The sequence below is a fragment of the Loxodonta africana genome, chromosome 9 (genome assembly GCF_030014295.1).
Source record: "Loxodonta africana isolate mLoxAfr1 chromosome 9, mLoxAfr1.hap2, whole genome shotgun sequence".
NCBI lineage: Eukaryota > Metazoa > Chordata > Mammalia > Proboscidea > Elephantidae > Loxodonta > Loxodonta africana.
The window spans coordinates 89,240,593-89,713,680 of record NC_087350.1 but is presented as its reverse complement, the minus strand read 5'-3'; the positions used below and the strand labels follow the sequence as shown (position 1 = coordinate 89,713,680).

At 40.3% G+C, this 473,088-nt stretch overlaps 4 protein-coding genes across 8 annotated transcripts; 1 reads left to right on the top strand and 3 right to left on the bottom strand.

Moving 5' to 3' along the window:
- Positions 1 to 45,224: 45,224 nt before the first annotated feature.
- Positions 45,225 to 81,476, bottom strand: EQTN (equatorin). Its single transcript, XM_023545362.2, has 7 exons — positions 81,401 to 81,476; positions 81,035 to 81,148; positions 76,016 to 76,102; positions 71,451 to 71,519; positions 60,847 to 61,000; positions 56,304 to 56,551; positions 45,225 to 45,562 (listed from the first exon to the last, which is right to left on the bottom strand). The coding sequence occupies exons 1-7, from the start codon at positions 81,474 to 81,476 to the stop codon at positions 45,225 to 45,227; spliced, it is 1,086 nt and encodes a 361-aa protein (XP_023401130.2).
- An 8,637-nt stretch (positions 81,477 to 90,113) lies between these two features.
- Positions 90,114 to 318,425, bottom strand: MOB3B (MOB kinase activator 3B). 2 transcript variants are annotated; one of them, XM_010588047.3, is made up of 4 exons: positions 318,183 to 318,425; positions 239,312 to 239,927; positions 130,875 to 131,077; positions 90,114 to 96,260 (listed from the first exon to the last, which is right to left on the bottom strand). In XM_010588047.3, exons 2-4 carry the CDS (start codon positions 239,727 to 239,729, stop codon positions 96,231 to 96,233), a joined length of 651 nt encoding a protein of 216 aa, XP_010586349.2. In that variant the 5' UTR covers positions 239,730 to 239,927; positions 318,183 to 318,425; the 3' UTR covers positions 90,114 to 96,230. The 2 variants fall into 2 exon arrangements, with proteins under 2 accessions (XP_010586349.2, XP_064147887.1); XM_064291817.1 differs by lacking the exon at positions 318,183 to 318,425 and adding an exon at positions 242,086 to 242,449.
- On the top strand, positions 312,523 to 313,615 carry IFNK (interferon kappa). Its single transcript, XM_023545209.2, has one exon. The coding sequence runs from the start codon at positions 312,734 to 312,736 to the stop codon at positions 313,358 to 313,360; it is 627 nt and encodes a 208-aa protein (XP_023400977.2). The 5' UTR covers positions 312,523 to 312,733; the 3' UTR covers positions 313,361 to 313,615.
- A 21,924-nt stretch (positions 318,426 to 340,349) lies between the features above and the next one.
- C9orf72 (C9orf72-SMCR8 complex subunit) lies at positions 340,350 to 365,183 on the bottom strand. Of its 4 annotated transcripts, none has more exons than XM_064291814.1 (11): positions 365,119 to 365,183; positions 360,281 to 360,768; positions 359,088 to 359,147; positions 355,413 to 355,508; positions 354,099 to 354,163; positions 352,808 to 352,880; positions 350,538 to 350,654; positions 348,092 to 348,327; positions 343,706 to 343,763; positions 342,346 to 342,455; positions 340,350 to 342,239 (listed from the first exon to the last, which is right to left on the bottom strand). In XM_064291814.1, the coding sequence occupies exons 2-11, from the start codon at positions 360,722 to 360,724 to the stop codon at positions 342,053 to 342,055; spliced, it is 1,446 nt and encodes a 481-aa protein (XP_064147884.1). In that variant the 5' UTR covers positions 360,725 to 360,768; positions 365,119 to 365,183; the 3' UTR covers positions 340,350 to 342,052. The 4 variants fall into 4 exon arrangements, with proteins under 4 accessions (XP_064147884.1, XP_010586188.2, XP_064147885.1 ...); XM_010587886.3 differs by lacking the exon at positions 365,119 to 365,183 and adding an exon at positions 362,326 to 365,079; XM_064291815.1 differs by lacking the exon at positions 365,119 to 365,183 and adding an exon at positions 363,614 to 365,079.
- Between the last annotated feature and the right edge of the window lie 107,905 nt (positions 365,184 to 473,088).

Sequence of the window (473,088 nt, the reverse complement as noted above, 5' to 3'; positions counted from 1 at the left end):
ATTAACATTGTCCACTTACCAAAATATAATTATTTAAGATTCAAGTAGAATTATTTAAGACATAAGACAATAAATGTTTTACATAAATTGACTAGATTAACAAATATCTCCTTCTTTCTATGTAACATGTCCTCCATCTTATGGCCACTAATTTGCCATGACCTGATGACATATTACTACCTCAGCTGTGTACCTCTTATCCAGGGAAGTATAATGAAGTAGCAGGTATCACCAGGGGACAGAGATCTGGCAATAAGCCAGAAATATGGAATGCTAGAAAAAGTATACCTCTTTAAGCAAAAAATGACTTTAAAAAGTAGCCAAAATTTACTGAAAATATAAAGTCTACCATTCTGATGAAAATAATAAATGACATCAGAGATTAGGTGAGAAAAGTCGTTCAGTCAACCCTTCTAAAATGGTATAATATTTTTCATCTTTTATTTGTGTCTTGCTTTTAGAATAACATGGTATAACATATTAACTTTTGGAAAATTTTATTGTAGAAAGGTGATTTTTTGTTGTGAAGTGAAAATTTTTATGCCCATAGTTCAAGATTATTTTTAATAGGACACATTAAAATTTTATAATAGAATTTTGTATGAATTCTTTCTGAGATATGAATAATTTAACAAAGCAGATGATGTAAATTAAAGACTCTCTGTAAAACTCTGTCAGTGGACCTAGAAGGAAACCTGCATTTTATATAATTAATGACATGTATAATTAATGACAAAAGACCTCTTTAAAGTGTTAAAAAATAAAGACGTTGAGCACTAAGGTACACTTAGCCCATGTCATGGTATTTTCAATCACCTTATATGCATGCAAAAGCTGAATGATAAATAAGGAAAAGCAAAGAAGAATTGATGCCTTTGAATTATGGTGCTGGTGAAGAATACAGGATATACCACAGACTGCCAGAAGAGCAAACAAATTTGGCTTGGAAGAATACAGCCAGAAGGAGCCTTAGAAGCAAGGATGGTGAGACTTTGTCTCATGTACTTTGGACATGCTATCAGGAGGGACCAGTTCCTGGAGAAGGACCTCATGCTTGGTAAAGTAGAGGATAAGTGAAAAAAGAGGAAGACCCTCAATGAGATGGGTTGACACAGTGACAGCAACAATGGGATCAAACATCCCAGGGTTGTGAGGATGGCAAAGGACTGGGCAATGTTTTGTTCTGTTGACATAGGGTCCCCACGAGTCGGAACCAACTTGATGGCACCTAGCAACAACAACAACAATGACATGAACAGAGGAGCATCTTATACCTTAAGTATTTCTAGAAACATGTAGCATTAAAACATAATTTTAGCATATTGAAAATTAACTTTCTCTACCATCTTGTGCATAGAAAGGACAACCTATATAGGTATTGCATGAGTGTCACAGAGGAACCATCATTCCATACCAGACACTGGTAAACTGTGATGTGGCAATGCCGCTAACTTTGTATTTGGTAGTTGTACTTCTACTTGTTTAACATTAGGAACAGTTCATCAAGAAAAAAAAGAAAAAAAGTTCTGAGTTTGTACAAATATAAGAGCACAATATACCAATCAGTGTAAAGTATGTACAATCATAATGAGTTTATTGGTTTTGAGTCACGTTTCTACTGGTAATATACACATACACACTTATATATGCATGTATGTGCCTGTGAGTATGTGTGTATGGTGTGTATATGGAGACACATAATTTTCATGCCAACCTGGGTGATATAACCCAGATCAAATCAATTTTAGAACTTCATTTAATTTACTGAAAAGCTTACATGAAAAGAGGTACACAGTAACATTTAAGGTGGAATTCGATCTCCACACCAACAGAAGTTTTATACATGTTGAATTCAAGGGTCAGACGAGGCCTGAGCATCATTTTCAGTGTAAGTGCTGTTTTGATACATGTGGAACATTCTGGGCTATACCAGGCAGTGGGCATGTAATGCTCTTTATACAAGCAGATGCTTTAGAGTTCCTGACCATAACCTAAGAAGAGAACCCACTATCCCCTCATAAACATTTCAGACAGCAGAACCTTACCACAGATCTCATGGTCCATTAAGAGCAGTCTGACTGAGGATGCCAGCAGTGATCATGAGCAGACAGGCTCTTACCATCATCCTGAATGATTCTCTGCAGGTAGTCAGCCACTAGGCTCCTAAGGGATCTTTTATGAGGCAAACCTAACTGATGAGGAAGCATAACTGTCCTGTCCACAACTGCAGTATGAATTAACCATCAAACAAAAGAGAAAAATCCGTCAGAGGCCCTTCAGGCAAACACACTTCCAGCAGAATATGGATAACAGCAACAATAACTACGCTTCAATAGCAGTTAACACAGAGCAGTTACTAAACATCCGGTGCCGACCTTAGCCCTTTTCAAGGATAATCACATTGCACCTGCACAGTAACCTAAGAAGATATGTATTTTTATTGAACTCCTTTTACAGGTTTTGAGAGGCTAAGAAACTCACCTAACAAGAAAAAGAAATAAAGGGCATCCCAACTAGTAACGAAGAAGTAAAACTGTCCCTATTTGAGGATGATATGATACTATACATAGAAAACCCAAAAGACTCCATGAGAAAACTATTGGAACTAATAGAAAGATTCAGCAGAGTAGCAGCATACAAGATAAACATACAAAAATCAGTTGGATTCCTATGCGCCAAGAAAGAGAATGATGAAATCAGGAAAACAATACCGTTTATAATAGCCCCTAAAAAAATAAAAATTTAGGAATAAATCTAACCAGGGATGTAAAAGACCTATACAAAGAAACTACAAAACGCTACTCTAAGAAACCAAAAGCAATCTACATAAATGGAAAAACATACCATGCTCATGGATAGGTAGACTTAACAATGTGCAAAGGACAATTCTACCCAAAGCAATGTACAAATATAATGCAATCTTAATCCAAATACCGACAATATTGTTTAAAGAGATGGACAAACTAATCATTAACTTTATATGGAAAGGGAAGAAGCCACGGACAAGTAGAGCACTACTAAAGAAGAAGAATAAAGTAGGAAAACTCACACTACCTGACCTCAGAATCTACTTTACTGCTACAGTAATCAAAACAGCCTGGTAATGGTACAATGACAGAAACATTAACCAATGGAAAAAATTGAGAACTCAGATGTAAATCCATCCACCTATGGTCACCTGATCTTTGACTAGGGCCCAAAGGTCATCAAACAGGGAAAAGACAGTCTTTTTAACAAAAGGTGCTAACAAAACTGGATGTCCATCTTCAAAAGAATGAAACAGGACCCATAAATCACACATACACACAAAAAAGAAAAAAAAAATGGATTAAAGACCTAAATATAAAGCCAAAAACTATAAAGATCATGGAAGAAAATATAGGATCAACGTTAGAGGCCCTATTACACGGCATTAACAAGATACAAACCATAACTAACAACACACAAACTCCAGAACATAAGCTAGGTAACTGGGATCTTCTACAAGTTAAACACTTATGCTCATGAAAAGACTTCACCAAAAGAGTAAAAACAGAACTGACAGACTAGGAAAAAAAATTTGGCTATTACAAATCTGACAAAGTTCTAATCTCTAAAATGTACAGGAAAATCCAACACCTCTAAAACAAAAAGACAAATAATTCAGTCAAAAAAATGGGCAAAGGAAATGAACAGACACTTCATCAAAGAAGAGATTCAAGAGGCTAACAGACACATGAGGAAATGCTCACAATCACTAGCCGTTAGAGAAATGCAAATCAAAACCACAATGAGATAACATTTTACCCTGGCATTACTGGCACGGATCAAAAAAACAAATGAAATAGCAGAAAATAACAAATATTGGAAAGGCTGCGGGGAAATTTGAACTCTTATGCACTGCTGGTGGGAATGCAAAATGATACAGCCGTTTTGAAAAACAATATGGTGCTTCCTTAGAAAGCTAGAAATAGAAATACCACATGACCCAGCAATCCCACTCCTAGGAATATATCCTAGAGAAATAAGAACCGTCACACGAGTAGACATATCCACGCTCATGTTCATTGCAGCATTGCTCACAAGAGCAAAAAGATGGAAACAACCTGGATGCCTATCAACAGATGAATGGATAAACAAACTGTGGTACATACACACAATGGAGTATTACACAACTATAAAGAACAACGATGAATCTGTTAAGTATCTCATAATATGGATGAATCTGGAGGGCATCTTGCTGAGTGAAGTAAGTTAATCACAAAAGGACAAATAGTGTATGAGACCACTACTATAAAAATTCACGAAAGGCCTGCATATAAAAAGAAATAATCTTTGATGGTTATAAGGGAGGGCAAGGATGGGGATGGAAAAATACTAAATAGGCAATAGATAAGTGATAACTTTGATGAAGGGTAAGACAGTACACAATACTGGGGAAGCCAGCACAATTTGTCCAAGGCAAGGTCATGGAAGCTCCACAGACACATCCCAAACTTCCTGAGGGATGGAATTGCTGGGCTGAGAGCTGTGGGGACCATGGTTTTTCAGGGAGCGTCTAGCTCAATTGGCATAACACAGTTTATAAAGAAAATGTTCTACATTCTGCTTTGGTGGGTAGCACCTGGGGTCTTAAAAGCCTGTGAGTGGCCATCCAGGATACTCCACTTCTCTCACCCCTTTGGAAGCAGGGCATAATGAAGAAAACTAAACATACAAGGGAAAAATTAGTCCAAAGGATTAATGGGCCACATCTAGCATGGCGTCCACCAGACTGAGTCCAGTACAGCTGGATGGTGCCCGAATACCACCACTGACCACTCTGACAGGGATCACAGCTGAGAGTCCTGGAAAGAGCTGGAGAAAAATGCAGAACAAAATTCTAACTCACAAAAAAGACCAGACTTCCTGGCCTGACAGAGACTGGAGAACCACCAGAGTATGGCCCCCAGACACTCTTTTAGCTCAGTAATGAAGTCACTCCCAAGATTCACCCTTCAGCCAAAGATTAGACAGGCCCATTAAAAAAAAGACTAAATGGGCACAACAGCTCAGGGGCAAGGACTAGAAGGCAGGAGGGGACAGGGAAGGCGGTAATAGGGAACCCAAGGTCGAGAAGGGAGAAGGTTGACACATTGTGGAGTTCTTAACCAATGTCATACAACGATATGTGTACTAACTGTTCAATAAGAAACTAGTTTGTTCTGTAAACCTTATTTAAAGTGCAATTCAAAAAAAATAGATGAGTCCGTTAGATAAAATGAGTAGAAAAAAATATAAATGAGGTCAGATTAGTACACAAAATGAGTTTTTTCTTATAACAACCACATTTATTGAGTTTTTATATACAACAATCTTTACTAAACTGTCATGGAATTATGTCAGAAAAATGCTTATTAGCAAAATTCTTAGTATTTACTCTCAACTTTTATCATCACAGCATTTTTTAATTTACATGACCACCTTGTTTTATTGTACTCTTAAAATTTATACACTGCTATTCTGCATGCCACATCAAAGCTATGAATACACAGGGCTCACAGGCTTCCCGACCTAATGGGAATTATAAATGTGATATTTTGAGAAGGAACTGTTGAATGACAGACTGACTGAATGCATGAATGAATAAATTAATGGACCAAATGAATCAAATATTTTTTTGGACTTTTTTACATGTATCTCCAGCCTCTCGCCCACGACTCCAACACGTAATCACCATGACGGCTGGTGCCTTGGCCTTTATTTAGGGTTGTAACCCAGGGCCTAGTGTAGTGTCTGAATAATTTTAGTAGGTACTTAATAAAAAAAAGAATGTTTTTTACTGAATGAAAGGAAAATACTATAACATGATTTAAAGCTGATTCCAGTAAAAGTAGCTAAGGCTTCAGATAAACTATGCACTGAATATTAAACAGTCTCAAGAACAACTACCTTTATACAATGCATACCTAGTGTTATAGTCTGCATGTGAAAACTGGACAATGAATAAGGAAGACCGAAGAAGAGTTGACACCTTTGAATTGTGGTGTTGGCGAAGAATATTGAATATACCATGGACTGCCAATAGAATGAACAAATCTGTCTTAGAAGAAATACAAGACGAATGCTCCTTAGAAGCAAGGATGGTGAGTCTGTGTCTTACTTTGGACATGTTGTCAGGAGGAATCAGTTCCTGGAGAAGGACGTCATGCTTGGCAGAGTACATGGTCAGCAGAAAAGAGGAAGACCCTCAACGAGGTGGATAGACACAGTGGCTGCAACAATGAGCTCAAGCATAATAAGGACTATAAGGAGGGCGCAGGACTGGGCAGTGTTTCGTTCTGTTGTGGATAGGGTCATTATGAGTTGGAACCGACTCGACGGCACCTAACAACAGTGTTATAGTCAATGAATTCTTTGTCAGGTTTCAGGAATGCATCATAGACCACCTGGAGGCTGGGATCAACCACTGTCACATTAGTAAGTTCTAAGCCTTTGGTTGTATAGCACTATAGAAGGAAAATTATTATATTTACATCTCATACTAAGTAAACATTTCTTTTTTTCTTTTACCATCTGTGGTATCCTAAAGGAATAGCTTTGACTAAAATACGCAATTTAAACAGATAACCCAGTTTTCCTAAAAACTGTCAATAGATCTGACAATCATATAATGATACCTGGAAGCTTTACTTTTTTCCTTAATGTTAGCAGTATATTTGCCAACAATAAAATTATTTCATTTACTTATCTTAGCCTTTACAATTATTTTCATCACAGATAAGCACTATCTGGTAGAACTTTCTGTGATGATGAACTGTTCTATTTCTGTACTGTCCAACAAGGAAGCCACTAGTAACACATGACTACTAAATACTTGCAATTTGCCTAGTGTGAATGAGGAATTGAATTTTTAATTTTATCTAATTTTCATTGAAATAGTCACATGTGACTAGTGGCAGTTAATAGGTCTTTTTGAATGAAAGAAAACTACCATAGCTATATTAAATACGATATCATAGAGGATACCATGGTAATGACACTTGATTCCTCAGCCAGATGCAGACCACATTGTTTCCAGTTAAAGATCTGAGCTTGAAAACAGAACACTGTCCTTCTGCCTTTATTACATTTAAATGTATCCTACAAACTCTGCTTCCCAAATATACTACTGCAAGGAATAAAAATTTAATTTTATATTTTGTTCTTTTCATTTCAAATGACTACATTCACATGGTGGTTTGACATTATAAGGCACTTTCATGTATACCAGTGTATCTGATTCTCACAACCACTTTGCAGTTGTTATTAAAAAAACCAAAAACCAAACCCGTTGCCACTGAGTTGATCTCAACTGATATCAGCCCTAAAGGATAGAGTAGAACTGCCCCACAGAGTTTCCAAGGAGCGGCTGGTGGATTCTAACTTTTGGGTAGCAGCTGAGCTCTTAACCACTGTGCCACCAGGGCTCCCAGCTGCTATGACTACTCCCATATTTTACTGATGAGAAAGTCTAAGAGACTTGCTCAAGGGGTCACAGCTGGTAAATGCAGGAGTTACCCATGTCTTTGTGACTCCAAATTCTGAGTTTTATTCCTCTATTGACTCTTATACGTAGGAAGATAAATCCTTGCAAAGACTTTGTCTCTACAAACAATGCTTTTTCTAAATTATGTATTAAAGCTTTTTACTCTGATTTTATATTCATTACATTTTCTATAATTACAGCAATTTGAAAGATAAAACAACCACTGATCATAGATAAAGAGAAATTAACAAATAAAAAGAGGGACAAGGACCAATTCCTGGCTCCATCACTTACCAAATGCATGAACTCAGGCAGGCCACCTAACCTCTTTTCATTTTACATTGCTCGAGCTAAAAATATATGAACAATATTGCAGAGCTATGTGGAGATTCACACTAAGGGCAGGGAAAGGGCTTTATAGAGTTCTTTACAATCATTAGTTAGTAACTACTGCAGTAAGGCAAAATATAAACCAACGTACCACTTCACAATTCACTGCAAACACACCATGGTTACCACCAGGGGGTGGTTTCTTGGTCATGTAGTGCTGCTATAACCGAAATACCACAAGCAGATGGCTTTAACAAAGAGAAATTTATTCTCTCACAGTCTGGTAGCCTAGAAGTCCAAATTTAGGGTGTCAGCTCCAGGGGAAGGCTTTCTCTCTCTGTCAAGTCTAAAGGAAGGTCCTTGTCATCAGTCTTTCCTTTGTCTGGGAGCATCTCAGTGCAGGAACCTCAGGTCCAAAGGACACGCTCTGCTCCCGGGGCTGCTTTCTTAGGGGTATGAGGTCCCCATGACTCTCTGCTGGTTTCTTTCTTGAATATCTCAAAAGATAGTGGCTTAAGACACTATCTAATCTTGTAGATCTCATCAATATAACTGCCACTAATCCATCTCATTACATCATAGTGATAGGATTTACAACACCTAGGGAAATCACATCAGATGACAAAATGGTAGACAATCATACCATACTGGGAATCATGACCAAGCCAGTTTGACAGATATTTTTGGAGGACACAATTCAATCCATGACAGGCGGAAACTTGACAAAAGTCTTCACAAAGCCCTCCAGGTTTTCTTTTTGGTCATGGACATGAAGCTGAAAAAAAAAAAAAAAATGCCAAATAAATTACTCATGTTTTGAAAGAGCAATTAAATTCATAAAAATCCCATCAACTAAAAATTAGTTAACTAACTCTTTCAAAAGCTTGTCAACCACCAAGGTCTGTGCTGGTGGTAGCAACTCCAGTTCTGAAATAAGCATCATTCTGGGGAACAGGTCCTGCCTTGGTGACCTGACAACCAGGGGATGCAAGGATACCCCCACAATAGCTGTATCGTGTTTATAAGCCACTGGGGACTGCAAACCAGCCAAAAACAAAATCAAAACCAAAACAAGCAAGCTCTACAAGGCTGAGTGGCCAGTTCCGAAGAGCACGTGTATTACCTTCTCTCAAAGACCTTTAAGAACTCAAGGTCCTAATTTTACTACTCTTCACAGTTACTCTTTAAAATACTACATAATGAACAGGAAAAATCTACTTCCATGAGCAGAGTTCTCACTTGCTGCACTTAGAAGGTGAATTATAATTGCCAACACCATGAATGCCTTTCATCCCCTTTCTCTCCTCCTTCCCTCATTATTTGTCCTGGTCTGTCAGCTCTCCTTTCACTTCGATTCTTTGTGCTGTTTGGACTCCTTAGTCAAACTGCTTCAACCATCATCCCAACATCTACTCTGACTCCCTGGCCTTTTATTTCTGCTAGAACCCTCTGGATGACTGATTCCAACTACTACCTTCTCCCTTCCTATATCCAAGTTGTTGATCCAGCCCAAGGGAAATCACCCAGCTGTGTAGAGTGAGACCACAACACAAATGTTCTCTCTAACCTTGTCTCCCCTCCAAAGCCCTCTTCTTTTACACTGTTGCTTAGGCACATTGCATAGTCTTCACAGCATTGATTTCAAGCCTTCACATTGTTTTTACCCCACTCACTCCCATCTTGCATCTCATCTGTGCCGTAATCCATTCTGAGCTCTTCTTCCCTCTAACCTTAGGAGTAATATTCTTCTAACTATTCCCTAACAAATTTCTCTGCCTCCAGTGGTTTCTGTACCAGTTTTCCTATAAAATAAGGTTAATTTTCCTAAAGTACATTTTCAACATATTGCTCTCCTCAAGTAGTTAACTTGTGCATTACTGATCAAATGCAAATTTCTCAGGCTGGCACCAAAAGCTCTTACCTACCCAATCCTTTTCTAACCTTGAAGTCTTGGAGGTTTGATTTGTTAGTTTAAACAGATGGGAGATAGCAAAATTGTATGCTGAGGGAACATGTTAATTTTATAGCGAAGGAGGGTCCAATGGGTCCTTGAGGAGGAGCAAGGGGACAAAGAGGAACTTTGATAGGAACAAAGATGCTTCCCTCTTTGCACCCAGAGGAAAAAGCACCCAGTTTAGATGTAAATGAATCTAGTGGGGGAAAGGCAAGGCATTTTTTTCCCAAAGACTCCATTTTCTCTGTAAAGCATTAGGCAAGGTCATCTGCAGAGAGGAGCTGGAGTCTGGTGAGACATAAAGGGAGGCAATATGGAATCGCCAAGATGGAAAGTGGGTAACTGAGCACACTAGGGTCACACGCTGCCCATTTGGGTTTTGTGGAAAGAAATATAAAGACAAGGCAAACACAGAGAAGCAAATGGTTCAATTAATTCAGAGTTGGGGTTTTGCTATGGGAGTGCAGTGGGGGAAGCGGGGCAAGGAATCGAAGCTATCAATAAAGAAGTGAATGTGATGCTGGTGTGTGGAAAGGAGGTGAGGTCAGGAGGTAGCTAACTGACTCAAGATCTCAATAATGCAGAATCGTCATAGCCTGCAAGTTCTCAAGCCATGAGCCGAGAGTGTAAAAAGTGGTGGTTAGAACGAGATGCTTGTAATTGCAACTTCAGAGTTGATACAGTTTTTTACTGAGCTGTATTTAACAAATACATAGTGAACCTAATACTTTATTCACTTTTCTCTGAACAGCTTTTGGCATTGGTGCTTAGTAATGCTTGTCAAATAAATGAACCAGAACTAATAAATATTTGCCTTTATGATTCAACACCTGGCCAAAGTGGTAGTTACAATCTTCTACCCTGTTTGCCTGAAGGAGTCACAACATATATTTTCCCACATCGACAACAGATCTTCTTAGACACTAAAATAAAACATGAAGTAGAATTATTGATGAGTACATGGGGGAGTAAAGAATAGACCCGCATATGGTGCCTTGGCTTTGGACTCTTGATCCTTGTACCAAGCACATAGCCCCCTCGCCCCCAGAGTGACCCATGAAGTAATAGGAAAAGTAAGGGGACTGATCAAAGAAGTGCCTACAGGAGATGAGCTTGTTGCACTGGGGAGTGCCCTGTCCACCTCCAACGTCAGCCTAAATGCCAGACAAGGAAACCTGTCCCGCTGTTTTAGCACCATAATTTGACTGTAGCCAACTTGCTCAGTCATCTATCTAGTATACAGTTACGTTATTGTTGCTTGGTACTCTCCAGTCGATTCTCACTCACAGCGATCCCTGTGACAGAGTAGAGCTGCCTCATAGAATTTTCTAGGCTGTGGTCTTCATGGCAGCAGATTGTCAGGTCTTTTCCCTCCCGGAATGAGTGGGTAAGTTCAAACCACCATCCTTTCGGTTAGCAGCCAAGTGCTTACCCCAAGTATGCAGTAGCTCCCTGAAATAGGACCCATGTCTTCTTCATTATTTTATCCCTTTCAGAGTCACCCACAATCATCTGTACATTTATTAAGTTACTGAGACCATATCTGGGCTTTTCACTAGACCCATTTATGAATGTTTGCTTTTTATTAATAGCCCTCATACTGGCTCCTGTTGATGGTGATGATGAGAGCAACTCTTATTTGAGTGTCTGTTATGAAGAAGGCACTGTGCGAAGCGCTTTATATGCATTATTTTATCTGATTCTCACAACAGCAACCTGATGGGATAGCTTCCATTATCCACTTTATTCAGAATGAGGAAACTGAGGCTGGGAGAGATGAAATGAGTTTTCCAGGATCCAAATCCAGATCTGCTTAACTTCCTCCTCCAGAGCCCACGTTCTGACGGCTAAGCATACAGTGTCCCAAAGAGGGCATTAAAAACAAAGAAGGGTGAAGTAAATGCTAAGGACAGTCCCAAGGAACATGACCCAAAGATGCTAAGGATGAAGAGAAATCTTTTCTAGTCAATGCAAAGAATTAATTCCTAGAGAAAGGGCATGAACTATTCAAAACGTCGCATTGTATATGCATAGTGGTTAAGAGCAAGAGCTCTGCAGTCGGACTCCTTGGGTTCAAACCCTGGCTCTACCACTTACTTGCTGGGTGATCTTTCACAGGTTACTTCACCTGTCTAAGCCTCAGTTTCCTCATTTGTAACAATGTGGGTAAAAACAGTGCCTGCTTCAAATTTTGGCTATGAAGATTTATTTTACATAAGTAAAATAAGATACTTAGAGCAGGGAAATGAAATGCAAAGGGAAAGTGAAATTAAATGCAAGAAAGCTTTATCAGTGGTCTAATAGCAGAGGCTACAAACTTAATTTCATTAACATCAGAACACTGGACCTCTTAGGGCTCTAGTCTTAGCATGTAGAGAAGATAATACTCTGTCCCATATACTTAGAATCATTTACAAGAGCTTTTGTCATGCCTGGGCTTAAAAGAATTCTTCCTGGTTTGTCAGGGCTTGGTTGGGGATTGTTATTTTCATGTAACTCTTCTTCACCTAGAAGGTAGTCATTAAGATGTCTGTAGAGAAAGATTTCTGTGAGAGCTAAAAGTAAAAAGGACGGTTCAAAAAAATTTCAATAGCTTTTTTTTTTTTTTTTTGCTTTTTTATGTACTGAAAGATTAGTCTACTGACACTTTCAGCTCTGAAAAGCTAGAATTCTGATTAACATTAAGTAAAATAGTGGCCCAAAAGAAACCTGGGCCTTTATATCTATCATTCAACAACAAAAAAATCAATATTGTTTTCTGCACCACCTGATATCTTACGCTTTGGCGAGAAAGGAAAGCAAGGAGCCTATCAGAAACTGTTACAGCATATTGAGCCTGCCAGAAACTCTCCTAAGGACTTCGATTTAAACATCACGTTAACCCAAAAAGGCAAGCATATTGACCTCATTTTTACAGATGAAGAAACTGAAGCTCAGAAAAGTGAATTCATATGACTTGATTACACAGCACAGTCAATACACTAGCCCAGGTCTTCTGCTTTGAAGTCATGCTGAATGATTCTTAAAGAGTCAGCCGGGTAAGGAAACTACAAAAGTTTACAAGCCTGAAACATAATGGGAAACACTACGGTCCTCACAATGGCAAAACAGCTAAAGTTCAGGGATCTTCATCCAACATTATTAACCCAGGCCTAGATTCCCTCACTCTAATGGAGTCTAAAAAAAACAGATTCAAATTCTCTAATTTCTTATTAAAAGCTTTAGCAGAATTTGCTGGATACTCTTTGGTAAACCCTTGTATAAAAGGAAAAAATTCCCCTTTGGGAGTATTACGAGATTCTAAAAGCATCTACTTTGTTTTGATACTTATATGTAAGGTTTTCTTAGAGGAAAGCGCTACCATCTGGTTGTATTCAAAATACAACCAAATTCAAAGTAACTCTGCTTCTCCAGCTTCTTGCTCCTGGGAGTTTGTTAAAAATTCAGATTCTGAGAGCCCTACCAGGCCTACTGAATCAGAATCGACATTTTAACAAGATCCCAGGTTATGTGAATGCATATTAAGTTTGAGAAGAATTTAATACAAAAAAAGTTCAGAATTCCATACAAATATTGCTTAAATAAAAGTCTATTTGTTTCTTATCCTATTTATACTCATTTTTTAAAGGATATCAAATATGCGTATAGCTGACCATAAACACAGAGTTTGATAATCACATTTACTTATAACCCCCCTCTTTAAGAGATTTTTTTAAGAGAACTATTGAGAGGGGCTATTATTATTACATGGAAACCCTGGTGGCGTAGTGGTTAAGTGCTACGGCTGCTAACCAAGAGGTCAGCAGTTCGAATCCTCCAGGTGCTCCTTGGAAACTCTATCGGGCAGTTCAGCTTTGTCCTATAGGGTCGCTATGACCCAGAATTGACATGACAGCAGTGGGTTTATTATTATTACAGCAAGTTTACATTTTTCTTTTTGTTTTTTCTCAATCCAATCATCTTGTTGTTACTGCTTCCAGACATGTCTAAAAGATACAAAATCTTGTCTCTTGAGAAACTGAATTAGTTTTGTTTGCTTCACAAAAACACAAAATAAAGCTCTATAATAGCAAAAATATTTATTTTTATCTTAAAACAGGCCCCCAACATGTGAGACCAAACACTTCATAACCGATTCCGAGTTGGGAAAAAGTTAAATCCACTGAGATGTTAAAGAGGTCAGAACTTTGTATTTGCCCAAGCCAACATATTTTGTATAATTATTGCATAGAGTATGTCTAAATTTGAGTCAGTAAATTTTCTATCATAACTTAGCAAAACCAAGGCTTATGCAACTTTGCAAACCATTCCTGTTTTCATTGGGAATATTTAAAATACATACTTAAAACCTCTATATTTTCTTTCCATGTGCTATATACCCATAAAAGGAAAGGGGATGGGAGCCAGATTACCATGAAAATACTAACTTAAAAGACCTTGTATATTTAATACATGTATTTAAGTCTACTTAAAGTGTATTACATAAAAAAGTGCTATAACGAAATCACAGATAAACAGTTTATATACTCTCGAGATAGAAATAGCCTAAGAATGGCACAAAACCTAGATACCAAAAAAAGAAGAGATTGATTACATTTTGAAAATAACTTTTACATCATAAAACCTTCACAAGCAAGGTTGAAGCACAAATGAGAAACTGAGGAAAATATTTACAGCAAAATATGCAAAAGGCTGCTTCAGATGAATAGGCAAAAAAAAAAAAAGAAAGAAAAGGGGGGGAACAGAGAATAAAAACAGGCAATTAAAAGACAGACAGAGAGATCTGTATTAGTTTTCCGTGGCTGCTGAAACAAAGTACTACAAACAAACTGGTGAAATAAAACAACAGAAATTTATTCTTTCACAGTTTTGGAGGCTAAAACTCAGAAATCAAGGGATTGACAGGGTCATGCTGTCTCTGAAGGTTCTAGGAGAAAGATCCTTCCTTGTCTCTTCTGGCTTCTGGTAGCCCTAGGAGTTTTTAGCTTGCAGTTGCAGCATAATTCCAATCTCGGCCTCTGTCTCCATATCTTTTCTCTTTTTATAAGGACACCAGGTATCAGGGCTTTGAACCAGTTCTTCCCAGTTCAGTCATGACCAAGGAAGCGAAACTGGAACAAACCAGAACTTTTAAACTTTAGGTGAACCAGAACGATAACTGGATCAGGAAAAATTATGCTTCAAAATCCTGCTAGAAATATAATCTCCCTCTTAGAAAACAAGGGCAGCGTATATATCATATAACCAAGTCTCTTGCCCGATGGATTTTGAGCAGAGCTGGAAGCAATGGTGCCCCACACAAAGATGGCAGCCGACCACAACTATTTGAAAGTATGTTGCTCTCCACAGTCCTGCCAATAATCCAATCTCGAGCATCAGGCACCTGAAAGGGCTCACTACACCTCTTCTGAGTCCCCCATTCCAGGGCTTCGACTCGTAATTTTTCCTGTTCTGGATCATCCAAATTGTAAAACTTCAGGTCTGTCCTGGTTTTGGTTTATCAGTTCTAACCGGTTCAAAGCCCTAACAGGCGTACTGGATTAAGGCGTACCCTCTTCCACCATGACCTATGTTAACTAATTACATTTGCGAAAATGCTACTTTCAAATAAGGTCACATTCAGAGGTTGAAGACTTCAACATATCTTTTGGGGGGACAACCATAACATAGAGGCATTACTCCATTGTCTGTCTCTGTCTTCACATGGCACTCTGTGTGTCTGTGTACAGATTTCCATCTTCTTATAAGGCCATCAGCCATACTGGATTTAGAGCCCACTCTAATCCAGTGTGGGCTCATCTTAACTTGGGTTACAAAGACTCTATTTCCAAATAAGGTCACATTCACAGGTTTTGGGTAGACATGATTTGTGGCACAAATGTTTTGCTCTAAACTATTACGCTAAAAGTTGGCATTTCAAGCCAAGCCAGCAGCTCTGTGGGAGAAAGACCTGGCAACCTGCTCCTATAAAGACAACAGTGAAGAAAACCCTATGGAACAGTTCTACGCTGTAACACATGGAGTCACCAAGAGTTGGGAACAAATTGATAGCAAAGGGTATGCATTTTTGTTTTGTTTTAATAGTCCTTAATCTCATTAGCAAATAAAATAAGTGACCTCTCTCCCTCCCCTTTATTTTTGGTCTAAACTTTTAGACCTCTGAGACAGAATAAATGATCACAGCTTGGCAAGGTATGAGAAAAAACAGCTACCTTCCTACCTTTTTTGGTGGGGAACGTAACTGGATAAACCTTTTCTGGAGGTAGTCATCAGTATTTACCAATTGTATACATGCATGCCCTTTCTCCTGGCTTCTTGCACAGAAATTTACACTAAGGATACAAATGCCCAGGAGTGAGGAAATGTTAGACTTCACACTTATATTAATCACAGAATTTAGAGTAGGAAAAAAAAAATCTAAATACACACATACGGTTGGTTCATCTACATTATAGAATATCTATAGTATATTCTATAAATAGTCATTAAAAATTATGTTGTGAGGCGGAGCCAAGATGGTGGAATAGACAGATGCTTCCGTCGAGCCCTCTTTACAACAAAGACCCGAAAAAACAAGTGAAACGAGTATATTTGTGACAGGCTGGGAGCCCTGAGCATCAAAGGCAAGCTTAGACAATGAACTGAGGGGCAGGGGAAGGAAGAGGCGGTTCAGAAGTGGAGAGGAGTTACCGGACCTGAATCGCGGGGAGCCCTCAGGCACCATTCCCCGATGGGCAGTGGCAGCTGCAGCGGGCTGGTACTAGCATTAGGCCGCAGTTTCCTCAGGGAGAAGCAGCCAACCACACAGCCTTCTCACACCTCCGGAACCTGAGGAGAACTACGCCCTCGGCAAAAGCTAAGTACTTGCGTATACTTTACCGCGCCCCCCAACCCCCAAGCCAGCTTCAGCACCTGAATCCCTAAGCCTGAGATAGACCCTGGTGAGCACCTGGAGGCGTCCTCCCGGCCTTGGGGAAGGAAAAAATTTGCAACTGGGGGGAAAAGATAATTTGCTAGCTCCATTTACTGGTGGAGCTCAGGACAGAAGCGGCTCCTGTCCAGGCATAAACCATCTGTGGACCTTGAGCACCTTTCCCTCCTGCATGGACCTGTGTGGGCCTATTTCAGGAGAGTAGGCCCTTGTTGGCAAACTCCAACCATTTCAGCTGTGTGGTGGAGAGGTGGGTGTTTGATGATTGACATTGCTTTGCCTATTAAACAATGTCCTCACCTATCCACAACAGGGACCTAAGGACTGGTGGCACCACTCAGGTCACCCAGTCACCCGCGACAGGGGTCCAAAGATAACCGGTACCTCCCAGTCCTTACAACAAAAACTTTGGGTGCCCACAGTCCCTCTGCAGAGCCCAACCACCAGCACTCTCTAGGGAACAGAGATGCGTTTCCTCAGGGACACTTGGAGGTTGGTTCTCAGCCCCCTGCGTTGTTCAGAGTGTGACCCCCTGTTGCAATCAGATACCGGTATATATGCCAATCACCCCTGCCCCTCTAAGACTGTAGGACAGAGCCTGTACCACACACTTGATGATCAGCTACCTGGAAACCTGAGCTGAATTCATACAAGAAAAATGAATGGACCCCTAGACTGATATACCTGATAACAACTCTAGCCAGCTGGGGACAAGACACCAGAGCTCCAGAGGTGAAAATAATTAACCTAGCTCACTCAAGCAACCCATAGAGGTATACCAAAACAAAACAAAGCAAGCACCTATGACACAGTAAGCAAGCATAAACTAACACAATAAATTATAGATGGCTTGGAGACAACAGTCAATATCAAGTCACATAAAGAAACAGGTCATGATCACCTCAACACGCTCTCAAAACAAAGAATCCAGGGATCTTTTAGATGAAAGTGCATTCCTGGAATTACCAGATGCAGAATACAAAAGTTTAATACAAAAAACCCTTCAAGACATCAGGAAGGAAATGAGGCAATAAGCAGAAAGAGCCGAGGAACACACAGATAAAGCAACTGAAGAAATTAGAAAGTTTATTCAGGAACATAATGAAAAGTTTAATAAGCTGGAAAAATCCATAGGCAGACACCAATCAGAAATTCAGAAGATTAACAATAAAATTAAAGAATTAGATAACTGAATAGAAAATCAGAGGAGCAGAATTAAGCAAGTAGAAGATAGAATTTCTGAACTCGAAGATAAATCACTTGGCACTAATATATTTCAATAAAAGTCAGATAAAAGTATTTAAAAAAATGAAGAAACCTTGAGAATCATATGGGACTCTATCAAGAGAAATAACCTATGAGTGATTGTACTACCAAAACAGGGAGGGATAACAGAAGATACAGAGAAAATTGTTGACCATTTGTTGGCAGAAAACTTCCCTGATATTGTGAAAGATGAGAAGATATCTATTCAAGATGCTCATCGAACTCCACATAAGGTATATCTTAAAAGAAAGTCACCAAGACATATTATAATCAAGCTTGCCAAAACCAAAGATAAAGACACAATTATAAGAGCAGTGAGGGATAAACGAAAAGCCACCTACAAAGGAGAGCCAATAAGAATAAACTCGGACTACTCCGCAGAAACCATGCAGGCAAGAAAGCGATGTGATGACATTTTTTTTTAATAATTTTCATTGTGCTTTAAGTGAACGTTTACAAATCAAGTCAGTCTGTCACATATAAGCTTATATACACCTTACTCCATGTTCCCACTCTCTCTCCGCCTAATGAGTCAGCCCGCTTCCTCCTTCCAGTCTCTCCTTTCGTGACGATTTTGCCAGTTTCTAACCCTCTCCACCCTCCTATCTCTCCTCCAGACAGGAGATGCCAACACAGTCTCAAGTGTCCACCTGATACAAATAGCTCACTCTTCATCAGCATCTCTCTCCAACCCATTGTCCAGTCCCTTCCATGTCTGATGAGTTGTCTTCGGCAATGGTTCCTGTCCTGGGCCAACAGAAGGTTTGGGGACCATGACCGCAGGGATTCTTCTAGTCTCAGTCAAACCATTAAGTCTGGTCTTTTTATGAGAATTTGGGGTCTGCATCCCACTGTTCTCCTGTTCCCTCAGGGCTTCTCTGTTGTTCTCCCTGTCAAGGCAGTCATCGGTCGTGGCCGGGCACCATCTAGCTCTTCTGGTCTCAGGATGATGTAAGTCTTTGGTTCATGCGGCCCTTTCCATCTCTTGGGCTGATAGTTATCCTGTGACCTTGGTGTCCTTCATTCTCCTTTGATCCAGGTGGGTTGAGACCAATTGATGCATCTCGGATGGCCGCTTGTTAGCATTTAAGACCCCAGACCCCACATTTCAAAGTGGGATGCAGAATGTTTTCATAATAGAATCATTTTGCCAATTGACTTAGAAGTCCCCTTAAGCAATAGTCCCCAAACCCCCGCCCTTGCTCTGCTGACCTTCAAAGCATTCAGTTTATCCCGGAAACTTCTTTGCTTTTGGTACAGTCCAGTTGAGCTGACCTTCCGTGTATTGAGTATTGTCCTTCTCTTCACCTAAAGTAGTTCTTATCTATTAACTAATCAGTAAATAACCCTCTCCCACCCTCCCTCCCTCCCCCGCCTCGTAACCACAAAAGTATGTGTTCTTCTCAGTTTATACTATTTCTCAAGCTCTTATAATAGTGGTCTTATACAACATTTGCCCTTTTGCCTCTGACTAATTTCACTCAGCATAATGCCTTCCAGGTTCCTCCATGTTATGAAATGTTTCACAGATTCGTCACTGTTATTTATCGATGCGTAGTATTCCATAGTGTGAATATACCATAATTTATTTAACCATTCGTCCGTTGATGGACACCTTGGTTGCTTCCAGCTTTTTGTTATTGTAAACAGAGCTGCAATAAACATGGGTGTGCATATGTCTGTTCGTGTAAAGGCTCTTATTTCTCTAGGGTATATTCCGAGGAGTGGGATTTCTGGGTTGTATGGTAGTTCTGTTTCTAACTGTTTAAGAAAACACCAGATAGATTTCCAAAGCGGTTGTACCATTTGACATTCCCACCAGCAGTGTATAAGAGTTCCAATCTCTCCGCAGCCCCTCCAACATTTATTATTTTGTGTTTTTTGGATTAATGCCAGCCTTGTTGGAGTGAGATGGAATCTCACCGTAGTTTTAATTTGCATTTCTCTAATGGCTAATGATCGAGAGCATTTTCTCATGTGTCTGTTAGCTGCCTGACTATCTTCTTTAGTGAAGTGCGTGTTCATATCCTTTGCCCACTTTTTGATTGGGTCGTTTGTCTTTTTGTGGTTGAGTTTTAACGGAATCATATAGATTTTAGAGATCAGGCGCTGGTCGGAGATGTCATAGCTGAAAATTTTTTCCCAATCTGTACGTGGTCTTTTCACTCTTTTGGTGAAGTCTTTAGATGAGCATAGGTGTTTGATTTTTAGGAGCTCCCAGTTATCTGGTTTCTCTTCGTCATTTTTGGTAATGTTTTGTATTCTGTTTATGCCTTGTATTAGGGCTCCTAACGTTGTCCCTATTTTTTCTTCCATGATCTTTATCGTTTTAGTCTTTATGTTTAAGTCTTTGATCCACTCGGAGTTAGTTTTTGTGCATGGTGTGAGGTATGGGTCCTGTTTCATTTTTTTGCAAATGGATATCCAGTTATGCCAGCACCATTTGTTAAAAAGACCATCTTTTCCCCAATTAACTGACACTGGGCCTTTGTCAAATATCAGCTGCTCATATGTGGATGGATTTATATCTGGGTTCTCAATTCTGTTCCATTAGTCTATGTGCCTGTTGTTGTACCAGTACCAGGCTGTTTTGACTACTGTGGCTGTATAATAGGTTCTAAAATCAGGTAGAGTGAGGCCTCCCACTTTCTTCTTCTTTTTCAGTAATGCTTTACTTATCCGGGGCGTCTTTCCCTTCCATATGAAGTTGGTGATTTGTTTCTCCATCACATTAAAAAATGCCATTGGAATTTGGATCGGAAGTGCATTGTATGGCTTTGGGTAGAATAGACATTTTTACTATGTTAAGTCTTCCTATCCATGAGCAAGGTATGTTTTTCCACTTATGTAGGTCCTTTTTAGTTTCTTGCACTAGCACTTTGTAGTTTTCTTTGTATAGGTCTTTTACATCTTTGGTAAGATTTATTCCTAAGTATTTTATCTTCTTGGGGGCTACTGTGAATGGTATTGATTTGGTGATTTCCTCTTCGATGTTCTTTTTGTTGATGTAGAGGAATCCAAGTGATTTTTGTATGTTTGTCTTATAACCTGAGACTCCGCCAAACTCTTCTATTAGTTTCAGTAGTTTTCTGGAGGATTCCTTAGGGTTTTCTGTGTGTAGGATCATGTCATCTGCAAATAGAGATAATTTTACTTCCTCCTTGCCAGTCCGGATGCCCTTTATTTCTTTGTCTAGCCTAATTGCTCTGGCTAGGACCTCTAGCACAATGTTGAATAAGAGCGGTGCTAAAGGGCATCCTTGTCTGGTTCCTGTTCTCAAGGGAAATGCTTTCAGGCTCTCTCCATTTAGGGTGATGTTGGCTGTTGGCTTTGTATAGATGCCCTTTAATATGCTGAGGAATTTTCCTTCAATTCCTATTTTGCTGAGGGTTTTTATGAGGAATGGGTGTTGGACTTTGTCAAATGCCTTTTCTGCATCTATTGATAAGATCATGTGATTTTTGTCTTTTGTTTTATTTATATGGTGCATTACATTAATGGTTTTTCTAATATTAAACCAGCCTTGCATAAGAAAAAAAGAAAAAAAAAATTTTTTTTTTTAACCTGGTATAAATCTCACTTGGTCATGGTGGATTATTTTTTTGATATGTTGTTGAATTCTATTGGCTAGAATTTTGTTGAGGATTTTTGCATCTATGTTCATGAGGGATATAGGTCTGTAATTTTCTGTTTTTGTGGTGTCTTTACCTGGTTTTGGTATCAGGGATATGGTGGCTTCATAGAATGAGTTAGGTAGTATTCCATCCTTTTCTATGCTTTGCAATACCTTTAGTAGTAGTGGTGTTAACTCGTCTCTGAAAGTTTGGTAGAACTGTGCAGTGAAGCCGTCTGGGCCAGGGCTTTTTTTTTTGTTGGGAGTTTTTTGATTACCTTTTCAATCTCTTTTTTTTGTTATGGGTCTATTTAGTTGTTCTGCTTCTGATTGTGCTAGTTTAGGTAGGTAGTGTTTTTCTAGGAATTCATCCATTTCTTCTAGGTTTGCAAATTTGTTAGAGTACAATTTTTCGTAATAATCTGATATGATTCTTTTAATTTCAGTTGGGTCTGTTGTGATGTGGCCCCTCTCGTTTCTTATTCGGGTTATTTGTTTCCTTTCCTGTATTTCTTTAGTCAGTCTGGCCAATGGTTTATCGATGTTGTTAATTTTTTCAAAGAACCAGCTTTTGGCTTTGTTAATTCTTTCAATTGTTTTTCTGTTCTCTAATTCATTTAGTTCAGCTCTAATTTGTATTATTTGTTTTCTTCTGGTGCCTGATGGATTCTTTTGTTGCTCGCTTTCTATTTGTTCAAGTTGTAGGGACAGTTCTCTGATTTTGGCTCTTTCTTCTTTATGTATGTGTGCATTTATCGATATAAATTGACCTCTGAGCACTGCTTTTGCTGTGTCCCAGAGGTTTTGATAAGAAGTGTTTCCATTCTCGTTGCATTCTATGAATTTCTTTATTCCCTCCTTAATGTCTTCTATAACCCAGTCTTTTTTCAGCAGGGTATTGTTCAGTTTCCAAGTATTTCATTTCTTTTCCCTGATTTTTCTGTTATTGATTTCCACTTTTATGGCCTTGTGGTCTGAGAAGATGCTTTGCAATATCTCGATGTTTTGTATTCTGCAAAGGTTTGTTTTATGACCTAATATGTGGTCTATTCTAGAGAATGTTCCATGTGCGCTAGAAAAAAAAGTATACTTTGCAGCAGTTGGGTGGAGTGTTCTGCATAAGTCTATGAGGTCAAGTTGGTTGATGGTAGCAATTAGGTCTTCCGTGTCTCTATTGAGCTTCTTACTGGAAGTCCTGTCCTTCTCCGAAAGTGGCGTGTTGAAGTCTCCTACTCTAATTGTGGAGGTGTCTGTCTCACTTTTCAGTTCTGTTAAAGTTTGTTTTATGTATCTTGCAGCCCTGTCATTGGGCGCATAAATATTTGATACGGTTCTATCTTCCTGGTCTATTGTCCCTTTAATCATTATGTAGTGTCCTTCTTTATCCTTTGTGGTGGATTTAACTTTAAAGTTTATTTTGTCTGAAATTAATATTGCTACTCCTGCTCTTTTTTGCTTGTTGTTTGCTTGATATCTTTTTTCCATCCTTTGAGTTTTAGTTTGTTTGTGTCTCTAAGTCTAAGGTGTGTCTCTTGTAGGCAGCATATAGATGGATCGTGTTTCTTTATCCAGTCTGAGACTCTCTGTCTATTTATTGGTGCATTTAGTCCATTTACATTCAGTGTAATTTTAGATAAGTATGTGTTTAGTGCTGTCATTTTGATGCCTTTTTGTGTGTGTTGTTGACAATTTCATTTTTCCACTTACTTTTTTGTGCTGAGACTTTTTCATTGTAAATTGTGTGTTCCTCATTTTCATAGTAGTTGAATTTATGTTTGCTGAGTTGTTATGTTTTTCTTGGTTTTTATTTTGAGTTATGGAGTTGTTATACCTCTTTGTGGTTACCTTAATATTTACCCCTATTTTTCTAAGTAAAAACCTAACTTGTATTGTCCTATATCGCCTTGTTTCCCTCTCCATATGGCAGTTCTATGCCTCCTGTATTTAGTCCCTCTTTTTGATTACTGTGATCTTTTACATAGTGGCTTCAATGATTCCCTGTTTTGAGCATTTTTTCCTTTTTAAAATTAATCTTAATTTGTTTTTGTGATTTCCCTATTTGAGTTGATATCAGGATGTTCTGTTCTGTGACCCCGTGTTGTGCTGGTATCTGATATTATTGATTTTCTGACCAAACACTTTCCTTTAGTATTTCTTGTAGCTTTGGTTTGGTTTTTGCAAATTCTCTAAGCTTGTGTTTATCTGTAAGTGTTTTAATTTCACCTTCATATTTGAGAGAGAGTTTTGCTGGATATATGATCCTTGGCTGGCAGTTTTTCTCCTTCAGTGCTCTATATATGTCATCCCATTGCCTTCTTGACTGCATGGTTTCCGCTGAGTAGTCTGAACTTATTCTTATTGCTTCTCCTTTGTAGGAGACCTTTCTTTTATCCCTGGCTGCTTTTAAAATTTTCTCTTTATCTTTGGTTTTGGCAAGTTTGATGATAATATGTCTTGGTGATTTTCTTTTTGGATCAATCTTATATGGGGTTCGATGAGCATCTTGGATAGATATCCTTTCGTCTTTCATGATGTCAGGGAAGTTTTCTGCCAACAGATCTTCAACTATTCTCTCTGTATTTTCTGTTATCCCTCCCTGTTCTGGGACTCCAATCACACGCAAGTTATTCCTCTTGATAGAGTCCCACATGATTCTTAGGGTTTCTTCATTTTTTAAAATTCTTTTATCTGATTTTTTTTCAGCTATATTAGTGTCAACTCCCTTGTCCTCCAGGTCCCCCACTCTGCATTCCAATTGCTCGAGTCTGCTCCTCTGACTTCCTATTGAGTTGTCTAATTCTGTGATTTTATTGTTAATCTTTTGGATTTCTGGATGCTGTCTCTCTATGGACTCTTGCAGCCTAATAATTTTTCCACTACATTCTTGAATAATCTTTTTGATTTCTTCAACTGCTTTATCAGTGTGCTCCTTGGCTTTTTCTGTAGATTGCCTTATTTCATTTATGAGGTCATCCCTGATGTCTTGAAGCATTCTGTAAATGTTTTTTATATTCTGCATCTGGCAATTGCAGTATTGTATCTTCATTTGGGAAAGATTTTGATTCTTTAGTTGGGGGAGTTGTAGAAGCAATCATGGTCTGCTTCTTTATGTGGTTTGATATTGACTGCTGTCTCCGAGCCATCTATAAGATATTGTACTGATTTATTTTATATTTGCACACTGAGTCTTATCTTGTTTTGTTTTCTTTCAATATACGTAGATGGGCTACTAGATTGCGCTGTCTTGATTGTTGTAGCCCTTGAATCACTTATGTCCTATTGCCAGCTGGTTTGGGCTGTTACCAGATATATAAGCCTAAGAGTCCGTTCACTATTCTTGAGTAGAATCCGATTTTGGGTCATCAAGTGTGTGGTGCAGACTGTCACCTATCCACCTAGAGGAGTAGTTAGTGGTGATAGTTGTGTGCACCAGATTCTAGTAGCAGCAGGGGGTCACACTCCAGGGGGGCAGGATGCTGACAGGCTTCCCCCAAGTGCCAGTGAGGTAAGTGTGTCTCTATTCCTAAAGCACTTTGGTGGCTGGGTTCTGCAGCTGTACCTTAGGCACCCAATGCAAGTACCCCTACAGATTGGTAGGTGTCACCATCCTTAGACCCCTAAGGCAGGAGGCTAGGTGGTCTGGGGGGAGCTTCAGCCCTCAGTTCCCCGTTGTGGGTCAGTGAGGGCTCTGTTGAATACGCAGAGATATCAGACCTGGGAAACTTGTCTTTCCAGTAATCCACTAAAACAATTACAGTCAGATCCCTATCAGAATTGCCTTTGCATTCTAATAGCCACCGTGTTCCCTGTAGGGATGAAAGCCCAAGAGTGTGGATCTCATAGGCTTGGCTGGAGGTGGTTCTGTATTTTCAGTCCAATTAGGGAAGGATTTTTGGTCCCTGGGTTTTTTGTAGCTGCTTCTCTCAGGCCAGGAGAATGGGTTAGGAAAAGATCAAAAAAGAAAGAAAAACCGCAGAGCACTTCACTCTCTGGCTCAGGAAATTCCAATGTTAATGAAGCCACCTGGGAAGGGGAGGGGAGGGATCGGATAAATAGGAGAGAGTAGCACCCTGAAATATAGACAAAGTTACTTATCTCGTTTGGCGATAACTGTTTTATCTGGGATTCCCGAGGGGTGTGTAACCTGTGTGCGTTGGCTGGGTCGAGATTGCCCCCGAGGGTCAGGCCTGCATCCTGTGCTTGTGCTATCGCAGAAGCCGTGGTCGGTTCCTCCGCTCCCAGTCCAAAGCCCAGCTCTAAGGTTCGCCGGCTGGGACGCCACACTCCAGGCTCCAAAATCAGTCGCTGCCTCCCTGCGACTTCTCCTCCTGTCAGCCGCGTCGTTGCGCTGCCTGCGTGCACTGGCTGGGGTTCCTCCGAGGTCACTTCTGGGGGCCAGGGCTGCATCCTGTGTTTGCGCCATCTCAGGATGCCGAGCTCAGCTCCCCTGCACCCAGTCCAAAGCCAGGCGCCAAGGTTTCCTGACTGGGACGCTGGCTCCAGGCTCCGAAAGCAGTCGTTGCTTCCCCGTGGTTGTTTGTTCTCAGTCTCTGTCACTCAGGTCAACCCTTTAGATCTGTGTTTGATGGTCAGGGTTCGTAGATTGTCACGTATGTGATCGATTCACTTGTTTTTCCGAGTCTTTGTTCCAAGAGGGATCCGAGGTAGCTTCCACCTAGTCAGCCATCTTGGCCCTGCCTCTCCAGCAAGTAACTTTTATAGAAGAAAGATAATGAAAAAAGTATTACATCCTTCCTTTGCTGTGTGACCTTAAGGAAATTATTTAGCTACTCTGAGCCTTAGTCTCCTCACCTTTTAAATGAGAGTAACAATATGCACCTCTGCTACATGATGGGCTTGCTTTGAGAATCAAATGAGTTAATATTCACTAGAGGCATTGAACAGGCTTTGCATTATGAACCCTACACAACTCATCAGTAGTCTTTAGAGTATCCGGCTCTGGGATTTGATTCATAGGATTAAAGTGTTTTCTTTCCTTCTCAGAAAACACACACGTTTTATTTATGTGGCACCATTTTCCCCCATTACTTGAATCAGGTAAGTGTTTTGTCCTATTTATCCATTACATTACAAATGATATTTATTGTTCATAGACTTTGAGGTTAATATTTTTATTTAATTATTCAATTTGTGATCTAGGCAGTAATAGAAGAAAAGCCATTTATGAACACAGTGGCAGTAGAAAAACGTATTTGAACATAGCAATAAATACTCTTAAGAAGCTCAGAGATCAAGGTAATTCCTTTTTAAATTAATCAAATGAAAAGATAAAAACTTGTGATTAACCTCTGCCATTGAATACATTTTATTCATTACCAGGGTTATATTTATATTTTCAGTGGAATTTGTTTTTCTAAATATTCTCTTTAGTGAAATGTGCAGGTGACCTTTTGGATGAAAATAACAAATTAGATTTGAAATTGAGTATGTAAATGTATTAATAACCTTGAGAGAGATTATCAGTTAGGTATTTAATTTTTTTTTCTGTTTATAAAAGTAACTCACCTCCAAGTGGAATAATATTTCTCAACCTTTTTTCATTATTGTCCCCTAAGAAATGCTGTAGACATTGTTTTTCCTAAAGCCCCAACCCCAAATTAAAGAGTAAAAATAAGATTTTGTTGGGTAGAGTTGAGTTTTGGAGAGCCACAAACTACTGTAGTAGTTTTTTGTCCCTGAAGAGCCAATTTTTTATCCGGAGGAAGAGAGTATCACCTCTGTTGAAAATGCATGACATGAATTCTAATAATACGGAAAAACACAAAGGAAAAAAAAAAAAAGCCGAAAACAACTCTCTTCCTCTCTATATGACTACAGATATGTATATAATTTTATTGATTGTAATCACTTTGTATATGTTGTTTGTCTAAGTTTCTTCATTGAATAAGGTTATCAGAGAGGTCTTTTTTGTCAGTTAATCTCTAGAATCTATATTAAGATCTAGGTCTGCATCATAATTTTTTAAAAATTATGCATTAAGTGAAAGTTTACAGATCAAGTCAGTCTCTCATACAAAAAGTTATACATACCTGGCTATGTACTCCTAGCTGCTCTCCCCCTACTGAGACAGCACATTCCTCCTCTCCACCTTGTATTCCCCACATCCATTCAACCAGCTTCTGTCCTTCTCTGCCTCCTCATCTGTCCTCCAAACAGGAGTTACCTGCATAGTCTCATGTGTCTACTTGAGCCAAAAAGCTCACTCCTTACCAGTATCATTTTCTATCTCATAGTCCAGTCCAATCCCTGTCTGAAGAGTTGGGTTCGGGAATGGTTCCAGTCTTGTGCTAACAAAGGGTCTGGGGACCACGACCTCCAGGGTCCCTCTAGTCTCAGTCAGACCGTTAAGTCTGGTGTTTTTATGATAATTTGAGATCTTCATCCCACTGTTCTCCCCCTTCATCAGGGATTCTCTGTTGCGTTCCCTGTCAGAGCAGTGATTGGTGGTAGCTGGGCACCATCTAGTTGTTCTGGTCTCAGGCTGATGTAGTCTCTGCTTTATGTGGCCCTTTCTGTCGCTTGGGCTCATCTTTACCATACGTCTTTGGTGTTCTTTATTATCCTTTGCTCCAGGTAGATTGAGACCAATTGATGCATCTTAGATGGCTGCTTACTAACGTTTAAGGCCCCAGACATCTCTCGCCAAAGTGGGATCTGCAACGTAATTCTTTTTTTAATCATTTTTATTGTGCTTTAAGTGAAAGTTTACAAATCAAGTCAGTCTTACACAAAAACCCATATACACCTTGCTAAACACTTCCAATTACTCTCCCCCTAATGAGACATCCCGCTCTCTCCCTCCACTCTCTCTTTTCATGTCCATTTCACCAGCTTCTGACCCCCTCCATCCTCTCATCTTCCCCCCAGGCAGGAGATGCCAACATAGTCTCAAGTGTCCACCTGATCCAAGAAGCTCACTCCTCACCAGCATCCCTCTCCAACCCATTGTCCAGTCCAATCCGTGTCTAAAGAGTTGGCTTTGGGAATGGTTCCTGTCCTGGGCCAACAGAAGCTCTGGGGGCCATGACCACTGGGGTCCTTCTAGTCTCAGTCAGACCATTAAGTCTGGTCTTATGAGAATTTGGGGTTTGCATCCCACTGCTCTCCTGCTCGCTCAGGGGTTCTCTGTTGTGTTCCCTGTCAGGGCAGTCATCGGTTATAGCTGGGCACCATCTAGTTCTTCTGGTCTCAGGATGATGTAGTCACTGGTTCATGTGGCCCTTTCTGTCTCTTGGGCTCATAATCACCTTGTGTCCTTGGTGTTCTTCATTCTCCTTTGATCCAGGTGGGTTGAGACCAATTGATGCATCTTAGATGGCTGCTTGCTAATGTTTAAGACCCCAGATGCCACTCTTCGAAGCGGGATGCAGAATGTTTTCTTAATAGATTTTTATTATGCCAATTAACTTAGATGTCCCCTGAAACCATGGTCCCCAGACCCCTGCCCCTACTACACTGGCCTTCAAAGCATTCAGTTTATTCAGGAAACTTCTTTGCTTTTGGTTTAGTCCAATTGTGCTGACCTCCCCTGTATTGTATGCTGTCTTTCCCTTCACCTAAAGTAGTTCTTATCTACTGTCTAATTAGTGAATACTCCTCTCCCACCCTCCCTCCCTCCCGCCTCTCATAATCACAAAAGAATGTTTTCTTCTCAGTTTAAACTATTTCTCAAGTTCTTATAATAGTGGTCTTATACAATATTTGTCCTTTTGCAACTGACTAATTTCACTCAGCATAATGCCTTCCAGGTTCCTCCATGTTATGAAATCTTTCACGGATTCCTCACTGTTTGTTATAGATGCGTAGTATTCCATTGTGTGACTATAGCATAACTTATTTATCCATTCATCCATTGATGGGCACCTTGGTTGCTTCTATCTTTTTGCTATTGTAAACAGTGCTGCCGTAAACATGGGTGTGCATATATCTGTTCGTGTAAAGGCTCTTATTTCTCTAGGATATATTCCAAGAAGTGGGATTGCTGGATCGTATGGTAGTTCTATTTCTAGCTTTTTAAGGAAGTGCCAAATCGATTTCCAAAGTGGTTGTACCATTTGACATTCCCACCAGCAGTGTAGAAGTGTTCCAATCTCTCCACAGCCTCCCCAACATTTATTATTTTGTATCTTTTATATCTCTGGTAAGATTTATTCCTAAGTATTTTATCTTCTTGGGGGCTACTGTAAATGGCATTGATTTGGTGATTTCCTCTTCGATGTTCTTTTTGTTGATGTAGGGGAATCCAACCGATTTTTGTATGTTTATCTTGTATCCCAATACTCTGCTGAACTCTTCTATTAGTTTCAGTAGTTTTCTGGAGGATTCCTTAGGGTTTTCTGTGTATGAGATCACGTCATCTGCAAATAGAGATACTTTGACTTCTTCCTTGCCAATCTGGATGCCCTTTATTTCTTTATCTAGCCTAATTACTCTGGCTAGGCCTTCCAGCACAATGTTGAATAAGCGTGTTGATAAAGGGCATTCTTGTCTGGTTCCCGATCTCAATGGGAATGTTTTCAGGTTCTCTCCATATAGGGTGATGTTGGCTGTTGGCTTTGTATAAATGCCCTTTATTATGTTGAGAAATTTTCCTTCTATTCCTATTTTACTGAGAGGTTTTATCATGAATGAGGGTCGAACTTTGTCAAGTGCCTTTTCTGCATTAATTGATAAAATCATGTGATTCTTGTCTTTTGTTTTATTTATGTGGTGGATTACATGAATTGTTTTTCTAATGATGAACCATCCCTGCATACCTGGTATGATTCCCACTTGATCATGGTGAATTATTTTTTTGATATGTTGTTGAATTCTATGGGCTAGAATTTTGAGGATTTTTGCATCTACATTCATGGGGGATATAGGTCTATAATTTTCTTTTCTTGTGATGTCTTTACCTGGTTTTGGTATCAGGGATATGGTGGCTTCATAAAATGAGTTTGGCAGTATTCCATCCTTTTCTATGCTATGAAATACCTTTAGTAGTAGTGGTGTTAACTCTTCTCTGAAAGTTTGGCAGAACTCTGCAGTGAAGCCATCCGGGCCAGGGCTTTTTTTTTATTGAGAGTTTTTTGATTACCTTTTCAATCTCTTCTTTTGTTATGGGTCTATTTAGTTGTTCTACCTCTGTTTTTGTTAGTTTAGGTAGGTAGTGTGTTTGTAAGAATTCATCCATTTCTTCTAGGTTTTCAAATCTGTTTGAGTATAGTTTTTCATAGTAATCTGATATGATTCTTTTAGTTTTAGTTGGGTCTGTTGTAATATTGCCCATCTCATTTCTTATTCGGGTTTTTTGCTTCCTCTCCTGTTTTTCTTTTGTCAGTTTGGCCAGTGGTTTATCAATTTGGTTGAGTTTTTCAAGGAACCAGCTTTTGGTCTTGTTAATTCTTTCAATTGTTTTTCTGTTTTCTATTTCATTTAGTTCAGTTCTAATTTTTATTGTTTTCTTCTGGTGCCTGTGGGTTTCTTTTGTTGCTCTCTTTCTATTTGTTCAAGTTGTAGGGATAGTTCTTTGACTTTGGCCCTTTCTTCTTTTTGGATGTGTGCACTTATTGATATAAATTGGCCTCTGAGCACCACTTTTGCTGTGTCCCAAAGGTTCTGATAGGAAGTGTTTTCATTCTCATTGGATTCTCTGAATTTCTTTATTCCATCCTTAATGTCTTCTATAATCCAGTCTTTTTTGAGCAGGGTATTGTTCAGTTTCCAAGTGTTTGATTTCTTTTCTCTGCTTTTCCTGTTATTGATTTCCACTTTTATGGCCTTGTGGTCTGAGAAGATGCTTTGTAATATTTCAGTGTTTGGGATTCTGCTAAGGCTTGCTTTATGACCTAATATATGGTCTGTTCTTGAGAATGTTCCATGTGCACTAGAAAATAAAGTATACTTGGTTGCTGTTGGGTGGAGTGTTCTGTATATGTCCATGAGGTCAAGTTGTTTGATTGTGACATTTAGATCTTCCGTGTCTTTATTGAGCTTCTTTCTGGATGGCCTGTCCTTCACCGAAAGTGGTGTGTTGAAGTCTCCTTCTATTATTGTGGAGCCACCTGTCTCACTTTTCAGTTCTGTTAAAGTTTGTTTTATGTATCTTGCAGCCCTATCATTGGGTGCATAAATATTTAATATGGTTATATCTTCTTGGTGTATTGTCCCTTTAATCATTATATAGTGTCCTTTCTTATCCTTTCTGATGGATTTAACTTTAAAGTCTATTTTGTCAGAAATTAATATTGCCAGTCCTGCTCTTTTTGGATTGTTGTTTGCTTGATATATTTTTTTTCCATCCTTTGAGTTTTAGTTTGTTTGTGTCTCTAAGTCTAAGGTGTGTCTCTTGTAGGCAGCATATAGACGGATCTTGTTTTTTAATCCATTCTGCCACTCTCTGTCTCTTTATTTGTACATTTAGTTCATTGACATTCAGGGTAATTATGGATAGGTATGAATTTAGTGCTATCATTTTGATGTCTTTTTTTGTGTGTTGACAGTTTCTTTTTCCCACTTGATTTGATGGGCTGAGTAGATTTTCTTTATGTATTGTCCTTTCCTTATATTTGTTGTTGTTGATTTTGTTTCTGCTGAGTCTGTATTTTTCCCTTGTATTCTATTTTGATGAGTAGGATAGTTTGTCTCCTTTGTGGTTACCTTATCATTTACCCTTATTTTTCAAAATTTAAAACTAACTTTTATTTCTTTGTATCGGCGTATCTTCCTCTCCATATGGAAGGTGTATGATTATATTTCTTAGTCCATCTTTATTATTTTAATGTTCTCTTACCCTGTGTTGGGCTTTTTTTTTTTTTTTTTTTTTTTTTAATCTTGCTTTGTTATTTTTGATTTCCCTGTCTGGGTTGACTTCTAGTAGCTCTGCCAAGTGTTCTAGTCTTGGACTGATACCTCATATTATTGATTTTCTAAAAAGGAACTGCCTTTAGTATTTCTTGTAGTTTTAGTTTAGTTTTTAGGAATTCCCTCAACTTGTGTTTACCTGTAAATGTCTTAATTTCAAATTCGTATTTAAGAGACAGTTTTGATGGATATATGATTCTTGGCAGGCAATTTATTTTCTTCAATTTTAAAAACATGTCATCACAGTACAATAAGCTCAAGGGCCACCATTCCAGACACTTCAGAAAGAAACTTATTGAAGATAGCTGACTAGGTAACAGCTACCTCGGATCCCTCTTGGAACAAAGACTCGGAAAAACAAGTGAATCGATCACATACGTGACAATCTACGAACCCTGACCATCAAACACAGATCTAAAGGGTTGACCTGAGTGACAGAGACTGAGAACAAACAACCACGGGGAAGCAACGACTGCTTTCGGAGCCTGGAGCCAGCGTCCCAGTCAGGAAACCTTGGCGCCTGGCTTTGGACTGGGTGCAGGGGAGCTGAGCTCGGCATCCTGAGATGGCGCAAACACAGGATGCAGCCCTGGCCCCCAGAAGTGACCTCGGAGGAACCCCAGCCAGTGCACGCAGGCAGCGCAACGACGCGGCTGACAGGAGGAGAAGTCGCAGGGAGGCAGCGACTGATTTTGGAGCCTGGAGTGTGGCGTCCCAGCCGGCGAACCTTAGAGCTGGGCTTTGGACTGGGAGCGGAGGAACCGACCACGGCTTCTGCGATAGCACAAGCACAGGATGCAGGCCTGACCCTCGGGGGCAATCTCGACCCAGCCAACGCACACAGGTTACACACCCCTCGGGAATCCCAGATAAAACAGTTATCGCCAAACGAGATAAGTAACTTTGTCTATATTTCAGGGTGCTACTCTCTCCTATTTATCCGATCCCTCCCCTCCCCTTCCCAGGTGGCTTCATTAACATTGGAATTTCCTGAGCCAGAGAGTGAAGTGCTCTGCGGTTTTTCTTTCTTTTTTGATCTTTTCCTAACCCATTCTCCTGGCCTGAGAGAAGCAGCTACAAAAAACCCAGGGACCAAAAATCCTTCCCTAATTGGACTGAAAATACAGAACCACCTCCAGCCAAGCCTATGAGATCCACACTCTTGGGCTTTCATCCCTACAGGGAACACGGTGGCTATTAGAATGCAAAGGCAATTCTGATAGGGATCTGACTGTAATTGTTTTAGTGGATTACTGGAAAGACAAGTTTCCCAGGTCTGATATCTCTGCGTATTCAACAGAGCCCTCACTGACCCACAACGGGGAACTGAGGGCTGAAGCTCCCCCCAGACCACCTAGCCTCCTGCCTTAGGGGTCTAAGGATGGTGACACCTACCAATCTGTAGGGGTACTTGCATTGGGTGCCTAAGGTACAGCTGCAGAACCCAGCCACCAAAGTGCTTTAGGAATAGAGACACACTTACCTCACTGGCACTTGGGGGAAGCCTGTCAGCATCCTGCCCCCCTGGAGTGTGACCCCCTGCTGCTACTAGAATCTGGTGCACACAACTATCACCACTAACTACTCCTCTAGGTGGATAGGTGACAGTCTGCACCACACACTTGATGACCCAAAATCGGATTCTACTCAAGAATAGTGAACGGACTCTTAGGCTTATATATCTGGTAACAGCCCAAACCAGCTGGCAATAGGACATAAGTGATTCAAGGGCTACAACAATCAAGACAGCGCAATCTAGTAGCCCATCTACGTATATTGAAAGAAAACAAAACAAGATAAGACTCAGTGTGCAAATATAAAATAAATCAGTACAATATCTTATAGATGGCTCGGAGACAGCAGTCAATATCAAACCACATAAAGAAGCAGACCATGATTGCTTCTACAACTCCCCCAACTAAAGAATCAAAATCTTTCCCAAATGAAGATACAATACTGCAATTGCCAGATGCAGAATATAAAAAACATTTACAGAATGCTTCAAGACATCAGGGATGACCTCATAAATGAAATAAGGCAATCTACAGAAAAAGCCAAGGAGCACACTGATAAAGCAGTTGAAGAAATCAAAAAGATTATTCAAGAATGTAGTGGAAAAATTATTAGGCTGCAAGAGTCCATAGAGAGACAGCATCCAGAAATCCAAAAGATTAACAATAAAATCACAGAATTAGACAACTCAATAGGAAGTCAGAGGAGCAGACTCGAGCAATTGGAATGCAGAGTGGGGGACCTGGAGGACAAGGGAGTTGACACTAATATAGCTGAAAAAAAATCAGATAAAAGAATTTTAAAAAATGAAGAAACCCTAAGAATCATGTGGGACTCTATCAAGAGGAATAACTTGCGTGTGATTGGAGTCCCAGAACAGGGAGGGATAACAGAAAATACAGAGAGAATAGTTGAAGATCTGTTGGCAGAAAACTTCCCTGACATCATGAAAGACGAAAGGATATCTATCCAAGATGCTCATCGAACCCCATATAAGATTGATCCAAAAAGAAAATCACCAAGACATATTATCATCAAACTTGCCAAAACCAAAGATAAAGAGAAAATTTTAAAAGCAGCCAGGGATAAAAGAAAGGTCTCCTACAAAGGAGAAGCAATAAGAATAAGTTCAGACTACTCAGCGGAAACCATGCAGTCAAGAAGGCAATGGGATGACATATATAGAGCACTGAAGGAGAAAAACTGCCAGCCAAGGATCATATATCCAGCAAAACTCTCTCTCAAATATGAAGGTGAAATTAAAACACTTACAGATAAACACAAGCTTAGAGAATTTGCAAAAACCAAACCAAAGCTACAAGAAATACTAAAGGAAAGTGTTTGGTCAGAAAATCAATAATATCAGATACCAGCACAACACGGGGTCACAGAACAGAACATCCTGATATCAACTCAAATAGGGAAATCACAAAAACAAATTAAGATTAATTTTAAAAAGGAAAAAATGCTCAAAACAGGGAATCATTGAAGCCACTATGTAAAAGATCACAGTAATCAAAAAGAGGGACTAAATACAGGAGGCATAGAACTGCCATATGGAGAGGGAAACAAGGCGATATAGGACAATACAAGTTAGGTTTTTACTTAGAAAAATAGGGGTAAATATTAAGGTAACCACAAAGAGGTATAACAACTCCATAACTCAAAATAAAAACCAAGAAAAACATAACAACTCAGCAAACATAAATTCAACTACTATGAAAATGAGGAACACACAATTTACAATGAAAAAGTCTCAGCACAAAAAAGTAAGTGGAAAAATGAAATTGTCAACAACACACACAAAAAGGCATCAAAATGACAGCACTAAACACATACTTATCTAAAATTACACTGAATGTAAATGGACTAAATGCACCAATAAATAGACAGAGAGTCTCAGACTGGATAAAGAAACACGATCCATCTATATGCTGCCTACAAGAGACACACCTTAGACTTAGAGACACAAACAAACTAAAACTCAAAGGATGGAAAAAAGATATCAAGCAAACAACAAGCAAAAAAGAGCAGGAGTAGCAATATTAATTTCAGACAAAATAAACTTTAAAGTTAAATCCACCACAAAGGATAAAGAAGGACACTACATAATGATTAAAGGGACAATAGACCAGGAAGATAGAACCGTATCAAATATTTATGCGCCCAATGACAGGGCTGCAAGATACATAAAACAAACTTTAACAGAACTGAAAAGTGAGACAGACACCTCCACAATTAGAGTAGGAGACTTCAACACGCCACTTTCGGAGAAGGACAGGACTTCCAGTAAGAAGCTCAATAGAGACACGGAAGACCTAATTGCTACCATCAACCAACTTGACCTCATAGACTTATGCAGAACACTCCACCCAACTGCTGCAAAGTATACTTTTTTTTCTAGCGCACATGGAACATTCTCTAGAATAGACCACATATTAGGTCATAAAACAAACCTTTGCAGAATACAAAACATCGAGATATTGCAAAGCATCTTCTCAGACCACAAGGCCATAAAAGTGGAAATCAATAACAGAAAAATCAGGGAAAAGAAATGAAATACTTGGAAACTGAACAATACCCTGCTGAAAAAAGACTGGGTTATAGAAGACATTAAGGAGGGAATAAAGAAATTCATAGAATGCAACGAGAATGGAAACACTTCTTATCAAAACCTCTGGGACACAGCAAAAGCAGTGCTCAGAGGTCAATTTATATCGATAAATGCACACATACATAAAGAAGAAAGAGCCAAAATCAGAGAACTGTCCCTACAACTTGAACAAATAGAAAGCGAGCAACAAAAGAATCCATCAGGCACCAGAAGAAAACAAATAATACAAATTAGAGCTGAACTAAATGAATTAGAGAACAGAAAAACAATTGAAAGAATTAACAAAGCCAAAAGCTGGTTCTTTGAAAAAATTAACAACATCGATAAACCATTGGCCAGACTGACTAAAGAAATACAGGAAAGGAAACAAATAACCCGAATAAGAAACGAGAGGGGCCACATCACAACAGACCCAACTGAAATTAAAAGAATCATATCAGATTATTACGAAAAATTGTACTCTAACAAATTTGCAAACCTAGAAGAAATGGATGAATTCCTAGAAAAACACTACCTACCTAAACTAGCACAATCAGAAGCAGAACAACTAAATAGACCCATAACAAAAAAAAGAGATTGAAAAGGTAATCAAAAAACTCCCAACAAAAAAAAAAGCCCTGGCCCAGACGGCTTCACTGCACAGTTCTACCAAACTTTCAGAGACGAGTTAACACCACTACTACTAAAGGTATTGCAAAGCATAGAAAAGGATGGAATACTACCTAACTCATTCTATGAAGCCACCATATCCCTGATACCAAAACCAGGTAAAGACACCACAAAAACAGAAAATTACAGACCTATATCCCTCATGAACATAGATGCAAAAATCCTCAACAAAATTCTAGCCAATAGAATTCAACAACATATCAAAAAAATAATCCACCATGACCAAGTGAGATTTATACCAGGTTAAAAAAAAAAAAATTTTTTTTTTCTTTTTTTCTTATGCAAGGCTGGTTTAATATTAGAAAAACCATTAATGTAATGCACCATATAAATAAAACAAAAGACAAAAATCACATGATCTTATCAATAGATGCAGAAAAGGCATTTGACAAAGTCCAACACCCATTCCTCATAAAAACCCTCAGCAAAATAGGAATTGAAGGAAAATTCCTCAGCATATTAAAGGGCATCTATACAAAGCCAACAGCCAACATCACCCTAAATGGAGAGAGCCTGAAAGCATTTCCCTTGAGAACAGGAACCAGACAAGGATGCCCTTTAGCACCGCTCTTATTCAACATTGTGCTAGAGGTCCTAGCCAGAGCAATTAGGCTAGACAAAGAAATAAAGGGCATCCGGACTGGCAAGGAGGAAGTAAAATTATCTCTATTTGCAGATGACATGATCCTATACACAGAAAACCCTAAGGAATCCTCCAGAAAACTACTGAAACTAATAGAAGAGTTTGGCGGAGTCTCAGGTTATAAGACAAACATACAAAAATCACTTGGATTCCTCTGCATCAACAAAAAGAACATCGAAGAGGAAATCACCAAATCAATACCATTCACAGTAGCCCCCAAGAAGATAAAATACTTAGGAATAAATCTTACCAAAGATGTAAAAGACCTATACAAAGAAAACTACAAAGTGCTAGTGCAAGAAACTAAAAAGGACCTACATAAGTGGAAAAACATACCTTGCTCATGGATAGGAAGACTTAACATAGTAAAAATGTCTATTCTACCCAAAGCCATACAATGCACTTCCGATCCAAATTCCAATGGCATTTTTTAACGTGATGGAGAAACAAATCACCAACTTCATATGGAAGGGAAAGACGCCCCGGATAAGTAAAGCATTACTGAAAAAGAAGAAGAAAGTGGGAGGCCTCACTCTACCTGATTTTAGAACCTATTATACAGCCACAGTAGTCAAAACAGCCTGGTACTGGTACAACAACAGGCACATAGACTAATGGAACAGAATTGAGAACCCAGATATAAATCCATCCACATATGAGCAGCTGATATTTGACAAAGGCCCAGTGTCAGTTAATTGGGGAAAAGATGGTCTTTTTAACAAATGGTGCTGGCATAACTGGATATCCATTTGCAAAAAAATGAAACAGGACCCATACCTCACACCATGCACAAAAACTAACTCCGAGTGGATCAAAGACTTAAACATAAAGACTAAAACGATAAAGATCATGGAAGAAAAAATAGGGACAACGTTAGGAGCCCTAATACAAGGCATAAACAGAATACAAAACATTACCAAAAATGACGAAGAGAAACCAGATAACTGGGAGCTCCTAAAAATCAAACACCTATGCTCATCTAAAGACTTCACCAAAAGAGTGAAAAGACCACGTACAGATTGGGAAAAAATTTTCAGCTATGACATCTCCGACCAGCGCCTGATCTCTAAAATCTATATGATTCCGTTAAAACTCAACCACAAAAAGACAAACGACCCAATCAAAAAGTGGGCAAAGGATATGAACACGCACTTCACTAAAGAAGATAGTCAGGCAGCTAACAGACACATGAGAAAATGCTCTCGATCATTAGCCATTAGAGAAATGCAAATTAAAACTACGGTGAGATTCCATCTCACTCCAACAAGGCTGGCATTAATCCAAAAAACACAAAATAATAAATGTTGGAGGGGCTGCGGAGAGATTGGAACTCTTATACACTGCTGGTGGGAATGTCAAATGGTACAACCGCTTTGGAAATCTATCTGGTGTTTTCTTAAACAGTTAGAAACAGAACTACCATACAACCCAGAAATCCCACTCCTCGGAATATACCCTAGAGAAATAAGAGCCTTTACACGAACAGACATATGCACACCCATGTTTATTGCAGCTCTGTTTACAATAACAAAAAGCTGGAAGCAACCAAGGTGTCCATCAACGGACGAATGGTTAAATAAATTATGGTATATTCACACTATGGAATACTACGCATCGATAAATAACAGTGACGAATCTGTGAAACATTTCATAACATGGAGGAACCTGGAAGGCATTTATGCTGAGTGAAATTAGTCAGAGGCAAAAGGGCAAATGTTGTATAAGACCACTATTATAAGAGCTTGAGAAATAGTATAAACTGAGAAGAACACATACTTTTGTGGTTACGAGGCGGGGGAGGGAGGGAGGGTGGGAGAGGGTTATTTACTGATTAGTTAATAGATAAGAACTACTTTAGGTGAAGAGAAGGACAATACTCAATACACGGAAGGTCAGCTCAACTGGACTGTACCAAAAGCAAAGAAGTTTCCGGGATAAACTGAATGCTTTGAAGGTCAGCAGAGCAAGGGCGGGGGTTTGGGGACTATTGCTTAAGGGGACTTCTAAGTCAATTGGCAAAATGATTCTATTATGAAAACATTCTGCATCCCACTTTGAAATGTGGGGTCTGGGGTCTTAAATGCTAACAAGCGGCCATCCGAGATGCATCAATTGGTCTCAACCCACCTGGATCAAAGGAGAATGAAGGACACCAAGGTCACAGGATAACTATCAGCCCAAGAGATGGAAAGGGCCGCATGAACCAAAGACTTACATCATCCTGAGACCAGAAGAGCTAGATGGTGCCCGGCCACGACCGATGACTGCCTTGACAGGGAGAACAACAGAGAAGCCCTGAGGGAACAGGAGAACAGTGGGATGCAGACCCCAAATTCTCATAAAAAGACCAGACTTAATGGTTTGACTGAGACTAGAAGAATCCCTGCGGTCATGGTCCCCAAACCTTCTGTTGGCCCAGGACAGGAACCATTGCCGAAGACAACTCATCAGACATGGAAGGGACTGGACAATGGGTTGGAGAGAGATGCTGATGAAGAGTGAGCTATTTGTATCAGGTGGACACTTGAGACTGTGTTGGCATCTCCTGTCTGGAGGAGAGATAGGAGGGTGGAGAGGGTTAGAAACTGGCAAAATCGTCACGAAAGGAGAGACTGGAAGGAGGGAGCGGGCTGACTCATTAGGCGGAGAGAGAGTGGGAACATGGAGTAAGGTGTATATAAGCTTATATGTGACAGACTGACTTGATTTGTAAACGTTCACTTAAAGCACAATAAAAATTATTAAAAAAAAAAAAGTTACTTGCCAAAAACCATTACTATCAGGACTCATTAAGATAGAGCAATAAAAGGAATAAATGGATAAAATATGAGAGAAAGAGGTAAAGGTAATATAATAATAATAATTATTATTAAATGTTATATTATGAATAGTTTATTTCGAACCTACTATGTGTTTGTTAAGGAGCCCTGGTGGAGAAATGGTTAAGCGCTTGGCTGCTAAGCACTTGGATGAGGTGAAAGGAATATTCCATTGTGAGATTTTTCTTTGGAAAAAGGTGAGAAGAAGGCACAGATATTTTAAGTCTACATAAAAAAGAAAAAAGCCTAATATTTCTCAGGATAAGATAAACAAAACAGCTAAAAGCCACACATAGACACTTCATAAAATGAAAATATGCCTAACAGTAATCTCAAAGGTGCTGAAATTTCTAACGAGTCTGGCATTATTGTGGATGAGAGAACTTCAGACGGACAGTATATAGCCACTGTCCCAGCTGCTCCGTATGTAGTAGGGTATGACAATTATTAGAAAGAGAATTAGAGGCAAGGAAGCAACAGTTTTCAGAGGAACGAGTGACCTGCTTTGTTTTACAGTGGAGTATTCCCCTGAAAGAACCACATTCAAATGAAGGCTATTTCATGTAAGTGAATTTTCTAAGACACTTCAATGCACACAATAAAAGGGAACATAAATTTGCATGACATTAGCCTCAGATGGTTAGAATTTCTTTTAATTGTTAATTTGAAATTTCGTAATTCTTCATTTACAGGATTAAAATAGGAGTAGTTTTCTTGAAGAAAAAAAATGCAATCACAAAAACATGCCAATAGCCAACCCCAGTATAACCCAGAAGAACAAATGCAGATAAAAGGCTGAATTTTTTGTACAGCAATTTGCTCCATGTAATAATGCTTGCAAAATACTACCACCCGTTGCATAGCATTTAGGGATAAACAACCATAAAATATTAAAATATCATGTCAATCATTATTTCATGGCAAGTTTCATGTCATTAATTCAACTATAATTGGCAATATAGGGACTCTGTAAGAAAGAGTTTAAAATTCCCATTTCTTAAATCAGTGCTGAAACAAACAAACAAACGAACAAACAGATTTTCTCATACCTCCTGAGGTTGTCCTTTGGGTCTAAGAGACTGGACATGCAGAGCCTGCCCCCTCTTAACAGCAGCCATTCCCTGCATCGCTTGTTGCTGGGCCTGAAAGATTCCAGGGTGATTAGTTAATACTAAGATTGTTCCCGTGAGTGAGTTGATGGTCTCTTTATTGCTTGGAACCTATAGGGCATCAACATCAAACAAAGAAAAATGGGGAAAAAATTGATAAGACCTTATTATAGATTGGATTGCATTCCCCCAAAAATATATATTGAAGTGCTGGTGCCTATATCTGTAAATATGACCCTGTTTGGAAATAGAGTTTTATTTGTTATGTTAATTAGGCCATACTCACGCAGGGTGAGTCCTACACCTAATCGCTTCTCAGTTATAAAAAGAGTAGAACAGATACAGACACACACAGAGGAGAGGTGCCAGACACACACATTTACAAGCCTAGAAACTCCAACAATTGCTGGCTACTAGAAACAAAGAGACAAAGAAGGACCGCCCCGCTACAGCAAAGTCCTGAATTCAGACTTCTAGCCTCCTGGACTGTGAGAAAATAAATTTGTATTGTTTTTGTTTTGATATGGCAGCACTAAGTAAATAAGACGGATTGATAAGAAAATTTTAATTTCCTTCTGCTACAAGGTTGTTTGGGAGCCTTGGAGAGCCCATTTTAACAGTAAATTGACTATATGGAGAAACAGCTAAGTGCTCAGCTGCTAACAGAAAGATGGGTGGTTCAAACCCACACAGTAGCTCCATGGGAAAAAGACCTGGTGATCTGCTCCCATAAAGATTACAGCCTAGAAAACCCTATGGGGCAATCTATTCTGTCACATGGGATCTCTATGAGTCGAAATCAACTCAATGGCACCTAACAATAACAACATAACACGCCTGTGAACCAATTCATGCCAAATAGGAATATCTCCAGAAGCAGTCAAAATAACAAAATTGAACAACTATCTAAAGATAAAATTTAGGAAAATTTTTTGGAAATAAAGGAATAAAATTGAATCTCATACAAAAATCACACATTGCATGCGGGGAAAAATGATAATAAAATGGCTAACAATACGACATATCCTACTAAAGTCACTGGACTTTGAAGTTAAAGAAACTTTTGGGTAACGAGGATCAGGTGACTTGTAAAGGGAGCAATAGCAGGCTAGTTTCAGACTTCTCCACAACAACACTCAGTACCGGAGGAGAGTGGGCATATGAAAGAATGTTCAGCTTCACTTCTAATCAAAGAAACGTAATAAACAAGAAAAAAAAAAATTGTACTCAGATCAGCAAACTGAAAAAATAATTATACCCACTGCTGGTAAGGGTTGAGGGAAGGGGATCCTAAAACACTATGTGGGACTGTCAATTGGCGCAATCCTTCTGGAGGGCAATATGGTGTGCTGTAAAAATCCTTAAATTCTTTATCTTCTTCTGCCTGATTACTTCCACTTGTGAGAATTCATTTTAAGGAAATGATAATAAAGGAAATCAATAATTATTTACATATAAGAAAGGTTTGGGGGAAGTTTTTTTTTTTAATATAGCACAGTAAAATGGCTACCATAAATGCCATAGCATCATCAATTAAAGGGAAATAATTTTAGCCTCCAAAAAACTTAATTCATAAGAGAATAGGGAAGAGAACTAACTTAATGAGTACTATACGTATATGGCAGTGGGATAGGCATTCAATCTCTCTATTTTACAGATAAGGAAAATGAAGCTCGGAGAAATTAAATAACTTGCCCAGTGACACTCAACTAGTCAGTGAAGACATATAATTTAGGTTCTTATTTGAGGCTTGGAAGCATAAACTCGTTTTATGCCACACAGAAATTTCTGCTGTGTACGTGCGAAGCACAAATAATATGAAGGCTAGAGCAGAGAATTAAAGTCTGTACTAAATACCACTTTAAAATTTTTTTTTTAACTTGAGAAATACTACTCACTCCACTGCTTCTTCAACTTCTCCTTCACGCATCATAAAAGAACTTCAGTGTTCATAGTATAAATTACAGGAGGTTCAAATTACTTTGAAAAATTAAAAGACTGTGCAGTGGCAAAATACCTGCTTTTAGAGAACATGGTAGATAATAGGGGGGAAATGAAGGACATGGAAAATGAAGAATTGATGCCTTTTAATTACGGTGTTGGCAAAGAATATTGAAAATGTACCATGGACTGTCGGAAGAATGAACAAATTTGTCTTGGAAGAAGTACACCCAGAATGCTCCTTAGAGACAAGGATGTCAAGACTTCATCTCACTTACTTTGGATATGTTATCAGGAGGGACCATTCCCTGGAGACAGACATCATGCCTGATGAAGCAGAGGGTCAGCAGAAAAGATGAAGACCCTTGACAGGATGAATTGATGAAGTGGCTGCAACAATGGGTTCAAGTATAGCAATAATTGTGAGGATGGCACAGGACAGGGCAGTGTTTTCTGTTGTATATTGGGTCACTGTGAGTCAGAACCGACTCGATGACACCTAACAACAAACCCATTTACTGACTGCCCATTTGTGCCCTCTGGTGGATGATAATAAGTACCAGAATATAATGAAAGCTGGAAATAATAAAGTTTTATGCTGATGGGAAAAAGAAACTAAACCACTCACATCAAATTTGGCAGCATGTGCAGTTCTATTTTTTGACCAAGAAGTGTTTTTGTAATATAATCTGTTCAGTTCCATGTACTTTCCTGCAGTCTAGTGGGGGAAAAGATAAGATTAGAATTACCCAATTTCAGCACAATAAAGGTAAATTTAGCATTATTCCTGAAAAGCTACAGGAATCTAAACTATAAAATATTGAACAACTTGTTAAAAAATAATTCACACACACATGAAAAGAGTCATGGGATTCAGATAATTTTCTTTGACAGGCATATATTCCTCTTTTAGAACAAAGAAGTCATTGCCGTGGAGTCATTTCCGACTCCCGGCAACCCTGTGTGTTACAGAGTAGAACTGAGCTCTGTGGGGTTTTCTTGGCTGTGATATTTAGGAAGTAGATCACCAAGTCTTTCTTCCAAAGAACGGCTGGTTGTGTTTGAACCTCCAACCTTTGGGTTAGTAGCTGCCAATAGCGAACCATTTGTGCCACCCAGGGACCATATTCCTATAAAAGAATACTCTAGGTTGGAAAATCAACTATAAGTTCCTCTGGAACTTAATGGCCTCTGGAAACCACCAACTCTGCACTACATGATGGCTGGCCATTACCAAGGTTTTGGGTTTTGATTTTGCCGTTCTAATATCTATATAAAAATCTGTTGCTGCTGAATAGATTCCAACTCATAGTGACTTTTTAGGACAGAGTAGAACTACCCCATTTCCAAGATTGTGACTCTTTACAGAAGCAGACCGCTGCATCTTTCTCCCACAGAGCAGCTGGTGGGTTTGAACCAAACACTTAACCACTGGGCAGGAAAAGGGTAAAAGAAAAAAATGCCAACGAACCTACTTAGCAGTCTCTCCTTTTTGAGCTTCACTTTCTGTGAACTCCTTGAAAATTTGAAGACATTCTTCCATAGTGTTATCAGAATCAGAGGGCGTGTCATCTTCAATGAGATCCTTATCAGAATCAAATTCAAAAGTAGTGTCTTCAAAAGTAGCGAAGTCTTGACTCTTGCCTTGTACTGTTGGTCCATTGGATTTTGCATGCTCGTCAGTATAAAAGAGTTGGGGTGGGCTTGGTGGATGCTGACATTTAGTTCCTTCTTTCTGAGTATCATAAATTGTTTTTAAGTGTTTTTTGCTCTTGGGATAACTTTCATTATGACTTTCTTCTTGTATTTCTTTACAATTGAGAGGCGCACAGCTACACCTGAAATAGAGACGTATTTTTTCTTCTTACCAAGGTTTCTCATCTTAGAAATGTGGTTTTTAACATGGTACAAGTTTACATTACTTTTAATATCCAGTGAGGTTATCATGAGTGCTTTAAGTAGTTCTGTGCTACTGTCATTATCTATTTGTGTGGTTCTGTTTATATTTTCTTCTTCTGTGTCACTGATTTGAAGATTTCTTTCCTCCACAGGTATCATATGTATCCTTTCATTCATACTCTGGTGTTTGAAATCTCCAACTAGTTTAGATTCTTAGAAGCAGGCATAAGTAGAGGTGCATCTACTACAAAATTGCCTTCATCAGATTCTTGAAGATTTATTTCAATTCTTATTGGTGAAATATAGGGCCTTTGGCTCTCCAGGGACTTGTGGCAATTTTTTAACACAGATTGTGTCCAGTTACAGACTTGCTGTTTATCAGCCTCATCCTGCTTTGCTTTAAAGGAGGCATGAAGCCTTGAAGAACAATTGAGCAAGGGGCTATATGCGAGATCAGCTGCTGACCATTTGTGGATCATCACATATTTCCTAGGTTGACAGTGTTTGTTTTCCGATGATTTATTCCACTTTTCCTCTGGAAGGAGGCCATTTTCAGAGAACTCTTGTCTCACATTCCTGTCCCTCAAGGAGGCCATGAGGCTTTGAGACAGTGCTACAGTGAACTTGATAGTCTCTTCTGTTTTCCTTCTACCTCAGTCTTTACTGACTTGATTTCTTTGTCCATTCTTTCCAATTCTTCCATAATTGTACCTTGTACTGCCACTGGAAGTGGGATTTCATTTAATGGTTAAAATCAGTTCAGATGAAACATAGATTCCAGAATATCCTGGACAAGTGGCTTCCTACCAGAAGGACATTAAGTCTTCCAAATCCAGTCTTAAACATGGGGGTAGTTTACTGCTGATCAGTTCTTGGAGAATGAAAAGCCAATGACTACCACTGTTTAAGGCCGTCCAATGTCTAGTTCATCTCATGACTGATTAAAGTACATTCATGTCTTACTACTAGAGTGACTACACATAGGTGGAACAAGACTAACGTATGCGTAAAGATTAAAGTGTGTAAAGCATGATATGATTTGGATACAAACTACTTGCCTTATTTATTACCAGCCAATGGCAATTTGGAAACAGTACAAACAGGTGACTGCCATGTACACAAACTTTATGTAGTCTTTAAAAAAAAAAAAAAAACCCACTGCCATAAAGTGGATTCTCACTCATAAAAATATATCTCTTTTGGCCATTTTAGACACATTAGCCAGTGTGATGCTGTACTGATTAACGTTCTCTTTCTACAATGCTTTATCACTTATTGATTCAAAAGTGGCTCTTACATCTCTTCTAATCGAGAAAACTCTTGGCACCTTGGGAATGCTTGGTTGTTAACCCCTCCCGAAGCCCATCTGACACTCCTCTCACAAGCCCTTTCTCACCCATGGGCTTGACATGGCTTTTTTGCACCCGGAGCACCTCCAAGATGCTGCAGCCACCTGCCTCGCTCCATTCCCACTGCATCTCTCAGTGCCTAAAGTGCCAGTGAAAATGCTGACACTGATCCCCTGGTTGCTAGCTGTCAAAAGGGCATGGAAAATGGCAGAAGCAATGGGCAGAGGGTAGCATGGGCCCCTGCTTAAGATCATCCCTGCTGGCTCAGAAACTGCATGGCATTGGCAGAGATAAGGCAAAGATGAGTCCCAGCCCTGCCTCCCCTTTTTGGCAAAGGTACCATCTGATATACTCTATTGCTGCTCAAAGGCAGAGCTTTGTGGCTTTCCCAACCAATGATGAGGCAGAGGCTGGAGTCTGAGGAGGAGATGAGGAGTGAGTAAAGGACATTGTTAGTGGAAGGTAGAGGAAGCGGTGAGTGAGTATAAAGTGGGTGGGTCAGCCTTAGGAGAAATGGAGACCTAAACCAGAGGGAGGGAAAACAGTTTCCCAAAACCTGAAAAAACACTTAAGTTAAAGAAGAACCACATGCCCACCCAGGGCCTGACTTGCTCCTAAACAATATCCTTTGACTTTTTTTTTTTTTTATTAACCTTTATTAAGCTTCAAGTGAACGTTTACAAATCCAATCAGTCTGTCACATATAAATTTACATACATCTCACTCCCTACTCCCACTTGCTCTCCCCCTCTGGAGTCAGCCCTTTCAGTCCCTCCTTTCATGAAAATTTTGCTGGCTTCTCTCTCTCTCTATCCTCCCATCCCCCCTCCAGACAAGAGTTGCCAACACAATCTCCAGTGTCCACCTGATATAATTAGTTCACTCTTCATCAGCGTCTCTCTCCCACCCGCTGACCAGTCCCTTTCATGCCTGATGAGTTGTCTTCGGGGATGGTTCCTGTCCTGTGCCAACAGAAGGTCTGGGGACCATGGCCGCCGGGATTCCTCTAGTCTCAGTCAGACCATTAAGTTTGGTCTTTTTAAGAGAATCTGGGGTCTGTATCCCACTAATCTCCTGCTCCCTCAGGGGTCCTCTGTTGTGCTCCCTGTCAGGGCAGTCGTCGATTGTGGCCGGGCACCAACTAGTTCTTCTGGTCTCAGGATGATGTAGGTCTCTGGTTCATGTGGCCCTTTCTGTCTCTTGGGCTCTTAGTTGTCGTGTGGCCTTGGTGTTCTTCATTTTCCTTTGCTCCAGGTGGGTTGAGACCAATTGATGCATCTTAGATGGCTGCTTGTTAGCATTTAAGACCCCAGACGCCAGATTTCAAAGTGGGATGCAGAATGTTTTCATAATAGAATTATTTTGCCAATTGACTTAGAAGTCCCCGCAAACCATGTTCCCCAGACCCCCGCACTTGCTCCGCTGACCTTTGAAGCCTTCATTTTATCCCGGAAACTTCTTTGCTTTTGGTCCAGTCCAATTGAGCTGACCTTCCATGTATTGAGTGTTGTCTTTCCCTTCACCTAAAGCAGTTCTTATCTACTGATTAATCAATAAAAAACCCTCTCCCACCCTCCCTCCCTCCCCCCCTCGTAACCACAAAAGTATGTGTTCTTCTCAGGTTTACTATTACTCAAGATCTTATAATAGTGGTCTTATACAATATTTGTCCTTTTGCCTCTGACTCATTTCGCTCAGCATAATCCCTTCCAGGTTCCTCCATGTTATGAAATGTTTCACAGATTCGTCACTGTTCTTTATCGATGTGTAGTATTCCATTGTGTAAATATACCACAATTTATTTACCCATTCATCCGTTGATGGACACCTTGGTTGCTTCCAACTTTTTGCTATTGTAAACAGAGCTGCAATAAACATGGGTGTGCATATATCTGTTTGTATGAAGGCTCTTGTATCTCTAGGGTATATTCCCAGGAGTGGGATTTCTGGGTTGTATGGTAGTTCTATTTCTAACTGTTTAAGATAATGCCAGATAGATTTCCAAAGTGGTTGTACCATTTTACATTCCCACCAGCAGTGTATAAGAGTTCCAATCTCTCTGCAGCCTCTCCAACATTTATTATTTTGTGTTTTTTGGATTAATGCCAGCCTTGCTGGTGTGAGATGGAATCTCATTGTAGTTTTAATTTGCATTTCTCTAATGGCTAATGATCGTGAGCATTTTCTCATGTATCTGTTAGCTGCCTGAATATCTTCTTTAGTGAAATGTGTGTTCATATCCTTTGCCCACTTTTTGATTGGGTTGTTTGTCTTTTTGTGGTTGAGTTTTGACAGAATCATGTAGATTTTAGAGATCAGGCGCTGGTCAGAGATGTCATAGCTGAAAATTCTTTCCCAGTCTGTAGGTGGTCTTTTTACTCTTTTGGTGAAGTCTTTAGATGAGCATAGGTGTTTGATTTTTAGGAGCTCCCAATTATCTGGTTTCTCTTCATCATTTTTGGTAATGTTTTGTATTCTGTTTATGCCTTGTATTAGGGCTCCTAGGGTTGTCCCAATTTTTTCTTCCATGATCTTTATCGTTTTAGTTTTTATGTTTAGGTCTTTGATCCACTTGGAGTTAGTTTTTGTGCATGGTGTAAGGTATGGGTCCTGTTTCATTTTTTTGCAAATGAATATCCAGTTATGCCAGCACCATTTGTTAAAAAGGCTTTCTTTTCCCCAATTAATTGACACTGGTCCTTTGTCAAATATCAGCTGCTCATATGTGGATGGATCTATGTCTGGGTTCTCAATTCTGTTCCATTGGTCTATGTGCCTGTTGTTGTACCAGCACCAGGCTGTTTTGACTACTGTGGCTGTATAATAGGTTCTGAAATCAGGTAGAGTGAGGCCTCCCACTTTCTTCTTCTTTTTCAGTAGTGCTTTGCTTATACGGGGCTTCTTTCCCTTCCACATGAAACTGGTGATTTGTTTCTCTATCCCCTTAAAATATGACATTGGAATTTGGATCGGAAGTGCATTAAATGTATAGATGGCTTTTGGTAGAATAGACATTTTTACTATGTTAAGTCTTCCTATCCGTGAGCAAGGTATGTTTTTCCATTTAAGTATATCCTTTTGAATTTCTTGTAGTAGAGCTTTGTAGTTTTCTTTGTATAGGTCTTTTACATCCTTGGTAAGATTTATTCCTAAGTATCTTATCTTCTTGGGGCTACTGTGAATGGTATTGATTTGGTTATTTCCTCTTCGGTGTTCTTTTTGTTGATGTAGAGGAATCCAAGTGATTTTTGTATGTTTATTTTATAACCTGAGACTCTGCCAAACTCTTCTATTAGTTTCAGTAGTTTTCTGGAGGATTCCTTAGGGTTTTCTGTGTATATAATCATGTCATCTGCAAATAGTGATAACTTTACTTCCTCCTTGCCAATCCGGATACCTTTTATTTCTTTGTCTAGCCTAATTGCCCTGGCTAGGACTTCAAGTACAATGTTGAATAAGAATGGTGATAAAGGGCATCCTTGTCTGGTTCCCGTTCTCAAGGGAAATGCTTTCAGGTTCTCTCCATTTAGAGTGATATTGGCTGTTGGCTTTGCATAGATGCCCTTTATTATGTTGAGGAATTTTCCTTCAATTCCTATTTTGGTAAGAGTTTTTATCATAAATGGGTGTTGGACTTTGTCAAATGCCTTTTCTGCATCAATTGATAAGATCATGTGGTTTTTGTCTTTTGTTTTATTTATGTGATGGATTACATTAATGGTTTTTCTGATATTAAACCAGCCTTGCATACCTGGTATAAATCCTACTTGATCATGGTGAATTATTTTTTTGATGTGTTGTTGGATTCTATTGGCTAGAAATTTGTTGAGGATTTTTGCATCAATGTTCATGGGGGATATAGGTCTATAATTTTCTTTTTTTGTAATGTCTTTACCTGGTTTTGGTATCAGGGAGATGGTGGCTTCATAGAATGAGTTGGGTAGTATTCCGTCATTTTCTATGCTTTGGAATACCTTCAGAAGTAGTGGTGTTAACTCGTCTCTGAAAGTTTGGTAGAACTCTGCAGTGAAGCCGTCCGGGCCAGGGCTTTTTTTTGTTGGGAGTTTTTTGATTACCGTTTCAATCTCTTTTTTTGTTATGGGTCTATTTAGTTGTTCTACTTCTGAATGTGTTAGTTTAGGTAGGTAGTGTTTTTCCAGGAATTCATCCATTTCTTCTAAGTTTTCAAATTTGTTAGAGTACAATTTTTCATAATAATCTGAAATGATTCTTTTAATTTCATTTAGTTCTGTTGTGATGTGATCCTTCTTGTTTCTTATTCGGGTTATTTGTTTCCTTTCCTGTATTTCTTTAGTCAGTCTGGCCAATGGTTTATCAATGTTGTTAATTTTTTCAAAGAACCAGCTTTTGGCTTTGTTAATTCTTTCAATTGTTTTTCTGTTCTCTAATTCATTTAGTTCAGCTCTAATTTGTATTATTTGTTTTCTTCTGGTGCCTGATGGATTCTTTTGTTGCTCAGTTTCTATTTGTTCAAGTTGTAGGGACAGTTCTCTGATTTTGGCTCTTTCTTCTTTTTGTATGTGTGCATTTATCAATATAAATTGGCCTCTGAGCACTGCTTTTGCTGTGTCCCAGAGGTTTTGATAGGAAGTATTTTCATTCTCGTTGCTTTCTAAGAATTTCCTTATTCCCTCCTTAATGTCTTCTATAACCCAGTCTTTTTTCAGGAGGGTATTGTTCATTTTCCAAGTATTTCATTTCTTTTCCCTAGTTTTTCTGTTATTGATCTCTAGTTTTATTGCCTTGTGGTCTGAGAAGATGCTTTGTAATATTTCGATGTTTTGGACTCTGCAAAGGTTTGTTTTATGACCTAATATGTGGTCTATTCTAGAGAATGTTCCATGTGCGCTAGAAAAAAAAGTATATTTTGCAGCAGTTGGATGGAGAGTTTTGTATAAGTCAATGAGGTCAAGTTGGTTGATTGTTGTAATTAGATCTTCCGTGTCTCTGTTGAGCTTCTTACTGGATGTCCTGTCCTTCTCCGAAAGTGGTGTGTTGAAGTCTCCTACTATAATTGTGGAGGTATCTATCTCACTTTTCAATTCTGTTAAAATTTGATTTATGTATCTTGCAGCCCTGTCATTGGGTGCATAAATATTTAATATGGTTATGTCTTCCTGATCAATTGTCCCTTTTATCATTATATAGTGTCCTTCTTTATCCTTTGTGGTGGATTTAAGTCTAAAGTCTATTTTGTCAGAAATTAATATTGCTACTCCTCTTCTTTTTTGCTTATTGTTTGCTTGATATATTTTTTTCCATCCTTTGAGTTTTAGTTTGTTTGTGTCTCTAAGTCTAAGGTGTGTCTCTTGTAGGCAGCATATAGATGGATCGTGTTTCTTTATCCAGTCTGTGACTCTCTGTCTCTTTATTGGTGCATTTAGTCCATTTACATTCAGCGTAATTATAGATAAATAAGTTTTTAGTGCTGTCATTTTGATGCCTTTTTATGTGTGTTGTTGACAATTTCATTTTTCCACATACTTTTTTGTGCTGAGGCGTTTTTCTTAGTAAATTGTGAGATCCTCATTTTCATAGTGTTTGACTTTATGTTAGTTGAGTCGTTACGTTTTTCTTGGCTATTATCTTGAGTTATAGAGTTGTTATACCTTCTTGTGGTTACCTTATTATTTACCCCTATTTTTCTAAGTAAAAACCTAACTTGTATTGTTCTATATCGCCTTGTTTCCCTCTCCATATGGCAGTTCAATGCCTCCTGTATTTAGTCCCTCTTTTTGATTATTGTGATCTTTTACCTATTGACTTCCATGATTCCCTGTTATGTGTATTTTTTTTTAATTACTCTTAATTTGTTTGTTTTTGTGATTTCCCTATTTGAGTTGATATCAGGACGTTCTGTTTTGTGACCTTGTGTTGTGCTGATATCTGATATTATTGGTTCTCTGACCAAACAATATCCTTTAGTATTTCTTGTAGCTTTGGTTTGGTTTTTGCAAATTCTCTAAACTTTTGTTTATCTGTAAATATCTTAATTTCGCCTTCATATTTCAGAGAGAGTTTTGCTGGATATATGATCCTTGGCTGGCAGTTTTTCTCCTTCAGTGTTCTGTATATGTCGTCCCATTCCCTTCTTGCCTGCATGGTTTCTGCTGAGTAGTCTGAACTTATTGATTCTCCCTTGAAGGAAACCTTTCTTTTCTCCCTGGCTGCTTTTAAAATTTTCTGTTTATCTTTGGTTTTGGCGAGTTTGATGATAATATGTCTTGGTGTTTTTCTTTTTGGATCAGTCTTAAATGGGGTTCGATGAGCATCTTGGATAGATATCCTTTCGTCTTTCATGATGTCAGGGAAGTTTTCTGTCAGGAGTTCTTCAACTATTTTCTCTGTGTTTTCTGTCCCCCCTCCCTGTTCTGGGACTCCAATCACCCGCAGGTTATCCTTCTTGATAGAGTCCCACATGATTCTTAGGGTTTCTTCATTTTTTTTAATTCTTTTATCTGATTTTTTTTCAGCTATGTTGGTGTTGATTCCCTGTCTGCATTCTAATTGCTCGAGTCTGCTCCTCTGACTTCCTATTGGGTTGTCTAATTCTGTAATTTTATTGTTAATCTTTTGGATTTCTACATGCTGTCTCTCTATGGATTCTTGCAACTTATTAATTTTTCCACTATGTTCTTGAATAATCTTTTTGAGTTCTTCAACAGTTTTATCAGTGTGTTCCTTGGCTTTTTCTGCAGTTTGCCTAATTTCATTTGTGATGTCTTGAAGCATTCTGTAAATTAGTTTTTTATATTCTGTATCTGATAATTCCAGGATTGTATCTTCATTTGGGAAAGATTTTGATTCTTTTGTTTGGGGGCTTGGAGAAGCTGTCATGGTCTGCTTCTTTAAGTGGTTTGATATGGATTGTTTTCTCCGAGCCATCACTGGGAAACTAGTTTTTCCAGAAAATCCGCTAAAAAAAAAAATGCAGTCAGATCCCTATCAGAGTTCTCACTCTGGCTCAGGCTATTCGGATGTTAATGAAGCCGCCTGGGGAGGGTGGGGGAGGGAACAGAGAGATAGGAGAGTAGCACCTCAGAATATAGCCAGAGTTGCTTGTCTTGCTTGGAATGACTATTATATCTGAGATTCCTGCAGGGCGCGTCGCCTATGTGTGCTGGCTGTGTGGAGATTTTCCCCGGGGGTCTGGCCCGCTGGAGTCAAGGTCAGATCCTCCGCTTCCAGCCCCACGCCCAGTGTCAAGGCTCCCCTGCTGGGACGGTGCACTCTCGACTCCAAAATCAGTCGCTGCCTCCCGGGGACTTCTCGTCCCTCCAGCCGCGTTGCCGTGCCGCCTCTGCGAACCAGTTGAGCCACCTCCCGGGGTTAGCTCAGGTGGGTGGAGCAGCTCCCCGTGCTTGTGCCATGACCGAGTGTCCCGGCTGGGATGCTGTGCTCCCCACTCCAATACCAGTCGCTGCCTCCCGGGGACTTCTCCTACCGGCTGCGTCCCATGCCGCCCGCGTGACCCAACTGGGCCCCCTCCCGGGGTTAGTTCAGGGGGGTGGAGCAGCTCTCCGTGTTTATGCCGTACCTGCGTCCAGTCCAAATCCCGGCGGGATGGTTCCCTGGCTGGGACGCTGCTCTCCCCGTTCCAAGACCAGTCACTGCCTCCCGGGGACTTCTCCTACCGGCTGCGCCCCATGCCGCCTGCGGATCCAGCTGGTCCCCCTCCCAGGGTTAGTTCGGGGGGTGGAGCAGCTCTCTGTGCTTGTGCCATACCTGACTGGTACGCTGGCTCCAGGCTCTGAAAACAATCGCTGCTTTCCCGTATTAGTTCGTTCTCCGTCTCTAAATCTGTGTTTGTTGTTCAGGGTTTGTAGATTGTTATGTATGTGATCGATTCACTTGTTTTTCCGTGTCTTTGTTGTAAGAGGGATCCGAGGTAGCGTCTGCCTAGTCTGCCATCTTAGCTCCACCTTCCTTTGACTTTTGTTGTTTCACTATTAACCTGCGTCGATCATGGAGAGAACCTCAGTTTTGGAGCCAATCTTAACTTTGCCCCATCTAGCTGGATGACCTTAGGCAAGGTAGTTAAGTTACCTGAGTTTTTGTTTCTTCAATCTGTAAAATAAACTCGTCTTTGATAGTGTAGTAGAATTCAGTGTGCCAAACTGCCAAGCATTAAGTAGGCACTCAATAAATGGAAGCTCATGAGAGATTTTAGGAGGGCAGTGAATGCTGCCCCAAATCTTCCCTGTCCACTCCTCAACATCCACATGTATCCTTAAAAGACTTGATGTATGTGCCTAAAATCCTTCCAGTTAAGACTAATTTCTAAAAGGGAATTACTATCACTATTCCAGTTGTCCTCTTTGTAAACTGAAATACTCCTGGGACAGATAGCCTCATAAGTCATCATCTTGATTTAATCTTTGAGGTGTTTTAGTTTTCTTCCAGTAGAACATTTTGAGCCCAGATACCTGGGACAAGAAAGAGAGGGCCCGTTAGCTCTAAAACACTTGGAGGTCATGAATTCCCCTGTAGGAAATTGCATGCTGGGATCCCCTCTTCCTTCCTCTTTTTCTGGGATACTGTGTGATTTCAAGGGGCACTGGTGGTGCAGTGGTTAAAGCTATGGCTGCTGACCAAAAGGTCAGCAGTTTGAAGCTACCAGGTGCTCCTTGGAAACCTTATGGGGCAGTTCTGCTCTGTCCTATAGGGTTACTATGAGTTGGAATTGGCTCGATAGCACTGGGTTTGGATTTTTGGTTTTGATATGTGATCTCAAACTATTATGAATACTCTAGAAATGGGAATTTTTTTTTTCTGTTTGCTCTGTGAGAACAGCTCTGATGGCTTTTAAACATACAAGAATGCTAGAAGTCGCAGCTCTAACTTCATTTTACCTATTGATATGGCATCACTGTTTTGCCAATAGAACATGAACAGGTGTCTTTTTGCTTTGGGGGTTGGGGGTAGGTAGAGTTGATTACCATGAAATTGCTTACAGTGGCTCCAGTTATGGTAAATATCTAAATATCCTCATTTTAAAATGAACCAGCCTAGGGTGAACATTTGCATGAGTCACTTTCCAGGACTATGTTTACTCGATGTGTTTTCCACACATTATTTGTTGAGCATTTCCCATTAAACAGTCTTCATAACTGAGAACATTTTAATATTTTCCTTTTTCTAAGAAACTAGAAAATTTAAATGTCTCAAAATCATGACTTTAATATGAGCCCCAAAGATGATAGTTTTTATTTTTATTTCTTATGAAAAAGAAATAAAAGTTGTCTTTTAGTAAGTGGGGTTTCCCTCAGTCGGTTCCTCACTTCCATTCGGTTCTTCATATGCGCCTGTATCATCTGAGCCTGTGGAAACCATATCTGTCATACTTTTAGATTTTGACTTTCTCAAGCCTGATTTTCTAAATTCTGAAGAACTGTTGCCCCAAAAAGTGCTACTTTCCGCACTCTTAGAAAAAGATGTGTCTGATACACCTTCTGATGGATGAAAGTAGGACATCTCTGCCAGCTCCGGGTTGACGGAGTATTGACCATCATCACATTCACTTTTAGAACTGGAAAAACAAAGACCATATATCCAGATTTAATTTTAACTGTGCATGTTTGTAGCTCAACTGCGTTTAGAAAAACAGCCACAGAAATTAAATAAAAATATGAATTCTGTCCAAATGTATGAGTTATTCAGTAATATTACCTAAATGACATATAATTTTTTTAATTGTAATTCTATTATATTTAATACCTGTAAGAATGAAGCTTATTTCAAACTTCAAGACTACAATTTAGAAACCAATTTACTCAAACAGTTAAGGATGCCTTAATAAAAGTTTAATAAGAAACATGTACAATAAATTTGAATTAGGGGCAAAATACCTAGGGTCACAGTTTTAACTGAATAGAGAAGTACACCATTTATAAAAACCAGCAAATCAAAAGGACTAAATTAATAATAACTGCAAATGTTAAACTGTTAGGATTTTTTAAAGTAATTTGTTAAATTGTATGAAAAATTATAAATGAACAATCCCTTTAATTACACTTGAGTTGAATTTAACATTTTTTATAGAAGAGAATAAATGAGTAGTACTTGAGGTGTAAAGGTGGAGCAGAGATTTGCTATTTTTTTGAAGGTCTCAAAGCTTGTTTGAACAAAAAATGTGCTATGTGCTCTTTAGAACAGAATTCATAGCTCTTTTGTTCCATGGCTATCAGATTTTCTGTATCCTTTCCAATTAATTAGGGTTATTTCTATCTCTCCCCACATTTCTGTCAGTTTGTCATACTGTGGTGGCTTATGTGTTGTTGTGATGCTAGAAACTATGCCACCAGTATTCAGATACCAGCAGGGTCACTCATGGAGGACAGGTTTCAGCTGAGCTTCCAGACTAAGACAGACTAGGAAGAAGGACCTGGCCATCTACTTCTGAAAAAATTGGTCAGTGAAAACCTTATGGATAGCAGTGGAACATTGTCTAACAAAGTGCTGGAAGATGAGCCCCTCAGGTTGGAAGACAACTCAAAATACCAACGGGAAAAAGCTTTTTCCTCAAAGTAAAGTTGTTCTTAATGATGTGGATGCAGCCAAGCTTTTTGGACCTTCATTGGCTCATGTGGCCTGATTCAAAATGAGAAGAAACAGTTACAAACATCCATTAATAATAGGAACAAAGAATCTAGGAACTATGAATCTAGGAAAATTGGAAGTCATCAAAATTGAAATGGAATGCATAAACATCAATATCCCAGGCATTGGTGATCCGAAATAGACTGACATTGGTTGTTTTGAATTATATAATCATAGGATCTTCTATGCCAGGAATGACAACTTGAAGAGGAATCGGATTGCAGTCATAATAAAATAGGACATTTCAAGATCTGTCCTGAAGTACAACACTGTCAGTGATAAGATAATATCCATATGCCTACAAGGAAGACCAGTTAATAGTTTATTTATTATTCAAATTACCCACCAACCACTAATGCTAAAGATGAGGTAATTGAAGATTTCTATCAACTTCTGCAGACTGAAATTGATCCAACATGCAATCAAGATGCGCTGATAATTACTGGTGATTGGAATATAGAAGTTGGAAACAAAGAAGGAACCCATTGCCGTGGAGTCAATTCCGACTCCAAGCAACCCTATAGGACAGAGTAGAACTGCCCCATAGGGTTTCCAAGGAGGTCCTGGTGGATTCTAACTGCAGACCTTTTGTTTCACAGCCAAATTCTTTAACCACTTGACCAACAGGATGGAAAATATGGACTTGGTGATAGAAATGATGCTGGGAATCACATGATAGAATTTTCCAAGACCAATGACTTTTTCATTGCAAATACTTTTTTTTTTTAACAACATAAAGGGAAACTATACACGTGGACCTCACCAAATGGAATACACAGGAATCAAATTGACTACATCTGTGGAAAGAAATGATGGAAAAGCTCAATATCATCAGTCAGAACAAGATCAGGGACTGACTGTGGAACAGACCATCAACTGCTCACAAGTACGTTTAAGCTAAAGTTGAAGAAAATTAGCACAAGTCCACGAGAGCCAAAGTACGACCTTGATTATATTCCACCTGAATTTAGAAACCATCTGAAGAATAGATTTGACTCATTAAACACTAATGATCAAGGACCAGACTAGTGGTGAAATGTCATCAAGGACATCATACATGAAGAAAGCAAGAGGCCATTAAAAAGAAAAGAAAGAAAAGACCAAAATGGATGTCAGAAGAGACTCTGAAACTTGCTCTTGAATGTCGAGTAGCTAAAGCAAAAGGAAGAAATGATGAAGTAAAAGAACTGAACAGGAGATTTCAAACTGCTGTTCGAGAAGACAAAGTAAAGTGTTATAATGAAGTGTTCAAAGCCCTAGAGTTAGAAAAGCAAAATTGAAGAACACACTCGGCATTTCTCAAGCTGAAAGAACTGAAGAAAAAATCCAAGCCTTGGATTGCAATATCGAAGGATTCTACGGGGAAACTACTGAATGACACTGGAAACATCAAAAGAAGGTGGAAGGAATATACAGAATCACAGTACCAAAAAGAATTTGTTGAAGTCCAACCATTTCAGGAGGTAGCATATGATCAAGAACCAATAGTATTGAGGGAGGAAGTCCAAGCTACACTGGAGGCATTGGTAAAAAACAAGGCTTCAGGAACTGACAGAATAACAATTCAGATGTTTCAACAAACTGAATCAGGGCTGGAAGCGCTCGCTCATCTATGCCAAGAAATTTGGAAGATAGCTACCTGGCCAACCAACTGGAATAGATCCATATTTGTGCCCATTCCAAAGAAAGGTGATCCAAGAGAATGTGCAAATTCTTGAGCAATGTCATTAATATGACACACAAGCAAAATATTGCTGAAGATTATTTAAAAGCAGTTGCAGTAGTACGTCAACTGGGAACTGCTAGAAATTCAAGCCAGATTCAGAACATAACATGGAACAAGTGATATTGCTGATGTCAGGTGGATCTTGGCTGAAAGCAGAGAATACCAGGAAGATGTTTACCTGTGTTTTATTGACTATGCAAAGGCATTTGACTAAGTGGATCATAACAAATTATGGACAGCATTGAGAAGAATGGGAATTCCAGAATACTTAATTGTGTTCATGAGGAACCTGTACACAGACCAAGAGGCAGTCATTCAAACAGAACAAGGGGTTACTGTGTGGTTTGAAGTCAGGAAAGGTGTGTCAGGGTTGTATCCTTTCACCATCTTTATTCAACCTGTATGCTGAGCAAATTCATCTGAGATGCTGGACTCTGTGAATAAAAACGGGGCATCAGGATTGGAGCAAGACTCATTAACAACCTGAGATATGCAGATGACACAACCTTGCTTGCTGAAAGTGAGGAGGACTTGAAGCACTTATTGATGAAGATCAAAGACCACAGCCTTCAGTATGGATTACACCTTAACACCAAGAAAACAAAAATCCTCACAACTGGATCAATAAGCAAACATCATAACAAATGGAGAAAAGATTGAAGTTGTCAAGGATTTCGTTTTACTTGGATCCACAATCAAGATCCACGGAAATAGCAGTCGAGAAATCAAACAACACATTGCATTGGGCCAATCTGCTGCGAAAGACCTCTTTAAAGTGTTAAAAAGCCAAGATGTCACTTTAAGAACTAAGCTGCATCTGAACCAAGCCATGGTGTTTTCAATTGTTTCGTGTGCACGCAAAAGCTGGACATTGAATAAAGAAGACCAAAGAATTGATGCCTTTGAATTATGGCATTGGTGAAGAATATTGAATATACTATGGACTGCCAGAAGAACGGACAAATTTGTCTTGGAAAAAGTACAGCCAGAATGCTCCTTAGAAGCAAGGATGGCAAGACTTTGTCTTACATACTTTGGACATGTTATCAGGAGAGACCATTCCATGGAGAAGGACATGATGTCTGGTAAAGTAGAGGGTCATCAAAAAAGAGGAAGGCCCCCTAACAAAATGGATTGACACAGTGGCTGCACCAATGAGCTCAAGGATAACAACAATTGTGAGGATGGTGCAGGACCAGGCAGTGTTTTGCTCTGTTTAACACAGGTTCACTATGAGTTGGAACCAACTCAACGGCACCTAACAATAACAGCAACAATTTCTGTCTCTAGATGACAATTTAAAATACTGGGGGAAATTTCAAGTAGAATATTCCCTGAGACACAGTCCCGTGCTCCACTCTGAATAGGAGAAATAAAACCAAACTGAATACCTTATAGAGAACTATGTGGGTCACGTTTTCCTAACAGTCTACCAAAGGGAGGAGAGAGAGAATATGACATCTTGGTGTTATAAACATTCCAAAGATCTTCGGACTTACCTCAGCTTCCTCAGTTTGTACAATGTGGCACAACAGAGTGTCAGGAGGGCAAGGAAAAGGAAGAGGCTCATCAAGGAAATGCCCAGCATTAATTTTTGCTTTATACCCTCTAATTCTCCCGCCTCTTGTTTGCTCTCAAGGTTCACATCAGAGCCTGAGAGAAAAGGAAAAAAATGCTTTTGAAAGGAGTAATTGTGGCAGGCATGTTTCCTAGAGAAGGAAAGATCCCAAAGCAACTGCAGAGAAATCATCTAATACCATTCTAAGTATTCCCTGCTCAACCCCGACACCCCACTCCATACAATACAGAAGACAAAGCTACTCCTTCTGGCCAATCGCTACAACCAAGTACTTAACCTGTCCCTTTAAATCTTCACCAATCTGAGAGGAGCTGCCCTTCACTCTGTTTTACAGGATTACAGGAGTTTATGAATTTTCCCATGGCACATCACTAGTAAGTGGAAAAATCTTGTTTCAAACTCAGGTTACCACATGTCAAATTGTGATTGTAGCACATTGCCTCTCTGACTCGACTAAAAATCACTTCAAGACTCAGTTAATTTCTACAAAAGAGACTAGCCCTTCAGGTGAGAAAGGTTCCTGAGTTTTACTGTTGAGACATGCACTGATTTTTCTTTTAAGTTAAAAGGATGGTGTACTGGAGGGTTTCTCCATGAGGTTTGAAAGCTGAGTTTACCTTTTATTAGAGAAAAGATCAAACTTAGTATGCTTGGTATTAAAAGAAAAAATGGGAAGTAAATACACTGAAATTTATAAAATTATAAAAATTTACTGAACTGTAGTAAAAATTATGTCTGATCCAGAAATGTCAAGAATGTTTTTACTAAATCTGTTCATGAAAATACATCTGAGTCTACTGCCGAATTTTAGATTTTCTTGAATTTATGACCTATGGGAGCCCTGGTGGTGCAGTGGTTGAAGTGCTCATCTACTAACCAAAATTCAGTGGTTCAAATCCATCAGCCACTCTACAGGATAAAGATGTGGCAGTCTGCTTCAGTAAAGATTGTAGTCTTGACTTACAAAAGATTTATTTAATGATGACTTTAGATGACCATGTTGATGTAAACCCTCTCTCCCTCAAAAGTCCCTCTGATCAAAAGTTCTAAGGATTTCATTATTTTCTAGGTAATGATGTTTAGGTAATAAGCAATGACAAACTCCCATGTCTGTATTCTCTGATTTTTTTTTTTAATTGTGATAGTCAAAAGTGCAATCTCAGATCAAACAGGCTTTGAGATACAGACCATGGTCAATGACTGTTCTCTGGCTTTGAGACAAATTACTTTGGAAATAAACAAATTGCATTAAAATGGGCTGTGCTCCTGAATTTCTCTTTTGCTTTCTAGAAGTGTTAAAAAAAAATATTGTGGTAAATATTAAATATAACAAAACATTTACCATTTCTACATTTTTCTACATGTATAAATCTGTGACATAAACTGCTTTTATCATGTTGTACAACCATCACCACTATCTGTTTCCAAATTTTTCCATCACCATTAGCAGAAGCTGAGTGCCCCTCTGAGCAATGACTCCCCTTCCCTCCTCCTCTCCCACCTCTGGTAACCACTAATAAATGCTGGTTTCTATGTATTTGTCTAATCTAGATATTTCATTTAAGTAGGGTCATGCAATATTTGTCACTTTGTGAAATTGATTTCTTCCACTCAGCATGTTCTCAAGGTTCATCCATGTTGTGGCATGCATCAGGACTTCATTTCTCTTTATGACATACCACGTTTTGTTTATCCATCTATCTGTTGATGAACATTTAGCTTGTGATTGTTTATACCTTTTGGCTGTTCTAAACAGTGCTGCAGTGGATATTGGCGTAAAAGTATCTGTTTGTGTTCCTGTTTTCAACTCTTTTGGGTAGATACTTAGGAGTGGAATTACTAGATCACATGTGTAATTCGATTCTTTTTGAGGAAGTGTCGAACTTTTCAATGGTTGTAGCATTTTATACTCCAATCAGCAATGGGTGAGGGTTCCAATTTCTCCCCATGGTTGCCAACACCTGATGTTTTTCATATTTTTGTTTTTTATCATAGTCATCAGAGTGGGAGCAAAGTGTTATCTCATTGTGGTTTTGATTTGCATTTCCCTGGCATGGTAGTTAAGAGTTCAGGCTGCTAAAGAAAAGGTCGGCAGTTGGAATCCACCAGCTGCTCCTTGGAAAGCCTGTGGGGCAGTTCCACTGTGTCCTGTAAGGTTGCTTTGAGTCGGAATCAACTTGACAGCAACGGGTTTAGTGTTTTTTTGTGTGTGTGGTTTAATGACTAATGATATTGAGCACCTTTTCATGTGCTTGTTGCCAATTTTTATTTTTTCTTTGGTAAAATGTCTGTTCAAGTCTTTTGTCCATTTTTTGATTGTGTTGTTTGTCTTTTTGTTGTTAAGTTGTAGGAGTTCTTTACATACTCTGGATATTGAACCCTTATCAGATATATGGTTCCCCAAAATTTTCTCCCAATCTTTAGGCTGCTGCCTCTTCACTTTGTAGATAAAGTCCTTTAATGAACAAAACTTTTCAATTTTGATGAACTCCAATTTTTCTATTTTGTCTTTTGCTGCCAGTGATTTTGATGTCATATCAAAGAATCTGACAGACACACCCCCATGTGTCTGTCAGTTTGTCGTACTATGGGGGCTTGTGTGTTGCTGTGATGCTGGAAGCTATGCCACCGGTATTCAGATACCAGCAGGGTCACCCATGGAGGACATGTTTCAGCTGAGCTTCCAGACTAAGACAGACTAGGAAGAAGGACCCAGAAGTCTACTTCTGAAAAGCATTAGCCATTGAAAACCTTGTGAATAGCAGCAGAACATTATCTGATATAGTGCGGGAAGAAGAGCCCCTCAGGTTGGAAGGCACTCAAAAGATGACTGGGGAAGAGCTGCCTCCTCAAAGTAGAGTCGAACTTAATGATGTGGATGGAGTAAGGCTTTCAGTACCTTCATTTGCTGATGTGGCAATGAGAAGAAACAGCTGCAAACATCCATTAATTATCGGAACCTGGAAGTACGAAGTATGAATCTAGGAAAATTGGAAATTCTCAAAAATGAAATAGAACGCATAAACATCAATATCCTAGGCATTAGTGAGCTGAAATGGACTGGTATTGGCCATTTTGAATCAGACAATCATACAGTCTACTATGCTGGGAATGACAACGTGAAGAGGAATGGTGTTGCATGTATCGTCAAAAGGAATGTTTCAAGATCTATCCTGAAGTACAAAGCTGTCAGTGATAGGAAAATATCCATACATATAAAAGGAAGATGAGTTAATATGACTATTATTCAAATTTACGAACTATCCACTTGTGCCAAAGGTGAAGAAATAGAAGATTTTTATCAGCTGCTGCAGTCTGAAATTGATCAAACATGCAATCAAGATGCATTGATAATTATTGGTGATTGGAAGGCAAAAGTTGGAAACAAAGAAGAAGGAACAGTAGTTGGAAAATATGGCCTTGGTGACAGAAAACAATGCTGGAGATCGAATGATAGAATTTTGCAAGACCAACGACTTCTTCATTGCAAATACCTTCTTTCACCAGCATAAACGGCAACTATAAACATGGACCTCGCCAGAAGGAACACAAAGAAATCAAATTGACTACCTCTGTGGAAAGAGACGATGGAAAAGCTCAATATCATCAGTCAGGACAAGACCAGGGGCTGACTGTGGAACAGACCATCAATTGCTCATATGCAAGTTGAAGCTGAAACCGAAGAAAATTAGAGCAAGTCCACGAGAGCCAAAATATGACCTTGAGTATATCCCACCTAAATTTAGAGACCATCTCAAGAATAGATTTGATGCACTGAACACTAGTGACTGAAGACCAGTTGAGTTGTGGAATGACGTCAAGGACATCATCCATGAAGAAAGCAAGAGGTCACTGAAAAGACAGGAAAGAAAGAAAAGACCAAGATGGATGTCAGAGGAGACTCTGAAACTTGCTTTCAAACGTCAAGCAGCTAAAGCAAAAGGAAGAATTGATGAAGTAAAAGAACTGAACAGAAGATTTCAAAGGGCTTCTCGAGAAGACAAAGTATTATAATGACATGTGCAAAGAGCTGGAGATGGAAAACCAAAACGGAGGAATACGCTCGGCATTTCTCAAGCTAAAAGAATTGAAAAAAAAATTCAAGCCTTGAGTTGCAATAGGGAAGGATTCCATGGGGAAAATATTAAACAACGCAGGAAGCATTGAAAGAAGATGGAAGGAATACACAGAGTCATTATACCAAAAAGAATTAGTCGATATTCAAGCATTTCAAGAGGTGGCATATGATCAGGAACCGATGGTACTGAAGGAAGAAGTCCAAGCTGCTCTGAAGGCGTTGGCAAAAACCAAGGCTCCAGGAATTGATGGAGTATCAATTGAGATGTTTCAACAAACAGATGCAGTGCCAGGGGTCTGACTCGTCTATGTCAAGAAATATGGAAGACAGCTTCCTGGCCAACTGACTGGAAGAGATCCATATTTGTGCCTATTCCCAAGAAAGGTGATCTAGCCAAATGTGGAAATTATAGAACAATATCATTAATATCACAAACAAGCAAAATTTTGCTGAAGATCTTTCAAAAAAGGCTGTAACAGTACATTGACAGGGAACTGCAAGAAATTCAGGCTGGTTTCAGAAGAGGACATGGAACCAGGGATATCACTGATGATGTCAGATGGATCCTGGCTGAAAGCAGAGAATACTAGAAAGATGTTTACCTGTGTTTTATTGACTATGCAAAGGCACTCAACTGTGTGGGTCATAACAAATTATGGATAACATTGCGAAGAATGGGAATTCCAGAACACTTAATTGTGCTCATGAGGAACCTTTACATAGACCAAGAGGCAGTTGTTCAGACAGAACAAGAGGATACTGATTGGTTTAAAGTCAGGAAAGGTGTGCGTCAGGGCTGTATTCTTTCACCATAGCTATTCAATCTGTATGCTGAGCAAATAATCTGAGAAGCTGGACCATATGAAGAAGAGCGGGGCATCAGGATTGCGGAAGACTCATTAACAACCTGCGTTGTGCAGATGACACAACCTTGCTTGCTGAAAGCAAAGAGGACTTGAAGTACTTACTAATGAAGATCAAAGACCACAGCCTTCAGTATGGATTACACCTCAACATAAAGAAAACAAAAATCCTCACAACTGGACCAATGAGCAACATCATGACAAATGGAAAAAAGATTGAAGTTGTCGAGGATTTCATTTTACCTGGATCCACAATCAACAGCCATGGAAGCAGCAGTCAAGAAATCAAAAGATGCATTACATTGGGTAAATCTGCTGCAAAGGACCTCTTCAAAGTGTTGAAGAGCAAAGATGTCTCCTTGAAGACTAAGGTGCACCTGACCCAAGCCATGGTATTTTCAATCACATCATATGCATATGAAAGCTGGACAATGAATAAGAAAGACCGAAGAAGAATTGATGCCTTTGAATTGTGGTGTTGGCAAACAATATTGAATATGCCATGGACTGCCAAAAGAACAAACAAATCTGTCTTAGAAGAAGTACAACCAGAATGCTCCTTAGAAGCAACGATGGCAAGACTGCGTCTTACATACTTTGGACACGTTGTCAGGAGGGATCAGTCCCTGGAGAAGGACATCATGCCTGGCAGAGTACAGGGTTAGCAGAAAAGAGCAAGACCCTCAACAAGGTGGATTGACACAGTAGCTGCAACAATGAGCTCAAGCATAACAAGGATTGTAAGGATGGCGCAGGACCGGGCAGTGTTTCGTTCTGTTGTGCATAGAGTCACCATGAGTCGGAACTGATTTGACGGCACCTAACAACAAATGAAAGAATCTATGGTTATAAAGTAGGTCCTGAAGCATAGGGTTTTAGTTCTTACGTTTAGGTTCTTAATCCATTTTGAGTTAATTTTAGTATATGGTGTGAGATATGGGTCCAGCTTCATTTTTTCTTGCCTGTGAAAATCTGGTTTTTCCAGCACCATTTATTAAAGAGACTATTCTTTCACCCACTGAGTGGAGTGAGCACACTTGCCACAAATGAATTGACTATAGATGTGCAGGTTTATCTCTGGGCTTTCAATTCTATTTCATTGGTCAATGTACCTTTCATTATACCAGTATCAAATGGTTTTGATTGCCGTAACTTCGTTGTATGTTTTGAGACCAGGAGTATGAATCCTTCTACTTTGTTCTTCTTTTTCAGTATTGCTGAAAATTGATGGCTATTTAGGGCCATTGTAGATCCATATAAATTTGAGGATTGGCTTTTACATTTCTGCAAAGAATGCTGTTCAAATTTTGATGGAAGTTGCATTGAATATGTAGATTGATTTGAGTAGCATTGACATCTAAACAATATTAAATCTTCTAGTCCATGAACCCGGAATGTTTTGTCATTCATTTAGATGTTCTTTAAACATCTTTTCAGTAATGTTTTATACTTCTCTGTGTACAAGTCTTTCACGTCCTTGGTTAAATTTATTTTTTAACCAGGTATTATATTCTTTTAGGTACTATTATAAATGTAATTGTTTCCTTAATTTCTTTTTCAGAATATTCATTACTGATGTATAGAAACTTGACTGATTTTTGTGTGTTGATCTTTTATCATGTCACTTTGCTCAATTTATTTATTAGCTATAGTGGGTTCTTTAGGGTTTTCTCTGTATAGGATCATGTCTTTGGTGAAAGGGATCATTTTAGTTCTTCTCTAATTTTGATAATTTTTATTTCTTTTTCTTGCCTAATTTCTCTGGCTAAAATTTCCAGTACAATATTGAATAACAGTGGTGAGAGTAGCCACCCTTGTCTTGTTCCTGATGTTAAGGGGAAAGTTCACAGTTTTCCTCTGTTAAGTATGTTGTCTGCAGTGGGTTTTTCATAAATGACCTTTATTACATTGAGGAATTTTTCTTCTATTCCCAGCTTGAGTGATTTTTGTCAGAAAAAGTGTTGGATTTTGTCAAATGCCTTTTCTGAGTCAATTGAGGTGATCATGTGGTTGTTTTCCTGTGTTCTATTTTTTTTATTAATGTAATGTATTACACTGATTTTTTAAAATGTTCAACCACCCTTGCATCCCAGGAATAAATCCCATTTATCACAGAATATAATCCTATTAATATTCTATTGGATTTGGGTTGCTAGCATTTTAGGAGATTGTTTGCATTTACATTTCTAAAAGACGTTGGTCTGCTTGTGGTGTCTGTCTGGTTTTGTATCAGGGTAATGCTAACCTCATAGAATGAGTTAGAAATTGCTTCCTCCTCTTACAATTTTTGGAAAAATTTAGGAAGGAACGGTTCTACAAATGTTTGGTAGAATTCCCTAATGAAGCCATCTTATATGGGACTTTTTTTGTGAGGGAGCAGCTTTTGGTTACTGACTCAATCTCTTCACTTGATAATGGGTTTATTGAAATTTTCTATTTCTTCTTAAGTCAATGTAAGAGATTAATGTGTTTCTAGAAATTCGTCCATCTCATCTAGGTTACCTAATTTGTTGGTGTACAATTGCGCATAGTATTGTCTTAGGTCCCTTTTATTTCTGTAGGGCTGGTTGTAATGGCCTGACTTTCCTTTCTGATTTTAGATATTTTCATCTGTTCTTTTTTTTGTCAGTTTACCTAAAGTTTTGTCTTTTATTGATCTTTAAAATAAACAATTGTGATTTCATTTTCTTCATTGTTTTTCTATTTTCTATTTCATTTATCTCTGCTCTGATCTTTGTTATTTCCTTCCCTCTGGTAGATTTGGGCTTGGATTGCTCTTCTTTTTGTGTTCCTCAAGTTGTAAAATTATATTGCTGAGATCTTTTCTTTTTTTCACGTAGACGTTTACCACTATATATTTCCCTTCCAGCACTGCCTTTGATGTGTACCATAAGTTTTGGTATGTTGTGCATTCGTTTTCACTCAACTCCAAGTATTTTCTGATTTCTCCCTTGATCTATTGGTTGCTTAATGGTTTGTAGTTTAATTTCCACATGTTTGTGTATTTTCCAGTTTTCGTTTTGTTACTAATGTCTAATTCACTCTGTTATGGTCAGAGAAGATACTTTGTGTGATTCCATTCTTTTTATACTTACTGAGACTTATTTTGTGGCCAATCACATGGTTTGTCCTGGAGAATAATCCATGCGCCCTGGTGAAGAATGTATATTGTGGTGTTGTCGGATAGAGTATTCTATGCATGTCTGTTAGGTCTACTTGGTTTATAGTATCATTCAGGTCCTCTATTTCCTTTTTGATCTTTTTAGATGTTCTGAGCATTATTGAAAGAGGTGTGTTAAAGTCTCCAACAATTACTGTAGAACTATCTATTTCTCCCTTTAATTCTATCAGTGTTTGCTTTATGTATTTTGGGGCTCTGATGTTTAATGTTAGGTGCATGTATATACTTAGGTCCCTAGGTGGTGCTTATAGTTGTTGTAGGTCCTTGATGAATCGTCCCCTTTATCATTATATAATGTCCTTCTTTGTCTCTTTTAACAGATTTTGACTTAAACTCTATTTTGTCTGATATTAAAATCACCGCCCCAGGGCTCTTTTGTTTATTATTTGCATGGAATATTTTTTCCTATCCTTTCACACTCAATCAATTTGTGTTCTTGGGTCTAAGATGAGTTTCCTGTAGACAGATATAGTTGGGTTGCATTTTTTTTTATCCATTCTGCCACTGTTTGCCTTTTGTGTGAAGCATTTAGTCAGTCCATATACATTCATGATCATTACCAGTAAGGAAGAGCTTCTGCCATTTTGTTATTTGTCTTTTTGTGTGTGTGTCTTATACCTTCTTTAACCCTCATTTCCTCCAATACCACCAACTTTTATGTTTTGTTGATTTTTTTGTAGTGAACCTTTTTGTTTCCCTTCTTCTTTCCTTTTGTGTGTAGTTTTTAGGTATTTTCTTTGTGTTTACCTTGAGTATTACATTTAACATCTTACAATTATAACAACTGGCTTTAAATTAATACCAACTTCAGAAATGTACAAGAACTCTACACCTACACCATTCCACCCTCTCCCCTATTATGTTGTCGTTATCGCCTATTACTGTATTTTTACCCTAATAACCCACACCTTCTACGTTTGATTGCTAACCATGCCCTTCCCCTGTGAGGTATTTTTGTAAGTGCCACTATGCCAATTATCTTACATGTTGCTGTAAGAAAAAAATTAACATAGTGCACTAGCAAAGATACCTCATGGGAGGAGGGCATGGTTGGCAAACAAACTTAAAAGGTGTTCATTATTTGTGTAAAAATATGGTACGTCTTTATACATCATGTATCCTGCAACATATATTTATCTTTTTTTTATGCATTTGTCATTATAAAGTACGAAGGCCGTAATAACTAGAATTACCTTAAAACTTGCCCTTATACTTGCCCATACAATTACCTTTTATGATGGTCTTTCTGTGTTCGGTTTCAAGTCATTGCCTTATGTCTTTTCTTTTCCATCTGAAGGACTGCCTTTAGTGCTTCTTGTAGGGCAGGTCCAGTGCTTATAAACTCTCTCAGGTTTTGTTTATCTGGGCATGTCTTAATTTTGCCCTCATTCTTGACAGTTTTGCCAGATATAATATTCTTGGTTGACAGTTCTTTTCTTTCTGTACTTTAAAAATGCCATTCCCTTGCTTTCTGGGTGCCAAGGCTTCTGAGGAGAAATTGGCACATAATCTTATTGGGTATCCTTTGTACGTAACTATTCTCTTCTATCTTGTTGATTTCAGGTTTCTCTCTTTATAATTAGTTTCTAAAAGTTTGATTATAATGTGTCTTGGTGTGGACCTCTTTGGGTTTATCCTAGTCATAGAGCTTCTTGAATATGTAGATTCACGTCCTTTGTCAGATTTGGGAAGTTTTCTGCCATTATTTTTTTCAAACATTTGTCACTTTCTCTCAGGTCCTGGGATTCTTATGATGTGTATTTTAGTTCATTTCTTGGTATCCCATATTTCCATCAGGCTATGTTTAGCAGTCTTGAGCCTTCTCTGTTGTTTCTACCCAGTCTTACAAATTTCTATTGCTTTATCCTGTAGCTTCCTGATTCTTTTTCCAGTTCAAATCTACTGTTAAATTCTTTTAATGAGTTTTTTTAAAGTTATTTGGTCCTTCAGTCTCATTTCTGATTATTTCCTTTTCATAGTGTCTATGACTTTATTTTCTCATTTTGTTCATGTATCATTCTTTTAATTTAATTCTTTGTTTTTCTCTAGCTCTTTCAGCTTATTTAATATTGTTGTATTACATTCTTCCAATCTGTTCATTATTTGGGTTCCTATAAATATAATTGTTCTCCCTTCATCTTGTTCACTTCAATGGGCCATCATTTCCAGTTTCTTTGTGTGCCTTTTAATTTTTTGTTGAAGCTGAGGCATTAAATGTTACCAGATTTTAGCTTTCTCAATGATTAGGAATTAGAACTCTCCTAAAACAGTAAAATGTTGTAAGCCACTAAGCTACCCTGTTACGTACATGCTTCTTTAATAGGGAAATTAGTATCACCACGCAGACAACAAAATGTGTGTGAGTATTTATGGATCCATTAATTGAAGTATTTTGTTCTTACTTGGAATTGGGTTAAATAATTGGTCTTTTTCTTCATTGCGCTGCTCCCTTGGTGGTGTTGCATTTAAAGCTGTTAAGATAATAAATCGTTGTTATGGTAAATGAAAGTCATTTACTAAAATTATTATATGTATATGTATGTATGTGTACATGTATTTTATAAATATGCATATATACATATATACACATATATATGTACGTATATACATATATGTGTGTTTGTATGTATATACATATATATGTGTGTATATATACATACATATATATGTGTTTGTGTATATATATATATATAAATATATATATGTGCACACATATATATATGAGCCCTGGTGGCACAGTGGTTAAGAGCTAGGCTGCTAACCAAAAGGTCAGCAGTTCAAATCCACCAGTCGCTCCTTGGAAACCCTTCAGGGCAGTTTTACTCTTTCCTATAGGGTCGCTGTGAGCCAGAATCAATTCAACAGCACCCAATAGCATCAACAACATATACATGTATGATATATACATTACATTTATAATATATGCATATATATGTGATACATATATTTATATATGTGTGTATTTATATGTAATGTATACTTTACATTTATACATACATGCATGTGTATTTATGAAATTTACATTACTTTTATGCATGTATATATTATGATATGTACATTACACTTATGAATGTGTATGCATGTGCTCATATGCATACTGCTTTAAACAAAATGAGGGACTATATTGGGCAAGAGCTGTACTTAAAGTTTTCAGTTGCAAATAAATTTAATTATAAATAAAATGAATGACTAAATTACAAAAATTGTAAGAGAAGAAAACTTTTTTTGTAGAGAGAATCAGAAAATGTGTCACACTTTATTAACTCTCTGGCTTTGTTTTGAATTTTCTTTTGCATATGAAAATGGCAGCAAAATGTTGACTTATTGATTCTTAGTATTAGAAGTTAAGTGATCTTGTCTTTCTTACATAAGATTTTAGAAAATCAAGACATTTCCCAAGCTGCCTAATCGTATCAGTTTACCTTTCTCTAACATTGTCCAAAATTCAGGCTCATTTTGACCCTTGGTTGGCTCTGTTTAAAACAAAATAGAACATGAAAACACAATACGGTAATTTGCCTGTAGATAATCTGTGATAGGACATTCATTCATTTCTTTGTTAATTTAGTTATTTAGTAGTCACACCTTGCGCTCCTACCATGTACTTGATACTAATGTTATAGAAATGAACACGGCACAGGCCTTATGTGCAAGGAACTGACCCTTAATTTTAGTTATAGATAAGAATCATTCCTTGTTATGTTTCAGGATAATAATAGCTTTAATAGAAATGCACAAGTAGTATGCAGAGAGGGGCCTAACTCAACTTGTAAAGGCTAAAAATGTGTCAAAAGGGAGCTGGTTTTCCAATATAGGCTTAGAGGGCTAATATTTGTTAGCCAGGCAAGCAAAATAAGGAAGAAGTCATGCCAGCTGTGAGCAAACTCAGTCATGAGCAGGCTCCATAAGCTCTTGGAGCTTCAAGTAATCTGGAGCGAAGAATGTTGATGGGGAATGTGGCCAGAGATGAGACAAGCAACTTCCTCAATAGCCAGATCATGTCAGACTTGAGTGCCTGGTTAAGGAGTTTGAACATCCCCCAAATCCTAGTGGTAAGTTACTGAAGATATTTAAGTAAAGGGATACCAGAATGATCAGGTTTCCATTTTTATACATATCAAAAAAGTAGGTAAGGTTGTAATTATTTTATTTTATTTTTAGTGTGATAAAGATGCAAACTAATTCATAGTAATCATGTTAGAAACTTGCTTTGATTGCAAGAACTGGAGAAAATAGGATTTTCTGTGATGACCCGTATCCATTGTTTTTAAGTAGACCACTCATTCAAAACACCTTAGAGAAGCATCATCGTGGGTTGTTTTGGTTTTACAAATATTTTATAAGGAACAACATTATTGACAGGAATGGTGATTTTGATTTTGCAGTCTCATCCCTTTCAGCCACTGTCCAATAACCTTAAGAAACACTAATAATTAACTCTAAGTAGAGATAAGTTTATTCCTCAAACAGGTAGAAAATTTTACATTATAACAAAAATAAATTTATATGAAATAAATATATATTTGTATCTAATATAAATATATACTTATATATAATTTAGCTATATTTGTATATTTTATACAAATGTATTTTAAATATTTATAGATGTACATTAATTTATAAATGTATGCAATATAAAATAAATTTAATGAATTTTATTAAAATAAAATTATGTTTAAAAAAACTCTTCCTATCTCTTGTCAGGTAAATCCGAAAATTGACTCTTAGACATTCACTGTTCGAAAGATTTTAAAGTGTCATTAAATTGTAGTAGTACAAACTTTAAGAATGCCATTACTCTATGAAATGCTCAGAGTGGTGGAACTTAAATTTTTAAGTCATATAATGATATGCTCCAGGTATGAATACAGTGTAGTAGTACTTTTAATACTTTGAAAATGATTGTCATGGTCTTCAAAGGGTTCTTCAGGGGTGGTTTCTTCAGTGGGTTTTTCAGTGAGGTATTCAGCGGGTTTTGTAGTAGGTGTTTCAGTGCGGGTTTGAGCTAGGAAAAGAGATAATAATAAGTTATCAGCATATAAAAAATATTGGCTAAACTTCTGTGACTAGGCATTCTTTTCAGCTAAAAATAGAACAGAGAAAATGAGAGAAGAGATAAAAGGAAAGATTGAAATTTTTCTGAGACAACTTAAAGGAGGGGGAAGAGGAAGGCATTTAAGAATAAAGCTTTTGTGGTAATGTCTTGCCTGAGGTGGAATTAATATGGGTATAATTTGTGAAAAAGAGGAAAAGCAGGGAGCATGATGCCACAAACTTCCTTTAGAAGTTAGGAATATCTATTGGAAGAGATACTCTGTCTTCAAGTGGTTCCCTGCACAGTGATAGTATCAGCCCAGGACAGATTGGTTGCTGGTCAGCGTAATGACATGAAAGAGAGAAACAGCATGGGTGTCTGTGTAAAAAGGAAATATAAGCATGGTAACCAGTCAAAACAGAGTTCTATATATAAAGATTTTGGGCTGCAAGTCAAGAATTTTCAGGCCTACTTTAGTATGTATCTCAGTCTACAATGGACCCATCTAAGAGCATGATTGGGAACAATTGTGACTGAAGACCCATTTTTTTTCCATGTAGTTTGCCATTTCAATTAATTTTGTTTAAGAGAAGTCAGTAAAGTTGCATATGGAGTACAGGCCACACTACCGCAGGAGAAGCTCTACAGAGAGGCAGAATGAATTCAGACTGGGCCTATCTCCAGCACCATTACAGGTACCTTGTTGACAAGAAAGAATGGAAAAGGCTGTATATGACTGGAGCTGACACTGACTCAGGCAGGACTCAGACAGTTGGTACAGAATCCCTAAAGTCTGCTATGCCCTCTTATACTCAATTTTAGAGAAAAGTATCTGTATCTCCTCAGCTCACCCCTTGCCCTCAGAGTTTTAGGAACTATATTTATGTAATTTGTAGGCTTCACTATTCTAGAGATCTTCATCTCCTTGAGTGACTTGTTCCTCCAGAATGTCTCTTATCCCAATCCAACTTTCTTAGACAATCCTCTGGGGACCTGAATTGTGGGAATAGAAGTTAGGGTTTTGTGGTTCTCAATAACCCATCGCCTAAGTGAACTCATGTTACTTTGTCCACTTAAGAGCTGGCTTTCTGTGTTTTATCCAAAACAACTCCAGATGTTGTTTGTTGTGTACAAGCAAGATTTCCATGGGTGATTTATCTAATTAATCTATACCCTTGCAATACCCTCATTTAAATCCCAAGATTTGAAATTGCCTTGCTGCCAAATAACTTTATTAATTATTAGGCATCACTGACTTTGGTTTTTTCCCAATATTGAAATTGCCATAGCCAGAACCATTCTCTCCTCCCTGTCTACTTACTCTCATTCTCTTTCTTTTCCTTGTCTTCTGTTTTATCTTTGGATGCTTCACAGATTATGAGTTGTTGCCATTACAAGGTGAAAGTCATGTTTATGAACATGTACTCTAGAGAATTTTAATGGCCTCAAGAGTCACATGCTGACAAGCTTTATCTGTCAAATAGTTATGGCTGATGGAAAGATAGGAAAAGAAAATGACAGTTGAAGCTGAAGGTAAAAAGCGGACAGAAGAAAAGAGGTGGGTCTAAGAAAGATGAACAATTATCTAGAATCCTAAATTAAGTTACTAATTTTTCTTCCTGCACAAACCAAAAATATGAGATTAGGAAATATAAGAACCTCCCTGCTAGTGCAGTGGACATGGAGACTCAAGAGTATTGGTGCCAGAGGAAGTGTGAGAAAGGGAAAACCTAGTGGAAGACCCGGAAGTTCAGTCAGATCCCAGAGTCATAGAATGTACCTTAGAGCGGAAATTGTAGCCTGGTTTAGATACTAAGATTCCCTGATTTTAGCTCCACTAAGACCACTTTCCCACCCAATACTCTCTAGTGCTGTTTAGAAATCCTGCTTTAAGGCCTTTTCACACATGAAGCAGTACCTTTCAATACTTACAGTTTCTTAGAATAAAATTCACATCAGTTGTTGCTCTCAACGAGATTTCAGGCCCAGTGCCATTTGGACCTTGTGTCACGAACGTATCTAAAAATATAAAATCACAAGTCTTTAGCAGCTAGCTAATTCACTTCTTGTTCATTTACCTTTTTCTTCATTGATTTTTTTTTTTCTTAAAACATATGCATTGTCTAATTCCAAGGGGGAAGAAAAGTTATCTGAGGCATTCTTCATCTACGAAATATGAAGTCAGCTCTAAAATTAATGAGGAGAAAAGCCAAACTACTATCCTTGTGCTAAATGATTCTGAGAAGCAATTATTGAGGAGATTTGTGGAAAAATTTACGTAAGTGCATAACAGGTGCCCACATAGATTTGCAGATGTGAATGTTATTACCATTTGTATTGACATTATCAAAAATCACATAAGAAGCATTTATTTGTCCTTGAGCCTTTTGTCAGACTAAGGAACTCTTGCAGCTTAAAAAACATACGATTCAATAAAAATCAAGGTCTTCCACATACACTCACATTTACATAAGCAAATAAAGAATTCTGCTTTTAAGAGGTGTCGTTGGGGTTGGTTGTAATTCAAAACTAATGGACCTATCCACCCTACCAAAGGGTCAGAGTAAATTGGTTGAAGATTCCAGACTGAATGTACATACACGTGTACCTCCTTTATCTAAAATCTCATGAACTAATAAAAGTTTATACAAACATATGAATGTATATATGTGTATAATATGTACATACATACTAATTTCCCCAGTACACAAAAATAAACAAAGCAGTGATATTAATGTATCATACTTTTTCTGAAATTCCTGAAAGATTTAAAAAAAATTCACTGAGAAATAAAAGGAAATCACAACCCCAAAACCATGCAGTAAATTATAAAACTATAATATTAAAACACTGTGGTATTTTTGCAGGAACAGACCAATTGCAGAAACAAAAAGTGTAGCAATTGACCCAATTACATCAGGGAATTTAGACTGTAATAAAAGTACATTTCACATCAGTAGGAAATTAATATTAGACAGTTGGGTATGCTCCTCCAAAAAGATAGTTTTATCCCTACATTATGCCATGCCTGTTGTGTCAATTCTGACTCATAAAAATAATTCCCAATTGGATTTAAGAGCTAAGAGTTAAAGACAAAAATAAAACATCAGAAAAAATTAGGAAAATAATTTAATATCTTGGGTTGGATAAGTCCTGTCTAAGCAAGGCACAAAATGCAGAAATTATAAAGGAATTAATCAACAAACTTGATTTTATAAAACTTAAAATTTTCTCTATGACTAAAGATGCTGAAACAGGGGGACCTCATATCACCAAGAAAGAAGCACTGGGAGCAGAACTTGTCTTTTAGACCCAGGATTCCTGCACAGAGAAGCTCCTAGTCCAGGGGAAGATTGACAAGAAAGATCTTCCTCCAGGGCCAACAGACAGAGAAAGCCTTCTCCTGGAGCTGATGCCCTGAATTTGGACTTCTAGCCTACCAGACTGTGAGAAAATAAATTTCTCCTTGTTAAAGTTTTCCACTTGTGGTATTTCTGTTACAGCAGCACTAGATGACTAAGACAGAATTTGATACTGAGAGACTGGGGTGCTGCTCTAACAGATATCTAAAATGTGGAAGTGGTTTTGAAACTGTGAATGGATAAAAGACTCAGAAGGAAGTGAGGAGAACTGTTAACACCAGAGATGGTGCAGATGGTGAGAACCAGACAGCACTGGATCCAACACACGGAGCGAGACAGAGCTGAGTGCCTGTGCGCAGGAGGCTTTCTGGAGGAGTGGGGTGCCTCCAGGCACTTATTGGTTGAACTAGGGCTGCCAACCCATGGAGCAAGAGCGCTGAGTGCCTGTGTGCAGGAGGCTTCCTGGCAGAGTAGGGCGGCTCCAGGCACTTATCGGAAGAATGTGGACAATACCTAGAGCCTGGAGGGCAGGGCTACTTTGTAAAAGGTCTCAGAGAACAGAGGATTATTTTCAAAGCCTTGAGGGCTAATGTAATGTGTTCTGTTGATTTGCTTGGTGCCTGTTATTGCTTCTTTCTCTCCAGTTTCTCCCATTTGTAACGGAAATATCTAGCTTGTGCCTGTTCTGCCATTGTACTTTTGGAAGCAGATAACTCGTATTCTAGATTTCACAGCGAAAAAGAATTTTTGAATTTTGGACTTAGGGTTGATTTAAGACTTTGGCTATAACATGATGGGATGAATATGTTTTGGATGTTGCAAGAATGTGATTTTTGGGGGGGCAAAGGGTAGAATGTCATGGATTGAATTATGCACCCGCCCCCAAAGTGTATGTATCAACTTGGTTGGGCCATGATTCCCAGTATTCTGTGGTGGTCCTCCATTTCGGGATTGTAATTTTATGTTAAAAGGATTAGGGTGGGATTGTAACACCCTTACCAGGTCACATCCCTGATCCAATGTAAAGGGAGTTTCCCTGGGGTGTGGATGGCACAACCTTTTATCTTATAAGAGATCAAAGGAAAGGGAAGCAAGCAGAGAGCTGGGGACCTCATACCACCAAGAAACAAACACCGGGAGCAGAGTGCGTCTTTTAGAGCCAGGGTTCCTGTGCGGAGAGGCTGCTAGTCCAGGGGAAGATTGATAAGAATGACCTTCCTCCAGAACTGACAGAGAGAGAAAGCCTTCCCCTGGAGCTGACACCCTGAATTTGGACTTCTAGCCTACTAGACTGTGAGAAGATAAATTTCTCTTTGTTAAAGCCAAAAAAAAAAAAAAGACGATATCTAAACAGAATAAAGACAAGCAACAGCCTTGGAGAAATACTACTTTTACCACTGATTAAAATACTGAATATATAAAAAAAAAAAACATACAAATAATAAAAAAGACAATGTTAATTAAAACAATGGGTCAAAGATATGAACAGGAAAGTCACAGAAGCAGAAATAAAAATATCCAATAAATACAGTGAAAGATGTTCAGCTTCACAAGTAAGTAGAGTGCAAATTAAAAGTTATTGAAAATTACTTCTCACTTATCACATTGCCAAAATATTATGATTACAATATTCATTGTGCAAAACATTATGGAGCATTCTGGGGGGACGTAAATTGGTAGATACTTTTTCATAGAGCAATTTGATCATATCTATCGATATTTTAAAAGATACACCTTTTATTCAACAATTCCAGTATTTGTCATCTATTCAAAAAGAGACATCCAACTGTATATAATAAGAAGACTCTACAAGAGGAAAACTGCACACAATCTAAATGTCCTTTGATAAGATAGTAGATAAATAAATTTTAGAGCATCATTTTATGGAATGCTATGTATCCATCAACAATAATGAGAAAGATGTGAAAAGAGCGCCAGAGTTGTTAAATGAGAAAAGCATGTCTCAACAATTATTTTAGTATGATCCCATTTATGACACATATATATGTATATATATACACACACACACATACATGTGTGTGTAATATAATTCATGTATTAAAGACCGAAGGTATATGTGGAAATAATTTTTGATAGTTAACCAATCACGGAGGTGGGCAAAAGGAACAGGCGAAAGATGAGGAAGGACTTTCACAATGTCCTCCTATATTTATGGTTTGCTTGAACCCTTTAACATGAGAATGCATCCATGCATTACTCATATAAAAAACAATAAAGACAAGAAAGCAAATGGACAATATCACTAATACTGCTCTTCATAATATTAAATTTAATTGGACTGCTCGAAAGAAGAGATTATTCTGCTACAAATAACGTTAGCACAGAAGAAAAAAAAAAAAAGAGGTCCTGACAGCAAGCTGACAGGCTCAGGGAAGGACACATCTGTCTTGACTCTGGCATGACGTCTAATTAAGATTTTCTCTGTAATCAAAGTAATTATCAGGTTCTCAACTTATCCTCTGTTTAATTCAAAACAGAGGTACATCCTGAAAAAGACATGATTTTTCTTGTGCTGTTTTGCACTCTGTAGAGGCTGCCTGGAATGGATAGATTAGACACCAGTCATGCCTGTTTCTTGGTGACTGAAGTCTGGCAACTTACCTTTCTGAGAAAAAGTGTTTTTGTTTCTCCATCTAAAAAAGAGGGATATTGATTCTAGCTTCATAGGGTGTTGAAAGAATCAGATAAAGATATATACACTCAAAAACTTACACTCAAGTGGTTTGAAAATTATGAAAATTATAAAGCATAAATTGTATTTCTATTTTTTCTTTAATTCATGTTCAGAAGGGGGCAGTGGCAGTTTAGTGGTAGAATTCTTGCCTTCCATGTGGGAGATTCAGGTTCGTTTCCCAGACAATGCACCTCATGTGAAGCCACCACCCATCCCTCAGTGGAGGTTTGTGTATTGCAATGAGCATCAGGTCTTAGTGGAGCCTCCAGACTAAGACAGACTAGGAAGAAAGGTCTGGCAATCTACCTCTGAAATGATTCCGTCCATAAACACCCTCTGGCTCACAATGGTCCAATCTCATTGTGCATGGAATTTCCATGAGTTGATGGCCAAATCCATGGCAGCTAACAGCAACACGTTTAAGAAGATCCCAAGATAATTAAATTTAATCTTATTTTTTTCCAGTAAATTGTCTTATGAACTTTTTTTTTTTTTTTAGAATTGTGAACCTTATGAGAAATGAGGCCTGTATGAGAATGGAGAGTTATAAACTAAATTTTGATGTACCCTCCAACTATCTGGAAGTCACTTCTAAATAAATATTGTTTACTGACTGGAGAATTAGGTCAAATGCTACTAGTGTGAATAAATAACCAAAATGCTATGATAAGTTCTATTTTAACTACAGTTACCAAGAGAACCTTGTGAAATTTCATGACCTCACATGAAAAAAGTTATAGGAAGTAAGGGTTTCATTTTATGCACTAAAAAGTCTATAAAATAAATTGGAACTTAAGAAATAGGGAATAAAGTAATTATGCAAACTTGAAAAAGAAAGTTAAATCAAATCATACAATTTTTATGTATGTATTCACAATTAACTTAAAGACTCACATTGTTTTATATCTTTATAATGATTGCCACTTTTCTCATTAGCGGGTACTTTATCCTTATTTTTTTCTTGCTCTTTATTTTCTTGTTTAAATAAAGGCATCGCATCAGGGAACTCTGAAAAAAAAAAAGACACATCATGTTTCAGAAATGTAACGTTGGTTTCTTTTACTGCTTTCTTTTTCTAATTCTGTATTCTTTTCACAAAGATCTGTGAAACAGAGATTTAAAATCTAAATTATACCACAGCCTCCAACGGTAAAGTTTTCATCATCCTGTAGAAAATTGCCACATACCAATTTTTCATGATTATGCATCTTCTCTCCTAGGTACTTACTCTTTCTGTGAAAGTTTTAAATGCCTACTCACCTTCAAAATTGGGCTTGATATCGCTACTGTCTGAGGAAAAAACCCCAGATAAAAAAATGAACAATATGAAATTCATTGGAAAAACTTCGTGATTTATCCAGTCATCTACTATGTCTGCTCCGTGTTTCCTTTCTGTTACCCAGCAGATCCTATGACTGACTAGAACATTATGACGTCATGGTCAAATGGAATGCTGGTAGGAGTTCCCAAAGGCTTGTGGTAATTTGTAATGCAGAAAATAAATGAGTAGTACAATGACACTCAGAACTGGGTGTAGATAAGTCCTAAAGTGGTGGTTCTCAAAGTTAAGAGTACATAAGAATCACATTAGGGGTTTGATTAAGTACAAGTGTGAAAATGGCATGGTGGGGCATCTGACCTCCTCTAATTTCGTAAGAGGGAAGGAGAATCAAGAGCAACAGCCACAAGCAGATTCATATCAGGCGGAGATGAAACATACCTCCACCCTCCAATCTTTTTACCAATTCTGACACCAGCTGTCCCTCCCAAGGCACTTTTACTTCTCTGCTGGGTTTGATATTTCATTGCAATGGCCGCACAGACTCACACACAATGCTCACAATTATGGGATTTATTAGGGAAGTCACAGGTTACAGTTCAGGATTAGGAACAACTCAGGACACAGTTTTTCGGTCAGGACGGCTTCTCGGCCATGCTCCCTCTCCCTTGGCCTCTTGGGCCAGCCCAGCCTCTGCTCTGCTGGGGCAAGTGTTACAAAACTCTTTAACTCTGCCATTAAGTGCCCAGAAGCACTCCACTCCACCAGGAAACCTCTCGCCCGAAGGTACTCAGCTCTCTTGCTCTGTGGGCCAGCACACCCACTGTTACTACCTTGCTCTATGAGGGCCAGCAAGCACACTGTGTTGCCTTGCTCTGATCTCCTGGTTCTGCTGCCATCACATCTCTGCTGCTGCTTTTCACCATCTTGCACCATCTCCGGTGTTCATAGCTCTCTTTCTCTGTCTTCTGGGTCTAGAAGGTTCTCAGTGTAGGGACCTTGGTTTGAAAGGATGCACTCTGCTCTTGTCTCTTTTTCTTGGTGGTAGTGAGGGCCCCCCTTTCTGTCTCTGCGATGGCTCATTTTAAGCCCTGCAGATGGCAAAGCTGACCAATCCCCTTATTAGGGTTCTATACACCTTATTTGCATGGTCCCACCCCTGCGAAGGTGCCATGCATCTTATTTGCATTATTAGCAAGTTGTCCAATTTCTTTGGTGGGCCACAGTCTCCTTATTTGCATAGTCCCACCCAATCATTTGGTGGGAGTTATGAGACCATGGCAAGAAAAGCCATATAGAAGCAATCCATCACACCACAGCAAGTTCCTAGCTCCCACCCTCAGAGATTCTGATTTAGTTGTTCTGAGCTGAAGCCCAGCAACCTGCCTCTATAACCAGCATCTCTGGTGATTTTGAGACAGGTAGCCAACCCCTTGGCCTGGCCATATTTTAAGAAAAGATAATGTAATAATAATGATTAATATTTGACGGTTTATAAACGGATATCTCTAAAAGCCAAGAATCATTTTGGAGGGCCCTTCTATAAATGAAGGAGCCCTGGTGGAACAGTGGTTATGTGCTCAGCTGCTAACCAAAAGATCAGGAGTTGGAACCCATCAGCCGCTCTGTGGGAGAAAAATGTAGCAGTCTCCTTTGATAAAAAATTAAACTGCAGCTATCGAGTTTTCTGACTCATGGTAACCCTGTAGGACAGAATAGAACTGCCCCATAGGGTTTCCAAGGAGCTGCTGGTGGATTCAAACTGCCGATCTTTTGGTTAGCCGCCAAGCTCTTAACCACTGCACCACCACGGGTCCTCTGTAAAGATTACAGCCTTAGAAATTCTATGGGGTAGTTCTACTCTGTCCTACAGGGCCGCTATGAGTCAGAATTGACTCAACAGTGGAAAGTTTTTTTTTTTCCTATACGTAAGGAAAGAGCCCTGGTGCTACAGTGGTTAAAGCAATTGACTGCCAAGAGAAACGTCGGTGGTTTGAAACTGCCAGCAGCTCCATGGGAGAAGGATATGGCAGTCTGCTTCCACAGAGATTTACAGCCTTGGAAACCCTATGGAGTTCCTATGTGTCCTAATTGACTTGAGGGCAGTGGGTTTGGTTTTGATTATACATGAGGAGTCCCTGGGTGGTAAAAAGAGTTAACATGCTCAGCTCATAACTGGGAAGTTGGAGATTTGAGTCACCCAGAGATACCTTGGAAGAAAGCCCTGATGATCTACTTCTGAAAAATCAGCTATTGAAAACCGTATGGAGCACAGTTCTACTCTGACACAGATGGGATCTCCATGAGTCAGAGTCGGCTCAATGGCAACTGATTGGGTGGTTCTGTACATGAGGTTGATGTTTATAATTCATTATTTTACCAAGATCTAATCAAGACTGGGTGCCCAAAGCATGTTCCACCAAATTCTAGTCCTATGAAATGATCTACAAAGAAGCTTCCATAATCAACTGGGTTTGGGAAACACTTCAAGGTACAACTGCTTTTTTAGGTAATCATGACGCATGTCAGCCTAAAAGCTGCATGAGTGCTGTAGTGAGAAACTCTTTTTAAATGTTTTTACCCAATATTTTCCAAACTTGCTTGACCACGGTAATTGTGAAATCGATATAATGATAGCATTTGCTGACTAAGGACTGATTAAGTGTCTTCAGCCATAGTAGGGATGCAATTGTTTACCGATCCCAGTGAAATTTCCCTACATGTTTCCTAGTCTTGCATGTTTTCCATTGCCAAATTTAAGGAGAAAATGTTTATTTCCTCTCCTTGGTGTAGACTATGGCCTGGTCAGGAATGAGACTGTTTTGTGGGAGCAGTTGAATGGCATGAACCCTCTGGCTGGAATCAAAGGGGTGAGCATGTCACTGTACCCCCTGCTCCGATCAAACTTGAAAAAGCTGAGTGTCCAGAGTCAGTCTTTCTTCCCTTTTCTTCTGCAGGCAGTGGCCCCACAAGCAACATCTGCACCAGGAGTGATAAATCCACGTGTTTCCTCCCGCTTGTCAATCTGACAATCTTAACTTTTAGTGGCAATTTTCATCAGACTCACGCTTCTGTATTGTGAAGCATTTATTTCACCAGGGTAACTTCCTTATCATTGCTTCTCATGGTGAGAGAAGCTTTTTCACCAGCTTAGCAAGTGAACAATCTGAAAAGAGAAATAATTTCTTAATAAATAAGTAGGGGCAGAAAATATAGCATCGAGATTAAGAGCAAGGGCTTTGGAGACAGACTGCTTGGTTCAAGTCTCATGTCCACCACTAACTAGGCATGTGAATTTGAGTTATACCTAAACCTCAATTTTCTCACCTGTAAAATGGGAATAATAATAATAGTACCTACCTCATAGGTGATGGTGAGGATTCACGGGGTTAACCCAAGTAAAACGCTTGGCATGACGCCTGGCACTAGAGAGCAGGGATTGTCCTCGTGTGCACTCACCCTGCTTCCCCGCATGTAATCAGCTCTCATTCTCCACACCTGCAATAGGTTACTGACTGCTCCAAGTCATGAATACTTCCTTCAACGGCCAGTTGTGAGGATGGGACAGGAGAATATATGCCAAGCACAGCGCTTGGCACAGAGTAGGCACTCAGTACATGTAAATTCCTGGTCCTCCTTTCCCCTAAACTGCCTTCTTGATTCCCTTAAAGCATTCAGCATACCCACCTGCACTGATTCTAGTACTTTCTAGCACAGTAACTCAGGAATCTAAGAGTAGCAGAGGATGTTCATTTTAAAGCCACCTTTGTCTTCCCTTCCTCTCTGCAATGGGTGAGGGGCCTGAGTACCCTCCTACCACATTTCTGTATCTAAGTCACACAGAAGTCTTTTGTAGTCACTTAGGAGAGATAATGCAAGTTCCAGTTAGATATCCTAAGCCCAAGGGCAGCAAAATCTTTCTTCTGAATGCAAATACACAAAAACGGCAATAACCAGCTTATGGCTCTTAGGGATTTTCTAAACTTGCTATTTTTTATTTTTTTTATTTCAAACCCATAGCTCATTGAGTTTTGCTGAATTCAATGTCCAGATAATGCCCTGCCAGCACTTAATACCTGAGCTACACCTTATGTTATCTGCTCTTATTAAGGTTAGACATGAGCTAAAAATTGTTCCTGGCAGTGTGAAATGGGGTTTGCCTTTGGAGTGCCTTTTTTTTTTTTTTAACTTGCATGGTTCAGTAGTTGCTGAATCTTGTGATTTAATATAAAAATATCTGCCCTCTTCCTGCTTCTTCCATGTACAATGGCTGAAACATTTTGTGGACAATCTCCGTGGAGCCCTAGGAATCGAAAAGTAGAACACCCGTCACAGCGTATTGATTTCATCCAGCCTTGAAACATGGGCCTGTATTACATCCTAACATATGAAAAATCCCCTGATGGAACCAGGAACTGGAGAACATTTATGGTCTGCACAACTGAACTCGAAGGAAAAGGAAGCTGCACCAGCCAGATGGGTAGAAAGGATGTTGCTTTGAATATGTAATGTGACTCCTCTTTGTTTCTAAATATAGCTAACAAAATATATGCATTAATAAATCTTCCAGCCAGCCCCTCAGTTGCATATTTCTAATTAAGTGTTCATAAATGCCCATATTTTATATTATGGCCAAAGAATTAATGCCAGTTAATTTCTATAGTAGAGAAGGGAACTTAGCAAAAATTAACTGTCGTAGTTCTAGAGACTTCTTATTGTCAAAGCTAAGATTTTTTGCTTTGGATCCTTCTGTTTATTAATTTTTAAAAATATGCTCGTATTCCTGTAAGTATGAATGAAATGCGTACTTCTTTTCCATTTCCCGGTAAGGAGCAAGACCTAGACATCCTTATTATGTACCCTTTCAATTGATCATAGGAACACTCCGCTCCCATCCTGCGTGATTCCTCCTGGACTTCCAGATTGTCTTTCTGTCTTCTGCCCACTCAGAGACCCCGCCTTGGCCTTCAGCCTTACCCTCACACCACTTAACACTCCCTGGAGTGGTCATTCTGACCTTCTTGGTGTCCAACCATTTGATCCACTGTCCCACCTAATCTCTGACTCAGGGTCCACTTTACTCATGTTACCTTGGATGTGCATCTTCCGTATAGACATACTTTATGATCTCAGATGGACTGATCATAGGAACATTAATGCTACCACATTAACAAATCACCAGGAAAGAAACTGAAGACTGAATTGATAACTACATGGAACCTTTGATTGTAGAGAGGGAGACCATCTGAAAGAGAGCCCGGTGCCGGGGGTGAGGGGCTCAAAGGCATCGTCTCCCATAGTTAAGAGTGTGGGCTCCAGAGCACATCTGTGTAGCATTAAGTCCAAGCTTTACCACTTTCTTGCTTGTAACCTTGGGCAAATTAATTACTTAAACTTGACCATAAGATGGGATAAAAACAGCCAACTTTATGGGGTTGTCTTGAGTATTAAATGAGATTATTCACGTAAAGCATTTGGAATGTACTTGGTCTATGCTAAGCATTCAGTAAATGTAAATTTTTGTGAATCATCAAATTAGTATTGCCCTCATTATATTTGCTTTTAATTAGCCTCTCCCTGGTAGCAGGTCTTAACTAGGCACCTGTATTTCCTGTTAATTCATTCACTCTTTCATCAAATGTTTATTGAACTCTGTGTGCTAGACCCTCTGTTCTAGGTGTTTGAGATACATCAATAAACAAATAGAAATTCCTGATGTCATGCTTATATGTTTTTGGGAGAGACAGGCAATAAATAATATACCTAACAAATAGAAGCGTTATAGAGAAAAGAAGAGCAGAGAAAAGGGAATCACCAGTGCTGGCAGGCAGGTGTGATCAGAAAAGGCCTCATCAAGAAGGAGGCATTCCAGCAGGTTTGAAGAGAGGAGAAGGAGCTAGGCAAGGAGCTTTCTTTAAAAAAAAAAAAAAAAATCCAGAAACAGTTGCCAGTGAGTTGACTCTGACTCATGCTGACCCCATGTATGTCAGAGTAGAGCTGTGCTCCATAGGATTTTCAGTGGCTGTGGCTAATTTTTTTGGAAGTAGATAACCAGCCCATTCATGTGAAGCATCTCGAACTTCCAATGCTTTAGTTAACAGCCAAATGCATTGACTGTTCGCACTATCTAGGGACTCCTACATGGCTCTCTGGGGGAAGAGCATAAACAGACAGTGCCAAGGCCATAAGGGCGAGCATGCCTGATATGTATGAGGCCATCAAGGAGGCCAGAAAAACACCCGGAGGGGCTTTTAATCTGAGTGAAAAATGGGGCCTTGGCAGGGTTTCGAGCAGAAGAGAGACTCTGTTCTTGTTCTACTTTCCCAGCAGAAGCATCCACAGACAGGGCAGGGATGGGCAGCCCAGGTGCTCTTTTCCCAGCCAATGTTAACTTCTCCTTCTAGGCTTTATCCTGACTAAAACGCTAAGCATCTTTACCCAGGTTTTGCCTTCCTCATGGATTTAGGTGGGCTGAACGTCCTTGTTGTACCTTCATACTTCTGATTAAGACAAGCCATGTTACTGTTAGGTGCCATTGAGTTGATTCGGAATCATAGCAACCCCATGTGACAAAATAGAACTTCCCCATAGAGTTTTCTTGGCTGTAATCTTTATGGGAACAGATCACCAGGTCTTTCTCCTGAAGAGCCATTTGGTAGGTTTGAACCACCAAATCTCGGTCAGCAGCTGAGCACTTAACCTCTGGATAAACAAGTCGCAATTTATGAATTTGGTAACTGGTACTGCCTCTTGTGTATATCAATCAACATGCAGTTTTTAGTCATATCAAATGTGTACTTTGTAGAGACACCTACATAGGCACAGTGATGGAGAATAGTTATCCACGATTCCATTTCTGAGTTAATAAGTACAGGCTTACATGGATATTTATTTTCCTCTATTTTCTAAAATTTCTTGAAAATGCTTAGACTCTTGCTGATTTGGTAATATATGAGGTCATGTCTCAATCATACGATATGATTTCCATTGGAACAGATATTGAACTTAATTCTAGTATGCCGTATACAGTTATAAACTCAATCAAAATTTAATTAGATTGAATTGGATTTCCTCATTTAGTTTTTCATTTATTAAGTACTGGGAATTTTTGCTTGGTTTCATGAAAAAAAATTGATGGTGAGTGTTGCATTAAAACAATGAGGAGTTTCAGTTAAAGCATTCTGCTAAAATCTATTTAACAATGAAAAATAAGAAAAACCAGATAAATTATGTAATTGTTATAAATAACACTACCGTTGCTTTCAATGACATTTCTTTATCATTTTGGTCAATGTAGCAAATCATTTTACTCGGAAACAGGGTTGAAGTTTGTTTATGACGGAATAAGTGAAAGATTGGATCGATTTAATGATCCACTTGACTTCTATGGGAACTATCTTATGGGAGTATCTTTTTTGTTGTTGTTGGGTGGGGAAAGTGAAAACGCATCTGGTTTGAATTTATTGCCTTCCAAGACTGTTTCCCATTTATTATCATATAGCAGATATTCAGCGTGGGTGGGGATAAATTTGGGAATTAACAGAGTGGTTTCATCAGTGGCCTCGCAAGACACAGTGTAGCAGGGGCTGTGACCTGAAATACCTTCAAGGAGAGCAAGAAATGTAAATGGATGAACCAGCCCGGTATAAGAACTCAGATGGCGACTGACAATCAGCCACATGTCTGGGAGGCAATAGGGAGTGGTGAGGACAGCGGTAACCTGCAAGGAACACGCTCCATCTAAATGGGTCAGCCATTTCTCAACTAATTCCGGCCACATGAGAACAAAAGCCTGGTGTTGCCAGATCTTCTCATTTTGTAAGATAAATCAGAAATCCTGTTTCTATGTGTCAAATTTTCTAAATTTTAAATGTTGGTGACTTGTTATTACAAAAAGTTTTGTAAGAGAACAAACGCTGTGTGGGTCAAATAGAATGTCTCTGCAGGCCATTTTCAATCCACTGGCTTCATCTTTACCACATCTTAACAGTGGAACTTAAAGCAGAGGAACCCTTTACGAACCTGATCAGGTTCCAGAAGTCTTATTCCTCTCTGTCCTGTGTCTAGAAATTACCTTGTCACAAGTAGCTTTTGTCAGATGTAGTATTCCGTTATTGCTATTAGCAACAGCGGCTATTATTAAAGCCATTTATAATTCTTATACAGTAAATAAAAATATACTGTTAACATATCAATCAGTACAGAATTTATATATATTTCTATTTTTCATATCCCTAACTTAATAGCATTTTTACCTTATTTATTCCCCTAAAACAATTACAATAATTATAAATTACATAGCAATTTAAACTCAGATTGCAGTTCAGAAACCTGAGTCACAGAACAATTAGACTACCCAAGGTCACAAGAGTAATGTAGTGGTAAACCTGAGATTAAAATTCAGGTTTATTTACTCTGATCCAAGGGCTTTTCCTATGGTCTAGATTTATTACCTTTATATGGCAGATTAACAAATTTCATATTGAATCCTGCTGCAAGAAAAAAACATGTACAACATTGATCTATTGAGATGCTAAACTACTGTATTTTCACGAAAATAATGTGCACCTACTAGGTTTGTTGTCAACCTCACCTTCTCCCCTCAAGGTATTTTCATAAGTGCAATATGATAATTTTCTTAGAGCAACATGTAAAAGAAAATTGGTATAGTGGCTCTTATGAAAATACTTTGTAGGGGGAGGGCGTGTTTGGCAAGCAAACAGAAGGTGCGCATTATTTGCGTGAAAACACGGTATATGCATTCTACCCTCCTGGGAAATTCTGTCGTAGGTTAAAGGAACTTCAGCTAAAACGAAAATACGTGCATGTGTGTTTTCAAATGAACATCGAATTATTTTATGTAGAATTCACAGTTTTCTTTTATTTACCTCTTCCAGAACCATTGCAAGATGAAGAACATATTCATTAAAGAAATAGACTATTAAAAAAAAGAGAGCATAGATGATATTATATCTTTTATTTGTGACATTTGTTCTCCTAAACTCACACAGACCTGATTTCATAAATATCCTTCAATTGTTTTTCTAATTGATTTAATTACATTAGTCTGTTTTTCTTACAGTGAAACCCTTAATTTTAGCACAAATGGAACTAAAATAGAGCAAACATTATTTCTGATGCAATTAAAAAAGATACTGAAAAACTTTCAAGTCAGAACACTAAAAGCTAGTCAAAGAGCTTAAATGCTTGATTAGAAATGGACTCTTCCCTCTAAAAGTTATAAAAATCCTTATTTACTCATTGAAAATTTCTTAATACCTGCCCAGAGGGACATGGCCTATTACAAAGGTTTTTTGTCAGTATGTATTTTTTTAAAACAGGAGGAAAAACATCACTATTTAAAAAATACACTTTATTTGGCTAATTCTAAAAAAGAATCACTTATTTCAAGACCAAAAATATAAAACTGAGAATGAAAACAGTATTATCCAAATGACACTTCCAACTCCCTTTGGGATCATGTCTTTGCACACATATCTGAAGGCATGTTCATACTTTTCCTATGATATTTATTTTCTCACAGTGTGGTACCCATGGGGTGTAGAAGGGACAGAGGGTCAAAGACAATAAGAAGGGCTGTGCTTCCATCAATGACCAGAATGATGGATCAGCATAAATTACCATAGAACAATGAGAATAATTCAATCCAAGTGCCTTAATGCTTTGCCAAAGGAAGGGGGTAACTTAGAATACACACACACACACACACACACACACACACACACACCCCACCAGTGTAATAATCTAGAAAGAGTGTTAAGGTAGGAATGGAGGAAACCCAGGAAGGGAAACCAGAATGGTTGAATATAATTCAGATAAGAATTTTGTGTAGGCAAATAAAATAGAAAAGAAAATCTATAAATATGTAAAAAGCAAGTCAGGACTTAGCAAAGACACTATAGAGTTTGGAGAAAGCATGAAATAATTTCTTATTACGTTCACTGCTGCCACGTCCATAATGCAGGGTGACATGGAGAGCTTTGGGAAGGTTTCAAGGTGAGTTTCAGAAATGGTTAACAATGGACAACAAGACTTCCAAGAGAATGCTACAGGTAGAAGAACTCTGAAGGAAGGAGGCTGAAGGTCAAATGGTAATAGTCTTCGCATATTTAATGGATGTTCAGGTAAAGCTCTTATTTATATTTGATAAATATTTGTATTTCTACTTAACCTATATAATCTTAGGATCTTTCCTAACATGGAACACTAAAAAAGATGTGCTGAAACTCAAAGATAATAGTTGGGCTTGTGTTGAATGGAAGGATTTCAGATGTTGTGGAGTGTTCAGTGGGTTACACCAAAGGATGCTACAGAATTTCTTGCCGAAAGGTCTGTGTGAGAACAGGTTTTTCACTTGGAATGCTGCTGATATGATCTAAGAGGGTAGGAGGACAGAAATCTCTGCAAGTTGCTTCCACCCCTCCTGACTCGGAGACTGTGGGCTCTGACCATTGAGAAAACATCCCAGGAAGAGAAAATAAACAACCTAAGGAACAGAAAGTGAGTCTAGTATTTCTCAACTTATTTATTTATTCTCCTATTATGGGTCTCCTACAAGATTTTTGGAGCCCTGGTGGTGCAGTGGTTAAGAGCACAGCTGCTAACCAAAATGTCAGCAGTTCGAATCCATGAGCCGTTCCTTAGAAAGCCTATGTGTCAGTTCTACTCTGTCCTATAGAGTCGCTATGAGTTGGAATCGACTCAATGGTAACAGATTTTTTTTTTTAGGAGCCTTTTTAGACACTTTATACTAATAGTCCCCCAGCCAACCCAATTCCCATGAACTTTTAATACCATACATATACTTTGTATCTGCTGTGTACTGTGGCCCATTGGAAGGCCGCAAACCATTGTTATATCTAAGATTTTTTTAATACCTCCCCCAAGAACCAATTTTTGCCCCCTTGGGCAATCAACCCATTGAGAATTCATGCCCTCAATTAAAAAAACCATGGGTCTGCATGTGAGGTCACTGAGGATGCGAGCCCAAAATTAAAAAAAAAAAAAAAAGATTATATATATTTCAAGTCTGGCTCCAGGGATCATAAAAATTCTTATAGCCACATACACTCATATATTGCCTGCACAGGGAATCTTCCGGTTTCACCTTTCCTTTGCTAAATGGAAAGGTATGAACTCTTAGTTACTGCTAATATCACTCAAGCAATGGTTTTAATTTGTCGGGGAGAGGGGGCAGATGCTGGACCTCTTTGAGAATAGTAAGAAAGGAACGTACCTATGTACAGCCTCGCAGTCTATAAAATGTCATGTGTACTGAACCTCGGAGCTTTATAGCCAAGAAGGAGCTTTATAATGAACGGATCAGGCAAATAGTACCTGGACCCACTGATAAACCTTAACATCACAAAAGAGACAAATTGACATTACGTACCTCCTGTTGTGATGCAATAGGATGAAACAATATCATTTATGTAGAATTCTTCCCCAAAAGTCTTGTAACCTGAATTTAATAACTAGGAATCAGTTGGGAAAAGACAAATCAAGACTGTGGGACATTCGACAAACAAACTGTCCTGAACCCTTTATTAATGTCAGTGTCATGAAAGACACACACCACATACACATACACATCACACACACACTGACTAAGAAACTCAGATAGATTAAAGGAAAGTAAAGGTATTGACAACTAAATGCAACGTGTAATCTTGATTGCATCCTGGATAAAAAAAAAAAAAAAAAAGAGCTATAACAAACATTTTTGGGACACTTTGGAAATTTGCGTGTGGATCATAAGTTACTGTTGTTTGGTGCCGTTGAGTCAGTTTCAACTCACAGTGACCCTATAGGAGAGAGTAGAACTGCCCCATAGGGTTCCCAAGGAGTGGGTGGTAGATTTGAACTGCTGACTTTTGGTCAGCATCCAAGCTCTTAAGCACTATGCCATCAGGGCTCCATATTAGATATAGAGAGTAAAAAAAAAAAGTGAAGATGGTTAATTTCTTAAGTGTGAAAATGATATGGCAGATTCGTAGGAAAACGATCTTATTTTTAAGAGAAATTTGAAGTATTTCAAAGTTTCATAATGTCTACAACTTATTTTAAATAGTTCAGCAATAAAAGTGTCTGTTTACAGAGAGAGAAAGAAAAGTGTAGAAAATGTTAGCAACTGGTGCGTTTAAGGCAAAAGGTGTTCATTGCAATCTTTCAACTTTGAAATGTCAGTTTTGAAATTTCTCGAAATAGAAAAAATAGTGGAAAAAGAAGGGGAAGAGAGGGGTATGGGGCTGCTCCGGCAGAGCAGCTGAGTTAGGAGAAAGACGCAGTCTGTCTGGGATCCAGAGGGCTGGAGGTGCCGGCAGGGCTGCAGGGAGCTTAGGGCCTTCATTTGCAAGAAGAGATGCAGCTACAAGGATGCAGTCAGGCCAAAGACATAAAAATCACCTGTAACGATTTTCTTTAGAATTTGCCAAATAAAGTTCTGTGGGAACAGGAATACCCTGTAATTAAAAAATGAGAGCAGTTTGCCAGAATTTGCCCTAGAAGAGTTGATGAGTGCAATTAGCAACATAACCAGGAGGAAACTGTTCCAAGAAGTTTAAAAAAAATTTGGATTTTTAAATTGAGTGGCAATTTCATACACACAGTTAATAGAAAATAACCTTAATAAGAAGGAAAAACAAATGTCTTCAGATTCCAGCCTCCTACTTGATGAGGCATTATTGAAATGCAGGAACAAAGTCAACTTTTTAATGCAAAAGGCCTGTGGTTGGTTTTGCGTGGCACACAGTTCCTCCTAGGACCAAGGCACCATGTCATCATTTCTCTGTCCCACTGTCCTACAGTCCCACGTGGTACTGCTGTATTGCACAGGTTGGGGATTAGGGCTCTTGTTTCTCTGTTCTCAGGATCCTTAGGACAGTCAAATATTCTTTCAGCCAAAAGTGATGCTGAGAAAAATCTGCCTGTCTTGTCATCTCAAAGTTACTTAGGAAGCAAGAAAGGAAACATGTTTGTTGATGGCCAGAGTCCAACGACATGGAGAAAAGTAGCAGCATTGGATTCCAGGAGACAACCTTTGTGAGATCCGAAGCAAGGGATGGTCTGCTTCGTTAGGTCAGTGTAGAATGCCACTATGCACACAGTCAGCCCTTTCTGAGCTTGGACAAAGATTTCATGCTTTCTAGGCCTTTCTTGGCAGCCAGGAAAGGCTTCAACTCATTATGTATAATAAGACGAAATCAGAGTTGTTTAGTTATTCTTTAATAGTTATTACATCAAAATGCACTAATACATTCTCATCTACTTCCCTCCACCAACTGATATTTTGTTAAATTCAAATGATCACTTGAAGCATCATTACCCCCATCGCAGGCTGTTGGGACCACCACACTTTTCAACACAATGAAACAGAGAAGGCAACATTTCATCAACCAAAACTCACTGAGGTTTCAAAGGCAGGATATAGCACAGAACGTGTTATTCTGACTGTCTAATGGAACAGAAAACATGGAAAGGGTAGAAGAAGGAAGCTAGCTCCAGCTCCACTGTTGCCTTGGCAACTGTGGCACAATTATAGAGGCAGAAATTCATTTCGTGCCATAATAGAATATGGCGGAGGAGGAGAGAGCGTGGAGGAAGAACACGTCAGCTGGGGTTAGAAGCCCAAAGGGTTGGTTGAGAAGGTTCCAAGTCAGTGGGTTCATTGTTTCATCTATATGCACCAAATAACCAATTGTGTTTCCTTTTTCACTGAAATTTTAGTATTATGTAGAAAGGGCCATGACTCCCTACTCTTAAAAGAACGAACACCGCACTTACGTGACTCGGGGCTCCTGCTGATCATTCTTGTTCTTTTATGATATCTCTTCAGGGAAACAGGAAAAAATATTTTGAATGAAAGAACAAGGGATGAGGGTGGTTATAAAAACCACATTCTGTTCAGGGTAAACTGGTAACTTCTGAGCCTTATGCTAGGGACCAGTCTTTTCCCTGTAGTTAAAGTCTGAAGACCCTACTTGGGGCAGGCATAAACCACCCCATGGAGTGGTCCCTAATTAAACTAAACCCTGGTGGTGTAGTGGTTAAGTGCTACGGCTGCTAACCAAAGGGTCAGCAGTTCAAATCTGCCAGCGGCTCCTTGGAAACTCTATGGGGCAGTTCTACTCAGCCCTATAGGGTCGCTATGACTTGGAATCGACTGGACAGCACTGGGTTTGGTTTGGTTTTTTGGTGTTGGGGAAATTGTGTTGGTGCTGCCGCTGGGGTACAGCTCTACAGCCCTGCACCATGTTGAACCACAGGATCACAGCAAGAGCTTTAAGGAACTGGAAAGCAAGGCTTGTTACAGAAAAACTTGCTACGCATTCAGAAATCCAAAATTCACTTGTTACTTAGAAAACAAATTACAGAAAAGTCAGCGGGTTAACAGCATAGAGTGGAAAAGTACAAATCAGCACAAATCAGCATCTCAGTCTCAAAACCTGAATTCCAGTAAAGCTTCGGTGGCAAGTCACAGGAGAGCTGTGACACACTTGGAAGTGCAGTGGCTTCCTTCTGGAAGATCCCCAGCCAGGAAGGCCCAGGGGATGGTCCTTGTCTGTCCTTCACGTTGTGTCTGCCTGGCACACAGATCATGGCTAGCAGCACTTTGAGGGTTAAGAGCACATGAAGTGAGTGGGAAACGTCACCCAGTGGTCACCACTGGTCTTCAGCTCTCCTGCTCCTGGCAGGAGGTGTGCCATTTCAGCCAGGGAGGTTGGCCTCTTGCCCGGTCAGGACTGTGTGAGGAAAAAGCATTCCTCTTCCTTCGAAGTGTGAGCTGGAGAGTTAGTGACACATCCTGGTTGTCATCTCTTTCTGGAAAACAAGGGGAGAAGGATGGTTAGGGGAAACTACAAGCAGAGTGACAACTTGTTGAAGGGTTCTGAAAATACCCTGGGAATTTGCAGAGTCTTTAAACAAGAGTTTGCAAGCATGGGCCATGAATAGGTCTGCCAGTGTGTTTGTTGGTTTGTTTTAAATCAATGCAAGGTTTAAAAACTTGGCTATTTTGTAAAAAATCCAAATTTCTGACTTTTTCTGAAAAACTGCAAGATTTGGAACCGCTGAGAAGCTTAGAGTTGAAGAATAGTTGCCCCCTTCAGATGGAGAGCATGCTCTCAGCGCATACTACTCCCAGTTGTCTCGCCAACATTAGCGAGTATTATTTACCAATTTTCATCGGATTTGGACGTCTGTATTTCTTCAAGTAGAGAATAATTTCTGTTTACCTAAGTTTCAAGAAAAGGCAAAAAAAAAAAAAAAAACAGAAGAAGGATAGCTTAAGTGGGGACCAGACAAGAAAGGTGGGTACCAGTCAAGAAAAGTGGGAGGGAGGACATCTTTTAATGGAAATGAAGAATATGTCAATGTATCTGACATGCAATCTCCTAGCCTTCCACCAGTCTACAACACCTGCCTGGTTCTTCTGGGCATTTGTAGATCCTAAATGGGCCATCCTGTGTCTCACTTCTGGGGCTCTGCCCAGGCAGACGCTTTTGCTTGTGGCCTGCTCCTACCATATCCTATCTCCTTTCGACTTGCCTAATCCCCATTCCTTTTCCCACCTCAAGCGAGATGACATCCTATTCTTGCAGGTAACACACTGGTTTATGCATTTGCGTGTGTGCATGGACTATGGGCATGTCTGTGGGCCCCACTAGCAGGAAAAATAAACACTCATTGAATCACTGCATGTGTCTTCCTTCTTTGTATCCCTTGCTCCTAGTACAGTGCCTGGTGCAGGGACATTCTCCTCTTTCATCTCCGAGAGTGGGCTGGGTAGCAGGCTGTGCCAATCAGCACTTGGGAGGACACGTTTAATGCCATTTTTATTAGATGAATGAATGACTTTCTTCCAAGTTCCACCTGTTGCAGAGCTGCCGCCAGCTGCCACATCTCTTGCAAGCTGAGCAGATCACCCCAGTTGATAAAGTAGGAAATGCCTGAATAAAAGGAGCTTGAGAACAGGAGAAAACCATACGGGCATGTTGGTGAAAAAATAATAATATACGTGAGTAGAATAAAGGCACTTTTGCATCCGTATAATAATTATTAAAGATGGGCAATTGCATACAGATACCTATATTAAAAATTAAATAAGAATTTAGTTGTGTTTATTACTAATACTATGTACTCGGTGACTGGGAGACAAGGTTGCTATTCTCAAGTTTACAACTATCTACTGGGAAGAAAGAGACAGAGACTCCAAAGTACTAATGTATTAGTGTACTGATTAGTACGTATACTAACATCCAATGACATAAATGTGAATATGCACAGGAGGGGAGGGCACGAGGCATAGAAACCCAAATTCACCTGCATTAGATCCCATTTCTGTCCCTTATTACCTCTGTGACCTCCCAGACCCTACAGGCCTCAGCTGAAATGTCCATTTTTCACAGATGCCTTCCTTAACCTCTGATAAAGGGTATATCCCCCTCTGCCACCCTTTCATGGCACCCTCTGTTATATATTTCATTCCTGCCTCCTGGGTTCATCTCCTGTAAGGTCCTATAAGACCCATGGGAGGAGACGTTGTGTCTGCTCTGTTGGCTGCCATACTCCCAGGGCCTGGCAGTTAGTGTTCAAGGAATGTTTGTTTAATTAGGCAATGAATGAGCCCTCGTCTCCTCGTCTGTCAAATGGAGACTGGGATACCTACCTGAGAGGGTTATCGAGAAGGGTAAAAAAGTATTAACATACGCACAAACGAAGCACTCAAAACACTTTCATTCCTTTCCCTGTCTTTTCCTTGGAGAATGACATGCTTTGGAGACACAAAGATGGCAGCGGTCATTTCCAGCTGCAGAGAGGAGGCTTGGGAGGACTCTTATGATAATGTACCCTCTGAGATTGACTCCAAAATGAAGAGAAGGTGGAATCTGACAGGTGAGGCTGGAGAGGTAGGGGAGCTAAGGAACACCGGTGACAGCTGGAGAGAAGAGTGGCTGGTGGAGCCCAGCCAGGGATCTGGAGCTGCTGTTGCTGGAGCCATGTGGCTGGGGCAGGACAGAGGCTCTGGGGACAGTGGGCCAGATAAATGCACAACTGTTTAAATAAGGACCCGCGTGCCTGGTGCGAGGAACGGAAAGAAACTATGGCAAGCCACGAATAAACTTGTTTCTTTTTTAAAAAGCCTCCATAGGTTCTTATGTTTTTGGTTAATTTTTGATGGCAGAGACGGAGAAAAATAATGTGGAGGTACTACACGTGTGTGTGTGAGAGAAAATGAAAGAGAGAAAGAATTTATAACGAAGCTGGTACTTATTCGCACTGCGTCAGTACTTCAGTACTTATGGAAAGAAAGGAACTAGCATTTGTTAAACACCTGTAAGGTGCCAGTGCTTTGGGGTGGTTCCATCTTTGCATCTGCAGAACACTAAGAGAAAGAACTATGACCCTCATTTGACAGAAGAGGAATCTGACCCTCAGAGTGCAAGTGTTTTGCTCCAGGTAAACAGGTAAGCTGCAGAGCCTGAACAATAACAGCTTCCATTAAACAAAGATCTGCTATTTGTCAGTGCCAGTGTCTGCTGCCCTAAGCGTGTTATATACTGTAACGCTGACTTTGACCCTGACCCTGACCCTGGCCTGTGATGGAAGATGCGCCATCCCCATTGTACTGATGAGGAAATAGCCCCGGAGAAGGAGAGTAACTTGTCAAAGTCACATAACTAGCAAGTGGTAAGGGTGGGACTTAAACTCAGGTCTATCTGATGCAAAGGCCCTGCTCTCCCCTACATGTGGTCTAAAGCCTCTGAGATATGCTTATAAATATCCATTGGGATGAGCATGACTTATTCATTAATTACAGGTGGACACAGACATTCCTGAATATTCAAAATGCTAAAGAAATATTGTTTTCTCTACTCAGACTGATGTTAATTGGAATTATTAAGACTTGTGCAATGGGTAAATACTAAAATATATATATATATATATATATATGCTACTGAAAAAGTACAGACACTAGAAATATGTTGCTGCTGTTGAGTGCCTTCAAGTTGATTCCAGCTTATAGCGATCCTACAGGACAGAGTAGAACTGGCCCATAGGGTTTCCTAGGCAGTAATCTTTATAGGAGTAAAGAGTAGGTAATAGTTTCAGACAGGATGTGGGACTTATCCAAGACCTCTAGGTTAGTCTGCAAAAAGCCAGGTCCTGTGCATTCCTCACCACACTATGCTGCCTCAAAATTCAGGAGCCAAACTGTGTACTGGGATGTCTTTTAAAATTCCCGTAGGGAAAGAACGGTTGAAATAATGGGTCAGACACTTAAAAAAGTTAAAATTGGATTTGCCCAGTGCAGACCTTCAAAGCTGTAGTCCAGCTCTTACCACTGGATGGCACCAGTGAGCTGGTTAAGAAACAATTTGGTTCTGGGGCGGGGAAATAGGAATTCTGGGTCCCAGAGCTTTCCTTTCATCAGAGCCCTCCTGCAGGTCCTGGCATCTAGCAGGGCCAAACACAGGCCTTTCTATCCTGGAGAGTGGCCTAAATAAGTTCTACCCAGGGTGCTCCTGAAGAGCCAATTGGCTGTTGCAGGACTTAGCTGAATGCTACATGTACAAAGACAGGTAACTACAGAACTCCAAAAGGTGCTGAAAAAGCTTCTGCAGAGGTGATGAGAATTTCCTGAGAAATGCACATAAAGACCATAGATGAAAAAAAAAAAATGCCTTTAAACACTAACATTTTTTTAAATAATTTTTATTGTGCTTTAAGTGAAAGTTTACAAATCAAGTCAGTCTCTCACACAAAAACCCACATACACCTTGCTACACACTCCCAATTACTCTCCCCCTAATGAGACAGACTGCTCTCTCCCTCCACTCTCTCTTTTCGTGTCCCTTTCACCAGCTTCTAACCCCCTCCACCCTCTCATTTCCCCTCCAGGCAGGAGATGCCAACATAGTCTCAAGTGTCCACCTGATCCAAGAAGTTCACTCCTCATCAGCATCCCTCTCCAACCCATTGCCCAGTCCAATCCATGTCTGAAGAATTGGCTTCGGGAATGGTTCCTGTCCTGGGGCAACAGAAGGTCTGGGGCCATGACCACTGGGGTCCTTCCAGTCTCAGTCAGATCATTAAGTCTGGTCTTATGAGAATTTGGAGTCTGCATCCCACTGCTCTCCTGCCCCCTCAGGGGTTCTCTGTTGTGTTCCCTGTCAGGGCAGTCATCGGTTGTAGCCAGGCACCATCTAGTTCTTCTGGTCTCAGGATGATAAACACTAACATTTTAAAAATTTTTCCTTAAGAGCAAAGCAGGGTTTTGGTTGTGGTCACTTAGTATTATTTGCCTTAATATAAGGGAGTAATGGATTTCCTATTGTCTACAGAACAAATTCCATACTGTACAGCCTGGCAAACAAGGGCTGTCATAACCGGGTCCCACAGCTCTCTGCTCACCTCCTGTTGAATCCTATCACTCACCACACCGCCCAGCCAAACTAGACTTCTCCCTGGCCTCCCACAGGCCATGGTCTATCAAGGATTCTAGTAGTTTCTCAATGGCTGTTTCTTTTGTCTGGTTAATGCTTTCTGCTCCTCTAAGCCAGGCAGATTTTGACATCCTTCAAAACCCAACTTCCAGCTCCCAGAGCCTGATAGCTTCCTTGTTGAGTTCACCCATAACTTTATGCTCACTTACCTCACTTCCTACCGGCATTGGAATTCATCATGTCATTTTTGCCTGAGTCTAAGAAGACCCATAAAAGTTTGTTGTATAAATTAATACATGATGAGGGATATTTTGTTCAAGTCACATAACAGTATATATGGTTTGACCCAATTATTTCGGAAAAACCGTAAAATAGGAATCCAAGTTCACAAGTTTATCTCTGGGTAAGTGAAAATATGCATGTTTTCTATTTCTGATTTTTGCCTTTTTGCACATTTTCTGCATTTTTAGATATTTTAATAAGCATTTTTTTCTGATAAGAAAAAAAGCTCCAATAATTTTAAAAACAACAAAAAATAAAGTAGATGGAGACTTCCAACTGAAATCATATTTAGTTTTAGAGGTGAAGCTAAAATGACTTTTGCCTAGTTTTGTGGTGCTGGTGGAAGAAATTAGGGTATCTTTTGCATAAGATACTTAACTTCTTCTGTTCTAAACACTTTTTAAATTGAAAATGTTCTCTGTTTTCCAACCATTGTGAGAAGATTTTTCATATACAAAAAGCAAATTTCCGTGAACTCTAAAGTTCCTTGTATAAACAAGGATTTCTTTGAGTTGGTCTCCGTGCTTCAGGTAAAATCCTTCCCGCATCATGAAGCTCCCTAGCCTAAACTCCTTTAGTGGCTCCCCAAAGTTTTCAAACTAAGACTCAACCTTAGCATACAACCTTTTTCATCATCTGGCCTTTCCACAACTGCTTATCTTAATACCCAGTCACCTCCCAACACCCCTTTTCTCCAACTGAACCTGCAATAATTCCCAAACATACGCTTTCACTTTCTCCCCTCTGCCCAGGACACCCTTCTCCCAACTCCAATACCCTTCATGGCTCTTGATCAGTGGTGACCTCCTCAGGGGCGCTCCTCCTTCCCTCCCTAACCCATCCCCAAGAAGCCTTAGGGGCCTTCTCTGATTTCGCTTAGTGCCTGTAGCACTTTTCACATTGTTCCCTGATGACTTACGACTTTTCTGGTTCCAGCATGACACTGCTCTTCGAAGAGGTGAACTGTATCTTGCTTTGTATGGACCCTGGTATGTTAGATTGGCACATACTAGGTGCTTATTAATTTTTTTGTTGCTGTTATTAGACTGAAATTCAGTGAAGAAGAACAATGGAGGGAAAGATGTACTGAATAGCTACCATGGTGTAGGCACTTAGAGTTATTTTGGGTATGTCTTTCTCACAACTCTATGAAATAGGCATTGTTTTTTCTAATTTACAGATGAGGAAAATGAGGCTCAGAGAATTGAAGTAACTTGCCCAAGTTCACATAGCTAATAAATGGAAGGATAAGGATTCAAACCCAGATTTGGAGGGCACAAAAACCAATGCTATTTCCATTACTCCACTGGGGAAAGTAATACAAAAAAAAAAAAAAAGGAGTGAGGCTTTTGTTTTAATAATGTTTTAAAATATATTAGCAATAGAGCACTACAAGAATAGCATTTTATAGACCATTTCTTCCTTTAATTCACCAATTATCTGCTAATTCTAAGAAACATAAGGGAGAAAAGGAGCAGAAGAAATATTGAGTATAAAGAAATGTTTGAGGGAGAAAGGGAGCCCAAAGAGATAAAAGGAAGGTGGGTGTGGAAGGCTCAGCAGTGTGGTAAAGAGGAGAACGCTTTGTACTGAAAACTTTCAAAAAATGACCTTTCCTCTGAGGCACCTCTGGGTAAGTTCGAACTGCCAACTTTTCAGTTAGTAGCTAAGCACTTAACTATACGTGCCACCCAGGAACTCCCTCTGTACTCCCATTAAAAAAACCTCAAAAACCAAACCTGTTGCTTGTTGAGTGGATTCCGACTCACAGTGACCCTACAGGACAGAGTAGAACTGCCCCATAGGGTTTCCAAGAAGCACCTGGTAGATTCGAATAGCCGACCTCTTGGTTAGGAGGGTTTTCAAAAAACCCATTGCCATTGAATCAATTCATAGAAACCCGCATTAGCTACCATTAAGAATTCTATGGCTTAAGACAGGGTAATGAGAGGGGAGCCCTGGTGGCGCCATGGTTAAGCACTCAGCTGCTAAACAGAGTAGTGAGAAACATACAACACAATGTTAGGTTTGTCCCTAGGAAAGAAGTAAATTAACTCTCAGCTAACATAGGGTCGCTATGAATTGGATCGACTGGACAGCACTGGGTTTGGGTTTTTGGGTTTTTAACATAGCACGTGCATGCACGCATGCACTCACACACACTTGAGGTAATGGAAATGAAACAGAAAGCTGGAGGGACTCATCTCCCTGAGCACTTTCTCCAATAACTGAGCCTTGTCAACACATTTGGTTCCTGAAAAGACAAGAAAGAAAAACTGTGAGTCCACCAGAAAAGGCAACCAAAGAATGTTGCTCTTTTTATAAAGTGTTTCCTTCCCCAGTGCTATGGATTGAATTATGTCTTCCCAAAATGTGTGTCAACTTGGCTAGGCCATGATTCCAGTCTTGTGTGATTGTCCACCATTCTGTCATCCGATGTGATTTTCCTTTGTGTTGTAAAACATGAGTCTGATGTTAATGAGGCAGGATTAGAGGCAGTTGTGTTAATGAACAGGGCTCAATCTACAAGATTAGTTTATATTTTGGGTCCAATCTCTTTTGAGATATAAAAGAGAGAAGCAAGCAGAGAGACAGGGGAACCTCATACCAAGAATCAAGAGGGGAGCATGTCCTTTGGATCCAGGGTCCCTGCTCTGAGAAGTTCCTAGACCAAGGGAAGATTGCCCAGAGCCAACAGGGAAAGAAAGCCTTCCCTTGGAGCTGGCACCTTGAATTTGGACTTCTAGCCTCCTAGACTGTGAGATAATAAATTTCTCTTTGTTAAAGCCATTCACTTGTGATATTTCAGTTATAGCAGCTCTAGATGACTTAGACACCCACAATGAGTGGCACAGCTTGGCCCCCCCAGTTACTGTCTCCATGCTGGACTTGGCCTCAGTCTTCTCTCAGATGGAGGCTCTGGGAAAAGGGGTTTGTAACTGCAGCCTGAAGTACAGAGACAATCTTTCTGGCTGGGCTGTAGCCATGACACCAAAACCCTATAATTAGGAACAATTTCAATCCAGCTAGCAAGGTTAGGCTCTCTGGAGGCAGCGGGGCCAGGTCAGAAAGTTACCTTTCATCCCACGAATTCCATTTCTTAGAGACTTAAAAACCACCAGATTGTATCCATATTACCCATTTGTTTCTTTTGATATTGGCTGTTTTTTTCCTCCCCCAAGAGTGTGTGAATTGAAAATGTTGGCCACCTTGAAAATTCCATTTCTCTCATGGGTCACTTCCCTCTTCTATTCCAAACAGCTGTGCTAGTGAGACCTGTGCCAAGATTGCATTAGGACCACCCCCTCCACACACTACCCAGGTGCCTCAGGTCCTGCCAACACCCCTTCGCCTCAGGTCATGAGTGTTTCTAACTCAATGACAAGCAGTTTTGCCGTTTCCTTATCTCGTGATCTAACTCACTGGGAGCAAAAGCCAGTCCCTTTGGGACAGGCAGTTTTTCTAGAAGTGCATCAAGGATGAGAACTAAAAGAAATGAGTTGGCGTCAGCAAGAGATGCTGTAATACTCAGCTAAACTGTATTGGTCAGACTGAAATAATTTTTGACTGTAGACAGGGACAGGGATTCAATGAGGTTTTTTCCAGCACTGTGACACCATGGGAAACTTGGTGATACTAATGTCAAAAGAATTCCAGGAATGGGCAGGTGTGTTTTTAGGGACTGTGGAATCAGAAGAGGAAATAGTATTGTGCTAGAGTATTTGGTTATAAAAATCAAAATAAAATGTTCTCTCTGAATTCTCTAGTTTGACGGTCTCAGAATTTCCTGTGCTACCAACACGCCTTGTGGTAATAGTGGTAGCTGCCATATGTTGAAGACTTACTGTGTGCCAGGCAGTGTGCTAAGTGCTTAACACGCATTGTCTCCTTTAATCCTTATAACAACCCCGTAAGGTGGGTATTAGAGGGGAGTGGTGGTTTAGTGGTAGAATTCTTGCCTTCCATGAGAGAGACTCATGTTTGATTGCCAGCCAGTGCACCTCATGTGCAGCCATCACACGTTTGTCTGTAGAGGCTTACAAGTTGCTGTGATGTTGAACAGGTTTCAGTGAACCTTCCAGGCTAAGAGAGACTAGGAAAAAAGGCCTGGCAATCTACTTTTGAAAATCAGCCATTGAAAATCCTGTGGATCACAATGGTTCAATCTGCAACCAATCGTGGGGATGATGCAGGACCGGACAGCATTTTGTTTCATTGAGCATGGGATCGCCATGAGTCAGGGGCTGAATCAATGGCAGCTAACAACAACAAGGTGAGCATTATTAATACCCCATTGTATAGTGGTAAAGCCCTGGTGGTGCAGTGGTTAAGAGCTTAGCCGCTAACCACAGTGATGGCAGTTCGAATCCATCAGCCACTCCGTGGAAACCCTATGGGGCAGTTCTACTCTGTCCTGTAGGGTTGCTGTGAGTCATAACCGACTCAAAGGCAACAGGTTTGGGTTGTATAGCTGTGAGAAACGAGGCAGGAAGACGTTAAGTAACTTGCTGAGGACCAAATTGCTAGTTAAACGGTGCCAATGGGATACAAGCCCAGGTTTGCCCAATTCCAAAGCCGTTTTCTCAACTGCTTGATAAAATTTTCTTCACTTATGATCAGGGTTCATCTGATTGATGTTGTTGACTGGACAGTGCCTTCTTCTTTCCTCCCTTCTCCATAAATCCCCTCTGCACATTTGGTCAAAGAAGATAACCTTCCCTACTAGAGGAGGACCAGCCTTTGGCCAAGTGTATATGAAGTAGCTGGTCCCCTGCTGGATCCTCCAGCAAGCCCTAGTGAAGACACAAGAAACCAACAAGCTTCCAAGTCTTCACTTAGCCACTCAATACACCTTGCTCTGTCTGATCACGGAGAACATCTCCAGGACCTAGGCTCCTACTTCATTCCAAGATCCAGAAACATTTCTAATGTAGTAATCCCTGGGGAGTCTTAAGAATCCCAATGCACAGGCCACCCCCCTCCCCCACAACCATTTAAACCAGAAACCCTGGAGGTGAGCCCCAGCAATCCATATTTTTAAAGCTCTCCAGGTGATTCCAACCTGGAGCCCAGGCTGAGAACCAGTAAGCTAATCCCTGCAGGTATCATCATCAAACACTGGCTGGAAAGGTGCTGCTGAAGATCCAAGGAGGCTCGAGATGTACAATATGAGGGCTGTAATCAATGTCACTGATGTCTACATGTAAAAAATGTTGACATGAAAAATGTCTTTATACATATATAAGAAACATTTTCTATTTCAACATATATACCACAATTAAAAAAAAATTCAAAAAGGCCTAAGACCTGTTCCTATTTACCTCCTTCTACTATCAGATAAATTCCCAGCAACTTCATGTGGCCTGCAAGTATTTCTGGATTACCTCCCTCTGGAAACCCTGGTGGTGTAGTGGTTAAGAACTGCAGTTGCTTACCAAAAGGTTGGCAGTTCAAATCCATCAAGTGCTCCTTGGAAACTCTACGGAACAGTTCTACTCTGTCCTATAGAGTCGCTAGCAGTTGGAATCAACTCAGCGGCAATGGGCTTGGTTTTTGGTCCCCTCCCCCTCCACCATCCTTCCAGCCTTTCACACACCATGCTTCTGTGTGCTTCTGTATCTCGTTCCTTCTGCATGGAAAACTTTGTCTGCCCAAACTGAAACCAAACCCACTGCCGTGGTGTCCATTCCAATTCATAGGGACCCTAAAAGACCAAGTAGAACTGTTCCATATGGTTCCCAAGGCTGTAAATCTTCACAGAAGCAGACTGCCACATCTCTCTCCCGCAGAGTAGCTGGGGGCTTGAATCATCAACCTTTTGTTCACAGCGAAGCACTTTAACTGTTGTGCCACCAGGGCTCCCTTTTGTCTGCCCAGGACATGCCCCCCCCCCCCCCCCTTAGAAGTCTGTGAAAGATGGAAGACCGTGGGACTCAGGGAGGAGAGAATGAGGGCCTTGCAAGGCCTCAGCATTGGTTGCTAAAAATTTGACCTGCCAGTTCTGCTTTGAAGGGGAGTGTTGCACTTCAGGGAGAGCCCACAAAAAACATTAGGCTGCTTGCTGCAGGGAAATCCCCAGTAAAGGAGCGAAGAGAAAAAAAGAAGTAAAGAAAAACACAAAACATCCAAAACAATTTGCTAGCCAATTCACATGGAAAAGCTGGAACGCTGGAGGTAGAAACAACAGTGGGGGCAGCTCCAGCCTGGCCTCAGGGCACAGGGAGCCTGCAGTGTGGAGGACCAGCGCTTGTCCAGTGAGGCCAGCTCGGCAGGCCCTTCAGTGGTGAGCATTTCTCCTCCAGCTTTCTAGGACCCAGACAATGGCATGCATTAGAGGAAATGGCATTAGCCCTTTTCCAAGTGCTCTGACAACTCCAGGGGAAGGGCCCTTCCCACCCTAACTGCCATGGACAGGCAGGTACACCACACTGGGGCCTCCTGGAACGTGACTTTCTAAGGAGCTCTCGGGTCGGCCCATACAGCGCAGGGCCAAAAAGCAGCCTCCAAGGGTGAGTCTGCCTTAATTTCTAGCCGGATAGTATGTTCTTCTCCAGAAATGTTCAGCCTTCTCCCCAGGTGAACTGGGCAATTCCCAGCTGGTTCCTGCGATCCTGGTGAGGGAGCCAGTCCTGAGAGTCTTCATGTCCCGCCCTCACTGTGGGCACAGAGCACTTCCTTCTGGACCTGAGAGGGTGGGGAGTATGAAGCAAGGAGGCCCCAGCTCCTCAGTGCACTCATGCGAACTGGCTCCTGGGCAGGAGCTTCTGTTGAGGTGAGGGCAAACTGACCAGGGAGGGATGAGCCGGTTCCCCAGGCAAGGATCAGGCACCTGGCCTAAACATTTTTTTAAAAAGTCTGTTTAACAGGAACTGAAAGAAACAATTCCAGTAAGAGAATGACACTAACCATCTTAAATTATTTTTGGAATAAGGCTTTATATGTATAAGTAACTTGAAGGAAGGAAGGGAGGGAGTGTGAGGTCACAAAAGACAGAGTGAGCGCAATGGGGCAATGGTAAAAACAAAACAAAAACCTGTAGCCCTGGAGTTGATCCTGACTCATAACGACACTATAGAACAGAGAAGAACTGCCCCACAGTGTTTCCAACACCATCAAGTTGATTCAGACTCACGGCGACCCTATAGGAAGGACAGAGTTGAAGTGCCTTATACGGTTTCCAGTGCTGTGATCTTTACGGAAGCAGGCTGCCACATCTTTCTCCAGTGGTGTGGCTGGTGGGTTCGAATCGCAGCCAAGAGCTTAACCACTGCACCATTAGGGTTCCTGGCAATGGTAAAGGAGCCCTGACTAACTAATGAAAATGTATTGTGTTCCTAATGCAGTTGTTGTTAGTTGTCACCGAGTCAATTTGGACTCATGGCAAATTCCAGGTATTCAAAGTAGAACTGCCCCATAGGGTTCTCTAGGCTGTAATCTTTACAGGAGCAGATCACCAGGCTTTTCTCCTGGGGAGATGCTGAGTGGGTACGAACCACCAACCTTTTTGTTAGCAGCTGAGTGCTAACCGTTGCACCACCAGAGTGCCTCCTACTACAATCAAAAAAAAAGAAAAAACCAAACCCAAACCTGTTGCCATCGAGTCGATTCTGACTCATAGTGACCCTACCGGACAGAGTAGAACTGCCCCAAAGGGTTTCCAAGGAGCTGCTGGTGGATTTGAACTGCCGACCTCCTGGTTAGCAGCTGTAGCTGTTAACCACTACACCACCAGGGCTCCCCTACTACATCAGTTATCAACCTTTTCCTGAGCATTTCTATGTGTTAGGCACTGCGCTCAGTGCTTTCCATTTGTTATTTCATTCAGTCCTTATGAAGCGAGTCATATTATGCTCACTTTACAGATGAGGGACCTGAGGCTTAGAAAAGTTAAATACTTTGGCCAAGGTCCCGAAGCTAGTAATTAGCATGTTGCTGTTAGGTCCCTGGGTGGCACAAATGGTTTGTGACTGACTACGAACTAAAGGTTGGTAGTTTGAACCCACCGAGCAGTGCAGTGGAAGAAAGACCTGGCAATGTGCTTCTGTAAAGATTACAGCCAAGAAAACCCTATGGAGCAGTTCTATTCTGTAACACTCTGTAACTCGACAGCAGTGGGTTTAGTTTGTTGTTGCACAACAGGATCAGGATCAGATTTTGGAAGTAGATCGCCAGGCCTTTCTTCCTAGTTCATCTTAGTCTAGAAGGTCCACTGAAACCTGTTCAGGATCATAGTGGCATGACAGACAGGTGGTGGCTGCTCATGAAGTGCGTTGGACAAGAATCAAACCCCGGTCTCCTGCATGGAAGATGAGAATTCTACCACTGAACTACCACTGCCCCCATAATTAGCATAGCTAAGGTTTAAACTTGAAAACCTGCCCTCTTAACGGGTCTGCTATATCCAGAAATATATATATATATATATAGCAGATATATTTTCATTCATATCTGCACGTTTTCAGTTGAGTCTCTCCATCTACGGCCATACAAAACCAGCACTGGCCAAGGTAAGCGGGAGGTGTGAGCAGGAACAAGGCCTTGGCCTATGGCCCATTCATGGGCGGCCCACATATGGGGCTGCTGTCTTTTTTTGCTAGCATCCCTAAGTCTGAATTCTTGTCAGGCAGGCAGGGCAGCCAGACTACAAAATTAAAAAAAAAAAAATTCTCCTGACGGTAAGTATACACAGTATCCAACCAGCACGCAGGAATTAAAATTGTTCTTTCTGCTTTCTTTTAGGAATGTGGGTGGCAAACAAGCCAAAAGAAATAAAAATAGAAACGCAGCAGACCAGACCGCCCTAAACCGGAAAGAACAATATTTATTTGATTAACTCTGTTCCTAAACAGCAGCATGCATTACTGACACGGAGGGCGTTCCGCAGTGGAGGGGCACGTGTTTGTGCGTGTGTGACTGTGCACATATATGCACACACCCAAGTACATGTACACATTCGTATGGATAGATAAACACACAGACCCACCACCCACCGAGAATATTTATTCATACTGATACAAGAACCAAACTGCTCAAAGCATTAAAAACAAATCACGTCATGTAAATGTTCTTCAACCTCTTGATTTACAGTGGTTCCTATAAAGACAGATCTGCATATTTGTTGAAGTTCTCTCATTTAACCACAGGAGATGGGTCTGGACCTGGGGTGGGCCGCCTCACAGGACATCAGGAAAGCAAGAGCGTGGATCAAAACAGTGTGTCATCACTGGACTTCTCAACGTCCCCTCACCAGAGCCCCCACAGGCCCTCCAATCTGCACCTCTGGGACTTTTAGGATCCTATCATGCTCTGTAGCTCCACCTACCATGTCCTCCCTTCCCTTGTCTGCCTCGCTGGTGCACTGTCACCCCTGACCATGAGAGTGGAGTGGATCTGAACGTATTTCTGCTCAAAGTTACCTTGTGCTGCCATCACAAAACATACCACAGGTGGGTGGCTCTGAAGAACAGAAACTTATTTTCTCACGGTTCTGGAGGCTACAAATTCCAATCAGGGTCTTGGCTGTGACGATTCCTTCTGTGAGTTTGTGGCCTAGCTTCTGGTGTCTGCCAGAGATCGTTGGCATTCCATTGCTTGCAAGATGAATCCTCACAGGGTGTCTGCCTCCCACCTCCCCCCGCCCATGTGTGTCCCTATGTCTATTCTCCTCACTTTATAAGAGACACTTCAGAAGTGATTATGTTTAAGGCCCACCCTACTCTGGTATGGCCTCATTAACATAACAAAAGGAAACCCCTATTTCCAAACAGGGTCATATTTCCAGGTACAAGGGTTAGGACTTCAACATATCTTTTGGGGGAACACAATTCAATCCATAACACCTACCTACCACAGCTTGACTAGACACGGCTGTAAGGGGTCTAGCTCCCTCTCCCTCACGCCCTGCATTGGTTTCTGATAGATGGTCTTTATGCCCCTTGTTTTGGCATGAGCAAAGGACGACTAAATACACCCATATCCTTAGAGGGATGAAACATATTTAAACATGGCCCAGTGCCCATCTGCTGAGTTGCCTGGCTTCTTGAAGGTTGGATATAGGAGAGCAGGGTACAGAATTCTCCTGTTTGCTTCTTTTCATCAGGTGTGGGAGGGGAAGGTACTGGCTCATGAGGCCAAGAGTTTAGCTCTAGGTTAGGCTGCAGGCACAAAGTTTTGCTTATTCTGAGAGCAGTTTAACAGGCCCTACTCTTAATAATATTCAAGAAGCCCTGAAGAAGCATGACTTGTCATTTGGATGCTCTCTGAACTTTCAGGGCACCAATCCCTGGAGGAAGAATTTACCTCTCCCAGGAAAACAAAGAATTCCATAGATGCTGTTCAGCCTAGCAGAATCCATCACAGGACGGAGCTTGCTATCACTTAATAAGACCTCTATTGTGTGTCTGATGAAAACATGGGGATTTTTCTTCTTCTGGGAGCCTGTAATTGGGGAAGTTTATAGTTTCTTAATTCCATTGCTCCTTTTGTAGGAGCAAATTTTCTCTTCATGAGGTAAATAAACATGAGACAAACTGGAATTTTCCTTTTAATAAAATGAGATCTATTGCTAGAAGTTTGACTACTACAAATTGAAATGTGTTCTGAAGCTCCTACAGAGAGAAATTCAGCCTCCTCAGAGCCAGGCGCTGGGAGAGAAGGGAACCAACCACTTTGTGCCCCACTTTTGTCCCTGAGTCTGGTCTCCATGAGGTGGGCATTACGAAAGGTGAGGAACTTGACAAAGGTTACAAGGTTAATACCTGGCAGAGTGGGAGTTTGACCCCAGATTTGTCGTTCGGTCTCAGAATCTCATTTTTCCACTACACTAGGGACCAGGAAACTGGCCTATGGGTCAAATCTAGGCCGTCGCCTGTTTTCACCTGATTCTTTAGTTAAAAATGGTTTTTACATTTTTAAATGGTTGAAAAGATTTTTAAAAAGATGATTTCATGACATATGAACATCATGAAATTCAAATTTCATTGTCAGTCAAGAAAGTGCCATTGGAACACAGTCATGCCCGTCCACTTCCATATTGCCAGCGTCTGCTTTCGCACCAATGGAAGATTTGAGTAGTTGCAACAGAAAGCGTATGGCCCACCAGCCAGAAACACTCTCTGGCCCTTCACAGAAAACGTTTGCCAACCCTGCTGTATATCATGCCAAGCCCCATGACCAGTGTGACTCTATAGGTCTAAAGTCCATGTTGTTATATAAGGTCCCCAAGTCACCTTCCCAAAATTGACGTGGTGTGATCAATTGTTTTTGTTTTTGTTAGATGCTGTCGAGTCAGTTCTGACTCACAGGAAGGACCCTGTGTATAACAGAATGAAACCCTGCCCGGTCCTGCGCCACCCTCACAGTCATTGCTATTCGAGCCCATTTTTGCAGCCACTGTGTCAAGATGAGAGACTTCATCTTTTTTGCTGTTATTTCTCCTATCTTGGGAGGTCAGTGATATTACATCAGTGGGAAAAACATATCTGAAAGCAGAATGGAGTAAACTTTATATGCCTGCAGTTCCTTAGGACTAAATGTCCACAGCTTTCAGACTGTGGGAAGAGGCAAGTTCTATTCTTTCCTCATTGTCCTATTCCTAACTAATGAACCATGAAAACAACACAGATTTTACATAAAGGAATGTGCTTTACAGGGCTAAAACAATTTTTACTTGTTAGGGCTCCCTCCTCACTTGTATTTCTGATTATTTTATTATGAGTCTGGGATCGAAGACTTTCTAGCACTAAAACCCATAAACCAAACCCACTGCCATTGAGTTGATTCCAACTCATAGTGACCCTATAGGGCAGAATAGAACTGCCGCATAGAGTTTCCAAGGAGCTCCTAGAGGATTCGAACTGCTGACCTTTTGGTTAGCAGCCATGGCACTTAACCACTATACCACCAGGGTTTCCTTTCTAGCACTAGAGGTCATTAGGTGCTTTTTTTTTTTTTTTTTTGACACTGCTTTGCTTTCAATATAAGAGGAAAATTATCCCTTATAAGTCTTAATATAAGAGGGAAGTGGCCTTGAAAGTTGGTAGCAGCATTGCCTCAGTTCAAGAGAAATAAAAGCAGATATTCTTTTCATCACATACTTTTTGAGGCCTTTCTAGCAACATAAGAAAAAAACAAAACCATAGGTATCTTTTTTGGAAGAAAACAATTTCAAAAGCTTCAAGGAAGAAGATTTGTATATATAATTCTATTAGCAAAATGAAAAAAAAAATCCTGAAAGAAGGGGATTTGGAAGATTTGAATCTTTATTAGGGAAAAAAATAGCATTAACATGCATGTGTGTTCATGCCTGTGTGTACTTGTACATATGTGTGTGTGTTTTCAAGAAAACATCCATGCCCAACCAATTCAATTCCCTCTGTTATTACTGTCAATATTGGAAATAAAAATGTTTATGACAATTTCTCCATTTAGAATAATCTTTCTCTACTAATTCAAAATGCCAAGGAGCCTCATACCAACAACAGGAAACAAAATAAAGAGGAACTACGTCTGAGAACCTCTTATAACTCCAACACCTTACACCAGAGACACCCAAGAAAAAAACCTCTGTAGTGTTACGTACAAAGGCTGTTATAGCTGTGAGGAAGAGTGAGTTCCATTCAAATCAAGAGAAAACCACAATAGAAACCTTAAATAAAAAATGGAATTTCGATATGAGCAGGAGTGCCAAGCTTAATGAAAAGTCTTCCCCTTCAATCACTAGGCTGTAAAACTAAAACCAGCATATGGTGGATGCGGCCAAACATCTTCTTTGACTCCTGTCTATTTGCCAATATTTTTCAAAGATTAATAAGATGAAATCCCTTGAGTGTGTGCTGTGAGCACTCTAGTACTTTCCACAGTTCCCAGAGCAGCGGTAGTGTGTGCTGTAGGTTTCTGAAGGCTCTATTGTTTGGGGTAAGTGTATATAGTAAGAACAGCTGCTTACAGTTCGGTCCTGGCAGCGACAGGGTTGACAATACAAATGCCAACTGGCGATGACACCGGTCGTGTCAAGTGAAGCCAATGACAAAGGAACAGATATCCTCTTTGTCTTTTGGTGCCTGCAGCAATACAGTACTGCAGACCAGCAACAGTGATGGAATATGGAACAGCAGAGTGTGAAGTTGACATCAACTCAATCATATGATCATTGTCTCGTCCATCTCATCCAAACCCCATACCACCCTCACTCCCCCGTACACACACACTTCTATTTATATGTCTGGAGGTTATGGGCTTCCAGGCTAAAGGAAAACTCTAAAAATGACACTCTTAGTATGGACACTGTGGATGTGCCACCAGGTTACAACGGACAAGAACCTGTTTGTCTACCTCAGGCTCCTTATAAAGCAGGAGTGCAAACGAATAGCTCCCAGGCAAAGTCAACTTCTAGAAAGGGTTTGTTAAGCCTCTGGGTTTAAAAATAACAAAATACAAAAACTGCTCTAATTAGTTGCCTCCCTTTAAAATTCTGAGGAGCTCATCTAAAAGGTTGGAGTTCCAGTTTCTCTTGATTTGGAAACACCAGTCCTTTATATCCATTCTGGCACAACTGACCAGAGTTGTGTGGTGGCTGCTCCAACGCAGCTTTCCGTGTTCTAACTACCTGCTTGCTAACTCATTGTTGCTACCTGCCTGCCCTCTGTAGGCTTTGGGTTTGGACCTTGTGATCCACAGACATTGAACTTCTTGAAGGCAGAGACCATATCTTTTCAGTCACCTTTGCACTTACCATCAACTCTTCAAACACCATTAACTCATTTGAGTCACTCAACAATGTGTATTTCGTGGGCTCAGATAGCTGAGGTGACTTGACCATGGTCTCACAGCTAGAGACTGCTGAGACAGGGCTAGAACCCATGTGGGCTGGGAGATCTTAGAGCCAGAGGCCTTTGGAAATCATCTGGCTTTTGTAGATCATCAGAACCCACTTAGGTTAGTACATCCTTGAGCAAAAATCCACTTCAAATGGATTTCCTCAGCAAAGGCCATATCTGGGTTATGGAGTCAGACTGTATGTTCAACTCCTGGCTCCAGAGAGCTGTGTGATGTTGGACAAGTTACTTCACCTCCTTGTCTACTTTCCCTTCTCTCTAAAATGGAGATAAAAACAGTACTTATCTCCTAGAATTATGTGCAGATTAAATGAGGTAATGTGTAAACACATTTCTGACAGCACCTGGCCCATAGCCTGTACTCAGCATTATTCCCTGTTATTATATCCTCAAAAGCTCAACATATCCAATGAAGAAAAAAAAATGTAGTTATTATAGGCCATTCAAAGTCACTCCATGCAAAAATAATTTAATAAATCTCTACATAAATCTCTGCTTTAAAACAATTATACTTTTAGAAATAAATGAAGTAAAAGGAAAGGCAGTGATGATCCATGTCATTTTGTAGCCACAAATGTGCAGGAACTGGAAGGAAATCTAAGCCTTCCCTAATCCAGTGGATTTAATGCTTAGCAGCAGAATCTATTCCTTCTAACACAGTCTTACACAGAAGCCATTAACAATAGAAATGTAGCAACTCTGGCTGAAGAGGAGCTCAGGTTTCAAAATTCGGCTCTGGCTTCATGCCAGAAGCTTCACAGAACCTGTGCACCAAGTACCACGGTTTGATAACTACTGATCTTGGCTATGCCCTCTCCTTTTACCAGTGGGAAAATTAAGACCATTCATCTCTCTGCACAGATAAGAAGGCACACGTCAAGGACCAAGTCTGGCCCATTACTGGCATCCCAGCACTTAGCTACGTGCCTGGAGCACAGTATGCTGCTGGTACTCAGGTTTGCAAGAGGGGGGCTCTAGCACAGGTGAGGTGCCAGGGTGAAGAAGTGATGCCCTTTTAGAGCATGGGATCTTGCTGCCAGCAAGAGGAGAAAAAAACAGACACCCTTATGGTCTAGCCATTAGGAGGGAGGGGGCTGAGTATACGGTTGATTCTGGGGAAGCAGGTAAGGAGCTCTGGTGGTGCAGTGGTTAAAGCATTCAGCTGCTAACCAAAAGGTTGGGGGTTTGAATCCACCAGCTACTCCAGGAGAAAGATGAGACAGTCTACTTTCATAAAGGTTTCAGCCTTGGAAACCCTATGGGGCAGTTCTACTCTGTCGGAATGCGGATTTGGAGGAGAACAGGTGGGGTGAGGAGAAATAAGCCTGAGCTTAGGGAAACAATCATGGTGACCTCATGTGTACCAGAGTAGAACTGTCTCCACGGGGTTTTCGACGGCTGATTTTTCAGTAGATACCCAGGCCTCTCTTCCCAGGTAGCCTCTGAGTGGACTCAAACCTCCAACCTTTTGGTTAGCAGCCAAGCATGTTAACCATTTGTACCACCTAGAGGTCTCCGTGAGTTGGAATCGACTCCACAGCAATGGGTCTTAGGGAAACAAAAGAAATGGGACTAGATGTCACCTAAAAAAACAAAGGTAAAGAGGACATACTCAAGCCCAGGCATCTGGATGAACTCCAATTCTGCCCAGAAATCTGGGAGTAGCTGGTATTAGTTTTAAAATGGGAATCCTGGACCACCTGCATCAGAATCACCTGGGAGCTAATTAAAAACGCAGTTTCATGTGTCTCATCTCCAAGCCCAAGCCCATTGCTGTTGAGTCAATTCTAACTCATAGTGACCCTGTAGGACAGGGTAGAAACTGCCCCATAGATTTTCCAAGGTTGTATATCATTTATGGAAGCAGACTGCCACATCTTTCTCCCACAGAGGGGCAGATGAGTTTGAACCGCCAACCTTGCAGTTAGGAACTGAGTGCTCAGCCAGTGTGCCACTAGGGCTCCTAGTCCCACCCCAGACCTACTGAATGTCAGAATTTCTAGTAGTAGAGCCCATGCAGGAGCCCCAGTACACAATCGTTCAGTGCTCAGCTGCTAAATGAAAGGCTGGTGTCTCAACTCATCCAGCAGCAATGCAGGAGAAAGACTTGTGACCTGCTTACATAAAGATTACAGTCTAGGAAACCCTACGGGGCACTGCCACTCTGTCACACTGGGTTGCTATGAGTCGAAATCGATTCAACGGCACCTAACAACCACAACAGAGCCCATGCAGCTACATCCTTTACAAGTCCCCCGGGTGGTCTTGTGCAGGAAAACGTGTAAGAAGCATCACACTCAGTGTCATTGGGGCTCACCCCTGGCACCCCAAGAGAATCATCTGGAGAACTTTCACTAAGCACTTTGCTGTGCCCCCACCTCCGAGGTTCTGATTTAATAGATGTAGGATGGAGCCTGAGAATCGGTATACTTTTTGAACTCTCCCCAAGGGATATGCAGCCAGGGTTATAAACCATTCATAACTGGTTGCCAGAGGAGAATGAGAGCCTTACCTGCCAACACCTGCTTGCACACCTGAAAACAGCTGGGCTGGGTGAGGGCTTAGGAAACAGGCCCCGGAGGCCAGGTTCTCATTCTTGGCACCCAGTAAGGATGGACAAAGGCCTGAGAGTGCATCATTTTCTGCTGAACCCTGAAATCGGCTTACGAACCCTCTGACTTCCTCTTGCGCAGGTCTGTCCATCCAGCTGCTAGCAAGCCTGCCCTTCATGTCTGCTTAGGTTACCTCTAAAACATGTGTACATGCAGGAGACTGTCACGGGGGACTCAGACAATTCCCTTTGCAGTAGATTCCTCACGCCTTTCTCTGTCATATGAATTATTTTTATTATCATAACCAACTGAAAATGCGGATAGTATAACTGGCCATTAGACATAAGTTGCTACTTTTCCTTTCAGTTTGTCTTGTTAACCACCCAGGCTGCCAGGAGGAAAAAAGTTATCAGCAAACACCTGCCAAAACATTGTTCTTGTGAATATTGAAGTTGTTTTTTAAACTATGTTGGATGCCTTTACTATGCATACTTCTTAAACTTGATTGAAGTAAACTTTACCTTTAATAAAATGCATCTATTTAAATGTATGGAGCCTTGGTGGTGCAGTGGTTAAGAGTTCCGGCTTCTAACCAAAAAGTTGGCAGTTAGAATCCACCAGCCACTCCTTGGATACCCTGTGGGGCAGTTCTACCCTGTCCTATAGGGTCGTTATGAGTTGGAATTGACTCGACAGTAACAGGTTTGGTGTTTGGTTTATTTAAATGTACAGTTTGATGAGTTCTGACACATATATGCTCCTATGTAACCACCCACAATTAAAACATGAAACATTTCCATCATTCCATAAAGTTCCCTCTTGGCATTTTGCAGCCAATCCCCTACCCTCACCCCTGGGCCATAGCGAACACTAATCTGCTTTCTGACACTATGGATTAGTTGAGGCTGTTCTAGAACTTCATATAAATAGAATCAAACAGTGTGAACGTTTACTGTCTCGTTTCCTTTGCTCAGCACAACGTTTTTAGGATTCATTCATGAACATGTATTATTAGTGGATAACATTATGTATCATTTCTTATTTGTATCAGAAGTAAGTGCCCAAGGGCTGCAGGGCAAAGAGCAGGTTTCTGAAGTGGCTGAAGGCAGGTTACTGTGAATTGAAAGGGAAGTCAGAAAGTAGAGGCAAGTGGCTAGATAAGCTTCTTTCAAGGAGCTTGGCAAGGAAGAGACCACTCTGAGTAATGGGCATTTTCACTGGGTCAGGTGATTTCTGGAGCAAGGAGCACTTTGGAGAGGCAGCTGGATGCGGTAAGTGAAAGAAGAAAGAGAAGAGTCGGGGGACAAAGATAAACTTCACCAGTTTAAAAAATCCGTTTGAGTGGTAGCTTAAAAATATGTCCAAAAACTCTTTGATTTCCTTCCATCAAGAGGTGGAGCTTATCTCCGCTCCCCTTGAGTGTGGGCTGGACTTAATGATCCACTTCTACTGAATAGAAAATGGCAGAAGGGATGGGTGGCCACCTCCAACATTAGTCCATAAAAGACATTGTGGCTCTCATCTTAGTTGCCCTCTCTGGGTCAGGCAGCTCCAGGAGCAGCCAGCACAGACCTAACATGGTGTCCAGTGAAGGAAAGTGGTCCCTGAGGAAGGGACAATTAAGCTGCAACTTTCAGGATAAGTGCAATTTAGGAAGATGTGGAGGCTGAGGGACCCCCCTGGGCAAAGACCTGAAGGTGAGGGGACATGGCCCATTTGAAACTTTCTTGGAAGACCCCTTTGGAGTACACTGCATTTCTCTTTCTTCATCCTGAACTATTTGTATTCATTTACTTTTATTTATTAGCCCAGTTACTCTCAGATTCACAAAGTCAGAAATCTATTAGCATTAACATTGTGGAACTGACTGTAATTAGTACTGTGCTCTAGCACTACCTCATGGGTTACCTGGCTTTGTAGGTGGCTTGGATATCTGAAACATGTATGTATGAAATTATTTCCATGGGAAAAAGTGTTCCTAGGACACACAAGTGACCACACAAGTCACTGGGTTAGGAACTGCCTCATACTTTTATTGTGGTAGGATGGGTGAGAGAAGACATACTGTTATATCTCAACAAGTAAAACTTTCCTGCGTTCAAATCCCAGCTTACTACTCATATGACATCTTTGGGAGCCAAAGAATCTATTCTTGTTTAGCTGGGAAATTTTAACCAGTCTAGACCACATATATGGAGCCCTGGTGGCTCAGTGGTTAAGAGCTTGGCTGCTAACCAAAAGGTTGGCAGTTCGAATCCACCAGCTGCTCCTTGGAAACCCTGTGGGGCAGTTCTACTCAGCCCTATAGGGTTGCTATGAGTTGGAATCGAGTCGACGGCAATGGGTTTGGGTTTAGATCACAAATTGCAGCTGACATTTGGCAGGTTTCTTTTTTTTTTTTAATTTTATCGTGAAATTTAGGTGAAAGTTTACAATGCAAATTAGTTTCTCCTTTAAAAATTTATACACAAATTGTTTTGTGATGTTAGTTGCAATCCTCACGGTGTATTGGTACTCTCCCCCTTTCCGCCCCGGGTTCACCGTGTCCATTCATCCAGTTTTCCTGTCCCTTCCTGACTTCTTGTCTTGCCTTTGGCCAGGAGTTGCCCATTTGCTCTTGAGTGCTTGATTGAACTAAGAAGCATGTTCCTCACATGTGTTATTGTTTGTTTTATAGGACTAATCTTTGGCTGAAAAGTGGACTTCGGTAGTAGCTTTCTTTTGTTCTTAGTTAGCAGAGTGTCTGGAGGCCATAGTCCCAGGGGTTCCTCTAGTCTCTGTCAGACCGGTAAGTCTGGCCTTTTTTGGGGAAATTGTATTTCATTCTACATTGATCTCGCACTCTACCCAAAACCCAAACCAAACCCATTGCCACTGAGTTGATTCCAACTTATAGAGACTCTCTAGGATAGAGGAGAACTGCCCCATAGGGTTTCCAAGGAACAGCTGGTGGATTCAAACTGCTGACCTTTGGGTTTACAACCAAATACTTAACCACTGCGTCACATGCCCCCCTCCCTCACCGCCTTGCTTGTCCAGGACCCTCTATTATGATCCCTGTCAGAGCAAGTTTCTATATTGGCATCAAGCTATATTTTCATGTAAATGCTCATGAAAGAGAGCTAATCCCTGTTGTGATTGACAAGGAGCCCTGGTGGTACAGTGGTTAAGAGCTCAGCTGTTAACCAAAAGGTCAGCAGTTCGGATCCACCAGCTGCTCCTTGGAAACCCTACGGGGTAGTTCTACTCTGTCTTATAGGTGAGAATTGGCTTGATGGCGATAGGTTTGGCTTGTTTCAGTTTTTGGTAATTGACAAACTGCAGCAATTTTCAACACTGCAGAGCACAGAAAACAAAGCAAAACACAGTTACGATTTGGTGTCCGACACAGAAGGAAGAAACATCAAGTGGATGGTTTTGACATTTATCTGTTCTTCCTCAGTAAATGGGAGAGAAATCGCTAAGCAAAGAGAAGCAGACCATACTAGGGGCTTAAAGAGTTAAATGACAACGCCTCATCGAGGCAGGACGGGGACAATTTTGAACACGTCTGGTGGCCACCGGTGGTGGCAGGATGTATTAATAGTACCTATTATTGTTATTATTATTGTAGGAAGTAACTCTTGAGTATAAGACATCTAATTCAGTACTGTCCAATAGCACATTCTGCAATAATGAAAATGTTCTACATCTGTGGTATCCAATACGATAGTCACTAGATACTCTGACTAGTGAACACTTGAAATGTGTCTAGTAATACTGAGAAACTAATTTTCAATTTTATGTAAAATTTTTTAATTAAAAATTTTTTATTCATGGAAAAAATATAAAAATGTCCATTATAATCATTTTTGAGTATATAATTCAGTGGCGTTAATTACCTTCAAGAAATTGGGCAGCCATCACCATTATCCATTTCCAAAACTTTTTCTTCACCTTAGACAGAAACTCTGGCCCATTAAGTGATAACCTTCCATTCCTGCCTTCTCAAGTACCTGGTAACTTCTGATCCACTTTTTGCTTATTCTAGATATCTGTCCCTGGGTGATGCAAACAGTAGCATGCTTGCCTACTAACTGGAAGGATGGTGGTTTGAAACTACACAGAGGTGCCTTAGAAGACAGGCCTGGTGATCTGCTTCTACAAGGTCACAGCCATGAAAACCCTATGGAGTGCATTTCTACTCTGCAACAAGAAATGTCTCGGCAGCAACTGATTTTATTCTAGATATTTCATGTAATTAGAATCATCCCATATTTGTCTTTTTATGTCTGGCTTATGAAAAATGTTTTCGAGGTTCATGCATGTCATAGCACGTTTAAGAACGTCATTTCTCTTAAAGCCTGAATATTATTCCATGTGTGTATGTATCACATTTTGTTTATCCATTTATCTCAAAAAAATACTAATATATTTCCATAACTCTTACTGTTATTGCTGTTCTGATTTGCTACTGCATAGCTCTGTCACCTGCGCTGTTACAAAAGGGGGAGCAAAGGGCATGGTTGGAAATAGAGAACGCACTCAGAGTCCTGGTCCTGGGCAAATGGTCTGCTTGTCCTATACAGCTTTGGTCTTTGTTGGTGAGACCTTTTAAAGCATACGGTTTGATACTTCTGATTATAAAAGTGATACATATTTATGACAGAAAAATTAGAAAGCACAAAAGACATATATAAAAAAAGAAGCATTACCTATAATTCCACAAAGAGAGAATCTCTGTTGACATTTTTTGCTGAATTTCCTTTCTCTCATCTATGAACATGGAGCCCTGTACCATTTCCCCATAGGCATCACCTGCAACTCTGATCTTCTATTTTAGGTTCTGAAATAAACCTGGCCACATCTCACCCATCAGTCAATAAAAATAAAACCAACCACCCGATAAACCAGAAGCAATAACTCTCTGGACATCAACAGGGGATGACAAATGAGATTGGAAAAGACATGTGGTTGATTTTGCCAAATTCCCAGTTGCCCAGGACAATGCAGTTCATTGAAAATAATCCCACATTTCTTTGCTATTTTTCAAATTGACCCTTTAGAATATGTCTGCCAAAGCTCCTGAAATGGTCTTTGGCAGGCTCTCAGCTCATCTCCAAGCATCTGGGTTGCCCTGAACAACCACCAACAGCTGACATAACCCTGAGCACACACACACACACACACACACACACACACACACACACACACACACACAAATCATCTAAAATGACAAAGTCCCGTGAATGCAAACTCCAGCTACTCTGTATGCCAGCTACCCCCTCTCCTGCCGTGGTGGGCTTCAGTTCATTAAGGCCTCTCTAAGCAAAGAGAAAAGGTCATCTTTACTAAAAGTGGACAAGGCTTGTGACAGACCATGTTGAAGATCATAGTTTCTGTAAGTCAAGCTGGGGGGACTCCAGAGATGATGCAGTATAGCCCTCTCTTCCACAGCCAAGGAAACTGAGGGCCAGGGACATGACACATCTTGCCCAGGGTCTGACAATGAATGCGGTAACATAATACTGGAAATATCACCCTACATGCCAAATCGTCAGGCTCCCAGGCTGAAGCTCTTTCTTCTGCACCAGTTGTCTCCATGTCCAAGCCATTTGGCTGAAAGTCAAGGAATCTGCCTGACAAGAAGCAACCCAGAGGCCTTCGCATAGATGATGTTTCAGAAGAAAAGATCCTTTCAAAAATCCCACAATAGCTCTTCATTGCCAGCTATTTTGGGGAGCAGCTCCAGCTTATGCAAGAGGCTCTGTTTCTTTTCATAGTCTTGACCTGATTTTGTGATTACAGGCCAGCCTTGGCTACTGCACTCACCCAATCATCTCCAAGAAGTCCAGGCATGGCCTGGCCACCTCTTAGGGGAACACACGGTCAGCATATGCTTGGGCCTAGATGAAGTTGTGACAAGGGCTTCCAAATATTTGCTCCTCAAATGGTTTTTGTTCCATCAGTCCAAAAGGACCCATTTTTAAGAATGACGGTTCTAGTACTAAAGCCAAGCATAGACCTCAATCTTTTACCTAAGAGTCATGCCTACAAATAGGGTAAGGAGGGAGGGACTTTGGTGACAAAATGGCAGTAATGAGTGGTGGAGAAGTTGCCTACCACATCTTTTGAAGTAGAGGTAACAAGTGTGAGGAGCAGAAGAAATAATACATGTAAAGAGCTTAATGAAATATCTGACACTCAAGAAATGGAGCTACTGTTTAGCTCTGAAAAATGCTTGTGTGCCTTGCACATGGTAAAAACTCAGTGATAGGTGTTACAGTCAGTGTTTGTGGGAGAATTAAGAAGATGAACAAGATTAGGGTCTCCCCCACCCTGAAACCCTTTCGTTTGAGCAGTTTCAGTTCTCTCCAACCTCCCTCTCTTAATCTCCTCTCTTTCTCACACCATTCAGCAGGTGGAGTGTGTGGTTGATGAGAGGATGTCAGGGATGAAAAGCTGAAACCTAGAGACAAACCCCAAAGATGAGCAGTGTGGCCCAAAGCGCATCCCAAGGATCACAATCTCCATAGGATGTCAATGAGTGATGACAACAACAACAACAAAAGGTGTGCAGGAGCCAACTATAGTTAAATTAGGTGGTCTACACAAAACTGCCCCCATGCACCTGTCTGTTTATCACATTGTGGAGGCTTAGATGTTGCTGTGATGCTGGAAGCTATGCCACCTGTGTTCAAATACCAATAGGGTCACCCATGACAGGTTTCAGCTGAGCTTTCAGACTAAGTCAGACTAGGAATAAGGACCTGGCTGTCTACTTCTGAAAAAACTTAGCCAATGAAAACCTTTTGAAAAGCAGTGGAACACCGACTGATATAGTGCCGGAAGATGAGCCCCTCAGGTTGGAAGGCACTCAAAATATGACTGGGGAAGAGCTGCCTCCTCAAAGTAGAGTCAACCTTAATGATGTGGGCAAATCTACTGCAAAGGATAGCTTTAAATTTTTAAAAAGCAAAGATGTCACTTTAAGGATGAAGGTGCACCTGACCCAAGCCATGGTGTTTTCGATCGTCTTATATGAATGTGAAAGCTGGACAATGAATAAGGAAGATTGAAGAAGAATCAATGCCTTTGAATTATGGTGTTGGTGAAGAATACTCAATATACCAGGGACTGCCAGAAGAAGGAGCAAATCTGTCCTGGAAGAAATGTAGCCAGCGTGCTTATTAGAAGCAAAGATGGTGATACTTTGTCTCACGTATTTTGGACATGTTATTAGGAGGGACCAGTCCCTGGAGAAGGACATCATGCTTGGTAGAGTAGAGGTCAATGAAAAAGAGGAAGGCCCTCAACAAGATGGATTGATACAGTGGCTGCAACCATGAGGTCAAGCATAACAATTGTGAGGATGGTGCAGGACTGGGCAGTGTTTCATTCTGTTGTTCATACGATTGCTATGAGTCGGAACTGACTTCATGGCACCTAACAACAACAACAAAAAAATTTTTTTTTTAACAACAACAACACAAAACTGAACCAGTTTTTTTTTTTTACCAGCTGACTTCTCAAGGCCTTTAATCTGATATTGTACACTGTGAATCTTCAAGGGTGGAGATGATGCAGCATTTTGTAACTCACGTGACCAAGGAAGGAAGCCTGTTTCTACTGATCATCATTTAGGACCAGCATTTTGAGGAGCACTCTTGGGAAATCTTTGCTTTACTTTCCCACCTCACTGAGCTAATCTCCAATCTTAGAGAAGAAGAGATAATGTGCTACAAATTGTAATTCTCAAATTTTAGGGTAATCGTCACCTACAGCTTTGTCACTCAAAGTGTGGTCCTGGAGCCAGCAGCACTGATATCATCTTGGAGTGAAATGCATACTCTCAAGCGTACCGCAGATCTATGGAATCCAAATCTGCATTTAACAAGATCCCCAGGTGATTCGTATGCACATTAGAGTTTGGTACTAAACACTAACCTCAATAATTCTGATTCAGTATATCTGGGGTGAGGCCCAGGTATGCAATTGTAAAATAGCACCTCTAGGGGATTCTACTGTAGGTGGTCTGTGGAACACAATTAACTAAAGGGCTCCTATAGCCCAAGAGGTGTCCCTGGGTGGTACAAATGGTTAATGCACTTGGCTGCTAACCAAAAGGTTGGAGGTTCAAGTCTACCCAGAGGCACCTCAGAAGAAAGGCCTGGCAATCTAATTCTGAAAAATCAGCCATTGAAAACTGTATGGAGCACAGTTATACTCCAACATACATGGGGTTTGCCATGAGTTAGAACTGACTCGACGGCAACCGTTTTATTTATTTTTGTTTGTTTTGTTTTTTTATGGTCCAAGAGCTCTGCTGGAAGGTAACAGAACAGCCCTCTGCCAACATTTGTTTTCATAGCAGCACCTCTGCCAGGCAGATGATGGGTAGAACCACCTTCATGATTAAAAAGAGGGAAACAGGGCTTCAGAGAAGAAAGGTGAAGGCCCTGGAAGAAGGTCACTCAGAGGTCAGCAGATGCATTAGGCTGAATAAGTGCTCTCCTGCCTCCTCCCCACCTTCCAATTTCTCTCCGCCTCCTGCCTTAATGGGCTCTTTATGCACCAACTACTGCACTGCTAACAGCCCTCTGCAAGTCTGCTCTGCTGTCAGTGCAAGGCCAGCACAGCACTGCTGGCTGTTTGGGTCTGCTAACGCTGCTTCTGATTAGCTGACTCCCAGGCTGCCCACAGCCGCCTGCTTATTCGATCAGCCCTGGTCTGTTGTCTAATTACCAGGATCGTTTGGGCTCGTTTCCTCCAACTGTGGACTTGCTTGAGTTTGGGTCATTTTCGCTGTTGCGCTTAAATGGATGACTTGTCAGGTCTGTCCCTGTCAGCGCTCTAGCCTCCCACTCCCTGGTGAAGGCCACATGACATGGTGTGTGTTTTCCTGGGTTCCCAGGCTGCAGCAGCTGATAAGCAGACCCCAGGGCCAGCCCTGTGGGTGGACTTCTGGCCAGGGTGACCTCTTCTCAGCTTCTAAATTCCAAATTGCATTCCCACTCAGAGGCCTGATAGGGTCATCAACTATCCCAGTTTGTCTGGGGCTGAGGATTTTCCCTGGTCACAGAACTTTCAGTGCTGTAACAGGGAGGGGTGGTCGCCCACGCGTGACATGCCAGGACACACAGCCTGTGTGAGAGCATGCAACATTCCTGTGCAATCCATCTATAATCTGGAGCAGAGAAGTAACTGGAATTGGGGCCCCATCTTTCTCTGGCACACATAAGGCTTATGATGCATCCCTTCACTACCCTGTACCTGGTTTTGCTTTTAATCGCTATTGCTAATACCAAAGGATGAAGCATTATTTCCACCAAGGAAATGGGTAAGTAGAGGTCTGCAGGCATGAGAAGAGGGGGGTGCCAAGGAAGACATGACTGGTATGTAGCCCCTTTGAATGTAGATACATCATCCTTAAAGTACTCTTCTCAAAGTCAAAAAGGTATTAAGCACCAGAAGGACTAAACGGTGCTCAGCTACCACTACTGACCATTCTAATCAGGGCCACAACAGATGGAACAGAATCTCAAATTTCCTTAAAAAAAAAAAAGACCTACTGGACTAGTTGAGACTGGAGGACTTCTGAGACAATTGCCCTGAGACCCTCTTCATATCTTCAACTGAAACTAACCCCTGAGGTCACCTTGTAGCTAAGTGATAAATTGGTCCAAAAAAATATCGCCCATAAGTACTGGGTTCCTTAAAAAATTGCCTATATGAAACCAAACGGTCAACAACTACTTTAAAACAAAGATGAGAATGTGAGGGGGGCAAGAAAACTAGATTCATGGAAACAGAACAACCAGAATGGAAAGAACGAGAATGTTCAGGCATTGCGAAGAGTGTAATCAATGTCACTGAATGACGTGCGTAGAAATTGTTGAATGGGAACCTAAAGTGCTGTGTAAACCTTCACTGAAAACACAATAAAATATTATTTTGAAAATGTATTAAGCATTTATTATGTACTAGGCACCATGGGCAATGCAGGCATATGGCCTGTACACTCCCAGCCCTCCAAGAGTTGACAATCCCATAGAAGAGTCTGAAACTCATACGATTTACTACACCTGCTATGAGGTTACCCAGGACATCACTAAGATGGCAAAGGGACAAGGGCATTAAAGAAAGGAGAGTTAGGGTACTTCTGTCTACTTATGTGCCAGCTACTTTACATTCATGATCTCATTTAACAACTGACATTTCTTAGGCACTTACTATTGACCAAGCCATTTAATTTTTACAATGATTTTATTACCACATCCATTCTATGAATGAGAAAACTGAGGCTTTGAGAAGCCAAGTATCTTGCCCAAGGTTACAAGTTAGTAAAGGAAGGTTTAGGGTTTGAGCCCAGTGAGTCTGAGCCTCGTCTGAAGAGCAGTGTGATACTGAATCTCCTACCCTTGTGGGGCACTGGATCCTTAACACGACCAATGTGTTAGATGCTCAGTCGACACCACGCAAAAGCCACACGGCAGGCTCTGGGGGGAGAGGGGTGTGGCTGTGAATGGTGGAAGCACGGGAGAGAAATATGAGGTTGGTCTCTGAGTTCTGTGCTGTGGAATCCCAAGGGAGGACACCAAGAATGTTCCAGTGGATATGTGGAAACTCTGGGAATGCTGGTGTTCTAAAGGAATCTGGCCAGACAGATGCTGCCCTTCTGGCCCCTAGCTCCATTAGATTCTAAAGAATGTGAAGCTAAATGCCTGACTTCTTCATCCTTCAAGGGCCAGAGATGAGTGACATTATTTTACATTTCCCTGACTGCATTATAAATTTCTTGAGAGCATATATTTCTTATGCACTTGGAACATCTAAACAACTGGTTTTGCATCTATAAGGTACTCAATATAAGCAAATCAAATAAAAATACGTTGATTCGATAAGCTAAGACTGATTTTAATAGGTGCATTGCAACAGTAGGCTTAGAAGTCAGGTATTCTAACACCACCAACTACTGAAATAAAACCTCTCATTTCAGCAATACAAATCGACAATTATAGCATTCTTAGCCCCTGAGATTATTTAATTACTGTCCTCATAAACACTCTCAATGCCTTTTACTATCATTTTATAGGTTTGTAAAGTAAATACATAATTTCAGGCAATTAAGCATTTTTTAAAGAATAAAAGTTTTTATTCATATTTAAAAACATTAAAATTAATTTCCCTGCAATTACAATGAGCGAAACATAAATGTAGGAAAGATACTGTTTCAAGCAAGATTTAAAGAAACAGAAGCTTCTGGGGGGAAAACTAGCACCGTCCTTGTTCACTTCCATGGCTAGTAATTCCTGGTTAGTCTAATCTTGGTTTGCCTCCCAGGTTCCCAAAGAAGCTCTTTTGTAACATATTGACTTCTTGGGGCCTTTCTCTTCAAGTCAGCTCCTGGCACTGCCAGGTGTTACAGTCTTCAGTTATAGAAATGAACTGACAGTCCTTTGATGGCAAAGAAAGGCTTTCTCTACTTGGTAACTTATGCTCAACTTTATCCTACAATGGCCTTCATGCTTCTGTGCACAAAGCAGAGACTGGCTTTCAGCTACAGCCATCAGAGGCTTCTGCTCCTTTAGCTCAGGGAAACCAAAAGTGTGAGTGCCTAGCAGAATCTCTTCCTTCCGCTGGGCCGTTGGGATAATTTCCCTCTACCTCCTCCACGGAAGAGGACTGAACTAAAAGCCCTGAGAAGCAGAACCATGTTCCAGAAGATTTGCTTTGCTTTCTCCACCCTCTTTTCTTTGTCCTTCACATTTTCTGAAATTAACTTTATTGACATTTTCGAGTCTTTTAAACTACCTTGAGCTGTTTTCACAACCTTTCTTCCCTATAGATCTTGTAGTGGCAATTCACCCACAACAGCCTTTATAAAGGGCAAAGTAGCAAAACCCAACCATTGATGCTTTTTAGCTTCACCACCTTGGTTGCCCAACTGAGTTCAGTGATGACTCAGTATCTGCCCTCAGAGAGTTTTCTAAAAAGCTGTTGTATGTGTAAAATGAAGAAAATTAGCTCTTCTTTGGATGTAAAAGACATCTCAATTGTGCCTTGAAAATCTTGCTTTGTTCCAGAACTCTCGAGTGATGCAAAGAAAACTACATTTGCTATGTGTATCTCATAGCACACTGCTATATGTCAAGTTGAGGAACTCTCGAGGTGATATCTAAAATTCGCAAACATCTTCTTTGCAAGATACAAGTACTATACATAAAGAGAAAGGGGAGCCTGGCCCCAGCATTTTGGCCATTATTCAAATGCACTTGGGTGAAATTTAGTTGCTCTGTCAGCTATATTTAGCAAAACTGTCATTTATTTAAACTGTTTCAAGAAAACAGCCTATTTTATGATAAAGCACTGTATTATACTGGCTAAGAAAGTATCCAACAGAGCCAGCAAGAAATAGCTGTGACAAGGGTGTCCACATTAAGATACCACACATTACAAAGGGTGATGGGGTTTTTAGGGGTCCTTGGTTTCTAAAGCATGAATCCAATCGTAAAATAGTCTATGAACAGAATAAAAGGAGTCCCATTCACCTGAACAATAATACTGAACTTTTATATTAAAGGTTTTATATTAAACCCTGTTAAAACTGTGTTGCAGGAAATTCAGTATGAAAAGTAAAGTCTGTAGGACACTGAATTCTCATTTCTTTTGTTTACTCCATTCTCTGGAACGGAGTCTTTGAGTGCTGCAAATGGTTAATGCACTTAGCTGCTAACCAAAATGTTGGAGGTTCAAGTCCACCCAGAGGCACCTAAGAAGAAAGGCATGGGGATCTATTTCTAAAAAATCAGCCTTTGAAATCCCTACGGAGCACAGTTCTACTCTGATACACATGGGGTCCCCGTGAGTAGGAGCTGACTGGATGGCAAGTGGTAATCTCTGGAGGAAAAGCTTCTTAAAAGCAGTTTTACTGAACTTTGTATGCTAGTAGCTGACACACAGTAGTTGCTAAATATTTATTTACTGACTGAAAAAATTGTTTCTGATCATCTTTGATTAGTAGCGTGAGAGATCAAAGATGTGCATTTAAGGGATTAAATAAATAGGTGACTGATTTTGGAGCTGGGAGTCAAAGCCACTCCATCTGGTCCAAATTGTTATGTTCCCACTGCAATCTGCCACCTCTCAGAGAGGGATCTAGGACACTTCTTTGGGTGGCACTGGACATCGTGGCATCTCCTGGCTTACCTCTTAGCCCTGTTCAGTTCTGCAACCCTTCAGCTAGCAGCAATGAGCATTTTTCACAGGTCTGGCAGCGCACTGTGACAAATGACTGAGCTCCTGGTAGTGACTCAGGGACTAGCGCACAGTGACACTTACCAAGGGCTCCAGCTCCTTGCGGTCTATGAGGTTCATCTCTGTGACAAAGTAATAGAAGTGTTTGTAGCAGGTGTTGACATGGGCCTCTGCACCCATCACAATGACCCGGTCGAAGTGGTGGATGTAGACGTGGACAAAGACCCGAAAAAGGCGGCACAGGATCTTCTTGCAGATTTGAAGAAAGTTCTTTGGGAATGGGACACCTAGAGAAGAAAAACAAAAAGTAATGAAATGATGATGGCAAAGCTTTGGCGAGTGCTAGAACGTGCGAGCCAGTCTGGAGAACAGTCTTAGCGGTGGACCTGCCAAGCTGCCCTGCTGAGGCCCACCTCTCTTTGGGCAGCTGCAGCAGAGGCTGTCTGAAACAATGGTTAAAAGGGGGTTAAATTCAAATGCTAACAAGGATCACAGAGAAGCAAAAATGAGTGAAAAGGGCCAGGTGTGTTTCTTTGGTTGCATCTTTCTGGTGGGATGTACTTTGCATATTAAACATGCAGAAATAACATTCTGAAAATGGCACTATACCAAAACCAAACCAAACCTAGTGTCGTCGAGTTGATTCCAACTCACAGCAAAAAGGACAGAGTAGAACTACCCCATAGAGTTTCCAAGGAGCGCCTGGTGGATTCAAACTGCCAGCCCTTTGGTTAGCAGCCGTAGCACTTGACCACTGTGCCACCAGGGTTTCCGGCAAAACTACAGAGACAGTAAAAAGATCAGTTGTTGCCAGGGCTCAAGAGCAGAGGGAAGGGATGAAGAGGTAGATAGAGCACAGGGCATTTTTATTGTTGTTGTTGTTAGGTGCTGTCAAGTCAGTTCCAACCCCGTGTACAACAGAACAAAACACCACCTGGTCCGGCACCATCTTTACAATTGTTGCTATGTTTGAGCCCATTGTTGCAGGCACTGTGTCAATCCATCTTGTTGAGGGTCTTCCTCTTTTTCATTGACCCTGTACATTACCAAGCATGATATCCTTCTCCAGAGACTGGTCCCTCCTGATCACATGTCCTAAGTTATTTTTTAGGGCAGTGAAATTATTCTGTATGATACTACAATGGTGGATGCCTGACATTATGCATTTGTCAAAACTCACAGGACTGTACCTACAACACAACGTGAGAACAACCCTGATATAAACTGTGGACTTTAGTTGATAGTAATGTATCAGTCTCAGTGTGACAATCGCAACAAATGTGCCACAGGAATGCAAGATGGTAACAGTAGGAGAAACAGTGAGCGGAACGGAGCGGGGCATACAGGAACTCTGGGATCTCTCTGTACTTTCTGCACAGTATCTCTGTAAACCTAAGGCTGCTTGAGAAGCAACAATGTAGAAAAAACACAGGCAGAAATACTTTTTATTTTGACAAAGAAATATATATACTCTCCCTTCTTGCTTTCTTATTTATCCCATTTTTTAGAGCATAAGGACATTCATCTTCTCTTACCTCTGATATAAGGAAACTAGCAGGAGGAGGGTGATGCTCCGGAGAGACTGGCATTCCCTGCCACAGGATAGTAGGGAGTGGTGGGGACTGCAGCAAACTGGAAAGCACTTTCCCAGCAAAGGGAGAAGCTGCTGCTCAACTCCAGCCAATGGCGGCCACGAGGGGATGGAGGCCCAGGGTTGTTGGAGCTTCTGATTTTTCAACAGTATTCAAGAATCTCAAGATAATTAGGAAATTTGGACTCTTATGTGAACTTGCGGGACTTTTAAAGTGTTGTTGTTATTGTTAGTTGTGGATTCCAACTCATGGCAACCCGCTATGTGCAGAGTAGAACTGCTCCATAGGGTTTTCAAGGCTGTGACCTTTCAGAAGCAGATCACCAGGCCTGCCTTCCAAAGCACCTCTGAGTGGGTTTGAATCGCCAGCCTTTCTGCTAGTAGTTGAGCATGTAACCATTTGCACGAGCCAGGGATGCTTATTAAAGTGTTAGCAATTACAGTAAAACCTGTGAAAGCCGGAACCAGAATGTCTTAGTCATCTACTGCTGCTATAACAGAAGTAACACGAGTGGATGTCTTTAACAAAGAGAAATTTATTCTCTCACAGCCTAGTAAGGCTATAAGTTCAAATTCAGGGCATCGGCTTCAGGGCAAGGCTTTCTCTCTCTGTCAGCTCTGGAGGAAGGTCCTTGTCATCAATCCTTCACCTGGTCGAGGAGCTTCTCAGTGCAGGGATCCCAGGTACAAAAGACACGCTATTCTCCTGGCTCTTGTTTCTTGGTTCTATGAGGTCCCATGTCTCTCTGCTTGCTTCTCTCTTTTATATCTCAAAAGAGATTGGCTCGAGGCATAATCCAATCTTGTGAATGAGTCCTGCCTCATTAACATCACTGCCAATAATCCCATCTCATCAACATCATAGAGATAGGATTTACGACACATAGGAAAATCACATCGTATGACAAAATGGTGGACAATCACACAATACTGGGAATCATGGCCTAGCCAAATTGACACTCATATTTTTACACCCAGTAACCCAGTGCTGTTGAGTTGATTCCGATCATATTTTTAGGGGATACAATTCAATCCATAACATGGTGTAAGGTGGAAAACTGCCAGAGAAGGAAAACTCAAATATCTACCATGAAAACGAGCAATAGAAAAATAAGGCTGCACCCTGCCAAGGGTGGAAAACTTGTGAGACTGGGAAAAACAGGCAGTTCTGCTGAGTTCTGGTTCTCACAAGTTTCACTGTATAAAGTTTTATAAAATACCATGAGCAAACCAGAACATCTCTGTAGGTCAGATTTGGTTTGCAGGTTATCAGATGCCAGGTTCTGATTTAAAAACTTTTCATAAAAGATACCTTTTCTGAATTGGGCAAATTCAACAAACTTCATAGTTACTTTTTATCACACTCATTCGCACTTCATCTCTTTGAGGAGGGTGAGTTGGGGAATTATGTTTTACGTAACACAGAACGGGGGAGTGATCAGCTGGAGTGACCCAGATTTCCTGTCTAATGACCACTCCTCCCAGCCTGGCCAAGGTAACAAACAGCAGGATCACACACCCACACCCTGTCTCCCTCTGAACTATGCCTACACCTCTGTTACTTGCACTGTTCTTCAGTGGTGACAAGTTGTAATGGATCCCTTAAGTTAAACAGACTGAAATCCTACTTGTTCCTTTCCAGCTGTATGACCATGGACAAGTTATTTAACATCTCTGAGCTTCAGTTTTTCCATATGGAAAAGGCAGATGAAAATTCCAGTGGTTGTGGGGATTCAAAGTAGTACCTGTGCAACTTTGGTTTCTCACCTGTAAAACAGGGATGTCTCATTCAGGGTTTTCCAGAGAAACAGAACCCCGGATAAGATATACACACACACACGCACACGCATGCACGCGCGCGCAGAGAGAGAATATCCTGGGTGGTGCAAATGGTTAAAATGCTTGGCTGTTAACCAAAAGCTTAGAGGTTTGAGTCTGCCCAGAACTGCCTTGGCAGAAAGGCTTGGCCATCTATTTCCAAAATAATCGGCCACCGAAAACCCTATGGAGCACAGTTCTGCTCTGACATACGTGGGGTCACCATGAGTCAGAATCAGCTTGATGGCAACGGTTTTATAGAGAGAGATTTATTTTAAGAAGTTGGCTCACACAATTGTGGGGGCTGACAAGTGCAAAACTGGTAGCCAGGCAGCAGGTGGGAGGGAGATTACGGCAGGATGTCTATTTACAGTCTTGAGGCAGAATTCATCTCCCTCAGAGAAACCTCCATTTTTGCTCTTAAACTTTTCAACTGATTCGATGAAGCGCACCCACATTATGGGGGGGGGGGGGCAGTCTGCTTTGATTACTGTCAACTGATTTAAATGTTAATCACATGTAAATCCTTCATAGCAACATCTAGTGTTTGACTAAACAGCTGGGCACCATAGTCTAGCCAAGCAGACGAATAAGATTAACCATCACAAAGAGTCATTAAGTCCTTGATTGCAAGTCTCCAAGCCAAAACCCATTGCCATCAAGTTGATTCCAGCTCATAGCGATCCTATAGGACAGAGTAGAGCTACCCCATAGAGTTTCCAAGGAGCACCTGGTGGATCTGAACTGCTGACCTTTTGGTTAGCAGCCAATAGCACTTAACCACTACGCCACGACTGCGAGACTGGGTGGGTGTTAACATGAGTAAAACCCTCCTACAGTACCTAGAACATAGGAACCAAACCAAAAAGTTTCCATCAAGTCACCTCCAATGCATTGTGAGCCCATGTGTCAGAGTAGTACTGTCCTCCATAAGGTTTTCGATGACTGATTTTTCAAAAGTAGATAGCCAGGCCTTTCTTCTGAGGTGCCTCAGAGTGGACTTAAACTACCAACCTTTCAGTTAGCAGCTGAGTTTGTTAACCGTTTGCACCACCCAGAGACTCCAGTAAGGTTCACTGAACAGGAATTTCCCCCTTCTGTCTGCAACACAAGGTCTGGAGCTTCTAGTTGTTCTAAGGAGAAGGGTTACCCTTATCAAGAAAGGCAGACACCACCACCAGCCTTTCAACAGAATTGCAGACCTGTGCTCAGGGCATTCTCCTGGTCCCCACTACCAGAGGATCTGCTGTCCTGGTGGTCCCCACTGGGACCCAGTGGCAGCTGTCTGGTGAGAGACACTCTGTAACGGGAACCTGGGACCCAGGGCAGGATGTGAGTGATGGAATCCATCTGGCAGTCAGCAGTGACAGGATCTGTCTCCCCAGGACCCCAGTACTGATACCGGCTTTTCTTCAGAAACAAAGTGGCAACATATCAAATGATCTTAGGGACAGATTCAGGCACAGTTTGGCAGCTGACTGTCTGGGCAACAAATTCTGGGATCTGCGGGATGCATTGAGGTATGTCTGGGGAGAAGGTGGGGAGCAGACACTCCCAGAGGTTCTGGGCTGTTCCCTGTGCTTCAGTGGGGCCAGCAAAACCACCACCACCAGGCTGGGGGAGGTGGACATGTATCATCTTCACAGCCTATCTATGAAGTATGCTTCATGATTCCTTTTTTACAAATGAGTAAAACTAAGGACCACAGGAATGACTTACCTTGCTTCAGCCACTCAGCTAAAAAGTGGCAGGGCTGAGATTTGAACCCAGTGTGTCTGACTCTAAAATCTAAAGTATCTGGTTCAGTTTACTGTGTGACTCCCTCTCTCTTGCCTATGGTAGAGGCACAACTCCATTGTGAAGGACAACGAGACATCTAGGGGTTACTTTTCAGTGGTACAAAACCAGAAAACAAAACCCACCACCGTCCAGTTGATTCTGACTCATAACAACCCAGTAAGGCAGAATAGAATTGCTCTATAGGGTTTCCAAGGCTATAACCTTTATGGAAGCAGACTGCCACATCTTCCTCCCATGGAGCAGCTAGTGGGTTCAAATTGCCGACCTTTCAGTTAGCATCCAAGCACTTAACCACTGCACTACCAGGTCGCTTTTCAATGGCACATAGATGTAATTAAATAAGAGTGGTAAGGAAAAAAGGGCAGAAAAAAAGGCCCCAATGTCAGGTGCCACAGATTCGGAGGTGATAAGAAGTCAGCTAATATACTCCATTGCCTTCAAGGAGAAATATGCCATCTTTGCCAGGCCCTTAAAACTTACAGACCAGGGACTAATAAGTAAAAGCTAACATTTGTTGTTCTTGTTGTTACGTGCCATTGAGTTGGTTCCTACTCATAGCAATGCTATGTACGACAGAAGAAAAAAAAAAAAAAACTTAATCCTGTGCCATCCTCACAATCATTGCTATGTTTGAGCCCACTGTTGCAGCCGCTGTGTCAATCTGTCTCATTGAGGGTCTTCTTTTTTTTTTTTGGTGACTCTCTACTTTACCAAGCATGATGTTCTTCTCCAGGAACTAGTCCCTCCTGATAATGTGTCCAAAGTACTTGTGACGAAGTTTTACCATCCTTGCTTCTAAGGAGCATTCTGGCTGTACTTCTTCCAAGATGGATTTGTTTGTTCCTCTGGCAGTACATGGTATATTCAGTATTCTTCACCAATATCATAATTCAAAGGCATAAATTCTTCTTTGGTTTTCCTGATTCACTATCCAGCTTTCACATGCATATGAGGTGATCAACAATACCATGGCTTGGGTCACGCACACCTTAGTCCTCAAGGTGACATCTTTGCTTTTTAACAGCAGATTTGTCATTTGATTTCTTTTTTTTTTTTTATTGTCCATAACCTTGTATTTTATTTATTTCAGTTAGCTGTTTACAGATATTTGCCAAAATAAAAATATAATGAACAGGCATCCCATTTTCCTAAATAGAACAAAGTTAACCAAACATGTCAAATTCCAAAAGCTGGTGATAGACTAGTTACACAACCTAGCACTTATTGCCTTCCTTTTCCCACTCGAATACTGGACCACCAAAGGGTCCTCAATGTAGGTCCAAAAGGCATGGCTATCAGGTTGAATTATAACCAAGTCCCAAGCAAATAAGCCAAGTCCCAAATGTACTACTTACCCATGTTTCCAAAGTTCTTCTCTTGCTTTCCAAGGGCCGCCGTTGGGTCTGAGACAGGTCCGACTCAAGGACCAGGGTGAAGTCCCTCTGGAGAAATCTCTGGTGCCTTCCGGGTGTTCTCCACTGGTCCTAGGCCAGCCTCTCTGGACATCGAGCAGTGCTCTCCTGGCTGGCTCACTAAAAACGTTATTGGGGGTCTCAGGTCTTGCTCAGCACCGCCATAGAGACATAAAATGGTGAAAGTGAAAGAAGAAGCTCTTTTGGTTGACCAAGCAAAGGAGTGTGCCGGGACTTGTGACGTCAAGATGGCTCCTTGTTGTTTGATTTCTTCACTACTGCTCCCATGGGCACTGATTGTGGATTCTAGTAAAATGAAATCCTTGACAACTTTAATATTTTCTCCTTTTATCATGATGTTGCTTATTAGCCCAGTTGTAAGGATTTTTGTTTTCTTTATGTTGAGTTGTAATCCATACTGAAGACTGTGGTCTTTGATCTTCATCAGTTGGTGCTTCAAGTCTCTTCAATTTCAGCAAACAAGGTTGTGTCATTTGCATATTTAGAGTTGTTAATGAGTCTTCCTCCAACCCTGATGCTGAGTTCTCTTCATATAGTCCAGCTTCTTGGATTATTTGCTCAGCATGCAGATTGAATAAGTATGGTGAAAGGATACAACTCTGATACACACATTTCCTGATTTTAAACCACACTGTATCACCTTGTTCTGTTCGAACAACTGCCTCTTGGTCTACATATAGTATGTATAGGTTCCACATAAGCATAATTAAGTGTTCTGGAATTCTGATTCTTTGCAATGTTATCCATAGTTTGTTATGATCCACACAGTTGAATGCCTTTCCATAGTCAATAAAACACAGGTAAACATTTTTCTGGTGTTCTTTGCTTTCAGCCAAGATACATCTGACATCAGCAAGGATATCCCTTGTTCTACTTCCTCTTCTGAATCCGGCTTGAATTTCTGGCATTTTTTAAATCTTCAGCAGTATTTTACTTGCATGTGATATTAATGATACTGTTTGATAATTTCTGCATTCTGTTGGATCACCTTTCTTTGGAGTAGGCATGTATATGAATCTCTTCTGGTTGGTTGGCCAGGTAGCTGTCTTCCAAATTTCTTGTCATAGACAAGTGAGCACTTCTAGTGTTGCATCAGTTAGTTGAAACATCTCAGTTGGTAAGGTTCTGAAAGCTTTACTCCACCCACATCATTAAGGTCAACTCTTCTTTGAGGAGGCAGCTCTTTCCCCATTGTATTCTGAGTGCCTTTCAACCTGGGGGGCTCCTCTCTGGCACTATATCAGACCATGTTTTACTGCTATCTATAAAGTTTTCATTGGCCAGTATTTTCCGATGTAGACTGCTGGGTCCTTCTTCCTAGCCTGTCTCAGTCTGGAAGCTTTGCTGAAACTTGTCTACCATGAGTGACCATGCTGGTATTTGAAATACTGGTGGCATACCTCCCAACATCACAGCAACATGCTAGCCACCACAATGCAACACACTGACAGATGAGTGATGGAGGTAACATTTACTGAGCACCAGGTGCTCCTTAGAAACTCTATGGGCAGTTTTACTCTGTCCTATAGGGTTGCTATAAGTCGGAATCGACTCGACAGCAACGGGTTTTTTTACTATGTTGTAGGGACTGTGCCAAGTACTCTGCATGCATTAGTTGACTGAGTCCAGACAGCCCTTGAAGATAGATACTATTATTCTTTCCATTGCACAGATGAGGAAACAGACTTAGGAAAATTAAGTAACTGTCCAAGGTCACCCTCCTGGCAAATAGTAGAGGAGGATTTGGACCAAGGTCCCAGGGTGGCACAAATGATTTGCACTCAACAAATAACCTGAACTTTGGTGGCTAGAACCCAGTGATGCCATGGAACAAAGGCCTAGTGATCTGCTTCAGTAAAGATTACAGTCAAAAAAACTCTATGGAGCAGTTCTATTCTGTAACACATGGGGTCAGAATCAACTCAAAGGCAACGGGTTTGGTAGTCTAATTCTAAATCCTGAGCACCCATCACTCGAATCCTGACAAGCTGCTCTGGGACTCTGTGCACACCTCAAGCCCTGTGGACCTTCTTTCCTGGGTAGCCTGAATTCCCTGTAGCTGTTTACCTTTCATTTCTCCTTGGCGAAGGAAACATGGAAAATTTCAGCTGTGCCTGTTCATCTGCCTGGCCCTTTAAGCCAGTTCTCACACTCCACATACAGACTACAGATAAGGCAAAGCTTAGGCACACCAAGGATATTCATGGCAATTGCCAGGACCTTCTAGATTACCCGCAAGCTACTCCCTCCCTCCCCTATCTCTGCTCTTACTCAATTCTAAACTCTTGGCTCTGCCTTCCATTCCACGCCTGGTTTTTGGCCTTTGGCCTTAAACTTTGTTTGCCTCTTGCCTCGCCCTTTTGGGTTATGGCCAGGAATTATCTTTAGAGTAACTGAGCAAATTTGGTTTTGGAGTCTGGAAGACCTAGTTTAAAATTCTAGCCCTACCGTTTACAGTTGCATGGCTAAGTTACTTCATGATTGCACTCCATTCATAAAATGGATTAAAAAAACTTACTTTGTGATATTCTTATTATAATATCTGTACAGTGCCTGGCACTTAGTAGGAACTAAGTTTTATTTTTGTCATGTCCCACCTGGGCTCCTTGGGTAGATAAGATTCCACCCTTAGAATTCTGGTCCCTCAGAATCTTTTGGCTCCAACAGCTAAGTTGGTCTGACTCTTCCACCATTCTCTCCTGTTATGGATTGAATTGTATCCCCCCAAAATATGTATTGAAATCCTGGTCCCTATACCCGTAAATGTGATCCTGTTTGGAAATACGGCTTTTGTTATGTTAATTAGGTCATTCCTAAGTGGGTGGGGGGGACTCCAAATCTCATAATTTCTGAGTTGTACCAAGAGCAGAGTGGACATAGAGACACACACGGGGGACAACAGAAACCACATGAGGATGGTCTCCAAGCCAAGGAACACCAAGGAACCAAGAAATGCCTGGGTTACTGAAAAGGAAGGAATCATGATTAAATTCCTCCCACGTATTTATTTTCAGAGGGACAGCCTTGTTTTTATTACAGCAATTCTGAACTTGCAAACAATTTACAGTGGCAGGTACTCAATTAAGTACCGGGTTATATTCCACCTTGGGTTATTTTTTCTAAAAGTTCCTATACTTATATCTTCATTTGCTGTGACTTCCCTGAGCAAAGGGACTGTTATATACTTCATTTCTACTTTTAAGGGCACCTGGCACATGGTTAGGCAGGGAATATGTCATCAATCAAAACTGAATCTGAAAAGAGCAGTGATCTTGTTTAGTCAAGATGTAAATCCATTATCTTCTATTTGGGGGAGAGGGAAAAAAATGCCCACAGCAGAAATTAATAGCTTTTTCCAGAATCCTGATACAGCTCCTGGCACGGAAGGCTGCATACTGCTGTTGGGGAGAACGGAGAAGTCTGAGATGAAGAACATTTCAATCCAGCCTAGGGGGTAGCTATGAGTCGGAATTGACTCAATGGTAACGGGTTTGGTTTTTGGTTTTGGTAGAGGGTAGAAGAAGAATCTGAAATTCCTTTTATCATTAAACCCCCCTTTTTTTCTACTCCTTTCAGTCTAGATTTTCAGGTGGTGATAGTTAATTTTCAGTCATGGTACTCAATTAGAAAGTTAATGCTAGACAATATTAACCAGGAGTCTTAGCTGAAATAGACTGCATGTCTTAAAGGTTTGGAGTTAAACTTTGACTACTCTTATAGTAACCCAGACAAAGCCCCCAATAATAATCCGAGACAGTTAGATATGTATAGATGATATAAAAACAACCTTTGATCACAAGCTGTCTAAGTGATTCACAATCACTCATTGAGTCTCGGAGTATGCCTTTTCTCTTCTCCACCCTGAGGCACATCCCATGACTCTCAGATTAAAGCTGGGAAAAGTCAAGCTCTAGGAAGGGGATCTGAAATGAGAAAATGTGCTCATAAGAGTGCTCCACATGGAGGTGATGGGCATCCAGGTGTCCAAGGATGACCTTGGACCTGAATGACCTTGCATGGTATGGTGTGGCTTTTTCTCTGCCATTGGTCAGTACTGAAATGAGGTTATTTATACCAGTTGCCATGGAGTTGATTCCAAGTCATGGCAATCCCATGTGTGGCAGAGTAGAACTGCACTCCAGAGGGATTTCAATGGCTGAGCTGAAGTACAGGTAGTCCCCAACTTGCAACCTATTCAAGCTTTGACAAACAACTCTTGCTACTGTCCATTTCTTTTTCTGGTACATCTTATCTTTACTAACATGTATGACATACAGTGCTGCAGCACTTAATTTGCTGATGTTGTTATCTGTCTCAGATATTCACTCGCAGATGTCAATTTTATGATTTATTATTCAAAACACTACTGTATAACAGAGAAAAGAAATGATAAAAAAAGAAAAATAATGAGGAAGAGAAGAAGAGAAGTTGTCAAAACATTTTACAGAGAAAGGGTTAGCTGAAGTTTTTTCTCAACTAAACCAGGGCTTCAGTTGCTTGAGAACATAGACCCAAATGCTGATTGCTTTGCTAAAGTCAGTAGGCAGATTCAAGAAGCAGTGAGATGCTACCATGAAATATATGAAGAAAAAAAGAAAAGGACCATACAGGTAACTTTTACTAATTTCCTGACTAGAAACACCACCCCCATTCCCAGGTACAGTCCAGATGATTCGCAAACTTCCACAAGTAGAATTATTACTGCAACTGACAAAATGTCACCGTCATCCAACTCTTCATCAACAGAGTGAATTTTTATCATTTGTGTATTTTTTATGTATATATGTACTAAAATATATCTGTAAGCTTATATGTGAAGTTTCTAACCCCAAAGAAAAAGACAGGATTTATAAAGATACTGATAATAGAAGGCAATACTAATGAAAACTTAAAAAAAAAAACAACAACAACGAGGTATTCAACTTACATCAGAACCCACTTATGATGGAATCATTGAAACAGAACCCCATCATAAGTCAGGGACTACCTGTAGATTGCCAAACCTTTCTTCTGAGAATCCTCAGAAGAAGGACTAAGAAAGGACTAAGGTTGGCGATTTGAATCCACCCAGAGGATCCTCAGAAGAGAGGCTTGGCAATCGGCAACCTAATGCAGCTGAGCACATTAACTATTTGCACCACCCAGGGACTCCTGAAATGGGGCTAGGGAACCTAAAAGAAGGCAGGCTACGTCAAGATACCAGAGAAAGCTGAGGCAAGATGCCTGGGCAGAAGTCAGAATCCCAAAGCAATCACCTGATATGAAGTTCCAATAGAAATTCACTCAACAGGTAGACCCAGAAAGCAAGTCTGGAGTTTGCAGGGCAGAAGAGCCAAGGAAGGGGTAGGCCAGGGAGTTGAGGCAAAGGCTGAGGGTGAGGTGAGCCTGCGGGCCTGGAATCTCCCTTGAAGATCTCTTTCTTCATTGCTCATGAAGACTTGGTCCTTGGCTGTCACCCAGCATCTAAGCAGCAATGCTGGGTTTATGACTGTGTCTAACCACAGCTTCTGATCTGCATGCTATGTTCAGTGTGGGCGCTAAATCGAGTGTGGAATATCATAATTTCTCTGGGCCCCATGCTGATTTGCCTTTCATCTCTGCCTTAGTAAAATCTCCTTTCTCCCAAACAAAACTTAATAAAAATTCCAGTGATTTCTGAGCTTCAATCCACTTTCTTTCTTCATCTTTCCATCTTCTTCCTTTCTTTCTACTAAGTCCTCAAGAGCCCCATTAATTCCTTCCATTTCTGGCATCCTTGAAAGAAAATAAGTTTTCTAAACGGCTTGTGTTACTCCATTTTTTCCTGTTTTGGAAGCTGAAAAGGGCGAGTGCCTCAGAGAAAGCAGCACTGCCTTGGATGACAGAGCAGTGATCTGGTAACAAAGGCCTCAAGTTCAAACAAGACCCAAGGGGAGCTTTTGAGCTTGCTGTTGCCCATTCCTTTTTTATAATTTTTCTTTTCTTCTGAAGAGAAAGCCCTCACTTCAGAATGGGACTTTGGCCTGAGAGCAATGCTGGGCTGAACCAGGTCTTTGGAGTTATGGAAAGGAAGGACTAAAAAGTTGTCTCCAGGGACATCAGAGGAACACCCCCAAAACATCCCAAGTTCCGTAAGCAGCTGGCAGATATTACACCCCATCGTTTACCTAGTGAACACCTCTCCTTTCTTTAGAGCTTGATACCCACACTCAGCTCCCCTGCCATCTGCTACCTTGCTCCTGAAATTCTCCAGAGCACAAATCACAGCTGGTAATTACACACCCACCAACTGGGATCACTGACTCAGGTCTCTTTCCCCCTCTAGGCTGTAAAATCCATGAGGGCAAGGGCATCTTCCTCCCAGACATGTCCTTAATGCCTAGCACAGGCCTGGAGCAGGATGGATATGTAATAAACGTTTGTTGAGTGACTGAATGAGAGCCAAGCTCCTTTGCCACCTGCTTACCTTGAAGTCAAAGCTCAGAAAGACGAAGGGACTGGCTTGGGATGCACGGATCTAGTTGTGATGAAAGAGGATCTGAATTCAAGTCTGTCTGATTCCAAAGCCTACCCACCAGCCTGCCTTGCGAGGTTCTTGTGCTCTTTTCATCTCAGTATAATTTATTTGGCAGAATTGGGGAAGCAAAGCTTGTTAAAAGATGATGGTGAAAAGGGCAGTTTGGCTCTTATTTCCCCAAATGTATATGTCATCAGCCTGATGTCAATCATACTTGGGTTCAGATCCCAGCTGTGTAACTTCCTTCTGCTTGCCCTTGAGCAAGTTTGCTAGCCTTCAAATGGCTCAGTTTCCTTATCCAAGGAATGGGGGAAACTAATACCTAGTTCTTCATGGAATGGCAAGGATGAAATGAGAAGGGCTTAGCACAGTGCCAGTAGGCACACAGAGGTATTCAGTAAATGACAGCCAATGACGCTGTTAGTATGAAGACGGCTCTCCCTCATCAAAGCCACCAGCGAGTAGGGAAAATTAAAGGAGACAGGTGAAGCTGCCTTTTCTCCAAAGGACAAACTCTTTCCTGGAAAATGGATTGGGAAGAAATGTGATATACGGGAACATGGTGGGAGCTGTCTCGAGGAGCTGCCATATGACACAGGATGAAACCTAAAGCCCTGGCCAATCCTTTGGGGACCCCTGATGGCATGTCAGTAACAACCGGAAATATCCACATTTCTCCTTAAAACTGTTATTTGTGTCTGAGACCATTTGTGCTGCCCTTTGTCTTTGGAGTCCTGTAATAGGAGTACACATGCGAAAATCCCCCTACAAGTCATAAAAATCACTCATTCACAATAGCACATGAATAAAAACAACATCCCACACACGTGGGAAAAGAAAACAGACCTCCTCTGGCAGCGTGGCTGAGAACATCCCACTTCCAAACTACTTTCAAAACAAAATGCAATTGTATCACAAGGGAAGGGGGAAAGAAAACAACAACAACAACAACAACTAACAACACAGATCTGCTTCTTAAAAAAAAAAATACACATCTTCCTTTTAATGTACTCTCCTGCTCCTTCATCCTGCAAAGGAGATATTTATCTAAAAAAGTCTTGTGCTCTTGCTGATGAAAATTCAGCTGTGGAGGGCTGATTCCTCCAAGCAGATGTTTTGTGTTATCTCAGCGTTCCTCAAGAAAGTGTCTGTTCAATATGCCAAGGAAAACAATCCCATGTAGCAGGACTTTGTTCTTCTGCCTTAAGAAAAAAAGAAAGAAAACCCCAAACAAACTGACAGCTGCAAATGATTAGAAATAATAAATTGGCTACTACTCTAATCTTCAGTTCCCTTCCTCTGCCCCCTCGTGCTACCCTCCTCCTCTTTTTACAGTGGTTGGAGCAAAAGAAAGGAAAATCACTAACCTGTGATTATCCGTTCTAAACAGACTGTTAATTCTTTCAGACATGCCATTTGCTACGCATAGGACATGCTGTTTCAGCCACAAAAATTTGTTGTTGTTAGTTGCCCTCTGGTTCATTTTGACTCATACCAACCCCCGGTGCAGAGTAGAACTGCACCCTAGGGTTTTCAAGGCTGTGATCTTTTGGAAGGAGATCGCCAGAGATCACCAGGCCTGTCTTCTGAGGTACCTGTGGGTGGGTTTGAACCACCAGAGTTTTGGTAAGTAGTCGAGCACTTAACTACTTACGCCACCCAGAGACTCCTAGGAAAGCCCGTAAATATGGTATTCCTGTTTGCCACACTTCCCTCTCGTCCCCAAGTATACTTCTCTGCCCCTAGGGGCTGTTTCTTGTCTATATCCCCACCCCCAGATGGCCACTTTCACCCTCTTCTGTCATAGCAAGGAGGTGGAGGTAGGTTAAGAAAAACCCAAGAAAACCTGAGAAAAGTATTCACTATGGATTGACAGTACCAAACAAAACCAAACTCACTGCTGTCACGGAATAAAACTGCCCCATAGGGTTTCCAAGGCTGCAAATCTTTTCCAAAGCAGACTGCCACATCTTTCTCCCACAGAGAGGCTGGTGGGTTCAAACTGCCAGACTTTTTGGTTAGAAGCCAAGGCCTTTAACCTCTGTACCAGGGCTTCTTGGATTGACAATAGAATTCATTAAAAACAAACTCCAGCTAGGTTCAAACCTGCTAAGTCTGGTGAAAATCAGATGAGACAGAGTGAGTCGAGAATGGGATGGTAATAAACTTCATTAGTATTGGGAAATTAGACAGAAATACGAGTAGATTGATCATGAGCTCCAGACAGAGTATGAAAATGACTCTGATTCCTTGTTATGAATGTGATGTTGTGAGTGTCCTCAAAAATAAGACATTTCTTTCATTATTTACTAGCAGAGTCTTTCTTCCATTATGTGGAGAACAATTAATACCAAATCTTGCCTGAATAGCTTTCTAATTTATAAATGTCTCTCTAATCCCACTGCCACTTGCGCAGTTCTAGTCACCATAGCTTCCTGCCTTGTTTACTGTAGTTGTCTGTTAACTGAAGTCCCTCTACTCTTGCATTTCTTCAACATAGGTAAATCTAACCAAGATGCCCCCCTGCATAAAATTCTAACACCACTTCCTCCTGCCTTCAAAGTCAAAAAACATTAGATGAAAATAAGCACTTCAGTAAAAATATAGAATGCATTTTTAGGAGGGAGATACTTCTCCAGTATCAGTGAAAACCTGGTAGCAAGATTCATATCTCTCTGAGATCTGCCAGGTGTGAAGAGGTAGATGTGCGTTAATTTTCAAAGTCAGTTAAGAGCTATTTAATAAAAAGTGAAATCAGGCAAGATCTTTAGTGATTTAACACACGTTTGTCTCTCCATCATTGCATCTGGATCCCGCCAACTTGCATATACACCCTATCCTCCTTATCTACATGGCTAGGTTCCAAAGACCAAGCCGTCATGCAAAATTGGCATTATGTGAAAATGGAGGATGACTACATCATTACATAACTGCCAAATTATATCATTACATGACAAAGTAGAACTGCCCCATTGGGTTTCCAAGGATGTGATCTTTACAGATGCAGACTGCTGCATCTTTCTCCAGGGGAGCAGTCGGTGGGTTCAAACCGATGACCTTTGATAAGCAGCTGAGCACTGAACCATTGTGCCACCAGGGCTCTTCCTCTCATCAGAACTAGCTACATATTTGCAGGGCCCCTTGTTTAACAATTAGTAAGAATTTCATCAAGATGGCCACATCAGGGCACTAAACCAAGCCTGGGCCCATCTGAGCGCAGGCCTGTATGACTGTATAGGTCGCAGGCCTATGAAACCACTCTGTCTCTGATAAGCAGTACGGCCTTCAGCACAGACTATCCAGTTGAGAGTTATCCTTCCAGATAAAACTCCTACCATACACTCTTTATTTGTTCATTAACTAACTTAAATAATTAACAAACATTCATTGATTTGAGGAAGTGCTAGATGCTAGAGATTCAGCAATAAGCGAAAGAGTTAAACTAAATGATAAATTTCGTAGAGCCGTCCTATGCAAAAGTGAACTTGGGCATTGAATTCTGGTCCCATGACCTCCCCCAGGGGCAGATATCACCTGGCATTCATCCCTTCACCTTCTCTATTTCCCCCCTTTTTTCCATCTCAACTGTAACACTACCTACCTGTAGTGGGACTTCTCTGAAAAAGTGGATTTTTTTATTTTAAAATTTAAAAGTGTTATGAGGCTGTTTTAAAATATTTGCAATTAAAAGTTTCAATTACATTGGCACCTAAGAAAACTAATGTTTCCTGAGCACCTAATAAGAACAGATATTAGCACATGTTAATATACTTACCCCAAACAAATAAAAAACCCTGTGAGTTGTTTTTCCCATTTTGCAGATGAGAAAATGGGAAACTAAGTTGCCACCACCCATCTGTCAGTTTGTCCTACTGTGGAAGCTTGCATGTTGCTATGATGCTGGAAGCTATGCCATGGGTATTTCAAATACCAGCAGAGTCCCCATATAGACAGGTTTCAATGGAGCTTACAGACAGAGACAGACTAAGAAGAAAAGCCTAGTAATCTATTTCTGAAAATTAACCAGTGAAAATCTATGAATCACAACATAATGTTGTCTGATATAGTGCTGGAAGATGAGTCCCTTAGGTTGGAAGGCACTCAAAATACACAGTGCTCACAACAAGGGACTCGAGCACACCAACAATCATGAAGATGGAGCATGACCAGACAATGTTTCATTCTGTTGTATGTGAGGTCACCATGAGTTGGAGCAAACGCGACAGCAACTAATAACAAGAGAGGATGAGTCACTTACCCATGTGATACAGGTGGTAGATGGTGGAGGTGAAATTTCAATCCTGATCGGTTCCACTACAAAGGTCATCTGTTTCCCAAATACGATGCCCTCTACCCCTCTAAAACTAAGGCAGGACCTTTAAAAGATATATTTTTAAATTAGCTTCATCATTAAGAAAGTACCTATCAATGGCTAATCACAGAGGGGAATGGGAAGAGGATGCAGGGTGGGCTAAAGTCATTGCCTCTTTAGGACTTGAGGTTCTAAAGCCAAGGGGAGAAACTGACTGTGCAGGCCAAAATCAGCCTGCAGAAGTGTTTTCTTTGGACTACACAGTGTTTTTAAAATGCTGCCAACATTTAGAAGTGGAGCCTTGCAGCACAAAGATCAAGAAGCCTGGCTTCTCTTGAAAAACTCAGAAGACCTGCACAACTGGACTAAAATTCCCACATGCTACAGATGAGTAATGAGGAGCCCCATTCATGTCATTCATTTTACTGGCCTGGACTCTGTAAAGAAAATTTTGCCTGTGGTTGCAAATTCTATTGCAGCAAATGGTGGGCGCTTCCGGCTAGGTGCCCCCCCACCCCAGGACAGGTCTTCTGCCCTCTAGGGGGTAGAGGCCCGTCCACCCAGAATGGTGCCCAGAAGAGCTGCCTGCTCTTCTAGGTTGGGTCATCAGTCCCACCTACTGTGGAAGCAGGCAGTCAAAACACTTTTTTTTTTTTTTAAATTTTGGTAAGCTAGCGAGACTTAGTTGCATAGAAAATGTACGTTAGTTATATAGGAAAATTATTACCCTAATAACACTGTCCCTGAGTTCCTCATAATTTCAGTTTCCTTCTTCGTTCCAGTCCCCACTGAGCATTCTAGTGGGACTCTTCCTCTTTTCAGAGCCCCATTTTACACAAATGTGCAGAAGGCACCATTTGTTCGTTTTCTGAAGGCAACTCCAGGAAGCATCGGTAGAAATACTTCTGGGGGCGATGAAGGCAAATGTGCTTGTTTTGCAACATAGGAGTTTTCTCTCTATGCCTTTGTTCACATTTATAGGTGGTCCTCAAGCTAAATCCACTTGATTTTCTTAAAACAAAACAGTTGCCGATGAATTGATTCCATCTTAGCTGACCCCATGTGTGTCAGAGTAGAACTATGCTCCATAGGATTTTCAATGGCTGATTTTTTTGAAGTAGATCACCAGGCCTTTCTTTCGCGGTGCTTCTGTGTAGACTTGAACTGACAACCTTTCTGTTAGCAGCCGAGTGATTTAATCATTTGTACTTCCCAGGGTGGTATATTAATAATTTCTGCACCTTTTACACTTTACTCCATAGCAGATCCATTTGTCTTGTAGAAAATATTAATAGTTCCCTAAATCTTGAAATAAAATTAACGTGCCTCTGGTGTGATGGATCACTTTCATATGGCCTTTCTAGACATTATCTTGTAACCCCCACCCAATGATTGAATGGGAATATGCAAATAAGGTACTTGTGGCCCACCAAGGGGATTGGGCAGTTTGCTAATAATGCAAATAAGATGTATAGCACCTTTGTAGGGGATGAGACCATGCAAATAAGGTGTATGAAATCCTAATGAGGGGATTGATCAGTTTTGCCATCCTGCTAGGCTTAAAACGAGCCATCCTAGAGGCAGAAAAGGGGTATTTCATTACCACCAAGAAGAAGAGATGGGAGTGAAGCATGTCCTTTGGAGCCAGGGTCCTTGCACGAGAACCTCCTGGACTCTGGAGACAGAGAGCTCTAACACCAGAGAAGATGAAAGATGGTGAGAAGTGGCAGCAGCAAAACCAGGAGACTGGCGTGGATGGCGAAATGGGCTTCCCAGTTCACAGAGTAAGGCAGTTACAGTGTGTGTGCTGATCCATGGAGCAAGGGAGCTGAGAGCGTTCAGGCAGGAGCTTCCTGGTAGAGTAGGGTGCTTGCTCCTGGACATTTACAGAGCTAAACAGCTTTGTAACACTTGCCCAAGCAGGGCAGAGGCTGGGTCGAGGGATCAAGGGACAGAGAGAGGCCTACCTGCAGGCACAGCTGCGAAGAGGCTGTCCTGATCAAAGAATTTTATCCTAAGTCATTCCTGATCCTGAATTCTAACTTGTTACTTCCCTGACAAATCCCATAACTGAGTATGGTCTGTGAATTATCAAAGCCAGCAGAAAAGTAGAGAGTGCCAGGGGAGGGATGGCTGGTGTAGGAATTGCTAAGATGTTTGGAGGGTGGAGGTATGTTTGACCTCTACTTCATAGCAATCAGCCTTGGACTCTTGATAATGATTCTCTCTCCTTCCTCTTGTGAAGTTAGCAAGGAGGTTTATAGAAATGGCATGGCAGAGGTGTCTGACCTCCTCTGGCTTCACAAGGGGGAAGGAAAATCAAGACCAACAGCCCAAGGCTGATTGCTATGAGGAAAGATCAGACATACCTCCACCCTCCAAGCTTTTTACCAATTCTAAGACTAACCATCCTTCCCATGTCACTCTCTACTTCTCTGTTGGCTTCTATAATTTGTTGCAATGGCCACACAGAACTCACAGACAATACTTACCATTTGGGGCTTCTCAGGGAAGTAATAGGTTACAATTCAGGTTCAGGAATGCTCAAGATACAGTTCTTCGACCAGGACAGCCTCTTCTCAGCCGTGCCCACAGGCAGGCCTCTCTCTGGCCCCTTGGCCTCTGCCCTGCTCAAGCAAGTGTTACAAAGTTCTTTTAGCTCTGCCAGTAAGTGTCCCAAGGAACCACCAAGTGCCCAGAGGCACCCTACTCCACCAGCAAGCCTCCTGCCTGAAGGCACTCAGCTTTCTTGCTCCATGGGTGAGAAAGGCCACCGTGCCATCTCCTGCCTGTTTCCTGCTGCTGTTTCTCACAGCCTTCAGTGTTACAGCTCCCCCCCCCCCTTTCTCTGTCTCCTGGTTCCAGAAGCTTCTCAGTGCAGGGGTCCTAGGTCCAAAAGATGCACTCCACTCCTGGCTCTTCTTTTTCGGTGGTTGTGAGATCCTCCCTTCCTGCCTCTGGGATGGCTCACTTTAAGCCTTGCAGGATGGTAAAACTGACCAATCCCCTCTTTAGGGTACCACACATCTTATTTGCATGGTCCTACCCCCACAAGGGTGCCATGCACCTTATTTATATTATTAGCAAGCTATTCAATCCCCTTGGTGGCCACAAGCACCTCATTTGCATAGTTCCACCCAGCCATTTGGTGGAGGTTACAAAGACTACGGCTAGAAGGGCCATATTGAGTAATTCACTGTACTACAAGGTCTGATGCCCCCATGTGCCATTTTTGCAGTGCCGTATTTATCTTGTAGCATTGGTCCTTCCTGGCACTTCCCTGATCTCCAGTATGAGCACACCTCAATTACAGAAGCCCTGCCAAAGGACTCAAGACACAGGACTAGTAAACAGCAATTACTAGTCTTCCTTAGTGTATAGCAGTGGCTTTCAACCCCACTGTGCATTAGAATTATCTGGGGAGCATATTTTAAAAAAAGAATGACAGAATGGTAGGGCCCCACATTAGAACAATTACCTTGGAAATTCCCCTCCGTGATTCTAAAGTGCAGCCCTGGTTGAGAAACACTGGCCTAGAGTGGCCCGCTGCCCGTTTCTGGCCTAGAGTAGCGGTTCTTAAAGTGTGGTCTCCAGGCCACCTGAGAATTTGTTAGAAATGCAAATTTCCAGTCCCCACCCCCAAAGCACTGAATTGGCAACTTTGGGACTAAGGCCCAGCATCTGTTCAATCAACTCTCCATGTAATCTTGATCCATGCTAAAGTTTGAAAGCCACTGGCCTAGAGTGTTCCCTTGAATATATTCCCTAGCTCAGAGGCACAGCCTTGAGGGGGAAGATATACCGGGGTTGGGTGGGGTGGGGGGGCTTGTTGAAGATTCACAGAATTTGGCATCAGATAGACTTGAGCTTAAGTTTCTTGTCTGTCACCACTAGCTGTGCAATCTTGTGTGAGTGACTTAGCCTCTCTGAGTCTTAGTCTCACCATCTGGGATGTGGGGCTGATATTAATAGTACCTACCTTGTTGGTCGTGAGGATTAAATGAAAACAAAACAAAACCCAATGAAAGGCATTTTCCAACACAGGCAGAGCTTGAAAAACATTTACTGTTATCATTACCTATCAGAGATACCTTTACTAATGGTCAGTAGATCAGAGAAGAAGCTTCAGACATGGTGGAAGCCACCTGGTCTGGAATCTGAACATCTAGGACAGACGGATGTTTGTTTCCTGGCTCTTCTCTTGCCCCGGGATTGGATTTAGATTACACCTGCTGTCGTCATGAATAGATGGGTCTCCCAGGATGAGATGATAATCATTCTCTCAGGAACTGTCTTCAAACTGTGCAAGTGCTGAAAATGTATGGCTAGAGACTGGGCTTGGTCATCTAGATCTGTAAATTGCCAGGGTGAAAAGAAGGGGAGAAGAGAGGGGACCTGGCTAACACCTAGACCGGTGTTCTTCAACTCATGCCATGAGAAGCACCTGGAGGGCTTGTTAAAACACAGCTTTCTAGGCAGTGCCTCCAGAGTTTCAGCAGTTGGGGCGGGGGCAGGGGCGGGGGAGGGGTGGAACTTCTAACAAGTTGCCAGGCGGTGCTGATGCTGCTGGTCTGCCCACACTGTCTGTGCTAAATGGAAACACTGGTAGAGTTCCTGAAACTGAAAGGCAACACTGAGCAGTGAGCTATAATGTATAAGAAGGGGAGAAATGTTCTCCAAAACATTCATATTTCCTCTATAAAATTCAAATTCCTTCTGACGTGCTATTTAGATTTGCCTCAGAACAGGACTGGGCAACTTGACAGGCGTGCTAATGGGAATGTTTTCATTTGAACCCTGGGTCCTGTAGTGGGGATTGGGGGGTGGAGGGATGGACAGCCACTGCCCCCTCTGGTCTGCTCTCAGAAGTGGTGGTGGTGGGGTGGGAAATCTGTCATTCACAGTTGTCCTCTTCCCCAAGAAGCTGATACGTATCAATCACTTAGCATGTACTAAGTGTTTTGTATATACCATGTCTTTTAATCCTCCATGCAGCCTTCTGGGAAACGCTGGTGGCATAGTGGTTAAGAGCTATGGCTGCTAACCAAAAGGTCAGCAGTTTGAATCCACCACGCACTCCTTGGAAACCCTATGGGGCAGTTCTACCCTGTCCTATAGGGTCGCTATGAGTTGGAATAGACTGGAAGGCAACCGGTTTAGTTTTTTTTTTTTTTTTTTGGCAGCCCTCTGGAGTTCCTGGGTGGCCCAATCAGTTAAGTGCTCAACTGCTAACTGAAAGGTTGGCAGTTTGAACCCACCCAGGGTCACCTCAGAAGAAAGTCCTGGTGATATGCTTCCAAAAGGTCACAGTCTTGAAAACTGCAGTTCTACTCTGCATCCATGAGGCTGCATGAGTTTAAAAAAACTTCTTTTTTCTTTGCAGCCCTCTGAGGTAGATATTACTCACTACTTATATTCCAGATGAAGGAACTGAGAGAGGTTCAGTAAATTTTCTGACGACATGTGGCTAGTAATAAGTACCTTCAGGTAGGCAATCAGACCACAAACATTTGCATTTCTCTTTCTAACCCACAAAATGGATCAGACAGTCCTGGCTTCTAGACTGAAAAGGCCATGTGCATGGCTGGAAAAGAACCTGGAGTTTCTGGTATCAGGATGCCCCGAATCTGAGCTGGGGTGGGGGTGGGATAATGGGGGATGAATTTAGCACTAGACATCTGGACTTCGGGGCACGGGCAAGAAGGGGGCAGCTTGTATTCCTGGTTGCCTGCCCTCCAGCAAGCCCTGGGTCTCAGCTACTGGATAAATTGAATGGATTTGGGATAGGAGAGAGGGTTTGGCCCTGACCTCATCTAACTCCTTGCTTACTATTCTCAAGGATGTGGCCAGGATGACTATACACCCCCTTGTCCTAGCTCCAAAGGGAGAGAGTCAGGGCTTAGTCCCAGAACCATCAGAACCAGAGGACCACTTAGCTGAATGACCATGGGGGCTTGGTGTGCCAGAGTCTGTTCCCCTCTCAGCGCTTGGGCTCACGCTTTGGCTTTCTGGTCTACTCCGATCACTGCCAGCCCTAATTCATTCCCTGACCTAGAATTGCACCTGGTGAACCATATGCACCTTTGGGTCTTAAATGACTAGGCAGAGGCTGAGCCTGGACATGTGGCCAAATGATAAGGGAAACTGAGGTCTCATCACATAAGGAGACAGAAAGAAGACTGGGAGGGTGGGGTTCCCTTATCTGAAAGACTCGTTTGGAAGATGAAAAGGAGAAAATTGCCCAAGGCCACAAAGCTAACAAGCCCTGAAGTGAAATTCAAGCCTATTTCTTAATGACTTCAAAGCGTGTTCTCTTTCCACTTCTCTACTGAGCCTCATAATGGTCCTAGGCAGCTCCTTCCTTCTTTAGATCAATACAAGAACAAACATGCTTATTGTCAGAGTTGTCCCAAAGTGGGATGTTTGCTTGCCTCAGGTGGTAGTGAGTTTCCCACACCAGGAAAATTTTAAGTAGGGGCCTAGAGTCCACTAGAACACTGGTGATACAGTGGTTAAGAGCTATGGCTGCTAACCAAAAGCTCGGCAGTTCAAGTCCACCAACTGCTCCTTGGGAACCCAGTGGGGCAGTTCTACTCTGCCCTATCAGGTCCCTACGAGTCGGAATCGACTCGACGGCAATGGGTTCGGTTTTTTTGTTTTAGGGACCATTTGATAGGGTTGTTGGGAGAGGAGATCCAGGCAAGAGAAGGTGATTTACATCATTGTCTACACATTATAATTGCCTGTCTTGCTTGTCACAAGACAGATTCCTAGCCCCCCTTCTGATTCTGTGGGTCTCAGGTGGAGGTCCGGAATAGGCTAATTTTTAAAAGCACCCTAAGGGATTCCAATGCAGTCTTTGGGAACCATAGCAATCTCCTTCAATTCTGAGAGTCTATAACTCTAGGGGCTCTGGGGTGAGAGAGGGTTGGCTGTGGGGTGTCAGTGTGGTGATAAAAGTGATAACACTATTGAGTTGTTTACTCTGAGACAGGACTGGTTAAAGTACTTCACACGTATCACCTCAAGAAGTCCTCACAATCCCAGAAGATGGACCCTACTATCAGCCCCATTTCACAATGAGGAAACAGGCAGAGGAAGTTCCCTGACCAAGGCTACACCACAAAGAAGTAAAGCAGACAGGCTCTGAGACAAGCAGTCTGCTCCGGGTCTTTACCCTAAACCATAGGAGGAAGAGGAGGAGGTACCATATGTGACCTGACCCAAGGCCAGTAAGCCAAGGTAAGTTCTACCTAAAAACCACCATCAGCTAATGTCTCAAATACACAGTGTAGGAAGCACCAAGAGAATGAGACAGATTCTCAGACCCTGAAATGGCTGCAAGGTGTGAGAGAAAATGTTGCAGAGTTCTCAAGGAATTGAGTCTAGACACGTCTTCAGTCTAAATGTATGACATTTGGTTGTAAAATGTAAACTTTTTAATACAGTGCAAAGCTCACCCAGGTGACTCCTACTGTCATTCCTTTATTTTAAAAAGAAAGAAAGAAAGAAAAGAAAGCTCACTGTAAGAAGTTTTATTCTATGGAATGTTCAAACAAAATGGCATTTAGTATATTGACACAATGGTTAAAACATTAACCCCAGTGAAACTCCTGGTGTGCAAATTCAACAGGACCCACCCACGCCTTTCTGGAAAAAGCTGGGTCAACTCCTCTATCTTGCAAGGTGTGTCCAAATCCTTCCCCACCATGTAGTCTAGAGGCCACCACAGGGTACAGCTTCAGTGCATAGCATCTCTCAACCAAATATGTTCTCATTTCTTCTCTCTGGGCCAGTCTCAAAGTCCACTGAGTAACAGAAACAGAGATGGGTTATCTACACCATTAGGGCTGAAACCACTAGGGACTTTCCAGGTTAAATGCCATATTAAATTCACCCTCTCATTGAAGTTGACTCTGGGCAAAACGTAGGAGGAGTGAAGGTAGTCCATCTTCTGGCTCTCCCTTTTCCTCCTCCCCAGCACTGCAAATCACAGTTGTTCTTACTTCCAGCCCAGGACTCTTAAATTTCTCCTGCTATTTAAGGATCCTTTCCCTCATGGTTCCTAACCCCTTGTGAGATTGGTTAAAACTCACAGGGAATTAGAACAGCCTGAATGGTATCAGCTAGTCAAAGGAGATGTGTGTTGGGAGGGTGGGGTGAGGGGGGAGGCAGTTCATAATGGTTAAGGTAACTCAGAAAATCCTGGTGGCACAGTGGTTAAGAGCTATGGCTGCCAACCCAAAGGTTGGCAGTTCAAATCCAGCAGTTGCTCTGTGGAAACTCTGTGGGGCAATTCTACTCTGTCCTATAGGGTAGCTATGAGTCGGAATCTACTGGACAGCAATGGGTTTGATTTATTCTTTAAGGTAATTCAAAGGAGCCCTGGTGGCTCAATGGTTAAGTGCTCAGCTGCTAATGGAAAGATTGGTGGTTAGAACCCACCCATTGGCTCTGTGAGAGAAAGGCTTGGAGATCTGCTTCAGTAAATATTACAGCCTAGGAAACCCTATGGGGCAGCTCTACTCTGTCATATAGGGTCACTATGAATTAAAATCAACTGGAAGGAACCTAACAACAACAAAACTCAGTTTAACCAGAGGGCTGGATGAGCAGAGCCAAAGTCACCTGTTTTTCAGAAATCACCTGGAGAATACCAGTTCATTGCATCTCACCAGGTTAATGACTGAGGTGACTTTGGGGGAACTCAATTAACCTCTCTAGGATTAAGGCTCCTCGGCTGCAAAATAAGACATTTGGTTGAGACCGGTGTGTCTCAAACTCTTTACCACCGGCTCTGAAGCTGCTGAGCTGGCGTGAGGAACAAGGGATTCCCTCTTCCACCCATCTATCTCTACGTGGTTGATATTCACATCTATGTAGGATTGCACTTGACAAAACTAAGGATGAAAACTTCTGACCTAGATGATTTCTAATGTTCCTTCCAGACTAATACCCTATGGTCCTAAGGCTCTATTTTCCACAGAAGTAGACAAATGTCACCTCTAGGTTCTGCTTCCCTAATTCATGCTGATCTGAAACTGCTAAGGGTTAACAGGTCTTCCCTGAGTCTTTGGGGCTGCAAGTCTGTTTCAGTCAAATCACAGAGAAACCCGCTGCCTTTGAGCCTGTTTTAACTCACAGTGACCCTGTAGGACACAGTAGAACTGACCCATGGGGTTTCCAAGTTGCGGCTGGTGGATTTGAACTGCCGACTTTTTGGTTAGCAGCCATAGCTCTTAACCACTGTGCACCACAGAGAAGCTGCCTCTATTTTCTGCACATCCTGGGATCAGACAAGACCCCCATTTGCTCCTAGAATTCTGTCCCATGGCTACGCGCACCAAGCCAGGTGTGGAGAGCAGGGGTCTGGTGGAATGATGGTGTTGCCCCAGGCTGGGCCCCTCATGGTACTGCCTGACGTGTGATGAAATTGAAGATGTTTTCCTTTCAGGTCTCTCCTCAGAATTTCTAAGTCTGTGAGAAGGAAATTGCAAATCGATGAGGGATGGGCATTAACCTGATATGCAGTGGGCGTTCTCTAGTCTAGCGCCTTGTAGTCAGAAAGACCTGGGTTCAAAATTCTGACCCCTCCCTTGTTCTAGCTCTGTACCTTGAGCACATCATTACACATTAATTAAGCACATTATTTATGGTAAAATAAATCACAAGTTAAATGGGTGATTAAGTGACATTGTGTGTATTGACAGTTTGGGATAACATCTGGCACCATAAATGCTATTGTTTGTTATTGCCGCCAACACTTGGTACTCGATCAACTCCTGGACTGCTTTATTAAAATGTGATGAGTAATAAAAGGAGTGAAAAAAAGTTACGGGGCTCAGTCAAAGTCACCCAGCTTCAGATATCAAATCAATTCACTCTCTACATGGGCCTCTCTGCCTAAAGCCACAGGCTCCCCAGAACACACTGAGCAGAATCAAAAGCTCCTAGTTATTTGTGCCCTGACTCACTCTGCACACAGAAACTGGAAAGTCTGTATGTTGTTCAGAAGATCAAGGCCGTCCTTCTCTCACCAACCCCTCCCCCTGCAACCCCATAGCTTAGGGCAAAGAAAACCACCTAATAAATCAAGGTACATTATGTGTACCTACATGCTGACTCAGACAAATAGCTCCTTGGCTCCTACCTGGGCTGAGAAAAGACAAGACTAAGAATTCCTTAGACCTTGCCCTCCCAGGACATAATAAAAACCTGGCAAATACGAACTTGTAATGCGATATAGCTCTCCAGCATGCCAGGGGATGAAGGGACACATTCAGGGGCCACTTGTAATGCTATTCACTACAGAGCAGAATGGGCAGAAACAGGGTGCTTCCTGTCGTTCTTCCAGGGGTATGAAGTTACCAGGATAACAACCACCCCTGCCAATCCTATTTAAAGTCTCACAACAATATCATGAAATTTTAAGGACTTGGTGCTATGTGGTTGTTACATATTAAACATATAAACGATCAAACAAAATTTATTAAGCATTTACTGTGTACCAAAAAGTCAGGATGGCCGAGCCGTCTAAGGTGCTGCATTCAGGTCACAGTCTCCCCTGGAGGTGTGGGTTCAAATTCCTCTTTGGACAAAGCAATCATTTTTGGAGCCCTTGTGGTGCGGTGGTTAAGAGCTCAGCTGCTAAACAAATGGTCATCAGTTCAAATCCACCAGCAGCTCCTTGGGAACCCTATGGGGCAGTTCTACTCTGTCTGCAGGGTCCCTGTGAGTCGGAATCAACTTGACGGCAACAGGTAAATGGGTTGTGCAACAAGAAGGTACTGGGTGAGGGATGGGGTGGGAGATAAATTGATTAATAAGATTAAAATTTGCTGCAAAGAAGTGACAGTTAAGCAGAAGCAAGGGATGTGGAGGGAGAAGAAAATGTTCATCAACATACACCTACTGTGTGTCAGGTCCACCAACTGTCTGTTAGTTTGTCATACTATGGTGGCTTGTATGTTGCTGAGATGCTGAAAGCTATGCTGCCAGTGCTTCAAATACCAGCGGGGTCACCCATGGTGGACAAGTTTCAGTGGTGCTTCCAGACTAAGACAGACTAGGAAGAAAGGCCTGGTGATCTGCTTCCTAAAATTAGCCAGTGAAAACCTTATGGTCACAACAGAACATTATCTGACTCGCTTACTTTGGACATGTCATCAGGAGGGATCAATTGCTGGAAGAGGACATCATGTTTGGTGAAGTACAGGGTCAGTAAGGGTAAGGGAGACCCTCAGTGAAATAGATTAGTATAATAGTCACAATGATAGACTGAACATGCTGGCCAACATGAGGATGACACAGGACGGGGCAATGTTTTGTTCTCTTGTACATAAGGTTGCAAATAGAGTTGACTTGATGGCATCTATCATCTATTTATCTATCATCCATCTATCTATCATCTATCTATCTATCTCATCTATCTATCTATCTATCACCTATCATCTACCCATCCACCCACTCATCCATCCATTCATCCATCCATCCGTCCGTCCGTCCGTCCGTCTATGCTAGGCACCATTCCAGCTCTTTAACATGAGAGGCAGGAAGGCGGAATGGTTAAGAGTGTGGCTGTCTTAAATTCTCGTAAAAAGACCAGACTTAGTGGTCTGACTGAGGCTAGAAGGACCCGGAGGTCATTGTACCCAGACCTTCTGTTAGCCCAAGACTGGGCCCATTCCCAAAGCCAACTCTTCAGACAGGGATTGGACTGTTTTTTTTTTTTTATAAGACAGAAAATGATACTGGTAAGGAGTGAGTTTCTTGGCTCAAGTAGACACATGAGACTATGTGGACAGCTCCTATCTGCAGGCCAGATGAGAAGGCAGATGGAGACAGGAGCTGGCTGAATGGACACGGGGAATATAGGCGGAGAGGAGGAGTGCTGTCTCATTAGGGGGAGAGCAACTAGGAGTACATAGCAAGGTGTATATAAATTTTTGTGTGAGAGACTGACTTGATTTGTAAACTTTCACTTAAAGCACAATAAAAACAAGGAAAAAAAAAAAAAGTGTGTGGCTCTGGGGCCCAGACTGCTTGCATTCACATCCTGGCATACAGTCACTTGGACCAGTTATATAACATCTCTGTGCCTTGGAGACAGTAACAGAACCTCACTCATAGAGCTGTCATGTGGATGACATGAAGTCACACCTGCTGGAGTACTCAGAACAGAGCCTGGCACACAGGCAGTGCTAGAGAAGAAGTTGTTATCACTTATAAAGTTTTTCATTGAACCTTCTCATCTCTTTTTAATCTTTATGAGATGGGCACTGTCCAAGTTTGGAGAAATTGAGGCACAAACAATTTGTCTGGGATAATATAAGTAGTAAGCAGAGGTTTGGGGAATTCATGCTCAAATGATTTCAGGTCAATTAGACAAAGAACACTAATTCATGAAGGGTATATGAGAGAGGGACTAAAAACATGTCGAAGGAGTTGACAGGATGGGCTGTGGGGTGGCTCCCATGTCAGGTCTTGAAGGTGAGCAGACTGTTTATATATGGAGGTGGGTGTGGGTGTAGAGGGACACATATTCCTGGAAGCAGATTATTCGCCCTTTAAATCAGAGCAGAGAAGTTCTGTAAACCTATAAGCCAGTGCTTTTAAAGAGTTCCGAAGAGATGTATTTATTTTCCACTCAGGTGCTAGCAGAGTGCATTCTTAATGTATTATTATACTGTACTCTACCCAAAACATAGCGGGTACCTAACAAACGGTTGCAATTACCCTTACCTTACCAAACCATGGTCTTTTCAATTGCTTTATATTCATTTGAAAGTTGGATAATAATGAAGGAAGACAGAAGAATTGATGTGTTAGAACTGCAGTGTTGGTGAAGACTATTGAATATACCATGGACTGCCAAAGGATCAAATCAGTCTTAGAAGAAATACAACCAGAATGTTCCTTAGAAGAAAACTCGATAGAAAAGAACATCATGTTTGGTGAAATAGAGGGCCAATGAAAATGAAGGAAACCCTCAGTTGGGCTGACACAACAACCATAAGAAAGGACTTAAACATGCCAAAGATCGTGAAGATGGAGCAGTGCCGAGCAACATTTCCTTCTGTTATACATTGAAGTCACCCTGAGCCAGAGTCCACTCAACGGCAACTCACAACAAACTTTATCTACTACCATATGTTGTTGCTGTTTTTTGTAAGTTTTTTTTTTTTTTATATGTTGTTGTTAGGTGCCGTTGAGTTGGTTCTGACTCATGGCAACCCTATGTACCACAGAATGAAAAGCTGCCTGGTCCTGCACCACCCTTACAATCGTAGTTATGCTTGAGCTCATTGTTGCAGCCACTGTGTCAATCCGTCTCTTTGAGGGTCTTCCTCTTTCCTGCTGACCCTGTACTTTACCAAGCATGAAGTCCTTCTCCAGGAATTGATCCATCCTGACAACGTGTCCAAAGTATGTAAGACACAGTCTCGCCATCCTTGCTTCTAAGGAGCATTCTGGTTGTACTTCTTCCAAGACTACTATGTTAGCTTGACATTAACTTTACCTGTGCTGTACAGCATTCCCCAAAGTTTGCTCTGATATGGCAAGATGTTCCTCAAAAAACACCACCGTCAAAATCCGTTTATGAAATGCTGCGTACTCTAGCCCTTCCCTGGTGCACATAAGCCTTGAAAGGGCTCTAAAAAATTTGACAGTGAAGAAACCTGCTTACGTTTAATGTAGTGTTTCCTGAACCAACTTAGCCATGGAACCCTTTTCTATATAACAGAAACTTCAGGAAATACCAAAATGACCTCATTAAACTTTATGACAGTCCTGCAAGAGAGGGATTATTATTTCCAGTTTCCAAGTGAGAAAACTGAAGTTCATCCAATATTAGGTGCTAAAATCTTTGCCTCCAAAATAAGGATATTTACACTCTCCAACTCCTTCCAAAAACACTTCATGCTAGAAAAGCCACCATCCCAGGCATTATGTCTTTTGCTTTTCATTTAAAAAATTTATAGGTAAAAATAAACGTTAGTGGAATTAAGTCATTGGGCCAAAATCACAGAGCTGGTAAGTAGTGGAACAAGAGCTAGGCCTAAGTTCAGTAACTTTTTTTAATGTATAAACATAGAAATAAACTACGATCAGTTGTTAAGAGAGGTCCCTGGGTGTTACAAATGGTTTGTGCTTGACTTAAGGTTGGTGGTTCAAACTCACCCAATGACACTTTGATGATCTGCTTCCATAGAGATTATAGCCAAAACACTTCATGCTAGAAAAGCATGCTCTATGGAGCAGTTGTACTCTGTAACACATGTGGTCACCATGAGTCGGAATTGACTGAACAGCAATGGGTTTGGCTTTTTTTGGTATTTGTTAAGGGTGGCTTGAGTATACAGCTGCCTGAAGTTGAGGAATGGTGGCATTTGAGGGTTAGTTCCAGGGATGGGACTGGTGAGAACCTGTTATTTCAGAGCTCAATACTTCCAGCATTCTCAGTCCATTCATCTTGGCAACCAGCTGGCACACACTTCACTAGTTTGATGAAAAAACTTGGTCATTTGGCAGGTAAAATCACTCTTACTAACACGACTGTTCCACAACGACTCTTATCCTTCACTAGAAAACAACAGAAGGAATCCGTTTTAGGATTGAAACACACCCTCAGCCATGCTCTCTCCATCAACAACTCCCTCCAGTGTCCCCCCAGGCCTGACAAAAAATCTCCTACCACAGGACCCTGGCTATTCTGCCAGCAAGGAGCATCTGAGACTAAAGTGAGCCCTCCCACACACATGACACCAGCTGTGGAAGAGGTGAGCTTGCGTGCCAGAGAGACAGTGATGCAGATCCCCTGCCAGCAGCCCCCAGCCTTCAGCCACTCTGCCAGGGGCTCAGATCAAATCTTACAAGATACTTAGGTTGGTGAGGTGGTCCCTGTCAAGAGGAAGTAGAATGAGCATTCAGAGACCACTAAGGGGTGGAGATAGGCATCTTGTCCTAGAAGTTAATGTCAAGTCAAAAAATTGTTTCATTGCTGCCACACAGTCCTGCCATAGGGCAGGAAGCAGGAGAGAAAGAGGATACAGGGTGGGGGCAGCGGGTGGGATCAAGGTCTTTAGAATGTTTCCTTGATAGTGCTTTTCTAGCTGAATTTTCTCCCTAGGCTTTAACATACACACATAACGTTTTTTTTAGATTGTGGTATATGCATGTATAATACAACATTTGCCAGTTCAATATATTTTACTCATACAATTCAGTGACACTGATTACATTACTCGTGTTACGCAACCATCACCAGTATCCCTTGCCAAATTTTCCATCACCATTAACAGATACTCAGTGCTTCCTAATCCATGGCTCCCCCTTTCCTCCTCCCTCCCACCCTGGTAACCACTAATAAACTCTGGTCTCTTTACAGTTATCTATTTTGGATATTTCATTTCAGAATCCCATAACATTCTTAAAAGCAAAGTAAACCAAAAAAACCCATTGCCATCAAGCCGATTCCCACTCTTAGTGACCTTACAGGACAGAGTAGAACCGCCCCATAGAGTTTCCAAGGAGTGCCTGGTAGATTCAAACTGCTGACCTTTTGGTTAGCAGCCATAGCACTTAGCCACTACATCACCAGGGTTTCCAAAAAAAAGCAAAGTAGTACATGCAAAATAACGTGATTGTTTTTTTCCCCAACTCATTTCAACTCAATTAAAATGTATTGAGCATTTTCCAGAGTTTCAGGCCATGTGCCAGACACGGTGAGATAGTGACAAATAAGATTAAATAAAGGAGCAGTTAGGGCAGGACCCACTGTGGCTTGAAACTGTCACCTGCAGCTTTTACAAAGGAGCCTCAGGAGCCACCATGGGGCTGGGGGGCCTTGTGAGAGGCTGAAGAGTGTGGGGTTCTCATCTGCCCTCTCTCCCACACACCCACCCCCACCAGCTTGAGAAGCTGGAATTTATCTGTTCTCCATGATTTCTTCCAGGGAGAGCTGTCGGGAGATTAATTTTATTGATGCCTTTTGGAAATTTTTGAACGTACTTTCTGCAGGACTGATCCAGGAATACAACTCGTATTAAGCATGCAAAGACAGATGCCAACATTGATTGCCCTAATGGATTCTGGCAGAGGGAACACAATTACAGCTAATTGTTTGCTGAGAGCCTCTGAGCGAGCACCAGCGCTGGCCAGGCCTGAGGCTGCCTCAAGCACCTACTTGCCATCTCTGACAGTTTACTGTGGCAGCTGCTGGGATAAGCCCCAGCACACCTTGAGGGTTTGACTCATCTTGTGCCAACCATTATGGGAAGGGTGCCTTCAGGCTTAGAGCATGGGAATAAAGTAGGTTCTCAGGCACTTTCCCTCAGACGTGTCTAGGTAGTGTTTTCAACCTCAGGGATTCTGGATACCTGGATTGCTGCACAGACATGGGCATGAAGCACGTGAGACTATCCATTCTGCTGCCACATTTCATATGCAAGAGGCAGCACAGAGAAGAGATTGGGAGACCGAGAATGAGCCCTACGTTCAAGTCCTGGCACCACTACCTCCTCGCTTGTGACCTTGGGCAGGTGACTCCACTCTTTGAGCCTGTATTTCCTCATCTGTAAATTAGAGTGCTGTGATTGTAGCAATCTCATGGGGTTAAGGGATTAAGTTATTCTGAAAAGTGATTAAAAAAAAAAAAAAAACCCTCGTCATCAAGTCGATTCTGACTCACGGCAATCCTGTAGGACAGAGTAGAACTGCCCCACAGGGTTTTCAAAGAGTGGCTGGTGGATTTGAACTGCTAACCTTTTGGTTACCAGCTGAGCTCTTAACCACTACGCCACCAGGGCAGTGCATGCAAAAGAATAGTGATCATTTTTTTCCCAACTCATTTCAACCAAAGTGATAAGTGCAAGGCTAAGTGCTCAATATATGTTAGTTATTATTATTATTAGCATAATCATCATTATTGTTGACACATCTGACAGGAAACATTCAACAAAGTCAAAGGAAAAGTCCAATAAAAGCAATAGCCCATTTGATGGTTCGAATCTGGAAGAAACGCTTACCAAAATGAAAATTAAAGTCAAAGAGGAAGATTAGGGGCCAGTGAGTTTATGTCAATGGGGGCTGAACGATTTGAAAAGAGAGTGAGAATGACTGTGCCACTTGAAGAAGGTACTCAATATCACTGAATTGTACATGTAGACATTATTGAATTGCTATGTTTCACTGTGTATACTTTCAACAACAATAAAAAAAAAAAGAAGAAAACTAAAGCAGATTGAGGGAACTCTTTTGTTGATGGAAATTTTCTATCTTCTCAAGAACAGCATGACAAATTTTTTTGGGATGCTAGAATGCATGAATGCAAGAAACACCTCTCCTTAGAGAAATTCACCAAATGGAAGCTCTTTCCAAAGGAATTTTACAATCTATAAATGTACAACTACAAGGGTCAGGTATAATGCTGTACCAGTTTTCATCACATTTTTGATGGCCCTAAAGCCCAGTCGGCCTGAGATCCACTAATATTTTATTAGCTGCAGGAATTGCATTTCAGAACACCTTTTGAAGGAAAATACCATAAGCTTATTTTTCCAGAGGCCAAGGGAGAAATCAAAGTATCAGCTCATGACTCTTGTGTTATATCCATCATCCAAGCATATTTCTCTCTGCAATCCATTTGCTCCTGGAGGAGCTTCCAGTAAAAGTGTGAGCTCTCATCCTTACTAAATCATGTAAAGTTGGCGCACTTGTAATTTCACAGGTGCCTGCATTTGCCACAGTAATGAAAATGTTCCTATCAACTTCTCCATGCAATCCGTAAATAGCAGCAAAATGTGGCAGAGTTGCTTCTGGAGAAGAAAAAAAAAAAAATGCAAGTCTGTGAAAATGAATTAGTGTAACTTAATGAAATCTGTGGCCTAAATGTGTGTTTGCTAAGAAAATTGAAGCTAGACGCCTCCTTTAAATAAAATGAAAGGTACGTGAATGAATGAATAAATGAATAATTGTTTATTTAAAACACTGGGAACCAAGATTCCTAAAATACTTTCAACTATGGGAATCTCCTACTGACCGAACTTTGCAAATTTAGAAAGGTGATTAAGGATTAAAGGTGACAAATCTCAGCGGGCAGACCATTCTCCACCCACCTGCTCCCACATTCTCTCTTATCAGGTGCCCTTCTTCCTCCCTTGAGAATGCAGTAAAGTTAGGAGCATGGACTCAGGTCCAGAGTTAAGTAACTGCCTGGTCTGGGCACAGCTCTTGCTTAACTAGCTCTGTATCCTTGGGTAAGTCACTGAACCTCAGTTTCCTCCTCTGTAATGTGGGGGTAATAGTAATAATACACAAGTCATAGAGCTGCTGTAAGGATCAAATCAGTTAGTATTTATGAAGTATTTAGAACTGCGTATTTTTTTTTTATGACATATTCCTAGTGTTAGTTACCATTACTATTATTATTATCATCATCAGATTCTCCTGGTACATTCTTCCTCCTCCAGTCTGCACTGGTCCTTTTTATCAGCAACATTAACAAATATTTTAAGGCCAGAGATGCCATTTCCAAAAGATCATTGTATCATCTTCTTAACTACTGACCTGGATTAGCATTTCAGGCCTGTTGAAAGAAACAGAAGTACAGGCTCTGAGAGACTGGGATGGAAAACAGGTACCTTAAATGGAGGAAATGATACTGATATTGAGCTTTTCCATCGCCTCTTTCCACAGATGTAGTCAATTTGATTTCTGTGTGTTTCATCTGGCAAGGTCCATGTGTATAGTTGCCGTTTATGTTGGTGAAAGAAGGTATTTGCAATGAAGATGTCGTTGGTCTTGCAAAATTCTATCATTTGATCTCTGGCATTGTTTCTATCACTAAGGCCATATTTTCTAACTACTGATCCTTCTTCTTTGTTTCCAACTTTTGCATTCCAATTGCCAGTAATTATCAATGCATCTTGATTGCATGTTCAATCTATATCATCAAGCAGAACAAGGCCAGGAGCTGACTGTGGAACAGACCATCAATTGCTCATATGCAAGTTCAAGCTGAAACTGAAGAAAATCAGAGCAAGTCCACGAGAGCCAAAATATGACCTTGAGTACATCCCACCTGAATTTAGAAACCGTTTGAAGAATAGACTTCATGCATTGCACACTAGTGACTGAAGACCACATGAGTTGTGGAAGGACATCATCCATGAAGAAAGCAAGAAGTCACTGAAAAGACAGGAAAGAAAGAAAAGACCAAGATGGATGTCAAAGGAGACTCTGAAACTTGCTCTTGAACGGCGAGCAGCCAAAGGAAAAGGAAGAATTGATGAAGTAAAAGAATTGAACAGAAGATTTCAAAGGGTGTCTTGAGAAGAAAAAGTAAAGAATTATAATGACATATACAAAGAGCTGGAGATGGAAAACCAAAAGAGAGGAACACGCTCGGCATTTCTCAAGCTGAAAGAACTGAACAAAAATTTCAAGCCTCGAGTTGCAATAGTGAAGGATTCTATGGGGGGAAATAATAAACAGCGCAGGAAGTATCAAAAGAAGATGGAAGGAATAAAGAGTCATTATACCAAAAAGAATTAGTTGATGTTCAACCATTTCAAGAGAGGCCATATGATCAGGAACCGATGGTACTGAAGGAAGAAGTCCAAGCTGCTCTGAAGGCATTGGCAAAAAACAAGGCACCAGGAATTGATGGAATATCAATTGAGATGTTTCAACAAGCAGATGCAGCGCTGGAGGCACTAACTCATCTATGCCAAGAAATATGGAAGACAGCTTCCTGGCCAATTGACTGGAAGAGATCCATATTTATGCCTATTCCCAAGAAAGGTGATCCAATGGAATGTGGAAACTATAGAACAATATCATTAATATCACATGCAAGCAAAATTTTGCTGAAGATCATTCAAAAACGGCTGCAGTAGTATATTGAAAGGGAATTGCCAGAAAGTCAGGCCAGTTGCAGAAGAGGACATGGAACCAGGGATATCATTGCTGAGGTCAGATGGACCCTGGCTGAAAGCAGAGAATACCAGAAGGATGTTTACCTGTGTTTTATTGACTATGAAAAGGCATTCGACTGTGTGGATCATGACAAATTATGGATAACATTGTGAAGAATGGGAATTCCAGAACACTTAATTGTGTTCATGAGGAATCTTTACACAGATCAAGAGGCAGTTGTTCAGACAAAACAAGAGGATACTGATTGGTTTAAAGTCAGGAAAGGTGTGAATCAGGGTTGTATTCTTTCACCATACCTATTCAATCTGTATGCTGAACAAATAATACGAGAAGCTGGACTATATGAAGAAGAACGGGGCATCAGGATTGGAGGAAGACTCATTAACGACCTGCGTTATGCAGATGACACAACCTTGCTTGCTGAAAGTGAAGAGGACTTGAAGCACTTACTAATGAAGATCAAAGACAAAAGCCTTCAGTATGGATTGTACCTCAACATAAAGAAAACAAAAATCCTCACAACTGGACCAATGAGCAACATCGTGATAAACAGAGACAATATTAAAGTTGTCAAGGATTTCATTTACTTGGATCCACGATCAATGGCCACGGAAGCAGCAGCCAAGAAATCAAAAGACGCATTTCATTGGGTAAATCTGCTGCAAAGGAACTCTTTAAAGTGTTGAAGAGCGAAGATGTCACCCTGAAGACTAAGATGCGCCTGACCCAAGCCATGGTATTTTCAATCACATCATATGCATGTGAAAGCTGGATAATGAATAAGGAAGACAGAAGAAGAATTGACGCCTTTGAATTGTGATGTTGGCGAAGAATATTGCATATACCACAGACTGCCAAAAGAACGAACAAATCTGTCTTAGAAGAAGTACAACCAGAATGCCTCTTAGAAGCAAGGATGGCGAGACTGCATCTTGCATATTTTGGACATGTTGTCAGGAGGGATTAGTCCCTGGAGAAGGACATCATGCTTGGTAGAGTACAGGGTCAGCAGAAAAGAGGAAGACCCTCGATGAGGTGGATTGACACAGTGGCTGTAACAATGAGCTCAAACATAACAACGATTGTAAGGATGGCTCAGGACCGGACAGTGTTTCGTTCTGTTGTGCATGGGGTCACTATGAGTCGGAATCAACTCGACAGCACCTAACAACAACAACAACAAATGGAGGAGAGAGTTTGTCTTGTGGCAAGTGGCACCACAGGGAGTTAACATGCTGGAAAGGATCTTCTGAGGGCAGTGGTTCTCAGCCAGGGGCGATTTGCTCCCCAGGGGATATTTAGCAGTGTCTGGAGACATTTTTGGTTGCCACACTTGGTAGAAGATGCTAGTAGCATCTGATGGATAGAGAATATGGATACTACTGACCATTTTACAATGCAAGACAGCCCACCATAACAAGGACTTAATCCAGCCTAAATGTCAATCACGTCGAGGTTGAGAAACCCTGTCTTAGGTAAATCTCCTATGGAAAAGCACCCTGGCCCTGCAGAAGCTTCCACTTTACGGTAGATGCAGTGTTAATCTCTAGCTACCAAAGAGCCAATCTAGTTTCCAAAGGGCCTGACCTACTTCTCAAATGATTTACATGGGCTGTTATTCCCGTAGTGCAATAGTGATTTATTACACAGAACTCTCAGTTTCTGGAAAGAGAAGACAGAGGACCTGGCTCAGGTCCCAAGCACCTGTACAGTTTTCATTTTAGTACTGACAAGGCTATTGTTGCCTTCCGTATTTTTAGTTCATTCATTGAAGCATCTATACTTACTGGGTTCTGAGACTGAACATGAAAATAGATGGCTCTCCAAATTTAACATGAGTTAAACATGTCCAATTTATTCTTTTCCCTCTCCCTCCCATACATGGTCCTTCCCCAATCTTCTCCATCTCAGCAAGTGCCTTGATCGTCTCTCCCTATTTCTCAAGCCAAAAACCAAGGCAACATCCTCCACTTCCTCTTTCCCTCATCCATCGCATTCAACCCACAGGCAGATCCTATTGCTGCCACCTCCTTAAGCCATCTTGAATGCTTCCTGTCCTCTCTACTGCCACTGCCCTAGTCAAGGTCGATCTTCATCTTGCACCTGCCACTGTGAATAAATTCCAAAATGGCCTCCCCTCTTTTATTTGCACCACTTTCTAATTAATTCTTGGGACAATGGTCTGAGTAATGTTTAAAAAATTAATTAAAGGCTATCACACTTGACATCCTTTGATGGCTTCCAGCTAATGCTTCAAATAAAATTCAAATCTGTTATTAATGATCTGAAAAAGCCTTATATCAGGCATTTGCAAAGAGTGGTCCACAGACCAGCAACATCATCGTCACTTGGAACTTGTTAGAAATGAAATGCAAATACTCAGGCTTCTCCTGAGACATACTGGACCAGAAACTCAGGGAGGGAGTTGAGGCAGGGAAGAATAGCTATCTATGTTTAACAAGCTCCCCAGATGATTCCGATGCATGCTAGAGTTTGAGAAGCATTGCTTTATGTGATCTGGCTCCCGCCTACTTCTCCGGCCTTATCTTGTTCCTCTCTCCTCTTGTTCATTACACTCCAGCTGTCATGGATTGAATTGTGTCCCCCCAAAATATGTGTTAACTTGGTTAGGCCATGATTCCCAGTATTGTGTGGTTGTCTTCCATTTTGTGATTGTAATTTTATGTTAAAGAGGATTAGGATGGGATTGTAACACACTTACCCAGGTCACAGCCCTGATCCAATGTAAAGGGAGTTTCCCAGGGGTGTGGCCTGCACCACCTTTTATCTCTTGAGAGCTAAAAAGGAAAGGGAAGAGAGCAGAAAAGGGAGGGACCTCATACCACCAAGAAAGCAGTGCCAGGAGCAGAGCACGTCTTTTGGATCTGGGGTCCCTGTGCACAGAAGCTCCTAGTCTAGGGGAACATTGATGAGAAGGCCAACAGAGAGAGAAAGCCTGGAGCTGATGCCCTGAATTTGCACTTTTAGCCTACTTTACTGTGAAGAAATAAATTTCTCTTTGTTAAAGGCATCCACTTGTGGTATTTCTGTTATAGCAGCACTAGATAACTAAGACATCAGCCAAACAGTTTTTTCAGTTCTTGAAACATGCCAAGGTGTTTTCTGCTTCAGGTCCACACACAGGCTGTTCTCCCTGCCTAGGACACATTTTGCATCTCTCTTCTCACACTTCAGGTGTTTGCTGGAGAAGCATCCTCTGGCATCCTTTCTAAAGTAGATTTCCATCCCACCTTTAATTCTCTGTGGCTACATGCTCATGGTTTTCTTCATAGCACTCCCTATCACTAGTCGTATTCAATTTTTATTTTCTGGCTTACTTGTTAGTATCGGCATCTCCATTAGTCTGTAAGCACCATAAGACCATGGCCCATGTCTGTTTTGTTCATTATTGTATTTATAGTGGCTAAAAAAAAAAAAAAGTTTTTTTTTTTTTTTTTTACTACAGTGCTTGGTCAATAGCTGTTGCAGGTAGATGCCCCCGAGTTGGTTCTGGCTCATAGCAATCCTATGTAAAACAGAACAAAACACTGCCTGGTCCCTCGCCATCCTCACAATTGTTGCCGTTTGAGCCCATTGTTGCAGCCATTATGTCAATCCATCTCACTGAGGTCTTCCACTTTTTTGCTGACATCCTACTTTACCAAGCATGATGTCCTTCTCCAGGGACTGGTTCCTTCTGATAGCATGTCTGAAGTACGTGAGACAAAGTCTCGCCATCTTTACTTCTAAGGAGCATTCTGGCTGTACTTTTTCCAAGACAGATTTGCCTGTGTTTCTGGCAATTCATGATATACTCGATATTCTTCACCAACACCATAATTCAAAGGCACCAATTCTTATTTAAAAAAAAAAAAATTCTTATTAGGTCTTCCTTATTCACTGTTCAGCTTTCACATGCATATTAGATAAATGAAAATATCATGGCTTGGGTCAGGCACACCTTAGTCATCAAAGTGACATCTTTGCTTTTTAACACTTGAAAGAGATCTTTTGCAGTAGATTTGTCCAATGCAATCCGTTGTTTGATTTCTTGACTGCTGCTTCCATGGGCGTTGATTGTGAATCCAAGTCAATGAAATCCTTGACAACTTTAATATTTTCTCTGTTTATCACGATGTTGCTTATTGGGTTAGTTGTGAGGATTTTTGTTTTCTTTATGTTGAGGTGCAATCCATACTGAAGACTGTGGTCTTTGATCTTCATCAGTAAGTACTTCAAGTCTTCTTCACTTTCAGCAAACGAGGTTATATCATCTGTGTATCGAAGGTTGTTAATGAGTCTTCCTCCAATCCTAATGCAGTGTTCTTCTTCATATAGTCCAGCTTCTTGGATTATTTGTTTAGCATACAGATTGAATAAGTATGGTGAAAAGATACAACCCTGATGCACACCTTTTCTGACTTTAAACCACACAGTATCCACTTGTTCTGCATAAATGATAGATGATCAATATTAAGGACGTGGATATAGGGATGCCTTTAAGGCACTTCCAGTCTAGTGCAAGAAGTGAAAATATGTGGCCTATGTACCCCATGCCCACACTTTGACTGAGACATAGCCATTTGACTGCTACAATCTTTACTCCTCTAACCCTGGATATGGACTCAGAATTTTTCATGACACTGCACTCCAAGCATCCACTAAAAAAAAAAAAAGTTACTTCAATAGAAGTGGAAGGGATGGGCACATTAATTTTTAAAATAATATTGGAATAATAATTTAGTTGCTAATATTATTTATGTTCCAGACACTGTGCTAATACACCATAAGTGTTATTAGTCACACGAGCATCACGTGGAAGATACAATTATGATTCCCACTTACAGATAAAAAAATGGAGTTGTAAGATAATGCCGTTTGCCCAAGTTTGCACTGAGAGCAGGTGGCAGAGACATGACCTGAGGCCAAGGTGGCCTGACTGTACAGCCTGAACACACCACTGAACTGTTTCACTACAATGGGAATAATACATGATAGAGATCAGCCACAGGAGGCCTCAGCAACTCTCACTGTCATTTCATAAAAAGGCATTTTTAACACCCCAAAAGGGAAAAGAACAGGAGAGACATAATCTCAGTAAAAAGGTCAGTTCTTTACAAAGAATAAACTTAGGAATAAATATGAGGCACTTGATTATGGTGCCTTTATTTTTCTCATTCTCATTTTGTTACCAGGGCACACTGGTCCCAGCAGAAGACATTTAGAAAACTCTCAGAGGGTGGAGCGACCAGGATTCTGTAAAGACAAAAGTCACTTCTAGGCTCCGCCCCTTGCTACCTGTGTGATATGGGTATCAGTTAACTTTTTTGAGTCTTGGTTTCCTTGTCTATAAAATAAGGCTAATTGTGATTGTGACAATTAATGACGTAAAATGGATTGATAATTGGCACATAAACGACACTGAAAAAAATGTCTTCCTTCCCTGGTTGACTCAATGGCAACACGTTTCCCTGGTTTAGTCATCTTATGGCCTTAAAATCTACTAAGATTCTTACTGGACTTAAGAGAAAAAAGATTTGAGATAAAGTTTCTTTAGATAAAAAGGAAAAGGGGGGAAAAAAGGCTGCTGAACTGATTGTTCCCAGCATTTTTTAAGCTTTTCTTGTTTTAGACGCTGATGGAGTTTCACATTAGACAGGTCCCTGGCACCTGACTTACTATTTGAAATAGCAGTTCTCTGCTTCAGTTAGGGGAAACCCTGGTGGCACAGTGGTTAAGTGCTATGGCTGCTAATCAAAGAGTCAGCAGTTTGAATCCGCCAGGCGCTCCTTGAAAACTCTATGGGGCAGTTCTACTCTGTCCTATAGGGTCGCTATGAGTCGGAACCAACTCGATGGCACTGGGTTTTTCTGCTTCAGTTGTCACAAAACACAACTGATACAAGTAAATCTTTGCCACAGTGTCTAAAATGCTGCTTTTATGCTCTTCTCTGTTGTGCCTATTTATGAGTAAGTTATTTCCCCCAAAGTAAATATAGGCTAGTTGATTATTTGTATAGGGTGCAAAAATGTATGTGTGCATGTGTGTGTGTGTGAGAGAAAGAAAGAGAGAGAGAGAGTTGTAGAGGGTGAGGAGGGGGCACCCCACACACGTGTTCTATGTGAATAATGCTCCATTGTTAATGGTGACCCGAGGAATTGGGCAAAATTGTGGACCTGGGTGGAGGGTGGTTCACAGATAAATATTGTTCCATAAACAGAGCCCACATATGTCTTCCAAAGACTTTAATAACAATAATTTCATAGCTAACTTTTATTGAGTGCTTATGTCTCAAGTATTGTGCTAAGCACTCTACGTTCATTGTCACATTTTATCCCTCACAACAACCCTAAGTTTATTATCCCCACTTTCTATATGAAGAAACTGAATCTCAAGTGGTCATTTGCCCACTATCACCCAGTTGGTCAATGGCATGGACAGAACTTGAATCCAGGGCCCAAACCCTATACCACTTTGCTAAACCATCCCTACAAGTAGGGAAAAAAAAAAAAGGAAAAGAAAACAGAGATCTTGTTTAACTCCCATGAACTTTAAGGGAAAGTTTTTTTTGCTTATTTATTTCCTTTCTCTTAAAAGACAATTGACCAGCTTTGGTTCACATTTTACCTCTGAGAAGGTAGAAAACAAAGGTTTAATCCCTCAAGCAAAGATGTCTCTGTATTATTGGAGGGAGGAAGTTCTCAGTATGTGAGGTTCTCTCAGAATAGGTTGGTCATTGCATTTCCTAAAGGGATGACTTCCCTCTCCTCAAAAAGTACTCACCTAGGCCCTAGACAGAAAGCAGTAGCCAAATATCCTGTCGTCAAGCCTCCTTCAGTTAATTGTGGTGAGTGGTTATTTTGGAAGTGTCTCCAATCTGTCATGTTCTGTAGCTTTGCTAAGACTCACTTTATTAGCTACCACCAGGAGCTAATAAAACACATCAGGAAGTCTCTGTAAGCTGTAAAAACATGTCTAAAGGTCACTGCCAACACTCCGGACTTCAATGAATTTTTAAAGGAAAAGAAAATAAAAGCAGAGGCCTAGAGTTCCAAAACACAGAACTGCCAGAAAAAAAGTGATCTCAAATGGGCCATAAAGGTTGACAAACCCACACTACATTGATCATGGAATAAATACTGCCCCAAAAGCATGTTGAAGAAGGGAGCCAAAAATCTCAAAATGGTGGTGAAGATGGTGGCAGTGAAGGACAGGAGGACATCCTGGAGTTGATTTCACATGCCAATACTTTATTTTTCTTTGTTATTTAGATTTGGTGTATGGAACATCACACTCTACTTATATTTCCAGCACCTACAACAGATCCCTTTATAAAGGAATTGTGTGGGGTGGCAGAGAAGTAACTGATTTCAGATTAACCACAGCATATCAGGCATTCCTCTTAGTAAATGACTTTTTTGTTCTATTATAAAAGCATACACTTTTTTTTTTTAATAACAAGGAGTGAAACATAAAAAGGAGGAGAAATCGTGTCACATTAAAATCTGGTAGTATAGTTTGAAGTCCACTGTATAGTCCATGTGTTGGGAGCCATACTTTGACATTCGGGATGTCTGCAGACAAGGGACAGTGAGCTGGTGCTTCCACTAGATTGGAAATATTAGTAATAATTGAGATTTACATTCACTGCTGATAGACTGGTCTGGATTCAGAAGAGACAAGTACATTTTTATCCCAGCTTAGGATAACAATTTTAGACTTGAAATATGTACTTTGCTTGGGAAAAAGAAAAGGTCATCAGTGGAGTCAGTAAGTCAGGATGTCATCTTGTAGAACCTCAGCTTTAGCAGACCACTGATAAATTGGTATGCCACCAACAGAGAGGCAGTTTTGCTCCTGCTTTAGAGAAGTTGCTAGACTGCTCTGTTGCATTGATTGGACATGACAGTCCTTAATAACTTATTGCAGGCTTCAATAGGGAGCAAACATGATTCAATTTCCCTGAACATTACCATACTCAGTGAACACGCTAATCAGTCTATAACCAGAGATATCATAGGGCTGAGTCCTTCCATTTTGTGTTTCTCTTTTCTTCCTCCTCTTCTATTTGCTAGGAAAGGCAAGAAAGAACTGTAACAAGAGCCTAGGCTTTGGAACCAAATTGACCTGACACTGTGTCCCTGCTTTGCCCTGCCCGCTTTCTAACTTTTGTCCATTCCCATGATTGTTTAGACTGTTGTGATCCATAGGGCTTCCATCGTCTGATATTCGGAAGTAGATTCCCAGGCCTTTCTCCTAGCCTGTCTAGTCCGAAAGTTCTGCTGAAACCTGTTCACCGTGATAGTAACATGCAAGCCTCCACTGACAGACAAGTGGTAGCTGCTCATGAGGTGCATTTGCTGAGAACTGAACCTGGGTCTCTGCCATAAAGAAGGCAAGAATTCTACCAATGAACCACCAATGCCACCTTTCTAGCTTTAGGCTAGTTCTTTTGCTTCTCTCAGTGGCATCTACACAATGGCGATAATAATAGGACTAGCCTCAAAGAGCACTTGGAGGATTAAATGAGACATGCTTTTAAAGCTTTCAACAAGAAGCTTGGCACCTAGTGGGCATTCAATAAGTGGGAAATTCATAATTATTTGTTGCTGGACTGGGAGCTCTTTGAAGACGGGGTCATGTTTCCTTTTTCATATCTGGAGCACAAGGTGCCTGGCACACAGGGGGAAGGGAAGCTCTAAAAATGCTCAAGAATAAATGGATTTGGTTGGATTTGACTTCCTTTCCCGGTACAGTTTCTTTTTTTTTTTTTTCCTTCCTCAAAATAGTAAAGCACTTCATTTTCTCTTGCTTCAAACAGATGTATCATTGACAGCTGTCCAATTCTAGAAATATTTATATTTCATGTATTATTTTTAATATTCAATATTCCTTTCTGCCTTCCTCTTTTCATAGCTTTCCTCCCTGGGAGAACTGCCCCTCCCTCAGTAATTGGGATTCTTGTGAGTTATCCCCCACTTCCCCCTGTCCCCAGCCCAATTCACATATACCCAGAATCATCATTTGACTTTGAGGGCTACCCACGCTCTAATTTTTTTTTTTCCTACTGAGGTTAGTTAGAGTTCATTTCTGTTGCTTGCAACCCAGGGGCCCTATCTTGTTTCTTCTTTCTTTATCACTCTTTCTAGTCATGTTTCTTTTTACCTCATGGATGGGTTTCTGATAGTTTTCCTTGACCATCCACCACTAAATTTAATCTCATTTCCTACTGAACATGGCAGGATTAATTCCATTCTGTGAGCAAGGATGACATCACTTCTCTTGAAATAAGTTTAGCTCTCCTCTTAACTAGCACTGTGACTCCTTAAAATTCACTTACCCTCAAGGCAACCTGGTTTCTTGCTGAGCAAAATGTTGTTAGCATCCTAAGTGCCCTAAGACTTGGCTCTCGTAATCTTAAGATGGTAATGGTTGAGAAGTAGCCACCATCTGCTTTAAGTCCATTTTACAGTGAGGAAAAAAGAGGAGACTTTTAATGATGTACTCAAGGCCAAACTGCCAGACAGAGGGCAGATTAGAATGCAGTCTTCTCATATTTGGTAAGGGGCCCTTGTCATCTTACTGAGCAATTTATAAGGAAATAATATTTTGGACCCAATCCAAGAAGATTTGCTTTGTGAAGTAAAAAATCCCCTTTTCATAAGTTAGTAACATCTGCAATATAGTCTCATAGTAAAGACATCTAAAGGTTGTTCAAAATAAAAGGAGGTTAGGGAAGAAAGGAATGCAGGAAAAAGGGAGAGTGGTGTTTAGGAGAAATACCTGATGTCATTAGTTCTACAAGGATGCAGAGATTTTTCATGACTGAATCATGCCAAGTAGTTAGCAGTAAACACATATTGAACTCTTATGTGTAGTAAGCTGTTTTAACTCTTAGGACACACACACACACAAAACCAAAAAAAAACCAAATCTAGTGCCATCGAGTCGATTCTGACTCATAGCGACCCTAGAGGACAGAGTAGAACTGCCTATATAGAGTTTCCAAGGAGCACCTGGTGGATTTGAACTGCCAACCCTTTGGTTAGCATCTGTAGCACACACACAGCATTAGATATTACTCCACACAGTGAACCAATAACAGTCCCTTCTTTCAAACTCATATGCAAATCATCTTTAATTCTCCTTTAACCTCAAGGAAAGAAAAAATCATAGTCTCTTAAAATTCACCCCTGAGTGATTGAGTGAAGGACAGGAGAAGGGATATATATCCAGGCTTTAGAAATGCTTTGCGTGCATGCATAGTTCTCCAAAATTTTTTATTAGATAATGCTATAGAAATGTCATAATCCGCAAGTATGAACACAAAAGGCACATGAAAGTGACTTTTATCTTTAATTTCTCTGATTTAAAATTATACTTTACACAGAAATTTTCTAGACAGAGGTGCTGGTTATCATAGTATCTAGCTTTCTACATCTGCCTCAAAAGTGAATGAAATTGGATCTACATACTTGACTTTAACCACAAAATTAATGTTCATATGAGGAAGTTGCAACTGACAAAAGGTAAAACAGATATAATTTTTTCCCCCCCAGAATCCAACTCAGAGAACTTTTATTAAATTCAGGGCTTTGAGGAAGAGTGCTTAACTGACAAGTACATAAACCAGGGTTGGCAATCGTACTGTTTACAGGTCACCATACTCCCCACCATACTTCCAAAGCAGACATCACCAATTACCAAAGCACTCTTTTCCACTTAGGCTAGACAACGTCAGAACCTTCTCAACGCAGTACAACAAACAGCCACAAACAACAGGAAACAGGAAGAAATCTACTTACCTTCTCTCTAATCAACTACACTGGTACTCACGCCTATTTGTTCAATAACTGGAATTTCTATAGTTCTGTTATTTGTAAATTCATTAATTATGAACTTAACTAAATTCACAATAAATAACCAAATGTATCGGTTACAACTGGTTTAAAAAATATGCGGAATTCCTGGGCCATTCATTTCTCCAGGTTCTCAAGAATATATAGCTGGACACTGAGGATCCTCATACACTTCAATTATCCACCCTAGCACTTTCCATAACATCTCATCCCAACTCCACCTCTATAATTGAAGTAAAAATATCATCAAGTTAGAGAGGGCAGGTGTATTTTTCACATATTACAGCTCAAGAATGGATTTCTTTTCCTTGGTTTCAAGACATAGATCTTGACTTTCTCAAAGTCATATCTTCCCCAAAGTGGAATTAAAACCCACAAGGCAGGCCTGGGATGAGACACTATGACCATGAATCTTACAAAAGGGGCAAAAATGGTCAAGATAGATATATTAACAATCCTTTTTTAATTCAAGGTTTTTGTCCCATTGAGCTACAGCACAGCTACTGTTAATGATTTTACCATATTTCACCAGTTGTATAATCTTGGGTGAGTGGCTGAGTCTTTTAGCCAGGCACATAGCACAGAGCTGGAGCATAGAAATCATTCCAGAACTGGTAAGTTATTACCTCTGAATGCATCTGCCAACTTGACTTTTAGCTGATACCCTCAGGTAACATATACTTTATCTTAGGCACCGTAGGAGGTAATAAGACTTGAAGAGGGTATCTTCCTCCACTCCAAAAAAAGAAAAGCTTGGTACTTGCCTTTGAAGGAAAATAACTTGGTTAATAAATTATTTATCATACATTGTAACTACCTGGAATATAATACCCATATAAATGCAGATCAATAGAGGCTCCTCTGATTATTATGTAAAGTAGTATATTACAAGAGGATAAATCAATAATACCTCAATATTTTGCAGTTTTCACTAATTCTGAGTGATTATGGTCTCCACTTGCTCCGATCAGTGCAAATCTGTGAAATTCGACTACATCTCTTTCCTTATTAAAATATACTGTCTTTAAATTCATAGAACCTTCAGAAGAATCTAATAATAATAAAGCACCCTTCTGAGAATTGCTTTCATGGTATGTTATTTTATAATTTATAGTTTACAATTATTCTTTATGTGCAATAAGTGCTTCTGAAATACCTAATAGTTCATGAAATTAACCCTTTTTGAACAGTTGACCTGTCTCTGCAAGTGAATTTTAAATCAGTGTTTGCCACCATTAATTATTTTGGACCAGATAATTGTTTGTTGTGAGAGGTTCTTGTGCATTATAGGATGACATTGCCAAATGTCCCCGGGAGGACAAAAATCATTCCCAATTGAGAACCCCCGCTTTAGACCATTCATTTATTGCTTACCAACCTCTGCTCCCTTTTGATAGATGATTCAAAGATAAATTTTATGTCACATTTCCTTCCCATCCAAATATCACTCTTTGGGTTATCTGAGTAGAAATTAAAGAATTTTTTTTTTTAATAATTTTTATTGAGCTTTAAGTGAAGGTTTACAAATCAAGTCAGTCTGTCACATATAAGCTTATATACACCTTACTCCATACTCCCACTTACTCTCCCCCTAATGAGTCAGCCCTTCCAGTCTCTCCTTTCATGACAATTTTGCCAGTTTCTAACCCTCTCTACCCTCCTATCTCCCCTCCAGACAGGAGATGCCAACACAGTCTCAAGTGTCCACCTGATACAAGTAGCTCACTCTTCATCACCATCTCTCTCCAACCCATTGTCCAGTCCCTTCCATGTCTGATGAGTTGTCTTCCGCAATGGTTCCTATCCTGGGCCAACAGAAGGTATGGGGACCATGACCGCCGGGATTCCTCTAGTCTCAGTCAGACCACTAAGTCTGGTCTTTTTATGAGAATTTGGGGTCTGCATCCCACTGATCTCCTGCTCCCTCAGGGGTTCTCAGTTGTGCTCCCTGTCAGGGCAGTCATCAGTTGTGGCCGGGCACCATCTAGTTCTTCTGGTCTCAGGATGATGTAAGACTCTGGTTCATGTGGCCCTTTCTGTCTCTTGGGCTCATGGTTGTCATGTGACCTTGGTGTTCTTGTTCTTCATTCTCCTTTGCTCCAGGTGGGTTGAGAGAAATTAAAGAATTTTACTTTTATCACACAGCACCCATGGGAGGAGCTCATGTGTTATCTTCATTTCATTGTTGAGAAACAGAATCCAATGTCACACAGGGATACTATGTCTCCTGAACCCCATCGCAGGGTTCCTTCCATTGAGTCACACAACTTCCTCAGCACAAACATGTCTCCTTTCCTTCCCTCCCCCCCAATATCATTTTGTCTGGGCAAAAGGACCATCACTTCACCTATTGTCTTCTTCTTCACTGGAGGATTCCATGGCTCAGAGAAAAAAAAAAACAAACAAAAAAACTGACCAATGGCAATCATCTCCTAGGGAATTTTGGGAAAGTTATAATCTCTTGGACTCCCTTGCCAGTACAAATGGCTAATGTGTTTGGCTGTTATTCAAAAGGCTGGTGGTTCAAGTCCACCCAAAGACACCTCAGAAGAAAGCCTTGGTGATCTACTTCAGAAAAGATCAGCCATTGAAAACCCTATGCCCTGAAACTATTGCCCTGACATAATCTTTAAATCTTAAACCAAAAATTTCCCCTTAAGTCTTCTTAAAACCAAACAACAGTTTAGCTTAACTAGTAAAGAATGTCTGCCTTGAGCATTATGTTCTTTTAAGAACTACTTATATGGGATCAAATTGGTAAGTGCAACCTACAAAATTAGACAGGAACCTTGGGGGTGGTGAATTTATGTTCGTGGGGGAGGAACAACTCAGATAAGGAGGGTAAGAATAGTTACACAACTCAGAGAATATAATCAATGTCACTAAATGGTACAGGTACAAACTGTTGAATTGATACATGTTTTGCTGTGTATATTCTCAACAACAAACATAAAATAAAATTATTTCTTTAAAAAAGGATAATAATAATAAAAAAACTAACAAGAAAACCCTATGGAGCACAGTTCAACTCTGACACACATGGAGTCGCCATGAGTTGGAATCGACTCCAACGTAACTGGCTTGATATGGTTTTATCTAATCCCTTAGTGCCTCAGTTTTTCTATTCATGAAAATAATAATTCCATGGAACCCTGGTGGCACAGTGGTTAAGAGCTACAGCTGCTAACCAAAAGGTCGACAGTTCGAATCCACCAGCCGCTCCTTGGAAACCCTATGTGGCAGTTCTACTCTGTCCTCTAGGGTCGCTATGAGTCAGAATCGGCTCAGCAGCAACAGGTAAGGAAAACGTTGTAGCTCAGAATGAAAGAAAAATAATGTACACAAAGCATTTAGCACAGAATCTAGTACACAGTAGGCACGCACAATAAATTTTAGGGTTTTCATTGTCTCTTCATGGAGGAATCTCAGACTAGTGCTGCCACATGATTTAATTTGGAAGTTGTGATTGAGCCCAGAAGAGCTGCAGGGAAAAGCATGGAGTCCATGTGCTAACCACCACAGATTTGGATGGTTGGGGAATTCAGTATATCTGAGGGGCATAAAACATGGTTGACGCAAAAATGCTGTCTGTGTAATGCTGCAAAGTCTTTTTTATAAATAAATAATTACATATAATTAAATGCTGTAATGCCTTTTTACAGTCATGTGTGATCTGAATTAACTAAAAGACACATCTGGAACTGCTATGGCAAACTACTCAAAATGTACATAAATTTTCCCTCACTTTCACCTCACCATCCCCATCCCTTGCTGCTAGTAGAGTGAACCATATGAAATTGTTGATATTCGACTTTTTCATCTTCAAAATGGCAGTTTCTTATAGGTCAATTTAATAGCTTTGGGGGAAAACAGACTCTCTCTCTTTCAAATATCTAAAATATTAAGTTCCCAAGTGGACGTCAAATAAATTATTCTTACTCAAGTGAGGAAGATTCTGAGAAAGCAAGGCCCACATGAGATCCACTATTATCATGTGTCAAAATTCTATTCTTCCCCATAGTTCTTTCATAAACCCAAGATGCATATTTATAGAGCTCCAGAAAGACCCTCCAGCAAAAGAGGCAAGTGCTTGAACCCAACGCCCAGCAGAGCTCTGAACTGGTCACAAGAAAAAGACATATCCATCTGAAACTGCTAGTAGGCTATTAAATAAAAGGGATGGTATATGTATGCCACACTCCAGCAGGATGAGAGAGGCCAAGAGAACAAGGCCATTATGGATTTGGGATTAGTGATCATCCTTCCCCCAGATCACTTCCACTTAGTTGCCCTGTTAGGGAGCAGAAAGTACTGGGGAGTAGGAGTTGGAACTCCAGGGACTTGGCCAAGAGGGGCAAGTCAATGAAGTGTTTTGTTTTTTTTTAAAGAGTATTTGTGTATCAATGGTAACTTGACCAATGTAGCTTGAAGAGCCTCCCATTAATACGAATCTTGAAAACTATCTTGTATGCCTTGCTGGACCCTTCCACTAATTGGAAGGACAAAATAACAAACTCCCAAATCTGTATATTCAATCCTAACCCCTTTCCCAAACCTCAGATTCCATTACCTGACAGTCAATAGATCTTCTCCACTTTGCTAACTTATTAGGATCTCAAATTATTAGGCCCCCAAAATGAATTCATATCCTCCCCACCCAGTCCTGTTCCTGTATCATCTATCTCGGTTAGTGGTATCACTACTGACTCCATCTCTAAGAGGAACACCTTCAAATCTGGCTCCAGGTTTGTTTCTCATTCATTCCACACATTACTTTTGCCTTGGAAGTGTCCCTCAGGCCCAAATGCTCCTCTCTGTCCTGTGGCCACTGCCTTGGACTCATTTCTCACCTGGACAGTTAGGACTACCCACTGCCTGCCCTCCTACTGTTCCTCTCCCCTACACCAATCTCTCCTCTAAATTACCCCCAGAGTTATAATCCCCCCGATGGCTTTAAAACATTTACATTGGTTGGATATTATCCACAAGACATTTTCTTGGTATTAAATTAAATGAGAATAATACATATAAATTATTTACTTTGTTTCTGGTATATAAGACAGAGTAATGAATAATATTATAGTTGTTATTGTGTGCCATCTAGTCAACTCTGACTCATAGGACTCTATAAGACAGAGTAGAACTGCCCCATAGGGTTTCCCAAGCTGTAATTTCTACAGGAGCAGATTGCCAGGTCTTTTCTCCCACAGAGCTGCTGGCGGGTTTGAGTCACTGACCTGTCAGTTAGCAGCCCTGTGCCTAACCATTTTGCCATGAGGGCTCCTAATATTACAGTATTATTAACTGTATAGATATACACTCCTTCAAAATCTGGCCCCAACCTATCTCTCCATCCTCTCACCCAAAATGCCCACTTTTCCAAATGCCCGCTTTTCAAACTGTTCTACTAGTTCCATGAACAGGCCATTTTATAGCACCTCCCCCCACCTTGCCCCTTTTTCCAACTACTAGGCTAACAGTTACTCACCTTTTAAGACTCACCTTTCAAGACAGTTCAAAAATCATCCCCTAGGTAAAACCTTACCCAAATTAATGATTCCATCCAGAGAGGAACTTTTTTCTTTCACTACTACAGGGCTCCTACATTGTATGGCGATTTATTTGTTTACTTGTCCCTCATATTAGACCATGAATACCTCAAGATCAGACATGTTGCTCTTCTCTGTCTCCTTTGCCTCCAGCACAGAACCTGATTTAGAGGAAGACCTTGTTATTGGTGAAGGGGATGGGACAATGGCCTGGGTAAAATGATTGTTCTACTATTACAATAAATGTACAAAGATAATTACTTAAAGGGAATAGATTTGCTTATAGGTATTCTACTCTTTCTGCTACTGTTTCTTTAAGAAGAGAATACTAGGAAATATCTAGCTTGGAGTTCTGTGATGAGGACAGAAGTGTCTGAGACAGAGAAGTAGGAAATCATGGGGCTCCTCAGTTCTCTTCAGTTGCGATATAATTTACTTGACCTTTGAGAGCTTGTGTTTTAATCTATCCATTGTAAGGAAGAGAAACCTACTGAAGTCATTTAAGTAAATGAGGGATTTAGTGTGATAAAACATGGCATCCAAGAGCAAGAGATGAAGGTCAGTGGTGGAACCAGACTAGGGAACTGAAGGGCAGGAACTAGACGCTCTTTTTGTCTCATGGGTTATGCTGTCTTCGTTCTTTGCCTCACTCCGAGCTGCCAATGTCAGCCTCAGTCCAGCTGTCATGACTTATCAAATCAAGAGTTCACCTCTGACTAACAACTTCTCTCTGGCCCTTAGTACAAAGGTCCTGAGAAAAGGACTGTCACTGGCCCAGCTCTCCTGTTAGGTGTCACCCAAGTCACATGGCACAAGCCAACCTATTAGTGGGCTTGCCTCAGGTCCAGTTACCTGTGTCAAGAGGGGTGGGATCACAATGACAGATGTCTCCTCAACTAGGGCTAAGAGCAGGCATAGATGATCTGAGAAGGTCATGGGCAGGGCAACCAGCTCCAAAGGTGTTTTTTCCCCCAAGAAACTTGCCCTACACCTTTCTGCCTCCACCCATCTTTCCTGATGGCTCTGCCAGCCTTCCGCTCTGCCAGCCTTCCGCTCTGCTAGTGTTGACAGTGCACATCTAGATGCCAAAAGCTAAATCTTTTTAATACAGTAATGAGAAATCAAAACCATTAAAGAAACTTTAAAGCAAGGAAAGCAAAAGAAAAGCACACAGGTAAGCCAAAAGTTAAAAACATATGGCGAATTTAGTAGTCTACTTTCCATCTGACAGATTTTGAAACCTGGGCGATTTGTAACTATTCTGGGAGCTAAACTTCATGTTGCCAATTATTCCATAAGACAGGTGGGTATTATGCTCTACCAATTTCCCCTGCTTCCCTCCAATGGCCTCACACACAGTGGGCACATGCTTCTATACTGAAAGCATGGAACCTAGAGCCAGAAACACTTCATTCTGCCACTTGGTACTTGTGACCAAGGGAAGTTCATTTAACCCTTATATACTGGTTTCCTCATCAATAGTATGGAAATAATAAGTTCTACTTTACAGGGTTCTTGTGAAGCTTAATTCTGAAACATATAAAGCACATATTCCTGTGTTTGGCATATAGTGAACATTCAATAAACAGTAAGTATTTTTTTATTATTAGGCAGAACTGTATTGTGTAGTTATTTGTTTCTGCCATTAAACTATGAGCTCTATAAGAGCATGAACTCTGATAATCTTACAACACAGTAACTGGCACAGCACTTGGCGAACAGGAAGTGTTTTATTCATGCTTTGAATGAATGAATGTCGATTAAATGAATGAATGTTGATAATGACGATGATGGCAATGATGATGAAAATACCTCTTCTGGACTGCCAATATCTAGGAACATTTACAGACAATACCATCTTTTATCACAGTCCCTGACGTATAGCAGCAGCACAAAAAATGTTTATTAAATGAATGAATAAGTGAACAAATAAATGAATAAATTAATTTTAAGTCTATATAAACAGAAAATCTAAAGAGACCATCAAGTCAATAACAACTGCTATGAAACTGGATTTTGGTCATCACTATAATAAGTCATCCAGTGGCTTGCCTTCATTTTCATGTTTCAAACAGGCTTTTGGCACCATGTGGACATTATCAGCATTCACTTGGCCCCATGAGCCTCCCAGGAAAATAGGGGCGGCAAGGTGCAAGATCATAAGCCTGATGGCCGGGAAAGTTTAGGGTTGTTGTGTGAAGCCTCTAGAAACCTGCTGGCTTTAGTCTGCCCAAAGACACACATCAGCTCAGTTGTATAATGAGCCCTTTGGATGGAAGACCCTTCCAAGGCACTGTGTGTGGCTCATGCTACAATAAAATTTTGTTCCAAAGAGTCTGTTTAGTTAATTTCCTTCATCTCTCACCTAAACCTTCAAATTTCCTTTGAGGGAAACAGGTTATAGGGGAGAATAATCCCGGGAAAAAGAAAAGATCTGGTATCTGGCCCTGGTGACCACCAGAAGAGCAGGAGAGGCCCTGAGTCTGGATTGTTCAAGAAGGTAAACAAAAAAGCTACAGGGAAAAAGAAGACTTAACCCAGACATACATATATCTTTAAATTTTCAAGTAAGGGCCAGTTTATGTCTCTGGATTTTAGAATGAAATCACATCCAGAGGAGGAGCATGTTCTCTGCCTTTGACAACAAATGAAGGAGGTACAAACTATGAGAGGTAGAGTGTAGTCACATGTAGAAAAAAATCAGTCATTTTCAATTACTTTAACATCAAGAACCAAAAATATGAATGTAAAGGAGGAAGGAAGAAGGAAAAAATCACCTAGGTCTTAAAAAAGACAATCTATTTTTTTTTTTAATGCTATCACCAAGTAGCCCCAACACTGCTTAGCACTTGGCCCTTCTCTCTGTGTTATCTGACAGGTCTGGGAAAGACTGGAGCCCCAAACACTGTACCATCTGAATGTAGAAAAAAGATTAGAGGAGAACACTGAGGAACCATTCCCAGAGCAGGCTGAGGATGCTGCCATTTCTCATGATTCTGGAGCTAGTTTTTTCAACTCAAGCTACTATTTACAGAAGCGTTACCACAAGATTATAATCATGGGTTTTGTTTAGTTATAAAGAGGGTCTGAGTCTGCCATCAAAGGAGGAGGAAACAACTCACTCAGACGTGTAGAGTGAATCTTTCAGACTCATTTCTTGGTGGAATTCCAGTGGTCTGCATGGATTCAGGCCAAAGCATGAGTCCTTTCACCATGGAGAGCTTTGAGCTCAAGGTGGTGAGAGGGCCCAGCATTCTGCCTTGGCTTCTCCTCTTCTGGAGAAGCTCTAGAGGTGGAATCAAAACCAAACCTCTTGCCATTGAGTCAATTCTGACTCATAGGGCTTCCCCACAGGGTTTCTAAGGCTGTAATCTTTATGGAAGCAGATTGCCACATCTTTCTCCTGTGGAGTGGCTGGTGGATGAGGTTCAACTGCCAACCTTTTGGTTAGCTGAGTGCTTAACCACTGCACCACTAGGGCTCCTTGCTGGGTGTGGGGAGGTAAGCAAATTCTCCACTCCCACCAGCCTCTCACATTGATGCAGGCTTCTTCGTGACCTAGGGAAACTAGCATTTTCCTGGTCACTCTCATCTCTCCTTGTAGTTGTTAGCTGCCATTGAGTTACCTCTGACCCATGTCAACCCCATATACAACAGAACGAAATGCTGCCCTGTCCTGTGCCATCCTCCTGATTGCCAGCATGCTTGAGTCCATTGTTGCCTTCCAAACTAGAGGGCTCATCTTCCAGCACTATATCTGACAATATTCTGTTGTGATCCATAGGGTTTTCACTGGCTAATTTTCGGAAATAGATCACCAGGAATTTCTCTCTATTCTGTCTTAAATCTTGAAGCTCTGCTGACACCTGTCCACCATGGGTGACCCTTCTGATATTTGAAATACTGGTGGCCTCACTTCCAGCAGCATAGCAACACATAAGCCACCGCAGTATCGGCGGTGGCTCATCTCGACTGCAGAACATAAAACCAGAAATTCCCAAACACACAGAGGGGAAAGCAGTCTCGGAATGAGAAGATGGGGGAAGGTGTTGTTAAAGAAACCCCCCCCCTCCGCCCATTTAAACTTAACTCTTAACCTTTCCTAGAAGCTAAAACTCATAATAAAGTCAGTTCTGGGAAAAGCTTAAAAAATTAGATAAGCCATAACTAGCCTATAGAATGCAGATACGAAAATTTAATAAACCAATCCAAGCTGCCTCCTGAAGATTAAGTGAATAACAACCCATCATTTTAAATTTCCCATTTGGGAACTCCCGTAACAGTTTATATTGTATATGATGTGATCAAAATTGTAATGTGAAGAGCTCACGTCTTCAGAAGGTTGTTCCCTGTTCTTGGAACAGATTTTCTGCCCAATAAAACCTTTTAACTCTGATTTATTGATCAGGATTTTTCTTCTGACAGTGTCAGGGGCTATCTCTGGAAAAATGGTGGGAGGCTCAGAATATCTGTCTGGTCCTAATATTGATTTCTCTCGCTTTCTTCCTTGGCCTTGTCTCCCATTTTTGGCCTTGGTCCCAAAACTTGAGCTCCATATTATTTAACTCCCTATCACACCTCTGGCTCTGGAGACCCAAGCCCTGGTCCTGCCTGCCCTGGTTGGTACCCTTACTAAGTCCTCATTGGCTTCTCCTGTTTCTGAGCACCGAGAGTTCTTAGAACACCAAAGTGCTCACCGATGCCCAGGGCTCCCAGCTGACCTCTAGTCTGGGTTTACTCAGCAATCACCACAAACACTGTGCCTCCACACAGACATCTTGGAGAGTGAAAAGGCAGATGTTAGCCTTCTACCCATGAGAGCTGCACAGATTAATAGAATATAGGTGACAATGAACCTGGCGGTGCAATGGCTAAGCATTGGCTGCTAACCTAAAGGTCGGGGGTTTGAATCTACCCAGGAGCTCAGTAGCAGAAAGGCCTGACAATCTGCTCTCATAAAGATCAAAAAACCAAAACAAACCCACTGCTCTCGCATTGATTCCAACTCATAGTGGCCCTATCGGACAGAGTAGAACTGCCCCATAGGGTTTCCAAAGAGTGACTGGTGGATTCGAATTGCCAACCTTTTGGTTAGTAGCCTAAGCTCTTAATCACTGCACCACCAGGGTTTCAAAACCAAACCCGTTGCTGTCGACTCAATTCGACTCATAGAGACCCTAGGGGACAGGGTAGAACTGCCCCATGGGGTTTCCAAGGAGCAGTTGGTAGATTAGAACTGCCGACTCATAACTATACACCACCAGGGCTCCCCCATAAAGATTAAAAAAAAAATAAAGATTATAGCCTAGAAAACCTCATGGGGCAGTTCTACTTTGTCACATGGGGTCGCTATGGGTAGAAAATTGACTCAATGGCACCTAATAACAACAACAGCTGCTGGAATAATGCATGCACCACTTTTGAAAGGACACGGCAGGCTGTGGAACAGATGAGACACACAAATCACACTGGGGCTGAAAGTAAAATGACTCCTCCTAAGAGAAATCCACTTGACACTGTCCAGCATCCACCCACTGGACACATAACAGGCCAAGCTAGCATTTAGTCTCCAGTCCATTTGAATTCCCAAGAATCTACATTTCCACTCCCAGGTGGGACCCAAGATGCATTTTCAGTCAACATCTGAGAGAAGGGGGAAATCCACAGCTTTGCCTCTTTCAGTCTGCTTCCTCCTGCTCCTGGGACATTAGCATTCCATTACCATTTGCTTACATGAAGCTCCATTTTCCCAGTGCATTATTATGCATCTTGAAAGAATGTGGTAGCTGTAGCTACAAGACTGGCTGTTAATCATCAATCACCGGCTGCTAATCCTCCTGGAGCTTCCCCTGTGCAGCGCCCTCACTGTGCCTGCTCTGATGTAAGTCCTGGTCCTGCAGGCTGGGCCAATTGGGACCGTGCCTCTTGGTTCTCTTCCCTCTGCCTCCAGACCCACAGCATCATCACCCGGGAGTGCATTTGCTCTGGGGAGCTCTGGGCTTAATGGATTTTGCAGCACTTCCCCTTCCTTCCTGCTACAAAGCTCTGGCTTAGTATGAAAGCCACCCTGATCCGAACCTGTGGCATCCTGCCTACCTCACAAAACACACCACCATGTGGCAGACCAGCTACTCAGCACTGGCTTATGCAGGAAGACCCCAACTCACTCACAGGAAGCATACCGGCTACCACTCACTGATTGCTCACTACGTGTCAGGCAGTGTGCAAGCGCTCTATGGGCATAATAGTCGCATTTAATCCTCATACAACCCTGGCAGGAGGGCACTACCTTTATTCCAATAACTGGACCAATATGTAACATCATGATAAACCAGGACCTTATACCAGTAAGCTAACATCATGATAAATGGAGAAAAAATTGAAATTGTCAATGATTTCATTTTACTTGGATCCACAATCAACGCCCACTGAAGCAGCAGTCAAGAAATCAAATGACACGTTGCATTGGGCAAATCTGCTGCAAAAGACCTTAATAAAGCGTTTCAAAGCAAAGATGTCCTTTAAAGACTAAGGCGTGCCTGACCCAAGCCATGGTGTTTTCAATGCCTCATATGCATGAGAAAGCTAGACAATGAATAAGGAAGACTGAAGAAAAATTTGGTGAAGAATGTTGAATATACCATAGACTGCCAGAGAAACAAACAAATCTGTTTTGGAAGAAGTAGAGCCAGAATGCTCCTTAGAAGCAAGGATGGCAAGACTTCATCTCACGTACTCTGGACATGTGATCAGGAGGGACCAGTCCCTGGAGGAGGACATCATGCTTGGTAAAGTAGAGGGTCAGCAATGAGTGGATTGGCACACTGCCTGTAACAATGGGTTCAAGCATAGCAATTGTGAGGATGGCACAGGACTGAGCAGTGTTTCTTTCTGTTGTACATAGGGTTGCTACGAGTCGGAACCGACTCGACAGCACCTAACAACAACAATAGTCGAGGAAACTGAGACTTAGGTTATTAACCTAAATCACATTCCAAAGCTAGTAAGTGATGGAGCTGGAATTCATTTATTCAACAGATACTACTCTGTGCCAGTCACTGTTTTTTTTCTTTTTTATTCTATAATACATTTTTCATGGAAAACGAGATGCAAAAATTGTATCTTGAGGGTAAACCGTAGTCATCAATCAAATTTCAGTATCACTAAATAAAAAATAAATAAATAAATAAATAAATAGCTATTCAAAAATCAATTCGAAGTGAAGGTGGAAGTGTATATGCATTCCAAAATCTTGATCTATCCTTGTACAAATCATAACATTGCATCTTTTTTCCACGAAATGATGTTTCATTGGCAGGTCAATTATACAGGGGATGGAAATTTCCTTAAATAAACCATTTTGTAGGTTTTATATATAGACATCATGAAAAGTCATTACTTTAGGTTCCAGTTTTGACACATTTATAAATGGACTTTCATTTTGAAAATCACTGTTTCTTCAGTGATTTAATATTACGCTACATGTTTGGTCTTTCTTAAGGTGCCAGTTATTCTCATAGGTGCTGTGGATATGTTAGCGAACAAAATAGTCTAAAATTCCTGGAGCTGACTTTCAACTGGGCTTTAAGCCCAAAGCTGCTCGATCCCAGAGCTGGGACTCAAAACAACTACACCGCACAGTTTAGTTCAGAGATGGTCGGAACCACATGGGACAGTGTGCCTTTAAAAGTTGGATCATAGAGGAAATCAACCCATGAACATGAAGCCAGCAACGAATTACTGAGGGCCCTCGGGGTCCTGAGCACATGCCTATTCATTCTGTAGTATGATTTCACAGTGAACAAACATTTCTTGCCCCAAGACGTTAGGGAAGTAAACATGCCATCGTTCTCTATCTGGTGTAGCTGAGTCTGCATGCTGCAAAAGTAATGAATATGGTTTGATGAAGCTGATGGCACAGAAATACTAGGAACCTCAAATGTGAGTCACTCAGTGTAAGAATTTTCAGATGTGTCTGTCAGAAAGCTGCACCTGGCTAGAATATTGCTTAGAAAAGAGGATTTTTGCCTAAAGTTTCTGGAAAGTCTTCCTTTTTAAGAGCATAGTTGCTCTTGTGATAATTGCTATTTTTTCATTTTTCTGGAGTTGAACACGGGCAAGCTGACTATTGAGGGGTTAATGTTTTAACCAGGGCTTTGTACCTCTATTGCTTCCAATGAGACTTGCTAATCAAAAGAAGGCTGCTTGTTTGGTTTTCAGGCTGAGCACGTTGCTCATAAACAGTCACCACAGGGACCAGCATTGCTTTCTTTAAAAACAAAAAAGTTATATTTTTTCTCATTATAAAATTAATGCACGCTCACTGCTTCCAGAAAATTTGGAAATATGCAAAAACATAAGAAGAAGGAAATAAACTTCGCTTATAATAACATCAACAAGCCATGACCATTGCTAAATCTACTTGGTGATCTAATTCTCTCTCTCTATTGATATATATATTTTTTTATTGATATATATAACCCATTGCTGTTGAATCAATTCCAATTCATTGTGATCCTGTAGGACAGAGTAGAATTGCCCCATAGGGCTTCCAAGGCTGTAAATCTTCACAGAAGCTGACTGCCATATCTTTCTCCCAAAGAGCCGCTGGTGGGTTTGAACTGCGGACCTTTTAGTTAGCAGCTGAGCATTTAATGACTGTGCCACCAGGGCTCCTTCATTGATATATACATGTGCATATACATAAAATGAAATTGGAATCATACTATATATAAGCTTGTGTCCCATTTTTTAACATTACACTCTAAACAGTTTCCAATTTTTTCAATATTCTTTGAAAACATGCTTTTTAATGACTAATATATCATAAGGATGTGTGATTATTATAAATAACTCAGAAGCCTTGTAGAGACTTGGTTTTGCTATGAGAAAAATGATCTTATTGTTCCTATATGCATGGAATTCTCATTATATGGATATTATATTTTTACAAGGAGCCCTGGTGGTACAGTGGTTAGGGCTTGGCTGCTAACCGAAAGGTCAGCAGTTCAAAACGACCAGCTACTCTGCGGGAGAAAGATGTGGCAGTCTGCCTCCACAAAGATTTATGGTCTTGGAAACCCTATGGGGAAGTTCTACTCAGACCTAAGGGTCACTACGAGTCAGAATCAACTCAATGGCAGTAGGTATATTTACACAGGGTTTGATGTGTTTATTTTCTAAGGCATGTATTGGGGCAGGGCCCTGGATCTAGCTAGCAGGTAGGGTCTTCCTTAACAGGTGGCTTCTTTCCTCATAGATGAACCTCTTCTTGGGAAAGCACATTGTTCTCTGTGTCTGAAATCTGTACCTGGGAAGGGAAGTCCTGGGGCTAGGCGAAGGAAGGGGTAAGGTGTTATTATAGTGGAGGAATCCAGCTCTCTGTTGGTGCCATAGAGGGTTTCAAAATTTCTAGGAAGAAGCATCTAGGTGGTGAATCAGCACCCTGTATTCAGAACAAACAAATTGGTCTCAGAGAAAATAAAATTAGAATGCTCCTCAGAAGCTAAGATGGTGAAACTTTGTCTTGCTTATTTTGGATACGCCATCAAGAAAGACCAATCCCTAGAAAAGGATATCATGTTTGGTAAAGTAGAGGGTCTTCAAAAATGAGGAAAACCCTCAATGAGACGGATGACACAATAGCAACAACAATGGACTCAAACATATCAAAGATTATGAAGAAGGTGCAGGACAGGGCAATATCTTTCTGTTTTTTTATACGTAAGGTTGCCATGATTTGGAGCTGACTCCATGGTACCTAACAACAACATTCAGAGATAGGCCAAGAAATTTCCCAGCAAGACACTTGCAAAGTTGTACCATTTTTTGGGACTGCAATGTGGGGATCAGAAGCCAGGGTGAGGCTTTGAATGGGCAGGAGAGCCTGGAGGTGCAGTATAGGCATCATTAGAGCACACAATGGGCTTATTTTTAGACTTTTAAATTGTATTTCCTTATTGGTCTCCCTCAGGATTTGGAAGTCTTTTGAAAATTTGAAGCAGTACCAGCTGTGCAAAATGAACAAAGAGAAGGGGTCTTGCTCACACTTGAGGCATAAAAAAAGATATTAAAAATAAAAAACAAGGAGGAGCAGTATAGCCCTGTCCAGTGTGGAGGTCACAGGGGCAACCCAAGGGAAGGGTGAAATTCCCAGGGGCAGAGACAGGCTGCTTGGCCAGGTTCCTTTCCTCACCTAGATATTCTTCCCCAGAGCTACATTCTAAAAATTTCTAGTTGACTTCTCCTAAGGGATGAGGTTTTTCCATGCTGAAGCCCCCAACCTTACAGATTCAAAAGGGTTATTTGTGACATGAGAAAACATTTAGCACCAAAAATCAATTTTCTTCTTGCTTCTGAGTTATTAGGGCTTTTTTTCCTTCCCTTCCCTTCCCTTTCCTTCCCCTCTCCCTTCCTACCTCCCTCTATCCTTCCGTTCTTTCTTTCCTTCTTTGATTCTAAATTAAAGCACCGAGTTCCAATTCCCCCAAGAAAGTCTTCTGAATTTACAGACATAAGCCAAACAAAGAAGCAAATATTCTTATTTTTATCTAGGAAGAAAATGATGACATTGCTTGGGGTTTATGTATCATTGACTAAAGATGAAGACGAGTGCTACAGCTGGTCCTGCTTTACACAGAAACAGTGGCTTTGGCAGGTTATCTCAGTTTGTGACAGCCAGTTATTAAGTCAATATACTATTGCTGTCTTTTTCTTAGTAAATTCTGATGCTCCCCCCTACCCCCACATCCTCTTGGAGTATCCACGCCATGTCAGCCCTACCTATGGGGCATCACCCCTCCAAAGCCACAGAGGATTGGATCATGAGTAGACTAAGCTGGGCCATCCATTTAGATGCAGTCTCCCATGAAAGGATCCCTTTAAAGAGTCAGCTTTAGCCATCTGCAAGCCGAGAGAGCACAAAGACACCCAAGCAAGTAAAAACTGTCCCCTGTCTCCTGTTCCTTCCCCTGCTTTGACACTGGCAAGGTCCAAAATAGCAGATGGCCCAATGGTTAAGTGATCGGTTGCTAACTGAAAGGTTGGTGGTCCGAATACACACAATGGCTTCACAGGAGAAAGACCTGGTGATTTGTTCCCATAAAGACTAAAGCCTAGAAAACCCTATAGGGCAGCTCTACTCTGTCACACAGGGTCGCTGAGTTGAAATTGACTCAATGACACCTAACAACAACAACAACAGTGGAAGAGGGAGAAACGTCATGGAACTGGAGTGGAATACTGCTATGTCTCCACATCTTCATTCGTCTATGGCAAATAGCTGAAATACAACTCTTAGAACAGTAGAGGGATGCTGGTAAAAGTAATGGGAGCAGTCTTATCTTTGAAATGCTATTATTATCTTGGACTGGACATACTGTTAGTACTGAATTGGGACATTTTGAGTGTGTGATTTAAAGTTATCCGAGATAGTTGTTACCTGAGAGTGACTAGGAAAGTCATAGTCTACCAGAATTTTATCTGTACTGAATATACTTTTTAAAGTAATAGTAGGAGACAAAGACTAAAATTGCATTTAATTGCGGAACTAGTTATACCCACTAATGACCCAGGTAAGCTCATGACCAGATGTGTTTTAAAAGCTTACCCGGCTAATTGGAAGAGAACGGGTTGGAGAAGGGCAAGAGTGATGTTGGGAGATCTAAATATTGGAGAGGCCGCAGTAGCACAGTTGGGTGATGATTACAGAAATGTCAATGAAGAAATCCAAAATGCATTAAAAGGTATTAGCAATAGAGTTTTATGATGGAGTGAAAGTGGCGGTGAAAGAGAGGGAGGTACCAAGCATTATTTTAGGTTTCTGGCCTGACTGACTGATGGAAGATCTCAGCACAACTGTAAGCCAGATAACTCTCCAGGGGAAGCAGGTTTGGGATAGGGAGGAGTGGAGCCCCTAATAAATCCAAGCCCGAGGAAATTCCTGAGACTACTTTAAAACAGTCTTACAAACAGCTTTGGTTTCTTTGAGGTGCCTCAATAAACAGAAGGCAACTGCTGGAATCTCAGATGTACTTTTAAAAATTGACATATGTGTTGGCTGGAGTCAAGCTTTCATTTAGCTTGGGAACAACAAAACATTCTGTGCCATCTTTACATCACGCCTAGCTCTGTAAAACTGGAGCACGTTCTGATGGAGAAATACATGTGACATCTGTCACTGCTGCTTCCCAAGGGAAAAGGACTACTCTCGTCACAGATGCCAACTTCTACAGGTAGCTTTAAATGACTTCAGAAGATCTCACTCGGAGCATGACTCAGAATAAACATCATCAAAAAAAAAAAAAAATTTTTTTTTTTTTTTTATGGCAATAGGCAGGGAAACTGCACATTTGTTTCCTAGTGTTCAAAGCAGAAATATCTTTCTAAAGTCACAATGCCTTGGTAGACTCAAGCAGCTGGAGCCCATGGGGCTCATTCATCTTAACACCAGATTGTTACTGATGTTTGCAGGTGCTGGGAGCGCATTCAGAAACCCATGGCCTCCATTCAACTAGGGCTGGTCAGTGGGATGGCCCCGAGGATTCCCTACACGAGGCAAGACCCACCTCTTGCCTCGGCAAGGCTACAACGAAGATTAGGTTTAAAATGTCAGAATCTTGAACAAAAGGCAGTTTTTCTTGGCTCGTACTACTGAGGATATATTCCCTATGGCCCTGGATTTGGTGATAAAGAACTGGTTCCATACAGATGGTGCAATTTTCAAAGTGCTGCCTCACTACTCAAATCAACAACATAAACATGGGGAGACACAGTCACAAGTTTTTTTTATTTCTCCCCAATGAGTCAAATTCATGCAGGCCTTCCAAGTAGCTGTTTGGAGGATTGCTGCTCAGATCTTCAAAAATTCCTATCCAAAAGGAGGAAGACATCCAGCAAGACAGCACGGCTGAACTGTACTCCAACTACATTTTTAAAGCCCTTCGGAATGAAGGAATTTTTAGAAGATCTGGCTTTACATGTGTGCACAGTCTGTAAAGACAGAATGCCAATTTTCTATCAAACATAGGTTAAAAGTAATATATTACTAATTTTCAGTCAAAAAAATATTAAAAGTTGAAATTTAATCAATATTAATTTCCTGGGATTGAAAATTGCACTATGATTAGGTAATATGTTAACAACAGGGGAAGCTGGGAGAATGGTATGAAACTCCATGTGCTATTTTTATAACTTATCTATAAGGCTATCTATTTCAAATTATAATTAAAAAAAGAACTAGGACTTGGTTCTTGGTCTCTGAATCTTCCCATCCTTACTCCCCTCTCTGAAAGTGTTCTTTGCCACTGATGAAAAAAAAAATTACCTGATCAATTATAGATGGGACCATTAAAAAATAAAGGAGGTGGGCACTTACATTTTATACCAGCCTAAGCTTTGCAGTAATTGTCCCAACAGGGTAGCAGAACACCATCAGCTAACATTGTGAGAAAAATCTTCATTTTTCACTTTCTAATGGAAAAGAAAAACCAAAACCAAACCCAGTGCCATCGATTAGATTCCATGGAAAAGAAAAACCAAAACCAAACCCAGTGCCATCGAGTTGATTCCGACTCATAGCAACCCTATAGAACAGAGTAGAACTGCCGCACAGAGTTTCCAAGGAGTGCCTGGTGGATTCAAACTGCCGACCCTTTGGTTAGCAGCTGTAGTACTTAACCACTATGCCACCAGGGTTTCCAGTGGAAAAGGTCTTGACCAATTCAAATGGATTTGGCTTTAGATCTGAAGACTGTGTTCTCTGCAGACAACCAAACAGATGTATAAGTATCTACTTTGTTGGAAGTTCTGGCTTGCTGAGGGAAGCATGTTTCCATCACATATGGTTCTAAACTGCAAGCTGAGTTGGATTCCATTACTCGTGGATTTTAATGTGGGTTTTTATATATTTAGCTAATTCATGCAAAGGATTGGATATGCTTTGTACATACTAACTCTTCTGGATTATCATAGATAATCTTAAAAGGAAGAACATTTAAACTTTGTTGATATTTGGATTTACAATACGTTTTTATCTTCTTATTACAGGACGAAAAATGTACATTTTGGGTTAATATAATATTCTGTCTGATAAAACTGTTATGTAGCCTATACCAGTGTTATTAAATTCTGAATAATTAGAATTTAATACATTACACTCATGGAAAATAACTATTTCTCTTCAGGATTAAGATTTCCCATCATGATCTTGAAGGAACTCAAGATTTTATTATAGGTGTGCTTAAGGATCAGTTAATAAGAGAAATCCAGTAAGGGGCATAGAGGTTTGAATATGAGCAAATTTGGTGAAACTGCAATAGCAGAGAGACCTCAGAGAACATCAGGACTAATCCCCATGTTTCAGGAATTTTAAATAACTGGTGCCTACTCTGGGGGTGGAACCCTGGTGGCACAGCTGTTAAAAGTTGGGATGCTAACGAATAGGTTGGGAGTTTGAATCCACTAGCTGCTCCTTGGAAACCCTATGGGGCAGTTCTACGCTGTCCTATAGGATCACTATGAGTTGCAATGGACTTGATGGCAATCCTTTTTTTTTTTTTGTATTTTGGGGGTGCGGTGGTGGAGTGGGGTGCTAGCCCCCTTTGACAATCTCATAAAACCTAAAGATATTCTACCTGTAGAATGCATTCTTAAACACAAGATAAAATTTGGAGAATTTTGTAAAACTCCTGGAGCCTGTTTTTCTTTCTTTGTAAAGCAAGACAAAAGACAACCAACCACCATAAATCAGTAAATGTATTTATAACTGTTTGCATAAGGAAGGGAAAACTAAAGAAAGACGCACACTAAATTGTTAACGTTAGTTATATCGGTAGTTTGGAATTGGGATGGGGTTGAGAGTGAAAGAAACTTAATTTTCTTGAGACTTCAGACACTTGGCATTATTTAAATTATGACTACCAGGATGTATTACTTTTGGAACAAGAATGCCTGAAATGAATAAAAGAGAGAAAGAGAGGCCCCTGGCTTTAAACAAAGTCTGCCTGCCAGAGAAAGAAAGGTGAGGTGATGGAGCTCAAAACTGAAAGCCTGCTGAGAATTTGCATTCCACACTCCCCTCCATATACTGAATCTGAATCTACATTTTAACAAGATCCCCAGGTGATTCTTATGTATAACTTCCTGGGAACTTGTTAGAAATGCAAATTCTCAGCAGGAGTTCAAACCAGACCAAATGGGTTCCAAGCCCTGGTTCAAAGAGAACAGGGACTTAGGCTTTATTGTTCTCTGCTATGTCCCCAGTTAGTGTCAAAAACAGTGCCTGGAACCTAGTAGGAGCTCAATCAATATTGCTAAATAATTGAATGAGTAAATGCATGAATAAGTGAATGAGTGCTACCTCTCCTCACGGAAATAAGTTGCATATGAAAAATGTTGAGAGCCAAATATTCAATTCAGCTTGCAAATCCAGGGCTGATACTGCTTTCCAAATGCAATTTACACTTCAGCTTCCATTTTCCAATACATTTCCTAAGTTCATTCATTTAATCTTCCCTGTTTTGTATTAAGATAAATCAAGCACTTGCCATTTCATGCATAAATTAAATTCACAGCAACCTTATGCCTTACTTTCAGGGGAGACTTTTACAACACAGACATTTGGTGAAAGTGAAATAGGCTGAATATTTGATGTCATGTCTCTAATTCTGCGGATGTAGTCCGAACTAGGTTAAAATTACGCACCTAACAGAAGTTAAAGTTATTGATGGAATTTAAGCAGGGTGTCAAGTTCAATCGAGACAGCTGAAGACTGATTTTATCTCTCTGTTCTCACGTATGTGCAATAAAAAAATATGTGCAATAGGTAGTTTTATATCTTGCCAACAATTTCAGGGCAAGACAAAAAACAAGATTTTTAAGCTTTGAGTAGGACAATCTTCATGAGATCAGCTTCTGATGAATATTAATGGCTTTGAAAAGATTGTGTCAGAAAAAGATAATCCTAAGACTAGTTGAAGCTTGTGCACCACTAATTCTACTTTGCCTATAAATTCCAGCTACAAAAACAATTTTTCAGTAAACACTGCTTTGCAATTTTTTTAAATTATTCAATGTACATGTAAAATTTTAAAAGAGGTGTCTTGAAAATTAGTTTTCTAGACCCTGAAACAGAAGACAGAAGGAAGGTGGGGATGTTCAGGCACTGGGTTTTGAAAGAGTCAGTAGGAAAGAAGTATTCTTCGATTGTTATCTAGAAAGAAGTGGAATGTTAGATAAATCCTAATCATACTAAGCAAGCATGAAATGTGAAAATACTACAGAGGTGAAGTTTTGCTTGTGTCCTATGTAGAGAATTGTAAGGAACACCACATGAGGAGTCAGGATGCCTGGATACCACTCAATCCAAGAAGTATTCCTTGTGCTGGTTCTGTGTTAGGTACTGCCTGTGACTTTCGGTATAGAATTTTACTCTTCTGGGTGTCAGTTTCCTCATCTGTAAACTGGGGGTGAATCCTGCCCTCTGAACTGTGTGTCATAGTTATGACAATCAAGGGTAAAGAATGAACTGCTAAGCATTACAAGTCTTCTGGTTATTGTTAATATTATTATTGCAACTAAACAGAATAATAATTTTATCTGTCCTGTAAACACTTTTGGCACCCATAAGTAAGACAACAAAAAAAAAAAAAAAACTTTTTTCTTTTAACTTACCCAAAATTTAAAGCACCTCTTGTCCTAAGCAACTATTGATACAGCTGCTGTTCCAGGACACCCTTACCTCTAATTACCCCTTGGTCCTTGGTGAATGTATGGGGTATTTAATATGTGGTATTTATAGAGAAGACAATAACATTGTATTTATGATTATTTGATTTCTGCTAGTCTCTTTAGAAAACATAAAGCCTGAGTCATCACACATATCACATGTGTCATAACTTGTCTTCAGAAGTAGACTAGAAGATACATGACTTGTTCACCCTTTCAAACACAGTGCCTTCACATGGTAGACATAAAATACACAAAATAAATATTTGTTTAATGAATGACTAAAACTCTGACTCGGATTCTATGCCCATCAGAGGAAAGTACAGGGGTAAATTTGATAATAATGTCAAATATTTACCTAAAACAATATATGCCAGGTGCTTTCTAAGTGCTTTTAAATATATTAACTCATGTAATACAACAACTATATGAAGTAGGTGCTATTATACCCACTTTGCAGATGAAGCAACAAAGATACAGAGAGGTTCAGTAACTTGCCCAAGGTTACATGGCTTGTAAATGTACCCTTATCCAGTATATTAATACTGTGTGAATATCTATATACACTGTCTATGTGTCTATATATACACTGTCTGTGTGTCTCAAAGCTCCCGCTTCCTGCGAGTTAACTATTGTCCATATTGATTTAGTCTCTTGATATCCACTATGCCATTGTATGAACCTTAAGGATAAAAAAGGAAAAATGGGGAAAGGACATTAAGAGATGTTTCTGCGGCTTCTTTAAAGAAGCTAAGGCTATATAATGAACTTAGAAGAAAAATAATTAGGGCCACGTGAGGGTTTATCCCAGACATACCAAATAGTCACACCCAGCTGAAACCGGACTCCAAGGCCTGCTAGCCAGAGAAAGAGAGCTAACATGATGGAGCTCAAACAGAAAGCCTAAAAAATATTGAAGAACAAGGTGGGTGCTGAGTCAGCTCCTCATTTTAAATCAATTGCTTAATGCCACCCTTCTCCCATTTTACTTCACTTCTCACGTTTCTTAGGTGAACCATACCCCAGGACTATGGGGAAGATCAACACTGAGAGATTCCCACAATAGCCAAACCCAGTGAAGAAAGCACTGCAGGCTGATCAAACCACAAGGGGACCCACGACTGCTGCCCAGCCAAATGGGAGCTCAGCAGAGCCTCTGAAGAGTGCCGTAAAGAGACTGTGCAAAAGGCAAGTTCTAATAGTGGGCCTCATAGGAAAGTATAATTTGTGCTGGCCACCAAGCAAAGATTATGCCAGACTGAAAAGTCAATCTGTCAATTGACAAGTACGTGTTAAATTCCTAACCACTTGCCATTGATTAGGCCCCTAATTGGTGCATCGGTGGCAGCCATCTTGTTCCTGCCTGAAGAACCACAGCTCTGAAGAGGGAGCACTTTGACTGCCCAGGTCCTGCTTCCAGCCCCTTCCTGAGGCAGCTGCATCTCTGTCCTGGTTTCTGTGAGATTTGCCCTGTAATCTTTGAAATAAATTTCTCCTTGCCTACCCCTAATTTAGGAGCCATGGTGGTACAGTGCTGAAGTTCTCCACTGCTAACCAAAAGGTCTGCAGTTCAAACACACCAGCTGCTCCAAGGGAGAAAAATGTGAAAGTCTACTTCTGTAAAGATTACCGCCTTTGAAACCCTGTGGGACAGTTCTACTCTATCCTATAGGGTTGCTATGAGTCAAAATGTCTTAGGCTGGGTTCTCTAGAGAAGTAAAACCAGTGAAACATATATAGAGAGAGAGAGAGAGAGATTTATCTCAAGGAAATGGCTCATGAGGTTGTAGCATCTCTATGGGACAGAGTAGAACTGCCGTATAGGATTTCCAAGGAGCAGCTGGTAGACTGGAACTGCCAACCTTTTGGTTAGCAGCCAAGCTCTTAACCACTGGGCCACCAGGGCTCCCATGTGGTTGTAGAGGCTGGCAAGTCCCAAGTCCATCGGTCAGGTGTCAGGCTGGAGACTTATCCTGACTCACATAGCTGCAGGAGCTGACAAACCCAAGATTGGCAGATCAGATGGCAGGCTGTGGCTCACAGGCTGTGGAGGCTGACAAATCCAAGATTGGCAGGTAAGACAGCAGGCTGCTGGCTCAAGTTCCAATAACCAGAAGTCAAATGACAATGAGTCAGGTGCAAGATTCAGAGCAAGCAAGTGAACTTTGCCAGAACATCTGTATCTATATCTTATCTATATTTATTTATATATATATCTATTTTTTTATATATATATATAGATTTTTTTATCTATATATATATATATATATATATATACTGGTTGTAGGCCACACCCCCAAGGAAACGCCCCACATAACTGATTGGCTGATTGTATGAGCTCACATCATGGGGGATGACTACATCATTACATAGCTGCGAAACTACATCATTATATAACTGCCAAACCACATCATTACATAACTGCCAAACCACTGAGAATCATGGCCCAGCCAAGTTGACATACAACCTTTACCAACACATTCTACCCCTTGTCAACTTGGCATCTGTACACATCTCTTTAAACCATACACAATCCTAAATAGAGACAATTTCAAAGTCATACTTGCACCTAACATGATACAACTAATAGGCGTACAACCGAAAATGCACTATCCTCATTTACATCTTTAATTTTATAAGTGAAGAAAACAAAAATATTTTATGCACACATACAAAACAAATACTCATTACAATTACAGTCCTGGTTTCTGCAACTGGCCATGTGGTTGTAACTGGTATTTAGAACCACCCTTTGGAATCCCTTTGGAATTAAGACCTCTAAACCTGCAGAGCATAGGGTCGCAGGGACAGGAAGCAAAAATTTTCCGAGTGGATCACTACGGGTAATAATGAGTGGTGCCACTCCCATTTCTACCCCTTGATTCCTGGAACTGTGAATTCTGGCTATGGGAGAAACAGCACCAAATATTGAATGCTGTTTTAGAGCATATACCACCTTAAACAACCTCAAGTTAGTTTTTACTACAGAAAAATCCTTATTCAAAGTTATTGGGGACAGATTTGGTTCTAGAATTCAGGTTTTTCAGAATTTAAAATGCTAATATAGTGCTTGTTGTACTGTCTATTACATAGCATCCCAGCAGGGCCTGGGGCAGGGTCTTGGAATCAAACACTTTAATATCTTTGCAGCAAAACATATGGATGTTCATATTAAGTGAAAGAAAGAACTGAAAGAATCTCGTGCCAGATGAAAAAAACTGTGGTTTTCAGACCATTTCTGGATTTCAGATAGCTGGTAGTGAATTGTGGACCTGTATTTATAACCCAGAGTCTAATACAGTGGACTCTACAAACCTGGAAGGGGTCAGGGTGAAGTAGAAGACGGGGTTCTGTGTGTACACCAGAAAGCCGGCTGGCCCTTTCATCAACCCTCTCCTCCCTTCACTTTTTCCTAGCATCCCCTCCCCAAGGTATTTCTGAACTTAATGTATTTCAAGCATACATTTTACCATCTGTTCGTCAGTCAAAATATAGGGGACCCAAAGAGTAGGACTGCAAAAGACATAAAATAAATAAGGAAAAATGACTGGAAACTGACTTGTCCATTGAACAACATAGCCCTAATTCACCCAGCAGAAAGAGGAAGGTGATGTGCTTCTCCATGGAAAAGGAAAAAAAATAATAACGTATTATTTACTCAGTACTTACCACAGCAAAGCACTGTGTGAAACCATTAAATATAAGGGCTCATTTCATCCTCTCAGTAAATCTTAGGAGAGAGGTACTACTATTTAGCTCCATTTTGCCTATGAGGACAAAGAGACTCAGGAAGATTAGTTAATAACTTGCCAGTAGAGGAAGGACTGGGATTCCCACCTAGTCTGTGTTGAAGCCATAGCCCACACTCTTAATTAGTTTGTTGTTGTTGTATGTCTTTCAGTTGACTCAGCTACATGGATTGCTACTCAAACCCAATTTTTCTCAATTATAAGCAAAGGAAGGAAGGGATGGAGGGAGGGAGGGAGGGAGAGAGGGAGGAAGAGAAAGAAGGAAGGAAAGGGGGAAGGAAAGGAGATGAAGGAAGGAAGGAAGGAAGGAAGGAAGGAAGGAAGGAAGGAAGGAAGGAAGGAAGGAAGGAAGGAAGGAAGGAAGGAAGGAAGGAAGGAAGGAAGGAAGGAAGGAAGGAAGGAAGGAAGGAAGGAAGGAAATATGATTTTTTATTGTTGTCTTGGTTTTGTTTTTGTTTTGCCATGCGTGTGACAAGAAGGTGGAGATGGGGGTGAGTCTTGGGGGAAGAAAACATTTTTTCAAGCCTTTATGGGCTGAAAGATCACGTTTATTGGCAGAGTTCATGCACATATGGGTCCAGGCAAACTCAGCTGCTGTGAAATGAATCTCTTTTTGGGCACACAATTCCACTCCTACAGGATTTCTGAAGCTGACTTGAGAACATCAATACGTGTTGCCTGTCATGGAGCCTTTGTTCATGTCTAGGCAGCAGTTGCTGCTTCTTCAAAGGAAGTCCTGGCTCAGCTGAACTCTGATCTCAGAATACATGACATCTCCCCCCACGCCCCTCAACTCACAATTCAAGGGGAAAAATGAGCTCCTCCAGGTTCCCTGGGACTTACTTCCCCAGCCTGCTCTATTTCCTTTTCTGCAGCCTTGTACTGCCTGAGTGGACTGGCTTCAATCAGAACAACGCCCCCTCCCCCCAGGAGTGTTCTGGAAACAAGCTTTCAGAGTTCATTACAAGCACAGAGGTGGAGAAGAATGGAATGGGTAAGGATACTTGATTTTTCTTGCAGAATCCCAAGCCTGTGTAGGCAAGATGGAATTTGCAAGTTCACTCTGGATTACTATGTGCCAACTTCTGCAGAGGATGTCCAAGTTTGCCATGAGCAAGGGCAGAATGAGAGTACATGCTCCCCTGAAAGCAGATTCCAGCATTCTGGGGCAGAAACTACAGAAAGCCTCCAAGGCTTGACCTCCAGTCCATCTACAGTGGCATTTGGGGCCCCTAGATACAGTCAGTGCTGGTCCCATTTTTCCCCCATCCTAGGTCCTGTACTAAGCCTTCCTGGCACAACCCACAAAGTTTATGTCCAACAAATGGAGGAATTTCAGTAACTGATAGGACACCAACGTGTTGAAGGGCATTTAGTTATCTCTGAGTGAAAAGGAAATGCTAGTAGAAATGAACCGCTTCACCTGTCAGACAATTCCCATATGGCCAGCGTCAAACATTCCTCCAGAGAGACCAGTTTGCAGGGATGTCTAAATAGACAAGCAAAATCTTCTCATAGCCAGCCATCCCAGTTACTCTAATGGTGCCTTAAGGTCAGTCCAGGTGGTCTTGTCATGTCTTTGGGGTAAATAGATATGCAAAAGCTGCTACTAACATCTCGAATTCTCTAATAAACTTAAGAGGTGGATTTAATTCAATTTTTTTTGACTCTTTCTCCCCTTAAGTTCAAATGCATGAAACAAAAGCATAGAACAACATTCTGTTCACATTTTTTGCCTTGTCTTTGATCTAGTTGGAATCTGTGCTTCAATATCGGGTGGGAAATAAATGCCGCTGGACTTTCAATCTATCTTCTCAAGCTCATTTTACCAACATGCCCTTCAGGAACCCTCACAGGGGCAGCCCTGCCCACTCCTCTGCTTCTTTCCTTCAGTCTCTGTTCCCTTTCCAGCTAGGCCAGGCTCTCCAGGCCCCACTTTGCCTAGATTAGTTTGTCTATTACATCTGTGGACCTGCCAACCTATCCTCAGCCCAGCCCACCATTTCTGGCTCCACTGAGTGGTGCCCCAACCGACTTCCACGCCCAGCTTGGTATAGTCTAGCACCTCCCAGGTCACCCTTAGTCAGAATCCTTGCTCTTACAGTAGCCACTGCAAGCTGAATGTTTGATCCATATCATTAACACAGGCCACCCACTATTGAGTGCTGCCACTAGGCATTGTCAAAGAGGATGTGGTGATGAAGAAGAAAGAGCCCCTCTGCTCGAACAAATAGAGTTCCTCAGTGGGCCCTGAGGGCATCACCTGCCTTGTGGGAGCTTCCCAGAGCTGTTAGTTAAACCACCCTACCTCACCAACCTCTCTGGATTTAAGGAGACAGCACTACTCCCTGACCAGGTACTTTCATCATCCCCATCTTTTGCTAGGGACACCTTCTCAGGATAGATGGAGAATCTCAGAAGAGATACTGAGACCTGAACTTGCACCTGAACCCCCAGCCCTTCCTTCTTGTGCTGCAGGAACAGTGGCTGGTCTCAGGCAGTCTCTCATGGTCCATGACTCCTTCCTAACTCCCAACAACAAGAAGGAAAGTAGACCCCAAAGGAAATTATAAGTGAAAAAGGTATATGCAGTACTGGTTTTCAGTATTCCTCAAAGCTCTACGGTTCCATTTCATGAGCCAGGGAAGCTACTTCATGTTGGAGGGGTAGGGGCAGAATGGGGAAACCTGAGCAGTTCACCTATAACTGCAGCCAAGGCAGATTTACTTTTTTCTATTTTACTTATTGAAGTTCTATGTAATTTTTGTTGTTGTTGTTTGAAAAATATAAAAGGGGTTGAAAATCACTAAAATGGTGTATCTGTATCATATGCCACATTTTCTATAGTTAAAACAGCTGACATAAAAGCAGGGTATACATAGGTAGAATTCAAAGGAAATGGGAAATTCCTAAGACAGTTGATTGTGAAATATCCTGAAAAGCTCCTCGGGCCAGTTATCTTGCTTATGAAGTGAGGGCTTTTGTGGTTGACATTTTTCAGTATTTTCTGTGAACGTAGGCACAGCACCTCCTGGTTCTTACCTCCATAACATTAACCTTCTGAACCCTCACCTCCAGAACATTTACTACATGGGGTTCTGTTCCACAATTTGTTAAGCTGCCAACCTGCCTGCCAGAAAAAACAAATTTCCCAGTCAAGGATCCAATTTCACCTGAGACTTAAGCCCCAAGGATTTGGCTGCTGATAGGCTGGTAGTTTAGCAATTCCTTAAACAGGTTCCTCCACTTCTAAATAACTGAGATTTTGTGCATCGTTAGAAAAGTTGATTTTTTGTTTTGGGGGGAGACAAGCAAGTTTTCTTCTTTCTTTTTTGTTTACTTTAAAAAAGAGAAGTTTTCATTTATGATTTTCTATCCTAGAAAGCAAATTCTCTATATTCCCAAAAGAAGAGATGCTAGGTCACTCTACAGTTAAAACACAAACAAACCTCTTGCATCACATACAAAGAATCAGAAGTCGACCAAACAGCATTATCTCCTTCACTTAACTAAGAGATGTAACATGTGATTTTATTTTGATCCTTAAATCTAACCCCTAATCTTCTGAACAGGCCTAGTGACTTAATTACCATATTTGAAAAGGAGATTCAGGAAGGAAAATGGAGACAGGGAAGGGGACAAATGAACCTTCTTGGATGTACCTTCCCCAATCTCCGCAGGATTCTGAGAGAGTCCTGACTTACAAAAAGGACAGTCTTAAGCACTTGTATTTCTAGAAATATAAGTCACCACCCATGTGTCAGTTTGTCATACTCTAGTGGATTTCATGTTGCTATGATGCTAAAAACTACGCTGCCAGCATTTCAAACACCAGCAGGGTCACTCATGGTGGACAGGTTTCAGCAGAGCTTCCAGACTAAGACAGACTAGGAAGAAATGCCTGGTGGTTTTTTTCCAAAAATAAACCAATGAAAACCTTATGGATTTGGGTTTTTATAGTGTTGGAACATGAGCCCCCTAGGGTGGAAGGCACTCAAAATACACAGTGGTCACCACAATGAACTCAAACATACCAATGATCTTGAAGATGGTGCAGAACCTCGCAACATTTTATTCTGTTGTATATGGGGTTGCTATGAGTCAGAACTGACTTGATGGTGGATATATTCATAACAACAACAACAACAAAAGAGTAGCAGCTGAGGCTGCTAACGTACAATCAAAAACCTCATGGGATTTGGTTCCTTGATCTGGAGGTTTAGGGTCATGGTTTTATGGGACATTCCAGTTAATTGGCCTAATAACATGTTCAGTGCCGCTGTTCTACATCCTAGTTCGTTGCATAGTACTGGGGTCTTAAAAGCTTGAAAACAGCCATCCAAGGCACAACAATTGGTCTCTACCTGGAAACATAGGAAGAAGGATAATCAGAAATAGGAGGAGGACGTGGAATGTGCAGCTAATTGTGTCCATGAACAAGTGCCTCCTTTGCCATGAAACCAGAAGAACTGGACGGTATCTGGCTACCATTATTGAACTTTTTTTTTTTTTTTAATTGTGCTTTAGGTGAAAGCTTACAGCTCATACAAAATTTCTCATACAAAAATTTACACACATATTGTTATGTGACATTAGTTGCAATCCCTACAATGCAACAGCACACTCCTCCTTTCCACCCTGGGTTTCTTGCGTCCATTCCACCAGTTCCTGTCCCTTCCTGCCTTCTCATCCTGCTTCCCAACAGGAGCAGCCCATTTAGTCTCATGTATCTGATTGAACTATGAAGGACACTCTTCAAAAGTATCACTTTTTGTTTTATAGTCCAGTCTAATCTTTGTCTGAAGAGTGGGCTTTTGGGAATGGTTTTAGCTCTGGGTTAACAGAGTGTCTGGGGGCCATAGTTTCAGGGGTTACTCCAGTCTCCATCAGACCATTAAGTCTGGTCCTTTTATGTGAATTTGAGTTCTGCTCTGCACTTTTCTCCTGCTCCATCCGGGACTCTCTGATGTGTTTCCTGTTAGGGCAGTCATTGGTGGTAGCCAGGTATCATCTAGTTCTTCTGGTTTCAGGCTGATAGAGTCTCTAGTTTATGCGGACTTTTTGTCTCTTGGGCTACTTTTTTCCTTGTGTTTTTGGTGTTTTTCATTCTCTTTTGTTCCAAGTGAGTTGGGACCAACTGATGCATGTTAGATGGCCGCTCACAAGCTTTTAAGACCCCAGACATCACTCACCAAAGTGTGATGTAGAACATTTTCTTAATAAACATTGTTATACCAGTTGACCTAGGTGTTTCCCGAAACTATGGTCCCCAAGCCCCAGCCCCAGCTACTCTATCCCTCAAAGTGTTCGGTTGTGTTCAGGAAACTTCTTAGCTTTTGCTTTGGTCCAGTTTTGCTGACTTCCCTGGTATTGCATGTTGTCCTTCCCTTCACCTAAGATGATTCTAGTTTACTATCTAGTTAGTGGATTCCACTCCCCCTCCCTCCCTGAACATATTAGTCAAAGATTCTATAGGAGAATCCTAATCAAAAAGGAAAAAATGCAGAATGGAATTTCAAATTCTAATGGACTCCAGACTTTCTGGAGTCATAAAAGTTGTTTGAGCTCCTGAAACTATTGCCCCGAGATAATCTTTAGAACTTAAACCAAAAATATCCCTTGGAGTCTTCTTTAAAACCAAAAAATAGTTTAGCTTAACTAGTACAAAATGGTCTGTCTTGAGCATCATGCTCTTTCAAGATCTATCTACATGAGATCAGAATGACAACAGCAGCTCAAAAGATTAGATAGGAACCTTAGGAGACAATGTGTTTATGTTAATTGGGAAGGAACAACTCAGAAAGGCAGAGTGAGAATGGTTACAAAAAATGTAATCAATGTCACTGAATTGTACATGTAGAAATAGTTAAATTGGTATATGTTTTGCTGTGTCTACTCTCAACAACAACAAAGTAAAATAAGAAAAAAAAAAAAGAACTGACTTGATGCCAACTAACAACAACAGAAAGAGACAGCATGACCTCAAGTAGCAACAGAAGCTAACTACTGTGGAGAGGCAGAGAGGATTATTGATGTAAATCTTTTTAAACTGAAGTACAACATGGATGACTGATGGGCGCAGAACTCTTGGCCTCTCTATCCCCCATCCCTATCTTTTTTCAGGCCCCCTTCTATTTTGCTTTTTACAGTTGTGGGATGGGAATGATTGGAGGGTGAGAAGCTGGGAATACAGTGATTGTGAAACGCTAAACTCTTGAGACGGCCCCAGAGGAAGAACAGCAAGAACATTCTTTTCCAAATGACACCAAGCAGCCTTAAGTAACTTTTTTTGTTCAGAAAAGGTCAGTAAAGTCGTACTTTTCCCATAAAAAACTGTACACAACTGATCAGCATGAAGGATAAGTACAAGTCTATGTATCAAGAGACCCAAAACATGCTAAAAATTCCCCCACACTCTCTAGCATGCCAGGTTGATGTATCACACAGAATAGATGAGCTGAGTTTGTGGGCATCACAGTGCAAGGCAAGCTAAAGCTGAGCTAAATCAGCTTTTTAGGGCTGCAATAAAGTGGGCATCAGCCTAGAGAAAAAAAAGGCAATGTTTAGAAACAGTCCAACATCCACTAGGCCAAGTGCTTCACAAAAGGAAACGTCATCAGGCAATCAAATATCCACCTTCAGAAAAATAAAGCAGGTAATTGCACAGTTAAGAGAGAAATTAATTAAAGGGAGGAAGGTAGTCTATTGCTCAAATGATTAAACAAAGGAGTAGTTGATTCAAGGTTTCACTTCCAGTCATTTCCATAAAACCTGTTTTGATCACCCAACCAGATAGGATTTCTTCTCTGTTTGCAATTCTGTAAGAATTCTTTTTTTCTGTGAACTAAAGTTCTTCCTCTGTGTAGTAGAGGCAGCAATACGGTAACTACATCATGGGATTATTGCCATATGACGTAGTAGAATAATCTGTAAGCTAAAAAGCTCTATTGTTATAATCATATTGGTAAAACTTTTTTTTTTTAGTCCTTTTTCACTTTAAGGTTATAAGATCAAAGATAGGGCTTACAGGGCGCACTTTTTGCTGCCCTTTCTGTGACCCACAATACCTAACCCCATGCCCAGCACATAAAAAAAAAGCATTTAATTGCCTCTTCTGACATCAACTGAATCCCAACCGAGGTTGTGTACCCCTGACCCTTGTCTTACCCAGAGCACGGACTGCAATCACTAACTCCTCATATGTTAGCACTTGGGAGGACTCTAGAAGGTGTCTAGTCTCATCCTTTCCTATCCAAAAAAGTTGCAGGAAAATTGCAGAGTTCCCAACTTTTTAATTAATGTGGGATTCCATTCAAGGCTATGCATTAACCAGCGTCCCTAAAGGGTATGCCTCCTTTGCCCTCTGGATTCTATACCCTATTGTGCAGGAAACAGTGTAGCAAAGTAAGACTCCAAGGACGAGGTAAAGTAGGAAGAGGAGAAAAGGAGATGTTTTCCAACTTTTGCTAAATACACACACACAACACAAATATATTCCCCAGTTTCAGTGAATTCTCTATTCATCTGGGAGACAGAGAATGACGGAAGAAAAGTCAGAAACACTCCTTTCTCCTCTGAGAGCCGTATCTTTCCTCTAAGAAAATCAACATTTTTCTTTTACAAAAACCAAACCCATTGCCTTCACGTTGATTCCAACTCATAGCGACCCTATAGGACAGAGCAGAACTGCCCCATATTGTTTCCAGGGAGCGCCTGGTGGATTTGAACTGCTGACCTTTCAGTTAGCAGCCATAGCTCTTAATCACTACATGAGCAAGGTTTCCATTTTTCTTTCAGAAAGGTGTTTTTTTCTAAATTGGTGTGCTGATTCTCAACCAGCTATCCCCAACGTTTTCAATCAGAAATTGCTCCAGTTCCTAGCTCCCCTTTTCCAGCTGTAAACACATTTGCCGCCTATGTCTCTGTCCCATGCTATAGCTATTACCTTCATCCATTTTAGACAAGATGGTTTTAAACTGAGAGGCAGTCATGAACTAAGCTGCACAGAGGTGAAATTGCTGTCGGATGTTCAGTGAAAATTGGGTGCTAACCCCATTTACTGTCATAGAAATCAGAGATGTGAAAAGTCTCTGAGATAAACCAATCTCATGCCTTCTGCCTTGAAAAGAGAATTATTTAGCTCACTTCTTCAAAAAGCCAAGGATTTCCAAAACGAGCACGAAAAGCCCCATCTCCACCCTTCCAGTTAATCAAGTCAGAAAAAAATTCCTGGAAGCAGAACAACTAAGGGAGGCTGCACTGTGAATTGTCATGGCCTTTAGAATTCCTGTGATTTATAGATGAGAATGAAGCCTTTTTGTGCATGTTGAAGGTGCACAGGGTTCTTAATTTATAGCTTAGGAGTTGCAGGCTAAAGCAATAAACCTGTTAAGCTACTGAATCACTGCCAAGGGTGACCTCCTTGGAACCTGCAGAGGTCAAACAACCTTTTCTCTGTGAGTCAAAGAATTCTTGGCTTACCCAAGGCTCTTTTGGTTGGAAAAAAGAGAAAATCACTTGAGCCAGTTCCTTCCCTAATGTAGGGAGCTTGATGGAAGGAAACAAGAGCAGGAAACGCAGTCCAGCCTCATGAGGGAATGAAAATCAGAACTGAAAAGTCAAGAGCCCAGTGTATTCATTCATCCCTGCTGATGAATGCAGTAACCATCTTCTTGCTCCTTCTTTCTCTGCAAACTGACATTCTCTGCTTTGGATTTAGGAATCACAGAAGTTCGTACTGAACCATAATATCTTTGGTAGAACAAATACTGCCTTAGAAGTGTTTTTACTCTCTTTGACTCTTCCCTGCCCTTCTCTTTAAGTTGACCGATGATATCCTTGGCTTTTCTGTCCTTATCTTAATTAACCTCTAAATGTCCTTCCTTTGCAGCACTCTATTCCCTCTGTTCTGTGACGCCACATTCACCTCATTTCCCTCCTAACTCTTTGACTTCTCCTCAAACTCTTTTACCACTGATTTCTGCTTCTTTACCATTAAATGTAGTGTCCCTCAGGACTCTGTCCTCAGTCTTTTTATACTTTAATCTCTCTTGGAAACCCCAGTGGCATAGTAGCTAAGTGCTACCATGGATACTACCCAAAGTCCAGCAATTCAAATCCACCAGGTGCTCCTTGGAAACTCTATGAGGCAGTTCTACTCTGTCCTATAGGGTTGCTATCAGTCGGAATTAACTCGACAGTAATGAGTTTGGTTTTTGGTTTGCTAGTGATCTCAACCACACCCATGGCTTCAATTGCCGTTTATATATTCCATCCAAGGTTCCTTTTCTGAGGCCCAGGTCTGTATATCCACCTGCCTGGTCCACATTCCTACTTGGAGGTCTCAGAAGCATCTCAAAGTCAACTCATCAAAATTTTGCACCTCCAAAAACTCCTCCTCTTAGATTCTCAGTCTCAATAAATGGTTCTATTCAGTAGCTCTAGCCATAATCCTAGGAGTTACCCTTTACTCCTCCTGTTCCCTGTCCCTACTCCCACCCCATCCATTCCATCACCAACCCACCATCCTAAACCTCTCTAATTGACTTAATCCTCTCCACACTTGAGTTTAGGCTCTCATCATCTCCTTTCTGGACCACTGCAATGGGATCCTAACAGGTCTCTGCCATCCTTACCCCTTCCCAATCTCTTGGCCAGAGCAATCCTTATAACATTCAAATCTTACCATGCCACACATCTGCCTACAGGGGCTTCCCATGGCCTTAGAATAAAGACCAGAGTTCTTACAAGGACCACTGTTATAGATTGAATTGTGTTCCCCAAAAATGTATATCAATTTGGCTAGGCCACAATTCCCAGCATTGTATGATTGTCCACCATTTTGTCATCGTACGTGATTTTCCTATGTCTTGTAAATCCTATCACAATGATATTAATGGGAAACCCTGGTAGTGTAGTGGTTAAGTGCTACAGCTGCTGACCAAAAGGCCGGAAGTTCGAATCCACCAGGTGCTCTTTGGAAACTCTATGGGGCAGTTCTACTCCGTCCTATAGGATCGTTATGAGTCAGAATCAACTCGATGGTAACGGGTTTATGATGTAATGAGATGGATTAGCGGCAATTATGTTGATGAGATCTATAAGATTAGGTTGTGTCTTAAGCCAATCTCTTTTGAGATATAAAAGAGAGAAGCTAGCAGAGGGATACGGGAGCAGAGCATGTCTCTAGGATCTGGGGTTCCTGCGCTGAGAAGCTCCTAGTCCAGGGGAAGATTGATGACAAGGACGTTCCTCCAGAGCCAACAGAGAAAGCCTTCTCCTGGAGCTGACGCCCTGAATTGGGACTTCTAGCCTATTAGACTGTGAGAGAATAAACTTCTGTTTGTTAAAGCCACCCGCTTGTGGTATTTCTGTTAAAGCAGTACTAGATAACTAAGACAACCACCATGGTCTCTAGGCTCTGCCACCTCTGTGAACTTACCATATGGCACTCGCCCATTGCTCGCTGCACAGCACTCACTTTTGCCTTCTTTCAGTCCCTCAGAGATGCCACATTTTCTTACCTTGGAGCCTTTGCACATGTTGCTCTCTTCCCTCTGCTCAGACCACTCTCCCTATCCTACCTTTTCTATCTTGCTGAATCCCATTTACTCTTCTGGTCTCACCTTAAATATCACTTCTGAGGTACCCCTGCTAGAGACTTTGTGTGTGCATTTGGGAATATTTGTGTGTGTATGTGTTTGTAATTTGTATATATAGACTTTATACTTTTCCTCTGCTAAACTTTTCACACTGGTAATTGTTTATTTTTTAGTCTTAGAAGAAATACAGCCAGAATTCTCCTTAGAAGTAAGGATGAGGAGACTTCAACTCTCTTAGTTTGGACACGTCATCGGGAAAGACCAATCACCATAAAAGAACACCGTGTTTAGTAAAGTAGAGGCTCAGTGAAACTGAGGGAAACCCTGAATGAGATGGATAGACACAAGAGCCACAAAAATGGACTCAAATATACCAATGATCATGAAGATGGCACAGGACTAGGCACCATTTTGTTCTGTTATACATAAGGTTGTCATGAGTCAAAGCTGACTTGAGAGCAACTAACAATAACAACTATTATTTATTTTACTTGTTCATTCAACAGCTGAATAACTGCTTGTGCCAGTCGCTACTCTAGGCACTGGGGTTACAACATTGAAACAGAGAGAGATGCTCCTGCATTTATGGAGTGTCATCCATTGTTAATACCTGACTCCACTATTTGATTATTAAGTTCCATGAGGGGAAAGTCATGCTTGTTTAGTTTGCTGGTGTCTCCCAATGCTTAGCATATTAGCACACTGCCTAGCACATGTGAAATAATCAATACATATTTGCTGCCTGTTCATAGAAAATGTAATTCTTCAAATTTATGATGATTTTCAGCTCATTATTTGATTTTTAGTAAAGAATTATCCATCTCTTATTTCTGCTACAATTAAAATAAATGAATAAATGAACAAGACAATTTCAGAGTGAAGATAATATGAAGGCAATTAAACAGGATGCTCTAACGCAGAGATCTAACAAGGAATGTTACATTAGAGTGGATGATTACAGAAGTCTTTTCTAAGGAGAAGAAATTTGAACTGAGACCTGAATGATAAGAAGGAGCCAAAAAATCCAGGGCAGAGCATTCCAGATATAAGAAAGAGAAAGTGCAAAGGCTTAGGGCAAGCGAGGAAGAACTAGCGGAGGTGTTTAAGAAGCATAAAGACTGCTGGGGTTGCTACAGCTCAGTGGGCAGCAGGAAATGCTTCAAGAGAAGTAGCCAGAGGTCTGCTCATTAAGGGTCCAGTAGGCCAAAGTGAGGGTTTGTGATATTATTATGGTTGTAGTGGGAAGCTGTAGGTTTTTAAAGCAGGGAATTAACATGATCTTTTTTTTTTTTTTTTTTAAATGACTACTGCTATATGGGATAAGAGTTGTGCCCCTGTCAACATTAAGACCCTTTATGATATGAAACTCCCACACATCTGTCAGTTTGTTGTACTGTGGGGGTTTGTGGGTTGCTGTGATGCTGGAAGCTATGCTACCAGTATTCAAATACCAGCACGGTCGCCCATGGCAGACAAGTTTCAGCTGAGCATCCAGACTAAGACAGACTAGGAAGAGGGACCCAGCAGCTTTCTTCTGAAAAGAATTGGCCAGTGAAAACCTTATGAATAGCAGCAGAACACTGTCTGATATAGTGCTGAAAGGTAAGCCCCTCAAGTTGGAAGGCACTCAAAATACAACTGGGGAAGAGCTGCCTCCTCAAAGTAAAGTTGACTTTAATGACATGGAGTCAAGCTTTTGGGACCTTCATTTGCTGATATGGTATGACTCAAAATGAGAAGAAACAGCTGCAAATATCCATTAATAACTGAAACTTGGAATGTACGAAGTATGAGTCTAGGAAAATTGGAAATCGTCAAAAATGAAATAGAATGCATAAAGATCTATATCCTAGGCATTAGTGAGCTGAAATGAACTGTTATTGGCCATTTTGAATTTAACAATCATATGGTTTACTATGCCAGGATTGACAACTTGAAGAGGAATGGCGTTGCTTTCATAGTCAAAAAGAACATTTCAAGATCTACCCTGAAGTATAACGCTGTCAATGATAGTATAATATCCATATACCTACAAGGAAGACCAGTTAATATGACTATTATTCAAATTTATGCACCAGCCAGTAAGGCCAAAGACGAAGAAATTGAAGATTTTTACCAAGTTCTGCAGTCTGAAATTGATCGAACACACAATCAGGATGCACTGATAATTACTGGTGATTGGAATGCCAAAGTTGGAAACAAAGAACAAGGATCGGTAGTTGGAAAATATGGCTTCGGTGATAGAAACGATGCCGGAGATCCCATGATTGAATTTTGCAAGACCAATGACATTGTCATTGCAAATACCTTTTTCACCAACATAAACAGAGACTATACACACGCACCTCGCCCGATGGAATACACAGGAATCAAATCGACTACATCTGTGGAAAGAGATGATGAAAAAGCTCAAAATCGTCAGTCAGAACAAAGCCACGGGCTGACTGCAGATCAGACCACCAATTACTCATACGCAACTTCAAGTTGAAACTGAAGAAAATTAGGACAAGTCCTTGAAAGCCAAAGTATAACCTTGAGTATATCCCACCTGAATTTAGAGACCATCTCAAGAATAGATTTGACACATTGAACACTAATGATCAAAGACCAGACAAGCTGTGGAATGACATCAAGGACATCATCCATGTAGAAAGCAAGAGGTCATTACAAAGACAGGAGAGAAAGAAAAGACCCAAATGGTTGTCAGGAGAGACTCTGAAACTTGCTCTTACACATTGAGTAGCTAAAGCAAAAGGAAAAAATGATGAAGTAAAAGAACTGAACAGAAGATTTCAAAGCACAGCTCGAGAAGACAAAGTTAAGTATTATGATGACATGTGCAAAGACTTGGAGATAGAAAACCAAAAGGAAGAACACGTGCAGCATTTCTCAAGCTGAAACAATTGAAGAAAAAATTCAAGTCTCGAGTTGAAATACTTAAGGATTCTATGGAGAAAATATTAAATGACGCAGGAAGCATCAAAAGAAGGTGTAAGGAATGCACAGTCACTATACCAAAAAGAACTGGTCAATGTTCAACCATTTCAGGAGGTACCCTGTGAGCAGGAACCGATGTTACTGAAGGAGGGAGTCCAAGCTGCACTGAAGGCATTGGTGAAAAACAAGGCTCTGAGGATTGACAGAACACCAGTTGAAATGTTTCAAAAAACGGATGCAGTGCTGGAAGTGCTCACTCGTCTATGCCAAGAAATTTGTAAGACAGCTACTTGGCCAATCAAGTGGAACAGATCTATATTTATGCCTATTACCAAGAAAGCTGATGTAACAAAAAAAGAATGCGGAAATTATCGAATGATATCATTAATATCACACGCAAGCAAAATTTTGCTGAAGATCATTCATAAGTGGCTGCAGCAGTATATCAACAGGGAACTGCCAGAAATTCAAGTCAGATTTAGAAGAGGACATGGAACCAGGGATATCATTGCTGATGCCAGATGGATCCTGGCTGAAAGCAGAGAATACCAAAAAGATGTTTACCTGTGTTTTAATGACTATGCTAAGGCATTTGACTGTGTGGGTCATAACAAATTATGGATAACATTTCAAAGAATGGGAATTCCAGAACACTTTACTGTGCTTGTGAGGAATCTGCATGTGGATCAAGAGGCAGTCGTTCAAACAGAACAAGGGGATACTACATGGTTTAAAGTCAGGAAAGGTGTGCATCAGGGTTGTACCCGTTCACTATACCTATTCATTCTGTATGCTGAGCAAATAATCGTAGAAGCTGAACTATATGAAGAAGAACAAGGTATCAGGATTGGTGGGAGACTCATTAATAACCTCCGTTATGCAGATGACACAACCTTGCTTGCTAGAAGTGAAGAAGACTTAAAGCACTTACTGATGAAAATCAAAGACCAAGGCCCTCAGTATGGATTACATCTCAACATAAAGAAAACAAAAATCCTCACAACTGGACCAATAAGCAAAATCATGATAAATGGAGAAAAGATTGAAGTTGTCAAGGATTTCATTTTACTTGGATCCACAATCAACACCCATGGAAACAGTTGTCAAGAAATAGAGAGGCAGTGCATTCAGCAAATTGGCTGCAAGAGATCTCTTTCATCAAGTGTTAAAAAGCAAAGATGTCACCTCGAGGACTAAGTGGGCCTGACCCAAGGCATGGTGTTTTCAATAGCCTCATATGCATGGGAAAGCTGGACAATGAGTAAGGAAACCGAAGAAGAATCGATGCCTTTGGTGTTGGCAAAGAATATCAACTGTATCATGGATTGCCAAAAGAACGAACAAATCTCTCTTGGAAGAGGTATAGCCAGAATGGTCCTTAGAAGCAAAGACGGAGAGATTCCGTCTCACATACTCTGGACATGTTATCAGGAGGGATCAGTCCCTGGAGACAGACATCATGCTTGGTAAAGTACAGGGTCAGTGAAAAAGAGGAAGACCCTCAACAAGATGGATTGACACAGTGGCTGCAACAATGGGTTCAAGCATAGCAACAATTGTGAGGTTGGCGCAGGACCAGGCAGTGTTTTGTTCTGTTGTGCTTAGGTAGCTATGAGTTGGAACCGACTCGACAGCACCTAACAACAACAACAGGATATCAGGCTACTCAAGGAAAATATAATACCATTTTAATGTTCAAAAATCCAACTTTATTTGGGATTATTAGATGACAATAAAGGAATTCACTGACTTTACTCCTTTTCAGTAAGTTCGAGTCCTCACTGATGGCAATGGGATAACTTACCTATGTTTCCTGGACATTTAGCCAGTTGAGGGCCCACACCACAGCTCTGTCAGGAAATTTGTTTATTTTTTATATGTGATCAATTTACTTACTGATAATTGACAAATGGGATCCATGTGACAGACATTTGACCACCATGGTCATTTCTGATAAACACCTCTCTTCACCTGCTACACCCATAACACTGTCACCAGAGTCCTTTCCTTTTGAAATTTACTGATGCATCTTATATTTGTCAAACTCATCACTGATGAGCACTAAGCTATACAATTAAAGAGAAAGTCATCCTTAGGGACACATCTGCCTGTCTTATATTTAAAACTGGTTATTTCCAACGAAAGAAGAGGGCTTTGGTCTTTTATTGTGCCATTTAAAAAATGCATCGAGGTGTTTTTAGTCCAGAACCTTCTCTTAAAGCATGCGGTAACAATTTAGTTAAATCCTACTGAAAATAAAAACTCACCTAGAAGCTACAGAGGCACAGAGGCCACATTGCTAATTAAGGAGGCGGCCTGCTGGACTGGCTGAAAAGTGCCCTTTCAACCAGGCCTCCCACTGCGATATGTCAGAAAGGGATGAATTTTTTCTTCTCTTATTTAGTTGCAATACCATTAAGACATTGGATATGAACCACTTTACCCTTTAGAAGCCAGATTCCCAGACAGCAGTAACAGCAACTGTATAAAGAGCCAAGAGCAGTTAGAATTCTTTTAAGGAAGCGGCGGCCACCATGTTTTAGTCACTCTACTTTGAACTACCTTTTCAGATTCGGCAAAGGAGCACAGCATCAGCCTGAGAAAAAGCCTGAGCTGTACATTCAGGTCCCTAGCAGCTAGAAAGAAACTTGATTCAGAGCCTAGGCACTCCTTGAGGCTAGGAACCCTCATTTGCTCCCTGAGAAAGTGATGTGCCCAGCCCGACATGGTGGCTGGTTTCAAAATTGTGGCTAAATTGATAGTAGGGTGTTCCTTTGAGGGGGAGGAGGTTCAGGACCCTGATAGACTCATGAAGATGAGGGTAGTGCTTGAGTTAATATCAGGAGGAGGTAACCCAGGGAGCCCTAGCAGATGGGCAGAGTACTGGGGCAAGAGGATGGCGGACTGGCAGAGGAAATAGGAGCTGACCAATGGCCAGAACAAAAGGGGCTGGCAGCAAGGAGTGGAGACCCTGTCATGGGTCTTGATGCCAGTGGTTTGACTACAATATAAGGAATAATGGGTATACAAGGCAAGATACCAGCTTTAAATGACTAGAGTATCAGACAGTATTCTAGCAGGAATCCAGTTCCTAGTCTTAGAATATGGGACAAGTGGTTAGCCCAATATATAACACTAGAAGAGTCCATTCTATCACGAAAACCTGGGAAGAAGTTCAGAGGTCTTGGGTGGATCTGAGTCTACAAAAAACAGGCAGGGCTAAATGCTCCAACTGTGGGAATAAGGGTTCCAGGGGTACGGAGGAACCCCGGATTGACAGGCATTAAGACCAAGCAGACCAGTCTCTGCATCTCATGGCTTAGCACAGTACTTAGAATATGTTGTTGTTGTTGTTAGCTGCCAGAGTCAGCCATTGACTCATGGTGACCCCATGCACAATGGGATTGGCCTGTGGTGATCCACAGGGTTTTCATTGGCTGATTTTTGGAAGGAGATAATCTGGCCTTACTTCATAGTCTGTCTTATTCTGGAAGCTCTGCTAATCTGTTCAGCATCACAGAAACATGTAAACCTCCACTGACAGATTGGTGGCTGTGCTTGAGGTCACAGGCTGGGAATTGAACCTGGGTCCCTTGCATGGAAGATGAGAATTCTACCTCTGAACCACCACTGCCCTTGTAATTGAAATATTGTTGTTTTGTGCTGTCGAGTCAATTTTAACTCATGGTGACCCCATGTGTTACAGAACTGAACTTCTCCACAGGGTTTTCTTGGGTGTAATCTTAACAGAACCAGCTCACCAGGCCTTTTCTTCCATGGTGATCCTGGGTGAGTTTGAACCATCAACCTTTCGTTTTACCAGCTGAACACAAACTATTTGCCCCACCCAGGGACTGCTGACCTTTTGGTTAACAGACATAGCTCTTAACCACTACACCACCAGGGTTTCCACATAAAATATAGAAAGTGCTTAATAAATAGCTGTTGAATTAATCACCCTGAGCTTAGTACTGAAACAGCTGTTTCAAGAAACATACCAGTTATAGGTCTATTTATTGTGTTGTTTAAAAGATTCACATGGATAGCTTCCCCTTTCTGTCCTGGAAAAAAAGTCCACAATGCTTTATCTGAAAAACTTGAGGCTTGGTTTTGGCAGTATTTCTCATCAGCTGACAGAGTGCCACACTGACCTTCAAAAGCCAGCTGCTGGATAGCACCACAGGGAGAACAAGGAGCTACAGGAGATGAAATACACACCTGTGACACCTGAAATAACATTGCATCCAGTGAGCACCATGAGTCATCGTAGACTGATAAGGGAGCCAGATTCCACGGCTATTTTAAGAGTCAACATGTTTTAGGGCTAAAAAAACTCCACAGGCCCCAAAGTGTCAACTGTCTTAGAGGTGAGGGAGAAACCATGGCCCATAAAGTCTACCTCAGCAGAAATTCAGAAACCTGCCCCTGACCCAGACTGCCAAGAGGGACTTAGGGCTCCCAACGTCTTTATTTTTGGGAGCCTCCATGATTTATTTGTATGTGCAGTTCTTAACAAGGGATAAAACACAGCAATTACTTGGCAGAAATGCAGTATCGACCATATCATTAGTAGTATTAGCTGATGTCTATTGAACATTTCCATGTGCCACACCCTGTGTGTTATCTTATTAAGACTTCACAGCAACCTTATGACCAAGTCTTCTAATGTTACGAAAGAGAATATAGGGTTAACAAGATCCAGGAGTAAAAGGGGAAGGCAGGCAGACAGAGTCAGAGAGACTTTACACACTGGGCTGAAAGTTAAAGGTTAAAAACTCTGAATTATATTGGTCTGCTCACTTATTAATTGTGAAACCACAGGACACTATGTGTAGCTAGTTGGCATAACCTCATAGTCTTTTATTTTTCTCCTTGTTCTCTTCTTTAAAGATTTTTATGTTTAAGACACACACACACGCACACACACAATCAACCCTCACCAACACATGAAAGTTATTGAACCATTTGTCTCACAGTATTGATGAGGGTTTGTCCCATTGGTACCCATCTTCCTAGTTTCCTGTTCAGCACACCAGAAGTAGAAATCCGAGTATTCAAGGCACAATAGAAAGTAAGAACACCATGACTTGAAATATCTTATTTCGTCTCTGCAGAATTTCTTCTGCACTCTTTAGTGTCACACAGAAGGTAAACTTTGGCTTCTTCATACGATCCCTTCTTTTTTCCCTCTCTCTCACACACAGTCTTTGAATATATTTATGTTTCTATGTTTATGCAAAGGCATGTGTGCATGTGTCTGTAAGGCACATATGGCAGATGTCCCTGGGTAAGCAAAGGACACGACGGACTCAGAAAGACCTGCTACAGGCCTTTACAAGCCGTGTGCCCATGTGACCTGTGTATCCTCTCTAAGCCTCAGTTTTCCACTTGGAAAATGGACAAAATCTCATTTTTTTTTTTAAAGGTTGTTGTGAAAAGTAAGTGAGCTATGTAAAGCACCTAACACAAACACTTGACAAAGGGTACACATTATAACTACAGCAATTGCACAGAAGCAAAGCTAGATATGGCATCATTTACCTGTAAAGGCAGGTGTGAAATTTGCCTCTGACGTCCGCAATAAAAATACATTTCATTTGACATAAGTTTTATAAGCTTCGTTCAGAAACTAGACTGTCCACAAAGGGTAACTCATACCTGCCCATTTGCGGGTAAACAATGTGGCCCTATCTATGTAATGGTGACTGATGGTCACCTCCTTCACAGTGTCCCTTGTCACGGGGATGTTCTTGCTGAATTTAGTGCCTATGCTCATGGCAAGAGCAGGGTCAGAGATAATCTATAGGAGCAAATATTTCTCAATCATTTTCAATTTCCTTTCCACAATAGCTACCTTACAATGTTACTTAGGTCTTAGCTAATGTTTGCATTCTACAAAAATATGCATCAGTTGATGATGGGAAGAAACTCATGAACTCCCTGACATAGATAGAAAGCTCTCTTGAACTAGAATACTTGCTGCATAAAATTCACAAGGTGAATAACATGTGGTAGTCTACCACACTATAGGGCACAAGAATTAAAGCATTTCCATTCAAATTTCAAAACACTGCCTATGAGCATAACAAACACCACCAGCGAAGTATGTAGTCTGAACTAGTTCATCAGGTTAGTGTGAACATAAACCAAAAAAAAAAAAAAAAAAATTGCTGTCAAGTCACTTCCACCTCATGGAAACCCCATGTATTCCGAATAGAACAGCACTTCTTTAATGGCTGTGACGTATCAGAAGCAGATCATCAAACCTTTTTTTTTTTTTTTGGAGGCATTTCTGGGTGGGTTGAAATCGTCATCCTTTTGGTTAGCAGCCAAGAGCTTAACCATTTGCACCACCCAGGATCTCTTAGGGTGAACAGAGCACTAAGGAAATCAGAGGGTTCATTTTTTTTTTTCAGAGATCAGTTAGTGTCTTTCTTTCCACGGTCCAACAAAAGTTTGTGAGAGCAAAACTGCGTGACTATGAATAGTGCAGTGAAAAGCCATCAGTACTTCTGGGTGAATACTACAAAGCATATGCCCTACTGATCAATGGGGCCCTAAGAACAGTGCTTTCTAACTGGCTTATCCTACCAGGGGATGTCACCATTTATCACAAAGGATACTGTGAAAACCCCAATGAAATCTTAATTCTTATTCATTGAACCAGCACTGATCAAGTGCCTATTATGTGCAAAGGATTGGGCCTCCCATTGCTTTATCTACACCAACAACTCTCCAAGTGTCCTATGGACCCCTGGGCTTCCTTATAGGGGATCCACAAAGCCCTCGCTTTTCTACCTACATATCTCCATGAGGCCTGGCTTGGATCAAAACAACACATCCCAGTAGACTGAAATGCAGAAGCACACATGTGGGTCCAGTTGTCTCCTGTTAAGTCAGACATTAAAGAAATGTGCAAAATATAGAACAAATACACTCTACTCTTCTTACTGAGTTTTTTTCTTATTTTGAGAAATATAATTAGTTTTCATAAAAATGTTATTTGTTAATATATAGTGAATTTGTTATTTTTTAATGAATTAATAAATAATTATTGGGTTGCTTCACCATCGCTGTTTGGCTTTTCAGCTCCCCTTAATGCCTTCACGTTAGTTCTCCGTATGTATTCTTTTTATTAAACCATCTGGCGTACGGTCTCTTTTCCTGACTGCAACGTAAGCTCCATGAGGTCAGAGGTTTTGTCTTTCATTGTTATCCACAATGCTTGGATAATATATATTTTGAATTAACAGCCCTGTTGGATAAGTATTAGTATCCTTATTTGATATGTTTGAAAAATAAGGCTCTGGGAGATTTGCTAACTTGCTCTAGACAAGTGAGTCTCAAACTTTAGCGTGCATCAGAATCACCTTGAGGGCTTCTTAAAACACAGATTGCTGGGCCATACCCAGGATCTCTTAATCCTGTAGATCTAAAGTGGAGCATGGGAATTTGTATGTCTACAAAGTTCCCAGGTTGTGCTGATGCTGCTGGTCTGGAGACCATTTGAGAACTACTACCCTAGATGATACAACCAGAAAGCAGCAGGGCCAGTCCATACGTCTATTATTTCTGCTGTGTCTCTGTACATAGGGCTCCTTGACACCAAGCTCAGCACTCAGGGATGTGCCCCCAAAATACCAGGTCAAAAAAAAAAAAGAATTTTTTTTTTTTTTCTCAATAGCTCACTGTGGGACTGCAGTTCAGGAATGTGTCGGATCATTCAATGGTTTTCTATTATTTTTAGGCTGTACCACAGTGAAGGCAACAAGTTCTTAAGTTTCCAAAGGTACATAAACTCTCTCTTCCTCTTTGTTTTATCGGCCTGACATTGACCACTCTCAAGCTTCAAAAGTTTCATAGTAATTCTGATATATCAGGATTTAGTGGAAGGAAAAAAAAAAACTGTATTTGCCATCTGCCCCTTATGATTTGTTTTTATTGTTGTAAAAATATGGATAGCACCAAATTTGCCAATTCAACATTTTTCACATATACAGCTCAGTGCCCTTTCTGATTTTACAGAGCCCTGGTGGCATAGTGGTTAAGAGCTCAGCTGCTAACCAAAAGGTCGGCAGTTCAAATCCACCAGCTGCTCCTTGGAAACCCTGTGGGGCAGTTCTACTCCGTTCTATAGGGTTGCTATGAGTCGGCATCAACTTGATGGCAGCAGGTATGATTTTACAGAATTCCAACCTTTTTTTTTTTCCTTTACTGAGGAGTTCAAGGTAGCTCACCAAGGCACCTCCGCTTTTCAATCTCTTAATCATTTTAGAAACCATTCTAAAAAGTAGACCATGTTGTACTCTGGTAGACCCCTTCTGAGTTGCTTACATGTTGGGAACTCAGAATTCAAGACCAACCATCGCATTTCTATGAGAAGACGCCATATTGTTTTGCTCTTAGTATACTTCCTAATCATGCTCTGCATCTTGTTAACTTTGTTAGCCCTGGCAGTAAGTTGGTCTTCAGAGAGCCAAATGTACACTCACCTGGTCCTTTTTCTGAGTTGGAAATGATCGTCCTTTTAATAGAGTTAACAGCAGGGATGGCATATATGTGACACACATGCAGACATCTCTATCAATCACAGCATTTCTCCACTGAGCCTCATGTAAGAATGGCATAATATTGTAGATGTTTCCACACCTTCTGTATAATTGGCTCCTTTACTGGAAACCCCTGCCAGTACCCACCCCTACCATCCAGAAAAAGGAGAAAAAACTTAAAACACCCACAATGACTTGCTTTCTTCCACCTCTTCAGATGTCATCTGTAAAAGAGGCTTAGCTATTGGGGAGGAAGGTGGTGAATTTTTTTTCAAGATTCATAAAGGTATCTTCACAAGTAAACTGGGCTTTAAATAGGTACATATATGAGAAAGTGGGTCTAAAATTTTCAACTTGAAAAGAAATGTTTTATCTCAACTTTATCTTTTTCAGAAAATAGGGAGTTATAGACACTGTTTTAATCTTACTTGTTCTCAGGTTATTATGTTGGTGGAGGGAAATAAAGTTTATAATTTCATTGACTGCAGCTTAACAAAAAGATTATAAACTTGGTAGTTAGGCAAACCTGGATTCTAAGCCTGATTCAACCAGTTACCAAAAGGGTGACTTTGGAGAAGAAATATAACTCGGTTTCTCATTTAAAAATAGAGATAAAAACTGCCAACCAGGACTGCCCGGGGAATTAGAAAAAAAATCTACATGAAGGACCAAGCATACTGATTGGCCCAGAGCAGATAACAAATGCATTAGTACAACTGTTGGAGCCCTGGTGTGCAATGGTTAAATGCTCAGCTGCTAACCAAAGATTAATGGTTCGAATCCACGCAGCAGCTTCATGGGAGAAACATCTGGAAATTTGCTCCCATAAAGATTACAGCCTAGAAAACTCTAAGGGGCTATTCTGTTTTGTCAGATGTGGTTGCTATGATTTGAAATTGACTCCATGGCACCTAACAACAACAACAATATGACTATTACTATTACATTAAATGTGCAAAAAGCACAGAATCTGTTTCTTCCAGCTGGTGTTCAAGTTTTGATTGTTAATATACTAATAACCAAAAAAAAAAAAAAAAACCTGTTGCCGTCGAGTCGATTCTGACTCATAGTGACCCCACAGGATAGAGTAGAACTGCCCCATACGGTTTCCAAGGAGTGCCTGGTGGATTCAAACTGCTGACTTTTTGGTTAGCAGCTGTAGCTCTTAACCACTATGCCACCAAGATTTCCAATATACAAACAGGTGAAAAAAATTTTTTTTCAGAGATAATTACTATAATTATGACACAATCAATAGCTTTTCTAATTTTTTACTTCATTTGGAAAAGAAATGTTCAGAGAATACTGCAGGCTAAATTCTCTTTTGTAGTCAACCATTATGGGCTGCAGTGAATCAGAGGTCTTCCCTTTTAGATCACTGTGGAAAGGAAATAAAGCTAAAATTATTCAACACATAACTCTCTATTGGGAACTTGCTAAGAGCTATATGTGCATTACCTGACTTAATTCTCATAACCTTACAAATTATTATTAACCCCACTTTCCAGATGAGAAAATGGGCTTAGAGAGATTCCGGGTCTCCCAAGGTCAGATATCCCATAAGAAGAGAAACAAGATTTGAACCTGGACTGAGGATGAGCCCTCAGCCTCTACACAAATTCTGGAAAGCAGAAATAAAGCCACCTGCCATCCATGTGTTTTGACAACTACTGCCCAGAGACAGTCTCCTAGGGGCCCTGGTACCTATCTTGACATATTTGCTCACATTTCTCTTCAAAGGCACAGGAAGACAGATGTCCTTGGCTGCAGCCTTGTTTTTACCCACATTGGTATCGCTAAATATTAATGGTTTATTTGAGGGTGTTAGCTGATAAATTCCCAATATTCAACAACTTTCTTCCCTCTTTGCTCCTGGTAGTTGTGGTAGGATTCATTGGCTGGGCTAGACAACCAAGATAATGTTAAAGAAAGTTATCCACAAGCTATTCTTAGTGGTTTACCAGATGTTGACATTCCATTGTACTGTCACACCCAGCACTAGGGCTCCCTTGCTTTCAGCTGGACCAGAAGCCAAGCAGGAGCAGATTCCTGAAGGTTATGACACAGGGGATGGGCAACAAAATGAACACCCGACTATTGGCTGGAGCTTCCTCCCTAAATCATCACTGCTCTCTAGCCCTGGTGACCTGGGCCAGAAAACAAAGAAACACCAAAAGCTTATTCCTTCTTTTGAAGAATGTTTTTTCCTCTTCCTGAGAGAGAACTAACAACTCCTTTTTGTCCCTCCATGAAGACAAACATTTTAACTTCCAAAGATTAGACACAACATTAAAGAGGTATTCACATAATAATAAGGTTCTTTGTCAAGCTTTCTTCAAACACCAAACTCCGTTTGAGAAATAAAAAATATTAGTCAAGTAACAAAAAATTCAATGGCCCTACAATTTTCAGGAATACATTTATTCCGTAATATGGACTATATGGTCCCAATCAATTTATTCTTGCCTGGTAGTAATTAGTTCCCGACAGGTCTGTTTTGTGTGGGGTGTTATGCAGTGCTACATCTGGAAGCAGAAAGAAGATAGAATTGGCTTTATACAGGCCACATATGGGATGCATGTGAAACATCTTCCGAAGTTCCATTGTGGACCACTTCCTGGTTTTGGCTGTCAAGGTCAAGCAAAATTAATCATCCCATGAATATTTACCTTTTGTTCCACTAGTTCCATAAGATATGACAAAAGTTGAAGAGAACACAGTGATCAGCTCCAAATGCTTGGTAGAATCATGGATTTCCATCCTATGTTCTTTCCTTTCTTACCACAATTTACCTAATGATTCAAGAGTTTATCACACTGATATACTCTGTGATACTGACTAGGCATAGGTCCCCCTGTGAGGGAGCTAATGTTTAAAGGATACCTGCTTTATGTCCCAACGTTGCGCTAGGTGTTTTACACATAGCATGTTATTTAAAACTTTCAACAATCTCATCCAGTAGATAGATGAAAAAACAAGCCCAGAAATGCTGAAAATTTTGATAATAATTCAAAACCCAGGTCTGACAGAAACCAATACTTCTGCTCCTTCCAACATTCTCCTCCTTCCCAAACTGGCTCATCTTTCCAGAGCATCCATTTCACTTGGAGAAGATTTAAGGGAAAAACATGATTATGCTAAGAAACTACCACTGTGCCACCATGGCCCCATGGAGACATTATTGATTAGAATGTGAAATTAGCATAAGTTTTTAAGATAAAATACCAGAAAGGTCTTATCTGCACAGTCCTTTACAGACCACACCCATCTCCAGACCTACAAAGTCTATTCCCACTCATAGCAACCCTATAGGACAGAGAACTGTTCTATAGGGTTTTCGAGCAGCGACTGGTGGATTCAAACTACCGACCTTTTGGTTAGCAGCCAGAGAAGCTCATGAATCACTTTCCCCTTGAAATATCTTTATAGGTTTGAGAATGGCTAATAATTTGGTCTTTCTTCATAATGACATTGTTTAAATATCTATGCGCTCTGGTGTCAGGGCCCTACTGATAGGCTGATTCAGTCAAACAAAAACTGTACTCTCTTTAGAAGCCAGGTGGGGCTTTGATGATAATTCCAGTATGGTTCTTATGGCTCTCACCCTCACTTCAATTGGTTTATAAAACTGTTTCTTCCAACCCCATACTCTGCTGTCCCGGGGGGAAGTTACAGTTAAGTCATTTTTCTCTACCCCATTGTAATTCCAGATACATTTACACGTCCCCTAAAGCTTGGTGCTGAGCTGCGCTGCCCCTCAATGCAGCACTGACCTCCACAATGCAGTCTTTATTAACCAAGGACACCGTGGCTACAACAGACTAGCTGAGTATAAGCAACAGATGCCCCCCTGGCTCCCTTACTGCCTTTGTTTTTAATTTCTGGCTCCCAGTGAATATTATGTATCCTATTTCCCTTTCCAGCTGGTGCTGAGATGTAACAACTTGTCATTTGAGATACAATCCATTAAAATTACATAGAATGGATAACAGTGAGCTCAATGCAGGTCCGGACAACAGGAAATTATCCTTAACTTACAGGACAGTCTGTAGGCTCTACCCCCTTTCTCTCTGCTTCTTAGCACACTGGGGGCTCCTTCTCATTTTTCTGGGGCATCTCTTGGGATTTGCTGAGTGGAGCAGTTATTTAACACCGTCCTCATTAACTCAGCCACCAAGTTAATCCAGTGTTGGGTTAACAGGGTAGGGACAGGAGGTTGTGTCCACCCACAATAAACACCAATTCTCCAGTGGCTGGTAGAAGTGGAGGGGAACACTAAGCTGTCTCTGCATAGTTTCCATGAATAGACAACTGAACAAACTTGGGGAACAGCAGAATCTAGAGAAGGCAATTTCTTAAAAGGAGTAGAACCTTAAGAGTTCCCACCAGCAAGCACCTAGCATAATTTGCATCAGATGCTGGGACCAGACTTTTTTTTCAAGTCTCCCCCCTGTGCTTGATGGTTTTCTCTTAGGACATCTCTTGCAGAGGATTTAATACCTGATGTAACTTACAGGGATAAACCAACGGTGACGTTGACTCTGGGATAAGAACACCACAGACATGGGATACTGGAGTAATTGACAGCACGGACTTTGGAGCTGGGCCATCTTGGATCTGAATTCCAGCTGTGGCTGTGTGATCCTGGACAAGTTACTTAAGCCTTTTCAGTCTCATTTTTCTCATCTGGGAAACAGAAATAATACTACATGCCTTACAGGGTTGTTTTACAAATTAAATGGCATATGCACATAAAGTGTTTAAGGTAGTATGTGCTCAGAAAAGAGACGCTTTGTTGTTATGCACTCCTAACTAGTAAACTCTTAGAGATCCTAACAGTTTATTAGATGCTAAAGGCAAATCATGACTTCAGAGCCCTGGCCAGTTCCCTGGGTTACCTTGCAGGGTTTCTTCCTGGCAAAGAATGGTCTGGGAACCCTTTTCCCATCTTCCTGAGACATCAAATCCGGGTAACTTCGCCCAGGACTAATTTTAATGAGTGACTTGACCCACATGTGACTAATAGGTTATCTTCCCATATTTCTATTTAACCTGTATTCACTCTCTGCTGAGGTTACTTGGTTTGGCTTTGGACAAGGGCAGGTTTAGTGCTCAGTCTTCTGAAAAGCAAGGAAGAAGGCCTTTCCTAGTGGCTGCCTCTTTGAAGAGGTGAGCACTCATCCCTAAAACCAGAAGTTGATCCACCTCCTAAGGAAACACTGAATTTTCCCAAAGCCTTTGAGAAATGACAAAAGGACCTATTTACCATCCCACCCACAGAGCAATTCAGCAGTAAAAACTGCTAATATTTTAAATGTTTTAAAATGCATTTGATTATTCTGAAGGTACTAAAAATACTGTTCAGAAATTGCTTAGTGCCTCCATGAGTTTTGATAGTTATGCACAAATGTATGCAGAGAGGGCAGCAAGGAGCACACATTTATTCCTCAGCACTTCCTACGCTTCAGGCTCTGGGCTGGCGTTTTCACTCACATTACCTCACTTAATCTTCACAATGGGTCTCTGAGGTCCGAATTACAGTCCTCAATTTACAAACAGGAAAAGGTGAACTCACAGGTGATATGCTTACCAACACCACACAGCCACTTCTAAGTGTCAGAGCTAGTTGATTAAACCCGAGTCTGTCTACAAGCCCAGGGCTAGTTCTGTTGTGGTTAGCTGCTGTTGACTCTGCCCCCAACCACACTGTGAATAATGATGTATATCTTTTCCTACCTGCATTACACAGATTAACATCAGGTTGAAAAACATGAGAGAGACATAAATAGATAAGAAAAATTAAAATTTAAAAGCCAATCATATGAGTTAACTTTATATGAAGCTCCCCCACAGCCCATGTGTGAGAAGCTCGTCCCTACGGACATTCTTACATTCTAATACTCTTCAGCAGATATTTTGAGAAAGGCTGGAACTCAGCTATATCCTTGCAAGAAAGGTTGCCAAAGGGATGCAGCTATTTCCACAATGAATTTGACCACTGAACATACCATTCAGTTTAGAAAAATGTGTAGAGCAATTTAGAGCAACCAGACATTCTGGACATTATGTAAACTGCACAAGGGCAGAGACTCTGTCTGCTTTGCTCTTTCTTGGTGCCTAACCTATGGCCTGGCCTCTAGCAGGTGCTCAACAAACACTTCTTGAGTGAATGAATAAATGAATGGTATTAACAGAGTCCTGAACCAGAAAAGCGTTGTTATGAGATTAAGTTATCATCTGCCCAATCGTAGAACGAAGCGTGGAACACATACAGTGCATTTCAGAGGTGATTTTAACAAAATGAAACAAAGAAATCATTCCCTTAAAAGGTTAGCAAATACAGGCAGCTCCTGTCTTGAGGCAAGATGAGAAGGCAGAGGGGGACGGGAGCTGGTTGAATGGACACGGGGAATACAGGGTGGAGAGAAGGAGTGTGCTGTCTCATTAGGCAAAGAGCAGCTAGGAGTACATAGCAAGGTGTGTTTAAGTTTTTGTATGAGAGGCTGACTTGATTTGTAAACTTTTACTTAGAGCATAATAAATAAAAATGTTTAGCAAACATAGGTTTTCTGAAATTTTGTCTATCCTAGACAGCCTCCTAAAATCATTCATTGACATTATCCTTGTGAAGGAAAATCTGTGAAACACTGGCACATGCTCTGAGGGGCGGTTTACAACAAGGGCATAGATTTTGACCAGAAATGTTTGAGCTCACATCTTGACTGCTAAATGACTTATTAACTGTACAATGCTGGGAAAACCCCTTAGGTTCTTTAAGTGTCAGCTTCCTTACTTGTAAAATGGGAATATTGACACTTACTTCATTGTGTTATTTTAAAGAATTAGGAAAGACCAACGGTGGCAGGTACAGTGCCTGGCACAAAGCAGGCTCAATAAATGTGAATTTCCTTCTCTTCCCTTCCCTACATTTGTTTGTTCAAACCATAGAGGAAAGGGAGATCATGTAATTGTTTTTGAAATACTCTTATCATCCTTTTCAAAGACTTTTTAAAAGCACGTGAGTTGGAGGAGCTCTAAGTTTCCTATTCATTTCTTTGTGAATGTCAGATCTAAGAGTTTAAATCCTAATACAGAACAGAAAAACAGGGAAGCCGGGGGCTACAACAAAAAAATCATTGCAATTAGACAGGCAATAGAATAAAAAAGGCTGCAGGTTTCTATTTCTCAGTCCTGGTTGTTATCTCTAAAGGCGGCTAAAGAGATACAATCGAAGAGGAGGCAGCTCTTGGTTCTGAAGTTACTGCTGTTTTGGGGGCTGTAACAGGAACATCTGTTGGCTTTTTAACAATGGAAACCAGAGGAGGTCAAGGGAGAGTACAGGAGACTGTGGATTACAAGACAGCCACATCTGTTTGGTATTCTCCCATTTGAAAAAGCTCAACTTCTGAAATAGCACGAGTCTCCCAGTTAAACACGAATTTAGGAACAGATGAAAGCTTTTCTTTCCTCCAGGTTTCAATGATAGAGATCAACAACTGTTTATATGCTTTAATACCTAGGTAAGGGTGAAGCCCTCACATCTGTCAGTATTTTCTGGTTGTTTCCTTGGATCACAGCAGGAAGAAGGTGAAATTAGAGCCCAGCCCAGCTCCCAGGAAGCAGCGCAGGAATATGCCTGGGATTCCAAGCTGTAATTCTAAACAGAACTCCCCACTATGCATCCACCCAGGGTTTGCTCTCTGCAGAGAATTCTTCTTTTACTTTATCTTGACAGACATCTTGATCATTTCCATGATAATGACTCACGACAGCACAAAGATCAAAAAGAAGAAAAGTAGGCTGGAATCAGGGGGAAAAAGAAGAGGAGGAAACAAATTGTACCAGAGAAACCTACAGTTAGGTTCTTCCAAAAGACAGCAACTGTAACATCCAAGGGCAAATAATAGGCAGGAGGATGCTGATGAACCCTCCTAGTAATGGGGGTGATTTAACTGATCCCCAATATCTCACCTTGGAAAAGTAAACAGAGAAAGGTAAACCTTGTGCAGGCAAGATACAGGAAATACCCAGGAATGTTGACAAAGAGATTAAGAGATATTTGTTTAATTTTGCTTTGATCACTAGCTCCATGCACATGTTAGGGCTTTCTAGACTACTGTTAATTTTCTCATCCATCCATCTATCCATCCATCCATCCATCCATCCATCCACCCACCCACCCACCAATCCATCCATCCATTCACCCATTCATCCAACAACTTATGACACCAGGACTGGATTTAGTGCTGGGGTATTTAAATAAATAAGACATACCCCATAACTTTAAGGAGCTTACATTCAAATCGGTGAAAGCCTTCGCAGAGGACATGAGAGCTGAGCTGGACCTTGAAGAATGCATGATAATTCACTAGACACAAAAGATGGGGGAGAGGTGATTCCAGAAGAAGAGAACAACATGGATAAAAGCAGAGAGGTAAGAAACAGATTGTTTCTGGGGGAATGAAAGGTGTTTGGGTGGTTACAATAAACAGGGGAGTGGTGGGCAACAGGACTGGAGAAGGCCGATTTTGAATGGCTTATATGCTTTTTTTTTTATATGCTTATAGGAAAAAAAATTTTTTTTTCTAATATAATATTAGTGTTTCTAAATTGGGGTGCTTGCTAAAGTAAAGATTCTTAGGTCTTCCCTAAGAGATTTTGATTTAGTGGGTAACGGAGGGGACCCGAGAATTTGCATTTCGAAGAGAAGCCCCAAGGAATTCTGGTATAAACTAAAGTTTAACAAGTCTAACTTACACAGCTTAATATTTTCCAAAAGATGATCATAGTACTCCATTACAAAAGTTTCTAAGATCAAATTAGGAAAACTAAAGTATTCCTCTATTGGAGATTCATAATTCACATTAACATATGAAAAGCCCTTCAGTAAAGAAATCAATTTCACCCAGCATTTCTCAAACTTATTTGACAATGAAGGGAAAAATTCAGGGTAAACCAGTGAAGGGCTTTCAGAACAATTGTGTGCACTATAGAGCATGGCTTGGTAAAAGCTGATTCTGATCAGGTAAGCCTGTTCCTTAACCATGCTGAATGGCTAAGGGAATGTCTAGAAAAGAAAACAAAGTCAGTTTCTCTGGGGGCTATGGAGGCATCCACTGATTTCCTCCAAGCAAAGTCTAATACCACCTATGATGTTCTGTTTTTCCAGCAGACTACCAGGAGCTTCTTCTCTCTCAAATAACACACCATGGTTCTGCAATGTTATTTCTGGTCATCTCCTCTCTGGGGTGACCACAGCTGCCAGAGAGAACAGAAGTGCCCAGAGTTCAAAGCATGCAGAAACAGAAGGGGAAGAATGAAGAGGAGGTACTGTTGCCCACATTGATTTATCTTTATTGCTATCACATGTTCTACACAGAGCATTGGCAGTTGCTTGCAATGCTCCTGAAAGAGAAATGTTCCTTGCAGCTCCAAAAGAAGCTTCTGCCAGTCAATTAAAGTGCAAAATGACATAAATCTAAGCAATCCCCACCCCTCTAAGGTATGTCATATATGGCTAGGGAAGCTTCTGTAACCTGCCTTCTTCCTCCTATACAAGTAAACCCAGAGCGTTTGTACTAGCATAGACCTCACCTCCTTCCTGTTAACAAGGGACAGGAGAGACAGCAAGAGCATGAGGATGCTGGACAAGTCAAGGCAACACAAGGATTTTGAGCAAATGGTTTGCGTGCTGAATATTTCAAGAGGTACATATTGCCTCAATCAATTTATACACTTTTTTTTCTGGCATAAATTTAATTACTTCCATATGCACCATCTCATTTTCCATATGCCACATGGGGGGACACATACCCCATCTAGAGGTGATTTTAACAATGTGTTTCAAATACATTTTTGTACCTCAACCATCCAGGAGCTTTTAATAAAGCTTTCCAACATAGCACACACACACATAAAAAAGTACTTATTAAATCATTCTACAAATATCTCCTGCCTAGCAGGGCTTTGAACTGGTTCATTCCAGTTTGAGCCCCTCTGGAGAATTTGCATTTCCACCCCAGAGATACTGAATCAGAATGTATAGTTTATCAAGATCCCCAGGTGATTCTTATGTATAATAAATTTGGAGAACTACTGCTTTACTAGTGCGGAGCCCTAGTGGCACAGTGGTTAAAGCACTCAGCTGCTAACCAAAAGGTCAGCAGTACGAACCCACCAGCTGCTCTGCGGGTGAGAGATGTGGCAGTTAGCTTCTGTAAAGATTTACGGGCTCGGATATCTGATGGAGCACTCTACTCTGTCCTAAGAGTCACCTTGAGTTGGAATCGACTCCACAGCAGTGAGTTTGGTTTGGATTTGGCTCTACTAGAGGTTCTCAGATTTGGTCCCTGTCTTAGTCATCTAGTGCTGCTATAACAGAAATACCACAAGTGGATGGCTTTAACAAAGAGAAATTTATTTTCTTACAGTCTAGTTGGCTAGAAGTCTAGATTCAGGGCATCAGCTCCAGGGGAAGGTTTTCTTTCTCTGTTGACCTTCTCATCAATCTTCTCCTGGACTAGGAGCTTCTCTGAGTAGGGACCCCAGGTCCAAAGGTCACGCTCTGCTCCTGGCACTGCTTTCTTGGGGATATGAGGTCCCCCATGTCTCTCTACTTGCTTCTCTTATTTATATCTCAAAAGAGATTGGCTTAAGACACTATCTAATCTTATAGATCTCAACAATATAACTGTTGATTATCCATCTTATGAGATCATATTGATAGCATTTACAACACAAAGGGAAATCACATCAGATGATTTAAATGGTAGAAAATCACACAATACTGGGAATCATGACCTAGGCAAATCGACAAATATTTTTGGGGGATGCAAGTCAATCTCTGACAGTCCCTAACCAGCAGCATTAGTATCACCTGGGAGCTTGTCAGAAATGCAAATTCTCAGTAGGAGCTTGAACAGGAAGGAACCAGCCCTGGTGCCTGTACATGGTCTAGGGTACTGTGCTAGGCACTAGAGACACAACAGCGGAAGCAAGAGATGGCTTCTATTGAGCCTACCGGTACCAGTTACCATCAAGTCGACTGACTCATGGCGACCCCATGTGTATTAGAGTAGAACTGTGCTCCACAGGATTTTCAATGGCTGTTGTTTTGAAAGTAAATCACCAGGTCTTTCTGAGGTGCCTCTGGATGGACTTGACCCTTCAACCTTTTGGTTGGCAGTGAAGCATGTTAACTGCTTGCACCACCCAATGGCTCCCCTGATTGAGCCTAGGGCACCAAAAAATGAATTCTAAATCCAGCCAGTCAGTGCATAGGAAATCCGATGATCAGCTGAACAAAAAAATATAAAAGGTACAAAAGGTTTGACCCTTCCCCTTGAAGAGTTTTATGGTTTATAGCACAAAACAAACAAACAAACAAACAAAATTTGCATTTCATTTCAAGAGTCTCAGTGGATCCAGCAGGTACGTGAGGGTCCAGAGTTAACAGTACAGCCAAGAATTAATGAGCAATGATCAGGAGAGGGAAGAACAGAATGCTAAGATCTTTATTTTCCTGGAATGCCAACCCTCTGCTCAATTGGCCTCTAAACCAATCCATGGATTCTTGCACTGGGAGCTCTGAACCCAAAGAGATGAATACCGGTAACTACACCAGAAGTCAACTTTAATTAGTCAAAAAGGAGGAGCCCTGGCTCAGATCCACCCAGCAGCTCCACAGGACAAAGACCTGGCAGTCTGCTCCTATAAAGATTATACCCTAGAAAACCTTATGGGGCAGTTCTGCTCTGTCACATGGTGACATTGTAAGTCAGAATTAACACAATGGCATCTAACAAACCACAAATCAACTAGCCAAAAAATAAAAATCTTACCGGGACAACTGGAGGAATTGGAGCCTAGAATCCAACCAGATCAAAGCTAACGTTTCATCAGGTCAGTGTCCCCCAGAGTGGGGTATGTGTATTACTGGGGTCCACAATGTTAAGTGGGTTACACGTGATCTTTTTTGCATTTCAATGAATTACTTAGCTGTGAAGAAAGACACTGAAGATACATGAGTGGCAGAATTTAGGGAAACACTGGTCTGGGTGCTAGCCAACATTTAAAGGCAGTCCTGGAAGAAGCCTCTCTCTGCAAGCTTCCTGAGCCTCAGTGAAGTGCGACAAAACAACTAAAGAAGCTGGTCATGGACTTACCCACGCATGTCGGAAATATGTCCTCATTGTTGATCTGGACTTCGATCCAATCCATAAGAAGGTTCATGTACTGGGGAGCTGGCAGTGCAGTCGGCTTCTTGTACTTGAGGTCATCCTGCCACCGATACTCATATTTGGGGCCCCCTGACATTACTGGGCAGGTCCGCTCAGTGCAGAACTCACAGATGGTGCCGTAGATGAGATTGATCCGATTAAAGAAGTCCACCACGTGCACAGCCACCCAGTCATTTTGATCTTCCCCACTAGGCAGCTGCACTGCTGCCTTCAGGTCCACCCCCGAGTTGAGGGATGCCTGGGCCCGTTTGTGGAGCTCAAACCTCTGTGTGCCAGGTTCAAATTTCCTTTTGGGCCGAAAGGTCTTGTCCTTGTTGAACACCTGCTTCAGGGCTATGGACATGGTCTTCTCCTTCTCTTCCTTTCTTCTGCAGGAAGCAAAAAGGCACTTGGAACTTTGCAGTGAGAGATCACAGCTTAGCAGCGTTTTCCACTGCCAGCCTTCAGGCCCCAGTTTTGCAGCCTGAAGCTTTTTATTTCTTCTAAACACCTACTTCCATCTTTCTCTTGAATGATTTCCAGGGGAACCTCATGTTCCTTCCTAAAGGCAGAAAAGAAAAGGGAATTTGTGAGTGCACAGTTTGCACTTAAAAAATGACAAAGGCTTAGACCTGAGTTCCACCTGTGTTTCTGGCTGCCTATTTCTAACATGGAGGTTAAACTACACTGCACTAGTGATGCAAAACATTAAAGTAACCAAAGAAGAAAAGGTATCCCACTCTTTTTCTTCATGGTCTTTTTCAAATATCTACTTGCTCTTCCCTGCATGATCTTAGACTCAATGGACCTGTCCGTGGTGTTAAAGATACGCATGTCAGTCAATGACCCATCCCTATCTCATCTACATTCCTTCTTAGAGCATCTTCTCCCCCTGCTCCCACCACCATCACCTCTGCCTCTCTTGAGTAAGCATAGGACCACTACTCCCATCTTCCTGGATACAGCTGGTTGGAGCAAGGGTAGCTATCACACCAGCTGGCAAAGAAGATCTATCCTGGGAATTTAAAATCAGGGTCCAACATTTTCTGGGCATTAACCATGAGAAGTAATGGAAACCAGGCCTGGTTAAGCCCTCTTTGGACCATGTGTAGTGGAGTTGAGAAATCTGGAGGGGGGTGGGAGAAGAAAAGGATCAAGGAGGAGGGGGAGGAAGAAGGAGAAAGAGGGGGCCACAAACATACAGAGGAAAAAAACATAAAAGCCCAAATGGCCACAGGGAGAGAAAGACAAGAGAAAAAGAGTGAGAATGGGGAAGGTGGGGGCTGGGGAGTGGTTCTAGGAACTGGTTCCAGTTCTTCTTGAAGCCTAGCTGTGTTTCCTGTCCTTGGGATCCATGAGTTTTCCTAAATTAGTCAAATTAATCTCTTTAGTTCAGCTAATTTGAGTGGGTTCTATTTCTTTCCAAGAATCCATAACTATGACAGCATTTGTTACTCCTATAATGTGCCATCTTTAATATCACATCATAGATACCACATTGAAGCAAAGCTGCCCAACAGAGCTTTCTGTGACAATGCAAGTGTTCTGTATTTTTATTGTTCATTATAATAGCCACTAGCCAGGTGTGACTATTGAGCATTTGAGTATGTGGCTAGTGTGATTGAGGAGCTAATTTTTTTCATTTTATTTAATTTTAATTAATTTAAATTTAAATAGCCATATATGGCTAGTGGTTACCATATTGGACACGGCAACTTTGAAGCTTTCAGTGCTTTCTTCCATTATCTCATTCGACCCTCACAAAAATCTGATGAAGCTTGTGGTAGACGTTATGGATTGAATTGCATACCCCAGAAATATGTGTTGTAAATCCTAATCCCTCCCCTATACCTGTGACTATAATCCCATATGGGAATGGGTTTCTTTGTTTTGTTGCTGAGGTAGTATTAGTGTAGGGTACGTCTTAAATCAATCTCTTTGGAGATATCAAAAAAAAAAAAAAGCAGATTGAGCAAGCAATGAAGCAAGCCAAGCAAGCAAAGCTGGGGGAAGATTGATGTCATGCCACTTGATCACCGAAGAACAGCAGCTGAAAAGAGACAACGACCTTCCCGCAGAGACAAGAGGGAAAGAAACCCTTCCCCTGGAGCCGGTGCCCTGAATTCAGACTTCTAGCTTCCTAAACCATGAGAAAAAACTTTCTGTTTGTTAAAGCCATCCACTTGTGGTATTTCTGTTATAGAAGCACTAGATAACTAAGACAGCAGACAAGAGTTATTATCCCTGGGTCTTCAAGAGATAAAATTACTTATCCGTCAAGGTCTCGTAGCTAGTAAGAGGCATAACTGGTATTGAGATCCGGTTTCTTTACTCCTACCAAATGCTCTTTCCACATGGCCTGATATTCTAAAATTGCTGATCTTTGATCTATCTTTCTTGTTGGATCATTAAGCCCCTTTACTCAGAGCTTCCCTCTACATATTCCCCAAAGACCACTAGTATATATTGGATGGAGGTGATGACTGTATCGTTGGCTTTGAAAAGAGAGGAGGTGACTGATCCACCCATGGGTCAAACAACAACAAAACGAGCCAAAAGCTGTGTCCACATTCTGAAAGGCCCACCATGTAATCTGTTAAAATGGAGCACAATACCACTGAACTGCTCTTCCCCTAGCTGGAAGGGGTTCTGCAATTTTGCCACTCAAACGTGGTTTGATGACACATTCACCTTTATGTTATCACAGCAAAAAAATGTACCTGAGACATCCTGGTTCCTTCTCAGACTCTACTCCTTTCTCGGAACTGCAGGTCATTCAGCTGAATGCCTCCTCCCTCCATTCCTGTGGCCACTGCCTCCTCACTTCCTCCCTCTTGCCCCCTCTCTTCATGAGAGGTGTTCACTGAAATGCCATATCTGTGAAGTTTTCTTTTTTTCCTCTTCTCATGGTATTTAGCATACACATATCTACGGGGAGAAGCAGGTCATGTGACACTCTCTGCCCAAGACTGAATTCATACTCACAGGTACTTCAGAATATCACCTGCACAAACATCGACACGCAAACAGTCCATCTCCCCTCCTCAAACTCTAGGGAAAGAAAGGGCTAACCCCAAAGACTTTGTATGAGAAGAGGCTTAAGAAAATCGGGGACATTAAAAGGATAAAAGATTGGAAAGATAAAGGAGATATTAAAAAAAAAAAAAAAAAAGGCAATATTCCCACTTTGACTCGAAAGCTTAATTGCTGAGAATAAAGCAGTAACAATCCAACAGCTACTCCCTCCCCTCTCAAGCAAATGAGACTTGTTGTTATTCTGATAAAGAGATTATCATCAATTCACACTGTCCTCATAGACATCTTCTTTCAGAACAATTCTGCAGTTTGCCCACAGCCTGGAATAGACAAGCATGTGGAAAAGTTCTACCATAACAGTGCTCAGCTCTTGTAGATGCCATCAACAAGCCTCTCTGGCAGCTCTCTGGGGAGTATGTGAATTAAACAGACTAATCAGCAAATCTTCCTCATTGCAAAAGCCCTGCAGTAATTGATACTCATGGATATTTAAATAAATATAAAAGCCTTGTTTCAGGTTTGGAGGTTTTTCTTCTACAGACACTTAAATGACAGACTTCAAGATATCAATTTCTAGGACCGGATGGTGTGTATTCAAAACTTTAATCAGCTTAAAAATCACCCTTTCTTTTTGCCCCAAGGAAACAGATTTATCTGAGGTAGAAATCATTTTAGGAGGGTTATTTCTCAACCAAGTCCCTTAATGTGCTGTTCATGTTGTTGTTGTTAGGTGCCGTGCAGCCAGTTCCAACTCATAGTGACCCTATTATGTACAACAGAAAGAAACACTGCCTGGTCCAGCAACATCCTTAAAATCATTGTTAGGTTTGAGCCCATTGTTGCAGCCACTGTGTCAATCCATCTCATTGAGAGTCTTCCTCTTTTTCACTGACCCTCTACTTTACCAAGCATGACGCCCTTCTCCAGGGACTGGTGTCTCCTGGTAACACGCCCATAGTACCTGACACAAATTCTAGCCATCCTTACTTCTAAGAAGAACGCTAGCTATACTTCTCCCAAGACAGATTTGTTCATTCTTCTAGCAGTCCGTGGCATAGTCAATATTTTTCACCAATATCATAATTCAAAGATATCAATTCTTCTTAGGTCTTTCTTATTTATTGTCCAGCTTTCACATGTATACAAGGCGACTGAAAATACCATGGCTTGAGTCAGGCACATCTTAGTCCTCAAAGTGACATCTTTGCTTTTTAACACTTTAAAGGAGTCTTTTGTATCAGATTTGCCCAAAGTAAGGTGTCACCTGATTTCTTGACTGCTGCTTCCACTGGTGATATGGATCCAAGTAAAATGAAATTCTTGGTGACTTCAATATTTTCTCCATTTATCATGTTACTTATTGGTTTAGTTGTGAGGATTTTCCTTTTTCTTTATATTGAGGTGCAATCCATACTGAAGGCTGTGATCTTTGATCTTCATTAGTAAGTGCTTCATTTTCTCTTCCAATTCTTTTTGGTATGGTGACTCTGTGTGTTCCTCCCATCTTCTTTTTATGTTTCCTGTGTAATTCAATATTTTGCCCACGTTGTTGTTGTTATTGTTGTTAGGTGCTGTCGAGTCGGTTCCAAGTCATAGCGACCCTATGCGCAACAGAACAGTTCTGAGTCATAGCGACCCTATGCACAACAGAACAAAACACTGCTTTGTCCTGCGCCATTCTTAAAATCGTTGTTATCCTTCAGCTCATTGTTACAGCCACTCTATCAATTCACCTCGTTGAGAGTCTTCCTCTTTTCCACTGATCCTGTACTTTGCTAAGCATCATGTCCTTCTCCAGGGATTGATCCCTCCTGACAACATGTTCAAAGTATGTAAGACACAGTCCCACCCATCCTTCCTTCTAGGGAGCATTCTGGTTGAACTTCTTCCAAGACAGATTTGTTCATTCTATTGGCAGTCCATGGTATATTCAATATTCTTCACCAACACCACAATTCAAAGGCGTCAATTCTTCTTCTGTCTTCCTTATTCATTGTCCAGCTTTCACATGCATATGATGCAATTGAAAATACCATGGCTTGGGTCAGGTGCACCTTAGTCTTCAAGGTGGCATCTTTGCTTTTCAACACTTTAAAGAGGTCCTTTGCAGCAGATTTACCCAATGCAACGCATCTTTTGATTTCTTGACTGCTGCTTCCATGGCTGTAGATTGTGGATCCAAGTAAAATGAAATCCTTGACAACTTCAATCTTTTCTCCATTTATCATGATGTCGCTCATTGGTCCAGTTGTCAGGATTTTTGTTTTCTTTATGTTGAGGTGCAATCCATACTGAAGGCTGTGGTTTTTGATCTTCATTAGTAAGTGCTTCAAGTTCTCTTCACTTTCAGCAAGCAAGGCTGTGTCATCTGCATAATGCAGGTTGTTAGTGAGTCTTCCTCCAATCCTGATGCCCTGTTCTTCATACAGTCCAGCTTCTCAGATTATTCGCTCAGCACACAGATTGAATAGGTATGGTGAAACGATACAATCCTGACGCACATCTTTCCTGACTTAAACCATTCAGTATCCCCTTGTTCTGTCTAAACAACTGCCTCTTGATCTATGTAAAGATTCCTCATGAGCACAATTAAGTATTCTGGAATTCCCATTCTTTGAAATGTTATCCATAATTTGTTATGATCCACACAGTCAAATGCCTTTGCATAGTCAATAAAACACAAGTAAATATCCTTCTGGTATTCTCAGCTTTCAGCCAGGATCCATCTGACATCAGCAACGATATCCCTGGTTCCATGTCCTCTTCTGAAAGCAGCCTGAATTTCTGGAAGTTGCCTGTCGATATAGTGCTGCAGCCGTTTTTGAATGATCTTCAGCAAAATTTTGCTTGTGTGTGATACTGATGATATGGTTCTATAACTTCTGCATTCGGTTGGATCACTTTTCTCGGGAATAGGCACAAATATGGATCTCTTCCAGTCAGTTGGCCAGGAAGCTGTCTTCCATATTTCTTGGCATAGATGAGTGAGCACCTCCAGCACTGCATCTGTTTGTTGAAACATCTCAATCGATATCCCATCAATTCCTGGAGCCTTGTTTTTCACCAATGCCATCAGAGCAGACTGGACTTCTTCCTTCAGTACCATCGGTTCCTGATCATATGCTACCTCTTGAAATGGTTGAACATCGACTAATTCTTTTTGGTATAATGACTCTGTGTATTCCTTCCATCTTCTTTTGATGCTTCCTGCGTCGTTTAATACTTTCCCTATAGAATCCTTCACTATTGCTACTCAAGGCTTGAATTTTTTCTTCAGTTCTTTCAGCTTGAGAAATGCCGAGCGTGTTCTTCCCTTTTGGTTTTCCATCTCCAGCTCTTTGCACATGTCATTATAATAGTTTACTTTGTCTTCTCAAGAGGCCCTTTGAAATCTTCTGTTCAGTTCTTTTACTTCATCAATTCTTCCTTTTGCTTTAGCTGCTCAACGTTCGTGAGGAAGTTTCAGAGTCTCCTCTGACATCCGTCTTGGTCTTTTCTTTCTTTCCTGTCTTTTCAATGATCTCTTGCTTTCTTCATGTATGATATCCTTGATGTCATTCCACAACTTGTCTGGTCTTCAGTCACTGGTGTTCAATGTGTCAAATCTATTCTTGAGATGGTCTCTAAAATCAGTTGGGATATGCTGAAGGTCATATTTTGGCTCTCATGGACTTGCTCTGATTTTCTTCAGCTTCAGCTTGAACTTGCTTAGGAGCAATTGATGGTCTGTTCCATAGTCAGCCCCTGGCCTTTTTCTCACTGATGATATTGAGCTTTTCATTGTTTCCTTTCAGAGATGTAGTCATTTTGATTCCTGTGTGTTCCATCTGGTGAGGTCCATGTGTATAGTCACCGTTTATGTTGATGAAAGAAGGTATTTGCAGTGAAGAAGTCGTTGGTCTTGCAAAATTCTATCATTCGATCTCTGGCATTGTTTCTATCACCAAGGCCATTTTTTCCAACTGCTGATCCTTTTTTGTTTCCAACTTTCGCATTCGAATTGCCAGTAATTATCAATGCATCTTGATTGCATGTTCAATCAATTTCAGACCACAGCAGCTGATAAAAATCTTCTATTTCTTCGTCTTTGGCCCTAGTGGTTGGTGTGTTAATTTGAGTAATAGTTGTATTAACTGGTCTTCCTTGTAGACATATGGATATTGTCCTATCACTGACAGTGTATTACTTCAGGATCGATCTTGAAATGTTCTTTTTGAGTATGAATGAAACACCATTCCTCTTCGAGTTGTCATCTCCAGCATAGTAGACTATATGATTGTCTGATTCAAAATGACCCATACCAGATCGGAGAACCCTCCAATATTGCAACTTGAGGCTTGATTTTTTTCTTTAGTTCTTTCAGCTTGAGTAATGCCCAGTACATTCTTCCCTTTTGGCTTTCTAACTGTAGGTCTCCGCACACTTCATCATCACTTGTTACTTTGTCTTCTCAAGCTGCCCTTTGGAATCTTCTGTTCAGCTCTTTTACTTCATCATTCCTTCCATTTGCTTTAACTACTCTATGTTCAAAACCAAGTTTCAGAGCCTCTCTGACATCCATTTTAGTCTTTCTTTTATCCTATCTTTTTAACAACCTTTTGCTTTCTTCATCCAAGATGTCCTTGACAGCATCCCACAACTCCTCTGATCTTTGGTCATTAGTGTTCAACGCGTCAAATCTATTCTTGAGATGGTCTCTAAATTCAGGTGGGATATACTCAAGGTTGTAGGTTGCTTCTCATGAACTTTTAAAATTTTCTTCAGCATCAGCTTGAATTTGCATAGGAGCAAGTCATGGTCTGGTCCGCAGTCAGCCCTTGGCCTAGTTCTGACTGATGATATTGAGCTTTTCTACTGTCTCTTTCCAAACACAGTCAATTTGATTCCCATGTATTCCATCCACCTATGTCCATATGTATAGTCGTTGTTTTTGTTGTCGAAAAATGGTACTTCCAATGAATTAGTTGTTGATCTTGCAAAATTCTAACATGAGATTTTCAGCATCGTTTTTATCATCAAGGCCATATTTTCCAACTACCGATCCTTCTTCTTTGTTTCCGACTTTCACATTCCAATCACCAGTAGTTATCAATGCACCTTGATTTTATGTTTGATCAATTTCAGACTACAGAAGTTGGTAAAAATCGTCACTTTCTTCATCTTTGGTCTTAGTGTTTGGTGAGAAAAGCTGAGTAACAATCTTGTTACCTAGTCTTCCTTATAGGTGTATGGATATTATCCTATCATTGACATTGTTGTACTTCAGGATAGATCTTGAAATGTTCTTTTTGACGAAGAATACGACACCATTCCTCTTCAATTTGTCATTCCCAGCATAGGAGACCATATGATCTTCCAATTTAAAATGGCGAGTTCCATCCTAGCTCACTAATGCCTAGGATATTGATCTTCAAGCATTCCATTTCATTTTTGACAAGTTCCAGTTTTCCTAGAGTCATACTTTAAACATTCCACATTGTGATAATTAATGGATGTGTTCAGCTGTTTCATCTCAATTGTAGTTGTGCCACATTAGCAAATGAAGGTCCCACAAACTTTACTCCAACCACGTCATTAAGATTGACTCTACTTTGAGGAGGCAGCTCTTCTCCCGTTGTAGTTTGAGTACCTTCCAACCTGAGTGGCTCACCTTCCAGTATTATATCAGATAATATTCTGCTGCTATCCATACGGTTTTCACTGGCCAATTTTTTTAGAAGTAGATCGCAGGTTCTTCTTCCTAGTCTGACTTAGTCTGGAAGCTCTGCTGAAACCTGTCCACCGTGGGTGACCTTGCTGGTATTTGAAATACCAGTGGCATTGCTTCCAGCATGACAGCAACAGACAAGCCACCATAGTATAACAAACTGACAGACGAGTGGTGGGTGCTGTTCATGGCCACCACTTATTAAACTCTACTATGTACCAGTCCCTTGACATATATTATTAACATTTCTAATTCTCACCAACACGTTGCACGGTGGATGTTTTTATGACAATTTTATATAAAAGACATTGAGACTCAACTAGAGTAAATAATTTGCTTAAATTAAGAAAGTTAGTTGATAATAAGGCTAAATTTTAGTCAGATCTCTGACACTAAAGCATATATGATTTTTTTCACTAAAGTTGTTTTAAAATCTTGTGACCATCCTTAACGTTTTCAAAGCTCCTTCACATATATATTTCAAAGCTTTTTACAACAAAACTATAAAGGAAGCTAAAACAGGTGGCATTGCTATCCCCATTTTACAGATAATAAAACAGAAACTCTTGTCTCCTAATGCTTGGTCCACTCTTGTTAGTCATTCCGATGTGCTCAAACACGAGGATGTCTCTTCTGGTCAAACTTTTTGGTCTAGAATGACGTCCTATTGAGAGGAGTTGGGCTGATGTTTAAATGTAATGGCAATCCAGGGTGGGTAATAACAAATTCATGATGTCATTGAATGATTGAACAAAGAGGTACCTGCCTGAGTCTTTATCCAAGTGTATAATGGAGCAGGTACCTAAGACAGTTTTGAAATGAAAAAAGGAACAGTAAATTCACCTGGCCTTACTTTCCAACTCAGTGCCCCATCAAGACACCTGCTCATAACTTGTACTGTGGGCTTATTAAATGGTTAGAGCAGTGCTTCTCAAACTTTAACACAGAAAGCTTGTTAAAATGCAGATTATGATCCAGTTGGTCTGAGTTGGGGCCTGAGAGCCTGCTCCAAGGTGATGCTGAATCTGCCGGTCCATGGTTGATGCTTTGATTAACAAGGCCTACCCTAACTAACCCTAACAGTTTGAACCCTCCAGGCACTCCTTGGAAGCTCTATGGGGCAGTTCTACTCTGTCCTATAGGGTCACTATGAGTCGGAATCGATTCGACGGCACTGGGTACTGGGACTGGAACCCTAACTAAGGGAGCTTGTTAAAGAAATGCAGACTCTTGGCCCTAACTCTAGACCTACTGGATCTGAATCTACATTTTCACAAACTCTCAAGAGTTGTATATGCTTTGAGAAGCACTGGGGTGGAGAGCTGCCTGGCTGGAAGTGTAAAGGGATGAATAAATAAACATCCATTTGTTGTTTTCTGGACAGTTTGCTTTATAAACTGTCTTCAGTTGAGTATGTGTGTTTTTGATAAAAAGAATGAGAAGAGACTCAGTATTTGAAATGTAATTGCTTTGATACACATTGACAACGACCCAGTCTTTTGATCTGTATTGATGTAGACACCATAATACCCAGCACCTAGGAGGTCCCCAGTGAATATCCTTCTATAAATTCCAGATGGAGCATGGCCACTGCTACTGCTGCTGCAGCCTCACACAGGACAGCTTCTTCGGCTGAATAAAATGCAGCACTAGCAACAACACAGTGATTTTTCTCCATCCTTGCCCAGCCTCCAGGAAGAAAAAAACAAGTCATGAGTTTTGCCCATTGAACAGCAACTATAAGGAAATCCAGTGCAATGAATAGCGCCCACTACAATGCTGGTTGTTAATAAATATTTGAAGCTAATCACTCATTCAATCAATAAATATTTACTAAAGGCCTTTTATGTGCCAGACACGGGGCTAGGCCCTGGGGACACGAGCTAACTAAAATGTGGTCCCTGTCTTTGAAGAGCCCACAATTTGGTATCCAATTTTGAGCTTTGCTTTTCAAGCTACAAAGTTAAACTCACCAGCATGAACACCAACGTGATTCCTTCAGAGTATTACTCAGGCAGGAAACATGTCAGAGGATGAAAAAGACCATAAAGAGTGAGGCTTTATGGAAAGAGAAAAACGGAAATCCAAATAAACAGCATAAAATTGACAGGCGTTCCATGTGTTCTACATATTTCCTGCTTAATAGATCAATTACAGCAATAAAACATGTGCACTATAAAAATACACAGAGAGAATGTGGCTGTGCTGCAAGGGAATGTTGATGAGGTAACTAAGCAACACTGGCAAGGAAAGTTCTTATTTTTCTTTTCCTATTGATGTCTTCTGCCTCATTAGTTGAAAATATCAGAGTCTTTGCCAGGGATGAGGAAGAAATGAAATAACTCTCCCGCTCATTCCTGAGACATCCATCTCCTTTAGCCGTAACCACCTCTAAGAAAGGCTGGTGATACAGAAAGGCAGATATCAATATGTCATCTGTGACATGAAGGACCCTCCTTGGCAGGATCATCTGGCAGGGCAGACCACTCCAGGAAAGTCTTATCAATATTGAAATTCCAGGGTTAAAAGTACAAGTAAATATTCCAAAAAATGAAAATATCTTACGGAATCTCACACACTGCAGCGTCAGCCACAGCAGATCAATGCACAGGTGTCCGCAGCAGTGACCCGCATGATTCACCATTTCACTGACTCAGAGATAGCACCCTTCAGAAGAGGACAGTCAGCAGTGGGAAAGGAAAGAATGGGATTTATCTGGGGTGGTTTAATATTCCACATAAGAAGCCCTGGTGGCACAATGGTTGAATGCTCAGCTGCTAACTGAAAGGTTGATGGTTCGAACCCACCCAGTGGCTCTGCAGGAAAAAGACCTGGCGATCTGCTTCTGTAAAGATTACAGCCACGAAAACCCTATGGAGCAGTTCTACTCTATCATATGGGATCACTGTGAATTGGAATTAAGCCCAAGGTACCGAACAATAACAATACACCACGTACTCATAGTCTAATAAAGACAGACCTCTTTTTTTTTTTTTTTTTCTTTAATGTTCTCTTGAATAAGGGAGACCTTCTGGAGGCCCACAGAGACTGGCTTGGATTCCCAACAACAAAGAACATGGCAAATCCTCAGTCAAAATTTGGGAATATAGGGTTGATCCAATATTACTACAGTTTAAAGAAAAAAAATAATAGAAGGAAAATTTTATAAGATAAAAGCTCAGTTGGCTCATGGAATCTTTATGAAAGACAATGTAAATGCTTTTATTGACTGTTTTAAAGGGGAAAAAAAGAAAAAAATTCTCCAAGTCAGTAACCATTTGCTATATTATTTCCAGGTATTTGGACCAGCTAGAAAATATTCATTTTTGTGGTCAAAAAAAAGGGCATGTGATTTGAGAACAAAAATATCTAAGGCAGGTGAGGGCAGGGGAATGGGGCACGGGGACAAGACTAGAGATAGAGCTAATATAACAGCTGAAATAAAGAATTGAGGTAGGTCAAAAATATACATAATTTTACTTTTTAAAGCTCAGGTGCGTACCAGCTGACGTGATGTCACTTAAAGTCTCCATCCAATAGTAGAATAATGGTCATTGTCAATTGCCATTTCTTTCTATTCTCTTTGGGTTGTGGTATACCAATCCTTTCCTGGAAAAGTCTCATTACTCTCATCCTTGCTTTAAAAGAAAAAAAAGTTCAAATTTAAGGAAGTTGGTTCCTGTAAATGCCAGCAGAATCATTTACTCTTAGCCTCTCTAAGCGAATTTGAGTCTCAGGGTCTGGAAAACTTTTATCCTTGGTCCTGTGGGAACTCATGTATGACATCTGGAATCATTCCAAAAGATCTTTGAAGGGGGATAGAGAACACAAAATGGGCTAAAAGACTGGAAATTAGAAAATACTGTTCTAATTTTCAAAGGGTACTATTTTAAACTTCGAAGTGGGTTGGGTAATATTGACACCAATTCCAGGCAAGATTTAGAGGCAATATAGCACAGTGGCTAAGAGCACATCCTCTACAGCGTTGCTGTGAGAATTCAAGATGGTGTATGTAAACTTCTTGGCACATAGTAGCTACTGAATAATGTGGAAGCTGCTGTCATCATCTTCATTATTTCAATCATATTGTGATACAACTTTTACTGGAGAGTCAGATTCCTGAGACCAAACAACCACCCAGAATCTATCTTAGGAAGCTTAGAATTCTATTCAATCTAATTATGTAACAGCAGTGCCAACCACTAACATTTAGTGAGTACTTACTATTCATCCTAACAACCCTATGAGATAGATATTATTATTATCACCCTTTTGGGTTTGTTTGTTTTTTAGGTGCCACCGAGTCCCTTCTGATTCATAGTGACCCTATGTACAACAGAACGAAACACTGCCTAGTCCTGCACCATTCTCACAATCGTTGCTATGCTTGAGCCCATGGTGTCAACTCATCTCAGTGAGGGTCTTCCTCTCTTTTGTGACCCATTTTACAATTTAAAAAACCCTGAGATACAGAGAGATTAAAATTTGTCCCAGGTCAAAGAACCAGTAAGTAGCCAAGGTGACTCCAAAACTCTTAACCACTGCTTAATGCTGCCTCTTTAGATATGTGGGTGGCTTAATTCACAAAATAGAAGAACATTTATGGGACATCTAGGGAGGTCCTGGGAAGTAGAGGCAGAAACATAGACCTAGCCCTATGTACATCATCATGTGCTACTCCAGTAGACATACTTTTTGAGCCTTTGTGGTCTGGAGTCGGAAGACCTACATTCAAGTTCTGCCAATGACTCCAATGGACTATGGACAAGATGCCTTTATGAGTCTCAACTTTATGTTCTATAAAGATAACAGTGCTTACCTTTCGAGGTTATTGTAAGAATTAAGAGATATTACCTGTGAATGCACTTCCTAAATGGAAAACCATTATATGGTTATTGACACAGTGACTAACAACAAAAGGAACTACAACATTTTTTTCTTTTTTTTTAAAGTACAGCTTTTTTCTCTTTTTTTATTGTACATTAGATGAAGGTTTACAGAACAAACTAGTTTCTCATTAAACAGTTAATACACATATTGTTTTATAACATTGGTTAACAACCCCTTGACATGTTAACACTTTCCCTTCTCGAACTCGGGTTCCCTTTTACCAGCTTTCCTGTTCCCTCCTGCCTTCTAGTCCTTGACCCTGGGCTCGGGTGCACCTTTAGTCTCCTTTTGTTTTATGGGCCTAAGAACTGTAACTTTTGATGTGACTGCAAGACATATGAGTACAGGCAGTCCCCAGGTTATGAATGTCCAACTTATGAACAATTTGTACTTAAGAATGGGCTGCCGTAAAGCCTATGTCATAGATTGAATTATGTCCCCCCAAAAATGTGTGTATCAATTTGGCTGGGCCATGATTCCTGGCACTGTGTGTTGTTTTCCTATATGTTGTAAATCCTGCCTGTATGATGTTAATGAGGGTGGGAGACAGTTGTGTTAGTGAGGCAGGACTCAATCTACAAGGATTGTGTCTTGAGATAATCTGTGGAAATATAAAAGAAAGAAGCGAGCAGAGACATGGGGACCTCATACCACCAAGAAAGCAGTGCTGGGAGCAGAGAGTGTCCTTTGGACCCGGGATCCCTGCCCAGAGAAGATCCTAGTCCGGAGGAAGACTGATGAGAAGGCTAACAGAGAGAGAAAGTCTTCCCCTGGAGGTGTCATCCTGAATTTGGACTTTTAGCCTAATTCACTGTGAAGAAATAAATTTCTCTTTGTTAAAGCCATCCACTTGTGGTGTCTCTGTTATAGCAGCACTAGATGACTAAGACAGCCTATATATTAAAAAAAAAAATTTTTTTTTTGTGCTTTAAATGAAAGTTTAGAGAGCAAATTAGTTTCTCATTAAACAATTGATACACATACTGTTTTGTGACGGTGGTTGCCAACCCACTGACTTGTCAACATTCCCATTCTCAACCTTGGGTTCCCCATTTCCATTCATCCAGCTTTCCTGTCCCCTCCTGCCTTCTCGTCCTTGCCCCTGGGTTGGCGTGCCCATTTAGTCTTGTATTCATGGTTAAGCTACATGTATTATTGTTTGTTTTATAGACCTGTCTAATCTTTGGCTAAAGGGTAAGCCTCAGGAGCAACTGCAGTACTGAGTTAAAAGGGAGTCCAGGGCTATACTCTTGGGGTTTATATTAAAAATTTGAGTTAAATACAATGGTTCATAATAACGAACACATTGTGACGCTCACAAAAACACTGCACAGATTGGGAGTGTTTCTTAAGTGTTTTATATGCACAGGAAGGTAAAATATATGGTATATACTAAGACAACTATTTGACTAATTGATGCTAAGTAAGAACCATATGTACCTGTTCCAACTTACCTACAAATTCAACTTAAAGACAGACTTAGGAACGGATTGTGTTCTTAACCTGAGGGGCTGCCTGTAATGGAAAATGATTTAGTTCAATGCAAATATGTGTTTATGAGTAAGATATGGGTGGTGGGTGGGGTAATGTAAACTCTGCGTAGGAGAGGAAGAAATAAAATGCTTCCTCTTGCTCAATTTGGGAATTTGGGTGGACTGCTAACTCTTAGGTAAAAGGAAATAATATTTAATCCAAGTAATTTGATAATGAGTCAATATTCCTCAACAGTTATAACCCACTTATATTAATATGGTGAAGGTGTGCCGGTATTTAGGGCATGCAATAAAATCTAGTGCAACATGACTTACCATCTCATGAATTTGGATATGCCAGGGCAAATTATACCCACCATGCCCTCCCACTAATCCCGTAAGAACTTTTCAGAATGGAGTACAAAAATTATCTCATGCCAAAATTTTAAATTCTCTACCTTTAACACAACATGTAAAGGTTATACCTCAGTTATAATCTCTGTATTCTCATAATAGGAATAACTTCCTAAACAGTGGGGTGGTAAGAGAATGAATGGGATGCTGAAGGATTAAGGCTGCATCCCTATAAACTCTCTAGAGACAAAAGACAACCATCTACTTGGGAGCCGTTCAATGTGCCTAGGTGAAAGCAGGTAGACAAAGCTGATAATCTGAGATAAAATGGAGACAAACAAAGATGCTATCCCATCAGCCCCCAACTTCCTGGACATGCCCATAACAATTGAAAATGAGGTTTGAAATAAAATTGAATGGAACAGGCCCATCTAGCTAACAGACTTAGAGCAACATCCTTCAGCCTACTTTGTACAAGCAATAAAGCTGATATCTTAGCTTTTGTTGCTTTTTTGTTGTTGTTGTTTGCTTGTTTTAATCAACTTCTTCAGAAGCCAGGTAGAGAAGATTATTTGCTTATTGGGGGCCTTCTCGGAGACCCCAACATTGGGTTGTATAGGCTGGCTTGCCTGTGCAAAATCTAGTTTTTTTTTTTTTTTTTTTTTTAGTAGAGACTCATTGTGACACCTATTCAAGGAAAACCCTGTTTAGAGAGAGATCTTAATTATCTATAGAAGGTCTATGTCTACACACCAGGAATTCACAAGAGCATGACCCAGTCACAGGGAACATGTGTCCCAGTTACTGCCTAGCTGTAGATACAGAGTGAGGATACTCAGAACACAGTGTCCCCCTTATCTGTGAGGTATTTCTAAATACTTCGAAACAGTCAGTGAGCATTAGGCTTTATCATCCCCTGCTCCTGGTGGTGCAGTGGTTAAGTGCTCAACTGCTAACCAGAAGGTGGGCAGTTCGAACCTACCAGCTGCTCCACGGGAAAAAGACGTGGCAGTCTGCTTCCACCAAGATTACAGGTTTGGAAACCCTATGGGGCAGTTATGAGTCAGAAACGACTTGACAGCAATGGATTGAGCTCCTGGAAGTGGCTACTGCCCAGGAACTTGCTATTGGCCATATACTCCATGGGAAAATCTAAAAACTTTCCATCCTCTCGGATAAAGCTTTCCTCTTGCCTAGCCTCAAGTCCCTTAAACTTAACTTCAAACCCTGCTAAGATAAGGAAGAGAGGAAGAAGAAAAAGATGGCTAATCACCACTGTTCTGTGACTTTTGTATCTTGTACATGCTCTCAAGTATATAACTCATGATAGGATATATTTCTGTGCTCACATGTCTGTCCCCTCCATCAGTCTGCGAGGGCTGGGACTGGGCCCTAGGCTTCATTGTGGCACTGTACCTAACCCAGAATCTGGCACAGACAGGAACTCAGGAAGTTTTTGTGATCAAAATGTGTATCTAAATTACTGCTAACCAAATACTGCACAGATAAACAGCTCTTTCTCCAGCTGAGAAGGCCATGCTCCTGTAATCATGACCAGACAGAACTGACAAAAGAAACCTTTTCAGAAAACAGATACTTTATACAAAGAACAATAGTGGCAACTGGACATGCTGTTAAAACCCTGTGCCATCGTTACCCAGGACAATCTGAACAGTTCACATGTTCATTGTCTAGCATTCAACGAGAAGCCAGCTCCTTTGGAAGCCTGCCCAGCCTTCAAAGAATGTTGGAGAACTCATGGTAGGTCTTTGTAAAGATTGTAGGGCTCCAAAGACCTCTACCTGTGTGCTTTGTTTAAAAAGTTAAGTTAAAAAAAATATGTATACCTCAAATGAAAAATAATGGGGAAGAGAGGAGGTAAATCAGCTTGAGGATTTTTTTCTTTCTAATATAAGAAGAAAATACATTTCCTTATTAGTGCAAACTCTACTTCTCAGACTTCGTGGCCATTTCCAAGCTTCTGTTTCTGCTGCATTTGCCCTCTTTACCTCTGTAACACTGGGATGCTGCAGCAGGTTTCCTGGGCCCTAAATGGTCTCTATCCTGCACCATACCATGAAATTCATTTTCCTCATGTTTCAACAGTGAACATGTTCACTGCTAACCGAAAGGTTGGAGGTTCAAGTCCACCCAGAGGTAGGTACATTGGAAGAAAGACCTGGCAATGTACTTCCAAAAAAACAGTCATTGAAAACCCTATGAAGCACAGTTCTACTCTGATACACGTAGGGTTTTCATGGGTCGGAACTGACTCCACGGCAGCTGGTCACGGTCCTGCTGCCCCCGTCTACGTGCATGCTGGGGCAGTGCGGGTGGCGAGCAAGGCCACTGCTGATAAGATTTTATAGCAGGAAGAACTCTCTAAAATCACGTAATTCAAGGCAATCTCTCCATTTATTAAAAAGGAAACCAAAAACAAAGAAACCTCATACCCAGGAGAGTGAGGTAGATTTTTAAAGGCCCACAGTTAGGACAGACCTGGAGTTGAAAGCAAAGCCTCACCCCTAGTGTCAGTGTTCCCTCCACTAGGCAATGGATCTCTTCAGTGTGTAAGCCCAACGTGTGACCCCCTGTACGAACTGCCCTTTGCTTTCAATATGTCAGTGCATATATATACATATATATACACATATATATTATCAAGTATATATTATATATAACGGCCCCTGGTGGAGCAATGGTTAAGCACTTAACTCCTAACCAAAAGGTTGGCGGTTCAAACCCTCCCTGTGGCTCTGAGGGAAAAAGACCTGGCGATCTGCTCCAATAAAGATCACAGCCTACAAAATTGTATAGGGCAGTTAGTTCTACTCTGTCACATGAGGTTGCTATGAGTCAAAGTGGACTTGACAGCATCTAACAACAACAACATATTGTGCATGCGTGTATATTTTCCCTGGTGATTTTTAAGCAATAACTAAAAGCCCATTGCCATCGAGTTGATTCTGACTCATAGCGGCCCTATAGGACAGAGTAGAACTGCCCCATAAGGTTTCCAAGGAGCAGCTAGTGGATTCGAACTGCCCACATTTGGATAACAGCCAAGTTCTTAACCACTGTGCCGCCAGCGCTCCTTTTTAAGCAATAGAACTTTTTTCGCAACAGAACCTCCCCCTTTTTTTTTTAATTCTTAGTCGGGGGCCCAAATATATAAAAAATAGATAAAAATCCTCTTTGCCATGGTTGAATCAGAGAGAGGGACTCCCACTCTCAGTCTAATCTTTCCCAACAGCCACCTAAACACTTCTCAGAAGCTTCATGTTTGAAAGCAACTGTTTTATCAGTCAGACAACTCACCAGTCCTGTAGTGCCTATTGGTGACTAAATCTATGTTTCTCCTCTTTCTTCTGTCTGCCATAATCCTTCACTTTCAAGGATGGACAGTTATCACTTCCTCCAAGTGGCCTCTCCTGCCCATGCTCTTAGGAAGCCACCCTTGCCTCGCTTTTGCTCCAAAGCTCTGAATTTGTAACCTTCCTTTGCACCAAACCAGTTCAAATCATTCATTATTCTCAAGCATCACCCTCAACCTCTGGCCCATATATTCTCAGGGCCCACGCACCTCTCCGTCAGCCACTGCAGGTCCATCAAAGCAGACTTCAAATACGAACGACCTCTTTGGCGAAGGTCCCTCCATTCCTTCACCTCTTCCCCGACCCTTCCATAGTCCAGCTTTGTTTCTGCTCATTCTTCTCTCACTCATTTTGAACACTTGCTTCTCAACAAATATTTATGGGCTTGACCTGCTATTATGGATTTCTAGAATCCTCCCCCAGCACCACCTCCCATGCTCTTTTCTTCAGCACTGGGGTCTCTGGTAGAAGGTGGGTGGCTGCTCAAGAGGAAAAATACCACCCCCACTCACCCTGAACCAGCTAGCTGCCTGCTGACTGCTATCAAGTTCCCCGGGACTCCTCACTTCTGTGAGTTCCCAGGGTACTCACAGAAGTGACAGAAAGATCAAGATCAATTGGGGTCCTTATTTAAAGTGTAGACTCTACCTTTACCTTCAAATATATTGACTGTGATACATCTTAATGTTCAAGAGCTCCCTGAGCCAGAGAGTCTGAGAAGCTAGGCCCAGCATATCCAGTTTACAGGCCAAAAGTCATTTCCTGAGGAGAATGGCCAGGATTGAAATGGGGTCATGTAAAGTGCAGAATTTCCAGCAGTAAGAATGACAGAAAAGTTCTTGGGCAGAAGGCCTAACCTGAATCATGTTGGAGATAGAGGGTGCACCCCCTTCCCCTGACTGGTCTACCAATTACACCGATGAAGAGGCTGGCTCAATTAACCATTCCCTGTGTTCTGTGTCTTTTGGACCCTGTATTGCATAGACTGGTGGTGAAGTAAATGGGGTCTGGGATCAGATTGCCTGAGTTTGACTCCTACATCTACCATTTACATAGCTGCAGCTCTCAAGCTTAACTTTAGTTTTTAAATCCGTAAAACGAAGATCTTAAATTTATCTACCTCACAGTGTTGTTATGAGGGTTAAATAATATTATCCAAATAAAGCATCTGCCACTGTGCACAGGCACAAGGTAAGTTTGAAATAAGCATTACCTTTTCAATTCTTAGTCTCTGGGCGGCTCAAATGGTTTGTGTCCAACTGCTAACCTAAAGGTTGGCAGTTTGAAACCACCCAGCAGAGCCATGGAAGAAAGCCCTGGCGATCTGCTTCCATAATGATTACAGCCAAGAAAACCCTGTGGTGCAGTTCTACTCTGGCAGACATGGTGGCACTTCTCTAGCCACTAAGCAGACGAAGGGGCTAATATTTCATAACGTCAGGAGCATGGTTTGGGAGGCTGCTCCAGGGAGGACACGGAGAAGCTGGCCAGAAGACTTGTGTTGGTTTTTGACATTTACGCCTATTGTTTTGTGCCAGGAACTAGAGCTTTCTCAAAGCAGTGCCAGAAAAAATCATCCTGAGTCAAAGGGTACTTTTTTAATACCAAATATCTTAATTCTAATTTTCTTATGTAACCACAATGCATAGCCTCGCCAAGAATGTTAAAAATAGAAGACAACCAAAATTAAAGAGAAAATGTTCTCAAACCAACTTGCATGGAAAGTTACCTCACAAAAGCATGATGGGGTGTACATTTTTTTCATTCATTTAAGGGCAGTTTTGTTTTTCCTATTTTATTCTTTGGGCAGTTTTATTTGTTTTCCCCACACTATTCTTTAATGTTACCCAAGACTAGACTACTGCTCTTAAAAACAATAAAAACTGTAGAGGAAAAAAAAAAAAAAAAGCTTTCCAATGTCTCCCAAGGCTCCGGGAGCTCTTGCCTGGAGAAGCGTGCTGCAGCTCAGCCAAGCAGAGGAAAACAACTGCCGCCTCAGGCCCTGGGCTGAGCCAAATCCCTGTGGTGAAGACTCGCTTTATTTTTGGTCCAAGCACAGAGTCCAGGAAGCCACATCGCTGACTTCTTTTTCATTTAAGATTCTACATTCATCAATATGTCTTGAAGAGAAAGCCTCCAATGGAGGTTTCCTCTATTTCTTCCAAGAAAGAAGAGGATAAACAGAAACGGTCACCGTTCCTAGGAAAATAGCATCTGCTAGTAAGAGACCAAAACAGGTGTTGGGTAATATCGCTTTCTTTAGTCTCTTTAAACTGGATTTTACTCTAGAAAGAGAGAAAAAAAGAAAGAAAAGCAACTCCGTGAGTTTAAGCTGTTTGATTTTATATAGGTGCCAGATAACAAATTCCTTTTGGAAGAAGGTGGTGTAGGATTCTATAAAAACTCTAACCATAAATATTTCCTCCACCTACTTTGGTTAGTAATAAAAAAAAAAAAAAATCTATATTAAAGGCTTAAGTCAGCTGAAGACTGAAAAATATAAAGTTCCACAAAGACAAGTAAGACTTTCATATTAAAAAGAAGAAAAACTTCTAAAAGCCACTTTTGCACATCTCCAATGCAGATCTTTATATAACTGACCAAGATATTATCCATTTTGCAAATATTTATCTTTTAAATTACAAAATCACTATTCCCAGACTCTAGAAATTTTCAGTGATTACACAGTGAGCTGGTCCTCAATTACTCTCCCCTATTTTGCCCTAACTCTGCTTGGTTTTTAGAAAAAAAAAAAAAAAGACAAAAACCGACAGACCAGGGCAGTATCGCCAAGGAGCCCTGATTTATTTCAGCTTTGAAAGGCCACTGCACTCAGCTTCTTATTTCTGCAGGGAATGCAATCCACATGACTGAGCTCGCTGTCCTGAATAAAGTACACGTTTTTCTCATCTGGTAATCTTGTGAAATGTGAGTACAACCTGCCCAGGAGTCTGAGTGAGGCAAGAGGGGAAGGCAGGGTCAAGCTGGGACACCTAGTCACTTAGCGTTGAGGCACTGGGCTTGCACAGACAAGGAAACAAGGCCCCAACCTTCAAGGGTATCCAGTAAGGAGCAGCTTTCCAAGCTGGCATTACAAGCAGAGACGGAGATGCTGCCCTACAAAGCTAAGTTCCCAGACTAACCCACATCAAAGAGGGCCACATGGCCTATGGGGGCAACACAACCAAAAAGAAAACCAAACCCACTGCCGCTGAGTCGATTCCAACTCATAGCAACCCTATAGGACAGAGTAGAACTGCCCGATAGAGTTTCCAAGGAGCGCCTGGCGGATTCGAACTACCAACCTCTTGGTTAGCAGCCATAGCACTTAACTGCTATGCCAGCAGGGTTTCCTGGGGGCAACACAGCAACACAGGGACCCAGAAGGTGGAAAGTGGGGGCGACCTCCAGAGAATCTCCATCCACGGGAACTCTAGCCACAAACAGGAAAAGTCAATGCTGGACCCCATCAAGGCACTCTCTCAGCATCATCAGAGGTCATGCACTCTCCCTACCTCCACACCCACCCCATCACCCTTGATGACAAGAGGAAGGAGAAGAAGGCAAGTTGGTATTCATTTGGGAAGTTGCCAAGATTTCTAAACTGCTAAGCTTTGAACTGGAGTATCTGACCTGTTGGCAGCCATAGACACTTGGAACATCAATTATTTTATTTTTAATTGTCTAGGGTTAGGATGTGTTTAATTTTATAAGGGTACCTCAAATTGTCTGGGAAGGACATAAAATAATTCTGATAATAATTTAGAGTTCCTCCAACCATAACTGCCCTGATAACACTAAGAGGGCCTTTTTAAGTAAAGTACTTTCTGTCTGTGATGAGGAAATAAATGCATACCTTATTCTTTCCTGGATTACCAGACGCTCCCGAGGACTGAGGATTCTTTAGAAAAAATGATTCAAGTGGAGTTTCCCTAGCCCTCGTTTGCCCAACCATCTATTACTTGTCATCACTCTCACCAAGGCTGACTGAATAAACCTTATCCAAGCCAGCAAACAAGTAAAGACAATGGAATTTTTCAGTGGTACTACCCAGGTCAGCATGCCCTAGACTAGTTACCATGATGACGGAGATGGCGTGTACCTGCTGGTTAGAACATTTGTATCATTTCTGTTACAAGACACTATTTCCTGTTCTGGGAAGTTTTGGAGGGGCAAGAAAAAGGAAGACAGGAAGGGAAGCGATATTTGTGACAAAATCTGGCAAAGGTTCTTTAAGAATGTACAACCTCTTCCTCTCAGACAGTAGCAAATAGTCCCATAAAATGAACTTTTGAAATCTAGAGTGAAGCATTTGAAAAGATTTATATATATAGTGTGTGTGTGTATAATTTTAAAATATGATACTCTTTCCTCAGCAAACCCATCTTTAACAAGCTGTCAAAAGACAAATTTAGAAGTCTATTGTGTTAGGCAGTCTTCTAAGATGGCCCCCAAAGACTTTGGCCTCCTGGTATCCATGCCCTTGTATAATCCCCCTCTGCTTGAGTGAGGGCTGGACCTAGTAACTTCTAACAAATGGCATATGACAAAATGGATGGGGTATCACTTCTGAAGTTAGGTTATGAAAGACTGTCTTGGTCACATGCACTCTCACTTGCTTACTTTGATGAAGCCAGTCACTATTCTGAGAGCTACTGTGTGTAGAGGCACACATGAGAAGGAACAGGGGATGGTTCTGACCAACAGCTAGCCAGGAATGAAGGCCCTCAGGTCAACAACCCACAAGGAACTAAATCCTGTCAACAACCACTGAGTGAGTTGAATCTTAAGATGAGTACAGCCCCAGCCAACACCATGATTACAACCTCATGAGAGACCTTGACCTGGAGAACCCATCTAAGCTGTGCTCCAAATCCTGACCCAAAGAAACTGTGAGATAAGAAATGTTGTTTTCAAGCCACTAAGTTGTGGGGTGCTTTGTTATGTAGCAATAGATAAATTATACAACTATTTAAGCATCATTGTTCATAATTGCACACACAAAAGTGCATTAAATAGTTCCATCAAGAGTGGCACAGCCATACAAGAAACACCGGGCAGACCTCAAAATGCAATGAGGTCGAGACATCTGCATTGACTGGTTGCCTCTGCTTCTACTTTGCTCCTCTGCATTCTATTCCCATACAGAAGCCAGACCACACTTTGAAAATAAAAGTGAAAACAGGTTCCCTCTCCATCCTCTTGTTCTGCTTTCTTTTTCTTCAGGGCTCCATCTGATGTTATTGTATCTTTTTATTTATTGCTTGTTTTGTCTTCCCCCCAAGAATGTAAACTATAAGGGAGCAAGGACTTTGTTTTGTTTACTGTTGTAATGCAGTACCTGTAACAATGTCAGGCACATGGCAAGTAGTAAATAAATAGTTATTGAGTGAATTCATGTATAAAGAAATAAATGTCAAACTGAACTGAAGTCCCCCAGATCCTCCTTCAGTTCCAAACGTATGTAAATGCTGGATAAAATATAATCATTCTTTTTAATACAGGCCAGACATGACGAGGAAGTTCAAAGCCAAAGGAGTAGGCATGAGGTTTAATGCTGCAATCACTCAGGTCAGCTGAATCTGGATCCAGCTACTGAGGAGCCTAGGGCTGTGATTTTAATGCCCAGGTGAGAACAAATGATATGGCCCCAGGACCATGCAAGGTAGGAAACTGGAACCAAGACAATTACATAATGCCATGATTCTTGAAAACCTCCCTCTATAGGAAGATAGGACTAAAGCCCTAGTAGTGCAGGAAAAAGGCAAGGAAGTCTCTATTCTACCCCTGTTTCAGTGAAAAAAAAAAGGCATCTTATGAAAAAGATGTGCCATGCACAAATGTGTGGCCCATATTTATGTTTTTTATATGGTGCAAGAATCCCAAGCTGATAAATCTCCATATACAGGCAGCCAGGACAAGCAAACACAAATTACTCTGTAGAAATATTTTCATAACTGAAGGACTCACAAGACCCTCTTTAGAATAAACAATTCCTGAAGAACAAGCCAGAAAAGACCAAACTAGCCCGAGGTAGAGGCCATGGACACAACAAACAGAAAAATTGCCACTCCAAGAACTTACAGAAGTAGAGCAATCTGATTAGGTCTATAAACTAATTGTGGTTAAAATCACTTTAAAAAAAAACAGAGGAAATAGAAACTATAATGAAAGAAGAAGCCTCTATGAAAAAAGAAAGGTCAGATTCAAAAAAAGAACTCAATAAAATTCCTGAAAATGAAAAACACAATATTGAGGAAAGTTGCATATTAGATGCAACTAATAAGAGAATTAGTATCATGGAAGGTGGATCTGAAGAAGTTACTCAGAATGTAGCACAGAGAAAAAAAGATGGAAAAATGTGAAAGAAAGTTTATAAGACATGGAGAGTAGATTGAGAAAATAAAACACGTATATAATTGGAGTACCAGGAGGAAGGATTAGGAGATTTTGAGAAGGCAATATTGAAATGATAATGGCTGAGAATTTAATAGAATTAAAGAAATATAAGTCCTCTTGATCTGAAAAATTATAAGTTCCAAGCAAGCACCTAGACACACCATGATAAACTGCAAAAAAGTAGAGCCAAACAGAAAGTCATAAAAGCAACTAAAGACAAAAAGACAGATTACCGACCCAATAATAGGAATCAGGTATTGAGGACAGAAGAAAGCGGCATGACACATTCAAAATGGTGAATGAAAGTAACTGTCAAACTAAAACTCTATACCTCGCTAAATTACTGCTCAAAAATGAGGGTGAAATAAACACATATTCATTAAAAAAACTAACAGAACATCCAATCACAGACCCTCCCTGAAAGAAGTACTAAGCATATATTTCAATATGAAGTAAATTAAATTGAGAAAAAAAAAGTGCACAAAGAAAATAATAAACATGTTAGTAAATTTATAAATGTCCCTACTTTTTTTTTTTTTTTAAAGTAAAAAAAAAATTAATGGGGGCTAAAAACAAGATAAAACAAGATGGGCCTAAAATATTAGAAAACAATAATATGGAAGGAGGACTAACGTAAAGTAATCTAAGTTTGTTGTATTGTTTGAGAGAAGAACAGCTATTTTGAATAATTCAAAACTTTTAAAAAGTTAAGCATGCATACTATAGTTTTAGGAGCTATGAAATGGGTGAGAAAAAATGGAATGTATAACTTCCAAAGTAGTAAAAGGAGGAAAAGGAAATAAAAAATACTCAATCGAGACATGCTCAGGCAAATAAAACCTAAATGAATTTGCCACCAAAGACCCTTACTAAAGGAAATTTTACAGAATGTACTTCGGGTTAAAGGAAATTGATCACAGATGTAAGACACATAAGAAGAGCTGTAGGAAGGAATTCTGAGGATAGAAGACATAAGACTCTAAGATATAAGAAGGAATTAAGAGGACATAAAGTGGTAAACATAGAGGTAAATCAATAAAAGCATTGACTTTATAAACGAATGTCTTATGGAATTTTAAAAAGAAAAAAATACATAGACTTAAAATACACAATAGCATAGGAGCCGGAGGAGCATAAACGGGAAGGGTGTTGTCTAGAGGAAGGTAAAGATGTTGATCACTTTAGAGTTTGGTTAAATATGCAAGGTATAATTACTAGGTTAACCATTAAAAAAATAACGACGGTATAGCTTCCAGAGTGGTAAAGAATAAAAAATAGAGTGAGACAATATATCCACTCAATCCAAAAGATGACAAGAAAAGACAGAAGAAACATAAACTTGGGAACAAAGAGAAAGTGCAAAAGATATTTGCAGATGTGAATTAAAATATATCAGTAATTATAACAAGTATAAATTGACTAAATGTTCCTGCTAGAAGATGGTCAGAAATTCAAATGCCTTGGGTGGGGGGGAAGTTAGGTCACATTAATAATCAGTGAACAACCAGATATACGAAAACAATAGTTCAAATGAAATGGTAACTGATGTTTTCTCCTCAGGTTCAGGGAGACAATAGAGTATGGTGGGGCCTGGGGTAAACTGATGAGAGAATATCTGTCTAAAGAAGGCAGCTGGGCTCAGCTCTCACAGATTGTTGCCACGTTGTAATACAAGTTCAGTTTCATATACATCAACTTTCAAACAAAGCTGGAAGTTCTAAGTTTTATGAGAAATGTGATTTTTAAACATTGGCCACCAACATTTTATAGAGAAAACACTGAAAACAGAAAAGAAAAAGCTATCAATACAGTGGATGGAAGGAAAGAGATAAAATGAAACAAACAAACAAAAAGATGGCAAATAATATGCAAAAATAAAAGGAGAAAAAGAACAACTCTTGCAACATGAATGGAAGTGATGGCTTCTACTAAAACACCACTGTGATTCCCGCCCTATAATTTCCACCCTGTTCAACCATATCATTTGGCTGAAGAGACCTAGCATTAAAGGCTGGGAAAAAGACTGAATAATCCAAACATAAGGCATATGGAGCACCAGTGGTCACTCAAAACTCAAAACAAAACAAAAGAAAATCTGGAGGTCTATACCATTAGTTCTGGGAACCAAGTTTCCTCTGGAGCTTACTGGATACTGGGGGCTTATCTAGCTGTTAAAAATAGTAATGCGAAACCTTCCTGGAAATATGGCTTCATATGCCCGAACTGGTGGAGAAGAGAGAGAAAAAGAAGAGACCAACACTGTTCACCTTAAGTTACTCTTTGAGTCTCTTATTTAAGCCAGCGCCTACAACCTCAGTTCTTCCCCCTGGCTTATGAGGTAAAGTCTGAAATGTTCAGACCTGGCCCAGTCACATCCCCACCCCTACCTCCCACACCTTTGCCCATGCTGTTATCTCTCTCAGGAAGCCCTCCTCGCCCCCTCTGCACTTCAAACCAAATCCAATTCCAAGTGAAGCACTCCCTCGAGTTCCCTTTAGGTTCCTGACAAAACTCCTGTATGAGGAATCCTGGCTATTTTTAAATCTAGTAATGTTCTGCAAAAGTATGTTTAATAAGACAAAGAAAGTTGTGTTAATCATAATTCCAGAGGGCACCAGGGATAAATGGGTTGGCCTCGTGAGGCTGTTCCTGGCAAGGTATGCAGCCAGGATGAGGTCTTGCCTGTGGACAGACCGCCTGCTGACCTGTTTTATCCATTGGAAAGCTTACTGACATTGTAGGCACTTGCTCAAATAAAAGGCTCAAAGAGCAACTTAAGGTGAACAGCGTTGGTCTCTTCTTTTCCTCTCTCTTCTCTTCTCCATCATTTCGGGCATATGAAGGCACCGGTCCAGGAAGGTCTCACATTACTATTTTTAACAGCTAGATAAGCCCCTGGCATCCAGTGCTATGGCTTAACCTCTTTCTACAAGTTGAGTTGAGTTGATTCCGACTCACAGCGACCCTATAGGACAGAGCATAACTACCCCACAGGGTTTCCAAGGAGCAGCTGGTGGATTCAAACTGCCAACCTTTTGATTAGCAGCCAAGCTCTTAACCCCTGCACCACCAGGGCTCCAACCTCTTTACGGGGTCTACAAAGATATTGTTGTGTGCCATTGAGTTTATGCTGACTCATAATGACCCTATAAGACAGAATAGAAATGCAACTAGGAAATCCTAGGTTGAAATCTTTAAGGGAGCCGATCATCAGGTCTTTTCTCCCAACACACCAACCTTTAGATTAGCAGCCAAGTGCTTAACCATTTCACCAAGGCTCCATACATAAATATTAGAGAGCTTAAAAGAGATTGTTGTCTCCAAAATTTAAATAAATAAATAAAAATTTACAAATGTTTAAATGTCTACGAAATACCTAATGCTTACTTCTTTAACTGTTGAGTATTTAAAAACATTTTATTACACATAAAGACAATTCGGAGGTTAAACTTTCTTACTTTTTAAGAAAATTTGACTGCATAACTCATGAGAAACCAAAGCCAATCATAAACGAATTGCTTATAGTCAAAATAATTTCAAAACCAAATTATAAAAATCCTTTTCATTTTTCTACAACAAAAACTACATTTGATGCGGGAAGCGGGTCCACATTGACATGTTTAGTATGTGTGTGGGACTAAGACCCACGGTCTTGAAAGTCTTAAGAGACCTGGTCCCATGTGGAGTTAGAGGGCTCAGGGAGAGCTGGGAGAATGTGAAGCAATGTAGTGACTGGGATGGGAGGGCGGGGTGGTTGGCAGAGGGTTGATCATGGCAGAGGGGGCATCAGTGGTTCAGTGGTAAAATTCTCTCCTTCCCAGCAGAAGACCCAGGTTCAATTCCAAGCCAATGCACCTCTTGCGCAGCCACCACCCAACTGTCAGTGGAGGCCTGCATGTTGCTATGATGCTGAACAGGTTTTAAGGGTGCTTTAATGACAGCCTAGGAAAAAGGCCCAGTGATCTACTCGTAGAAATCAGCTGATGAAAACACTATGGCTCACAATGGTCTGGCTTAAAACCAATCATGGTGATGGTACAGAATGAGGCAGCATTTCCTCAGGCTGTGCATGGGCTCACCATGAGTTGGGAACAGACTCGATGGCCCCTAAAAACAATAGCTCATGGCTGAGGTTGTCCTCCTCTGCTCCCTACCTGACATGAAATTGTCAGTAAAGCAATAAAGCTATGTATTTGGGGATATGCTTATTTCCACTGGACTTCTGGTTGGAAAAGGGATAGGGCTTTGGGTCCAGACTGGACTCTGAGCAGAAGTGAGGAGGCCATATAATTCAACAGCAGAGATAGAGGACCATGAGGCCACACAGATGAGGGACATGGTGGTACATGTAGCTTCCCATAGCCTGGCATTGGGGTTTTGTAATGTATGTTCTTCTAAAAATGCAGGGCTTGTCAAGATCATCTGGAACTGAGGATGGGTTGAAATACAAGTGATCAGGAGTCCTCCATGGGGCTCCCTTTCAGAGATTTGGCGGTAAATAGGCGAGAAGGGGGAAGGGCTAGCAAAGTGCTATTACTGAAGACCCTGATGAACAGGGTCTCACAGGGTTGCCACAGCAGCCTTCTGCCTACCAGGTGGGGGCTAAGATAGTCACCTTCTTTCCAGTCGTAAAACAAAACAAAAAACCCACGTAGAGCAGGAAGTCGTAGGAGGAGCACATTCTCCCTGCCCAAATCTGATGAAGGAGAAGCAGAGAGCAGACTAAAGCTCCTTACTTTAAGGAATATATTTTTCTCTTTCAATCAAAAGCAGAAAGAACTTAATGAATATTTGTTTTGGGCCTCTATGCTGTCCCTTGGAGCCACTCTAATCCATCCACGTTAGAGGACCTCCTTAAAGACTCTACTCACAGCCACCCCAGGATTCCCTTCTGGTTGCTCCAAACTTTATTCCTGTTACATGTCAGGTCCACCCACCTCCAGACCTGCATCTCCCTTTGGACTTCATACCTGCACAAAAAGCCAAATCAACCCCCTTGCCCCGAGATACATACACACACAGAGTCTCTCTCTCTCTCTCTCTCAGAATCCCACACATCCTCAGTTTTTTTCCCGCAGGCATTCATATCCTAGCACTGAGGTCACCAGGGCATCAGCTAGTAAATGACATTGGCACTGCCAAGGGCATTTACACATCTCAAAAAGGCTAACCTGGGACGTACAGTGACAGTGACCATTATACCTCGGTTAATGGAAACTTAATTCTGACAATACGTGAACCATCCTGGAAAACTGGCCTTGCCGCTATTTTTAAACAGACCACTCGACCAAGCTCTAGACTAGCATTTTCCATTGCCAGGTGGATGGTTCCAGCTGGATGTCTCATAAGCATCCAATCCACATGTTGATAGAATGGTAGTAACAATAAGGATCATGGCAAATACTTCTACATATTGCTTACTCTCTATTACTAACGCATTTCATGCTCAAAATAACCCTATGAGGTAGGTACTGTTATTATGCCCATTTTACAGGTGAGGGAACTGAGAAAGTGAACTAACTTACCCAAGATTACACAGCTACGAAGTGGCAGAGCTGAGATTCAAACCCAGGCAGTCTAGTTCCAGAATCCATCGTCTTCACTTCTACACTATCCTGAACAAAGCCAAGAACATCCCTGCCACAAAATCAGTCCTCCTCCTGATATTAACAACTTCTGATTTTGAATGCCAACTGTGTTTGAGCTGCCTTACAATTATTTTCTCTAAGCCTCACGTCAGCCCTGCAAAGTAAGGATTGCCAGGCTCATCTTACAGAGGAGGAAATGGACTCACTGAGGTTAAGTGACTAGCCTGCAGAACCAGAACTGAAACCCACCTCTGCTGGCTCCAAAGCCTGCTTCCTTCTTAGGTCTCAAGACCTCACCAACACCACTTCTGCTGCTAAGAGCTCCATCTCTCTCCCAGGCACACAACTCCAAACTTCTGCATTGCCTTGGCCACTCCCTCCCCCTAGAATTCAGTCAGTCGACAAGTCTCATTGATTATCTCTGCAAAGTCCCCAGTACTAGCCTCTTTCTCTCTTCTCCTATGCCTCTTACCTTACCTCAGGCTTCCATATCAACTCTCCTGTGGATCTTTTCAAATTGACCCAACATCTTCTTCCCTCTCCACCCTACCCTCACTGCAAATCGCTCTTCTTTAAAACACAGCTCTACAAAATGTTAACAGTAGAATTGCTGTAATATTAGATTTTTTTTTTTTCCTTTGTGCTCTTCTGTGTTTTCTGAAATGGAAACATTGAGAATATACTGCTTTTATAATAGGAAAAAAATGGTATACAAGAAAATACTCTCTGATGAGGTAACTCCTCTGGATATAAAACTCAGTGACACTTCAGAATATAGGCACTGGACTTGAATAGACATTTGGCCAAAGAAGACATACAAATGGCCAATAAAAACATGCAAAGATGTTCAACATCATTAGTCCTTAGGGAAATGCAAATCAAAACTATGGGATACCACTTCACACCCACTAGGATGGCTGTTATCAGATAAATGTAAAATAACAAGTGTTGGTGCAGATGTCAAGAAACTGGAACCCTTCTGCATTGTTGGAGGGAATATAAAATGGTGCAGCTGGGGAGGAAAACATTTTGGGGATTCCTCAAAAAGTAAAATATAAAATCATCATATGACTCAGCAATTCCACTCCTAGCTTTATACCCACAAGACTTGAAATCAGAGGCTCAAACAGATGCTTGTACGGTGGCGTTATTCACAATAGCCAAATGGTGGAAACAATCCAAGTGTCCATTAACAGATGAATGAATAAACAAAATGTAGTATATACATAAAGTAGAATATTATTCTGCCATAAAAAGGGATGAAATTCTAATACATGCCTTGACATGGATGAACCTTGAAAAAAACATGATAAATGAACGCAGAAGTTTGCAGTTTCTAGATCTTTCCTTTACCATCACTCTAACTCTTTCAGATCCTTTCTTACATCATCGCCTTAAATCTTTAAGAGCATTCTATACTTATGTACAACCTCAAAACCCAAACCTGTTGCTGTCTAGTCAATTCTGACTCATAGCGACCCTATAGGACAGAGTAAAACTGCCCCATACAGATTTCAAGGAATGGCTGGTGGATTCAAACTGCCGACCTCTTGGTTAGCAGCCATAGCACTTAACCACTATGCCACCAGGGTTTCCTATATATGTATATATACATTAGCAGCTTCTAATTGTATTTAGGAAACCCTGGTGGCATAGTAGTTAAGAGCTCCAGGTGCTAACCAAAAGGTTAGCAATTTGAATCCACCAGGGGCTCCTTGGAAACCCTATGGGGGTGATTCTACTCTGTCCTATAGGGTCTCTATGAGTTGCAATCAACTCAACTGCGATGGGTAACAGTATTTACGTTTATTAAAACCAAACCCACTGCTGTTGAGCCGATTCCAAATCATAGCGACCCTATAGAATAGAACTGCACCATAGAGTTTCCAAGGAGTGCCTGGAGGATTCGAACTGGCGACCTCTTGGTTAGCAGCCGTAGCACTTAACCACTATGCCACCAGAGTTTATCACTTGTGTGTAAATCTGTAAGCCAGCCTACATTTTTTCCAAACATCAAATCTTTATTTAATGATATGGATCAAGACTTAGAAGCAGATCTGAAACAAAAAAATCAAAACAATAGTAATTACAGAAATTTGCTACTTCTGACTCTGGTTCAAATTCAGTGCACCATTAAGCATTGAGGCAATAAACAGAAATAATTTCCTGTGTCTTGGGCACTTATGTTCCAAAAGAACAGACATATAATTGGATCAAGCACAAATGATGCTGGTCCTGTGGCATCCGGGTGTCAGGGTTTGATATTTAATTATAACTTTTACCTGGCATTCAAAGTGCCACATTCTGACTACAACCATATTTTCCAGATTTGTGTTAGTTCTGTTCTTCTAGAGGTAAGGACCAGAAAGCCACCTAGGTTAGGGTGAGTAAGGGGAGGAGTGGTGCTTTAAGACTGTAATGGTAATAAGAAAAACATGAGTGTCACGTCAGTCTACACAGGAGATAAAATAGGACTTGGTCCTGTGTAAACTGGAATTAGAGCCAAAGCAATTTAAGAGGCGTTAGTATTGGGAGACAATTCTCCGTGAGGTTTCTACCCATCTTATGTCAGACTATCTTTTCTGAGGTTTTTGCACAGGAAACAGCCTAGGAAGCTGGAGATAGTGCCCCCTCAAGATTAGAGGGCATATTTATTTCCCCATGAGCACAGTAAAGACAGAAAACATTCCCTCCACAGAGGGGATCTGTTTATATTCCAGGGCAATAAAGATAATGTCACTCTCTCTGGAGAGGAGGATAGGCAGGTTACCTTCTAAGATGGAGGGTTTCCTAAGCTCACTGTTGCTCAGCTGTGAAACAGATTGCTAGGTGTGTAGTACCAACCTGGGCCCACATCCATATCACCTCCATGGGACTTGGGGAGTTAGGGGGACCTGATGCAAACATAAAGCTCACGCTGCCTTTTGTACCCTGGGTAATAAACTGTCTGAATGCATTTGGGCTCGTTCCTTACCAGCCAATCTAGTAGCTTCCCACTCTAAGCTGCTGCTTAGGGACTGTTCGACGCTTAGGAGCAGACACTGACATTTATTTTTTTCTAAGTCTTGCAACAAGGAAGCAAGGTTGTTCACTCTTCACTCTTGTGTTGTTGTTGTTAGGTGCCATTGAGTCAGTTCTGACTCATAGTGACCCTATGCCCAACGGAACAAAACATTGTCCAGTCCTGCACCCATCCTCACAATCGTTGTTATGCTTGAGCCCATTGTTGCAGCCACTGTGTCAATCCATCTCGTTGAGGGTCTTCCTATTTTTCACTGACCCTCTATTTTACGAAGCATGATGTCTTTCTCCAGGGACTCACTCTTGTGGTCTGCCATTAATATGACTCACCATGGATTTCCATGTATATCCTTCTCACCCTGATGCTCCCTGTACGGTTTTTCTGCCTTCTCATAACTTTGGTTTGCTCATGGGCTCTTACGTGCATCCTTTTTGCTCTCACTGCTATCTGATAATCGTTATTTCCAAAATCAAATTTCAGAAAGAAATAACCTAATTGAGCTAATTTTTCTCAGATTGAACAGATTTTCAAGCCGGTCCAATCCATAGGAATGCTGATGTGCACACTGGCTTCCCTTAAGTCAGGTGACCATCCATTGTGATCAGCATCTGCTGTCTCTCAGCCCCATGCCTGTCCTACTATACTCTGCTCTGGATTGGCCCTGGGGCTGGAAGTCTGCAAACAATTCTTCCCAGGCTCCCTTACCAAATGGTTGTATTAAGAGGCAGAGGAAGAAATGAGAAGGCAAATAGAGAACTTTCCTGCATTTGGATCTAACTGGGTGGCAGCTCCTGTTGCAAGAGTGAGGTGACTCACGACTCTAATCATACTGCCTAACTCAGCTCAACATTCAGCCTAGCCAGATATCACTGAAAACATACATTTTTACACAGAGCTCCAAGTTTGGCATTACGTCTATAACCCACTGCCGTCGAGTCAATTCTGACTCATAGCGACCCTATAGGACAGAGTAGAACTGCCCCATAGAGTTTCCAAGGAGCACCCGGCAGATTTGAACTGCCAACCTCTTGGTTAGCAGCCGTAGCACTTAACCACTACGCCACCAGGGTTTCCTATGTCTATAAAGGGTTCATGATACACCCATGGAGTAGTACTGAATCACACAGCGTATTCCGTATTCCTTTCCTTACCCAGCAGAATACCACGTCATCATGGTCAGCACACAACCGGGAAGAAAGCATGCCTTACATACTGTACATATTTCAAGGTTCCCTGTCTTCACTTATCTCATGCCAGGACAGACAGAAGGACTGGCTGATTATAACTGTCCCATGGCAGGGGTTCAGGATTGTTCCTGCTTACTCTGGAAGGACCGGTAACTTGCACAGCCTAAAAGGGATGTGATCTGATGATTCAAAAAATAATGCCTGATGGGGATTTTAAATAATGATGGTTCCCAACCTGGTTTCTGAAAATTCGTATGTTGCCACCCGGTTTTCCCTCCAGCCATTTTGGGCTTGGCTTTCAGCTTTTCTCTGCTGTTTCATACTCACACGTATCTTTTTGCCCAGCACAGCCTCTTGTCAACAGTAATCACTTTTACTTTTCCTTGTCCATCCTTCTCTTTCACTTGTGGTTTTCTTCCCTTGTCCTTTAAGCTTTCTCAGCTATGCACAGAAATCTAACAGAAGCCTTTTGTGTGGGGGATTCCCTCACTCCCAGGCAATTCTGAAAGCAGCAGGTGCCTTGGCAAAGGCTTCCATTGGACCTTAGACCTACACCCAGCAGCTGCTAATCCTGGGGTCTCATTCTTAAAAGGATTTATGTCAAAAACAAGTTCTGTGGGGTAAATCACCTCATCTTGAACTCAAGCCACAGATGCCTTGAAATTTTCCAAAGACACTAAGCTCATTTCTTGCATCGCAAGAGAAAGACTATGTTTCTGGTGTACGTTGTGGCTTACCGCTTACTTTGGAGTCAGGGAGGCATGGGTTTCCAAAATCAGGAGATAAAGACGAGCTGGAGTGGGGGCAGGAATCTTTCAGGGTGCTGGAGCTACAAGTTGTTGCTGTGTGCCATTGAGTCGATTTCGACTTACAGCGACCCTATATAACAGAGTAGAACTGCCCCACACAGTTTCTTAGGTTACAGTCTCTAAGGGAGCAGATCATCAGGCCTTTCGCCCACGGAGCTGCTGGTAAGTTTGAACCACCGACCTTTGGCTTAGCAACAAGGGCTTAATCAGAGTTACAAGTAGAAGCACAAATTTCCCTAGCTGAGGATAGGCCCCTAGAAAGGGAAAAGTCACACCAGATAAGGAAAGACCTGACTTCCTTTTAGCCTAGAAAGGCATTAGGCATTGTAGCTCAATATTATACAACTAGTAATGTTCACCTGCAAAAGAATACACAAACTAGATTCTCTACACTATCAACACAGATGTATCCCTAAAACAGTCATGTAAGTTTTTTAAAAAATCTATAAAACTTGACTCTATGTTGTTTATAGACTCGTTCATATGTATAATAAAAGGACAAAAATGCAAACGGTTGATACTTACCAGATGCGAAGTCGATGTTACATCCGGAGGGAAAACAGTGAAAAAGAATGGGGATACAACTTTAGGTATATCTGTAATGCTTTATTTCTTTAATAAAAAGACAGAGAGAGATCTGTTTTATTTCTTTAATAAAACAAGATAGATCTAGAGTTTTTATGGCAAACTGTTTACCTCTGCTAAATCTGAGTGATGTGTATTTAAGTGTGTACCACATTATTTTTTGTACATTTCTGTTTGTTTGAAATATTTCATGATATAAATAATTAAAACATGAAAAATGAGGATCGCATAGTGGGACTTCTCAGCTCATATTCCTCTCTTTAGGCCTTGGGAGGTGGGTTTAATAGAGAAAGTTATGAAATCATTCATAGAAATGTGTTAGAAAAAGACAGAAATAGACTCAAAAAAAGAAAAGAGCAAAAGTTGTTTAGAACAATTCCATCCATCTTCCACACACAGTAACTGGCGTAATCTTTCTAAAGCACAAACCTAATTGAGCCCGCATGCTCAGAGCCCTCCAGGGGTCTCCACTGCACAGTAAAAGCATCTCACCACAGCCTGGTGGACCCCTCCCAATCGGGCCTTTGCTCACCTGTCCTTTGAACTCAATGCCCCAACCAGAACGTTCTTCCTGGTGTGCCCAGACCTCCAGTCTCCGACTCCTGGGCCTTTGGACAGGCTGTTCCCTCTCTCTGCCTTGCTTACTTTCCTTCTTTGGCCCTCCCTGACCCTGCTTTTGGTTCCTTTCTACTTATCCTTCAGGCCTGAGATTAGACCAACTTCTGGGAAGCTATTCTTGCCTCCCCAAGTTTGGGTTAGGTATCCTTCTTCTGTACTTCCCATATCACAACTCTTATCACAGTGGAATGAGAGGTGCCTGGTTGTCTCTTTCCCCTCCAGAGAGCCATGTCAGCAGAGGCTCTATTTTGTCTTCCTCGGTATAGACAGCACACGGTATAAGGCACCCAAGAATCTTCAGTAAATACCTCTTCCTGAGTGGAACAGTAGTTGAATGAATGAATGACTCTGGAAACGTGAATAAACAGTTCTCCAAATCACCTCCAGTTCAATGTCAAAAGACTCAATAATCTGTTTCCTTTGTGAAAATCTTCTAACCCGTTTTTTTTATTTAAGATATTCACTTTTCAGTTAATTAATTGAATCCAGCAGACCAGATCAAAAACAATCATAGAGGGGCAAGGATTATTCAAAACCAGTAGAAATGGGCAGAGAATAACATAATTTTTACAGATTTATAATAATAAATTCTCAGTGATTATTAATTTTTAGGGTGGTAAATTTTTTTTAAGGAGCCCTGGTAACATGAGGTTAAGTGTTTGGCTGCTAACCAAAAGGTCAGCAGTTTGAACCCACCAGCAGCTCCATGGGAGTAAGGTGTCGCAGTCTACTTCCATATAGATTCAGCCAAACCAAATTGAGTCAAACCTGTTGCCCTCTAGTTGACTCTGATTCACAGTGACCTTATAGAACAGAGCAGAACTGCCCCACAGGGTTTCCAAGGAGCTTTGGTTAGCAGCCAAGCTCTTAACCACTGTGTCGCCAGGGACCTACCATAAAGATTACAGCCTTGGAAACCCTAAGGAGGAGTTAGAGTCAGAATCGACTTGATGGCAATTTCTTTCTTTTTTTTTTTTTTGGTGACAAGTTATCAGACCTACAACACAGCTAATTAAAGCTCAAAAGAGATAATTCGACTTTTTCCCACCATGGGAAATGGCAATACAGCCGAACTTCTCACTCCATGGACACTACCCCTCTGCACTGCACACACAAAGCATCACCTGGCTGAGCCTCTGCAGACCTGGTTCCACTTGTTCAAGGTCTCTGTGCAGACATAGAATTCTATGGTATTACTCTGACACCATCTAGTCCAATTCCCTTAATGCAGATGAGGAAAGTGAGGCCCATGCCTTCAGAGAGCAAACAGGAATAAAGCACATACTATATAACGGTTTCATTTAAGATTAATTTCTCCATAAGTTGTAGATCTGTGTCTTGCACTGAAATATCCATAACAATACAATTATAATTATATATGTATATCTGTACTATAAATGGTATAAAAATGGAAACCCTGGTGGTATAGTGGCTAAGAGCTACTGCTGCTAACCAAAAGGTTGGCAGTTCAAATCCACCAGGCACTCCTTGGAAACCCTGTGGGGCAGTTCTACTCTGTCCTAAAGGGTTGCTATGAGTTGCAATAGACTCAACGGCAATGGGTTTGGTTTTTGGTTTGATATATCGGGGGTAACCCACATGGCATAGAGGTTAAGAGTCATGGCCACTAACCAAAAGGTCGGCAGTTCGAATCCACCAGATGGTCCTTAAAAACTCTATGGGGGCAGTTCTACTCTTTCCTATAGGGTCGCTATAAGTATATCAGGGAAAGTTCTGGGCCATGGAGAAACAAAGATAAATAAGACACAGTGCCTGCTGTGAAGGTGCTCATGGTTTAAAGAAGGATAAGACACATATACACACATACATACACAATCACAATGAAATATTAAAAACGTTATCCTCGAGTGATGCAGAATTATGAGATTGTTCAAAGAGGAAGAAGCAACTAATAGTATTTAAGGGAGGGACTCAAGAAAAGCTTCCCAGAGGAGATGAGATTTGAACCTGGTCATTTAAAGATGAGTAGGAGTTTGCAGGAGCCCTGGTGGTGCAGTGGTTAAAAGCTCGGCGGCTAACCAAAAGGTTGGCAGCTCGAATCCACCAGCCACTCCTTGGGCCAGTTCTACTCTGTCCTATAGGGTCACTCTGAGTCGGAATCGACTCAAAGACAACAGGTTTGGTTTTGATTTAGGAGTTTAGTCTGTCTGGTGGGAACACAGAAAGGGCATCCTGGGCAGTGGGAACAGCATATGCAAAGGCATATTGTCTGAATGCACTTGATTGACTGGAGAAGAAGCTAGTGTGGCTCAGGGTTGGGAGTAAGGAGTAGGAGACGAGGTCTAGAGAGGTTAGGTGACTTGCCCTAAAGTTCTACAGGGGGATAATTTCAAGGACCCACCTACCAGGTTTCTTGACTCTCACTTGAGTGCTCTCTTAACTGGACTTTGCAGCCTTATTTCCAGCATCACAGGAAAATGTGGCCATGTGATGGCATTTAAATAAATGCCATCAGATGCTGTGGGCACGGAGGAAGGTCAAGGGAAGGCCAGACTGAAGCACAGACAAGCGAATTAGAAGATGTATAATACCAACAGTGAAAACACCCAGAACAAAAAAATATTAATCAGAGCCCCAAATAGCACATCATATAGGCATTTCTTAAATTTAGAAAATACAGTATCCCAGTGCCGAGGTAGATGGTAATATTCATGATAATAACAGTGACAAATGTTCCTAGTAGTTTACACTTTAAAATCCTCTTTTAAATATGTTATTTCATCACGAGAATAAGTATATAAAAAACCCCATTGCCGTCCAGTCGATTCTGACTCATAGAGACCCTGTAGGACAGAGTAGCGTTGCCCCACAGGGTTTCTAAGGAGCAGCAAGTAAGTGGATTCGAACTGCTGACCTTCTGGGGTCCAAATTAATATGCAATCCATAATTAAAAAGAACAAGATATATTATTTATAACTTCATTTGAGGCTCTCACTGCCGTCAAGATATAAAACAGATGACTTCATGCCAAGGGATTTGGCACTAATTCCACCTAAACCAGAAGGTCAAGAAAATTGAAGTGTATTCATGTCGTTAACTAAGAAAGAGGATGTTTTCCTCTCAAATGATGGAAGGTTTGAGGCTGTGCAAGAGAGCACAGCAACAGACAAGGAGAAATAAGGGTAGCTTACTTTTCGAGCATTTTTGGCCTCTCAATAATTTTATTAGAATAAACCATATTTTCTCTCCAAAAATTATTTGTCAACCCAACTGTTCAGATCTCAGAAGTGGGAGGAAAGGTCATATATCCGGATTGGCTATTCTTTTTCGATTTTCTAGATTAGCAAAATAATTCCTTGAAGATCAATCCGGGCATTTTCCTATTTTATAAGCACCTTTGATTTGGTATCCCACCTCTGTAGGCACAGCTCCTTCAATTCAAGCCTGAGAGACCTGAACTGAAAATAGTTTACCCATCCCCCATCCCCAAACTGAGAAGCTTGCCAGCGAAGAAAAAAAGAATTTTTTAAATGAGCTTTGAGGGTAAATAGAGGGATATCCATGACATACTAAGAGCAAATTGCAGTGTTTTTGTTTTTTTTTTTTTTTTTTCTATCTTGTACAAGTGAAAGGAAACCCTGGCGGTGTAGTGGTTAAGTACTACGACTGCTAACCAAAGGGTCAGCAGTTCGAATCCGCCGGGCACTCCTTGGAAACTCTATGGGGCAGTTCTACTGTTGTATAGGGTCGCTATGAGTCAGAATCGACTTGATGGCACTGGGTTTGGTTTTGGTTTTTTTGGTACAAGTGAAAAGCACGCATATGTGCATATCTGTTTGTGTTCATTTGCCTGAGGAAGGAGAAAGGTGTGAAACAATACAAGTTGATCTGTGGACATGGGTCACCCCAGCAGGGTGGGATTGAAGGGAGAAAAAACGGTGAGGGGGAAATTGTTAACTTTTTCTTCATATCTCCTCATCATACTTCACTTGTTACAGTAATCATAAACTCTCACATTTTTGCTTTACAAATTTGAATAGAAAAAATTTGAAAAGAAAAATAAATCCCATGAATAAAGATAAAAAAAAGACGTTAAAAAATTGTTTCAGTGAGCATTTCTGCTGTAACCTATATTCTACAGCAAAGAATCTGAGTCCCTTAGGGTCAGGTATCTAACACGTAGTCTGCCAGGATCATTGTGACTCAGCCCTGACAAAATTCAGACAGGGTTCCTGACCGCAAAGGATTCATCAAGGTAGGCCAGACTGAAGCACATGAAGTGTGTGGCCTTGTGGTCCATTCGGGTGGAAGTTGTAAGGAAAGGACTTACAGAGTGAGATGTGCGAAATGCTCAGTCAGGGAGGGCTTCTTGGAAGTGACGACTGTGACTTGAAAAAATAGACTACTATGTTCATCAACAGACGAATGGATAAACAAATTGTGGTGCATCCACACAACAGAATACTCTTCAGCCATAAAAAGGAATGACATACTGACACATGCTACAACAATGACCCTCAAAAACACTATGCTAAGTGAAAGAAACCAGACACAAAAGGCCACATTTTGTATGATTCCGTTTATATGAAATGTAGATTACTTACAGAATAGGTAAACCCATAGTGACAGAAAGCAGATTGGTGGTTGGCAAGGTCCAGGGGAGAGGAAATTGGAAGCAACTGCATAATGGTACTGGGTTTTGTTTTGGGGGTGATGAAAACGATTTGGCACTAGACAGAGGTGGTGGTCACACAACGTTATGAATGTGCTGAATGGCATGGAATTGCTTACTTTAGGATGGTTAATTTCATGCTATGTGAATTTTACCTCAATTTAAAAAATACATACATAAGTTGGACTACTGATTACACAAAAGTAAATGGCCATTGCAAAGATTTTCAGAATCAAACCAATTTGAAGTGGCTACCTACAAAGCTGGACCGATGCTAACTGTATGGTTTCAAGTTACAACAGTGTGCCAGGCACCTTACCCATATTACCCTTTGGAACTCCTCCACCCCTCATTTTACAGACGTGCTTAAGGTGGTTCAGAGGGTTTAAGTAACTCACACAGCAGGAAGTGAGAAGCAGATTCAAATCTAGGACGTTTATGCCAAAGCCCTGTTTGTACTTTCCACCCACCTCTCACTACACACACACTCAATAACTGACAACTGTACGGATAACGTCAGGACAAATAGCTCACCTCATCGGTTGTGTTACCTGGGCTGAAATCGGCTAAAAGATGTATGCTTTAGGAAAATTTTAATGTGCATACAAATCACATGGGGATCTGGTTAACATGAAAATTATGACTCAGTAGGTCTGGATAGAATTTGAGACTCTAACTTAGTGGCATACTGGTTAAGTGCTACGGCTGCTAACCAAAAGGTCGGAAGTTCAAATCCACCAGGCGCTCCTTGGAAGCTCTATGGGGGAAGTTCTACTCTGTCCTATAGGGTCGCTATGAGCCGGAATAGACTCGATGGCAGCAGGTTTGTTTTTTTTTTTTTTTTGGAACGTAGCACCAGGTGATGCTGCTGCTGCTGATCCATGGGTCACAATTTAAGTAGCAAGGGTCTACGGTACCAAACAACCAAATGGTTTCTGTTGAGTAGATTCCCAATCATAGCAGAACTGTCCCATAGAGTTTCCAAGGCTGTAATCTTTACGGAAACAGACTGCCCCATCTTTCTCCTGCCATGTGGCTGGAGGGTTGGGTTCAAACCCTCCATCTTTCCATTAGCAGCCCAGCACTTAATCACTGCACCACCAGCGCTCCTGCTCCAGGGTAAGACAGCTGTAAATTAAAATAAAATGAATGACGTTGAGGGAGTCAGGACAAACTTTGGGGGAGGGTTAGCTGCTCCATCTCTGTGCCTCCACACATTGTATGCATTTCCATTTTGGTGCTCATCACACTGGTGTAATTCTCCTGTCTGCTTCTCTATGCTGAGATTTTCTTGAAAGCCCTGCATTATGGCCCCAAAGGCTGCTCTCAATTCAGACACTCAGTATACAAGTCAATGAGTAAATAAAGGAATGGATCCATGAATATTGTGAATGAATGAAAGTTGGAAAAATTGCTGTTAGCTAGTTCATAAAAGTCTAAATGTGTCCAAGGAACCCCTGGTGGTGCAAACAGTTACTGTTAACCAGAAGGTTAGAGTCCAACCAGAGATGCTTCAGAAGAAAGGCTTGGCAATCTACTTCCGAAACAGCCATTGAAAATCCAACGAAGCACAGTTCTACTCTGACACAAACAGGGTCGCCATGAGTCAGAACTGACTCAACGGCAACTGGCTTTCTTTAAATGGGTTCGAACTTCATATTTCTTACTCAGTGGACTAATGTCACATATCACTAGTGTTACTTGTACGAAGTACTTCATTGAGCTTAATATTCAGGCAAAAGAATCATCAAGAAAGCTTAATCCTGAACATCCACTATAGAAAAACATTGTTAGGTGCTATCGAGTCTATTTCGACTCTATAGTGACCCCATGTGACAGAGTAGAACTGCCTCGCAGGGTTTTCTAGGCTGTACTCTACAGAAGCAGATCACCCGGTCTTTCTCCCTGGGATCTGATGCGTGGGTTCAAATCCCAGCCTCTCGGTTAGCAGCTGAGTGCTTAACCTTTGGTGCCACCAGGGCTCCTTCTAGGAATATAGTGAGTTTTAAGAGTTCCTTTTACTGTAACTTAAAAAGAAAGACCCAGAACATCGTTCTTCCACTCTGAAGGGAATTCTTCTGTCCTCAGGGAACAGTAACACAGTTCCCCATACACCAATTTCACAGCATCTTTTACAAAACAAGTGTGCTGGCAACATATTATTAAAATTGGCAATAGGTTCTCTTCTAAGACATACGACAGCTTTATCACTCCACCCTATTCCAGTTTAAAGGTTTTCTAAGGAATTAAGGACTGCTTCAAACGAACTTGATTGCTTTTATGATAAAATATAGCATATTTCCAACAGAGACTTTATATCAGCGTCAGCTTATACAATCAAGTAGTCAAAAATATTACTTGGTTAATCCTATTGCATGAACAACTGAAGATTAAATTTGCCAAGTAAACCACTGTAGTAAAATCTGGTTTTATTGCTAGGAGTTGGAAGCCTCCTCAATCTCAGAGTCTACTTTTGAAAGACCACTGAAAATTTAAGCTTCATTAGACAGCACTAGAAAGTACTTGTCCAAATTAGAGCTCAGAGCCTCACGTTCTAATTCAAATGGTTAGTTCAGGGCTTGTCTTCCTAGGGCTGTTTTGGTACAAATTGGAACACTGTGCACATGAACAATATCTACTCCTAAACTTCTCCAAGATGTGTTTATAATTTTGGTTCTGCAACCTTAATTTTCACAAATAAGGGTGTGGCACCTCTTGTCAATAGAAGAATACAACACTATTAACAATGATGCACTGCATTTATAAGACGGGAAACTGTAATTAGGTGTAATTTGAGCTTTAGCTTTGATTCAATCAAGTCACCCCAGGTAGTCACTCACACATGTTAGTCTTTGTCAGTGAAGGGATCTATCCATTCTGAACTTAATCTTTCTCCTGGGGAACCTACGGGACACCTCCCCCCTAAATTCATGAAGAACTTTAAATCATTCATTAACAAATGCTTTCAGCATCCTTTGGCCTCATTATGCTGTTGTTATTAAGCATTTTATTTTCTTGGTCCAAATGGTTCTCATCACAAATGCATGTTCCCCAGCAGTTGTTTCTGTTTTCCTATAGAAGAGTCAGTTTCCCATTCATGGTATAAAACAAATGTTAATTCAGATGAGAATTATGATGGCTCACATTTAAAAAAAAAAAAAACATTTGCATAGTTGGCAGCCCTCCTCTTTCCTCTTCCTAAAACCCAAGGAACTCGAGCAAGTGGTTAGTCTTCTTCACAGAGTAAAAATATCTACACAAAGGAGTCAAAGAATATACAGATCAGCTTTCAGGAAAGACATCCTTAGAAAAGTTCCATATTTCGTCCGGGCTCTCAGACAATACCGTGGAGCCCTGGCCGCACAGTGGTTAAGAGCTCGGCTGCTAACCAGAAGGTTGGCAGTTCAAATTCACCAGCCACTCCTTGGAAACCCTATGGAGCAGTTCTACTCTTTCACTCATTGAGTCAGAATTGACTCGACGGCAATGGGTTTTTATACAAAACCACTGGGAGGTTCAATTCCTACAATCTTTCTAGAGGTCATCTTGCCGCCCAATGATATCTTTGGACTCACAAGTCATTGTAGGGAATTCTTCCTAAGACAAATTCAAAACCGTGGATGTAAACGAAGATTGAATGTAAAAGCCTATAAATGGCTTCATCACAACTTTGTTTATGATTCCAATTTGGAAAAACCTAACTTTCCAAAAGTAGATCAATCATGCAGTGTCTATACAATGGAATTCCATGCATTGCTGTTGTTATGTGTCACCAAGTCAGTTCGACTCACGGCAATTCCATGTGCAACAGAACAAAACACTGCCCAGTCCTGCACCATCCTCACAATCTTTGCTTTGTTTGAGCCCATTGTTGCAGCCACTGTGTCACTCCACCTTGTTGAGGGTCGTCCTCTTTTTCGCTGATCCTCTACTTTACCACACATCATGTCCTTCAGGAACTGGTCCCTCCTGATAATATATCCAAAGTATGTGAGATGAAGTCTCCTCATCCTCCCTTCTAAGTAGCATTCTGGCTGTACTTCTTCCAAGACAGCTTTGTTTGTTCTTCTGGCAGTCCATGGCAATATTGAATATTCTTCACCATCACCATAGTTCAAAGGCATTAATTCTTTCTCAGTCTTCCTTATTCATTGTTCAACCTTCAAATGCAGATAAGGTGATTGAAAGTGCCATGGCTTGGGTCAGGGGCACCTTAGTCCTCAAAGTGACGTCTTTGCTTTTTAATACTCTAAAGAGGTCTTTTGCAGCAGATTGGCCCAATGCAATATGTCATTTGATTTCTTAGTTGCTACTTCCATGGGTGTTGATTTGTGGATCCAAGTAAGATGAAGTCCTTGACTACGGCAATAGTTTTTTCTGTTTATCATGATGTTGCTTATTGGAACAGTTGTGAGGATTTTTGTTTTCTTTATGTTGAAGTGTAATCCATATTGAAGGTTGTAGTCTTTGATCTTTATCAGTAAGTGCTTCAAGTCATCTTCACTTTCAGCAAGCAAGGTTGTGTCATCTGAATATCAGAAGTGGTTATGAGTCTTCCTCTAATCCTGATGCCCCGTTCTTCTTCATATAGTCCAGCTTTTCAGATTTTTTGCTCAGCATACAGATTGAATAAGAACGATGAAAGGATACAACCCTGACATATACCTCTCCTGATTTTAAACCATACAGTATCCCCTTGTTCTGTTCAAACAACTGCCTCTTGGTCTGTGTATAGGTTTTGCATGAGCAAATTAAGTGTTCTAGAATTCCATTCTTCCCAATGTTATCCATAATTTGTTATGATCCACGCAGTTGAATGCCTTTGCACAGGCAATAAAACACAAGTAAACGTCTTTCTGGTATTCTCTGTTTCAGCCAAGATCCATCTGACATTGGCAATGATATTTCCCATTCCACATCCTTTTCTGAATCCAGCTTGAATTTCTGGCAGCTCCCTGTCGATGTACTGCTGCAACCATTTTTGAATTATCTTCAGCAAAATTTTACTTGTGTGTGATACTAATGACATCGTTTGATAATTTCTGCATTCCGTTGGATCACCTTTTTTTTGGAATAGGCATAAATATGGATCTCTTCCAGTTGGTTGGCCATGTAGACCTTTAAAAATCTTTAATAAACTATTTAAAGATATGAAAAATATTTAACTCATATATAAACAATCAGATAATGAAATAGCATGTGTAGAATTATACCAATTTCCTTAAAAAATATACATACATATTTGACTGGAAAGAGTAACAGCAATTATCTCTAAATGGTGGATAATGTGATATTAAATTTCTTCTTTGAGCTTTCCTGAATTCTCATGCTTTCACATTTTCTGTATTATTTTCACAATTAGATATAAAATGTTTTCCTCATTTTTTCTCTTATCAGCATGAACATAGACTTCATACATGTGAAACCAATTAACAACTAGATTAGTAGGACATTAATGGAAATAAGACTGGTGAACATAAAGTTAACTTACTCTAAGATTGTCTTTAACCTCTTATATTTAAATAAATTCCTCCCAGTAGATAACCTACCAACTAGCTTCAATATCTGCTTGCTAGCTGGTCTTTTTTCTGAAGCAGTTCAATGATACTTGATAAATAAAAATGAAACTGCAAGACAGTCAAGGAAATGAAATGTGCAAAGAAAGCTGGCCTTGGCGCTATGCGTAGTGGTGGAGACTATGAATATGAATGAATGGAGCATTGGACAACAGGATAAAATGGAAGAGGGAAATGCTATTCAGATAACAGCTGCCAGCTCCCTCTTCCCCAACTGTCACTCACCTCTGCCCACCCCCCTTCCCAGCCTTGATTCCCAGCCCACAAGAACACTGGTGCATGTAGCCTTCATGGTGTTCTCACACTCCAAAGGCACGGAGGATAAAAGGCCACTGTGTAGAAAGCTTGAGCTTCACAGAGTAATAACAGTGCTGAAAGTGCTTTAAAAATGCGTTGCTACTTTTCATATCAATCACAGCATTTGCCAAGCAACTCCCCAATCTACTGGGAGGTACAAGTGTGAGCACTGTTTAATTGGCTTTTGGAAGCTTATGAACAGTGCTAGACCTTTAATTAGAGGAGCTGTTGGGATGGGTGTGTGATGTGTGTGTCGGGGAGAGGAGGGCTGGTTATGTCTTGGTTTTCGTAAATCATTTACAAATGTACCTTAGGACAAACTTAAAAATAAAATACGAGAAAGTTCAAGTACTCAAGTCTTTGTTCATATATCTAATCTCTTGAATACAAACACCACTTAATAATGCTTAATAAATTATTTAGTCCCAATGTCAGAATTTTCTCATCAAGGCCAGCAGAGAAAACGCTAATTTGTAGTACCAGAGTTCTGAAACTCAAATGCTTTTAGCAGTCAGGTGAAGAAACGAATGCCAGGCACAACACCAATTAAAGGAGACACTCAGTCCTAGTAGCAGTTCCCATGTAGAGATCCAGACTCAGCATTGCTGGATCTTCTGATTTTTCAAAAGCAGGTGGAAATCCATATTTTAATGTGAAATCTGTGTATTTTTATAGGTTAAGAACTAAAAAGAAAAATCAAAGCTTTCTATGAGGAAACAACATATCTCTGAAGGCCAAAATAGGTGTATGGACTGTAGACTGCAACCTCTGATTCAGAAAAAAACAAAATCGAATCCCCAGATTTTTAAAGTACATGGGACTACATTTGGGGCCCGGGTGGCATTGTGGTTAAGAGCTACAGCCCCTAACCAAAAGGCTGGCATTTCAAATCCACCAGCCACTCCTTGGAAACCCTACGGGCAATTCTACTATGTCCTATAAGGTCGCTTTGAGTCGGAATTGACTTGATGGCAACGAGTTTGGTTTCTTTTTTTTTTTTGGTTGGTACTATATTCACCTATAGATGCATAAATTACCATCTAAGAAAAGGACTAGAAAAGAATCATGAATTTAAATGCTAAGCAGCCTGACCAATTTACCCTAATCAAGTTCCTGAATTTATTTCAGGTCTGTTTTCCTTTTTTTATGAGAATAGGAATATGCACAAGGGTTTTACAATTTAAATATTTCTACTAAGGAACTTAAAAGGGTAAATGCATTTGTTTTTACACCTCACAGCTATAGCTAATGATTTAGTTCTTTCTTATATGAAAAGACTAAACAACAAAGAAAAAACCATGGATAAGCCAGAGGATGAGGCTTGAACTCAAGAGTTCTGTCTCCTTATGACTTAACAATCAAACAAAAACCTTCTGTAAAGGATGACCAAGAAAGGAAGCCTATTAACACTTTAGGTTCAAGGAGCAAGTCACCACAGAAACAAATTACCATCACATACATCCCAATAAAAAGAACTCAGGTTCTCATTTACAACGCATGGAAAGGAAATGTGTCAGGTTAAGACATCTTTATCTGTTTTTAACAACTGGAATGTTAATCACACCTAATCCTATGTACTTTTTACAATAAGTAACTCAAACATTCATAGAGCCGTCCAGGTCAATGAGCATTCTCAGTTTCCTAGGACATACGCTCATTTCACTAACTTGTTTTCCACACACGCCAATTCTCCTTAGAATGGCAACTTCCGGTTTTTATGAGGAAATGAGTCATGCTGAGACTAACGTCTCTTCTGAGGGACAAGTTAAAGCAGGGAATGAATGACTTTTTTTTTTTTCTAAGACAGTACAGAAAAACAGTGTATTTTAATTCTGAAGGCTCTCAGACTTTGGGGTATCATTTTTTCTGGATATTTTTTGCTTTCAGGACCTTCCTTACATATTAATATAAATTGGACAGAATTATAATTTTGACCTTAAGTTTTATGTTGAAATGATAGATAATAATATGCAGATATCACTAAATGTTTCTCAATTTTTCATTGAAAATCAACTCTTTATGCAAAGACAATCTAATTAGAGTTCTGTTTTTCACACCTAGCTTAACTGCATCTTGCTTTTAAATGTTGTGTCTTACTTGGCTAAACCTTAGAACTACCAAGAACTATCAAATAATGGTTGAAGACGCCATTTAAGTGAGCAGAGCAGAAACCAGAAATCCAGAGCTGAGATGCCAAATTCACTTTAACTGAGTCTGGTTTACCATCTTAATAGTTTCTTTCTTTCTGCATCTCAAAATCCCTGTACTGGGGGAAAAAAATATAACTTTCTAGTGATAAGGTGTCTGGGGAGGAATGCAAAGTTCCTTTGCAAAATTGCCTTATTATTCTACCGGAATTACAGAAAGTACAGGCAGGTGTCCTTTCTTAACAGCTGAAACAAGTGATCATTTAAAACTTCAACTGCAGCAATAGGACCTTTAAGAAAAGCACTGCTTATGAGACAAGGAGTCTATGTTGAGCACTTTCCCAGCAAAGGAAAGAGCCAGAAAATTGTTACTAACTATTGGGGCAGACTTTTTTGTTTGTTTGCTTGACAAAAAGACAAGTTGCTAGGTAAAAAGAAAATTTAAAACTAACAGCTCAAGTTTTACCCACAGTCCTTGATGTTCTTTTAGGGAAAGCACACCCTCCTCTAAAAAAGGGCAAAGAATGGAATCTGACCCCGTTTGTCCTTCACTCTTCTGCCCCCATTCAGGTCTCCTATTTTTTCCATACAGACATCAACCTTCTCCCCACAAACTAGACAGGTCTTCAGTTTCCAACCATGATCTTCTAAGCATAATGCTGCAAGTTCAACTTTCATGCCTCACTGTCTGGTATTAGATCAAATGAGTTAATGAGTTAGTTCTCCATCACAAACCCACAACAACCTTTATATCAGGAGGAGAATCATGGGGACCCTAGAGTCCCAACCACATAAGACTTAGAACTCTTTTGGTGGATTTATTCATCTGTGTCTCTTATACAATATCAATCCCAAATAATATTTTTTAAAACCAGTTGCCATTCAGTCAGCTCTGGCTCAACCCCCAAGTGTGTCAGGATAGAGCTGTGCTCCAGGGGGTTTTCAATGGCTAAATCTTTGGAAATAGAGCACCTGACCTTTCTTTCCAGGTCCCTCTGTGTAGGCTCCAACCTCCAACCTTTCCATTAGCACCTGAGGGCATTAACCATTTGTACCACCCAGGGACTCCAAATAATATCTACATACTCCATTTCCAACTAAGGAGCCCTGGTGGTGCAATGGTTAGGCACCTGGCTGCTAAACAAAAGGTTGGCTATTCACACCCACCCAGAGGCTCCACAGATGAAAGACCTGGAGATCTACTGCTATAAAGATTACTGCTATAAAGCCTAGAAAACCCTATGGGGCAGTTCTAGTATCCCACATGGGGTCACTATGTGTCAAAAATCAACTCAACGGTGCCCAACAACAACAATTCCAAGTATAATTTGCACATTCAAATCCTTATTTTAGGATTTAATTTTTCCTTCACCCTCCTCCCAGAGTATAGAATTTGTCATTCTACATTCAGTTTTTGACTCCCTGGATAAGTCAAAAACTCAAAAATTACAGTACACCCCACACTGGATCAAAGCTAAACATTAGAGATAGTTTTAAAAAATAAAAACAAATAAACAAAAACATCCTCATCCACTTGATGATTGTTGTGTTGTTGTGTCAAGTCAGTTTCAATGCACAGTGACCCTTTGTACAACAGAATGAAACACTGCCCGGTCCTGCGCCATTCCCATGATCATTGTCATACTTGCGCCCATTGTTGTAGCCACTGCGTTAATTCATCTCACTGAGGGTCTTCCTCTTTTTCACTGACCCTTTACTTTATCAAGCATGATGTCCTTCTCCAGGAGCAAATCCCTCCTGATAACATGTCCAAAGTATGTGAAACAAAGTCTCACCATCCTGGCTTCCAACAAACATTCTGACTGTACTTCCTCCAAGACAGATTTGTTCCTTCTTTAGGCAGTCCATGGTATATTTAATATTATTTGCCAACACCATAATTCAAAGGTGTCAATACTTCTTCATTCTGCCTTATTCATTGTCCATCTTTCACATGCATATGAGGTGAATGAAAGCACCATGGCTTGGGTCAGGCACACCCTAGTCTTTAAAGTCACCTCTTTGCTTTTTAACACTCCAAAGAAGTCTTTTGCAGCTGATTTGCCCAATGCAATGTGTCATTTGATTTCTTGTCTATTGCTTCCATGAGTGTTGATTGTGGATCCAAGTAAAATGAAATCCTTGACAACATCAATCTTTTCTCCATTTATCATGATGTTGCTTATAGGTTCAGTTGTGAGGATTTTTAGCTTTCTTTATGTTGAGGTGTAATCCATAGTCCAGAGATGGCCAAAGACATAGCAAGTGCCCCACCCTGTCCCAGGTCAGGGAGCCATCACCAATCAGAGAGAGGCTCTTTCTGACTTCAGATTCTTGCTTAACACAGCAGCCACTACCAATGGGTCAGACGTGGGTGTCCAGAAGAAAAGGCTTTCTCACGTGGGCTCTAAACCCTTAGCTCACCAGGATGTCAAAACTAAATTTTTACATAATGTTGTCCAGGCAAGAGTATCTTCAGTCTTTCTAAAGACAGTATCACACGGAAGTAGGCACATATCCCTTTTTATCTAATATTCAGCCCAACCATTAAGATCAGCATTTCTAAAACACACTGTCAGCCCTTCTTAGCAACAAGGAATCCCTTATTAGGTTTCATTTCCTTGCTGATTTCTCAGCAATTTCAATCAAAGATCTACTGACCCTTTTTTGGAGAGCGTATAAAAGATTCTCAAAGTCTTAAGCGTGGGCCCATCAGTCACTCAGAGAATGAGAGGTGTAGATCTCGTTTTTTTCCAATTTAGTGGAGTGGGAGCAGGATACCAGGCATCTTTACGAATAAAGATCTAGGGTGAGTAGGCTGCAGAGAGAACCTGATGTATGTGTAGGGTCTAAAATCCAAAAGGAAAAAGGAGGGCAGAAGAGCAGTAAGGAGTCCAAAAAATATCATCTTTTCTTTGTAAGATACCTCTCATTGACCTCAAACATTAAACCTAGCAAACCAAGCTTTTTGCCTCAAGTCCTAGTCACTTTCTCCACCTGCTCCATCTCAGAGCCAGAAAAAAGAGTCTTACAATACCACTCTAAAATGTAACAAGATCTGCAACTTCCATCAAATTAACAAGTTATAAAAAATGGAAATGGAAATAGAGGCCAGACGAGCTCCACAAAGCTGCTGCTCTTTATTCTGGGAAGGAGTTGCCACTGGAGGCCTAGGAGGTGGCGCTGCCTTCTCCTTCTGCAGTCAGACTTCCTGCACTCCAGATTCTTCTTCCTGCTTCCTTTGTCTTGACCCTTCCTGGAAATAATAACTAGCCCCTTCTAGGTGGATCCACAATCAACGCCCATAGAAGCAGCAGTCAAGAAATCAAAAACATTTCACATTGGGAAAATCGGCTGCAAAAGACATCTTTAAAGTGTTAAAAAGCAAAGATGTCACTTAAAGGACTGAGGTACGCTTGACCCAAACCATGTTATTTTCAATTGCTTCATATGCATGCAAGAGCTGGACAATGAATAAGGAAGACCAAAGAAAAATTGATGTATTTGAATTATGGTGCTGATGAAGAATACTAAATATACCATGAACTGCCAGAAGAACAAACAAATCTGTCTTGGAAGACAGTCAGAATACTCCTCAGAAGGGAGGATGGTGAGACTTTGTCTCACGTACTTTGGACATGTTATCAAGAAGAACCAGTTCCTGTAGAAGGACATCATGTTTTGTAAAGTAGGAGGTTAACAAAAAAAAAAAAAAAAAGAAGTTTCTCAACAAGATGGATTGTCACAGTGGATGCAACAATGGGCTCAAACATAGTAACAATTGTGAGGATGGCATAGGATCAGGCAGTGTTTCATTCTGCTGTATCAGTTGGAATCAATACGACATAAGACAGCACCTAATAAAAACAGGTGTAAATGATTAATTCACTCAGCTACTAGCTGTAAGGTTGGCAGTGAAGTTCACCCAGAGGCACTTTGGAAGAAAGGTCTGGAGGTCTACTTCTAAAAAATCAGCCATTGAAAACCCTGTGGAGCAGAGTTCTACTCTTACACACATGCGGTCGCCATAAGTCGGAATCGACTCAAAAGGCAATGGGTACTGGTATTGGTACTGGTAAACATTGACTGTCCAGTGGCACCAGAATCATCAATAATCAGGGTAGTGGACCCTGCAACATGTAGCTCAGATCCGTTTAGAATTGGGGCATTTCTTCCCAGTTGTTGGAAGCATTGGAGACTGACAGCTGACAGCTGAGGCCTGCTCCAGGAGTTGTGCTTGGTTAGAGAGAGCCACCTAGCTGGAGGGAGTTCGCCCTTGGAGGGTGGGCAGCTCACATCCCATGACTGGCAGATAAAGGAACATAAAGGTCCTGCCCCTTTGCCTTACTGCCTGACAGTTCTTCACACTATGTGAGCTCTAGAGCCTCCTGTGCCTCACAGTCTACTTCTCCCTCTGCCTTCCCAGGCATTCCTGCCATAAAGAGTCCCCAAAAAATCTCCTGCATGCAAATATCAGGGTCTCAGGGTCTGCATCCTGGAAAACAGAACTGTGACCACCAGAAACCAGGTACAAATGGTGCTTGACTATCATTTGCTCAACTTTAATTCGTACATTATTTACTGACATCCCTAACCCTTGCATCTGCCAAATTCAGACTCTGGTGTTCAATGTATGCATGAGGGCAGGGCCGAGCTGCCCACCAGTTCAGTTTTAGCAACTGTACTGCAAGATTGGTGACCAAATTTTAATACATGCAGTTCTCATTTTGCACAGTTCTGATATACATGCATTTCAGAGGCCATGGTTCAGTTATATAACACCAGTCGCCTACCAGCATGGTTTAGTTTACCATGGTGTACTGAGTAACTGCATAAAGTTCAAACTTTGTTGTTGGCTCTTCAGTTCACAAATTATAACATAAATAATAAATATGCATCATGACCAGTGACCAATCACATCACGTCTTTCAAAGTCTATTAGTGATTGGTCACTGCACATCTGAGCAGTACAAGCAAGGGCTGGAGTGATTTGGGCCCTGGGATTGGAGAGGTGGAGGAAGGATGGCAAGAAAGCAGGACCCACTTGGCCAGATGGTGGTTACTGGCCGGCCTCCCTCCTTGGGCATCAGTGTTCTGAAGGGAATCAGGATCCCACAAGAGCATTGGCAGTGTGTTAATCCATTCATCTTCAAGCACGGGAAAAGTGGGACCAATATCAAATCCCATGTATCAGTTTCCTATTGCTGCTGTAACAAATTACCACAAACTCAGTGGTTTAAGACAACACAGATTTATCATCTTCTAGCTCTGGACTGAGGCATTGGTGGTTCAGTGGTAGAATTCTCATCTTCTGTGAGGGAGACTCAGGCTTGATTCCTGACTAATTCACCTCTTCTGCAGCTACCCCCTGTTTGTCAGTAGAGGCTCGCGTGTAGCTATAACACTGAACAGGTTTCATCAGAACTTCCAGACTAAGATGGACTAGGAAGAAAGGCCTGGAGATTTACTTTGAAAATCAGCCAGGGAAAACCCTATGGATCACAATGTTCTGATCTGTAACTGATTGTGGGAATGGTACAGGGCTGGGCAGTGTTTGGTTCTGTTACGTATGGGGTCACCGTGATTCAGGGCCAACTTGATGGCAGCTAACAAAAACAACAATTGATCCAGAGGTCAGAAGTCTAAAATTGGTCAGCAGAGCTTTGTTCCTTCTGGAGGCTCTGCAGGACAACCCATCTCCTTGCTTTTTCTAGCTTCTAGAGGCTATCCACTTTCCTTGGCTCACGGCTACACATCACTCCGATTATTGCTCCTGCCATCACATCTCCTTCCCTGAGTTTATCCGCTTGACTGCTTCTTATAAGGATCCTGTGGCTACATTGGGCCTGCCCACGTAATCCAGGATAATATCCCATCTCAATATCTTTAACTTAATCTCATCTGCAAAGTACCTTTTTCCAGGTAAGGTAACATATTCACAGATTCTGGGGATTAGGATGTGGACATTGTTGGGGTGCTTTATTTTGCCTACCATACCCCATCAGGTCTTTCCAAATGACTGGTGCTGTCCTGGATACCAAGCCAAACCTGCTGCCATTGAGTTGATTCTGACTCAGATTAGAACTGCTCTATAGTGTTTCCAAGGCTGTAATCTTTATGGAAGCAGACTGCCATATCTTTCTCCCATGGAGCGGTAGTGGGTTTGAACCACTGACCTTTTGGTTAGCAGCTGAGCGCTTAACCACTGTATTACCAGGGCTCCTTTGCTCCTGGATAGTGACCCCCTGTTTGACTGCTGGTAAGGCAAAGCTGCCTGCAAACATCTTTGTCTGCATCTGAATAGCCCATGGGATAGGGCAAGAGCAAAGAAATGATTTAGCCTGGTGTTCCTGACCCTGAATCAACTTTTTCCAAAGGGCTGCTCAAGACTCTAGTTCCCAGATACAATCTGTGTTAAAAAAAAAAAAAAAAAAAAAAGTGCCATTTTTCAATAAGTTTTAGAAGTACTACATTCATATTTCCCCTTCTTGGACGCTCACAATTCCTATTAGCATATTAAAGGTCCTGGTAAGTCCTGCAGCAAAGAAATCTCTTTAACTTGCTTAACCCTGAATTTTATAAATTTATTTTTCACGTAATGTCTATGAACATTCCGTGGAACACTGTGGGAATGCTGCCATAGGATAAACTCCAATTCTGATAGATCCCATGAAGACAGCTCAGCAGGGAGCCCCCAGACCCCTTCGGCTCCTCTTGAGAGTCTACTCATGAAGCATTCCTGCCAGCGCCAGGTTAACGCTCTTGCAGAGAGTGGTTTCTTCTCTGGCGCCAGCCCTCAGCTGCACTTTCGCAAACCCGGGACCTGCCTTTTGACTCACACACACAGAGTATGTGAAGTGACACATTCTTCAGGTGTCTCAGTTCTGCCTGGAGATTCATTTCCCAGAGAATCATTTTCTCTCTGTTCCCCCTCCTTGACTCTGGCCCTCAAAGCTAAAGGGGGGGAAAAATACCAGGAAATAACTTGTCACTGAATACAGTGGCTGGGGCTTTGAATACACTCATGGGGTTTTCCTCCCTCTCTTACCTGTCAAATTCTTGGGCCGTTTGCCACAAGAAAACTAAAACATTTCCTTCACCCAGCAAATGGACTGGTATTGTCAAAGGAGAAAAGAGCACAGAGTCAACCCCTTACTGTTGGCTTGCTTCAGGCTCTAGCCCTGGACCGTTACTGCTGTGGGAAGCTTGATTCACCACAGCCCTTCTCAAGAGTCACTGGTCTTGGAAGAAACACAGAATCTTAGAGTCGGAGGATACTTAGAAATCATTCATTTTATTTTCTTCTGGAATCCTGGAATCTTCCTTCAATATTTCTAATTAACTGACCCTTCATTCATGTTTCACATGTTTTACAACTATCATCTACCTTTTCTATAACTACTCATCTGAACAAATCTTCTATTCAAGGAGACTGGGTAACTTGCCAAGCCCAGAGAGGCTGCATGCCTCCTCCCTGTGTGTGATATGCTTTTCCTAATCTAGCCACATTTGTCATGAAAATGGTAGCAAATATTTATTTCATGCCTACAATATGACAGGCACTCTGCCAGGATTCTTCGTTATGTCATCCCACTTTATTTTGACCACAGTCCTATGAGACAGTATTACTACTTTATAGGCAGACAAAGCAGCATACAAAACTACTGAGTGTTTTACTGTATTTACTGATACAATCTCCTGTTTGCTGTAAGTCACTGTGTGAAGCACTTACATATTTATCATCAACTCTGTGAGGTAGATGTCATAATTCCTCTTTGGCAGATGAAGAAACTGAGGCTTCGATATGGTAAAAAATTTGCCCATTGTTACACATGGAGTTAGTGGTAGTGTTGGGATCCACACCTTGGAGCATTCTTTACTCATCCTTCACTCCCTCCTCACTGTCTTTCCAGCCACTATGGTCCTCTGTGTATCTCTGAATTCACAGAGCATTTACTCATTAGCCCACTCTTGTTACTTGTCACATACTATTCCAGTGGTTAACTTCTCCTCACTGGGTATTTCTTATACTACTTTATATTCCTTAGCACACTGCTCATTACATACACTAGATTGAGAACAAGTCTTCTGATAGCAACAAGAAATGGTTGCTTGTTTTTTATGAACAGTTTCCAGATCTCAGTTGATTTCTTGGTTGTTTCAGGATATACCTATACAATGACATTTAGTGCAGGGAGTTAAACTGAATAGTTTGTCCCTTGATGCTTGTTTTGGCAGCTACCATGGGAGAAAGTGGCTGTTAGGCTTAGTCCCCACAGATCTGATGAAGCCAGGTTGAAAGAGCATGGGTCAGAGTTGTGCTTCCAACATCTAACAAAGTCCTGACACACAGTAGGTGCTCAACAAATGTCTGTTGAATAATGACCAGTTACAAACAATGTCATGTCCTACAGTCTTAGCATTTAGAAATGATAATCTCTTTTCACTTCTGAAGTGGTTCTTTGAAATCATTCATATAAAAGAAGTGTTAAATTTATCAAGTAGTCAGACTTGATAACAATAAATATGTTTTTATTTTTTTGAGATGGATTTGGCACACTGCTTTTTGTTTTGTTTTTGAAGGATTTCAAGGTTACTTCTTGAAAGGTTGTTGTTGTTGGTTGCCATTGAATTAGGCCCGACTCATGGTTTTTTCATGGTGACTTTATGCACAAAAGAATGAAATGTTATCCGGTCCTGCACCATCTTCATGATTGTTGGTATTGTGGATTGAATTATGTCCCCCCCAAAATGTGTGTATCAACTTTGTTAGGCCATGATTTCCAGTATTGTGTGGCTGTCCTCCATTTTGTGATTGTAATTTTATGTTGAGAGGGTTAGGATGGTATTATAACACCACCCTTACTCAGGTCACCTCCCTGATTCAAGGTGAAGACTTTCCATAGGGTGTGGCCTGCACCATCTTTTATCTCTCAAGAGATAAAAGGAAAGGGAAGCAAGGAGAGAGCTCGGGACCTCAAATCACCAAGAAAGTAGCACCGGGAGCAGAGCGTGTCTTTTGGACCTGCGGTCCCTGTGCCTGAGAAGCTCCTCAACCATGGGAAGACTGAGGACAAGGACCTTCCTCCAGAGCCAACAGAGAGAAAAAGCCTTCCCCTGGAGCTGATGCCTTGAATTTGGACTTGTAACCTATTAGACTGTGAGAAAATAAATTTCTCTTTGTTAAAGCCATCCACTGGTGGTATTTCTGTTATGGCAGCACTAGATACCTGAAACAGTTGGTATTTTTGAGCCCTTTGCTGTGGCTATTGTGTAGGGCCTTCCAACCTAGAGGCTCATCTTCTAGTACTATAACGGTGAATATTTTGTTGTGATCCACAAATTTTTCATTGGCTAATTTTCAGAAATAGATCACTAGGCCTTTCTTCCTAGTCTATCTTAGTCTGGAAGCTCTGCTGGAACCTGTCTACCATGGGTGACTCTGCTGGTATTTGAAATACTGGTGGCATAGCTTTCAGGATCATAGCAACACTCAAGCCATCACAGAATGACAAACTGACAGGTGGTTTTAAGAGAAGGGTATCAGTAGAGATGATTATTAAGCAGCTCCAAACAAAATACTTGTACCATTTTGGAGGAACAAAGGAATACATCTGGGAAATGTGACTTTGTCTGTAATATGAACTCAAGACATTAAAATTCTTTGAACAAATTCCCAAAGAAACTATTTCATGATATCTTAACAAATATCTTTTAGTTAAATCATACTGTCTTTTGGCTGAGTCTCTTGAGCTAAATGTCACTGTCCTATAAACCACAGCATCATCAAGATCTAATCTGAAAAGGTTTTGTAGAGTATCTCATGAAAAAAAAAAAAAAATGAGGCTCCTTTAGAGTCTTTTCATATATTAAGCCATGTTATGGATTGAATTGTGTCCCTCAGAATATTTAGCAATTTGGCTAGGCCATGAGTCCCAGTATTGTGTGATTGTCCATCATTTTGTCATCTGATGGGATTTTCCTATGTGTTGTAAATCCTATTATTATGATGTTAATGAGATGGATTATCAGCAGTTATGTTGATGAGATCTACAAGATTAGATTGTGTCTTAAGCCAATCTCTTTTGAGATATGAAAAAAAGAAGCAAGCAGAGAGACTTGGGGACGTCATACCACCAAGAAAGCAGTGCTGGGAGCAGAGCTCGGCCTTTGGATCTCAGGGTCCCTACACAGAGAAGCTCCTAGTCCAGGGGAAGATTGATGACAAGGACCTTCCCCCATCACCAACAGAGAGAGAAAGACTTCCCCTGGAGATGACGCCCTGAATTAGGACTTGTAGCTTACTAGACTGTGAGAGAATAAATTTCTCTTTGTTAAAGCCATCCACTAGTGGTATTTCTGTTATAGCAGCACTAGATAATTAAGACAAGCCACCATGTGCTTCTCTAGGGGCTGAGAAGTCCATATCTAGAGACTTCCTGAGAATCCCTGGCAGAGTGTGGGGAAGAATGAAGGCGTGGTTTCCCTGGCAACAAGGCGTGGTTTCCCCTCTAGAAAAACAAACTCATAGAGGGGGCCTACATCACCAACTGCAGAGAATCAGAATTTTTATTGTTTCATCTTGAAGGCCATTTTTCTAAAAATAAATAAATGAAATAGATAAAAGTATATTAAAGTATTAACCCATCCAGGAAACAGTGAGAAAGATAAGGAGTCAGATACCCCTAGTAAATGCAAATAGGAAATCAAATGGAGTCCCAAATTTGAGGCAGCATTAATACAGTAGATGTTTCTGAGAAGTAAGCCTGTATCCTTCATCTATATTTAGTAAATAATAGATTAAGGTCACCTTCTTATCTTCAGAATTATATGGTTATATTCCATTATGACTTGACTATGATAGTTACCCATGGTTTAAATATATTATAAAACATATTATTAAGTGAATGTCAAGACATACAGAAGTACACAATTGGTCTGTGTAGTTATCAGAAGTACACCAGGGGATGCTCTCTGAAATTTAAGCTTCAAACCAAATGTGGGAAATTTAAACCTCAACTCCAACCTAAGACTAATTAAGTAAATTATTTATATTGTTGTCTAAAGTATATCGGATCCAATCAAGTTTAAGCCTCCTAGTTAAGGATCTAATGTCAAATAAGATTACTTTCTGATTATCAAAAAACTATTGTGTTAATTCAATATAGACCTTACAAGCAAATGGGTTATCAATGGCACTTCTGGATAACTGCCTTTGGTGATTACAGATGTTAGCCTGGACCTAAATACATCATAAGTAACTTACTAAAAACATGTCTGCAATCAGTCTTATTCTCACCATCTCCACTGCTCCTTCCTTTGTCTAGATCACCACATCTCTCACCTGGCCTACTGAAATAGCCTGCCAGCAACCTAGTCTCTTTGCTTTCACTGTTGCCGCTTCTCCAAACTGTACCCTACAGGACCCCTAACGTGATCTTTTTAAAGCACTTGTCAGATTACACAACCTTCCTGCTTAAGATGCTTTCATGTCTTTTCATTGATCTTAAAATAAAATTGAAACTCTATCATGGCCTTCCACACCCTCCTTCATTTTCTGTATTGTAATTCTCCCAAACTCACCTAATAACAACCTCCCCATTTTCTACATTCCAACTCACCTAGGCTCCTTTGTATTGCTTGAACATCCCAAACTCATTACCATCAGTCTTTCTGAACAAGTGCTCTCTCTCCAGGTCTTTACATTGCTGGTCTTTTTTCAACCTTTAGGCATGGGTTCGCCTATCACTTCCCCCAATTATCCTGTTCATTTCCTTTGTAGCACTTACAACACTCTGTGATTTTATTCTTTATTGTCTAAAAACCTAAACACCCCATGAGAACAGGAACATTTTTTTGTATGTTTTACTCTCTTGTCTCAAGTAGCAAACCCCCAGGGCCAGATGGGTGGATGAGTGGATGGGTGGGTGGGTGGATGGGTGGGTGGATGGATGAAATTTGTGTGTATTAGGTAATTTCAGCATTCTTTGTCCCTATACCATCCACAAGAAACTGTATTACCCACATTTGTCAGTGAGTGTTCTGCCCTGTCTTAGGGGGAATGGGTAAAGGCCCATTTACTATAGGGCAATTCCAAGCTCAGCATTACTGGAAATATAAAGAAGTTTTTACTCTGAGGTCATTCATATGGCCCTTTCTCAGACAGTGACTTTTACTCTTTTAGTCTTAAAGCCTTAACTTTTACCCTCAAGTTTGCAAAATTGATAATTCCAATTGGATGTGTCTTAATATTTAATTATAATAATTGGGGATACAAGGGTATCCTGGCTTTGATTTTAAGCCATCCAACTTATAAAGAAGCTCTTTCAGAAAAAAAAAAAAAAACATTGTAGAATAAAACCACAGAATCACTTCTTCAAATTACCATTTTTAGGACTTAGAGGAGTGAGCACATAACAGCAAATCAAACCTACGGCTATGTGGAAGTCCCTCACACCCTTCACTGTTGTTTACGGCACTGGGTCAGTCTGACAAAACAGCTTGTTTTCCCAGTTCTGACAGGACGGAAAAGGATGATACCTACAAACTGTTTACCCCAAAATTCCTTTGTACACACAATAGAAAATGCAGGATTGTATCTGGGCAGTGACTCTGGTAATGTCAGAGTATGCTCTCCACACACTGAACACCCCTAAGAATGCCAATATGTGTGACTGCACTTTCTCCTCTTATGGTCATGATGAAGAATTGCTATGCCATTCCAGCCGAACTGCTGACCTCCATTCTGTACTCCAACATGAGAAAAACCAGTGAGCCCCTATAGAACACCTGCCAAGGAGCTGCACGTTGACAACGAGACATCAGCCTACACTGAGGAAGGGAACAAGGATCAGCTCTTCACCCCATGTGGTAGTGGTGGCGGCTCCTGTAAAGAATATACTGGGGGTTTTGCCACAGTGCTCTCTTTCTGAAGACCCACAGAAGAAATCGCTCCAAGGCCTCAATACCAAGAAAAGCTTTGCTTCTACTGGGAAGTTAGCTTTGTTGTTGCTCAGTTTTTATTTTGTTTCTTGGATACTGTGAATATTTCAACAGAGAATATTTCCCTTTTTGCTTCTAGAAAGTCTAGAGATAGGTGTCTGGACAAAGAGACAACTCCCTATAATGACAACACTGGACCTATGGCACACATTCTTATGCTCTACCTCTACCCCTAAATTCACTTTGTTTTGTTACTCTTGTTTTCCCTTGACTCTGATTTGTTAAACTACTTTATAGTCTCTTGTGTTGTATATATTTCTATAAGCTGCCTCAAATCATTATGGGAATGAAATAGGGTATTAATGCATAGATACATGCAGTGGTTTTTACACCAAATGCTTTACAACCCTGAATTCTATGGAAAGACAGTGTGGCCTCACACAGACCTGGGTCTGAATCCCAATTCTGTGGATTTCTAGCTGTGTGACCTTTGGCAAGTTGTTTAATATTTCCAAGTTCCCATTTCAACATCTTTAAACTGAGTATAATACATCTGCATGGCATAGTGGCTGTGAGAATTAAAGATAATTTATGTAAAGTGTTGGCACTTAGTAACTGCTAAGTACTTAATATCTTCTATTATTATTAATAACTATGCAGATTGTTACCAAAGAATCCTTAAAACCAATGTTTGGCTGATCGTGTTGACAGACTTATAAGTACTAATACTAATATTAGTTACTTATATAACCCATTTCTCACAAAGACCTATGATTAAACACTTTCATTCTAGCTGAGTGTCTGTCCTCACATCCTTCTTTCCAACACACTGGAGATGTTGTTGCAAGATCTTATCCCTCTTGAGGTTTCTTGTATCATATCCTCCAACTCCCATAGCCCCAAGTGCAGAAGTAAAACAACCAAGCCCAGTTTCAATTCAGTTAACATCCGCCAAGATTCACAGATAGATACCTGGCAACAAGGAGTGCTTCGCAGGAGGCAAATGCTAGGAGTGCACAGAGAATTTGACCTAAGGCTTAAATGAATTAATTCGCCTTGCTGAGCTTCAAGTATCTCATCTGTAAAACAGGGTCAGGATTGGATCAGTGATGGCAAGTAGAGCTCAATGTGTAGTGGCTGCCTTGTTGAGAAGGATCCTGAGGAATCGTCTGGGCCAAGAGGTAGAGGCTAATAAACAGTCAAAATACTCTATCCTCATGTTTCTCACACTTCTGTAACCATCATCTTCAGTTTCCTCTTCCACTACTCACCATTTAAAAGCAGGAAATGCCTAGAGTTCTGTAACTGGCCTACTACTTTTCTTAACCTACGCGTTTTCCGTTTTCCGTAGACAGACACCCTGATTCTTATCGTCCTAACTATCACCCACAGCTTCTGTTGATACTTTCAACCTTTCTCTCCCAGTGATTGGACCAGTCTCCTGCCCTAGTTAGACCTATGTATCCAGCTGCCTAATGGACATCTCCACTTGGTTGTCCCATAAACAACTCAAAGCAACTCATCTGTAACTGAACTCATCTGTTGCTCCTCTAAGCCTACTCCTCCTCCGATATTCTCTCTCTCAGTTGGAGGCACCAACGTATACTCGGCTAAAAGCTGGATTCCTCTTTGGTCTTCTTCCTCTTTCTTATCCCCATTCCAAATCAGTCACTAAAACTTGCCAATCTTACCTCCTAGTTGACTCTCAACATAATGTCTTCTTCTCTATACCTACTATCACTGCCCTAATTCAAACTCTCATCAGCTCTTGTCTTTCAAGATTCAGCTCATATATTGCTGTCTTTAGGAACCTCTGCTAGGATAGGGATTACATCTGTCTTGCCTGCCCTTGCATTCCTGGAATTTAGCATCATGCCTGGCACTATAGGCACTAGATACTACTACTACAATTACTACTACTACTATTACTAATAAAAAAATAGCAGCTATCATTTATTGACCACTTTGGCAGTTCGAATCCACCAAGCGCTCCTTGGAAACTCTATGGGGCAGTTCTACTCTGTCCTATAGGGTCGCTATGAGTCAGAACCTACTCAATGGCAATGGGTTTGTTTTTTTTGGTTTACTACGTACCAGGAACACTTCTCAACATTTACATCTCTACAACCACCCTTGAAGCAGACACTGTTATTATGCCTGTTTAAAGATGAGGCCCAGAGTTTAAAGAACTTGCTCAAGCTTACATAGTTCTACAAACTGTGTCGAAATTCAATTTAAATTAAAAGATATTCATAAGGTAAAATACCAAAACACATACCTATTTTCTCAACAAATATTTACTGAATGCTTGCTATGTGCTAAACATTGGTGATACAATGGAAAACAAAGAAAATAAACAAGTATATGAATACACAATAAATTTCTGACATAGGGAAATCCATTCAAACCCTTTCTCTAGAGTAATCACTTTAGGCCTGAACTAACCCAGGAATCTGTAAAACCAAAGGGTCTTTGTAAAATTCCAAGTAGCTCTGTAGAAATATTAAAGGGGGGTGAGTCAGACTTAACTCAGGATTTCCCCCTTTGGCTAAAGCCTCCTGCACAGAGCTAAGAAACCTCTGTGGGGTAAAAGAAAGAGCTTGAGTCAAAGCATCCCTCAATGGCCTAGAAACAAGGACAGCCTTGGGCCTCCAGAATCCCCTTTCTCGTGGCTACTGGAGGGCTGCTCCTCTGGGTGTAGTCAGGGGAAAGCGGGTACCCTACATGACACTTGAGTACTTACATTGATGGGGCTGAGGTCTGAGGACCTGAGTCTCAACCTGGCTGTCTCCAAGGAGCACTGTGATCTCAAGGAAGTCACTTCATCCATTTGGCCCCAATGGTCTATCTCAAGTGGCCTTCCAACTCTAAATTCTATAATTTAGAGTCTGCACTTCACAGGCTACTGGGGCAGTGGGGGAGTTGGCAGGGAGAAAAGAGACCTCTCCCCACTCCCCCTGACCCTTGTAGATTATTCCTGGATACTTCCTCCAACCGAAGGCATTAATCAGACACTAAAGAAACCCAAATATTTGGGGTATGGGAGGCCTCTGCCTGTCTAAGAAAAGCCTACTTAAATTTGTTCTACAATAATGCCATTCTTTGTTCTTTCTAAATATCAAATGATCTTATGACCATAAAGAGTGTATACTAAAAACTGAAAAAAGTATACTAAGCTGATAGTAATTAAAGGAAGACACTGTCCTCATCTCAGCTACTCCAACTGCCTATTAAACGTTAATCTAAGATAAGAGGACATTTCTGTCCATTATCCACTCCACTCATGACATTTCTTCCCAGACCACAAGCACTTTTGGACGTGGTCTGGGAAGATATCAACAACTACTCAGTGGGTAAAGAAAAGGATTATTCTGGTAGTGACATCTTTCATTGCCACCATCTGAAACTTTTATAACTCCCCAGAGGTGAAAGCCGCATTAGGATTTGAAAGGATCCAGGGAAATCAACAGCGGAATGAGGATATGAATGGAGGCTGTTTGGGTAACCCCAAAACAGAGAACAGGTTTTATAGATGGTCCATGTTTAATTACTCAAGTACTTATTTCACCCTGTTATTATTATTATTATTAAATCAGGGATCATTTTCTAAGAGCACAATTTATTCTTGTGTAGGAAGTTACTATGTACAAAATTTGCAGCTGAGCTGTAAAAGAGAACTGAGTATTTCTTTATCCAAAGAGCCTCCCTAAGGGTGATGTGATAAGATGATAGCTGTTGGGAGCACCTAGTTCTAAGAAGTGGCAAAGAATGTAGGGGAAGAAATGGCCCTAAATCTTCTCACAGTTTTGCCAATCAAACTCAAGAACTATAAGAGATTATATCGTGTCTTTTATTCAACAAATTTTTAGTGTGTCCACGTGAGATGAATACAGAACTGAATAAACACATTTATAGTCTAAAGAAACCTGGTGGCTCAGAAGTTAAGCAGCTTGGCTGCTAACCAAATGTCAGCAGTTCAACCCCATCAGTTGCTCTTTTTTTGTAAAGACTACAGCCTAGGAAACCCTATGAGGCAGTTCTACTCTGTCCTATAGGGTCACTATGAGTCAGAACTGACTCGATGGCAATGGGTGTGGTTTTTGGTTTTTGTAGTCTGGAGGGGAAGCTTTATTAGTGAACTAAACAATACAAAACTGTGACACTACTAGAGCAGAGGTACGAAAATGTCCATGACGTTACCAGCCTCCAATAATCCCAAAGAGAAAGCAACCGAAGCAGTACAGGACATAAATGGATACCTGAGCTGCTGTCTACCATTTAGGAACTCCTCAATTTTCCCCAATGCCTGATGTTGTCCTCCCTATGTCTCTATACCAAAAGAACTAAACCTGGAAATAACTTCCATGTCATTAAGACACAGCCTCAGTATCTTCTTTCAGTCATACAGCAAACAATTATGGAGTACCTACGATGTGCCAGGTGCTGTGATTGGCACCTGGATCTGTCATGGGCCAGGTCTAGTGGGCTATTTATTCTGGGCCTCACATTCATGAAGGACTTATCATGTAAATTTTTTATATTTTTTCCAAATGATGTCATATATATAGTCACACAATTATACTTTCAGGTTTAAACTTCAAAACATAGCACAATTTTATAATTTTGTTTTTTAGCTATATGTATATATAAGTTCAAATTCTCCACTCCCCCCATGTAAGTGATCCAGGTTTCTCTCAATCTCTGCACATCTTGCTGGGTACTCAAGCCAAAGCAGCAAACAAGCCAGTTGCTACACCTGTCCTCACAGAACTTAGTGTTTAGTGGGGAGACAGATATTCAATTAAGGATGCATACCAAACTGACAACTGTAGTTACCACTAGAGAAGAAAGTGGCATGAGGTAGGGCTGAGCTGTCAAGCAAAGACTTCTCTTTACCTGAAGTGTTTGAATTTTTACAATATGGGCCTATCCATGTATCACTTGTGTAGTCATTTTAAATTTCTACATCAGGTCCATCATTAAAAGAATAGTCAAGAAGGAGACCACAGAGTATCATGGGAAAGGCTGGGCCCAATGCATGAAGCAGTGAAAATGAGTGAAACATCAAGGTAACAGAGCTTACAGGGCTGATCTAGAGCTAAAATAGCCGCACACAACTGCTGACCATTGTCCACATGCCTTGTGGTAAGGCACTGCCAGACATGGATGCAAGGCTGTCTATTGGGCTCAAGAATCAAAGCCTCCATTGCCTTCTGACTCCACAAATGGAATGACTTACTTTCATGTACTGAGTAATATGGGTGATCAACATGTTACTCTCACCCTAGTTTGAAACTTGCCTTCTCATGGAGAGCAATAAATCTTTCCAGCAGATGCCAAATGCCCCTGAGCTGAATCACAGCTATATTGTCTAGACTCAAATGTCTCATCTCCATTTTGCCAAATTGCGTCTTGTCCATCATTGTTAACCTCAAAATCCACATGGACTCCTCACAATTCCATTGACAACAGGGTCACCCCTGCTAGTAAGTTTCCCTCTAAGGAAAGCCTGATCACATATAAATGATTCCAAGGTATGGTTGAAAAATAAGAGCATATATACCATGGAAACAACATGTTATCCATGTCAATGTATATTCCATAAAAATATACTGGGCAGTTGTGACAGATAAATTTAGAGATAAAAATGTTTTCTTTACATGGTCGTTGTTTTCAGGTTTCTGAATAAATTTTGAGATACATTCAGACAGTATAGCATGACCAATGATCAATAATGCTTCTAATCAGAGCAATTAAGTGTGAGTGCACGTGTGTGTGTGCATTATTTTGTTTTAGTATGGCAGGTACCCTCCCCATAGCGTACACTGTTAGTAGGGATATATACACAAGTAAGGCCAACACAGAAAAATACAATCAAATGCAACTGAAGGCTGCGTGAGGTAGAGAGGTAGCAGAGCATCAGGTCTGGGCTCTGTTCTGAGAAGTCAATGGGAGCTTGGGTGGTGGATAGGGTCATCAGATAAAATATAGGAAGCCCAGTTAAATTTGAATACCAGATGGATGATGAATTGTTTTTAGTATAAGTATGTTCCAAATATTGCATGGGACAAATAAAAATAGGTTCTGCATTTTTATTTGCTAAATTAGGCAAGCCTAATTTTTTGGTGGAAGATGGGCAGAAATACATGCCAACCATATTTCCTTCTACCTTTGTCATGAATATTATCAACATCAGCATCAATTAACATTTATAGCAAATGGGGAATGAGATGATGTTATAGGGTAGCCCTAAATATTACTCCCTCTAACTAAAACACTTGGAACATGCTTGCTTTTTCCATCATGGGCTCCTTGAAATCATGGACTATAGCTTATTCTGCTTTTTTTTTTTCAGTCCAGTGATTGACACGTGGCATCTGCTGCAAAAGACCTCTTTAAAGTTTAAAAAAAACAAAGATGTCACTTTGATAACTAAGGTGCATCTGATCAAAAGTCATGGTCTTTTCAATTGCCCCATATGCATGCAAAAGTTGAAATAGGGAAAAAGACAGAAGAATTGATGTATTCAAAGTATGATATTGGCTAAGAATATTGAATATACTGCAGAATTCCAGAAGAACGAACAAGTCAGTCTTAGAAGAAATACAACCAGAATGCTTTTTAGAAATGAGAATGGTAAGACTTCAACACATTTACTTTGGACATGACATCAGGAAAGACCAATCGCTAGAGAAGAACATCATGTTTGGTAAAGTAGAAGAAAAAAAAAAAAGAAGGCCAATGAAAATGAAGGAAACCCTCAATGAGATGGAGTGACACAAACAGCAGCAACAATGGACCCAAACATGCCAACAATCATGAAGGCAGTACAGGACAGGGTAATATTTCATTCTGTTATACATAAAATTAAAAAAAAAAAAAATTTTTTTTTTAAATAAATAAATACATAAGGTCTCCATAATTTGCAACTGACTTGATGGCAACTAACAACAACAACAACAAAAATACTAAAAGTACATTTTTTAATAAATGAGGATACGGTATTGAATGACAGTAGAGGGAGGAAGTTGGGAAGGGTTAAAATGACAAAACTGTGTATGGCAGGAAAACCAGGAAACATCCAGATGGTTGATAATAGTCAGATCTGCAGCCACCTCCACTGCCTATGAGTAGAACCTTTTGGCACAGTAATGCGACTGAATGATCTCTTAGCTTTCTTAGTACGACTGAACTATCTCAAGCAAGTTAAAGGTAAGCTAGGCACCATGGGTGGGTTGAGAGAAGTGCCTAAAATTGGGAGATCAACACTTACACAATTATATATGAAAGAAAGGCATAATTAAGAGAAGTGTAGACAAAGCACTGTAGAAATTCAAAGGAGAAGCAAGCAGTTCTAAGTGGGATGGTTTAAGAAGGTTTAGGTAGAAAAAGATATAAAAGTTATGTGAGAAGAAATCATGGCCTTCAGAGTTGTTCCTGCTTCTGTACTAACTGGGGTAAGGCGTAATGAAATTAACTGATTACATGTCTGTTTTCTCTACTAGGTTTTTAAATTCTGTTAGAATAAAATAAAAACAAAAGCCACTGATGTCAAGCTGATTCCAACTTACCGTGACCCTATAGGACAGAGTAGAACTGCTCTGCAGTGTTTCCAAGGAGCAGCTGGTGGAATTGAACTGCCAACCTTTTGGTTAGCCACTGAGCTCTTAACCACTGTGCTATCAGGGCTCCATTAGTTAGAATAGGAACTCTGTTATTCTTGGACCCTCCACAGAGGCCAGCACAATGCTTTATACTTCATAGGCTCTCTGTGTATGTCTTGGGAAAAAAAGAAAACTTACCAAAAAGTTGCAAGATTACATTGAATTCTCACATACTCTGTTGTATTCATAGCAACAGAATTGGAACTGAGCCTTAGGAAAAATTCACATTCTCTTTTGAAGTACCCTAGAGTGGAAATGTTTAAGTAAATAAAGTAGTATTGATCCCATTTCACGTGTATAATTTTCTTAATTATCTTCTTTTAAAAGTTTTGCCTTATTAAATGAGAAATATTTGCTGACTACAGAATAGTTTTAAAAATCTAGATAAATAAAAATACTAAAATAAAAATCATCCATCATTTTTCCAGTCAGAGAAAGTAACTAAACATTTTAGTATGTACACTTCTAATTTTTTTCAGTACATACAGGCATATATCTATGTTTTACAAAGATAGTATCAGGCTCTAGATAGCAGCAAGTAACCTTATTTCTAAGCTACAAGTGACCAAATACAGTATATTCCCACAACATACATTTTGATGCTTACACACCAGTTTTCTACTGATGGGTTACTTAACCAAGTTCCCATTGTTGAACATTTAAATTGTTTTCAATTTTTTTTTTAAGTCTTTTTTTTTTTCAATTGTACTTTAGATGAGGGTTTACAGGACAAACTAGCTTCTCAATAAATAATTGGTATACATACTGTTTTGCGACATTGGTTCCCACCCCCACAACATGTCAACACTCTCCCCTTCTCAACCTTGGGTTCCCTATTACCAGCTTTCCTGTTCAGTCCTGCCTTCTTATCCTTGACTCTGGGCTGGTGTGCCTATTTAGCCTCGTTTTGTTTTATAGGCCTGTCAAATCTTTGGCTGAAGAAGAGTGAACCTCGGGAGTGAATTTATTACTGAGCTAAAAGGGTATCCAGGGGCCATACTCTCAAGGTTTCTTCAGTCTTTGTCAGACCAGTAAGTCTGGTCTTTTTTTTTTTTTTTTTAATGAGTTAGAATTGTGTTCTGAATTTTTGTCCCACTCTGTCCGGGACACTCTGTCGTGATCCCCGTCAGAGCAGTCGGTGTGTTCTCAGTTTTTTTGCTGTGATAAACTTCCTGACAGCTAAGTCTTTAAGGACACCTATCATTATATCTTGGAGATAAATTCCTGGAAGAATTGCTGAGTCAAAGAAGATGTGTTTTTTTAAGGCTTTTGATGCATATTGCCATTGTACTTTCTAGGAAGGTTGTGTCAATTTACAATCCTATTAAACTTTATGAAAGGGTCCGTTTTCCTATTTGTCCATTCATTTAAGAAACCTATATCTGTGAAATCTGATTTTATATAGATAAACAAAAACCAAAGCCATGATTCTGACCCTTATATGACAGAGTAGAACTGCTTGATAGGGTTTCCATGGAGGAGCTGGTAGATTCAAACTGCTGACCTTTTTGCAAGCAGCTGAACGTTTAACCACTGCGCCATCAGGGCTCCTTTACATAGATACAGCATATAAAGTAACATATGTGATAAGTTTCCTTTTTAAGGAAACCAGTTCAAAAAGTTAGGATTTTAAGAAATCTCACTTGTCCAAAATTAGCCTTTGGTACAGTCAACCGATTTAGACAAGAATTTGTCAAGCTAAATTTCCAGTCAAAGTCTGCCATATTTTTGAGACTGTGATTACTTGACATTCTAAGATTACTGTATTGAAAATAATGTATTTCTCATTTTAAGATGACCAAATAAGTTTGCCTTCTTTAATGCCAACTATTTTACATTCCTAGAGAAAGGAATCCATTTGCCTTGACCAAAACCCGAAGAAGGTTATTTAGTCAAACAAAATGAAAGCCATAAATGGCAGATAGCCATCATTACCACAGTAATATTGTTCTCAGTGTGAATTAGCTCAGCTAAAATGAATGGCCACCTACTCATAAACCCCTTCAATGAAAAACAAACACAGGAAAAAAACAAAAACTTTTACAGGGTCCAGAACCTCCAAGTAAGACTGTTTTTAAAATACAATCTAAACTAAAAATGCTGTCTAAACTAACAGTTAACTGATACTAAAAACTAAGTTTAAAATACTGTCGAAACTAATGCTTATCTAAAAGAATAGAAAATGTATGATATTACAAGAAGGAAATAAATGAAACAGATAAATATTCCCAAACATACAACCTCATGAAGAACTTCTATGAAAGATATCAGGGGTGTGCGAAATGCTAAATGGGGATAGGACCCACTGGTTCAGTTTTAATTAAAGGAAAGGATTGTTGGAGAGTGTCAACCTTTTCGAATGGCATCAGAAAACCAAGCCAGCTTAATCTTCTGTTTGATAAGTGCCATGATGACTGACAAGCTCTATTTTCTTCATCTTTTCTAAGACCCAGAAAAAGCAAATAAAAAGAGAAAACTTCCAAATATAGAAGCTTAATTTTCACAAGATCAGACAAACCTAACCTATGCTATGTTCTGATAACCTTGCAATCAAATAATCATAGCCATTTGATTGGTGTCTATAATTAAACTCAATGAGAGAGGATGTTTGTCTATAGTGCCAGGTACCCCCCTACAAAAAAGAAAAAAAAAAAAATTCATGAAGGGTAGCTCTCTCTTATGTAGTAGAATCTGGTGAGTGAGTGCCAAGAGTTGCAGTTTTCAGTCCTCTCCGAAAGACCCCATCAGTCTTAGGATGATGATTCCATAGTCCTGGGATGGATCATCTAGGCATCTAAAGTAACTTAATGGTAATGCTTAGCATACTTCTCTTAAAAAAAAAAAAAAATAACATTTCCGAAGTTGTTGTAATCACCCCAAGTCAAACAAAAAGAGTCTCAGAGGCAAAGGGAAAAGGGCCACAACCCTAAGAACGGTACAATGACGAACGAGAAAACTCCTCCCGCTGAAGATATTCAGATGTATAAAAGGCACAGGAAGTAGTGCGTAAGACTTAAAGCATCGATGTCAACCTCGAGTCTTGTGAAGTTTTAAGCTCAGGGTAAAAAATGAATGCCAAGCCTGATGTGATTCGAAAATGTTTCTGGCCTATTTGCCTAGTGGGTCTGTTCCTCACCAGCGTACTCTCTCAGAGCTGTGACTTGCTGTATGTTCACCTGAATAGAGTCACTTGGCAAAATCTGAAACTTCTGAGCCATATGAGCAATCCATTTCCTGTAGAATGTCTAAAAGAAAAGAAAGCCTTTGAGTTGCCCCAAGAGATCCTATCACACACCCAGCCTGTGAAAAGGCACATCGAGGAGGCCTTCTATGAAATATCCTCACAGGTCTTCAACATCTTCAGTCAACACGCCTGCAAGTCGGCTTGGGATGAGAAACACCTGAAACAAATTCAAATCGGACTTCATCAGCAAGTGGAGTACCTGGAACGATGCTTGGAGGAAGAAGAAAAAGAAAGTGAAGACATGAAACAGATGGAAGAGAAGATCAGTGGCTCAGGAGATAGGGAGACCCTGCTGAACAACTTGAAACTGAGGAGATATTTCAACAGGTTGGGCAATTTCCTGAAAGATAAAAAATACAGTCAGTGTGCCTGGGAGATCGTTCTAGTGGAAATCAGAAGATGTGTCTTCTACTACTTTCAGAAATTCACAACACTACTCAGGAAGAAATAAGGTATATTTTTAGAATTAAAATTCCATTTTCCTCCAACATCTCCTCCTTTTCCATTTCTTTTTAAGGATTCTTGTGCTCTTCTCTAAACCTGCCTTCAGTTGGATTGGTGATGATTTATGTAATGTTTTCTGTCTCTGGAGCTTGGCCTTCCAACATCAGTCACATTGACCTCTCTAAGGAGAGGTAATGCCAACCCTCCCCTGGGTGAGCAAGAGTCTTGTTAGAAAGTCATGAGAGTGTTTTTTGGTTTTTTTTTTTTTAATAATTTATGTTGTTGTTGTTGTTGAAAATGTGCGCAGTAAAACCTACACCAGTTCAACAATTTCTACACGTACAGTTAAGTGACACTGATTACATTCTTCAAGTTATGCAACTATTCTCACCCTCCTTTTCTGAGTTACTCTCCTGGAGACGGTTTTAAAGGAATAGGATGTCCCTCTGTCTTTTCCCTCTATTCTCTCTTTCCCTTTCTGTTTGCCATTTTGGCCTTGCTTTGTTCCACCATGTTGAAATTTTACCAAGCCAAAGATTAGAGAATATGGATCACAAAATTCTGCAAAAGTTAACACCTCAATGACTTAACCCTCTTACTGAGTTTATTCTATCAAAGGTCAGCCCATTAAAAGAACTTATACAATCTCTGTAGAGTTAAAAACCCTTCCTTTCTCTCTCCTAGAGAAAAAAGGTTGACATTTCTGGCCCATTTGCTTTGCAGCTTGATTTGTTTGAAATGACGCAGAGTAGGATGGTATTTTATGACTTTGAGAAACTAAAGATCTACAGTGAGATTGGTTGGTTGAATTAGCTGACCATTAAGCTCTTGTCCAACCTTTGAGACCCAATGATTCTAATACCGAACACTATTCATCTCTAAAGTACATGAGTTGATTTCTACACCTAAATACATGGAAATCACCATAGAAAAGTGTAATTCCCATATTGCTGTATTTTTTGTGCCTAAAATGAAACATCTGGAGTCAACCTATAGAAGAATTTTACATTGGATTTCCCAATTACAAAAATGTTTTTAACTGTTAACTAAACTAGCCATTTTGATAATACATGACACTTTTATATTCTACCCTTTTTAAAGATATTTTGTGCCCAGATTACCTAGATTATTGACTTAACTTTTCTTGTGTGGTCCTTCGTTTGTATTAACCACCTAACTGAAATGAATTTTCTCTTCCTCTCTCTCCCTTACCCCATTTCAGAATCATTAACCTTCAAGCAAGAATTTACATAGAGATTGTGGCTACACAAATGACAAAAGAAAGTGAAATTACCTGATTCAACCCCTGGGAGACCTCTCCTGCTATTGCTATTAACAGCATGCTGCTAAACTGTTCAGATTCAAGATTGTTCCAAGGGCAGTGTTCAAGTAATGCAGACAAAGAGAGAAACTAAGGCAAATTTCCATCAAAAACTTAGAAAAAATGTTTTGAAAGAAAGAATAAGTTGTAGATCATGTTAGGCTGGTTATCAGTGGAAGGATCAGACAATAAAGTGAATTAGTATGATCCATTTAGTAAAAGCAACTCATCAGCAGAGTTGTTCTAAATGAAAAAAGCACTATAAGCTGAAAAGGAGTTGGGGGCATGCAAGCTACTAAGTAGAAAATAGAGACTTGGTATTTTCCGTGAGTTTCTCTAATGATGCCTTTGTTTGGTCTCCTTAATAATTCCAGTGGAATCATGTCAGATATTTCAGTAATTTATGGTTAGAGCTTTGCCAAGTGTTTGCTGTACAGGAGAGCAGAGAACTGGCCAAGAAGCCTGAGCCTTTCCAGTCAATACAGATTGTTCAACTGTGCCGGTGGGGTAAAAGTCAGAAATTATACTTTCATAAACAGCACATCACATCGAAAAGAAAAAGGAGAGCACCCCTACTGAAAAATAGGTAAAGACACAAACTGGCAACATTACAAAGGAAAAAAAAAAAAAAAAAAAACACTAACAGACAATATGAAAAAATGTTTACTCTTGCTTGTAGATTAAAGAAATGCAAAGTAAGAAAAATCACCTTGGCAGGGATGAAAAAGAACAATAATACAGTGTGTGAATGGGTGTGTATTAATCCATTACCTTCAAGTCCTTTCAGACTCATAACGACCCTATAGGACAGAGTAGAACTGCCCCATAGTTTCCAAGGGTGTGTACTGGTGAAAGGGGAAAGGGGCACAGATTTCCTATAGAACAACATGGCAATATCAAGCATCCTAAAAAGTGCATCAAATCCTTTGAACTATCTTACCTCCAGAAATTTATTCCAAGGAAATAATTGGATATGATTTTTCACTGTAGTCTTGTTTATAATCTTTACTTTTTAATTCATTTCTGCCTCTCTGCATTTTCTTTCTTTTTCTCGAAAATGATTTTTCAGGGGAATCTCTTTTAAATTCTGAAATTAAATAGACCAATAAAGCTTATCCTCCACTATAATTATCCTGTTTTCTTTACTTGAGTAGACTGGGACAAGGACTATCCTTTCGCTTGGCTAATGACGCCTTTGGGCACTTCTTGAGCAACTCAGGTCGTTGTTTTTCTCCTGCTGAAGCTGCAAAATTTCAAAGGAAACCTTCCTTGGGGATCATTTTCACGACGAAATGTTTGTAAAACGCCTCCAAGTGCTTCGAAAAATTTTTTGCTTTTTTCTTTTGTGGGTCCCAATGTTACTATCCAGAAATCATTGCAGAAAGTGCTGACTTAGCAGCTCTCGATCGCTCTGCTTTATGAAATCAAAGTTCACAAGTTCTGCTAAGGTGGGTAAAGGAAAAGCTCCTAGAACTGAACAATGTGCCAAACGCACAGTTTCCATTTAAAATGAGCCAATTTTGTGAGGCCACATAGGTCATAAATGTTCCAGGGAAGCTTCTTCCCTCCCCTGGTGGGAGGGGGGAGGGATCAAAAGCTGGAAGGGAAAAAGTTGCTGAGATAACAGAGTCTCCTTGGAAGAGGGGCTGATGGGGCATCCCACAGAAAAAGCAGGTTACACCGGGTCAACTGCAAGGCTATGGTGAGTTATAGGTTTCAACAGGTGCATTAACACAACTCTTTCGGCACCACCTGGGGACCCTGTCTTCTAAGAGTGACTACTTTGCTTTCGCCCTGGTTCTTTAATAAATAATCGATACTCACTAAGAATGAACACCGTGTGTAAACATCTGACTTTTGAGAGAAGCCGCGGGGGGGGGGGGCATAGGGCCACCTCTAAGGTAACAGGAGCACCCACACAGGAACTCGCGTCCAGCCCCAAGTCATCTGTTTGCAGAGACTAGGAAGCGTGAACACTGCCTTATCAACATCTTCGCCGCGTGCTCCCGGGTCCGCTTGGATAATGCTGAGAGGGTACTGGAATTTAAACGTGGAGTCCTACCGGGACGCCAGAACTCCACGTTCATTTCAGGAAGAGCCACCCACCATTACCCCAGGCAAAGGCTTGAGGCTTCCAAAGTTATTCATCTCCATTCACTTTGTGGAGATTCGCCTGCCCTTCCGACCTTGGAAACTCGCAGACTCCAGAACCTCGGCTCTTAGCCCACCAGTGGTGTGCTCGCTCCCTCCCACTGCCCTGGCGGCGGCGCAGCCACAACGCCTTAGGCCAGGGGTGTAAATCCGCTGGATCCCACCAAAGGACCGCCTGGGTGGGGCGGAAGCTTGCTCCCACTGTTTCGAAAGCGGCACCCCTCTCGGATCTGCACACTTTGCGGTGCGCCGGGGATAAGATCTGAGAAATGCGCCCTGGGCCACAGGCAGCCGAGGAGGCAGGCAAGGAACAACTTTCCCTCCGCCTTCTAACCGCAAAGCCGGGGAGGGGCGGCCTTGCTGGGGTCGGGCTCCACTCTTTCTCCAGCTCCAGTCCCCGACCGGAGCGGCTCGGGTCTCCTGGGGAGGGAGGGCCGAGGGATTGTTAGGGGCTTCCTCCCCTCCCCGAGCCCTGCCAGATGTTGAAAAAGCAAACAATAGAGGAAACGCGGAGAAACAAAAGGCCATTCGCCACGATCGCAGCCGGCTCTGTCCTGCGGTCCCTATAGAGAGGCGTGTGGGAAGGGGACAAGAAGCGGGTTAGAGGGGCCCCCAGGTGGCTAGGGCCTCTGGTACTTGCCAAACACCGGGGAGTCGGCCCTTTTCCCCTCCCGAGATGGGTCCAAAGGCGGGAAGGAGCAATGAAAGGAAAGTTGAAGGGTTTTCACCTTCTTCCACAGAGGAAAGGAAGGGAGAGGCTGGGATCCCAGATATTTGACAGTTGTTGGCCCAGGGGTTCAGCAGGCTTTGTACGTCCTTTACACACCCTTTCCCTCCAGGACGCATCAACAGCCCCGGGGGCGACCTGGCTGACGATGCGGAGTTCCCCTTCTCCACCCCAAGCCGAGCCTCCTCCCTCAAGACTAAGGCGCCCAAACTTTGTCCCCTTGCCCAGGGCGCACTTTTGTAAAAGTTTGTCTTCCCGCCCAACACGCACTCTGCAGGAGTCTGCGACCCGGGGTGGGTTCGGGGAAGTCTTGTAAGGCGAAGTACGCAGGGTTTTATTTGTTAAGCTTCTAAAATCAAGGCCTCAGCGCCGGATGGTGGGCGCTGGACCCTGGTGCCAGTCCCGGGAAGGCCAACGAGGAGCCGACCAGAGTATAGGTGCAAGCAGGGGTTTGAGAGGGACGCCAGCCCCGGAAGCCGGCGGACTGCGGGCGCGGAAGAGGGGTCCACCACCTCCCGTCCCCCTGTTGCACCCACCCCTCCCCCCCCCCCCCGGTGCGCCTGCACCCCTGCCAGCCGGGGCGCAATACCCGCTGCGCCACCTCCTCGCTCGGCGCCGGTCCTCACTCACCGTGGAGTTCTACCTTCAGCCCCGGGGCCCTGTCGGCTCCCTCTGCCGGGTTAGCTCAAGCCACAGCCAGAGGAGGGTGACCTCGGGGCCAGAGGGGCGACGCTGCGGATTCACGCGAGGGGCTTGCGGGTCAGCGCGCACTATCCCTGAGAGCAGACCGGCGGCCGGGCGGGCGCGGACTCGAGTTGCAGCCTCGGTGGCTCAGAAGCCCCCACATGCACCCTGCGCGCGGCACCGCCGGCCCGGGCTTGGCTGTCGCGCTGGGGCGCCGAGCGGGGACCCCTGGCGGCCGTCCGCGGAATGGCAGCTCCGTGGGGGAGAGAAGTCAAGTCGTCTTCAGGGTCACCTTCCCTCTGGAAATAAGATAGGGAACAGGCAGTCAAAGGAGGCTCCCAAGCTTGTAGAAAGAACGATGACACTTGGGCCAGTGCAGCGAAGAAGATACTGCATGAGAAAGGATATGTTCTGAGTCTACGACGGCTGCTTCCAGGAACCTAACCAAAAAAACACGTGGCCATGGAGTCGATTCTGAATCATAGGGACCCTCTAGGACAGAGTAGAACTGCCCCCAAAGAGCTTCCAAAGAGCGCCTGGTGGATTCAAACTGCCGACCTTTTGGTTAGCAGCGGTAGCTCTTAACCATTGCGCCACCAGGGTTTCCTCCAGGCACCTAAAAAAAAGGGGGAAATAGCTTTCCTTCTGCAAGATTTTCGGACTGCTGAAAGACGTCAAGGACTGCCTGACAAAGAGGGGAAGCATTAATCGTTGGAAAAGACTTCGATAGTCTGGCGGATTTACTTAAGAAGCTGGGAGTCATGGAATGTGCACGGACTTTGAAGCCCAGTCCACAGTCTGCCACTTTCTTCCTGTGTGATTGTGGCCTACGAGCTCTAAGTCTCCATTTTCTCCTCTGTAAAATGGGACAATACCTACCTTTCAGGGTTGTTGTAAGTCGTAAACTAAATATAAAAGTAACCTCCCCAGTTCTTAGTGTTGTTGTGTGTCATCAACTAATTCGACTCATACTGACCCAACATGACAGCATAGAACTGCCCCTTAGGGTTTCCTAGGCTGTAATCTTTATGGGAGCATATCGCCAGGTTTTTTCTCCCGTGGAGTCGCTGCTGGGTTCGAACTGCTGATCTTTCGGTTAGCAGGTGAGCGCTTAACCATTGCGCCACCTAGGAGTCTTCAAATATGAGTTTCCTGCCTTTGTGTGAAACATAATTGAGTCTTCCGCATCTATTTATTCACCATATAATAGCATCTTAATGCATATTTGATTGAGGAGTACTAAAACACTAAGTATTGCATTTTACAATTCTTTTTACACAATTTAAAAAGGTGTGGAAATACATTAAGTAGAAATTAGGATACGTGGAGAAAACCTGCCTCCCCCAAAGAAGTTCACAAGGCTACTAAATGAGAATCTCTAAAAGCACAAACGTCTTTTGCAGTATCAAGTCATCTCTGATAGTGCAAGAAATATTTAATAAATAGTCATGGTCTAATGATAGCAGCCCTGGAGTTAAATGTTTCCATTTGAGCAATGCAAAGATATTGAAGATTGTAAATATAAAACTCAAACATGAGCAAAAACTGTCAGATACAATGAACCTAGCAGCCAAGCAAATCTTCCATTTATCATTGAGTAATGTGGCCTTATTCCCAAATTGCCCCAATATTTACACACAGGGGTGGATTACCCGGTTAAAGAAAGGTAAGCATGGGCTTACTGGTACTTACTTTCTCATCTGTAGTAATATGTAGAAAATTGTTCTCTACAGGTTAGTAGGTAAGCACGAGTAAACCCATGCTTACCTTGCTTACTGGTAATCCATCCCTGTTAGGGATTGTAAATTTGAAAATAGGCTTTGATTCTGCATGAAAGTGCTATGGGATTGGGAGAGAGACAGATGGCAGCCATACCAAGAAGCAGAATCTTTGATATGGTGAAAAGTGAAATTGTTCACTACAGATGATCTGGTAATGGGAATGGTACTTACCTTGCCTGTTGGATAGTCCACCCCGTTTATACCCCCCAAACTCCAGTCAGAAGTTTCTTTGAACCTCGTGGCATTCAGATAGCTGCTCTTCATCAACCAGAACAGTTAGGGTGGAAGTGTCTTTAAATTATTCCAGTTTTACTTTTATTAGCCCTTTTCTTCCACCCACAAGTTCCTACTTGGGAGGAGGCTGTTGTTGCCCCAGGAATTTTCATCAGATACCTTCTCTATCAAGAAAAATCTATTTCCTTGCCTTTTCTGCTTTCTAGACGCTTCCGACATTCCTTGGCTCATGTTCCCCCTTCTCCATCTTCAAATCCAGCAGTGGTGGATGGAGTCCTTTACATATTGTATCACTTTCACCTCCTCTCTGCCTTCCTCTTTCACGTCTAAGAACGCTTCTGATTACATTGGGGCCACCTGGATAATCCAAGCTAATCTTTTTATTTTAAGGTCAGCTGATCAGTAACCTTAATTCTCCTTTGTGAAGTAATGTAACATCTTCATGGGTTCTGGAGATTAGAATGTGGACATTGTTGGGAAGCATTATTCTGCCTACAACACTGCCTTGGGAAAGTCAAAGTAACTTGCCCAAGGCCACGCAGCTAGTACATCATATAGTCAGGATTTAAACCTGGCAGTGTGACTTAAATTTGTGGCCATAACTCACACTCTCCTGCCATTATCATATGACAATGAATAACCCAGGTCTAGCCCTGAAGATGCTTATAATCTATTAAGGAAGAAAAGAGAACTATAAATAAACATAACACAAAGAAAACTAAGGGGAGTAATATGGAAGAGGCCCAACAAATTGCTGTCCAGCATAGGAATGGAAAAGATTAATTCTGGATGGAGGTGTTGGAGGGAGCTTCAATAAGGACATGGCACTGGAGGTAGACTTGAAGATGGTGGACATTTTTGGAATTAGGTATAGAAACTGTTTCAGATGAAAACAGCCTTAGGAGCAAAGACACAGGAAGACAGAAAAATTCTAGATGTGCTCTGTAACCCAAGATTAATCTAGTTATATGGGAACTAGGGTGTGAAGAATTGTGGTTAGCTGATAAATGCTGGGATCCCAAATGTGCAACTAAGGATTAAAGGAAATTTTATGACTTTTGTTAACAGTTATCAATTGGGGAAAATTACTTGAAGGAGCTGCCAAAGAAATGTCTGAAGCTATAACTCAAAAAGCAACAAGTAGAAGAGAAAAAAAATTACTTCTTGCTGGAGACTGCTGTTTGTCACATTAGAAGAGGTAATCCATGATTCGGATTCCAAAGCACAGCCTCTAGGGTTCTGCAGGAAAGCAGTAGTGGACAATGAAAATAACTGGCCTTCAGACAAGTACGGTTTTCACCATTTGTATTCCAGAGATGAAGTAACCAGGACTGAAAAGATGCAGTGACTTGCCCAGGATGACACAACTAGTGAAATTAGAGCATTGATTACTGGTCTCATGACCACTAATGGTCTGTGTGGAAAAGGTTACAAGGGTACATTTGTTGGAAATGAAGTTGTCAGCTTTTAGGCTGCTTCAGGGAATCCTTACCAAGTTCTTATGGAATAATCTTGCAGAATTTGGATGGGGACATTCATAAATTCCACCTCCAAGCTCTTCTAGGGAAGAGAGAGAGCCAGAATCATGTAAAAGCTGCATCAGAGAGAAGCACTGTTGCAGAGGGTTCAATGCAATGGGCTTCAGAGTCAGACAGACCTAGCTGGCAGACTCTCTGAGTCTCAGGGACCTGATCTATACAATGGGAATAATAATATAGGTGGGTGTGTATTCAATGAGGGAATACAGGGAACGTGCCCATCACATAGTAAGTACTCAGTAAATACCAGCACTTAGTTCTCACACCACGCTCACATAGTCCCTTTCCCAAGAGGGTAAGAGATCCCAGCCATGTGTTGCATTCCGGCACTGAATCCAGAGGCTTCACTGTCTCTTGGGCTGTGATCTTCTAGAACTGGGAGTAGAAAGATAACATCTCCGAGTGGTTTGATATAGGATGAGAGACATTCACATTCCTTGCTCAAATCTGTTTAAATTAATTTCTGTCATTTTTAGTTCCTGCTTTGTACATTCCTTATAACAGGAATGCCATACTGGTCTTCAATGATTTATGAGAAAAATCCCAGAAAGATTCTGTTGCCAAATTACTCATTATAGCTACCTCTGAGAGGGTTCCACAGGAGCGAAGGGATCTAGGAAGGGTGTCACACTAGCAACATCATAGCAGTCAAATGGCAATAGAGTAAATGTGGAGAAAGCATGTTTGTGTAGTCATTGACAAACAGAATCACAGTCAAATTGCTCTGAAAAGGGCTAATCAGATTATATCTGGTGAGGTAACTCAGGTTAGATTTGGTGAGAGGGTATTCCTGTTCACTTTGGTTGAGTCTAAATACTCAGTGTCACTTCACTCATGTGTACATACATGACATGAGAAATTACCATTACCATTACAATTCATTGTAATTTATTGTAATGGCTATAGGCAATTTACTAACAAACAGCAGATGTTCTTAGAGTCCTTCCTTCCTTCCATTCCAAGCAGGAAGAGTTCACACATCTGTCTACCTAACAAATTTTCAACCATAATGTACCCTTCATGATTTTGTTTTCAAGATCTTGACTAATCACAGGGTTGGACAGATTGGTCTCAACGCTTTATGAGAGCATTGTGGTACTAGAATTTATGTTAATGAACTTTGGTTCCTGTAAACAAATGTGCATGGATCCCCCACACCCCAAGCTGAAGTAATGGCAATTCAAACAAAAGCAAACAAAAAATTTTAACTTTTAAGTAATTTGAAACCATGAACAGGATCTCTATGTTACCTTAAAGCACGCTTTCTGCTAGTATAATTCTTAACATGTGTAATGACACTAGATGTCTATGGTCATTTCCTCTGAAATCCACATTATATCCATCCTATTTTGAGGAAGTGGAACTGAGGCAAAGAAAGGTCACAGAGTTTGGAAGCTGGGAAGAACCAATAACATTTTTCAAAGTTGCATCGGTGCAAGTTGAATGGGATGGTGCAGTCTGGCATTATAACAGACAATTGTCTACCTTCGATTGATTCTATGACTATAGTAAATGTCCTTTCTTAAGTTTTTTTTTAATTTAAATATATTAAAATGAGGCTGCACTTAGAATTGGTTTCTGTTATTTATAGCAACCCAATGCCTCTTCAACTTTCTCAACCAGACTGTTTTTTATTATTTAAATCTTTAATGAGTGAGACTCCGTCCCAAGGGAGACCAAAAAACCCCAACCCTTTGCCATCAAATCGATTCCCACTCATAACAATCCTAAAGGACAGAGTAGAGCTGCCCCATAGGGTTTCCAAGGAGTGCCAGGAACCTGATATTTTTGCACAGCATCAGGCATGGCACTCTTGTGGTCTGCCTCAGTGCTTTAAACAACAGAAAGAAATTCGCCAGTGTTATTTGCCAGGAGAATTGGGATAGCTGACAAGAGAACCAGAGACTAAGGTAGTCTCATCTAAAGGCACTGTAACTTGGACCCTTAGCAAGATTCCAGTACCTTTGACAAGTGGGAAAGTCCGACCACTGTGTGCTCAATGAGTTTGGGCAGTTGTGCCTTTAAAGTAATTAATATAGAAGGACATGCGAAGACTGAGAAGAGGGTGGTATGTTATGGATGCTTCCAACTTGAAATACCCCCCACCAAAAAAAGAAAGGAAAATGAGAATCTCAAATAGACTTTTCTCTTGAAGGGGGAAATACCCAGCCTTTCCACTTTGTGATCAATGCCTACTACCAGAGTCAACAAATCAGTCATTAATTCCCAAATGCTTGTGTATGGCAAACTGAAAAGTCTTTTGAACCTGCTCAGCTCTTCCTGAGTGTCTGTAGGTAAGAAATAAAGGGAGTAACCTTTTCTGCTGTTAGACTGAAGGCAGCTGCTGATGAATTGGGAGCCTCCAAATACCACTCCTTTCCTTCCTTGTATAAAAAATAAACAAGGTTTTCCCATTCACATCATAATTAGGGCTAGAGACAAAAGTGAGGGTATCACTCATCTTGACCCACTTTTAGCCTCAGCTGCTGTACCTATTCAGGACCCTGTTTCCTCAAGATTCTGATTAGGTTTGACCCACTGCTCAATATTTATTTCCTCCTAAGAAGCTGCTTCACCATTTGGAAAGCCCCTTGGGTTGAGTAATTATTGAATTTTTAAATGGCTTCTGGCCAGCCTCAATTATGATATTGTTTCAGGGCCACTAATATGAAAGAGACCTGCCCTGGGTAGTTAACAGACCTAATGATGCTTTTCAGAGGCAAACATCTCTCTGAAAAGTTTACTGGAAAACTTTCAGTTAAATTTTCTCTAAATCTTATTGCCTAATGCTCATCAGTTTCTATAGAGATGAATGAATAACTTACTTCCTCCCTCCTTCCCTCCCTTTTTTCTTCTCTCCTTTCCTTTCTTTTTTCCTCTCCTCTTTCCTCTTTCTTTCTTTGTTACTTGATCCAAAGAGAATTTATGGCAGAAAAAAAAAAAAAAAAAAAAAATTTTTTTTTTTTTTAGTTAGGTAACTCAACTTTTCTACTCAATGTCCCAGAATAGCAACCCTTCTTTCTACTAAACCGAATTACACGTTTATTCCTTTTCCATCTCTTTTTCTTTTCCTGTGTTCTTCATCTGTTTCTTTCAGCAGATGCTAAACCAAGTTTTCATTTTAAGTTGCTCCTCATTGCTTCTCAAACTGCAGGCAGAGTCAGCACCAGAAGCCAACAGAAAAGCACACCTGCTAGAAAGAGAATCACCAGGCGGGGAAGGACCTCAAAAATCCTAAGCCCTCAACAAGCAGATGGGGCCCAAGCGCCCAAGTCACCAGTCTGAGTCTCGCAGATTGTTAGGAACAGAGCTGCTATTAGAACCCAGATCTCCTGGCTTCCAATTCAGGAATTTGTCTTGGTTTCGGAGGGGTTTTCACTGTTGCTGTTGGCCCGTGACTATGGCACTCTTAGGAAAAGGCCATTTTATAGTTCAGCGTTTTGCAAAGGCATATTTTACCTTGATGGGTGCTAAATGGAAATGCTTGGCTTGTACATGTGGCAATACCCTGAGCTCTCCCTACACTCCAGTGTAAGAAAAGCTGGCTCAGTTACAGAATGTTATTGTTAGGTACCAAGCCACTTCACAGCAACCCTATCTGTGTACAACAGAATGAAACACTGCCCTGTCCTGAGCCATCCTCACAATTGTTGTAATGCTTGAGCCCATTGTTGCAGCAACTGTGTCAATCCATCTCATTGAGGGTCTTCCTCTTTTTCACTGACCCTCTACCAAGCATGATGTCCTTCTCCAGGGACTGGTCCCTCCTGATGTCATGTCCAAAGTATGTGAGATGAAGCTTCACCATCATCGTTTCCAAGGAGCATCCTGCATGTACTTCTTTCAAGACAGATTTGTTCATTCTTCTGGTAGTCCATGGTATATTCAGTATTCTTCGCCAATACCATAATTCAAAGGTGTTAATTCTTCTTCGGTCTTCCTTATTCATTTTCCAGCCCTCACATGCATATGAAATGATTGAAAACACCACGGCTTGGGTCAGGGTCACCTTACTCCTCAAAGTGACATTTTTGCATTTTAACACTTTCAAGAGGTCTTTTGCAGCAGATTTACCCAATGCAATACATCATTTGATTTGACTGCTGTTTCCATGAACAATGATTGTAGATCCAAGCAAAATGAAATCCTTGACAACTTCTATCTTTTCTCTGTTTTCATGATGTCGCTTATTGGTCCAGTTGTGAGGATTTTTGTTTTCTTTATGTTGAGGTGTAATCAGCTTCAGGATACTGTTTTTTTTTTCCAGGCCCCTGGTCCTGTTATATTTCACATCTTTACCCGGAGTCAACCCATTACATTCCAACATACACCCAGAGTGAAAAGAGAAGGAGGAATAGGAGTAAACAGGAAAAAAGGAGGAAGTAATGGAGGAAGGGAAAGGAGAGAGGAAAGAAACAGGAAGGCATAAGAAAGGGAAGGAGGAAGGAATGCCAAAGATGAGCAGTGGTTCGTACAGGAATGATTAGATATGCCTTCTTTAAACTTTAATGCTTACATGCATGTCTGTTCATAAAGGAATCCAAGTTGCCCTCAAGTTGATTCCGATTCATAAGGACCCTACATGACAGAGTAAAATTGCCCCCATAGAATTGCCCCAAGGCTGTAATCTTTACAGAAGCAGATTGTCACATCTTTCTCCCTTAGAGCAGCTGGTGGGTTTCCAACAGCTGATCTTTAGGTTAGCAACCCAGAGCTTTAACCATTACACCACCAGCACTCTTCAAAGGAATCCAAGAGTGATTTCAAAGCAATCTTCTTTCCTCCTGTTCACTCCTGCCCCCACCTCCACCCTCTTCCAGGTTGGATGTTATTGAATCTTCGTGGTTGATGACCTAGGAGTCTAGCATAATCTTTCTTTAAATATTCCTTCCTTTTGTGAGCTTTGTTTGCCACCCTCCCTTTTATCCTAACTGTAGTTTCCCCATTCCTTGATTTATTTTTAGAAGACTACATCTACCAAAACACTCATTTCTTTTACATTTTCCCTTTTACCTTTTTCTTTTCCGTGACTTGCCTAGCATTTTTAGTAGGACAAAAATTGTTTACTTTTTCTTGGATACAACTTCTGCCCTGTATGGCTCAGATCTATGGACTCTTCACTCCTTGCCAGTTTTTATTCATTATTTCAGAAAACAGGAAGTCTATCACCAAAGAAGGAGGCTTACAACTTTATTGAGTACCTATTATGCACTAGCACATTTCACATCCATTATCCTCTCAACGATGTAGACCTGTGCTGGAAGTCCAATATGGTAGCCACTAGCCACATGTAGTTATTGAGCACTTGAAATGTGGCTAGTGTGCACTGAGATATATTGTAAGTGTAAAATACACACCAGGTTTCAAAGATTTAGTACAAAAAAAAAAAAGGAATGTAAAATATCTCAATTACTTTTTATGTTGATTATACTTTAGAATGATAATATTTTGGATATACTGGGTTAAATACAATGTTAAAATTAACTTTACCTGTTGCTTTTTACTTTTTAATTGTGGTTATTAAAAAATTTATTATTTACATATGTGGCTATGTATTTCTACTGGACAACACTGATATATTTATAGCTTTTATTTATGTCTTCATTTTGCAGATGAAGAGACTGGAATTTGAGTCATTTTCAGAAAGTTGAGTGATCTGCTCAATGTCACAAGGCCAGTAAGTGGCAAGACTGAAATCTAAAGTTAGGGTTTTTAGCTACAAGTCTATTTTTTTCTTTTCTATAAGTCAGGAAATAGTTCAAATGTGTTATCAGATCTAGTGCTTGATTCTACTCTAAAGCCCTTAGATATTTGGGCTGGGACACTTAAATGGGATAATGTAACAGATTGATTGCAAAAAAAATCCTTTATTCTCCACCCTATTCTATAACCACCTTATGGTGTATTAAAGATGTCTACAGAGTCTTTGTCACTCTCCCCTTTGAGTCTGGTTGACCTTGAGACTTGAGTTAACCAATAGAATATAGTAGAATGATGCCATGCCTGGAAGATGGGGCCCTCGCAGTAATGAGAACCAACCAGAGCCACATGGGATAGGGTAGGGTGACAGTGCCAAAAGGTGGGTTGACCAGGCAGCCTAAAGGACAGAGACACTCTCCACTAAGACATAAGAGGAGGGAAAGAGAGTGAGGCAGCAATACAGAAGGCAGAGAGAAGAGGTTGTAACAGCCATGCTTGTGCTTGCTGCCACTGGTTGATAGAAGAGTTACCTTGGGTAGGCCCCCATCATCACAGCACATTCAGGATGGTTCCATTTACAGCTTCTGCCAATGCCAATGGAATCACATATTTCCACTCAGGGGCTGAATTTGGCCCTGTGTAGAGCTTCAGCAAAACACACAGAGTCATTTTGGAACAACTGAAAGACTCAGCACATTCATTTGGTGTCAAACAAAGCCTGACTGTGTCACCCTCTCCCTCTGTGCCCTCCAAGGTCCTCAGTGAAATAGCCAGTGCTTTAGAAGAAGAAAGAAATTGTCATATCAGGGCAGGTCACCCCAGGTGTTTTGGATTCAATAAAAAGATTTCTGTGGCCTTAGTTTTTGTTATTATAAAAACAAAATTGAAGCAAATCAGATAATATAAAGAAGCATAGCAAAGAAACTTAAATTACCCATTATGGCCCCACTCAGAGATAACCAATGTCAAAATCTATAATTGAGATTTTATTAAAATAAAAAATGGGATCATATTGTATATTGAGTGGCTATTTACGAGCCAGTACTCTTTCAGTCATTATATCCTCATCTTTACCATATTGTTTGTAACAGCTATCTGTTGCCATAATAATGTTGCATAACTAAGTAACTTAAAACAACAACCAGTTATTATTTCTCATGAGCCTATGAGTCAGCTGGGCAGTTCTGCTGATTAGGGCCAGACTCAACTAATTTGGGATAGATTTGCTGGTGTTTGTGGTCACAGACACGTTTAGAGAAGGACTGGCTGGTCTTGAATGGCTTTGACTGAAACCACTCAGTTCTGCCTTGTGTGTTCTTTTATCTTCCAATGAGCTAGCCTCCATTACAGCAATGGCAGGGTTCTGAGAGAGCAGAGGTGCACAGGGCCTCTGCACAGCCTGGCTCAGAACTGGTACATCATCACTTCCACATCATCCTACTGGCCACAAAGCAAGTTACAAGGCCAGTACAGATTCGAGGGTTAATTAAGCTCTTGGCTGCAAGGCTGGTGGTTCAAGTTCACCCAGAGGTGTCTTGGAAGAAAGGCTTAGCAATTTACTTCCAAAAAATTAGCTGTTGAGATTCCTATGGAGTCCAATTCTACTCTGACACACAAGGGGTCCTCCTGAGTCTAAATAGATTCAACTGGTTTTGTTTTGGTTTTATTGATCAGAAGTGCTGCAAATTTACATTGCAAAGGGGAGTGTTTAGTTATCTATTGCTATGTAACAAATCATCCCAAAACTTAGTGGCTTAAAACAAAAATGATTTTATTATCTCTTACAGTTCTGTAGCCCACAAGGTAAGTACTTAATCCAAGTAGACCAAGTGGAGGGATTCTTTCCTGAGAATTTATACACAAACTCTGAGGACACAAAGTAGGAATGATATAAACTGGAGCTCTCTTCAGTCAAGTCCATACCATCCCCCTCTCACGGTTCCCAAATATGGGTAGACCTATCTATGAAAGAAAGAAACAGTGAGATAAGCACAGCTGACAGAGATACAAAGAGAAAGAGTTGATGACATTGCTTAAATTCCTGGATCCAGGAGTGCATGAGGCCCAGCCAGTGTCAACCCTGGAGTTCCCAGTTATAAAAGTCAAAAGACCCCTTTTTCTTAAGTTAGAGTGGCACTTCTATCACTTGCCACAGCAAGAATTCTAATCCAACAGACAACTGGTAGGCAGCCCAAGAAAGATCACAGCATCATTAAATAAAGAGTTGGAAAGACCTCCAGTCCATTTGCCTCAGCGTCTAGTGCAGTTCCGGAGCTTTTACAGAGGACAGAGAGCAGGGAACTAACATTTGCCCAGCACCTACCATGTGCTAGAACTGTGCTGGGCATGTTCACATACATCAGGTCACGTAATCCTCACAAAACAAAGATGCATTGCATTGGGCAAATCTGCTACAAAAGGCCTCTTTAAAGTGTTGAAAAGCAAAGACATCGCGTTGAAGACTAAGGTGCGCCTGATATAAGCCATGGCATTTTCAATTGTCTCCTATAAATGTGAAAGCTGGATGATGAATAAAGAAGCCTGAAGAACTGACGCCTTTGAATAGTGATGTTGGAGAAGAATATTGAATATGCCATGGACTGCCAAAAGAATGAACAGAACAGTCTTGGAAGAAGTTCGACCAGAATGCTACTCAGAAGCAAGGATGGAGAGACTACATCTCGCATACTGTGGATATGTTATCAGGAGGGATCTGTCCCTGGAGAAGGACATCATGCTTGGTAAAGTAGAGGGTCAGTGAAAAAGCGGAAGACCCTCAATGAGATGGATTGACACAGTGGCTGCAACAATGGGCTCAAGCATAAGGATTGTGAGGATGGCTTAGAACTGGGCAATGTTTTGTTCTGTTGTACATAGGGTCGCTATGAGTCAGAACTGACTCGATGGCAGCTAACAACAATACTCAACAATAACTGTGCATGGTAGATATTACTACTCCCTTGTAAAGACTGGGAAACTTGCCCAAGGTTCACACATAGCTTTTTTGGTGCTCTTAGTCACTATTTTGTGTCTCCTCACATCCATCAGCAGCCCTATGAGAACTAAGATTAGTGTTTAGGGAGTGGGCTTGGTGTAGTAGACGTCCTTGGTGCCCTGCATCACATCCTCTGGGAGCATCTCTGGTTTCGGTGCATTTATGGTCCCCAGTTTTCTGGATCTCAAGCACTCACCACGTATTCTTGTGCTATCTGCCTTAGGGCTTTCTTCACAGCTGTGGGAGCCTGCTCAGCCCAAGAGGAAGCACAGTGTCTGTGCAGGGGAGGCAGGATTAGGTAATGCCCTGAGTAACAAACAATAGGATCCTTCTACCCTTAAGGTGAACAATTCTGGGAGGCATTTTTTTACGATTCTTAGAGATCCAAGTAGGATTGAGCTTCAATTTTCTAAAGTGGCCAATTTTCAAATGTATTCTTATAATGGCTTTTTCTCCTCCTTTTTCCAGTTCATCTGCTCTCTCACTTGTGCATCTTGGCATCACCTCCCAAATAAAATAACTATACTCAAGTCCTTGTCTCAGGCTCTGATTTGGGGGGAACCCAGACCAAGATTCTTGGGTTTCTGGTAGACCAGAAATAAGGGCCATCTTGTATGCTGGCTAGCAGAGGAAAAGGTTATGGTTGTTGGATGTGATGGTTAAGGTGTGTTTCAACTTGGCTAGGCCATGATTCTTAGTGGTTTGGCAGTTATGACATTATGTTGTTGTTTGGCAGTTGTAAAACGATGTGATCACCTCCATGATGAGATTTTACATAATGTGATCACCTCCATGATGGGATCTGCTCTGAGTAGCCAATAATTTGAAGGAGGGTTTCTTGGGGGTGTGGCCTGTATCCAGTATAGATGGACTTTCTGGCAAGGTTCTTGGGCTTTTGTTTACTCTGGATCCTGCAGCTGGCTCCTGTTCATCTGACCTCCAGTTCTTGAGACTTGAGCTAGCAGCTTACCTGCCATCTTGCCTGCCAGTCTTGGGATTTGTCGATCTTTGCAGCCTGAGCTACGGCCCTGCTCTCTGACCTGCCAATCTTGAGTTCACTAGCTCTTGTGGTAAGTGAATAAGGAGAAGCCTCCTGCCTGATACACAAACTTGGGATATTTCAGCCTCTACAACTGTGTGAGCCATATCCTTGATGTAAATTTCTCTCCATATATATTTATACGCTTTACTGGTTTTGCTTCTCAAGAGGACCCAGCCTAAGACATTGGGTCTACTAGAAAATAAGCTCAGACGAACAGAGAGAAACACTGAAACAGAGAAAACAATTCCAAGTCAGGAATTCTGTTAATAAAACTTCCCTTAAGTAGAATTCTCTCTGAGAAAATACACCTAAAGTGCACATTTAAAATGCCTGGAAGTTGGGACTCCGACAGACATGGCTGTGGTAGCATGCTTGTCCATTTTCCCACTTTTGTCTGCTCTGTAATATTTCCTTAGACTCAGGCAGACATGGCTCTGCCAACATGCTTGTCCGCTTCCCATCTTTTGCCTTTCTGAATATATGCCAAATAAAACTTTCTTTTTGCTTTACTAAAAAAAAAAAAATGTGTGGAAGTAAATACATCAAAATATTAACTGTTTTTCTCTTCTGAATAAAACTTTAATAGTACTACTCTCCAAACCTCCTCACTTCTTGTGTTAACCATTAGTCTTGATCTGTCCCGTGGCACCACAGATAATGACCATCTTTTCTGGTCCTCGAATTAGGTTGAAGATACTTAGCTATCATTCTCTGCCTGGAAGGGAGCAAATAAGTGAAGAATATGGTGTGGGCTGTGGAGGCAGGCCATGCTTTATTCAACTACGTGACTTGATGTATCAGTTAGGATAAAACTAGGTTTTGCTACAGAAACAAACTACCCTTCAAACTCAGTGGCTTAAAGCTACAAAGGCTAATGTCTTGCTCATGTAATATGCACATCTTGGGTTGATGCAGGTGCGAAAGGGGGCTCTGCTTCAGTAGTCCCCACTGCAGGACTAGGCTGTCAGAGCAGTCACTACCTGGAATGTTGATGGTCACTGTGGCAGAGTGAAAAAGAGGCAAGGCTCACACTGGCTCTCTAACCTTCTGTCTGAAAGTGACACATGTCACTTGTTCACATTTCTTTGGCCAAAGTGAGTCATGTGGCCATGCCTGCGTTCAACACAAACAAATGTGCAATTCAACTTCCAGGTGGAAAAAGAGAAAACAAACAAAACAGAATACTTACAAAAAATGTCTACCACATTTGGACAATCATATAACCTATGCTTCAGTGTGCTCATCATGTACTGTGAAGATATCCACTTTACAAGATTGTTGTGAGGGTTAAATGAGAAACTACGTGTAAAGCACCTGGCACATAGCTGGCACTCAATAAGTGGTAGCTATTTTTACTTTTAGCATTATCATTTGTGTATCTGAAATATAATACTAAGTTTTACCAATCTTTTCCACACCTCCGGGATAAACAATAGCAAGTTCTTTAACCCCTTCCCATGGTTTACACTTTCTAGTTTTTAAAAATGATTCCAGCACTGTTTCTCTGAATTCCTTCAAGTTCTATCCCTTCTAAGGTACTTATTCTGACACAGTGCTTCCCACATAGAAAGGAGCTGACTACTGCTAAGGAGTGAGAAAGCCCTTTTAGTTTTTGAAGGAGAGCTCTACAGAATAATAGTGTCTATTATTTATAATGAGTTATTCTAGCACTGAGATAAAGTCAGCCTAAGTTTACTGTAACAATACGGGGCTCATTAGAAAGAACATAATATTATGCTTGAAAAACTAGGACTGGGCACCAACTTACTGGAATAGTATAGGCTTCGCTGGCCAAGTATGTTTTCACAGTTTCAGTGGAACCATTATCTTGTCAGAGAGCACGTGGTAAAACCTGTGGGGCTTCCTCTGACTTCATGAGAGCTAGTAGACTCTGGCTTTCCCTAGAGAAGGCAAGGGCCTGGTAGGGTCTGAGCAGGAGCCCGAGGCATAGGCTGTAGCCCCCCACACCTACCCCATCTTGGTTTTCAGTTTGAAAAGCTAGCATTTTGAGCATCTAGTCATGAGACTTCCTTATTATCGTTGGGTTGGGTTATTCCCTTCTTGTTCCCACACACACACAAAAGCCCGTTGCTGTCGACTCAAGTCCAACTCATAGAGACCCTATACGGCAGAATAGAACTGCCCCATAGGGCTTCCAAGGAGTGGCTAGTGGAGTCAAACTGCCGACCTTTTGGTTAGCAACCAAACGGCTAACCACAGCACCACCAGGGCTCCATTGACCCTTTATTATATAAAAACCAAACTCATTGCCATCGATTCCGACTCACAGTGACCCTACAGGACAGAGTAGAGCTGCCCCCATAAGGTTTCCAAGGAGTGGTTGGTGGATTTGAACTGTCGACCTTTTGGTTAGCAGCTGAACTCTTAACCACTGCACCATCAGGGCTCGAAGGTGCTCTTTATTCCCCCAGGCTTGGGACCAGGGATCCTTCTGTTTAGCAAGTGACTCAGCTCATGTGGATCGTAGGGTTGTTTACGTATTCAGGAACTGCTATTGCAAAAGTCTAAAGATGTTTATTTTACGTAGCTGAGTTGCTTGTGCAAAATGAATTCATTTGCTCAAGTTATTTTTAAAATGTGCTTTTTCTTAGCTCCTTACAGGAGCTCTAGTCTCCTTTTGTTTGTGTGGGTCTAGGCCAGAAAAAAAAAGCCGAGTCTATGGATGGAAGCCAGAGAAAATGTCTAGCCAAACTGGATCTAAGAAGGTTCTCAGTTTTGAACAGAAAAACATCTACTCATAGGATGCTGAATCAAGACACTGTATGGTGCTGCTTCCAGGGACTTCAAAGTTCTCGATGCTTCTAGAACTCGGCTGCAAATCAAAACTGTTCCTACAGCAGTTCTGGAGACATAAGCCCTCTGCCTCATTGGGTCAAATAGCCTGCAATGACTCATCAATCTAACTTGAAAACATTCTATTGCACAACAATTTAAAAAAAAAATAACTCTTTAGGACACAATTTTCATATTTTGGGGCATCGGAGACCCTTTTGAGAATCTGATGGAGGCTATGGATCCACCACTTAAAAAAACTTACATGTAAATTTTGCTTAAAATTTCAGTAGTATCATTGGGATAGCATCCAAGAATTGACAGAAGTCCACAAGTCCCCTTGCTTTAGAATTTGGGAAAACTTTAAACAGGATGTCAGTGGTATGTAATATTCATTCTTCTAGTACTTACTGCTTCATAGCAGGCACTATCCTGGAAGCTGGGGGACAAAATGATGTATAAGACAAGGACCCAGCCTTGTGCGAGCTCACAGTATAATGGGAGACACAAATAAACTCATAAAAGCAATGCGTAATAATGAGTTAGGTGCAATACCATAAGCACAGACAATAAAGAGAGCCCTGAGTATTCATGCTAATACTTATTTAATAAACATGTTGTTGTTGTTAGGTGCCGTTGAGTCGGTTCTGATTCATAGCGACCCTATGTACAACAGAACAAACTACTGTCTGGTCCTGCGCCATCCTTACAATCGTTGTTATGCTTGAGCTCATTGTTGCAGCCACTGTGTCAATCCACCCCGTTGAGGGTCTTCCTCTTTTCCGCTGACCCTGTACTCTGCCGAGCATGATGTCCTTCTCCAGGGACTGATCCCTCCTGACAACATGTCCAAAGTATGTAAGACGCAGTCTCACCATCCTTGTCTCTAAGGAGCATTCTGGCCGCACTTCTTCCAAGACAGATTTGTTCGTTCTTTTGGCAGTTCATGGTATATTCAATATTCTTCGCCAACACCACAATTCAAAGGTGTCAACTCTTCTTTGGTCTTCCTTATTCATTGTCCAGCTTTCACATGCATATGATGCAATTGAAAATACCATGGCTTGGGTCAGGCGCACCTTAGTCTTCAGGGTGACATCTTTGCTCTTCAACACTTTGAAGAGATCCTTTGCAGCAGATTTGCCCAGTGCAATGCATCTTTTGATTTCTTGACTGCTGCTTCCATGGCTGTTGATTATGGATCCAAGTAAAATGAAATCCTTGACAACTTCAATCTTTTCTCCGTTTATCATGATGTTGCTCATTGGTCCAGTTGTGACGATTTTTGTTTTCTTTATGTTGAGGTGTAATCCATACTGAAGGCTGTGGTCTTTGATCTTCATTAGTAAGTACTTCAAGTCCTCTTCACTTTCAGCAAGCATTAATAAACATATGCCAGGCAATTAGGCATAAGCTGGTGCACAGACATGGTGTGGGCCCTCATGAAGCTAAAGGTCTGGAATACTCTAAATCCAAAGCTGGGGTAGGGGTCTAGAAAAAGAGGACACCTACTTAAGATGAATCCTGATTGACAAAGTTCATCCAGGTGAAAGGCGTGAGTGTGGTCCAGGTAGTGGGAGCAGCATGTGCAAAGGCCCAGTGATGAGAGAGCGAGGTGAGTTGGAGGGACTAAAATAGCTCACTAAGGCCCTACCTGAGGGGATGAGTGGGAAAAGAAAAGGATGGAGAGATTTGCTGGGATCAAATCCCAGAAGACTTGTTTCACCATGGACTGCAGGTTTCTTCTTGAGACAAAGGTTGTCACTGAAGGTTTTTAAAACAAGGGAAGGAAGAGGTCCAAGTTTTATATTGGAAAGATCTCTCTGCCTCCTATGTGGAGATGAATTGAGTAGGGGATAGGAGGGTAGCTAAGGAGTAAAGTCATGGAGACCAAAAGGGAGGAAGCTGCTGGATTAATCTGGATGAGAGATGATAAGGAACTTAATAGTGGCAAAGGAAATGAACCAAAGTAGGCAGATATGAAACAGAATAAAGCCTCTAGAAATTACCTCATGTGCACTCTCTCCTGTGCCCTAGAATAAGACTTTAACCTAAGGCAATACTCTCTGCTACGTGCAGTGAGGTAGTGATGGGTTCAAGCTAATAAAATAATCTTGTGACTGAGGTGGTACCACCTAGAATCATGGCTGTAGAATTGGTGTGATTTAATAATCAGATATGGGAACTCCTCATTCAATTGCTTGACGATGATAATGGTGATGACAGCAACAACTGAATTTTATCACGTACTTACCCTGTGCCAGTTACCCTTTCAAGCATTCTACATGTTAGCCCATTTAATCTTGAAACAATTCTATGGTGTAGGTTTTATTATTATTTCTGTTGAATAGATGAGGATACTGAGGCAGCACAGAGAGGTTGAATATCTTGTCCACAGTCACACAGCTGGGAGGTAGAAAAGCAGGGATTTGAACCCTGGTGGCACAGTGATTAAGTGATACGGCTGCTAATCAAAAGGTTGGCAGTTTGAATCCAACAGCTGCTCCTTGGAAACCCTATGGGGCAGTTCTACTCTGTCCTACAGGGTTGCCATGGGTCAGAATCGATGGCAACAGGTTTGGCTTTTTTTTGTTTGTTTGTTTGGTCTGACCCCAGGACTCATGCTCCTAACAACTCTACTATATGCCTGCAATGACAAGCAGAAATATGGTCCTTCTCCAAAATATTCAGCATGTGCATTAAAGCTGACTTTTCCCATGTGTTCTGAACATCCTGAACAATCAAAATAAAGATTTCCACATCACTCACATCTCCAGAAACATCTTAGGAAAGGTACATGGAGCAAAAGGCTGGGCGTGAGTATTTTTGCAGATCCAGGATCCAAAGAACAGAAAAGCAGAAAAAACAAACAGTGGTGTTTTTAAACAATGAATGTTGTTTTCCTTTAGCCATAAGGGAGTTTTAAAACTTGACAAACCCATTCAGCTTTCAAAGCATTCCACATTCCCCACCCACAAGCAAATGCCAGAAGGTGCCAGTTTGAGCCAACTCTAAGCTCAGGAATGATTTTCTAAATACCGGATCAGGTTTCTTGAATGTCCATGCTCCAGAGACGGATACTTACCATTGTCCTAATTAGTCTGATGGAAATGCTTAGCAATTCACCAAGCAGTTAATTTAAAAAGACCATTTCAGCAAGAGACTAAATAGTGAGGCACGAATGCAGAAACAGAAAATGATAGGGTGTTACTACTTCAAAAAGATTGAAAAATCACTGCCTAAGGTCTTTGAAATTTTAGAGCCAGGCTGTGCACAGGCTCAATTTTAATGAAGGACTTTTCAGACACACACAAAAAAAGTTTCTGATTACACAAAGATGGCATTTATCCCAATTTGCAGGGAATGAATCTTCTCTGGAAAACACAAAGAAACGAGTGTTTCATATTATATCCATTTAACTAACATTTACTGGAAGCACGCCCTGTGCCAGGCACCATACTAGGCACTGGCATGCAAAAATGAAAGACATGAATCCTCCCCTCCAAACTAGAGGGGAAGGCAGACAAGCAAAGGGATAATGCATTACAAGCAACAAAAGAAACAGGTACCACACACACTTGTAGAAAGTGCGGTTAGAGATGAAGAGAGATTGCGTCACAAGGATTTTGGACTTAATTCTGTCACTGATGGAGAGTTATTTAAAGCAGAAGGGATAATCAGATTTAATTTTAGAAGAAGCATGATGTTATCAATGTGAAAAATTGTAGTGGGGAGAGACATTAAAGGCAGGGTGAGTTTCACTCTTTAGAAAAAAATCATTCCACAACACTGTGCTCTCTCTCTTTCCGCTCCCTGAACTCCTTCTTGCTTGTCCTCCAAACACACACAGATAATTTGGAAATTACCTAATCTTTCAAAAGTGCTATATAGTTTCCAAATATTTAAAGTTTTTCCACGTATCTGTTATTGGTTTCTAATTTAATTCCATTTGATCAGAGAGCATGCTTTGTATGACTTGAATCCTTTTAAATTTACTGTGACATATGACTCAGAACATGGTCTATCTTGCTGTTCCGTCTGCTCTAAGAAAGAATGCGTAAACTACTGTCGTTGGGTAGAGTGCTCTATAAAGGTCCACGTCAAGTTGGTTGATAGTGTCGTTCAAGCCTTCTATATCCTTACTGATTTTCTGTCTTCTTGTTCTATCAAACATTGTGAGAAGAGTATTTAAATCTCCGAGAATAATTATGGATTTGTCTTTCTTCTCGCAGTTTTCTCAAGTTTTTGTTCCATTTATTGTTGGTAGTTCAAATTCACTTAGAGGTGACTTGAATGAAAGGCCTTGCAATTTATTTCCGAAAGATCACAGCCATGGAAAATTTCAGAGCTCTACTCTGAAACACATGGGGTCACCATGAGTTGGAATTGACTAGATGGCAACTGGTTAGATTTAGGTTTTTGGTGTTTATGTAATATGTAGAAGTATGTGACCACAACTGCACAAAGATGAGGAGGGAGAAATGAAAGTGTACTATTGTAAGGTTCTTATACTACATGTCAAATGGTATACCACTTGAAGATAGACTGTAAGTTAAAGATGTGTATTATAACCCTAACAACAACAACAAAAAAGATCACTTGCACCACCCAGGGAGTCCCATTATAATCCTAAAGCAACTATGAGAATAACAAAGAAAGTTACAGCTAATAAGCCAACAAAAGAGATAAAATGGGATTGTAAAAAGATAATTAATGCAAGAGAAGCAGAAAATGAAGAAAAAATGAACAAAGAACAACGGAACATACAGAAAACAAATAGCAAGATGAGAGATTTAACCTAACCATATCAATAATCACATTAAATGTTAATGCTATAAATATCCCCAATTAAAAGGCAGTGATGGTCAGACTGGATAAAAAAGCAGGTATTAAGAACCAGTCTGGTACTGAGATAAACATCTTAATTTTTTTTAAAAAATCATGTGAGGTAGTTATTACCACCCCTCTGCCCATTTAAAATGTTTAAAACATGAGCCTCAGGGAGGTTAAGTAACTTCCCTAGGCAGCGTAACAGGGATTCACACTTGGGTACTGTAGAGTGTTAGCAGGCCCTCAATACTTGCTTCATTCCCCTCCCTTCAATTAATAACATGAGTACCTACTACATGGAGGCACTGTGCTAGGTGTTGGGCTACATGGCAGCCAGTGAAACTGCCTGGGCTGAAATCCAACTTTACCACTCAACAGCTGTGAGACCTTGGGCAATATACTTTACTTCTCTGAGCTTTAGTTTCCTCATCTATATAACGAATATAATAATACCCGCTTCACAGTATACTGTGATGACTGACTGAGAACGTCCAGTTGCTGGTGTGTGTTAATCGGGGTGGCTAACTGTTGTATAACTTTAACCTATACCCTGCAGATCACAGTAAAAATATTTGTTTGTACAATTGCTCATCCAAATCAAAATTGCATGCTAGGTAAGAACAGAATTCACTATCTTCCTGTCTAATCCCCAGCATTACAGAAATACACGAAAGAAGTAACAGTCTTGTATTTACTTTACAGCTTTATATGAAGTTTTGGTTTCATCTTTGAGACTTTTAGTGATACAACGGATCGATCTTCTTTTAAAGAATTCTTTCAACTGTTAGATACATTTTTTCCTGGAGTGAAAATATAAATCTTATGTCTTGTTTTATAAAGGGTTTAGATTCTTTTCACTTTTACTATGAACGACTATACTGGATACATGGAATGAATAACTTCAATTCGGGCCATATTAACATCATAACAGGAATTAAAAAAAAAAAGAATTTAGCTAAACATGATTTTCCTTATGAAATGTTAACACACACTTTAAAAAATCGAAATGCAACCCTGGGAGTTAGGCATAAAATTTTTTTCCCCCCTCAACATAAGATTCCAGTATCACAGAAAACTTTTAAACATTATTTTCTTTCAAAAGACAAATTAAGAAAAGAAATGGTTTAGATACAAGATGGAAACTAATCATCTTCTGATATCATATTATTGCTTTTCTTGAATAAATAACTCGAAGAGACAGAATTTCTAAGACATTTTATTCAAAATTCTCCATCTAGGACAAAAGATATATAACAATGTTTACACATGCTTTAATAACTTATTTCACTGTACAACTTGCATTCTGTGTAACAGTAGAATAAAACCAGCAAAATAAAATAATCAGTCAGCATTTAAATAAGAATCTATTCCATAAAAAGCACTGAGTAAACTATGGGACACTCTAAGGTGCTATTATAAACCTTTTCACGACTTTGAGCAAACAGTGCATCAGTCATCTAGTTCAGTGTGTATCTAAAACCCAAGATGTCTACACCTTTCTTATTCATTATGTGAAAGTCTATTATGACCTTTCAGAACCGAATGTGTTCTTTTTGGTTAAATTTGGTGGACTTGGGCATGGGGGCTCTATCACTTTTATCCCTTTCTTATAAGTATTTTTTCCCTTTTGTGTTACTTCCACAGTTTTAAATAAAAATATTTGTGTTTGTGTATACTATGTCAACTCTGATCTAGCACAGAAATATGTTAATCAGTTATTTTATAGCTAGCAAAATGGTCCAAACACATTAAGGAAATGAAAGGAACAGATCACTTAGTTCTGCCAAAGTAGCACCTGGTAAAGTAGCACTTTAGTAAAGTTCCTCCTGCTAGTCCTCAAGCGACATAGGCAAACCCACATGGCAACAAGTTAAAAAATACAAGCAGAAATATAAGAACGAAGAAACTGTTCTCTGCATCTGAAAAAAGATCTCACTAGTTAGTATCTTCTCTATTGCATTTTACAATCTCCGAGTTACAATGATTGCCAAATCAGGTACAAGGCAAGGCTGCGCAAGAGGAAAACAAGATGAAAATGACTGGCTACTGAAATCTAAACTCTTCCAAGTAATTGTATTTTCCAAGGAAAAAAAGGCACAGGAGGTGCACAGTTCAGTTTGGCTTCCAAACTCCTAAAAATTAATCAAAAAAGTGGCGACGACTACTAACAGATAAAACCCAATTTCCTATATTTTTTTGGACAGAGCTCAACTATACAGAATAGTTAACAACCACAACAATAAAACAAACAAAATAACCTGACTGTCGTTCACCATAAACAGGGACCATACATAGTGCTTGACATTCCTGAACAGACTGAATCCTAGGGACCAGGTCTAAAAAATAGGGTCTAATATTTAATTTCACTCCAACATCTGCTTGATTGATATTTTTTTTCTAAAGCTAACTTCCTTTCTGTGGAAGGGTAAATGATTCAGATGCACTCAATGTCAGTTGATTACAAAAATATCACAGCAAAAATCACAGACCAAGGAACACTAAAAGACTGAAAGTCAGCTAGTATCTTACCTAGTTAGAGCTAACTCAGATTTCACTTTGATATATGTAAACCATGAATCAGAAGTTTCAAAAAAACAGTAGTTGTGGTCAAGTTTATATCCTATTACCATTACATCTTTAAAAGATAGCAGTAATTTTTATTACAATTGTAAACGTAAGTCTGTATCCCAAGGGAGCTCATCCAGGAAAAGAGGCATCCATTCTCAGGATGCCGCTGACATTCCCTTACGGATTCTGTGACAACTGTAGTGTAACTACCAGTTAACTGCAATTGCTGAGCGGGGCTCTGGGGGCGTGACCAGAGGGAATGATGTTCCCCACACCGCTGAGCTACTTGAACAGCAATCATGATTGTGACAAAACATAATTAACAAGCTACACATTTAAAAAGTCATTAGAACATCCCGTTCTTGTACACTAGTGTAGAAAGGTCTCCCAAAGATAAACGAGTGTAGGCCTGGTTTAATTTTTTCAGCTAGAGCCATTATTATGTTAAGATCGCCCTCTGCTGTTAAATCAAGGTCTATCTTCAGGTTCCGAAGAGATTTAAAGGGCTTTTTTCCCTTCTGCCTGTAATTAAAAAAAAAAAAAAAAATTATAACACAGAAGACGTCCATAGGGAACAAAACAGAACACAATGTACCAGGTTTTTCTTCTGTATAGGAATTTTACTTACGTATCATCTTCTATGTATTTTATTAACGTCAAGGCTTTTCTGTGAAGCACAAGCAGAAACTGTGCAAGGAAAGTACTCCTGAGAGATAAACCAGGTTTCAAATGGAAGACCTGCAGGAAAGTGAACCATTTGTATAAGTAACTTTCCCCATTCTGATTACACAGCATGCTTCCATCACAGGTTGATAGTGTCTGGCAGGTAATCGACATTACAGCACTCCTCCTCAATCATTTCCACCAGTGCCCCCTAACAAAAAAGAGTGTGATGGAAGTGGTGGGTCTGGAAGCAATCTGACAAGATAGCCAAATTTTGCATTCTGCCTCAAATCATACTCATGTTTATTTTAACATTAAAAATCGTGATGTAAGCTACTTCAGTTGTGTTACCTAACATATTCTGCCCAAATCTTCAAATAAAATTGAAGCTCCCAGAAGTTGAGCCATGTTTATACTATGGTTTTGAGACATTCATATCCCTACACTGTTGGGGGTGCACGTGTAGGGAGAGAAAGGGGTGAAGGAATTTTATTTCCGCTTGAAAAGCATGGAATTATAACACAACGAATTATCCTTGAACTTTGCAGTGTGTCACAGACCACATTGACCTGGATCCAAAATTTCTAGCTAACATAAGGGTTTCATTATTTCAAAGTTACATCAATAACACAGTTTCCTGGCCGGATCCCCAGAACAGGATTATGACAAGGCTCTGTTCTATTGAGAAATAAGTCCCATGTTATCTATAATTTTCTTCAAATGTATAATTAAGTAGATTTTTCAAAAGAATGAGACAATAAAGATGCTATTCTTTAAAGAGAAGTGATACTAATTTTTACAAGACATTTTTGTTCAATTACGACAAATAAACAACCAAAGACCAAAAAACCAAACCAGTTGCCGCTGAGTCGATTTTGACTCACAGTGACCCTACAGGCCAGAGTAGAACTGCCCCCTCAGGGTTTCCAAGGCCGTAATCTTTACAGAAGCAGACTGCCACATCTTTTTCCCAAGGAGTAGCTGGTGAGTTTGAACTGCTGATCTTTCAGTTAGCAGCGGAGTACTTACCACTGTGGTACCAGGACTCCTATAAATAAACATTCACCCCAAAACAAATAAGAACCCTTTAGCCATTAGGTTAGTGCTTGAAATGAAAATATTTATTATTTGAACTGGGGAAATGCTGTATCTTAAGTGTTAATACACAGGCCACGCCATTAATAATTCAAAAGGAAAATCATTTATACACTTTAGAAAGAGCAAAGACAATTCTATAAAGCTATGCATAGTGCAGGCACTGCAGGATATACTAAAAAAGAAAACACCACATCATTCACTCTGACAATCCCAGGTTCAACAGTTACCTGATCTAGGAAGGCTTTTACCAGAGTGTCTCTGTGTAAAACATCTTGAAAGATATTCCTACGAAGGAAAACAAAAGGTTGGAATGGCTATCCAATGCTACTTTCCACAATTCCTCGCCCCACCAATAAATTAAATTCTTAGAATTGGAATGTTATACATAAACATACTTGTATAAATACAGACTTAAAGATATATATATATATATTTTTGAAGATACAAAACACATATTCATTTTTAACTCAAGGATACATCTGTATATTACTGGAGTCTGTCAGGATGAAATTATTTTTTTCTGAAGAGTATGAACAGTTCCCATATATATGGTATCTACCTATGTTTTAGTACGCCCAACTTACTAAAAAATAAATAGATCAAAATTAAGGAAGAAAGCCTTAGGGCAATTAATAAGTATAATTATCAATTCCTGCTATCTTAAAAACACAACAAAAATAAACACACCATCACTACAACTGATAAACAAAACAAAACATAAAAGCTTAACCAAAAAAACCCAAAATCAAACCCAGTGCCATTGAGTTGATTCAGATTAAGGAACATGCCCAGATAATTATCTGAAACATCAAGACCACTGAGTTTTCATCAACAGAGTTCACCATCTGGCAAGTAACATGAACCAGCTACCTAAGACCAGCGTTAACTACTTTGGTAATGATCAGAGTGGGAATTCAAGCCATAATTCACACTTGGTATGATGTGTGTCTAACATAGCACCTAGGACACAGTAAATGCTTAAACAAATTTAAAAACTGTTTGTTTCCCAGCCCCTTCATTTTTTTCTCTTCTTCGCTCTCCTTGTCTTCTACTTTCCTGAAGAATCTGCTGAAATGCTAATTTACACTCAGGTCACAAGAGTAATAAAATACTTAATAAGGTAAGATTTTAGACTGGAAACAGTGGGGACCGTCACCGTCACATGATGCCAGGAGTGGCAAGGTTAAGACGCTGGGCATGTGTGTAGAAGTAAATACACAGTACCTCAAATATTCTAATTTTAGGAGGTGGCTATGCCAAACTACAGAAGAAGGAAACTGAGAAGGAAAAAAAAAATTAGCATTTCACAAAGACTGGCTGTCTCATTGGTGGTTGATGTGGGCCCTGATAGCACTCCACCAGCCTTGGAGAGAGAACAGACTAAGTCCAGTGTTCTGAATGCACCTGTCTCATTGAATGCCTTGGTCATTAAGTGAACTGAATTAAAAAAACTTGTTAAAAAAAGAGTATTTCCATGCTCTTGATCATTAGCCATTAGACAAATGCAAATTAAAACTACGATGAGATTCCATCTCACTCCAACAAGGCTGGCATTAATCCAAAAAACACAAAACAATAAATGTTGGAGAGGCTGCGGAGGGATTGGAACTCTTATACACTGCTGGTGGGAATGTAAAATGGTACAACCACTTTGGAAATCTATCTGGCGTTATCTTAAACAGTTAGAAATAGAACTACCATACAACCCAGAAATCCCACTCCTCGGAATATACCCTAGAGAAACAAGAGCCTTCACACAAACAGATATATGCACACCCATGTTTATTGCAGCTCTGTTTACAATAACAAAAAGCTGGAAGCAACCAAGGTGTCCATCAACGGATGAATGGGTAAATAAATTGTGGTATATTCACACAATGGAATACTACGCATCAATAAAGAACAGTGACGAATCTGTGAAACATTTCATAAGATGGAGGAACCTGGAAGGCATTATGCTGAGCGAAATGAGTCAGAGGCAAAAGGACAAATATTGTATAAGACCACTATTATAAGATCTTGAGAAATAGTAAAAACTGAGAAGAACACATACTTTTGTGGTTACGAGGGGGGGAGGGAGGGAGGGAGGGAGGGAGAGGGTTTTTTATTGATTAATTAGTAGATAAGAACTGCTTTAGGTGAAGGGAAAGACAACACTCAATACATGGAAGGTCAGCTCAATTGGACTGCACCAAAAGCAAAGAAGTTTCCGGGATAAAATGAATGCTTCAAAGGTCAGCGGAGCAAGGGCAGGGGTTTGTGGACCATGGTTTAAGGGGACTTCTAAGTCAATTGGCAAAATAATTCTATTATGAAAACATTCTGCATCCCACTTTGAAATGTGGCGTCTGGGGTCTTAAATGCTAACAAGCGGCCATCTAAGATGCATCAATTGGTCTCAACCCACCTGGAGCAAAGAAGAATGAAGAACGCCAAGGTCACACGACAACTAAGAGCCCAAGAGACAGAAAGGGCCACATGAACCAGAGACCTACATCATCCTGAGACCAGAAGAACTAGTTGGTGCCCGGCCACAACTGACGAATGCCCTGACAGGGACCACAACCGAGAACCCCTGAGGGAGCAGGAGATCAGTGGGATGCAGACCCCAAATTCTCATAAAAAGACCATACTTAATGGTCTGACTGAGACTAGAGGGATCCCGGCGGCCAAGGTCCCCAGACCTTCTGTTGGCACAGGACAGGAACCATCCCCAAAGACAACTCATCAGACATGAAAGGGACTGGACAGTGGGTGGGAGAGAGATGCTGATGAAGAGTGAGCTAATTACATCAGGTGGACACTTGAGATTGTGTTGGCATCTCCAGTCTGGAGGGGGGATGGGAGGATAGACAGAGTGGGAAGCTGGCAAAATTGTCACGAAAGGAGAGACTGGAAGGGCTGACTCATTGGGGGAGAGCAAGTGGGAGTACGGAGTAAGATGTATGTAAACTTATATGTGACAAACTGACTTGATTTGTAAACGTTCACTTGAAGCTCAATAAAAGTTAATAAAAAAAAAAAGTATTTCCAGTAACTGAATTTTCATGTATTAGCACTGACTGAAATTATCTTAAAATGTTAAAATGGAAGATAAGAATAAATGATACTGCCTAAAATGCACTAAAGTAAGATGAATCCATGTACCTAAAAGTTAACACACAATCTAGTGGTTAAAAATATTGTTTCTGGACAATTTTATGTTGTGAAAATTTCCTCAGAGGTGGAAACAAAATTTAAAAAATTCATGACATGATCATCAAACCAACAAAACAAGAATAGCTGGCTAAAAATGAATGATATGTTAAAAGCCTACACACATACCTCCTCTAAAAAACAACAAAAAAAATACTAAATGATTGCAAATACATTTTAAGTTCCCTAAGTTCCTGTAGGGTTGTTATGAATCGGAATCAACTCAACAGCACTGGGGTTTTTTTTTTTTTTTGAAGTTGCCCACTAAAAAGCTCCTAAACAACCAACCAAAAAAGGAAAAGCACAAACTAATTTTGACAACTTCCTCACATGTACCAAAATTATCACTATATGAAAATTTAGTGATCTGCAATTCCAATTTTGACCAAATTATTTTCTAATCCAACTCCCCTCAAACTTCCTGAGATAGCAACAAGAAACTCTGCACAGCTGAGGAAAGATGGGTCCTAATTCAGTCACATTTCTGTACCCAGAGACACGCGACACTGAGGATCTCTTGGACACGGTGTTCTTATTCTACACGTTTGGCCAATACCTTCTGCGTAGCTAACGGTACTCCATGTGTCTGTTGTCTCCCCTCAGAACTATTCTTAGAAACACAGGACAGGGTTGCTTGCACCATTTTACTGCTGCCTTACACACTTAAACCTGGGTGATTATAGTCGACATTTATTGAGCACAGTCTACGTGCCAGGCACTTATTCTATGCACTTTAATTGATTTAGAGAACCATAATAATATATTACAACGCTTTCTCAGATTTCAGAACATTAAAGTGTTTTCTTAGGGTTTTATGATTATAGATGTATTATTATGGTTTTTTCCCCCTAATTTGGGAAGGTCCACATACAACATTTTATCATTATCACTTTTTTTCTGTTTAATTTACTGACCAAACTTTGTGGTAGAAAATGAGTAGCACAATATAAAATACAAACAAAAAGAACACTCTATGTATTTTGGCAAATTTTGCAGTTTTTTATATTTATATGCCAAGGAAAAAAGAGACTTAGAATTACTTCTTTGGTTGAGTTAAGAAGCCTGTTCAATGACTGTTACACATTTAACTATAAGCAAATTAAGAGCTAGGGCTGTCTTGTTGACGACTATAATTCCCAGCAGCTTGTACAGTGCTGAGGTTCTCAATTTATATTTGTTAAATAAATTCTTAAATGTTTATTTTTAAGGGCTGATCTAACCTATCTAGAGGAAACACAGTTATATAAAGAAAAATGGGCATTTAAGAAAACATGCTTGACTAACCAAATGTTTCTTCATGCAGAATTCTCCTAGTAATACTTCTTTTACTTCAAACACAGGCTAGTTTGTTTTTACTCATATATGACACAGTTTCATAGTACTGCTTAACCACAATGAAAAGACAGAGCATTACATACAAATCAGGCGTGAAGCTCTCATCTGTGTAGATGATCGTATCCTGAGCCATGTCTTCTTCTGAAGTGGCTCTCCAGAACGCTGTTAGCTCTGATCTCATGTATCTACGCTGATTATAAATATGTTCATGACACGGTGGCATCTGCTTCACAGTATTGACATCCACATCTATGTGTGTGGTGGGATAGGGAGCATACATGACTTGCCGGAAGGGTAGCACAAAGCTTCCAGTTGAATCCTGTCATAATGAAAGGAAGAGTTACTTTTTCCTAGAGGCCAAAACATATGAAGAATTATTTTAATTAAACAAACAAACAAACAAAAAACTGGCTTTGTTTTAGCAAATCCACCTCTACAAATTTATGCCAAGAAATTGACCATGACTGTGTGCAAAGTTTTAGTGAGCAAACTTTTGGTGACAGGAGTGCTCACAGCAGCACCGGTTTTAACAGCAAAACATCAAAAGTAACCTAAGCATCCAACAGAGAAGTGATTAAATGAATAAAAATAGTTTATTATTTAGCTGCTAAAACTGACGCTGCTGTAGTTTATGTGTTGAGCAGGTTAGATCATGTAGCATGTAATTCAATTATTTTGGGAGGAGGTATAAAATATGCATACAAAAGAAAGACAAGAAAGATAGATGCCAAATATTAACAGGGATTATTCACTTGATTATGAGATTACAAGTGACATTTTTTTCTTCTTGATTTATTTCTCTTTGTAAATCTGAATATATATTTTTATAATAAGAAAATATTTCACTTTTTCTAGGTACAGTTGGTTGGCCAGTTACCATGAAACAAATACCTACTGTGTAGGAAGTACTGTGCTATGTGCTATGGAAAGAAGACAGAAGGTTATTTCCAATTTTTCACTCTTATAAATAATGCTATGATAACTGTCTTTGTAAATAAATTTTCTCCACATGTAGTTGTTTCCTTGGGATGGATTTTCAGAAGTAGAAATAGTAGGTTAAAGGCTTTGTACATATTTAAGGCTCATAAAAAAAAAAAATATGTCAGTGTATTTTCTAGAAAGCCATACATGTTCATGGAGAACTCTCAACAAATATTTGTTTCATTAAATCATACTTTCAGGGTTTTCTCTATGCATGTGGCATAGGTTCATCAAGGCTAAAATTATATGACTAAATGAGATGCTGCTTAAGAAATAAAAACATTAAACATTTTATGCTGCTTAAGAAATAAAAACATTAAACATTTTACTATGTCTTCAAATGCAAGAAGTTCTCATTTTCAGATATGTACAATTCAAATTAGGCATGTATTTGCTTCAACTAGTTACTGTATTTAAATACTATTATTCTGAGCTCAGCATGAATGTTATTGAAAATGTAAAAACCGGATGAAATTTTTGTTTGCATCAATTTTTAATTTTTCCTCCCTTATTTTGCCACGCTTACATGCTCAACAAAGCATTCACTAGGAGAGGATCAAATAACCACTAGGAAAGATGCTCCTTCATGTCATCTTCTTCATGGCTGTAACTGCAACACCAGTAACAGATGCAAAAAGCGAACAATTTTCTTCCCTTTAATTATTAAAAATAAGTGCTAATTTATAGTTCATCTGTTTTGATCCTTGAAAAGGGTCTATTAAATGAAAGAAAAATATAATTTTTAATATATATGTAAATATACATAGATATACGTATATCGTTGGTGTTGTTAGGTGCCTTCAAGTCAGTTCTGACTCGTAGCGAACCTATGTACAACTGAATGAAACACTGTCCAGTCCTGTATCATACACATATATGTATGTCCTGTATCATACATGTACGTGTGTGTATATATACGAACTGGTCAAACTCTATACACTTTCAAGATAGAAAGCAGTTTAAATTTTTTTCCAATAACTGAATACAGTACATAAATGTACAATGGTTAACACCAAAATTCCAATCTGTCCAGTAAAAAGAAATGCCCCCATTTCAGATACGTAATTTGATTCAAGCATGCATAAAAAGAAAAGAAAAAAAAAATCCTGAGGCCAGACATACAGCTATAGGCAACCAAACCTGAACAAAAAAAGTATATTCTGTGGTTTTCACTGATGATATTAACTATAAATCCATAAGGCAAATACTCTATGCTCAGACCTGTGATGTAGGGAAAAGGAAGTCAGCCCTTGGGTATATAAACATAAACTGAAAAAACCAAACCAAACCCACTGCCATCGATTCAATTCTGACTCATAGCGACCCTACAAGACAGAGTAGAACTGCCCCATAGAGTTTCCAAGGAGCGTCTGGAGGATTTGAACTGCTGATCTCTTGGTTAGCAGCTGTAGCACTTAACCACTACACCACCAGAGTTTCCATATAAACATAAGAGGTAAGATGCATTAACTGCCAATAAAGTATATTTTTAGAGGCTCAGAACGATTCGAAACCATTGGTTTCACCTGTGATAAATGTAAACCCTACCTTCAGCAGGCCTTGCACAAAGAGCCCTGACTCGTACTTAAATGATGATTCGGCTTCACATAATCTGGAGCATTTTCTCTCTGCTGGAGTCAGAAAAAGGCATAATGTTCTCACTATCTACAAAATAAAAGATTTTAGCATTAAAATATGAAGTAAAAAGGCCATTGCTTATGAAAGAAATTTGAACAGAAATTTCAATTGTTATTGTCAATAAAATACATCCGGAGAAACAAGTATTCCTTAGTTACCTAGTACAGCATGGGGCATAACAGTTGTTGCTTAAACCAGGGATTCTGTGGTCAAAAACGTCTGGGGAAATGCTTTGTAAATTTACGATATCTCCAAACCTTTAGCATCTGAATATGTACTGTGACTGTCCAGGAGAATGATATAACATGCAGACCTTCTCAAACTTACTTGACCACGGAACCTTTACTTCTTTGAGAAACGATGACCTAAACACAATCATTAATTGTATCTCCACCTAGTAGTAAATGTTTTTCAGACAAGCAATTTTGGGCAAGAAAACTAAATGCAGTTAAACTGGGCAGAATTACATCTTCTGTTTAATAATAGTTTTTACTATTATAATGAATATCAGGAAGTATCCAAACCTTCAATAAATGAGCATTAATTCTATCAAATTTGACTTACGATAAGCAGGCCACTGGTCAGGGTTTACAAACCTCTGATTCTAAGATTTGACCTATAACTCTATTAGGAAAAATGAAAGGTCACGTAGCTACACTGCAATTCGGACCATATCCAGAGAGTTATTAAGTTAAAGCAGCAGTTTCCAACCCAGAGTAGTGGCAACCCATTTCTCAAATTCAAAAGACAACAGGAAAGCTACTCTGTTGAAAGAGGTGGGGAATGAGAAGAATGTGGAAAACAGAGCCCCAACCACCAAGCTTCTCTTCCCCTATGAAGCAAGACTGAGAAGTCTCTCTGTGGAACTCTAACACTTTGGGGTACATAGGTGGAAAGCTGCCTTTCGGGGCAACAGATATAATAAACAAGACCACCAACCACTACATGAAATGTAATGATAGAAGTATGCTAACACCTAGTACATGTTCTTAAATGGTTATATAAGAAATAGAACTTTTGGTAAATCAAAACTCAATGTAAGTGCGCAGGGTTGCTTATAGAAAAAAATAAATTATGAATATCTCTGTAAAGCAAATAATCATCCCCTACATATTTCCTACGTAAATTTTTTTAACTGGTGCTGATGTTGGGTGCTATCGAGTCAATTTTTAACTCATAGTGACCCCATGTGACAGAGTAGAACTGCCCCATAGGGTTTTCTAGGCTGCAATCTCTATAATCTTTATGGGAGCAGACCAGGTTTTTCTCCTGCAGAGCTGCTGGATGGGCTCAAACCACCAACCTTTCAGTTATCAGCTGAGAGCATAACCACTGCACCACTAGTGTTCTTTTTTAACAGTTAAGCACTCAGCTGATAACCGAAAGATTTGTAATTTTAACCCACCCAGCAGCTCCCTGGGAGAAAGGCCTGGTGATCTGCTCCCTTAAAGATTACAACATAAAAACCCTATGGGGCAGTTCTACTGTCACATGTGGTCATTATGAGTCAAAATCGACTTGATGGCACCTAATAAAGACAACAACAACAACAAATTGATAGATCCATGCACTTATCTCTGACTACATTAATGGTCAATGAAGAAAAGTGCAAAATCCCTTAGTTTACTGAGTAATGTTTGGAACCATTACTGTTCATTAATTATGAATTCACACAGCACTGAAGGAAGTGGTCACAAATGTTACTGAACACTGTATAAATTCCATCTCCCAAAATAAGAGGGATTTAAGGAGAAAACCAAGATAATGAAGTCAAGATGACTGATCAAATAACATCTCTTTGGAACTAGTACCAAAGATACATAGCTATCTTCACATTTATTAAAGATAACATAAGGAAATAGAAGACAAATATTTTTTAAAACACCTAATTTTAATTAACATTTTAAAATATTTTCAAAACTATTTATATAAAACTGAGCCTTGTATTTATGAGTTATCAAAATGAAACTGATAAATAACTTCATATTCAAACAGCTTATTTCAAACTTACTTTTCCCCCAGGATGTCAAAGCAATTTGGTCAGGTTTGGATGTTGCCTCTTATACTATTAAATCACCTTAACTGCTACCTAGTCTTTAAATTACAATCTATGATATATTAGCAGTAATATTAGCAGTATCAAAAAGTGAGATCATTTGCTAAATTAAAAAACACATTACCTTATTCACTTTCTCTGCACTACTACCTATGACTACAGAACAGCCGCATGTTTGTAGGTGTGAGCTGATGGCACTGTAAGTTAAGGAAAAAAGATTAAAAACATTGACCACAAAACAATTTCACAAGCTAAAAAAAATAAAATAAATGCAAGTGAGTTCCAAATAACTGAGAATAGCTTTACATGATGAACACCAAGGGTACAGATACAATGCCATCTTTTATTCAGATAGTACTTTACATTTTCCAGAGGCCTTTTATAGAGTCTTTCATTTGAACCTTAAAACAATCTAGTTAGCAAAACAATAGCATTTTATAGCTGAAGAAACTAAGGTGTAGAGAGGTTAAGGGATTTATTTAAAGTCAAATGGGATTTGAAAAAAAATATATGGCTCTCACTGAGCAGAATCCGGACTAAAGTGCTTCTGATTCAAGCCATCAAAGCTTACACGTTATCACACTTCTGATATTTCATTGTGAGCCTAAAGGAAAAGACTGAGGATATAAAAGCAAACACTTTATCCTTTCACTCCTCGTTTTTAAAAATAAAATATCATGATAATCCACAACTGCAAAGAAATACTATAATAGAAGATGAGATAATACATGTAGCACTCAGTAAAGGAATTAACATGCAGGCACTCAATAAAGATTGGGTATGGGTTGTTATCATCATCTTCCTTTGAAGAAATATAAACAGAAAATATTAGCTAAAAGCTATAATTAAGTGCTTATTACGTGCCAAGTGCTATTCTACTATTATTATTCCCATTTTGAGGATGAAGAAATGGAGCACAGAGAGTTCAGGTGGTTTGCCCAGGGTTACAGAAGTCACCCAAGTAGTCTGGTTTTCCAGCCAACAGTCTTAAGTACTCAGCTCTACTCTAAGATATAAAGGATCAGTACAAATATGAGTAAATTTCTTTTCTAGGCCTAAATAACTTAAGCCTATTCACACTGGAGCTTAACTTATAGGGTTCTTAGTTTCGGCTTCAGTGAGAAATAAAATAAGAAACCAGAACCAAACAAGGGACCAAGATTTCCTGTTTGGGTACTATGGAAACTCAGCTTCTTTAAATATTAAATAGTTAGAACAACAAATATGTCGCAGACATGTAATGAGTGAAAAATAACACTAAGCTAAGCAACAGCTAGATATGCAATGGTGTCCTCAGAATAATGTGGGTTATATTTTCTTCTGTCGTATTTTCTCCCTTCCAAATCTTGTCATAGGTGAGCATAAGATTAATATCTGCTTGATCCAGCTTTTATGAGAAGAAACAAAACTCTTACTTGAGAAGGAAGCCTTCATGACAACTGTCACCAATATCATCATCATTGAGCACCGTATCAGCTATCTAAAACACACCAAAAAGACAATTATTCTGGCTGTAACATACGGCTGGCATAACTTTCAGATTTTCTGACTTCTAGGTCCAGCATAGCACACTGTCCTCATTTCTGAGCATCAAAAGCTCTCACAAAACAGTCTCTGTGTGCACTACTATATACTTTCAGAAGAACAAACATGAAAGCTAGTCAGGCAGGTCAAGCAACAGTTTTTACAAGAACATTTCCTCTCCTTGTCAGAACCAGGAGACAAGTCTTAATGACAAAGTCAGAGCATAACAAGAAGAACTTCCTAAAGACATCTCTATATACACATAGTGCCTGATTTAAAATATCCTCAAATAAATGATTAAGGAAACTAAATTAGTGAATATAAGTAAACTTCAATTAACAGCCACTGATGTGTACATTGCTCTGCTACAAAAAGCACTGCATTAAACACTGACTGCTTCTATAAAGTCTGGAATTCTCCCACTTCTAGAAAATACAAAAGTGGTAAAATGAACGAAATACATTGAATTTTACCTTAACTACTGCTGATCAAAAAAGTCCCTGGCCATAAAATTCAGGATTTTACGTGTGCTTTTTGTTAAAGTGGGTAATAATTCAGATAAATAATGTATGTTGTTGTTAGGTGCTGTCTAGTTGGTTTCAACTCAGAGCGACCCTGTGTACAACAGAACACTACCCAGCCCTGCACCATCCTCACAATCATTGCTATGTTTGAGCCCACTGTTGCAGGCCCTGTGTCAATCCGAATCTTGTTGAGGGTCTTCCTTTTTTTCGCAGACTCTCTACTAAGCATGACGTTCTTCTCCAGGGACTGGTCCCTCTTGATAACATGTCCAAACCAAGTGAGACAAAGTCTTGCCATCCTTCCTTCTAAGGAGCATTCTGGCTGTACTTCCTCCAAGACAGATTTGTTTGTTCTTCTGGCAGTCCATGGCATATTCAATATTCTTTGCCCACACCATAATTCAAATGCATCAATTCTCCTTTGATCTTCCTTATTCACTGTCCAGCTGTCACATGCATACAAGGTGACTGAAAATACCACTGCTTGGGTCAGGAGCACCTTAGTCTTCAAAGTGACATCTTTGCTATTTAACACTTCAAAGAGGTCTTTTGCATCTGATATGATACAACAAACTGCATACTACTAAAATTAGATTACTAATACACATAATAATAATATAACTAAAGAAAATTGGTATGGGGTACAATTACTTCTATTTAATAATATAAATAAGAACTTACATCTATTTCTTCAGAAACACTGTGGGATTTCATAGATGAAAGCAGCTCCATTACAGGAATTACTTCCCCAGTAAGCATTGGAATAATACTCTGACCCTGCACGATACAGTGAAATGAGGTTAAGAAAACCACACAATATGGGATAAGCTGAGCATTAAAACAATTAAAAACAAAAGCAAAGCATGACACTCCTTGATGGAAATACTTGGTAACTTGTTCAAACATTGCCCCAAATAAGTCTACTGTTACGAATAATTTCTCAAGAATTTACATGCTATTTGAAGCTTATTTTCACTTCTCTAAGAATAATTTTCTTTAGTCAGCACAGAATCACTGGTTTATCGTTTACTGTTACGTGTAATAATTAAACCACTGTGCTGAGTTTAAAAGGGATCTTCTTTGAAATTTAAGATATAAAACTCCTTGTTAGTTAAAGGTCATCAATGCATTTCATATTCAAAAACGAGGCAAGCCAAGCTCAGAAAACCTTTGAAATCCTTTGCAAATAGCTTGGTAGTAAAGCTTGAATCAATACTCAACCTCCACATTCAAAAAGGGTACAATCTACCCAAATGCCAATCGACATCATTACTTATATTTAAGAAGCAATAAAACAGAAACGTTTCCTTTAGAGTTCTTTCAAGATAATACTCCTACTTACTACATCTCAAAAATATAATTTCGAAATTTGTAGTTTGTAGGAATCAAATCGAGTAACACAAATGTTATAGTGATCCCTCATTTATTCAACACCCCCCAGTTTCCTGACCAACTTGAGTATGGAATCCTTTAGAGATGTGGATGAAACTGTCAAACGTCTATCAATTTTTAGTTAAAAATTTTTAATCACATATTGCTTAAGATTAATTTAACTATAGTTTTTCCTCACTTGCATTTCATGAAACAATTTAATCAAAACTCTTTACATTCATCTTCAACACTGGAATCTCTGACATCACTAGAGCCATTTTCCGGGTAACCTAACCCAATTTTTCAGAGTCCATTATCATGTCAGTTGCTTGAGAATTTAAATGTGATGCTGTCTCTAGAAATTTTATGCTAAGCCAGAAGCCCATCTGCATAATATAGAAAGTTTTACTATTTTAATAAATTTATTCTGTTGTATCCTTCACAACACAATCACTCGTTGCTCTGCTTTTTAAGATAAACCTTAAAAATGCTTGTTTACAATTACATCCAACATATGCAACACAATAACGACTGTTAAATTTGCTTCCATGTAAGGTGATCTTATCACATGACAGCTACAAGCATACAAAACTAGCATGAATTGTTTTTTTTTTTATTTTAATCTAATGTGTCATTCCCGGACAGTATTTATTGTTCAATAAAGTTGTTGAAGGCACATATGAGGGATTTCCAAGGACTTGTCAGAAAAGCCAATTTTGGAAAAATAAACCTCAAACCCACTACCGTCAAGTCAATTCCGTCTCATTAACTGCCCCATAGGATTTCCAAGGCTCTAATCTTTACGGACACATCTTTCTCCGGTTTTGCAGCTGGTGGGTTCTGACCACTGACCTTTTGGTTAACAGCTGAGGGGTTAACCCCTGTGCCACCAGGGATCCTTTTTGGGAAAATACCTTCCCTTATATTTAGGCATACATGGTACTTCATACATGGTATCTCAGCAAATGAATTTCCTCATTGAAGCTCAACAAAAAAGTCCTATAAGGCTGAAAGTTTTCCAAGTTTCTCTTCCTCCTTGGACTTCCCTAACTTGAACTCAGCAGGACAATGTGTTCTCTTTAAAAACTCCAGAATAAGTCTGTCTCAAATGTACTTTACTCCAGGCACAAAGGGGTAGGATAACATTTTCAAGAATGCTTAAAAGAAAGATAACTACAGAAATTCATTAAAAGCAATCAACTTTATAAGTACAAGTTGCTGGTTTGAAAAAAAAAAAATCCCAGTAAAAGCAGAATTTCATTAGGTCCTAAATTTTCATCTTGAGATAATTCTACTTTATTACTCCATAAGCTGCTTGGGGTACTCCCTAGAAGTTGGTGAGAGTCCAATTACCCATTCCTGGAAACTCTACTTACTGACCGCAGCAAGAGAAGGCTAGGCTTCTCCTGACAAAGGAAATCTTCTCTTACAAATATGAGACTTTTCCCCAGAATTACCTCGTCTGGTCTGGAAAGCTATTTACAAAAGTGCTAACATATCAATTTTGTAACGGAGAACATTTTATAGGGTTCTGTATTTTCCTTGTTTCTGTCCCTGTATTTTCATAAGTTTTTAGAAAAGTTATTTTTTAAAGTATCATCTGTCTCAGTCATGCTATGAAGAATCAGATAAAAGGCAATCCAGCCATGCTTTGACTACAGTTTTACAAAAAGGTGCAATGAGGATGCCATGCTAGGGGTAACAGGATTAAATTAGACAACTCTTTCTCCATTGGAGATTTCGCTTCAGGAGAACTTTGTCCTGCAGAAAGTGTTTGCATTTTATTTCCACAAGGGAAGCTGTCAAGGATTGAATTGTGTCCCCCAAAATATGTGTCAACTTGATTAGGCCATGATTCCCAGTACTGTGATACTGTCCTCCATTTTGTGATCACAAATTTACATTAAAGAGGATTAGGGTGGGATTGTAACACTCTAAGGTCACATCCCTGATTCAATGTAAAGAATGTATCCCTGGAGTGTGGCCTGCACCACCTTTTATCTTACAAGAGATAAAAGGAAAGGGAAGCAAGCAGAGCGTGAGGACCTCATACCACCAAGAAAGCAATGCCAGAGAACGTGTCCTTTGGACCTGGGGTTCCTGCACAAAGAAGCTCCTAGTTCAGGGGAAGGTCCTAGTTCAGGGGAAGATTGATGACAAGGACCTTCCTTCAGAGCCGACAGAGAGAAAGTCTTCCCCTGGAGTTGACGCTCTAAATTTGGACTTCTAGTTACTAGACTGTGAGAAAACAAATTTCTTAAAGCCATCCACCTGTGGTACTTCTGTTATAGCAGCACTAGATGACTAAGACAGAAGCCATGTTCTCAATATCATGCTTCTTCAACTCTGATGTCTGCTCCCAAAGGGTATTCAAAGCCACGGGATATACATTGTATATTTTCCTGGAGAATCAAAGTTACTGGAAACCCAGGGGGTAATGGGGTAAGGGTAGAATATCACTGGCAAATTTTAATATTAAAAGAATAGGTATGTCATGGAGTAAAACGTAAAGTGAATGAGTTTTAAAGACACAACATGAGACTTCAGAGAAATGTAATGCTCAGAACTGTGGCTGCACCTCTAGACATCTGAGGCTGCACCTCCGATCAGCTCCTTCTGTTACAGTGACTTCTGTGGAAATGTTTGAGAAGCAATGACTTAAACAAAGTCTCATATAAAAATTCTGATCTTTCCTACAAATGTTATCCAAAACTTTTTTCTGTGCACAGAAAATACGTAGTAAAACATTAATTTTTAGATACAATTACTATTACCCTTTTTTTATGTACTTAACTCCCCTAGTCTAAGACATGGAAATTTTCATTCAGGTTTACTCCGTGCATATCCATAAAGGTTCTATTTATTTTTAGGCTTACACTGTCCAAGGAACATGTCTTCTAGGGCTTAACAAAAAGCGCCATCAGATTTATGCAGGCATATACAGTGGGAAGAATGGTATTCAACAGGATGCCAGATGCATTTTACCTGATCTTCCATTCTCTCTGTGCCTTCTAAGACAATCTTCTGAACATTTTCTTGCCTTTCCTGAGCGAGAAAGTTTATTTAAGGATAATTTCAAAAAATGGTTATTTTTCAAAACTTACGTGGCAGACTTACGTTCTTGTGTAATTTAGTTCATGGGAAAAAATACCTTCCACTTTAGGGCAAAAACATAAAAGAAGGCAAAAAATTAATCCAACAAATCCATGCTCTCATTAAAAAAAATTTTTTTTTTCTTCCATAGGCAATACAAAATAAAATAAAAACACCCTTTATTCTAAAGCCAGCACCCGATAATGGAGCAGAAAACAGTCAATTAACATCTGTATAGTTTCACAAAGGAAAATGATGTCTTGAACTTTTCAGATTAAACAATACCATGTTTAATTTGGAGAAGACAGAACTTTCTGATTTTAAAGATTTTCATACATATGAGAAATAAGAAAGCAAGCCTGAAAACAAAGTAAAAAACAAACAAAAAAGCTAATCTTTAGAAAGGCATTGTTTTTCCTTTCTGATAAAAGTCTTATAAAGTTAATAATGCTTATATGGACTTCCAGGTTAGTATCAAACTAGACAATAGGGAGAGAATGAAATTTGTTCTTTCAATCTGCCAATATATACAGAAATATAAATATCACTATACATCGAACTACAGGATTTAGGGGTTACAATAATTTCCCATAGCTTAATCTGCAAAATTAAAAAGAAATATCTCTCAGAAATCATTTAGTTCAATTCCTCACTTCACAGGTTTGGGAACCTGGCAAAGAACTAAAGGAGCCAAAGGCTATACGTCCAACTGCTTATGAAACAAACGTTTTTAATTGCTTATCCCTACACACACAGTATTAAATAAAAGGGTTGTGCAATGTAAAACAGCATATATATATAGCTGTTAGAGTCAGAGGCTCCCAAATCTAAAACTTACTATGTTTCTTAGCTTGAGCATTTCATTTGTAATGTGGAGCTACCACCCCGTTCCTTGCAAGGTTATTATGATGATCATAGATATTGGACCAGATCTATCTGTAATCTAATAGGGCAGACACAAAATACACGACAGATTTTTTTTTCAAATTAATTGTATAAAATTTTGAAAAATCAGATACAAATGTATCAGAAGATAAACTTTCAATGGCTAGGTTAGCGCGATTTGTAAGTTCAAAAGCACTCACCTTATGCATCCATATCCTTCCTTTGCGAATAATGTGTGTTAATCTATCAACACACACTCTGTGAAGTGGGAGATAGAAGCTCAGTTCCGTCTGTGGGAGTATAATTGATAGTCCATAGGTACTCCTATCCCCATTCCAGTTTCCATCAAAGATTAAAGAAACAATAATTACCCCTTTTTCAGACAAGACAAAAAACTTTACATCTATGGCTCCACTCTCTGCATTTCGAAGGATTTCCCCATTTAGGGTGTGGTTAGCAAGAAAAGTTATTTCTCCATCGCTGAGAAGTACCTGTTCTGTCTTTGGAGCCCAAATGTGCCTTACTCTAGGACCGAGAATATTGTCCCAGTAAGCAAAGGTAGCTGCTAATAAAGGTGATTCACCACTTAAAGCAATTTCTGTCTTAGCAACAGCTGGAGATGGTGGCGGACAGAGAGTCGACATCACTGCATGGCAACTGTCACATTATCCAAATGTTCCAGAGATTTCTAAACAATGACATACAAAACCAGTGATTAGGTTCAGCAATTTTAAAGACACCCATCAACAGCTCAAGTGATTTAGACTCTTGTTTTTCGCCTCTTCAGTCAAAAAAGATTTGGAAGCGTGCCTATATATACAACTAGCACGACAGCTGCATATTAAATACCTGTTGATGTGATAATTTTACAAGACATAGTAACTTGTCACTTATATTCAAGGTATACATTTAGAAATCCAAAATAATAATAAACTAAAAAAAGGTCTCTGAACATTCATATGAATGTTATATACTAAAGCTCATAGAACAGACCCTCACTGTTTCCAAGTAGTCTAACTTTATGTACAATTCTAATATGATTGGATATTTGTTTTCTAAGCCAGAGCAACTAAAGAGGAGCAAATCAGGAAGGCGAGAGCTTAGCTAGAAGCTGTGACAACTGACAAAAGAAGTACCTGACAGCTGATAAAAGGACAAATAAAACAGACAAACCATAAAAACCAAACCCACTGCCATCAAGTAGATTATGATTCACAGCGACCCTACCGGACACAGCAGAACTACCCCATAGGGTTTCCAAGGCTGTAAATGCTTAAGGAAGCTGACTGCCACATCTTTCTCCCATGGAGTGGCTGGTGGGTTGGAACTGCTGACCTTTTTTGATTAGCAGCCAAGTGCTTTAACCACTGCACTATCAGGGATCCTTAAACAGATGAAAGAAGGCAAAACCACAACAGCCTAGAACCTAACAAAAAATGAGCCAACAGTTCTGTTATTTATCCTCAAGGAACTCTCTGAGTATCAGGGAACTAAAGTCCAATACTGGTACTTAAAATGACACTGAAACATCAGGACAGAGATTTACTATGCTATTCCAGAAAGCAGTATACCATTATACCACTTCCAAAAGAGTTCTCTTCTAAATGGCTAAAATAAAAAAGCTTCAGCTATGTACAACATATGGAGAATGAAAGGTCTGAATAGGTCCCAGAAGTCATTCTATTCAAGCTTTCAATCTCCTAGGAAAGAGACATAGAGAAAAGCAAACTACCCAAGGTCACAGAGCCAGGCTAGAATTCAGGTTTCTTGGTTCCCTTGCTCAACTCATACACTGTTAGCTACTCATTATGTCACTCCAAAAGTACACATTCTATGTGATATTAATGCTATCATTCCTGCCTAAAACTAAAACTGAATACTTACATTTAAAGTGTAAAAAAAGAATTTACGACAATTTCAGTTAAGGAAGTCTAAAACTGTGGAATCTACTTATAACAGCAAGGAAGAACAGCTAATACAGGTAAAGATATGTTATACCTATCTCTGGATGATTGTTTTAGGACATACGACTTGCTCTATAAATTTATGTCAGTGTGAACCACTTTACTTAAAGAATTTTATCTGCATCCTGTCAAGAGTTCAGAGACTGATGAAAAGCAGTGACTTCTATTTTTAGAGCGCTGGATGAGTACTTTTATCATATTAAGAACAGGCACACAGAGCTTGGCAAAACACTTAATAAGTATTACAGAAATGGTTGAACACAAAGACAGTTTTTACTCACGTATCTTTTATTTCAGAAGTCCATTTAGGTAATATTTACTTTCTGGTATAGTACCTTAACGGCTTTATGAGATCACACTGGATATTAGGCTGTAGGGCGTGTTCATAATATTCATTGTTCTGGATATAATTTAAAAGGCTTACAATGGTACAGAATACAGGAATGTAACTTGAATTGAAACTGTAATGATGCTATTGCTGTCATCATTAAAAATAGCAAAATGGGGGCCAAGATGAATTAAGTAAACACACTGCCATAAAATTATATTGCAAAAATATTTCTCTTTCCTTCTTTCTTTTTAGATTAAAAACAGTGAATAATCATAAAGGCAATATTGTAATACAAACACTTCACCATTTCATTGAAAATAAAAGCATTTCCGAAAACTGAACTGAGTCTTAAGAGCAGAATCTGATTGAACTATGGGAAAACTTTTTACCTCCTTGTGAAAATTCAACTATTATATACCGCTAATTACATGCATTCTCACTCCTTGTATAATTACAAAGAAAAGGAAGACCAAGATCATGCTGAATTTTTTAGCTTTAAATCCTACCAAAAGAAATAATCTGAGAAATGAAATGTCACAGAGAAGTATATTTAAAAATGATTTTACTAGAACTTAAAGTCATCTTCAGTAAGGAAAATCCATATATATAATATGGGTGAAAAAAATCAGTTCAAAACCAATAGTCTTTTATCTACATATCTTCTGCACACGTAGGACTGGCTACTCCGGAAAGTTATTAAACATTAGCCATAGGAGTCTTTTGAGCGAAAGCAGGACCCAAGTTGAGTAAGAGGGTGGCTTGCCACTCCTGAAACATAACACAAGGACCCAATATACTTCCTGAAAACAGTCCCATGTATGTAGACATAACCAAAAAAAACCAAACCAAACCCAGTGCTGTTGATTCTGACTCATACCGACCCTATAAGACAGAGTAGAACTGCCCCATAGAGTTCCCAAGGAGCGCCTGGTGGATTCAAACTGCCGACCCTTTGGTCAGCAGCCATAGCATCTAGCCACTATGCCACCAGGGTTTCCTGTAGACATAAAATTATAGTAATTAGCACCTGGCAAAATTGTTAGCGGTAGGTTTGAGGCTTTGCTTTTTCTTACACCTTTGCCAAAAATAAACCATTCTTTCTCTGATCAGTACTTAAAAACCTGGTTGGTCCACTGTTATTACAAATCAGAATTCTATCATCATGAGACTCAGAGTTGTAACATGCTGTTTGTTTCCACTCAACCCTAAGAGAAGCAGGGTCTTCTAAATCAGCCCACCTTTCAAACAGGAGATGCCCAAAACCACTTTAATACTAGTGAGCTGTTCCTCACACCAGAATGTTTGCAATCTTTCTTTTACAGCCAGTGAGACTCAAGAGATGAAGTTCCTGGTATCACTTGGAGGTAACCATCTCTCCCAGATTCAGGTTTCTCAGATAACAGGGAGGATAACCAAATTACCACTCCTTAGGATTCTTACGGAGAGCCCAAGGGCATGCCTGAAAGACAGAAGTCTTTTTCACAGGTTTTTTACTTCTCTGAAAACAAAATCTGGACTGCTAAGGGAGCCAAATAAAGAAATTTTTAAAATGAGAAAAAAGAAAAGAAATAGCCCCTATGTAATTATTTCCTAGAGCAGGTTAGTACAGGCTCAGTTAGTGCACAATATGCAATGTGGTCTATAATGTCTCTCCTGCCCCCATCCCTCAGATGTTTAAAGAGCACAGTCATCATGAGGCAGTTCGCAACTGATTCAGGGTTTTCCTAGAGTGGCAGACCACATAACACCATAAAGTATTCTGCCTCTATATTACTAATCTCCCATATATATTCTTGCTTCTGTGACGCTCCCAGACTATGCTAAATGTATTCCAAAGTGAATCTTCTGGACAAAGTAAAAGTGATGCCAGACATCCCGTGTGCCCTTGCTTTGCACCATCGGTGATGGATGGGAACAATTTGACTAGAATTTGTCCACTGGCCACAGCCACACTGTTACTCAACTACAGCCTAACAATTCCCTTGGGAAAGGACCAGCTGATGAATACAGAAGTCTGGCAGAGTTCACCGTGGCCAAAGAGACCCCACGCGTACACAGCAGACGTGTAATCAGTGCACTTCCCTCTCCAACTGACACCACCAGCTAAGTGATGCCCCAGTCACAATGGTCACTTCCTTTAAGTAAGAAGTCTGTGTAACCCCGGAGCTGTGAAGCAACCAGACCACGCACCACAGAATGAGAGCACAACTCGGTCTAGAATCGCTGCCCAAATGTACAAGACACCAACACTCCTTGGAAACTTCTATTGCAATTCTGTGGGCATGGATTATGTCCGCACTCACACCCCAACCCCGTATTATCTCCTTGCGGGCAGGGACCGTCTGCAGTTCCTGTCGGACCCTGTCCTGGTCCGGAGGAGCCGCGCTCTGTCCACCCTCCGGGATTCCCCCAGGCCAGGCCGCTCAGTGCCCGGAGGCTCTTTTCCCTAGAGCCCCCGACGGCCCAATACCAGGCCCGGGAGAGGGGCCGGATCGGGGTCTGCCTGCGGGAAATCGGGTGAGAGGCCCGATACCTAAGATACCCTATCTCGGCGCTGCCGCCGGGTAGCCGGGGGCCCGGATGCAGGCAACTCCACCGGTCCCCAGGCTGGAAAACCCGACGCCCGGCTTCCATCAGGGAAGAGAAGGACAGGAGAGGACAGGTCGAGCCCCGGGAAGAGCCCCCGCCACCGCCCCGGCAGCCCGACCCGAAGCAGCCGCTCCCCCACCGGCTCCTCACTCACCCACTCGCCACCGCCCGCGCCTCTGCCGCCACGGGCGCAAGGACCCCAAGCGCAGCCCCGCCCCCGGCCCGCCCCTGGCCCCGCCCCCGTCGGGCCCGCCCCCTCGCGCCCGCCCCGAGAGCTCCCGAATCCGCTTTCCGTCGCGGTTGTTTCCCGCCTCGCTTTTCTCTTCCGGTTAAACTTTATCCGTTCCTTCCTCGTTCGCCCTCAAGGACTGCTGTGAGAGCAAGAGGAGGGGAGAAAGGGCGGGGAAAACAAAAACACACCTCCTAAGCACACACCTCCTGCTCTCTTCTGACCCCGCCCCCGGAGGAGAGGAACCGGGTAGCGGGACGGCTGAAGCGAAAAGCGTCATCTTACAAGTGGGCGGAAAATGTTGTTGCTCGACGCATCACCGTTGCCTAATGGGACACCGTAGGCTACGTAGTTGGCGTTTTCGATTTTCAGTGACGATGACGCATAAAGAGGGAGGGGCAGGCTTGCTCTGGTTTCTTGCTTAAAGATGCGCGCTGTGAAAATATTGGGGCAAGGCGTTAACAGGATAGACGGGTGGCACCACGCTGTCCTTACGGAGAAGGCTGTAACACCCCGAAAAAGAGAAGCATAGTTCGTGGTTGTTTGTGGTTGGTATTCAGTGGACGCTTAACATACATCTGATGAATGAACTTATTTTTTTCTCGTGGCACAAATAAGTACTTTCTTAACTTCACCCCAGCCCAGGTTAGGTAATTTCCTTTTCTTCCCCCCCATGATACGTAATCACCACAGTTTTGTCTTCCGTTTACATGTAAGCATTTTCTCAAGCATGGTTTTCACATTCCATGAATGTCATTTTTCTAGTTGCACAATGTGGATGAGTTGTATTTTCTTTTTGTCTTTTGAAAAGTGTATACCATTCTGTTTTATGTGCTGTATGATTTTTTTAAACCTCGAGTTAAATCAGTCTTTTGGTCTGCAAGTGTGTATATTCAATTTACTCGCTACAGATGAATAGCATTTAACATTTTTCATGCTTAAAAATCATACAGCACATCTTTATCCTTGACGGGGAAGAAGTGAAGAGTCAATACACAAACCACTCTCTCAAAGAGCGACCTCCACAGAAATAGATACCTCACCACAAATCTATGCTGATAACACTAAATAGTTACTATTTGACAAGTTCCTGCTGTGTGTTTGGTACACTACTCATCAGTCTGGGTAAGACTCAATCCTCTCTACCTCTCCAGGATATATTATCATCCGTGTTTTACCAAGGAGGCAACTGGGAAGCAGAGAGATTAAATTGTTTACCCAAGGCCACCTAGCTAGCTGATTCAAACCGATTTTGAGCAATTCCAGAGTCCACTGAGTCCTGAAGACACCAGGTTGGTACTGAGTTTGTGACAGCCTTTTACTTCTCAGATAACACCTTAAGGGGGTTAATAGTAACGTTCCCTGTTGAGAATAAGATTGAGACTCGAATTAAGCACCTCAGAGAAGAATATAGCGCCGAGAACGGTTTTGCCAACTCCACTATTTTGCCTAGAGATGAATAAATTCCCTTGCCTCCAAGAGTTTTTGGTTTTGTATGCCATCACCTGTGTTTCCTAAAAGAGAAAGAATCAACTACCAAGGCCTAATTCTGCATGACCATGAGAAGTAAGATGTACAGTGACACCTTCAAAAGCTGGAATTTACATACAGTGGAAACCTGTCAGAGAAGGAAAACTCAATATTTTCTGCTGAAATAACCGCACCCTGTCAAAGGCAGAAAACTCGTGACATGTGGGAAAACAAGGCAGTACCTTTGAGTTCTGACTCTCACAGGTTTCAGTGTGTAACAAAAGTGTCTGAATACAAGGTGCTTTGCAGCCACCGTATGTATGTTTTTCCCCACATCTAATCCAACAGCTGTTTAGGCATTGTGTAGCAGTAGTCAAAGGCCCTTAACAAGATGGATTGACACAGTGGCTGCAAAGATGGGCTCAAGCATAGCAACAATTGTGAGGATGGAGCAGGACTAGGCAGTGTTTGGTTCTGTTTGGTTGCTATGACTAGGAACTGACTCAACAGCACCTAACAACAACAGCAGCAGTAACTTGTATGTCTTTCACTGGGCTGGAGGGAGAAAAATCAGGAGGAAAAAAAGTAATTATAACTTAGTACTGTGGTCCACAGTACTTGTATTATTTGGAAGGTGTAAATTAGGACAAATATCCTAGCACACATCTCTTCTTTAGGGAACTAAAAAGAAAATAGCATTAAGTATCCAGTTGTGTGAGCCACGTTACCACTACTAAAGGATGGCTTGGGAGGGTTTTAGCCCTTATCCCTTCCAAACTGTTAACCTATCCAAATAAATCACTACAAATAACTGTACCATCTAAGTGAAAATAGGTTTTACTCTAGAAATATACAGTGAAACCCATGAGAGCCGGAATTTGACCAAACTGTCTTGTTTTCCCGGGTCTTGCAAGTCTTCTACCTTTGACAAGGTGCAATCTCACCACTTTGCTATTGCTCTCTGTTAGGGGAAAATATTTGAGTTTTCCTTTTTAACAGGTTTCCACCTTACACAGGTTTTGGCTTTTGCAAGTTTTACTGTATCTTCAAGCAAGAACCGTGGTCTCCCATTTCCAACCAAAATGATACCTCGAAAGTCCAACGTAGAAGTGTTAGAGCTATCTATCTATCTGCATATAACTAAGGAGCAATCATGTAAAAAGCACTACAGGTTAAGAGCTTGGGCTCTGGAATTATAGCAAGTATTATTATAGGTATTGTCTCTGCTTATGATTAGTTATGAAACTTTGGGCAAAAAACTTAGCTTCTCTGTGCCTCAGTTTCCTCAACTGCATGCATAGTAATACCTTCACCGAATAGTTGTGAGGTTCATATGAGAGCAAGCTAAAAATTTAAAGCTGTACATTCAACAAATGGTGGCCCTCATCTTAATTTTTGTAACTATTCCAGGATAATTGAAGCAATAATAAGTGAATTATAAGCCTTTTAAACTGTGTATATATTTATAAACCTAATAAATATAATGTCAGAGTCTAGAGAATCTTCCAGCTACATCACAAATGTCAGTTATTGTCAGGAAGCTTTTTTTTTTTTTTCCATCTTCTATTAATGTATTTCAGAAATGTACTATGTGCTGCTTTGGAGCTGGAGCCGAGGACTTGTTGATTAGCTCCCATTTTCCAAGATTATAGAAAATTAGATTTAACTGTGACTGGCATGTAAATGATATGATGTTGGACATGGATGAAGAATATTGTTATAAAAACCACAGTGCATTTAATTTTTTTAAGTAATGAGATTTTATGTGGTTCCCTTAATTATTGCAGGCTTATCAATATGCACTTTATGGTACATTACCTTTTGGTTGGAATGTGAATGAGCCAACACCCAATCGAGGTACTTCCAGTTGAAATCTTGGTTCCTGAATATACAAAAGCTAGTTCTGTGAACAAGGCTGATATAAATGGTTTAGAAAGCCCTAGTGGGTGTGTGTCTGGAGCTAACAATGTGTATATTCTATTGATGCACAATGTGGGCAATGGCCCTGCAAGAGAACGTCTTTAGGCTCCAATGTGTATTTCCTTTCAGCTCCCCCTGGGACTCACGAATCTATAAACAGCAAGCCAATAAGCTTTTCAGTGAGAACACTAACATCCATGATCAGGTATTAACCTCTGTTTTTTGCGTGTTGGTGCCCTGCACATTGCAAGTCATATTTTTGAGTGCTCTAAGCCGCAGAATGGTGTGATCAAGTCCTTAGGAGAAGGAAATCTCTCTCTCAGTTGTCATTGCACAATCAGAAAACAACACAGCATGAAAGAGAACAAGTAGGAAGACAAGTACCAACTCTTAAATCTTAGCCAAGATCACTAGCTAATTTCTTTAAAAGGAAGAGAAAATTGGCAGTAGTGCCTTGGTAAGTTATTCATAATTTCATGAAACTTAAATGCAATGAACAATGGGCACTGATGTTTTTTAAATATATATATATATATATATACTTTCTATTGTACTTTAAATGAAGGAGAAGCCCTGGTAGTATGCTGGTTAAGAGCTACAGCTGCCAACCAAAAGGCCGGCAGTTCGAATCTCCCAGGTGCTCCTTGGAAACTCTATGGGGCAGTTCTACTCTGTCCTATAGGGTTGCTATGAGTCAGAATTGACTCGATGGCAGTGGGGTTTTTTTTTTTTTGGTCTTAGATGAAGGTTTACAGAGCAAGTTAGTTTTTCATTAAACGATATGCATATTGTTTTGTGACATTGGTTGCTACCACTGTAACGTGTCAGCACTCTCCCCTTCTCGACCTTGGGTTCCCCATTACCAACATTCCCCTCCCCTCCTGCCTTCTTGTCCTTGCTCCTGGGCTGGTGTGCATATGTAGTCTTGTTTTGTTTTATGGGCCTGCCTAATTTTTGGCTGAAGGGTGGACCTCAGGAGTGACTTCAGTACTGAATTAAAAGGAAGTCTGGGGCCATACTCTTGGGGTTTCTCCAGTCTCTGTCAAATCATTAAGCCTGGTCTTATTTATTTATTTATTTTTTGTGTGAGTTAGAATTTTGTTGTACATTTTTCTCCAGCTCGGTCCAGGATGCTTTAATGTGATCCCTGTCAGAGCTGTTGATAGTGGTAGCCGGGCACCATCTAGTTGTACTGGACTCAGTCTGGTGGAGGCTGTGGTATTTGTGGCCTTTTAGTCCTTTTTTGTCTTTGGTTTTCTTCATTCTCTGTTGCTCCAGATGCAGTGAGACCAGTGGAGTATATTAGATGGCCACTCGCAAGCTTTTAAGACCCCAGACACTACTCATCAAAGTAGGATGTAGAACATTTTCTTTATAAACTATGTTATACCAGCTGAGCTAGATGCTCCCCGAGATGATTCTCAGCCCTCAGCCCAGTAATTCAGTCTGTTAGGGAGTTTGGATGTGTCAATGGAGCTTCCATGACCTTGTCTTGTACAAGTTGTGCTGGTTCCACAGTATTGTATACTGTCTTACCCTTCACCAAAGTTATCTCTTATATATTGTCTATTTAGTGTTTTTTCTTCCCCGACCCTCCTCTCAAAGATTGTTTCTTTTTGCGTGTAAACCTTTTCAGGAGTTTTTATGGCAGTGGTCTCATACAATATTTGTCCTTTCATGATTGACTTACTTCACTAAGCGTAATGCCCTCCAGAACCTTCCATGTTCAGGGATGTTTCACAGATTCATTATTGTTCTTTATCATTGCGTAGTATTCCATTGTGTGTATGTACCTTAGTTTGTTTATCCGTTCATCTGTTGATGGGCACTTAGGTTGTTTCCATCGTTTTGTCATTGTGAATAATGCTGCAGTGAACATGGGTGTGCATATGTCTATTTGTGTGACAGCTCTTATTTCCCTAGGATATATTCCTAGGAGTGGGATTGCTGGCTTGTACGGTATTTCTAGTTTCTTAAAGAAGCACAATATCACTTTTGAAAATGTTTGTACCATTTTACATTCCCACCAACAGTACATAAGACTTCCAATCTCCCTGCAGCTTCTCCTACATTTGTTATTTTTTGTTTTTTTTTGATTCGTGCCGGTAATGTTGGGGTGAGATGGTATCTCATTGTGGTCTTGGTTTGCCTTTCTGTAATGGCTAGTGATTGTGGGCGTTTCCCCATGTGTCAGTTAGCCGCCTGAATGTCTTCTTTGGTGAAGTGTCTTTTCATATCCTTTGCCAATTTTTTAATTGCATTATTTGTTTTTTTGTTGTAGAGGTGTTGGATTTTCCTGTAGATATTAGAGATCAGACCTTTGTCAGATTTTTTCCAGTCTGCAGGTTCTCTTCTTACTCTTTTGGTGAAATCTTGTGATGAATATGTGTGTTTAATTTTTGGAGGATCCCGTTATCTAGTTTATCTTCTGGAGTTTGTGTGTTGTCAGTTACGGTTTGTATCTAGTTTATGCTGTGTATTAGGGCCTCTAGCATTGACCCCATTTTTTCTTCTATGATCTTTATTGTTTTTGGTTTTATATTTAGATCTTTGATGCATTTCAAATTAGTTTTTGTGTGTGGTGTAAGATATGGGTCCTGTTTGATTTTTTTGCAGATGAACGTACAGTTTTGGCAGCACCATTTGTTAATAAGACTCTTTTCCCCATCTAATTGGGCCTTTGTTGAAGATCAGGCGACCACAGGTGAATGGATTTACAGGTCACTGATTTTTTTTTGATCCTGTGCTACTGTGTGCTTGAGTAGCAGAGCCCCACTAGCCGATGAGCTACAGTGCTCTCAATGGCTATATACTTCCTAAATTTACCTCAGAGTGTCCCCTGAGCACATCTGCATATGTTCTTAACATTTTTTGAATTCATGTTTATATTTTATTGTAGGCTTTTTAGGTATTTCATGTGTGACTTCTACCCCTCAACTTTGTTATATGCTATTTGATACCCTGGTGATACAGTGGTTAATAGATTGGCTGCTAACCAAAAAAAAGGTCAGCAGTTCGAATCCACCAGCCGCTCCTTGGAAACCCTATGGGGAAGTTCTTCTCTGTCCTGTAGGATCACTATGAGTCAAAATCAACTCGACAGCAATGGTATTCAGGATCCAGGGCTGTGTGCTTATAGTCATCTGATGACTGCTTTGTTTTTAGCACATATTAGGTGGTAAGCAAATACCAGATGACTGACTGTAATTTAACACTCCAGCTACTCGAAAATATTGACGTCACTTTCCTTAGGGTCCAGCTACTTGATATAATTGCCTTTTTTGAAAATGGCTTTTTTTTTTTAATGGCATCTTTCTCTTTTCTTTTTTTTTCTTTAAGTCAGAGTTTACAGAGCACCTTAGTTTCTCATTAAACAATACACAAATTGTTTTGTGATATTGGTTGCCAACCCCGCAATGTGTCAACATTCTCTCTTCTCCACCACAGGTTTCCTGTTTCCGTTAGTCCAGTTTTCCTGTCCCTTCCTGCCTACTCATCTTTGCTTTTGGGCTGGTGTGCCCATTTCGTCTCATATACATGATTGAACTGTGAAGCACGTCCCTCATGTATGTTATTGTTTGCCCTATAGACCTGTCAAATCTTTGGCTGAAGGGTAAACCTTGGGAGTGAGTTCAGTACTGAGTTAAAAGAGTGTCCAGGGACGATACTCTTGTGGTTTCTCTAGTCTCTGTCAGAGCAGCAAATCTGGTCTTTTTTTTTGTGTGTGTGTGTGTGAATTTGAATTTTGTTCTATATTTTTTTCCTTCTCTATCTGGGACCCCCTATTGTGATCCTTGTCAGAGCAGTCAGTGGTGGTCACTGGGCACCATCTAGTTGTTCTAGTTTAAGTCTGGTAGAGGTTGTGGTAGTTGTGGTCCATTAGTCCTTTGGAATGATTTTTCCCTTGTGTCTTTGATCTTCATTCTCTTTTGCTCTAGCCGGGATGGCACCACTTAGATAGCTGCTTGCAGGCTTTTAAGATCCCAGTCACTACTCAACACATTCAGATGTAGAACATTTTCTTTAGAAAATATGTTATGTCAATTGAGCCAGGTGTCCCCTGAGACCATGGTCCCCAGCCCTCAGCCCAGTAATTCGATCCCTCAGGGAGTTTGGATATGTCTGTGAAGCTTCTATGACTTTGTCTTGGTCAAGCTGTGCTGACTTTCCCCAGTGTTGTGTACCCTCACCAAAATTACCACTCAGGTACTGTCTAGTTAGTGTTTTTCCCTCTCCACCCTTCCCCTCCCTTATAACCATCAGAGATTATTTCTTTGTATGTGTAAACCTTTTCATGAGTTTTTATAATAGTGGTCTCATGCAATATTTGTCCTTTTGTGATTAACTTACTTCACTGAGCATAATGCCCTCCAGATTCATCCATGTTGTGAGATGTTTATTGTTGCATAGTATTCCGCTGTGTGTGTATGCCGTAGTTTGTTTATCCATTCATCTGTTGGTGGGCACTTAGGTTATTTCTATCTTTTTTGTTATTGTGAATAGTACTGCAGTGAACATGGTTGTGCATGTGTCTGTGTGACGGCTCTTATTTCTCTAGGATGTGGGATTGCTGGATTGTATGGTGTTCCTATTTCTAGTTTTTTAAGGAAGTGGCGTATCATTTTCCAAAATGTTCGTAACATTTTGCATTTGCACCAACAGTGCATAAGAGTTCCAGTCTCCCTGCATCTTCTCCAACATTTGTTATTTTCTTTGTTTTTTTTTTTTGATTCACGCCAGTAATGTTGGGGCAAGATGGCATTTCCTCTAGAGTCTATTAGCCGCCTGCGTGTCTTCTTTGGTGTACTGTCTGTTTGTATTCTTTGCCCATTTTTTAATTGGATTATTTGTCTTTTTGTTGTAGAGATGTTGGATTTTCCTATTACCTTACTTTACAGATTTTAAAAATGGCTTTTCATTAGTTGAAAATTAGGCTCACTCTGATTTAAAGTCGGCAAAGAGCTATGGAGGGCCTCGTATCTCTTTTGCCATCAGCTTGGACCCTTTCCTATCTCCATTCTCCCCACTATTTCTTTAACCCAACAATAACAACAACAAAAACAAAACCACAACTAATGTCTCTGGGCCAACCCAAAATAACAGTTTTAGAATAAATTTTGACATCTGATGAGGTGAATCTCTACCCTTTTTCTTCTTTAAAATTATCCTGACAAACTTGGACCTTTTCTCTTTCATATGAATGTGAAGACTGGCTTGTCAAGTTCTACAAATAACCTTTGTAGGTTTTGTATTGGGATTTCATTAAACTGATAGATTAATGTATTGTCTTTCCATTTATAAACATGGTATATCTCTTCACTTAGAACTTCTCTTATATTCTTAGTTAGATTTTATCATTTTCTCTGAAAAGGACTTTCACATCATTTGTGAGATTTTCCTAAGCTATATTATATTTGGGTTGCTGTGGAAAATTATTTCTTCTAAAAATTAGAGCAACATTTTCTAATTGTTGGTATTTAGCAACATTATTTTTGCATATTCAACTTGTATTGGGCAACCTTGCTAAATATTATTGGTTGTAAGTAAATAAAACAACAACAAAAAAGCAAAACAAACCTCAAAACAAAAAGCTACTCTAGCCATTTTATTCTCATCATCTTTGATTTTCAGTAGCTGCCCACTTCCTACAGAGGAAATTCCAGTCTCCTTATCGTGACTCTAAAGGCTCCGCAATGTGACTCCAGCTGATTTCTCAAGCTTCACCCCTACTGCCATTTTCCCTATTCCTTGCACACCAATGAGTATTTGTAGCTCTGCAACCATTCGCCTAGTACAGTCAGCCTGGACTGTCCTTACCTTTCCAGTTATATATGAGGAAATCTTTGGAGCCATGTGCTGTTTCCTACGTGAAGTCTTCCTAGATTTCCCCAATTGGAATCAATCTGTTATTCCATGGTGTGCTCTTAACCTCCACTATTAATACAAAACGAAGCAAAACAACAAAGAAAACTCTTTGTATTTACATTTTGCTTTGTTTAGTTCAAATACTGGTCATATAATATTGAAATCAGAAGCTATTGGAGATGAACTCAGCAACACAGTTTAGGGTTTAAAGGCATCGTATTTGGAGTCAAGCCAACCTAGACTTGAATCTGTTTTATCACTCGCTGGCTTCGTAACCTTCAGTGAGTTACTTCATATCTCTGAGCCTCAAATTTCTCCTCTTGAAAACGTGATTGCTTTGAGGATTAAATGAGATAATCCATGTAAAGTGTTTACCCTGATACCTTGCACATTGTAATTGTTCAGTAAGTGTCAGCCACTATTATCACATGTAGATGCTCAATTGAAGTTTGTTGAATAAATCAATTCCCAACCCTCAGCTTACAAATGAAGAAGGGGAAAGGGAGACTTGCTCAAGGTGACACCTTTATTTTGGGGCAGATCTGTATCTAACACCCCTTGCACTAGTGACCAGAGAAGGGCTCTTTCTGCATTATCAACATACAGCCTCACTAGACTGAAAGCTTCCTGAGGACAGGGACCTTGTCTGGTTCACATTTGTCTTCCCCTTGCTTGTAAGCACAGGGCTTTGCCTACATTAGATCCTCAATAAATATTGAATGCAGTTTAAGAAAGCTCTTGCCCCAAACAAGACTAAATTAGGAAAATCCCTTTATTCAGTGCATAGAGTTGACATTGCAACATTTTCCTAAGCTTTCCATATGACATGAGATCTAGTGGCATTAATGAGGAAAAATTTAATTTGAACATTGTTGTATTTGTAGATGGCAAAAAACAAGCCACTTAAGCAGTGATCAGGATTTCTATGTAGAGTAGATGTTTCATACGCTGCCGAGCAAAAGGATAAGAAACTCAGACACGTATTTTTAACCTGCAGTTATACCCATGGCATTTATTGTCAGTTTAAAACTTGACTATGAAAGATACTAAAGTATTGGCTTCATAGGAGTAATAGAATTGGACAAGCGGTTATCATGAAGAATTAATTAATAGTCCTTGTGATAGCAGGCAACCCAGTCATTGGCAGTGAGTCTGTTTTCAAAAGCAGAAGAAGGGCTGTGATCACCATGGCGATGTTTTTCATCTCAAAGTTTGTAAAAAGATACCCGTCTTCTTAGTGGCTTCCTGGACAATTCCAGTGCCTATTCTGCCATAATTAAGATTTTGTAAATTTGTGCATGAATTATAGACATTGAGCTATACATAATTTAGTATAGAGCAATAAACTCCTGCATAGATAGGAGGTGAGTTATTACTTTCAAATCATTGTATTTTCTCAAAATTTATCTCCTTACTCAGAAAGGACGCATCGTTTTTGCCTGCCCACTTTCCATGTGCAGGGATATAAATAAGAGAAATCGTGCTTGAACGTCGTTGATCACATCTCAAGGCGGCCACTGATTTTACCAAACAGTGCTTTAAGAAAAGAATGACCATATTGCATGGGAAATGACACGAGGATCTAATTGTAAAGCACTTTTCCCACTGATGAACTATACATTATGAGTCAGAGGATATGCACATTTTTTTTCTGAACACAGGGGGAAAAAAGAAAAACAAGTGGTTCGTCTGATGAATAGCAAATAACCTAACACCCTTCTTGCTTTGCTACAGCGAGATCCAATTATCTCACATATTTCTTAACAGTTTTTATATACTGCTTATATTCAAGGAGAATTAAAAGGAGCCCAAACAAAGGGAAAAAAAGGAAAGAGCACAGTAAAGTTGTAGTCCAGATAATTTTAAATACCTAAATACATTGTTATTGTGGAAAACTACTATACAAAGCGCAGTTCAAATTCATACTTGTTCTAGGGCAGCAAGTACACTGTCCAGCCCAGTTTGCCAAGTGCTTGTTAAAATTAATTATCGCACAGCAGCTTTCTCTCTCTAAGCAGAACTCCCAGAAAATATGCTTGGAGTGGAAAAATGCAAATTGGGTTATGAGGTAATTTTGTACTCTAGGGAGAGTTTTTTTTTTTTTTTTTTTGCTCTTTCATATTTCTTCATGTTGGAAAAAGTTCATTATTATTTATAAAGCAGAACAAGCCCCAAAGCCAATCCATTTCCAAACTCATTGTCACTCTCTGCATTCCAAACATTCTAAATTCCCAAATGAGTAGACTAATTTTTCCCTTACAGAGCCATAAAACTTGCTTGGAGTATTACTAAGGTGACAGCACTTTATTCAAAATGATTGTTATTCTCTGGGAAAAACATTCAAACATCTTTTCTGTGGCCATATGCTGGTGGAAAAGAAGTTGACTTGGCTCTTGTTTATCACCACTAAATTTTGTTTTGGGGGGCATCTTTGAAGTACTGTAATAATTGGGGGCTACTGAAATACTGCAGAGTGGGAGCTTAAATACTGCAGAGTGGAAGCTTAGGAGATAATTATTACTTCACTTACCATTTTTAAGATAACCTCTTGAAAATGTTATTTTTCCATGCGTTTGACCCACTCGATGATTAAATAGTACTTTTACTATAAAAGTAAAAAAAAAAAAAAGTCCCGTCAATTCTGACTGGTAGTAACCCTCTACTATAATATACTGTAATATTCTATTTTTCAATTAATCTAAGCACTGTTCCCTAATTAGCTCAAATGCAAAATTTGATAAAGTTTTGTTTAGAACTAAGTTAAAATAACATCGCCCTATGCGTCCCCTTCCTCTACCACTCCTCCCCACCGGGACGCCGAACTAATGTAAAATAGGGAGATTTTTCTGGAATGAACAGTCAGCTTGTGAGAAATGAATTTATCTTGTCTGCAGGGCTCCAAGGCTGGCAGTAAAGCCAGTGGGTTGATGATATGAAATGGTTTCCATTTCAACAGAAGAACTTTCTAGCAGTCGGAGCTGCGTCAAGATGACAGTAATAGTAAGTTCAATGTCTCGAAGATGTTCAAGAGTGGGCTAGTTGGGCCAAAGAGGCCTTCCAGGCAGTAGATGAGTGGCTCCAATCCTGAGAATCATAACCTAATGACTCCTTTAAAGGTATGTTACCTCTTTTCATCGCTGCTTGGTTCCTGTGGCTCAGAGAGCGTTACAAGGTGAAACCTCTTTGTAAGATAGGAACAGAAAATTACAGTTCCTCTCCGAATTCTGGCCAGCCTCAAACCATGAAAAGAAAATGTCTGTGAAAGTTGTCAAAAGGAAGCGCTTCCTGAGAAGATAAATTTTAAATTAGAAAGGACTAAAATAAAGAAGTGAGACTTTAAATTGAGAGTTTTAATCTAAGACTAATTTCTGCATACAACCTTTGTCATTTCTTAAACTGAAGAAACAATTCAAGCCTCGAGTTGTAATGTTGAAGAATTCTATGGGCAAAAAATTGAATGATGCATGTTACGGATTGAATTATGTCCCCCCAAAAATATGTATATCAGTTTGGCTGGGCCATGATTCCTGGTATTGTGTGATTTTCCTATATGTTGTAAATCCTGCCTCTATGATGTTAATGAGGGAGGAGGGCAGCAGTTGTGTTACGAGGCAGGACTCAGTCTACAAGATTGGATTGTGTCTTGAGGCAGTCTCTTGAGATATAAAAGAAAGAAAGGAGCAGAGAGACGGAGAGACCTCATACCACAGAGAAAGCAGTGCCGGAAGCAGAGCGCATCCTTTGGACCCAGGGTTCCTGTGTGGAAAAGCTCCTAGTCCGGGGGAAGATTGATGAGAAAGCTGACAGAGAGAGAAAGCCTTCCCCTGGAGCTGACACCCTGACTTTGGGCTTTTAGACTACTGTGAAGAAATAAATTTGTCTTTGTTAAAGCCATCCACTTGTGGTATTTCTGTTATTTCTGCTATATGACTAAGACAATGCAGGAAAGCATCAAGATGGAAGGAATACACAGTCACTGTGACAGAAAGGATTGGTCGATGTTCAGTCATTTCAGGAGGTAGCCTATGATCAAGAACCGATGGTACTGAAAGTAGAAATCCAAGCTGCAATGAAGGCATTGGAGAAAAACAAGGATCCAGAAATTGATGGAATACCAATTGAGATGTTTCAACAAATGGATGCAATGCTGGAAGCACTCACTCATCTATGTCAAGAAATTTGGAAGACAGCTACTTGGACAACAGACTGGAAGGGATTCATATTTGTGCCCATTCCAAAGAAAGGTGAAACAACAGAACGCGGATATTATTGAACAATATAATATCATTAATATCACACACAAGTAAAGTTTTGCGGAAGATAATTAAAAAATGATTGCAGTAGTACATGGACAGGAAAGAGCCAAAAATTTAAGCTGATTCAGAAGAGGACGTGGAACGAATGGTATCATTGCTGATGTCAGATGTATCTTGGCTGAAAGGACAGAATAGCAGAAAGATGTTTGCCTGTGTTTTATTAACTATGCTAATGCATTTGACTGTGTGGATCATAACAAATTATAGATATACTGTGGAAAATGGGAATTCTGGAACATTTAATCGTGCTCATGAGGAACTTGTGCATAGACCAAGAGGCAGTTGTTCGAATAGAACAAAGGGATACCACGTGGTTTAAAGTCAGGAAAGGTGTGTGTCAGGGGTTGTATCCTTTCACCATACTTATTTAATCTGTATGCTGAGCAATTAATCCCAGAAGCTGGACTGAATGAAGAAGAATGTGGCATCAGGATTGGAGGAATACTCATTAATCACTTGTGATACATAGATGACACAACCTTGCTTGCTGAAAATGAATAGAACTTGAAGCACATACTGATGAAAAATCCAAGACTACAGCCTTTAGTATAGATTACACTTAACATAAAACAAAAATCCTCACAACTGCACCAATAAGCAACATCTTGATAAACAGAGAAAAGATTGGAGTTGCCAAGGATTTCATTTTGCTTGGATCCACAATCAATGCCCACGGAAGCAGCAGTATTATGTAAAAATGGAGGATGACCACATCAGAAAATGGAAAATAAGTACATCATTACATAATTTCCAAATTACATCATTACATACCTGCCAAATCACATCATTACAGAACTGCTAAATTATATCATTACATAATTGTCAAATTACATCATTACATAACTGCCAAACCACCAAGTATCGTGGCTCAGCCAAGTTGACACATAACCATCACAGCCAGTGTTAGTCTCACCTCACACCTCAGCATTTCTTACTTCCAGACATTGTTAATGCACAGAATAGTTGGAAAGTAGATTTTTTACTATTGTCATAATTGTGAAATGTCAGATAAGGAGATAGTTGGTAAGTGAGGAGTAGATGTATTTTTATGTAATTGAATTAGTCAATTTTTTTAATGACAACTATTAGTTACAGTTGGGAAGACCTTCCTTATTCCAAAGTCATTAAAAAAAAACTATATTCTAGATCTTTTATGTTTCATATTTAAAAAAAATAAATCTTTGATTCATTTGGAGTCTATGTTGGTATGGGGTGTGAAGTTAGATCCACCTCTATATTTTCTGTCAGAAGATCACCAGTAGTGATCAATAAATATGATTGTCAGAAGCTGTGATCACATTAATACCCAAACCAATTGGTTGATTTGGTCAGTTCAGGGAAAAACAACTGATCAAATCAGCAAAAACAGAAATAATAATAATTAAAACAGCAAAAAACAAATCAACAAGTCCTTTGAGTTTATCCTTAACCTCTATTTGAATATGACAAATGATTTATAAGAGTTCTCTTAAGCTTCAGTCATAACTTTGATATGCCTGGTATTAGGTGCTTCATGTGTGTTGCATCTATTCCATCCAATTTCACGTGAAAGTGGGTGTTAATTAACTTCATCATACGATGCTATCAACTGAGTCTTAAAGAAGTGAAATGATTTGCTTAGGGCCCACTTCTAGGAAGCGTTGGAGCAGAATTTTGAGTCTAGGTATGAGGGTTACAAAGTTCAAGGCCTTTATAGTTTTAGAAAACAAAGAAATACATAGTTCGGGATATGCACAGGGAAATAAAGACACATGATGGAAAAGTTGGGTCAACAATCAATGTCCATGGAAGCAGCAGTCAAGAAATCAAACAACATAGTGCATTGGGAAAATCTGCAAAATGCCTTTTTAAAATCATAAAAAGCAGAGATATCAGTCACTTTGATGACTAAAATGCATCTGACCCAAGCCATGATCTTTTCAATTGCCTTATGTGCCAGGCTGGACGATAAAGAAGAATTGATTCCTTTGAATTACGGTGTTGGCAAAGAATATTGAGTATGTCATGGACTGCTGGAAGAACAAATTTGTCCTGGAAGAAGTACAGCCAGAATGCTCCCTAGAAAGGAGGATGACAAGACTTTGTCTCACTTAATTTGGACACGTTATCAAGAGGGACCAGTCCCTGGAGAAGGACATCATGCTTGGTAAAATAGAAAATAGAAGTTGAGTGAAAAAGAGGAAGATCCTCAGTGAGATGAACTGACACAGTGATTGCAACAATGGATTCAAACATACCTACTATTGTGAGGATGGGTCCGGGACTGAGCAATGTTTCGTTCTGTTACGCATAGGGTCACTGAGTTGGAAACGACTTGATGGCAGCTAACAGCAATAACACATACAGCAAAGTAAAGAGTAAAAGTGTTAAGTATGCAGCATGGATTGAATTGTATCCCTCTCAAAATTTATTGTGGCTACACCGCTCCAATCTCTGCCTCTGTCTTCATATCACCTCTTCTAAGTCTCTCTTCTCCTGTCATTTCTAAAGATGCTTGTCATTGGGTTTAGGGCTCATCTGGGTAACCCAGGATGACCTCATCTCAAGATCCTTAATTACATCTGCAAAGATTCCCTTTCCAAATAAGGTCACATTCATAGGTTCTGGTGGATTAGGACATGGGTGTATCTTTTTGAGGGGCCAACATTCCACCCACTTAAGAAGTACAAATACAAGCTCTTGCCCATTGCCACAAATCTTTTCTCTGTGGAAGTGAGAAAAGATACTGGAGCCTGCTTACCTTTGTTCCCATCTTTAACAGGCACTACCCAAAGGTTTTTTTTTTTTTTTTTGTACCCCAAGTCAGTAGTGGAACAAGCAAATTTGACATGTGAGTCAATGTCCCCCCACACACAGCTGGGTGTTAGAATTTCAAACATGTTTTTAAGTGTCCTCATTTTGACTAATTCCCAGAGACATGAGCCCCCTCCTTCCCATTCCTTTCTCATCACCCTGTCCAAAGGCCTACCATACCCTGAATCCTCTTCTGTTCTGGGCGGGGGGTGTAGGGGGAGTACTACTGAGCTCCTTCGGGTCCTCAGTAACCTCAGGTAGAGGGACCCAGATTCCATACCCTTCAACCATCCTGTTGGAACCTGCTTACTCCAGGAAGCCGTTCCCAGTTGTGGTCATCTTCTGAACAGCACAATACCAGGATAAATTATGCATGTTAGGACAGCAACTGTACCATTTTATTGAAGCTATTTCACATCAAGAGAAGCATCATTATGTAACACGAGATCCGTATTTTTGATTTTCATGCTTAGTGTTATTCTTTGAGAATGACCAGAAATTGTCACTGTCATTTATATAGTAATATGTTCTATTCTGATAATGTTGGAGAGCAGATAATGACTTGAGAGAACATCAAGGTTAATATTCCCAGTGTCGGCATTTACCCCTTAGGCAATGTAATGGTAAAACCACTGGTACAGTTTACCTGAGAGGAGAATAAACCTGTTATTTTTTTTTTGGTCAACGTATAATGTATTTTAGGAAGTTCCGTGTCTCTTGCATTTATTTTTTAAACTTTTTAAATTGAAGAATATAGCACATATTCAGCAGTGTTCACAGTTCATAGATGCATAGCTCAGTGAATTATCATAAAGTAAACCATTGTTAATCACCGCCCAGGTAAAGAAAAAGAACAGTGTTAGTCTCTCCTTTCTCCAGAAGGGTCCGGACCCTTGAGCCCCCTTTCTGCTGCTACCCCTCCCTTTTCACTAAAAGTAACTGTTACCTTGACAGCTAGCAGGATTCATTTTTCCTGTTTTGGAATTTTATGTTGCATATATTTTTTAAGGCATTTTAATCAAAGCCTTTGGAAACCATTCCTTTCATGATATTCCATCTCAGAGGCAGAATAACTGTTTCTTTGTAGGTAAGTCTGTTGAGAAGATGAATAGCTTACCCTGTAAAACATTATCATAAAAACTTATTTGTAATTTACATGAGAAGTCAGCATAAAGAATAATATTACAACCTTGTGATCTAACACACACACAAATGGAATTATTAAAATAAAGATAAATGAGCACTGGAATTTTCAGTTTGTGAATTATCTGGTTCTCCTTACTCTGTTCTTTCTGTCTTCATAGTAAGGTGACTCTAACCTTAAGGGCACGATAGCATTCTCCTGATTTTTTCTTTCTACCTGCCTTGTCTCTTGTTTGAAGCCAATTTCTCAAATAAAATGTTTTAGTAATTAATGGTAAAAAATAAAAATCCAATAATATGTAGAGAGGCCTATATTTGATGACACACTTCTAAAATTATAAAAAAAAAAATTCCCATGAACACGTGAACATTATATTTATTCAATTCCAAGATGCAATCAGTTGTGAGATGCAATGGAGAAGGAAAAAGGAAGACCACATTAAATGTATAATCAGGTGTGAGGTACAGTCAAATTTCTGAAATGTGGAAGTATCAGTGGAAAAGTGTACCTTAGAATTCAGGCATTGCGTTAATGCCATTTGCTGATGACATTAGTAATTGATATTGGCCAGAGGTAGCTTAATGTTAGTAGAATTTCCCCTAAAAGTAAAGAAGCAAAAAAAAAAAAAAAAAAATTCAGGAAGTCACTCTGGAAATTTATAATCCTTGTGGTGTAGTGGTTAAGAGCTATGGCTGCTAACCAAAAGGTTGGCAGTTGGAATCCACCAGGTGCTCCTTGGAAACCACATGGGGCAGTTCTGTAGGGTCCTATGGGTGCTATAGGGTTGCTATGAGTCAGAATTGACTGGATGGTAATGGTTTTGGTTTTTGGTTTGGTCTGTTGGCTATCATTGGAGGTAGAAAGTAGCTACTCTCTAGAGCTAATGGGGGCATTAGTGCATCATTTTATTTCAGGAGCTCTGCAAAAACTCTTTTCGCTCAGACATTTGTCCCATGGTCTACCCTTCCTTCCTACCACCTTTACAATCTCACCTTTTGAGCCGGCCCTTAGAGTACTGCTTGTAAAAGATGTCTGGGAAAGGAAACTGGTGCCCAGGGTTCTCCTCTAGCTTTCGTTTAGTTCATTTGCCTGACATAATTATATATAATAGCTGATTGTCACTATTAAAAGCACAAATCCTGACCTTGAGGGAATGAAGTGCAGGACAGATACCTCTTAATTTCCCTACTACAATCTCAGTTTACTGAGAATAGAAAACTCCCTTCTAGGCCTCTGAGTGCTTGATTAATACAGAGGGGAGTTTCCTAAGACTGTAGAAGAGGAAGCCGGACAGCCCGTGTAAGCAATTTCTTCACCTTGTATGTCTGTCAGTTTGAGTACTACCTCTTTTGTGTGAGCTTTAAGGAGTGCTCAACAAATACCACTTACTACTAGCTGTTTCACTTTGACTTCCTGGTAAATTGATGTATATAGCGCAGTGTCATTTGCCATATCCTTGTAGATATCTGAGCTATTATTTACTTAATATTTAAGTCAATCTTAGTTTTGAAATTTAAAGGAAGATTTTATATCACTTCTGTAAATAGAAAACCACAATTACTTCCCATAAATAAAATATAACTAAAATAAATGCATACCTTTTTAAATGTAAGTATCTTTTTGTACCATCTAAAACCATCTCCCACTTTGGGAATCATTGCCTTAGAAGAACGGATTTGGGATTTGGAGTCACAAGACCAGAGTTCTCATCTCAGCTTTACCACTTAACAAATTCTCTAGTTTCCGGGAAATTGTTTAACTTTTCTGAGTCCCAGTTTCCTCCTCAATAAAAGGGAAATGATAATAATGCCCCTTGCAAAGAGTTATCATGGGGATTAGAGATGCACTATGATACCTGACACATTGCAAATGTAGGGACTCAAGAATTTTTATGATTTACATAAAAATTTTAAGATGACAGCTCTTTTTATGATTGTCCTTAATATTAGTATATCAATTTGTTGTATATCTTTGCTCTCCTCCAAATCTTTGCCTCTTTTCTTTCTCCAAGTGGTATTGGATGAATCAAGCTAAAATTCCTTTGATTGGATACATCGAAGGAAAATGGATGGTTCATTTTATTTTTAAACCTAAAGCCTAGGCAGGTATGGCAAATGGGATTCACCTCAAGTGCAAATGTCCATTCACTAGTAGTGTTCCATTCACTGGTAGTGGATCCCTTTATTGGGAGAGGTTGTGATAACAATGCTTTGATTGATTAACAATGTCTGCCTCAAGCATGAGAGGGAAGAAGGCTGGTACTGTATGTCTGACACCACTTAACTCCTGCCTCCTCTTCACCCAGCCCCCTTAGCTCTCTAGAATCTGAGTCTTGGGAGGCACCTCCAATTCAGTATGTACTTCTTTCCCACAAAAGCCCTACAAATTGCCTCAAGTAAATCATACTCATTAAGTCTCTTTCCAAACTAACAGCCTCCTAGAATGAGCTCTCCCAGGCTCTTTTGACTTGATCACATCTTTCTCACTCTGCTCCCCCAACAACCCACCTTCCAGTCCAACCAATTTTTGTTTAGAGGGAGGAGGGAAGATGGGCTGCCCATGCAGTTGGGGCTGTTATTCTATTACTTTCCTCATTCTATTACATGTCATAAAGGTTCAGCAGATGCCCTTCCTTAAGAGACTGGGTAAAGCAGAAATACCTGAGGCCTGTTGAAGTCTCTGTAGCAGCTAGCCGAATGCTAATTTACTAAGCTTTGCAAATAGTTTGGGCAATGTGAAGTGCTACCAATAATGACATAGTCGAAAATCATGGGACATAAAAGATTATTTATGGTACTTGCCTATTTCATTCTCTACTTCTTTATTTCTCTTTCCAGCTAATGCTCTGGAATGAACCAGTAAAGACATCATTAACATTAGAGGAAAATTATTCTTCTGGGGCTTAAGGCTCTGTAGTAGTAGGAAAAGAATACTGCAGAAGAAAACGTGACAAAGAATGCTTTGGAGAACTAAATTTTTAAATGACATTTTGGTGTGGACAGAGTCTAAGAGCTGACACGGGCATTTCTAATATTTGGGCATTACTGTTTAATACAATAGGTTAAGTATAGCTTCAGGGAGCTCAGAATTGTTTACTTCTGAGAAGTAAGGAGTTTGCTCATTATTTCTCTTATTATTTCTTTCTGGAATTTGCATTGCTCTTATCATCCACAAATTGCTCCTTGGTAATTTTTATTACTGACAAACCCATAACTTGATTGGCTTCTCTGGAAAGAGAGAGTATTGTGAAGTTGCTCGGGATACAGATATTGTACTGATGGAATCAATTAAAATGACTCTTGTAGCCCAGGGATGCTTTGTGAAGTATTACAATGTGACGAAGATGGGTTTAGAAATAATCACTTATTTTATGACCACATTTCATAATCTTGCTCACCCAGATATTTGTGACAATTGTATTCCGCGTCAGCATAAAGGGTGAGATAGAGGAAGACAAACTGGCAGACATTACGATTGAAAGGGAATTGATGTTTATTTAAAAGGACTTTCAGGAAAAAGGGCCTTCTGATTGTTAATTCAGATGGCATCATCTGAAAGCTTTTCCATACCTCCTACTTACTTTATATTTCATTCTCTTCACTCTCTTCCCCCTTAGACATCACAGCAACTTTGTGCTATAGCATTTGAGAATGACAAAAAAAGCAAACTTTGACTAAAGGCCAAGGTTAATTGGATGCATGTAAGACTGTCCTGTTATATGTTATCAGCGCATTGGGTGGCTGTACTGTATGATTTTTGTGATATTATTTAGGAATCTGGATTTAATGAATATATATATATATAGAACCTTAAACCAGTTGCTGTTGAGTTGATTCCAACTCATGGTGACCCCACGACCCCAGGTGTTTCAGAATAGAACTGCACTCCATAGAATTTTCAACAGCTGTGATCTTTCAGAAGTAGATTGCCAGGCCTTTCTTCTCAGGCATCTCTGGGTAGGTTCAAACTGCCAACATTTCAGTTAGTAGCTCAGTGCTTAATCATTTTTGCATCCAGGGACACCTAATGATTGTACAAGAATCTTCTAATATGATGAGGGATTTAAATGACTTACTACTAGACTTGTCTTCTTAACTTCAGCTTTCATCCAATAATGCCCTTACTAAAGAATTTTCAGAGTTACTTCTGGCTATAGAGAAAAAAAAAAAAGCCTGTACCTGGCTTTAAAGTCTCAATTTCCTTGCATCCCCTCTATCTCCCTCCTCCTTCCTCCTGGCCAGGCTGTTCTCTGTGCTTTCCCTCAGACTGCATCCTCTCCGCCCTGTGCCCCACTCCTACTTTCACCTTCTTTCCAACCTTCATTCCTTTAACCCATTCGCCAGATTTAACTTTACCTTTTTTCCCTCTGTCTCTCCACATTCTGCCCATACTTCAAGACCCATTCAAGGCCCATGTCTTCCAGGAAACCTAGATTACTCCATTCCCTACTAAGCTCACTTTCAGCTGAAATACATTTTTTTTTTAAAGCAATGCTATCCAATAAAAATTAAATGTAAACCACATATGTAATTTTTAAACTTCCTAGAAACAGGTAAATATATTTTTCTTAACTGAATAAATTCAAAATAATATTATTTCTATGTAATAAACTTAAAAATTATTGAGATACGTTCTTGCTAAGATCTGGTTTGTATTTTATATTTATAGCATATCCCAGTTTCAGCTAGTGACATTTCAAGTGTTCAGAGTGGCTAGTGACTACTATATTGGGCAGTATAGATTTAGAAAGAAGTCCTGGTGGCTCCGTGGTTAAGCTCTTGACTGCTAACAAAAAGGTAGGCAGTTCAAAGATACTTTGGGGGAGAAAGATGTGGAAGTCTACTTCTGTAAACATTACAGCCTTGGAAACCCTACAGGTCAGTTCTACTCTGCTCTGTAGGGTCGCTATGAGTTAGAATCAACTCGATGGCAACAGGTTGTAGGTTTAGAGTGCATACCAAGGAGGCGGGGCCAAGATGGCTAACTAGGTAGCAGCTACCTTGGATCCCTCTTGCAACAAAGACTCAGAAAAACAAGTGAATCGATCACATACATGATAATCTACAAACCCTGACCATCAAACACAGATCTAAAGACTTGACTTGAGTGATAGAGACTGAGAATGAGCAACCACGGGGTAGCAACGACTGCTTTTGGAGCCTGGAGCCAGTGTCCCAGTCAGAAAACCTTGGCGCTGGGCTTTGGACTGGGCGCAGGGGAGCTGAACATGGCATCCTGAGGCAACTCAAACACAGGACGCAGCCCTAGCCCCCAGAAGTGACCTCAGAGGAAGCCCAGCCAGTGCACGCAGGCAGCACAGTGACGCGGCTGACAGGAGGAGAAGTCACTGGGAGGCAGCGACTGGTTTTGGAGCCTGGAGTGTGGCATCCCAGCTGAGGAACCTTGGCGCTGGGCTTTGGACTGGGAACGGAGGAACTGACCATGGCTTCTGAGACAGCACAAGCATGGGACTTGGGCCTGACCCTCGGGGGCAATCTCAACCCAGCCAATGCACACAGGCTACACACCCCTCGGAAATCTCAGATAAAACAGTCATCACCAAGAAAGATAAGTAACTTTGTCTATATTCAGGGGTGCTACTCCTGTCTATCTGATCCCTCCCCTCCTCTTCCCAGGCGGCTTCATTAACATTGGAATTTCCTGAGCCAGAGAGTGAAGTGTGCTGCGGTTTTTCTTTTTTTTGGTCTTTTCCCAACCCATTCTCCTGGCCTGACAGAAGCAGCTACAAAAAAACCCAGGGACCAAAAATCCTTCCCTAATTGGACTAAATGTACAGAACCAGCTCCAGCCAAGCATATGTGATCCACAGTCTTGGGCTTTCATCCCTACAGGGAACAAGGTGGCTATTATAATGCAAAGGCAATTCTGATAGGGATCTGACTGTAATTGTTTTAGCGGATTACTGGGAAGACAAGTTTCCCAGGTCTGATATCTCTGTGTATTCAACAGAGCCCTCACTGACCCACAACAGGGAACTGAGGGCTGAAGCTCCCCCCAGACCACCTAGCCTCCTGCCTTAAGGGTCTAAGGAGGGTGACACCTACCAATCTGTAGAGGTACATGCATTGGGTGCCTAAGGTACAGCTGCAGAGCCCACCCACCAAAGTGCTTTAGGAATAGAGACACACCTACCTCACTGGCACCTGGGGGAAGCCTGTCAGCATCCTGCCCCCCCGGAGTGTGAACCCCTGCTGCTACTAGAAACTGGTGCACACAACTACCACCACTACCTCTCTAGGTAGATAGGTGACAGTCTGCACCACACACTTGATGACCCCAAATCAGATTCTACTCAAGAATAGTGAATGGACTCTTAGGCTTACATATCTGGTAACAGCCCAAACCAGCTGGTAATAGGACATAAGTGATTCAAGGGCTACAACAATCAAGACAGCGCAATCTAGTAGCCCATGAAAGAAAACAAGATAAGGTAAGACTCAGTGAGCAAATATAAAATAAATCACTACAATATCTTATAGGTGGCTCGGAGACAGCAGTCAATATAAACCACATAAAGAAGCAGACCATGATTGCTTCTACAACTCCTCAAACTAAAGAATCAAAATCTTTCCCAAATGAAGATATAATCCTGGAATTGCCAGATGCAGAATACAAAAAAAACTAATTTACAGAATGCTTCAAGACATTAGGGATGACCTCAGAAATGAAATAAGGCAATCTACAGAAAAAGCCAAGGAACGCACTGATAAAGCAGTTGAAGAACTCAAAAAGATTATTCAAGAACATAGTGGAAAAATTAATAAGCTGCAAGAATCCATAGAGAGACAGCATCCAGAAATCCAAAAGATTAACAGTAAAATTACAGAATTAGACAACTCAATAGGAAGTCAGAGGAGCAGACTCGAGCAATTGGAATGCAGAGTGGGGGATCTGGAGGACAAGGGAATTGACACCCATATAGCTGGAAAAAAAATCAGATAAAAGAATTTAAAAAATGAAGGAACCGTAAGAATCATGTGGGACTCTATCAAGAAGAATAACTTGCATGTGATTGGAGTCCCAGAACAGGGAGGGATAACAGAAAATACAGAGAGAATAGTTGAAGATCTGTTGGCAGAAAACTTCCCTGACATCATGAAAGACGAAAGGATATCTATCCAAGATGCTCATCGAACCCCATATAAGATTGATCCAAAAAGAAAATCACCAAGACATATTATCATCAAACTTGCCAAAACCAAAGATAAAGAGAAAATTTTAAAAGCAGCCAAGGATAAAAGAAAGGTCTCCTACAGAGGAGAAGCAATAAGAGTAAGTTCAGACTACTCAGCAGAAACCATGCAGTCAAGAAGGCGATGGGATGACATATATAGAGCACTGAAGGAGAAAAACTGCCAGCCAAGGATCATATATCCAGTGAAACTCTTTCTCAAATATGAAGGCGAAATTAAAACATTTACAGATAAACACAAGCTTAGAGAATTTGCAAAAACCAAACCAAAGCTACAAGAAATACTAAAGGAAATTGTTTGGTCAGAAAATCAATAATATCAGATACCAGCACAACACAAGGTCACAGAAGAGAACATCCTGATATCAACTCAAATAGGGAAATCACAAAAACAAATTAAGATTAATTTTAAAAAGAAAAAAACACTCAAAACAGGGAACCATTGAAGTCAATATGTAAAAGTTCACAATAATCAAAAAGAGGGACTAAATACAGGAGGCATAGAACTGCCATATGGAGAGGGAAACATGGCGATATAGGACAATACAAGTTACGTTTTTACTTAGAAAAATAGGGGTAAATATTAAGGTAACCACAAAGAGGTATAACAACTCCATAACTCAAAATAAAAACCAAGAAAAACAAAACGATTCAGCAAACATAAAGTCAACTACTAGGAAAATGAGGAACACACAATTTACAAAGAAAAAGTCTCAGCACAAAACTGAAAAATGAAATTGTCAACAACACACACAAAAAGGCATCAAAATGACAGCACTAAACACATACTTATCTATAATTACACTGAATGTAAATGGACTAAATGCACCAATAAAGAGACAGAGAGTCTCAGACTGGATAAAGAAACACGATCCGTCTACATGCTGCCTACAACAGACACACCTTAGACTTAGAGACACAAACAAACTAAAACTCAAAGGATGGAAAAAAATGTATCAAGCAAACAACAAGCAAAAAAGAAGAGGAGTAGCAATAGTAATTTCTGACAAAATAGACTTTAAAGTTAAATCCACCACAAAGGATAAAGAAGGACACTACATAATGATTAAAGGGACAATAGACCAGGAAGATATAACCGTATTAAATATTTGTGCACCCAATGACAGGGGTGCAAGATACATAAAACAAACCTTAACAGAACTGAAAAGTGAGATAGACACCTCCACAATTAGAGTAGGAGACTTCAACACACCACTTTCGGAGAAGGACAGGACTTCCAGTAAGAAGCTTGATAGGGACACGGAAGACCTAATTGCTACAATCAACCAACTTGACCTCATAGACTTATACAGAACACTCCACCCAACTGCTGCAAAGTATACTTTTTTTTCTAGCGCACATGGAACCTTCTGTAGAATAGACCACATATTAGGTCATAAAACAAACCTTTGCAGAATACAAAACATCGAAATATTACAAAGCATCTTCTCAGACCACAAGGCCATGAAAGTGGAAATCAATAACAGAAAAATTAGGGAAAAGAAATCAAATACTTGGAAACTGAACAATAGCCTGCTGAAAAAAGACCGGGTTATAGAAGACATTAAGGAGGGAATAAAGAAATTCATAGAATGCAACGAGAATGAAAACACTTATTATCAAAACCTCTGGGACATGGCCAAAGCAGTACTCAGAGGGCAATTTATATCGATAAATGCACACATGCATAAAGAAGAAAGAGCCAAAATCAGAGAACTGTCCCGACAACTTGAACAAATAGAAAGTGAGCAACAAAAGAACCCATCAGGCACCAGAAGAAAACAAATAATAAAAATTAGAGCTGAACTAAATGAATTAGAGAACAGAAAAACAATTGAAAGAATTAACAACGCCAAAATCTGTTCCTTTGAAAAAATTAACGAAATTGATAAACCTTTGGCCAGGCTGACTAAAGAAATACAGGAAAGGAAACAAATAACCCGAATAAGAAAGGAGAAGGACCACATCACAACAGAACCAACTGAAATTAAAAGAATAATTTCAGATTAGTATGAAAAACTATACTCAAATTTGCAAACCTAGAAGAAATGGATGAATTCCTAGAAAAACACTACCTACCTAAATTAACATAATCAGAAGTAGAATAACTAAATAGACCCATAAAAAAAAAAGAGATTGAAACGGTAATCAAAAAACTCCCAACAAAAAAAAGCCCTGGCCCGGACGGCTTTACTGTAGAGTTCTACCAAACTTTCAGAGAAGAGTTAACACCACTACTACTAAAGGTATTTCAAAGCATAGAACATGATGGAATACTACCTAACTCATTCTATGAAGCCACCATATCCCTGATACCAAAACCAGGTAAAAAAAAAAAAAAAAGACACCACAAAAAAAAGAAAATTACAGACCTATATCCCTCATGGACATAGATGCAAAAATCCTCAACAAAATTCTAGCCAATAGAATTCAACAACATATCAAAAAAATAATCCACCACGACCAAGTGGGATTTATACCAGGTATTCAAGGCTGGTTTAATATTAGAAAAACCATTAATGTAATCCACCATATAAATAAAACTAAAGACAAAAACCACATGATCTTATCAATTGTTGCAGAAAAGGCATTTGACAAAGTCCAACACCCATTTATGATAAAAACTCTCAGCAAAATAGGAATTGAAGGAAAATTCCTCAACATAATAAAGGGCATCTATATTTTTTTTTTATACAAAGCCAATAGCCAACATCACCCTAAATGGTGAGAGCCTGAAAGCATTTCCCTTGAGAACGGGAACCAGACAAGGATGTCCTTTATCACCGTTCTTATTCAACACTGTGCTAGAGGTCCTAGCCAGAGCAATTAGGCTAGACAAAAAAATAAAGGGCATCCGGATTGGCAAGAGGGAAGTAAAATTACCTCTATTTGCAGATGACATGATCCTATACACAGAAAACCCTAAGGAATCCTCCAGAAAACTACTGAAACTAATAGAAGAGTTTGGCAGAGTCTCAGGTTATAAGATAAACATACAAAAATCACTTGGATTCCTCTACATCAACAAAAAAGAACATCAAAGAGGAAATCACCAAATCAATACCATTCACAGTAGCCCCCAAGAAGATAAAATACTTAGGAATAAATCTTACCAAAGATGTAAAAGACCTATACAAAGAAAACTACAAAGTACTAGTGCAAGAAACTAAAAAGAACCTACATAAGTGGAAAAACATACCTTGCTCATGGATAGGAAGACTTATAGTAAAAATGTCTATTCTACCAAAAGCCATCTATACATACAATGCACTTCCGATCCAAATTCCAATGACATTTTTGAATGTGATGGAGAAACAAGTCACCAACTTCATATGGAAGGGTAAGAAGCCCCGGATAAGTAAAGCATTACTGAAAAAGAAGACGAAAGTGGGAGGCCTCACTCTACCGAATTTTAGAACATATTATATAGCCACAGTAGTCAAAACAGCCTGGTACTGGTACAACAACAGGCACATAGACCAATGGAACGGAATTGAGAACCCAGATATAAATCCATCCACAGCTGATATTTGATAAAGGCCCAGTGTCAGTTAATTGGGGAAAAGATAGTCTTTTTTTTTTTTTAATTAATTTTTATTAAGCTTCAAGTGAACATTTACCATTCCAATCAGTCTGTCACATGTAAGTTTACATACATCTTACTCCCTTCTCCCACTTGCTCTCCCCCATTGAGTCAGCCCTTTCAGTCTCTCGTTTCATGCCAATTTTGCCGTCTTCCCTCTTTCTCTATCTTACCATCCCCCCTCCAGTCAAGAGTTGCCAACACACTCTCCAGTGTCCACCTGATTTAATTAGCTCACTCTTCATCAGCATCTCTCTCCCACCCGCTGACCAGTCCTTTTCATGCCTGATGAGTTGTCTTCGGGGATGGTTCCTGTCCTGTGCCATCAGAAGGTCTGGGGAGCATTGTCTCCGGGATTCCTCTAGTCGCAGTCATACCATTAAGTATGGTCTTTTTATGAGAATTTGGGGTCTGTATCCCATTGGTCTCCTGCTCCCTCAGGAGTAGTCTGTTGTGCTCCCTGACAGGGCAGACATCGATTGTGGCTGGGCACCAACTAGTTCTTCTGGTCTCAGGATAATGTAGGTCTCTGGTTCATGTGGCCCTTTCTGTCTCTTGGGTTCTTAGTTGTCGTGTGACCTTGGTGTTCTTCCTTTGCCTTTGCTCCAGGTGGGTTGAGACCAATTGATGTATCTTAGATGGCCGCTTGTTGGCATTTAGGACCCCAGATGCCACATTTCAAAGTGGGATGCAGAATGTTTTCATAATAGAATTGTTTTGCCCCCTGACCTAGAAGTCCCCTCAAACCAAGTTCCCCAGACCCCAGCCCCTGCTCCGCTGACCTTTGAAGCTTTCATTTTATCCCGGAAACCTCTTTGCTTTTAGTCCAGTCCAATTAGACTGACCTTCCTTGTATTGAGTGTTGTCTTTCCCTTCACCCAAAGCAGTTCTTATCTACTGATTGATCAATAAAAAACCCTCTCCCTCCCTCCCTCCCTCCCCACTTTGTAACCACAAAAGTATGTGTTCTTCTCCGTTTTTTCTATTTCTCAAGATCTTATAATAGTGGTCTTATACAATATTTGTCCTTTTGCCTCTGACTCATTTCGCTCAGCATAATGCCTTCCAGACTCCTCCATGTTATGAAATGTTTCAGAGATTCGTCACTGTTCTTTGTCGATGCGTAGTATTCCATTGTGTGAATATACCACAATTTATTTACCCATTCATCCGTTGATGGACACCTTGGTTGCTTCCAGCTTTTTGCTATTGTAAACAGAGCTGCAATAAACATGGGTGTGCATATATCTGTTTGTGTGAAGGCTCTTGTTTCTCTAGGGTATATTCCGAGAAGTGGGATTTCTGGGTTGTATGGTAGTTCTATTTCTAACTGTTTAAGATAACGCCAGATGGATGTCCAAAGTGGTTGTACCATTTTACAATCCCACCAGCAGTGTATAAGAGTTCCAATCTCTCCGCAGCCTCTCCAACATTTATTATTTTGTGTTTTTTGGATTAATGCCAGTCTAGTTGGTGTGAGATGGAATCTCATCGTAGTTTTAATTTGCATTTCTCTTTTAATGGCTAATGATCGGGAGCATTTTCTCATGTGTCTGTTGGCTGCGTGAATATCTTCTTTAGTGAAATGTGTGTTCATATCCTTTGCCCACTTCTTGATTGGGTTGTTTGTCTTTTTGTGGTTGAGTTTTGACAGAATCATGTAGATTTTAGAGATCAGGCGCTGGTCTGAGATGTCATAGCTGAATATTCTTTCCCAGTCTGTAGGTGGTCTTTTTACTCTTTTGGTGAAGTCTTTAGATGAGCATAGATGTTTGATTTTTAGGAGCTCCCAGTTATCTGGTTTCTCTTCATCATTTTTGGTAATGTTTTGTATTCTGTTTATGCCCTGTATTAGAGCTCCTAGGGTTGTCCCTATTTTTTCTTCCATGATCTTTATTGTTTTAGTCTTCATGTTTAGGTCTTTGGTCCACTTGGAGTTAGTTTTTGTGCATGGTGTGAGGTATGGGTCCTGTTTCATTCTTTTGCAAATGCATATCCAGTTATGCCAGCACCATTTGTTAAAAAGGCTATCATTTCCCCAACTGACTGACACTGGTCCTTTGTCAAATATCAGCTGCTCATACATGGATGGATTTATATCTGCGTTCTGAATTCTGTTCCATTGGTCTATGTGCCTGTTGTTGTACCAGTACCAGGCTGTTTTGACTACTGTAGCTGTATAACAGGTTCTGAAATCAGGTAGAGTGAGGCCTCCCACTTTCTTCTTCTTTTTCAGTAATGCTTTTCTTATCCGGGGGTTCTTTCCCTTCCATATGAAATTAGTGATTTGTTTCTCTATCCCCTTAAAATATGACAATGGTATTTGGATTGGAAGTGAATTATATGTATAGATGGCTTTTGGTAGAATAGACATTTTTACTATGTTAAGTCTTCCTATCCATGAGCAGGGTATGTTTTTCCACTTAAGTATGTCCTTTTGAATTTCTTGTAGCAGAGTTTTATAGTTTTCTTTGTATAGGTCTTTTACATCCTTGGTAAGATTTATTCCTAAGTATTTTATCTTCTTGGGTGCTACTGTGAATGGTAGTGATTTGGTTATTTCCTCTTCGGTGTTCTTTTTGTTGATGTAGAGGAATCCAAGTGATTTTTGTATGTTTATTTTATAACCAGAGACTCTTCCAAACTCTTCTAATAGTTTCACTAGTTTTCTGGAGGATTCCTTAGGGTTTTCCATGTATACGATCATGTCATCTGCAAATAGGGATGGCTTTACTTCCTCCTTGCCAATCTGGATACCCTTTATTTCTTTGTCTAGCCTAATTGCCCTGGCTAAGACTTCAAGGACGATGTTGAATAAGAGCAGTGATAAAGGGCATCCTTGTCTGGTTCCTGTTCTCAAGGGAAATGCTTTCAGGTTCTCTCCATTTAGAGTGATATTGGCTGTTGGCTTTGCATAAAAAAAAAAAACATAGATGCCCTTTATTATGTTGAGGAATTTTCCTTCAATTCCTATTTTGGTAAGAGTTTTTATCATAAATGGGTGTTGAACTTTGTCAAATGCCTTTTCTGCATCTATTGATAAGATCATGTGGTTTTTATCTTTTGTTTTATTTATGTGATGGATTACATTAATGGTTTTTCTGATATTAAACCAGCCTTGCGTACCTGGTATAAATCCCACTTGATCAGGGTGAATTATTTTTTTGATGTGTTGTTGGATTCTATTGGCTAGAATTTTGTTGAGGATTTTTGCATCTATGTTCATGAGGGATATAGGTCTAAAATTTTCTTTTTTTTGTAATGTCTTTACCTGGTTTTGGTATCAGGGAGATGGTAGCTTCATAGAATGAGTTGGGTAGTATTCCGTCTTTTTCTATGCTTTGAAATACCTTCAGTAGTAGTGGTGTTAAGTCTTCTCTGAAGGTTTGGTAGAACTCTGCAGTGAAGCCGTCTGGGCCAGGATTTTTTTTGTTGGAAGTTTTTTGATTACCGTTTCAATCTTTTTTTTTTATGGGTCTATTTAGTTGTTCTACTTCTGAATGTGTTAGTTTAGGTAGGTAGTATTTTTCCAAGAATTTATCCATTTCTTCTAGATTTTCAAATTTGTTAGAGTACAATTTTTCCTAGTAATCTGAAATGATTCTTTTAATTTCATTTGGCTCTGTTGTGATGTGGTCCTTCTTGTTTCTTATTCGGGTTATTTGTTTCCTTTCCTGTTTTTCTTTAGTCAGTCTAGCCAATGGTTTATCAATTTTGTTAATTTTTTCAAAGAACCAGCTTTTGGCTTTGTTAATTCTTTCAATTGTTTTTCTGTTCTCTAATTCATTTAGTTCAGCTCTAATTTTTATTATTTGTTCTCTTCTGGTGCCTGATGGGTTCTTTTGTTGCTCACTTTCTATTTGTTCAAGTTGTCGGGACAGTTCTCTGCTTTTGGCTCTTTCTTCTTTTTGTATGTGTGCATTTATGGATATAAATTGGCCTCTGAACACTGCTTTTGCTGTGTCCCAGAGGTTTTGATAGGAAGTATTTTCATTCTCGTTGCTTTCTAAGAATTTTCTTATTCCCTCCTTGATGTCTTCTATACCCCAGTCTTTTTTCAGGAGGGTATTGTTCAGTTTCCAAGTATTTGATTTCTTTTCCCTAGTTTTTCTGTTATTGATTTCTAGCTTCATTGCCTTGTGGTCTGAGAAGATGCTTTGTAATATTTCGATATTTTGGATTCTGCAAAGATTTGTTTTATGACCTAATATGTGGTCTATTCTAGAGAATGTTCCATGTTCACTAGAAAAAAAAGTATACTTTGCAGCAGTTGGGTGGAGAGTTCTGTATAAGTCAATGAGGCCAAGTTGGTTGATTGTTGTAAGTAGGTTTTCCGTGTCTCTATTGAGCTTCTTACTGGAAGTCCTGTCCTTCTCCGAAAGTGGTGTGTTGAAGTCTCCTACTATAAATGTGGAGGTGTCTATCTCCCTTTTCAATTCTGTTAAAATTTGATTTATGTATCTTGCAGCCCTGTCATTGGGTGCATAAATATTTAATATTTAATATGGTTATGTCTTCCTGATCAATTGTCCCTTTTATCGTTATATAGTGTCCTTCTTTATCCTTTGTAGCGGATTTAAGTCTAAAGTCTATTTTGTCAGAAATTAATATTGCTACTCCTCTTCTTTTTTGCTTATTATTTGCTTGATATATTTTTTTTCATCCTTTGAGTTTTAGTTTGTTTGTGTCTCTAAGTCTAAGGTGTGTCTGTTGTAGGCAGCGTATAGATGGATCGTGTTTCTTTATCCAGTCCGTGACTCTCTGTCTCTTTATTGGTGCATTTAGTCCATTTACATTCAGCGTAATTATAGATAAATAAGTTTTTAGTGCTGTCATTTTGATGCCTTTTCATGTGAGTTGTTGGCCATTTCATTTTTCCCCATACTTTTTTGTGCTGAGACATTTTTCTTAGTAGCTTGTGAGATCCTCATTTTCATAATGTTTAACTTTAAGTTAGTTGAGTCGTTACATTTTTCTTGGCTTTTTTCTTGAGTTATGGAATTGATATTCCTTTTTGTGGTTACCTTATTATTTACCCCTATTTTTCTAAGTAAAAACCTAACTTGTATCGTTCTATATCGCCTTGTATCACTCTCCATCTGGCAGTTCAATGCCTCCTATATTTAGTCCCTCTTTTTGATTATTGTGATTGTTTATCTATTGATTTCCATGATTCCCTGTTATGTGTATTATTTTGTTATTTATTTATTTTTTAGAATTAATCTGATTTTTTTTTGCTTTTGTGCTTTCCCTATTTGAGTTGCGTTGCTATCAGGACGTTCTGTTTTGTGACCTTGTATTGTGCTGGTACCTGATATTATTGGTCATCAGGCCGAACAATCTCCTGTAGCATTTCTTGCAGTCTTGGTTTAGTTTTTGCAAATTCTCTAAACTTGTGTTTATCTGTAAATATCTTAATTTCTCCTTCATATTTCAGAGAGAGTTTTGCTGGATATATGATCCTTGGTTGGCAGTTTTTCTCCTTCAGTGCTCTATATACATCGTCCCATTCCCTTCTTGCCTGCATGGTTTCTGCTGAGTAGTCTGAACTTACTCTTATTGATTCTCCCTTGAAGGAGACCTTTCTTTTCTCCCTGGCTGCTTTTAAAATTTTCTGTTTGTCTTTGGTTTTGGCGAGTTTGATGATAATATGTCTTGGTGTTTTTCTTTTTGGATCAATCTTAAATGGGGTTCGATGAGCATCTTGGATAGATATCCTTTCGTCTTTCATGATGTCAGGGAAGTTTTCTGTCAGGAGTTCTTCAACTATTTTCTCTGTGTTTTCTGTCTCCCCTCCCTGTTCTGGGACTCCAATCACTCGCAAGTTATCCTTCTTGATAGAGTCCCACATGATTCTTAGGGTTTCTTCATTTTTTTTAATTCTTTTATCTGATTTTTTTTCAGCTATGTTGGTGTTGATTCCCTGGTCCTCCAGAAGTCCCAGTCTACATTCTAATTGCTCGAGTCTGCTCCTCTGACTTCCTATTGCATTGTCTAATTCTGTAATTTTATTGTTAATCTTTTGGATTTCTACATGCTGTCTCTCTATGGATTCTTGCAACTTATTAATTTTTCCACTATGTTCTTGAATAATCTTTTTGAGTTCTTCAACAGTTTTATCAGTGTGTTCCTTGGCTTTTTCTGCAGTTAGCCTAATTTCATTTGTGATGTCTTTAAGCATTCTGTAAATTAGTTTTTTATATTCTGTGTCTGATAATTCCAGGATTGTATCTTCATTTAGGAAAGATTTTGATTCTTTTGTTTGGGGGGTTGGAGAAGCTGTCATGGTCTGCTTCTTTATGTGGTTTGATATGGACTGCTGTGTCCGAGCCATCACTGGGAAACTAGTTTTTCCAGGTAATCAGCTAAAAAAAAAATGCAGTCAGGTCCCTATCTGAATTCTCCCTCTGGCTCAGGGTATTCGGATGTTAATGGAGCCGCCTGGGGAGGGTGGGGGAGGGATCAGAGAGCTAGGAGTGTAGCACCTCAGAATATAGAGCTGATCCTCGCGTTCACGCTCCGCCCGCGTCCGCCAAAATCCCGGCGGGACGGCTCCCCGGCTGGGATGCTGCTCTCCCTGCTCCAAGACCTGTCACTTCCTCTCGGGGACTTCTCCCTCCAACGCTCCGCTCACGCGAACTGGGTAGGCGTCGCTCTCACGAACAGCTGGGCCCGCCCCCGGGGTCTATTCAGGGGAATGCGCTCACGCCCCACCCGCACCCGCCAACATCCCAGCGGACGGCTCCCTGGCTGGAACGCTGCTCTCCCCTCTCTGAGACCAGTCACTTCCTCCCGGGGACTGCTCCCTCCGGCGCTCCGCTCCGCTCGCGCAAACTGGGTGGGCGTCGCCCGCACAAACGGCTAGGCCTGCCCCCGGGGTCGCTTTAGGGAAATATAGCTGATCCCCACGCTCGCGCCACGCCCGCTTCCCGCCAAACTCCTGGTGGGACGGCTCCCCGGCTGGGACGCTGCTTTCCCTGCTCCAAGATCAGTCACTGCCTCCCGGGTGCTTCTCCCACTGGCTGCACCGCTACGCCGCCCACACCAACTGGCTAGGCTCTCTCCCGGGATGAGTTCGGGGGGTAGGGCTGGGCCCCTTGTCTGTGCCGTCTGCCCCCCTGGGCTTTGCCCCAGATCGGGCTCCGAAGGTCACCTGTGTGGTACGCTGGCTCCTGGTTCTGAAAACGATCGCTGTCTGCCCATATTTGTTCGTTCTCCGTCTCTAAGTCTGTGTTTGTTGTTCAGAGTTCATAGATTGTTATGTATGTGATCGATTCACTTGTTTTTCCGAGTCTTTGTTGCAAGAGGGATCCGCGGTAGCGTCCACCTAGTCCGCCATCTTGGCCCCGCCTCAAAGATAGTCTTTTTAACAAATGGTGCTGGCATAACTGGATATCCATTTGCAAAAAAATGAAACAGGACCCATACCTCACACCATTCCCAAAAACTAACTCCAAGTGGATCAAAGTCCTAGACACAAAGACTAAAACAATAAAGATCATGGAAGAAAAAATATGGACAGCGTTAGGAGCCCTAATACAAGGCATAAACAGAATACAAAACATTACCAAAAATGACATAGAATCCATACCACGTGTTTTAGCTGTCAAATGTGTCTTCTCCTGATTCATATCTTTCACCTGGACCAAATTAAAAGAACAACTTGGAATTAGAGGCTACATTTTATGCTTCCTTTTAATCTACACTTTGCTTCTTAATTTGTGGTAAGCTTTTAGTAAATGCCAGTTGATGGACTGACAATATTACTTTTATCTGTGACCCCTTAACACAGCATAATTACCCTGTTACAATGTCCTCATGCTTGAAATTTCTTCCTTTTCCCCATACTTATCTTATGATTCAATTACCACATTACCTCTGTTCCGTTAGATTTGAACCTTTAGGGATATGTTGGGTGGGATTATAAGAAATAGATTATACTGCATTTTATGCAGTTCTATTGCGCTAGAGAGCAGCATTTTCACAGATTATTCATCATCCAGGCAGCTCAGGCAAAATAGGATTTGTAGCTGAAATTAGTGGAAAATTGCCTCCATTTATTTATTTATTTATTTTACTTTTCCTAACAGAGACTTGATCAAGGACTCAAAAGGGTCACGTGGTCTTGGGACTCTACCATGAAACAAAAGCACTCCAATGGTATTACTTAATAGTAAAGACAAGTTGTAAAAGCTGAAACAAATCACTGAGATGGTAATATCTTGTATAATTGTAGGGTGAGAAGGTTGTGGGGAAGAGAAGGAAAGAAACAGGAAGATGGGGACCTGAAGTAGAGGACAAAATGAGAAGGGTACTAGGCTCTGTTGGGAATGCTAAAATAAGGGGAAGCAGGAGGAAAATATAGACCATTATGGATTGAAGTGTGCCCCCCACAAAATATGTGTCAACTTGGCTAAGCCACGGTTCCTAGTATTATATGGTTGTCCTCCATCTTGTGATGAGTTGTAAATCCTAACCTCTATGCCTGTGGTTATGGTCTCATTTGGGAATGAATTGTCTGTTATGTTAATGAGGCAAGATTAGGGTGGGATGTATTTTGAATCACTGTCTTACTAGAGGGTGTGACTCAAGTCACTACCCTTACCACCCTGATTCAAGTCATGCCCTTACTTGAGTCATAGCTTTTATCTTACATGATATAAAAGGAGAGAGAAGCAAGCACAGATAAGGACCTACTATCACCAAGAAAGAAGAGCCAAGAGTGAAGCACGTCCTTTGGACCTGTGGTTGCTGTGCTGAGAGCTGTCTAGACCCAGGGGAAGATTGATGCCAAGATACATAGAAATTTCCAAGGAAAGCCAGACCCACAGATGTTGAAGGGAGAAAAGGACCTTTCCCAAGAGCTGACAGAGAAAAAAAGCCTTTTCCTAGAGCTGATGCCAGAATTCAGACTTCTAGCTTCCTAAACTGTGAGAGAATAAATTTGTTTGTTAAGCTATTCACTTGGGGTATTTCTGTTAGAGCAGCACTAGATAACTAAGACATAGACCTTACCTATTTCACAGTTTGATAATATATACAATTTCTAGTCCTGTCATCAATCTGGAGCCCTGGTGGCACAATGGTTAAGAACTCAGCTGCCAACCAAAAAGTCAGCAGTTCGAATCCACCAGCTGCTCCTTGGAAACCCTATGGGGCTGTCTTAGGCTGGGTTTTCTAAGGAAGGAAAACCTGCAAAGTGTGTGTGTGTGTGTGTATATATATATATATATATATATATATATATATATATATATAGACAGAGAGAGGGAGATTTATATCAAGGAAACAGCTCACGTGATTGTAGAGGTTGAAACGTCCTAAGCCTGTTAATCAGGATAGAGGCTTCTCCTGATTCACATAGCTGCAGAGGCTGGTGAACGCAAGACTGGCAGGTCAAAGAGCAGGACTCTTGCTCACAGGCTGTCAAGATCGATGAATTCCAAGATCAGCAAGTAAGACCGCAAGGATTCTCCTGATTCATGTAGCTGCAGGGGCTGGAGAATCCAAGATTGGCAGCTCAGAGAGCAGGCTCTTGCTCACAGGATGTGAAGTTTGACAAATCCTAAGATTGGCAGGTAAGCTGCTAGCTCAAGTCCCAAGAACTGGAGGTCAGATGAATGGGAGGTAGCTGCAGGATCCAGAGAGAGCAAAAGCCAGAATGTCCACTTATATTTGGATGCAGGCTATACGCCAAAGGAAACTCCCTTTCAACTGATTGGCTACTCACAGCAGATCCCATAATGGGGGTGATCACATATAAACACTGAGAAACATGGCCCAGCCAAGTAGACGCACAATCTCAACCATCACAGTCCACCCCTTGTCAGCTTGGCACCTGTACACATCTCCCCATACCATGCATAATCTCTGAATAAGGACAATTATAAAGTTATACTTGCATCTATCATGATACAACTAACACACATACAACTGAAAACGCATTAGCCCCATTTACATCTTAGGTTTTATAAGTGAAGAAAACAAAAATATTTGATGCACACATACAAAGCAGAAATATTTATAACAATTACAGTCCTCCTTTCTGTAACTGGTCACATGGCCGTAACTGGTATTTAGAGCTACCTTCTTCCACCACCTATTTCGTATTCCCATTGCCCTCAGCAAGCACCTCAGCTGGTCGTGGTTTTTTGCCTGCTGGGGCTACCCAAGCCTTCATTCCTGAAGAGACCAGGACATTAGTAGTCATGTCAGAATTGGGTTGCTCTACTTTTCCACTGACTTTAATCACAGGGCATTGTAGTACTAATAGACAACCTAAGGAATCTCCTACATTCCAGACATACTCTTCTTTACCTCCATTATGTAATATCAATATGATTTCCTCTTGGTCATCAGAATCATTCACACCAACCAGTATGGTAACTTCCTTCTTTGCCTGTTGATCCAGAGGCATAAGGAGCCCAAAATGGCCAGGTGGCATTCTTAGCGCCTAGTTCAATGGAATCAGTGATGTGTCTCCAGGTGGGAACATTCCTCCCTTTGGAACTAAGACTTCTAGACCTGTGGAGCATAAGGTCATGGAGACAGGAAGCAAAAATCTCTATGCTGGTGATCTGAGTTAGACTGCTGTTCACCTGACCAAGAATTCATCTGTTTGTACAAAGCAAGTAAATATTTAGTAGATTTCCTATCTATTTCACTCCTTAGGACACCATGACTAAGTAGCCAGTGCCTTAAGTCCATACGAGTCAGACTATTCTGATTACTGCCTTGACTCCATTGTCCATTACTGTAACCACACCCACCTTGTCTTTGTTGATCGAGTGCCTCCACGTGGCCCCTACTACCATGGGGTCGCATCAGCCCCATTGTATTTAGGTGTCTTAACTCAGGGCAGATCCCACTGTCAAATTTTATTTGCATAACATAGCAATCACAGCAGTCTTCAAGGATGCTGGTGCTCCCTTCAAAAATTTTTTCTTCACAGTTGTGATAAAAAGTGTGTCCTCTGGGCATTCCATGTGTGGGTCTGTGAGCCTAACCTGATAAATCCACTCTAGCATGCCAGTTTCTCTAAGCCTTTGAATACCTTCTTCTGCAGTATACCAAGGCAGGTCTGGTACTTCAACTTAATTTAGTATAGGCATCCTTGTAATCAAAGCTTCAGTGACCTAACCATATAAACTATTAGATCCTTTACTAACTTCTCAAGTTGAAACATTGAATGAAGAATCTATGCTTGGTGGACCCGTATCAATAAACTGAGACTGATCCATCTTTATGTTCCTTGCACCATTATCCTACACCTTAATAGTCATTCCCACACATATTCCCCAGGTTTCTGTTTGTATGAGAAAAGTCAAGCAGTTCTTTTGGAGTGTAGTGTACCTGTTCCTGGCTCACACTTTGTACTTTACCTTTGGGGCTCACTGGGACTTAAGTCTAGTTATAGGTCTAGAAGCCAGAATCAGTAGTGTAGAATTGTTTTGAGAACATTCAGCATTGTCTTGTAAAGCACCTGCCTCAGGCAATGCCCCAGTCAATGACTCAGGCAAGGGCTCTTTGGAGGCAGCCAGGCTAGGGCTAATCTCATAAAATGGGTGTAGAGGGGCTAATGGTTTTTCTGGGCACTGTGATGTAGCAGACAAACATGAAGTAATCTCTTAAGATAGGAGTGGTTCTGTTGGCAGGTGTGATTCAATGGAATTTAGGGGCTCAGTGTCTGCAGCTTCCTGATTATCTGCTCATATGCCCCCATCCCAAGTTTCAGGATCCCATTTCTTCACAATCAATTTTCTCACTTTAATTTCAGACACCTCTCAAGATCGGCAATTGAGCTGGTGTCGTAATTCAGCCACTCTTAAATAAGACTCTGGGTTTGGTTTTTGGCAACATCAGCTCTTTTACTACAAGAAATAAGGCTTTATTTCAAAGCACAAGTGGAAACTTTGAGGTCCTGTATTCGGCACTTAAGCATTAACTCTGGAGCTCTGAGCACATCTCTTTCTTTCACCAGTTTGTCTAGCCAAAGTAGGACCAACCAACCAACTTCCTTATACTTCTCCTTATGACAAAATTGTAAAGTTATCATAAATGCAGTCACCCAGAGCCTTGCCTTTCACCGATACCTGATCTATTGGTGGCAAAGTTTTGCATATTTGAACTGCAGAGTCATCAACTTTAAGACTAACCAGACTTGAGAATGAATTTAGAAAACTGATCTTTAAAATTTTGTTTCTGTAGAACCACTCTTGGTACCAAATGTCTTAGGCTGGACTCTCCAGAGAAGCAAAAGCAGTAAAATGTATATATATAAAGAGGGAGAAGTTGTAGAGGCTGGAACGTCCCAAGCCTGTGGATCAGGATAGAGGCTTCTCCTGGTTCACGTAACTGCAGGGGCTGGAGAACCCAAGATTGGCAGGTCAGAGAGCAGGACTTTTGCTCACAGGCTGTGAAGTTTGACAGATCACAAGATTGGCAGGTAAGCTGCTAGCTCAAGTCCCAAGAACAGGAGGTGAGATAAACAGGAGGTAGCTGCAGGACCCAGAGAGGGCAAAAACCAGAACATCCACTTATATTTGGATGCAGGCTATACACCCAAGGAAACTCCCTTTCAACTGATTGGCTACTCACAGCAGATCCCATCATGGGGGTGATCACATATAAACTGATAATCATGGCCCAGCCAAGTTGACACACAATCTTAACCATCACAGGGCAGTTCTACTCTCTCTTACAGAGTCACTATGAGTCAAAATTGACTCAGTGGCAACAGGTTCTCATCAATTTACTTCAAGGCAATGGTGTCAAAACAAAATGCTGGAATTGTAATTCTAGAACTGTGCCAATAAACAATAAGGCAATGTCCATGATATTTCTCGTCAAGTAAAACTATCAATATTAAAGTTATAAACACTATCTCCATATAGTCTAATATTTAACACATCTTACAATCTTTATTAAGAATCTATCAGGTGATTCCTAACTGACCCATTTATTTAATATTATGGTCTTTTTCCTGTTTCTAATTGACAATATTAATCCATTAATCTTACTTCATTGTTAACCCTCAAATTTTGTTCCTGAACAGAACTGCTTAACTTAGGTTAATTTTACATTTAATAATTTCTACATTTTAGACATTTTGGTGCCACAAGCTAGTGGAATTTTGCAAACAGGTTCTTATTAATACACCGATTCAATGAAAATAAAGGTACAAGTCAGAACCCAAATTACTTCAAATGAGGGGCTTGAGAATTTACAGTCACCAAGTGTGAGAATTCTACCTGTCAAACTTCTGGTGACATTCTTTTTTTTCTTTTTCTCCCTATGCATGCCTCATGCTCTGGCCAATTCTGTACCCTGAACACATGTCTGAACACATACGTGCTGACTTCCGAGAGGCCTAGAAAATCTCTGTGTCTAAACACACACTTAAAGCTTGCTAGCTGATGCCTGGCATTCTAAAACAAAGGCATCTTTACTTTCACTTATGTATTTCATCAATGGAAATGCCCACAGGTGGAAGGATTTTGATTCTTGGTAATTTATGGCAGTCTTTGGCAAAGTGCAGTCTGAGACTGGGCCAGTTCATGATGATTATTTTTGCTATGTTATGTTCATTTTGATTTTATTTATTGAAATGTAATTTTAAATCTCTTAAAGCTAATAAAAATAATAGAGGTTTGTGTTTTGTATGTATTTGCTTTTATAATTTCATTTTTCTAGTAACTAATTTTTATTGCATTTAAAAAGCATTGGTCTTCAATGTATCCTTCACCATAGGTAGTTTGAACAGCATTAATTTATACCTAGGTGTAGAATAGGCAAGGAATTTTTTCCAGAACAATCGTGCTCTTGAGGAATCTGTACATGGATCAAGAGTCAGTTGTTCAAACAGAACAAGGGGATACTGTGTGGTTGAAAGTCAGGGAAGTTATGTGTCATGGTTGTATCCTTTCACCATACCTATTCAATCTTTATGCTGAACAAATAATCCGAGAAGCTGGACTATATGAGAAGAATGGGGCGTCAGGATTGGAGGAAGACTCATGAACAACCTGCATTATGCAGATGACACAACCTTGCTTGCTGAAAGTGAAGAGGACTGGACTGGAAGCTCTTACTGACGAAGATCAAAGATCACAGCCTTCAGTATGGATTACATCTCAACATAAAGAAAGCAAAAACCCTCCCAACTGGACCAATAAGCAACATCAGGGTAAACAGAGAAAAGATTGACGTTGTCAAGGATTTCATTTTACTTGAATCCACAATCAACACCCATGGAAGCAGCAGTCAAGAAATTAAAAGATGCATTACAATGGGAAAATCTGCTGTGAAAGACCTCTTTAAAGTGTTGAAAAGCAAAGATGTTACCTTGAAGACTAAGGTGCACCTGACCCAAGCCATGGTGTTTTCAGTTGCCTTCTATGCATGTGAAAGCTGGACGATGAATAAGAAAGACTGAAGAAGAATTGATGCCTTTGAATTGTGGTGTTGGAGAAGAATATTGAATGTACCATGGCCTGCTAAAAGAACGAACAAATCTGTCTTGGAAGAAGTACAACCAGAATGCTTTTTAGAAGCAAGAATGGCAAGACTATGTCTCACATACCTTGGACTTGTTGTCAGGAGGAGTCAGTTCCTGGAGAAGGACATCATGCTTGGTAAAGTAGAGGATCAGCGAAAAAGAAGAATACCCTCAATAAGGTGGGTTGACACAGTGGCTGCAACAATGCGCTTAAGCATAACAACAATTGTGAGGGTGGTGCAGGACTAGGCAGTGTTTTGTTATGTTGTACATAGGGTCACTATGAGTCAGAACAGACTCGATGGCACCTAACAGCAACAACAACATAGATCAGGCAAATAATTTTTTCCCCTGAGAGTAGATTTGGAGAGGGGATAGGAGGAAGGAAACACAGAGTCCTGGCCACCAGAGGGAATAAAAGGTGAATAATTGCTTCAACAAAAACATCACTAATCTTACTGTTTTGTGTAAGGCTAGCCCCTCCACCTATTAACCAATCTGCCATTCTTCAAGCTTTTATTCAATGTACTCTATTATCAAGGCATTGTCCTTGGTGCTGAGAGGGGTGGGGGTAATATTTGTTCTCTTCTTGATAAAGTTTTAGTCCCATGGTTCCCAAACTTGGCTGTTGTACATCAGAATCTCTTTCGAAGCCTTGTTAGAAAGTTCAGATTCCTGGGCTCCACCTAAAAGCCTACTGAATCAACATGTCTGTGGGTGGCTCTTAAAAGCTGTGTTTTCAAAAGGTTTTGGGTGATCTTGTTGCCTGGGTTGGAATGGGCAGCACTACTTTCGCCTTTGGTCACCTACTGAAATCAGGTAAAGTAGAATTAGCAACTATTGGAATATAAACCATGGAATCAACTCAATAAGCTTTTATTCATTACTGTATATTTCACATGGTGGACACAAAAATGTTTTACTAGTTAGGGTAATAATGCTAGATGTTATAACAAATAACCCTCAAATCTCAATATTTCAATATAATAGAAGTTAATTCCTTGCTCACACAAAGTCTAATACAGATGTTCCTAATCTAGCTATTCTTCTGGTGATCTGTTCCCTAAACAGGGAATCAGAAGTCCAGGCTCTTTCAACTTGGTACCTCACCATCCTTGCCAAGTGGCCTCCAGATTACCCATGAAGGGGAAGAAAAAGGAGGATCGTGCCTGAGGGATTTTTTAGAAGCCTCTTTTGTCCCAGAGTACTGAGATATAAGACCATTGACATTTACAGTTTAAGCAAGTACAAGCTTATTTCAGTAAATTCTTTGAAAGAACCTGAGAAGAGTGCTCTGATCCTAGTTTGCTGTTCCAAAGAGTACGTGGTAGTGGAGTCATTTGGTTTTGTATTATAAAGTACGTCATCAATATCTCTAAGAATAGGACAAAAGGTCTGGAGATCTACTTTTAAACAACCAGCCAATGAAAACTGTATGGATCATAATGGTCCAATTCTGTTGTGCTTGTGATCATCATGAATTGGGAGCCGGCTTGATGGCAGCTAATAACAACAACGTCTAAGAATAGGTATATATTCGACCATCCTCTGTAGATCTCCAAATGCTGCTTTGGTCATTCTACATTCCAGAAGTTTTGAGGTCAAATTCTATTTCTTCTAGTCTGCTTCATACTATCTTTGATAGAGAAAGATTCCTTAGCATACAAAAGTACAAACAATATTGTTAAAGAAATCAGGAAATCTAACTCTCTAAAATCTGACAGTAATGTAAAAACTAAACCCCAAAACTGGGCTCATGAATTTTGCAGTATCTTTGGGAGATGAGTTATCTACACTTGAAATATTAAGAGGATCAGAATGTTTGTGACTAAGTACTAATATAAAAAACGGAGAAAGTATCTGTAGTAAATGCCAAGAGTTTGGAATCCCAGGATAACATAAAGAATACAGAGGTCTGTGTGGCTTGAAGAATCTCCAAAGGTTTTACTGACTTCATGTTGCCTTGTGACGTTGCTCTCATCTACTAACCTAAAGGTTGATTGTTTGAACCCACCCAGAGGCAAGGGAAGAAAGGCCTGGTAATCTGCTTCTATAAAGATTACAACCAGGAATACCCGATGGAGCAGTTCTACTGTGTAACACACTGAATCAGAATTGACTTGACAGCATTGTTTTGTGTGTGTGTAAGTGTGTGTGTGTGACATTGCAGAATCAAGCTAGATCTTAAGCCTGATCAGAGGAAACTTATGCAAAACTTTTCCAGATGATGTCACACATTATCTTCCCCAATTGCCTCAAAATCTGATCCCTTTCCATTACCGTCACATTTCATCTCCTGTAATAAAGTCTTTGAGAAAGTTTGGCTGGGGGAAAGGAGAGAGTCTTATCTTTACGTTATACTAAATGATATACAACAAGGTCAGTATATTCATTAGGATTTAAATATCTTCAACTATTTTCATTTTCCAGGTGCCCTTATTCTAAGACTAACACTGAATGTTGAGAGCCCCAAGAACCAGAAAATAGGAAGGAGGGGATAGCATGGTGCCCTTAAATTTGGCATAAATGTTAGGCCTATGTAAGACTTCTCTAATAGGAATTTTTTCTTAGAATTATGTAATATTAATTCTCACTAATACTCCCCAATTTTTATTCTTAATCACTTCTGTGAGTTGTTATTTAACCTTGAATAAAAAATCTGAATCCTAGCTTCATCCTACTGAAGGCTTCTGGCTTGAACCCGTTTGCTTCAGGCCATTAACAAGTCTAGTAGGCAGCCCCTCCCAAGACCATCATCTCTTTTACTAATTTTGACTGCTAAGTGACCTATCTCACTGGGAAAATGCCAGGTAATTGGGTGCTTCAATACTCTTCATTAAACTGTGTCTATTAATGCTCTTATTCAGCACCAGGTGACCCTGATCCTTCAATGGCACTTCCAGCACGTGTTGTGCTTCCTTCATCAATTAGAGTTGGCCTGTAGTCACTGCATGCACACGAGGACTTGAAGGGAGATTGACCTTCAAGATAATATAAGATAGGTATTGTGTGAATTCGCTTTGTTAGCGTGGTGGTTGGTGCCTAAAGTTGAAGGAGTTGTAATATACAGTCTTTGATGTTGTGGTTGATTATACAAGTAAATCTGGAAAGTTTTCAATAATTCTCGTTGCTCTAATATGTTATGCCATCCATTATTGACTTATTTCCATGAACAATAAAACTGGAATGTCTATGTCATTACCTGCAGTGCCTCATTTAGTCTCATTATCTGTAGCATCTTATAGAACCACTTCATGCTCCTGGACACTGATTTATAGATGCACTGCAATGAAATAATCTTTAAAGTGTAGAGAAGTTAGATTATTTAAGCAATCACTCAGTTAAAAATAGAATCTCTGTAAGCTCTGGTTGCCATCAAGTTGATTCTGACTGATAGAAACCCTAGAGGGCAGAGTAGAACTGCCCCATTGGGATTCCAAGGGAGCAGATTGTCAGTCACATCTTTCTCCAGAGGAGTAGCTGGTGGGTTTGAACTGCAGATCTTTTGGTTAGCAGCTGAGTGCTTTAACCAGTGCACCACCAGGGCTCCTTCCATAAAAGCTAAGTGATGATATAAACAGCAAATGATCTCTAAATTAAAATGTAAACACAAACTCTTTATTGGGTTAAGAAGACTGGCTACTTAAAATTGTTTTCTCTTATTAGGATTATGTACTGAGTAATTACACTCCTGTCATGCATCCCTAGGAAGTAACTCAACAGAAAAGGCTATATACACAAAATTGTTCATTCAACTATTATTCAAAATAGCAACAGTTTTTAAACAACCTGTGTTTTATTGACTATGCAAAGGCATTTGACTGTGAATCATAACAAATTATGGATAACATTGCAAAGAACGGGAATTCCAGAACCTTAATTGTGCTCAGGCAGAACCTGTACATACTCCAAGAGGCAGTCATTCAAATAGAACAGGGGATACTGATTGGTTTAAAATCAGGAAAGGTGTGCATCAGGGTTGTATCCTTTCACCATGCATATTCAAATAATCCCAGAAGCTGGACTATATGAAGAAGAAGAAGACATCAGGATTGGAGGAAGACTCATTAACAATCTACAATATACAGATGACACAACCTTGTTTGCTGAAAGTGAAGAGGACTTGAAGCAGTTACTGATGAAGATCAAAGACCTTCAGTATGGATTACACCTCAACATAAAGAAAACAAAAATCATTGCAACTGGACCAATAAGCAACATCATGATAACTGGGGAAAGATTGAAGTTGTCAAGGATTTCATTTTACTTGAATCCACATTCAATGCCCATGGAAGCAGCAGACAAGAAATAAAATGACATATTGCATTGGGTAAATCTGCTGCAAAAGACCTCTTTAAAGTGTTGAAAAACAAAAATGTCAGTTTGAGTGCTAAGGTGCGCCTCACCCAAGCCATGATGTTTTCAATCACCTCATATGCGTGTGAAAGCTGGACAATGAATAAGGAACACTGAAAAAATTGATGCCTTTGAATTATAGTGTTGGCGAAGGATATTGAATATACCATGAACTTCCAGAAGAACGAACAAGTCTGTCTTGGAAGAAATACTGCCAGAGTGCTCCTTGGAAATAAGGGTGGCAAGACTTTGTCTCACATACGTTTGACATGTTATCAGGAGGGACCAGTCCCTGGAGAAAGACATCATACTTGATAAGGTAAGAATGTCAGTGAAAAAAAAGAAGACCCTCGATGAGTTGCATTGACACAGTGACTATAACAATGGGCTCAAACATAACAACGATTGTGAGGGTGGTGCAGGACCGGCCAGTGTATTGTTCTGTTGTATGTCATAGGGTTGCTATGAGTCGGAACCAACTCAGTGGCACCTAGCAGCATCAACAATGTCCGATAAGAGAGGAGTGGTTTAAATAATTGACAATGCACTCAAAGAATAGATTATAATGTGATTTTTAAAAATGATGATTGAAGACTTCACAGCAACTTGAAATAAAATCTGTGATATAATGTGAAATGAAAAATATTAGGATGCAAAGATGTGGGTTTTCCCATCAATAAAACGAAGATTCATTAGAAAAAGAAGGAACCAAGGGAAGCAATTAGAAGACAAAGAGGCAAAGCATCAAGTCTGTCATTTCAGTAGAACTGGAAATATGGACAAATGAAAGGCAAGAGAGGCAGGAAAAGCTGTGGTGCAATCCATTTATCAGCTTTAGTGTACTTTACATTGTTGTAGATCTCGTGAGGAAACAAAAAAGAGATGGTTTTAAAATTGTTCCTCCATATGTGCTTGCCTATTCAAGGTTACGATTTCATTGAGAGCTTTTGGTGAACTTGGGAGCCTTTCAATTGTTAATACATTCAGATGATACTTGAAATTCCTCAACAAGGTACAATTTATCATTTAAAATAATAGCCCTTTCTAGAATGCACAAGCTGCACATACAAAAAAAAAAAAAAAAAACCACTGCCGTCAAGTCAATTCTGACTCATAGCAACCCTATAGGACAGAGTAGAACTGCCCCATAGAGTTTCCAAGAAGCGCCTGGCGGATTCAAACTGCCAACCTCTTGGTTAGCAGCCGCAGCTCTTAACCACTGCACCACCAGGGTTTCCAGCTGCACATACAGTTACTAAATATTTGAATTTTAGCAGTTTTTCAGGACTGCTCCCTGCCGTTGAATTGAGTTTTGATTAAAAAGGTCTGAATATATCTTCTGTAATAACAAAGCAGAGAATAAGCATACACCAAGGACTCATTATTTTGCCATAAAACAAGTTGCAAAAATAACATTTATTAAGCTCCTGGGAACATGTGTTAAGAACAAAAGTTACTCAAAAGAGCCAATGATTTTGCAAGAAGGGTACTTTGACTTTGGAGACAGACTGACAAGTTTACAGAATGAAATCAAAAGGCCAAAGGGGGCTTGAGAAATCATATTTTCCATTACCTGCTTTCATGCAGAATGTCAGCTAACTAACCCATCCTAGCAAAATGAGACCCTGTTTTTTAATGACATCTAGGAGGGCATATTGTAATCATATTGAGGAATGGCTTTGTGAGTGGATAATAAATATGTCTGCATATCAGTCATATTACATTTGAAAAAAACATTGCTTGACCATAGAAAACCCTCAAGGATTAAAAACACCTATGTTAGGCACTAGCTCTGGGGTGGCAGTTTGTTTCCCAGGATTTCCACAGTCTGTGTGCAGAGAGGCAAAACAGACTCATACCAGAAATTGTGAGTACTGGTAATACATATGCTCATATTAATGAAAACAACACTGCAACCATTTCTACCCAGGACTCTATAATTAACTCCAGTTTCATTATCAAAGAACATTATAATATCCTCTGTCCAGCTGTATCTCATCTTAGAATACCTAATAATCTCATTCATTCGTTCATCTAATAAATATTTATTGGGGGTCTGTGATGTGCAAGGCATCACCTTAAGTACTTTGAAGCTTATACAAGTACACACAAAAGCATCCTTCCCTTAGTGATCAAACAAATTGGAAGGAAGGGGGAGGAGACACAAATAGCACAAACTAAGGACGTAAGTATTGGAGGACTGAAAAGAGAAGGATTACTTGCAGCTGGAGTGATTGGGACCCTGAACTTGGCCTTATGGGTCAAATGTTTTCCTGGTAAACACATTCTCTCAACAAGTATTCACACCAGGACTATGGGCAGATACTGTGTTAGTAGCAGTAACAATGTAATGACAGTCACAGAAGTAAAGGAGGGTGAAGACAGACTTGAACCAGTTCTCCTGAAGCTTTCAGTCTGATGGGGAGATAGGCATGAAGCAAGTAATCACACAGTAAAGACAAAATAAAACTATCGTGAGTACTGTGAAGGAAGAAAACAGAATTACATGAATAAAAGTAGTGTTGGGACTTAATTTAGAATGAGGGCATCAGGGAAGACCTTTCTGAGGAAATGTTATTTAAGCTGATTTTTAAAAAGAGGACCCTGACAGCTCCATTCCACAAAAGCTTTTGCTCTATCACAAGAAGTTACCAAGGGAAGAAGAGCAGAAGCTTCCTATCTCTCCAAAATTACTTTTTGAACCCCTTTTAAACATTTCCTAACTGGAAATTGTGGATCAGAGTCGACAGAACCCCACTGGGTTGTCACCTGGGACTGGTTATCATTTGGAGATGCAACCACAGTACTTGCATCATGTCCAAAAAAAAAAAAAAAAAAGCCCATTGCCATCAAGTGGATTCCAACTTTCAGTGACCCTATAGGACAGAGTAGAACTGCCCCATAGGGTTTCCAAGGAGCAGCTGGATTTGAACTGCCAACCCTTTGGTTAGTAGCTGTAGCCCTTGACCACTACATCACCAGGGCTCCGTGTAACCTGTAGTCACGTGGAACTCTGGAGACAGTCCCCAACTCCCCCAGTTTTTAGCTACCAACCACAAATGTAATTCTTTAGATTTCGCCTTCACCCTAAATGAAGTTAAAACTCCAGAAGACATTGGGCACAAGAAGTATGGAGTCAGAGTAGCCTACTAAGGGAGTTGGCCTCACTTTCATAAAACACCTCAGGAATGCTCAAGTGATTCTGAGAGTGGGAGTGTCACTTATTTATATCGCCGTTGGACCAGGGGCAGAATGGACCATTCTCCCTGATGACAGGCAAGAATGAAGGTCTTTCGTGAAATAGGTTTTAATTGGAAAATGATACCTTAAGAAAATCTCATAAGCACTAGCTTTCTGCTGAAAGTTACCAGTAAGGCTGTTCTACTGCAGAAAAAACAAAACAAAACCCCGCAAGGTTCACCTTTGTTATTACTATACTTTGATTATTTTACTATTAGACTTTCTCCTTTGTCTGACATTGTGGCTGATTATACAAGTAAATCTGGAAAACAGTCAATAATTCTCATTGCTCTAGTATATTATACCATCCATTATCGACTTCTTCCCATGAACAATAAGACAAGAAATTCTATGTCATTACCTACACTGTCTCATTTAGTCTCATTATCTATAGCATCTAATTCTTATTTTAGAACCACTTCATGCTCCTGGACACTGATTTATAATGAACTGCAATGAAGTTATATTTAAAAACAACGATCAAAGCCAGGAGCGTTACACTTGAATGCCTAACCTTTCAGAATACCTGAGGCTCCTTCCTTTCAAGATGCTTCATTAGTGTGTATTTATTATTCCCAATTACACTGTTCTCAGCTTTTATGAATTAGTTTTTCATCCAAGTAATTTGCAGCACAAGTTTTATCTAGTAAAGGAATTTGAAAATACCCCCCTTTGTAGACCTTAGTTAACTGTAATATCTGTGTCAGTATACGATGGTATCAGGTGAATAAGTCAAACCCAGAGGTAATACACAGAAATTTGAAACCGAATCAGTGATTCACAAACTTCTGCTTTAGCTCTGGAAGCCTTTCTTTGATCCAAATGTTATGCATTAGCCTGATATAGAAAACACACTAAAGTGGAACTTTTGATTAAAACAAGTGTTGGAGGCTGGAACCTTCTACTCTTCCAGGTCCCAAGAAAGCTCAAGGCTTCCTAGAACAAAGTTCTGAAAGTCTATACCTCAGACCAGGGATCCTCAAAGTATGCAATCCATAGGTACCTGTGGCCCATGGGTTTTCTCCTGACATACTGTGAAATGATAATTTTCATAAGAAAATAATGCAAATTTTTGTAGATTTTAATCTTTCTTATATGTCACTAAAAGCTACTTAATTTACTATGTGTGTTACTGAAGAATACTAAAATTTGGTACCATCTTCATTATTTTGTGCCTTTCCTTTTTTAAAAAATTGTATTCATTCATTTATAGCACTGAATTCTTTCTCCATTGAAAAGTGAGAGCCCAAGTTGTAGGTGGGTTTCAGGTCTTCTAATTCACCTAAATAAACTACAGGAGGAAAAAAAAAGTTTGAAAATCTCTGTTTTAAAAATACATTCAATTTCCTCCTTGTCTAGTCCTGGCAACCAGTAGACACATGAGCAAGTTTTCAGTCCAGCACGTTTTATTTCCTCTGGCCACCTTCTGATGGAGACGTGAAAAGCTACAATGTGGGTAGCTGGAGGGAAAAATAGAAATAGCAGCAAAAGACTCCATTAATGGAGGTAGCAATATGTGAAAGGGTTTCAAGATGCTGAGAACACAGATACTGTGGAGCAGTTTATTGCTGCTATTATTCCATGGAACGTGCAAATTTAAAAGCAATGGGATGTCTCTGGTCCCTGCCCATCTGTTAGCCTCTGCGGTCCTATGTCTCCCAAAGCCCAAGCCTCCTGGACTCCCACGCACAGGATCTTAGAAAGCCATCCTGAGCACAGGGAGGAGGGATATGAGTGGCTGCCTCACACTGTGCCATTAGCATTTCTTCAAGCTCCTATCTTGTTGTGCCACAGATTTAATAAATGGGGCTTCTCTGTGCTTAGTATCAGAAGCCTGTTAGGACTCTGCTACGGTGCAGGTCAGGAGTAAGCAGCGTCAACATCAACTGTGATCCTGTTGTTAAAAAAAAAAAAAAAATTTTTTTTTTTCCTGTTGTTAGTTACAGTTAAATCAACCCCAAATCATGGTGACCCCGTACACAACAGAAAGAAATGTTGCTTGGCCCTGTGCCATCTTCATGATTGTTGGAATGCTCAAGTCCGTTGTTGAGGCTACTGTGTATTTTGAGTGCCTTCCAACAGAGGAGGCTCATCTTCCAACACTATAATAGAAGGTTTTCTGTTTTCATTGGCTAATTTTTGGAAGTAGATTGCTAGGTCTCTCTTCCTAGTCTTAGTCTGGAAGCTCTGCTGAAATCTGTCCACCATGGGGAACCTTGGTGTTATTTGTAATGCCAGTGGCAAGGCTTCCAGCATCATATCAACATGCAAGCCACCACAATACCACAAAATAACGGACAGATGACGTAGGATCTTGTTAGAAATGTAGAATCTTAAGCTCTACCTCACACCTACTAAATTAAAATATGCTTTCTGACAAGATTTCCAGGGGATTCGTATACACATTAATATTTAAGAATTACTAGTATGGAACATAGTTCCTGCTCCTCGTACCCTACTGACCACCTATACCCTCAAGCCCATTCTCTGATGGTTGCTGCCTGCTGCTAGTCTAACTAATTGTTGGGTTGTTATGGATTGAATTGGTCCCCTAAAAGTGTATGTTAAATTGGCTAGGCCATGATGCCAGGATTGCGTGGTTGATGACTATTTTGTGATTTTATGTGATTGTCCTATGTGTTGTAAGTCCTAACCTCTATGATGTTAATAAGGCAGGCTTACAGGGAGTTATGTTAATGAAGCAGGACTCAATCTACAGGATTAGGCTGTATGATGAGTCAATCTCTTTTGAGATATAAAAGAGAGAATTCAGCAGAGAAGAAAGGTACCTCATGCCACCAAGAGGAAGCAACAGGAGCAGAGTACATTCTTTGAGTCCGGGGTGGCTGTGCTGAGAAGCTTCTCAACCAGGGGAAGATTGATGACAAGGACCTTCCTCCAGAGCCAGAGGGAGAAAGTCTTCCCCTGGAGCTGGTGCCCTGAATTTGGGCTTCTAGCCTTCAAGACTGTAAGAAAATAAATTTCTGTTTGTTAAAGCGATCCACTTGTGGTATTTCTGTTATAGCAGCACTAGATGACTAAGACACTGATCTTGTCAGTACTGTCTGCTTGCAGATTGGCATCACTGTGTTGAGTGCAACTCTTAGGATATTTTGTCATCTCATGTCATGTCAGATGGCTCAAAGCTGGTGTTTCTCCTGGTTTGCATTTAGTTGTCTGTCTGATATTTGGGTACTATGTATATATACCAACTGGGATCTCTTCTGTTACCTGCAGCTCTACATCCACCCAGTTTACTGATCCTAAGTCTATTAACCACCCCAAGCTTTGACCTAGGAAACATCTTTTAGCCAGTTATTAGCTTAAGAATTCCCCTAAAACGATCATTTGGAATTTTCCAGTGATTATCACCTGTAAAATATTAAAGTTTTAGAGTTTGGCTTGTGTTTTTGTTTTTAATGTGCCTAGTACTTTTGAGGGAGTTATTGAGAATGCAAATTAAATATATGTTGCTGGTCTTGAAGATGGAGGATGGGGCCATAAACCAAGGAATGCAAGCAGCCCCTATAAGCCACAAAGGCAAGGAATAGATTTTTCTCTAGAGCCTCCAGAAAGGAACACAGACCTACATAACACCTTGATTTTAGCCCAGCTAGACCCATATTGAACTTTTGACCTCCAGAACTATAAGATAATAAATTTCCGTTGTTTTAAGCCCCTAGATTTGTGATAATTTGATACAGCAGCAATAGATACCAAAATCCAAAACTGTTGCTGTCCAGTCGATTCTGACTTAAGTCATTATATTTAAAATGCAAAAAATTTAGAAAAATTTTCATCAAAAATTTAAATTAAAATAAATATAAAAAAACTACTTTAAAAAATTGAAGCACTTAGTAATGAAGATCAAAGACCACAGCCTTCAGTATGAACTGCACCTCAACATAAAGAAAACAAAAATCCTCACAACTGGACCAATGAACAATATCATGATAAACAGAGAAAAGATTGAAGTTGTCAAGGATTTCATTTTACTTGGATCCACAATCAACAGCCATGGAAGCAGCAGTCAAGAAATCAAAAGAACATTGCATTGGGTAAATCTGCTGCAAAGGACCTCTTCAAAGTGTTGAAGAGCAAAGATGTCACCCTGAAGGCTAAGGTGTGCCTGACCCAAGCCATGGTATTTTCAATTGCTTCATATGCATGTGAAGCTGGACAATGAATAAGGAAGACCAAAGAAGAGTTGATGCCTTTGAATTGTGGTGTTGGTGAAGAATATTGAATATACCATAGACTGCCAAAAGAACGAACAAATCTGTCTTGGAAGAAGTGCGGCCAGAATGCTCCTTAGAGGCAAGGATGGTGAGACTGAGTCTTACATACTTTGGACATGTTGTCAGGAGGCATCAGTCCCTGGAGAAGGACATCATGCTTGGCAGAGTACAGGGTCAGCAGAAAAGAGGAAGACCCTCAACGGGGTGGATTGACACAGTGGCTACAACAATGAGCTCAAGCATAACAATGACTGTAAGGATGGCGCAGGGCTGGGCAGTGTTTCGTTCTGTTGTGCATAGTGTCCCTATGAGTTGGAACCGACTCAACGGCACCTAACAGAAACAACAACAACACTTTCAAAAAAGTTAATTTCTAAAATATTATCATATTTATCAAATATTTGTAATTTAATCAAAATGATCCAACATAATTAAAAGAAAATATATAATAACTAAAGGATAATTTTTAAAAATTATAATAAATAAATATGAAAATTAAAAAATTAAGTAAAGCTAAATTTTTATTTCACTTTTTTGGAAAATTGTATCGTTCAGTATTTTCAGAATACTAAAATTATTTGTGTTTTTTATGTTCAATGCCCATCTAATTTGCTAATATTTCAACCATATTACATCTAAGCTTGTAAACGTAAGGCTAATACGAAATATACAATATTGCAAAATGTTCTTCACCAATCGTGTTTAATTTTCAAAAACTGTTCTAATTCACGAGTACCTCAAGAACTATGAATTGAAGCATAAAAAGAAACAAAACAAAAATAGAGGCATGGCACTCCTGGGAAGCTGTGCTTCATTATGCACGAATCTATTGCATTCATGTTATCTGAGAACAAGGATTTGACAAGTTAATTAATTTGTCTTTTCTCTTACCTAAGTTCTTCTGCCACTCAAATACTCCCCACTATCTAAAGCCTCGTCTGCCTCTTATTTCAGCTCTGGTACAACCCACAAACGTTCACACAATTCAGGTGCAGTTGCCTTTTGTTTTGCAGTCACAGGACAACAGGTGTGGAAAAGCATTTCTCTGGGGTCTGAGTGGTGTCGGTCACAGAAGCAGAGGTTTGTAGTTGTGTCCTACTGTGCCAGTGCTGAGCATTGGCTCCCCAGTGGCAGAGGCCCCTCCCTCCTCACCATGGGTTTTTTAATAAATTTATTTCTGAGAGCCTGTGATACGTCAGACCCTATAAAGCACAGGCACAGAGCAGTGGCACCTCTTGCCTGGGTTTCAAGGCAGTGTTGGTTTGAAATATCTAACACACCATTAGATCTTTCAGGCCGTGAAGGGTAATGATTGAGTTATAGTACAAATGGTCCACACTCAATTAGCTTAGCAGCAGACATACCAGGCTCCAGAAATGGGGAGAGGAAGTGTTTAAGAAAGCCCCTATTACTGAGTATGACTCACTTTACTGATTGTCTTCAGTATTGTGTTACTATCGCCTTTCCAAGTATTGTGTTGGCTCCAAATACTTGAAATCTAATTTTCCTACCTCTTGCTTTCTTTTCTCTAATTTCTCCAAATACTTGAAATCTAATTTTCCTACCTCTTGCTTTCTTTTCTCTAATTTCTCCAAATACTTGAAATCTAATTTTCCTACCTCTTGCTTTCTTTTCTCTAATTTCTCTCTCCTGCTCACATTCTCTTTCGGCTTCACATTGGGCATTTGCACTGCTCCGCTGCCGCTGCTGCTGCTGCGACTACGCTTGCCCTAGACTTCCCAAGACTTCTCCCCGGGCTCCAGGCTGATCTCACGCCCCGCTGGATTTACTTCCTTATTGTGTTGTACTTACTTTCATTGAATTGAGAAGCAGAAGAGTCCAAAGAAGATCTTTGAGATCTAAGTTCTCATTCTAGAATTCCATTTGAGTGGTAGAATTACAATGAATGTTAATGGTTTCTATAGCAGAAGAGAAAGCAAAGACGTGTCTGTATCCAAGAAGCTTACAGTGCATTTGAGAGTCTTAGCTTGAAATGATTGAGCAAGACGTAATCACTAATGCTGTTCCTCAGAGAACCATGAGCATCTTAACAATCACTCATTATAAACCCATCCTTTATTACCTCGCAGTTATTTAAACAATGTGAGGCTTGCAGAATGTTTCTAGGAAGGCCATGCCCTAGCAAGCTATAAACCCGTCTCTATAATACTTATAAGCTGCCTCCCTTGGAAGAGCCGTCCCTGCAAGGGCAAAGTCTTGCTTGCCTTAGAAGTACAGAGCTGAGCAGCAGGCTGCCTTTTAACTCTTTACTGCGCACTCTGTGGAAACCCTGGTGACGTAGTGGTTAAGTGCTACAGCTGCTAACCAAGCAGTTGGCAGTTTGAATCCACCAGGCACTCCTTGGGAACTATGGGGCAGCTCTACTCTGTCCTATAGGGCCACTAAGAGTTGGAATAGACTCAATGGCTGTGGGTTTGGTTTTTTGTTTTTTGTTTTTTTTTGGCTCACTCTGTATGATTTAGGAAAAGGCACACATGCTAACTATCTTCAGATACTTGAAGAGGATCACCAAGGTCTCTCCTAATGACTACTAATGTTCCCCAGCAATAGCTGGTAATGTCACAGGAGAAACACAGCAGAAGGCTTTTAAACATTGAAAAAGAACCAGTAAGTGAAGACTTCCTTTTTTTTAACAGCAAAAAAAAAAAAAAAATCAGAGTTCTGCAATTTCTCATTTCTTTTTTTCTGTTCTCTTTCCCATCTTGCAAACTTATTAATACAACCACAGACTAAAATTCTGAGAATCTTTTTTTGGCGGGGTAGCGGGGGGAAGGCAATTAAAAACAAGTTAAACTGTGAGAAGTGGATCTCATCTGCCAGGCTCTGGCTCTACCAGGCCTAGCCTCCTCGTCTTTTGTTCAAGAGCTGAAGTCCTTTTATTCATAATACGAACTTAGCCCTGCCCCAGTTTCCAAGAGTGATCTTTTAGAAGACAGTGTGTGTGTATGTATATATATATATATATATATATATATATGTAAACATCTATCCTGGTGGTTCTCAATCCTGGCTGCATATGAAAACTCCTAAGGAGGTTTTACAAAATACCAGTGCCTGAGTTCCATCCCAGATCAATGAAATCTGAATCTTCGAGGGTGGGACTACGGAATGGACATTTTAGAATGACTCCCAGGTTCTTATAAGGTTCAGCTTACGTTAAATACAACGGTTTATTCTAGACAAGTAGCTGTCAACTAGGAGTGATTTTGCCTTCAGTGGTTGAGCGTTCAGCTGCTAACCAAAAGGTCGACAGTTTGAATCCACGAGCTACTCCTTGGAAACCCTATGGGGCAGTTCTGCTCTGTCCTATAGGGTCGCTGTGAGTCAGAATTGATTTGATGGCGATGGGTTTTTGGAGCCATTTTTGGTTGTCACAACTGGGAGGGTGCTAACAGCACCTAGTGAGCAAAGGCCAGGGCTGCTGCTAAACATCCTACAATGCACAGGGCAGTCTCCCACAACAGTTATCGGGCCCAAAATGGCAATAGTGCCAAGGTTCAGAAACTCTGATCTAGACTAACAAGTTACCTTTGTGCTTATGCTGTTGAGATTCTAATCACATATTGCAGGTGTGATATCTGAATTCTTGCCTAATTCATAAACCTTAATTCCTATAGCACCCCATCCCCAAACGTTTATTCATGCTTGTTAGGAGGATAACAGATTTCCAAAGGGCTAACTGTCTCCTTGCCCGCCTAAACATCTGAAGAGTTACTGTTCCAAACTGCCCATTACTGTGCTGTGCCCATCTGTTGGGACACAAATGTTACCACCTCTCAGACTTCCTGTTGCCAGCTGCTTTCCTCTTTATAGGGTTCTCAATCTTTGAATTTTCATTCTGGTATTTTTTTCCTTTCTTGTTACTTTCATATTATGGAGTGGCCATCAGCATTCTTAAGTAACTAATGGCAAAAAGAAGAAAAAACCCTTAGTTGGTTAATTTATAGATAAGAAGTCACCTAGAATTTCAGGGAAATTTGACCAGCATTTGCAAAAAAAAAAATGTCTTCTGCAATATAATTGTCAATAATGGGAATATACCTAACGGAGAATTTATAAATAAGACAAGCATGTCACTGCCCCAGGAGGCCTTCTCTGAGTAGACAGCTTTTAGAATCAGAATAAGACAAAATAAGAGAAGACTAAGTGAAGGAAAAAATGAATGAATCACAGCTCCTTGCAGGCTTAGAGAAAGATGGACAAATGTGAATACAGAAGGACACATAAACTTCAGCGTAACACCTGTTCCTGAGAGAATCCAGCCCTTTGGTGGTAACAACAGCTAGGAGAGCCGTCCAAAGCAGTGGGACTTCTAACTGCTCTGAGCCCCTATCCAAGGCACCAGAACAGCCTTTCTCAGATCTGGGCCCCTGAGTGGGAGTGGGGTTGGCAGATTTAATAAATACAAACAGAGGGAACTCAGATTTGAATTTCAGATAAACAATGAATCATTTTTTTAGTATAAGTAAAAAAATTTAGTATATAAGTATATAATGATGCGTGGGGCATACTTGTAGTAAAAAAAAAAGTTATTTATTTGAAATTTAAATTTAATTGGACATCGTGTATTTTATCTGGCAATCCTAATCTGGGTGTTTTAGTTACCCAGTGCTGCCATAACACAAAGAAGTCAGAATTCAGAGTGTGACTCTAAGAAGTCCTTCCTTGTCTGTTTTAGTTTCTAGTAAAAAAACAGCTGCCAGCAATTCTTGTAGATGCATCTGTCTCTGCCGTCTGTTTTCCTCTTCTCCCTGTGTGTGTCTCTGTATCTGTTTTGCTCTTTTTATAATTCAGAAGCAAATGAGTTCTTAGAACCCACCTTACTCAATGTCTTAGTTATCTAGTGCTGCTCTAACAGAAATACCACAGGTGGATCGCTTTAACAAAGAGAAATTTATTCTCTCACCCTCTAGGAGGCTAGAAGTCCAAATTCAGGGTGCCAACTCCTGAAGACTTTCTCTGTTGGTTCTGGGGGAGGGTCCATGTCATCAATCTTGCCCTGGACAAGGAGCTTCTCAGTGCAGGGACCCCAGGTCCAAAGGATGCATGCTCCTGGCTCTACTTTCTTGGTCATAATGAGGCTCCCATATTGCTGCTCACTTCTCTCTCTTATATCGCAAGAGAAATTGATTTAAGACACAACCTAATCTTGCAGATTGAGTTCTGCCTCATTAGTATAACTGCCTCTAATCCTGCCTTATTAACATCATTAAGGAAAATCACATCAGATGACAAAATGATGGACAGTCACACAATATTGGGAATCATAGCCTAGCCAAGTTGACACATATTTTTGGGGGACACAGTTCAATCCATGACACTCAGGCACTGACAAATTAAAACAACAAAGAAAACCCTATTTACAAATAGGAGTTCAAAGCAATTCTTTTTTGACTTTCATATCCTTTCCCTTCATAACATTAATCTTCTCAGCTCAAACCCTTCCCAAACTCTTATCCAGACAGAACTTTTCCATGACCGTGTAAAGTTAACCAGACCTAGAATGACCCTGTTTATAATGGTTGTTTATTTCATTTGCATGAATTTTTCTTCTTCATGATAATTCCATTTCCATAAGGTGAAGAACCTTTGCCAGGCTAACCAGGAGTGAAATATGTGTAGTAGAGTTTTGACAAAGATTTTTAACTCTACTTATTAAGATTCCTTCTGTGTTCTTGACTGATCTCATTCTGGCAATCAGAAGCATATAAAGCACAGTCCTGTTTATCTTCTCTCCTTGCCTTTTCTATTTCCATCATGTTTGACTCTTCCTTCTCCATCGCCTTAATTTTTTAATGTAACCTCATGATATTCTTCCAGATTTATCCAGTGGGAGTCTATTCAAGCTGGCTTCTGTGTTCTTTTGACATGTCTCCACCATTTTGGGAGCATGTACTTCCTTATTTTCTTGTGCATTAAGATATTCCAGGCTTCTGTACTTTCCTTGCCCCAATAATGAAATCAGCCATTACTCCAAGGAGCCCTGTATCAGTGGAGAAAGGTATTTAGAAGCCAAGAGCTAGACACTAGTTGGTTTCATTGCTACTGGGATGCTGGGGCTCTGAGGGCCTCTCGGTGAACAGAGTTAGGTAATATTTGTATATCTGTCTGTCTATCTTGCTATCTATCTATCTACAATCATATTTAAATCTACATTTCCATGTCTATCTTTATTGAAAACCATGAGATCTCCAATTTCACATATATCTCACATGTATATTTCCAATTTCAATCCAATACCACATAGTTCATTCTAGTTTTCTCCCTTTCCATATTTGTAACTTCCTTCTCCAATAGTGAGAAAATGGGCTCCCATTAGCCTTATATCTATTGCCTTATATGTGACTGATTTCTCATTGCTGTTGCAGTCTTCCCCATGAAGATGCCCTCCTTACCCCACACAGGCTCTGGCATCCCAAATCGGGCTGCTGCCATCATCCTACCCCCTAGCCATGGGTACCTTCTTCAGCTCCCCCATGCTTCAGCAATCTGATCTGAGCTCCTGCCACCATGCTAATCTTTCTCACTTCACTTGGGCTTGGACACCTCAGACCAGGCTCTTTGTTTCTTAAACCAAGGTTTAATTCTCTATTAATTGTTACAATGCTCTAACACATAGTGACCCACCATTTCTTTCATTGTGAAAATAGCCACCAACTTTATTATACCATCCTTTGAATGTTAGGATCTGCTATATTTGTTTGTTAATTAATGGTGTAAATAAAATGAAAGGTATAGAGAAATGATAGATAACTATCCCATGATTCTGTTAAGATATATATTCCGTGGCTCAGATTTGCTTCTTGACATCATATCGTGCTAATCACTCTTGAAAATATCTTCAGAAAACAAAAATTACAAAATATAAAAACCAAAGATTCATTGCCGTCAAGTTGATTCTGATTCATATTGACCCTATAAGACAGAAGAGAACTGCCCCATACGGTTTCCAAGGAGCGGCTGGTGGTTGCGAACTGCCAGCCTTCTTGGTTAGCAGCTAAGCTCTTAACCACTGTACCACCAGGGATCCTCAAAAGATAAAAAGTGTCCTCTTATTATAGTAACTGCCCTAGGAAGCAACGATCCTCTGACATAAAGTTTAGATTGGAACGCTGTCTTTGTGAAACAGTAATATACTTTTACTAGAATACAATGAAACTCTTTAAGAAAATTAGTAATTGGGGATATTAAAGTATCCAGCAGTATGAAGATGATGATACTTGATGGTAATGAATTCTGCAGAATTTCCTGTTATTATTAAGCTGATTTCTTCAAGAGACAATGCAGCTGAACAAGGTAATTTCTACCGTATAGCCCAGGGGGAAAATATGTTTGAGATTTAGGGTGCATCTTTTCTTAAAAAGTGCAAAAGAAAGTAAAACAACTGAGAAACAAGGCAAATTTTGTTGTCAGCCATTTTATGCCTCTGCTGATCTTCTGTAACCAAGTTGCAAAAGCAGAAATATAAGCAAAGCAATCTCTGTATTTGAATGGATTACAAAAGAAGGTGGAAACTAAGACTTGGTGTTGGAAAGGTACTTCCAGTTGTTGCAAGATGACTTTTCTGTTTTTCTCCAAATCTTTTCACTTGCAACAAAATATAATTTTGAAATAACACTCCTCCCTGCTTCCTGTCAAAAACAAAAACAATTACAGAATCAGAAAGACCATCAGGTATTAGTTCCAGGATACGTTTTTTACTATGCCGACGATACACCTCACGCAGCATCTGCACAAGGTTACAGGATCTGCTTCAGTCGAGGTAATAAAACTAGTTAGACTAGTGGTTCTGAAATTGTGGTCTCCAGACCAACATTCTCAATATTACCCGGGAGCTTACAAATGCAGGTTTTCTAGCCCCAGTGCAGACTTAACAGAATCAGGAACTTCAGGGTGGCCTTTTGGGTGATCTTAATGAGAACCACTGAGTTAGACTAAGTTGATATTGGCGAGGGGGGCAGAGATGGTTCAATGGTAGAATTCTCACTTTCTGTGCGGGAGACCGGCTTCTATTCTGGCCAGTGCACCTCAAGCACAGCCATCACTCGTCTGTCAGTGGAGGCTTGCACATTGCTATGATTCTGAACAGGTTTCAGTGAGCTTCCAAACTAAGATGGACTGGGAAGAAAGGCCTGGCGACTTACTTCCAAAAATCAGCCAATAAAAACCCTGTGGATCACACCGGTTCCACAACCGATGGCTCAGAACTGGGCAGCATTTCACTTCATTGTGAGTGGGGTCATCGTGAGTCAGGGAGCTGAAAAGACAGCAGCATTGGCAAATGTTGGGTTCAACAATGGTCTTTTCTTTTTTTTCTCTTTTGCTTTTCTGAATATGAATGCCTTCTGTAGCTTCTTGTCACAATGGGAGCTATCACGTTGTGAAAACAATTTTCTCTAGTGTATTTAGAAAATTACTTTTCACATTTCCTTTTCTTCTTAGACATAGCCTGTATACTGCTTATTATAAGGGGTAGCATGTAGTAACTACACAGTATATATTCATTTCCCTTCTCTTTCCCTCAGTTATTTTCCTACTTCTCATTAACAGAAAGAAATGGAGAGAACGGTATCCTTACAGCCCTAGAGCTCAGCAGCTTGTAGCTACATCTGATAAATTAAAACATCTAAAGGTGAATTCAGTGAATAAATTGGTCCAGTTTTCTTCACACAAACTACGCCCTTGATTCAGCATATCAAAAATGATAGTTCGAAGAGAAAAGAAAATTAAATGTATTCTTTATCTCCCTAAACAACCTGTCTTTATCTGTTTTTTAAAGAGTGATTAAAAAAATTAGGAAAATAAAATATCTCATTTTTTCCTTATTTTTTTTTCCCTTAGAAGCAAATATTAAACACCCAGAATTCTCATCATCATTTCAAAAATGTCAAGTGCTTTCATCTCTCTCATTAGAAAACACCCACGTGAAGCTGTGGATATCTTAGAAGGTGTTTCTCATGAACTCCATTGTTTTAAGGCCTGCATCCTTTGAACAACCTCCATTTCAGCCGAATGCCAATAATACTGATTTGGCAGCATTCTATTTGCTGAGTGAGAACCTCTGAGATACATGAGAATATCCACATTTTGCCTATCTCAATGAATTTGAATTGTACCAGTGTTTACCTAGCAATGGTTCTCAGACTTCTTTCCATGCAAAAATCAACTCATGATCTTGTTTAAAAGAAGAAAATAAAGTCAGAATCTGTTCATCTCTCCAGATTATTGATTTAGATGTCGAGGATGGGTCTGGAAGAAGAATATGTATTTTCAATAAGCACACCAAGCATTCTATCCAGATGGTCAGGGGACCATACACTGAGAAAAACTGACTCGAGTCTCTCCCTTGGTTCTGTCCCCATTCACTTAAGTGTTGGTATAGCAGGTTGCTGTTGTGTAGATAGGTCCCTCATCCCTACCGCTGGTCAGACATCACCTGGGGTGGAGTCGGGGTAGATGGCAAGGAGGATGGTATGGATGACTGGCACCTTTCTAGGACCAGGTTCTTTGAACTGGTTTTGAAACACCATAGAAAGAAAGGTAGAATTATAAGCTCACTTTGTGAGACCACTAGCACAATAAATCCTTCAGACCCCAGTGATGAAATGTGTCACAGATGAGGAACAAAGTCTCCTCCCCTGCCTTCTGGCTGCCTTAGATGGAAAACTATGGGCATTGACAGAGACATCATCCTTGTGTGGACAGTGCTGCTCTCAGGCTGGCTGATGAGGGTGGTGTTTTGTTCAGCAAACTCTAGAAAAGTGAAATGGATCATGGGGACTGGATCACGAAAAGAAGAAAAATCTGACTCTGTTTGGGGACTGTCCTTATTGGGGACATATGAGGTACTTTTTTTGGAGATGCTCAGAAATAATAATGGGGCAGCTTGAAGGTAATACTGAGCTCTTATAATTATACTGGCTAGGCCTCCTAGGACAAGCGATATTTGGGCTTCACATTTGATGTACACAGGCATGTACTTTCATCTATTTTAGAGGAAGTCATTGTGCTGCAAGAGTATCACTCATTGAACTGTGTGCTGTTAGACATTCAGTTAGGACAATTAAAAACTTTCATATTCTGTATAAAACATGAGCAATGTTATTTCACTGAAAGAGCCTTTATCATAGCCTATGGACCCCTGTGGATGTGCATCAGTGACTGGCATTCTGACCACCTGGCCCACAGGTGAATTCATCTGGTCAGAAGCCAGCAGTGTTCTGACTGCAGGTGGTACACAGGAATTTTTTACATCAGCTACCAAAATTCAGTAATTATACTGTGTCCCTGAAGCATTTTATAAACATCATAGATTAATCGAAATGGTGAATTACCTGGGGGTAATGATAAAAGACCTCTTTAAAGGCAAAGATGTTGCTTCGAGGGCTAAAATGTGCCTGACCCAAGCCATGATATTTTTCAATCACCTCATGTGCATGCAAAAGCTGGACAATGAATAAGGAAGACCAAAGAAGAATTGTTGCATTTGAATTATGTTGTCAGCGAAGAATATCGAATATACATGGATTGCCAGAAGAACGAACAAACCTATCTTGGAAGATGTACAGCCAGAGTGCATCTTAGAAGGGAGGATGGTGAGACTTCATTTTACGTACATTGGACATGTTATCAGAAGGGACCAGTCCCTGGAGAAGGACATCATGTTTGATAGAGGTTAGCGAAAAAGAGGAAGAGCCTCAATGAGATGGATTGACACAGTGGCTGCAACAATGGGCTCAAACACAGCATGATTGTGAGGATGGTGCAGGACAGGGCAGTGCCTCATTCATTTGTACTTACGGTCACTATGAGTCAAACCGACTCAACAAAACCTAATAACATCAACAGGAATGACTAATAATATACTCATAAAAGAAAAAAAATCTGTGCTATAAGAGATTATGGAAAGGGCAGAAAATTTGCATCTGATATGCATCTTTTTCCCTAGAGCCTCTTTCATTAGAGCCACCTTGGATCATTTTTGTCTTAGTATATTCATTAATGTACTAGGTGTGGATGGGTGAGGTTGGTTATCCACACCATACAGTACCCATTGCCAACAAGTCAATTCCGACTCAGCAACCATGTAAGACAGAGAAGAACTGTTCCATAGGGCTTCCAAGGAGCAACTGGTGGATTTGAACTGCCGACCTTCTGGTTAGCAGCCATAACTCTTAACCACTATACCACCAGAGTTCCTAGTTATCCAAAGAGGCCTATTATCTTCAGCTGATAACTATGCCAATTTCTTACAGCCTCTGGGCATTACGATTTCTTAAGGTTTCCTGGAGGCCAGGAGATTTTTGTGTTGGAATATGGGTTGCTTTCACCATCATGTACATCAGTGATTTTTATCTGGTAGATGCAGTCACAGGAACATTTTTAATCTAATTTTTGAAAATGACTGGGCACTTTCGAAGTAGGAGTTACTAGACTTAGCACCCAGAGAAGCTAAATCATAAGCAATTAAATGTATTCAAAAGCACAGGTACTGCACAACATGCTTAATAGGTTAGATTAGAGAAGAAAATGGCCTAGCAAATTTTCTCTTTTTTTTTTTTTCCTTTTCAAAGATTCCCAAACTTTTATCCTTCTTGCCTGAGAAATACATAAGACTTTTAATCTTTCATTTTATAAAGATGAGGATAGTTAGAAAATCTTTTCTGACTAGGTTCCATTAAATTATGACTAAGGGATTTTAGGTTGCTGCATGGAGAATCTATGTCAAATAATATTAAATTAGTTTGAACATTTATGTAAATAATTATTTTACTTAAGGTCAATTATGTCTCTATAATGTTAAGGATTGGGAATGCCCAGCTTTATGATTAAGTTTTTTTGTTTTAAAATCAACTTATTGTGGTATAATTAGCATACAATAAGATGCACGCATTTTAAGTGTTCAAATTAATGACCTTCCACAAATGTATACAACTGCATGACCACTATCTCGATCAAGAACTTTCTATTACCTTAAGAAGTTGCCTCATGCCCCTTTGTAGTCAGCCTCTCCCCATTGCCACATATCTGACCTTGGGCAATGATTGATGTGCTTTCTGTTACTACAGATTAGTTTTGATTTTTCTAGAATTTCACTAAGTGGAGTCATATAGTATACCTACTTTTTGTGTCTGGCTTCTTTCTTTCAGCATATTATTGCTGAGAATTATCTTAGTTGTATATATCAGCACTTCCTTTTTTTAAATTACTGAGTATTACTCCATTATGTGGATATACCACAATTTATTTGTGTATTCCATGGTTCATGGGCTTTTGGGTTGTTTCCAGGTTTTGGCTATTAGAAATAGAGCTTTTATGAACATTCTTGTATAAGTCTTTGTATGGACATATGTTTTTATTTCTCTTGGATAAATATATAGAAGTGGCATTTCTGGGTTAAGTTTTTCCTATTTAAAATTTCTTTGTTGTGTTTCCTTTATTTTATGATTTGGTCTCTTTTAGCCTCAAATACGTGCCTCCTTATTTTTGATACAACTATTTGATTAAGGTTCTTCTGGTAGAAAATAGCTATTGTTTAATTTTCTTTTAATCTTAGTTGATGTTTAACTTGTTAGAATCTGGCAAGTAGCCCTGACCTACTGTGATTTCCTCTGTAGTGTTATCTATATTTCTGGTAACTTGTCTTAGTTTATATGGGGGAAAAATGGAAATACTCTATGTGGTAAGGTTTAGAAAGAAGATACTGTACGTGGTAAGGCAAAGAAGGAGTTAAGTTCCTGCATCATTACTATATGATTTGAGTAGTGTCTTAGTTTCTTAGTGCTGCTATATCAGAAATATGGCTTCAAGGAACAGAAATTTATTTTCTCACAGGAGGCTAGAAGCCAAAATTCAGAGCATTGGCTCTAGAGGAAGGCTTTCTCTTTCGGTGGACTCTGAGGGAAGGCCCTTGTCTCTTTTCAGCTTCTATTCCTCAGTTCCTTGGACATCTTCCTGTGATCTCTCATCTATCTCCTCCCCTTCCCCGCCTTGCCTACTTCTGTGCCTAATCTGCTGTTTTATATCTCAAAAGTGATTGGTTTAAGGCACATCCTACATTGATTTAGCCTTATTAACATAACAAAGAAAACACTATTCCTAAATGGTATTACACCCACAGGCGTAGGGTTTAGGATTTATAACACATGTTTCTGGGGGATAATTCAATCTGTAACAGGTAGGAAGGCTTGGTTAAGCATAAGGAGTAAGATGAATATAGAAAAAGAAGACTTAAGTCTCTTGAATGAGTATCAAAGTGTAAATTCTGAGTACAGAAGAAACTTCAAAATTATTCATCTTTAAGTCCCTTTCATCTTTTAGAATACAAACGTGTCATTTTACCGTAAGGACTTTAGAAAATCTCAGGGGTGAGAACTTTTAGGTATACAGTACTTTCTCATGGAAGGAAAAAAAAAAAAAAAGCAAAGAAAGTGTTTTTTGTTGTTTTGTTTTGTTTTGTCTTAATAGCATATTATATTAGATGTTAGGTTAAAGAATTTTTTTTTTATCAGGATGCTCAAATATTGTTCTTGCTTCTACCAGATACATACTTTTGTTCTTTCTGTCTCCTAAATCCAGATATAAGCTAGTTGATTTGCTGCTATATCTTGAAACAATCCTTTAAAATGGTGTTCTAATCAGAGTTTTCTTAAAAGAAACAGGCAGTTGACCAAACCAGTTCGGGTAAAAAGAGGTGCATGGAGAAGATATAAGGGTATATTGCTAAACTGAGGGTAGAAAATTATAGCCAAATACATGGTAACTGGGCTAGGAGATGGAAAACCATTGGGAGCAAAGTCATCTCTGTGTCTGACTCTGGAATTCTCTGTGTGTCTTTCTCTCTCACTCTGTGTTTCTTCTTCATCATGTCTCTCTTTTACAATATGTTTTCTTATCTCTGCTATTCTCTAAACATCTTCTTCATTCTCCTCTCCACTGGATAGTTTAAACTGTGATCCATAATCTCTGCTCCTGACAAACTTGTTTTGCCTTGGCACCAACTCTGACCTCAACTCTACGTGGACTTTCAACTTTGCGCGACAACAATACATGTGGTTAGAAGTTCAAGAGGGAGAATTCTATCGGTAATAGATAGGCCAATAGAATGACAAGCATAGAGAAAGCTGTCCAACTTTCTCCCAATAATTGTGGTCAGGTCAGGGACAGGGACACACAGTTCTAATTTTCCTCTTCAAACAGGGACCATGGGTGGGAGAGTTTAAGGGAATGTTGGGTGTGGAAGATGAATGTCATTTGAATGTCATGTCTACTCTGAATGGACTTCCTCTTACTGGAAGTGGTAGGAAACTCTGTCCTATTAGGCAGTAATCCTTTAATGCTTCCCTGAAGTTTAGTAGATGGACAGACAGACAGATAGGGATATCAAACTAGGCAGCTTGTCAAACTTCAAACTTCTCATTTTTAAAGAACATTTTTCCCTCAAGTCTAGTTAAAATTGTCTAGACTGCCAATGGTCTGCTAACTGACATGACTTAAAAACAATGTTTATTAATACTTTTTGGATGAAACATAAAGAATAAGCAAAGAGGTAATTCAATTTAAGTAACAGTATCTCAATATCTGCAATAGATCATACTTGGCAAATACAGGCTTAGTGAAAAAGAGGAAGACCCTCAATGAGATGGTTTGACACAGTTGCTGCAACAATGGGCTCAAGCATAGCAACAATTGTGAGGATGGCACAGAACTGGGCAGTGTTTCATTCTGTTGTACATAGGGTCTCTATGAGTTGGAACTGACTCAACAGCACCTCACAATAATATCTGCAGTAGAAGGTATAGATTGTAGATTACACTGAAGAATAGATCTGAATTTGGTTATATCTGCTTAGCTGCCATCACCCTATCTAATATTTTAGAATCCAAGCTATGAGCCTGAAGCTTGAATTTTGACTAGTTTAGTATGTCATAATACTTGGATTTAATGGAAGCCAGCTATTAGCTTTGAGTTACTTTGTCTTTAACTCATCAGGGTGTAAATGGGCTTCAAGGTAATTTTTAATCTATATGTAAATTAGCTATTTCTATAACAGTCATACTATGAATTTGAGTATGTGCAAAAAAGAAGAATTGGATGTAAGCAATATTTTGAAAATAATGTCAAGAAAGAGGCTGTACAAGTGATACATGACTTTCAATGAATTTGAATATAGGTTATATTAAGACACTTGTGATGAAATTATTTTCATTGAAAATTATCTAGGGCTGATAATGCATGAGGTAATATAGAACGGAGACTGAAAATAAGATTTTATTGTAGGTTGTTAAGCTGTGTTAAAGGTCACACAGTTTTCCATTAGAGAGCTTCTATTTGGCAGATTTTATATAAAAGTTGATAGTATTTTTACTGAATTCATTTTCTAGTTAGATAGTAAAAGAGACTCAAATGCAGAATGAGTACAACTCTTCTTTTGGTTTTGATACAAAAAATGATATACCTTATGCATTACTGATACCTAAGTGTGCAAGTAAATATGCTGACTTTTTATTTGTACCTGCAGTGTGACATGCTAAAAATCATGAAACCCTATTTGGACCTAATTTTAGAGCTGCTCCATAGGGTTTCCAAGGAGCACCTGGTGGATTTGAACTGCTGACCTTTCGGTTAGCTGCCATAACTCTTAACTACTACACCACCAGGGTTTTCAATTTTAATTAAAACTGTATTACATTTTGATCTTCTAAATCTTCTAATCAATTATTTCTTTTTAAGGAACAATATACACAGGGAGATGTTCTGAAGGATATTAATAAAAATTATGGTGATTCGAAATTTATTCTAAAGTTCAACGAGCCCCAGTTTCCAATAAAAAAAAAAAAAACAATAGCAGTTGTCAATTACAAGGAACAGAATAGAAAACATGGAAAGATACAGAATGATTTATTATGGTTGCCATTTTCCATTCTATAATACCCATACCCATTGCCGTTGAGTTGATTTCAATGCATAGTGACCCTATAGGACAGAGTAGAACTGCCCCATAGAGTTTCCAAGGAGTGCCTGGCAGATTTGAACTGCCAGCCCTTTGGTTAACAGCCATAGCACTTAACCACTATGCCACCAGGGCTACCGTAGTTAAAAGGAAGGTGGAAAATTACCTTGGGGGTGGTATGACTCCCAGAATTAAGTGATAGATTCAGAAGAGAACCTGTGTCTCCGGCCACACCACTTGAGCTTTTTTAGTTAGAACTGACTTTAACTCAATGTGCTGTGAAGTTATTTCCAGGAGAGGAATAAGTAAATTTGTGAATGATTTGACTCATTGGCACTAAGATCGATCTAAAATACAAGTCATAGTCATTAAGACCAATGTTAAATATCTCTAGGCATAAAGAGCTTCTTAGTCTCGTCAAGTTACTATTTAGATTGTCCAGAGAGGTTAAACACCTGCATCCTTTAAATACCAACTCAAGGAATTTTTAAAATTCTGACTTTATTTGTATTTGTGTAACCCCCTGGAGTTTAACTACCAGTGCTGGATGACTCTCACTGTGAAGTGACTCTCATGCAATTGTATTCTTGCTGGGAAATTATTTTATTGCATAAGAAAATGAATGAGCACAGACCAGTGAGCTGTGTCTGCTGATAGACTATAATTTGGAGACTGTGATGTCAAAGCAGATTTGAAATTTGTGACAACGGTTGGTGATCACAATACTCAACAATTCTCCTCTAACAGCAATGAAGCATGTTATGCACAGTCTTATTCTACCACACTGTGCACATGTAAGTTCTGATAACATAGTCCTGTATGGAAGGCTTTCGTGGGCACAGGACATATAGGCTGAGACTATCGTGTTGGTACGGTGTTTCATTACAGCACTGGTGGCTATGAAATATGTTTCTCCATTCTCCAGAAGGAACAATTATATCTCATTATTGACATTTTCAAAGGGCTGACAGAATGGGAATGTTTACAACCACCTATGTTAAAGGCTATGTAACACCTGGCACAAAGTAAGAAAATAATGGCTATTATTATTGTTAAATTTACCCCAAGTGTTTTCGGATGACATTTTCCTGATAAGGCAGACCTGTTTTCTGAGTTTTCTATTAACTTGTACTCTTTGTCATACTACTTTAAAGTACTCTGTGTCTTTCAGAGCTCAAAACAGTTTGGCATAAGCCAAATTGATTTGATTATCTTCTGAACAGAGAGGCACTTCTTTTAGGGTTTTGCATAGGGTTTTCTTCACGTTTATGAGTTTTGGAAGATAGCCTGGTGGTTTGGGCAGCTCTTTTATAGAGCACTTATATTCCAGGTCCCTGAGAAACAATGGTGCCTGTGGTAGGCAGAATTTGAGCCCCTATGAATTTGGCCCTTTGGTGGCATACTGTGGCTATGTTACATTATATGGCAAAAGAGACTTTGCAGATGTAATTAAGGCTAGGTACTTATGTTAGGGGGAGTTAGCCTGGTTAACTGGTTATCTGAGTGGGCTCAATCTAATCGTACAATTACTTAAAAGCAGAGAACTTGCTGGAGTCAGAGAGACATAGTGAAAGGAGAAATCAGAGACATTTAGAGCAGGAAAGAGGGTACTTGAGGGTGCCACATGGAAAACATGAGAAAGAATGTGTGGGCAGCCTCAAGGAGCAAAGATCAGCCCCAGCTGACAGCCAGCAAGGCAAAGGGGACCAGAGTCCCACAACTGCAAGGAATTGAATTCGGCCAATATCCTGAATGAGCTTGAGATCAGATTCTTCCCCAGGGCCTCCAGTAAGGAGCATGGCCCAGCTCACATCTTGATTTCAGCCTTATGAGACCCTAAGCAGAGGGCCCAGGTAAGCCCACCAAACTCCTGACCTTCAGAAATTATAAAATATTACATTTACATTGTTTAAAGCCACAACGTTCATGTTAATTTGTTACAGCAACAATAGGAAACAGCATTAGCAGTGTTGATCCCAGAGAGATCCCTGGACGTAGCTCTGGTATTTCCACTGGTCAGGTTCCATCTGCCTCCCTGGGTCTTACCTTCCTGATCTCTTAAATTGGGTGCTTCTAACTTCTGGCCCATCCTATGACTTCCCACATCATTCTACAATTTGCTATACATTCAGTACCATACAATAATTTCTATGGCATATACAAGATTCCTGTAACATCCCATAATATCCTATAGCTTCTCTGATATACACCAAATTAGCCCACAAAGATAGGAAGCGTGGTTGGAGAAATCACTCACCTAGTCCAAATAACCTATATCTCTGGAAAATTACTGAATTATGTCAAAATCTGTTTTAAAAATATGCTGTCTCCTCCCCACATTCATACTCACTGCTGACAGCCTATTTCCCCCCGAAGCAACTGATTTTTAGTAGCTGGCAATTTAGATTTAGAAAACCAAAATTTATTATAGGAGACTGTAATGTTAGGCTACTCCAAGGTTGTCATTAGTAAACTCTAACACTACTTACTCAGTAGAGAATTGCCTCTCCTTGGTCCACTTTAGCTCAGACAGCAAATTAACTTGTTTGTTTACTCAGAAATTTGCTTCTGGAGTTAGACGGGAAGAATATGAGTTTACAGCTGAGTTAACTATGGCTATGAGAGCCCTTTCCATTAATTGCTGGCTATTTCAAGAAGCGTGTTATGTCCATTATTTCTGTTTTCTTTGCCAATTTGTGAAAACACCCGGAGGTTTAGTAAGTGAATGTGCCTTTGCATTCTGAAATAAATAAGTAGGACAGCCAATTAAGGATGCATGCATACAAATCAAAATCATTTTCCACGTTTGTGCTTGAGGAAAAAAAGATAAAAAGATCTAGAGGGCATTTGTAAAAGTTCCCCCAAAATTGTTTTGTGTTGGGTAGTTCACTGGAATTAGCTATCTGCTTGTTTCCTCAGCTTTAGGGTCACAGATGTGGGTTTGAATCCCAGTTCCATCACTTACTAGCTGCGTGGCGTTGGGTGAATTACTTAATCTGTAGTTTTTTTATCTTTACCATGGAGAAAATCACATATATTTGAATCTTTCAAGTATCTGGCACAGTTCTCCCAAGTGATCATCAATGGTAATGCTTTCCGCAAGATCATTCAAGGTCCTAACTCCTTAACTTTGATAGTACATAGCAGATTCTGTGTAAAACATGAAGAAGGCGGAATCTGGGATCATTTCTCCCCCTAAGCATGGTGAAAGGCTTTCTATACCTCTCAAAAAATAAATAATACGTAAGTAAACAAACAAAGGACAGCAAAATGAAATAGGCAAGAAAGAGAGGACACATGGGAACAAGAGATGAGGAAGGAGATGTATATGGAAGGTGTCCTGTATAAGCCCTTGGAACAATTAGTGTATAAATGTCACTGACATTTGTCCCCCAAAGCCACATTATTTGAAAGGTTTTTAGATATAATTTTTTAAATGTTTTATTTTCCAGGTACCATCTATGTTATGTTAATATCATGTCTTTCAAGTCAAATCTCAGACTTTAATCTGAAGTTATTTCTTGAGAATCTGAGAATAGAAATTGAGCTTCTGTGTGCTGTGTTTATGATGATATCAGGGCATGTCAAGACAGGTCTGAACATAAAGAGAATTATTATTTCACATTTTTCCAAGGATCCCAGAGAGAGAGCTATCTTCTTAAATAGAATACTAATATTTTCCCTTTGATGGAAACTTAAATTGCAGGAAAATTCAGTTTGTTAAAACTTACCTTCCTCTTTTGCTTAGATATCAGTCCTGCCAGTGGCAGTGTGGAAATTTGCTCTTTATCTCAGTAGAGGACATTATGCTGATCATTTTAGGTAAAAAAGAGGTTCATTGTCTTCTAAATAATAGTTTCTCAGAGAAAAGCATATTATATTCTCTTTAAAAATAATTTAAAATGTGAATTATCTCAAGCAAGTTTTTCTTAGCTGGCAAAAAAGACATGTTAAACTGTTTGCAACAAATAGACGATTCTCTTTCGTATAAAGTAGGAAAAATTTTCCATCTCAAAAGTATTGGCATTAGAGTCAAATGCCATAGAAACCAAGAACTTACTCTAAATCTCCATACTCAAAATATCCAGTGTCATAAATTCTTCACCTTTTTCCCCAAAAGCCAGTTGCTATCTAGTTGACTCCAATTCATGGAGACCACATGTGTGTCAGAGTAGAACTGTACTCCATAGGGTTTTCAATGGTCGATTTTTTGGAAGTAGATTGCCAAGCCTTTCTTTGAAGGTACGTCTGGGTAGACCTGAATTGGCAATTTTTTTGGTTAGCAGTGAGTTTGTACCACTCAGGCACTCCTTTTTCTTCTTATCGTCAGTTTAATCTATCCTCATCTCTCTAATCCCACACCCATGTCTTACTTCAGGCCTCCATTTCCACTTGCCTAGACCTTGCAAGTCTTCTGTTTCTTTCCAACATTGTCTCCCCCACCCCCATACTACAATTCACCCCTTAAAACTCTGCTGGTGGAATCTCTCTGAAACCCATCTGACAAGGTTGCCTCTCTGCTTAAACCCTGCCACTGGCTTCCCTTGCTTAGAGAATGAAGTCCAAACTTATTTGGCATGCCACAAGTGTCATGATCTGTCTTTAGGGCATTTCTATGTTTTTAACCTTACCCTCCAGCCCCGTACTCCTACCACATCCCAGAAAGCAGCTTGATATTCCCAGAATCCACCAGGCTCTTTAATTCTATGTATCTCTTTTTTTTTTTTTTCTGTCTGCTTTGATTATTCTTCCCTACCCCCATTTTCCTTATAAGCATTCATCTTCTCGACTGAGCTCAGTGCTAACTCTCTGACTCTTCCCCACCCCCTATACATGGAACTGACTTTTGTCTCCTCTAGGTCTCTCCTATATTCTGTGCAGACTTCCTGCCTAGCACTTTCCATGTTTTATCGCATTTGTTCACATGATCATTTTCAATTCCAGACTTAATCTAATTGGGATTAAGGCTGTATCATATCTAGCAAATAGTAATGTGCTTGGCACCCAGCAGGTACTTAGTACCTGTTTGTGGAAAGGAGGAAGGAATGAAAAGACTTGGGTGGAGCTGTATGCTTGCCAGCTGTAAAAACTCTGACAAGCTACATCACCTCTCTGAGCTTGAATTTACTCACCTGTAAAATGGCAGTGATATTATCAACCCTTCCTGCTGTACTAGAATAAAACCCTTTGTACATGGCCTGTTTGTACCAGCCCTAGACATGGTCTGACCTCTCTTTCCCCTGTGACCTCATTTCAGGCCTCCTTCCTTCTCAGTTCTTCAGAGCAATGTGTCTTCTGATCGTTTCCAGGGTGAATGTCGCACCCCACTTCATGGGGCCTTCGCCTTTGCCAATTTCTCTGAATGGGGGCACTACCCCAAACTTCACAGGGCTGCCTACTTCTTATCAAATATTGCCTCCTCAGAGAAGCCTTGACCAACCTGCTCTCTAAAAATAGGTATCTCCATGTTTTGTTTGATTATTATTTTTTATTTATAGGGGTCTTTTTCTTTAAAACTCCACAATTTTATTATTTTATGTATTTGTTTCCTTTTTGTGGTTATATTACCCATTACTAATGTCAACTCTATAAGGGCAAGGATCATGGTCTTGCTCATTGTTTTATCCCTGGGATCTGACAAAGAGTAGGCTTTTCATAAATATTTGTTGACTAATACATGAGCTAATCTTTAAGGGTGGTTTTTAGGGTTAGGTCAGTCAGTATGAGAAAGACATTATTAAGACAGAACTATACAAATGTGAAGCATAGTTATTATTATAACCAGGACAGGAACTTGGGGAAAATAGGTGCCAGCATCCCTTCTGTTGGAAAAATGAACATGCACCATGACAATTACTCATTTTCTGTGTGGAATGGTGACCAATCCAGCAAAGAGAGATGTCTCTATGCAAAAACCCTTCGCCATAGAGTTGATTTCAACTCATAGCAACACTATAGGACAGAGTAGAACTGCCCCACAGGGTTTTCAAGGAGCGCTTGGTGAATTTGAACTGCTGACCTTTTGTTTAGCAGCTGAACTCTTAACCACTGCACCACCAGGGCTCCTCTCTATGCAAAGGGGAGCTATTATTTCTTACCACATTTCCTGTCATAAGCTGAATAGAATACTGGTGATGAAGAAGGTGATGCTAGTACTTTCAATGAAGGAGGCAGGTGGCCTGGGCTCTGGGATCCAAGAACCAGCCAGAGGAGATGCTTCCCCACATACGGTTCTTCCCTCTGTTTGGTCTAATTTTAGTGTGAAAAGATTCTGCAGTCTGGAAAGGAGGATATATCTGAGTTAGTGCAGCACACTAATACAGGATTAGTAAATAGAAGACTAGGAGGGGAGAGATGTGCCATGGCTTTCTCCACAATTTTTTGAGGCACAGACCTTTTCTGTGCCTCATTTTTTTTTCTCTCTGTTGCCTCAGTTTCCTTATGTGCAGAATGGGCATAATAATATTTACTTAATAGGGCTTTCATCCATGAAGCTGGACTATACAAAGAAGTATGTGGCATGAGGTTTAGAGGAGGACTCACTAACAACCTGCGAAATGCAGATAATACAACCTTCCTTGCTGAAAATGAGATGACTTGAAACACTTACTAATGAAGTTCAAAGACTACATACTTCAGCATGGATTACACCTGAATGTGAAGAAAATGAAAATCCTCACAACTAGACTGATAACATCGTGATAAATGGAGAGAAAATTGAAGTTGTCAACAGTTTCATTCTACTTGAATCAATAATCAATGCCCATGGAAGCAATGGTCAAGAAATAAAATGATGTGTTACACTGAGCAAATCTGCTGCAAAAGACCTCTTTAAAGTTTTGAAAAGCAAAGATGTCGCCTTGATGACTAGGGTGCTCCTGACATGATCTTTTCAATTGCCTCATTTGTATGCAAAAGCTAGACAACGAAAAAAGAAGACAGAAGAAGGATTGATGTATTCACATCATGGAGTTGGTGAAGAATATTGAATATCCTGTGAACTACCGGAAGAACAAACAAATCAGTCTTAGAATACATACAACCAGAATGCTCCTTACTAGCAAGGATGGTGAAATTTTCCCTCGTTTACTTTGGATATATCATCAGAAAAGATCAGTTGCTAGAATAGGACATCATGTTTGGCAGAGGGTCAGCGAAAAAGAGGGACACTCTTAATGAGATGGATTAACACAATTGTCAAAACAATGGACTCAAACATTCCAATAATCATGAAGACGGCACATTTTTTCCTGTTATATATACTGGACACCATTTTGTTCTGTTGTACATAAGGTCTCCAAGAGTCAGATCAGACTCCATAGCAACTAACAATAACAACAGTTTTGTGAGAGGTGCATCAGTACACATAGAGCTTGGAACAGTGCATAGACTGTAGGAAGCTCTCAATAAATGTTATTTTTATCATCATCATCATCATTTCTTATAATCACGGGTCAGGTTCATAGGTCCCACTTTTTTGCATACAGGGAGAGTAAGAGGAGGGGTTTAGCCTTCAAAAGCTCATTTCTTGTCGAAGGATACATCATTCATTTGATGTTTTGTATAGTTTAGAGTCACACCTTGAATGCATAAGTATTCTCAAAGGGGTAAAAATTGCTTAAGATCCTTGACAACGTTTTTGTGGGTTGATTAAGGGTCCTATATTATTGTGTCAGTTTCACATTGAGAGAAATGGTAGCCCCAAAGAATAAAGGCATATGCCTCTAACAGCAGGTCAGTGATGTAGCAGATGGGCAGATTTTATCATGTAGCACATAGTCTTAGTTATCTAGTGCTGCTATAACAGAAATACCACAAGTGGATGGCTTTAACAAACAGATGTTTATTTCCCACTTTTTTTTTTTTTAATAGCCTAGAAGTCTGAATTCAGGGTGCCAGCCCCAGGGGAAGGTTTTCTCTCTCTTTTGGCTCTAAAGGAAGGCCTTTGTCATCAATCTTCCCCTGGACTAGGAGCTTCTCAGGCACAGGGATCTTGGGTCCAAAGGACGTGCTCTGCTCCTGGTACTGCCTTCTTGGCATGAGATCCTCCTGGCTTTTCCAGCCATGGTTCTTTTATAGGAAAATCACATCAGCTGACAAAATGGTGGATAATCATACAACACTGGGAATCATGGCCTAGCCAAGTTGACAAATATTTTGGGAGGACACAGTTCAATCCATTAGGTACACCAATCTGCATTACCAATGAGGCTGGCACTGCTCCTCCACTTCCACCCACTGCCTAAACTTCCTCAAAGACTTCATAATAACACAATGATAGAAGGTTGTAATATGGTAGGACGCACACTAGATTGGAATCTGAAGACCTGGCTAAGGACTTGGGTGTTGATCAAATAAGGCAGTGTCTTTGAAAGCACTAGTATAGTTCCTGGCACTCAAATGTTGATTTTGAATCTGAAATTTAGAAATTAAAGCTATAAAAGTTAAGGCCTACTATATTTTATACACATAGCTTAATAATGGGATAGAAATGCATGCAATAGAGGTCAGGCTTTTAATAACTGAATACAGTGAGTCTCTTAATTCTTAGCAACAAAAACGTAAAAAAGATGAAAGAATCTAGTCTATAATTATTCTGCCAGGACATCAGGTGTAAGCAGGTAATTTTAGAATGTTCTATAATTATACTTTACACCATAGATTGCATTAAGTCAGAGCAGTAATTTTTCAGGTCTCTGATGGCAGGATTTACTTTCTCAATACAGAATGTGAAATTCATCACACAAAGATTTTTAAATAGGTTAGACTTTTTCCCATTCCTCTAAGTTTCTTTACTTCCATCTACCCATGCTCTTCCACAGTGCACGTTCAGGGTATAGACAGGTGTGTGTGTGCACACACACATGCACACAAACACACACACTCATCAGTATGTGCAAATTAAAGCTAATTAGGCATAATTGGTAAGCTTTTGCCTTATCATTTGGATTTTGGAAAAGAGCCTCTGCTGTTTTTCCCCTTTTGGGAAGCTTATGGAGAAATATATTAGCATTCCCAAATTTATTGGCTTCATGCCTTCCCTTTTTTCACTCACATGCAAACCTTGTTGTCTTGCCAACATTTTCTAATATCTGCGTGTCAAACACAGATTACAAGCCCCCTGTGCTGGATTCACACTGGCCTCTTGGCTTTTTACAGAACCTTATAAAGCCTTGTCACTAGCTTGATGTTAAAGCAAGTAACACTAGGCAACCTCAGTAAGGTCTTTGCACTGAAAACCGCGGAAATTCGACCACAATAAACACGCTGAGAGTAAAATCAGGCACCGCCGTAATTATTAGGTCAGAGGTAGGTAAGCACAATTATTTCTGTACTAACAAAGACAGGTGGGGTGTAACGGGTTCTGCAATGAGAGGGCAAGGCACATGAGGGCTGGAGGTGCTCAATCTATAAGCCCACATGCATCTAACACCCACATCTGGGCTCCAATATTTTTCCTTTCTATGCTATTCCTTGTCTTTTTTTTAAAAAACAGTCCTAAACTGCTTAATTTTTTTCCCTCTTCTCACACTTCTTGCTGTGCTTACAGGCAAAGGACAGTAAATTAAGCATATCTGAGGATTTAATGCTCAAAATCACCTTGGATAATTGGCTTAAGGGGTTGAGGCATGTTTTCCCTCAGCCTGCTAGTCTTAATGCTATTTCTCCTCAGAGGGTACATCTGTCAATAATTGATGGAGCTTTCTTGGGCAAATGAGCTGTTGCTTGGGACATTGTAAATCATATTTGGAATCAAGTTTATTTTCAAGCTGTTTTTAAAGTCTCAATGCTGTGCTAACTGAATAGAAAATGCTAAATGTTTGAGGGAGCAGTGCGAGCTCTCGGCTGCTAAGGGCATCTGCTGGACTTAAAACAAATGGAGTTGATACCCTGTGAGGAAAGAAGAACATTTCTGCTTTGTCAGAAAGCTCTTTAGGTTTGTCAAGGACCTTCCAGAAGGAAATTGCCTGAGAAGCTACTGAGTGCTGAGCACTGCGATCCTTAATTCACTTAAGGTATCTTAGTCCTCACAACTGGCAGGTGTTGCTATGACTCTTTTACAAATGAGGAAACTGAGGCTTAGAAAGGTGGATACCCTCCTCAATGTCACACAGTGAGCAAATGGCAGACTTGAAATCCGAATCTGTTGGATTGTGAAGTCCTTCCTATTCTCACACCACCAAAAGTCAGATATGCCCTATGACAATGGTCTTCAATCTGTGTTTGGTGGTGTCCTCGTGTTCTTCGCCTATTTAGTGTTGAGACTGAGCCCAATGACCCCTTACCACCAAACCTCTTCCATATCTCTCAGCCCTGCTTTAACCAGTGTAGCTCCACTGCTATCTGTTTTGTATATAGGGTTTCAGCATGACATTTTTATAAAAAGGTTCTGCTGTTGAAAGAAATTTGAAAACAGTGTCTGCAGGAGAATAATAAAAATCTATTTTGTAAAATAAAGCCATTAGTATGTGTAAGAGTTCGACTGATATACACATATATACTTTGCCCCTTTCTCTGCTTCAAAAGACACACCCAAAGAACATTCTAGAGTGACATTACTCTAGAATGACATTGTAGCATGGTAAGAGATTAGCTAAAACTCAGTCCTAGGTTTTCATTTTTTACTGACATTAACCTACTCTGTGCTGTTATCTTCCCTTCCTCAGTTTCCACATCTACTGTTGTTGTTAGCTACCATCAAGTCAGCCCCCAACTCATGCCAACATTTTAGGCAAGGAATCAGGCAGTTGTGATCAATAGGGTTTTCACTGGCTGATTTTTCAGAAATAGAATCTCTAGGCCTTTCTTCCTAACCTGACAACATCTATTAAAAAAAAAAAAATAGTACTTGCTCTGTCTACCTCAGAGCCTTATTGTGAGGCTCAAAGTACACTAAACATAAGAAACTAGTTTGAAAAAGAAAGAAAATGACCACAATATAAGGTATTGTTACTGCATTTTCTATCTTTTAGGAAGTTGGAAAATTACCAGTAATTTATCTGAATATCTTAGTTAAGATTTCGAAGGCAAAATGCTAAGCGTTGAGGGTATTTTAGCATGGGACAGATGGGGACATAAAAGGCATAAAACCATTTTTAAAAGCTCATTCAGAACAATTATTTTGAGATAATAGTTTATTGAGTTCGTAATATCTGCCCTTGAATTTTAGTTATTCACAATATGGCTGTTGCTAATTTTCAAAATTTCTAATAAAAAAGATACAATATGAATCACTTTGCCTTTTTTTCTCTTTCCTAATTGTCAGGGCAAATACACACTAGATATGGAAGGGTGAAAGGCTAACATGAGACCAAAGTTACCATCTGGCTCATACTGATCAAGATAAGGAGGAATTATTTTCCTCAATGCCTATCTGCGTGTCTTTCTTTCTTCCTCCCCCTTCCTTCTTCCTGCCCTTCTTCTAGCAAACATTTATTAAGCACCAAGTGTGTGCACACAGGGGACAGTGGAGGTTCAGTGGTAGAGTTTTCACCTTCCATGCTGGGGACCCAGGTTCAATTCCCAGTTGATGCGCCTCGTGCACAGCTACCAGTTGTCTGTCAAGTGGAGGCTTGTGTGTTGCTATGATGCTGGACAGCTAGCTTTCAGCAAAGCTTTTAGACTAGGACAAACTAGGAAGAAAAGTCCGGCGATCTACTTCTAAAAATCAGGCAGTGAAAACCCTATGGATCACAATGGTCCAATCTGCAACTGATCATTGGGGATGGTGCAGGACCAGGCAGTGTTTCATTCTGTTGTTCATGGGTCACCATGAGTTGGGGGCCATCTAGAAGGCAGCTAACAACAACAACAACGACAAAGTGTACACATAAGAGTCCCTGGGTAGTGCGAAAGGTTAAGTCTGTATCCAAAAGGTTGGCAGTTCAAGTCCACCTGGAGTTGCCTCAGAAGAAAGATCTGGTGATCTGCTTCTGAAAAATCAGCCACTGACGACTCTGGAGCACAGCTGTACTCTGTCATAACATAAGGTTTCCAGGAGTTGGAATCGACTCAGTGACTGCTGGTTTTATGTGCACATGGAATAGAATACAGTCTCTGCTCCAAAGGCTCCCAGTCTATCGTCTAAATAAACACACATTTCACTGTTATAAGTACTATGGCAACGATCTGTCTTTATCTTCCTGACAAAACCGCAAACACTCAGAGAACCCAGAGTATGAAATACCTGAGGGCCTCTAGGGATGTTCGTCAGGGCCTCCTGGTGAAGATTTAGCTACCGATAGCTTAGGTGATTTCAACTCCACATTTCTCGGCCTTCTTTGTCTCTCATTACTTCCACTTTCAAGCCACTAGGAACCTGCTCCCTGATTGTACCGTGGGGCCTTATCATCTCACAGAATGCTCCTCTGCTGATGCACTGAGAACTGTCTGTGTTTCCCTGTCTCCAGCCCATGTCCACTGTATCTTTAACCTTAGACGCCACTCACCTGATATCCTTTCTTCACTTTATTCCTCTCAGCCTGTCCTCTCCCTTCTCTTTCATCTCTTTCTCACTTCTCCCTTCCCTCCCTTTGAGAAGTTAGGAGTAAGAAGGTTTCATTGGTTATGGGAGACCTGGGGAAAATGGGGAAAGTTGAGAAGAAAAAAAAAATGAGAACGAGTAGTTTAATCTTTCAATCTTTTTACCCTCTCTTCACTGAATCTTCTTCAGATAGCCCACGACATTCTCAAATTTGATTTTCAATTATTTCTGGTCTGAGAGAAAGGGTAAATAGTTTCTAAGTAGTACCAAAGGTGGCAGGCTTTACTTCTTAAGATTGAACAAGGTTGCAATTGATAGCGTTGGTTTTGATTGTACAATTAAAGTCATTGGCTCAACCAGGCCTATTTTTTAAGGATGCTATTTTTTTATTTTTTGAGGGCACTCTCTCTCTCTGCCATTACAAAACTATAACTTCATCAAGCACTTCCCCATGAAGCAGAGGCCAGATCCACAACGCATTTATGTGTAAGGGTTTGCCTGCTATGAATTAAAATGAGAATTATATTACAGAGAAGAATTGAAATGGATGTTGCAGGAGGTGATTCTTCCAGTTGACTGTCTAGCCAGCCACATAATCATGTCTACCCTTCCCTATAGGACTGTTTTTTCTTCTTGAATTCAAGTGGGCCCATGTTTCCTAGCAGGTCCAGGCCAGTAGGAACATGTCCTAAGCCCTCAGCATTGTCTGCTGGCAGTCTGTAGAGGTACACAAAGTGCTCAGGCTTTGGAACCAGAATGCCTGGGTTCAAATCCCCGTTCCATCACTTAATTTCTGTGTGAGCTTGGACAAGTGGCTAACCTCTCTGAGCCTCTTTCTTTATCTGTAAAATGAGACCATAAAATTATCTTTGTCTCAAGGTTGTGAGGATTAAATGAGATATGTATAGCTCAAACCTAAACCATATTAATGATAATACCTCGCGGTTCTTTTTTTTTTTTTTTTGATGTTTTATTATTAATGTTAGTTAGGAACACTAGACAGCTGAAAGCAGCTGTTCATTTCTATAGTCCATTGATTAGACTTGTAAAGGTTTTCGTTTTTTAATTGTATTTATTTTGTTGTTGTTGAGAATACCTCACATTTCTTTACACTATTCGCTAAAAACTTAGACATTCTGGCTTGATCCCAAGCAGCAATTAACCACCATTTTATAGCGAAGGAAACTAAAGCCTAGAGATGTTCAGAAATTTGCCCAAGGTCGTAGGGCTGGCAAGTAGCAGTGCTGATGTTTAAACCCTGGCTTTTTTTATAAAGACACCTTTATTGAGGTGTCATTTACACCATAAAATTCACCCATTTTAAGCGTAAATCAATGATTTTTAGTATATATATAGAGTTATGCAACCATCACCAAAATCCAGTTTAGAACAAAATTCCATCATTACCAAGAGATCCTCATGCCCATTTCCAGTTATTCCTGTTTATTCCCACCAGTTCCAGGCTAATCTACTTTCAGCCTGTAATAGTTTGGCCTTCTCTGGACATTTCATATAAATGGAATCATACCATCTGTGGTCTTTTGTGTGTGTCTGGTTTCTTTTACTTAGCATGTTTGAGATTCAACAGTGTTGTAGCACATCTCAGTACTTTGGTCCTTGTTATTGGTGAATAGCATTATATTGTATGGATATACCACATCTGATGGTTTCCACTTCCTGACTGTTGTGAATAGTGCTGCTATGAATATTCGCATACATGTCTTTGTGTGGACACAGGCTTTTATTTTTCTTGGGAATTCTAGCATTTTGATGATTGAACACTTGTTCTTCACCACCGTGGGACACCTGCTCTACCCAAACCATAATCAGTAACAATAACAACACCATTATGAGCTAAAATTTATTGAGAAGCTTACTCTGTACCGACTCATATAGGGTCACTATGAGTTGGAATCTACTCAACTCTGTACCAGGCCCTGTTGTAAGCACTCAACATGAATGAACTCCTTTATGCTCATGCAATCTGGCTGACTGATCATTTCATTCTAAAGAAAGTGAGAAACAAGTGAATTTAATTTTTACTTACATGCATGGTATTATAAAGTTTTTCTATAGTGGTATATGGGAACTGAAAAATATCCTAGAAGAGACACTGATTTGAACTCACTAGGCAATTTGTAAGAAAAAGAAAAAAGAATGAAGCATGACATTTTTGCTTTCTTAATCTTTTAACTTGTTTTAATCGAGTTCTTGATGTTGTGAACAAATTGACATTAGGCCAGGCCAAATATAAATATAATAATGTTAAAATAGGGGAATATATATATATATATCACATGTAACAGCCAGTTGAGTTAATATAAGAAATCAGTTATTTAATTTTTTTGCTATAAATAAATCTTTATTACATAATATTGTAGAAAGTGTTATGTAACTATTACATGAGGATGATTTTTATTTTTGCAAATTACCTTCCTGTATTTGTCTTTAGGAATAGTGGTTACATGACTAAAATAATTTTGTATTCTCTGTTTTTACTTACTGCCATAGATTAAATATTTTTGTGTGTCTATATAGTCTTCATAATCACTTTTAATGGAATCAAGCTTTTTATAAAACGGAAATTATAAAATGAATAAATATGTGTTTTAAACCACTCATTTGAAAAATTGCTTTTGTTGTAATTCCATTTTTGAAATAAAATGAATCAAAAGATGGGTCAACAGACTAAGGAAAAGTTAAAGGCTTGCATAAATATATCTTCTGTGAAATCATGATATTTACACTGTTTCTGAATGTTTTCACAGCAAGATTCCTAGGGAAACCAGTGAAGAGAGTTAGGAGGAGCCGGAGGGAAGATAAGCTTTTTCTGATGCATCTGCAGTTAGGCAACCCTGCCTCTGCCGCAGTGTTTGTCCAGGTGAATTAAATAAATCCCTTTAGTGTTTGCTTTTCTTAGAACAGCACTGGATAGTCACATTAGCTGACAACAACTTATTTGACCCTCCCAACAATTCTGCAAGGTAACTAGGAATATCCCCATAGTAAAGATGGGAAAACGTGAGGCTTAGAAAGGTTAGGTGATTTGTCTGAGGGTTCAAACCTAGGCTTGTCCGCTGCCGAAGTCTATGCTCACCTCCATGCCATGGTTTTTATCACTAAACTAACCTGTCTTTTCTAAAATTGCCTGCTGCTTCCACAGGAGACTTTGAAGTGTCTTTATTCTTGTCCCTTTTGCACATAATCAAAATTGCGGTTGTTCATTTACACACTCTGTCTTCTGCATGTTCAGGGTTCAGAACCTGTCTTCTCCAAGAAACACCTACCTGGTGGTTGAGATGTATATTCCACCTAATGCCCACAGTGATCATCCCCTTTTATGACTTTCCATTTGTACATTTTTAAGCAGTGAAACATTATATAGCACTTAATCTTTTTATATTGAAATAATATTAATAATAAAATTTATTGAAAGCTTGCTTGATATGATGCTCTTTACAAGCATTATCTCAATCTCATAACAACTCTCTTAGTTATGTACAACTATAAAAAACCCATCCATTGCCATCGAGTCGATTCCAACTCATAGCGACCTTATAGGACAAAATAGAACTGCCCTATAGAGTTTCCAATGAGTGCCTGGTGGATTTGAAATGCCGACCTTTTGGTTAGAAGATGTAGCTCTTAACCACTACGCCACCAGGGTTTCCTAGGTACAACTATAATGCTCTTCATTTTATAGAGGAGGAAATTGAGATTTAGAGAGCTTAAGGGATATGCCCAAAGTCACAAATACGATGGCGCCAGAATTCAAAAATTCTCACTCCAGAGTCCAATATGTTATTCACTCCTCTTGGTCAGCCACGTTTGTCCTCTGTTCTCAAATGCAATGTAAGGTGGCCCCTAGACTAATGGAGTATCAAGGCACTCAGTGATGAAGGCTTCATTGACTGGTTTACTCAGTAGGTTTTTTTGAGTACCTATCTTGTGTTTAGCATTGAAGATGATGCAAAGGTCAATTCTAGTCCTGACCCTGATTGTCTTCACAAGGGAATATCTAACCACTGAATCACAAAAAAGTACTTTTAGGAGCCTTCTGGCCTATAGAATGAGGGACGAGGAATTACTGATTTCTAATCAAAGACAGGGAACAAATCAATAGATGGGTGCCCAATACTTTGAATTGGATGATATTAAGGTCTCCACTACTCCATTTCTGGCAGTCAGTTGAATCCATTGATCCCATTTACCTTAATTACGTTTTAGAAGAACCTTTTCCATTTCTTCCAGATCTGAAGACAAATGCTTGCAACTATTTTTTTGAAAAGATGAAGTTGTGCATGAAAGAGGAGATCATTAACCAGGAGGCTAAAGAGACAAGGGAAATTACAATGTAACCTGCTTCTCTGCACATAAAATCAACACAATCATAGCAACAGCTGGAGTGTTTACTGTATGTCAAGCACTGCGCTAAACACCTTTCATGTATTTAGCTCATTTAATCCGCCCGACAACCCTATGAGATAGGAATAGTCATCTTATCAGATTGTTATAAAACCAGAAACCAAACCCGTTGCTGTTGAATAAATTCTGATTCGTAGGCACCCTGTAGGACAGCATAGAAAACTGCCCCATAGGATTTCCAAGGAGTGGCTGGTGGATTCGAACTGCTGATGTTTTGGTTAGCACCCAAGCTCTTGACCACTGAGCCAGATTATTATAGACGCATACAAATCTCAAGGAGATGAAAGTGTGTGTCCAAGTTCACACAGGGTCAAGAGTCATAATTTCGTTTGCCTGGTACCAGAGACCAAATTCTAACTGCTTTGCTGGTAGACTGGACAGGATGGCAGAATTCTTGATGGAGAAGGCAGAGGAAAGGAAACACAAACAGAAAGGACCTATCCAACATGCATTGAGCTCCAAGCCTGTGTAGGTACTTTATAAATCTAAAATTCCTTATGATAAGAATAATTTATTTTACAGATGAAAGAACCAAGCTTCAGAGGTTAAAGTGACTTTCTCAATGTCACTCTGTTAGTAAATGTAGAACTCACGTGTAAATCAGCCTGTGTTCTCTCTGTCACCCTGAAAGGTATTAAAAGGAGATCCTTCCTACTCCATAAGATATCTGTGATTCATGACAGCGCTTAAATTCAATGCTGACTTCCATTTGATAAACAGCTTGTATCTTGACACTATATCTTGATAGACTTAATTAAAAAAAAGTATATTTGGTACAAAAAAAAGATTTAGTGGAAATTTGAGTAATATGGCACAACAAAAGTTCACTGAACCAAGGCTGAAGGGGGGCAATGGTCAGGATTTTGTGTCCTGGCCTTAACTCTTATACCAACTCACTATATGGGCAAGTGAGAAAGACACTTTCCCTTGATAGGGTTTAGTTTCTAAAATGGAAGAGTTGGATGAGATAGTCTCTAATGTCTCTGAAAATGGAGGCCCCATGGTGCATCATGTATAGCTTATGGGTTAGAACATGGAACTTGTTCTAAACAAGTCTAAAGTCAGTATAGGATGTAGTCATGTCTCTGCCACTCACTTCCCTACTATGACTGAAAAACTAATGAAACCACTGACAGTTTCAAAGCTAAACTGTGAGAAACCAAGTTTGGGGAGGACCTTAGAAAGGATCCTATTCATTCCCCAATTCCTCCACAGCTTTACAAACCTAGTCCAAGCCCTCACATCCCTTGTCTGTTTTCTTACTTCTGTCTCTTAGTTTATCCTGAGATGTCCAGTCTTGCCCCAACACCCAATTCAGCTAGCCTCTTGAAACATTCTTGTATTACCCACAAAAATAAAAAATCCATTGAAAAAATGTTAGACTATCATGAAGCTCCTTAGTTGTCTCTCATGGGGAGATGTAGAACCACCACAAGCGTGGGATCTGTGCCACCAGTGCTCATCTCATCATCCGTTTTAGTAATGATGTGTCTATATCTAAAACACAGATTCGACCTGGTCCTGCCTCTGCTCAAAATCCTTTATTGGCTCCATCAGACCTGTAAGATCATGTCTAAACTCTTCTCCCCTCCTCCTCCTTGCCTCATCCTTTGTGCCCAGCAATCTCAGAACACATCATCATGCTGTTTCTCACTTCTGCTGAGCATGCCTGGCCACCTGGTTAATACCCTTCACGTTCTAACCCTAGTGCTGCCTCCTTCCCACAGGCTGGGTTAGTGAACTTTCTTGTTCTTTAGGCAATATCATTGCCTCAGTTTATGTTGTGATTACCTATTTTATGGAGCAGAGCCTGTGTCTTACTCACCCTTGTAACCCCAGTATCTTGTACAGTGTCTGGCACATAATGGGTACTCAATAAATGTTTACTGAATGAATGAATATGTCAAACCTTCAGTGATAGAGAAATGTAGCTTTCTAATTGCTAAGACACCCTTCCTTAACATTCAGCTGACATTTTTCTTCCTTACTGGCCCAAATTCCCACTTTTGGAGTCATTCAGAACAATCCCCCTTCTCCCACCACAATACAACTTTTATGTGTTTTAATTCTGTTAAGCCTTCTGTTGCCTGGACTAAATATTCTTGGTTCTTCCTCCTGTCTTCTTGTGACTGTGTTGAGCATCTCTTCACCATCCTGTCTGGCCTCCCTTGCTTGTGTTTCAGTTGACACACTTGTGCCTCTTAGACTAAGATGCCCAGATCAGAAGTAAAGGTTTCAGATATTATTCCAAGTGGCAAGCAGCCCAGTGGGGAAACCACCTCTTCTGCTCTGTAAACTAAAAAGATACAGCACAAGGTAGTAATTGACTTTCGTAGCCACATTATGTCAGAGGCAATATAATATATATATATATGTTTACTGTATATATTATTAATATATTATATAATGTAATATTACAATAATATAATATTTATGTATATATTATATAGTAAATATATAATATATTTTATAGTATATATTGCTAAGTTTATATATTTTATAGTGTATATTATATAGTAAATATATAATATATATAGTAAAATATGCTAATATATTTTAAATATAATAAAAATACAATGAATATAATAAGAATAAAAAAACTAAAGGCTCTTGATGTTTAGTTTCTGAATGTTTTACAATACAACACTACAAGGGGGTAGGTACTACTGTTATTACAAATGAGCAGAGAGGTTTCATTAGTTTTTCAGTCATAGTATGGAAGTAAGTGGCAGAGACATGATTGGATCCTAGACTGACTTTAGACTTGTTTAGAACAAGTTCCATGTTCTAATCCGTAAACTGTACATGACACACCATGGGGCCCTCTGTTAAGTTCCTGAAACTAAGTGCAAAATGTTGTGTGAAAATACGCTTTTCTGCTGTAAAAAACCCTTGATTTTTTTTTTTTTTTTTTTTTTTTATCATGTTCTGCGATCCATGACCCCAAAGAGGTTAAGAATCGCTGTTTTACTGATAGGCTGACATTGAGCTTGTAGCCAGTTCAAACACTGAGTTCATTTCCCTATGTACTGCTTGCTCTTCCATGTCTTCCCACGACTTGTGGAACTGGTTTTCTGAACCTACCTTTATCATAATATTTTTATTCCTCCTGAGTCTCATCTTACCAGTTTCCTTTGTTTCAAGGACGTTTCTTTTCAGTGCATCTCTATTATGTTATATACTTGCTATTTCCTCAAAGAATTTGATCAGCATTCTCTCTTTATCTAAATCACTGCTGAAAGCAAGACCTGATAAGGGGAGAGCAATGACTATGAAACGGTTTTCTAAGCCTCTGTCTACTTTGCATTTGTTTTTCTCCTCAGGTTACTTGGGACTTATCTCAGGAGTAGACAGAGGCGGTGCTAATTGTATTAATGACTAGATAATCTGCTCTTCTTAACCAGTGACCTCCTCTCTTCATGCCCTTTACATGGAGCTTTGCCATTGCTGTTCCGGAATTCCTTTCTTCAGTTCATTAGATTTCTGTGGTCTTTCAATCAAAGGCCTTATAGTTAATTGGGAGTTGATTTCTTCTTGCAGAGGAGTCCTGGTGGCAAAGTAGTTAAGAACTCAACTGCTAACCAAAAGGTTGGCAGTTCAGATCCACCAACTGCTCCTTGGAAACCCTGTGAGGCAGTTCTACTCTGCCTATAGGGTTCCTGTGAGTTGGAATCGACTCAATGGCAATGAGTTTGGTTGGTTTGGTTCTTCTTGTAGGAGTCCCTGGGTGGCACAAATGATTAAGCACTCAGGTACTAACTGAAAGGTTAGTGTTTCAAACCCACTCGGAGGCACCTTGGAAGAAAGGCCTGGTGATCTGCTTCTGAAAGGTCACAGCCATGAAAACCCTACAGAGTACAGTTCTACTCTGGTTGGTTTTTGTGACTGCTTTGAAGCACATCTCATTAGGTACCTTGTGCCCTGTAACAAAAAATATCACAAATGGGTGGCTTTAAAAAATAAATAAATAAATAAATAACCCAAATTTATTTTCTGACAGTTCTGGAGGCTAGAAGTCCAAATCAGAGTCTTAGCAATGTTGATTCCTTCTGTTGGCTTCTCTCTTAGTTTCTGGTGGCTGCCACAGTCCTTGGCATTTGTTTGTTGCTTATAGATGTATCTGTGTCACATGGTGTCTTCCTGTGTATCTTTGTGTCTATTCTGCTCATTTTATAAAACACTACTACCAATTGCCAATCTGATACTAAGGGTCCTTGACTTTTCCTGAGTAAGAATACACACGAAAGACAAACTTTATCTTCAGCAAGCTTTATTTTGCTTGAGTCAAGCAAAAGGAGTCAGCAAGGATCTAAGCCTCTCTAAAAGACTGACTTGAAAAAGGAAGCAAGGCTAGGGCTTATATGGGTTTGGTGGAGACAATAGAGTAATGAATATTTAGTGGGCTTCTTTCAAGGGGCAGGTACTTCTCAGAATGGCAGTTACGCTAATTAGGTTGCTCAGGCATCTGGAATCTAAGAGGGAACCCACTGATGATTAAGATGAAGTCCTCTCGGCAGCCCTTGGCATCACTTATTATGGGATATAGTGCAAACGCACTTGATCTTCAGCACTACATCGCCATCTGCAGAGGGCTAAGGAAGGTTAAACAGTGGTCCCACTGTTCTTCTGTGCATGCGGAGCCTGTAAAGAAGGAGGGGACTAGAAAAACACTAAGAAGGAGATAGTAATTCCTGGATTGTTTCAATCTTATCTCAGGTTAACAGAGTGGGTTCCTTTTTACCCAACTTCTAGATGGTAATCTTTTAACACCTCTTTTGTTCAGCTGCTGGCACAGTTAACCCTATCTGTCTCAACACCCTTCAGAAGAAATTGGGTTTAGGATATACCCTACTCTGGTATGACTTCATTAACCTAACGAAAGAAAATCCCTATTTCTAAACAGGGTCATATTTACAGGTACAGGGTAAGAACTTCCACACTTTTTTGGTAGGCACAATTTAGTTTGTAACACTCTGTTTCCCCAGTGCTTTCTAAGAAAACAGACCTATGTCTGGTAACAGATCACAGAAATCCACCCCAGTTTCTTTTTTACTAGTCTTCAAGTCATTTCAAAGGCGAACAGAACTCTGGTATTAAGTGTGGAACAGATTCAAGTCTTCCTTTTTATTTCCAACACATTTTCGATATGGGCTGCATCTAGTGACGTTAAGAGATCCTTTCAGGAAACCCTGGTGGCATAGTGGTTAAGTGCTACAGCTGCTAACCAAGAGGTCGGCAATTCAAATCCGCCAGGTGCTCCTTGGAAACTCTGTGGGGCAGTTCTACTCTGTCCTATAGGGTTGCTATGAGTCAGAATCAACTCGACTGCAGTGGGTTTGGTTCAGGAATACACATTTTCAATTCTGAAGAAAAATAAATTATCACTGGGTTTAGATTTTTCTGCAAACTTTAGACAGGTTTCTTATCTCCTCCTCTGTGATCGGTAATAATCTACATCTTTGCATTATTTTCAGTCTTTTAGGTCTCTTACCTATATTTTGTTATCTTTGATTTTTTTTCCCTTAGTAGCAAGTGGTATTTGTTTCTATAGTCATGATTTATAGCTTTTATTTTGCCCCATTTTTCAAAATGATCTTTTCCCATCAAAGGCTCCATCTGCCGATTGATGCTGAGTCCCCCTGAATCCCCCTTGCCGACCTTCTCTAATAGCATTTTGAACCATTTTTTCCCCAGTTCCACGTGAAGCATGTCATGTTTTTGTCATTACTTAGAAAATATGTTAGCATTGACTCGTGATTCCCTTTAACTTTTAATAGCCTTCAGTGTCAACCCCAACTTCACAAGCAAGGAAGTGCTAAAGTGAATCCATAGCAACCACCAATTTGCTTATCGTTTTCTAACTTGGATGACACTTGACACCTTGACCTTTATGGTGGAGAATTATAGGAAAGATGTTTTAAATGTTACTATGTCTAAACACATTTTCCAAAAGTTTTATTATATAGTGAAAAAAAGAACTAGGGTTGGGTTTGAGCCTCAGCTGAGTCACTTACTAGTTTTGTTGCCTTGGGCAAGTCACTTCATTTACTTCTGCAATCCACAATATCCCTGCTTTTAAACTGAGGTGTGATGTCTACCTTGCCAGTGCACAGAGACTGTCGTTAGGAATGATTGAAGTAAACTGAGTGAAAAAACTTTGTAAATCACTCAGCACTCTATGAAATATAATGTAGTGTGTATTCAGGTGAAATGGAGATAAGGTGTTCTCGGTCATTCTCATTCTCTTAACACTGGTTTTAATTTCTGTAATTAAAGTTTTTGAGTTCCCGGTTTTACTTATAAGTCTCAGTTTCATGTCTCATTTTCTTTTCTTGGTCTCTTTTCCCTCAGTTCTCCAGAGCTGGTCCCTACTTTAAGTTTCATTCAGCATTTTGTTAGTGTTCAGGCCAATAAGTTCTGCAGTCTTGCTGGGGCCCTCTTGGTAAGACAGCTCCTAGATGTAAATGGCATGGCTTGGTCATGAGTCTTCATCTCTCCTTACATCCACGTTTTGTGTTGATTCTGTGTTCTGCCAAGTGACTTTCTTTGGCCTGTGGAATGTTAACAGATGAGATGGAAGCAGAGCCTTGAAAGAGTATGTTTGTGACTGGGCATTTTATATTATTGCAACACAGAGTACCCTATCTTGACCAGGATAAGTGTTCTGCTACCCATATGGACCACCGGAAGGTAGAGGCATCACAAATATTCTCATGCCACAGTGGCGTGGGGGCAGTAAAGATGGCTGCCTGTGGTGTCAGAGGTAGAAAGGGCCCAAATTGTCCCATTGCCCTGGGGAGATGTGGCGTAAAAACTGAACCTTCCTCATGCCCCCAATAAGGGCACATATTTTAGCCGAGAGAGAAAGAGAGATATCTAAAGGAGTCTCAATATCCAAATATCCAATATCCAAAGGGATCTCATAATTTGCTTGAGTTTGATACTGAAATAACTAAGAAATTACTGAAGTGATTGAGTTTACCTGAAAGTGACCAGATTCAATATTCTATCAGGAAGCATGGAGGGCTTGAGATAGATATTAAGTTCAGTTATAAAGAAAAAGCTCTACCTTTGCAGATCTGAGCTTGTGGCTGTGAAAATTATGCATACTTCATAATTTGATAAGAGGATTGAACTAAGTAGAATTTTAGAAGAATGGTGCTCTAAAGATTTTATATGTAAACATAAAGCCATGCTATTTCACTACTGTGGTTGATGAAGTATTTTATATTCCCATACCCAGTTAAGACCCTGTTGGGCTTCTTGAGAACTTGGATCTGACAATTACCGTTGGACAGTGGGTTGTACCTACCCAGCTGCCCCTACATTTTTAGTCTCTGTAACTCAAGCACATCTTTTAGTCCCTGGCTTATTGTGGCAGGTGGATCTTGAGCCAAGTGCAGGTTACCTCAGGGATAAAACCATGAGATCAGGCCATTTTGCCAAATAATCAACCTGCCCAGTGACTGTTGGTGTTCAGTGGCCCATAACATTGGGCACTAATGTTGGGCGTGTCAGGATCTTTTGTTGCTTGTCACTTTCTTGTTGACTTAGAGATATTGAAAAAGAAAAGTATTTAAAATATACGCATGAGGTTCAGATACCCACAAAGGTACAGAACAATGCCATCATTCATATTGTTACAAGTTTTGAAAAAAAAATTTTTTTTAATTGTTTTGAGAATAAACAGCAGAACATACACCAATTCAACAATTTCTACATGCTCAATTTAGTGACATTGCTTACATTCTTTAAGTTGTGCAACCATTCTCACACTTCTTTTCTGAATTGTTCCTCCCCCATGAACATAAAGTCACTGTCCACTAAGTTTACCATCTAGTCTTTAGATGTTGTCAATTTGATCCCATATGGATAGTTCTTAAAAGTGCACAATGCTCAAGACAGACATTCTTTACTAATTAAGCTAATGTTTGGTTTAAAAAAGACTTCAGAGGATATTTTTGCTTAAGTTTTAAGATTTAAAGATCATCTCAGGGCAATAGTTTCAGGGCTTCATCCAGCCACAGTGGCTCCAGAAAGCCTGAATTCCATGAGAACTTGAAATTATGCTGTAAATTTTCTCCCTTTTTATTCATGGTCCTTCTATGTAATCTTTGATCAAAATGTCCAGTAATGGTAGCTGGGCACCATCCAGTTGATAAATACTACTTAGAAAATAAAATTAAGTTACAAATGCTCTTAGATTAACTGGTTAAGCCAACAGCATAGCAAAAAAGAAAAATATACCTGGAGTGATGTAAAAATCTCAAGAGGAGTTGAAATCTGAGCAAACTATTTCCTAAGCAAATCAATGCAGGGCCTTCGTTAAATCTATTTAACAACTTCATGAGGAAGTTTTATGGATATTTAATGGATTGAGAAAACTGAGATTCAGAGAATGATTTCTCCAGTATCAGATACCTAGTAAACTAATAGACTTGGTTTTTGTTTCCAGATATGTATCACACTGACGTAGGCTCTTTCTACTTCAGCACACTTTAATATAGACTTCATACTGCTATACCTTGTTCGGGGGTTTGTATTCCTTCCTCATTCTTATCTGTGTTCCTAGTGGGTGTGATTGCTTTAGCTAGACTTAGGTGAATGTTATTACAGTTTCTATTTCCTTTTTCTTGTGTGGGTTGTGGTGTAGTGGAGGCAGCTTTGGATGCCGAAGTCAGGAAAACAAAATCTCCGTTCAGTTCTTAGCCTTGGCTGTGCGTTAGAATCATCTGGGGAGCTTTTAAGCCGTACTGTTGCCTGGAACCCACCTCAGTCCAATTCAATTAGAACCCCTGAGGGTGGAGCCTGGGCATTCTTTTGAAAAACATCCTAACCCAACCCATTGCCATCGAGTCGATTCCAACTCGATAGCGACCCTATAAAAAAAAAAAAAAAATGACCCTATAGGACAGAGTAAAACTGCCCCATAGAGTTCCCAAGGAGCATCTGGTGAATTTGAACTGCCAGCCTTTTGGTTAGCAGCCGTAGCACTTAACCACTGTGCCACCAGGGTTTCCAAAAAGCATCCTGGGTGATTCTAATGTGTAGCCAGGGCTCAGAACCACTGGCTTAATTTAACATTTCAACACTTTGACAATCAGATTCTAACAGGATAAAGTAATTAGCACAGGTGCTAAGCTAACTGGCTAAGCAATCTGTGATACCGAAACAAGTAATCGTCAGGAAGAGGTAAAGAAAAGAACTCTAATCAGTTGTTAAGAAGGACCACTGGGATCTGTAACTCAGGATATTATTACAGAACTTGAGAAATGAGTGAGCTCTTAGTTACAGTATCAGCATTGAAGTCTCATATTATTTCAAATTTTAAAAATGAGAAGGGAGAACATAAATGTTGAAACTCTGTTGAAATGGGTGCTTTGGAATTTTCCCATGTGTTCATATTTGTGAGATGAAGTGTTTGATCAGAAATGAAATGTCTCTGTATTAATAGGAGTGCAACCAGAGAGGAAGAAATACTGCATGGTTTTGATAAAGATCCACTTATTTTTATGTACTAGGCACATACTCAGTGCTGGGGGATGGAACAGGCTAATTTACACTCTCTGGAAAGACAGGACATACATTAAGGAGTGACCTTAAAGTAAAGTAACTGAATCCACAAAATACATCCAAAACTCAACTCATCATTGTAAAGCCATATCTTGTAGTTAAAAAGGTGTCACAATTAATACAACATAAGTCATGTCATATAAGTGTGAAAAAAAATTAGCTTCGCCCCCTAACAGATTCTCGTCTCCTACCTCGTTTCATCTATCTCTGCCTCCACTGATTATCAAATCATGGCGAGTTTGCCTTTTCAGTATTGCTAAATTTATCCTCTTCTTTTTATCTTCAGTGTTTTCAGTTTAGGCACCTGCCATTTCTCTCCTGGACCAAAGATGCAGTCTTGTCCCTACTAACTTTACTGAATTCTAGTCACTCTCAGGCTAGAAAAGCCACAAGATGGCTCCCATTGCCTGCAGGAAAAGTTTCAAGATCCAAAGCAAGGCATACAGCCTTACTACCCAAAAATATGTTTTTTGGACATTTGTATCATCTGGCAGTTTGTCAGAAATGCAGAATCTCGGAGGCCCCGTGTCAAACCTACTGAACCAGAGCCTACGTTTTAACAAGATCCCCAGGTTATCTGCATGCTCAATAAAGTCTGAGAAGCACTTCTTGTAGACTGCTGGTGAGCTGGCTTCAGCCTACTTTTCTTCTCTTGGCCATTGTGTGTCCTGGAAGTATCAAACAAACTCAGAGAGGCCATCCTTCTCAACACTGTTTTCTTGGCAAACACCAGCTTGTCTTCACAACTTTTTTTTCTCAATTGAGATTGGAGGAATCTTGAGACTCTTGCCCTGAGATACTCTTTAGACTTTGAAGTGAAACTATTCCCAGAAGTCACCTTTTAACTAAATACCAGGTTAGCTTAAAAAGTAAAGAATGTCACCCTTGAGATAACTTTACTCTTCTAAAAAATTATCTATATGAGGCCAAATGGACAACAGTTATTCTAAAATAGATGAGAAGTTTAGGGGGCAGTGAGGCTAAGGGAGTGAAACCATTAGAACAGAAATAATGAGAATGTTGGCAAAATGTGATGAATCTAATGAATGTCACTGAACATTTTGTGTAGAAATTATTGAATGGGAACATGTTTTGCTGTATATATTTTCACCAAAAACACAATAAAATATTTTTTTTAAAAATCTTTCTCTGGTGCAGCTTCTCTTGTAAGGTTCTCCCTGTCACTCCCTAGATAGCTAACCCTTCCCTCCTCTGAGACTTTCGTTCTGTATGGAGAACTCAAGTGTTGAAATTGCTTATTTATCTGCTGCTTTTGCCCACCAGACTGTAAGTGCTTGAAAGGCTTGTGTGTTTCTCAGTATCCATGGGTTGTGGTACAGGGCTGGGCACATGGACTCAATGAGCACTTCAGATTCATTGCTCAGAATATGGTCTAATAAATAGCCTCTACACCTTCAGGCATAGTTTTGCTTCAGCTTCTAGAACACTCATGACTGAAGAAGGAGCTTCTTAATCTATTCCAGCCCACATAAACTGAACTTTAGTATTAATTTTTCTTGATAAAAACTACTGGTTATCCATATTTTTCCTGTATGATAGCTCTCTTCTTTGTTCATGATGCTTTCATTTTGGGCCAACATTCTGAATTGGGCTTCTTGGTTGTGTCTCAGTTTTATAACTTGGGTTTGTAGCGTGGCTCTGATATGGCACAGGAGAGTGGGACGTGGCTGGTCCCCATGGCCATCTTTCCTCTCGCAGACTTTCCTTGCTACCCTCTGTTCCTTTCTTGCTAGTCTTAGACATTGGAATCTTTTTCCAGGCTGCTTTTGGTTTTTTCTGCCTAGACACTCTTTCTTCTGCTTTTTCTGTGTACTCTGCCTTTTGTTCTTTTACTTCGTCCATAAATTTGGTTTTCCCGAGTAAGGTTGCCAGGTTTAGCAAATAAAAATACAGGATGCCCAGTTAAATTTGAATTTCAGATCAACAGCAAATACATTTTTAGTATAAGAACACAGACCCAAAATTCCAAATATGCATGAGACATATTTATATTAAAAATTATTCATTGTTTATCTGAAATTCAGATTTAACTGGGCATCCATTATCTTACCTGTCAAATCTCGCCAAGGGCTTAGTCTTTTAAAAACTCACATACCTTATCTTCCCTGAGGCAATGAAATAGAGCAGCTAGTTGTTTGAAAGAGAAAGGCAAAAATGCAGGGGAAATACTTACATGTTAAGATTTCATATTATGATCCAGTCAAAATAATTATGATGAGTGTATATATAGTACTCATTTCCAAGCAAAAGAAAAATCTTCAGAGGCATATTGTAACTTTGGAAATCTCTCATAGGTAATTTAGTCTGTGTTGGTTTACTTATAGGGAAGTAGGCTTCAGTAAAGTTGGGAGGCAATAGAGAATAGCTGTTAAGAAAGTTATCACATCCATGTTCACTGCAGCATTATTCACAATAGCAAAAAGATGGAAACAAGTGCCCATCAACAGATGAATGGATAGACAGACTATGGCACAAATACACACAATGGAATAGTACCCAACTATAAAGAACAATAATGAATCCAAGAAATATCTCACAACAAAGATGACTCTGGAGGGCATTATGCTGAGTGAAATACATCAATCACAAAAGGACAAATGCTGTATAAGACCACTATTACAAAAACTCCAGAAAAGTCTTACACACAGAAAGAAACAATCTTTGATGTTTATGAGGGAAGGGAGGGTTGTTGTTGTTAGGTGCCGTTGAGTTGGTTCCAACTCATAGAGACCCTACGTACCACAGAACGAAACAGTCCTGTGCCATCCTTACAATCGTTGTTATGCTTGAGCCCATTGTTGCAGCCACTGTGTCAACCCATCTCATTGAAGGTCTTCCTCTTTTTCGCTGACCTTGTACTTTACCAAGCATGATGTCCTTCTCCGGGAACTGATCCCGCCTGACAACATGTCCAAAGTATGTAAGATGCAGTCTCGCCATCCTTGCTTCTAAGGTGCATTCTGGTTGTACTTCTTCCAAGACACATTTGTTCATTCTTTTGGCAGTCCATGGTATATTCAATATTCTTCGCCAACACCACAATTCAAAGGCATCAATTTTTCTTTGACCATTCCTGTTCATTGTCCAGCTTTCACATGCAAGTATCTGTCAGTTTATCATACTGTGGGGGCTTGCGTGTTGCTGTGATGCTGGAAGCTATGCCACCAGTATTCAGATACCAGCAGGGTCACCCATGGAGGACAGGGGATGGTTAGGGAGGGTAAATCATCAACTAGATAGTAGATAAGTGTTAACTTCGGTGAAGGAAAAGACAGTACACAATATAGGGAAAGGCAGCACAACATGACCAAGGCAAAGTCATAGAAGCTTCACAGACACATCAAAACAACCTGAGGAACTGAGTTACTGGGGCTGAGGACTGGAGATCATGGTCGTGGGGGTCATCTAGGTCAATCGGCATAATAAAGTTCACAAAGAAAATGTTTTACATCCAACTTTGGTGAATAGTGTCTGGAGTCTTAAAAGGTTGCAAGCGGTCATCTAAGATACATCTACTGGTCCCATCTTGTCTGGAGCAAAGGAGAACGAAGAAAACCAAAGACCCAAGAGAAATATTAGTCCAAAGGTCTAATGGACCATAGATACCACAGCTGCCACCAGCCCAAACCTAGAAGAACTAAATGGTGCTGTTACTGAAATTTTACCAGTTAGAGCCGCCTGCCGCAAACAGCCAATTCTTGAGACAAGGGTGAGGTGAGTAGCAAGAGCTTTATTATATATATACCAGTATATGGAGGAAACCCTGGTGGCATAGTGTTTAAGTACTGCAGCTGCTAGCCAAGTGGTCAGCAGTTCGAATCCACCAGGCGCTCCTTGGAAATTCTATGGGGCAGTTCTACTCTGTTCTATAGGGTCACGATGATTCAGAATCGACTTGATGGCAGTGGGTTACCAGTATATGGAGACAGAGGGGAATGGTCTCTTCCTATAGCTGTCTGTCTCAAGAAACTGCAGTCCAGCTGGGGTTTTATAGGGACAGGCGGACATTGGTTTTAGGAACTTATGGAATGTCCATTCTCTTTCTGTGTGGTTTTGGTGGTCATGTTTCAAACATGTTGATCTTTCCCTGCCATTATCCCATCAGCCCTGGGGGTGACTGGTGCCATCCTGATGAGCATCGTCCTGATTGACAGGCTTAGATAGATATCACTTGTTTTTCCACAGTCTTAGAGGAAACATTGGTTAACATTTAACTTTTAGAGGAGCTAACAGCAAAGTTATACTTGGAGGCAGAGACAGGCTTGGGAAGGGAAAAACGGCACAGGTTCTGTTCAAGATATGACTGAGCAGTCTGTTCCAGTGCCCGGCTACCACCGTCAACTGCTCTGACAGGGATCACAATAGAGCGTCCCGGACAGAGCAAGAGAAAAATGTAGAACAAAATTCAAATTCACACACATAAAAAAAGACCAGACGTACTGGTCTGACAGAGACTGGAGGAACCCCTGAGACTATGGCCCTCAGACACCCTTTTAACTCAGAACTGAAGCCACTCCTGAAGTTCACCCTTTAGCCAAAGATTAGGCAAATCTATAGAATAAACAATAACATATGTGAGGAAAGTGCTTCTTGTGGCCCTAGTCAGATCAGTCAATGGTAGTAGCCTGCCACCATCCAGTTCTTCCCTTCTCAGGTTAGTTGAGGTCATCGCTGGTCCCATATAAGTTTTTGACCTGGTTTTGTCACTTAACTTGGTCTTGTAAACATAAGTTTGTTTTTATACAAATAGTATCAATGTAAAATAAGAGTTCAAAGGAGTCTGAAGTACTCCAAAATACATGACTATTATATAGGTAAATTTTACTATCATGTTCCAATAACCTGTGTAATCTTTTAGCAAGTAACAAAACCTCTGAAATTTTCATAAATGGTATGCCAAATGGCCACAACTTTAAGTATCATCGAGAACATTATAGGTACCAGGTCTATAGTGGTTAACAAAACAAGGCATGGTACATGTCCTCATAGAGCTCAAAATCTAATGGGGAAGGTAGATAATAAACAAATATACAAACAAATTCATATATAACAAGTTATGATAAAAATAATACTATGTTTTGATTACAAATAATAACTTAGTCTAGAGATTAATGATCAGGGCAGGCTTAGACATAAAACAGAGGTAAGGTCAGTAGGAAAGAGCCCTGGCAGCGCAGTGGTTAAGTGCTTGGCTGCTAACTGAAAAGTAGGTGGTTTGAACCCACCAGCTGCTCTGCAGAAGAATGATGTGGCAGTCTGCTTCTGTAAAGATTGTAGCCTTGGAAACCATATGGGGCAGTTTTACCCTGTCCTATAGGGTCTCTATAAGTCAAAATCAACTCGATAGTAATGGATTTGGTTTTATGGATTAAGATCAGTTGCACTTGTTGCTCAGTATACTAATTCTCACCAGAAACCAAGGAGGAAGGTTTTATTATCTCTATTTTACAGAAGTTAGATGAACATACCAAGCTATGTAACCGTAAAAACCAGTTGTGGTATGGGAGAGCATTTTGAAGTTTATATTTGTGTTGTTTTCACTGCTTACCCATTAGGACCATTTCTGTCAATGGAAGTTTGTGCAATTCTGTAGTAACCTGAAGGGCTCCCTGGAGATTAAATCAGCAGATGTCCATGATTGGTAGTGTCAGGCCTCCATTCAATCTTCCATTCCCATCTTTTATTTATTTCTTTTGGACACAACACTGAAATACATTTTAATAAGGTAGAGAACCATTAGCTGTATAAAAATTTAGGATATCTGGAGCAACAAGTACATGAAGGTCCTTTAGGGACTTTCACAAAGATGATTTTGGACAACCGAACTTCTGGAAAGAATTGAATAGCAGAGAGTTAAGTTCACAAGTGCAGTCAAGTATCTTGGATATGGCAATTCTAGGTAGGGCAGATTCATGCGCTTTGCTCAACAATAGGGCAGCAGATGGAATAAAGGTCACTTGAAAAAATAAGAACTCTAATAAGACATGTACCTGAATTGGTACTCTTATCCCATAGGCTTCAAAATGTGCCTCATAGCGTCTTTGATCATGAGCAGAGCCTTCCTCAGAAAACTGTCCTGTGTCTGATTTAACATGGAGGGTTGAACAGATGATGAGTGTCCCGATGTTTTACTTTATATTTGAGCATGATTATGATATATTTATCTCAGGTAATCTTCAAAACAGGTATTTTCAATTTCCCACCATGAGGATAAACAAAAAGAAAACCCGATCAATGTACGTCTAATTGAATAGTATGTCTTGCTGAACCCTGACGAAACAGAATGATTAGACAAGGAATCATAAAAGACTATTGGCTTTAAGCCAGCTGAATATTGGAGATTATTTTTCCACCCTAGAGAGGTCTTAGAAATGGTGGACATCGATGACACCAGAGGACCTCGTCCTTGTTCCTTCCTATAGTTAGGGAGATTGCGAAGGAGCCATTGACATTCACGTTAGTCACAACCCCTATGCCTATGGAGAAGTCACCTGCATGGTAGAGTTGTGGTGAGTCCTGCTGCCCTCCTGAGTTGTGGCTGTTTACTGAACACCAGGGCTGCTGCATTCGCTTATCTGCAATTGAGCAGCTTTTGTCTGAACTCTAAAATGGCTATCTAAGTTTTGGGAGCATGATGGTGTATCTTGGAAGTCCTCTAAACTTTCTTGTTAGTCAAGGGCAGGGGTCAATGGGATTTTGACTGGAACTGGCCATGAGAATTGAAGGACCATTTACTTGATACAGACTGCAAGGCAATTTAACATTAGTGGGTAGAATTCTCTGTGTCACAGTAATTATGGACCTAGAGGAGTTGAATGTTAAAAGTAGCAAATTCTATCCCAGGTCACCTTTAAGTAGGCATTATAAATCTTTAAATACAAGTTGCTTTTCTTCTCTGTGGGAGGCTGGTGAAGATTGCTAAGGTGACTTCCATTTATAAAGGACTGGTGTAAAATATCTTGGCATCTATTGTTCTTGGTAATCAGTTCCTTCTCTACTATCTTGAAATTACTTTCCAGGTAGTTCATAAACAGGTTTACAGTTATTTTATGGGTTGCTGTTTAACAGTGCCTCCCCAGCCTGAATTTTGCTCAAGATATTTTACCTTACCAACAGGGCTTAATTTATTGGCTCCATTAGACACATGGATACAAAGTTAGAAAAAGCATTGAACCAAGTGTTTTCTTATTGTGCAAAGCAGGTATATCAGATCAAATCTGGCAAAAGCCAATCCTATATTTTTCAGAGAAAGAATAAAAGGCACTCTATAAATGTTTGTTTATTGACAATTTATTTCAAAATGTATTGGTTTTATGCTCTGTGCCAGATGCCATACCCTACACATAGTCAGTGTTTGATACTTTTATGGATGACTGAATGATTGCACTCAAGGTCATTTTTACCTGTGGAGGAAATACCTAATCACAAATAATTGTAGAATCAAGAACAATAAAGTAAATGTTTGATGGCTAAAAACAGTTTAGTTAAAACACAAAGAAGGGAAAGACTAATTCTGTCTGAAAATAATAATGATAAACTTCATGGAGAGAACGATCTTGTGGCCTTACAAAACATGTTACCAACTGCACCTGAGTGTGAATCTCATCTATCATATCACTGTGACACCAGCATTGAAGGAAACATTCCAGTATCAGAGGCTATCCCATGTTTATTTTCCCAACATCACGGAAAAACATTGGTTGAAAACTTGGGAGGTGATCACAAAGCTCCTTAGTCTTGACTCTGAGTATCAATCAGTCGAGTTGTCCCAGATGGTTATAGCAGTAGTCACTTTCTCCATAGATGAATGTGAGTTTAAAAGAAAGTGAGAGAAAGCTGATAGTGCCAAAAAGAACAGTAAAATAACAAGTAATAGTACAACACCAGATGCATGTGACTAGAAAACCAATCAGTTCAGAAATGTATCCCCATAAACCCTTTTTTCCTTGACTTCTGGAGTTCCCTAAATGGAGAATAGTGATAGAACATTATGCAGAGTTTAAAAAAATGATGTAAATGAAGATTAGGTGATAATAGGACAATATTATTTGATCTAATATTAAGCAAAATTAAGGTAGATCCTGAAACTGTTTATGAAAAACAATAATAATTGTGTTAAACCACATGTATATAAACACTGTATAGTAATATAAAAGCAAACCAAACCCATTGCCATGGGGCTGATTCCAACTCATAGAGACCCTATAGGACAAAGTAGAGCTGCCTCATAGAGTTTCCAAGGGGTGGACTGGAACTGCCAGTCTTTTGGTTAGCAGCCGTAGCACTTAAGCACTACACCACCAGGGTTTCCAAAAGCTGATGAGTTTGAACGGGCGACCTTTTGGTTAACAAATGAACGCTTTAATCACTACACCATGAAGGCTTCTTCTGGGAATATACTGGAGAGAAATGCATAAAATCATTCACAGTTGCTTTAGGATGGAGAGAGAAATAAGTAAAAAAACATTTTCAACAATGATCATATCTGAACTCGGAAAGATAAATTTTATTATTTTTTTAAAATAGAGTCGACATTTGGGAGAGAAGACTTGCCGGGGGCAGATCTCCTTGAAGAATGTACCAAGGAAGCAGGAGACAATTACTTCCCTTAGCCTTTTTGCTCATCCTCCTTACTCTGTGTTCCTGATTCTTCTCTTCACATTGGGTGTCTGTTTACCTCCTGGTCTGCAGATATGATGCTACGGAGTGTCTCTGTGGTTTGAGAACCTGCCTTTCTTCTTTCCCTGGAGGGGATTTTGGAAGAATGTCAGCACAGTTTTATTTCTGAAGCAACTGACATCTCAAATTCTGCCTGAAGTCACCTTAACCCAATTTAAAACTTTCTTGTCCTCATAGCTTTTATAGATCAGCAGCATATGCCTTGCCTAGCCATCAAATCTAATAAGAGCAGACAGTCTTGTCTCTCTGATGGTTCCTGTGTAATCACCCTGCATCCATGTGTCATCCAACACGGAATCTTTTGTCAGGTTGGGAAAATGAAATTCATGAGCTTAAAAATAGAGGACATCCTCAGTGGAGTTGCAGCCATGGCAGTTATACTTCCTTTAAAAAGGGACTACACAAAAGCTACCCTGCTGGTTGGAGCAACAGAAGATGTGTTGTTGATACTCTCGGAGGTGATGCCCGAGACCAGTGGCCCAGCAGACCTGACACTGGAGTCTCGACTACCCATTGGCACATTTCCTGGGCTGTTTCACATTGCCCTTTGGCTGAACCCACCAACACTGTTCCTGCTGCTGTTGCTGTACACTCAAGAGTGTCGTATCAGTGCATTTTATTGTTATTGCACTGGCCTCCTTTGGTTCAATTTCCGCAGTGCAATCCTGATAAGTGAAAAATTAAGAATAAACAAAAAAGTAAAAATAAAACTCAGGCTGGAAGTCATAGCATAGCATAACTACCATTAGGATATTAACTCTCCCTAAACAGAGCTTCACAAATGTTACACAGATGCAGTGTTGAGATGTTGTATCACCTTTTGCCACACAGTAAGTAACTCTGAATTCGAATAAAGCAAAAACAAAAGCACTTAAATTCTGTTATCTTCCAGAAGAGCATACCGGTAGTTAAAACATCTCAATAGTAAGTTCAGTGTGTAACTCACGGTACATTTATCTGTAGAAGATTTCTGCGCAGAAGAAAGATGTGGCTGTCGGCTTCAGGAGGAAAGTTTCCCACCCACCCCACTGCTGTTGAGTCGATTCCAACTCATAGCAACCCCATAGGGTTTCCAAGGTTGCAAATCTCTATGGAAGCTAACTGCCACATCTTTCTCCCGAGGAGCTGCCGATGGTTTTGAAACGCAGACCTTTTGGTTAGCAGTTGAGCACTTTAACCACTGAGCCACCAGTGCTCCATGTAGTAAAGATTACAACCTTGGAAACCCTATGGGGAAGCTCTAGTCTGTCCTATAGGGTCTCTATGAATCGGAATTGACTCGACGACAGTGGGTTTGCTTTTTGTATACTGTGTTATGAGCTAAGCATTTTATATATATTTCTTCCTTCGATGCTCATAAGATGCTTGGGAATCATTATTGCCATTTTACAGATCACAAGACTGAAACTTAGAGAAGTGACTTCCCCCGAGGTCACACAGAAAATAAGTGTAAGAATCTGGTGGCCTAGTAGCAGACCCTTCATGTATCAGTTGGTGTTCTGTCTTTATTCCATATCACTCATAGGATGACTTTGAGTGATATGGAATAAAGAATTTATTATGGAGATTAGATTTTTCTCAACTGTGGGATCTGGTGAAATCTAAGGAAGGCTGTTGACTTCGTACCTCTAGTGGTGGACTTGACACCACTGTTGGTTACCAAAGGTAATTTATTATAAGGATACAGAGGTATCTTATGGAACTTTGGGCTCCAATGAGAGCCTGGAATCAGCAACTTCAAAATCACCAAGGAGCCAGGCTTGGCTTCTCTCTCTTTTCTCTCCACGGTCTCTTGTCCCTATTTCTCTCTGAGCACCTGCTGCGTCTTTTCTTCCCGAAGATTGACTTTTGTAGGACAAATATTGTATGAGACCACTACTGTAAAAACTCATGAAAAGGTTTACATACAAAAAGAAAAATCTTTGATCGTTATGAGGGAAGGGAGGGGTGTGGATGGAAGAATACTTAATAGAAAATAGAATGGAAACTTGGGTGAAGGGCAAGACAATACACAATACTGGGGAAGCCAGCACAATCTGTACAAGGCAAGATCATGGTAGCTCCATAGAAATATCCAAACTTCTTGAGCGACCGAATTGCTGGGC

Excerpts from the sequence above, each read along its gene's own strand:
- EQTN (XM_023545362.2), bottom strand. The coding sequence starts at position 81,476 with ATGAATTTCATATTGTTCATTTTTTTATCTGGGGTTTTTTCCTCAGAC. Across the intron at positions 71,520-76,015 it reads GAATTTTATTCTAAGAAACT|CTTTAAATGCAACACCACCA; the intron begins GTAAGTATTGAA and ends TTATCTTAACAG. Across the intron at positions 56,552-60,846 it reads TACAAACTGAGGAAGCTGAG|TTCTAAAAGTGAATGTGATG; the intron begins GTAAGTCCGAAG and ends TTGTTTTTCCAG.
- IFNK (XM_023545209.2), top strand. The coding sequence starts at position 312,734 with ATGAATGCCAAGCCTGATGTGATTCGAAAATGTTTCTGGCCTATTTGC.
- MOB3B (XM_010588047.3), bottom strand. The coding sequence starts at position 239,729 with ATGTCCATAGCCCTGAAGCAGGTGTTCAACAAGGACAAGACCTTTCGG. Across the intron at positions 131,078-239,311 it reads CATATTTCCGACATGCGTGG|GTGTCCCATTCCCAAAGAAC; the intron begins GTAAGTCCATGA and ends TTTCTTCTCTAG. Across the intron at positions 96,261-130,874 it reads GCAAGGAGCTGGAGCCCTTG|AAAGAGATGACAACCAGGAT; the intron begins GTAAGTGTCACT and ends CTTGTTTTCCAG.
- C9orf72 (XM_064291814.1), bottom strand. The coding sequence starts at position 360,724 with ATGTCGACTCTCTGTCCGCCACCATCTCCAGCTGTTGCTAAGACAGAA. Across the intron at positions 355,509-359,087 it reads CAGAGAGAATGGAAGATCAG|GGTCAGAGTATTATTCCAAT; the intron begins GTAAAATGCATC and ends TGTATCGTGCAG. Across the intron at positions 342,240-342,345 it reads AAATACATAGAAGATGATAC|GCAGAAGGGAAAAAAGCCCT; the intron begins GTAAGTAAAATT and ends TTTTAATTACAG.